We start from the raw sequence: 473,500 nt of genomic DNA on the forward strand, positions 1-473,500 counted from the left end.
CGAGCAGACACATCAAAACTCACTCTGAAAAGAAAAGTCTAAGTAGTCCAAGCTGTCCAAAGACAGAATAGACCTAGACAGTCTCAAAAACAAAGGAAACACACAAAGTATGAAATCTAAGACCAAATATCTTTGACCTCCCAGAACAGATCAAAAGTATAGATCTGAGTATAAATACTGTACCCTACTGGCCTCTCTAAGTATTCATCAGATGGTGTGTTTTTGGCTTAGGGGTTCTTAAATGATATACATAGAGAGAGAAAGGGAAGCAAATTTCTTGGCAGATTCAAGCATCTGTGTAGGGAAGAGGAAGGAAGAGTAGTACACTTAAGAGAATCGCAGTGGAATGGGAGTAAGAGGCTGAGAATAGACACGTTTTAGGTTTAGGCTAAGAATTGAGAGAACTCACACAGTTGCTGCGAGGATCAAAGGATAACATGCAAAAATAGACAGAAAAGTATAGCTCATGAGATAAATGTAAGAAATTCCGGTCCCAGAGGCAGCTGGCAGTGCTACCGGCTCCTGAGCAAGTGAAGCAATGCAAACTGTCGGAGGAATATGGTTCCACTGAACCTATTCCAGCCAGGAATAAACAAGGATGAAAAGGAGGCTTTGGGAACAATGAAGGCAACAAAGACAGCTGGTGGGGGGTGGAAAAAGGAATACATGAAGGGAAGTCCAATTCTGCCATGGCTTGGACATCAAGGTGCTCAAAATTCATGAAGCTCCTCCCTTCTACCATTTGCACCCAAGAGGCCTGAAAATAACCAGATTGCCAGGCCTTTCCTACCTCTCCTTCCCTCTATCTGAAACATCTCTCTTCTCCTTCCTTACTCAGCTCTTTCCTTTGTCTTCTGCTTGGTCATCTCCCAACTATGTTTCAGGTCTCTTAGTTGTCACTTTCTGCAGAAACCCTTTCTGGACTTCCCCTCACCCAATGCTAAATCCTTCTTCTTTTTGGTTCTCCAAACTCCCTGTTCTTTTGTTTGTTTGTTTTTTCTTCCCAGAATGTCTCACAAAACAGCCAAATATACCTCTGTAAAGACAGAAAGTAAAATAACGCTAGTTCTGTGAATTCTCTCTTCTTCTCATGCAAATCCATCAACTGCCATCAATGGACAGAAAGGAGCTCAATGAGAAGCCAAGCTCCCTGTTCTTTCTCCATTTCTATATAGTTACTGCCTCTTGCCATCTTCCCCATCACCCTCCATAAACTTGTTAACCTTGTGAAGGCAAGAACCATGGTGTCTACACAGTACCTGGCCCATAACAGAAACACAATAAATTCATTCATTCATTTACTCACCTGACACATATTTACTGAATATACATTCTGTGCCGGGCACTGAAGTAAAGCAGCAAACAAGACAGATAAATTCTCTGCCTTCATTCTTGGGGGAAGGAAAAGTTTTTTTTTATTTTATTTTATTTTTAAATCAAGTAAATGAAAACAAACAAGACGGTTACAGATTGCTAAAAGAGGTATGGAAAAAAATGAACAGTTTGATGACATGAAAGAGGAAGACCTTCTTTAAGTCTCATGTCTTTGGATTCTGGGAGAATCTGTCCCCTGCAGCCTAAAGCCATGTTCCTTCTTTCACCGGGATTCACTGAGATCCTCAGGGAGATCACAGGGCAATGAGGGGAACTGAAGAGGAAACCAGGGATTGTAATCATATGGGATAAGGCCTATGACAGATACTCACATGGGGCTGGGTGTGATGGAAGGGCCAAGTGGTATGTTGAAAATTTAGGAGCAGTGTTCCAGAAGGGCTTCTGGTGACGATGACTTCGAGCCTGGTGATTCAGAGTACTATGGTTTCTGGGACTGTAGTACTGGATTTGAATCCAGCCCCCACCTCTCACTAGCTGTGTGGCCTTGGATGAGTTACTTAATTTCTGTGTTTCAGGTTCCTCATCTGAAGGATGAGTTAAATGACAATACTCGCCCTACAGGGCAGTTGTGAGGATGAACTTTATTCATATACATAAACTACTTAGAATAGGGTGAATATATAGTGAGTGCTATACATGTTGACCTCGATTACTGTTTTCAGGATGCAAAAGAGTTAGCTCAATGAAGAAAAGAGTGGTGAAAAAGCATCCCAAGAAGAACAAATACCTGTGGAATGAAGGAAAGAATGGAAAGAATGGCAAATGACTCCAAGATGACAGCTTAGTCAACAGGCGCTGGCTTTGTCCGTGAATAATCATAGGGGAGAATCCATTGTGCTAGAGCTGCCTCGTGGGTTAAGAACAAACCCAGGAAAAATAGACGGGTTCTCTGTCCTCACAGGCATATTCAACAAGACTAAACACACAAGGAAGAGAGACTAAACACATGAGAAGGATGCAAGGCAGCAAAAAAACCGGCTCTGAACTAGGTAGCCAGACTCCAATGGTAATCTCAAAAAAAAAAAAAATGAATCATACTATTTTGTTTGTGATGTGCCAGACACTGGGCTAAACACTTTATATGTTTTTCCTGCTTAAATTCAGCCCACAAATACACATTATGTGACTGTCTCTCCATGACAAAACCCCTAGGAGATTTTAGGGAAGGGAGAGATTGACCCAAAGGACCCAAAAAGACAGCAAAGCTTGAGCTAGGCCTTAAGAGAAGGAAAGAATTTGAATAGAAGGTGAGTAAAAGAGAAACTACAGAAGCACAGCCCAAGAGAAACATAATGTGAGCCACAAATACAAGCTACATATCCAATTCTGAATTTTCTAGTGGCCACATTTTTTAAAGTTAAAAAAGGTAAAATTAACTTTTAGAATATATTTTATCCAATATTTGCAATGTATTAAAATTTCAGTATGTAATCAGTATAAAACATTATTAATGAGATGTTTTGCATTATTTTCTTTCTCTACTAAGTCTTTGATATCTGGTGTGTATTCTCTACTTACAGAACTTGTCAGTTTCAAGTAGCCAGACTTCAAGTGCTCAATAGCCCCATGTGACTACCACCTTGGACAGCACAAGTCAAGAGGTTTTGAAAAAAGAAAAGGCATTCATGGATGTCTTGCTAGGCCTCAGTCACTTTTTCTACAAACACAGCTTTATTTAATCTTCCAAACCACTCCCTTAGGGGAATATTGTTACAGGTTGAGTATCCCTTATCCAAAATGCTTGGGACCAGAAGTATTTTGGAATTCAGATATTTTTTCTAATTTTGGAATACTTGCATTATACTTATGCGTTCAGCATCTTTACTCCGAGAATCCAAAATCTGAAATGTTCCAATGGGTATTTCCTTTGAACATTGTGTCAGCATTCAATGGCAAAAGTTTGGATGTGAAATCCAAAAGTTTTGCATTTTGAAGCATTTCGGGTTTTGGATTTTTGGATGAGGGGTATTCAACCTGTATTATCCCCATTTTACAGAGGAGAACACTGAGACTCTAAGAGGTTAAGTTGACAGCTAAATAAGTGGGTTGATCTAGGATTTAAATCCAGCTCTCACCAACTTCAAGCCTGGGCATATTCCTCATGCTGGAATTGTCTTAGGAAACTGCTTCCGAGGACCGTGCACCCCAAAACAAGACAACACCCGGGCAGAGAGAACCACAGAGATCCTGGGATCCACTTCTGAGCAGCTTCCTCCCCAGGCTCCATAGCCCACACCAGCTTTGTACAGCCTCCCGTACAGGGAGCAGGGTGGACAAAAAGCACGCAAACACACGCAACTTTTCTCTTTCCAGTTAATTGAAATTGAGATGTACCCTGCTCCATCACAGCAAAATGACGAAAGGAAAGCAAGGAAGGGCACCTGTGTGGGTAAATCTTTTACTTCTGTTGCAGAGACGTACATGATGAACAGATACTTAGTTGGCTGCTTCTCAGCCAGCCAAGCAGGGCTCCCTTACACCCTTTGCGGCTCTATTTTGTTGTCAATTACTGTTTCTAAAACTATTAAGAGAGGAAGGGGGAAGAGTATAAACAGCATTAACGGTAATTTACGATCTGAAAAGGGACAGCAGGAGTTCGAAATCTGTCTACATTAAGATACTTTCCCCACGCTCCTCTGGGTCCTGGAGCTAGAGGATCAGGATCCAGGATCGTAGGAAAAGGATGTTTATACAACACTTCTGGCAGAAAAGACATTTTTTTTCCTTGCACGCCGAGGGCAAGGTTCAGCTGACTTTCCATAAAGGGTCTGGTCTGTGCCGAGCATGCTGTGGGTACCCTGTCCCTGGTGTGGGAAGATACATGAGCTTTCCAGATTTTTGTTTTATTTTATTTACTTTTTGTTTAATGAACCCTCCCTGATTTCTACAGTCATTCAAGCTTGCTGCCACCCACCCCACCCCACCTCAACCATCAGCAAAGCCCACCAGGAAAATTGCCAAGAGAGACACTCATCAGCTCTTCAGTGAGAATTTTGCCATGCTTCTGCCTTTGGTAACTCCAGATTCTTCCAGACAAAGGTTGACTCCATCACTAAGGCATGTTTTATGCCATCCAGTTTAACTTTGCAGGACCTACTTCTCAAGCCAAGGAATTGCAAGACCACATTATGTAGCAGCTTGAGTTAGAGTCTAAAAGGAGAGCCAGTTGCACCCCAGGATTACCATGATTTTTTCCTTTTTCTTTTCTTTTGAGGTGGGCATGAGATACCACGGTCTGGCTCTGAACACAATCTCTGGCAGCTGCTTATGATTCTCTCAACACTAATGATGTGATCAAGTCTTCGAGTGAATTTTGGAGCTGAAGGGAGAGACAAAAAGAAAATTTCATAAACCACCCCCAGAATCTGTTCGCTGAAGCACCACACATTTACAGTACCACCTTCGCGAACCAGTCTCTTAGATCACTAGCGACCCCACGTGGCCAATTTAAAAGAACAGTAATTTTTCTCCCCCCCCGCAGAAAAGAAACTTAACGCTTCAAGGTTTTACTCCTAAGTCTTCGTAGAATTTAAAAACTGAAAAGCTGTAAGGACCGTTAATGTCACCTGACCCAACCACCTCATTTTACAGGAAGCAGAGGTTGAGAGAGGTAAAAAGGGCCTCGAAAGGTCACACAGAATGTTAAGGTCAAGTTAGGAAGCAATACAAGAAATGATTCTAAGAGATTCTATGCTACTGGATTTTAATTTCTTAATCGAAGAAAGGAAAAGAAGGCTTTTGTTCCCCAGACCAGAAAATAAATACTGCTATTACAGAAGAATCACTGTAATAAGACTGCATGTTTTAAAGGATCCCAAGTTCCAATAGGTATGTAGGCAATACATATATTTCTTTCCTCTTCTACGCCTAAAACTTACCAGAGTACATTAAATAGAGTCACGGCAAGAATGAGGCCAGCATGGACAAGAGGGAGGAGTCGGCATTTGGCAAATGTGAATTAGATGCTCATTCCCAAAGCCTAGCCACTGAGCAAAGGAAAAGATTGGGTTTCATTTCCACCCTCATAATGGCACTGCAGAGTGGACACTATTATTCCCATTTTAGAAATGAGAACACTGAGGCTCAGGGAACTAAACTAACTTGCTCAAAATCTGACAGAGACTAAACTGCAAAGCTAGCTCTCTGCAGGACTTTACTTAATGCCTCAACTTATCCATCCATCAAATGGGATGATAAAGTCGGCCTGTTGATCAGAAAATGTTAGTGTTAGAAAGGGTCCTCAGAGGAACTCTCTTTCAAATGAAAATGGACCCGCTGTACATATAACAGTCAAAAATGATTGGTATCTATCTGCATATATATAATAAAGTCTAGCAAAGAGAACATGGGTGCTGTTGTGACCAGATTAAAGCTGAGAGTTAAACAGGGCATTTGCAGTTTTCGATCTGCTTGAGCATCCGGGCTGTATATTCTGTTTTGTTTACTCTGTAACATAGAGTTTCTGATTCACTTTCCCCAAGATAGAAGTCTATCTTGGTTTGATGGACAATGTTGCTGCTGCTGCAGCTGTTCAAATCACACTGCCCTTCCAGCCTCAGAGCCCTCCTCAATTCAAGAGAGAGATGCTTCATTCAAAGTCTGCTCTAAAACCAGTTAGTACGTGTCTACCTTCAGGTCCACGTGGTGTTAAAATATGACATTCTATATACATTTATATGTGTATGTGTTGATATTTATTACCACTACTAACACAGTTTTAAATTAGGTGCAGATGACCTTAAAATCATTTACTTAACTCAAGCACCACCATAGAATCCAAAAGTTCCAGGAGGAGGAAGGAAAATTTGAAAATCACTGATCCAGTCCAGCCTGCTATCAAGAAACCCTACTTTTGTTAAAACCAAAATGAGAACCTCCAAAATTTAGGATCAGCTCAAATCTCCACTCCTCATCACCATCACTACAACCCCATGTGTCACCTTTCCCACGAAGCATCTCATTTGGTCTCCTTTTGCCATCATAGGTTGGACCCCTTCCCCGCCCCACCCCACTACAGGACACGGTCCCCCATTCTTGGCAGCTCTATCCAAAGCATGGACCAAACCTCCCTTTGCTGTCTGCTCTGAGTACCATGGAAACAGTCTGGAATTTTCCCAATGCCATTTCTAAAATTACTGCAAGAGAATAGAAGGTAAATAAATACAGAAAGTGGGAGAAATCTAAAATCAATGATTTACAAAGCGTGAAATTCTGATCCAAATCTTACTACAGGTCATTCTCTCTCTAGAGCTAGAAAATCTTTCCCTGTTCCAGGAGGAGGTCCCCAAAATAGAAATACTCCATGTAAATTGGTACAAAGACTCTGAAAAGCAATCCAGCACCATCCTTCAAGGTCTGTAAAAAAATTCCTATGCTCGGGCCCTGTAATTTCACTTCTCCAACTCACCTGAATGAAATAATCAAACAGCGAGGGCAGTAATTCATTCACAAAGATGTTTGTCACTAACTCACCTATAATTATATAAAAAAAGAAAACCTGAAAACAAACTGTGCAACAGGGTTTATGATGTAGCCATAAAATGGAACATTACGTAGCCATTAAAAATGATGTTTTAAAGCATTTTTGATAATACTAAGTGGACAAAAAAAGAACTTTTAATGGCATTTAGTGAAAATAGCAAGGTGCAAAACTGGTACACATTATGTAATCAAATATTTCAAACCAAAACAAGAGAAGTATGAGTGTGTAGAGGGAAAAAAAAAAAGAAGAAGAAACTTAGCAAAATGTTCACAAAGTGAACTGACAGAGTGGTGAGATTCATGCTGATTTTCTTCTGTACTTGAATTCTGCTTTACTTTTATGATGAGTTTGCATTAATGTATAATCTGAAAATAAAATAAGTTGGGGTGGTCTCTTTAAAAAATATTTTATTAACTTTGAAGATATTAACTTTTTAAAGATATGAACTCTGTAGCCCAGGAGGCTGACACATTTTCTCAATCTACATCTCCCTACCTCCTCCCTGTCCCCATCGTGCTCCATCTCCACGCCTCCTGCTCCGCCCACCTCATCTCTGCTTCTCCTTTCTGCTTGTGGATCCCAGAGATCCACATTCATGACAGCCAATGATGCGACCCTCCAAGGGACCTTCCAGAGTCACATTTGTCAGGAGGCTGGTACCTCTTCTGAATTATTTACCCTTAAATAAAGCAACCCCATGAAAAATTCACATCTCTCAAACGTCTTGCAAGATTTTTCTTCTCCTCTTGGTTGAAAGGCAGGGTCTATGGAATTCATAATTCATTCAACTAATATTGATTGAGCGTCCACCATGTGCCAGGACCTCTTCTGGAAGAATACATGAGACAAGGCCACCACCCTCTGAGAACTGGCATTCTGGCATGGGCAAAAAATAATAAATAATCATGCAAATGAGGAGAATATCAACTCTGCTAAGTGCTGTTCTCAGAGTGACTCAGTGGCTGCCTGAGACAGTTATTCTTCAGATCTGCGACAGTAAAACCACGAGGGAACGTCCAGGAGGTACCTTGATGCCAAGATGTTTAGAAAAGCTCAACTTCTTCAGGTCTCGTGCACCAGTGGTGAATGCTAGAAGATGCCAAGACCTCTCAAGAAGAGAGTTGCAGGAGGCTTCTAAACACAGACATACGCACATGAGCTGTGGCCAGCTGGCTCCCGTTCTCCTCATAACATTCCCTCCACTCCCTGTCCAGTGATGTTGGTTAGGAGAGAGATTGAAGGAGGGTTGTCATGGTATTTTTGAGACTCAAACAACTCTTCTAAAAATTAGACTCTTAAATGGGTTGTAGGGGCCCTGTTGCTTCTCTCTTATGTGGACTGCTGTTAGGTTTTGTTTTTGTTTTTTCAAAAGAATAATAAAAGATTTAAAATCACTTGGAGCCATAATGACTTTATCTTTGTTAATTTTCCTCAGCAAATACCTTAGGATCAGAAAGTCCTGGAAGCAGAATGAAAAGTACGACCTAAGACAGAGGGCAGGGGAGATCCGAAGAGAAGAGAAAACCTCCAACTCAGTCTGTTTTCTCAACAGCACTCTGCAAAACACACACAGACACACACACACACACACACACACAGTCACTCACTCACACTCATCCTTCCTTCCCAGATACGCTATGGCATTGCCTGAGGAGCCATTCAGAAAATTTTCCAACCCCTCTATAACTTACAGAGCTCTTCTTTCCAGACATAAATAGGAATTTCAACTGGGCCAAAAGCAGACACTAAATTACCAAAAGATTCATCAAGCATCAAACAACAGAGGAAAATGGTTTGAAGCTGATTGTAAAAGATTAAGGCAAAAGGTTCCGTCCTGAGGAATTGCTGTTTGAACAGGAAATCAAATGACCTAAGGTGGTGTTGGGGGGAAGGGAGGGAAGAGGCATAAATAAAGGAAACAGCAAATACCCGATTGCTCTTGTGCCCGTGGAAAATTTTTAGAGAACTCAAGAAAATGAAAATTGAGCTCGCCCCAAATACATCCCAGATGTCCACTTTTGACTTCCAAGAAATGGGAATGCAAAATGGAAAAAATACTTAAAATGAAAATGAATCCATTGGGATATATCCTCCACTAATCTGGCACCCAGAATTTACCTTCTCTAATTTTGTTAAGCAAGTAGCAAATGTGGTACTTAAGGAAAAGGTGCCTTCTTCTCTAGCTGTGTCTGTGTCTATTTCATTTCTCTCATGGTATTGATGGACCTCAAGGGCAAAAGCCAGAGCCTGTGCTTGTACCAGGCACATTGCTGCTAGTAGGTGTTCAATACATATTTATTCATTGACTGAAACATAAGCTCTGAAAATGTAAGGATCTCTATATATACATATTACCTGTTAATAAAACGCACACAAGCATCCAGGTTGTGTAGAGAAAAGGTTTATGAAGTTACTGGTAATCATAGTAATGGTAAATAAATAGCTCTTTACAGTTTACAAAGCACTTTCATAAACTTTATCTCTTAACTCCTGTAACAGCCATGTGAAATAGGATTGAGGTTAATTCTCCTGTCCTAGCACCTTTCTGAGAATATCACCAGATGGACTAATTACTCAGCTCATAAAAGAATACATCCACTCTAACCCCAGGAATCCTAGATTGAGCTGTGTTAGCAGAAACAAACAGCAGTCAGCTCTGCTTGCACATCCTCAAAAAGACATATAAAATCTGAGCAACAGCAGCTGTAAACAGCAAAGTCAATTCACCGCCAAAAACAAACTATGGACCTAATTTTTCATATTCCTACTATTGCTGGTTCAGTTCTGGTTTGTGGGGATGTTTTGTTGTATTTTGTGTTTCTAATATAATTTTTTAACAGTTTGCACCCTCTCCCCCAAATATCTGACACTGAAAAAGGAAATACTAAAATGGGCTGGGAAAAGCAGAACTAGAAAATATTTCATGCATCAAACCTATTCTGGCTCAACTTCTTTTAACAAACCCACAGTTTGATGCAAGAAAGTCATGAATAAATCTGTTTTTACAGTGTTTCTAGACTAATTTTTTCACTTTGAAGGCTTTCAAAAGTAATTTGGGATTGTACCATTTCCTAGATTTTTTTAGACTTTTCATTTAAAATAAATGTCAATAATTTATTTTAAAGTACATCAGAATAGGAAGTGTAGTGTGTGTGTGTGTGTGTGTGTGTGTGTGTGTGTGTGTGTATGTCTAAATTAGTTTTAATCTACCTTATAGGGTAGGTTAGTTAGCCTTTGAAGAATGCTAATCAGAAAATATACACCTTAGGAGTGTTAGTTAACATTTGAAAGATCCTTATCAGAAGTTCCAACTCCAGAAACTCTACGACAATCACTTCAAATAGCAAATTCTTAATCTATACTATGGAATTTATTAACTTCACATTAGGGATATTTGAAAAAATTTCTCACTGTTGAAAGGAGTAGGGATCAAACATGTGGGTTGGTTAGAAATATCACACACGCATCTATCTCCACTAGAGTGTAAATGGAGGATAAGAATCCAAGGAGCCCAATAGTCTACTTCAGTGGGATACCCTAGCCTAGGTCTCATTTTGAACCTATATTACACCACTTGACAGATGATTCTATTTCCTGATCCAACTGGAAAGCTGACTAATTCTACCTCTAAATGGAACATTGCGACACCTGACTTCAGTAAGCCTTTCCTGCAAGGTGCTTTTAAGAGTGCCAAAGGGCAGGCCAGGCCTGGTGACTCATGTCTGTAATCCCAGCACTTTGGGAGCCTGAGGAGGGTGGATCACTTGAGGTCAGGAGTTCAAGACCAGCCTGGTCAACATGGCAAAACCCTGTCTCTACTAAAAATACAAAAATTAGCCAGGTGTGGAGGTGGGCACCTGTAATCCTAGCTAGTTGGGAGGCTGAGGCAGGAGAATTGCTTGAACCCAGGAGGCAGAGGTTGCAGTGAGCTGAGATCACACCACTGCACTCCAGCCTAGGCAACAGAGCGAGACTCTGTCTCAAAAAATAAAAAATAAAAATAAAAATAAAAGAGTGCCAAGAGGCAGAGAGCTAGGGCTTCACTAAGAATACAAGATCAGACCTAGGACTGCTATGGGTTCTGCTTGCTGATAAATGTTGGCACTTGGGCAGCAGAATTCATTAAACTTCATGGTAACATATCAGCTGATAGCAACACCCTGGGGGAGAGAAGCAGCCACGGTTTTCATCGACCTCTAATCCTTGGAGGCAACCAATATTCACCAAGACAACATGACAATTCCAAACCACCATATTGGCTAGGACAGCAAGCAACAGCTCAGCTTGAATTTATACTATCTGGAATTTGTTGGGAGAGTATAATGTCCTCTACCCATACTGCAGCCCACAGGGAAAAGCATTTTACCTTCTCTCCTTGTATGAGGAAGTTCTGGGGAAGGCATTTCTGCCCTTTCTCCACCTCCATCTTCCTACTCACTTTTCCCTAACATGGAAGCAGCTGAACATGGCCAGAGCGTGGACATTCACTGAGTCACATTGCACTGTGATAATGGTTAGTGGATATTCTTGACACCCACTCTTGTTCTCTTTCCACATCTTCTTTTACTTCCTTTCTTGGATACAAAAAACTTGCCTGAGCTTTGCAGCTGCCATGTGGTAGACACACCTGGGAAGACATGGCTGCTGAAGGCAGAGGCTCATCTATCACGTTGGTTTTTCCCACTGGGGCCTTAACTATGGTGCCCATTAATGTGGCCAGTTACAAAATAGTGTGCTCTCACTCACTATCTCTCGCTCTCTTTCTTTCTCTCTCTCTCTCTCTCACACACACACACACACACACACCATGAAGGCCTCAAGATTCAGATTCAGATCTAAGCTATGTTCTCCAATGCATGTCACACCAGGTGATGAAAGATGGGTTGTTGGGAGCCTGCCCAAATATCACTTAATAAAGCAAGTCTTCATTCATCATTGGCTGTTGATATCTAGGTGTACACTCCACTGGTCAAAAACTCAGAGAAGAGGAACGACATTTGGTACCCTGAAACTGAACCTCTACCAGAATGCTCTGTACCCATCAAAATCATTTTGTCTAACAATATTTAATAACATGGTGAAATATTTACAATACAATTGCAAGTGGAAAAAGCTTCATGCTCAAGAGGCTATGTAGTGTGATTGCAGTTTTGTTTTCTATATGAAAGGATAATGAAAGAAAATATCCCCAAAATGCGTATCTGCCTATCTCAGAGAGATGTTACCACTGAAGATTTCTATTTTTGATCATTACACTTTCAAAATGCTTTACAATGAACAAAAACATTTATAACTAGTGGGAAAAAATGTTATTGTAACAATTTAAATATTTGCTCTTGAAAGGGAAGTCTCTGTAACAGTGATGTCCCACAGGAATAGAAGAATGCAAGCCACGCAGGTAATTTTAAATTGTCTAGCAGTCATACTTTTTAAAGTCTAAAGAAACAGGTGAAGTTAATTTTAATAATGTATTTTATTTAACCCAATATACCAAAATATTATCATTTGAATGTGAGCTCAATATAAAAATTATTCATGAGATATTTTCATTGTTTCTTTTGTACTAAGTCTTTAAAATGTGAGGTACATCCTGGCTGGGCGTGGTGGCTCACACCTGTAATCCCAGCACTTTGGGAAGCTGAGGCGGGCAGACCACTCGAGGTCAGAAGTTCAAGACCAGCCTGGCCAAAGTAGCAAAACCCCGTCTCTACTAAAAATACAAAAATTAGCCAGGCTTGGTGGTACATGCCTGTAATCCCAGCTACTCAAAAGTCTGAGGCACAAGAATCGCTTGAACCCAGGAGGTAGAAGTTGCAGTGAGCTGACAACAGGCCATTACACTCCAGCCTGGGAGACACAGCAAGACTCGTCTCAAAAAAAAAAAAAAAAAAAAAATGAGGTACACCTTACACTTAAAGAATTAGCTACATTTTAGAGTGGCTATGTTTCAAGGGTTTCATAGCCACGTGCAGCCAGTGGCTTCTAGAGTGGACAGCACAGTTCTGTACACTAGCACTGAAGAATCAATTTAGAAAGCATGATGCCAGGAGAGTGGAGGGAGATCTCCCCCTAGTGTGCTTTAGACCTTGACATCCTACCACAGTCATATGTTAAAGTTGGGACTGTAAAGGCCCCTGTTAGAAAGTAAATATACACCCTTTATTCATCCATTGTTCACTGAGTCGTCATCATAGGTCAGGCGCTTGGCTGGATGCTAAGGATAACGTCATGAAGGGACCCCTGCCCTCCTGGTAACCCACTGTCCAGTGGGAGCAATGGCCCATAAATAGACTGTGGCTTTGATGGAGCACAGAATTCCTGCAAAACGAGACACTGGAGCCAGTCCTGAAGATGAGTTGAGGTCTTGGCGGAGGCGACAGAATGGGTAATGGGCACAGGTGTGTAAAGGAGCACGCCTCTCAGGGAATGAGGTGGGCTGTGGTGTCTGCGTCACAGGCTATATTGGGAGTACTGGTGGGAGCTTGGAGTAAAGAGAGGGCAGAAGCCATGGGGTGAAGAATAAACTGGAGAGACAGACTCCTGGTGTTTTAGAAAGGGCATTTCGGCTGCTACATGGAGGATGTATTGGAGCCATAGAGTGACTGGAGGAGTGAGGTCCAGCTAGGAGAAGAGAACTATGTCCACATGAGAGCCAAAGGTGCCGAACCACACAGTGTAGTAGGGAATGGGGATGAGTGAACAGAAGTAAAATCAACAAAACTTCGCAAGCAACAAGAGGTAGGGTGTGAGAGAGAAGGGAGAAGGTTTTAGTAACGCTTCATTTCTAGTGCCCTAGTCTGGCTAAGTGGGTGAACAGTCGTGTCCATAAACAATGGAAGCCTTGCTATCTGCATAGAGGAGGCTAAGTAATCACTGGGGACCAGCAACCCCAGCCTGGCACCTTGATCCAGCCCAACGATGAGGCTTGAGCTTGAATCTCTCTTCCTAACTGTCCAGTTGCCCTGTCTAGGGCCCTGTGCTTCTCCAGGCTGGGGCCCTACCTTACTCCTTGCTTTGATCTCCTTGGAGATCTCCTGGGGATAGTCACTGTCCTGGTGCCCCTGTCCTATTTGAACAGAACCACAACTGCCATTCTGCTAGTCAGCCTTCCCGCATTTTCTCTCCTACCAGGAGATGGGGCTCATTTTCAGTCATTCTTCTTAAATATTTTTCTTTTCAAATTTAATGTCGGGCTGGCTCAAAAAAGTAATTTTAGCAATACCAAAGCATTCATATTTTCCTTCTAGTGCCAAAATTATATTTCTTGCAAATAATTCCTTTTACTAAGTACAAATGTCCAGCATACAGCAAAAAGTGTTAGTCACATTTATTCACATTTCTAGAATAATTGGTAGTTTTCAAGGCACTTTCATGATTTCTCACTGCTCTAAAGGCAAGGTCCCAATTCCTGCCTTGATATGCCGGGCTCTTGGTGCCTGGAGCCCTCCCTACCTCATTGCCCCATTTCCCTCCATCCTGCCTCAGACTCTGCTTTCCATTCAGACCCATGGCTCCGACCTGCACCGTGCTCTCTTCCCCTTGCCTCTGACTGCACCTGTGCATAGGCTGTATCTTCCATCTGGAAAGCCTCTCCCCACCTTTCACACCCTGTTCTGTTCTTTACTGCCAGCATCTCCTCCAGGAACACTTTCCAGCCCAGCCCAGCCTGACCCCAGGCTAAGATTGGTACCCTCCTGACTTGGGGTCTCATAGCAAATTTACTCATTTTTTCCTGCCCCTGGCCACACTACTGCCCAGTCCCACACTGGACTGTAGGGCCTGCCTGCCTCCCTGCCACTAGAGTATGAGCAACTTGTGGGCACATTCTGTGTCTTTTTCATCCTTTTCAGTTTTCTCCTTGCAGAGTCTAGAGCACAAGATGGATAAGTAGTACAGTATCTTATTCTTACTCCTGGCAATAGGGTTTGGTTCTGTGTCCCCAACCAAATCTCATGTTGAATTGTGATCCCAAGTACTGGAGGTGGGGCCTGGTGGGAGATGATTGGATCACAAGGGTGGTTTCTAGTGGTTTAGCACCATTCCCCTAGTGCTGTCTTGTGAGTAAGTTCTCATGAGATCTGGTTGTTTGAAAGTATGTAGCACCTCCCCATTCTCTCTCTCTTCCTCCCGCTCCAGCCATGTAGGATGTGCCGGCTTACCCTTTGCTTTCTGCCATGATTGTTAAGTTTCCTGAGGCCTACCTGGCCTTGCTTCTTGTACACCCTGTGTAACTGTGAGTCAATTAAACCTCTTTTCTTTATAAATTACCCAGTCTCAGATAGTTCTCTATAGCAATGTGAGAACAGACTAATACACTTGGTAACAGGGGTGAACAGGGGCCTCAAAAAGCTATGTCCAAGTCCTAAGCCTCCCCACCTCCACCCACCCCACCCCCATTCAGTATCTGTGAATGTGACCTTATTTGGAAATAGGATTTTGCAGGTGTAATTAAGGATCTCGGCATGTGATCATGCTGGATTTACAACAGGCTCTAAATTCAAGGATGGTGAGAGAAAGGAACAGGGACCTTTCAGACACACAGACACAGACAGACACACAGGGATAAAGCCTTGTGCAGACAGAGGCAGAGACTGGAGCGATCCGTCCACAAGCCAAGGATCACTAAGGATGGTCAGAGCCGCCGGAAGCTAAGAGAGAGGCAAGGACGGACTCTTCCCCGGAACCGCCTGGGGGACCACCCCTGCTGACTTCTTGCTTTCAGACTTCTGGTCCCCAGAATTGTAAGAGAATAAATTTCTCTTGTTTTCAGCCACCATGTTTGCGGTAATCAGTTACAGCAGCTCTAGGAAACAGAAATAAGGGGATCACTGTGAAGTGCAATATGAACACACATATGATGCCTATATACCTGAGTCAAAGTATTTTCTGTTTATGATTTGGTTTCCTTTTGGAAATCCCCTTAAATGTCTAAACTGCTTCACCACCACCCCTCAAGTAAGTGCCCCCTTCCCAGCCTCACCCCCAAGCGGGGTAAATCACCCAATGTGGTCTAGTCAGCATTCTACTGGCCTAAGCCAGCTCATGCTCTTGACTTGGCTGCCCTGTTTCTCCCACTTTCCCCTTATCTGTTACATCCCACTCCCCAGCGTGGAGTCCAGTTGGATTCCATGACTTTGTGTAGCCTCTGCATCTGTGACACCTGTTCGTTCACTCCCAGTCCTCTCGACCTGCAAGTTCCTCCTTTCTTCCACATCCAACCCCAGGAGCAGCTCTTGCAAGTTCCAGGATGCCCCCACCCCCAATCCTGATCTCACTGCCCTCCCAAGTAGGTCCTCTTAAGAGCCCAACTCCCAGCACAGAGCATCTGTGAGCATGTCATGAGTAAACACATTTTCCTGCACAATCAATACACTGATGATGGTGTTGTTAATTTCGAGCAGTAGTAATTAAAGAAGGAGGACCTTTTCTTGTCTATCTACAACACATTTTCAGGTTTGAAATCACACATGTTATCTTTAACAAACCCATTTCTCCTCAAGACATTTTCTTACTTACTTCATCAGACACTTGAGAGCTATCCGAATAAAAATGAAAATATGCTGGCCTCCAGGAATGGTATCTTTCCTGATACCTAATTAAAGCAAAAGTCAATATCTAGTCCCACCATAACTGATTTGCTAATTGTGCTGAGGTAGGTAATATTCTTACTCTTTAAGTCAACTACCACCCATCTCTACCCTGAAAAAAATTATTAGATTTTTTGCAGTGAAAGCAAACCAAATGAAGGCATTTCACATTCCTGGGACACTGCAGGTATTTTTATTATTAGGAATGTGTCTATGCAAAATAAGAGGCATGCCAATTAGCAACATGATTAGTTTTCTCCATGACGGGGGGAAAGGCACCATTGAGAACTCCATAGTTTATTGTTGTAATTTTGACACAACTCAGTAGTTTTCCAGAAGGTCAGAGGGCCTGAGGCAGATGGTGGGCTTCCTCTGATTCACCACAGTGACGTCCTTCCTGGCCAGGCCCCGAGCCCTGGTTCAGGCCATTTTTATCTTCCCTCCTGCGACTGCCAAAGCCTCACGCCCGGCCAGCCTGCCACTTCCCACAGCCTCTCCGTCCATCCGCCTAGAGATGCAGAGCCACCTCTCACATAGCTGATGATGTCACTGTCATGTTTAAAACTTTCCTCTCACCTTTGCCTTGGGGATAAAATCTGAACCCCGAGACCCATTCTCTCTGAGTCACATCCGCCTCACACGCTCTCTGGCAGCAAGAGACACCTGAACTCAAACCACATCAAAGTAATTTGTGTTTCCAGCTCATTTCACTCAGAGCCAATTTGCAGCATTTCATAAATGAAGGGGTTTTCTTGTTGTTCATTATGCCTATAGCCCTCTGTTTTATTTACTCTTGAACACTTCGGTCACTTTGCCTTTGCATTTTGTTATAATGTAACCTACTTGTTTAATTTGTTTTATTGTTTTTAAAATCCTGAAAAGACTAAACAATAATAAGCCCCTGAAAAGTGTGCAAAAACACACACACACAAAGGTGTACTGATGGTATTGTGGTTATGGGGTAGATTGTCCTTATTCATAGGAGACCTTTGCTGGAATTTTGGGCTGAGGTGTCATCATGTCTGCAGTTTACAAATGTTCAGCTAAAAGAAAAACTGAGTGTGAGAGAGTGAGACAATGTGGAAATTTTTCAAAATAAAAAGTTGGGGGGAATGGGGAAAGTGAATTGAATTTTAAGTAAATTCATCATTCAACAATTTGATCCTACATGAGCCAGCCTTTGGGAAGCAATGACTTTTAGCACCCTTGCCTCCTTATTCCACTCCCTCTGCCTGAATCCCTTGGTAAATCTAAGGCCCCAGTCCAAATACCTCCATGATCTTTCACTTGCTCTTTGCAGGCCAATCTAATCTCTCCCTCCTTTACAGTAATATTCTATCGTCCATACTCTTCATTCCTACAATGTTAATATTGCATTTTGGGTTGCTGTCAGCTTCCCGTGAGCAATTTGAGAGCTCCTAGTGCCTAGGATAGGGCCAGGCATACAAAACGTGTTCAAATATGTCATCCTAGAGGAAATCAGTGAGGAAATGAGTAAAACCATGCCATCTATTTTATACAGAATGACATATATTTTTTTGAAACACAGTCTTACTCTTTTGTCCAGGCTGGAGTGCAGTGGTGCGATCTTGGCTCACTGCAACCTCCACCTCCTGGGTTCAAGTGATTCTCGTGCCTCAGCCTCCCAACTAGCTGGGATTACAGGCGCATGCCACCATGCCTGGCTAATTTTTGTATTTTTAGCAGAGACAGCGTTTTGCCATGTTGGCCAGGTGGTCTCAAACTCCTGACCTCAGGTGATCCTCCTGCCTTGGCCTCCCAAAGTGCTGGAATTACAGGCGTGAGCTACCATGCCCAGCCTTCTTTTATCCACTAGGGTACTTGAGAAAATGAGGCAATATGAATTGAAACTGGGCCCACAAAAGCTCACACTTAGAGAGCCTGAGAATTCAGGGCTCTGCAAGTAAGAGAAATGGGGTGTAGCAACTAAATGAGTTTTTCCAGAGAACTATCCCAGAAAACAGAGACTGGGGAAATGGTCTTTCTTTGGTGGGGGGTGTACTGATGCTGCTAGCTGAGGAAAATGCCTGGCCGCCCCAGCCATGGGACCAGCCTCAGTCTTACTTGTCCAGATGTGCTGGTTTCAGCCTAATCCATCCCAGGCAATTCATTAAGCATCCCTTGAGGAGCTGGCTTCTAGTCTTTTCTTTTCTGTGGATCCACTAGATTTGCAGGGGCTCACGCAAAGTTTCATCCACAGGTTACGGCAGATCCATGACAAAGAACAGAGCTTTTGTGGCCAAGAATGTTTGCAGCCCTGAAATGCAAGAAGGTGTGACAATCTGGTGAAGCCCAAGGGAGGGCATTTTATAGCCATCTCACCTTGGACCGTCCACTCAACTACTTTGTTTCACGCCATCTTTACACCTATTGCACCTATTATGCCCTTTAATGACATCCTTTCTTGGTTGTTGAACCTCAACACATCATAATTCAGAACACTTTCAATCCTAAATTGGCCTTTACAAAGCATTTCTAAATTCCAGAGTATCTTTTTTTATTATACAGCATATTAATGTGTATATCATCTCCCATCTCTTCAGAATTATTATCTGACTCCAAACTCTTACACTATTTTTTTAAATGCAAGGGTTTTTGGAACTGGGTCATCATCTAGATTCCTACTAAGCCTTTCTTTTTTTATTTTTTAATTTTATTTTAAGTTCCAGGATACATGTGTAGGACGTGCAGGTTTGTAACAGATAAACGTGTGTCATGGTGGTTTGCGGCACCTATCAACCCATCACCTTAGGTTATATTAAGCCCCGCATGCATTAGCTATTTATTCTGATGCTCTCCCTTCCCCCACTCCCCACACCTGACAGGCCCCAGTGTGTGTTGTTCCCCTCCCTGTGTCCATGTGCTCTCATTGTTCAGCTCCTACTTATAAGTGAGAACATGCAGTGTTTGGTTTTCTGTACCTGCATTAGACTAAACCCTTCTTCTTGCTACCTCCACCCAGTACCTTGAAGGATGGCATGGAGGAATGGAAAGACCAGAGACTATGTGACCTTTCTAAATACCCAGCATCTCTCTAAACTTGAGATCCTTCAGCTCTAATTAAATAACAGCAATTGTGCCAAACTCAGAAGACTGCCTTAAGTAGTAAACAATGTAATAAATACAGTATCTACTGCATGTAGCAATAGATGCTGGAAAGATAACTGTATTAGTCAGGGTTCTTCAGAGAAACAGAATCAATCAGACAGAAGAAGAGAAAAAGAAAGAGATGTGTTAGATGCTATTATCCCACATGATTATGGAGGCTGAGAAGTCTTACAACCTGCCACTGGCAAGCTGAAAACTCAGGAAAGCTGATGATGTCATTCAAAGACCTGAGAGCCAGAGAGTCCGTGGTGCAGATTACAGTCCAGGTCCAAAGGCCTGAGAACCAGGAGAACCAAGGGCAGAAGAAAATCAATGTCCAAACTTGACTAGTCAGGCAGAGAAAAAATTTAACCTTCCTCTACCTTTTTGTTCTATTCAGGCTCTCAATGGATTGGATCTTGCCCACTCACACTGGGGAGGGCAATTTACTTTACTGAGTCCGTGAATTTAGATGGTAATCTCTTCGAGAAACACCTCAACCTGACACACCCAGAATAAAGTTTAATCAGCTATCTGGGTATCCCTTGGCCCAGTCAAGTTGGCACAATTAACCATCACAATGCCAGTTCCTTTCCTATTCTAACAATAGTAAGTGCTGGTATTTACTGAGCCCTTACTCTGTGCTTTATATGTGGTAAATCTTTAATCTTAGGAGAAACCCCATGAAATAGGTTTTAATTTACAGGGGAAACTTAGGGGGAAAGGAAGTCAAAAGTGGCAAAGCCAAACACTGAAAAGCTACATGCTGGAGAAACGGCTGAGGCAGCTCCACTGCAAAGGGAAAACTTTTAGCAACTACATGTGAACTCATTTTCAAAAGTTCCTAAGAGATACTGTGAAGTCATGAAAATAGCAATAGATGAGAAGTCCAAAGCCTGGGCTCCTGTCCAGGCTCCATCAATTCCTAGTTTTGTGATTGTCGTGGGGTGCCCTCCACAGGCCCAAACAGCATATGAGATTGTATGGTTTTCTTCCTCTTTGGAATAGATGGGTTTGCTAGACAGTTACCACTGATCTTGAAAGCAAAGAATAGGCCAGGTGTGGTGGCTCATGCCTGTAATCCCAGCACTTTGGGAGGCCAAGGTGGGCAGATCATTTGAGGTCAGGAGTTGGAGACCAGTCTGACCAATAAAATCAAACCCTGTGTCTACTTTAAAAAAAAACAAAACAAAAAAAATAATGAGCCAGGTGGTGTGGCATGCACCTATAATCACAGCTACTTGGGAGGCTGAGGCACAAGAATCACTTGAACCCAGGAGGCGGAGGTGGCAGTGAGCCAAGATCGTGCCACTGCACTCCACGCTGTGTAACAAGAGTGAAACCCTGTCTCAAAAAAAAAAAAAAAACAAACAGAAAGCAAAGAATGCCAGTGTCCCTGTGTCCCTTCCTAAAAGACAGGCTACACATCTGTGGTGAGAGAGAAAAATAAATAACATCTGCAAATTTCCTGCCTAAAAATCCCCTTTGTTTGGAAATTCAGCTTGCTTACATATATCCTCAGAAAGGCAAATTTTAAGTTCCAATCAGCGGTCATGGTTCACAATTTATGATCCTAGGGAAATTTTTGAAAGGCAGCTGTACATCCCCTTCCTTTGTAGGACAGACACCCCTTCCCTTTGTAGGACCCTTCAAGGTCCTGACTGTAAGTTTTAGTCAAGATCCCACTGATGCCCCCCTCCCCAACCCTACACTATGGAACAAAACTAAGGCTCCAGATCAATTGAGATGGGAAGATGATATCCCACCTCAAGCAGGAGGTAGTAACTAGATATTGTCCAATGTTGTCTGCATAAAACCCTTTGATCAGCCTCTGTCCCATGGCCATCGAAATAATTAAGATCTAATGCAGAGAAGAAAGATTTGCACTAGGTTTGGCAGGCCCTGGAACACTGGTCTTAGCTGAGTTGAGTCATTTAAGTTCACCAAGACTCGAATTTCTATCCAAAAACATGACAATAATAACATCTATCCTGACTCTTTCAAGAGCCACTGTGGAGATTAAATTTGGGAGGCAGATCAGCCTCATGGTTAAGAGGTCAGATCCAGAGTTAGACAGCCTGGGTTCAAATCCCATCTCCAATACCTACTAGCTGTATAACCTTGGGCAAGCAATGCATTCACTCATTTAACTTATCTGTGCTTCAGATTCCTTATTTGTAAAGCAGGGAAAAGCGAAGATCCTATGTCATAAGGTTGTTGTGAGGATTCAGTGGGCTAATATGTGCAAAGCATTTAAAAGTGTTTGCCATTATGTGTTAGGAGTTAGTGCTCATATAAGTGGTAGCCATCATTATGGGAAAGCATTTTAAAAGCCAGAACTGTCACTCTAAGATACCTCTGTGGAATGAGCCTTACCCAAAAGCTTTCTGTGAATTTTCAAACAATAAGGGCCTGGAAGCTTGCTTTTGACTACTTTGAAATATTCCCTGCCCAATCACCAAGTCAGAACTGCAGCATCTATATTTCCTGAAACTTAAAGGAATGTTGTTGAAGTCCTGTACGGTCCCATCCTGCTTTCTGCCATCCCAAAGCATCAACTTTAATTCAACTAGAGAAGATGGTCATTTCCTGAATGATATGGTTTGGATTTGTGTCCCTGCCCAAATCTCACATGGAATTGGTGGAGGGGCCTGGTGGGAGGTGATTGGATCTTGAAGGCAGATTTGCCCCTTGCTGTTCTCATGATAGTGAGTGAGTGAGTTCTCATGAGATCTGATGGTTTAGAAATGTGTGGCACTTCCCCCTTCTCTCTCTCTTTCTCCCGCTGCCATGAGAAGGTGCTTGCATCCCCTTCACCTTCCACCATGATTGTTAAGTTTTCTGAAGCCTCCCAGTCATGCTTCCTGTTAAGCCTGTGGAACTGTGAGTCAATTAAACCTCTTTTCTTCATAAATCACCCAGTCTCAGGGAGTTCTTCATAGCAGTGTGAGAATGGACTAATACACTGAGGATAGTGATGATTATTGGAACCACGTGCAATAACTGAACAATATTTTCAAGCATACGAAGCACTTTTTGAACATAAACCCTTCAACCATCACAACCAATTCGCAGATCATCCTTCTCTACTGTTCCCTCTTGGAGGCAGACAAACAAAAGTCCAGGTCATAAAAAAAAAAAAAACAAACATACGTTCATGATAACAACTCTCACAATTTCTGAAAAATCACTGTGAAATTCACCCCCAAACCCTCACTGAATCAGTTCCTGGGACTCAATGTCTAATCAATCTATAAATGTGACCTATCTCAACAAGTCAATGACTTCAACTTCAAAACACACAAATAGACACAAGCCACAGTGCACAAGGTTATCATCTAATGTGACATGGGGAGACACCAGTTGGGACTATTACCAGGTACCCAGAGGACTGTGTAGGATCATTGCATCTGTGGGTCACTTCAATTTTAGCACCTCGCACATTACCTAACACTACCCAACACATACTAGGCACTCCATAAACATCTGTTACAGTTGGGGTTTCCTAAGCATCTTCACACACATTATATGGTTGTTAAACCTCAAACTATCCTTCGCAATAGGCATTTTTTACTTATACTCACTCATTTTAAAGTTTGTGAAACTGACATTTCTACCAGTTCGACGAGTTGCCCAAAATTGTAACAAGAGTAATAAATGATACAAATAGAACCCATCTCTCCATCATTCAAGGCTAGTGTGTGTAATACTGTTACATAAGTATAAAAATTTCAGAAGTAACATGGAACTGGGATTGACTTAGATAGAACGTCATGTCCCTCACAACACTATAGACCTTGCCATGGTATATGCGGTTCTAGCAAAAATGCATTTTTACACTTCGATCAAAATTTAGCAGAGTATCTGAGAAGGTTGACAAGATGTTAGCAGCAAGCCAGCTGAGAATCTCTGTCTCAATAGGAAGATATGCCAAGAAAGGGAGAAGATAAATGGGGTTTCAGGAGGGGTAAATGCAGTAGGAGTTAGGCTTATAAGCCCTCCTCCCACCCACCTTCTCGAAATCCTACCTCCACCCATGGCTCCACACACATTCTACTAAGATTGTTCCCTCTAGCACAGAAGAGTTTTTCCCCTTCATTGATGAACATTAATGCCGCAGAATATAACTACTTTCATTTTGTTATGTTAATCAAATCACTAATTCATATTTATTATAAAATGACTGGTAAACATAGATAACAAAAATAAAAATTATTAAATTAAAATCACTCTGAATTCCACAACCAAAAAATAACTACTGCTAACTCCTTAATGTAAACATTCCAGAATTTTCCTAGCATACCAACTCATATAAACATGTACATATATTTGCAAAACAATACTATAACTATTTTTAAACCTGGCTGTTGTGTTTTTTTCACTCAACAGGAAATCTTGCACAACTTTTCATGTCAATACATAAGAGCATGTAAACATCATAATGACTTCAGTATAAACTAATGAATTTTCTACGGCTGAATATTTAGGTTGTTTCCAAATTTTTGATACTAGAGACAATATTTTATGAGCATTCTTGAACATACATACATCTTTGGGCACCTGCTTAGCTACTTCTTTAGGATAAATGTGTATTTAGGATAAACAAGTATTTGATTATCTCATTTATAATGGAGAGGTCTTTAATGGCTCCTGCTTGATATTTAGAATAAATTCCAAATGAATTAGCATAGCCCACTTTAGTCTCCCTCTCACCCCAGAACTTCCCTGCATATACTGTTGGTGCCTTAGGCTGTGCTCACTCTCTGTGTCTTTCTCCACTTCACTAATCCTTTCTCTTCTTTCTCCAAACTTCAAAATTCCGCTTAAATATCACCTCCTTCTGAAAGTCTTCTATTATCATGATCCTTCACCAATACAACGCAAATTATACTACTACTAATAATAGTAATAAACACATATATGTAGCACTCCTTTGTGTCAGGAAGTATTCTAAGCATGTTACATAGATATGTCATTCAATTCTTTCAACAAATCTATGAGGTCATCACTGATACCTCAATTTTACAGATAAACTGTATTTAGAAACTTTGAAGTTTGTTAGGATTTATGAATATGTGAGTACTTATACAAACTTAAATTAAATACATATATGCATATGTGTGCAGCTCGCTCTAGCTAGAAGTATAAAACCTTAGCTACCTGTGTTGATGAATAAATCCTTTTTCAAACACACTTAAAACTAACGTTATTATCTAGAGGAAAAAACTATAAGATGCAATTAAAGAGACCTATGTGACTTAAGATGAAGCTATTTGGATAAAAATTTGAAATGAAGGTGAATTATTGGTATTCTAGATTAAAACTCAGCCCCAGAATCTGTTAAACACTTTAATTGCCTTTACACATCAATAACAATTGGGGAAAATTTCAACCTATATATACTATTTTAGTTTAAGTATCAAGCTTTTTGTCAGGTAGATAGCAACCTATAATAAAAATCAAAGTTATTACTTTATTTTACCCAGTTAGTCAAAAGGGAAATTGGAATTCCTACCCATAAGAAAACAAAACCAAACAACAGCACATAATAGTTGTTAAGCGTTTATATAAACACATTACATTTTTAAAGCACTCAACAAGTAATTAGTGGAACCTGGAATTAGATTTGTTTTTATTGTCACAATACAGAAGAAAACCTAGTACTGAATAAGTTATTCAACTATTAAACCTTGACCAAAAAGATTTATTGTTAATTGCTTAAACTCCCTGCAATAAAATTAAACAACTTTTTTCCCCTTCCAATCAACTAACATGGCCTGCATGACTTTCACTAATTCACTTAGTGTCTAACAAAGGTAAAATAATAAACACTCAATGAAGAGGTGGCCATGCCTCGTCAAACAGAGGTGCAGAGACTCCTGAATTGCCTGGCTCTGTGCTGGGTGGTATGAGCAGATGAGACAGATACAACTGACCCCCTAGAGCATCAATTTTTCTAACAATGAAGATAAACATGTTTATTCTAAAACAAGCATAGTTACGCTATAACATAAAATAGCACAAAATTTTGAAACAAAAAGCTGTCATCTACTTAAATGCCTTCCTATCCACTTTATATTTGTATGCCTTTTGAATTTTGCACCATTTTAATGTATTACCTTTTAGAACAAATTAACTTTTTAAAAGCTGTTAAGATGGAAAAAATGATTTGGAGAAACTAACAACTATGTTTTGCACATCTGAATTTGTGGAGAATTCATATTTGCTACACGTATGTATAGCTGCAAAGATTATCCTTGTCCAAAATATGTGTATTAATCTCTCTCAATCTTCCAAATCTGTGTGTAATACTTCCAAAAGGTTTCCACCAAAAAATCCTAATAGTCTAAGTAAAAATTTGTTTACCCTCCCTCCACTCCAAATTCATGGCAAAAGGGTTACTAAAGATACTAAAATGTTTTACTACATTTTTAAAGTAATATTTTTCTTTATTAATTTTCTTTTAAATTAATTTTAATTTATTTAATTTTTGTTTGATAATTTTAATAATTTGGTTGGGTAATGATTCCAAATTCAAGAGAAAAAGAATACACATAAAAATTTCCCCTTCTTTGGGAGGCCGAGGCAGGCGGATCACAAGGTTAGGGGTTCGAGACCAGCCTGACCAACATGGTAAAACCCCGTCTCTACTAAAAATACAAAAATTAGGCAGGTGTGGTGGCACGCACATCTGTAATCCCAGCTACTCGGGAGGCTGAGGTAGGAGAATCGCCTGAACCCGGGAGGCAGAGGTTGCAGTGAGCTGAGATCGCGCCACTGCACTCCAGCCTGGGAGACAGAGTGAGAGTTTGTCTCAAAAAAAAAAAAAAAAAAAAAATTGCCCCTTCCACCTCTGTCCCCAGCCACCCAGTTTCCCTTCCTGAAAGCAACAATCAAAGTTATCAAATTGCTGTGTATCCCTCCAGAGGGCTCCTTAAATCTAACTCTGTGCCCATTGCACCAAGCTAGAGAGAATTTAATCTTAGTCATGTTAAAGGATACACATTTTTAAAACGTGTAATCATGACTTTCACACAAATATAAAATGAACATGGGCCCAAAATTGTATTTAACTCATTAAATAATGAGGGAACTAATAAGGTTCGAGTTCAGACTAGTTGGAACCAGTCTGAAGAGGAGTTCAAAGAACCACACCTATTTATGCAGGTAAGAAATGCAAAGTCAATTTGCAAATAGATGCCAAATTGGCCTGTCCATAGGGCAAATAATCAATCACCTCCCACCTGACATAGCTAATTTGCATTTCTATAGATGAAAATCCTTTTCACTAGCATCAGTTTTCTATAGCTCAAAGACAGTAAAAGGCAGAGATAAGCAGAAAAGGTGTGTTTAGATAGAACACTTCATTATCTTTTCTTTGTCCACTTTGGTCTTTCTCAGTTGTTTCTGACAGTCACTTAGATGGACCCCTTATGCCCTCTGCTACACTCTGCACACTCCTGAGGTACATGAAGGCACAGAGATCTATGTCACAACAAAAATTCAGGAAGGGTCCTCCAGTTATTGTTCTACACTGGTTACTGCTAATTGTTCCATGTCCTTGCCATGGTTCTATGGAAGGAGAGGTCCTCTGTTGCTTTCCTGATGCTTTATTTTAGGTTCCCAGAAGCAGACCCTGAGATAAGGATTTGAGAGCAGAGAGGTAGTTTATTTAGAAGGTGAAGGCAACACTGGTAGGGGAGGGAGAAAGTGAGGCAGAAATGGAAAGACAGTAATTAAAGGATTGAGTAACCAGAACTTAATCTCATAGGAAAATTATGGGAAACATTGCAAAGCCCCCTCTTTGGAAGTACACCAACTAAAGGGCAAGGGAACTGGGGCCTTTATACTCCAGCTCCCTGGAGTCACTGGTAAAGGGTTGCTCCCAGGAGTGTTAATTCTGTGGCTCTATTGGCCTACTCTAAAAAAGAGCAGAGCAGCCTTCCAAAGCTTTAGAGAGACACCTAAGGCACCGAGATGCACCTACTGGCAGTTGGAAGTCCACAGAAACACACAGAAGGAGTGGGATCTAGAGATGTAGACAGAACACCCATAGAATCCACTTCATACCAGGCTTGGATATGCAAGCCTTGGCCGGGCCTCAAGTAGGAAGCCTGAAACCTAACTCTTATGCCTTGCACATCCTCCCCACTCTAAGGTCCTGCCACCTCCTGTCTCAGGCACTGTGAAGGAGAGGACATGGGTCCTGCTACTTACAAAATCACCAGCCCCTGTCCCTTTCTAGTCCTGGATTTGTTTCTCCTCCCCGCTAGAGCTTTGACCTCCCTGCTCCCACAGGTGTTCATTTCTTGCTCCAGTTTCACACTAGGGGGCAGGCTACCCAAGACAAAAGCCAAAATAACAGCCTGCCTTTGATCAACTTTGAAACACATTTCCCTAGAAGCAATAGAAGCTGAAGTCCCAATAACCTTCTTGAAATAGGAAAAACAAGGAGAACGAAACACAAGTCATGTTTCAAACTTTATCCTGCCACATAGAACAGAAATAGTGAAAATGTGGCATCTTCTTTCCATCTCTGGTGATCTGATGGTTTCTGAAAAAGAGCACTCTCCCCATTTGTTTCTGGGATTCCTCAAAAAATAGTAAAATGAAGGCCGGGTGCAGTGGCTCATGCCTATAATCCCAGCACTTTGGGAGGCTGAGGCAGGCCAATCACTTGAGGTCAGGAGTTAGGGACCAGCCTGGCCAACACGGTAAAACCCTACTAAAAATATAAAAATTAGCCAGGTGTGGTGGTGGGCACCTGTAATTCCAGCTACCCGGGAGGCTGAGGCAGGATACTCACTTGAACCTGGAGGCAGAGGTTGCAGTGAACTGAGATCACAGCACTGCACTCCAGCCTGAGCAACAGAGCAAGACTCTGTCTCAAAAAAAAAAAAAAAAAAAAAGAATGAAAACTCAGCTAAACTGAGGACTGCTTCAGTCACAGCACTGAAACAATGGTCGACCTCCACTCCCCAGTGTTTGGAAGTTGTTTTCCAGATAGTTTGATCCTTATGGGAATCTGTCTTCCTTCTTAAATTAGAGCGCTAGTGTATATTTCTCCTTAATCCTGGACTAGGAAGTGGTAGTAAAAAATCCTGCCTTCTTGCACATTTTATTTTCTCATTATTTTAAAGTTATTTTACCTTCTATGGTCTCTGATGAGGCATGAAGAAACTGCCATTTTTTGAAAGCCTAGTAAACATCAGCAGCTCCACACCCATAATCTCTCTTAAAAGTCTCCACAACGCTGAGGTGTAAAAAGCATTTTTAAATGGGGATTATGGTCCAGAGAGGTTAAGAAATTTCCTACAGGTCACAAAGCTACAGTTGGAACTAGGATTCAAACATATTCCCTCTGATATTATCCACTATACCATGATAGGTATTTTCCTTATTAAATCCTAACTGGACTTTGTATCTTGAAAGTCTCCACAACACTGAAGTGTAAAAAGCATTTTTATATGGGGATTGTGGTCCAGAGAGGTTAAGAAATTTTCTATGGGTCACAAAGCTACAGTTGAAACTAGGGTTCAAACTTATTCCATCTGACATTTTCCACTATACCATGATAGGTATTTTCCTTATTAAATCCTAACTGGACTTTGTATCTTCCAAGGCTAAAAAGTTATGAAAGGTTAAAAACAATAGAATTTTCCCTATGCTTTTTTCAAATTCTAGGAGATGTTTGAGCCCTTTCAATTATTATCATAATAAATAGAAAATAAAACTAAGGAAAATTTATTACATCAATTAGTGGACATCAAAGTCAATTTTCCATGATCCAGGAAGTGAAGTTCTACCAAGTAACTCACATTGTAACTTAACAATCTTGGAAAGAACAGGGCCTCCAATGGCATTTATCAGGCAGCATAATGGTTTCTTCCAAAACGATACTTTACCCATTTCCCTCTTATGCTCATGGGAGGGAGTGACTCAGGTAAAAAGATCAGAGTTTTGCTGACCGACAGACCTGACTTACCACAGTGCTGCTGGTGCCATGCTGTGTGTATTATAGTCCATTCTCACACTGCTATCAAGAACTACTTGGGACTGAGTAATTTATAAAGAAAAGAGGCTTAATCAACTCACAATTCCACAAGCTGTACGTGAAGCATGGCTGGGGTGGCTTCAGGAAACTTACAATCATGGCAGAAGGCGAAGGGGAAGCCAGCACATCTTACATGGCCAGAGAAGGAGGAAGAGAGAGTGACGAAAGAGATGCTACACACTTTTAAATGATCAGATCTTGTGAGAACACCCTCACTATCATGGGAACAGCAAGGGGAAAATCCACCCCCGTGATCCAATCACCTCCCACCACGCCCCTCCTCCAACACTGGGGATTACAATTTGACATGAGATTTGGGCAGGGACACAAATCCAAACCGTATCACTCTGCCCCTAGCCCCTCCCAAATCTCATGTCCTTCTCACGTTGCAAAATACAATCGTCCCTTCTAGTAGTCCCCTAAGTCTTAATTCATTTCAGCATTAACTAAAAAAGTCCATAGTCCAAAGTCTCATCTGAGACAGGCAAGTCCCAAAAGCAAGTTAATTACTTCCAAGATACAATGGGAATACAGGCATTGGGTAAATACATCCATTTCAAAAGGGAGAAATCAGCCAAAACAAAGGATTACAGGCCCCATGCAAGTCCAAAACCCAGCAGGGCAGTCATTAAATCTTAAAGCTCCAAATTAATCTCCTTTGACTCCATGTCTCACATCTAGGCCACACTGATGCAAGGGGTGGGCTCCCAAGGCCTTAGGCACAGTGTGATCCTGAACAAGTCATTGATTTATTCAACACAAGGTTACTGAGCACCTACTAAGTACTAGGCTCCATGTTCCATCCTGTGGCTAGAACTGTACTCAAACCCTGTCCTCAGAGCTGTCTATGTAACGGGCCAGACAAGAGTCAAGCAAACCTAATGGAATTTGGATTAAATACTGTGAGCATGTGGCCAACAGACTCTAAGATAGCCCCAACAACCCTGACTCTTGGTATTCACACTTTTGTGTAATCTTCTCTGCTTAAGTGTGAGCTGAACCTAGCTACTTGCTTCTACCAACAGAATATGGCAAAGGTTATGGCGTGTTATTTCCATGATTAGGTTACCTAAGATTGTGATTGTACCTTGCCGGAAGATTCTGCCTTGCAATCTTTGATGAATCAAGCTGCCATGTTGGAGAGATCCACATGACAAGAAATTGAGGGCAGTCTCTGGCCAACATCTAGCAAGGAACTGAGGTTCTTAGTCCAACAACCCACAATTAACTGAAGCCCACCAATAAGCATGAGAGCTCAGAAGCAGATCCTTCCCCTATCAAGCCTTCAGATAAGACTTTACCCCAGCCAACACCTTGATTATAACCTTGTGAGAGACTGAGTAGAGGACCACAAAAAGCCATGTTCAACCTCCTAACCCACAGAAACTATGAAATAACAAATATGTGTTGCTTTAAGCAAGTTTGGGGGCAATTTGTTACATTATAATACATAACTAATATGAAGCCCAAGAACAGGCTGCTATGAGAGATCCCAGAGGGGGACTGCTTGAGACTAAGTGGTGAGCACAGGCTTCTCTGAGGAATCACATTTAAGCAGAGTCCTGAGTGACGAGCAGGTGCCCACCAGGAATGTGAGGAAAGAGAATTCCAAGTCTTTGAACCTTAGTGGAGCCTCAATTTCCTCAAATAGAAAATGAGAATTTTCCCTAGGTATTTCCTGCATATAGTTGCTTTGAGGATTAAGTAAGAAAATATTTGTAATGTGCTTTACATCATCTATGATGCAAATAATAAGCCTGATTACAATGATGGATGGTGAGGATGTTATTACCACCAGTATTTTACAAATAAAGTACTAGGACTGAATGGCACCCAATGGCAAAATGTAGTATGTGTTCTAAGAATGGACACTTCCTGTCCATAGATTCTGTTTCTTTCAGTCTTCTCTGGCTGGCCCATGCCTTTCTCTGGCTAGGCCTTTCTAGGCTTCTTTATGCAGATAGGGGAAGCAGTTGTATAATCCCTCCTACTAATCATTGTGCAGATACATTTATTTCTCTGTTACAAACCACTGTCACATTACTGACTGACTCTCTTATCAGCCAATAGCAAATAATTCTGTACTTAGCTTGGGCAGTCCTGCTTTCTCATTCAGCTCACTCCTGTCTACACCCAATTAAAATGCATCTCCCAGGCCAGGCACAGTGGCTCACACCTTAATTTCAGCACTTCAAGAGGCCGAGACGGGTGGATCACCTGAGGTCAGGAATTTGAGACCAGTCTGGCCAACATGGTGAAACCCTGTGTCTACTAAAAATACAAAAATTAGCTGGGCATGATGGTGTGCGCCTGTAATCCCAGCTACTCAGGAGGCTGAGGCAGAAGAATGGCTTGAACCTGGGAGATGGAGGTTGCAGTAAGCCGAGATTGCGCCATTGTACTCCAGCCTGGGCGACAGAGTGAGACTCCATCTCAAAAACATAAATCAAATAAAAAAATAAAAAATAAAATAAAATCCACCTCCAAAAGGCAGAGCTTGTGACATATCCCTCTTTATGTTCCCAATACCATACAAAAAGCTAGAATAGTTACCCCATCCTTACCTCCTCTTCCTTCCCCACACACATGCCTACACACACACACACACACACACACACACAGTCTGATGAACCAGTTTCTAAACACCCTCCAAAACTCAGCTCAGAAGCCTCAGTCCCCGGGGAAGTATCTTTCCTCTCCCTAGGTGATGGAATTAATAATCACTTCTCTCTGCAACTTGAACTTGCTTCTATCATTGCACTAATCAGACTGTATTACAGTCTATTCACAGGTATTGTCATCTTGACCAGTAGTTACTTGAGCTCATCCAGCATATTTTGAGAGCATACTGCATGAAGCTAGGAATACAGCAACGAATTTAACACAGACCCTGCCCTGGAGGAGAGGCAGGCTGTAAACAAGTAGTTTGAACTAACGTGGTAAATGCTCCCATCCATGTGTATCCCAGTGGCTCTCAATGTGAAAGGGCACTAGCTGAGCGCTTAGGCCCCTGGAGAATCTGGAAAGACTTCCTGGAGAAAACAACAGAAAGGAGTGAACCCCGAAGGATGGGAAAGTTGGATGGTGTTATGGACTGAATTGTGTTTCCCCAGATCCGTATGTTGAATCCCTAATTGACAATGTGATGGTATTTGGAAATGGGGCCTTTGGGAAGTAATCAGGTTTAGATGACGTCATGAGGGTAGGGCCCTCATGATAAGATTAGTGTCATTATAAAAACAGATATGAGAGAGCTTGCTTTCTGTGTCTCCTTTTACCATGTGAGGCCACAGCAGAAAGGTGGCCATCTGCAAGCCGGAAAGAGGGCCCTTACCAGAAACTAACTATGCTACTTCCCTGATCTTGAAATTCCAGGATTCAGAAATGTGAGAAATAGATGTCTGTTATTCAAGCCACCCAGTCTGTGGCATTTTGTTATGGCAGCCCGGACAGACTAAAACATATAAGCAAAGAAAGATGGACCCAGCATCTCTGGCAGAGGAAACCACCGAAGGAAAGGCATGGAAACATGGATCAGCACAGAGTATGACCGAGATATCAGAACTGCATTTGACAAGTGTGCAAAGCTGAGACAGGCAAGAAGGTGTGGCCCATGTGATGATGGCAGTAAATGCCCAGCTCACATTTTCTGAGAAGCAGGATTCACCTGCAGGATTAAGCTCCCAGCAGCCATATTTCTATCCCATGACTCTCCTGAGCATAGTTTATCAGACCATGGTGCCCACGTGACCCACGCTGGACCAAACAGATCCTCTCTGGTGAATCTGGAATTGGTATGAGAACATACTAATCAGACTAGGCTGTCCTCCTGAATAGAGATGAAAAAGTAAAAACTACGTGATGTCATGCACAGAGAGAAGCAAGAAAAAGCTGCTCTCAGGATGTGAAGAATAAAGCAAATGAACCCAGCAAAGCAGCAGCTGGAAAGAAGACAGGGATGCCTAGAGTTCATGGGAATTTCTTTCCAGTTCTTGCGTAAGTTGCTTGAAATACCCCAGAATCGGGCCGGGTGCGGTGGCTCACGCCTGTAATCCCAGCACTTTGGGAGGCCGAGGCAGGCGGATCACAAGGTCAGGAGATCGAGACCATCCTGGCCAACATGTTGAAACCCTGTCTCTACTAAAAATACAAAAAAATTAGCTGGGTGTGGTGGCATGCGCTTGTAGTCCCGGCTACTTAGGAAACTGAGGCAGGAGAATCCTGAACCCTGGAGGCAGAGTTTGCAGTAAGCTGAGATCATGCCACTGCACTCCAGCCTGGTAACAGAGTGAGACTCCGTCTCAAAAAAATAAAAAAAGAAAGAAAAGAAAAGAAAAATACCCCAGAATCCTTCTAGTAAATTTTCTTTCTTCCCTATGTGCTTAAATTGCTTTGACTTGGCTTCTGTCACTTGCTACCAAAAATGCTGGTGTGTCCTCAGCTCTATCCAAGACTCCCCACTTCTGTTATTTATCTTCTTTGTTCTTCTTAGATTATCATCACCTAGTCCATGAATAAAATTACCATTCATGTTCTCTAAGTCCCAAATGTGTCTTCTCCCCCCATATATCCAACATCCTACTTCCCATCTTCATTCGAATTGGCTAAACACATCTCGAAAGTATCATGTCCCCCAGAATTATTTGACTCTGCCTCCTCTTCTAAATATTCTTCACCCTGAGTCTTCCACATCTCAATAAATAACACCAGGATCTCATTCCACCAGCCAACAACTTAGAATTTTCCTTATTTTTCCTTTCCTTCAGCTCCCTCATCCAGTCCATCAACAAGTCTTACCATCTCCATTTGCAAAATATGTCTCAAATCTATCCATGCCAGTCCACCTCCACCACCCAAATCCATGTCATCAAAATCTGTCACCTGCTCTGCCTCAGTCATCTCCTTATTGCTCTTCCTGACCCCCTCCCCTGTCCCGACTCCACCAGCACATATACACAATGATTATCCTCAGAGCTGCAAGAATGATTCTCTTAGAACATAAGTCATGACATGTCATATCATGAAACCATGTAAACCTTTACAATGGCTTCCCTCTGAATATTGGAAAAAATTACCTTAGTCAATAAGCCCTTACGTGATCTAGCCCCTGCCCACCTGTCTGACTTTCTTCATGTTACTCTCCTCCTTGCTTAACAACTTTTGGGAACTGGTTTCCATTGCTTTATTTTTGTTTTCCTTTTGAACATATCTGGATATTTCCCTCCTCAGGCCCTTCATCCCAATGTTCCTATTGTACCCTCTTTCTCCACCTCTCATCATTCATGTGCCAGTTCAAATGTCAGCTCCCAGAGAGAATGTCCTAATCACATTTGCAAAATAAGACCATCCAAGATTAACTACCTCACATATCACTCTGCTTCTTTCAAGTACTTATCACAATCTGAAAAGATCGTTTGATTGTTGTTTAACTGTTTATTACCTGAATTCTCCTGCCAAAAAAGTAAGCACCAACCAAGGAGGCAGGTACCTCATCTGCCTCATTCACTGTGTAGCCCCAATTAAGCCCAAAATCTGGCATATAGTAAATGTTCAATAAACATCTGTTGACTGAATGGATGAAACCAAGGACAACACTGAAGTTCAAATAGGAGAGTGACAAGAAACATCTCGCATGCTTCATCTACATCCATGACAACAGTGTGGAAGATTGACTTCAGGAGGCAGAGTCCACATCCTATTCATCTTTGTACCCCCAATGTCTAACGTGGGACAATCTGATCTACTATGTATAATAATGAGATTCCAAAGCAATACCATTTTATCAAAAATCACATTTAAAGTACATTCACTTTGGTGTGTTTGGCTAGAAGGAGAACTAGATATACATAATAGCAAAGGTTATTTTTCCTGTATGAATTTCATGAATAAAGAATTTTAGTTGTGCATGCTTTTTATTAAGGAAAAAATAATTTATCAAAATGAACAAAAACAAATCCAAACATCCCCTGAACTTACCAATTTGTTTTAATAAATTCTGATAATCCTTGAATGCTAGTGTTTGAGTTTGAAGAGCCTTTGAAAAGGATCTAGTTCGATTATCTTAAAGAACAGATGTGGAAACAAGCTGATTGAAATTGAGTGTTCAAGGTCAGAATCCAAGCTATAATTCAAATGTCCGACCTGTTCTCCTGGACGCTGTACACTCTGCCTTCATGAGTTGGGAAGATAATGTTGAGGATGGAGTTGGCAAGATGGCAGCAGCCCAAAGCTGACAAAAGGCCATTGATCTATTTGAATCTAAAAATTCAGGTTCTGGCTTTTATGACCTGTTATTGAAAGAATATTATTCTTAATCCCAATAAAAGAGGATACTTCCCAAACAAAAAAGGAAAACAAAGTCTCACTTTACATCAGCAGAGCCCAATTTGAGTTCTTTTATAGTCCATAACCAGATGTGCATTTAGAGAAACCATCTGTTGCAATCAGGATGCAAAACAAACCACATAAAAGAGAACTCTCACCCCAATCCCATCTCTGAATGGGAAAGGAAATAATCAGGTGAACCATAAAGCAGAAGTTGAAGAGATAGATAGGTAATTAGATAGATAACACAACAGAAATTGCAATCGATGGCAATAGATGTAGGTGTTTGATGGAGATTGGCAGATGGAACAGGTGTTATGACTGTGGCTCCATGTGTTTCAATCAGAAGATGCTCAGGAGCTGAGGCTTTGGGGAGTCTGGCAGTTCGGACGACTTTGCCCACAGTCATATTCACTCCATAGACACCTACTTCAGTATCATTAATTTTGCCCTTCTGAATTCACATTCTAGCTATCTCTTCCTTCCCATTACTGCTTAAAAGTTGGTACCCTTCATATAAATAAAAATTCACCTTGTTTTTGGCTATATTCATTCAGGGAAATAAACACCCAAAAAGCAACATTTGCGCATCTTTGAAAATTGCTTCCGGAAATGTTTCACTATACTGGTACCCTGGTTAGAGCTTTAAAATGGATTCTCCTGTTTCAATTTTGTTTTTATGCTGATTGACTGGAGCATATTTCAAGTCATTCATTATCCCCCACATGGAAAGCACTCTTGATACCTGATGAATTCGATCTAGCCATGAATCCAAATCCAAGAAAGAATTTAGGTCAAATTTAGGCTTCTGCTTAAAATCCTATTCCCACAAATATGTCTTATATATCACATGAGAAATTGCCATCTATTGCCATCTATCCTAAAGTTGTATTCCCACAAATATGTCTTAGTGTTATCAATAGCCTTGAATCAGAACTATTAATATCAGCAATATGATGACAACTTTACTGGAGAATTACAATAACTTTATGCTTTGTTTGAGTGGGTACAAGCAACCATCCACCTAGTCTTTCAAACAACATTTACTAAGAACTCATTCTGTACCAGATCCTTTGGTAAATGCTGAAGATACCAAAATGGCTCCTAGATGCTTCTTCAATTGTTCCTGTCTCCAGAATTCATCATCTGATATAGTTCAGAGTTTGGTGTAATAGATAGACCCTAAGGTGACTCTTCATGATTCCACCTTCTGGTATTCATGCCTTTGTATAATTTCCTCTCCTTGAGTGCAGGCAGGAAATGTGAGCTGCTCCTAATCAATACCTTACGGCAAAGGTGATGGGATATCACTCTCTGGGATTGGGTTACGTTGCTTAAGATATCTTGTTGGCTTGATGAAGTAAGATGCCATGCTGAGGAAGCCCACATGGCAAGGAACTGCAGGCAGCCTCCAGCTGGTAGTCAGCCAAAAGTCAGGACGTGAAGTTATACAGACATAAGGAAATGAGTTTGCCAAAAATGTAAATGAGCTTAGAATTAGATTCTTCCCTCATCAAGTCCCCAGATTAAAACAAGCCTGGCCAATACCTAAATTATAGCCTTTCAAGACTCTGAGCAGAGGACCCAGTGAAGCCATACCTGCACTCCTAACCCACAGACACTGTGAGATAATAAATATATGCTTTTGTTTTTGGCTGCTACATTTGTGGTAATTTTTGTTTTGCAGCAATAGAAAATTAATATAGTTAGCCAACGATAGCTCACAAGCCAAATCTGGCCTGCTACCTATTTCCGTATAGCCTACAAGCAAATAATGATTTTTACATTTTTAAGTGGCAAAAAATAAATCAAAAGAATGTTTTGTAACAGATGAAAATTATGTGAAATCCAAACCAGTGTCCATAAAGTTTTATTAAAAAACAGCTACATCCATATATTTATGTATTGTCTGTGGCTGCTTATGTGCTATAACTGCACAATTCTGTAGGTGTGACAGAGGCTATATGGATGACAAAGCCTAAGATATTCACTATCTGACCCTTTTTAGAAAAAAAAAAAATACACTGGCCTCTGGTCTAAGAGAAAGGACAGATATATCAACAGATAAATTACAAGCCAGCCTGGGAAAAAGCTCAGAAGAAGAGGCATGGAAGCTAAGTTCTACTGTTGAGTAGGTGTTTCCCAGATGGAAAGAGAAGACAAGAGATCGCAAGGGAAATTTTTTTTTTTTTTTTTTTTTTTGAGAGGGAGTCTTGCTCTGTTGCCAGGCTGGAGTGCAGTGGTGCGATCTCGGCTCACTGCAACCTCCACCTCCCGGGTTCAAGTGATTCCCTGCCTCAGCTTCCCAAGTAGTTGGGACTACAGGCACGCCACCACACCTGGCTAATTTTTTGTATTTTAGTAGAGATGAGGTTCCACCATGTTGGCCAGGATGGTCTCAATCTCCTGACTTCGTGATCCACCTGCCTCGGCCTCACAAAGTCCTGGGATTACAAGTGTGAGCCACTGTGCCCGGCTACAAGGGAGAAATTGAAAGTGGAAAAATCATGGAGATATGTAAGGCCTCAGTCATCAGAAAGTGGTAGAAATGCCCAAAAGGTGGGAATTCTGCCCATCATTTTACAACCCCATAAAACTTCTGACCCCCTGATTGAGTGGCATTGGATCGGACTGAAGCTTTGGGAAAATTATTGCACATAATAAGATCTGCAATTTAATCCATATTTCTAAACTGTTCTTGTGGTTTGCCTAGGATTCTTGGCCAAATCATGTCACATGTGCTGCTCCTGCCTAAATGAGTTTGATAATGATGCTGCATTCCATTTCCAAATGCCATAAAACCCACAAATGTATTGCACTGCTGCGTTTGGTTGTTTTTGGTTTTTTGAGGATTTTTTTTTTTTTGGAGGCGGGGGGCTTCTCTACAGCTTAGTTGCTGCAGATCATACTCGCTGCTGAGTTACTGAAAAGATTTAGTTTCACCTCATGCTTCTGCTCTGCTTCTATCTCTTCCAATACTCAAGTCAGTTCTATTGCAGGTGTCACTGAAGTTTGCAAAAAAAAAAAAAAACAACATCTGGGGAAGATCAGCTAGCTGCCTCCAAGAGCTCTCACAAGGTGAACTTGTCAGAATCTGGCCCTCAGCTTCTCAAGTCTAGAATCTCCACCTCATTAGAGCTTTGTGACTATATCATCCTAAGTGTCATCGTTATTATCACCATGGTACTCTAAGACTTTAACAGGGGGTGTGGCATTGAGGGCCCCTACACAAAATGACCCCAAACCATAGTATATTCTGTGACTGCATCTGACATTGTTTTTTCTCTCTTTAATGTAATTGGAGTGTGTGGGCATCTCTCCCTTCTCTTGACTGCCTTCCAGTAGAATCCACACTGCCCATTTCTAAATTATGAAGAGCTTTAAGAAAAAAAAAGATAACATAGGTCTTTAAATTATGTGTAAAACAACAATCTGTAGGCAAAGAGTGAGGGTCTAAAGCATTCTTTAATTACTTAAACTATACAAATTTACTGTATACAATTGATGCCCCCTCTTTTGACTGCTCAGAAACTGTTCTACTGCCTAGATGTCAATTGCATTCCAGGTAGCCGAGTTCAACAGAAGTTAGGAGTTACCGCTCTGATCTTGAAATACTTAGGGGCAATAGAGATGCATGCCAAGAAAAAAACAAAACTCTATCACAAAAAGTATTCATATTCACTCTGTACATATAGGTTTACAGATCAATTTATCTACATTACATATATTGTAAGAATTTCTAATCAATGTTCTATAACTTAAACCTAAGTTTGAGAAATTCAGCAAATTGAAGAAACCAATAAATGGCCCCTTCCTGCTGGTGCTCTATGGCATTTCCAAAAGCTCAGCAGTTACACAAGCAGAAGAAACCCACAGGCCAAAAATCATGGCTGTCCAGTTGCCAGAGTGTCCACAGGTGGTGACCCTCTCACTTTCTCCCCACTCTTCCCTGAGGCCCAGCACAGCTGAACTGCCCTGGCACAGGAGACAGGAACTAACAAGATCTTACTAATTAGTTGAAAAATATGTTTAGTAGGAAAGAAAAAGGAGCACGAAATTCTGTTTGAGCAATTATAGAAACAGTGATCAACTGTCCTGGTTTTCCCAGGACTAGGGGGCTTCCAGGAATACCGAACTTTTACTGCCAAAGCCAGAAAAGATCCAGGCACACTGGGATAAGTAGGCAACCCTATATATTATATTAATTGTAGCTACAGTTTTTTTTTTTTAAAAGCCATAGTCTACTAAAAAGGAAAAAGAAAAATGATTTTCTAGAAAAAGTAAAAACAGAAAGACACATTAAGATGCTCCTGACCACTACACTGATTGAAAAGGTTTATCAATGAATATCAGTTACTGCTGCCTGTTTCTTCTGTACTTTCCAAGCATTCCTCTCCCCTGAATTTTCTCCCTAAGTCTACGTCTTTCCCATTCTAAAATATGAATCTCCCTTACCAGTGGTGTCTGTAATTTAAAATACTCCAGCATAAAAAGTGTAACACACGCATGTGTTCAGCTAAGTTGCACTCTAGGGCTCACACTTCTGGGGAAGTTACTACAAGCCCTTCTGTTATTCCTATCTCAACATATCAGTCCATTTGTGCTGCCGTAACAAAACACCTGAGACTGAGTAATTGTTAAACAATAGAAATTTATTTCTCACAGTTCTGGAGGCTGGGAAGTCCAAAACCAAGGTGCCAGCAGGTTGGATGTCTGGTGAGGGCCTGCTCTGTGCTTCCAATATGGTACCTTGTTGCTACATCGCATCCTCACATGGCAGAAGGGATAAATGTCATGAACAGCATAGTGGAAGGGCAAACAAGGAGCTAGCTAGCACCCTTCAATCTCCTTTTTAGTGGAACTAATCCCATTCACGAGGGCACAGCCATCATGATCTAATCACCTGCTAAAGACCCCACACCTCTTAATACCATCAACTTGGGGTGTAAGTGCCAACATGTAAATTTAGGAAGGATACATGCATTCAAACCAAAGCACTCAGATAACACCAGAAGCTTTGATAATTAACATAATAAGGGTCAGAAATGAGCTTTAACTGGTAAAAAATAGTGGTTTAATTAGCATCATGGATATTAGAAATGGTCTCTCACCAGTGAAATTTATGGTATTCAAGAAGACGTGAGTTGCCTTACACTTTTCAGCCATCTTAGTTTCCTAGGGTTGCCATAACAAAATATCACAAATTGGTACTTTGGGTGGCTTAAACCAGCAGAAACTTACTCTTTCACGGTTCTGGAGGCTAGAAGCCTGAAATCAAGGTGTTGACAGAGCTATGCTCCCTCTGAAGGCAATTGATAAGACTCCCTAACTTCTTCCTAGTGTCTGGTAGTTCCTGGCAATTCGTGTTCGTTGGCATATAGCTGAATCATCCCAATCTCCACCTCTGTCTTTACATGCCTTCTCTCGTGTCTGTCTTTATGCGGTCTTCTTATAAGGATACCAGTCATTGTGTTTATGTCTCACCCTAATCAAATATAACCTTATCTTATATAATTACTTCTGCAAAACCTATTTCCAAATAAGGTCACATTCTGAGGTTCTGGGTAGATGTGAATTTTGGTGAGGTGTTAGGAGGAGGAGACACTATTCAACCCAGTACACTGTCCATGCTTGAAGAGCGTATAAGATTATTTAAAAAAATAAAACCCAAATTTTAGAAATGGTACACGAGATCTGATTTCTAACAGTGTCCGGCCATTTGGTTGCCTGGTAACAATGAGATGGCAATGTATCTCTAGAATACTTACTGAGTCAGCCTCAAATGAACGTGCCATCAAAGTGAAGATCAGATCCCCAGAAAGGTCAGAAAGTTGGGAATTTGTGATGCTTTTGGAACATTTGAATGTATTGTTTGCCCGCTAAATAATGTATACGTGAATACATGTACGTATGTGTGTCAGAATTTGGCCTGAGACTTGTTTTCATTATAACCTGGCAATGAGATTATAAGAGAACAGTTGTCACCCTCAAACACCCCCAATATTTTGTTGGTTACTGTTATTAATTAAAAAGGACCAGGGAGTTGGGCATGACCAAATTCCTGTGAGTTTTCTGCAACACCCTTTAGCCCCACTTCCCTCCCTCTTCTCCCCGCCTCAGTCAAACTTTTAGAAATAATAATCTACACTCTCTTATCTGCACTTTTGCCTTTTCTATTCACTCCTCAACCCACTGAAATGTGTGCTTTCAATCCTTCTCTTAGGGACTGCAGCAACATTGGATTGAGGATTCCAATCAGCTGAGGATTTATTTCTTCATGCAACCCTCTCTTTTCTTGGCTTCCCTGACACCACTTTCTTCCTAACCTCTTACTTCTCAGAGTATTACTCCTTGGTATCTTTCAACAGTTCTCTCTCCATCTGCCCTGTCTCTGTATTTCTGAGGGCAAAATTCTAAATTCACTGCTATTTCCATTCTCCCTGGATAAACTAATATTCTCTTCTAGTTTTCATCCACTACTCTAACTGATGACTCTAAAATTATGTTTCTCTAAGCTTCAGAGACACTTAGACAAATGCCTACTGAATGTCTCTACCTGAATAACCCATGGCCAGCTCAAACCAGCTTGCTTGACTTGATCTCATCTATTTCTGCCAATATCTCTTATTCCTCTTGGGTGGACCTCAGGTAATGGCTGCACCAGATGCCCCATCATACAAGGCAGAAACTTGACCACTCCCTCTCTTTTCCCACTCACATCCAAATAGTCACTAAGTCCTCAGCTCCAGCAATTATCCTCCATCCCACTACAAAGGTTCTAGCCTAGATACTCATCAGTTCTCACTTTGTGCTACTGCAGAAGTCTATCCTTCTATACCACTCACTTGCTTACAGCCCTGCAATAACCCAGCTCCCTTCCTGAGAGCGGAATTTCTCAACCTCAATACTATGACATTTGGAGGCAGAAAATTCTTTGTTGTGGCTATTTTTGCCTTGTAAGATGTTTAGCCACACCCCTGGCCTCCACCCACTAGATGCCAGTAATACTCCCTAAGTTGTGACAATCAAAAATGTCTCCAGACATTGCCAGATGTTCCCTAGGGGGGTCAAAATCACCACCTCTTGAGCATCACCAACCTAGAAAACAAAGACCAAGCTCTGTAATGTAGCCAAAATGGCCCTTCATCAGCTGGTCCCTGGCTACTAGTCCCACACCTTCTCCCCCCTCTACCTGTGGTGTGCCTGATGCCCTATAAAACTCTTTATGATTATGTCTAACATATTGCAGCATAATTAATTCTGTATATATCTGCTTTTCCCATGAACCATGAGCTCCTTGAGTGTGGAGGACCCTCAGGTATTCCTCTGTATATGCAAACTGCATAACAAGTGTAGTGCCTGCCAATTAGTAGACATTTAATGTCTGTTGGATAGGTAAACAAATCAATTGAAGAGGACTTGGAAACAAACAAAAAAAAACTCTAGCTTTGGTGTCTATTATTGCCACATCTCTGAAAAATTACAACCATATACTTTCCTTTTCAACTTTTGAGCACTGTTAACCAAGAGAATTTTTCTGTTACTCTCTGTTTCATGATGTACACCTAATTTTCCCAGTTAGAGGGTAAGATCCTTTAAAATGAAGATTTTTGTTTTAAACTTCTTTCCTAAATCTCATATCCTTCAATACAGTGCTGACCCCATAATGTAGCTTAACATAGACTTTGAGAAATACAGTGACTCTCTGTAAAAACTTCACTCATGGAAGAGAAGCCTGGGTAGGATGGTAATTAAACACATGGATTGCAGAGTTCCACAACCTAAATTCCAATCCAGCCTTTTTCCACCTCTTACTAGCTCTATAATCACTCACTTAATATATCTAAGCTTGTGTTTCCTCATGGGGAAAAATGAATAAAGTAATAATATTTACTTCATTTATTCAAAATAATTTATTGATTATCTATTACATGCCAAGCAGTGATTTTAGCATCTGAGGTGCAATCGAGATCAAAAGTTTCTTCGGCCGGGCCTGGTGGCTCACGCCTGTAATCCCAGCACTTTGGGAGCCAGAGGCAGGCGGATCACCTGAGGTCAGGAGTTCAAGACCAGCCTGGCCAACATGATGAAACCCCAGCTCTACTAAAAATACAAAAATTAGCTGGGCATGGTGGCACACACCTGTAGTCCCAGCTGAGGCTGAGGCAGGAGGATCACTTGAACCTGGGATGCGGAGGTTGCAGTGAGCTGAGATTGCGCCACTGCACTGCAGCCTAGGCAATAAAGCAAGACCCCATCTCAAAACAAACAAACAAAAAAGTTTATTTCCTCATTTGAACTAATATTTTAACAGATAGAGACAGAAAATGAATATGTAGTAGTTACATAATATAACTCCAGACAATGGTAAGTGCTCCAAAGAAAATATACTAGGGCATTTAGTGGGATAATCTTAGAAAAAAATTTCAAGAAAAATGTCATTGAGGAAATGAAATTTGGTCTCCTAAACACAGAAGGTTGCCATGAAGATAAAATGAAGTAAATGCATGTAAAATGCTGAATACAGTGAATATTCATAAAATTGGAAATATCCTATAAATATTTAGTAGTGCTATTACAGGGAACACTCACTAGAGAGAACTATCATTTGTTGAGTACTTGCTGTGTGCCAGGCATTTGGCCATCATTTTATTGTAATTTTCACTTAATCCTCCCAACAAAAACAACCTTGAAGAACAGTATTATTGGCTCCATTTTACAAGACCAAGGCTCAGAGAGCAACTGGCCCTGGGGTCACACAGCTTGTGAGTGGTGGAGCCATGCGGGTCCCTCCAACCTCAAATCCGTGGGTATTTTTGTCTTTTTTTCTGTTAAACCATGCTGCCACTTTCTTCATACTGACTTCCCTCAAAGACAAAGAAAGAATGGCTCAGTAGTTGAAGATCAATAAGTAGGAGGAGGGAAGGAGAAGGATCCATACGAAGTTCGAAGTTCGTGGTTCACAATTTGGAGTCAAAAGCGCTAGCAGGCTACAGAATAAGCAGGCGCCTCACATCAAGGGGAAATTCTTCAGAACTGTTTTCAGGGACAGCCTAGCTTTCTACTCCATCGTGGGGATTCCAGCCTCTGAGATTCTCGTGAAATCGTGGGGATTCCAGCCCCTGAGATTCCCATGAAATCAAAGCTCAAAGTGACACCTCATAGCCATGAAACAGAACTGGCAGAAACACTTCCTCAAGGTCCCCTCAGGGCAGAAGCAGGTAGAAAAATTCACTCTGTGAACACAACAGAAGATTTTGTTTTCTGTAAACACCATTCTGGTTTCTCCCGCCTGATATCCCAAAGAATCTGCCCAGATAATCAGGTAAAGGATCCCACAAGCCTCTTTTGGCAATCTGGCATGTGGGAATGCACAGAGAATTCAATCAACGTCATATCTTACGGATCCAGCAGCAATAGAGACCCCCAGGGCAAGAAACCCTGACTGAAAAAGGAAAGAAAATGGAAGGCGAGCTCTATTCTGAGGATAAATTAACAACCTGCATGGTGAACACAACCAGTCCACACTAACTTTGGAAACAAGAAAACCTGGAGAATGAACTCCAAATGGTTCACTCTGTCACCCACCAAACATTCATTAAGCATTAATATTGTGTCAAGATAAGAAGGAAGACATCACACTCTATTATTGCTCACACTTTTAACTTACTTATCTCTATTTGCTATGTGGCCAAGAGTAAACACAATTTTATGATATTTATTGTAAGAATACATCCCTGCATATTTCAAATTAAAATAAACAGTGATGTGCTGGTGAAGGTTTACCAGCTCTCCAGGAAGGATTATCCATGGAAGGCCTGATATATAGCATTTGCCAATTTCCATGGTGTAAATATTTCCACCATGGCCAGTTTTGAGCTCCCAGTGTGAAGTCACTAAAATGAGGCGATGGGAAGTGTTGCCCACAGTCAGCTCTCAGGAGCCAGTGCAAGTCAGCTCCAGCACACCACTGAGAAAAGTTTTTTACTATTGAAGTGCCCTTCGTACAAGCTTGCAAAGAAGTAAAACTTTGTCAGCAAATTCCAAATTAGGAAGAAAGCATAGTGCAACAGAAAAAGCACAAAATGAAGTTTAGGAATCCTTGAGTTCTAGTCTTAGCTCTGCCTCTAATATGATCTTGGGTTAGTCATTTTTCCCACTCCAAGCCCAAGTGTCTCATGTCTAAAAGGAGAGATTTGGCTGGATGCAGTGGCTCATGCCTGTAATCCCAGTGCTTTGGGACGCCAAAGCAGGAGGCTTGCTTAAGACCAGGAATTGGAGACCAGCCTGGGCAATATAGCCCCCATCTCCACTAAAAAACAAAATATTCTCCAGGTAGTGGTGTAGACCTGAAGTCCCAACTAGTCAAGAGGCTGATATGCAAGGACTGCTTGAGCCCAGGAGGTCAAGACTGCAGTGAGCCATGATTGGACCACTACACAACAGCCTGGGCAACAGAGTGAGACCCTGTCTTTAAGACGGGATTTGGACTAGATCAGTAGTTTTCAATCATGGCTATACATCCAAATCACCATGGAATTTTCTTTTTAAACTACAGCTGCCTGGACTCCACCTTCCAGGAGGAATTATTCTGAGGGTTTGGAGCAGACTCAAGATCTGTCTTTAAAAAAAAAAAAAAAATCCGCAGGTAATTTTTGTGTATAAGGAAAGCTGAAGAAGCACTGAGCCGCTTTAAGGCCCCACCTGAACTTAACCTAGTGCAGCAAACAGACTGTAGGTGACCCCAGTGATCCCTAGCTCCTGGTGGTGGAGTCCTTGTGTAATCTCCCCTTGGAGGTAGGTGGGACCTGTGACTTGCTTCCAAAGGGTACAATATGGTAAACATAATATGATTGTCATATCATATGAGACCCCATCTTGCAGGCAGACTTGCTCTACAAATTCACTCTCCTGCCAGCCTGGGAGAAACAGCTCCCAAGCTGTGAACTGTGGGAGACTCTAGATGCTGACAGCAGCCTCCAGCCAACAGCCAGCAAAAAGCTGGAGTTCCCAGTCCTGCAACCACAAAGAAATGAGCACTGCCAACAACATGAGTGAATTTGGAAGATTCCTCTCTGGCTCAGCCACTGGAAGAGAATGTAGCCCAGCTGACATCTCAATTGCAGTTTCATGAGACCCTGGATTAGAGAACCCAGCTCAGTCCCGCCTGGGTTCCTGACCCATAGATACTGGGAGATAAAAATTATGTTTTCATCTGCTAAATGTGTGATAATTTGTCATGCAGCCTGAAAAACCAATACTTTCAGAAACACTAGAACCTAACTCAACTAGAAGTGCTGGGGCACCTGAGGACACAGATTCACAACTCCTTTTTCAGGCTTTCTCCAGGGTGTCAGTTCATTGCATGGAATGACTGGCATGATTGCTCACACTTTTTTATTTTTTTATTTTTTTCTTGACCCCTAGGGTTACATTTTATTGAGTTAAATGTGTAGATGATGTGACTTTACTATAAAATTATACTCTAGAGTTCGTAAAGCTTGTTTCTTAATGTTTACCATATCCCTGTGTGGTATTATTGTTGTATTAGTTTTCTATTGATAAATAGCAAATTACCACAAAACTTAGAGGCTTAAAAAGACACATTTACTCAAAAGAGCCAAGAGATGGAAGCAACCCAAATGTCCAAAGATGGATGAATGGGCAAACCAAATGTGGTCTATATACAGTCAATGGAATGTTATTCAGTCCTAAAAAGGAAAGAAATTATGACGCATGCTACAGCTTGGATGAATCTTGAAGACATTATGCTCAGTGAAATAAGCCAGTCACAGACAAATACCTTATGATTCCACTTTTATGAAGCACCTCAAGTTAGTCAAGTTCATAGGAACAGAAAGCAGGATGGTGGTGGCCAGCAGTGATGGGGAGGGACAATGGGAAGTTGTTTAATGGGTACAAAGCTTCAGTTTGGAAAGATAAAAATGTTCCAGAGATTGGTTGCCCAGAAATGTGCAATATTTAACACTATTGAACAGTACACTTAAAAATAATTAAGATAGTAATTTTAAAATTATGTGTGTTTACCACTGATATGGTTTGGCTGTGTCCCCACCCAAATCTCATCTTGAATTGTAATTCCCACAATTCCCACATGTGGGAGGGACCCAGTGGGAGGTAATTGAGTCATGGGGGTGGGCCTTTCCCATGCTGTTCTCGTGATAGTGATAAGTCTCAGGAGATCTGATGGTTTTATAAAGGGGAGTTATCCTGCACACACTTTTCTTGCCTGCCACCATGTTAGATGTGACTTTGCTCCTCATTCACCTTCCACCATGCTTGTGAAGCCTCCCCAGTCATGTGGAACTGTGAGTCAATTAAACCTCTCTTCTTTATAAATTACCCAGTCTCAGGTATGTCTTTATTAGCAGCTTGAGAACAGACTAATACAACCACAATTAATTTTTTAATTTAATTACCAAAAACCCACACATTTACCATCTCATAGCTTCCATGGGTCAGGATTCCAGGCCTAGTTTAGTTCAGAGTCTCATAAGACTGAAATTGAGGTGGAAGTCAAGCTACCTTTTCATCTGGAGGCTCAGCCGGGGAAGAATCCGCCTCCAAGTTCATTCAGGTTGTTGGCAGAATTCATTTACCTGGGGCTCTACGAGTGTGGCCTCTGTTTTCCTGACAGCTGTTGGATGGGCTGCTCTCAGCTCCTAGGGCCTGCCCTCAGGTCCTTGCCATGTGGCCCTCTCCACAGGACTCTCATAACACAGCAGTTTACTTCTTCAAAGCCAGTAAGGACAGCCATCTCTTTTCAAGCTGCTAAGAAACAGTCTTCTACACTGTAACCTCTACAGTCATCTTTGCCAGATTCTGTTGGTTAGAAGCAATTCACAGGCTCCTTCCACATTTAAGCAGAGGGAATTATGCAGGTTTGTGACTCACTGGGAGTCACTTTAAGGTGTGTCAGCCACCACTGCCAACCTCATGTTTTAGATGAGAAAACTGATGCTGAGCAAGGTTGTGTGACATATCCAAGGTCACACAGTCAGTGGCAGGCTGAACTAAGACCTCTAGCTATGGAGTTCTGAATGTAATTTTCAGGCTCCATTCATTCCATGTGCTCAGAAACCTTAAAAGATAAACTTAGAGAGAGGGCCAAAACACTATCTATTGGGTACTATGCTTATTACCTGAGTGACAAAATAATCTGTACACCAAACCCCCATGACATGCAATTTACCTCTATAACAAACCTGCATGTGTACCCCTGAACCTAAGATAAAAGTTAAAAAAAAATAAAAGATAAACTTAGGCACAATAAAATTTTAATCAGTTTGGCCAGGTGCGGTGGCTCACGCCTATAATCCCAGCACTTTGGGAGGCCAAGGCAGGCGGATCACCTGAGGTTGGGAGTTCAAGATCAGCCTGACCAACATGGAGAAACCCCGTCTCTACTAAAAAAAAAAAAAAAGTTAGCCAGGCATGGTGGCACATGCCTGTAATCCCAGCTACATGGGAAGCTGAGGCAGGGGAATTGTTTGAACCCAGGAGGTGGAGGTTGCAGTGAGCCGAGATTGCACCATTGCACCCCAGCCTGGGCAACAAGAGCAAAACTCCGTCTCAAAAAAAAAAAATTTTTAATGAGTTTATTTGAGCATTCAGCAATTCATAAATTGGGCAGCTCCAGACCCCAAGTGGTTCAGTGCTCCGAAGGAGAGGGGAAGAGTGAGAGAGAAACTTTTAGAAGGTGTTCAAGGAAGCCTGACAAAGAAAATATATTTGATCAGTTAAAGTGGAAAGTCCCTACATAGAGATTAGTTGGCATTTTCTCATTGTTGAAGACTCTAGCTAGAGTTTAGTTAGTGGTTTCTAACTGGTTAAGCTTAAATTTAGTTTTACTGCTAACACTGGGCTTTGGGTTTGCTTACCCAGAAACCAGAAGCACTAGAGGTGCCTCAGCCTAATGGCTTCTCAATTAAATGTGTTTTACCAGGGTTAATAGGCACTCCTGGAATGGGATTGGAGCAGCCAATCTCCTTTTGCTAATGGCAGCAAAGATGCCCAAACTTTAAGAACTAGCTCTCAAACCTCAGCAGCAAACTGGCTAGATTACACGGTTTCTGTGCTTCTCTTCCTTATCCCTGAGCTCTGTGTCGGTAATCAGGACTTCAGGAACCTAAGATGAAGTCCAATCAGCAATCTTATCCATAAAACACATTGAGAAATGTAAGTTATATTTTACCTCCAAAGAAAAAGATAGTCACTTTTAAAATGAATGCATGTTTAGTCAATTTTTTAAAAGGAACCTCTGCACTCTGGTGTGTCAAAAATCATTTCTCTTAGACCAAGATCGTGCCACTGCACTCCAGCCTGGGCAACAAGAGCGAAACTCCATCTCAAAAAAAAAAAAAAAAAATTCTCTTAGAAGTGCAGTTTATATTATATCAGAGAATCTTAGGACACACCGAGAATATATAGTACTCACTACCAGCTCAGCCTCTGAGAAGGAAAGGCAGCAAAGTCAATGAAGTTGAAAACATATACAAAATAAAGTTAGCAAAGGAAGATGAAAACAAATTTTAATGAGGTCAATTTAAAATTTTTTTTTTAATTTGCACTCAACACTCATTTTCTAATGTGACAAATCCTATGTAAAGGTCTCCACCTTCCAAATCTACCTGAGATCACCCCTGAGGGCTGCTGGACAAGATTCAGGTGCCTTTCCTTATCTTTGTCATAATGTTGAAATGATAAAAAAGGAAATATATTTTTTTCACCTATAAAGCTAAAAATTCACCTATATTGTTATTTTTCATATTTATGTTCAATAATGATGCCAAGGTATTTGAAAGTCATGAATATCTCAGCTAACCTAAAAGAGATTAGCTTTCTTCCAAACGTTTTTCAGTAGATAGAAAGTCTAAAAAACAGGAATGAAGAAAAGACTGGATGGCTAGCACCCTTCCTTAGTAAAAAGAAAAGATCAAATAATGATAGAAAAAGGAAATATATTTCTTATACCTACAAAACTAAAAATTAACCCATATTGTTATTTTTCATATTTATTTTCAATAATGATGCCAAGGTATTTGAAAGTCATGAATATCTCAGCTAACCTAAGAGATTAGCATTTTTCCAAACGTTTTTCAGTAGATAGGAAGTCTAAAAACAGGAATGAAGAAAAGAGTGGATGGCTGGCACCCTTCCTTAGTAAAAAGGAAAGATCAAATAATACCTCACAGAGGAAAATGTCACCAGGGAAAATCATGTGCCTTTGTAAATTAGATACAGGATCCTCCCCTCTCAAGTCCATTTCCTATTCAAACCTATTGGAACATGCTAGGGTCAATGAAAGTTCATTTTATTGAAGTCAAGATCAAAAAGCAGGCGGCTCCAAGATATATACAGCCCTTTAGCCACAAAGGCCAGTGTTGGGGGCAGCTCGTGGGCTAGTATGAGTATCTCCATGTCTTTATTGAAAAGCAGGCTACTTTCATTTTCAAGCAGCTTCCATAAGCCTTCATCTCTTGTGAGCATTCCCATTGCAGTAAGAAGAGAGAATCCTAGCCATCTCATCACACCCAGAAAGTAACAAGAGGCACAGCTATGGTAAGTGTTGGAGCTGTCACTTATCATGGGAAAGAATTGCAGAGTGATATTAAGTGGGATGGTTGTAGAGACAGAATGTGTGGGTTTCAATCCCACTTAGCAGCTGTAGGATTTCAGGCAACTTACTAACCACTCTGCCTCAGTTCTCCTATCTGAAAGATGGGATGATAATCCTCACCTGATGGGTTACTGTAAATATTAAAATGGCTTGATTTATCCAAAGCACTTGGAACAGTGTGACCCTACAAGAGCATGTACTACCATGATTATTTTTCTCCTATGTAAAAAAGGATAAATGCTTGCTGATTGACTAATTAATAAGATAAATGACTGAGTAAATTATTAAACTAAAAAACTAAGGTCTTCATGGTCTGTTTCCCTCTTACATCTCTAATTCATATCCCCTTCCATAATTGCACACCTCACAGCCCCCAGAAAGTTTTCCGTGACCCAAGTCTCAGTTAAGCAGGCTTCTATGTGTTCCCACGCACCCCAGAATCACTGTCTTGTCACTTCTCATTCTGTGTTGCAATGACTTTTTTCCCTCTCCCATTGTCAAGTGAGATCCCCGAAAGGAGAGCCTGTGCCATGTTTTCCAGCTTCCCTCTGCCTGGAACATAGTAGGTGTTCAATATGCACATTCATTTGCTGAATGAATGAACAAATGTGTAACTGGAAGGCCTGTTGATATCTGCTGTTTGCAAGGGTCACTACTATGGGCTAAATTGGAAGGCCTGATAAAAAGTATCTTACAACCCAATTAGGAGATAATCTTAAATAGATGAGAAGTTAAATAATTATAAAAGATCCAAATACACAGATAATCACCAAAAATATTAAACCTTCTTGCACATATCACCAGCCATGATGTCAGGGTGCCAAGACAACTAGTAAATAGCATTTACTAGGGAAAACACAACCTTTTACATGGGCTCAAAATTATATATCTGTATTTCACTGATTACAACACATTTCTTCAAATTTTAACATCTCAATCTTATGAATAATGGCATGTCATAGTTTAAGCAGAAACATCTTTCTTTCTTAGTAGTACATAAACAATGGTGTATCTTATAATCCATGGTGTTCTAGGTTCGATGAAATAAGGTCAAAAGATTTAAAAAAAACCTGAATTATTACATATGCATATTTTTCTGTAGAGGAAATAACAGCAAATGTAAGGGCTAGTTGTCTGAGGACTTTGCTAATCTCTTCTGTGGCATGTAATTAAAAATAAAAGGTTGCAAGGATCCTAGAAGGTAACTCTTGCTTCTTAATGCACAAGGTGAATATCCAATAATGTCTGAGCTATTATTATTCAGCCTTAGCTTAGAAGCCTGGAGGATATAGTCTAAGAGATTAAGGGGGAAGGATGCAATAGCTACATTCAAACATTTAGTATAATTATTCACTATCACTTTAATGTTCTTCTAAAAGAAGATAATCTTGCACTTCTTCTATTCTGTTTTATGACTTTTATAAAAAATTAAAACTAATTTGGCTATCTTAAAAAGCCCCTTATAACTAACTCCTTCCTCTGCCCAGTGACCACTCATATGAGTGTGTGTGTGTGTAGTGATAAACAGTTTATCATTAAAGACAACTATTCACTAAATGAGATTGTTCATTCAAGTGACGTAGTTCCTGCTAGAATCATACTTTTTATTACAAGTGACACAGAAATTGAGGAGGTGTAATACTCACCAGCACACTACATCTCACATGGCTATTGTTTAATTTATTTGATTTCTTAACTGATTTCACACTCACAAGAATTTCACACTATAGTCACATTAATTTTTTTAATTTCCTAAGTCATACCATAACACATAGGGGAAAATAGATTTTTGTCAGAGTGCTTTTTTCAAAATTGCAAAACAGATATTAACTTACCACACCACTTTTGCCTCCCTCTCTCTGTCTCTCTCTCTCCCTCTCACACACACACACATAGACACACACACAGAGAGAGAGCAAAGTAATACTCTCCTGTCAAGCTAAAATCATCTTATTTTGATATATCAACACATATCACATAATTCGTATCTTTAATCAATACATCTAATTTGGATAATGCACATGGGGTGATTGGGTGTCTATCTGCTAATAACAGGGTCTGAATGCTAATGGCTGAGAAAAGCTAAATGCCCAAGAATAGACATGGATTAACTATGAGCATTTGCCTCTTGGCTTTCCTAGCACTGTTTGATTTCCCCTTCATTTAACCTTGACATTTATAAACCTAATCAAAAGGTTTAATAAATAGGAACCCAACTTAAACACAAAGCAAAATGCCAAAAATCCTATATGTATTGCCCTAAGGGGAAAAAAAGTTGAAGATGAATGAGAGCCTCTTCTTTTAACACCTTGTACTTTGACCTCATTGAGTAAAGATGACCTAAGAATCAAGTAGCTTGTTATTAAAAAGAATTCTTGGTGAGTAAAGGAAAAAATATAGTTAAGAGTATTTAATTACCCATGAAAATATTCGAGGACCTCTGCTTTGAAAAAATGACAGCGTTACATGTACATAACTCTGGGTGAGTATACAACTTTATATTCAAGTAAGTTTCAATACAGTATACCTCCACCCACCTTAGAGTTTCATATTATGAATCTCTTATCTTAAAGGCTCAAAGAACTCTTGCAATATAGAAACCTATTTAAATTTGGTTAACTCATTGTTGCCTAAATGTATTTGGCCAGGAAATCCTTTTGTGAGCAATGACATTTTGAGAAGTTTGTTAAATGAAAAGACAACCAGAGACAAATCAGGAAAGCTAGAGCCCAAGGTTAGCTCTGTTTTAATTAACTGTACAACACAGAGTAAGTCATCTCCCTTTAGTTCATGCTTTTAGAAAATGAAAGCGTTGGGCTAGATGAGTTCTGAGGTCTCTTCCAGCTCAGAAATTAACTGATCCTGAAAAAATCTAATGAAAATGAAGGTAAGAGGCTAAAGAAAATATTGGACAGCACCTGAAGGAATTGAATAAATGTGGTGAGAATAATGGCCACTAGGTAAAGGCATATGAAGATCTGGATAATTCATTCCCAAAAAAAAGACATTCCCAAGCAGCTTAACTCAGTGGGCCCAGCAGCAGAACCACATCCTTGTCAAGAGAAACCCAATTCAGACTCAGAAAGACAAGACCTTGCAAAAGCAAATAGGCAAGAAAAAGAAACGAAAACGAAGCCAGGAGGTCCCAGGAATAGCTCCTGGTGAGTGGTTCAAGAGTGAGACCAAGAACAGAGACTTGGCAAAATGGCATCCTTTGTACATAGTGTGCAACATTCTGGAAGTTAAGAGTAGACTAGACAAAGGAATCCGTGACAGACTGGACAAAGATTAAAATTATGGGTTACCTTTTCTGCAATATTCAGTTGGCTCTTTACATCTTTTAATAAACTTTGAAATTTGCCTTACAACTCAGTAAACAGAAATAAAAAATAATATAGTTGAATAAGACCAAAGCTTTCCAGCCTAGAATCCTTGGGCTGCCAAGGCTTGCACAAGTCATAAAGGGTGTCCAAGACTCCTCTGTTAAATAAAAGAAGTGGGACTGTTACAGCTGTTTTCTCAAGATGATGGTCAAGAGGCTGTTGCCTAGAACTGGAGTCCACAGGGCTACAGGTAGGGCAAAGAGTTAGCATTGCTTAGGAAAAGGCAAAAATGCAAGTGCTAAGACCAGAAGAGCAGAGGCAGAATAGAAGCCAGGGTTCCTGTACCAAGACAAAACTATGAGCAGCAGGCTCCCAATGTTATTTGATTGTGCACCCCATTACAATGCCTTTAGTGCAATATATAACTGCATGGTCTGCAAATTGCATATGTATAGAACTATGTTTGTAAATGATACACATCATGCAATTTGCACAAAAGAAGGACATGTTAACCAAAAAGAGAAATAAATACAAAGCTTCTAATACTGCATAACTCCTAGAGTAAAAAGCACTCCATTTTGGAGAGGACTGATACAGAAATCAGATCAGAGCAAGAAAAGATGTGACACAGCAAGAAGGGAACCAGCCAAAGAGATGTCTGCAAGCAACAGTGGGAGTTCACCTTTTGGGTCACAGTGCATGATCAGCCTGTGTTGAAGAACTAGAAAGAGGAAAGGCAGTAAGGATCAAGACTTATAATGGAAAATACACCTTTACATGTGATAAGGCCACCCAAACTGAAAAATAATAAAATTTTTTAAAAATTTTGGCTACTATCATGTCAGCTCAATGACATCATATCTACTTCCTAATAGATGGCATTGCAATTGTTCATGCCTGCAATGAACAAGTGGGAGAAGACATCCATTATTTAATAAAAACTTTGCAAGGCAGAACCTTTTTTAACAGGAAAAATACAAACAAGTTCTCAGAAATGAAAATACTAGGAATTACTAAAGAAGGGTATCTCTGACTCTATGATTTGAGGTCACCAGTGTGACCTTCTCCAAAGCTACTCTTCAAACTGGAAAACTTTCTAGACTGGCACAGCCCAGAATAACTTTCTTCAATGATGAAAATATTCCATGTCTGTGCTAGCCCATTGAAATTTGCCTTACAACTCAGTAAACAAAAATAAAAAATAATATAGTTGAATAAGACCAAAGCTTTCCAACTATCTTGCAGACCGTGCAATATAGTAGCCCCTAGCCACATGTGACCATTGAGCACTTGAAATGTGGCTAGTGTGACTGAAAAAAACTGAGTTTTTTAGTTTAGTTTAGTTTTAAATATTCACATGTGGCTAGTGGCTACTGCATTGGATAGTACAGTTCTAGAACAAAGTGCCAAGCAAATCTATGACAATAAGTTACTAGTAGTAATCAATATAGCTTATGAAGACTTGGGCAAACTTGCTAAAAATACACAATATAATGTGTCAAGTTGACTTTGAATTCAACAAACCACAGAATCAAAGGGTGCAATTTAACAGGCTTTAAGTATAAGCTATTAGACTGTAACCAAAACAGACAAAACCCACAGATACAAGAGGGTCAATGACCTGCTAAGAAATAAAAAGAGAATAAAAGCCCATGGGAACCACAATGGACAACAAGTAGAACGAGTCAAGAGCTTGTCTAGAATTAAGACAAGGGGGACTAAGCTGAGAGATAAGGATATAAAACTGCCAATGAAAAATCCTTTTTTTCTCTAGACTTGGCTTGCATTTTTGGCCTCCACATCTAAAGAGGAATGAGAAGGAATTGGAAAAGGTCCAAAGAACAGAGTGATTTCAATTGTTGAATCACAGAATCACAGTGGCGAAATATTGAATGTGTTGTGGCTTTTTAATCCAGAGAAACAGAATTTGAGGGTAACAATATCTGCCTTCAGGTTCCAGAAGAAGCACAATAAGTGGCATTTGCCAGAGTCTTCAAGCACCTGGAGGAGAAAATGACACTCAACGTACAGTAAGGAAAAGTGTTTCATTCAGCCAGAAGGGAGACTTGTCTATTCACAGGCAATGATTTAACAGGGAAGGAGTTTTATTTAATAAAGCAGAAATGTTGAACATCAGGAGCTGCCAGGACTGGATCTTAAAAGATAAACAAAGCAGAAACCCTGGGCTTCGTCAGCTTCACCTGGAAAAATGAGACAAGGACAACTCCACGCTTCCCAACCAACCACCAAACCTGGGATATGCTTGTTAGAGAGAGGTTTCAGCAATTTGGCACTCACTCCTCCCTCCCTTCCCTACAGAGGAAGCTGTCCACACAAGCTGCAAAGAGGAAGCCAAGGGCCAAATTACAAAGAGAAGAAAAAGCACCTGGAAACACATACCACATGCTCAAGTAAATGCTGGATTTAATATATGGAAAGACCCAAAGTCTAAAGAAGTCAGTTGCCCTGAACCTCGTATAGCAGGATCTGTGGGGCATAGCATCCCTCTAACTTAGCGTCTAAGTTAGATGCTAAGCGTCTAAGTTAGCATCTAAGTTAGCGTCTAAGTTAGACACTTTGGTGTGGGAACCAAAGCAGAATCAAAAAAGAGGCAGGCCTGCCTAGGTACTCTTGCCACCTGGAAGCCAGATGCACAAAGAGAGCAATTCCACCATGGGATGCTGCTGCCAATGAGTCCTGGCCAAGGGTGACTGTATTATGTTCTCACACTGCTAATAAAGACGTACACAAGACTGGGTAATTTATAAAGGAAAGAGGTTTAATGGACTCACAGTTCCATATGGCTAGGGAGGCCTTACAATCATGGTAGAAAATGAAGGAAAAGCAAAGGGACATCTTACATGGCAGCAGGCAAGAGAGCTTGTGCCAGGGAACTCCCATTTATATAACCGTCAGATCTCATAAGACTTATTCATGAGAACAGTATGGGTGAAACTGTCCCCATGATTCAGCTATCTCCCATGGCCCCACCCTTGACATGTGAGGATTATTACAATTCAAGGTGAGATTTGAGTGGGGACACAGCCAAACCATATCAGCGGCCTCATGGTAGACAATGGATCAATCAGAGCTGCCCTCGGAGAGTGGACACAGTCCCCCTTCCTTTCAGGCACTATACTCTTACCAGTCAGACATTAACTTTGCCCAATTGAGCACTTAGGCTCTACCCAATTAGAACAGCAACTCCATTCTTAGAGAAAATGAGTGAAGGTTTCTGCTGCAACTATTGCAATTATTATGACAAATATAATCAAGCACTAATGAGAAATCAGAGGAGGTAGTATAATGAAGGGCAATTACATATTATGCAACATTGAATTAATGTGAAAGTATATGGTATAAAAATATTAATGAAGTCCCCATCTATGCACAAAATTCAAAATTAGGCAATTTCCAAAACATTGTTTAGTTCATCAGCAACTATTATTTTCAGTGCTGTTATGCAAAGTGAATTGTAAGCAGTGTTCATGTTACTACCACTTGAGCCGGTAAACAGAAACCCACCATCAGAAATACTTTTATTGGGTCTGTGAGAAAATTCATCTTCAATTATGTTAGCTTTGAATTATGTAAATTCTTTAAAAATCTATCCTTCACATAAACTGTAATCTCTGTCCATGAGTGCAGGGGAAAGGCATTTCAGAAAAAGCTAAGTATCATTCATAAACACATAGAAGCAAGAAAGAAAGAAAGAAGGAGGGAAGGAGAAAGGAAAGGAAAACAGAAAGGAAGAAAGGAAGGAAGAGGGTTTAAAATAGTCAAGAAACAGTAGGAAGTGGAGGAGCAGGGAATGAAGCTAAAAAACATTGGTTGCAAACCAATAATGCCCAAAAGCCTGGCCTCAATTCAGTATCAGGCCATGATGGAATTTTCATAAATCCACAGTGAAATGAGAAAAACCAGCATGGCATTTTCCACAAAGCTAAATACGTAAGATATTTATATAATTGTTTCAAATGACCTTTTATTATGAGACCACATCCTCTGTAATTTGTTAGCAATAAAATTTCCTATCTGTACACCTACTATGTACCCACAAAAATTAAAAATTTAAAACTTGTTTTAAAAATAAAATACAGTATCTGTTATGAAATGGTGGCAATGGCATATGACAGATGTCATACAGAGTTATTTTTATACATTGTTTTTTGACAAAATTAAAATTGACAATCTTATATAGATCCACAATTTATTTTTTGGAAATATTACTGCTCATAAAATGAAAGAGACTGGGAACCACAGTCCTATGGGAAGAAATTTGCATAATTGAATAAGGCACCAGATTAAGCACCATGGAAATAATTCTAGATGTTGATTATTAAATGTGTTTAAATGTACATCAATAATTTAAAAGAAAGCACTACAAGACCATAAATAGTATGCAAGTGTTTCAAACTACTAGAGGGAAAAAAATGTAACAAAAAAGCCTAATAAATTCAACAAAGATCAAAATAGAAAAACACAAATAAAACATGAAATAAATAAGATGGCAAGAATAAGTCCAAACATACCATTAATCATGACAAATACATCTGGGTTATATTTTCCACACAGAAACTCCCAGATTGGTCATGAAAACCAAACCAAATCAAACAAATAAAAACTGTCTGCATGATGTTCATAGGAATCACATTAAAATAAGAAATTTAAATAAGGTGACAGTGGAAGATAAATCAGACAAATGTTAGCTACTATTCCCCAATCTGTCCTCCTCAAAGAAAACAGTGACTCAATATTAATTTCAAATGAAATAAAATTCAAAGGAGTGGAACATTAAATGAGATGCAAGAAATTTTTACGTTGACAAAATGTAAAACCTACCAAAAACCTACAACAGCAGTTAACAACATAGCAGTTAACAGCATAGTTTCAAAATATACAAGACAAAAATTGTTAGAAAGCAAACAGAAACTCACTAATATCCACAGAAATAGTGGGATGAATTAATAGACACCTGAAAAAATGATTGTATTTCTATATGGAAATAAGAACTTGAATTTCATTGTTGACAAGCTTAATCACAGCTATATAAAGAAATTGTACACAACAGAAAACATACTTTTTTGTGTCATTTCAACTTTTATTTTAGATTCGGGGGGCACATGTGCTGATTTGTTACATGGGTATGGTGCATGATGCTGAGGTTTGAGGTACAATTGATCCATCACCAAGGTAGTAAGCATAATATTCAGTTTTTCAACCTTTGCCTCCCCAGACTCCCTCTCCCTCTAGCGGTCCCCAGTTTCTATTGTTGCCCTCTTTATATCCATGAGTACTCAGTGTTTAGCTCCCACTTATAAATGAGAACATGCAGTATTTGGTTTTCTGTTCCTGCATTAATTTGCTTAGGAAAATGGCGTCTAGCTGCATTCATGTTGCTGCAAAGGACATAATTTTGTTCTTTTTTATAGCTGTGTAGTAGTCCATAGAATGTATGTACCACATTTTCCTTATGCCCCAAAGCTAGTCCCCAATTCAGGATCAGGCCATCCACCTTTGATGGGTACCAGGTTGATGCCATGTCTTTGCTCTTGTGAATAGTACTGCATTGAACATACGAGTGTGTGTATCTTTTAGTAGAATGGTGTATTTCCTGTTGGATATATATACCCAGTAATAGAATTGCCGGGTCAAATGATAATTCTGTTTTAAGTTCTTTGGGAAATCTCCAAATGGCTTTCCACAGTGGCTGAATTAATTTATGTTCCCACCAACAGTGCATAAGCGTTCCCATTTCTCCACAGCCCTGCCAGAGTCTGCTGTTTTTTGACTTTTTAATAATAGCCAAAAAATACATTTTTAAATATTCATGAAAGATTTAAAAATAAAATTTCAGGAAGCTCCAAAAGTAGAAATTATTGCACAATCCAAAGGCATTAGAAATTTACAACAAAAGATAACCAGCATCATCCTATCCCAAAATAACTATTTGGGAATTTTAAAGAGCTATTTTAAATAACTTCTAAGTAAAAGCTGAAATTAAAAGCAAAATTACAGAATCTGTCAAAATTAATGCTAATGACGGCATTATATAACAAAAACTTTAAGATTCAGCCTCAGTGGCATTCAGAGATCTTTGATACATTTATTAGGTTAATTATCTAACTATCCAATTCAAGAATTACAAAGTAAAAAACAAATATAAAGAAAAGGAAAAGAAAGGCACTAATACATAAAATAAGTTAATTAAGTGTAAAATAAACAGTAAATATAAAATTTTTAAATAATCTTGATCAATAAAATGACAACCAGTCATTCAGATGCAGAAATAACAACAGCAATAATAAGACTGACAATTCTTTAGTAAGTTTGGCTATGAGGAAAAGAGAACAAAAATTAACTCAAGAGGCCAGGTACGGTGGCTCACACCTGTAATCTCAGCACTTCGGGAAACTGAAGCAGGTGGATCACCTGAGGTCAGGAGTTTGAGACCAGCCTGGCCAACATGGTGAAATCCTGTGTCTACTAAAAATACAAAAAATTAGCCAGGCGTGGTGTTGGGCACCTGTAATCCCAGGCACTAGGGAGGCTGAGGCAGGAGAATCGCTTAACCCGGGAGGCGGAGGTTGCAGTGAGCCAAGATCGTGCCACTGCACTCCATCCTGGGCAACAAGAGTGAAACTCCATCTCAAAAATTAAAATAATAATGATAATATATTAAGTCAAGGAAAGTAAGACAAAAAAGGGAAAAAGGGGGAAAGAAAAGGAAGACAGGCATAACTACAGATACAGAGGGGCTGAAATAATGGTAGTAGTTTCTGCAGCCAGATTACACGGGTTTAAATCCCAGCTCCACCTCTTGCTGGAAAAGCTACTAAACCACTCTTCTGTGCCTCAATTTCCACATCTATAAAATGAGTTTAATAATAGTACCCATCTCGAGGAGGATTAACTACTTTATATAAGAAAGTACTTAACACTATTCCTGACACCGTAGTAAGCAAAGTATACATTTCAGCTATTATTATGAGTACAATTTCAACTTTCATCTACATGAATATATGATTTCCTAAAAACATGTAAATGAAAAAATTGACTCAAGAAGAACTTTAAAACTGAGTAGGTTAATACTTAAGGAAGAAATTAGAAAAGATGGTGAAAAATTTAGAACTAAAAAGGCATTGGGCCTACTTTATAAAATTGTTTTATAAGAAGAATACTAAGTTTTATGTCAACTAAATATTTCAGAGCATGGAAAAGCTTGATAAAATGTTTAATTCATTCTCTTGGGCTAGCATAATCCTGATATTAAAATCACATGAAACAATATAGCATGCACATACACAGAAACACACACCCTTTGGCTGAGTTTACTTATGAAGATAAACAGAAAAATCCTAAATACAATCTTAGTAAATCAAATCTTGCAATGTCTTTTTTTTTTTTTTAGTAGAGATAGGGTTTCACCATGTGGGCCCGGCTGGTCTCGAACGCCTGACCTCAGGTGATCCACCCGCCTTGGCCTCCCAAACTGCTGGGATTACAGGAGTGAGCCAACCATGTCTGGCCACAATGTCTTTTTTTTTAACATTAGGAAAACAATCTTAGGAATGGGTTAACATTAGGGAAAATACATTAATGAAATTTGTTATTGTAATAGGTTAAGAAAAAATATATAAATATACATTTAATTACATTGATAGATGCTAAAAAGTACTTTTAAATTCCACACTCAGCTTAATTAAAAAACAAACAAACCAACAAACACAAATCTTAAGTTAACAGAGAGTATCTATGACAGTAAACATCAAACTTAATGGTGAAACACTAGAAAGATCCCCAGTCATCAGGAACAACACAGGAAAATCTGCAATCTTCCTACAAATCAGTATTATGCTAAAGATTCTAATAATCTCAATAATAGGAGACAAAAAAGAAATAACGTTTTTTGTTTTTTATTATACTTTAAGTTCTAGGGTACACGTGCACAACGTGCAGGTTTGTTACATATGTATACATGCGCCATGTTGGTGTGCTGCACCCATTACCTCGTCATTTACATTAGGTATATCTCCTAATGCTATCCCTGCCCCCTCCCCCCACCCCACAACAGGCCCCAGTGTGTGATGTTCCCCTTCCTGTGTCCATGTGTTCTCATTGTTCAATTCCCACCTATGAGTGAGAACATGCGGTGTTTGGTTTTTTATCCTTGCGATAGTTTGCTGAGAATGATGGTTTCCAGCTTCATCCATGTCCCTACAAAGGACATGAACTCATCATTTTTTATGGCTGCATAGTATTCCATGGCACATATGTGACACATTTTCTTAATCCAGTCTATCATTGTTGGACATTTGGCTTGGTTATAAGTCTTTGCTATTGTGAATAGTGCCGCAATAAACATACGTGTGCATGTGTCTTTATAGCAGCATGATTTATAATTCTTTGGATATATACCCAGTAATGGGATGGCTGGGTCAAATGGTATTTCCAGTTCTAGATCCCTCAGGAATCGCCACACTGACTTCCACAATGGTTGAACTAGTTTACAGTCCCACCAACAGTGTAAAACTGTTCCTATTTCTCCACATCCTCTCCAGCACCTGTTGTTCCCTGACTTTGTAATGATTGCCATTCTAACTGGTGTGAGATGGTATCTCATTGTGGTTTTGATTTGTAAGAAATAACATTTTTTGAAAAGCAAGGGACAAAACATTCCACATTGATAGGTAATACTATAACCCACTTAGAAATTCTAAGAAAACCGATTTTCCCAACTACTGGAACTAATAGGAAAATTCAGTAACATGAGCAGACATAAGATCAACATGGAAAACACAATAGCTTTCTAAACACCAACAATAACCAATGAATAGTCAAAAAGGATACCATCACATTTAGGACTCCATTGCAGACAACAGAAATCTCTCTAGACGGTTTCCATAGCAAGGAATTTTTTTCCCATGTATTACAAAATTATTGGAACGGCTGGAGAAACAGGCCTTGCCTAGGCTGCACTTCCAAGAACTATTCTCCAGAATCATATTCCTCTACTGTTGGGGCCTATTTCTCCCTTTAGGAATGGAAATGTCTACCCTACGTCTGTCCCACCATTGTATCTTGGAAGTAAATAACTTGTGTCTTATTTTACAGGCTAATAGCTTGACTTTGGACTTTTAAATTGGTGCTGGAACAAGTTAAAACTTTGGGACTAATGAGATGGAATGATTGCATTTTGCATGTGAGAAAGACATGAGTCTTAGGGGTTCAGGGATGGAATGCTATGGTTTGAATGTGATTTGTACCCACCAAAATTCATGTTGAAGTCTGATCTTCAGTGTGGCAACGTTGACCCTACTGGAAGGTGTTGGGTCATGGGGGCAGATCCCTCATGAATAGATTGATGCCCTCCTGTGGGGATGAGTGAGTTCTCACTCTTGCAGTAATGGCTTAAATTCTGTAAGAGGGAGTGGTCAATAATAATCTGGCTTAAGGCCAGGCGCGGTGGCTCACGTCTGTAATCCCAGCACTTTGGGAGACTGAGGCCGGCGGATCACTAGGTCAGGAGATCAAGACCATCCTGGCTAACACGGTGAAACCCCGACTCTACTAAAAATACAAAAAAATTAGCCGGGCGTGGTGACGGACGCCTGCAGTCCCAGTGACTCAGGAGGCTGAGGCAGGAGAATGGCGTGAACCCAGGAAGCGGAGCTTGCAGTGAGCTGAGACTGCACCACTGCACTCCAGCCTGGGCGACAGAGCAGGACTCCGTTCAAAAAAAAAAAAAAATCTGACTTCTTTGGTTTCTCTCTTGCTTCCTCTTTTGCTGTATGACCTCTCTGCACCTGCCTGCTCCCTTTCTGCCTTCTGCCATAAGTTGAAGTAGCATGAGGCTCTCACCAGATGTAGCTGCCTAATTTGAACCTCCTAGCCACTAGAATCAGGAGCCAAATACAACTCTTTTCTTGGGGTTTTTTATTTTTTTATTTTTGGGGGGTGTGAGGGATGAGATCTCACTCTGACACCCAGTCTGGAGTGCAGTAGTGTGATCACGGCTCACTGCAGCCTCAACTTCCAGGGCTCAAGTGATTGCCCCACCTCAGCCTCCTGAGTAGCTGGGACCACATGTGCACTCCACTATGCCCAGTTGATTTTATTTATTTTCTTGTAGAGACAAGGTCTCACTATGTTGCCAAGGCTGGTCTCAAACTCCTGGGCTTAAGCAATCCTCCCACCTCACCCTCCCAAAGTGCTGGGATTACAGGCTTGAGCCACCGCACCTGGCCTCAAAACTCTTCTCTTTATTAAAGTACATACCCTTGGACCCAAAAATTCCACTACAAAATTTATCTACAGAAATGCTCACACAAGGATATAAAATTTTGGTTAAATTTAAGTATTGACAGAGAGAAGGAATGAGTTAAAGAGCACTATTGTACAACATAGTGACTATAGTTAATAACAGTGTATTGTATTCTTGAAAATTGAGAGGAAAATAGATTTTAGGTGTTTTCACCACAAAAAAATGATAAGTATGTGAGATATTGCACATGTTCATTAGCTTGATTTAGCCATTCCACAATGTATACATATTTCCAAACCATACAGTGTATATGATAAATGCATACTTTTTGTCCATTAAAAATAACCAAAAAATGCTCACATATTTACACAAAGATATATGAACAGTGATGTCCCCTGAAGTGTAATTCTGATGGGAAATACTTGTATCTGTTATTTGCTGCATATCAAATAAGCCCAAAATTTAATGACTGAAAACAACAGCTACTTAATTAGTTTATAATTCCACATGTTAGGAATTTTGACTGGGTTAAACTGAACAGTTCTGGCCTTCACTGTGTTCATATAAATGTGGTCAGCTGCTAGGTCAACTGGGTGCTAGCACATGTGGAGGCTTGCTTCTGCTCAACACGGTCTTTCCTATTCTACAAGGAACACTGGGGTTTGTTCACACACTTGACAGCAGCCTCCCAAAAACGAAAGTGAAAGCTAGGCCTCAAGAGGTCAATGCTTAAACTGGTACACATGGCTTCTGCCACAGTCTGTTGGTCAAAGCAAGTCACAAGGCCACTCCTGATTCAAGGTTTAAAGAAATAATCTCAGCCTCTTGATTCAAGAAGCTACAATATCACATTGCAAGGGTACATGCACATAGGGTCAAGTAAAGAATTATGGCCATTTTTTCAATCTACCATATTACCTAAATACTCACCAGTACAAAAATGATAAACTTAAGGGAATAGTTGAATTTTGGCATCTATAAAATAGAATAGTATGCAGTTTTTAAATAGGATGAGGTCAATTTATACATTGACATAAAAAGTTTCCCAAGTCAAATTGTTGAAGCAAAAAATAATAATAATGTAAGTTGTGTAAGAATACATGTTTATCTATTAAAGGATTAAACATAATAACTGAAGTGCCTGGAACACAGAGTAGAATGCTGTATTAGTCAGTTATCGCACTGCTGTAAGGAACTACCTGAGACTGTGTAATTTATGAAGAATAGAGGTTTAATTGACTCACAGTTCCACAAGCTGTACAGGAAGCAGGGCTGGGGAGCCCTCAGGAAACTGAAAATCATGGCAGAAGGGGAAGGGGAAGGAGGCACATCTCACATGGCCAGAGAAGGAGGAAGAGAGAGCAAAGGTGGAGGTGCTACACACTTTTAAACAACCAGATCTCACGAGAACTCACTCACTATCACAGGACCAGCAAGGGGGAAGTCCGCTCCCATGATCCAATCACCTCCCACGAGGCCTCCTCCTCCAACATTGAGGATTACAATTTGACATGAGATTTAGGTAGGGACACAGAGCCAAACCATATCAAATGTAATAAACAGTGACTACTTATTTTTGAACTTTTTAAAAAATGTCTGTAATGATATTCTATAGGTTCCGGGAGCTACTGAAGGTTTTTAAACAGGAAAGCAATCAGATTGGATTTATGTTTGAGAAAGACTGCTCCAATGTCCAAAGGAAGATGAATGATAATAAAAGCTAGCACTTACTGAGTGCTTACTGCATCCTTAACATTGTTCTAAGTGCATTACACATATTATTTCCTTTAATGTTTACAATAATCCAAGAAGGTTGTTACTATTATTTTCCCTCATTTAACAGAGGAAGACCTTAAGGCAAGGGAGTCTGTCCACAGAAATTTGTCTAGAGAGTCTAGTCAGTTACCGGTAAAAACATGACATAAATACAAGCAGTCTGTCTTAGACTCTACAACTTGACATTACTCCTTTGTATTGAAAGAGAATACAGACCAAGGACACCTAACTCTGTACAGGTGAGAGAACTACTGAATTAATATTAGTCTATATGACACATGATGATCATCTGGACAGAGTAACAATAAGGCTTGATAAGTATTTTGGTACAAGAAAAAAATGAAGTTTCAAATAGAGGGAGGAGGGGCTGGGCATGGTGGCTCACACCTGTAATCCCAGCACTTCGGGAGGCTGAGGCAGGTGGATCACCTTAGGTCAGGAGTTCGAGACCAGCCTGACTAACATGGTGAAATCTCATCTCTACTGAAAGTAGAAAAAAAAAAAATTGGCCGGGCATGGTGGTATCTGCCTGTAGTCCCAGCTTGAACCCAGGAGGCAGAGGTTTCAGTGAGCCGTGATCACACCACTACACTCCAGCCTGAGCAACGGAGCAAGACTTTGTCTCCAAAAACTAAATAAATAAATAAATAGAGGGAGGAGGAATTAAGGATGCCAGCAGAAAGGTAAAAGATTCAAGAACGTTTGGGGTTTCCAGCTTAGATAATTGAATGAACATCTGCATAATTAACTCACATGAGGGAAACACAATGAACATCAGATCTGGTTTTGGACATGCTGCTAAGTTCTAGATGAAGATGCTTTTGTTGATCAGCAACAATAGCTTGAGTGAACATGGTACAGGATGGCTCATAAAGAATATTCAGTTGACTACATCACCTCCCAGCAGTTAGGAGGTGGGAGACAAAGGATTAGTTTTTGAGTGTGGACTCTTCTCTAGCTGTGGAGGGGCACTTTAATTTTTCTGAGTCCCGGTTTCCTTGTCTACAAAATAGGAATACTAAAACCCACCTGCCAGTTTTGGGTGACTCTCAAGTGAGATAATAAATAGAAAAATATGGTTGTATTAATCCCTTCTCACACTGCTAATAAAGACATATCTGAGACTGGGTAATTTATAAAGAAAAAGAGGTTTAATGGACTCACAGTTCCATGTGTCTAAGGAGGCCTCACAATCATGGCAGAAGGTGAAGGAGGGGCAAAGGCACGTCTTACATGGCAGTAGGCAAGAGAGCATGTGCAGGGGAACTGCCCTTTATAAAACCATCAGTTCTCATGAGACTTACTCACTATCATGAGAACAGCATGGGAAAAAAATACCCTCATGATTCAATTACCTCCCACCAGGTCCCTCCCATGACAGTGGGGATTATGGGAGCAAAAATCCAAGCTGAGATTTGGGTGGGGACACAGGCAAACCATATCAATGTTGTTGGCTATTAAATACATATATAGAAGATGGCATTTAAACAAACTTCATTTTTAAAAACTTCAGTGCTTTTAGTAAGAGAATTCAACCTCATGTAGATAAAGTATTTCAATAATATCACCCCTTCCTAAACTTAGTTAACATTTGGTGTTCAATGGGATTCAGCAGTTAGAATACAATCATGAGAAATCAAAATGACTTTATGGATTTTAGTTTTTAACAAAATCTATATTTTCATAGTGTTAAAAAATTGACTTATATTATCTTTCTGGAATCAATATCTGCACTTACAGAGACACTTTAGGAAAAAAGAACAGTGGCTTTTTTAGGATCAATAGTAAATGACTTGATTCTTCCCCAGGCAATGAACACATCCAGATTAATAAGAAATGACAGACATCATCCTCAAAACCCAGGTTTGCCCAAGACTTGGTCAGCCTTCAAGGCCCAGCATACTTACCACCTCTGAGTAGCATAGCATAGGGTAATATTTAAGATAACATGCTTTAAAGTCAGTTAGAAATGAGTTCATGTCCCAGTTTCATTGTTTACTAGCTCACAAGTTAGTCAGCCTCATCATGTCTTATGTCAGTGCTATGGTTTGAATATGTTCCCCAAAAAAGCATATGTTGGAAATTTCATCCCCAGTGCAGTAGGATTGGGAGATGGGGCCTAAGGAAAGGTGATTAGGCCATAAAGTCTCTCCCTTCATTAATAAATTGATGTCATTATCATGGAAGTGAGTTCATTATTGCTGGAGTAGATTCCTCAAAAACAGACAAGTTTGGCCTTCTCTCTCTTTCTCGCCCTTTCACCTTCCTCCATGAAATAACACACTAAGAAGGCTTTTGCCAAGGCATCCCCTTGCCCTTAGACTTCTCAGCATCCAGCAACCATGAGCCAACAAATTTCTGTTCCTTATAAAGTACCCAGTCTCAGAAATTCTGTTCTAGCAGCACAAAACAAAGACAGTCAGGTTACCAGGAAATAGGCTCTGAGATAAAGATTGTACCCAGAAAGTTTCTTGCAGAGTATGATTCAAAATGGCCACTTTTGGCATAGGGAGAGACACAGGATTGGGCAGGGGTATATGTTGCAACATGATACAGTCACAAGAAGGACTAAGGGGCACTTGTGAATACAGCCACAAGAGGAACTCAGAAAAAGGAGTTTGTAGGCAGCAAAATCTTCCATGCAGTGAAAGAACGTGGTATGTAATAAAGCCTTCAACTAGGAAATGTTTCCTTACTTTTCAGGGCTGTTTATCTCCTATAACCTATAGGAGCATCAGCATTTAAGAATCTTTGCCAGACACAGTGACTCATGCCTAAAATCTCAGCACTTTGGGAGGCCGAGACGGGTGGATCACCTGAGGTCAGGAGTTCAAGACCAGCCTGGCCAACATGGTGAAACACCATCTCTACTAAAAATACAAAAAAAAAAAAAAAAATAGCTGGGCATGGTGGCGCATGTCTGTAGTCCCAGCTACTCGGGAGGCTGAGGCAGGAGAATTGCTTGAACCCAGGAGGCAGAGGTTGCAGTAATCCAAGATCACACCACTGCACTCCAGCCTGGGCAATAGCGTGAGACTTTGTCTCAAAAAAAAAAAAAAAAAAAAAACCAAAAACAAAAACAAAAAATCTCCTTCTCCCACCATCTTCTCAGTATCAGCCTACAAATTCTTTTTTCTGCTAAAATGTTTCATGCAGTAAAAAAGCACTGTACATAATGAACCATTCAGTCAGGAATGGTTCCTCAGACACCAGTCGCCCAGTCACCAAGGCTGGCCAAGGCCAACAGAAAGAGGAATAAGTGCCTGCTTCCTAAATGGGGATCTAGGTGGGGCAAGGCAGTAGCCACTATAATGTGCAAAAGTAGTTTTGTTAGACTTTAAAAACCATAAAAGTGACCACCTTCCCTGCTATTTGATGTCTATTCTCAACGTCTAGAATAGTTTCCAGCACACAATATGTCCTTAATAAATATTGGTTGAATGAAGAGAAGATGCTCAATAAACGTTAGCTACTGTTATGATCGATAAGACTTCCCTGATACTTCCAAATAGAAGGTATCTATGTACCCTCATGACTTTGGTTCTGTCATTTTTTTCTCTTCTTCAGCTTTTAAGTTCAGGGGTGCATGTACAGGATGTGCAGGTTTGTTACACAGGTACACGTGTGCCATAGTGGTTTACTGCACAGATTATCCCATCACCTAGGTATTAAGCCCAGCATCCATTAGCTATTCTTCCTGATGCTCTCTCCCTCCTCCTCAATCCCCTCAGACCAGCCCCAGTGTGTGTTGTTCCCCTCGCCCCCCAATGTGTCCATGTGTTCTCATCATTCAACTCCCACTTATAAGTGAGAACACGCGTTGTTTGGTTTTCTGTTTCTGCACTAGTTTGCTGAGGATAATGGCTTCCAACTCCATCCATGTCCCTGCAAAGAACATGATCTCATTCCTTTTTATGGCTTCATAGTATTCCATGGTGTATATGTACCACATTTTCTTTATCCAGTCTATCATTGATGGGCATTTGGGTTGATTCCATGTATTTGCTATGGTAAATAGTGCTGCAATGAACATACGCATGCATATATCTTTATAATAGAATGATTTTTATTCCTTTGGGTATATATGCAGTAATGGGATTGCTGGGTCAAATGGTATCTCTGCCTCTCGGTCTTTGAGGAATTGCCACACTGTCTTCCACAATGGTTGAACTAATTTACACTCCCAGCAAGGGTGTAAAAGCATTCCTTTTTCTCCACAACCTTGCCAGTATCTGTTGTTTTTTTTTTTTTTACTTTTTAATAATAGCCAGTCTGACTAGTGTGAGATGCTATTTCATTGTGGTTTTGATTTGCATTTCTCTAATGATCAGTGATGTTGAGCTTTTTTACATATGTTTGTTGGCTGCATGTATGTCTTCTGAGAAGTGTCTGTTCATGTCCCTTGTCCACTTTTTAATGGGGGTTTCTTCTTTTTTCCTTGTGAATTTGCTGAAGTTCCTTGTAGACTCTGAATATTAGACCTTTGTCAGATGGATAGATTGCAAAAATTTCCCCCCATTCTGTAGGCTATCTGTTCACTCTGAGGATAGTTTCTTTTGCTGGGCAAAAGCTCTTTGGTTTAATTAGATTGCATTTGTCAATGCATACTTTTGTTCCAGTTGCTTTTGGTGTTTTCATCATTAAATCTTTGCCCATGCCTATGTCTTAAATGGTATTGCCTAGATTTGCTTCCAGGGTTTTTATGCTTTTGGGTTTTATATTTAAGTCTTTAATCCATCTTGAGTTAATTTTTATATATGGTGTAAGGAGAGGGTCCAGTTTCAATTTTCAGCCAGTTCTCTCAGCACCATTTATTAAATAGGGAATCCTTTCCCCACGGTCCCGTCATTCTTATTGCCTTGTCTTATTCCACCTTGCTATACCCACCATTTGCTTATTTGTTAATATCGCACGTATTCCACAAAACATAAGAGAATCCCCAAATTCAATCTTCCCAGGTAATATCTGTCATTCTTCAGCTGAAAGATCGAAAAGGTTTCATGGGCTGAATGGTAAAATTCATTTGCTGAAGCTCTAACACCCAGCAGCTCAGAATGTAAGTGTGTTTGCAGATAGGGCCTTTAAAGAGATGATTAGGTTAAAGTGAGCTCAGTAGGGTGGACTCTAATCTAACTTTACTGTCGTTATTATAAGAAGAGGAGATTAGGACACAAGGAGAGACACCGGGGATGTCTGCACATAGAAGAAAGGCCACATGAAGATACTACGAGTAGGAAGCCATCTGCAAGCCAAGGAGAGAGGCCTCAGAAGAAACCAAACCTGCTGGCACCTTGATCTTGGACTTCCAGAACGGTGCAAAATAAACTTCTGTTGTGAAGCCTCCAAGTCTGTAGTATTTTGCTATGGCAGCCCTAGAAAATGCATACAAGAGCTGAGTGCAGTGGCTCACTAACCCTTTGGAAGCTCAAGGTGGGAGGACTGCTTGAAACCAGGAGTTTGAGATCAGCCTGAGAAACAAACTAAGACCATGTCTCTACCCAAGTTTTTTTAAATTAGCTAGGTGTGATGGCACACATCTGTAGTCCCAGCTACTCAGGAGGCTAAGGCGGGAGGATTGCTGGAACCCAGGAGTCTGAGGCGTAGAGAGCTATGATCATGCCACTGCACTCCAGCCTGGGTGGCAGAGTGAGACAGTAAGACAGTGAGACAGACAGACAGACAGACAAAGGGAAGGAAGGAAGGAAGGAAGGGTGGGAGGGAAGGAGGGAAAGAAAGAGATAAAGAAAAAGAGAAAGAGAGAGAGAGAAAGAAAGAAAAAGAAAGAAAAAGAGCCGGTTGTGGTGGCTCATGCCTGTAATCTCAACACTTTGGGAGGCCGAGGTGGGCAGATCATGAGGTCAGGAGATCGAGACCATCCTGGCTAACATGGTGAAACCCCATCTGTACTAAAAATACAAAAACGCCTGTAATCTCAGCTACTCAGGAGACTGAGGCAGGAGAATCACTTGAACCCAGGAGGCAGAGGTTGCAGTGAGCCCAGATCGCGCCATTGCACTCCAGCTTGGGCAACAAGAGGGAAACTCTGCCAAAAGAAAGAAAGAAAGAAGGAAAGAAAGAAAAGAAAGAAAGAAAGAAAGAAAGAAAGAAAGAAAGAAAGAAAGAAAGAAAGAAAGAAAGAAAGAAAGAAAATGAAGGAAGGAAGGAAAGGAAGGAAGGAAAGGGAACAGAAGGAAGGAGAGGGTGGAAGGAGAGGGTGGAAGGAAAAAAGAAAGAGAAAGAAAAAAACAGGAAAAACAGAAGAAAGGGAGGAAAGGAAGGGAGGGAAGGAAAGAAAGAGAGAGAGGAAGAAAGGGAAGAAAAGGAAGGGAGGGAGGGAGGAAGGGAAAGAAAGGAAGAAAAGAAGGCCAGGCTCGGTGGCTCACGCCTGTAATCCGAGCACTTTGGGAGGCTGAGGCAAGCGGACCATGAAGTCAGGAGATCCAGACCATCCTAGCCAACATCATGAAACCCTGTCTCTACTAAAAATACAAAAATTAGCTGGATGTGGTGGCACGTGCCTGTAATCCCAGCTACTTGGGAGGCTAAGGCAGGAGAATCGCTTGAACCAGGGAGTCGGAGGTTGCAGTGAGTTAAGATCACACCATTGCACTCCAGGCTGGTGACAGAGCAAGACTTTACCTCAAAAAAAAAAAAAGGGGGGGGGGGAGGGGAAGGGGAAGGGGAAGGGAACTAATATAAAGCTTAAGAGTCTTTAGGTCACTATGGGAAAGTAGAAACCAAAGTTGCAATCCCTTCCTTCCAGAGAGGAGGGGAGATAATACCTGTGTCAATATAGGAGGCCTTGGGGATGACAACTTTGGCCAGGAGTAGAAGCATTTTCTCAGAGAATGGCTCCCTACGCTGACCCTCACAAATACTCACTGGGTTAAGCCTCCCATTATACCTCCATAGCAACCTAACTCAATCCTTCCAACACCAACACACTTAGAATTCATTGTTAGGTCTCTCACTGAACAACAAATTCCACGAGGCCTGGGACCAAAAAATCCTGTGTCGGGGGTCAAGATGAAGCCAGTATGCACACACACACACACACACACACACACATATACGCCAATTATTGACAACAGGCATCCTTTCCAATTGGTCCAGGTCAGTCCTGCATGATCACTATCCATGCCATCTAGTTGTGAAGAATTTTGAAAGACTTTCAGAGACTAGCACAGGTCCCAAAAAACAGTAGGTGTCTGATAATATCTGCTGATTGATGGATTTGTTGCTTAGGTCTCAGGATGGTAAAGGGAAGAATAGATTATTCGCCAGTTGACTATTAACCAACTGCTGCAATATGCCAGGTCCCTGGGCTAGGTGCTAGGTAACAAGCATGAGTAAAATGCAGCCCCATGACCTCAATGAACTGACAGCAATAGTCCAAAAGGAGTAAACGGAGGATGTAAAACCTCTGGGACCCAGGGGCAAGAGCGGGAAGCCAGCTGAGGAAAGATATGGTTGCATAAAGAATCTCATGCTGCTGGGATAGAGACAAGATACTTGATACAGGCAACATGATGCCTGAGGTCAGGTGCATTTTCTCCAGGCCGTGAGAGACAAAGGGAAGTTGCCCTTGCTCAAATCTGTTTCTTTGGACCCCCTTGTCCTTGGGCTTGCAGTGACTGATCATCCTGGAAATAATGAAAAGATCTGTCATGTTCTGGCTCATTTAAAGCTTAAAAAGGGTCACATAGCACAGAAACAACGCCCCACGAAGGATCAAGCAAATTGAGCAGAGATCCAGTGGACACTGAAAGAACACAGGCCACAAATCCAGTTGCCTTAGTAAAGAAGCCCTTCCTCAGCCTATGATACGATCATTTTTAAAAAGCCACAGAAAAATGAAGGCAATTGGACAAGAAAGCAACATTTAGCTTAATTAGCTCCATCTTAGGAAAGGGTCTTGGAAAAAACTATGGAGAAAATGTGCAGGGGCAAAAGACGGGATCATGAGGAGACCATCCTGGATCATACATAAGGACTGTATCTAAACCCAGGAGCTTGAGAATTTCTTGGTTCTGCAGTGTCTCATCCATAAACTGTTTGAGGTCCATGTAAATAACGCAAATGTCTGCAAACCCTACGTGCTTTATCTATTTTACTCTACTGCAAGACAGAAAACCCTGGAGCCAGAGACAGGAGAGCGCCTGACCCCTTGGACTGTTCAAAACATTGGCTTGCGGGGCTGGGCACGATGGCTCATGCCTGTAATCCCAGCACTTTGGGAGGCCGAGGCGGGTGGATCACCTGAGGTCGAGAGTTCAAGACCAGCCTGACCAACATGGAGAAATCCCGTCTCTACTAAAAGTACAAAATTAGCCGGGCATGGTGGCACATGCCTGTAATCCCAGCTACTCAGGAGGCTGAGGCAGGAGAATCTCTTGAACCTGGGAGGCAGAGGTTGCGGTGAGCTGAGATTGTGCCATTGCTCTCCAGCCTGGGCAACAAGAGCAAAACTCTGTCTCACTAAAAAAAAAAAAAAAAAAAAAAAAAAAAAAAAAAAAAAAAAAAATTGGCTTGAGTCAGTAGCTTTCTGCATTTGTTAAATTCCTACCGCCTTGTACCCATCCAAAAGAGCTGAGATCACCAAAAGGACTTAGAGTATATATGAGAATCTAAGAGCTCTCTCAACTTAGAAAACATATTGCCTAGACTTCATTAGAATCAAGAGACACTTACAGGCTAAGATTTCTATCCCAATTTTAAATAATTATTTCCTCCCTAATCAGAGAAGTATTTTATTTTAATGTAATGTTTTTTAAAAAATAAGAACTAAAACCAGAGCAAACACCAGTTTATATGTTCCCCTCAAACATTTTTCTGATTGAATCTCCCCTTCTCTTTTCAGCCTGTGACAGAATGACACTTTCCTTATACCTTAATCGAATGTTTCTGTTATAAAGCCAATGAATGTGAACAGGCCAAGCTCCTGAACATGTCAAGAAGCAATGAGAACTCAGTGGAAAATGGCCCATAGAAAAGTTTTATGAGCTGCAAATGTTACATTTCATCCTACAATGGAATCTGCCTCCCTTCACAATCCTCCAGGATTCCAGCCCACCCCCAGGCACCTTTATTTCTCACAGAACCCCTGACGCTCAGTAATCCAGCAGAACAGTTAAAGAAACCGTGAGCACTTTCTTGAGGTTCTTGGTGTGTTTTGATTTGGGTTATTTTGCCTTGTTTTGTTTTACTTTCCTGGTCACTGATTCTTGTGAAGTCTTAGGAGCCAAAAATCTCCCCAACCCCTCCCTTTCTTGAAGTCAAGAAAATTAATGAAAAACAGTCATGCATGGGAATACTCCATTATGAAGAAGGAAAACTCAGTGCAAACATATCATTTGAAGGGGCTTGCAGGTGGACCTGCAAGGGTCAAAGCCACACAAAACCAAAGAGTAAGGTCAAGTTCTAAAATATTTGTATTCCACTGACTGCAATGAAGGCTAATGTGTGCCCTAATTAAATTGCTAAATACTTCATATCTGTAATGAGCTTAGGGAAAGGAATCTATTGTTTCATTTTAGCATTCAGTTTTAAGAAAGTTTTTATTTAATCCAGCTTTACCAATTCTACTGATTTGGGGCACGACAAAACCTCTATTTAGAAAAATGGTTAGCTAAATCTTTATGAGAGGCAGCATCATATGGTATTGAGGACATACACTTTAAAATCAAACCGCTCTATATGCACATCTTGTGGCCTGTCACCCATTTTGTAACCTGGTGTAAGATGCTTAGTCACTCTGAGCCACAGGTGCCTTGCTACCAGATGGGAATAGTAATATCTAATTTGCAGTGTTGTTATAAGAGTCAAATAAATAGTACTTCTGAGGTGTACAGCACTGGACAGAGAAGACTCTTGATTAATGTTAGGAATGATGGTCATCGACGATGACAATGATGATGAAGGTGGTGATGATGAAGATGAAGATGAGGATGGTGATGTTGATGGAAGAGGATCAAGGCCAACGTTGCGTCTCCACAAGCTACTGATTTCCATCTTTGAGTGTTGAGCACTGATCAGCTATTACTCATCTGTAGACTCCTACTCTGCAGATCATCCTCAGCCCATAGAGTTAAAAAACAACACCTGAGTGCCAAACATCCACCAATTCTAGGCCAGAGACAGGAAAGAACAAAGGTTCAAAGGTAGAGATTTGACACACACGTATACACGCACACATACATGAGAACCCCACCTCCAATAAATCCATCTTCTCAGGGCAATAACTCCCCAGTATGATGCATTCATCAATCAAAGCGTCTATCGTGGGTTCACGCCACAGACCTGTCTACACCACAGAGGTGGCATTACAGACTTGGGCTCCCATCTTGCTTTAGCCCAGGTGCTTACTGGGACCTGATATTGTCTGTGATTTCTCACAAGCCTGAGACATGGAAAACTGACACAATACAGTATCGTAAAAATGAATCTTTGTCACCTGATCATTTTCATGTTAACAACTGGAAACAAGACTGGGGCTCTTTTTAAACATGAGATTTAATAGGGGATGGGAGACTGAAGACGGGGTGAGCTTTTCTATGAGGCATGGTGGTAATAAATGTCACCAAGTGGGAAATATTCTAGCCCTATTTCTAGGAACCAGAGGCAGCAGCTCAGGGCAGAAAAATGACAATAATTATATTACTCAGAAGCCGACAGCATGTATAAATCTGATGTATTAAGCCCTGCTTGTGGATTTGCTTTCCAAATCTTATTCTGGCAGTTCCTTCCTGGGAGCTGAAGTCCCCTATTTCTGCCTAGAGACCTAAGGTAAATTCTGCCTTTGCAAAGAGTAACTACTATTAGACTTTTTCTTTCTTTATCTTTTGTTTAGGCAGTGCGAAGTCCCATAATCTTTTCATTTCTACCTGGTGAATTACCAGTCACAGGAAGGAGGAGGGCAGATGAGCGCTTGGGTCAGAGTCCCTCTGCTTCACTTGGCCATTGTATGGGGGATTTCTCCCAGCTCCCTCCCAGACGAGTCAGACTTGAACCTGAGCTTACATAATAAACCTCTGAAAACCACTGCTCAAGCAGTTTCCAAGTGACTAAGCTGCCGTCCTCAGTCAAGCTGGATTTAAGACTTCATCAGGAGATCATGCTGGTATATATGTGTCTCTAGAAAAATACATTCAAAATTCATCACACTGAAGGAAGGGATTGGATGTGTCAGGACAAAGCTCAGTTTTAGGGTGCAAATGCTGGAGAGATATGAAGGACTTTTAAAGCCACATGCTTTCCAAATACAAAGGCAAATGAGAAACATTCCTTTTAGTGGCAAATTTTACACTTTGGAGTGAATTTTGAACGTCTGGATCTGGTATCAATCAAAGCATTAGAATATAAGATTCTATATTTGAAGGGTCTCAGTGTTTGCAAGTCTTAAGCCTTAACAACTAAAAAAAAAAAATTATTAACAGGGACCTTCTCTGCTCAGAGGAATGCTCTGATAATTACTACCATCTGCCTTTCCAAGCTGAAAGCCGGTAACTGGGCAGGCAGGGGCTGGTAGGGGGAAGAGCAGTGGAGAGCCCAGACAGAAGAGAGGCCTGGGATGGGGAAGTGGGGGCAGGCCCATCCCTCCCCACTTGAGGATCTGCCCCTCTCAAAGACCTGGTACAACTCACCAACATCCCAAAAAGGTATGAAAACATTCATAAACTTGAGGGAACACAGACTAGAATAAGTGAATCAAGATGAGTAAATTGTGAAACAGGTCCGGGTTAGGCCATTCTTTTCTGGCCATAAAGGAATACCTGAGACTGGATAATTTATTCTGGGGAGGCCTCAGGGAACTTTTACTCATGGCAAAAAGCAAAGTAGGAGTGGGCAAGTCACATGGTAAAAGCAGGAGCAAGGGGAGATGTCACAGATCTCATGAGAACTCACTCACTAACACAAGGACAGCACCAATCCATAAAGGATCTGCCCCATGACCCAGACCCCTCTCACCAGGCCCCACCTCCAATACTGGGGATTGCATCTCAACATGAGATTTGGAGCAGACATGCAAACTATGTCAATGTCCAATTCCATTTATTCTGAAGTGGTGGTAATATCACAACTCCCACAAAATTGAGATCAAAAATAAACATAAAGCATGTTATAGAGGGATCTATCTCCATAAGTACACACGTGTACTTAACATACATGTGAGGGAGGTACATTTAATCTCCACCCCTTATGTCTCCATAGAGGGGAGAGAACTTCCACTGTTCCTATCCAATGTGGAAATTGCAAGAGGGTTATTGTGACCTTCTTTCTCCTCCCTCACCATCTGGTCCAGAAGATAAGGAGAAATGACTTATCCGATTGGAGAGTTTGGAGACAGAGGGAGGACTGAGTATGTCCAGCAGGGCCTCTGTGAAGGGGCTGTGCCTAAGATACAGGAGAACTCTCACATTCTCTGCTCATCCAATGAGGGTGAGCTTCTGAGACCCGCTCTTCTCCTGCAAGCAGGAGGCCAGATGTTGAGCAGACTGCAGACAGGACATTCAGTCCAAGAAAGAGTACTGAGGCCAGGCATGGTGACTCATGCCTGCAATCTCAACACTTTGGGAGGCTGAGGCCAGCCAATCACCTGAGCCCAGGAGTTTGAGACCAGCCTGGGCAACATGGTGAAACCCCATTTCTACAAAAAATACAAAAATTAGCCAGGCATGGTGGCACATACCTGTAGACCCAGCTACTCGGGAAGCTGAGGTAGGAGAATCACCTGGGCCCAGGGAAGGTTGAGGCTGCAGTGAGCCATGATCATGCCACTGCACTCCACCCTGGGTGACAGAGTGAGACCCTGTCTCAAAAGAAAAAAAAGAAGGAGTGGTGCAAAGTTCTTTGTGGCCACACATCTAGGTATCATTACCTAATCTAACTTATACTGAAATAAAGCAGAAATGTTTGTTTGCTAGCTTTCCTTTTCTTTCCTTATTCTATGTAATTGTGGTAAAATATACATAAAATAAAATTTGCTATTTCAACCACTTCTAACTGTAGAGTTCAGTGGCATTAAGTGTCTTCGCATTATTGTGCAGCTGTCACTACCATCCATCTCCAGAGCTTCTCATCTTGCCAGCTGAAATTCATACCCATCAAACAATCACTCCCCATTCTGCCCTCTCCCACCCTCTGGTAGCCACCATCCTACTTTGTCTCTATAAATTTAACTACTCTAGATGCCTCCTATAAGCGGACATATGTGTCCTTTTGTGTGTCCGTTTGTGACTGGCTTATTTCATTTAGCATAATGTCCACAAGGTTCATCCATGTTGTAGCACATGTCGAAATTTCCTTCAAGACTGAATAATATTCCATTATACGTATAGACCACATTTTGTTTATTTACTCATCTGTCAATGGACACTCAAATAGCCTCCACCTTTTGGCTACTATGAATAATGCTGCTGTGTGCAAATATCTTCTTGAGTCCCTGTTTTCAATTCTTTGGGGTGAATACTCAGAAGTGGAATTTCTAGCTCTATCTTTCTGACTCCTCCATTCATCTCTCAAACGATCCTTATCTCAGGACTGGAGAAGAGTGTTATTTATGACTTTCTGAACCCCCAAGAGACAGAGCCGACATGTCTAATTCTGCATGTTGGGCCCTACCCAAAGGCTCCCTGGGGCCAGAAGTGGAGAGACTATAAAACCACCCATGTTCCTTCCCTCCATGCACCTGACCCAAAGGTGCCCTGGCTGTGGCCCTGCCCACAGAACTCATGTCCTTCCATGTTTCTAACGCACATCTCAGACCAATCATCTCTATTCCCAAAGGCCTTTGTCCTTTACTCCAGTGTTTCTTTGGAAGAATTCTATGTCTTCCGCCTCTCTTGATCCTAGTTTCTTCCAAGGGTTCCTGTGGTCATTTGTGCACAGACAAATGAGACTACACCTTCTCAAACAAGATCTTCCCCTTCCTATGTAAAATTACCCATCTAGACCAGGCAATTTGTCTTTGAGAAAAATGTTCAACTACTCCAATCATACAAAAACATGGTGCTAAAATCCCATAAGCAGGGAATGCAAGTATTCTACAGGAATTATTATCCCTTAATACTTTTTTAGGATCAAAAGGGTCATTTGCTTGTGTAGCTGAAAGTCGTTTAAAAATACCAACACATGTGCTTCCCATCAGAGACAGCAAGCGTTCTTATTGGTCTGCATTTTCCAGTAGGGAAGCCAGGGAGCTTCTGCAACTCTGCTGGGCTTTGCGTGTTTGCCAAGATGACTAAGTGCATCAATAGAATTACATTAAAAACATGAAGATTAATAACAGCAAAAATACTCTCTTATCCTATAGTAATAAAGAAGTGTAATAGTTTTTATTGCTGCTATAACAAGTTACCACAAATTTCATGATTTAAACAACAAATGTTTGACGTTAACAGTTCTGTAGGTTAGAAGTCCAACACAGGTCCCACTGAACTAAAATCAAGATGTTGGCAGGGTTGCATCTCCACTAGGGGGTAAAGGGGAGAGTCCATTTCTTTGCCTTTTCCAGCTTCCAGAGGATACAAGCATGTTTTGGTTTATGGCCCCTTCCTCCATCTTTGAAGCCAGCAATGTTGCATCTCTCTCATCATTCTTCCCTAAGCAATTTCCCTCTGACTCTCTTCTTCTTCCCCCCTCTTCTACTGATAAAGACCTTTGTGATTACATTGGGCCCACCCAGAAAATCCAGAATAATCTATTTTAAGGTCAGATGAATAGCAACCTTAATTCCATCTACAACTTTAATTTCCCTCTGTCATATAACCTAAGAGATTCACACCTTTCGGGAATTAGGACATGGACATCTTCAGGGGATCATTATTCTGCCTACCACAGACAGGAAACATAAAAGAATAAAACAGGCCAGACCCAAGCCCAGAAGGAAATGCTAATTTTTATGTGAAATCAGCTGGTTCTTAAACGTCAGCAACTAAATCAAGTTGAAAACAAAATAAATACTGTTCAAGTCAAACAAAACTCCTCTGGAGGCCACGTTTACAGTTTAAAATCTCTACATTATGGTACAAGAAGGTAATTTCTTTTTTCGCCACCAAGATCCCCAGTGTGATTTCTCCTACTTAGACCCCAGGTTTTGATGGATTCAAAGGGATAAATAAATGCTATTTATTAAGTAATAATTCATTTCCCAAAGTTTTATTTTAAAAGGCATAGGTTAGCATCTATTCCCCCAGGAATAGCATAAAATAGAGCTTATTAATAATAAAAGCCAAGATACGTACAACTTATATTAATAACTAATAATAAAAGCCAGTGTGAATTGAGCACTTATTAAATGCCAGATTCTACGCTAAGTGTTTTCTATGCACTAATTCATTCAATTCTCACAACAGTTCTATGAAATCAGAACCATCATTTCTCCCATTTTATAGATGAGAAAACTCAGGCTCAAAGAGCTATGTCCCCAATGTTGCACAGACAGCAAATGGCCAAGCCATAATGCAAACCTAGGCCTGATATGAGAAGCCAATTTTTTAACCATTATGTTATCCTGCCAATACATTCCTATCAAAATAAAATAGATGTCATATTTTCACGTGTATGTGCCACCTAATGGTGGGTGATGAGGGACGTGAATCTCTTTACGGTGTTTAGAAAAACATGGTTTTGTGCTTCCTTTGGTGACCCCAGATGACCATCCAGGAGTGGGATTTGAAATAATTCAAGCAATTGAGGAGTGATACAGAAATCCTCTTCTATCGGATGAAGAAATCATCATGATACTCTGGAAAATTATTATTTCAAAGCATCAAAATGCATAGTTGATTGGGATTTACACACAGGAGACCCCAACCATGCAAAAAGTCCTGGAAAAACAATTCTATTTTCTGGCCAGGTGCGGTGGCTCAACCCTGTAATCTCAGCACTTTGGGAGGCCGAGGCAAATGGATCACCTGAGGTCAGGACTTCGAGACCAGCCTGGCCAACATGGTGAAACCTCGTCTCTACTAAAAATACAAAATTAGCTGGGTGTGGTGGCACACACCGTAGTCCCAGCTACTCCAGAGCTGAGACAGGAGAATGGCTTGAACCCAGGAGGTGGAGGTTGCAGTGAGCCAAGATCGTGCCACTGCACTCCAGCCTGGGCAAGACAGAGGGAGACTCATCTGAAGAGCTTCTGCACAGCAAAAGAAACTATCATCAGAGTGAACAGGCAACCTAAAGAATGGGAGAAAATTTTTGCAATCTATCCATCTGACAAAGGGCTAATATCCAGACTCTACAAAGAACTTCAGCAAATTTACAAGAGAAAACAAACAACCCCATCAAAAAGTGGGTGAAGGATATGAACAGACACTTCTCAAAAGAAGACAGGCAACCAACAAACATATGAAAAAAAGCTCATCATCACTGGTCATTAGAAAAATGCAAATCAAAATCACAATGAGAAACCATCTCACTCCAGTTAGAATGGTGATCATTAAAAAGTCAGGAAACAACAGATGCTGGAGAGGATGTAGAAAAATAGGAATGCTTTTACACTGTTGGTGGGAGTGTAAATTAGTTCAACCATTGTGGAAGACAGTGTGGTTATTCTAGAACAAGATCTAGGATCTAGAACCAGAAATACCATTTGACCCAGCAATCCCATTACTGGGTATATACCCAAAGGATTATAAATCATTCTACTATAAAGACACATGCAGATGTATGTTTATGGTGGCACTATTCACAATAACAAAGACTTGGAACCAACCCAAATGCCCATCAATGATAGACTGGATAAAGAAAATGTGGCATATATACATCATGGAATACTAATACTATGTAGCCATAAAAAAGGATGAGTTCATGTCCTTTACAGGGACATGGATGAAGCTGGAAACCATCTTTCTCAGCAAACACAAGAACAGAAAACCAAACACTGCATGTTCTCACTCATAAGAGGGAGGTGAACAATGAGAACACATGGACACAGGGAGGGGAACATCACACACTGTGGCCTGTCAGGGGGTGAGGGTCTAGGGGAGGGATAGCATTAGGAGAAATACCTAATGTAGATGATGGGTTGATGGGTGCAGCAAACCACCATGGCATGTGTATACCTACGTAACAAACCTGCACGTTCTGCACATGTACCCCAGAACTTAAAGTATAATAATTAAAAAAAAAATGTTTTCTGGGATACTTTCCACACAACTGGAACTTCAAAATTGAACAATGGCTACTGTACCCCGATGCAATTACTGGGTACCTCCCTTGTTGGGGTGAGATCCTGAAAGCCTGTTATTGTCATTTCCTAGAGCCATTGCTCTCCCACTCTCAATCAATCTTCCTTATCAGACTACCATTCCATTTCAGTTTTCCTTCTTGTTCATGGGCAGGTGAACTTAGGCCTCTGGCCATTGTGACTTTTCATACAACCCTTGGTTTGCCTCCATTATTCAATGAGAAAATAGGTTTTGTTTTAACACTGGGCAAGCATCTGGAGTACCAGAAACCTGTCTGCAGAAAAGCAGCAGCAATATGAGGTCTCCTAACCTCACATAACATGTTTAAGGCAGGTAAATATATCCCATTTATCTTAAAGTCTCTTCACCTAGCATGGTGCCTACAATTTAGTGCTTTAAAAAGGGAAGGAAGAAGGAGAAAGGGAGAGAAGGAGGAGGAGAGAGTACAAAGAAACCCACTATATTAATAGGTGTATCTTAAGTTCAGAGTGGCAGAATAAATGCACACAGACACTACTTGGGTAAACCAAATAAAATTTCTTATCTCAAAGGTACAGAGTTGGGAGTGGTCATTCAGGCTTGTAATTCCAGGACTTTGGGAGGCCAAGGCAGGAGGATTGCTTGAGTCCAGGAGTTTGAGACCAGCCTGGGCAACATAGCAGGACCCCATTTTCACAAAAAAAAAAAAAAAAAAAACTACTAGTAGGGTATAGTGGGATGTGCCTGTGGTTCCAGCTACTTGGGAGGCTGAGATGGGAGGACGGCTTGAGCCCAGGAGGCTGAAGCTAAAGTGAGCCACGATTGCACCACTGCTCTCAGCCTGGGCAACTGAGTGAGACCCCGTCTCAACCAATAATGTTAAAAATTAAAGGTACAGAGGAAAGGCAGCTGCATCAGTACTCACTAAAAAGAGATCACCAACACTTTTCAGGAAGATGCCCTTGTCCTAGAACCCAGGCCTTAACCAGCCAGCTCCCTGTTACTAAGTCATCCATTGCTAGGGAAGTCTGACCCAGCCATGCAGCTGCCCCTGCCCCAGACTGGAGCAGTTCTAGATGTCTCCTCACTGCACCAGGAGCAGGTGCACCTCATCAGTCTTAAAGCACATTGTGATAAAGCAATATACATTATGATTGAAAATATGGTACGATGTTGTATAGTCAAACATGAGCATGGTCATTAATCATCCTCAGTCCCCCAGGCTAATGCGGCCTGGCCTAGTTGTTACACTTTCCGAATTTAGAGCTAAGGAACTAAAACAAAGTTCAGCCACACAGATGTTTCTGGAAGTCATGTTCAAGGCTGAACATGAGCCAACCCTGAAGACAAATGACAGGGAAAAAAAAGAAGGAGGAAGAAATGAAGGAAGGGAGGGAGAGAAGGAGGAAGAGGAAGAGGAAGGAAGGAAAGGAAGGAAGGAAGGAAGGAAGGATAACCAGATATCTCAAGTATCTTACTCCAGAAATAAGATGGAGAATGTAGTGTGCACTCATACCCAAGTTTCCTCTCGTTCAAGCTTACAGAAGGATTATTCTTCCTTACTATCTTTGTAATTAGGTGGGATCATGTGACAAGTTTGGTTTAAACCCTTCATGTTCTCTTCCCCTGCTGAGATGACCACATGGAACTCAGAGGCTTTGTGATGAGATGGACATGCCATGATTTTGACAGTTTGTCCTGGAAAGGTGCTCAGAATCTCAACCCCCAGAATTCAATGAGCAGGAAATATACTTTAGTTAATTACACCACTGAGATTTCGGGGGTGTTATATTAATGCAGCATCACTCATGTTAACCTGATTCATATAGGAAATTAAAGGCAAAGCTTGCCAAAACCAATTTACAAGAGAATTATTTAAAATTTTATAAAGCAAAGTTGCACAGTGGCTGAGATCTAATCATAGGCTCAATAAATACTTGCTCAATATTGTAAGAATGTGCCAGGTGTGGTGGCTCACACCTGTAATCCCAGCACTTGGGGAGGCCGAGGCAGGTGGATCACCTGAGGTCAGGAGTTCATGACCAGCCTGGGCAACATGGAGAAACCCCATCCCTACTAAATACAAAAATTAATCAGGCGTGGTGGTGCATGCTTGTAATCCCAGCTACTTGGGAGGTTAAGGCACGAGAATTGCTTGAACCTGAGAGGCAGAGGTTGCAGTGAGCCAAGATCATGCCACCACACACCAGCCTGGGTGACAGTGCAAGATTCCGTCTCAAAAAAAAAAAAAAAAAAGTTTTAAGGATGGTTTTTCTCAATGACTAATTAATAGCATGCCTCGGCTCCTATGCAAAATATGTTTCCCTGGGCTCTCCAATTTGCATCTTCCATCTTCCTTTGTCTCAGAGAGTGTTTGGGAGGACCCTGTGAGATGATACAATCTTTCAATAGTATCAGTCAGTAAATGCTAGCTGTTAGTGTTTCTTTTGTTTTTGTTATTCCTCTAAACTCCACTCTTAAATTTTATCAATTTCTCTCCCTTGCCCAAAGCCATTTCTTCTCCTCTCTACATCCAAATCTCATCCCCCTTTGCAACCAGCTCAAGTTTTACCTTCTCAAAATTTGACTATTTCATTTAGCTTGATCTCTCCAATGAAAATAACGAATACACTGAGTCAATACCACCCAACTCAATCAATTGGGTGTTTTTTTATTTTTTAATGTGTAAAGTGAGCAGTGGTTCTCCCCATCAACATTTCTCTATCATCTGGGAAATATTCTACTTTTCTTTCAGTGAACAGTTACTGCCCCCAATGCCAACCCCTTTGGTCAGTGGATCATAGAAGCTTGAGCCCCCAGCCACAGAGGTGGGTATTGTATCCATTCTGAACAGGTCTTAGTACTTTAACCTGATCGAGCATAGTGATTGGCCCAAGAACTAGCCACATGACCCATGCCTAGCCAACTATAATTCTTATCCTGGTTTTCTCAAATTGGAGTTGGGGTAAGAGTCCTTTCTTCTCAGGCTACTCTGGGAAGATGTGAGTCTGGAAGCTACTAATCATTTCTGTCTCTCCTCCAGAGAAGGCCAGACACCATAAGGACACTGAGGCTGACATTCAGAAAAAAGTCAAGCCCAAGGAAGACAAGTCCCTGGCTTCAGTTTTCGCAAGTCATACCCTCTCTTCCCACCTCCCCAAGAAAATTAATTTCCCCTTTTACCTAAACTACTTTAAGTAGAATTTCATCATTTGCAAATAACAATCCCAAATAATTCAAAAGGTAAGCCCTTTGAGGAAAATTCAATTCACAAATCTGACCAACCTGTCTGAGCACCCACTATGGGCAGTTATAGCTTCCATTATCAATAGTATAATTTTAAATACAGAATAGATGAGAAACAAATGTGATGAATGTGAAATTTCTTCATTTATAAAAGAATATATATCACCTAGGGGGCCTTCTAAGATCCTCATATTTCCATTTGGAAGCTAGATCTTGCAACCAAAACCTGCTAGGCAAGAATACAGAACCTAGCTAGACATAGACACATGGCCTGCTGCCTTCCTCTGAATCTTGCCTGCCGGTCTAATGAGCCCCCAACTCCCAACTGCACCTCATATATGCACCCAGCATCCCCAACTATGCAGATAAAAACAGCTTTTGCAACAGAATGCTCATCACCTCATATGTTGACCATAAGGACAGATTTGGGCTCCTTGTAGGCTTGGGGAAAGTAGGATAAACTGGGGGTGATATTCTAAATATTTAACAACGAGACCTGCATGGGCACAGAGCAGTCAGAACAGAGGCTAGCTATCAACACCTCTACATTTGAATATAAGCCCCAAGGTGGAGTGGGTGAAAAGCTAGGACTTCAGATTGCAGAGCAAGCTCAGGTTTGGGGATTGAGAGAACCCCAATAGGTTGACACTGAGAGGCCTCCAAAGAGACTTACATCACTCATTCATCTGCCAGTTGTGAGAACAGAGGATATGGGGGTAAATCAGACACGGGCCTCTCTGTCTCTACTTTTATAGCTTTCTGATTACTGCCACTTCAAGCTAACACATTGCTTTGTTACATGTGCTAATTCCTTCAGTAGGGTGGTAGCCAAGGTCCCCGCCCTAGGTACCTTCCTATCTTCTTTTGGTCACTATGCAAAAGTATTTCAAACACAATTACAGGCTGTGTACATTGTAACTTCTATGTTTCAAAGAATCAGAGTTCAGTAACCCAAAAAAGTGTCCTAAGCCAATTTAAATCTTTACTCAGATTCTTGAGAAAAATGGCAAAGGACACTGCATTCCCAATGCACCGTAAAACATTTTAAATATCCTTTGGGGACAGTTTTATTACTGCCATTCTCTCTCTCCATGCCATCTCTCTCCTTCACCCAGCAGTAGACTCCAGAAAAACTTTCTGACAGTGACTCCTAAAAAATCTCCTCTCCAGCTTTAAATGTTCCCCAAACTCTCCCTGCTAATATTCTTTTGCCCGAGTTTCCCAGTCATCATAGAGGCTCCCAGACTTTTCTTGTCTCTTCCTCCCATCACACTGCCCTTCTGTTTTCACCTGCTCTTATCTACCAGCCTCCCAGCAAGCAGAAACTGGAGGGCTTGCTGGAGGGCTGCTTCTTCCAGCAAGGAGAAACGGTGACTCAATACTGCCCAACTCACTTTCGCTCCTCACAGAAGGGAGCTTGTGAAGCCCTTGCTTTTGAAAAAAAAAAAAAATTATACTGGAGACTTTCTGGAGAATGGAATGCTTCATCTGCTTGCACGTGTCTCCAGTTCACATGAGTTCTCATTGTTTTCCTAGCTTTTCCATTCCCAGTTCCTGGAGGTGTCCTATTTATACTATGGAAGAACCCTTAAAACAGCCCCTGCCAGGAGGCTGCCTCCCCACAACACTGACCAGGGATTGCTATGTGGCCCTTAACTAAATCACACTCCCTGCTCAGTTAGGAAGAAATCATCAAGGTGCCAGATGAATCTCCTTCTTCTTTTTCCTTGTCTGAGCTCTAGAAGAACAAAAGGCCCCAGAACAGGAGGCCACGTCTTGTCTGGATTAAGGAACCTTGACCAAATAACTGGAAAATGTGAGTTCTGGCCCCATCCCCACCCTAGCACAAGCTGGGTGACTCTCGATACATCAGTTCCTTTCTCTTGGCCTTAGTTTTAGAATGTTGGACTAGATAGAGGGTTTCTTAGCAGTAGAAGGAAAGAAGTTTAAGCAGATTTTTTTTTATTTTACTTATTGGGATTGGTCATATGATTAATTGCACTTGGAGGAAAAAATCAAGTTACTAAAATAGTCTGAAAAACACTAATCTAGATGATATCACTAAGGTGCTTCCAGCTCTAATAGTCTAATAGTCAATGATTTTCTCCACTAACATCCCTTTACAGAAGTCTGCTACGAGCAATTTTTTTCATTTTTGAAATCAATCAGAGAATAGTGAGCAGTCACAATTGAACTTCCTTATACAACACTAATAAGGAGATGTCTTTAAGAAAAATCATTGCCTTCCATCCTGGGTTACATAATGAATGCCATTTCCTCTCTGGAAATGCTGATCTTCCTGTTAGACAGCTCAAGGAGTGGCTATTATTGAGTGGCCTTGGTCCTCTGGGATCCAACGAAACCACTGGCACCACTCAGATGACCAATGGCCTGCACTATGGCCATAACATAATCATGAGAGACTAAAACTTCAAAACCACCAGTAAATCAGGGAAGGGCAGTAACAAAAGGAGAAAGCTGAGGAATAGGAAGGGACATGGCTCTCACCAAATGATATCAAAGAGACTTAGAGACATGCAGCCAACCCGTAACACCTTCCCCCTCCATCCCTCTGCTCACCATTGGAACTTCCTGGTCTCTGATCCTCCTGCTTTCCTCACCTGAGCCACATTGACTCCCCAGAAGCTCAGCTGTTAGAAAACACCAAAATTCAGGCAATGTTGGTGGACTTTTACAATAATATTTTAAAGCCAAAAATAGATAAGCACCTTGGAGATCAAAAATTAAACAACTTTAAAGATAACTTTGGCTCCTCCTTTAAAACTATGAAGTGTTTAAAATAATTTTGAGATTAAAATAATATACACTTCATACAAAAATTAACCCAAAATGGATCAAAAACATGAATAGAAGAACTAAAACTATAAAACTCTTAGAAGAAAATGTAGGGCAAAAGCTTCATGACATTGAATTTGGGAATGATTTCTTGAATATGGGAGCAAAAGTAAATGTAGAGCAATTGGACTTCATTAAAATTAAAAAACTTTTATGCATCAGAGAACACTACCACCAAAGTGAATAGACAACCCACAGAATGGGAATAAATATTTGCAAATTATAAATATCACAAGGGATTAATATACAGAATATATAAAGAACTAATACAACTCAATAACCAAAAAAAAGCCTGATTTTTTAAAATGATCAAAACTTGTATGATATTTTCACACAGAAGATATACAAATAGCCAATAAGCACATGAAAATTTGCTTGACATCACTAATCATTTGGGAAATGCAAATAAAAACAAAAATGAAATACCACTTTACTCTGATTAGGATAGCTATTACCAAAATAAATAAATAACAAGTGTTAACAATGATGAGGAACAATTGGAACCCTTGTGTATAAATGGCGGGAATTTAGACTGATGCATACACTATGGAAAATTGCAAGACAATTTCTCAAAATATTAAAAATAGAATTATCATATGATCTAGCAATTCCCCTTCTAGGTATAAAGCCAATAGACTCAAAAAATAGAGACTCAGATATTTCTATGCCAATATTCAGGCAGCATTACTCATAACAGGCAAAAGGTAAAGCAACCAAAACAAAATGTGGTATGTACATACAATGAAATATTAATATTTAGCTTTAAAAAGGAATAAATTTCTGGTACATGCTACAACACAGATGAACCTTGAAAATGTTATGCTAAATAAAATAAGCCAGACATAAAAGGAAAAATATTGCATACTTATATGAGGTAACTAATCAAATTCATAAAGGCAGAAAGTAAAATGGTGAATACCAGGAGTCGTGGGGAGGAAACAATGAGGAGTTATCATTTAATGGGTACAGAGTTTCAGTTTACGGTGATTAAAACTTCTGGAGATGGATGGTGGTGACGGTTGCATAACAAAGTGAATGTACTTAAGGTGGCTGAATTATATACTTAAAATGGTTAAAATGGTAAATTTTACCTTATGTATATTTACAACAATGAAAAAGCTATACAAATAAAAAATAATAATTACACAGGAGTGACAGTGTTCACAGGTGGGGTCATCAGCACAGGTGGTGCCATAGGTGGGTGTCTGAGCCCAGGATAACTGAGGAAGGCTTCCATGCAGGGTGGGGACAGAAGCAGCAGCAGCCTGATGCAGGTGTCTGGGCTCCTGCAGAGCAAAGAAGGCACCCGCACAGCAGAAGGATCAGCTACAGCAGTGGAGGTTGGTTACATACTGGGTGATTGATCCCATCAGTAAACATACTAAAGATAATGAGCAGCAGGTTTCTCACTGCCACAGAAGAAACTTAAATATGTTAGAAAAGAGGAAACAAGAATGAACTTTGTGTTGTTAGCTTGTAACTGGAGGCATCAATGTGAACTCATGGCTTGCGATAGGTAAGTAAGTAGACGATAGATGAAGAAAGGAAAGAGAAAGAGAGAGAAAGAAAGGAAGGAGATGGGAGGGGAGGGGAGGGAAGGAGGGGATGGGAGGGGAGGGAAGGAGAGAAGGGGAGGGGAGGGGAGCGAAGGAGGGAAGGGCAGGGGAGGGGATAGATGTGAAACGGGAGGAGTTTTCCCTCATCCCCGTTGCAGGGCATGCAATGGGGGTGTAGCTCACTTCTTCAGTGCCCCACAGCTCAAACCAAACCCTTAGGGGGAGCATGCAGACAGGCAGGTCATGGGGAGCGTGGGCTCCAACCCCATGGCAGCATCTAGAGTTGAGTGTTTACAGTTCCCAAAGCCCCAGTGGGCATGTGTCACAGTGTGCTCTTTCAGCTTAGCCGTCCACAGGTGGCTTGTTAGTCAGCTCAATTAGACCCTCTGCCTTATTGCAAGAACAGAGGGCTTTCTGTATCCTGGGGTTCTTGCCCGTATGTACCTGAAAAATCAGATCACACATGAGCTTGGAGAATGAGTGCAAGGTTTCATATTGAGTGGTGATGTCGCTGGATGGGGAGCCAGGAGATGGATGAGTGGTTGGGCCACTCAGCAGCCAGACTCTCCTCTAACCACCCTCAGCCAAATTGCCCTTGGCGTCCACATTGTTCCACCATCAATGGACTGCCAGTGTCTTCTGGTGTGTTCTTCTGCTGGTGTGCTCTTCTGCCGGTGTGTTAGCCGCCATGTCCAGCTGCTTGTGTATATGCCTGCTAGTGTCTTAGGATTTTTATAGGCACAGGATGGGGACATGGCAGGCCACGGTGGTCTTGGAAAACGCAATATTTGGGTGCAAAAACAGAAGTGCCTGTCCTCACTTAGATCCATGGGCACAGGCCTGAGGGTTGAGCCCTTGCCAGGGACCCTACCCTTCTCTACCCTGCATTTCCCTGCCCCCCTCCCATATCAGATGGATACATACATACACACATACATAGAATGCAAATATGACTATCTGAGAGACAGAGTATGTGTATGCATCTTTCACCTTGCTCTCTCCACTAAGAGTACCTGAGAACAGCACTATCCCAAAAGCAATGAGAACAGCTACCATCCATATCTAGTTTCTAAATGTCATTTTCCAGTTAAAGGAATCAACATTCCTTGAAGAAGTGTCTGATTTCAGGACTGAAACAAGAAAAGTACAAGATGAGCTGGGAATGTCTTGTTCTAAAAAGTGGGAAAATGCTCAAACAATAATGGGGGCATGTCAAAGGATACGGGGGCAGCTTTAAGGGGTGTCACTTGGGGAAATTTGACCACCAAAAACATGATAGTAACAATATAGCCATTAAATAAATAGGAAAACATGAGTCCATCTGATATAAATAGATATAAAACTGGCCGAATAGTCCCAAAGACGCTTGTTTTTGGATAAACATAGACTAGAAATTGACCCTTCTACTGTTAAAGCGTGAAACCTGTATTTGTTTTATCCTAGTTCCTTCCTCAGGAAAGGACTTTCAGGCCTCTCAAAAAATAGTACTGAAGAACCGAAACTCACCAGATCACAGCACCTGATGCCTCATTGCCCCCTCCCTAGTTCCTACTTTCTTACACATTGTTACATTTCTTCCCTGCTATCTAAGCCCCTAGTTTTAGTGAACAGGGAGACGGACTTGAGGCTGAGTTCCCATCCTCTCAGATGCAGCACCCGATTAAAGTCTTCTTCAGCAGTATCTGTCATCTCAGCGATTGGCTTTCTGTGCAGCAATCAACAGGATGTAGACTGAAACCCTGGTGTTTTGGTAACAAAGCTCTAAAGAAAAACTTTGGTGATGAATGAACTTATACGAATTCAAAGCACTTCTCCATCAAATGCTTATTAAGTGCAAAGGAAAATGAGTAGTGTAATCGTGGAGAAGCCCTGCAGACACCACTGTGTCCAGAATTGGTGGGTTCTTGGTCTCGCTGACTTCAAGAATGAAGCTGCAGACCCTCACGGTCAGTGTTACAGTTCTTAAACGCCTAGCGTCTGGAGTTTCTTGTTCCTTCAGTTATTCAGACGTTCAGAGTTTCTTCCCTCTCTCCCAGTGGGTTCATGGTCTCTCTGGCATCAGGAGTGAAGCCGCACACCTTTGCAGTGAGCATTACAGCTCTCAAGGGCAGTGCAGACCCAAAAAATGTGCAGCAGCAAGATTTATTACAAAGAGGAAAAGAACAAAGCTTCCATGCTGCAGAAAGGAAGCCAAGCAGGTTGCCGCCAAGAGCTCCCCAGCCTACTTTTATTCCCTTATCTGACCCCACCCACATCCTGCTGATTGGCCCATTTTACAGAGAGCTGATTGGCCCATTTTACAGAGAGCCGATTGGCCTATTTTACAGAGAGCTGATTGGTCCATTTTGACAGGGTGCTGATTGGTGCATTTACAAACCTTGAGCTAGACACAGAGTGTTGATTGGTGCATTTACAATCCTTTAGCTAGGCACAAAAGATCTCCAAGTACCCAATAGATTAGTAGCTAGACACAGAGTACTGATTGGTGCATTTACAAACCCTGGGCTAGATACAGAGTGCTGATTGGTGCATTTACAATCCTCCAGCTAGACATAAAAGTTCTCTAAGTTCCCACTAGATTAGCTAGACACAGAACACTGATTGGTGTGTTTACAAACCCTGAGCTAGATACAGAGTGCTGACTGGTGCATTTACAATCCTTTAGCTAGAGGTAAAAGTTCTCCAAGTCCCTACCTGACTCAGGAGCCCAGCTGGCTTCGCCTAGTGGATCCCGCACAGGGGCCGCCAAGGGAGCTGCCCGCCAGTCCGGCACCGCGCGCCTGCACTCCTCAGCCCTTGGGCAGTCCATGGGACCAGGTGCTGCGGAGCAGGGGGCAGCGCCCGTGAGGGAGGCTCGGGCGCGGGCGGAGGGCTCAGACATGGCAGGCTGCAGGTCCCGAGCCCTGGCCCGCGGGGAGGCGGCTGAGGCCCTGCGAGAATCCGAGTGCGGCGCGGGCGGGCAGGCAGTGCTGGGGGACCCGGCGCACCCTCTGCAGCTGCTGGCCCGGGTGCTAAGCCCCTCACTGCCCGGGGCCAGCGGTGCCGGCAGGCCGCTCCGAGTGCGGAGCCCGCGGAGCCCGAGCCCACCTGGAACTCGCGCTGGCCCGCAAGCGCCACGCGCAGCTTGGGTTCTTGCCTGTGCCTCTCCCTCCACACCTTCCTGCAAGCATAGGGAGCCGGCTCCGGTCTCGGCCAGCCCAGCGAGGGGCTCCCACAGTGCAGCAGCGGGCTGAAGGGTTCCTCAAGTGCAGCCAGAGTGGACGCTGAGGAGGCGCCGACAGGGAGCAAGGGCTGCTAGCATGTTGTCACCTCTCAACATTAATGAAGTGGTCAAAGTGAGCAACCTCAGTTATTAGACAAAATGAAATGCTAGAGTGCAATCACAGCATCGTATCACTTTTGTGATATTCCTGCCAAAAAATTATAACTTGAATGTAATGAGGATGAAATATCAGGAAAATCTAGCCGGAGGGATATCATGCCTCGAATCTTCAAAAGTATAAACGTCATGAAAGTAAAGACAAGACTGAGGACTGTCAGACTGGAAGAGACTAAGGAAACATGGCAGCAAAATACAATGCATGATTCTGTACTAGATCCATTTGCTATGAAGGACATTATTGGAATGACTGTCAAAACTTGTCAGGTCTGTGGATTAAACATAATACATTAATATTGACTTTCTGCCTTTCATTATTATGTTGTAGTTGTGTGAGAAAATGCCCTTATTTGTAGGAAATAAACACTGAAGTATTTAGAAGCAATGGAGAATTAGTGACAAGTTTGTCAAATATCTCAGTGAGCGTATTCTTTTTACCATACTTGCAATACTTCTGTAAGTTTGAAATTTTTCTATTAAAAATTATTTTTAAAAATAATACAGGACATCCCATTATACATTAAATGTTAAAAGGACATAAAATTGTGCAAACCTGAGGAGCTAAACTTTCTTAAAAGACATATACATCCCCAAAAAAATACATCAAAATATAGTCATTGACTATAATTGAATTATGTGCAAGTTTTCTTTATATTTTTCAAATTTTCTATAAAAAGCACGCATTATTATTAGTGATTATGTCTTTTTTCTTTTATATAATTTAATATTATTTTGCCTCTTTGATGTTCTGCAATTTTTCTGTTACAGCTACAAATTAATTTGTTTTTATTAATTTTTTCTAAACTATGCACTCCTTTAATTAGACCTTATAGCTTTCTTTAAAAATGAAAACTTTTCCACCATTTTACCTTGAAGTGGTTCCTTTTCTCCATTATATCCAAGCTAATTTTCAGATGCTCTTATTAGATATTTTTAATCCTCTTTATCTTCCTTTTCTTATAATTTCTCTTTTATATTCATGGTTCATTTACTTAGCTTTGTTTCCACATTATTAATTCTCTCTTCAACTATTTCTAGTCTGCCATTTCATGAGTTGCTTTTTTTTTTTTTTTTAACTTCAATGACTTCATGGTTTTTTATTTCTTGAATTTCTACTTGGTCTTTGTCAAGTCCACCTTTTCTTTTCCCTTAACTTTCCCTTCTTACCTAATGATTTCTATTTCTTTCCTTATCTCTTTGAATATTATAAATACACTTATTTGAAAATCTTCCTTAGGTTATTGTATTACCTACAGTTATTAGAGTCTAAAGCTTAACATTTCTTGCATCTCTCTTATACAGAATTCATTTGTAATTGTTCATTTGCAAGTGTGATTCATCACACTTCTTTGTGATGCCATTTTCATTGTAGAATCTTATCTTTCCCAGCCCTAGCTTCCTTCCCAAAACAGTGCTTTCTCCCCATATGCACCTGGCCCAGAGGATCACCTGCTGCTTGGATTCCTGCCCTACACTCCTGGAGAGCCGCTTCTGGCCTCTACCATGACTCCACCACTGAGCACTGTACAGATCCCACCTGGGACTCCCATGACCTTTAATCAACATATCTGAAGCTCCCAGCTACTCCTCTCTGGATCCTACAGTAGAACAAGAGTCTCACAGCCAATTCCTGGCACCATCTTCTCCCTGCCATAAGAGAGCATTTATACCTTCTCTTGAACCTCTTCTTGGGTGCTGAGTTTTTCCTGCATGCCTGTTTGTGCTTCCTTTCTTGCCTGAAAACTACACCTAGGAAGGTGGAAGAGTCAGGTGTGGCCCCCTCCCACTCTGCCAGTGCCTCTACAGCAAGCCCCCCTACCTCTGCAGCATCAGGCATGGGGCTCATGGCTACAGCTGTCTGGCCACAGTTATCTACAGTGCCCTTCATCCTGTATACCAGGCCACCCTCATTTCCCTCTCTTGGCTCCAATTTACTTGAAGTTAAAAACTTTGTGTCAAAGGCACTAGGCTAAGCACTTTATATACTTCCCCTCAGTCACTGTTTACAGTTCTAGAAGGTCAATATTATTATACCCCTTTTGCAGATAAGGAAAAATAAGCCTTAGAGAGGTGAAGCCCCTCAAGAGAGGTCACATAGCCCAAAAGTGTGAAAGCTTGAACTCCAACCCAGGCCAGTGACTCTAAGTCCTTCACTGCTCTCTTTGCCCACATGGCCTTCTCCTTTGAAACATAAGCCAGGCACATCTCCCTTTCTAGAAAATGGCAAGTAAATCTCTAGCTTTCTTCTAAACTACTCTGCCGAGCATTTCAGGCACTGACTTCTGAAATTTCTTTCAGCCACCAGGAATATGCAGTCTTTATTAAATTAGCAAATGGCCCACAGAATAAAGACTGCATTAAAGTAGATCACGATGGGGCTTCAGCTTTTCCTAATGAAGTTTCACGTGTCCCTTCCTGAAAAAGCCAGTGTCAGGGTAAGAGGTGGCCAGATTCACTCGCATTTTTCCCAGGAAGAGCCACTTAATACAATAAAATCTCAGACCTGTCAGGGAGTTTGAGCACTGTTTCCTGGAAGGATGATTTTAAAGTTCTATTTACATTAAAATAACCTCCATCTCAACCCTCAGGGCTGCTTTCTATTGCAATTGACCAGGGAGGTAGAGATGCATTCCAACAGAAAGAAATGAAATCAGAATGAATTTGGCTGATGCTTAATCTCCTACTTTTACCCTTTCCCACAAGGGAGAAAAAAACACAAAACTGCCTTTTAAATTCTGCCAGGACCAAGTTTGATATGTGCACTGTCATTTCAGCCTCATGCGTATGAACTAAGAATCCTGGAAGACACCTGGAAGATCCTCTGTGCCCACCATCTTCCTGGCATAAAGATAAACCCACTTAAACTGAGTAGTATTAATTGGATGTTAGAACCATCTCACACATTAAAAACATAAAATCCCCATGCTCAAACACTTCTCACTCCTCCTCCTCATCCAATTTCCTAGTTTCGCTGCATATTTTACCGCTTAGACTTGAATAAAGGCATATAGTACTTTTTCAACTCTACCTCTGTCTTTGGTCCATAAGAAAGTTCAGGATAGGTCCATGTGTAACCAGAAGTCACCCATCAATGGTCCCGCTCACTGGAGCCAGGCTGAATCTCATGCAGGTCCTCAGATGTGTTAGGATTTCTCTTGCCTGCGGTCTTCATCTCTGCTACCCCTCTGCCTAAAGCAGGACTTCCTGCTTTCCTCCCCCTAATTGTAATAGGCTCGTTAGCTAATGCCTACTCACCATGCAAATTTCAACTCAAGAAGCCCTTCCAGAGCCTCCTCTCTGCTCCAGGGTAGGTCAATTGCATTCCCATACCACCTGTGCTTTCCACCCTGCTGGCACCATGAGGACACAGCACATAAGCCTACAGCCTCTAAGACGGCCGCTTTGGTTTCAACAAATATAAATTCTTTTCTATCTGATTCTCTGGTTGGAAAAGTGGCCTTGGATGAAACCATGCTCTGCAGGACAGTTACAAATGGGGCTTACAAAGGATAGAAAGGAGGTGAGTCTCTCATCCAGGTCTAAGACTACATTACAGAGCACTTGCTGCATGTCTTAAGCATGTGCTAATGCTTACGACAGTACTTATTAAATCATCAAACAGTTATAGAGGGTAGGTGTGGTTATGTCCTTTCTAGATGGGAAAACTGAGGGTCGGAGAGGTTGGGAACCTGTCCCCAGATGTCAGCAGTGGAGCTGGGTTCAAACCCAGGACTGACTCCAAACTCTCACACACCCCTCACATACTGACTGTCTCTGAGTGAGTATCCATTAGTCCAGAAGTTTCCTACCACTCTGGTCAACCCAGCAACTCTTGCACAGAGTCCCTGACAGAGTTCCCCTTTTGGAATGTGTTTGTTGTATTATTTAAGATATTCAATTCTGCTCGAGAAAATCAGAAATAACAAGAAGAATAAATGAAGCAAGCGTAGAAGCAAATAGCTTATGAGACAGAATTAAGCTTATGAGGCAGAATTCATTAGATGGGTTAAGTGTATATAAAGTAGTAATATAGGGTGACATGTTACCATAGATTAAACAGAGCATGTGTCTGCTGAGCTTAGAAAGAGATCGAAAGACCAAGAGGTAGCAAATATTTGAGAGTCACCAAATATACATGAGGCAAAGGAGTTTCCAAATTGTCATAATATATTCAATATACATGGGGCACTCAATATTTATGAGATCTGAAATCAGCCATCCATTGCTGACACCCATTCCAGCCCCACAAGTCCTCTGCCAAATGAAATCCAGGGCTGCTGGCAGGGTAAAGGGTGAGTTACCACCATGGGCCAGGTGTGACTGCCCCTGCATCTCCCAATAGAACAAGTTCACTGTGTTGGCCCAGGCACTTTTCATCTGCCAAGTTCCTTGTTCAACCTCAACTCTGATCTTGTAACCTAACCATCAGCAGGGAAGGCTGATGTAGCAAAGAGAGGTGAGGCTCTGCATTGCCCACTGTACTTTCTCTCTCTGAGCCCACATGGCAGCTCATGGTCCTTCTCTTACTACTATCAATTAATTCGAGTTAGCATCTGAAATGACATCTACTTGCCATCCTAAAATCTAAATTTTTGGTTCTCACCTCTGGCTACAAATCAGAATCATTGAAGAGCCTTTACAAAATACAGGTGTCGAACTCTACCCATATGGATTCTGATTTCATTGTTCTGGGATAAGAACGAGGCATTGATGTATTTTAAAAGCTCTCCAGGTGATTCTAATGCGTAAGCAGGATTGAGGGCCACTGGATGAGATGATCACTACAGGGGCCTAATAGGGACCGGCTATTGACATGAAGATGGAAGAAATGATTGGGCCGGTTGAGCCAAGCTGTGGTGGCAAGAATATTAGATGGACTTCTGCATAATCCAGGGTTCAGGAAGTGTGGCCATTTTTCCCTGTTTGCACCCTCTCCTATGTCCATTAACTACCCACCTCACTCTTCTGCCTTCAAACTGTGTGTTTTAAGTTAATATGCTAAACTACGTGATTCAAGCATCTTAACTTGGTCCTTGAGCCTTTCGGTTACATGAGCTTTATGATAGCTGGTCTTGGAGTTAGCATTGTATGAAGATAATCTCCCACGGGATACCTTTGGGCAATTCTTTTCCCCTCAGAGGATGCCCTCGACACCAGATTTAGGAAAGCAAGCAACAGATTTGGAGTCAAGTCTCCTGTATTTCAGAATTATCTCAGCTACTAACCTCTTCAAGTTTTCATTGGCTCTAGATCTGTCGAATAAGAATGCTAATCCTTCACTCACAGGATTGTTGTCAAGGTTAAATAATGACAGAGGTAAAAATATTTTGCAAAACCATTGTCACTTATATGACTTTTGTTGTGACACATAGATATAATATTTTTCTTAATTTATATCTCAGCATTGAAAAGAATCCTAATTCCAGTCTTTTGGTGACAGGCTTACTCTGACTTGGAAAAATGAAAGTCCCAAGGATTTAGCAGGACTGGGGATGTGCCGCAGGTCCTCATTCCCTCAGGGAGGCCATAGAGATGCGGTTCACAGTATTGGCACCATTGGGAGGAAAGCCCACTCAGATCAAGGTACAGACCATTTCCATCTCTCTGGAAAGTTCCCTGGAGAGACTCCCATTCCCAGCGAACACTCCACCCACCCAGATAACACTATGCTGACTTGTATCAGCACACATTCATTTTGCCTCTTCTTCAATTCAACATCAGTGGGACTAGAAGGGATCCCACTATTTTCTCCAGACTTCCTTGCTCGTGGCTCAGCCAGGCAGGACCAGAATGGACTCAGAAGCTGCAGCATAGCTGAGCTGCAGCACAGCTGAGCTGCAGTGGCTAAGAGACAACTGCTCGAACCCCAGCTGTGATCAATAATTGATTGCAAGGATGATGTGCGGACACGAATCCCGGTGCCCTTCATCAGGCCGGGCAGCCTCAGGCAGTGGACCTAGTGCAAACTGTTAATAATTTTAACACATTTCACATGCACAGTTTGTTTCACCTCTCAAATAAATTAATTACGGAGACTTTAAAGGATTTTCAGAGGGAATCTCATTACCAACTGCACATTCTGCCCTCCCAATCAATAGTCTTTTCATTCTTACATAGCAAGTGGAAGAGAAAAAGGGGCTTAAAAAAAAAAACAAACTTCTTCCATTTCATCATCTCCAGCCTTGGTATTTAATAAATGCTCTGAAACATGCTCAAACTCTCAATTCCCACTGTGTGAGACTGGGCAAATTAAGTAACCTCTCTGAGCATCACCTTTAGAATACCTCCACCTTGAATGTCCATCACCCTTGTTGTCCACATGAGAAACTCCTATTCATTCTACAAAATCCTACTGCATGCAAAAAAGGCAGAAGTTTGACAGGGTTATATCACACTTTAGGGTCAGACAGTCCTCCTAGATTCAAATGTTGCTTCAACTTACTATCTAAGGTGACTATGGCCAAGTTACTTAAGCCTCAGTCTCCTCATCTACAAAATGGTATCAATATACATGAGTCACATGTAGTTATGAGGAATAAGTGATAGAATGCATGGGAAGCCACTTAGCACAGGCAGGGCTGGACATATAATATGTGCTCAATACCTATTGGTTATTGTTATTATTCATTTATTCCACAACTATGTAAGACAGACACCATGCTTAGGTAGAAGCCTTCCATGACCCATTAACCCAATCCAAACCACCTCTCTTGACTGCATTACCTCTCTGCTTTGTGCTCCTTCTAATAACATTTGGGTCACATTCTGTTTTATATCTAGTGGAGTGGACTGTCTCCCTCTGTAAATGCTGAGCTTGGAGCTGGCAGGTACCAGTCTCATTTGGTTTTGCATCCACAGAGCTTAGTAGGGTATGTGGCCCACAGCAGACACTGATGTTGGTTGAACAGTTGGCATTTAAAGCCTCATAATACAGGCTGGTGCAAGGTGCTACAGGAGCATGGAAGAAAAAGAGCCTAGTATATATCAAGGAGTCATGCAAAAGTGCTAGAGAAGGTGTCATCTAAGCCAAATCTTGAAGGATGAGTTGGAATTAGCCCAGATACAGAAGAGGAACTGCATGGCTGGAGAGGTCCCTGAAAAATGCTGCCACAGGTCCTGAGTCCCAGCTCTCAGTGTCTGGGAGAGCAAAGCTGCAGAAGAGGCCTCCAACATGCAGGTGCCTGTAGTCACAGCACCTAGGGGTGCCCCTGGCAGCAGACACTCCATGAGCCTTCAGACTAGAGATGAAGGTAGGAGCCAGATCTTAGGGAATGTTGGTGTATGCTAAGTAGCAATGAGGTTACCGATGCTCCTCAACTTACAGTGGGATTACATCTCAATAAACTCATCACCAAGTGAAAATACCCAACATTATAGCTTAACCTAGCCTACCTAAAACATGTTTAGAACACTTACAGTAGCCTACAGCTGGGCAAAATCATGAAACACAAAGCCCATTTTCATAATAAATTGTTGAATATCTCATATAATGACTAAATACTACACTGAAAGGGAAAAACAGAATGATTGTATGGGTACTCCAAGTATGGTTTCTACTGAATGCATATTGCTTTCACACCATCATAAAGACAAAAAAATTTAAGTTAAACCATCACAAGTCGGGGACCATCTATATTTTGTAGGGGACAAAGGTGCTCCTGGAGGATTCCCGTGCTCCAGGTGCTCCTGGAGAAACACAGTCAGACTTGTATTTTAAAACAAATCCCTCAGGAAACTAGTAGACTATGGCCTGTAGGGGAGGTGCTGAGGCTGGAGACTGCAGGAACGGTGAGGGTGGCCCCTGCCTGCTCTGCCCATTGTCGTATCTCCCAATGGCTAACGTGTGGCAGACGTGCAGTAAATATCTACGGAATGACCAAAGAAGGCATATCTAAGAGCCTGGCCTGGAGATCACTTAGGAGAAGTCCCTGTCACTGAGAAGCAATAAGAACCTGGACCAGGGCTGTCCAAAAGAACTTTCTGTGATAATGGAAATGATCTGTGTCTGAGCCAATTAATGTGGTAGCCACTAGCCCACATGTGGCTACTGAGCTCTTGAAATGGGACTAGTGCCACTGAGGAACTGAATTTATAGCAATGCCCCACTTCTCTGGTATGAATTTTCTGTATTAGTTCATTTTCATACTGCTTTAAAGAACTACCTGAGACTGAGAAATCTATGAAGAAAAGAGGTTTAACTGACTCAGTTCCACAGGCTGTCCAGGAAGCATCGCTGGGGAGGGGTCAGGAAACTTACAATCATGGCAGAAGGTGAAGGGGAAGGCAGCATGTCTCACATGACCAGAGCAGGAGGAACAGAGAGCAAAGGGGGAAGTGCTACACACTTTTTAACAACCAGATCTCATGAGAACTCACTCACAATCATGAGAACAAAAGGGGGAAGTCCGCCTCCATGATCCAGTCACCTCCCACCAGGCCCCGCCTCCAACATTAAGGATTAAATTTAAGTACTGATTTCCCCCTCTTGGAATGGGTCTATTTACCCAGTATCTGTACCCCATTGTATCTCAGAAGTAATTAACTTGTTTTTTATTTTACAGGCTCATAGGCAGAAGGGACTTGACTTGTCTCAGATGAGACTTTGGACTTGGACTTTTGAGATAAGGCTAAATGAGTTAAGACTTTGTGGGACTGTTGAGAAGCCATGACTGTGTTTTGAAATGTGAGAAAGACATGAGATTTGGAAAGGGCCAGGGGCAAAATGATATGGTTTGGCTCTCTGTCCCCTCCCAAATCTCATGTCAACTGTAATTCCCAATGTTGAGAAAGAGACCTGGTGGGAGGTGACTGGATCATTGGGGCAGATTTCCCCCTTGCTATTCTCATGATAGTGAGTGAATTCTCATGAGATCTGATTGTTTAAAGTGTGTAGCACCTCCCCCTTCACTCTCTCTCCTGCCACCATGTGAAGAAGGTGCTTGCTTCCCCTTCACTTTCTGCCATGATTGTTAAGTTTCCTGAGGCCTCCCAACCATGCTTCCTGTACAGCCTGCAGAATTGTAAGTCATTTACAGCTCTTTTCTTCATAAATTACCCAGTCTCCGGTAGTTTATTTATTTATTTATTTATTTATTTTGAGACGGAGTCTCGCTCTGTCACTACACTGGAGTGCAGTGGCGCAATCTTGGCTCACACCAACCTCCACCTCCCAGGTTCAAGGAATTCTCCTGCCTCAGCCTCCTGAGTAGCTGGGATTACAGGCACATGCCACTGCGCCCAGCTAATTTTTTTGTATTTTTAGTAGAGATGGGGTTTCACCATGTTGGCCAGGCTGGTTTCGAACTCCTGACCTCAAGTGATCCGCCCATCTCAGCCTCCCGAAGTGCTAGGATTACAGGTGTGAGCCACCGCAACCGGCCAGTTCTTTATAGCAGTGTGAAAACGAACTAATACACTAACCATTCATCATTTTATTTTAAAGAGCTTTTTAGACTCATCTACATACTTTTATGTATCATTCTTGTGCATAAAAGGTAATATATACGTAAAATAAATGATTTACGGTATTAATTAAAACGCTTTAAATCAGTGTTAAACTCTGCTAACTCTCTTTTTGACTCAGACTGGGTAATGTCTATTTTTTCTTTTCTCATGTAATATCATACTCTGTGCCATCAAATGCAGTGATAATACAGCAATTTTTGAAAGAGTGCTGCTCTATCATCTCTGAAGGTATTCTTTGGAACCACTGACACCCATCCTGCAAGTCTTGGTGCTGAAACAACCTTTACCAAAAGGTATCAGTGGAAAGTTTTCAAACACAAACCTGGATTTATATTCATTCCTTGAAAGACCTTGGAATAAAGACCAAGTCCACTGCTTTATGAGCAATGACAACTACATCTCAACAGCCATTTGGCTGACATCTATTGTAACATTCCATTGACTGTGAGACATATCCCGAGGTTAAAATACGAAAGTGTTCTCAGAGTCAGTGAAATTTAGTATGTGCCAGGCAGTTTCATTCACATTCAATTGATATCCATTATACTCCTGTAACGTAACAGACACTACATTAGGCAACAAATTACATCAAGAAATAAGTCGTAGAATGCCCCGAAGAGACTACAGTATCTTATAACCCTCACAAGAACCCTGCAAAGTTGACAGAGATATCCCCACTTTGCTGATGATTTTTTACCACCTTTTACTATAATCCCCATTGTACAAACAATTCCAAGTACAATTTTGCTTTGTAGGTTTTATAATTTAGTGGTGGAGCTTAGATAGCAAACCTGGTATTCCCTACTTTTAAATATACATGAAACCCACTAAAAAAGTAAAAGTAATAATAACACAATCCAGAACTGAACCGAACAGAGATTTAGCTGTTTCTACATAAAGGTTTTTACCAATTCTTTTAAAAATAAATTGTAGATAAATATCAAAGGCCCACTGTATCATATCTCTTGCACGAAAGTATGCTTATACTAGCTGTATCCAGTTATTATTCCAACGTGTGAGTATAAACATTCTCAACTCAACTATTTTATAGTCACCAAAGGATGCCTTACATGTTACTGCAGACAGAAAAAAATATTTTTAATAGCCGCACTATGGAGTAGCAGTTAGGAGCACAGACTCTAAAGCTAGGTTGCCTGGATCCAAATCTTGTGCTGCTTACCAGATGAGCGACCTGGGCAAGTTATTTATCTTGTCTATACCTCAGTTTCCTCTTCTGTAAAGTGGAGATGATGATGATTATATCTCTCTAATAATCTGTTGAGTATTAAATGAGTTAATGTGTATAAAGCATTCCAAACAATATATTGTATACAGTCAGCACTATATGAGCATTAGCCAAAATTATTCTTATACCCAGATAATTTTTAGATCTCAATTGGTGCCCTACCAGTATTACAGTCAAGATCTCAGTGCCCAAGAGTGATTGAATCAATCAATAAGTGAATGAATGGAGATTGCTTTTACAAGGGGCATTTCTGGGTAAGGGAGCAGCACATTATCTTTGCACCAATTGGGCAAATACTCTGACCACCCCAGACATGCACATCAGCAAGTGAGTTATTGAACCATGAGATCTAAAGAGAACTCAGAAATCATTTTGTCACTTACGTAAAATCCAGTTCCAATTTTAAAATATCCTGTTTATAAGAGCTCGACTCTGAGTTCACTTAACTCTGAATGAATATTTTAAACATTATTTTCTACAGTGCCTCCAAAAAATTAAGTGTCTTCAGAAGAATAACTTTCAATTAACACTAAACAAGTAAAAGGGAACTAGTTAAAGATCAATACCCATTTTTCCCTTACTTTATAATTAATGGAGTGATTGCTTTGCTTTGACAACTACAACTTACTATGAAAAAAAAAACACACACAAGCTTCAGGGTTGGAGACTAGGAGAAGTGTGTGAAATATACAGTTCTACTTACATATTCAGTATTCTACAGTCTCTTATTTTTCCTGAGGCTTTGTTTGAAAGCTTCTGCCTTTGCTCCGTTTTCACCCAATTTACTGAGAACAATGATTTCAGCCTTCTGAATTTGTTTTGCAGGGAACTGAGACATGAGCATGTTGCAGCTTTTAGAAATGTTTAAAAAAGAACCGTCTCTCAGCTGCTATCAGGGGATTAAGGGAAGCTGGGAAGCTGCGCTGTTCGGAGCTGCATGGAGGAGCTGGTGAACCAAGGGGCACGGGGAAGGAATGTTATAACTGAAAAGAACAGGGAGAATGGAAAATGAAATTTGGAATTGGAGCATGACGGGTAGGTCAGAAAACCCCAGTTCTGATCTGGTACTTGGGTACCAGTAGACACAGTTGGTCTTGCCTGCCCAGCATCCATTCCGTCATCTTTCCTTCCCTTTGCAGAGTTCCTCATCCCTCACTATCAGCTTGCAGATATCCAGTGGAACTGATCACTCTCATCCCTAGAATGACCACATAATTTATCTTCAAAATTATGGCATTGTGAGAATAAAAGTTTTAAAAATTGTAATTATGTAGTTTTTGAACTATGTATTTAGTGACTAACAAATTTATTTTATTAAATGGGTGGGCCTATGAAATAGTCCTAGTCCTATTCAAAAACTGTTTTCAAAAATACATTTTTTCAAAAAAATAAAACATATGCACAACCATTAGAGCAAAATATGAGTTGGGGAAGAGGGACATCGAATTTTATTTATATTGATTTTCTGAACATTAAAAATAACAAGCAAAATAATTATTCTTCATACATCATTAGGTATTTCAATCAAATTTTTTTTTTTTTTTTTTGGATACAGAATCTCACTCTGTCACCCAGGTTGGACTGCAAGGGCCTGATCATGGCTCACTGCAGCCTCAATCTCAGTCTCAAGCATTCCTCCCACCTCAGCCTCCTGAACAGCTGAGACTGCAGGTGCATGCCACCACACTTGGCTAGCTTTGCGTGTGTATGTAGAGATGGGATCTCACTATATTTCCCAGGCTGGTCTAGAACTCCTCAACTCAAAGCAATCCTCCCATCTCGGACTCCCAAAGTGCTGGGATTACAGATGTGAACCACCATGCCCGGCCCAATCATTTTCTTAACCATATCTGTCTCTAATACAAACTTGTATTTTCTGAAGAATTAATGATCATTTTTAATATTTTCATAAAACTGCATGCACTATGACACTGGTTGAAAGCTTCAACTGACTCTCTTGTCTGTAGATTCAAACTTTTCCCATATCTAATTGTTGATAAGTAGTAAGGAAAAAAGTATGCCCGGCTGAAGAGGAGCTTTTTTTGGTTGTTTGTTTACTGTGGATATACTTTAGTCTTTTTTGTTTACAACTGAAACCCTTGGAATTCAAAATTAACATCCTTGCCAGTGAGCTTCTTATAGACACCAGAAAAAGTCTCAACCCTGTGTTCCACGTTGTTCTGCTGTGCTTTGTCTGAATGAACCTTCATGAGCCGGCTGCCATCCAGTTTCATGCAGAGTCTCTTGTGCACAATTTCACTTGGGAAAACCAAGTCCTCAAGGATGGCACCATGCATGGCTGTCAGAGTACGGCTCCTGGGACACTTTTGCTTATTTTTTGTATGGCTTGAGTTGCCTTAGGCAGAATTCTCCCCTGAACAGTGAAAACAACATTCTTCCCCACTGAACTTTTTCTCCAATTCATGTACTAGCCAGATGTGGATTTTCTGGAAAGATTCAGTTGAGGAACAGGAACAAAGATGATGATAGCTTTCTGACCACCACCAACTTCAATTTCCTTGGCTGCCATAATTCTCAGCTCCCTGAGCTGAGCCTGAGGTCCAAGTTCATCTCCAGCTTCAGAAGTGCCTGGAAGAGCTACACTCGAACATATTCAGCTTCCTGCAGCTGGGCTTCACGATCTTGGCGCTCTAACTGAACGTGGCCTCCTTTCTGAGCTCTGGCTTAAGAAGGGGCCCAAGTATTACAAAAGCTTCTCAAATTCCAGCAGCCTGAAGAGATTTCTTTAAATTCAACATCAGCTTAATCACAAAAATTTTGCAGTTTTGTCATTCAAACTGCAAATGTTTAAAAATTATATAAAATTGACAGGAAAGCTCTATTTTGATTCATAGAATATCACAGCCTATTCAGATGCATTTCTGAATTATGTGTACAGTACAACCAATTCCATGTACAATTTTCCTTGATAGGTTTCAAATTTAGTTTTAAAAAGTTGTTTTACCTTGACGTCATGTTGTTCCAAAAATTGTAAATGTATTTATTACCTTAAATAATTTTATCTTCAATGTTGATCTTGCTAACTTAATCTACAACATCCATTAGTCAGATGTTTCACCATTAATAGAACAAATTTCCAAATTTGGTTTGTTTTCAATAATTGGGTGAAAAATGCAAACCCTTATAGATATTAACTAATTCTAGAAGTTAACTTTTCTATTTGAACCATCTCAGAACATGGATATAAAGCTGGCACCCATTTAACTGTCTGCAAATTTCTTTTTAATGGAGACAACACACTAACGGCTATCGTATTACTTTTTGTATTGCACAAGAAAACTTGGTATAAAAAATAAGCAAACTGAATTTAGAAGAGCAGTCACTTGATCTAAAAGAAGAGTTATGATTCGGCCGGGCGCAGTGGCTCACTTCACACCTGTAATCCCAGCACTTTGGGAAGCTGAGGCGGGCAGATCACGACGTCAGGAGATCAAGACCATCCTGGCTAACACGGTGAAACTCACCTCTACTAAAAACACAAAAACAAAATTAGCCGGGTGTGGTGGCAGGCGCCTGTAGTCTCAGCTACTCGGGAGGCTGAGGCAGGAGAATGGCATGAACCCGGGAGGCAGAGCTTGCAGTGAGCCGAGATCACACCACTGCACTCCAGCCTGGGCGACAGAGCAAGACTCTGTCTCAAAAAAAAAAGAGTCATGATTCACAGAGGGGTAGGCAAAAGCACCTAAGGCCACGGCACATGTTAATTTATCATTATAAGTCACAATCTTAAAATAACTACCAACACTGGAAGTAGATCCTGATGCTCCCATAGACTTGTGCCTTCTGGTTTTCAAGTGGTCAGTGATAATATTATGCCCTCTCCCATATCTATGATAAAATCAATAAATATCTTCTACAAGTTAACCTTTATCATCAACTTTCTTGTGGGTTTTTTTGTTTGTTTGTTTGTTTCTTTGTTTGTTTTGAGACTGAGTTTCACTCGGTTCCCCAGGCTGGAGTGCAGTGGCGCGATCTCGGCTCACTGCAAACTCCGCCTTCCAGGTTAAAGCAATTCCTGTGCCTCAGCCTCCTGAGTAGCTGGGTTTACAGGCACGCACCACCACGCCCATCTAATTTTTGTATTTTTAGTGGAGACAGGGTTTCACCACGTTGGCCAAGATGATCTTGAACTCTTGATCTCAAGTGATCCACCCGTTTCGGCCTCCCAAAATGCTAGGATTACAGGCATGAGCCACCGCACCCGGCCTATCATCAACTTTCTCGAGAAATTAACATTCATTCACTAATTTTTCAACAAACAAGCACATTTTTTAACTCATTGATGTTAAAATAATATTAAAAGTCATTACAAAATAGAAAAAATATTACCAAACAATGAAACAAATAGTTGCAGATTTCACCGCATAGTAATTGACAAAACCACTGTGGCAAGAACATTCAGATTATTTTCTATTATAATGTGTGCGATATGGAGGAAATGATGCACAGCATAGAGAATATAATGTGTACATTACAGTGTACACTCATTTCCTCCACATGCCTCATATACACCTGACTAGTTTCCATTTTTCCAAGTGATCCTGCCAGCTGGAGAGCTGGCAGTTCCAGGAGTCACACAGGCCTTGGCACAAGCCACAGCCCTCTTTCTGGTACCCTCTGTGGCCAGCCGGGCAGCAGCATCAAATACTTACCCCACTACCACCCAAGACCAAAAGAATTTGCAAGCCCAAGCTGCTCTTCCCTAAGCATCCAGCTTACTGCCCTTGAGGGCAGATATTAAGTTATTTCATGCCAGGGTCCAGACAAGGGAGTCATCATGGCTGGATGACTTTTAGATTTAACTACGGACTAAACTCAAGTGTCTTCACTACATGTTTCTCTCATTTGACCAGAGGAGTCTATGGCAAAAGGTGGAAATACAAAGTAGAGGTCTACCAAAATACATTTTCGTGTATTTTTAATGTCACTATTAACAACATTTTATTAAAAATAAAGAAATCAGGGTAAATGCTAAACTACCCAGGAAAGATAACAGGCACAAACTTAGACCCTCTCCTACAAACCAGAGCACATGGTCATCAGAGAGACAGGCACCTCCTAGCCTGGCCTATCAAAGCTCTGCAGCCTCCTGGCCACAATGATTGGTTCCAAGTTGAACACACATGACTCTTCTTAAACCAATGAGAATCAAGCTCCAGATCTTCTGCTGGGAATCTTTTTTTTTTTTCTTTTTTAGACGGAGTCTAGCTCAGTTGCTCAGGCTGGAGTGCAATGGCACGATCTCGGCTCACTGCAACCTCCACCTCCCGGGTTCATGCAATTCTCCTGCCTCAGCCTCCCAAGTAGCTGGGATTACACTCAACTGGGATTACAGCCTGAGCAAGGCCCAAGACAGAAATGGAAACGTTTGTTAAGCCATCTTAGGATGTACACAGTGCTTTTCATAGTGCAGCTATCACTCCAAGCCCATTTTAAAGGCTTGAGCAGTTGAAAAGGACAAAGAGATGATCTGCTGGTCAACAAATCTCAAATATTTATATAGCAGGGATGGTTTAACATACCCAAGTCAATAAATATAACACATCACATAAACATGTGATCATCTAAATAGATGCAGAGAAAGCATTTGAAATCCAGCATCCCTTTATGATAAAAACTCTCAACAAGCTAGACATAGAAGGGACCAACCTCAAAATATTATAAAAACCATATGTAACAAACCCACAGCCAACATCATCCTGAATGGGGAAAAGTTGAAAGCATTCCCCATGAGAACAGGAGCAAGATAAGTGTTCCCACTTTCACCACTCCTGTTCAACATAGTTCTGGAAGTTCTAGCCAGAGTTAATTAGGCAAGAAAAAAATAAAGGGCATCCAAATTGGAAAAGAGGAAGTCAAACTATCACTGTTTGAAGATGAGATGACTGTATATCTAGAAAATCCTAAAGACTCCCCCAAATAATCTTAGATTTGATGAATGAGTTCAGTAAAGGATCAGGTCACAAAATCATGTATACAAATCAGTATCACTGCTATACACCAACAACCACCAAGCTGAGAATTAAAAATCAAGAGCTCAATCCCTTTTTACAACAGCTGAAAAATAAAATAAAAAAGTAATGTAGGCCTGGTGCAGTGGCTCACACCTGTAATCCCAGCACTTTGGGAGGCCAAGGTGGGTGGATCATGAGGTCAAGAGATCAAGACCATCCTGGCCAACATGGTGAAACCCCGTCTCTACTAAAAATAGAAAAATTAGCTGGGCATGGTGGCATGCACCTGTAGTCCCAGCTACTTGGGAGGCTGAGGCAGGAGAATCGCTTGAACCTGGGAGGCAGAGGTTGCAGTGAGCTGAGATCTCGCTACTACATTCCAGCCTGGTGACAGAGCAAGACTCCATCTCAAAAAAGAAGTAAAGTAAAATACCTGGGAATATACTTAGCCAAGGAAGTGAAAGATCTCTCCAAGGAAAACTACAAAACACTGCTGAAAGAAATCATAGGTGACATAAACAAATGGAAATGCATCCCGCGCTCATAGATTGGAAGAATCAATATTATGAAAATGACCATATTGCCCAAAGCAGTCTACAGATTCAATGCAATTCCCATCAAAATACCAACAGCATTTTTCACAGAACTAGAAAAAACAATTCTAAAATTTATATGGAATCAAAAAAGAACCCAAATAGCCATGGCAATACTAAGCAAAAAGAACAAATCTGGAGGCATCACATTACCAAACTTCAAATTATACTACAATGCTATCGTTATCAAAATAGCATGGTACTGGTATAAAAGTGAGTACATAGATGAATGGAACAGAATAGAGAACCCAGATATAAAGCCAAACATGTCCAACCAACTGATCTTTGACAATGCATACAAAAACAGAAATTGGGGAATTGACACCTTATTTAATAAATGGTGCTGGAAAAACTGACAAGCCACAAGTATTAAACTGGATCCTCATCTCTCACCTTATATAAAAATCAACTCAAGATGGATCAGAGACTTATAAATATAAGGCCTCAAACTATAAAAATTCTAGAAGATGAAATTGAAAAAACTCTTCTAGACATCAGGCTAGGCAAAGAATTCATGACTAAGACCCCCATAAGCAAATGCAACAAAACCAAAAATATATAAAGGGGACCTAACTAAAGAGTGTCTGCACAGCAAAAGAAATAACCAGCAGAGTAAACAGACAACCCACAGAGAAAATATTTGCAAAGTACACATCCAGCCAAGGACTAGTATCCAGAATCTACAAGAAACTCAAACAAATCAGCAAGAAAAAAAAATAATAATCCCATTAAAAAGTGGGCAAAGGACATGAATAGACAATTATCAAAAGAAGATATATAAATGCCCAGCAAACAATGAAAAAATGTTCAACATCTCTAATCATCAGGGAAATGCAAATCAAAACCACAATGAGATACTACCTTACTCCTGCAAGAATGGCCACTATTAGAAATTCAGAAAACAACAGATGTTGGCGTGGATGCAGGAGAAAGGGAATGCTTATACACTGCTTGTGGGACTGTAAATTAGTACAACCTCTATGGAAAGCAGTATCGAGATTCCTCAAAGAGCAAAAAGTAGATCTACCATTTGATCCAGCAATCCTGCTACTGGGGATCTACCCAGAGGAAAATAAGTCATTATATGAAAAAGACACTTGCACACACGTTTATGGCAGCACAACTCACAATTGCACAGGTGTGGAACCAACCTAAGTGGCCATCAACTATTAAATGGATAAAGAAAATGTGGTATAGATCACCATGGAATACTACTCAGCCAGTAAAAAGAATGAAATAATGTCTTATGCAGCAACTTAGAGCTAGAAGACATTGTTCTAAGTGAAAAAACAGAGTAGAAAACCAAAAACTGTATGTTCTCACTTATAAGCAGAAGCTAAGCTATGAATATGAAAAGGCATACACAGTGACATAATGGACGTTAGGCACTCAGAAGGGGGAAGGTGGGAGTGGGGCTAGTAATAAAAAACTACATATTAGGTACAATGTACACTACTTGGGTGATAGGTGCACTAAAATCTCAGAATTCGCCACTACATCATCCATCCATGTAACCAAAAACCACTTGTACCCAAAAGCTATTGAAATATAAATAAATGAGGTAATGAGGAGAAATAAACTATTCAGAATTTTGAATCGTGTGTGTGTGTATAGCACTTATTGAGCCCAAATAATTCTCCACTCTCCTGGATGCCATGCAAAAAAAAAAAAAAAAAAAAAAAAACCACAAAGAAGAATAAAAAATCTTTGGCTTTTAAGGAATTTAAAGGCAGAAGTGAGTGCATGAGACAGACACAGAAAGTATGGGGGCTCGACTCGCTTTATAATAACTCACTCATGCGATAACTAACCCGCCTCTGCGAGAAGGACATTAATACATTCATGAGGGCTCCACCCTCATGACCCAATCACTGCTGATTAGGCCCCACCTCCCAACAGTGTTGCACTGGGGATTGTTTCCAACACATGAACTTTTGGGGGACACAGTCAAACCATAGCAGTGTGATTCTGGCTTTAACTGCAGTTTCCCTCATTAGAGAACTACTGGATCTTTAGGGAATGAAATGTTCCAGTCCTGATCCAGTTGTGTATGTTCTTTTGAAGTCTCCTGTTTACTGACATGTCAGGCTACCTTGCCCCATGTTTCACTGGCTAATTGAGGAGAGTTATCTGTTTCTCTGCCACCGCTCAAAGGCTTCATTGTCATCTACATTTCTAAGCTGTAGTTTTCATTACCCCTCATTTGATACCTCATAGATCTGTGCCTTGGTGGAACTTATGGAGGCTCAAATTTCTCCAATTATACTCTGTAAAATTTCCTGCTGCTGCAGCCTCTTTCTCTCAACTGTGAGGTCAAGGACTACATCAACATTGGGTTTTAGTAAAAAGAGAACAATTTCCAAACTGTTCTTAAAAGTTTCCCAACATTTTGAAAGGAAAAAAAAAACCAAATCTATTATTACTTACTGGGTTGTGCTATCAAATATCCCTTCACCATCTGCAAAGGTCAGGGTTTTGTTTTCTAACAATATATTGCCCACTTATTAGGATGACAGCAATCAAGTGTAAATGTCACTGAAATGGTATAGACAATAAACGCCATAGAAATCTACAAAAGAGAACTCTCACTTCCCGAGCAGACTTCCATTCATTTGCTCACTTATCCATTCAATGAATATTTATTGATAATCTACACACACCAGGCACTGAGCTAGGCAGACATAGCCTCTGCCATCGTGGAGCTTTTAGAGATATACAGAAAATAGTCACACAGATATGGAGATAATTACAAAGTGTGGTAAGTGCAATGCAAAAAAAAAAAAAAAAGTGCAGAGAGCTATGAGAAAAAAAATAGCCAGCATGGGAATGAAATTTAATTTAGATTTAGAGGGAAAGTAAGATTTAATTGGGCTACAGGCAATAAACGAGATTTATTATGATCAGAGTCTAAACAACAAAGAAAATGACTGAGTGTTGAGGCCTCTCAAGAGAGTCCCAAACAATTGAAGATAATTATGATGACTTCTAGGTAACAGCAGGTGGTGACCTCTAACAGGTCAGGGGACAGTGATGTCCCATCATGAGCCCCTTTCAGAAACTTGGGACCTCTTCTGACACAGGTCTGATACTCACCTCCTGCTCAGATTCACTCCCACCAGTGGCGTTCCCCAAACTGTGATGCTGACGAATCTGTGTTTTGGTGTTGAAACGGGAAAAATTCCCTTATCCCCCTTGTAGGGCATGTGATGAGTTGCTCACTTCTTCGGTGCCCCACTGCTCTAACCCCTAAGGGGAGCATGCAGACGGTTTGGTTGTGGGACCCCACAGCCGTGTCTAGAGGTGAATGTTTATAGCTCCTGGGGCCCCAACGGGCCTGTGTTACAGGGTGGTCTTTTAGCCATTTGTAGGCGGCTTGTGTTAGCTCAATTAGACCCCCTGCCTTATCACAAGAACAGAGGACTTTCTGTATCCCGGGATTTCTTGCCTTGGTGTGTCCGGAATTGGCGGGTTCTTGGTCTCACTGACTTCAAGAATGAAGCCGCGGACCCTCGAGGTGAGTGTTACAGTTCTTAAAGGCGGCGTGTCCGGAGTTTGTTCCTTCTGATGCTCCTTCTGATGTTCGGATGTGTTCGGAGTTTCTTCCTTCTGGTGGGTTCGTGGTCTCGCTGACTTCAAGAGTGAAGCTGCAGACCTTCGCGCTGAGTGTTACAGCTCTGTGTCCGAAATTGGTGGGTTCTTGGTCTCACTTACTTCAAGAATGAAGCCGCGGACCTTCGCGGTGCTTGCTACAGTTTTTAAAGGAGGGGTGTCCGGAGTTTGTTCCTCCTGATGTTTGGATGTGTTCGCAGTTTTTTCCTTCTGGTGGGTTTGCGGTCTTGCTGGCTTCAGGAGTGAAGCTGCAGATCTTCGCGATGAGTCTTACAGCTCACAAAGGCAGTGTGGACCCAAAGAGTGAGCAGCAGCAAGACTTATTGCAAAGAGCGAAAGAACAAACCCTCCACAACGTGGAAGAGGACTCCTGCAGGCTACCACTGCCAGCGCCAGCAGCCTGCTTTTTTATACTCTTATCTGGCCCCACCCACATCCTGCTGATTGATCCATTTTACAGAGAGCTGATTGGTCTGTTTCACAGAGAGCTGATTGGTCCGTTTTGACAGGGTGCTGATGGGTGCCTTTACAGTCCCTCAGCTAGACACAAAAGTTCTCCAGGTCCCCACTAGATTAGCTAGAGGGCTGATTGGTGTATTTACAAACCCTGAGCTAGACACAGAGTGCTGATTGGTGCATTCACAATCCCTTAGCTAGACATAAAGGTTCTCCAAGTCCCCACTAAACTCAGGAACCCAGCTGGCTTCACCCAGTGGATCCGCAGGGGGGCATGCCGCAGGTGGAGCTGCCTGCCAGTCTCGTGCCTTGCGCCTGCACTCCTCAGCCCTTGGGCGGTCGATGGGACTGGGCGCTGTGGAGAAGGGGAAGGTGCTCGTGGGGGAGGCTCGGCCCAAGCAGGAGCCCTCCGCGGGGGTGGAGAGAGGCTCAGGCATGGCGGGCTGCAGGTCCTGAGCCCTGCCCCACGGGGAGGCAGCTAAGGCCGGGCGAGAAATTGAGTGCAGCGCCTGTGGGCCGGCACTGCTGGAGGACCCGGCGCACCCTCCGCAGCTGCTGGCCCGGGTGCTAAGCCCCTCACTGCCGGGGTCCACTCTGAGTGCGGGGCCCGCCAAGCCCACCTCATCCGGAACTCTATCTAGCTGGCCCCTAAGCGCTGCGCGCAGCCCAGGTTCCCGCCCACGTCTCTCCCTCCACACCTCCGGGCAAGCTGAGTGAGCCGGCTCCGGCTTCAACCAGCCCAGAGAGGGGCGCCCAAAGCGCAGTGGCGGGCTGAAGGGCTCCCCGAGCATAGCCAGAGCGGACGCCGAGGCCAGGGAGGCGCCAAGAGCGAGCGAGGGCTGTGAGGGCTGTCAGCGTGCTGTCACCTCTCATTGGTGTACTGGAAGAACTGGAGGGCACATGGACTTAGAGAATGAGTGCAAGGTTTTATTGAGTGGAAGTAGCTCTCAGCAGATGGGGGAGCCATAAGGCTGATGGAGTGGGAAAGTGGTTTTATTCCCGGAGTCAGGCAGCTCAGTGGCCCAGGCTTTCCTCCAACCATCCCATCCAAACTGTGAGCCATTCCACCGGTGGATAGCCAGCCGGAGTGCTCTTCCTTAGGTGTGCTCCCCTCAACGCCTTCTCAAGCTCCAGCCACCTGTATGTTCTTCCGCCAATGTGTTCTTCCGCCAATGTTTTCCTCTTTACTTCCAACCACATGTGTGTCTGCCTGCTAGAGTCTAGGGGGGGGTTTATAGGCACCGGATGGGGGGTGTGGCGGCCCGGGGTGGTCTTGGGAAATGCATCATTTGGGCAGGAAAACAGAAGCCTGTCGTCATCTAGGTCCTTGGGCACAGGCCCAGGAGTGAAGCCCTAGCCAGGACCACGCCCTTGCTTTCCCAGCACTTCCCTTCCTCGCTTCTGTATCAGTAATAGTCTCTGAGTACACAAGCGGTTCCATCCAGCGTCCTTGTTCACCAGCACAGGAGCGGGTAATAATAAGGGAAGTATTGAAGAGAGCCTCATTTGGTCAGTCACTGAGCCCAATTGGCCAGGTACTAAGTAATGATCCCAGTGTTCTTTAACCTGTTGTTGAGTACATGGGAAAGGATTGGTCAAGGCTGCCTTTTTCTCTGCCCAGGACCAGCAAAGGGTCAAACAGGAAAAGGACAATGAGCATCAGATCTTAATCTAAATCTAAATCTAAATCTTGAATCTAAATTTTCTCTCAGTAGCCCTACCCTCAATTAAACCAAGTGCACAGTGTTTCCTTACTGCGGGATTTCTCCATGTCTTTTTATGCCTTTGTGTATTGTGAATTTCTAGGAAAGGAGTGTTTTATGCAGTGTTTTCTAATTTTTTTTTTTTTTTTTGAGACGGAGTCTCGCTCTGTCACCCAGGCTGGAGTGCAATGGCGCAATCTCGGCTCACTGCAACCTCCGTCTCCCGGGTTCAAGCGATTCTCCTGCCTCAGCCTCCTGAGTAGCTGGGATTACAGGTGTGCGTCACCGCACCTGGCTAATTTTTGTATTTTTAGTAGAAACAGGGTTTCACCATGTTGGTCAGGCTGGTCTGAAACTCCTGACCTCATGATCCACCCGCCTCGGCCTCCCAAAGTGCTGGGATTACAGGCGTGAGCCACTGTGCCTGGCCGTTTTCTAATCTTTTATGACCACTGCGTTAGGTCGTAAACTGTTTGCCATGCTTCCGGTTTCTCTCGCTGAAAGAATATACATCTCTACACTGATGAACTCAAGTGAAACGGGCAGAAGTGATACATATCACTTCCTGTTGTCATGTCTGGGCAAAGCTTTAGCCAGCTCACGTCTTCTCTTCTCTCTTTCCTCTGCCATGGCAGAGGAAGCAGCCTAGTCCACATACAGAGTCCTGGAGTAAAGACGATGTAGAACAAACTTGCAGTCATGGCACCATGGACAGGTTGTATGCACAAGAAATAGGTCCTTGTAGGTTAAGCCGTTGAAGTTCCACAGTCATTTGTCATCACAGCATAACTAGCCTGGCAGTTCTCAAAGTGCAGTCTTCAAACTCTTGTGGGTCCTCAGACCCTTTCATGGTATCCATTAGGTCAAAACTGGTTGTTGTTTTGTTTTGTTTGATATGGAGTCTCACTCTGTGGCCTAGGCTGGAGTGCAATGGTGCAATCTCTGCTCACTGCAACCTCTGCCTCTTGGGTTCAAGTGATTCCCCTGCCTCAGCCTCCCAAGTAACTGGAATTACAGGTACACACCACCACGCCCGGCTAATGTTTGTATTTTTAGTTTTTGTATCTTTAGTTTTGTATTTTAGTTTCACCATGTTGACCAGGCTGGTCTTGAACTACTGACCTCAGTTGATCCACCCACCTCGGCCTCCCAAAGTGCTGGGATTATAGGCATGAGCCACTATGCCCAGCCAAAACTATTTTTGCAATAATACTGAGACATCGTTTGCTTTTTTCATCGTGTTGACATTTACATTAATGGTGTAAAAGTAATGGTGGGTCTCCATCCATTTGTGTTACTATAAAAGAATATCTGACACTGGGTAATTTACAAAGAAAAGAAGGTATATTTGGCTTATGGTTCTTCAGGCTGTACAAGAAGCATGACACCAGCATCTGCTTCTGGTGAGGGTCTCAGGCTGCTTCTACTCATGGTAGAAGGAGAAGGGGAGCTGGCTTGTGCAGAGATCACGTGGCCAGGGAGCAAAAGAGAGGGGAGGTGCCAAGCTTTTTATAAATAACCAGCTCTCTCAGGAGCTAACAGAGCGAGAACTCATTCATCTCCCACCCAAGGAAGGCCTTAACTTATTCACGAGGGATCCACCCTTGTGACCCAGACACCTTGACTGCACCCCACCTCCAACACTGGGGATTGAATTTCATTATGAGGGTTGGAGGGTCAAATATCCAAACTATAGCAATGGGTAAAATGGCTGGTCCTTATCACAAATCACAGTAGAATACCAAACTGTACTTAGTAGTCATTGTAGTTTTCACCCCATGCAGTCATAGTTTTTTAAATGCAAATTCTTGCCAGGAACTGTGGTTCATGCCTGTAATCCCAGCACTTTGGAAGGCCACGGCAGAAAGATAGCTTGAGCCCAGGAGTTTGAGACCAGCCTGGGCAACATAGCAAGACCCTATCTCTTCAATAAATAAAACATTAGGCATGGTGGTGCATGACTGCAGTCACAGCTACTTGGAACACTGAGGTGGATCACTTGAACCTGGGAGGTTGAGGCTGCAGTGAAACATGATTATGCCACTGTGCTCCAGCCTGGATGACAGAGCAAAACCTTGTCTCCGAAAATTAAAAAATAAAATCAATAATAAATAAATAAAATATAAGTTTTGCCTTATCACTTAATGCAACAGAAAAAAAAGACTTTTTTTAAATCTCACTTTTGAGTACACATCTTAATATTGTTTGTGATGAAATATAATGTAGACATAAAGCTCTTTCACTGCATACCAAAATACTGTGGTTTGTCATGAGAAAAAATACTTATGATTGTTTGAGCTACAAACGGAATTAGCTACTTTTCCATTTTTTAAAAATTTCATATTTATGAGGATGACTGACAGACAAATTACAGTTATTCAGACTTAATTATTTGGCAAACATATTCTTGCCAATGATAAACTTCAGATTTCAAGTGAATCTTAGCATTTTGGAAACCTTTTATCTGACATCATGAGCTTGATAACTGCTAATACTTAAAATTTTTTTCCTAATGAGATCAGTGGTAATGTGAATTAACGTGGATTTTTTCATATTATATAAGAAAATGTGGGCCAAGCATGGTGGCTCACACATGTAATCCCAGAACTTTGGGAGGCCGAGGTGGATGGATCACTTGAGGTCAGGAGTTCAAGACCAGCCTGGCCAACATGGCAAAACCCTGTCTCTACTAAAAATACAAAAATTAGCTTGCTGTGGTAGCACACACCTGTAATCCCAGCTACAGGGAGGCTGAGGTAGGGAAATCACTTGAACCTGGGAGGCAGAGGTTGCACTAAGCCAAGATTGTGCCACTGCACTCCAGCCTCCAGCCTGGGCAACAGAGCGAGACTCCATCTCAAAAAAAAAAAAAATGGAAAAGAAAAGAACATGTGCCGCAACAAATTAGGCTTCAAAGAAGCATACCTCAAAATAATAAAAGCCATCTATGACAAACTGACAGCCAACATCATACTGAATGGGCAAAAGCTGGAAGCATTCCCCTTAAGAATAGGAATAAGACAAGAATGCCCACTCTCACCACTCCTATTCAGCATAGTACTGAAAATCTTAGCAAGAGCAATCAGGCAAAAAAAGGAAAGAAAAAGCATCCAAATAGAAAAAGAAGCAGTCACATTATCTTTCTTCTCCAATAATATGATTCTATACCCAGAAAACCTAAGAGCTCTACAAAAAGGCCCCTAGAATGGAAAAAGAGGTTTCAGTAAAGTTTCAGTATACAAAATCAGTGTACAAAAATCAGTAGCATTTCTATACACCAATAATGTTCAAGCTGAGAGCCAAACAAGAACACAATCTCATTTACAATAGTCACAAATAAAATAATAAAATAAAAAAAATACCTAGGAATACATCCAACCAAGGAGATGAAAGATCTCCACAAGGAGAAATACAAAACACTGCTGAAAGAAATTATAGATGATACAAACAAATGGAAAAACATTCCATACTCATGCATTGGAAGACTCAGTATCATTAAAGTGGTAATACTACCCAAAGCAATCTATAGATTCAACACTATCCCTATCAAACTACCAACATCATTTTTCACAGAATTAGAAAAAAAAAAACTATTCTAAAATTCATGTAGTACCAGAAAAGAGTCCAAACAGCCAAACAAAAAGAAACAAAGCTGGAGGCCTCACATTACCTGTTGTCAAACTATGCTATACAACTACAGTAACCAAAAGAGCATGGTACTACAGTGTATAAAAACAGACACATAAACCAATGGAGCAGAATAGAGAACCCAGAAATAAAGCCACATGCCTACAACCATCTGATCTTCTACAAAGTCAACAAAAATAAACAATGGGGAAAGGACTCCCTGTTCAATAAGTGATGCTGAGATAAAACTAGGTAGCCATATTCAGAAAAATGAAATTGAACCCCTACCTTTCACCACATACAAAAAGATTAACTCAAGAAGAATTAAAAATTTAAATATAAGACTTCAAACTATAAAAATCCCAGACAAAAACCTGGGAAATACTCTTCTCAACATTAGCCTTGGCAAAGAATTTACGGCTAAGTCCTCAAGAGCAACTGCAACAAAAACAAAAATTGACAAGTGGGACTTAATTAGACTAAAGAGCTTCTGCACAGCAAGAGAAACTATCAACAGAGTAAACAGACAACCTACAGAATGGGAGAAAATGTTTGCAAACTATGTACCCAACAAAGGTTTAATGTCCAGGATCTGTAAAGAACTTAAACAATTCAACAAGCAGAAAAAAAACAAATAGCCACATTAAAAAGTGGGCAAAATCAGCCTGGGCAATATAGTGAGAACTCATCTCTACAAAAAAAAAAAAAAAAAAGGAAAGAAAGAAATTTTTTTAAATTAGTCAGGTGTGGTGGCCTGTGCCTATACTTTCAGCTACTTAGGAGGCTGAGGTGGGAGAATTGCTTCAGCCCAGGAGGCTGAAGCTGCAGTGAGCCCTGATCACACCACTGCATTGCAGCCTGGGTGACAGAGTGAGACCCTATGTCAAAAAGAAAAACAGCGGACAAAGGACATGACAGACTCTTCTCAAAAGAAGACATACAAGCAGCCAACTAGCATACAAAAATTGCTCAACATCATTAATCATCAGAGAAATGCAAATCAAAACCACAATGGGATACCATTTCACACCAGTCAGAATGGCTATTATTAAAAAGTCAAAAAAATAACAGATGCTGGCAAAGCTGCAGAGAAACGGAAATGCTTACATACTGTTGGTGGTAATGTAACTTAGTTCAGACACTTGGAAAGCAGTTTGGAGATTTCTCAAAGGACTTAAAACAGAATTACCATTTGACCCAGACATCTCATTATATAACCACAGGAAAATAAACTGTTCTACAAAAAAGGTACATGCACTTATATGTTCATTGCAGCACTGTTCACTATAGCAAAGATATGGGATCAACTTAGGTGCCCATCGATGGTGAATTGGGTAAAGAAAATGTAGTACATAGACACTGGACTACGGCACACTCATAAAAAAGGATAAAATCATATCCTTTGCAGCAACATGAATGCAGCTAGAGGCCATTATCCTAAGTGAATTAACACAGGAAGAGAAAACCAAATACCACACAGTCTCATAAGTGGGAGCTAAACTTCAGGTACTCATGGACATAATAGAAATGGAATAATAGACTATATTAGTCAGTTTTCACACTGCTATAAAGAACTGCCTGAGACTGAGTAACTTATAAAGGAAGAGGTTTAATTGACTCACAGTTCAGCATGGCTGGGAAAGCCTCAGGAAACTTACAATCATGGCAGAAGGCAAAGGGGAAGCAAGGCACCTTCTTCACAAGGTGGCAAGAAGGAGAAGTGATGAGTAACGGGGGAAGAGCCTCTTATAAAACCATTAGATCTCATGAGAACTCACTCGGTATCATGAGAACGGCATGGGAGAAACCGCCCTCATGATTCAATTACTTCCACCTGCTCTGTCCCTTGACACGTGGGTATAATGGGGATTACAATTCAAGATGAGATTTGGGTGGGGACACAAAGCCTAACCATATCATTTCATCCCTGGTCCCTCCCAAATCTCATGTCCTCACATTTCAAAACACAATCATGCCTTTTCAACAGTCCCCCAAAGTCTTAACTCATTCTAGCATTAACCCAAAAGTCCAAGTTCAAAGTATCATCTGAGACAAGACAAGCAAGTTCCTTCCACCAATGAGCCTGCAAAATTAAAAGCAAGTTAGTTACTTCCTAGATACAATGGGGGTACAGGCATTGGGTAAATACACCCATTCCAAGTGGGAGAAATTGGCGCAAATGAAGGACTACAGGCCCCATGCAAATCCAAAACCCAGTGGGGCAGTCAAATCTTAAATCTCCAAAATGATTTCCTTTGACTCCATGTCTCACATCCAGGTCACACTGATACAAGAGGTGGCCTCCCACAGCCTTAGGCAGCTCTTCTCCTGTTGCTTTGCAGGGCGCAGCCCCCCTCCCAGCTGCCTTCATGGGCTGGCATTGAGTGTTTGTGGCTTTTCCAGGCACACTGTGCAAGCTGTCAGTGGAACTACCATTCTGGGGTCTGGAGGATGATGGCCTTCTTCTCACAGCTCCACTAGGCAGTGCCCCAGTGCGGACTCTGTGTGGGGACCCCAACCCCACATTTCTCTTCCACACTGCTCTAAGAGAGGTTCTCCATGAGGGCTCTGCTCCTGCAGCAAATTTCTGCCTGGACATCCAGGCATTTCCATACATCCTCTGAAATCTAGATGCAAGTTTCCAAACCTCAATTCTTGACTTCTATGTACCTGCAGGCTCAACATCACATGTAAGCCTCCCAGACTTGGGGCTTTTCCCCTCTGAAGCAACAGCCTGAGCTGTATATTGGCCCCTTTTAGCCACAACTGGGTTGCAGGGCACCAAGTTCTGAGACCGCACAAAGCAGCAAGGCCCTGGGCCCACCCCACAAAACCATTTTCCCTTCTAGGCCACTGGGCCTGTGATGGAAGGGGCTGCCATGAAGACCTCTGACATGCCCTGGAGAAATTTTCCCCATTGTCTTGGCGATTAATATCTGGCTCCTCATTACTTATGCAAATTTCTGCAGCTGGCTTGAATTTCTCTTCAGAAAATGGGTTTTTATTTTCTAACACATTGCGTTAGAAATTAGCCTGCAATTTTTCTAAACTTTTATGCCCTGCTTCCCTTTTAAACAGATGTTCTAATTTCAAATCATCTCTTTGTGAATGCATAAAACCGAATGCTTTTACAAGCATCCAAGTCACCTCTGGAACACTTTGCTGCTTAGAAATTTCTTCTCCCAGATACGCTAAATCATCTCTCTTAAGTTCAAAGTTCTGCAGATCTGTAGGGCAGGGGCAAAATGCCACCAGTCTCTTTGCTAAAGCACAGCAAGAATCACCTTTATTACAGTTCCCAACAAGTTCCTCATCTTCATCTGAAACCACCTCAGCCTGATTGTCCATATCACTATCAGCATTTTGGTCAAAGCCATTCAACAAGTCTCTAGGGAGTTCCAAACCTTCCCACATTTTCCTCTCTTCTTCTCAGTCCTCTAAACTTTCCCAACCTCTGCCTATTACCCAGTTCCAAAGTTGCTTCCACATTTTGGGGTATCTTTATAGCAGTACCCCACTCTCTGCAGTACCAATTTACTGTACTAGTCTGTTTTCATATGGCTATAAAGAACTGCCCAAGACTGGGTAATTTATAAAGGAAAGAGGTTTAATTGGCTCACAGTTCAGCATGGCCAGGAAGGCCTCAGGAAACTTACAATCATGGCAGAACTTGAGAAGCAAGGCACCTTCTTCACAATGCAGTAGGAAGGAAAACTGCCGAATAAAGGGGGAGGAGCCTCTTATAAAACCATCAGATCTCATGAGAACTCACTCACTTGTTTAATATAAACCCTTATTAAACATAACAGGAGGCCAGGTGTGGTGGCTCACGCCTGTAATGCCAGCACTTTGGGAGGCCAAGGTGGGCAGATCACCTGAAGTCAGAAGTTCAAGACCAGCCTAGCCAACATGGCAAAACCCCATCTCTACTAAAAATACAAAAATTAGCTGGGCATGGTGGTGGGTGCCTGTAATCCCAGCTACTCAGGAGGCTGAGGCAGGAGAATCACTTGAACCCAGGAGGCAGAGGTTGCAGTGAGCCGAGATCACACCACTGCACTCCAGCCTGGGTGACAGAGCGAGACTCCATCTCAAACAAAAAAAAATAAAATAAATAAAATAAAAACAACAGGGGAGTAACTATAGAGATGTGAAGAGTACACTGACGAATACTCCAGGGCCAAGGAAGAGCATCCAAGGAGAAGCAAACTTGGAAGTTGGGGCCTCCCCAAGGCTGGGATTCAGACCTTGTTGGAAAAGGTGTGGTTGCAGCCAGCAGGAAGAGGATCCCCCTCCTCCTGCAATGTTTCTCCGGTGTTCCTCTACTGAGAAAGCTTAACACCATGCTTGCTACAAAAGAGCAATGCTTAAGGCTTCACTGTGGAGCTGGTAACAAAAGGGTGAATTTGGAGCTGAGAGGTAATAAATTGATAGTTGCCACACTGACAAAAAACATACCATATAATCCTTTTTTATACCACATTTATTAATTCATCCAAAATTAGTGTTCTAGGGACCACTTTTTTTTTTTTTTTCAGTTGAAGTCTTGCTCTGTCACCCACGCTGGAGTGCAGTGACATGATCTTGGCTCACTGCAACCTCTGCCTCCTGGGTTCAAGTGATTCTCCTGCCTCAGCCTCCCGAGTAAGTGGGACTACAAGCGCACCCTACTACGTCCGGCTAATTTTTTTTCTTTTCTTTTCTTTTCTTTTTTTTTTTGTATTTTTAGTAGAGACAGGGTTTCACCGTGTTGGCCAGGCTGGTCTGGAACTCCTGGCCTCATGTGATCCGCCCAGCTCAGCCTCCCAAAGTGCTGGGATTATAGGCATGAGCCACCACACCCAGCCGGGACCACCTTGTAAAAAACACTGATCTTTGTGTGTCATGGAGGATACATTCTCAGTCTCCTCTCCCTCTTGTATGTATCCATTGTTTTTGAATTTCAAAATCTACATGTCAACAACCACATGTGGAAAATACTCTCCACTTAGGAAGGCTGCCAAGGGCCAAAAACTGGGTGTGTATATGTTTGGGCAAAATTCTGCAGCAAGATTTTTTTAGTGCAGGAAGCAAAAAAAGATTGATGAATCATTAACAAGGGTAATTGAGCAAAATATATCAACAAGTTATTGCATTTAGCGGCAATGTTATGACTATTTTCCCATTAGCCCAGATCTCTGGTTATATGGGCTTTGAAAATGCTTAAATTACACATCTCCCGAGCTGGATTTTTCTGCAGCATAGGAATAAAACTCCTAAAGCTAGAGATACAACACTGGCAGTTTTTCATACCTCACAGAAAACCATCAAGGTCTTTGTCATCCTTCAAGTACTAACTTAAAATACAGCCTTCCCAGACCCCTCCCCAACAAAGAGAACAGATCTCTCTCCCTCTGGACCCTGACTTTTTCTGTTTATGCCTCTGCTGAAGCCCTTCCCCAGGCTAACTTGTTCCGTAGCCAGTTATGTCCGCATTGTTCCCTCCCACTAGACTGTGAGCTCCTCGAGGGCAGGAGCATTCCTTCTTCATCTTGGTAGCCCCACAGCCAAGCACAGTCACTTGATGTAAGCTCCCATCGTTATTTGTTGACTCAAATTTGCTCACTTCAAGTGAAGGAAGAATGATAGTTTAAAGTCATACGACTATCATTCCTTACTTGCAAAGAAACTTGGCAACAGACAGGTGCTGAGCTGGTTTCTGCTGTAAGCAATCTTCAAGGCATTTCAAAAACGATGGTCTTCGAGGAGATTCCTTTGAGATAGGCAAAGGCATAGAATTTATTTGAGAATCCTGGAATGCAGGAAGGTTACAGGCTAACTCAAAACCCAGAAAAAGCAATTGATCATGATTTTAGACAGTAATTCTGTTGCAGCTTCTCCAGATTCATTGCTTTCCTTCCCCTCATTTCCCACCTCCAGTCTTGATTCCCCATCATTTACCAGTAGACTATTTGGCATAGTTTTAGGATATTTTGTTGGTAGCACAGAATACTTTCTACCCCATTTCAAACCTTCCCCGCGAGGCTCAATTAGTCAGAATAAACCAGATTATGAGGCAGTAACAGATAGCCCTCAAATTTAAGTGCCTTCATACCATAATAGTTTACTCTTCATGTTTGCTACATCTACTGTATGTCTGGGCAGCTCTCCAGGACAACTAAGGTCAATGCAGTAACTCAGCAAACTACATGTCCCTTGCCTTGTGGCTCTAACATCTCAAGACAAGATTGAAGAGAGTGTGTGGCAGTACCAACATCTGTATGTTCTATGCTTGGGCTCTGAAGTGAAACTGGACACATAGCTCCACCTACTGGCAAAGGACCTAGGAAATGTAATCCTCTGTGGACCCAGAAAGGAAAGAAAAACCAGATACTGATAAGCTCTGGTACTGTCTCTTCTAAGGGTTTCACAATAACTTTTTTGTTGTTGTTTTTTGGACACAGGGTCTCTCTCTGTTGCCCAGACTTGGATGCCCAGTGGTACAATCATAACCAACTTCACTGAAGCCTCAACCTCTTAGGTTTGAGCAATTCACCAACCTCAGCCTGTTGAGTAGCTAACACTCCAGGTGTGTGCCACCACCCAGCTAATTTTTTTTTCTTTTTTTTCTTTTTTTTTTTTTTTTTTTTTGGTGGAAACAGAGTCTCACTATATTGCCCAGGCTGGTCTCCAACTCCTGGCCTCAAGTGATCCTCCCACTTCAGCCTCCCAGTGTTCTGGGATTACAGGCATGAGGCACTGTGCCTGGCTCACAAGGACTTTTATAAGTTAAAAATGTGCAAGTGCTCCACCCATCAAACCCATCCCTCTTGTAAAGCAGTGCCATGAACCACTACATGCACTTGGAAGGCAGATTAGAAGGGGCAGCTTGCTGCTCCCGCCAAAGATTTACCTAAGAAGACTAAGCCAGGACCAGTCTCCTCCACATCCCCTGAAGCAGAAACCTCCCCTGCACAGATCAGAAGGGGAAAGTGCAGCCTCCCTGCCTTTCTCACCTACAGTCTTATTTATGGGGTGGTGAGGGCGGGGGGCCTGTATGCCTATTTGTTTACCAGAGGTGTTTTAGCCTAATTGGTTAGGAAAGAAACAAAGCATTTAGACAAATAATTGGCCATTCCAGGACATCCACCCTTGAAGAGTTCCCTGACAAGGAAAAGAAGATTCAAGAGTAAAGTTTGAAAGGTTTCAGCTTTCTTTCCAATGTTAGAAGAAAAACCTTAGCCAAAGTAAATGTAACAGTTGAATTGAGCAAGAATGATTCATGAATCAGCCAGCCTCCAGAGCCAGAGTAGGCTCAGAGAGTCCAGAGCAGCCATAGGGTGGAAGAAGATTTATGAACAGAAAAAGGAAAGTGACACACAGGAAACAGAAGTGAGGTATACAAACAGCTGGACTGGTGACAGCTCAGGCATTTACCTTATTTGAACACGGTTTGAACAGTTGGCACCCTTTGACTGGCCAAAACTCGGTGATTGGCACAAGAGTAGGTTACAGTCTGTTTATATCTCCGTTTAGGTTATAGTTCATGATGTACAGAGAAATCTTTAGGCTGAACTTAAAATATGTAAAGAGGCAGCTCTAGACTAAACTATTTAACACCAAATTCAATAACTAATTTTATTTTAATATAATACTTCTCTTTGCTTATAGATATTGGAATTCAACACCTCCAACAAATATTCATTGAATACTTAGAATATACCTGACTGCAGGAAATAGAAGCCCAAATATTTTTCAAACAACTATGATGTTCCAAGTTCCAAACTGTATGTTCTTTTATTTTATTTATTAAACTTTATTTTATCCTTTATTAAAGGATAAATTACTTTATCCTTTTCGCATCCTTTGACGTTCTTACGATTGCTCCCATTTTGCAGAAAAATAAACTGAGGCTCAAAGAGTTGAGCAGTTTAGCCAAGTTCAGGGCTAGGAATAGTGGGAAAATGGGCATCTCAACTACATTGGTCTGGCTTATGATAATGGAGGCCCACATATTCATTCCAAATCAATTAAAACTTAGAAGTTGTTGGTTTAACAACCATTTTTAGACTTGGTATTACTTGAAAGTATAATCAAGGGATCATTTATTCATTAGAGTAACTACAGTTCTATTTGAATAAGCTGAATTTTTTTCATGCTAATTATGTCTTTTGTGTACTATCCATTATGGCATGATGATCTTTTCAACTTCATCCACTTCCCTTTCTCTGTAATAACTCATTGAACAGAATGCAGTTCTATAAATGGTCCAGGGATGTACTCCTATCCCAGGATTTAAAAAGATAATATTCATAAGGCACTTAACAAAATGCCCATAACTAAGTAATCAGTGTATAAAGATTATTTATTTTCTTTAGTAAAGTTGCAGAGCGTTGGTCCTTATGTCGTATAGTAAGTGAAAACCTAAAAAATAAAAACCCTAATACCTGATAAGAACTGTAAATATCACAAACCTATTAGAAGTGAGATAGAGATGGAGACCATTATATGTGTCTAAAATGACGCATCTTTAGCTTCAAACACACACTCATGGGGCTTAACAAGAGCAATTGTGTGTTCACTCATAGAAAGACAACAATCAAAACAAATTTAGAAATATTCTGAAAAGTTGGGAATCTGTTGTCAAAATTATGACTAAAAGGCAAGATATAAATAGAAGTTTTATAATATTTCTTAGCTTTTTTCTGAATGAACCCTCCCTTAATACTAGATAAGCCTATTGTTTAGATTTTCTTACATTTTATTTTATGCACATTTTCAGAAGCCATTTACACAAAATTAGGATACTGCCAGTGTGTACTTTTTTTACACAATAAGTCTACTTTGTTCACTGTCTCCCCAGTATCCAAAGTAGTGTCTGGCACACAGCAGGCTCTCAGGAGGTCCTTGATGAATAAATGAATGACCAGATCTACATAGGATAATGCATGTGACAAAGAGGAAAAAAAACTTCAAAAGCTAGAGCTGAATTCCCCTTAGGGAGATAGCTGCCCTTTTGTGGATAATCCATTGTGATGGTTAATTTTATGTGTCAGTTTGCCTGGGCCATTAGATGCCCAGATATCTGGTCAAACGTTATACTGGGTGTGTCTGTGAGGGTGTTTCTGGATGAGATTAACATTTGAATCAGTACACTAAGAAAAGAAGATTGCCTTCCCTAATGTGGGAGGACCCCATCCAATCAAATGAAGACCTTAACAGGACAAAAAGTCTGAATAAAGGGAAACTTCTCCTGCTTAACTGCCTTGAGCCAGGACATTGGTCTTTTCAGGCCTTAAGACTCATACTGAAACATCAGCTCTTTTTCTTTTTAGTTATTTATTTTTAATTTTTTTAATTGACACATAATTGTACATATGTATGGCATACTTAGTGATATTGCAATACATATGTAAGGCATAGTGATCAGATCAGGGCAATTAATATAACCATCATGGCAAACATTTATCTTTTTTTTGTGTTGGGACTGAGATGGGATTGTTTCCTTGACCTCGACCCCCTTTGTGGGCAGGAACTGGAGTGGCTCATTTCACTCAGCCTGCAGTCCATGGATGGCTAACTGTTAGCAGCTCAGTGAAGGGTCAGAGTGATAGCCTCCTGCACCTGTCCTTTTTGACACCTGAGTTCTTGTTCGGTATCCAGGAAGAATCAGGTCACATGAACTATTTGAAGGGTAGTGTATGTGGAGGATTTTACTGGGTGATAAAAGTGGCACTCAGTGGGATGGGGAATTGGAAAGGGGGTGGTATGGGAAGAAGATGATCTTTCCCTGAAACTGAACCATCTGAAGTTAACTGCGTCTCCATAGTCTCTGATGCTCAGCTGCTTGTATCCCCAAAGTTCACCAACTTGTATCTCCGAGGCTCAGCAGCTTGCATCCCCAACCACTTGCACCAGCCACTTGTGTTGCTCTGCCAGACGAAGTCTTTTTATGGGCACAGGATGGGGGTGGGGAGGGCCAAAAAGGCAATTATTTGAGCAGAAAAAATGAGGTCAGCTGCTTTCACTTAGGGCCCAGGTTCCAGGCTTGAGGGTGGAGGTTAGCCAGGACCCAGCAATTCTGTATCAGGAACATTCAATGCTCTCTTTCTAGCTATTTGAAACTATATAAATTATTGTTAACTATAGTCATTCTACAGTGCTGTGGTAAACTAGAACTTATGCCTCCTATCTAACTGTAATTTTATAACCTTAACCAATCTCTTCCTATCCCCCTTTCTCTTTACGCTTCCCACCTTCTAGTCTCCTCTGTTCTATTTCTTACTTCTATGAGATCAACTATTTTTTAGCTTCCACATATGACTGAGAATATGTGGTGTTTAACTTTCTGTTCCTGACTTGTACTTAACAACATAATTTCCTCCAGTTCCATCCATGTTGCCGCAAATGACAGGATTTCATTCCTTTTTATGGCTGAATAGTGTTCCATTGTGTATATATGCCACATTTTCTTTATCTATTTATCTGTTGTTGAACACCTAGGTTCATTACATATCTTGGCTATTTTGAAAAGAGCTGCAATAAACATGGGACTGCAGATGTCTCTTCAATACACTGATTTTCTTTCCTTTGGATAAATGGGACTGCTGGATCATATGACAGTTTTATCTGTAGCTTTTTGATGACCCTCCATACTCTTCTCCACAGTGGCTGTGCTAGTTTACATTCCCACCAAGAGTAAGAGTTCCCATTTCTCCACATCCTTGCCAGCATTTTTTCTTAATCTTCTTGATAATAACCATCCTAACTGGGGTGAGATGATACCTCACTGTGGTTTTGATATGCAGTTCTCTGATGATATGGTTTGGCTGTGTCTCCACCCAAATCTCATCTTGAATTGTAGCTCCCATAATTCCCGTGTGTCATGGGAGGGACCCAGTTGGAGGTGATTGAATCACGGGGGTGGATCTTTCCCACACTGTTCTTGTGATAGTGGATAAGTCTCACGAGATCTGATGGTTTTATAAATGGGAGTTTCCCTGCACAAGTTCTCTCCTTCCTGCTGCCATGTAAGATGTGACCTTGCTCTTCCTTTGCCTTCTGCCATGATTGTGAGACCTCCCCAGCCATGTGGAACTGTGAGTCCATTAAACCTCTTTTTCTTTGTAAATTACCCAGTCTCAGCCAGGCGTGATGACTCTCACCTGTAATCCCAGCACTTTGGGAGGCCAAGGCAGGCAGATCACCTGAGGTCACGAGTTCGAGACTAGCCTGACCAACATGGAGAAAACCCGTCTCTACTAAAAATACAAAGTTAGCCAGGCATGGTGGGGCACGCCTATAATCCCAGCTACTCAGGAGGCTGAGGCAGGAGAATCGCTTGAACCCAGGAGGCGGAGGTTGCAGTGAGCTGAGATCATGCCACAATCACCTGAGGTCAGGAGATCGAGACCATTCTGGCCAACATGGTGAAACCCCATCTCTACTAAAATACAAAAAAAAAAAAAAATTAGCCGGGTGTGGTGATGCACGCCTGTAGTCCCAGCTGCTCAGAAGGCTGAGGCAGGGGAATCGAACCCAGGAGGTGGAGGTTGCAGTGAGCCAAGATCGCGCCACTGCACTCCAACCTGGTGACAGAGCAAGACTCCATCTAATAAAAAAAAAAAAAAAAAAAAAAAATCTCCCATTCTGTAGGCTTTTTACTCTGTTGATTGTTTCCTTTGCTGTGCAGAAGTTTTTTAGTTTGATATAACAAAAGCAAAAATAAACAAATGGGATTGTATCAGGTATCAGCTTTTCTAGGGTCTTGAGCCTGTCAGCTCTCATACTGAAACCGCACCACTGGCTCTCCTAGGCCTCCAGCTTGCTGATTGCACATCTCAGGACTTTTCATCCTCCATAGTCACACGAACCAATTCCTTATAACAAATCTCTTTCTTTAAATACATATATAAATGTGTAGTTTTATATACTGTTCTGTTTCACTGGAGAACCCTGACTAGTACAGGCATTAAAGGGATTTTTATTTCCAGCAGGATGGAAGACCAGGTACTTCGAACTACCCTTCTAATGGAAAATCACTAAAATACGAAATGAAATCTTTTTTTAAACTATCTTTGAAATGCATCACTAAGTAAGCTGGCACAAATGTAAGGAATTTGCAGAGACAAAAACAAAGACAAAAGAATTAGGTCACCAAACTCTAAAACTAACTTTGACTATGAAGCTTTCTGCTGCACGCTAGAGACCCTGAAATTTGCTAGGTCATGCATTGCAGTGTGGGAAGGACTGGAAGACAAAACTAAAGGTCTGCACAAAGTGATCAACCCTTCTTGTTTTCACCCCTTTATAAGTTTGACTTCCAGTTTTTACTAAAGGCATACCTCCTTTTATTGCACTTTGCTTTGTTGCATATTTTGAAATTGAAGGTTTGTGGCAATCCTGTGTCAACTAAGTCTATTGGCATCATCATTTTTTCAACAGCATATGTTCGCTTCATGTCTGTGTGTCACATTTTAGTAGTTCTTGCAATATTTCAAGCTTTTTCATTATTATTATATCTGTTATTGTGATCTGTGACCCATAGTCTTCGATGCTACTATTATAATTGTTTTGGGGCACCACTAACCATGCCCATATAAGACAGTGAAATTAATTGATACATGTTTTATGTGTTCTGACTAGTCCACTTCCCTTTTGGGCTCCCTATTCCCTGAGACACAACAATATTGAAATTAGGACAATTAATAACCCTGCAATGGATTCCAAGTGTTCAAAAGAAAGGAAGAGTCACAGGTCTCTCACTTTAAATCAAAGGCTAGAAATGATTAAGCTTAGGGAAGAAGGCAGGTCAAAAGCCCAGCTAGGCCAAAGCTAAGCCTCTTGCACTAAACTGTTAATCAAGTTGTAAATGCAAAGGAAAAGTTTTTGAAGGAAATTAAAAGTACTACTCCAGTGAACACATGAATGGTAAGAAAGTGAAACACTCTTATTGCTAATATGGAGAAAGTTTCAGTGATCTGGATAGAAGATCAAGTCAGCCACAATATTCCCTTAAACCAAAGTCTAATACAGAGCAAAGCCCTAACTCTCTTCAGTTCTACGAAGGCTGAGAGAAGTGAGGAAGCTGCAGAGGAAAAGTTGGGGCCAGCAGAGATTGGTTCATGAGGTTTAAGAAAAGAAACTCTCTCTGTAACAAAAACGCAAGGTGAAGCAGCAAGTGCTGATGAAGAAGCTGCAGCCAGTTATTCACAAGATCTAGCTAAGATCACTGATGAAGGTTATTACACTAAGCAACAGATTTTCTTTTTTTTATTGTTATTATACTTTAAGTTCTAGGGGACATGTGCACAACGTGCAGGTTTTTTACATAGGTATACATGTGCCATGTTGGTTTGCTGCACCCATCAACTCGTCGTTTACATTAGGTATTTCTCCTAATGCTATCCCTCCCCCAGCTCCCCACCCCCCGACAGGCCCTGGTGTGTGATGTTCCCCGCCCTGTGTCCATGTGTTCTCGTAAACAACAGATTTTCAATGCAAATAAAACAATCTTATTTTGGAAGAAGATGCCAAAATAGGACTTTCACAGCTAGAGAGGAGATGTCAATGCCTGTCTTCAAAGTTTCAAAGGACAGGCTGACTCTCTTGTCAGAAACTAATGCAGCTGGTGACTTTAAGTTGAAACCAGTGCTCATTTACCATTCCAAAAATCCTGGGGTCCTTAAGAATTATGCTAAATCTACTTTGTCTGTGCTCTATAAGAAGGGGGAAAAAGCCTGGATGACAGCATGTCTGTTTACACATAATTTACTGAATATTTTAAGCCCACTGTTGAGATCTACTGCTCAGAACAAAATATTCCTTTCAAAATATTACTGCTCATTGACGATGCACCTGGTCATCCAAGAGCTCTGATAGAGATGTACAAAGTGATTAATGCTCTTTTTATGCCTGCTGAAACAACATCCATTCTGTAGCACATGGGTCAAGAATTCATTTCATAAGGCTCTAGCTGCCATCGATAGTGATTCCACTGATGGATCTGGGCAAAGTAAACTGAAAACCTTCTGGAAAGGATTCATCTATCTAGATGGCATTAAAGACATGCACAATACATGGAAGGAGGTCAAAATATCAACAATAACAGGAATTTGAAAGAAGTTGATTCCAACCCTTATGGATGACTTTGATGGATTCAAGACTTCAGTGCAGGAAGTAACTGCAAAAGTGGTGGAAATAACAAGAGACTACAATTCGAAATGGAACCTGTGGATGTAACTGAAATGCTGCAATCTCATGATCAAACTTGAATATATGAGGAGGTACTTCTTATAGATGAGCAAAGAATGTGGTTTCTTGAGATGGAATCTACTCCTAGTGAAGATGCTGTGAATATTGTTGAAATGACAAGAAAGGATTTAGAATATTACATCAACTTAATTGATAAAGCAGTGGCAGAGTTTAAGAGGATTGACTCCAATTCTGAAAGAAGTTCAACTGTGGGTAAAATGCTATCAGGCGGCATCACATGCTATAAAGAAATATTTTGTAAAAAGGAGTCAATTGATGCAGCAAACTTCATTGTTGTCTTATTCTAAGAAATTGCCAGAGCAACCCCAACCTTCGGCAACCACCACCCTGATCAGTCACCAGCCATCAACATCAAGACAAGACTCTCTGCCAGCAAAAATATTATGACTCTCTGAAAGCTCAGATAATCATTAGCTTTTTTAGCAATAAAGTATTTGTATGTAATGCATGTACCTTGTTTGTGAGATGTAATGCTGTTGTATACTTAATACACTACAGTATAGTATAAAAATAACTTTTATATGTAATGGGAAACCAAAACATTGTTGGCTCACTTTATTGTGAATTGGCTTTATTGCAATGGTCTAGAACCAAACCCACAATATATCTGAGCTATGCCTAAATTAGTTTTACCTAGATTTAAAGCTGGTACTCTCAAAGAACTATAACTCATTTGTAAAGGGGGACTAGACACCAATTTGTTGTTCAGAAGTAAAGTGTCTGAAAGAGGGGAGGAAAAGATGAGTGGAGGGAAGCCAAGCTCTCTGACCCCTCTTTCCACTGGACAACAAAGCCTCCTCACTTTCAGACTTATCCAGAGCACCTTAAAATTCTCAGTTCAAATAAGGCTCTTCCTGATTTATTGCTTTAGTTCAAGGATTACAAAGTAGAGCAGTGCCTTCATTTTAAGGAAACACTTAAACTTTATTAAAATTTTCTTTTCTTCATTAGATCATATACATACAGAAAATTATTACCTGCTTAGGATTCTCTCCACTTTATAGAAATCTGCTGCCATTGATTTCGGTGCAAAGAGCATGTTGCTTGGAGAAGCCACTAAAGTGGCAGTGAGTGAGCGTTACGACATCATCCATGGATTTGACATTGTGTTCAAGGAGTGTTTGGAAACTCAACCCCAAGTTCGGCAGAGAGTTTAATCACAATACTGGAGAAATGACATCTCTTTAAAAGCAAACATTATATTGATACCTCTAAAGGAAAAGGTGTGCAATTAAGGTTTCTTTTTAAATAATCAACTTGGTATAAACAATAGAGGAAAGAATTCATAAGGCAATGGGTCTCTGAGAGGGAATAAAAGAAGAGAAAATATATTTTCAAGAAGCACCATGAAAAAGCAGAACTTCACATTCAATTAGATTCTACATATATCTGTTAAGTATCTCCTATGTATAGGGAACAGAACTAGGCCAGAGCATTTAAAAAAAAAAAAAAAAAGGCCAGATAATGTCTGGATGCACGTACTCCATTCTAGTGCTACAATCAGTGATTATAATGTCCAATTCTCTTTTTTTAGTATATTTTCTTACTGAAGTAATATACACGGAAAAGTTTATGAGAGTACAGCTCAATCAATCTCAACAAGGTGAAAAAAATCTATGTAATCACTAGTCAGATCAAGAAATAAAATATTATCAAAATTCATTGCTGCTTTGGCTGTTTTCTGAGGCCTTCAAGTGCCTGTTTTTCATAATTTTTCTAGCTTGTATACTTCTGTCAAGGGTTAATCCATCACGAACTGCTCCCTCATCCTCAAGCAAAAGTTCATTATACACTATTGAATTCTCACAAAACCTTGTGGGGTAGTACTATTATCCTAATGTTCACATTTCAGAAATTGAGTTCCAGAGATACATCCTTTGCTCAAGAACACCAGCTGGTAAGGTTGGTAACCTGGAGCTAAGGTTTAAACTCCAGACTTGACTCCAGAGCTCCCACTTAACCATGATGCCATATTGCTTTCCAAATAAGACACAGTCTTGTGCATAAGGAGTTTACAGGTTTTAAGATATTGCTATAATTTGAATGTTTGTGTTCTCTCCAAAATTCATGTTGAAAATTATTCCCCAATGCTACAGTATTAATAGGTGGGGCCTTTATGAGGTGATCAGGCCATGAGCTTCACCCTCATGAATTGGATTAGCACACTTATAAAAGGGCTGGAAGGAAATAGCAAGGCCCTTTTTGCCTTCTGCCCTCTGCTGTCTGAGGACACAGCTAGAAGGTGCCATCTTGGAAACAAAGAGCAGGCCTCACCAGACATTGAGTCTGCTGGCACCTTGATCTTGGACTTCCCAGCCTCCAGAACTGTAAGGAATAAATTTCTATTGTTTATAAATTACCCAATCTCAGGTATTTTTTTTTTTAGACCAGCATGAACAAACTAATGAAATGGGAGAGTTCCCTGATTCCCCTTGCAACAGGGGCATGGTCGTGCAACAGGGATGTGGTCATGCTGTTTGGTCCCCCCACAGCTCAAACCCTTTACAGAAGGGAGGGCATGCAGATGGGCAGGTGCAAGAACTGGAGTAAGCACTTTTGGGCTCTGGCCCCACGGCAGCATCTAGGGGTGCGTGTCTGAGACTCCCAAAGCCCAAGCGGGCATGTGTTACACTGTACTCCTTTAGCTTTGCCGTCTGCAGACAGCTTGTGTATTAATCAGCTCAATGGACTCTCTGCCTTATAGCAAGGGCAGGGGGCATTGTGACAACCTTCTGTATCCCAAGCTCTTGCCCAGTGTCCCAAAAGAATTGGATCACACGCGGGCTTGAAGGATGAGAGCAAGGTTTTATTGAGTGATGGAGGTGGCTCTCAGCAAGATGGATGGGGAGCCAGAAAGGGGGATGGAGTGGGAATGTGGTTTCCTCTGGAGTTGGGCCCAGTGAGCGGACTCTTCTCCAACCACCTCAGGCTGAACTCCCCTCGGTGTCCAGACGTCTCTCCTTTTCTCTCTTTTTCTGCTGCATTGTTCCACCATCACTGGTCTGCTGGTCTGCTAGTCTGCTGGTCTGCTGGTCTGCTGGTCTTCTAGTCTGCTGGTCTGCTGGTCTGCTGGTCTCAATGTGCAGCCACTTGTGGGTGTGCCCTCTAAGGTCTCAGGTTTGTATGGACACAGGATGGGGAGTGTGGCAGGCCACAGTGGTCTTGGAAAATGCAACATTCAGGCTTGAAAACAGGAGCGCATCTTCTCACTTAGGTCTGTGGGCACAGGCCTGAAGTTGGAGCTTTTGCCAAGGACCCTGCCCTTCTCTATCCAGCACTTCCCTGCCCCACTCCCGTAACAGAGATATAATATTATATAGAGATTTGGTTACCAATCCCTTTATATATACATATGTATTATATATGTACAGATTATGTATACATATGTATTATATATGCACAGGTTATGTATACATATGTATTATATACGCACAGCTTATGTATACATATGTATTCTATACGCACAGCTTATGTATACATATGTATTATATACGCACAGCTTATGTATACATATGTATTATATACGCACAGCTTATGTATACATATGTATTATATACGCACAGCTTATGTATACATATGTATTATATACGCACAGCTTATGTATACATATGTATTCTATACGCACAGCTTATGTATACATATGTATTATATACGCACAGATTATGTATACATATGTATTCTATACGCACAGATTATGTATACATATGTATTCTATACGCACAGCTTATGTATACATATGTATTATATACGCACAGCTTATGTATACATATGTATTCTATACGCACAGCTTATGTATACATATGTATTATATACGCACAGATTATGTATACATATGTATTCTATACGCACAGATTATGTATACATATGTATTCTATACGCACAGATTATGTATACATATGTATTCTATACGCACAGCTTATGTATACATATGTATTCTATACGCACAGCTTATGTATACATATGTATTATATACGCACAGCTTATGTATACATATGTATTATATATGCACAGCTTATGTATACATATGTATTATATACGCACAGATTATGTATACATATGTATTATATACGCACAGATTATGTATACATATGTATTATATGCATAGATTATGTATACATACGTATTATACGTATATGTTATGTATACATATGTATTATATGTATATATTATGTATACATATGTATTATATCTAGGGGAATTATATTTTTAAATATATTATCTCATTTAATTAAGCATTACAATAATATCTCATTTAATACTTACAACAATCCTATGAGGTAGAAATTAATTTCCATATATTACAGATGTGGAAACTGAGGTTGAGAATGGTGAAACAACTTTCCTGAGCAGGCAGCCAGAAAGTAATCCCACTCCAGAGCACTGGCTCTTCCCACTCCTCCGTCAGGACCACCTATCTCTTGCCCATACTACCCATGTAGCCAATGAAGGTCTGTAGAATAAGAGAATAAATGACATCGACATCCATTTGTGAGTTAAAATTGATAGCACAAGAGGACAATACCATAGTCCTGAGATCATCCCAGACATAGAATGACATCTAATCAGAGGTGCTTAGAGTCAGTCCCAATGAGAAGAGACAGAATCCTTCCATTATGTTACTTCCTCATTCCTTATCATGGTCTTGGATGGGCATGACAATTTCCCTCGATATAATCCATTTCTTGCTGGTTTTATCCAAGTTGTTCTTTAGTCTACTAAGGGAGGTATTGTAACCACCCAATGGATTCACCTTGCCAGCTGCCTAGATAGAGCCATTTTATCAAGACAGGGGAATTGCAATAGAGAGAGTAATTCACACAGAGCCAGCTGTGCAGGTGACTTGAGTTTTATTATTACTCAGATTGGTTTCCCCAAGCATTCGGGGATCAAAGTTTTTAAGGACAACTTGGTGGGTAGGGGGAAGCCAGTGAGTCAAGAGCTCTGATTGGTTGGGTCCGAGATGAACTCATAGGGAATTGAAGCTGTCCTCCTGCAGCTGAGTCAGTTCCTGGATGGGGACCACAAGACCAGATGAGCCAGTTTATCAATCTGGGTGGTGCCAGCTGATCCGTCAAGTGCAGGGTCTGCAAAATGTCTCAAGCCCTGATCTTAGGAGCAGTTTAGGGAGGGTCAGAATCTTGTAGCCTCCAGCTGCCTGACTTCTGAACTATTTCTTTTTTTTTTTTTTTTTTTGAGAGAGTCTCCGTTTCCCAGGCTGGAGTACGGTGGCGCAATCTCAGCTGACTGCAATCTCGGCCTCCCAGGTTCAAGCGATTGTCCTGCCTCAGCCTCCAGAGTAGCTGGGATTATAGGCACACAACCATGCCTGTCTAATTTTTTTTTTTTTTTTTTTTTTTTTTTTTTTTTTTAGTAGAGACGAGATTTCCCTATGTTGGCCATGCTAGTCTCAAACTTCTGAATTCAAGTGATCCGCCCACCTCAGCCTCCCAAAATGCTAGGATTACAGGCGTGAGCCACCATGCCCGGCCCTAAACTATAATTTCTAATCTTGTGGCTAACTTGTTAGTCCTGCAAAGGCAGTCTAGTCCCCAGGCAAGAAGGAGGTTTGTTTTGGGAAAGGGCTGTTATTGTCTTTGTTTTAAACCATAAACTAATTTCCTCTCAAAGTTAGTTCAGCCTACACCCCGGAATGAACAAGGACAGCTTGGAGGTTAGAAGCAAGATGGAGTTGGTTAGGTCAAATCTCTTTCTCTGTCTGTTTTTTCAGTATTAAGACAAAGGTGGTTTCGGTATTAAGACAAAGGACACTAGCAGGTTACTGAGGGCTATGTGTATTCAGGACACTATACTAGATCTCTTAATGTAGTATTTCGCTTCATCCTCACAATAAATCTGTGAGGTTGAGGCTAGTGCCCCCATTTTACAAATGAAAAACATGAGAATCAGACAGGTGAAATAATTTGTCCAAGATCACATAGGTAGAAACTAAAAGATTTGAGATTTGCACTGTGCTGTCCACTCCACAATCCCATTGCAATTGTAGGTCTTCCTCATAGTTCTGAAATCTAAGATTCTCAAAGGCAGTGACTGCCAGGGTCTGGCACATAGGAGAACTTAATCAATAACTAGTCAATCAGTCTGTCTGGTTCTCAATGCCCACCACCGTGCCACCTCCCTACCAGCTTTATATATGTGCAATTCTGCCTTAAATTTACTTTCTATCCTAACAAGTTCTTGATACATTCATTCTCAGTACACATTTTCTTAAAACTCAAAGTTTTCTTTCTTCTTTTATCCTTCTGCCCCTTGGGAAAGCCCACTCATTTCCCTGCTCAGACAGCTGGTTTGGGAAAGTTGCACGCAGCAAACGGGAACAGCTTACCCACTGAACCACCATGCAGTAACAGGAGCTACATTTGGAATTCACAGTCCAGAAAAATGTCCAGCCTGCTTACAAAGCACCGGTAGAGGCTCAAAGGAAAACAGATACAACATAATCCTTTTCTTTTGCTAAATGACATCCTCATTTACATCCTCACCATATTAATTCTCTTTGTTTCAACTTAACTAAAGTCAAAGACAGCTTCTCAGGAAGTGTTATTCACATGTATTAGACAGCCTAAAATGACAAAATGTTCTAATTCCATTCGTGGATAAAAGTCAATTTGACACCAACACTAAGCTGTTATTTTTCAAATAACAATGGTAATGTTTAATTAGAATTTAACCTGGCTGCTTGCTTTCATTTAACAACGTACAGTACGCTGGTGGTTTCCTGACGAAAGCAAAGATTGACGTCCAATGTAAATGCTGCATTTCAAAAAAAGCTGCACACTACTAGTGTCTAATTATGCATAACACTCTGCCATTAATTACTAATATTTCAAGTGGCTTGGAGGGTTAGCTGGTCTTTAGCCCTTCCTATTATGACCACAGGTAAGCTTAAGTCTTTGTCAGATTATCACAATTGCTTTTAGTGATTACTTCTATAAACCAAGCCTACAAAAACCCTCCTAAATGTTTAATTATATTTCTTGATCTGTTTTAACTAAAAAAGATAATAGAAGAAAGCATCTACCATCATGCCCAGCACATAGTAGTTGCTTAATAAATAGTAGCTATTAACATAGTAAATAATCGGCTGGGTGCAGTGGCTCATGCCTATAATCCCAGCACTTTGGGAGGCCAAGGTGGGCGGATCATCTGAGGTCAAGAGTTTGAGACCAGCCTGGCCAACATGGTGAAACCCCGTCTCTACTAAAAATACAAAAATTAGCCAGGCATGGTGGCAGGCGCCTGTAATCCCAGCTACTCGGGAGGCTGAGGCAGGAGAATTGCTTGAACCCAGGAGGTGGAGGTTGCAATGAGCTTAGATCGTACTATTGTACTCCAGGTTGGGCAACAAAAGCAAAACTCTGTCTAAAAAAAAGAAAAAAAAAAAGTAAATATTCATACTTTTTTACTTGATCATTCATTACCAGAGTCCCGAGCTACTCACTGATGCAGTAAGTTTTCTTTCCTTCTTTCCTCTCTTAGACTCCTGCAGTCCATCGTCTCTAATATCCACTCACTGCTTCATTCATTCATGCCACACACACAGTCACAGAGCACTTGTTCTGTGCCAGGCATACATTTTCTCTAGATACTGATTCCTAATGAAATCTCCCTCTTGGAGACCCCCAATGCATATATTAGAGGCTCTGAGAAGTTTTATCTATCTATCAAATAGAGGATGGATAGATAGATGATAGATAGATAGATAGATAGATAGATAGATAGATAGATAGATAATGGATTAACTTTCAATATTTTCCTTACTTATGGACCTCTTTTTCCATGGACACCTATTACCATCCCAGCACAATGGTGTTCTAAGAAACACACTTTGGGAACAGTGCAGGACCACACCTGACACACTGTAGCACACTCCTGACCAAGATTCTGTCCTCGACCAAACTCTAGCCAGGGCCCTCTGAGCCCTTTCTCTACTAGACCTCAAGGCATGGCCTAGAAAGACTTGAGCAAACACTAACATAGTTTCTAACAGCTCAGCCATATCCCTAGGACAACTCCAGCTTCCTTAAAGTGCCTGCCTGAGAAAACTCCAGGTTGCCAAAAGAATGTACTGTTTGTTCCAGCAACCTGAGGACAGAGCCTGTCTCCCAGTCTCTGTGGGAGGGTAGGAGCCCACCTACATTCAATAAGAGCCAGGCAACAAACCCAGATGGGTTTCACATGGACCAATCTTTTCTTCCTACTTTTTGTAATTTGTCTTTTCTCTGACTCAAATGAGCCCCCAGTTGCCCCCACCCTACTCCAGTCTCCCTTTAAAATGCCCGGTCACCTCCGTACAAATCAAAGTTGAGTTTACACCTGACCTTCTTCCCTATTTCAATAGTATATAGTAGTTAACCCCTTTCTGAGGTTTTATGCTTTCTGGTTTCAGTTACCAGCAACTGTGATCTGAAAATATAAAAAGAAAAATTCCAGAAATAAACAATTCACAAGTTGTAAATTCCATGTCTGTTCTGGCTATCATGATGAAATCTCACACCATCCCACTCTTTCCTGACCTGGACGTAAATCATGTCTTTGTCCAGGGTACTCACGTTGCCTGTGCCACCCACCCACTAGTCACTCAGTAGCAATCTGGGTTATCAGATCAAAAAAACAGTATATAGGTGATATGGTTTGGCTGTGTCCCCACCCAAATCTCATCTTGAATTCCCACATGTTGTGGGAGGAACCCAGTGGGAGGTAATTGAATCCTGGGGGCAGGTCTTTCCCGTACTGTTCTCATGATAGTGAATAAGTCTCATGAGATCTGATGGTTTTAAAAAGGAGAGTTTCCCTGCACAAACTCTCTTCTCTCTTCGCCCGCCACCATCCATTTAAGATGTGACTTGCTCCTCCTTACCTTCCGCCATGATTGTGAGGCCTCCCCAGCCACGTGGAACTGTAAGTCCATTAAACCTCTTTCCTTTGTAAATTGCCCAGCCTCTGGTATGTCATTACCAGCAGCATGAAAACTAATACGATAGGGTTTGGTACTATCTGTGGTTTCAGGCATCCACTGGAGGTCTTGGAAGATAACCCCTCAGATAAGAGAAGACCACTGTATTACTGATTAATATCTGTCCATACCACATTAACTGGTGTCTGACTTTGTTTATCTTTGCCACTCCACCTAGTTCTCCACACATGAAAAGCCCTAAGGGAAGACTCATTAAAATTGATACAGGAGGATCTAGTTAATGCAATGAGGTCTAGGTGAGAATTGAGACTATCCTGTTTCCAAAAAGCAGGAAACAGGTATGTTTGTCCAAGACAACAAATTCCAGAACTGGCCTTAGAGTCCCACAGATGTAACTAAAATCCCAATTGGTCCATTGTGAAACCAACTTATCTGGGTCTCAGAGGTCCCAGTGAGGATTAACTGAGATAATGCTGAGGAAGACCAAAGCCTCCCCTGAGATATTTGCGATGCTTTACTCTCACAGTTGCCTTTGCCTATGCCTAGCTACTCAGCCTATGCATCACAGTCTGTCCCTCAAGATACAGATAAGGAAATCAGCCTTTCCTTTAATAGGAGGGAGCAAGGAGGCAGGGATAAAAATTTTAACCAGTGGGCCAGGCACGGTGGCTCACACCTATAATCTCAGCACTTTGGGAGACTGAGGCAGGAGGATCACTTGAGTTCAGGAGTTCAAGACCAGCCTAGACAACATAGTGAGACTTCCTCTCTACTAAAAATCAAGAAAATTAGCTGGGTGTGGTGATGCGTAACTGTGGTCCCAGCTACTTGGGCGTATGAGGCAGGAGGATCACTTGAGACCAGGAGTTCGAGACTGCAGTTTGCCCCGCTGCACTCCAGTCTGGGCAACAGAGTGAGACTCTATCTCAAAAAAAAAAAAAAAAAAATTTAACCAGGCCGGGCACAGTGGCTCACACATGTAATCCCAGCACTTTAGGAGGTTGAGGCGTGCAGATCACTTGAACTCAGGAGTTCAAGACCAGCCTGGCCAACATGGTGAAACCTCGTCTCTACTAAAAACACAAAAATTAGCTGGATGTGTAATCCCAGTTACTCAGGAGGCTGAGGCATGAGAATTGTTTGAACCCGGGAGGCAGAGGTTGCAGTGAGCCAAGATCATGTCACTGTACTCCAGCCTGGGCTGCGACTCAGAAAAAAAAAAAATTAACCAGTGGAGGCCAGTAATTTTTTCAACCCATGCATGCACAGGCACACACACACACACACACACACACACAGCATTTTTATAGATTTTTTCCAAGCATGAGATGAAACAAAGGAGCAGTTCCATGGCAAGAATGAAAATAACTCCAGATTAAATATCAGACACCCTGTTCTTTAAGAGTTCCTCTGCCTCCCACCACCTCAGCAAAGCTATGCATTCTCCTTTGCTCTCTCCTCACACTTTTATGCAGAGCCAGTCCGCTCTTTGTGGCCTCAACCCCCGAATTTGATTCCAGGTCTACCAGCTCTCCGAAAGACATTCCCATAGAAGCCCTCATGAACAGGCAAGTATGCTCTCAAATAGCAAAGTTTTCCTCTGCCTAAGCCTGCACCTACACAGATCCCAAGAAAGCCAACTTCAAGTCCAAAAATGGCCCATAAGGAGGCAGCTGGAGTGTAAAGCAGAACTCCCCAATCTCCAATCACTCAAACATGAGCTGCCTGAGTTTCCCCATACACCACATATTCATACCATGTCTACTAGAATGATAACTGCCGAAAGATGCTTGTGTCCTAATTCCCGGAACCTGTGAATATGGCACCTTACATGGCAAAAGGGACTTTGCAGATGTGATTAAAAGGATCTCGAAAAGGAGAGATTATTCTGGATTTCCTAGGAGGGCCCAATGTAATTATAAGGCTCCTTATAAAAGGGAGGCAGAAGGGTCAAACTCAGAAAAACCAGGTGTGTTGTGAGGATGGGGCCCTAAGCTAAGGAAGGCAGGCAGCTTCTAAAAGCTAGAGAAAGCAAGGACTCAAGTTCTTCCCTAGAGCCCTCAGAAGAAATGCAGCCCTGGCAACACCTTGATTTTAAGACTTCTGTTTTTGTTTTTTGGGGTTTAGTTTTTTGAGATGGAGTCTCGCTCTGTTGCCCAGGCTGGAATGCAGTGACACGATCTTGGCTCACTGCAACCTCCACCTCCCAGGTCCGTGCAATTCTCCTACCTCAGCCTCCCAAGTAGCTGGGACTATAGGCATGAGCCACCATGCCTGGCTAATTTTTTGTACTTTCAGTAGAGACAGGATTTCACCACGTTGGCCAGGCTGGTCTCGAACTCCTGAGCTCAAGTGATCCGCCTGCCTTGGCCTCCCAAAGTGCTGGAATTACAGGTGTGAGCCACTGTGCCCGGCCACCATGATTTTAAGACTTCTGGCCTCTGTAACTATAAGATGATCAATTTGTATTGTTTTAAACCAATAAGTTGGTGGTAATTTGTTACAGCAGCAATAGGAAGCTAATACACTATATACATTACATTATGTAGTGTATTCCTCAGGTAATGTTTATTTTTTATGCACTGTCTACTTATCCTCATCCTCACAATAATATCCATGTATTCATGGTTTTGATGTGGTTGCTATGTATTTTCCTAATACACATCAAAATAAACAACAGAGCGAGACTCTGTTGTTTATGATTATTAAATAAGAAGCGTTCACCTGTGTCCCTCCCCATACCCCCGGTACACCTGCCCCGAGGGCACAGTGTGGATCCCACTTTGGAAAATTCTGGTGCAAAGGGACGCTCAAGGCCCTCAAGATGGGAAACCAGAGTTCCACGCCTGGCTCTTCCACTGATGGCCTTGAGCGGGTCACTCTGAAACTCCTGCTCCCTAGCACTCTCCTCTGTACAGGGGTTCCATAGAATTTCTTGTTGGACCGCAGCCCTCTGCTGTCCACCAGGATTACCCAGGACAGTCGGTGGCTGAGCAGAGAGTCAGCCAAGGGTTTCCATTCCCTGGGCCCTTAAACCCATTCCTCTTACCTGAGTTCTCCAGCTTGAACCCCCCACGCCACCCCACCCTGTACATGGAGTCAGAAAGCTGAAGTTTAGAGCAATGACAACCTCTCTCCACTCCTCTTTTTCCCTCCGGAGCATCTACGCATCAAGCCTGGATGACATCAAAGAAAAAAAGCTGCTTCACGTCTCCCTCCACCCTCCGTCGGTCACTCTGAATCACACTCACATAGAGAGAGGATCAGCCAACCACTCCAGTGTGGTTTAAAGGCAGGAACACTACAGTAGAAGTTCAAAAATCTGGTTTAAATATGGCTTCATGACCTGCCAATCCGGTGACCTTAGCCTCTCTGATACTCAGTTTCCTCCTTTGTAAACAGGGAAAATCTGACTTAGCTCAAACTATGAGTATGAAGATTCAATGAAATAACATAGGCTCAATCTCACAGCACCAAGCCTGATACATGGTAGGTATTCAGCAAATGTCACCTGAGCCTAAATTGGAATCAATAACCATTTCCAAAGTGTGCAGAGGGGACGGACACTGTACAGGGACTCCTGATACGTGACGGCAGGGCACAGACCTTTTCCCATGGCTGGCGGACATACTGAGGTCTACACTGCTGTTGCGATGACTGTTGCTGTTTGTGTGCTGTTGTTTGAAGGTGGATTGGGCTTTCACGATGTTGCAAACTTGGCGATGTTTAGGAAGCTGCTACTATTACATTGGTGCAAAAGTAATAGCGGTTTTTGCTATTGCTTTTAGTGGCAAAAACCGCGATTACTTTTGCACCAACTTACACATTTTTGAACCTATTTCCACTTCTGTGAAGTAAGCCAGAGAAATGAGGGGAGAAAGGGTGAGGGGAAGAAGACAGGAAGGCAGGAAAGGAGCGAAAGGCAAAGTGAACAGCAGCAGGTCTCCAGTGCTTGGGGTGACTTATCGATCTCAGATCCACTCACAGGGCTGAGCAGAGGCCCCACTAGGCAAAGAAAACTGAACCAAGTTTCCCACGCTAGTTTTCCAAGACGAATTGTCTCATCGGCTGCCAATGCCTGCCCCCTTGCAGAAGTTCTTCAAACTGCTTGTATTTTTATTTATTTATTTATTTATTTATTTATTTATTTTTAATGCCAGGACACTTGGAAAGGCTCACAATGAGAAAATGTTTTAAGCTTCCAGAGGTTCCCCGTTGCCTAAAGATAAAAACCACCTGACAGAGATCCTTCATGATGCAGCCCCTGCCCACGAAGACACCTCTCCTCCATGCACTCCCCGCCAGCACTTTATCCTGTAATGATAACAAGCTCCATAGTTCCCCAATAATTAATTGAGTTGATAAGAGGCCAACTTGGGAATGAGATAGACCAGAGTTCAAAATTCTGATGCTTTTTCCTCTAGCTGTGTGGCTCTGGGTAAGTTATCTAACTCACGGCTGGGCACCGTGGCTCACGCCTGTAATCTCAGCACTTTGGGAGGCTGAGGCAGGTAGATCACCTGAGGTCAGTAGTTTGAGACCAGCCTGGTCAACATGGTGAAACCTTGTCTCTACTAAAAATACAAAATTAGCCAGGTGTGGTGGCACACGCCTGTAGTCCCAGCTACTCGGGAGGCTGAGACAGGAGAATCACTTGAACCTGGGAGGCAGAGTCTGCAGTGAGCCGAGATCATGTCACTGCACTCCAGCCTGGGCAAGACAGAGTGAGACTCCATCTCAAAAAAATAAAATAAAAGAAAGAAAAGATATCTAACTCTCTCAACTTGTTCCTCATCTTTAAAATGGGAATAATAACAGCACTTACCTCCTAGGGTTGCTCTAGAATTAAATTAGAATTAAATGAGGTAACGCATGAAAAGCATCTTCTAAGGGTGCTTTATGCCCCATGCACTTTAGCTGCCAAGGGTAAATGCAGCCTGTTCTTTCTTTTCTTTTTTTTTTTTTTTAATTATACTTTAAGTTTTAGGGTACATGTGCACAACATGCAGGTTTGTTACATATGTATACATGTGCCATGTTGGTGTGTTGCACCCATCAACTCGTCATTTAACATTAGGTATATCTCCTAATGCTATCCCTCCCCGCTCCCCCCACACCACAACAGGCCCCAGTGTGTGATGTTCCCCTTCCTGTGTCCATGTGTTCTCATTGTTCAATTCCCACCTATGAGTGAGAACATGCGGTGTTTGGTTTTTTGTCCTTGCGATAGTTTGCTGAGAATGATGGTTTCCAGCTTCATCCAGCAGCCTGTTCTTTCTACCCCTGAGCCATTCACTTAACAAGCGCTTATTATGCATTACTTGGATGACAAAGGAGGCATAGTCCCTGCTTTAAAGAACTTGTAGTTGAGTGAAGAGACAGAAATATAAACAAGTAACTATTATACTCTTAATTTGACAAAGGCAGTGTTTGAGTTAAATATAGCTTGTGTCCCTCTCAAGTCAAGCAAAACCTAAGATAAGGGATTGTATGAACTAATTTATTTAAGGAAGTGGTCCTCGGAAGCAGAGTTGGGGACTAGGGGCATAGGAAGAGTGAAACAGGGCAGGAGGGAAAGCCAACACACATTTTATTATGTTGGTGCAAAAGTGATTGCGGTTTCTGGTATTACTTTCAATGGTAAAAACCGCAATGACTTTTGCAGCAACCTCATACCAAGCTGCATCACGTTCTAAGTAACTGGGAATGATGCCACTAGAGGCTGTCTAAGGAGTGGTGAAGAGTGATGTGCCTCATTCTGACACATCGTCAGAAGGACAGGAGGGGAACATTCGTCCACCAGCCCGTCTCCCAGTGGTCAAGTGTGTTGCCCCTTGGAGCATTAACTCTCCACCCTCCCAGGTTTGCGCATGTGTGAGTGCCTGGCACATTTCTGCAGACATCCCATTCCTCAATGTCAGGCAAGCCCAGAGGCAGAAAGCGAGGTAGGCAGGACAGCCAGGGACATGCGGTCAGCTTGCACTTGCTCAAAGCTGGTGGCCCCAGCCATGACTGGAATAAAATGTGGGCAGGGAGGATGCAAGGCGAGGCACAAGAGGTGGCCAATGACGACACAGGAAACTGTCGGTAGGAGGGGCACCTGACCCAGCCCAGCCTTTGGGCAAAGGGATGGGATTTTATCAGATAAGGGTTCCTGGAACGGATGACTATGCCAGGTCTAGGAGGAGTTAGCTGAATCAAGGTGGAGAAGAGGAGAGAAATGGCTGGGCTAAAGCAATGGAGGAAGGTGGAGTGCAGAGGCAGGAGGAGGGCAGGTTCAAGGAATAATTAGGGGGTACAATTGTCAGGGCGAGGCGAGGGACGGGATGATGAGTGGGGAGTAAGAGTGGTTGTGGATAACGTGGTTTCTGACCCCCGTGTCTCCACTCAAGACAGAAAGGGAGGAGGAGAATGTGGCTCCCAGGATGGATACTGAGCTCTGATGCACCATGTTCAACTTAACTCTGCGATACTCAAGTGGAGAAGGTCAAGAAGCTCCCGGGTGCTGGAGTCGGATGCTTAGGAAGGCTTTAAAGTTGGCGTATGGAGAAATGGAACAGGATCTTGAAAAGGACTTGCTGTATCAGGTTTTCATTAATGTGCAAAGGCCAAGAACACAACAGGTACCAAGTCCCCACATTCCTAGGCAAAGTGTTAGGTCACTGGTGCAGGACCCATCAAGAGACTAGGAAGCCATTGTCAGATCCCACGCATACCCACCACCAGCCTTTGATGCTGGAGAGGTGGAAGAGGTAGAGAGACAATGTCTCCAGAGAGCTGTTGGAATCTTGCACCATTTCTCCTCTCCCTGCCCCTCTCTGGGGAGTGAAGAAGGAGGGCAAATGCTCATGTTTTCCCAAGGCTAGATGTGGGCCATATGGGAAGGAGCCAACCTCAAGCCATGTTGAAAGGAACACTTCCCAGGAGTTAGCCTGGAAAGACAAAGTGACCCTGCAGGGATGGGGGACCATGGAAGCCTAGAGGCTGAGGGGACCATGGAAGCCTAGAGGCTGAGGAGACCTGCTGGGGAAGAAGACTGTATGCTTCAGGGTTGCTGTGGTCAGAGGATGCAACAGGGTGCACCCAGCCAAAGAACCAACATTTAATAATCTGCCATGCCCAGACAGCACCTACATCTGGATATATCTGAGCCAGTCCAGCACATCCTCCCTGTCCTATACTGTTCCTGGATCCAGCTTGCCAGCACCCTCAGAAGTGGATCCCTCAGCTCCAGTCGAGCCTTCAGATGAAGGCAGCCCCAGCTGACATCTGACAGCAGCCTCACAGGAGACCCTGAGCCATAACCCCAAAATAAGTCACTCCTAAATTCCTGACCCACAGAAACTGTGAAAGATAATAAGTACTATTCTTTTAAGCTTCTAAGTTTTGGGGTGATTTGTTTACACACCAATAGATAACTAACACATGGCTCCACCCCACTACTACTAAATCAGGATTGGGAAAGTTTCCAGGAATCCATTTTTAATAACCTCCCTAAATTATTCCTTTGATAACCAACTAAATTTAGAGGAAGAAGACCAAAGCGGCATCTCTGGGAATCCTGACCTTCAGGGTTTCCATGAACTTTACAGTCTTGTGAGTGAAACTGACAATAATCCCACCAATGTTATTTAGTTGTAATTATGATCTGGGTTTGAAGGAAGTAGGAAAGGGTTTGGGCACCAATTTTAAGAGTCACTGAAACATCACTGGTGTAACTTGTAGCTAAGTAAGCCAAACATGCTTCCAGCTAAACTGACAGCTCCACCCAGTGGACATTTTGAAAACTTCTCTCATCTGAGTTTTTTTTTTTCTTTTATACACTTGGATTCACTGGCAGCTGAAAGCCCACTATCACCATCAGCTAAGATGCTGATTCAGATCATGTTTGCATCTTTGCTGCTTACCAGCTGTTAACTACCTAAATTGCAAGCCCTTTCATGCACCTCCGAAGGAGTCTGGTTTAGAAGATCAGAGAGCGAAAGTAGCTAAGGAACAAACACTACCAAAAAAAGTCGTGGTACAGGCAGGGCGCGGTGACTCACGCCTGTAATCCCAGCACTTTGGGAGGCCGAGGTGGGCGGATCACGAGGTCAGGAGATCGAGACCATCCTGGCTAACACGGTGAAACCCCGTCTCTACTAAAAATACAAAAAAAATTAGCCAGGCGTGGTGGTGGGCGCCTGTAGTCCCAGCTACTCAGGAGGCTGAGGCAGGAGAATGGAGTGAACCTGGGAGGTGGAGCTTGCAGTGAGCCGAGATCGCACCACTGCACTCCAGCCTGGGCGACAGAGCGAGACTCTGTCTCAAAAAAGAAAAAAATAAAAAAAAGGGCGTGGTACAAATATATTTTCAAAATGTTGGGTCTGCTTCTACCCATGGAAATAAATCAGATTTTTAAAAAGAAAGAAAAAGGAAGGGTGCAGTGACTCCTGCCTATAGTCCCAGCCCTTTGGGAGGCTGAGGCAAAAGGATCACTTGAGCTCAGGGGTTCAAGACCAGCCTGAGCAACATAATAAGACTCTGTCTCTACAAAAAATACAAAAATTAGCCAGGTGTGGTGGCACGTGCCCATAGTCCCAGCTACTTGGGAGACTGAGGTGGGAGGATCACTTGAGCCTGGAAGTCAAGGCTGCAGTGAGCTGTGATTGCACCACTGCACTCCAGCCTGTGTGACAGAACGAGGGCCTGCCAAAAGAAAAAAGAAAAAGAAAGAAAGAGAGAAAGAAAAGAATTCTGCATGAAATTTTTATTAACCAAAAATTCACTTCTGCACAGTAGATATTTTTAATATTTATTCAAAGAATCACCAAATTATTAGCCTTGCGCAGTGGCTTGCACATCCCAGCGAGGCTTGTCAGAGCCTCTTTGAGGCACAGCAGAGCTGCCAGACCATTGCAGGGATGAGGTGACAATGTGCTGATGGGGACCTGAGTGGGATATGGGAGAGTCCAAGGGATAAAAAGACTTCAACATCAAATTTACTGATCCTGATTTCTGTGCTGTTTCCCTGAAAGCAAACAGGCACTGGGCCCACCCATAAGTGTTGCTTCGCATGAAATGGACAAGGTCACAACAGAGAGATGAGCTGCAATTCACTCACTCAACAGCAAGGCCATCTTTGCTTGGCCTGAGTGCCTGTGTTCCTGTGCCACGCCAGTTTCAGTCCCTTACATGGCTCTGGCACAACACAAAAAAAGAGAGATGGCAAGAGGAGCTGGGCAGGGGACTGAATCCCCCAGGCCGTTACAATGGATTCAGTTCAAGCCAACCCCACACAGGTTCACAGCAGCCCATACTGCCCAGGGAAGACCGTGACCTCCTTCCCTCCCCAGGGCTCCTTAACATTGACTGAACACTTACTATGCTGTAGGCCTTGCTTTACAAGCATTGATTCATCTTCACAACTTTAACGAGGAAACTTCTATTATTATGTTCATTTCACAATTGAGAAGAGTGACACATAGAGAGAAGTCTGCCAGTTCAGCAGTTACTCTGTGGCCTTACTGTGTGCCTGGCACTGAGCTACATACTGGGAGTTGCAAGGATGAGTTTAAAAAACAGACAAGTTGGTCAGGCGTGGTGGCTCACGCCTGTAATCCTAGCACTTTGGGAGGCCAAGGCGGGTGAATTGCCTAAGCTCAGGAGTTCGAGACCATCCTGGGCAACATGGTGAAACCCCATCTCCACTAAAATACAAAAAATTAGCCAGGTGTGGTGGCACACACCTGTAGTCCCAGCTACTCGGGAGACTGAGGCAAAGAATCGCTTGAGTCCAGGAGGCAGAGGTTGCACTGAGCTGAGATCATGCTACTGCATTCCACCCTGGGTGGACAGAGCTAGACGCTGTCTCCAAAAAATAAATAAATAACAGACAAGTAAATGGCACTGCTCCTGTCTCATGGAATTTATTTCTTTTTCCTGTTTCATTAAGTCATACAGCAAAACTTGCATTTATTTTATTTTATTTTATTTTATTTTAGAGATAGGGTCTTGCTCTGGGACCCAGGCTGGAGTGCAGTGGCATAATCACAGCTCAAGGGATCCTCCCACCTCAGCCTCCCAAGTAGCTGGGACTAAAGGCACACACCACCATGCCCAGCTAATTTTTGTATTTTGGGTAGAGATGGGGTTTCGCCATGATGCCTAGACTGCTCTCGAACTCCTGGCCTCAAGCAATTCTCCCACTTTGGCCTCCCAAGGTGCTAGAATTACAGGCGTGAGCTGCCGCATCTGGCTCACATCTTACTATATCATAACATATATCATGCATGCTGTCTTTCACTTGACGCTGTACCGTGAGAATTTTCTCATATCACTAACAATTATTTGAAGATGTGATTTTTAATAATTCTTAGCACAACTAGATTGTGCTAATTAACTGTACGGCTTATTTGCAGTCTGGTATAATGTAGTAGCTAAGAGCGGTCTGAATACCTGCTCAAATCCTGACATTTGCTGCTTCCTAACTGTGTGACGTTGGGCAAGTAACTTCTCTCTATGCCACAATCTTCTCAACTGTGAAATGGACATAATAATAGAAGTGTCCTCGTTAAAGTCATGAAGATGGGTCAATGCTTGTAAAGCAAGGCCTACAGCATAGTAAGGATTCATTTGGTCAATGTTAAGGAAGAGAGATGGCAAGAGGAGCTGCGCAGGGGACTAAACCCCCTAGGCCATTACAGCAGATGCAGTTCAATGTCAAGCAGACCCCTACTGGGTTCACAGCAGCCCATACACCCCAGAAAGGATCTGGACCTCCTTCCCTGCCCAGGGCACTCCTCCCATTCAGCAGTTATTCTATGGCACAAATCATATTATATCATAATGTATGGTGATTATTTAACAATTCTGTGCTGCTAGTCTTTTGGATTGTTTCCAAGATTTCAGTAATGATGCAGGAATTTCATTTGTTATTTTTTTTGTCCTTGTTGCTGATTATTACATAACACTTAAGATATGGAATTACTAGATCAAATGGTATATTTGAGGGTTGTAAGACCCTCAAATTACTTGCCAGAAAAGTTCTGCTACTTGGCTGGCCACCAGCAGGGTTTGAAATTACACTTTACCAATTACCACCTGCATTTTAAAAATCATTGCTAGTTTGGTAACTACTATTAATGCTATCTCACTGTTTCCATTTGCAGTTCTTAGATAACCATTGAGATGGGATATCTTAATTCTTCTCTTACTCAGATTTTCAGTCCAAATTACTTTATCCAGAGCTAAAAAAATAATTTGCAAAAATGCAGTAGGAAATTCTGCCAGAAACGGAAAACTGAGGCAGAGGCCAGAAAGGGACTTGCTTAGTCCAGGAGTATCTCCAGACTATATAGAGGCTCGCTCAATGCTAAGAACATTCTAGAAAAACATTAAGTTTCAGACCTGGCATGGTGGCTCACGCCTGTAATCCCAGCACTTTGGGAGGCCAAGGCAGGTGGATCACCTGAGGTCAGGAGTTCAAGACCAGCCTGGCCAACATGGAGAAACCCCGTCTCTACTAAAAATATAAAAATTAGCCAGGCGTGGTGGCAGGTGCCTGTAATCCCAGCTACTTGGGAGGCTGAGGCAGGAGAATCGCTTGAACCCGGGAGGTGGAGGTTGCATTGGGCCAAGATCGCACCACAGCACTCCAGCCTGGGCGACAGAGCAAGACTGTCAAAAAAAAAAAAAAGAAGGAAAGAAAGAAAGAAAGAAGGAAGGAAGGAAAGAAAGAAAAGAAGGAAGGAGAAGAGAAAAGAAGAGAAGAGAAAAGAAAAACATTAAGTTTCTTCCAATAATCCCCTGCACAGAGCTCTAGGACAGCAGAAACCCCCGGCACAGTAGGATTTTCTGTCTAATGTGCTTTCTTTATCCCCCACGGAGCTTTGCTCCCCACCGTCTCTGTCTCTAAAATGCCCCCCAGTGGCCTTTATTTTACATCTAAGTGATGGTATTACAATAGAAATTGACCTGAAGGGGAAAAAACTTGGACTCAGCACCAGTTTCCTCCCATGGACAGAGCCTCCGAAACTGACCCTTCCCAATTCTTTTGCCAAGCCCCCAGGAGAGGCTGTCCGTCGCACTTTGAAAGGCAGCATGCAGCCACACCATTCACTTCACTTAGACGCTTTCTATTTCCTGAGATTTTAAGCAGCTGTGACTTAAAAACACTCATAGGTGACAGCAGCATATTGCCCAAGTCCCCAGCTAGACACAATCTGCCACAGAATGTGACCACACCGGGAACACCTCTCCCCAGGCCCCAGGCTATTCCAGAAGGGTGAGTGGTGATATTGCTACCACCCTATCATTGCAACAAGTAGAAACTGAAATTAAGAACTAATGGCTTTGGGGCAAATTAAAAATGCAGAAGTCAGAGGCACTGTTTCCCAGAGAGGCCCACTCTTCCCTCTGAAGTACAGAAAAAAACGGTAAATACTAACCAGCTGCCATCTCACTGAATACCCACAGCCACACCATAAGGGAGATGGTAGCACTCCCATTTTACTGATAGGACACTACATCGGTCAGGGACCAGCCAGAAAACAGAACCACTCCAACAGAGGAAATTTAATAAAGAGGATGGGTCATATCAGAGACGGAAAAATCCAGAATCCAAACAGGGGACAATGAAGCGACCCAGAGATGAGCAACAGTGAGAAGCCACTGCAACTCAAGGGCTGAGAATCAAAGGAAGAGCCGTGGGCAGGCCCTGGGGAGCTGCTTCCACCGAGGAAGGAGCCAGTCAGTGGGAGCGGGGAAAACAGAGGAGACGCACCACAGCTGAAGACGTCACCACTGCCCCTGAGATGCCACTGAGGCAGGAGGGGTAATGGGGATACTGTGCTTCTCCCCTCTCCCCATCCTCCCTTTCTCTACCAGGCCCCCAACTGCCTGACCCTACAGGAAGCCAGGGACAGGGGAGCCTGGAAAATGTGGTGCCTGACATGCAGACTGGGACTGAGAAGGGCAAGCAATAAATGTGAGAAAAGAGGCCAAAGGCTGGCCCATTGCTCGTGGTCCCATAACTACGGTGTGGCAGGGCCAGGTAGTGAACAAAGTGCACCTGTGTCCACCAACCTGCTGCATGGAGGAAGCCACCAAGGAGATGAGAGGCGGACAAAGCAGCAGATGGCAGGAATAAACAGGAGGAGATGTTACCGTCATGCCTCCCTAACCAGAGAATCATACAAACCACCAAGGGTGGCGCTTGGGTGTGGACCCCGGCTCCCTGACTCATTTGCATCACTTAGTAGGGATGTGCGGGATAGTAAGCTTCTCCAAGGCTGTTTCCCTGTCCACTCATTCAGCACTTACTCAACACTGAACAGGTGGAGAGGCACTGTGAAAAATAATGCTTCAGGGGGTAAGAGAAACTAATCTTCATCCCTTCTCTCCTCTACGTTCCTAACCCACCAGGAACAGACAGGAAGGTAGAGGTGAGAAATCAGTTCTGCATAGGCAAGAAGAGGGCAGGAGAGTGAGCAACCCACACAGCCCAAAGTCCATGCAGCAGACCCGCCCCTGGTCCATATGTTCCAGTCAGTCTTTATTTACAGTCTCTCCAATCAGATAAATCCGTCCTTCCTCCTATGGTGAGGAGCAAGTGAGGACCTCAAGAGAGGAAAAGATACATTCCTGCAAAAACCTTCCCATCCTGGAGGCTGAAGAGGTGAATGCCTTAAGGATATACAAGGAAGGATGTATGTAAAACCCCACACACACAGCAGATGGCCCATGAATGCCACATATCATTAGCACATTCAGGGACCAAGTGCCAATGTGCAATCTCTTTTTGTTTGTTTTTGAGATAGGGTCTGTATTAGTCCGTTTTCACGCTGCTGATTAAGATATACCCAAGACTGGGAAGAAAAAGAGGCTTCATTGGACTTACAGTTTCACATGGCTGGGGAGGCCTCAGAATCATGGCGGGAGGCAAAAGGCACTTCTTACGTGGTGACGGCAAGAGAAAAATGAGAAAGAAACAAAAGCAGAAACCCCTGATAAACCCATCAGATCTCGTGAGACTTATTCACTACCACGAGAATAGCATGGGAAAGACCGGCCCCATGATTCAATTACTTCCCCCTGGTTCCCTTCCATTCCCACAACACATGGTAATTCTGGGAGCCACAATTCAAGTTGACATCTGGGTGGGGACACAGCCAAACCAAATCAGGGTCTCACTCCATGATGGCTGGAGTACAATGGCATGATCACAGCTCACTGCAGCCTCAACCTCCCAGGCTCAAGTGATTCTCCCACCTCAGCCTCCCGAGTAGCTGGGGCTACAGGCATGTGCCACCATGCTGGGCTAATTTTTGTATTTTTTTGTGGAGAGGGGGTGTTACTATGTTGCTCAGGCTGGTCTCTAACTCCTGGGCTCAAGTGATCCACCCACCTAGGCCTCCCATAGTGGCTGGGAGCCACCATGCCCAGCCTTCCAATGTGCAAGCTCAACTCACACTTAGTATGTCCTGCACCCTGTCCATAAGGGATCTCACAGACTTCAGTGCAAATTCTGGCTTCTTTCTACACCGGCTATGTGGTTTGGGAAAATAACTTAAACTCTATGATCCTTAGTTCCCTCACCAGATATGGAACTAATATCTACCTCACTCAGGTGCTTAGTCCAGGTTCCCTAGAAAACAGCGAGAAACGAAAGCTTATGTGCAAATGGAAATCATCAAAGTTAAAAATTATGTTCTTCAAAGGGCACCATCAATAAAGTGAAAAGACAACCCACTGAATGAAAGAAAGGTGTGGCAAATCACTTATCTGATAAGGGAATTGTATCTAGAGTATATAGAGAATCTAAGAATTCAGTAATAAAAGGATATTATTAAAAATTGAGCAAAGGATCTGAACAGACATTTCACCATATGCAAATAGCCAACAAGTACATGAAAAGATGCTCAACATCATCAGCTATGAGGGAAATACAAATCAAAATCACAATGAGATGCCACTCCACACCCACTAGGATGGCTATAATCAAAAAGAGACAACCTATAATCAAGCAATCAGTGCCGATTTTTAAGAAAACCAAAATTAAGATACCAACTGAATTAAAAATTATGTAATACTTGTGGCACTCTGACAAATGAGACCTTGAGGTCCTTACTTGCTCCTCACCATAGGAGGAAGAGGATGGACTTATCTGACTGGAGACATGTAAATCAAGACTGACTGGACTGGACATGTGGAAAAACTAAAACCATCATACACTACCAGTGGAAATGTAAAATGGTGCAGCTGCTTTGGAAAACAGTCTAGTAATTGCTAAAATGGTTGAATATAGAGTCACCAACTGATATTCAATAACTCTACTTGTAGGCATGTACCAAAAGAAATGAAAATATATGTTCACACAAAAGGTGAGTTTTGCAAATGTTCACAGCATCATAACTGACTATGGCCAAAAAGCAGAAACAATTCACATGTCTAACAACTGATGAGTGGACAAATAAAATGTGGCATAACCATACAATGGAATATTATTTGGCAATAAGAACCGAAGTATTGCCACGTGCTGTGTGACATGAACTTTACTTTCCCGTCATACTTCCATATAAAATTAGAAACAGATAATAAGAATAACAACCAATACTTTCTGAGCACTTCTATATGCCAGTCCTTTTGCATGCATTCATTTGTTTAATCCCTGGAGATCATGATAATGTTCCCGTTTCTCATATGACTGAGATATGGAGATGTAAGAAATATTCTCAAGGTTCTACAGCAAGTAAATGGAAGAACTATGTCCAAATTCATGTGACCTGACTCAGGGCCCTTCTATAACTCTATATTGCTTCTAGGTGTAGGTTATACTCACACTGAAAGTTCCAAAGAAAAAGTCACAATTGTTTAATGGAACAGACCACAGCGGGTTCCTCCCCAGTACTCTGGAGGAGCCCCATGGCATGCTGTTCTATTCCTAGAAGCTGTGTACGCTCTCAGCTTCCAGGAACATGCAGGCTGACCTCCAAGCTGGTGACAGCCCATTTGGAAGGGGGCAGAAGCCACAATCTGGAATGTAGCAGGAAATTAGCACCTAGAGGCAAGCTGTCTTCAGGCAAGTTCGGGCTGAGGGAAGCTAAAATTCAATAAGCCAGGCTTCAAATTACATGTATCTGATCAATTCCCTAAGAAATGATTTCAGCTATAAAGCATACCTGTGAGAACAAACAGATTCAAAAACCTGGTAGAGTTTTCCAGATTCTGTTCAAGGATAAAGTTTAGAAGATTCCAACAAAGTACCTAACCTAAGTTAAAGTTGTCTGTACACCATTTCCTCTCCTCTCATGCTTTCATAACCCCACTCGAATATTCCCTACTCCCCATTACTCTACTGAACTGTTTGTCAAGATCGCAAGGACCTCCCCACAGCTGGGTCCAATGGTCAGTTTTTATAGCCCTTATCTTACTTGACTTCTCACAGCATTCAACACTGCTGCTCATTCCCTCCCTTCTTGATACTTTCTTCACTTTATTCCTGGGACACCACATTCTTACTTTTTCTCCTACTTTATTGGTTGTTCTCTTTCAGTGCCCTTTTGTTGATTTTTTTTCTCCCTATTATCAGAGAAATTATCTTCTTCTCTTCTCTTCTCACATATTTAGTGTATTGCCAGTTTCCAATTTATTTCCTCTCTGCTCCAAAGCCACCCTTCATTGACTGTTCTGCAATAATGGAACTGGACTCTGTAAACATTTCTCCTGCATAGCTGATACAATGTTCAGTTTTGCCAACACAGAGTGTTGGAGGAGGGGGCTTCCTTTCCTGGTTCTGGTGTGCTTCCATATGGTTCCTGCCACATGGTTACCATGTACATGTGAGGGACATCCAGCAGCACTTCATGCACCCTGGCAGGGTGCTTCCTGCTTCCCCAGTGGCTGTAGACCAACACAGGCCCAGGGAACCCAACAAACTCTGCTGTCCAGTGCCATAACTTCTCCATGTCCACCTCTCTATGTCCTACTCTATGTCCACCGCCATACCTTCTCCAATGAAGCTCAGGTCCCAGCCTTGGGGAGGGACTTGTCTTCCAAATTTGTTCCTCAAGTGCTGTCCCTCGGCACAAGAATATTCTTCAGAGTTCTCATTAGCCTTTTAGAATTAATCTTTGCTACTCGATAATTCTTTATATTACACTGACCTCATTCACAATACTGCATGGCTTCTGTCTTCTGGACCCTGGCCAACACATTCCCTTAGTGATCTCACCTAGTCTCATAACTTTAACTGCTTAGGACCCCCAGATCTCTCAGGACCCCTAGATCTCTCTCTCTCTCAAACACCAGACTTAATACAACTGCCCACTTAACATCTCCACTGGGGTATTAATAGAGTAAACCTCTATGTCCAAAACAACACTCCAGATACTCCCAATACTTGCTCTATCCACAGCCTTCTCTATCACACTTGCTAACTTAATCCATTTGCTCACGTGAAAAACTTTGGGAGACATCACTGACTCTTTTCTCTCTTACCGTCACATTAAATCCACCAGGAAATCCTCTTGAATCTGTCTTCAAAATATCCACCATTTCCCAATTCTCCTCTCACGACCTCCACTGCTACCACCCTAACCACTGTCATTTCTTGCCTGGATTCTTGCAAAAACCTCAGTACTATCCTCAACACAACAGCCAGAGCAATCTTTTAAAATATATCATGCCACTCTTTCGCTCAAAATCCTTGCGGTAGTTCCCAAAATCCAAAACCAAATCCTTAAAATGCCCAACACCCCCTTACATTTGCTATTCCCAAACTGTGCACCAAGGCACTCCAAGGCAGCATTCACAGGGACTCTACAGGGTACTTTCCATGTTCTAGGTCATAGAGCAATATCAGTCATATTACTACTATAAAATTGTTAGAACCCAACCACTTGTAAATCCAAATCATTAGTTAGTTTCTTTGATGTAGGGGCATTGTAAAAAATTACTGAGACACTAAGGGCACTGTGGGCCTAGAAAATTGGGGGACCCCTACCCTACACAATCATCTGTCTGATCTTATCTCCTGAAACTGCCCCTCTGTTTGCTCCATTCTCTGCCCCAGCCAACCCAGCCTCCCTGTGTTCCTCACCCCACCTGGTACACTACTGCCTCAGGCTCTTTGCAATGACTGGTTCCTCTGTCTTAAAATGTCCTTACCTCAGATGCCCTTGGCTGCCTTCTACACTTTCTTTCAGATGTGTTCAAACGTCACTTCCTCACGAGATATTCCATCACTGCCTGTATTAGTGTGGGCTGCCATAACAAAACACCACAGAGTGGGTGGCTTAACATCACACATTTATTTTCTCTGTTCTGGAGGCTGAAAGTCCAAGACTGAGGCTCCAGTCAATTCCATCTCTTGTGAGGGCTCTCTTCTCAGCTTGTGGACGGCAGCCTCCTTGCTGTGTCCTCACACAGACTTTCCTCAGTGCATGCGTGTGGGAAGAAAGTGAGAGGGAGAACTCTGGTGTCTGTCCTCATAAGAACACTAATCCTGTTGAATCAGTGCCCATCCTCACGAACCCATTTCATCTTAGTTACTTCCTTAGAGGCCCCATCTCCAAATACAGCCACATTAGAGTGAGGTCTTGAACATACAAATTTGGGGGAGACACCCACATTCAGTTCATAACACTACCATTTCTGAAATTGCAATCCCAATCTCCCCAACACTCCTTCACCCCCTTACCTTGCTCTCTTCCCCCCACAGTTCACCTTTCTCGTACTCTCCAATGAATTCATATTATGAATTCTATTGTTTATTATCTGTCACCCTCTCCCCCATCTAGAATAAAACTCAATGATTAAGGGTAGGAGTCTTTGTCTACTTGTTCTTTATGTGTCCCAGGCATCTAGGTTAGTGCCTTGTACACAGTTGGTACTCAAGATTAGCTGTTGAATGAATGAAGGAGAAAAAACATCTCCTTCCTGGCCCCTTTTCCCTTTTCATTCTCTTTGCACATCACCAGGGAAGGAAAAGAAACACACCTCAATAATCAATTAGTTTGAGGAGAGCTGGTAGTCTTCATTCCATTTAGAAACCAGATCTGGTATTCAATAATTAAAAATAATTAATAATTAATAAGCAGCCCAAATTTCCACCAACGGATGAGTAGGTAAACACCAGATTAAAAGACTTCCAAGCAGTCCATGATTCTAGCATACTCATCTATGACTGCTGGATATGAGATGTGATTTGATTAAAGAGACAGGCCAGGCACGGTGACTCACGCCTGTGAATCCCAGCACTTTGGGAGGCCGAGGCAGGCGGATCACGAGGTCAAGAGATTGAGACCATCCTGGCCAAAGTGGTGAAACCCCGTCTCTACTAAAAATATAAAAATTAGCTGGGTGTAGTGGTGCACGCCTGTAGTCCCAGCTACTCGGGAGGCTGAGGCAGAAGAATCGCTTGAACCAGGCAGGCGGAGGTTGCAGTGAGCCGACGTCATGCCACCGCACTCCAGCCTGGGTGACAGAGCGAGACTCTGTCTCAAAATAAAAAGGCAACACGATAAATGAAGTGCATTTATTAGGATAATCAACAGTTACCAGGTCCGGTTCTAAACGGAATGAAAACTACCAGCTCTCCTGAAACTAACTGTACCCTCGTTAAGTCTCTTAGTGTGTGGAACTGTTTCTTCATCTGAAAATTGAAAACAACAAGACATGCAAGGTACAGCATGAGGTAATGTGCTCAGGGTGCTTTCAACAGCTAGACTTGTATACTAGTTCCAGCTGCGCAGCTCTCTAGCTAGGTGACTTTGAACAAGCAGTCCAACCTTCTGAGCTCCCATTTTCTTTCCTGTAATAGTTGGATAAAATCACCTCGTAGTGGCAAGAATCAAGAGACTTCTCAAAAGTTAAACATAGAGGCCAGGCGCAGTGGCTCACAGCTGTAATTCTAAGCACTTTGGGAGGCCGAGGCAGGTGGATCACTTGAGGTCTGGAGTTTGAAACCTGCCTGGCCAACATGGTGAAACTCTGTCTCTTCCATCTCTACTAAAAATACAAAAAAAAAAAAAAAAAATAGCCAGGTGTGGTGGTGGACACCTGTAGTCCTAGCTACTCGGGAGGCTGAGGCAGGAGAATCACATGAACCTGGGAGGTAGAGGTTACAGTGTGCTGAGATCGCACCACTGCACTCCAGCCTGGGCAACAGAGCAAGACTCCATCTCAAAAAAAAAAAAAAGATAAACACAAAAATTACCATATGGTCGAACAATCCTGCTCCTAGGTATATATCCAAAATCATTGAAAACAGATACACAAACACTTATACATGAATGTTCACAGCGGCAATGCTCACAACAGCCAAAAGGTGGAAACAGCCCAAATGTCTATCAACAGATCAGTAAACAAAATTGCAGTGGATACATATAATGGAATATTATGCCACAAAAAGAAAGAAAGTACTGATACATGATGCAATGGGGAAGAACATGGAAAACATAAAGCTAGGTAGAAGCAGCCAGATACAAAAGGTCACATACTGATTCCATTTATACAAAATACCCAGAACAGGCCAGGTGCAATGGCTCACGCCTGTAATACCAGCACTTTGGGAAGACAAGGCAGGAGGACTGCTTGAGTCCAGGAGTTTGAGACCAGCCCGGGCAACATAGCAAGACCTGTCTCTACAAAAAACTTTAAAAAATATCTGGGTGTGGCAGCACGTGCCTGTAGTCTCAGCTCCTCGAGAGGCCAAGGTGGGAAGATTGCTTGAGCCCAGGAAATCGAGGCTGCAGTGAGCCATGTTCATGCCACTGTACTTCAGCCTGGGTAAGAGCAAGACTGTCTCAAAAAAATAGTAATACCCAGAATTAATTCACAGAAACAAAATGAAGATTGGTGGTTGCAGGGGTTAGGGAGCAGGAATGGGGAGGAACTGCTTAAAGAGCTCTGGTTTTTCTTTTGGGGTGATGGAAATGTTTGGGAACTAGACAGAGGTGGTGATTATGCACTACTGTAAATGTGCTAAATGCCACTGAACTGCTCACCTACTTAACTTTTAATACTTAAAATTAGCCTTAAAATGGCTAATTTTGGCCGGGTGCAGTGGTTCACACCTGTAATCCCAGCACTTTGGGAGGCCGAGGTGGGCAGATCACAAGGTCAGGAGATCAAGACCATCCTGGCTAACACGGTGAAACCCCGTCTCTACTAAAAATACAAAAAAACTTAGCCGGGTGTGGTGGTGGGCGCCTGTAGTCCCAGCTACTCGGGAGGCTGAGGCAGGAGAATGGTGTGAACCCAGGAGGCGGAGCTTGCAGTGAACCGAGATGGCGCCACTGCACTCCAGCCTGGGCGACAGGGTAAGACTCTGTCTCAAAAAAAAAAAAAAAAAATTATGTGAATTTCACCTCACTAAAAAAAGAAAGAAAATACGTGGTAAAGGCCTTTAAAAACAGCAACTGTCTGGTGACTAGAGATCTGGGCTTAGCTCTGCCAGTTACTGGCAACAAGGTAATGTCTCTCTGGGCCTCAGTTTCCTCATCTGTAAAATGATCGGGTTGGATTAAACCACTACTAGTTCTCAACCAGGACAGCCTACATTGGCCATATGTGGAGAGCTGCTTCTAAATGCACAGGGCCATCCCATCACCCCCAGATTTTGACATGTCCAAGGCAGAATCAGGCCTGTGTTCTTGTGTTGAAATATTTATTTCAGGATTTAAATCCACCCCCTTCTGAGAACATCAGATTAAAAGACCTCCAGCAATCCATGATTCTAGTATACTCATCTCTGACTGCTGTATATAAGATGTGATTTGATTAAAGAAGACAGACAACAAGTGCATTTATTAGGAACAACATTCTGAATACTCACGAGTAGTTATCTTGCACACTTAACCCTAGGCCAGAGGACACGGGGCAACCACACAGGAAAAGGATACCAGGACAGAGTCCATGTAGTTTTGCTTATACCACAAAAGGAGTTAAGGCAGTTTAATTCAAGGATGCGAAAACTACGTCTATGACATAAACATGACATTCAAAAATAACTCAGCCTTTAAAATGTCCCCAATACCAACAAATCAACAAAGTAGTCAAGATGACAGCCACTGTCAAGGACAGATGAACAGTCACAAAAGCGATCCAACATGACACCGCTATAGCAGGTGCTATGCAGAGCCCTCCCTATGCAGTTAACACAGATCAACGGATGCTATTTGCAGGCCACCAGTCTCGCATGTCTTTACTTCACATAAATGTATTACACTGTCCTAGGAGAGCAAATGCATATTATGTGAGAGAAAAATAGGACTCATTATCTCGTACCACAAACAGGGGTTACAGAAAACACAAGGCTGGACAAGGCCACACTGAGACAGGTTAGTGACTTTTCTGGCAGGCCCCTCATAGGCACTGAGATGAGGCCTAAAAATATGCTGGGGTGAGTTCCGTCCTTCCTTCTGTGGTTACCACCTGGATTAGGCTTCCTGAGCTCGGTCGGTTTTTCCCTGTGATCCAGTCATGGAAAGTTCTGGAACAGAAAATAAAAGTTTTTTTTATATTCTCAAAGCAAAAATCTGGGCACATGCTGACCTTCACAGTGACGGCTTGTGGGGTGGGGGGAAGGGGTGGCACAGCAGCGACTGTTTAAAAGCCACTAAGGGCTGGGCGCCATGGCTCACACCTGTGATCCCAGCACTTTGGGAGGCCGAGGCGGGCAGATCGCTTGAGGTCAGGAGTTCGAGACCAGCCTGGCCAATATGATGAAACCCCATCTCTACTAAAAATACAAAAATTGGCCGTGGTAGCACGTGCCTGTAATCCTAGCTACTCAGGAGGCTGAGGAAGTAGAATCACTTGCACCCGGGAAGCAGAGGTAAGCCGAGGTTGCACCATTGCACTCCAGCCTGGGCATCACAATGAGACTCCGTCTCACAAAAAATAATAAATAAATAAATAAATAAAAGCCACTAAAGGTCAGGCATTATGGCTCACCCCTATGATCCCAGCACTTTGAGATGCCAAGGCGGGCGGATCGCTTGAGCCCAGGTGTTTGAGGCCAGCCTGGACACAATGGCAAGATTCCATCTCCAAAAAATAATAAAAAATTAATAAAAGCCAGTAGGCATGATGGACACATACCCAGGCCCCCAGTGAGTTCAGTGGTGTACTCATTCTAATCTCTGAGTGGCAGGATTTGGCATAAGTTTAACTTTCATTTTGGTATTTTTCTACATTGTTGGAATTCTTTTGTGATTTTAAAAGATTCTAATTTGGCCAGGCGTGGTGGCTCACACCTGTAATCTCAGCAATTTGGGAGGCTGAGGCAGGTGGATCACTTGAGCCCAGGAGTTTTTGAGACCAGCCTGGGCAACTGGGTGAAACCCTACCTCTAAAAAAATACAAAAAATAGCTGGGCATGGCACATGCCTGTAGTCCCAGCTACTCAGGAGGCTGTGGTGGGATGATTGCTTGAGCCCCGGAGATCAAGGCTAGGGTAAGCCATGATCGTGACACTGCACTCCAGCCTGGGTGACCCAGTGAGACCCTGTCTCAAAAAAAAAAAAAATTGTTTTTAAAGATTTTAATTAGTTCATTCAAAGAGAGAGACACATGCACAATACTTTGCTATATTACCTTCTCATAAATTTATGAGAGAAACAGATGCAATTCATTTATTTGGCATTTTTTTAATCAAACATTTATAGAGTACCCACAGCTGCACCAAACAATGGAAAAAGAGATAGAAAAAAACAGACTATTACAATAAAATGTTAAATACAGTAACAGGGCCTTTCACAAATCTGAGGAGAGGAGCAACTGACCCCACTTGCAGCAGTCAAAAAGACCCTCTAAGAAGACAGGAATGAAAAAGGGCAAAAGAAATTCACAAGAAACAAGAAGTAGATGATAATTCTTTAACACAAAACATTTACATTTGAGTACATCATCCATTTTGACAATTCACCAGCTGAGACTTCGGACCTTCATTAACTAAAAAGTGCTCAGCATTTCCTTCCTGGGAGACTCCCAGTGCCAATCTGTAACCTTCTGGGCCAGCGCTGATGTGTAAAGGTCCAGTCATTCAGGCCCCTACTCTGGGGTTTGAACAAGCTCATATGAGCACATGGGCTCAAAAAACAAAGCGTTGCTAAAACTCTCTAAAGTACTGTCATGTCATGGCCTCATCTCTGGGGACAGGGTAGGGCTTGGTGAGGGAAGGCTCTGAAAGAGACCAGTGCCGTTTGGTTGTGTAGGGTTTTGTGTGTTGGTTACACATGTTTTTTTGTTGTTTTGTTTTTTTATACTTTAAGATCTAGGCTACATGTGCACAGCGTGCAGGTTTGCTACACAGGTATGCATGTGCCATGTTGGTTTGCTGCGATGCATGTTTTAAATGGTTTTACTTCTTCACCCTCATCTGCAGCGTGGATAGGTGAGTGAGAACGCCATTCTAACCAGGGATGGTAGAGGAAGGATGTGCTCACAGACATCTCAAAGCAAACTTTATGCCAGCTTTTCTGAGAGTTTTCAAATACCACAAATGGGTGGATGTGATCTCTAGAACAAAAGGGGGCCTGTGACAGCCCGTCCTCTGTGGGTCTGTGGCTCAGCACGAGTTCAGACACAAGATCCCAGATGTTCCATCTAGAGTAGGTCTTAGATCAGTATCTCAAGTGTGGTGGGAGTGTCGGCCTTTAAAAAGAAATTCAAACACAAACACAATTCAAAGCTTGATTTCCTCTACAACTTCAATTTTTTTCCTGCAAATCAAGCATGAAGCATGATTCCTGGCATAGACAGAAATAACTGTCAGCACACCAGTTAAGACCATAGGTTCTGCAGCCACACCACTTGTGTCAGATCCCGGCTGTGCTGTGTGACCTTAGGCGAGTGACTTAGCCCCTGCCATCCCTCCAAGTCTCTAAGCCTTAAATAAAAATGACAGCTCCTCCCTCAGAGTTTGCTATGAGCATTAAATAAGAGTTATGAAGTGCTTAGAATGGTGACTGGGACATAAAAAGTGTTCTGTAAGTACACATTTCAAACATAAAACGCAAGTCCCAAATTTCTCCCGATTTAATTTAAATGAGATTGTGACATCAGGCCAGAAGCACACTGCTAACTTCACAAACATCTCTTATAAACAGTCGTCAAAGCAGTTTACACAGAGGCACTACTGGGTCAGGCTGTCACCTTGACCCTCTCGGCACCCCTGCTCCCTGTGGGCAGGGATCCCATCTTTGTCCTCACCGTGACCCCAGAGCCGAGGGCAGCACCTGGCCCATAGTGGGTGCTCGATGAACACATGCTTACTAACTAGAGGGGCTTGAGGAACTGATACCTAAACAAACACAAAAGAGGAATTCAGCTCTCTGTCCCATGAGCGTTCAAATGCCACCCATATTCACAAATGGGCAAAAAGGATTTCGGAAATTAAAGGGCACTTTCTGTGGGTCTGTGGCTTGACACAGATTCAGATATGTGCCCCCAGGCCATCTACGTGGTGTCCCCCTCCCCCATGGAGTCTCCTCATCACAGCAGTAAGGACACAAACTGCAGCTGGGGATCACTGAGCACTTGTTATGGCCAGACACTGTGTTGAGTGCTTGCCGCACACTATCACGTTTAATCCTAACAAGCATGATGGACCTCATGATACAGGTGGGGAAACTGAGGCCTCAGCAGGTCAATAATGTGCTCAGCATGGCCGGTGGTGAGGGAGCGAGCCAGGATTCATGTCGGCACTACCCATTCTGCCACTGTGCTGCCTGTCTCCAAGTCCAGCTACTCTGAGATTCCGTCTGATGTGCAATGCATCCTCAGAGTCCCAGAGACCTCCCAAGACCACCCGGATTGACGATCTCAGGGAACACAGACTTGTCCTCTGGACCACAGCAGGCAGAGAATAGGGGCTGGAAGCTGCTCAGTCATGGACATGTCTGTAATACTCACTCAACTAGGAATTCTAAGGGTGTCCAGGAGCTGAAGTCAGCCTCAGGCATTGATTTCCTGTTCATCGGGGTATCCAGGGTAACCCTGCAATGGACACAGATAAGCACGTCATTCATGTCGCTCCTTTCTAACAACAGGTGCCCAGTCCCCCTTGGCCAGGAAAACGCAAACATACAGCAGGACAACCTAGAGCCTCTGGCACTGAGGGTGCTATTTACATGGAAAGATCAGACAGAAAGATAAGCAGAGAGAGAGCAGGAAGCTGTCCCCGCTAGCAAAGGCCAGATCTGAGCATAATTCAATAAGGTGCGCTGTGGCTCACCACTTAGGCAGATAAGAACAAAACAGAAGGAGCCACATTTTGCCTTTTTAAAAAAGAGTCTTCACTGAATTAAACTGCTTTGTTGCTGTGTCTTTATTCACTCCCTAACATGCAGCACACTCATTTCTAAGGATTTAAGATAGTTATATGCCTTTAAATATGAGAATACTAAAATACTAAAATTTTAAATATGTGGCTATTTTCCACAAAACCTTAAGATTTTTGGCAGAATAATATAGAATTCAGATATGCATGAATCTCCCAAGAACATCAAGGCCTCAGGAATCATTCGAATCATTCAAAACAGCTGTGGGAATCATGTCACAGAATCACAGAACCTCACAACTAAAAGGGAACCAGAAAGTCAATCAGTGCAGTCCCTACAGTCTCAGCATCCCTTTATAGGACCACAGGCAAGAGGCAAGCCTGCTGGTGCTGGAAGCCTTCCAGCGAGAAGGAGTAGCCTCCCTCCAAAGCAGCTGCCTCTGCCTGGGACAGCTGATGGGGGACAGTCCCCCGATGACCAACAGAAACACCTCCAACAGTTTCCCATATTCTCTCTCTCTCACACATACATACCCCATATAATGACTTGAAAGACAGAACTACATATAAAAAAGTAAAATGTGTAGTCTAATTTTAAAGGAAGAAATGAAGGGAGAAAAGAAAGGGAGAGGAAAAAAAGAGGCAAAAAAGACAGACCCATCCAACCAGCCAATCAAACATTCTGGACAGCCCAGGAGAACCCAAAACTGGAAGTATTGCTATGGTCTGAATGTATCCCCCTCAAACTCACATACAAAACACAAACTGCAACATAATAGTATTAAGAGGTGGGGTCTGCAGGAGACAAGTGGGGGCCTTTAGGAGGGGATTAGCATGCTTATAAAGGAAGCTGGAGGGAGCCCATTTGCCCCTTCCACCGTGTGAGCACATATAGAAGGCGCCATCTATGAGGAATGAGCCCTCGCCAGGCACCAAATCTGCTGGTGCCTTCATCTTGGACTTCCCAGCCTCCAGAACTGTGAGCAATACATTTCTGCTGTTTATAAATCACCCAGTCTAAGGTATTTTGTTAGAGCAATTCAAACAGATTAAGATAATAAGTATCTTAAGAGACTTTGGTGTGTTTCAGAACCAGAGGTGAGAGCACACCCAGGTCGCCTGTGGAAAGCTACAGTCAGACAAACGGTCACCTGCAGCAGTGGGGCAGAGGTGGGCAGCAGCCAGGGAACCCCAAGCACTTACGGGAGCACAGCGATGGCGGCTGCCCCGGGCGGCATGCCGCTGTTCTTCCCAGCCAGGCTCTGGCAGAGCTGGTGAACAGCACCCTTGGCCATGCCGTACCCGATCATACCTGGGAAATGGGGAGAAGATGGCTCAGTGACCACTGGCGGCCAGGGGGACAGCAAGGACATGCAATCTTCTCTTGAGATCTCTATTCCCTAAAAACTTTATAAATAGCTGCATCTGGCCTCCTCCTTCAGGTCAGACGCCCTCACCAACCCCCATCAAAAAATGGCAGAGAGCCACGAGAAAGAGGGGATGGGAACACGTGGGTTGGGAATTATGGCCTCTGGCCAGTTTCCAAGAACACACAGGCTTCACACAGGCCACCGGTGCATCCAAGCTGCAGCATTCCAGGGTCCAGAAGAGGCCAGGAAGAAAAGATAAATGAACATTTATGGAGAGAAAAGTGGAGGAGACATGACATTTCAGGTGTACTTACTATTCATCTAACACTTAACATTTATTACAAAAGCCAGAAGGTTGATCTTATTTTTATTCTTAGGAAACCAAGACTCAAGACAGGTTGAGTACATGCCAGGCTCACACACAGACTTGTGCCAAAGCTGATGGAGAGGTTAAAGCCCAGGCAAGAAATGGGTTCTGAACCTTTTGATCACTAAATGCTTGTGAGCACCTGGCACACAGAGGTACTCAATGGGACAGCAAAATCAAGCAGTCACTTGGAGTATAGGACTTAAAGTCAAATTACACACATTCAAATCCCAGTTCCTCCACTTACCACTAAATAAATTCTGGGAAAGTTCCCAAAACCTCTCTAATCCTCAGTTGCTGCATCTGTAAAATGGGTTTGAGGTGTTTTCTAACACAGTCAATTCTCTAAGTCTCCAGACACCAACTGGGTGTCTGACAATTCAATTAGAACTCCCAGCTAGGTGTGGTGCCTCGTGCCTTTAATCCCAGCACTTTGGGAGGCTGAGGCAGGAGAATCCCTTGAGCCCAAGAGTTCCAAGACCATCCTGGGCAACGTAGTGGGACCCCATCTCTACAAAAATTAGCCATGCCTGCTGGTACATGCCTGTGGTCCCGGCTACTCGGGAGGCTGAGGTGGGAGGTTCACTTGAGCCTGGGGGAGGTCAAGGCTGCAATTAGCTATGATCACGTCACTGTACTCCCGTCTGATTTAAGGGCTCAGTCTCACAAGACCTACCCTACTTCAGATGGCAGTCACAAGTCCTGGGCCACTTAGACTTCTGACCAACAAGCTTAATCAGGGGTTTGCACAACCCCCTCTTCAGGTGCAATAATTTGCTAGAATGGCTCGAAGAACTCAGGCAAACGCTTTTTTTATAGTTACTGGTTTATTATAAAGGATACAACTCAGGAACAGCCAGGTGGAATGACACAGAGGCAGGGTAGGAGAGGGGGTGGGCATGGAACTTCCACGCCTGCTCCAGCCACGCCACCCTCCCAGTGCCCTCCATGTGTTCAACCCAGATGCTTATCACATCTGTAAGTTTTTATAGAGCTTAATCTCCAGCCCCTGCTTCCTTCCAGGAGGTCGGTAGGTGGAGCTGAAAGTTCTAACCTCCTAATTGCTTGGTCATTCTAAGAAGTAGCTCCATCCTGAGGCTGTCTAGGGGCCCCAACCTACTAATCACCTTATCAGTATAAACTCAGGTGTGATCCAGAGGGGCTCATAACGACACACAGGAATAGAGTACTTAATTGTGAGCATACCCTTAGCACAGGACAGGCACTCAATGAAGGTTTCCCATCAAATCAATAGAAGTAATGTGCCCTGGAACCCGACTACCTGGCTTCGTGTCCAGGCTCTGCTGCTTGCTAGTGACTGACACTGGGAGAGGCTACTAAACCTTGGAATCCTCAGTTTCCCATTTCGTGAAATGGGAATGACAATCCCAAATCCTAAGGATAATACAACAATCAAATAAAATACCATGTACAAGTGTAGCAGACAGGGAGGGTCTCCAAGGACTATAGGAGTTTCATCAGCTTGAACAATCAGCCTGTTTCACAGGCTCCTGCCCTTCAGCCTGGTTTTTCCCACAACTTGCATGGAATGCAGTCACCAAGTCAGGTGAAACCAGCAACTTATAGAGATGATCCCAAGTGGACTTTCCTCATTACCATGCTACAGTCTCCACCCGGGAGGAGCTACAGCTTCATCACCAGAACATGTGACTATGTGCTGGCGTGATGACTCACTGCATCTGTGCCACTGGGACCCCTCCTCCACATGCAATGACACACCCTTTCCCCTCTCCATCACCCCATGAAACCCTCCTGGGAGAGACGCTGCTTTGGAGAATACTTCCAGCATCCTCCTTAATTATGTCAAGTAATAAAACTCCATTGATTGTTTTTTTTCCAGGTTAACAAATCCCCTTTGTACAGTACTGAGCACAGAGGAACACTCAATCCTGGCCATTATTGTCATTCATGACTCTCAGCAGGTCACTGGCAACTCTTTTTCCTCGGACAGCAATAAGGAATTGCAAAAAGGGTCATCAACTTGGAATTCAAAAAGTGCAGCCCTAACTCCTGTTTTTCCAGCCACCAAAAAAAATCACAGGTTCTGTGGGCCTGCTTTTCCATCTGTCAGTGGGAGTGGTAACTCAGATCACAATTTATTCACAAGGCTCTGCTGAGGATGGAAGGAGACTGCATCCAACAAGGGCCTTGGAAACCATGGAGGGCACGCACAGAACCCGATCAGGGCGGAGGGAGCCCAGCCTGGTGTAGGAGGGGCTTTGCTCAGCACCTTGCCAGGGAGATGTTCTCCCAGTGACTGCGGCAGGGAGGGGGTGATGCTTCTCCCACTCTCCCAGCTCATCATTATTCATATTATCATAGATGATTCCTCTCCAGATCAAGCAGTCATCTGCGGCCCATCCGGGGCATTTCCTTCCTTATCAGCAGTGGAAGGACTGTGGCATGACGGGGATGGTGACAACTCTGGCCTTAACACCATCAAACCAACCTGCCATCACTCTGCTGCCTGTAAAGCCAGAGCCTGGAAAGGGGCTGCCAGGGTCTGCCTGCTCCCGGGCATCAAAACCCACTTACCCCACCCCATGTCATGGAGCCTCTTCTATGTGGGAATCCCTAGGCTCAGTGTTAGAAAGACGAAGAAGCACAAGGCAGCTCCCTGGCTCCCAGGAACGGCACAGCACACCAGAAAGAACCCAGAATCTGGACTTCGAGGCCAGGGGTTGGAACCCAGGTGATTCCTCACCACTGTGACTTGGGCGAGCAGCTCTTTCAGCCTCTGGTTCTTCCCTGCTAAATGGGATCCAATGCTAAGCTAAATAGGCTTTCCTGAAAACGACATGAAACGTGACACATCTCATAAACTCGAAAGGGCTCTTTCATTCCCAGAAGAATGTAAGTTCCACAGAGGCAGGGATTTTTATTGTTTTGTTCACCAATGTATCCCAAACCAAAAGGTGGCAATCAATAAATACTTTATTTGGCCAGGTGAGGTAGTTCAGGCTTGTAATCCTAGCACTTTGGGAGGCTGCGGCAAGTGGATCTCTTGAGCCCAGGAGTTTGAAACCAGCCTGGGCAACATGGTGAAACCCTGTCTCCACAAAAAATACAGAAATTAGCCAGGTGTGATGGCGAGCGCCTGTAGTCTCAGCTACCCGGTAGGCTGAGGTGGAAAGACGGCTGGAGCCCCCGGGAGGTCGAGGCTGCAGTGAGCCAAGATCACGCCACTGCACTCCAGCCTGGGTGACAGAGCCAGACCATATCTCCAAAAAAAAGGAAAATAAATAAATAAATAAATAAATAAATACTTTATTCACTGCTTTCAGAAAAGAGCAATAGGTGGGTTTCTCAAAGGAGGATAATGGGGCTTAATCAAATGGTGGCCACTCAAAAACTGTGGGAATGAAAAAACAAACTGGGGCCAGGTGCGGTGGCTCACGCCTGTAATCCCAGCACTTTGGGAGGCCAAGGCAGGTGGATCACCTGAGGTCAGAAGTTCAAGACCAGCCTGACCAACGTGGGGAAACTCCGTCTCTACTAAAAATACAAAGTTAGCTGGGGGTGGTGATGCATGCCTGTAATCCCAGCTGCTCCAGAGGCTGAGGCAGCAGAATTGCTTGAACCAGGAGTCAGACGTTGCGGTGAGCCAAGATTGCGCCATTGCACTCCAGCCTGGGCAATAAGGGCAAAACTGTCTCAAAAAAAAAAAAAAAAAAAAAAAAAAAAAAGAACAAACTGGTAGCTCTGTTCATTAAAACTATGGTAGGTGATTCTCAGTAACTCGTGAGTTTCTCAATATTCCAGACAAACTAACTTTTAAATTATTTAATCTATGATGAAGTGAAAAGAATAAGGCATGGAAAAGCCTCTATCGAGTCATCAAATTATGGTGCTTTTCTTTTTTTTTTTTTGAGACAAGCTTACTCTGTTGCCCAGGCTAGAGTGCAATGGTGCAATCTCAGCTCACTGCATCCTTCACCTCCAGGGCTCAAGCAATCCTCCCACCTCAGCCTCTTTTTTTGTTTGTTTGGAGACAGAGTCTCACTCTGTCACCCAGACTGGAGTGCAGTGGCGCAATCTCGGCTCACTGCAACCACCGCCTCCCAGGTTCAAGCGATTCTCCTGCCTCAGCCTCCTGAGTAGCTGGGATTACAGGTGACTGCCACAACAGCTGGTTATTTTTGTATTTTTTAGTAGAGATGGGGTTTGACCATGTTGGCCAGGCTGGTCTCGAACTCAGGTGAACCACCCGCTGTGGCCTCCCAAAGTGCTGGGATTACAGGCATGAGCCATCGCGCCCTGCCAAATTATGGTGCTTTTTAAAAAGTATGTGAATGTGACATGGGCACACACTAGAATGGGCACAGAATGCTTCCCAAAGGACACCTGAGAAGCCATCACTGTAGTTGGGCCTGGGAGGGAGTGCCATAGAGATCAGCGGTGTGAGTAGGAGAGAGTCTTCCTATTCATTGTGTTTCTTTTAGTGCCATGTGAATTTTTACTACATGCATTGGTTAGTTTTCCAATTTAAAAACTGATTAAATTATTTAAATAAAAACTAATACAGTGCCTTGTCTTTTCCCATAAGCTCTATTTGTCAAAGCAAGTCCTTTTCCAAGACCCTGTTTGAATCAGCTCCCTCAACAAAACCTTTTCAGAGGTGGACTCACCCCCACCAAGAGCACTCCGCTTAGACCGTAATGTAGCCCGGTCTCACACTCACACCACCCGCACCCTTGCTGCCGGAGGAGGCTCTGAATATAATTATATTATCTCTATATAATTATATTATCAGTAATTGCTATAATTACTGATTATAATTATATATTAATTACTGATCAATGTATTACTCAGACCAATCTGCTACTAACTAGCTAGGTTGTCTTAGACAAGGCACCTAAAATCACTGAACTTTTTTTCCTCCATAATCAAGGGAAAATAATAGGACCTACTTTACAGATACCTCTGGTGATGAAATAAGATCAAGCTTAGCCCAACAAGCCAAGCACCCAGAAGACAGATGCCTAAAAATATTTCTTTCTTTTTCGCCAAGTCTGTTGAGGTATAACTGAAACACAATAAACTTAAACACATTTAGGGTGTACCATTTGAGCAAATTTTGACATTGTGTATACCTGCTACCTATTGGTCTTCCTTTCCTCCCACTATTCGATGGATATTTGCTGACAGAAGCAAGGGATGTCTTTTATTAAGGTAGGTTTCCCTCTGCCCCGCAGGCATGTGGCAGGAATGGAGTCTTTCCTCTTTATGTTCCCCCACTGTGCCCAACTGTAGCTGCTCACTAAATGCTGCTATCACAGAATAATGATAGCAAGAAGGAATGATGAGTCACTGTAAACTTCTCCACCTTCTGAAAACCACTATTTCTTCTAGAGGTCATCAGGCTCCCTAAAATCCTCGGCACACACACTGTTTAAGATGTAATTGCTGTGGAGGCATCGCAAGTCCAGCGGGAGGTGGGGGGATGACAGCCCAGCCAAGGGACCAATCACAAAACTGCTTCAACAACTACCTCAAATTGCAAAAGAGGGTCAAGGTCTCAAAGAGCTATTTGGAAGCACAAGAAGAATATTTCGCCATCCTTAGCTTCTCTGTTTAATCAGGGGGCATAACAAACTCTTCAGTGATTAAAATAAACCAGGGCATAAGTGCTCATTAACCCAGCCCTGGTCCTCAAAATCCCAGAGCTCTCTCTTGACTCCATTCGAACAACACAACACAAGAGCAGGGACTCTGACAAAGGAAAGAAACAAGCAAATAGCAACCGTAATGGCTTAATTCTAAAGAATGACCTTTCCTTGGGGACACAAAAGGGGTTATTTGCAAGATATGAAAAAAAAGACATTTCACTAAGAAGGTCAACACTTCCAAATTACTGAATGATCAGTGTGGTCCCCCAAAACTGATTTCCAATCACAGCACAGATCCTTTAATGGTAAACAAAAGTGAACACCATTTTAATACTGTTTGTCCTACAGAAGACAGTCTAGAAATACAAACTTGGAAATAGGAGGGTGAGGTTTTCTCAGTATCCTTCCAAGTGAAAAACTTCTGATGTGCAAACAAATCTTCTTGAGTTTGAGGGACTACTAAGCCTGATTCATCATTTACTTTCAAATTGTAGATCTATTTCCCCAGATTTTTCTGAGGTCTGCAGCATACTTAAAAGATCTCATGACTCAAATTATTAATAGCTTAACAAAATCTAACTTAAGAGGTTAAAGATGAACAAATTCATTAACATCTGAGGCAGAACAGCTGGGCAGAAATAAGCCTGGAGTAAATAATAATAATGGCTCACACTTACTATTGACTCTCTGTAATACCTTTCTCATCCATTTAGATCCATTGAGACATTTACAAGGTACAACCACCATATATATAAAGGAGACACTATTTTATCTTATTTTACAGATGACAAAACGCAGACTCAGAAAGGCGAAGTAACTTGCCGAACGTGTCACAGTAAGTGGCAGAGCCTTAAGAGAAGTCCAACGTGCACAGTTCCAGAGCCTGCAGTCTTAACCACTACCCAAAATGTAATCAAAGGATACCTGCAAACCAAAGGAAAGTAGGAGACTCTTCTGTCATTTAGAAAAATCAGTCTTTTGGTCCTAGGGTTTTGTTTTTTAAAATGTCAAGCTAAGACTCATTTCTCTGTTTACTTTCTACTGCCTCTGTTCCGTGTCATCTTAAATAAAAATCAGATCTCAACCAACCAGACAGCTAACATTTACACAGCTTTAATGATTGCTATAGCCATGGACTTGTAACATCACATGCTCTAAGAAATGGAAGAAGAAAATGAGAGGGAAGGTATTGCTAGTAGTCACAGCCTCACAGTTCAGTGAGTTACATTAAAATTGAGAAGGGGCCTGGCGTAGTGGCTCATGCCAGTAGTCTCAGTGCTCCGGGAGGCCAAGGCAGGAGCATCACCTGAAGCCAGGAATTTGAGACCAGCCTGGGCATCATAGCGAGACCCTGCTTCTACAAAAAATACAAAAATTAGCCAGGCATGGCAGTGTGTGTCTGCAGTCCCAGCTACTCAGGAGGCCGAGGCAAAGGATTGCTTGAGCCCAGGAGTTCCAAGCTACAGTGAGCTAGATCATACCACTACATTCCAGCCTGGGTGAGACCCTGTCTCTAAAAAAATAAACAACTGAGAAGGGTCCCAAGGTCTCTACCACTTACAAGAGAGTCAAAAAGAGCTCCCCCCACCTTTTTTTTTTTTCTTTTGAGAGGGAGTCTTGCTCTGTTGCCCAGGCTGGAGTGCAGTGGCGCGATCTCGGCTCACTGCAAGCTCCACCTCCTGGGTTCACGCCATTCTCCTGCTTCAGCCACCATCACGCCTGGCTAATTTTTTGTATTTTTAGTAGGGACAGGGTTTCATCGTGTTAGCCAGGGTGGTCTCAATCTCCACCTCATGATCCACCCGCCTTGGCCTCCCAAAGTTCTGGGATTACAGGTGTGAGCCACTGCACCCGGCCAAAAGCTCCCATTTTTTTAAAAGAAGAGTTCAACTTAGGTAGTTGAGGTAGACACTTTCTGCCTCCCTATGCTGCCCCTTTCTACCCCTGCTTAAATTCCTTTAGCCCTATCCCACAGGGAGTGTTATGGGCTGAAATAGATCCCCCCAACATTCGTATATTGAAGTCCTAATTCCCAGTACCTCAGAATGGGACTGTATTCGAAGATCTTTAAAGAGGCAACAAAGTTAAAATGAGCCCATTGAGATGGGCCCTAGTCCAATATGCCTGGTTTCCTTAGAAGAGGAGGAAACGAGGACAGACACACAGAGGGAAGACCACATGCAGACAAAAGGAGAAGGCAGCCATCTATAAAAAAAGAGGATTCAGAAGGAGCCAGCCCTGCAGATACCTTGATCTCCAGACTTTTAGCCTCCAGAGTTATGAGAAAATAAATCTCTGTTGTTTAGGCCACCCAGTCTGTGGCTACCCAAACAAACTAATACAGGTCATAAAAAATGCAAAAGAAATGACATAATGGAAAAAATACACAGTTGGTAGATGATTAGGGTTTTGGTTCAAGTAAGTCTGCAACTTACTTCCTGCACAAACCCAGACAAGTTACTTAACTCTCCAAGTTTTAGTTTCCTAACCTGTAAACTGAAAAAGATAATATTGATGAGATTAAAGTGAGAATATATGTGAAATGAAAAGAGTGACTATAAGACCTACCATTTATTGTGAATAACAGTAAGACTTGCCATTTATGGGTGCCTACCATGTGCACTTTCTACATAGCTACACCTCTACAGTTTTACAGTACTCTTCAAGTTAGATGTCACTGTCACTATTTTACAATTAAGGAAACTACAGTAGACATCTGGTCAGAGACTGAAGAACTGGTTCAGGGTCACACATCTAGGATAAAGAATCCACCCCCAACCCTCTCACTCTCTTTTTGTTTTCTAATGTAGAGATAGGGTCTCACTATGTTGCCCAGGCTGGTCTTGAACTCCTGGGCTCAAGCAATCCTCCTGCTTCAGCCTCCCAAAAGTGCTGGGATTACACGTGTGAGCCACTGTGCTGGCCAAATGAACCTCTCTCATTTTAAACTTATGCTATTTCCAGCTGCTAAGCTGCTTCCCTGGAACACATGGATTCAATGTGATAATAATAATCCATGTTTATTAATTAATTAATATCCACTAAACCATTCATTCCAGTGTAGATCACAGATAAATAAACTAAATGGGGGTTACCAGATCATAGCGTTCCTTACCACCACCATAAACATAAGGACAGGCAAACAAAAGATCAGAACTCTTCTCCCTAAAATGATTCAGGCCCAAAAGAAGACAAAATCCATCTATCTGTTAAGCAGCTTAGAGGGTAAAGGCTTTAACAGTCCTCATCCCATGAAAGTGCCCAGCAGCCCCAGCAAGCAAGGTAAGCAACCCCACTCCACAGATAGGGAAATAAAGGCTTACCAGGAGTCCCATCCAGGGCAGCCTTTGCGCCAGCCAAGGTCAGGAGGCCTCCTTCCTTGAGATGCTTGGTAGCCAGATGGCTGGAGATGGTCGATGTCCATATGCTCTGCTTCCACATCAGGTCACAGTTCTTAAAGAGAGCTGAGTGAAAAAAACATGTGGGCTCAGCATTCCCAGGAAAGAAACCAAAAGGTGAGCTCAACTCATGCAGCCCCACACTCAGGGAGGCCCTCCCTCCTGGTCCCCAGGTCCCTATCTACAGCAAGGTCTAACACAAACAGCACAGGGCTCAGTGGTCAGAGACACAGGTTCAAATCCAGGCCATGGGATTGCCTGAGGTTCAGCTTCCTTACCTATACACTGGCAAAATGTTGGCCAATAAATTTTACAAAATAAACCTGGAGTTTACTGATTTGCTGGACTGGCTTTAATTCAAAGATTGTTTTATTTTATGAATGGTATCAGATTTGTAATAAGAACCTATATGTCTACGTCAGGTTTTCTCTGTGATAAAAATCCAAGGGCCTATTACTGTACAGCTATAAAGAGAGCTTTTACTGAGCTACATATTTTATGTCTGAAAGTTTAATGTTAGCTTTAAAGACTCTTCAAAAGAAAGCTAAAATAACAACCATTTTACACTTGTTTTAACTCCCCGGCCTTGCCAGAGACATAAGGAAGAACAAATGGTAACATATGTCACACCACCAACTGGGCAACTCGAAGGGCATGTGGTACCTGGTGATCAAAAAAGGATGTCCTCCTGATATAGGAGGGGTTGGTAGGTGATAAACAAGAAATTGCATTTCCCCACTAAAAAAGACTAGGAAAAAAACCTGATGGATCCACATTTATCATTTCTTGCTCCCAAAACATACAAAAAGGTTATCAAGCTGTTTTGCTAACCTGATCACCTCACAAAGCACCACTCTCACATTGACATGTGGGTCACAGAATGTCAACGTCTTTTTAAATGGCTTTGGCTAATAAATGTAGAAGGGATGACAGAATTAGAAAACTACCATTTTCCAACCCCTGAATAAGTGCTTCAGGCAGAGATTATCAACGAAGGACTAAAACCACTGGGTGAAAAGTATAATACTTGGGAAACAGGACATTCACACACAATACCACAATACCACACATCCCACAGATGACTGACTTACTGCAAACAGAAAAAAAGTACCTTTATAATGGAAGTCTGGCAGTTGCCATCTCAACCAAGCATCAAATTTGGCATCCCTAAGGGTAGGGCAAGCTGCCATGCTGAGCTTCCCAGGTGATGTCATATAAGGTACACACCATCACTCAGGAAGAATTCGCACCACAAGAATGTTTATGCTAAATCTAACTGAGTCTCTAGACCCAAATTCCAGTTCACGGGGAATACCAAGGATAGAGGAACAAGTCAAACAACCCCTTAAAGAAAAGTTCAGACAAGTTCAGAATGTGAGACATGCTATATGAAAACTCCCAAGGACTTGACAAAAAGTCTTATCACAGGGGATTTTTTTAAAAATTCTAGATTTTCTAGATTAAGAGACTAAAAACAACATAATGCAGTACATAAACCTTGAGTGGAATATGTTTAGGGAAAAAGAACTATAATAGACATGGAATAAACTGGGGAAATTTGAATATGGGCTCAATATCATTAATCTTAGATAATCACTGTTAACTTTCTTAGGTACAATGGTACCATAATAATGTAGGACGGGCTTATTCTTTGGAGAAACACGCGGAAATATAGTGAGGTGTAAACTTATTTTCAAACAGTTAACAAAAAACAATGCACAAAGTACACAGGCACAAGAAAACAAGCTCAACTCAAGTACAGCAAATGTTAACAGTTACTGAATCTAGATGGAGCATATAAGGGTGTTCATTGAACTGTTCTTTCAACTTTTCTGGTATGCTTAGAAATGTTCATAATGAAAAGTTGAAAAATGGGCCAGGCGCACTGGCTCACGCCCGTAACCCCAGCACTTTGGGAGGCTGAAGGGGGTGGATCACCTGAGGTCAGGAGTTCAAGACCAGCCTGGGCAACATGGTGAAACCCCGTCTCTACTAAAAATACAAAAAATTAGCTGGGCTTGGTGGTGGGCACCTGTAATATCAGCTACTCGGGAGGCTGAGGCAGGAGAATCGCTTGAACCTGGGAGGCAGAGGTTGCAGTGAGCCGAGATTACACCATTGCACTCCAGCCTGGTGACAGAGCAAGACTCTGTCTTAAGAAAAAGGGTAGGGGAGTAGAGGGGAGGGGAGGGAAGGGAAGGGAAAAGAAAAGATGAAAAAAGGAATCAGCTTTAGTAAAATCTCAAGTTTGACTTCTTCTGACTTTCTAAATGATCTCTGCACTTCCTACACATCCTCCAATGCCTGAATAGCACATGGCCTGGGGCACAGGCCATGCTGATTTCATTCTGCCTCTACTTTAAACTCAAACTCAATGCCCCCCGTCCCCTCACGTCCTCCAGGGGAAGCTTCTTCTTTATCCGTAAAATGGATTAAGAGCATTAATCACTCTCTCCCCGAGCAACTGTAAAGATTCCGGGATATACACAAAAAAACAGCTGGCCTGTCACCTAGTGCAAACCCAATCCTTGTCAGCTGGAAAAAGAGCAGAGCAGAACAAATGAGTGACTCAGGAAAGGACTCACACTTGGATTTGGCATTGCCCCCGGCCCATCCTCCAGCAACGCAAAGAATTGCATCCACCTTCTCTTCACCCAAGAGCTTTCCAACCTCAGCAGTCACCTTCAACACAAGAACAAAAAAATGTATAAACTGTAAGGTAAGCCAACACAGGCTAGCATCTTTACGGATACTCAGTTTCTTTTTCTCTTCTTTTTAAGCCAGTTTACAGTACCTGGCAATTAATGCTTTGAGAATTAGACGGAAGACTAAGCTCTGATGAGCATTTTAGACATTGAAGCCCAAGTACACTTCAGTGTGATTTTTAAAAAACAATCTAGAGTCTCTGTGTATACATTCTGAAAGGTAGAGACATGAGCATCCCTTGAAATACAACAATTAATAAATAAAAGTAGGGAAAGGTTAAAAAAAAAAGAAAAAAGCACCTAGAGCTTCACTGCCTGCACATAGTTAACATCCTGGTGTATTTCTTTCCAGACTCTCTTCACAAATCACAGAATTATAATCCAAAAAGAAGATCAACCCTGTTTTCCCCACCCCAATCCAAAAATCCCTTTAACTGCAACTCTGAAAAAAATGCCAACGAAAAATTGTAAGAAAAATCATGAGCCAAGAAAAAATACAGTCAATAGCAATATGTTGGTAATATTAAGTACATGGGGGTTCACTTTAATGATCTCTCTGCTTCTGTTTGTTTGAGATTTTAAAGCATTGAAAATATATGTATGCCCTCTTGTTATAATTTATGAAAAGAACAGTCTGTCAGGACAGGCAATTCTGGCCATCCACCACGACTCTTCCGTATTTCTCTGGAATGGCTGAGATGACAAATCCCAATTGCTTCATTAAGATCAATCTTCTTAAGATTTCTTTTTTTTTTTTTTTTTTTTTTGAGATGGAGTTTCGCTTGTCTCCCAGGCTGGAGTGCGATGGCGCCATCTCGGCTCACTGCAACCTCCACCTCCCCGGTTCAAGCGAATCTCCTGCCTCAGCTTCCTGAGTAGCCGGGATTACAGGCGCCTGCCACCACACCTAGCTAATTTTTGTATTTTTAGTAGAGATGGGGTTTCGCCATGTTGGCCAGGCTTGTCTCGAACTCCTGACCTCAGGTGATTCGCCTGCCTCGGCCTCTCAGAGTGCTGGGACAACAGGACTGAGCTACCACGCCTGGCCCAATCTTCTTAAGATTTAAATCAGGCTGGGCACAGTGGCTCATGCCAGTAGTCCCAGCACTTTGGGAGGCAGAGGCAGAAGGATCACTTGAGCCCAGGAGTTCAAGACCAGCCCGGGCAACATAACAAGACCTCATCTCTACATTTAGTTTTTTTTAAAAAAGACTTAAATCAACACCCTGTGTCTCTCCCAGTAGGAACATTTCAGTTGATTACCTCTTTCCCCAGTTTCATGACAAAACTGAATGTTATGCTGTTTGTTCAGAAATTCTTAAGGTTGGGGGTATGGTGGAGAAGGTACTCCTCTTCCTTTGGTGGAGTAGTAGAAGAAGGAAGAGATTTTCAAAGAAAAGTTTATAAGCACAAACGCATCTCTCAATCTCTGTCTTAGAGATGCACTCTACTGCCAAGCCTTGGGTGGGGACAACCTCCACATTCAATCTACAGGGACATTAGAAACCTATAATTAATCAGAGCAGAAGAGACACTGAAGAGACACCAATTACAGAGACCCGCACCTGGCAGGGCTGCTGCTCTCCAAGCCCAGGAACCGCCCTTCCATTTAGTTTTGGCTTTTATTACTTTATTTTTTGTTTGTTTTTTAGAGAAGGTTGGGCTCTGTTGCCCAGATTGGAGTGCAGTGGCATGATCTCGGCTCATTGCAACCTCTGCCTTCCAGCCTCAAGCCACCCTCCCACCTCAGCCTCCCGAGTAGCTGGGACTACAGTTGTGTGCCACCACATTCAGCTAATTTTTGTATTTTTTTGTAGAGATGGGGTTTCGCCATGTTGCACAGGCTGGTCTTAAACTCCTGGGCTCAAGTGATCCTCCTGCCTCAGCCTCCTGAAGTGCTGGGACTACTGGCATGAGCCACTGCACCCAGCCATTTTGGCCTTTATTACTTTATTCACATGAAACTATTTTGCTTTAAGGCAGCTTAGCATAGCAGTTAAGAGAACAGCCGTCAGACCCCCACTGCCCATGTCCAAATAGTGGCTATGCAACCTTTTATCTGTTTGACCTTGGACAAATACCAGGGCCTTTCTGTGCCTCAGTTACCCCCATTTAAAAGGAGGATAAAATTAGAAGCTTTGTTTGGGGATGTAATGAAGACTACACGTGTTAATGAAAATAAAGCACTGAGAATGGTGCCTGGCAACTAACAATGATGCCATGTCAACTTTCACTATTAAATTCACTAAGGTCAATCTGTATGACTTAGGTATGGGAACATTGAGACCACAGTGAGAAAAATAAGAACAACAAAAATGAAGTGCTAAAATAAGTCATCTGGCTTTTACATTCCAATCTATGTCAAACTGACACTTTAGAAAGAGCAAATGAGTAGCAGAGTTGTGCTCACAGTTTTATGTTCAAAATGTATAGATTTATACATGTATATTTTGGAGAGACAGACTGGAAGGAAATATAAATAAATGATTAACTATATGGTAGAACTATAAATGATTTCCCTTTTCTTTTTGCTTATTTGTATTTTCTATATCATACATGCATCACTTCTAAAATTTTAAAAATTTGTTATAAAAACCAGATAAGGATCATAAAACATCAGTATTGAGATTACCAAGGAAAGTGCAACTAAATGAAAAGCAGACCCACGTACAGACCAAGTGGCACCTGAACTTATTAAAGTTCGTATCTGGAGACCTATGATCCTGACTCCACCACTGAGTAGCTTGTTGGCCTTGTCACTTAGTCGCGCAAACTTGTCTTCACAGCTGTAAAATGGCCTGCCTGCCTGCCACACTGAGTGGTTGGGAAAATAAGGCGCTTCACATAGTGATGTGAAGTTATCCTTGGGAATGTGGGCTACAGCACTAAAAACCATTAAACACAGAGTCAGCTGCGCACAGTGGCTACTCAGGAAGTCCCAGCTATTCGGGAGAATGAAGCAGAAGGATCCTTTGAGCCCAGGAGTTCCAGTCCAGCCTGGGCAACACAGTGAGAACCTGACTCAAAAGTCATCCAGGCAGCTCACCAGAAGGGCTTCTCAAGAAAGTTAAGCACTGCTTAAGAGCATCAAAGATTTTTCTTTCTTTTTTTTTTTTTTGTTTTGAGACAGAGTCTCACTCTGTCACCCAGGATGGAGTGCAGTGGCACAATCTTGGCTCACTGCAACCTCTGCCTCCCAGGTTCAAGTGATTCTCCTGCCTCAGCCTCCCGAGTAGCTGGGACTACAGGCGTGCACCACCACGCTCAGCTAATTTTTGTATTTTTAGTAGAGACGGGGTTTCACCATGTTGGCCAGGATGGTCTTGATCTCCTGACCTCGTGATCCGCCCATCTCAGCCTTCCAAAGTGCTGGGATTACAGGTGTCAGCCACTGCACCCAGCCTAGAGCATCTAAGATATTTATACCAGGATATCCATCAAACTGTTAATAGTGCATCCTTCTGGGAAATGATACTATGATGGGGAGAAAAGGGACAGTTTCACAGTTTATTTCTATATTTACGTAGTTTTGTTGGACTTTTGTTTTATAATATGCATATCATTTTATAATTAAAAATAACCTGTTTTGTTAGTGTTCCTGCTGTGAACTGGGTAACTCCACTTTTTAGAATGTATCCTAAATAATCAGATATGTGGGCCAGGTGCAGTGGCTCATTCCTATAATCCCATTACTTTGGGAGGCCAAGGTGGGTGGATAACTTGAGGTCAGAAGTTCGAGACCAGCCTGGCCAACATGGCAAAAACCTGTCTCTACTAAAAATACAAAAAAGTTAGCTGGGCATTGGGGTGCATGCCTGTAATCCCAGCTACTCAGGAGACTGAGGCACAAGAATTGTTTGAATCCGGGAGGCAGAGGTGGCAGTGAGCTGAGATTGTGCCACTGCACTCCAGTGTCAACAGTAGAGCAAGACTCTCTTAAAACAAAAAACAATAATAATCAGATATGTAGACAAAGACGTTCATCACAACATTCTTGACAATAGTAAAACAAAAATCCTGCAAAAAACTCAAATGTACAATAAACAAACTAAATAAATTGTGGCCATTCCATAAAATGGAATATCACACATCTACAAAGAGGTTTTTTCAGTAATCTGGAGAATTATTTAAGTATAAAAAAAAAAAAAAACAAAGCTTACCATAAACTATAAAATACAAAATTACCTAAACTTGTAAAAGGAGTAACATACAATATGCATAGAAAAAGACAATAGGCCAAAATGTTAACAGTGAACTAACTCAAAATGATTATATAATTTATCTTTGTATCATTTTTCACTTTTTCCAAATTTTCCTCAATGAACACAAATGGCTTTCCTAGTTAGAGAAACAACAGCTTTAAAAAAAAGGAAGAACAGGCCAGGCGCGGTGGCTCATGCCTGTAATCCGAGCACTTTGGGAGGCTAAGGCGGGCGGATCACAAGGTCAGGAGTTCAAGATCAGCCTGGCCAACATGGTGAAACCCCGTCTCTACTGAAAATACAAAAAATTAGCTGGGGGTGGTGGCAGGCACCTGTAATCCCAGCTACTCAGGAGGCTGAGGCAGGAGAATTGCTTCAACCCAGGAGGCAAAGGTTGCAGTGAACGGAGATCATGCCACTGCACTCCAGCCTGGGCGACAGAGCAAGACTCCGTCTCGGGGAAAAAAAGAAATAAAAGGAAGAACATACAGCCAAAGGAAGAACATACAGCCAGTGGTCACCTCTCCCCAGGGTTCCCCTCACAATGTTTGGGGGCCTTTTTGAAACTACCTGGTCAGCCTGCTCAGTGAACGAGTCTGTCATTTTAACAATGATGCTAGCGCTGGCCTCTTCATTCTCCACCACATCAACGCTGGCAACCCACTGGAAGGAGAAAACAGCTTTGGTTAAGAGGCAGTGAGTTGTTATTCCATGAAAGAGTCACACATAGAAATGAGGGGAGTTGGCCAGGTGTAGTGGTTCACGTCTGTAATGCCAGCACTTTGGGAGCCAATGTGGGAGGATCTCTTGAGGCCAAGAGTTTGAGACCAGCCTGGGCAACATAGCAAGACCCAGTCCCTACAAAAAAATTTTAAAATTAGTCAGGTGTGGTGGCACATGCCTGTAGCCCCAGCTACCCGGGAGGTTGAGGCGAGAGGATCACTTGAGCTCAGTGAGCTATGATCGCACCACTGTACTCCGGGCTAGGCAACAGAAGGAGGCCTTATCTCCATTTAAATAAAAGAAAAAGAAAAAGAAAGAAAAATAAAGGAGCAGAGTGGAGACAGGTAAGAGGCTTCAATGAAAACACACCCTATATTGGGCTCCATCCCAGGCCCTCCTACCTCCAAACACTCTACTCCGCCTCCACATTCACCTCTAAAACACAAACCCTGCACTTCTAGAGACATCAAGGGCCAGCAAATTTTCTGTAAAGGGCCAGATCACAATTACCTTAGGCTTTGCTGGCCATATGGTATCTGTTGTTACTCAAATCTGCAATTGTAACAGAACACAGCAATAAATAGGGGGAAAAAATAAGTGCAGCTGTGTTCCAATAAATCTTCAGAGCTGAAATGTGAATTTCATTAATTTTCATATACAACAAAATATAATTCTTCATTTGATTTTCTTTTCAACCACCTGAAAATGTAAAACTATTCTTAACTCTTGGGCTGTACAAAAACAGGTGGCAGACCAGATTCAGCTCACAAAGGATCCCTGTCCTGCAGCAGAGAGGGATGGACTTTAGGATTGGAAATCAGACAGATCAGGTTTGAATCCCAGCTCTGCCAGAGTGGCTTTCTCACTCCGATGCCGGGCAGAGGTTCCCAACAAAAGAGGTTGTTTGTTGATGATTAACAGGGTCAGTGTAAGAATTAAATGAAATGGAAGATGCTAAAGCTCCTGGCACAGGGGATGTTCAGTCCTTACTCAGGGTCTCTTGGTCTGAAGTCCCCAGAGATAATTATCTCTACCTTAAGCTGTAAACACAGCATCTATTCATCAACATTTGTTATATTATTAATTAACTTGTTATCCCATGGGGGATACTGAAACAATGAAAAGTCTCCATCATCCTAGCCCTCCCTAAGATGGCAGGAAGAAGCTCGGAGGGGAAAGACCAAGAGCCAGAGGTAAATCAGCTCTCCAGATTCTGCCAAGACCAAGGTAAACCAAAGTGCCACCACCAGGAGAAAGCACAGCCTTCACCCTCTAACACATGACGCTAACAGGATCTACTGCCTTAAAGATATTGGGGGCATTAAGAGTCTATGGGAACTCTGGTACTGGGAACACAGTGCCTGGCCCTTGGCAGAAGTGCTGCCTCTGTCACCACCATGCATCTCTGAAGACCTGGGAAAGCGCCCTCATCAGTGTCCCCAAGCACTGAGCAGATGGGTGGCAGGAAGGGAGTGGTGTGACTGAATTCTTCAGAAGCATATTCCTGTACCAGATTCTGAGCAACAAGAAAACCTTGGTAAATGTACACTATTTGGGTGATGGTTACACTAAAAGCCCAGACTTCACCACTACACAACATATCCATGTAACTAAACTGTACTTTTGCCCCCTTCATCTATAAAAATTAGATAGTTTTTTTTTAAAGAAAATCCTGAAAGCCTTTTTCTGGTCCCAGGGGAACTCTTGCCCAGGCTGCTGTGCTGCTGCTGCTAACTAAGCTCCCAGAACGCTGCCGCTGGCAGTGTCTCCACCGGGAAATTGCTGAGGCCTGCTGAGCGGCTGAGGTCAAGGGTCTTTGGCCATGTATCAGCTCTGCTCCGACTTGCCGCCTCCTGGAAATTGACACCTGACTATGCAAAGTAGTTGAAATAGTCTTTGCAGAGCAAAGAAGCCGTCAGCGTTTTTCCGTGCTGAGCCTTCAAACTGTCAGATCCAATGGGGCTAAAAGAACAGGGGTGGGTAGTAATAGTAACATTAATAGACAGCATTTAAACAGTTTTTACCAGGCGTCAGGTAATTTATGTGCAACGACACCAATTATCTCATCTAATCGTCCCAACTCTCACTGTCAGAATCTCCGTTGTACAAATGGGGAAACCGAGGTCCTACGGCGTTAGGTAATCAATACGCGGTCTCATGACTAGTAACCGGGACTGGGCTGTCTCATTCTAGAGCCTTCCTTCTACACTCTCTCTCCGTCCTCTCACCCCTGCTCCCGTTCCTCCCCTTTGGAATTCTCTCCCGAGTCACGCCGGACTTTTTGGGTCTGGCGGAGGCCCACGGAGCACCTCCTTGCACAGCAAAGGCCCAGCGCCCTGGGACTGGCGTGCGCACGCACTCGGAAACAGGAATAGACGCGTAGACCTGTGCGCGCACGTGCAAGCAACACGAGTCAGGGGGTGCACAGGGGCCCCCACCTTCCTCTAGACTGCCCCCCGCCGGGTTCCACACGAAAGCCCCCGGCCACCCCCGCGGAGACCCAGCAGCCCCAGCCCGCAGCATTACCCAGTTGCGGGCCCGAAAAGCCTGCACGCATCGAGAACCCAGAGCGCCCCTGCCGCCGTACACCAGCACCCGGCGCGCCTCGCCTGCAGCCGCCGCCGCCGCCATCCTGCTCCTGCCAGCCCGGCTCCCGCAGCTCCGAATGCCTCGAGCCGGAGCGCCGCGCCCCGCCCCGGCCGGCCAACCCCGCCAAGAGGGAACGCGCGGCGGCCGCGCCCCGCTCCGCGCCCGCTGCTGCCGCCTAGCGCGCTGCCACGCTCGGGGCGCCCCGCCACCCGGAGGGACTGTAACTTCGGCCAGGCCCTGCCCCTGGGACGGGGACATCGGCGAAGCCCCTCCTCCCACCCGCCAGCAAGTGCTGGGCCTCGGGGCGTGCAGCGAGCCGGGCTAAGGGCGAGGAGGGTGGAGAGCGGGTGTTTTACGAGCATTAATTTGTGAAGTGTAAGCATGTAAAATATAGTATAGTACAATTTTCGACCACTGTTTTGGCAATTTTTTATTTTTAATTGTGCATCAAAATAGAGATTTAAGTATTCCCACCTGCCAAAAAAACAGAAGAGGTCGCTCCGCTCAAGGAGCTGAAAGTCCACCGCCGAGACGAGACAAACCACACTAGGTCTTATTTCTTCTATCTAACCGTAAATTTATACCCATTAATCCAAATGGCCCTTTTACTATATGCCACCCATCGCCAGACACAGATCCTGGCATTTTCTCCCTTGTATATTAGTTATTTCTGCCCATGGCCTGTATCTTTAACACAGAGCCTCTCATCTACAGCACTACTGACATTTTGGGCCAGATAATTATTTGTGACAGGTGCTGCCCTGGGTACTGTAGGATATTTACAGCATCCCTGGCCTGCATATACTAGAAATCAATAGCAAACCCCTACCCCTCACTCATAAGAATCAAAAATATCTCCAGATTTAACAGTTGTCTCCTAGGGGCAAATTCATCACTGATAGAGAACCAGAGCTCTAACACTCTCATAACCTTCTTGATAGCAGAACCCTGTATTACATACATCTTTGTGTCACTTCCCATCCACATATAACCTTGTACACAGCAGACACAGATGTTTGTTCAGTAAACTTGTGCCAGGTAAAGCATGCAGAAATATGTCACTAGAGAAGAGGATGCAGCCAGCAGCACATTTTGTTGTCAGAAGCTTCATTATCAGAAATAGAACTGCTAGGAGGCTGGATGGAGAGGAGAGCACCATCTATTTAGTGCTCCTTATATCCAAGGCACTGCGCTAAGTGATCTGCCTGTGCTATTTCACTTTACTCCACACGATAATCCTATGCAGATTAGAAAGCTGAGGCATGAGAGTCACAGACACTTGTCTGGAAGAGTGGGAATTTGAACACAGGTCTTCAATAGCTAGAGTTCCACTTAACCACACCTTTGTTCAGCAAGACAAAGGCTTGTTGGGAATCAAGTGTTTCCCTTAGAGTTTTTCTGAAAACAATTGCTTAACCCTCAAAACACCAAAAGTTGACACAGGTCCCTCACTGACGGCAGAAATATGACTCAATGATATTTACGCAAGTCCTGACTTGTCAAAGCATGCTTAATGTTAAAATAAGAACGTGAACTAACATTATTGATCACTTAATGTGCCAAGCAGTCTTCTGAGCCTTTTATATGTATTCTGTTATTTTTTACCAGAAAAACATTTGCTGTTTCAAAGTCACTGGGATGAAGATGAGCTGTTGTAATTCAAAGACCTGAATTTCAGCCCCAGCACTGACATCCAGTTTTTCATGAGAGAAATGGCTGAAATCGTGCATCTCCTGTTTACCTTAAAGGGTTGCTGGAGCATCAGAGGTGAGCAAGCATATGGTCAAAGCATTTTGCATTTTGTACATGGTAAAGTGCCACTCATCTGTATATATAGTAAGAGACAGGATCTCACTCTGTTACTCAGAGTGGCATGATCATAGCTCACTACAGCCTTGAGCTCCTGGGCTGGAGCAGTCTTCCAGCCTCAGCCTCCAGTAGCTGGGACTACAAATACACGCCATCAGGCCCAACTATTTTTTTTTTTTATTTTTTGTAGAGATAAGGTCTCACTACATTGCCCAGGCTCAGAAATTCTCATTTTTATTTTCATTGTGGAGTGGCCACTGAAGTGAGCCCCAGTTGCGAGGAAGGAAACTGACATTTCCATTAATGTGTCCCTCTGCTTCCTTGACACTCTCCAAGTGAGATTCCTGGGACCCCTATTGGTTAACAGTGCAACTTCCTGAACCCCCCTTCAGGCTTCTGTGACCAACTAAGAAATTTTACTGCTCCACTTTTGCCCAACTTTGCTCCCCAGAGATATGGATAGAGTGACTGTTGCCAGTCTCACATGATGTTAAGTTGATATTCAGGAATAAGGTAAAAGTCAAAATGTCAAAGTCCACAGTATAAGATAGAAAGGAAAGAATATTTCATTCCTAGTATCTACAGATTAAAAGGAAAGCCTAGATCTTCCACTATTAGAAGAGATGAATACCCCAGCAGTGTGGCTACTATTTGCTAATACACTAGAAAAACACTTTTCTCTCCCATTTCAGATAACGTAGAAGGAGGGACGGGTGAGAGCAATGTTAAGTGTTGGATTCCAGGCTACCCCAACAGCCACAAAGTAATTCTAGTCACAGTTTACCCCCAGCAGATTCACACAGTGAGAAATTCATAAGGCCCTATTTACACATTTCAATATTAAAGCCCCAAGAACCGGGGTCATTTGATGGTATTAATAACAGTCCTAAAGATTCTGACAGCAGTGACATTTCAGAGAAAGAAATGCCAGGGCACCCATGCATCAGCGAGATCGACATTTGATACTGCGCATTGTTGGCAATATTCAAGTGCTAATCATTCTGTTTTTGTTTTCCTTCTAACACATGCATTTTTTGAGATTGGTTTGCGTCTCTTAATCTTCAGAGCTACCTGATTTTGCTTATTACTAACTCCTTTATCATTACGAGGTCCACACCAGGGCTATTTAAATACTTGAAACGAGGAACAGTTAAACAGTCTGCTGAAACATTAGTCTAGGAGGAGATATAAGGTTACTTCCTTCAGTAACACACTCCGCTACATAGTCAGGTGAAGATTGTCTCTGTAGAGGCTTCTGGATGTGGTTGTAGGAAGCATGGACTGTGCAAGCTTGCGCTGAAGGAGGACGAGAGGATGGACCTACAACCTTGAAACAGAGTGTTTGGAAGAGCTGACCTTGGAGCAGAGCATTGCCGAGTATCTGAAAGATGTCAATGACCCTCGCTGCTGCTCGGAGACCTTGGGGATGACCTGCACCCACTAGCATGCCTGGATGGTTCAAAAAGGCGTGGTATGGGCTGGCGTCTTTACTCAGCTTCTCCTCCTTCATCCTGATCATCGTTGCCCTGGTAGTGCCCCACTGGCTGAGTGGGAAAATCCTTTGTCAGACTGGAGTGGATCTGGTCAACGCCACAGACAGAGAGCTGGTCAAGTTCATTGGGGACATTTACTACGGGCTCTTCCGAGGGTGTAAAGTGCGGCAGTGTGGGCTTGGGGGCCGCCAATCCCAATTCACGAGTGAGTATATTGGGAGCATGAAAGCTGATTCTAGGCACTCATTTTTGTTAATGTGTAAGAGTGCTTATGTCTCATTGTGGAATTTGGCTGCTGCCTCAACGTCAGGCATAATGTCAAAGTCCACAGTGAGCCAAGGGTTCTGGATCCACATCAAAAAGATCTTTCCTTCCTTCCTTGCTTCCTTTTCTTTTTCTGTAGAGATGTATAGAAACATTAGAAATAAGGATTTGTGCATTTTTGCAGTTTACCTCTATTAATTATGACTATTAAAATATTGAGAGTTTACACGTGTCAGACATTGTAAGCACCTCACGCCACTTGTCTCCTTAAAGCCTTACAACAAAGTTATACAGAAGGAATTGTTAATGTTCCCATTTTCCAGAGGAGTACACTGAGGCTTGGAGAGGTTACATAACTTACCTGAGGTCACCCAGCCAGGAAACAGTAGAGCCGGACTCCAGACCCATGCCACATGACCACAACAAGTGGGTGGAGGCTGCCTGCAGAACTGAACCTTTGGGAAGCATGATGACCCTTTCCACATCTACTTTTGTAAAAGCTTCATAGTCTGAGAAAATGCAAAGGGGCACTGTGCTTGGGTTCTGGAATCAGACTACCCTGGCTGAAACCCCTACTGGAAAGTTTACTGGTGGGGAGACCTCAAGCAAGGCACTTGCCTGTTCTCTGTGAACGTGAGCGGGCACCGACTTTGGCTGGCATTCAGTGTAGCATCAGAGCTGCCCAGGATGTAAGCAGAGCAGTCTGCACAAACAGGAATCCAAGCTGGACTTAGGAACGGGCTTCTGGAAAGGAAAAAACAAAACAGGCAATATTCTGCAAGCCTTTTGAATCGATGAGATCACTGGTGAAAAGTGTCTGCACAAAACCGTAATTAATCAATACCATGCCAATGTAGGGTGATACAGAATTGTATTCATTCCTTGATTTCTATATTTCAGTATTGTAGTAGTTTATAGAAATCTGGCCAAGGTAAATGTCGTATTAAATTTATAAGGACAAAAAGCTGGAACCGTTGACAAATATAATACAAATTGTCATCATTTAAACACACAAAAATTTACATTTGTTATGTATATTCAAGATCAATATGTCTGGGCATATTTATATTTACCTAGCAATTAGATTAGACCCTGGATATTGAACAAATAGCTCCATCAAAATTATAACATAAAACTTGAAAACACACACACATAAACAAATAAAAAAAAGAAATGCTAAAAGCTAACCATGACAACTACATGGACTACTCGATTCTGAACTAGATGCTTTGCTATAAAGGATGTCTTCGGGACTTTAGGGGTCAAGAAAACTTCCCCTTTGCACTCTGAAGGTTCTCTAAACAATCTACTGACAAAAGGCAGATTAATAGGGAAAATGGCTTACACATTTATTAGCATGCATAGGGGAAAAATCACAGAGTGATTGTCCGCTATCTCAATGGGGTACAGGTGGTTGTATCCTCTTCATCTTAGGGGAAAGAGAGATGGGGAAGTGTGGATGATTTTAGGGGACTAGTAAATTATTTTTAGGGAAATTCAATGGGCTTAAAGAACATACAGTGAGCTGGGACAAAGTCTGTTGAGCCCACAGAGCAGACATTGGTTTGTGACAAAAGTCTGTCCAGCTGTGTTAACAGACTTTAGTCTTTCTTCCTGTGATATGGGTACAATTAATGAACACTCAGGGAAGGGACCAGAGGTCTTTTTCTTTGGTAGGTCTGGATGTAGGCAGGTAAGGGAATGTCAGAGAACAACCTCATCCTGTGCTTATGAGACAGACAAAGAATGGAGAGACACGAGGGAGAGGGGAGGCCAGAGAGACCTTGAGACTTCTTCACAAAGCTTCATATTTTAGGGGTGTTGGTTTCTGAACCCCAACAGGTAAATCGTTGAAACTTGAATGGGGTGAGAAGATTAAACAGCAGTCACATGCCAGCATTAACCTAATGACCAGACCCCTGCCATTCCCAGCTCACAGAAATGTAAACTGCTTCGAGTAGGAAGCTGCAAACAAATGCATATTTTGTTTGAGCCTTGGAGGAACTCAGTAAGTACTTCTTGCCTTCCTCCTTCTTCCTTCTTAGAAGGACACCAATGGGAAACATTCCCCTGGGTTCATCTAACGTGGTCTGGTCTGGAAAGCATCAGAACCCTGTGAGAAGCATAAAGGACATTTTATTCTTGTCCCTGAGTAGGAGCGTATTTGAGAAGGTTTTGTTTCCTGCTGCCCTGGGGTTGTCTCAGAGGAGGGTCTGTAAACATCCATTCGCAGTACCTTGGATGTGATTCTCTTTCAAAGCATTCACGAGGAGCCTGGGGCCAGGTTCCTCCTGTGCTTGGCTGGCTTTACCCCAGTACAGCTCAGGGACACTGATAGTGCCAGTCTAGTCTCCTTTAGATTTACAGCTTTTAATTCTAGCACAGTGTAACCTCGAGGCAGCTACGGGGTATATCAGAGCCTCCCACAACCAGGAGTCTGTTTCTCCTGGGGTCTCTTTCTGCCATTCACTATCCATCTGTAGAAAAAAAAAAAAATAATCCCCACAGTCGCAGATCAGTGTAGATGGGGACGTAAGTGAAAATGCTTTGCAAACTCTGGGATGGGGAGGTTTATTGGGTCTCGTTCACAAACAGCCACTTTTCTCATCACAGAGGCCTCCCCAAAAAATCACCCAGGGGAATAAATTCCCACGCCAATCATGGAGAAAACCAAAGAACTATCCATCGCAAAGATTAAGGTCCTTTTTTTATACCCAGGCCCTATGAAATAAAAACAAGTCAACATGGCTGTTTGGGTGGCTAGAGAAAGAAAAAGACAAACATTACTTTAGCATTGTCCACACATTCAATTGTACTATGGAGTATTTACAGACCAGGCTCTTAAGAAAACAGGGATGAACAAACCAGACAAGTACTTGCCCTAGAAAAGCTTAACATCTGGCCGGGTACAGTGGCTCACGCCTGTAATCCCAGCACTTTGGGAGGCCAAGGCAGGTGGATCACCTGAGATCAGGAGTTTGAGACCAGCCTGGCCAACATGGTGAAACCACGTCTCTACTAAAAATACAAAAATTAGCCGGGCGTGGTGGCAGGTGCCTGTAATCCCAGCTACTCAGGAGGCTGAGGCAGGAGAATCACTTGAACTTGGGAGGTGGAGGTTGCAGTGAGCCAAGATTGTGCCATTGCACTCCAGCCTGGGTGAAAAGAGTGAAAATCCATCTAAAAAAAAAAAAGAGAAAGGAAAAAGAAAGAAAAATTTACCATCTGATAAAGGAGAGGCAGATAAATATATACTAGGCACAGAACACAGTATCTGAAGCCATTGCCTTGTAGTTCATTTCCTTCCATTTTTACTATGCTAGAGAAGAGATTTTATTACGCCCATTTTACTGATGAGGAAATTAGAGACCAGAGAAATCGATACATAAAATAATTTCTTTAAAAGCACCTAATGTAATAGATTGCTTTGCAGCTTTTAGTTCTCTGGTTCCTCTCTACTTCCTGCCTCACAGGTATTCCACTAGTGGCCAGGACCTGGGTTTGACTTCAGATGTCCTGCTTTTCTTATTTGCCCTGCTGGGGCGAAAAGGACTGCCAGACCTCTCTGGGATTCGGAGCAAACAAATTATCTTAGATGCTGATAGATGCTGATAGATGCATCATATGCTGATAGATGCTGATAGATGCATCATATGCTGATAGAATGATGCTGATAGAATGATTAATCAATTCTGCTTTCAAGTGAGTTGCCTCTAATGTGTAGGAAACAACTATATCTATTCAAATTCAAAATGAGACCTCCAGGATTCAAAAGACTCTATGTTTAGAATTTTAAACCTCTACTTATCTGTGCTTTCTGATTTTTCTGCTCTAGCCCTGTAATAGAGTAGTTAAGCTGACACTTTTCTTGCTGTGGGAGCGTAGCTAAGCTATTTCACTTCTCCGAGCCTCAGTTTCCTCATTTGTAAGCATGAGAGAGGGTGTCCATGAGCAACAGAACAAAGAATATGTATAAAGCCACCGGCACATAGTCTGCACCCCATATAGGTGGCTGTTGTCATTTATCACCATGAATCGTGTTGTCATTTATCACCATGAGTCGTGTGTAGGGTCATGGATTTCAAGCTAGAAACTTAAATTTAATTCCTAGTGGGAGACATCTAAAACTCTTGGAACCTGGATTTCAAATGTGAAAGGCAAGTGAGCAACAGCTTTCCTAGGGCAGCACTGGGTGTCAGGCTAAGGCAGAGTCACCTCTCAGTGAGAAAGTAGAAAGAACTGGTGCATTAACACTCCTGAGAAATGATTTGAATTTCTACTTTTTTCTTCTTTTTTAAAAAATAATTTAATTTAGAGACAGAGCCTTGCTATGTTGCCCAGACTTATCTCCAACTCCTAGCCTCAAGCAATCCCCCCATAATGGCTCCCAGAAGTGCTGGGATTACAGGCATGAGCCACTGCCCCAGCCTCGAATTTCTAAATAATGACATATATTAAAAAATAATAAAATCTCTATTAAACATGAGGTCCTGAGCCCTGTGTTATGGCCCAAGAATGTGGGGGTTGAGTGAGATTTGCCCTTTGCCAATAAGTATTTTTTAATTATAGTTAATGCACTTCCTACTATGAAGGCCGAGGACTGGGCACTCTTTACCACCCTCTCCACATCACTCCACATTCCCCAAATTCCCTCTCCCCCGTCATCCTAATATGATTATTTCTCAATTTTTAAAAATCAAATCTGGATATGGTTTCAATCATTATGTGGATATAATTCTTTCTTTTTAAAAGATGAATTATATACATTATGGACATTATGGATACTTTATTAAATCAGTCTATTCACATACTGTTTTTTCTCCAATCTTTTGCTATTGTAATGAATATCCAATATTTGATCCACGCTTTGAGCACATGTGGGAGTGCTTCTGGAAAATAAATTCCTAGAAGTGAATTTGCTTTAGTAGATGTTGCCAAATTGCCCTCTAACAAGGTTACATGAATTAATATTTCTATGAGACTTGAGAGTGCCTCTTCCTTACACCATTGTCAACACGGTGTTTTAGCAAACATTTTGATCTTTACCATTCACATAGGTGACTGTTTTCTATTGTAAGAGTTTTGGTAAGCATTACTATGTTAGTCGTGTGTCCTAAGGATTGCCTGGTTAAGAAAGGGGATAATGAAACAATTTAAAAATCAGGCACAAGCGGCAGGGTCTGGTGGCTCATGCCTGTAATCCCAGCACGGGCAGATCACTTGAGGCCAGGAGTTTGAGACCAGCCTGGTCAACATGGTGAAACCCCCGTCCCTGCTAAAAATGCAAAAATTAGCCAGGCATGGAGGCGGGTGCCTGTAATCCCAGCTATTGGAAAGGCTGAGGCATGAGAATTGCTTGAATCAGAGAGAAGGAGGTTGCACCAAGCCGAGATGGTGCCACTGCACTCCAGCCTGGGTGACAGAACAAGATTCTGTCTTTAAAAATAAAAATAAATAAATATCAGCACAAGCTACTGTGTCTGAAACAAAAAGGGGCTGAGAGTTTGAAAAGAGAAAAAAAAAATCTAAGGGACATTAAGATGGGATAGAAGCACAGGGAAGAAAGACGCTTTACAAAGACAAACTCACTGGAAAGGAGCTCATCTTCCAGGGTAAAGTTTCCAATGCTGATTAGATAACCATAGGGAGATAAAAATAAATGGAAATTCAGAACTGGAAAGAAACATCAGAACGCACAATGTAAACGTGGAGTGCCTGAAAATGTGTCACCTAACGGGACACCTAACGGGAAAAACAAAAACTCTAGTTCTCAGGACTGGGAGACGCCAACCTTCAGTGACTAAGAGAGGCAGGTGAACCAGCAAAGGAACTAGTTCCATCAGGGTGGGTATTCAGCAGGAACCTTGGAGCAATTGCAGAGGAATGAGTATGCTCAGAAGTTCTGTAGCTTTCATAATGTTCAATTCTTCATGTAAAACTACTAAAGATCATGACTTGACACTGTTGATACCATACAGTTGTGAACAACAGTTCTCAGAAAAGGAATTTGGAGTAAAGAATTTATTCCAGTTAACGGTTTGCAAACCAGGGAAACACAGCCTCCGGTGTAAAAGGAAGGTGTATTCCAGAGAAGAAAGGGAAGGCTCAGATTTTATAGCAAAAGTTCCCACCCAGGTTTCCAGTCAGGTCTGTTTGGGTAAATAAAGGATTCAAATTCACTTAGTTCTGATTGGTGGATACAGCTGAACCCTGATTAGCTGGTACAGCTGAGCCCCGATTGGTCATTACAGCTGAGCCCTGATTGGCTGAGGCAGATCTCAAAGATAAAAAGGTGTGGGTTTTCAAGGAACTCAGAAGATGCGTGTGACCCCCTAGTCAGTAAATGGCCACTTGGCCCTACTTTAAATTTAGAGCCAGTTAACCACTCAGGACCCATCTTGAAGGACGGGCTCTTTCAGGGTCACATTTGTTCTCATAGTATATTGAACTATAATCTTATATAGAATTAAGAGTTGCCTTCCCCAAACACAAGCAATTAATGTCTCCAAGCCTGTGGGTATAAGGAGTTTATAAAATCTACCTCATGTCTTTGTCATGCACATTGAACAAGATGACGATGTAAAATGTTTGGCCCATGACTGCACTTAGTAAATGTTGATTATCCTCAATTCATATGCAGGGATTACTATCCCCATTGTACTGATGAAGAAATTGAGGCTTGAGAAGTCACATGACTTTCCCAAGACTGTCAAAATATAACAGCAATAACCACAGCTGCCATTTTTGAGAACTGACTTTCCCAGGCACTATTTGAGCTACTCTATTATGTTATGTCATTTCATCTTCACAGCTGGTACTGCTGGCAAACATAGAGAAAACAAATATGAATTAAGATTTCACTAACTTATTTTGCCATACTCATAAGGCAAATTAATATTTTAATAAAACGTTGTGCAACGTGAGAATTATGTGTCCTTCATACATGGGGATAAGCCAGGGTCTACCTTGCTAAGTCACTGGGGCCTGTGTGCATCAGTTCACATCAGATCCCAGAGCTTCAAGCTCAATGCAACTTAAATTGACAGCCAGGGCATATTTTGATTTTGTGTCCACTCTAAGGAACAGAGGCTTGTTGGTCAACTGACAAGCATGAATCTGGGGGCCATGAGTTCATCTCAGAAAGTCTCCCGCTGTTTGAAATCCCCACGCTTGCTGTCTTGCCCTCACCCCTGTCTGTCGAAGCCTTCGTGGTAAGCAAGCTTGGACTTCATGAAAGTGAGTCTAACTCTGACATTGAAATAGTGGCTGTGTCTTGTCTCCCCAGTCTTCCCACACCTGGTGAAGGAGCTCAACGCAGGCCTTCATGTGATGATTCTGCTGCTCCTCTTCCTGGCCTTGGCCCTGGCTCTGGTCAGCATGGGCTTTGCCATTCTTAACATGATCCAGGTCCCGTACCGGGCAGTCAGCGGTCCTGGGGGCATCTGCCTATGGAATGTCCTGGCAGGTAAGAAGTCCCTTAGGGAGAGAAAATTATGTCCACACCATCATAGGGCTGGGCTCCAAGTAGTTGGGCAGAAGGTGTGAAGGAACTAAAATGCCCCACTGGAGCCTTGACCTTCCTGGGTCTAAGACCTTCTTGATGGGCATGGAATGAATGTCCTCTTTTTCTTTTTCTTTTTTTTTTTTTTTCTTTGAGACAGGGTCTCACTTTGTCACCCAGACTGAAGTGCAGTGGTGCGATCTCAGTTCACTGCAGCCTTGACCTCCTGGGCTCAAGTGATCTTCCCACCTCAGGCCCCCAAGTAGCTGGGAGTACAGGCGTGCACCACCATGCCCAGCTAATTTTTTGTATTTTTTATAGAGACAGGTTTCACCATGTTGCCCAGGCTAGTCTCAAACTCCTAAGCTCAAGGGATCCACCTGTCTTAGCCTCCCAAAGTGCTCAAGAATTTCCTCTTTAAGTTGCAGAGTCTGTCACAACAAAGAAGCATCTTATTAGAGTACGTGAATGGCTGAGGGCTTAGAGCAGTGAAGAGAGATCGAGGTGAAAGAAGAAGCCAGAAGACAGAGAGCTGGAAGTAGGGAGAGGTGGGGGCCCTGAGATGGGAAAGAGATGGAGCTGGTGCTGCAGCTAAGGCTGGGAGGAACTCCACAAATGACAGAAGAGAAGGGTAGTGTGAGCAAGAGGCCATTCGTGAAAGGCTCCTCCATTCAGGCTCTGGGTTGAGAAGGGGAAGTGAGTGCCATCTAGTTGCCAAGGTCTTTGGTGTTCCCCCCACACACACACTTGGGCATATTAATGCAGACGTGGCTCACTGGCTGTCTCAACTCTCCCTCCTCTCACCTCCCCAACACCTTCACTGCACCATGCCCTTAAACTAGATGCAACTTACTGAGCAACCACTAAGGGCTGGGCAGGGACCTGGAGATTTTGCATGCATTGCTTCATTTAAATCTCACCACATCCCTATGGGAGGTATTATTAGACCCACAATTACAGATGAAGAGCCTGAGGCTCAGAGAAGTTAAACAGTCGCACCACAATGAGTGGCAGAGGTGGTATTCCAACCTAGGTGTAACTGATTCTAAGCTCTTTATTTTTCCACAGATCCATGCTCTCATTTATGACCATCATGACCTGTTTTCCAAGCCAAAAACTACAAGATGTGTGTGTGTGTGTGTGTGTGTGTGTGTGTGCGCGCGCATGTTGATTTGGGAGTATATTGATGCACAGAAATTAATTCACATTTAATTATGCACTTAACAAATCATCTGTAATGAAAATAACAGAATCTTGTGAAATGAGGGCTGTCACAGAAAACTCAGGTCAAATATTCAAGGTACCATTAGAACAATAATCCCTCGCTATGATTACCTTATACAAGAATAATATAAAAACAGGTAATGTTATTTTATTATGTATTATAATGTATATCAATCAATCAATTATTATGTATTTGCCTTTGTTTGCAGATGGTAGCCACCCTGTAGAATTGTTTACATACATGGCTTACCCTCATCAAGACTACAGGTGTCTTCCTCATCTGCATGAATCCTCACAGAGGCTGTCATGTAAAAAGTGCTCAACGCTGCTTATTAAATAAATATTTATCTCTGTCCATTCCTTTCCTTAGAGAGATAGCACTCTCAGACTCTACTGATGAGAGTATTAGCAACAGGCAAAAAAGCCTGGGCAACACAGCAAGACCCCATTTCTAAAAAAAAAAAAAAATTAGCTGTCCATGGTGTCCGGTGCCTGTAGTCTCAGCTGCTTGAGAGCTATAATCCCAACACTTAGGGAGGCTGAGGTGGGAGGATTGCTTGAGCCTGGGAGGTCCAGGCTGCAGTGAACCGTGATCATGCCACTGCACTCCAGCCTCAGCCAACAGAGCGAAACCTTGTCTCAAAAAATAAAAAATAAAAACAGGCAAAGCTTTATGTCTTTTGACAAAACTTTATTTCTTGCCACTGAGCTTAAAAAAACAACAACACTGTAGTGTCAGAAGGCAGAAAAAGGTGAATAGCCTTTGAATATCTTTTGACTAAACAATTCCATGTTTGAATTTATGCTAAGGAAATACTGGACAAGAGAACAAGGATGTACATAAAATGGTATTTGCTGTAGCACTTTATAATATCAAAAAATTAGAAGTAATCTAGACATCCAGAAATAAGGTCATACTTACATAAATTATAGTGTGTGACCTTATTTCTATAATTTAGTAGAGACTGTTTAGTCTCTACTAAAAATACTTACATAAATTATAGTGTGTAGTGCATAAAATACTATGCACTCATTTATAGTCATGCTGTAAGCCTGGCACGGTGGCTCACGCCTGTAATCCCAGCACTTGGGGATGCTGAGGCAGCAGGATTGCTTGAGCTCAGGAGTTCAAGACCAGCCTGGGCAACATAGTGAGACCTCATCTCCACAAACAAACAAACCAACAAAAATCAAAAATTAGCCAAGCATGGTGGCATGCACCCATGATCCCAGCTACTCAGGAGGCTGAGGCAAGAGGATCGCTTGAACCCAGGAGGTCGAGGCTGCAGTGAGCCGTGATCATGCCACTGCACTCCAGCCTGGGTGACAGAGCAAGACCCTGTCTCAAAAACAAAAATAAAAACAGACAATAAAGTCATTCTGTAACAGAATATGTAACAACACGTAAAAATGTCCAAGTGAGGGGAAAAAAATCAAATTTAAAATCAAAGTAAGAACACCATAATACTAATTTTCTTAAAGAGAAAGAAACATAAAGAAAAACACTAAAATGTTCAAAGGGTTCAAGCTGGCTTTTAGGATAAAAGTAAATTTGCTTATGATTTTCTCTGGTGTCCAAATTTTTCTTCGATGAAGATATACTAATCTTTTAAGAAGCATCATAAATGTGTTATTAAAAATATTAATTAAAATTGAAACCAGAGGAAGAGAGGGGGAGAGAGAGAGAGAGACAGATTCCTCCCAGAAAGTCAAAGTTTCAAGCAAAACATAGGGAAGTAGTTTGGAATTCTTCCAGTTTTCCCCTCCCTCCTTTCCTTTTTCTATGAATGGTCATCCTTATCCTTAAGCATGGAAGGAGGATAATTAAACAGGAGAGCAACAGTTTTTCTTACATCTTGCCACATAGCCTTCACGGTCTTCATAGAAATCCTAGGATATTTTAGACAATGAACTTCTCCAAACGTGGATCCTTAGGAAGCATGGTACTGGGTAAGGGGAAAAATTGGAAGAGTGGGCCGGGTGCGGTGGCTCACACCTGTACTTCCAGCACTTTGGGAGGCCAAGGTGAATGGATCACTTGAGGTGAGGAGTTCGAGACCAGCCTGGGCAACATGATGAAACCCCATCTCTACTAAAAATACAAAAATTAGCCGGCTGTGGTGACAGGCACCTGTAGTCCCAGCTACTCAGGAGGCTGAGGCAGGAGAATGGCTTGAACCCGAGAGGCAGAGGTTGCAGTGAGCTGAGATGGTGCCACTGCACTCCAGCCTGGGCAATAGAGCAAGACTCCATCTCAAAACAAACAAACAAAAATAATTGGAGGGGTGGAAATTCAAAGCTGATAAAGCAGATCCTCTCTTTCCCCGCACAATCCTGCCTTTCTCCTTCATACTGTGTGGGTTATCTCCTACTTTTAAAAGCAAATTAAAACTTATGTCTTCCTCATAATTTTGTTAACCCAAAGCAAGTTTGTCACACGTGGCACAGAAATGCCACCTCTTACAGAGTTGCAAAAAGGAGCCGTGAATGAGGGTGACCTTTTTGAGTTTCAGGCGGCGTCGTGGCGTTAGCCATCGCCAGCTTCGTGGCTGCGGTGAAATTTCACGACCTGACGGAACGAATCGCCAACTTTCAGGAGAAGCTCTTCCAGTTTGTGGTGGTGGAAGAACAGTATGAAGAGTCGTTTTGGATCTGCGTGGCCAGCGCTTCGGCCCATGCTGCAAACTTGGTCGTGGTGGCGATCAGTCAAATTCCCCTCCCTGAGATTAAGACCAAAATCGAAGAGGCCACGGTCACAGCTGAGGATATCTTGTATTAATAGCCTTCCCCTGTTCACAACCTGTCCTAAGTCAGTTCTGTGTGCGAATGGAGTCCTCATGTTTTTGCAGCCTTCCCACTCCATCATGGCTATGTTCTCAGCAGTAAGAAAAAGGATGTGAAGGACCAAGGCTGTTGCCTGGGCCAGAAAAGAAAAACTTGCCCGGAATCCCCAGCGTCCTTGCATTCCTCTCTCATGACCTTGGAGTTCAAGTTGCAGCTGGAGACTCTGCCACTTGCCGGCTGTGTGTGACATTAGACAATTCACTTAATGTCTACGTCTCTGTTTCTTCATCTGTAAACTAAGCACAGTAACAACTTCGCAAGGCTATTGTGAAATTTAAATGGGTGATGATATTGCCAGATTCTGCATTCTGTAGAGCACTTGACAAATATAAGATACTACATACTCCAATAAGTGTCTGTAGATCCCTGGTCGATTCCATACAATATTGGGCTGGTGAGTGGGGAAGAATTCTAAGAGGAATATGATACTGTTCCCGTTCCTGCCCTCCAGAAACACCTATCTTTCTACATGACACAGGACTTAGCAACGGTAACACTAAGAATGTAAGTAACTGCCATTTTTTGAGTGGTTACTATGTGCTAGACACTGTTCTAACTCATTTATTAACTCATTAGGTCCTAATGGCAAAAACAGCAATTACTTTTGCACCAACCTAATAATAGAACAGCCATAAGGGACCGAGGAGGGAATTAAATCTTGAGGATGGGATGTGGTATTAAAGAAAGTATCACAGCGTGAACATTTGATCTGAGCTTTGAAAGATGAGTAGACTTTTTCCAGTGGTGAAGGAAGCAAGGTTAAAGAAGGGCATTCCAGGATGCGTCAGTAAAAAGGCTGGGCACAGGGCATGAAATTACAAGGAGGGACTGGGCACAGTGGCTCACACCTGTAATCCCAGCACTTTGGGAGGCTGAGGTGGGCAGATCATGAGGTCAGGAGTTCGAGACCAGCCTGACCAATATGGTGAAACCCTGTCTCTACTAAAAATACAAAAATTAGCCTGCCGTGGCGGTGTGCACCTGTAGTCCCAGCTACTCGGGAGGCTGAGGCAGAAGAATCGCTTGAACCCGGGAGGTGGAGGTTGCAGTGAGCCAACATCACACCACTGCACTCCAGCCTGGGTGACAGAGTGACACTCTGTCTCAAAAAAAAAAAAAAAGAAATTTCAAGGAGGGCTTAGAAGCATGTGAGTACTCAATGGGATTAGAATGTCGCTTTAATCACCTGTTGGAGAAATTCGGCTGTTTTGTGTTGGGTTTTCCTAAGTGCCACTGGAATGATTAATTTTATGTGTCACTTTGGATGGACCACAGTACCCAGATATTTGGTCAAACACTTCTAGATGTTTTTTCAAAGGTATTTTTTGATGAGATTAACATTTAAATTTGTGTATTTTGAGTAAAACAGATTACCATCTGTAACTGGATGGAATTCCCTCATCCAATCAGTTGAAGGCCCTAATAGAAAAAAGGCCTCGCTCCCCTGAGGGAGAGAGAATTCTGCCAGTAGACTTTTTGGACTCACACTGCAACTGTCACTGTATCTCCAGCCTGCCCACCAAGCCTCAAGATCCTGGAATTGCTGGCCTCCTGAGTCACGTGAGACAATTCCTTAAAATATCCCCCTCTTTCTCTCTGTCACTACACACACACACAGACACACACACACACACACACACACACACACAGCCTGTTGGCTCTGTTCCTCTGGAGAACCCTGACTAACAGAGGTACACAACTCTATGAACTCATTTTCCCATGGTGCTAGCTTGGATGAATCTTTTCCCAGGTCCCCTATCTTCATGTCATGCAAAAGTTATCTAATGCGATCCTTTTGTAGTTCATGAGGATGACGATTGGGTTTTCGTGCACGTGTGTGAGATATGCTACCCTGGAACCTTGTTATGACATCTGCACATTACCCATCTGACCTGAAGAAAAAAAAAGGAAAAGGAATTTTTTTTTTTTAAACAGAGCTTCGCTCCTGTTGTTCAGGCTGGAGTGCAATGGCGCAATCTCAGCTCACTGCAACCTCCGCCTCTCGGGTTCAAGCAATTCTGCCTCAGCCTCCCAAGTAGCTGGAATTACAGGTGTGTGCCACCACGCCCAGATAATTTTGTATTTTTAGTAGAGATGGGTTTTCACCATGTTGGTCAGGCTGGTCTCAAACTCCTGACTTCGAGTGATCCACCCACCTCAGCCTCCCAAAGGGCCGGGATTACAGGCATGAGCCACCACGCCCAACCTAGGAATTTTTTTTTTTAAGTGATCTAATTCCCCAGATTAGCTCCATCTAAAATGACACCTGATTTGGTGACTTCAGGAAGTGCTCATGTCATCTCTCTCTTCTTTATAATTCCTTGCTGGGCTCACCTGCCCCTTTCAGCCCTCTTTCCACATCCCAGGCATAGCTTCAGCACTATTTAGTGGACTGATGTCACTCACCAAAGATGCAGATGGCACATGGCTAGAAGAGACAGTTATGTGATAGGAGACGGATCCAAAAGATAGTGACAGACTGCCAAGCTGTCTTGAAAACCAGAGGAAATGTCAATATCGTATCAAGTTTGAACACAAAGTCCTGCTGACAGGTTTTTTTAAAATCAACATAAATACAGAAAATCTGACAACAGTTTATATGACAAGTGTCTGAGGATCTTGGTACATTTATTCATTCAACAGTATTGATACTGATCTAGGTGCTGGGACTAAAGCAGTGAACTGACAAAAATCTCTGCCCTCCAGACATTTCATTCTCCCAGCAGCTGGGGATGATTCATACTGAGAAGGCTTGTGATGGAGCTATGCAAAGAGTTAGCACGGTGGACAGGTGTGGTGGCTCATGCCTGTAATCCCAGCACTTTGGGAGGCCAAGGAGGGAGGGCTGCTTGAGTCTAGGAGTTCAGCCTGGACAACATGGTGAGACCCTCTCTCTCTATTTCCAAAAATAAAAATAAAAATAAAAAGTCATCAGGACCATAGCCTTTGAACTGATCACTGCCTTCAGTCATATGCAGACCATCATGCCAAGAAGGGAGCAGAGTGGGCTGGGTGCAGTGGCTTACGCCGGTAATCCCAGCACTTTGGGAGGCTGAGGCGGGCGGATCACCTGAGGTCAGGAGATCAAGACCAGCCTAGCCAACATGGTGAAACCCTGTCTCTACTAAAAATACAAAAATTAGCCGGGTGTGGTGGTGGGTGCCTGTAATCCCAGCTACTTGGGAGGCTGAGGCAGGAGAATCGCTTGAACCCAGGCTAACATTGCAGTGAGCTGAGATCACGCCATTGAACTCTAGCCTGGACGCCAAGAGTGAAACTCTGTCTCAAAAAAAAAAAAAGAGGGGGGGCAGGGTGAATTCAGTTTTGCTTCTAAGTGTAGATTAGGATTGACTTTAATCAAGACAGTTGTGTTTCTTTTTTTTTTTTTTTGAGGCAGAGTCTTGCTCTGTCGCCCAGGCTGGAGTGCAATGGTAGGATTTTGGCTCACTGCAACCTCTGCCTTCCGGGTTCAAGCGATTCTGCTGCTTCAGCCTCCCGAGTAGCTGGGATTACAGGTGCTCGCCATCATGCCCAGCTAATTTTTTGTATTTTTAGTAGAGACGGGGTTTCACTATGTTGGCCAGGCTGGTCTTGAACTCTTGACCTCAGGCAATCCACCCACCTCGGCCTCCCAAAGTGCTGAGATTACAGGCATGAGCCACTGCACCCAGCCGGATGTGTTTCAAGAAGTCAAAGTGCAGGCTTTTGTACGCATGTGCATTTTTTCTGTGGCAGAGTCCATAGCTTTTGAAAGTGTTTCAGAAGTATCTATGACGTCTTTAAACCATGATCCAGCAGGTGGCAACCATAGTGTTACTGGTAATAATCTTAGTCTGAAAGACTATCTTTCAGGAATACTGTAAATGAGATTCCTATGTGGCATTTAGCAGGTTGAGAGTGGGGGTGGGAAGAAGGGAGATTAAATATCTGGGTCACAAAATTCACTTGCATTATTTTTCAAATGCACAGAGGAAAATGTAGCTCCTTTATCTTGACTATAATTAATTTGGTCACTCTATGAGTAAATAAATAGTAGCTTCAGGAAGGGGGCTGGTCACAGGAAAAGACCAAGGCAGGATTAGAGGGTTGGGACTTCCAGCCTCACCCACACCCATGACTTCTGGGACGAAAGAGGGGCTCAAGGTTAAGTTGATCACCAATGGCCAATGCTTAATCAATCATGCCTACATAATGAAGCCTCGGCAGAAAACCAAAAGAACTGGGTTTGGAGAGCTTCCAGATGGCTGAGTATGTGGAGGTTCCTGGAGGGAGGTGCACCCAGGGAGAGCATGCAAGCTCCGCGCTCCTTCTCCCATACCTTGCTCCATGCATCTCTTTATCTGTATCCTTTGTGATATCCTTTGTAATAAACCAGTAAATAGAAGTGTTTCCCTGAGTTCTGTGAGCTGCCCCAGCGAATTAGCCAAACCCAAAGACGAAGTTGTGGATTTGGCTAATTTGAGGCCAATCAGTCAGAAGTTCCAGAAACCCAGACTTGCGACTAGTGTCTGAGGGAGGAGGGACAGCTTTGGGGACTGAGCCCTCAGCCTGTGGGACGTGATGCTATCTCCACATGGATAGTGTCAGAACTGACTTACAGCACACCCACCTGGTGTCTGCTGCAAAACGGATTGCTTATTTGTTGATGGAGGGAAATTCCCCACATTTGGTCATAGAAGTCTTCTGTATTAATTGTTGTTGAGAGTAGTTTGAGAGCTCAGAAAAACACTGAGTTCTTTCCTCTCAGAGGTCACCATCTTGTGTGGGCCAGGCACTGTACACTTTCTCCTTAATTCTGACAATTATTCAAGATAAATAACATTATCTTTTTTTAACAGATGGGTAATTTTAGGTTTGGAGAATTTAAGGAACTTGCTCAGCCCCATTGCTAATAAGTAATGGAGAAAGACTTCAGCCCTCATTTATATGACGTCAAGGCCACCACTTTTGCAATACACCAAGATTATTGCCTTGAATCACTCTTGAGGCTTCTTCTCAGGATTTCTGCAAGTGGCTGTGCAGGTTGCACCCCGCCCAAGGGAGGTGCAAGTATAGGGGGTGAGGGACTAGCCCATGCGCCCCTGGCTTGTCCTGGCCTCATCCACAAAGGTGCTTTCTCCTAAAGGGGATGCCTTTTCCTAAGGCTCACAAAGGTGTCCAGTGGCCTGCAGTGCACTATCCCTTCCAGCCGACCAGTCCATGCAAAGTCAAAATGTTAGTCATAACATTATTTTATGACATTAATTAGAATGTGATGATGATTAATTTGCATATGCCCTTTAAAAATAATTATCCTATGCATACATTTGTATGCTTGCTAATGATATGATATTACTAATACTAACTGCAGGGGCCAAAGCCAATAAACTTTAGCTGCAATTAAGAAAAGTAATTTGTTACTGGTGAAAAGAAGTTCTACTCTATGTTCACAATATAAAAAATGAGTAATTGCCAGGGCCGGTGGCTCAAGCCTGTAATCCCAGCACTTTGGGAGGCCGAGTCGGGTGGATCACCTGAGGTCAGGAGTTCAAGACCAGCCTGGCCAACATGGTGAAACTCTGTCTCTACTAAAAATACAAAAAATTAGCCAGGCGTGGTGGAGTGCGCCTGTAGTCCCAGCTACTTGAGAGGCTGAGTCAGGAGAATCGCTTGAACCTGGGAGGCAGAGGTTGCAGTGAGCCGAGATCATGCCATTGCCCTTCAGCCTGGGCAAAAAGAGCGAAGCTCCATCCAAAAAAAAAATGAGTAATACGTGGTTTTCATTAATGAAAATACAACTAATAACATATACAATTTATCAAGACTTTTGGATAGCAAGGATCTTTCCATGTCAAATCAGAGCAGAGTTATATGTTACAAATATACTTCTCTCTCTTTCAAGAAAAATGTGAAACTATGAAGAGTAAATTAAACAACTCCTCACACTTCCAAAAGCATATAGTAAAAATGCTAACTCCTTCAATTTAAAAAATCCTGTTTTCTATATCATAAATAAGGTCACTGCAAAGAGGTTGATGGTTAATGAGAACTAACCCATGCTTTAGCAAAAATGTGCAACATAATCCAAAAAGACAATTGCATTGTTTTCCTAGGGTTCCTGAAACAAATAACCACACACTTGGTGGTTCAGAACAACACACATTTATTATCTTAAGAATTTCAGAGGTCAGAAAACCAAAATGGGTCTTACTGGGTGCTATGGTTTTGATGTGTCACCCAAAGTTCATATGTTAGACATGGCCCCTAATTCAAAATTGTTGAGAAGTAAGACCTTCAAAAGGTGATTAGGTCATGAGGGCTCTGCCCTGGTGAATGGATTAATTCACACTCTCTCATCGTGTAATGCTTCCCACTGTGTTATGATGCAGCAAGAAGGGCCCCATCAGATGCCAGCATCTTGATATTGGACTCCCCTGCCTTCAGATCTATGAGAAATAAATTTCTTTTCCTTACAAATTACCCAGTTTTTGGTATTCAACACAAAATGGACTAAGACACTGGGGTAAGTCAAGGTGATGGCAGAGGTCAAGCACAATGTCTCATGCCTGAAATCCCAGCGCTTTGGGAAGCCAAGGTAAGAGGATTGATGGAGGCAAGCCTGGGCAACATAGTAGTGACCCCCATATCTACTAAAAATTTAAAAATTAGCCAGTCATGGTGGCATGCCTCTATAGTCCTAGCTGCTCAGGAGGCTAAAGCAGGAGGATCACTTGAGCCTAGGAGTTCCAGGTTACAGTGAGTTATGATCATGCCACTCCACCCCAGTCTGGGTAACAAAATGAGACCCCCTCTCAAAAAAAAAAAAAAAAAAAAGAAAGAAAGAAAAAGAAGAGAAAAGGTATTGGCAGAATTGTGTTTCTTCTGGAAGCTCTATGACAAAGTTTGTTTCTTTGCCTTTTTTAGCTTCCCGAGGCCACCTGCATTTGCTAAGTCATGGTTCCTTCCAACAATTATATATTCCCAGACTCTGCTTCCATCATACAGGTGATGATGGCTCTGACCCTTCTGCCTCTCTCTTAAAAGAACCCTTGTGATTATACTTGGTCCACCCAGATAATCCAAGACAACTTTGGGGAACAGATTTCCACCCACCACAACAATGTTACTCAATGCCAGTATTTCTTGTTCTAACAATATTCATGAAAAGAACATAATGTTTAGATATAAAACTCATGAACAAAAGTATTAATTATTAATCATTATTAATAGATTAGCATCACAATTTAGAAAATACTTGCTGGGGCTGGGCGCTGTGGCTCACGCCTGTAATCCAGGACTTTGGGAAGCCAAGGTGGGTGGATCACGAGGTCAAGAGATCAAGACCATCCTGGCCAAGATGGTGAAACCCCATCTCTACTAAAAATACAAAAATTAACTGGGCATGGTGGCGCATGCCTGTAGTCCCAGCTACTCAGGAGGCTGAGATAGGATAATAGTTTGAACCCGGGGACTGAGGTTGCAGTGAGCCGAGATCACGCCCTCTGCACTCCAGCCTGGTGACAGAGAAAGACTCCATCTCAAAAAAAAAGAAAAAAGAAAATACTTGCTGGGAATGAAGTGCTAACCTACTTCCAGTACTTAAATATTAAGCCAGGTTCATCGCTGGAAGTCATAGAGGGGAAGGAGGCTACGCAAGACACAGGGAATCTCAAAGGTGAAATGTGAAATGTGATTTCCTGATGTGATACTGGAGAGGGACACAGCAACTCAGAGAAGTTACTGAGCCCATTTTATTTATTTATTTTGTTTTTATTTTATTTTATTTTATTATTTTATTTTATTTTAATTTCTTTTTGAGATGGAGTCTCACTCTGCCACCCACGCTGGAGTGCAGTGGTGTGATCTTGGCTCACTGCAACCTCCATCTCCCGAATTCAAGCAATCCTCTTGCCTCAGCCTCCCAAGTAGCTGGGACCACAGACATGTACCACCATGCCCAGCTAATTTTTTTTTTTCTGTATTTCTTTGTAGAGACGGGATTTCACCATGTTGGCCAGGCTGGTCTTGAACTCCTGACCTCAAATGATCCGCCCACCTCAGCATCCCAAATTGCTGGTATTACAGGCATGAGCTACCATGCCCGGCTTCCTGAGCCCATTTTAGATGAATTTCTACAGGTGAAAGATTTCTCCTATTCATTTCCTCATGATTCTTCGTTTCCTTTTGTTTTGGTAGTTTGGGTTGTGAAACCAAGAGTAGAGCTTCTTAACAAACCTATGCAACTAGGACACACATGAAATCCTTGCCAGATAAATTAGGTTGTCTGCTCTCTGTTTCTTACTTTCTTTTCTACGGCAGTGTCAATCATGAGTCAGCAATAGTCACAGCTTGACAAAAATAAGGCCAATCAATAACAGAGCGTTTGCCATATGCTAGGCTTTCTACTAATTTCCCCACATGCATTGTTTCATTTTCATTCTCATAAAAATTCTGAGACGTAGTTGCTCTTATTACCAGTTTTTGGGTTTTTGAACAAAAGTTCTCTGAAAAGAAATATGGAGGAAAGAGACTTTATTCCAATGAACAGTTTGAAAACCAGAGAGATGCAGCCTCCTTCTACCCGTGTGATTTTCAAGGATGTACCTAGCCTAACGTATAAGGATTTGAAGTAGGTGCCTACCCTATTCCCAGCCTTGCAAACCAAGGAGACACAGTTTGTAAACTGAGGAGATGCAGCCTTCAGTTTGTGAACACAAGTTCTCTGAAAAGGAATTTGGAGGAAAGAGACTTTATTCCAGTGAACAGTTTGCAAACTGAGGAAACAGCTTCAGTGTAAAACAAAAGTGCATTCCAGAGAACAAAGAGAGGGTTCAGGTTTATAGCAAAACGTCCACCCCAGCTTCCCAATCAGGTCTGCTTATGAAAATAAAGGATTCAAACTTTCTTAGCTCTGATTGACCAACACAGCTGAGTTCTGATTGGTTGGTAGAGCTGCACCCTGATTGGTTTATATAGCTGAGTCCTGATTGGCCAAGGCCGGTGAGCTCTGATTGGTTGGTTCAGGTGAGACCTGAAAGTCTCCAAGTTAAAAGGGTGTGGGTTTGCGGGGAACTCAGAGTGTATGTTTGACCTCTAATAAGCAAATGGCTCCTTGGCTGTATTCAAAACTTAGGCCCAGTTAGCCACTCAGGATCCATGTTGAAGGATTGACTCTTTCAGATTCACATTTATTCATTACATTTATTCACAAGTTAAAGAATTAGAAACACAGCTTTCTCATTTATAATATAACCAAGTCGCGTAAGATAATCTCTAATTTTCTTTCCCTCTCTAAAATGTTATGACTTTTAATGCTATATAATATATCCAGATTTATAGTGAATAAAGCACCTAACTATATGCCGGGCACTAAGCTAGGCATTTTCATGAATGCTATTTGGTAATAGTTGACTACCAGTGTGATTGGAGATGCTGTTACATGCACTGACAATTTAATATTGTGAGGATTTCAACCACCAATTCAACTATATTCTGAATATATTGTATATGCATTTCTCTGATGTTCGCGGCTGAGTTCTTGGTTAAATAAAACAAATGTAAAAACATGGCATGTAATTGTTTGCTTTATTGCTTTCTGTTTTGGAAAAAATAATAAGCAACACTAACAAATGACTTTGGAACCACAGTGATTTTTCTTTTGTCATTGACCTCTTGCGGAACAATAAATTGTATATAATACATTTTTTTCTTCTAACATAACAATTCTCTCAACCTTACAGATTTCAAGGGAGTAGGAGGAAGGAGGGAGTGAAGAGGACAAAAAGAATTCTTTCTATTGAAAAGGGGATGTGGCCAGGCGCACACACTTGTAATCCTAGTACTTTGGGAGGCTGAGGCTCAGGAGTTCGAGACCAGCCTGGCTAACATGGTGAAAGCCCGTCTCTACTAAAAATACAAAAATTAGCCAGGCGTGGTAGTTCGTGCCTGTAATCCCAGCTACCCGGGAGGCTGAGGCAGGAGAATCACTGGAACCTGGGAGACAGAGGTTTCAGTGAGTCGAGATCACACCACTGTACTCCAGCTTGGGCAACAGAGTGAGACTCTATCAAAAAAAAAAAAAAAAAGAGAGAGAGAGAGATGTTTGTAAGAGGCCCACAGAAGTTCTCAGCACCAGACCAGGTGTGGTGGCTTATGCCACCGTGCGGTAGGAGGCAGGAGGGAGTGAATAGGACAAAAGGATTCTTTCTATTGAAAAGGAGATGTTTGTCTATTAATATAATCCCAGCACTTTGGGAGGCCGAGGCAAGAGGATCAGTTGAGCCCAGGAGTTTGAGACCAGCCTGGGCAACATAGGGAGACCCCATCTCTATAAAAATATATTTAAAAAAAAAAAGAAAGGAAAAAAGTTCTCAGCACTGTTGAAGAGAGAAATGAGCCATCCTCGAGTCATTCTGTCTACTCTTGTTGAAGCTTCCCTGGGTACCACAGCTTAAGTGGCCCACCTGAGAGGTGGCTCCTGATATACCAGCTGTTTATTAACTATGTCAGTAATGGTGATTTCTGACTCCAAAACAAACTACTCAAAATTTTACTTTAGTTTTGAAAAGTAGTGTTCCTATGGTGAGTAGTCAGCTGAACCATTTTAAAGGCCCACCCTTCAGGGTTTTGCTGTAGTAGGTTATTCCTTGTAATGAAAACAATTTTCTTGAAAATTAATTAATCGTGATGTTTTAAATCTTGTTTTGTAAGTATGCCTTTGTTTCTTTAAAGCCCTCATCATGAAGGCCTCGTCTCTTTTCTCAGTCATCACTATGGCAAACTTTAACAAGTTAGTTAGAATTTACAAAACTGTGGCAAAAACACTGTTAGTTACTTCAGAAAGTAAAGAATGGGAATGCATGACTTTTTCAAGTTCCCTTTACATAGCACGTTGTATGCCTTTCAGCAAAAATGAAAATAATAATAATAATACATTGAAATAGGTAATATTCCATTTATTAAAGTTATACATTCACAAAATTTGTTTCTCCTTAAATTGAAGTTAAGCTTATAAATATTATTGTTCTGTTTTTTAGGTTAGCAAATTTTAGTGATCTCTTTTTAAAAGCTTTGGTTTACCATTTGGTCCCCTTTATGAATGTACTAAATAAACATCTTGAAACAGCCTATGTAACTTAATTTATTTTCCATGCACTTCAATTAACTGACAAAATTTAATAATTCTTCTAAGTCTAATGAATTAAAGTTAAAATGCTGTGAACCTTAAGTTATCTTAAAAATTCTGGCTGGGTGCAGTGGCTCAAGCGTGTAATCCCAGCACTTCGGGAGGCCAAGGAGGGCGGATCACGAGGTCAGGAGTTTGAGACCAGCCTAGCCAACATGGTGAAACCATGTCTCTACTAAAAATACAAAAAAAAAAAAAAAAAAAAAAAAGGCTGAGTGTGGTGGCAGGCGCCTGTAATCCCGGCTACTCGGGAGGCTGAGGCAGGAGAATTGTTTGAACCTGGGAGGCGGAGGTTGCAGTCAGCCGAGATCACACCACTGCACTCTAGCCTGGGCGACAGGGCGAGACTCTGTCTCAAAAAAAAAAAAAAAAAAATTCCAGCCCTGTATATAAATAAGCAAAACATGATTCCAAATCATTAGAAATATACGGCTGTCCTGTTTCACCAGCAGACCAGCTTCTCTTTCATCACCAATACATAAAATAATAAGGAAGTACAAATTTTAAAATCAAAAATATCAATACCTTGATTTTGCTTCTTTTAAGTATTTTTGTACTTAATTCTAAGCTTTGTCAGGGCAAAAAGACACTTACTCACAAAGTAAATGATTACATCATCTCTCACAACTTTAGGAATTGCCTTCCCATCTATTTTGGGAATTGACTTCTCAGGAGGTTTGAGGTTGCGTTGTGAACTTGAGTCTCGCCTCAAATTAAACCCAGTTTAATAGTGAAGCCTGCCTTATACCTTACCACTATTGTTCATCTTTACTACCCTGCTCGACGTTTTCTTTTTGCTTATCTTTAACATGCTAGATAATTGATATTTGTGTTATACTTACTGTATACTGCCTGTCTTTCTCCATGAGAATGTCATCTCTATGAGGACAGGATTTTTTTTTTTTTTTTTTACAGAGTTTCGCTCTTGTTGCCCAGGCTGGAGTGCAATGGCACGATCTCGGCTCACTGCAACCTCCACCCCCTGGGTTCAAGTGATTCTTCTGCCTCAGCCTCCTGAGTAGCTGGGATTACAGGCATGAGCCACCACGCCTGGCTAATTTTGTATTTTTAGTAGAGATGGGGTTTCTCTATTTTGGTCAGGCTGGTCTCAAACTCCAAACCTCAGGTGATCCGCCCACCTCAACCTCCCAAAGTGCTGGGATTACAGGCATGAGCCACTGCGCCCAGCCAGGACAGGAATCTTTCTAGGGCTTTTGCTCTTTGACAGATGTTAAGCACCCAGAAACTGTTCCTAAATTATTTAGAAAATAGGCCAGGTGTGGTGGCTAATGCCTGTAATGTGCCAGTTGGAATTTTGCAATATCTATACATATGTAGGTACAGTATGTGTGTATGTACCTATATATGTATCTATACAGTGTGTAGCCTTTTCAGACTGGCTTCCTTCATTTAGTAAAATGTATTTATGTTTCTTCCATGTCTTAGTACCTTGATAGCTCATTTCTTTTTAGCACTGAATAATATTCCATTGTCTGTGTGTACCAAAGTTTATTTATCTATTTATCTACTGAAGAACATATTGCTTTCCTCCAAGCTTTAGTAATTATGAATAAAGCTGCTATAAACATCCTTGTGCAGGTTTTTTTGTGGTCATAAGTTTTCAACTTCTTTGGATAAATGTCAAGAAGTGTGATTGCTAGATGATATGGTAAAAGGATCTTAGTTTTTTAAGAAACTGCCAAACTGTCTTTCAAAGTGGCTGTACCATTTTGCATTCCCACCAGCAATGAATGAGAGTTCCTGTTGCTCCACATCCTCACCAGTATTTGGTGTCATCTCTCTTCTGGATTTTGGCCATTCTAATGGGTGTGTATGGTATTTCACCATTTTCTTCTTACAAAGAAAAAAAATCACCTATGACAGATAATAAGCCAATGCTTACTTTTTATATTAGTAATTGGATTTACAGAAGTTCAGGAAAGAAGAGGTTGGTATAGGGATTAGTGAATAAAGTTTCTTGGGAAAGGAACTAGAGCTCAACTAAAAATGTTTCATGCTGGCCAGGAGGGTTACAGGGTGCATGCCAGGCAAAGGCAGAAATGGAGACAAGCAGAGTGTGGAAGGAGAGATGAAGCCCATGTGTTCTTTAGACCAGCGGTCCCCTGCCTTTTTGGCACCAGGGAGGTTGCAGTGGTCATAAGTTTTTTTTGCGGTCATAAGTTTTCAACTTCTTTGGATAAATGTCAAGAAGTGTGATTGCTAGATGATATGGTAAAAGGATGCACAATTGGAAAAATTGTGTGTTGGGGTTGGGGGTTAGATGGTTTCAGGATGAAACTGTTCCACCTCAGATCAGGCATTAGATTCTTAAAAAGAGTGTGCAACCTAGGTCCCTCACATGCACAACTCACAATAGGGTTGGCGCTCCTGCGAGAATCTAATGTGGCCGCTAATCTGACAGGAGGTGGAGTTCAGGCAGTAATGCTTGCTGGCCCACAGCTCATCTCCTGCGGTGCAGTCTATTTGGTTCCTAACAGGCCACGGACCAGTCCCAGTCTGTGTGGCCTGGGGTTTGGGCACGCCTGCTATAGACAATGGACAGATGTACCGAAAAGAGTAGAAGGTTGTATATTGGCCGATAAATTTTGTAATACCAGCTATCTTGCAGAAAGTATTTCCCACGTGCCAGCTACTGTGCTAAACACTTTATCTGCTTTACCTGTATAATCACATTTAATTCCCATGGCATTTTTTTAACTTTTTACTTTTACATAACCTTAAACTTAGAGGAAGTTGCAAAGAGAGTACAAAAATTTCCTAAATATTCTTTAGCTAGATTCTCCAAATGTTAAAATTTTATCACATTTGGGCCAGGTTCAGTGGCTTATGCCTATAATCCCAGCACTTTGGGAGGCTGAGGCAGGAGGATCACTTGAGTCCAGGAGCTCGAGGCCAGCCTGGGCAACAAAGTGAGACCCTGTCTCCGCAAAAAATGGAGAAATTAAAAAAAAATTTTTTTTAATTAAAATTTTTATCACATATGCTTTATCATAGTCTCCCTCCTTTTTCTTTCTCTATGTGTGTTGTGCAAACATCTGTGTGCATAAATTTTTGCTGAACCATTTGCAAGTAAGTAGCCAAGGACATCTTACCACTTTACCCCTAAATATGTCCATGTATATTTTCTAAAACACAATGTACAGCAACCACTGTACGATGATGAAAACTGAGAAATCAACACTGGCATAGTTCTGTTATCTAATCTACAGATTTTATTCCAGTTTTGTCAGTGGTTCCCTTTATGTCCTTTATAGTTGTTGTTGTTTTAATATTTTCTACTGCTGCAAGGTCCAGGTTGCACTTGGTCTTCATTTCTCTTTAGCCTCCTCTATATCAGTACAATCCCTCAGTGCTTGTCATTTATGACACTGACATTTTTGAATGACATGGGACATTCTTTTTTGGATCTCCCTTAATTTGAGTTTGCCTGATGCTTTTATTTATTTATTTTTTTTGAGACGGAGTTTCGCTCTGTCGCCCAGGCTGGAGTGCAGTGGCGCGATGTCGACTCACTGCAAGCTCCGCCTCCCGGGTTCACGCCATTCTCCTGCCTCAGCCTCCCGTGTAGCTGGGACTACAGGCGCGCGCCACCATGCCCGGCTAATTTTTGTATTTTTAGTAGAGACGGGGTTTCACCGTGTTAGCCAGGATGGTCTCGATCTCCTGACCTCGTGATCCGCCCGTCTCGGCCTCCCAAAGTGCTGGGATTACAGGCGTGAGCCACTGCACCTGGCCCTGATGCTTCTTTATGATTAGATTCAGGCACGTGCTTTCTAGGCAAGAATACCTGCAAGATGACATTTTGCCCATCTCAGCGCATCTCAACAGAAAGCGTGTGATTTTTTTCTCTCCCATTGCGGATGGTGTTCACTTTAATCATCTACGAAGTAGTACTGGCAGATTTCTCCACTGTAGTTTCTACTTTTCCCATTTTAATTAGTTAGTATCTTGTTGAGAGATATTTCTCATCAAATTCTCACCATTCAAACCATGATTTTAGCATCCATTGATGATTTTCTGCCCGAATCAGTTGTTACTGTGGTGATTGCCAAATGGTTCCTTTTCTAATCCCATTATTTCTTCTAAGTTTATTGGTTGGCATTCTACTGTAGGGAAGAGCTTTCCCTTCTCTCCCACTGATTCGTACATTTATATCACTATAGACTCATGAATTCCTATTTTGTTCCATTGTTTACTCTCCATTACCATCATCATTTATTTTGATACTCAAATTATCCCAAATTTGGCTGGTGAGGGCTCTTTCCAGCCAGCTCCTGTTCTTTTGACATGCCCACAACATTATCTGAGCACTTCCTCGCCTATGGCATGGCAAGAGTCTAGGCTCATTTAGTACTTTCCCCATCCCAGCCTTGGAATCAACCTGAGAGAGCTACCGTTTTGTTGTTGTTGTTTTTTAACATGGTAGAGTTTTAAGTCAGGTACTGTCATCGTTCCTATTTTATAAATGAAAAAGAGAAACTCAGGAAGCTGGATATGTGGTTAGAGATAACAGAAGAATGAAGGCAACTCAATAACATTTTGCTACCATGCCACACAAAACCATGAGGAAAACACCATTAAAATAACAACTGGGCCATGGTAGTGATTTGGGAAGACCAATTTAACTCCCATTTGAGATTAGGGACCACTGCTCCCTCACCCTGGAGCACTGGCTAGCATGCGAACTCTTGCCAACTTCATCCTTGACAAAGAAACAGAGAAAAAAGAGAAGAGGCCATCAGCAGCTGCTGCAGTACCTGCTAGAAAACCAAATGCACTCCACACTGGTGTTTAATTGTCAAACAGACAATGGAAATTTGATTGCACTGAATTTTGAATATCTTCAATTTTAAGATTTATCAGAAATACACTGTCTGGGTTTTCAAAAATAAATATTTATTATCATTGGTGAATGTGATGTATCCTTGCTGGATTTTTACTATGTGAAAATACATTTTGTATTGTTTATTGAAAATGTAATAAATTGATGCAATAAGACAATTTTTAAAAAAGAATCCTCTTTTCCCAATACCCCCAGCATTTTTGACAGCTTTATTGAGCTAGAATTTTTACAGCATAAATTTCAGCTATTTAAAATGTACAACTCAAGTAGTTTTCAGTATATTTACAGAATTGTGCAATGTCACCACGTTTTTAGAACATTTTTATTACCCAAAAAAGAAACCTTCTGCCCATTGGTAATCACTCTTCATTCTCTTCCCCATGCAGCCCTAGGCAACCACTAATCTACTTTTTGTCTCTATGAATTTGCCTGTGCTAGATATTTCATAGAAGTGAAATTATACCAGATATGGTTATTGTATAACCAATGACTGGTTTCTTTTACTTAGCCTAGTGTTTTCAAGGTTCATCCATGTTGTGGCATAATATCTCAACATTTTAACTTTTGTTTTTTTTGAGATGGAGTCTTGCTATGTTGCCCAGGCTGGAGTGCAGTGGTGCTATCTCGGCTCACTGCAAGCTCTGCCTCCTGGGTTCACGCCATTCTCCTGCCTCAGCCTCCCAAGTAGCTGGGACTACAGGCACCTGCCACCACGCCTGGCTAATTTTTTTTTTTTTTTGTATTTTTAGTAGAGATGGAGTTTCACTGTGTTAGCCAGGATGGTCTCGATCTCCTGCCCTCGTGATCCGCCCGCCTCGGACTCCCAAAGTGCTGGGATTACAGGCATGAACCACTGCGCCTGGCCCATTTTAACTTTTTTATGCCGTCATAATGTCCCTCTTCCCATGCGATACACATCAGACTTATTTTCCTTCTGCTTTCTTCAAATAAATATATTAAGCATGTCTTTATTTCTACAGAATTTTCTTCTTTGTAAGTTTTAATGTCTATACCAGTAGTGAATCCCATGACATCCCCCTACAGTGGAAATTTCCAGGCTTGTCATTTCAGACAATGCAGTCGTTCCTGTAATCCCTATGCATGCAGTCATTCAAGATGAATCTGTTTACAAAATCTGAGCCAAAGGATGACCCACAACAATAAGCACTTTACTACTCAACTGTTCCCTCTTGCAGCTAAATGAAGGTTTTGTCCTCGGGAGACGGTGACATCACCTCTAGGGCTGACAGGCCACAGCAACTGACCTCCTCATCTGGGCTTCTCCCCGGAAGAGGTGGAAGTCATTGTCATTGTTCCTCACAAAGGGCCGCTGTGCTGAAATGCAAAGTAAACAAGCAGAAATGACAGCCTGCTTCATTATAGAACTAGCACTTCCTTCTCACACTCATTTCTTAGTAAACAGACGTGGGTTTGTTTTCACTTTTTACTTTTTATTGGTGAATATGTATTTAATATGCCTAATTTATATATATATATATATGCATAGAAACTACAGTATTGCAGTTCTAGGTAACTATTATCCAGCTTCAATAATTATCAGCCCATGGCTAATTTTGTTTCCTCTGGACATTTACCTCCACTCTCCACCTCCATTAACAAAAGCTTCTTACTGAAAATTATTCCAAATAGTTACTTCATTGTCCCTGCCCTGTCATCCCATAGATCCAATTATTTTCATTTTGTTTTCAACAGATTATTTTGGGAACATTACTATGTGTTTGGCACAATGCCAGGTCCTGGGGATACAAAGATGAAGATGACATTGTTTGGGAAGTTTACAGACCAGGAACTAGAAACACAAACATTGTATTTTATGATAACATGAGGTTGGAGGATGGCCAGAGCTGATCCTGACACAGCCTGGATCAGGAAGCAGTGGGGTTTACAAACAAAACCATTAATAGTAATTACATGGCCCGGCGGGGTGGCTCACACCTGTGATCCCAGCACTTTGGGAGGCCAAGGTGGGTGGATCACCTGAGGTCGGGAGTTAGAGACCTGCCTGACCAACATGGAGAAACTAAAAATACAAAATTAGTCGGGCATGGTGGCACATGCCTGTAATCCCAGCTACTCGGTAGGCTGAGGCAGGAGAATAGCTTGAACCTGGGAGGAGGTTGCGGTGAGCCGAGATGACGCCATTACATTCCAGCCTAGGCAACAAGAACAAAACTCTGTCCCAAAAAAAAAAAGGTAATTACATGCTGGGGCGAGGGTAAGTTTACAGTAAATTTGCTAGTATGGAAGTGCTTATGTGCTATTATTTTAAAGTTTAGCTGGGGTTAAAGTAGCTACAGCAATGAGGTTGGAGTTGGCTAAACTGTGAAAGCAAGTTCGATGGAACCCTGGGTCCACTGTACTGGGTATGAATCACAATCTAGATAACCCAGAGTACTTACTGCAAAGTCAGCGATAGCTCTTCTGTTTTCCACATTGCCGCAAATTTCCCCTAAGGTGAGGCCTGCAGCTAGCTTGAATGGGGAAAGTCAGGGGGTAGGTATAAATTAATATCTTCATAAATTTGTATCAGCCTCACAGGTATGAATCTGTTAAATGTATATAAACATATAAAATATATATGTATCTCTATATAGCCAGCCAAAAGTGGGAAGAAATTGAATTGCCTCTGTATTAAGAGAGACATAATAAAACCAGACAGTAGCTTTGCCTGCCTGATGAAGGGAGGTGGCTCCTACAGGCCACCTGGCCTAGACAGCTGACACCCCCTGGGGTACGGGGACAGTTCTTTGGTGCAGTGATCAGCATGTCCTTAACAGACTGTTCCCGAGGTAATGCCTACTGCGATCTGCTCACCTGTGATCTGTCCACATGCCGTCTGCCTGCGCTGGGTTCTGTGCGTGCACGCAAGTCTCTCTGGTCCAGAAGCCAGAGCTGGGATGGAATTCAAGGAACCACAAAAGTCTCCCTCTCACTGTCAATTTTGAAGAATGAATAAGGGGTAGGCAGGCAAAGGCAAAAAACTCAGGGTGAGGGCATAAATAGAAGCAGAGGTATCGAGGCAGGAAACAGCACAGCCAGGTCACAGCAGTTCAGCACCCACTGGGACAAGCGCAAGACAAGAAGTATGGAAGGAACACAGGCAGGCGAGAAAGGTAGGGCCAGGTTCGAGAAGGATTCCTGCGTCCTGTGAAGGAACTGGGCTTCACTGAGGGCTGAGAAGCAGGATAGGTGGCGCATTAGAAGGAGTCCTCGAGCAGCATGTGGACAGCACATGGGAGCAGAGGATCCAGGCAGGAAGGTGGTGCGGCGTCAAGGGCAGAGGGAGGCAGCCTTCAACCAGTTCAGAAATGAACCAGGGCTGTCATGGGCAGGGTTATGCCCTGCACCGCCCCCCCAACTTATGTTGAAGTCTTGACCCCGGGTACCTCACAATGTGACATATTTGGAGACAGGGCTTTTATTTATTTTGTGAGACGGAGTCTCGCTCTGTTGCCCAGGCTGGAGTGCGGTGGCGTGTTCTCGGCTCACTGCAAGCTCCGCCTCCCGGGTTCAAGAGATTCCCATGCCTCAGCCTCCCCAGCAGCTGGGATTACAGGCTCGCTACCACAGGGCAGATCCCTCATGAGAGTAGATCTCTCAAGAATAGCTTGGGCCATCCCCGTGGTAACAAGTGAATTCTCGCTCTATTAGTTCACAGGAGAGCTAGTTGTTTAAGAGAGCCTGGCAGCTCCTCCTCCCCCCTTGCTTTCTCTCTCACCATGTGACAGGCCTGCTCCCACTCTGCCTTCCACCACGAGTAAAAACTTCCAGGTCGGGCGCGTTGACTCAAGCCTGTAATCCCAGCACTTTGGGAGGCCAAGGTGGGAGGATCACGAGATCAGGAGATCGAGACCATCTTGGCTAACATGGTGAAACCCTGTCTTTACTAAAATACAAAAAATTAGCCAGGTGTAGTGATGCATGCCTGTAATCCCAGCTACCCGGGAGGCTGAGGCAGGGGAATCGCTTGAACCCGGGAGGCAGAGGTTGCAGTGAGCTGAGATCACGCCACTGCACTCCAGCCTAGCGACAGAGCAAGACTCTGTCTCACATAAACAAACAAACAAACAAACAAAAAACAAGCTTTCTGAGGCCTCACCAGAAGCAGAGGCAAGCACTATGCTTTTTTTTTCTTTTTCTTTTTCTTTTTTTTTTGAGATGGAATCTGGTGCTGTTGCCCAGGCTGGAATGCAGTGGCACAATCTCAGCTAACTGCAGCCTCTGCCTCCAAGGTTCAAGTGATTCTCCTGCCTCAGCCTCCCAAGTAGCTGGGATCACAGGTGTGTGCCACCACACTCAGCTAATTTTTGTATTTTTAGTAGAGATGTAGTTTCCCCACATTGACCAGGCTGGTCTGGAATTCTGGACCTCAAGTGATCCACCCATCTTGGCCTCCCAAAGTGCTGGGATTACAGGTGTGAGCCACCACCCCTGTCCTACTATGCTTCTTATACAGAAGCATAGTATAAGATTCTGCAGCATTCTGTCTGCAGAATTGTGAGCGAAAATAAACCTCTTTTATTTATAAATTACCCAGCCTCAGGTATTCTTTAATAGCAACGTAAAATAGACTGACACAACAGCCATCTACAAGCCAAGGAGAGAGTCCTCAGAAGAAACCAACCTTTCTAACATTTTGATCTTGGACTTCTAGCTCCAAAATTATGAGAAAATAAATTTCTGTTGTTGAAGCCACCCAGTCTGTGGCAGCCCTAGCACTCTAATACAAGGGTACAATACGAAGTGGAGGAGGGTCAGGAAAATCAGCAAGACATCAGTTGCAAGAGAGGATAGAGAAGAAAGGATCGGGGAGGTCTCCCAGACCTCTTGTTTGACGACTGAGTAGAAGGCAGTGTCACTACCTGTAACGGGATCCAGGGATGAGGTGGATCTCAGGGCCTGTGGATGAGACATCCCAGTAAAAATGCGTAGCAGACAGTTGGATGTAAAAGTCTGAAGCGTTTCAAGAAGAGTGAAACAACCATGATTTTTGTCCCATTTCTGGGACCCTATTGCTCTGTGATATCTCTGAGCCTCAGTTTCTTCAACTGTAAAAAAGGTATATTGGCGGGGCGTGGTGGCTCACGCTTGTAATACCAACACTTTGGGAGGCCGAGATGGGTGGATCACTTGAGGGCAGGAGTTTGAGGCCAGCCTGGTCAACATGGGGAAACCCCATCTCCAGTAAAAATATAAAAACTAGCCAGGGGTGGTGGTGCATGCCTATAATCCCAGCTAGTGGGGAAGCTGAGGCAGGAGAGTCATGTGAACCCAGGAGGCGGAGGTTGCAGTGAGCCGAGATTGTGTGACTGCACTCCATCTCAAAAAAAAAAAGGTATACTAATACCTTTCCTGTCTACCAAGGAGAGTAGTTGAAGGGGCAAATGATAATAATACCATACATGTAAAAATTTCCTGAAAACTGAATAAGGCAGCATTAAAAAAAAAAAAATATATATATATATATAATTATATATAAGCTTTTCTGGGACGCCACTTTTAAAATCAAAAGATGATTTTAAAGCTTTGTTGAGTTCAGTTGAGGCTTTAAGAACAATTTGCCACAAAATGACAAAGCTCGTTCTGGGCATGATCATTTTATCAAATCCTGGATCTGGTAGTTAAAAGTGTCATTGTTTTCTTTTTTGTTTTGTTCTGTTTGTTACCAAAGGCTATAATTATTTGGTGGCAATTTGCCATTTCTGGAATCTTAATCATACTGGCTTATAATGTGGTCTGCTCTGAACAGAGCTTATTTATAACTACACAACTATGTGCATTTTCTTTAAGACTTAGGAGGAATATTATAAATCAGGGATAAATTGTTTCATAAGTGAATCAGAAAGAAACTAGAGAAGTAATGAGCTTTGACTGCCTTAGGTATTGTTGCTGTGATTGTTAAATGCATTAGCTAATAGTTTTACCATGGATACTATATAATACTATCACACCGTATATGTTTTAATAATCATATCAAAGCAATCCATGGTGCAAAATAATTTCTAAACTATGATTCTAAGGTTAAACATGTCTAAAAATGAAAGTGGTATGACCACCGTTTGCCACTAGGGGGAAGCAATCGATTGACCATAAACTCATCATGTCTCAGCGGGCGTGGGGCTGCCGGTTGGATCAAGGAATCTTGAATGATTCTTTCAGCTCAGAGTCACTCTGTGATTCCACTATGCTTCCAGTTTCAAGTTCCAATTGAGTAAGGAAATACCTTTTAATATTTTAGATAACGTTGCTAAGTATAACGAGGGTTATTTCTCAGCGGGGTGTTGCAGGACCCTAGGAAACAAAAACTGTTAGAACTTTAGAGGTCTTGACTGGGCGCAGTGGCTCACGCCTGTAATCCCAGCACTTTGGGAGGCCGAGGCGGGCGGATCACGAGGTCAGGAGATCGAGACCATCCTGGCTAACACGGTGAAACCCCGTCTGTATCAAAAATACAAAAAATTAGCCGGGCGTGATGGCGGGCGCCTGTAGTCCCAGCTACTCGGGAGGCTGAGGCAGGAGAATGGCGTGAACCCGGGAGGCGGAGCTTGCAGTGCGCCGAGATCTCGCCACTACACTCCAGCCTGGGCGACAGAGCGAGACTCTGTCAAAAAAAAAAGAATTTTAGAGGTCTTACATCCTACCAGTAACCTGTAACGTCACAGCCATAAAGGTTTTCTCTCTGGTCCTCTGTGTCAGCGCAGGGTTGTAAAAATCAAATTACTATACTTGATTAATAACTCATCAAGGATAAAATAGTATAATACATAGGCCCAGCAACTCTAACAAGTGACTGGCCTTTTTTTTTTTTTTTTTTTTTTTTTTTTTTTGTGAGACAGGGTCTCACTTCTCACCCAGGGTGGAATGCAGTGGTGCGATCTCAGTTCACTGCAACCTCCACTTCCCGGGCTCAAGCAATCCTCCCACCTTAGCCTCTCGAGTCTCTGGGACTGCAGGCGTGCGCCACCACACCTGACTAATTTTTGTATTTTTTGTAGAGATGGGGTTTTGCCATGTTGTACAGGCTGGTCTTGAGCTCCTGAGCTAAAGTGATCCGCCTTCTTTGGCCTCTCAAAATGCTGGGATTAGAAGCGGGAGCCACCACACCCTGCCCAAACTCAATTTTATATCTATAAAGTTTCATTCTTTTTAAAGATTATCACTGTAATAATATATATCAGAAAACTTAAAAAAATACAAAATTATGAGAAAGAAGATAAAGATGAAACCACTGTTTATATTTTATTTTCTTAAATGGTTTCCCAAATTACTGTATTTAATTAAGTCAACACCTTAAATCTCTTCTGGAATAAGGAAAGCAGGATGGGTAGATAGACCGACACAGATGTGAGGAATTATCTCAATAGTTTCCAAACCTGGCTGATGGTCAGAATTACCTGGTGAGCGTTTTAAAACTAAATCAGAATCTCTTTGGAGAGGGAGGAGAGGAAAGAAGGAAGCTAGACTCCAGAAAGAGAGAGAGAGCGAGCGAGAGAGGAGTGTGTGTGTGGTGTGTGTGTTTGGAGTTACCCAGTTGATGGTTTAGAGTTGGCATTTGCAAACTGCTGAGGTAAACAAGTTTGCAGGTGTTGCCACAGAAAATATACAGAGCTTCCTTGGTGTTCATGGGGATGTAAAAACAAAAAAAAAGAAAATATAAGGACCAGAATGGTTAAGAACTTAAATTCAACCCCAATAGTGAAGACCAAATTAGAATTAAATTATTTTACCAAAAAAGAAAAATTACTTTGTCATATGAAAAATCGTGGCAAGCATACATTTGACGTATTGATAACTGTAATGATACGTTTGGGTTTTTTTTCAGTCAGTGTTCTTTTATTAGAGAAAGGAGTTTATTGTAATCCTCAATACTGAGAACAGTTTGTCTCTGAAAGTATATGTAGATGAGCAAACTGCTAAACAAGAAAACAGTCCAGGCGCAGTGGCTCACACCTATAATCCCAGCACTTTGGGAGGCCAAGGTGGGCAGATCACGAGGTCAGGAGATGGAAACTATCCTGGCCAACATAGTGAAACCCCGTCTCTACTAAAAACACAAAAATTAGCCGGGCGTGGTGGCACATGCCTGTAATCACAGCTACTCGGGAGGCTGAGGCAGGAGAATTGCTTGAACCAGAGAGTTGGAGGTTGCAGTGAGCCAAGATCACACCACTGCACTCCACCATGGTGACAGGGCAAGACTCCATCTCAAAAAAAAAAAAAAAAAAAAAAAAAAGAGAGAAAGAAAGAAAAGAAAAGAAAACAAGAGTTCTCATTCACAAAGGACCTCTGCAGTTTAAAAATAAAAAAAGGCATCAGGATTTCTCAGGACAGTCACTTACATTTCAGGGACACCAGATTATTCTCTTTTTAATTTTGAGACAGAATCTCACTCTGTCACCCAGGCTGGAGTACAGTGGTGCCACCGCCGCTCACTGCAGCCTCAACTATGGGCTTGTGCCACCACACTCGGCTAATTTTTGTAGTTTTTGTAGAGACAGGAGTCTCACTATGTTATCCAGGCTGGTCTCCAAGTCCTGGGCTCAAGTGATACTACTGCCTCTATTTCCCAAAATGCTGGGATTACAGGTGTGAGCCACTGCTCTTGGCCCAGGGTAGTATTAAAGGAAGATCCCAGACCTGACAGAGGTGAAAATAAGAGAAAAGATGATTAGTCTCCTTTATTGTGGAAGCAGAAGAATGCCAAGAAATTCTTTAAAAGGCAAGTGGTTGGCCATTAATAATCGCCTGGGCTGGGAGTGCAGTGACTGTGGGACTTTGCATAATTTGAATGTTTATTTTATTCTAATATTTTTCCAAGAAGAAGCCATAATTTTATTTATGATAGAAACAGGTACAAATTTCAAACCAAGTTGCAGTTATTCTTTTGAAACACACAAAAACAGTCATTTTCAGGTGGTCACATTGTTAATTCTGTAATAGCAGTTACAATATGATTACTCTTGTTCTTCAAGGCTCGGACTTCCTTTGCTCTCAATACATTTGCTTGTGACATGACCAATTCTACGTCCTTAACTTCCACACCTGTATCATCAACCTTTTCCTCTCCAGTCTCGTCTTGTATAGTTGGAGTCTGTGTGTTTTCTTGAATGTTTGAGACAGCTCACTCTGTGTCTTAGCAGGTGCTACCCATGCTTGTTAAGATAAATCCTTGATCTTGGCTTCCCCAAAAACACACACATAGGTATCCGAAGCAGGATTCTTGTAGACATCTGGTTTTGTGATGACAAAGAAGATATTCTTAGATTTCCAGTAGTGACTGTAGTAACCCCTGTTATCTACGGAAGACCGAGTTTGGACATAGCCTTACGTGCCTTCTTTTCACTCTAACTCTGTTTTGCTTTACTGATTGACACTCATTGATTTCAGCTGCTGCTGCCAGCTGGGCTGCTTGTGTGGTATCTCTGTGGAATCCTGTTCCTCGAGCTCTGGTACTGATTTATCACTGTCAGCTTCTGTTCCAGACCCGGTCTCCACCTGGGGCTGTGGCAACTCCTGCTCTGTAGCAAGAATGGTTTCTGTGGCTTCACCAGGCATTTAGTGCAGGGAACTTGAGACCAGGATGGTGGCAGAAAGACAGCCAGCAAGAAGGCAACAGTTTGTTTTTTAAAAACTAAATGGGGCTGGGCGCGATGGCTCACACCTGTAATCTCAGCACTTTGGGAGGCCCAGGCAGGCAGATCACTTCAGGTCAGGAGTTCAAGACCAGCCTGGCCAACATGGTGAAATCTCATCTCTCCTAAAAATACAAAAATTAGCCAGGTGTGGTGGTGTGCACCTGTAATCCCAGTTACTTAGGGGGCTGAGGCAGGAGAATTGCTTGAGGCCAGGAGGCGGATGTTGCAGTGAGCCGAGATTGAGCCACTGCACTCTAGCCCGGGTGACAGAGCAAGACTCCCTCTCAAAAAAATAAAAATAAAAAATAAAAGAAAAAAGAAAAGAAAAAAAAAACAAAAAAAACTAAATGTACATCATATGACCCAGCATTTATGCTCCTGGGCATTTATCCCAGAAAAATGAAAACTTATTTCCAGATGAAAGCTTGTACACAAATGTTCATAGCAGCTTCATTGGGAATTACCAAAAACTGGAAGCAACCAAAATGTCCTTCAATAGGTGAATGACAGAAAAATAAAACAAAACAAAACTGTGATACATCCATTCCGTGGAATAATACTCTGCAACAAAAAGGAGTGAATTACTGGTATACATGAGAGCTTGAATGGATCTCAAGAGCAAATACTGGGTGAAAAAGTCAATCTCAAAAGTTCACATACATCCCAGCTACTTGGGAGGCTGAGGCAGGAGAATCAATTGAACCTGGGAGACGGAGGTTGCAGTGAGTCGAGACCATGCCACTGCACTCCAGCCTGGGCAACAGTGCAAGACTCCAACAAGTTCACATACGTTATGATTCCACTTATATAGCATTCTAGAGATAATACAATTATAGAGCTAGAGAACAAATTCGAGGTTGCCAAGGGTTAGGGATGTGAGGCGGTAATTGTGACCACAAAGGGGTAGCTCAAGAAGGATCTTTGTGGTGATGGAATAGGTTGGTATCTTGATGCCAGTGGTGGTTACAAAAATCTACACAAATGATAAAAGAACATTGAACTGTATGAACACCTTAGACCAATGCACCTTCCTGGTTTTGATATTACACTAATTATCTAGATGTAGAAGTAACCACTGAGGAAAACCAGTGAAGGGTAAGTGGAATCTCTCCGTACTTTCTTTCCAACCTCCTGTGAATCTACATATACATACATATATATATATATATATTTTTTTTTTTTTTTTTTTTGAGGCAGAGTCTTGTTCTGTTGCCCAGGCTGGAGTGCAGTGGCGTGATCTCGGCTCACTGCAACCTCCACCTCCCTGCAACCTCTGCCTCCTGGGTTCAAGAGATTCTCCTGCCTCAGCCTCCTGAGTAGCTGGGATTACAGGCACATGCCACTACGCCCAGCTAAGTTTTGTATTTTTAGTAGAGACGGGGTTTCACCATGTTGGTTAGGCTGGTCTTGAACTCCTGACCTCGTGATCCTCCTGCCTCGGCCTCCCAAAGTGCTGGGATTACAGGCATGAGCCACCGCACCCGGTCACCAATAATTTTTTGTAAATAAAAAAAAATTTTTTTTAAGTAAGCATATCGCTGTTCACCAAACAAAAACACATCAGCTGGTCAGGCACAGAGGCTCATGCCTGAAATCCCAGCACTTTGGGAAGTCGAGACGAGTGGATTACTTGAGGTCAGGAGTTCAAGACCAGCCGGGCCAACATGGTGAAACCTTGTCTCTACTGAAAATACAAAAATTAGCTGGGCATGATGGCTCATGCCTGTAATACCAGCTACTCAGGAGGCTGAGGAGAATCGCTTGAACCCAGGAGATGGAGGTTGCAGTGAGCTGAGATCGCACCACTGCACTGCAGCCTGGGTGATAGAGTGAGACCCTGTCTCAAAACAAAAACCAAAGCGAAACAGAAACAAAAACACATCACCTTCCCTAGACTCCACATTTTACTCTAGCTATATGCTAATACTTCCAATTGGCATCACTAGCCAGCATGACTCGCCTGCTCTCCAGACCCATATACCCAGCTGCCTATTGCATCTTTCCACTTGGATATCCCCAGGTTCCTCAAACTCAATTTGTGCAAAATGGAGCTGTCTTCCTTGCTGCCTCCTTCATTACCCTCACCACAATTGCTTCTGCTCCTGGGTCTTCAATCTCAGTTGAAAGCAGGATATCCACTGTGTTGCTTAAGCTAGAAGTTTAGGAGTCATCTTTAAATTTCCCCTTCCCCTCGCTTCAGATCCAGTCCATCACGAAGTCATCTTGATCCTACCCTCCAAGCAGCATGGCAATTTTCCACCTCTCTCCTCTGCTTCAGCTCCATATAGGACAAGCCACCATCAGCTTTATCCTGTGGCCTACAAAAGCGTTCAACCACTGGACCCTGCTTACCTGTCCAGCTCCATCTTCTCTTCACTATCTATACTGCAGCCACATCCCCCTTCTTCCAGTTCCGCGAAAGACCAGCCACATTCTTCTGCCTTTCCTCAAGCCTTTCACTCACCTTCTCTCCTCACCTGTATCAGTCTTGCTTTTCGTTCAGGTTGCAGCTTTACTGTTAATTTTTATGGGAGAACTTTCCTGACTCATGAATTAGGTAAGAGCCTTCTGTTCCATGCTCTTGGAGCACCGCGTACTCCCCTCTCACAAGCTTTGCTCAGCTCACACTGGTGAATTGTCTTTCTTCCTTTCTGCACGATGTTCTGAATAAAGGCAGAGGTTATGTCTCTAGTTTATCTTATAACCCTGTGTGCCTATCTCATTACCTGCCATATAGTGGGTCCTCAACGTATTTATTGTGAAGGAATGAAGCAAATAGATCAATGCTGGGGCTCATGAGTAAGTAAAGGAATTAAGCAAATAGATAAAATGCTGGGCTCAGGAGTAAGTGAAGGAATGAAGTGAATAGATCAATGCTGGGGCCCTTGTACCTCAGGACAGTCTTGCTCATCTTGCTCACCTGCTGTATCCCCAAGTGTCTATGGTACTGCTTGAAACAAAGCAGCCGTTCAATAAATATTTGCTGAATAAATGAATGGCTGCACATGCCGAATTTCCATCCCAGTAATCTGAGGAGGAATACATTACGCAGTCTGTGATACAGTTACACTGAGAACATCCTCTTAATTCTTAATTGACAAAGCAATCCTGAGATCAGAATACACAGGAAGGAAGAAAATATAAACAGAAACACGAAATAATATCTCAGGTCCTTACCCATGTTTTATTTACCTTCCCCCAAGTAAATCCATTTTTCACAACTTATTAGAAGACTAGATTTTCTTTCTAAAGGGGTTGAATCAGAGATACTCCAGATTTGGGGGCCCCAGACCCAGGTCAGGGAGGGGGAGACACCTAACAGAAAATAGGGAAATTAAGTGAAAAGCTGCAGACTGGATTATATGACCCCAGATATATTTCTCCTGATTTGCTCCCAAAAAAACTAGCAGTCAGGCTATTAAGACAGACGGGCAATTGAAGGATCCCCTTTAGGGGAAAGAGGAAGCCCAAGAAAAAAGCTTGCAGAGTTTGACATTTGGTGATGTCCCCATGAAATGGTGGAGTCCCACCTAATCACGCGAAAGTAATACCTACCAATTATCAGGTCTTTCCCATGAGCACGAAGAGGTTTCATTTGGCCTTTCAGTCCTCACTTTGTGTTTGTTTGCTCTTTTGTTTTTGTTTTTTAATACTTTCAACTTTTATTTTAGATTTGGGGGTACAGGTGCAGGTTTTTACATGGGTATATTGAATGATGCTGAGGTTTGGGGTGCAATTGATCTCACCACCTGGAAAACCACTAAGTGAACATAGTACTAACATAGTTACTTTTTCAACCTTCACCCCCTCCCCACCCCCAGTCCCTCACTTATTCAACAGCCAAAGATCACCAGGCATTGGAAGAAATCCTGCCAACATCAAAGTGAGAGACCAAAAAAACAAATAAGAAATCAGAACTCAGAACAAACAGGGCCAATTCAGAGAGCAGAAAAAAAAAAACTTCAGAGAAAGTGTAATTAATATCCACAAAAAGACAATAGTAACTATTGCATCAATGAGAAAAGAAAGCTCTGGGAAATTAAATTTTTTGGTACCAGAAATAAGAAATTCATAAACAAAAAGACAAAGAGATGAGAAATAGATCAATGTTTTTTTAAAAACATATGTTAAACAGATGTTCATGGCTCACACCTGTAATCCCAGCACTTTGGGAGACCAAAGCAGGTGGATCACTTAAGGTCTGGAGTTCTAGACCAGCCTGACCAACACGGTGAAACAACATTTCTACTAAAATACAAAACTTAGCTGGGCATGGTGGCGGGTGCCTGTAATCTCAGCTACTCAGGAGACTGAGGCAGGAGAATCACTTGAACCCAGGAGGTAGAGGTTGCAGTGAGCCAAGATTGCACCACTGCACTCCACCCTGGGCAACAGAGCGAGACTCCCTCTAAAAAAAAAAAAAAAAATACAAATAATAAAAAAAAAAGATGTTCAGTCTTTATTTGTGCTTAGTAGATGCCTAATATACAGTAGTAGCTGTTATCATCTCACTCAGAAGATAAATTTGCCAATGATCTTTGCACATGAGATTCCTTCTTTTTTTTTTCTTTTGAGAGACAAAGTCTCACTCTGTCACCCAAGCTGAAGTGCAGTAGTATGGTCATGGTTCATTGCAGCCTAGATATCCTGGGCTCAAGGTATCCTCCCATCTCAACCTCCTGAGTAGCTGGATCTATAGGCACACACCACCATACCTGGCTAATTTTTTTATTTTTATTTTTGTAGAGATGGGGGCCTTACTATGTTGCCCAGGCTGGTCTCAAACTCCTGGACTCAAGCAACCTTCCTTCCTAGGCCTCCTGAAGTGTTGGAATTACAGGCATGGGCCACCACACCCAGCCTGAGATTCCTTCTAATTGAAATACATCTTCTAGGACTAGTTTATTAAAACAAATTTCAAAGTTTCACAGATATTATTTTAGAACATTAAACTTAGATTTGTACATAGCCATGAATTTATTCAGCATTTGTAATATACAGTGCAATCGTATTGATTTAAACAGCATTAACAAATGCTGGTATTTGTTACTGGCAACAAATTAGACCAGGAAGTGGCATTAAAACAAGGATGAGGGGAAAATATGTAATAGATGCTCCTTGGCCAGTGATGATGAAGGCATGTTCAACAGGTTGGCCTCCGATTCATATAAGTAAGAAGGTCCATTACTAAAATTCAAAATACGCGTTGACTCAGCATTGGCTCAGATTTCAACCCCTCCCGAAAAGTCTTAAAGGGATATTAAGATAAGCTAGTGTAAACAAGAACACATGGGTAGTAGAAGGCCAACAACAGACACTGGGGCCTGCTTGAGGATGAAGGATGGGAGGAGGGAGAGGATCGGAAAAACTACATATGCTTATTCCCCAGGTGACAAAAATTATCTGTACACCAAACCCATGTGTCACACAGTTTACCTATATAACAAACCTGCACATGTGCCCCTGAAGCTAAAAGCTTAAAAAATAATAATAAGCTAGTTTTAACATCTAAATATTGTACCAGGCACAGGTTATATTTAGGAGTTAAGTTTCTAAAAAGTCTAAAAAACTATTTCTTTCCAGCTTTATACTTATCTAAAAAGACCAAATACGCTAAACCAAAGATGAAATTCAAATTTTTAAAAAACTGATTTTCCTCATATGGAATAGGAAAAATTGCAAAGTTAAATAATTCTTGGGTTTCTTTTCACTTCTAAGTCCGTTCTACCATAGTAAAATAATAAAATTAATCCTCATATTTAAATTAAAAAATTCACAAAACTAACTGAATTTATTAAACAAGAAATCAGGCACACGTGCTTTACAGATAGTTTAATTGTCCAGGAATTGAAGTGTCCTCTACTTCCTCCATAGATGGTCCTATTACCTGATCACTGCTCTGCTGGAGGAAAAATCAGTTGCCTGCATAGGCCCCCACATTGATCCAAATTCTAACACTCAACTTGCTTTGGATAGAGTTTAGAATTTCTCCCCCTGGGGAAAAGAACTAATATTCTAGTGCAAGACTGAAATTCAAAATACAGACAGTTATTAGAAAACAAACATGGTTAGGTAATTGTATTTGCTTATGTTGCTTTTCCATTGACTAATGGGTTAGAGCTGAAGAAGCCCTCCATTTGTTTCAATGAAATCTATCATTCACTGATTAAACATGCATTGAGCCAGACACTGTACTTTGCTCTACACTTGATCTTAGTTAAAAGGCCGAGAAGCAATCGTATTTGGCTCTAATAGTAACATGATGGAAAGAAAGACCATCAAGTAGTTGATGGTCAAGCCGCTTTAATGTAGGCATAGGCAGAACCTCATGTTGTTCAAAGCTTTATTTAAATAAAAAAGAATGTGAACAATGGTTCTTTCTGAGCCTTGCTATGAAGTGGTGTGGAAAAGTCCAGTGAGTAATCCCTACTGCTCATGACAAGTGCAAAGTTCTATTTGCTGCTTTAATGTCAACACAGTTTTTTTCTGAGATTTCTGGAAGTTCTGCAACTTAAGGGTTAAAGGTAGAGACCCTAGGGTTCAACAGGCCAGGGTCCAAATCCCTGCTCTGAGAACTGTAGCTTGGCCTTGGGGAAGATACTTTGTACCTCTGAACCTCACTAATTTATGAAGGTTAGATTTGGCAACATGTGACAGCCAGCTGAAATCAACAGTGACTGAAATGCACCAGGACTTAACACATTCCCATTAAAGAAGTGTGGACTTGCTGTCCTGGACTTGTATAGAATGTCCATGAAGCCACTATGGACCCAGGCTCCCTCCCCTGTCTACTCCACCATCCCTAGGGTGTGGCTTTGTCTTCACAGCCCAAGATGGCTCCGGAAGCTCCATCCACTGCATCTACATTCTACTACATCTGCATTCTACTACATCTGCATTCTACAGGCGGCAGGATGATGGAAAGGCCTGAAACATTGGTTTCTGACCCCTTCCTTATAGCAAAATGCCAGGTACTAAATGCAAACCCTTTTGGTCATTCATTCAACAAATATTTGTTGAGCACCTACTATGTGCCAGTGGCAATAGGAGGCACTAGAAATACAATGGTGAATAAGATAGACAGCGTTCCTGTCCTCATGGGCCACAGGGTATTGGAAGAGCCATAAGAATGATTTAATTGGCATGGCAATAAGCCCTGTGGAAAAAAAAATTGAGAGGTTAAAAATCATAGACGCAGAGGACCTGATCTAGGTGCAGACGTCAAGAAAATGTTTCTTTGGGGAACTAAATTTGTGCTTGGACCTGTGAGATGAGTAGTAATTACTACATAGGCAGAAATTGCTTGTTGCCTAGACAATATCCACACACACTCTCTCTCTCTCTGTCCTCCTACCACTGTCCCCCACATCCTAGACAAAGCCTTGCTCTCGTTGCCCATGCTGGAGTTCAGTGATGCAATCATAGCTCACTGCATCCTTGAACTCCTGGGCTCAGGTGATCCTCCCACCTCGGCCTCCCAAAGTGCTGGGATTACGGGCATGAGCCACTGCACCTAGCCGAGACTTTCTTTCTTTGCCAGTTTTAGAACCCAGATTTCATTCAGGATAGCAGCCCTCCTTCCAGACAGGGCTGGCCAGTGGAATGTAGGTGGAAGTTGTTGAAAAGTGTCCTTGAAAGGGAGTGACTCAACTAGGTGGGTGCCATTGGTCTTTCCCCTTCCTCCTGCCTAGCTGACACTGCAGCAACCACAGACCTTGAGGATGGAAACTATACACCGAATGTTGGGAAAGGCAGCCTCATTCACACAGCCCTTTGACCCCCTCCTTAGCCACATAAGAATGAGCCTGGGGCCAGCACCATGGCTCACGCCTGTAATCCTAGCACTTTGGGAAGTCAAGGCAGGTGGATCACCTGAGGTCAGGGGTTCGGAACAAGCTTGGCCAACATGGCAAAGCCCCATCTCTACTAAAAATACAAAAATTAGCCAGGCATGATGGCGCATGCCTGTAATTGCAGCTACTTGGGAGGCTGAGGCCGGAGAATCACTTGAACCCAGGAGGTGGAGGTTTCAGTGAGCCAAGATCGTGCCACTGTAATCCAGCCTGGGCAACAGAGCAAGACTCCGTGTCTCAAAAAAAAAAAAAAAAATTGCCTGGAGCATTTCCTAAGAGATAAAAGAAAAGATACAGAGCCTGGCCAGGTGCAGTGGCTCACGCCTGTAATCCCAGCAATTTGGGAGGCCACGGCAGGTGTATCATCTGAGGTCAGGAGTCTGAGACCAGCCTGACCAACATGGAGAAACGCCATCTCTACTAAAAATACAAAATAAGTCCGGCGTGGTGGTGCATGCCTGTAATCCCAGGAACTCGGGAGACTGAGGCAGGAGAATTGCTCGAACCCGGGAGGTGGAGGTTGCGGTGAGCCAAGATTGCACCATTTCACTCCAGCCTGTGCAACAAGAGCGAAACTCGCCTCAAGAAAAAAAAGAGATAAAGAGCCCACACAGCCTGGGCCCGGCTTGTCACCTTGTGTGGGAATGCCTTTCCCTGTTTCAGGCTCAATGTGTGCTCCTTTGTTCTGTTTAAGCAGGTGTGTTAATGGCCCTCAGGTATGCCCCTGGCTATCAGTGTTTTAGACCCCATAGGGGCAGGGAGGAGACAGGGTCCTTCTGCTGCAGCATGAAACAGGTGCAGGGGGGTGTGTCTGCTGTGAGGGGACTCACTGGTCATGGGAGACCGACATTCACTATTGAAGCTGATTTTTCTGTCTCTTCTCTGTGTGAGTAAAGCACTGTTCCATCCAGGACTCAACTGTGTTGTGCTCTCCTTGGTGACTCAGACACCAGGATGCAGTGGGCGGAAGGGCTAGGACTTCTGTTCCTGATAATAGGCAACAGATGCCACTTGCTTGACAGTTTGGCTCAGTGAGCAAGTCTCTATGAGACGCATCATGATGGGGTAGAAATGCAAGGGCTTGTCAGCCACATTGCCCCAGGGTGTTGCTGACTCTCTGGGGTGTAGAGGGGCGGGGAGGCTGGCCTCCCTCTGATCACAGAGTGATATTCCCATGGTATCCCAGGGGCCACAGACAATGTCAGAGGGAAGTTGGAGGAGCCCCTAGTGCAGAGAGTTTTACCTATCCCAGTCACTTGCAGACCTCAAATAAGATCTGGTTGCACTCAACACAGAACCACCAATGGCATTGCTGAAAACAGAACTGTGGAAATGAGGTCCTTCTCTGAGAATGAAACATAAAAATTGAAGGACAAATATGGACGAATGCCAGGGAAGTCTCACGCAGCCTGGCTGGCACATCTGTTCGATAAAGGGACAATATAGACCCAAATGTCTCTGGCCAAATGGCGCAGTTAAGGATGAGGCCAGTTGAAACAGGGCCCTTTGCAGCAGTAGCCTTGGAAGTTGTTCAATAAGACATGGACCAAATACTGCCTTTGCAACCTTTGGAGCCTGCTGGCCCCATGGAACTGCTAGTAACCCAAAAATCCATACATGCCAATTGGAGTCTGTGGCAGCAGGAAACTGCCACTAGAGGACACCAGCCTCTCCAATCTTGGACACATAAGTTGCCTGAGGCAGCCGCCAGATACACCCTTTTCAAACAGCAGCTCCTTGCTTGCTATTGGGCACTGGTGGAGACTGAGCATCTTATGGCTGGAGTGCTGCATGTGATGCTATGACCTAAACTACCCATTCTCACTTGTGTGTTTATGAATCCTATCAATAAAATTGGACAGGATCAATAGAGCTTAATCAGCAAATGGAAACAGAACATCCAAGATTAGGTCCAGTCCGGACCACGGGAACTAAAAGCCTCCATAAACAGTCAGCTTAGCAAAAGGGAAGAAGAGACCCACTGTGTATGCTTTGCCCCTCCAGTGGCGACCTGGGGTCCAAGATTCAAAGATGTACCTGCCAATGGTATGACATGGTTTACTGATAAGTCTTCGAAACAAAGCAAGTGGGGTCCCCTGGCTTGTGGCTACCATGTGGCCAGCAGATGGTCATCTTTTGACTTAGACTGGATATGAATGTTCTCCCCAATGGGCCAAACTGTGCAGTGGTGACGACCATGCAGGCCACACCTACTGCTATACCTTGCTACTTTTCACTGACTCATGGGCTGTTGCCAAGAGTCTAGCCATGTGACTCGGGAATGGCAGCTGAATGACTGGACTATTGAGAGATCCCCCATGTGGGGACAAGAACTATGGAAGCAGCTTGCTGACTGGGAAGGATGAATATATGTCACTCGTGGATGCTCATGGAAAAGGGCCTTTTGAGATGGATCACGAATGAAACTCATGCCTATCAAGCTTATGCCCTAAGAGTGACAACCGCCTGCTTGATACATCAACCCACTAGACATGGAAGTCCACCACAGATACAAGAATGGGCCAAGGCCTGAGGGACGATCCTGAAAGATGAGACTAAGGATGCAGTACAATCTTGTGATTCTTGCCAATGGGCCTAAATTGTTTCAAGAGGAAAATTAGGGCACATAAACTGAGGACTAGGATACACCTAGGTCTGATAGGTTGACCTCACTGGACCCTTGACCCCTAGCCATGGGCCTCATTGGTGCCTCACTGCCATTGACACCTACTCAGGCTATGGTGTTGCCATTCTAGTCTGTCCTATGGATGCTATAGCTACCATAGGTGCCCTTGAAAAGAACTTACGTTTTTGGATACCCCAAAAGACTTCACTTGACCAAGGAACCTCTTTCACTGTCCAAGCAACACAACAATTGGTGGACCCTTTCTTATTTTGAAATGGAGTTTCGCTCTTGTCACCCAGGCTGGAGTGCAATGGCACAATCTTGGCTCACTGCGACCTCCACCTCCTGGGTTAAAGCGATTCTCCTGCCTCAGCCTCCCAAGTAGCTGGGATTACAGGTGTGTGCCACTGACTTCCATGGAATATGATGGACTTTCCATGCACCCTATCATCCACAGGAACATGGAGCCATTGAACAGTGGAACATCCCACTCACACCGTCACTGATGAAAGGACACATGGCCTGCGAATGGTGTGGCACCCCTGTCTCACTAGGGCAATGTAGACAGTGAACACTCCATTCTAGCACAACAGAAACATGACACTGCAGCACGTATTGGAAAATACTGAGTTTGGTGGGAGTCGAGGTGGACCAGGGAACTGCCTGCTTACCTGCTTAGGCTGTGCCTGTGATATCTCAATCTCAGTATATCCAACAGTTGTGGGGTTTTTTTGTTTTGTTTTGTTTTGTTTTGTTTTTTTTTTAGAGCACACATCTTGGGGATGGTTTGCAGTCTGGGCCACCATAGTACTCACACAGGGCCTCCTGACTCTAATCTGGAGCTGATGTTTCCCTGGATGCCTTCCTTTTATGGGAATCCCACAGGGCTACAGGATGGGACCAAGGAGTACAAAGGTGCTAGGGTACCTCTAGTGGCTCTAGGGGAATCTAATTCTTCCATTCATGTGGGTGATGCTGCTGAACATGTCAAGTTTGTACAGGACATGACCTTCCCTCCTGGACTGGATGAATAAGGCCAAAAGGTCTGGCTCAAGCAACAAGGGCAATGGGTGCCCTGAGAGGTAGTAGCCTCAGTACTGGAACAGACAGCCTGGGTTGTCATATCTGGGCAGCTGATACTCCAAGTAATAGAAAAGAGCACCTCCGACCACAGGAAGCGTGAGAAGTGGGTGCCTAATCTTTCCTCCTCTTGTTTCTTCACAGTACATGGATTGAGAACATATCAGCGAAGATCATCCCAGCAGTAGCAGCAGTGAAAGACCGGAAGCGTTGCCAGGTCTTCCACTTGAGTATTGTGAGCCTATTCCTCCAGATTAATAGTTCACATGTGGCCTATTGCAAATGTGACAGGGGTCCCAGTGGCCATCAGTGGGTTCTGATCAGACAGTGCCACCCTCAGTCTGGGTTCAGATACACAGAATACATAATATACCCCATGAACGAAGCTTACCTTAACCATAGGTATAAAATAAGAGGTGGACTTTATTTTTATTTTTTTATTTTTTGAAACACAGTTTCACTCTGTCGCCCAAGCTGGAGTGCAGTGGCACAATCTCAGCTCGCTGCCACCTCTGCCTCCCGGGTTCAAGCGGTTCTCGTGCCTCAGCCTCCCAAGGAGCTGGGATTACAGGCACACACCACATTGCCCAGCTAATTTTTGTATTTTTAGTAGAGACAGGGGTTTCACCATGTTTGCCAGGCTGGTCTTGAACTCCTGACCTCAAGTGATCTGCCTGCCTCGGCCTCCCAAAGTGCTGGAATTACAGGCATGAGCCACCACACCCTACCTGACTTTCTTTTTTAAAAATAGATTTCAGAGTTAGGTTTAATTCTATGCTCACTAAAACATCCCAGCTGTTTTCAGAAACATGAAAAGTCCTAAGTTGCAGTGTGACTTTTCTTGGTGTCCATCCTGAGGGCTTAGTCTGTTCCAGATCTTTCCTCCTCTTGTTTCTTCACAGTACATGGATTGAGAACGTATCAGCGAAGATCATCCCAGCAGTAGCAGCAGTGAAAGACTGGAAGCGTTGCCAGGTCTTCTGCTTGAGTATTGTGAGCCTATCCCTCCAGATTAATAGTTCACATGTGGCCTATTGCAAATGTGACAGGGGTCCCAGTGGCCATCAGTGGGAGCCACACCACCAGACATCAGACGGGTTTGTGGAGGGTTGCTTTAATTAATCACCCTCCTTAAACTTGTCATTAACATAATGCACCCAGTCCAGAATCAGTTGCCAGTCAGACCTACAGCAGCCCCACCATGCCCACGGCACCCCTACATGCCTACCATGGGAATCCAGTTCTTGGCTAGCTCCTGGTAGCATGAACCCAGGAAACCTCACTCAGCATCGCTGCACCATCCACACCCTTAGGGTGAACCTGTCTGCCAGCCTGGCCACAATCCAGTGGTATCCTGCCACCTGAACCATGGTTAAACCAGACACACATTTTGTACAATTGGACTAGAGACTCTTAGAAAAACTGCTTCTTGGCCAGAGTTAAATATGTGCTCTCTTGGGTTACATATTCCTCTGTGGGGTGTAGTAGCTTGCAGAGTGCCTGTCCTCCTTAGATGGGGAATGTTGTTTGAGAATTTGGGGTCCTTCAGTGTTTGTGCAAGATGACACTCCAAATTGGAAGGGCCACATACTTCTGGCACATCACAGGGTTGCCTGAGTCAATTTGCCAGGAAAACAAACATGCCTGGTTCCACTCTGCTGCCCATGTCCTCATACACAGTATAGGCACACAGGTCCTGGATAAAGATGATACACATCTTGTCATTGACTGTGTGGAGATAGCGAATGCTACTGCCTGTGCTATTAAGGACCAGCGGGATGCATTAAACTCACTAGCCAAGGTGGTGATGGACAACGAAAGTTCTCAATTATCTGCTGGCAAAATGGGATGGCATTTGCATGACTGCCAACACCTCTTGCTGGGTATAAATCAATAATTTAGGCAAGGTAGAAAGTGAGCTAGAGAAGATTCCTGCTGAAGCGGGGTGCTGGTCAGCTATGCACACGCAGTGCCACCAAGACTCATTCTTTCACCTCTTTAGCACACTCAATCCTGGCCCTTGGGGGCTCCTGGTTGAGGACCATCCTCCAAGGACTGATCGTCCTATGGGTCTGGTTCTCCTAGTCACCCTGATGAAGGGCTGCCTCGAAATGACAAGGAGTCTCTACAAACAGACTGCATCCATATCAGTGGTTCACACCACTAAACCCATTTCTCCCTCTAGATTTAGGGTGGGCAATGATCCTACTGGATTTGATGTGCTTTATCTGCTGTTTCAGTGGCTAAGTGAGGGTCAGGGGTGGACCGTTGGGAAAGGAAGACTCAGGTATGAAGTCTTTTTATACCCCCTCCTCCGTGGACATGGCCACATAAGAATTGGCCATGGGCCCGGAACATGTCTTTACTAAGAGCCCACACAGCCTGGGCCAGGCTTGTTGCTTTGTGCGGGAAAACCTTTCCCTGTTTCAGGCTCAAGGTGTTCAGTGTGTGCATCAACGACCTTCAGACACGCTCCCCAGCTCTCAGTGTTTCAGACTCTGTGGTGGTGGGGGTGGGTGTAGGTAGTCGGGGCAGGGGTGTGTGTCAAAGGGTCATGCTGCTACAGCACAAGAGAGGTGCAAGGAGGCCAATTGCCCTGTGTCTGCTGCAGGGGGACCCATTGGCCATGGGAGACCAACTCTGACTATTGAAACTGCTTCTGCTCTGTCTCTTCTGTATGTGAGTAAATCATTGTTCCGTCCCATTCTTGACTGCACTTGAACTTCTGCTCCTGATAATAGGTGTCAACCGTAGATAATGAGATTCAGAAAATATGACTGAATATAGAGCTTATTTGAATGCAAATCTTGAGGATAGCCACCTGGGAAACACAGACTCCAAACGAATAGGGTCAGCATTCCAAAGTGGAGAAGTTAAGGTTTCACTTACATAGGCAGACAGAGAAGTTTCAGCAGGATTACATTTTTGATACAAGACCAGCACATATGTTATAATGATTTGCTACAATGATTTGTTACAGTGATTTGGTTACAGATTGCTACATGGCAAGAAAGATTACTGTGTTAACCCCTTAGGAATGATAATGATCTGAGGGTGTCTTCTCTCTGGTCCCGCTTGTTCTTCCTAATTACTTACAGGGAAAAAAATGCAGAAGATGCAGCTAAATGCCATGTGACTAAGGCCACATAGCCACATTCCTCTCAAGGCTCAGAATAATTTAAAATTCAAACAGCTTTAAGTTTGAATTATCTACTTTCACATAGGCAATAGTGCCACTTGCTCAACACTAAATATGGTAGAGCAGAGAGAAAGAAGCCCGAGCCTCTGATAACTTTGTGGAGCCACGGTATCATCTTTGGCTGTCTCTTCCAGCCAATAAGCTTAAGCCTCTGTTTAAGAATTTCTTTTTCTTTTTCTTTTCTTTTTTCTTTTTTTTTTGAGACGGAGTCTCGCTCTGTCACCCAGGCTGGAGTGCAGTGGCGCCATCTCAGCTCACTGCAAGCTCTGCCTCCCAGGTTCACACCATTCTCCCGCCTCAGCCTCCCGAGTAGCTGAGACTACAGGCGCCCGCCACCACGCCCGGCTAATTTTTTGTATTTTAGTAGAGACGGGGTTTCACTGTGTTAGCCAGGATGGTCTCGATCTCCTGACCTCGTGATCCGCCCTCCTTGGCCTCCCAAAGTGCTGGGATTACAGGCGTGAGCCACTGTGCCTGGCCTTTTTTTTTTCTTTTCTTTTTTGAGACAGAGACTCCCTGTCACCCAGGCTGGAGTGCAGTGGCGTGATCTCAGCTCACTGTAACCTCCACCTCCCGAGTTCAAGTGATTCTCCTGCTTCAGCCTCCTGAGTAGCTGCGATTCAGGCACCTGCCACTATGCCTGGCTAATTTTTTGTATTTTTAGTAGAGACGGAGTTTCACCATGTTGGCCAGGCTGGTCTCGAACTCCTGACCTCAGGTGATCCACCCAACTCGGCCTCCCAACGTGTTGGGATTGCATGCTTGAGCCACCTCACCTGGCCTTGTTTAAGAAATTCTTAAACGGTGTACAAAAAGCTACATAACAGTAAAAAATTAATGCATTGGACCATATTAAAATTAAGAACTTCTAGCTGGGCATGGTGGCTCATGCCTGCAATCTCAGCACTTTGGGAGGCTGAGGTGGGTGAATTGCTTGAACTCAGGAGTCCCAAGACCACACTGGGCAACATGCTGAGACCCCGTCTCTCAAAAAAAAAATGCAAAAATTAGCCAGGTGTGGTGGTGCACGCTGGTAGTCCCAGCTACTTGGGAGGCTGAGGCAGGAAGATTGCTTGAGCCTGGGAGGTCAATGCTGCAGTAGAAGCATGATCATGCCACTGCACTCCAGCCTAAGTGACTGGGCAGCGAGTAACTGGGATTACAGGCACACACCACCACACCCAGCTAATTTTTTGTATTTTTAGTAGAGACGGGGTTTCTCCATTTTGGTCAGGCTGGCCTCAAACTCCTGACCTCAGGTTATCCACCCGCCTCGGCCTCCCAAAGTGCTGGGATTACAGGCATGAGCCACCACACCTGGCCCGTCTCCTGACTGTTGAACTCTCCCAGTGAATGTTGGTATCTTCATCTCAAGCTCCTGCTGGACTTTTTTTTTTTTTTAATCTGCTTGTCCCGTTACTTCCAAGTCAACATTTATCATTAAATTCCCCATCATCGCCCAAATAACTTGCCTTCACAGCTTCTCTCTTCCTAAGCAGGAAGGGAGCATTTAGGGCCCTGAACAAGGCACTGGTTTATGTTCTGTCACACTCATAAACCTGTATCCCCTGATTCTGCATTTCATTTCCCAAATGGGGTCATCTAGCAAGTTCCATCAGAAATTCATGCCTTCAGCTAGCTTATCTGCTGTTCCAAGATAAGTTTCAAAAAAAGGTAAAACCATGACTCTCAAAGAGATATAAAAATGGGTCTGGGCATGGTGGCTCACACCTTAAATCCCAGTACTTTGCCAGGCCAAGGCGGGAGGATCAATTGAGCCCAGGAGTTCGAGACCAGCCTGGCCAACATGGTGAAACCACGTCTCTACTGAAAATACAAGTATTAGCCAGGAATGGTGGCAGACACCTGTAATCCCAGCTACTCAGGATGCGAAGGCAGGAGAACCACTTGAACCCAGGAGGTGAAGTTTGCAGTGAGCCGAGATCGCACCACTGCACTCCAGCCTGGGTGACAGAGTGAGACTCCACCACACACACACACACACACACAAAAAAAAAAAAAAAGAAGGAGAGATATAAATATGAACACATATTAAAGATTTTATGTAACTCATGAAGAAACCAGAAAATCGTTATATCTGGCTCAAAACAGAATTTTAAGATTGGATATGTGTGCCGGGTGTGGTGGCTCATGCCTGTAATCCCAATACTTTGGGAGGCAGAGGTAGGAGGATTGCTTGAGCTCAGGAATTTGAGACCAGCCTGGGCAATGTGGTTGATATGACTCCGATGACTAGAGGGACACCACGGTTCTTGGTCTCACGCCTATAGGATTAACAACAGGGACACACGTGGAGTGGTTTTAAGGAGCAAAAAGGCAAGAACGAAGGAAGGAAGGAAGAAGAAAACAGCTCCCCTGAACAGAGACAGAGGGAGGGGGGATTCAAACAAAGAGAAAACCCCGTGTGCTGCGGAAAAGTGGCTGCTTATATTGGGATGCTGGAGGAGGCAGTGTCTGGTTTCCACTGGGCCCAGGAGATTGGTTTGACCAGGTGTGTCATCACATAGTTCGTGGAAAAACTGGCCCTCCTATCCTAGCCTTTTAATATGCAAATGTAGAGTGCCATGATGTTCTACACACTTGGGGATATGTGGGGGTGGCCCTGTTGTCAGGCACATGTGAGCACAAGGGCAAGAAAAAGATGGCGGGAATCGCCAAGTTTGGGTGGACCCAGTTTCTCATGGCCTTCCTGTGCATATCAAAGCTTGCCAGCTGGCTCTAAGAGCCAGGGCTTTCCTGCTAGAAAAGAAATATTTCTGGAGCTGCTTTAAAAGAACCAAAAACTTCCCAAGGACCCCTTTTCCTCTCTATCTGCAGAAAATAATTTCTTAATAACTCCTATAACATGGTGGAACCCCATTTCTACAAAAAAATACAGAAATTAGCTGGGCGTGGCAGCATGCGCCTGTAGTCCCAGCTACTCAGGAGGCTGAGGTGAGAAGACTGCTTGAGCTGGGGAGGTCAAGGATGCAGTGAGCTGAGATCATGCCACTGTACTCCAGCCTGGGCAAAGAGCAAGACCCTGTCTCAAAAAAGAAAAAAAAAAGGATATATTTATAGATCAGGAATATTGAAATGAATGTGCAAATGGAGATAAAACTGGTTTTGCCACATGGGATGATGGGCTGCCAACTGAATGCCCATCAATCGGACAGGATAGCACATAGCACTTACATATCTATAGACAAGAGTTGACTGCATCTCATAACTGTCTGCAATTTACAGAGTTGTGAAAAAGCTTCCATAGAATCTTAATAAGATAACCCAAAGGAATTCCCTCAACAGTTTCTCTGGGCCGGGCATGGTGGTGTGCACTTGTAATCCCAGTGCTTTGGAAGGCTGTGGTGTGAGGATCACTTCAGCCCAGGAATTCGAGACCAGCCTGGGCAACATAGAGAGGCCCCATCTCTACTAAAAGCAAGCAAACAAACAAACAAACAAAAGCCAGGCCTAGTGGCAGAAGCCTGTAGTCTCAGCTACTCGGGAGGCTCAGGTGGGAGGATCACTTGAGCCCAAGAGTTCAAGTTTACAGTGAGCTATGATTGTGCCACTGCACTCCAGCCTGGGCAATAGAGCCAGATCCTGTCTCTAAAAAAAGGGTTTCTCTGGATGATGCATTGGTTTTCACTAAGGCACCACTCTTCCCAACACTGCTCAGTCTTTCTCCACCCTTGACTCCAGCGTCTACCAATCATAGTAAAATATAGCTTTCACCACCCCACCAGCTTCTGCAAAGAGTGTCTATTGACTCCCACAACCACAATAAACATCTCTTCCTGCCTTTCAAGATTCCCTTTAATCCAGCATCACTGTCTTTGTATAACCACCTCTTATTCCAGGCAGGCCTGATCTCTCCACCCCAAGCCAAGCCAACGCCCTCCCACACATTCTCCTGACCCAGACGTCCCCTCAATCATCTATAGCATTCTCATTCTGCTGGCTCCTTTCAAGCTTTCTTTTTGTTTTTGCTTCTACTATCTGAAAGCCACACATAGCACCTATTCTGTTCTTTAATTATAGATGCTACCTGCACTAGACCTTGATCATGAATTCATTCAAACATATTATGAGCACCTTGCATTCGTTCCAGGGACAGTCTAAATGCTAGATCTAGGCACTGGCTATGCAGAGATGAAAAAGGCATGGCTCCCTAGATGAGTGGGGGGAAAAAGACAATGAGAATGAAACCACCTTTGCAAATACTATAACTAAGAATATTATGACAGCAGGCCGGGAGCGGTGGCTGACGCCTGTAATCCCAGCACGTTGGGAGGCCAAGGCAGGCGGATCACGAAGTCAGGAGATCGAGATCATCCTGGCTAACATGGTGAAACCCTGTCTCTACTAAAAATACAGAAAATTAGCCGGGCGTGGTGGCACATGCCTGTAGTCCAGCTACCTGGGGGAGGCTGAGGCAGGAGAAGCACTTGAATCTGGGAGGTGGAGGCTGCAGTGAGCCAAGATCGCGCCACTGCACTGCAGCCTGGGCGACAAGAGTGACACTCTATCTCAAAAAAAAAGAAAAAAAATAAAGAAAAATAAAATTATAACAGCAAAAGAGATCTGACATAACTGATTCCATCTTGCTGCCCTAGCTGATTCCATCTTGCTGCTGCTGCTGCTGCTGCTTTCTTTCTTTCTTTTTTTTTTTTTTTTTGAGATAGAGTCTCACTCTGTTGCCCAGGCTGGAGTGCAGCGGTGCAATCTCGGCTCACTGCAATCTCCGCCTCCCGGGTTCAGGCGAATTCTCCTGCCTCAGCTCCCCCAGTAGCTGGGATTACAGGCGTGCACCACCACAGCCCACTAATTTTTTTATTTTTTTTGTTTGTTTTGAGATGGAGTCTCGCTCTGTTGCCCAGGCTGGAGTGCAGTGGCGCAATCTCGGCTTACTGCAAGCTCCGCCTCCTGGGTTCATGTCATTGTCCTGCCTCAGCCTCCCCGAGTAGCTGGGACTACAGGCGCCTGCCACCACGCCCAGCTAATTTTTTTTTTGTACTTTTAGTAGAGACGGGGTTTCACCGTGTTAGCCAGGATAGTCTTGATCTTCTGACCTCGTGATCCACCTGCCTCGGCCTCCCAAAGTGCCGGGATTACAGGCGTGAGCCACTGCGCCTGGCAATTTTTGTATTTTTAGTACAGACAGGGTTTCACCATATTGAACCAGGCTGGTCTTGAACTCCTGACCTCAGGTGATCCGCCCGCCTTGGCCTCCCAAAGTGCTAGGATTACAGGCATCAGCCACGGCACCCAGCTCAGCGCTTCTCACTTTCTGACCCACTACCCACCAAATTATCCTTAAAAACTCTGAACCCCAAATTTTCATGGAGATTGACTTGAGTAATAATAAAACTGTGGTTTTCCATACAGCCAGCTCTGTGTGAATTAAACTCTTTTTCTGTTGCAAATTCCTTGTCTTGATAAATTGGCTCTGTTTAGGCAGCGGGCAAGGAGAACCCATTGAACAGTTGCAAGAATACAGGTGATTGGCACTTTGAGACAGGTCGCTTTGGGAGCAGAGGGAGGGCACATAACCCAGACAGGGAAGGTCAGCAAGTATTTCTTGGAAGAAGTGGCATTGGTCAAGCAAAGAAGGGAGCAGAAGGAACAGGAGCATATGCACATATAACTCTGTGAAACACTGCCTTTTCTTTTTTTATAACAATATTTTTACAATCACCATATCTCTTGCCTCTACTAGATAATAGAGGACAGCAGAATATAAAACTTTGACATAAAGATTTTTTTGAGCTAAAGGCACTTAAAATACAGCAGATGCAAGAAGGGTACTCTGGCCTCTCTTTACTTCCTGAAAGCAGGAGATCAGCTCTCATGTGAATGCTGCCCTCCCTGCACCAGAAAGAAAGGAACATTATCACCAAAGAGGGAGAGTCAAGGCCGAGAGAAATCTGTACAAACAACTCTTGTTAGACTAACCTTTATTTCCTTTAGTTTTCCCATATAAATATACTTTTTCAAAATTACTATTTTTGTTCAACCTAGTATATGAGCACTTAGGCCTAACCATTTTGGGGGGTCTCGATTTTCCTGTAAGGGCTTCCAAGTACGTGCAAAACTATTAAATAAAATTTATATGTGTGTGTGTGTGTGTGTGTGTGTGTGTATATATATATATATATATGATTATTATTATTTTTTGAGACAGGGTCTCATTCTGTTACCCAGGCTGGAGTGCACTGGCACAATCATGCCTCACTGAAGCCTCAATCTCCCAGGTTCAAGTGATCCTCCTACCTCAGTCTCCCGAGCAGCTGGCACTACAAGCATGCACCACCACATATGGCTGTTTTTTTTGTATTTTTTGTACAGACAGGGTTTTGCCATGTTGCCCAGGCTGGTCTCGAACTCCTGGGCTCAAGCGATCCACCTGCCTTGGCCTCCCAAAGAGCTGGGATTACAGGTGTGAGCCACTGTGCCCAGCCAATTAATATGTTTTTCTCGTTAATCTGTCTTATGTCAACTTAATTCTCAGGCCCAGCTGGAGACCCTAAGATGGTAGAGGTTAAGTTTTGCCCCCTCTACAATAATAAAATCCTTGAAGACAGGGACACTGTTTTAGATTCTTTTTTATCCCATGATTTCTAACAGAAAAACATCTTAAGCACCTTGTAAACTTAGGGTTTGAAGGATGACTAAATCTTTCATCCCAAAGTGATCCACAATCCTGATTATTTGTAGACTGTGAAATGTACTTTTCTTTTGTACCATTAGGCATGTGAAAATGTAAATGGTGTGGTCCTTGAAGCAAAGAGAAAAGTAAATGATACACCAGAGTCTCAGGCTGGACCCGCAAGTCAATAAAACAGGTAATAAATTCAGCTGAGCAGATACAGACAAGGGTAACCTACAGCTCTGAGGCTTGGATGCCTCTGAAGCTCAGAGACCCTCTACTCACATACCAAGGAGGGGACAGGTTTTCGCATTCCATTTTTTAGTTTCAGAAACTGCGGCCTGATCTATCACGTTGGAAGGAGGGAAGAGCTGTAAAGTGAATGTAAAGATTTCGCTGTCTTTGGAGCAAATATAGATAAAATTTGGTGAGTTTATTGAGTTTATGATGCAACTCCATTTTAACTATCTAGAGAAGGTGGAAGCCAGAGTGGACCTACCAGTCCAACCCACTCAGCCTTCAAGAGAGGAAGATCAAATCTCTCCTCTGGAGTGTCTAGCTCTTGGAGAGTGAAATAGACATTCTTTCTTTCCTGCAACTGAGCTCAAGGTGAAGACTTTGCTCACTGCAGCTGGTGTAAGCCTCCCCACACCCCTGCACCTCAGCTAAAATTGCAATCAGATCAACAGTGGTGTAATTTTTTTAAAAAGAGATGGGGTCTTGCTCTGTGACCTAAGCTGGAGTGTAGTAGTACAATTATGGCTCACTGCAGACTCAACCTCCCAGGCTCAAGCAAACCTCCTACCTCAGTCTCCCCATTAGCGGGACTACAGGCACACATCTGGCTAATTTTTTAACTTTTTGTAGAGATGGGTATCTCACTACCTTGCCCAGGGTGGTCTTGAACTCCTGGGCTGAGTCGATCCTCCCACCTCGGCCTCCCAAAGTCCTGGGATTATAAGCATGAGTCACTGCACCCAGCTGGCTGGTGTCATTATTAAGAACAATTTTTGTATCCCTCCTCGTGCTTACCCATATTCTCCGAGTTGCATTCAGCTGTGTACTTTTTTACAATGAGAAATTTAAAACCAGCCGGGCGCGGTGGTTCACGCCCGTAATCCCAGCAATTTGGGAGGCCAGGGCGGGTGGATCACTTGAGGTCAGTACTTCAAGACCCACCTGGCCAACATGGTGAAACTCCATCTCTACTGAAAATACAAAAATTAGCCAGGCGTGTTGGCGGGCGCCTGTAATCCCAACTACTTGGGAGGCTGAGGCAGGAGAATCGCTGGAACCCAGGGGTGGAGGTTGCAATAAGCTGAGATCACACCAGTGCACTCCAGCCTGGGTGACAGAGCAAGACTCCGTTAAAAAAAAAAAAGTAAAAAATAAGGAATTAAAAAAAACAAAACGCTTTACAGAAAATAAAAATATATAAAAATATTGAGCACTACTTGAAAACTTTCTATTGAAACCATCCCCACTGTGTTGACAAAAATTTCATGCCAAGTTCTAGGCAGAAATATAGTTATAATTAAGCATTAATCAGGCTGTACTTTGGCCCACTTCCTTGTTGCTAAAAGTCACCTAGCACTACATACTGACCATTTGCATTCCCATTGTTCCTATAGACAGGATCTCTGACATTAGAATCATAAGCTTTCTGTTTAAGGATCGCTTAAGATATTTTTCAGACCTTGAATTCCAGCTACCAGTTTGAAGATCCCCAGAGAGGAATGGGGTCAGCTTAAGAATACAGGTTCTTCAACGCCCTGTCCCATGACTTCACCCTGCACTCTTCAATCAACGATCTCCACACTATAGCCCTCTCCAAAACCCTTAAAAACCTTGACCCCAAATTCCTCAGGGAGATGGATTTGAGGTTTCCTCCCATCTCCTCCTTTGGCGACTCCACGATTACACCTCTTTCTCTGCTGCAACCCTGGTGTCTGGGCGTATTGACTTGCTATGTGCACGAGTCAACGAACCTAATAGTGTTACATCATTTTCAAAAACAGTATTTACACCGTTGCACCTGTGGAACAGATGAAAGGACACGAATAAAAATAACTCAGGCCAGGTGCGGTGGCTCACGCCTGTAATCCCAGCACTTAGCGAGGCCGAGGCAAGTGGATCACGAGGTCAGGACTTCGAGACCAGCCTGGACAACATGGTGAAACCTCGTCTCTACTAAAAATACAAAGAGTTGCCGGGCACGGTGGCTCACGCCTGTAAGTAATCCCAGCACTTTGGCAGGCTGAGGCGGGTGTATCACCAGAGGTCAGGAGTTCAAAGCCAGCCTGGCTAACATGGCCAAACACTGTCTCTACTAAAAATACAAAGATTAGCCAGGTGTGGTGGTGGGCGCCTGTAGTCCCAACTACTCGGGAGGCTGAGGCAGGAGAATCTGTTGAACCCGAAAGGCGGAGGTTGCAGTGAGCCGAGATTGCGCCACTGCACTCCAGCCAGGGCTACAAGAGCGAGACTCCGCCTCAAAAAAAAAATCCAAAAAAACAACAAAAAAACACAAAGATTAGCTGGGCGTGGTGGCGGGCGCCCCTAATCCCAGCTACTCGGGAGGACGAGGCAGGAGAATCGTTTCAACTAAGCAGCGGGAGGTTGCAGTGAGCCGAGATCGCTCCATTGCACTCCAACCTGGGTGACAGAGCGAGACTCCGACTCAAAAAAACCAAACAAACAAACGAAAACTCAGTGGGAGTGTCTTCACTATGCAGTCGTCTATTCAGCAACCTTGACAACAAGCTCTGGCACTCAGTTTCTATTTCCCGGGAGTTGCCCAGCGCTCCGCCCACGCCCGCTTGCAGAACTCGCCCCGCCTCCGCCCCACCCATCGTGTGACGTCACCATATCGGTCCCGCCCCTCTACTTCGCGTTGCTCCCGGGACTGTCAACCGCGTCCGGAAGCCCCGCCTTTTCGCCCCCGCCCGCATGCGCGGGCGCACACGAATGCGGGCGCACACGAATGCGGGCGCACACGAATGCGGGCGCACCCTTGAGTCCCCTCCACAACCGCGGTTTGATCCCAGCGGTCCAGTCGGCCGGTGCTGCCCATCCGTCCCGCCCCCTAGACGCACGTCCGCTCGCCCGGCGCCCGAGCCAGTCCGCGCGCACGCCGTCTGCGCCCCGAAAGCCCCGCCCCAAGGCGCGCCCGCCCACCGCTCTCCACGTGCTCGCTGGAGGGCGGTGCGAGGGGCCGAGCCGACAAGATGTTCTTGCTGCCTCTTCCGGCTGCGGGGCGAGTAGTCGTCCGACGTCTGGCCGTGAGACGTTTCGGGAGCCGGAGTCTCTCCACCGCAGACATGACGAAGGTGAGAGGCGGCGGCTCGCTCATGGTCCGCCGCTGGGGCCCTGCCCGTGGGCTACTGGGGCTGCGGGGCTGGTCGAAGCCGCGGTGTCCTGGGCGCCCAAGCCAAGTTGCAAAAATCAGTTTAAAAGAAAAATTCTCTCCTTGCGGGGATCGGCCTAGGCCGCTGAGGACCCCAGCGGTCGTATTGAGGGCGCGATTCCCCTGCTCGGGGCTAGGGGGTGATGGTTGTAGCCGCCCTTTACCCGGCTCCACTCGGCCGCGCACTTGCTCCAGTCGTCACCCGCGGTCCTGGCAGTAACCCGGGGAAAGACGCGGCGGTGGGGCTCCCATCCGAGCTTGGAGGAAGCCCGAGTTTGCCAAGGTGAAAGGGTTTCTGAGGTCCCAGAGTCACAGGGCTCCTTCCCCCGCGGAAGTGAAAGGTCAGGGAGTTAAGTAGCTTGGAAGGGTTTCTAGAGGAAAAGCATGCCTCTCTAGAGAAAAGGGCTTTGGGGAGAGACCCACGTTTCCCAGAATTAAGAGCATCTTCCAGAAGAAAAGTGAACTCCAAAAAATTACGAAGGTCGCTCTTCAGATGTGAAGGATCTGCAAAGGGAATGGCTCTCGGAACCAGCACAAGCTTGGGAGTCATGCCTAAGCACCAGAAAGAGATGACTGTCCCTGCAGAAGAACGTTCTAGGGGGAGCTTGAGCTCCAGTCTCCTGCAGGTATCTCAGTGGTGGAGGGACCAGTCGCCTGACCAGTGCTATCTCCAGTACTGTGCCACAGCCTACCCAGATAACAGTTGCTCAGTTGGCTCCATTGATTCCCGGGGAGTGAACAATCTTAGGGAAGTTAGAACCTGGCAGAGTTACCAATGCCAAGGAAGGCCGTTTTCTTTGGTGGAAAAGACCGAGAGGGCACTATTCTAAGTGTCTGTGTGGTTTTGTGGAAAGATCAACTGCTGGGCGGGAAGACATCTGGATTCTCACTCAGTCCTACCACACCACACAGGAGCTCCTGTCTCAAACTAGGTTTCAGTTTCCTTATCGGTCAAGGGGGATAAGGCTACTTGTTCTTTCCACCTCACAGAGTTGCCATGAGGCAGACAAAACATTTTTAAAGTCATAAATTGCCGTGCAAAAGTAAATACTAAGTATTACTAGGTTTGCTTCCTCATTTCTGGTATTTGAGACCTGAGACTTGTGAAGGAGATGAAGGGAGTGAGCCGCTAAGTGCTTAGCAGAGTGCTTCTACCCTCCCTAGGAAGTTGGTACTTCTCTTACAGCCTCTGTGTTGACCACAGTCCTTACGTGGCAACAGTCCTTACGATGGGAGGCACAGCCATTGGCTTGACTGGAACGGCATCCTAGAATATCTGGGATTTGCACTTGAGGATTGTAGGGGAGGAAAATCTTCCCTCTATCCTCCTAGGTTCTGTGGCTGGGCCTAAGAAAACTGACATAAGATGTATTAACAAGAGAAAAGGATACAGATTTTATTTACTATTTTTACGTGTACACAGGAGTCTGCAAGAGGAAAATGAAGACCTGAAGAAGCGTTGGGCCCAAAAGCTTGTATACCTTTTTAAACAAAGAACAATGCATTGTGGGGGTGTGACAAGACAAAGGGGCTTGGGTTAGTAAATTGTGGAATAATGACTAGGAAATCATATGGGGGTAACTAACAGAAGATAAGGGTGAGTTCAGTAGGTTTATTTGTACAGGTCCATTTTGGTGTTGACTTCCAGTTTCTGGTGATAAGAATGTTCTCCTTTTCCTGGTACAGGGAGATCACCTTTCTCATGGGAATTTGTGTGACCTGCTTTTAGGGAGAAAGGGAGGTCAGAGAGTACCTCTGCACCTGCTGTTTCTCAAGCGCCTTTGGCTGAAAATAACTAATGTGCCAAAGCGGTATATTTTGGAGTGGCATGTTCTGAATCCTTTCAGGGTCTATCTTGGTGACAAATAGATTTTTCTTAAACAAAACATCTTTCTGCTTTATTTGAAAGTGAAGCCGTCTCCTAGGAGTGAGCACAGAAACCCAGGGCAATGTCCAGGACGGGCAGTGATGGGTCTTGCTTTGGCAGGAATCTGAAACACTTGGGCAGGTGCACATGTAGCTGACCCCAGCACCTGCTTCTTTTTTTGCTTTCTTCTGTCCATGGGGAGGACACGGTTTGGGTGGAATTATTTGTTCCTTCTGGAATTTGGGGACTCCTGAGCCTCTCTAAGGGATCTACTCTAATTCTATTATATTTACGTTTTTTGCTTATTCCCAGGGCCTTGTTTTAGGAATCTATTCCAAAGAAAAAGAAGATGATGTGCCACAGTTCACAAGTGCAGGAGAGAATTTTGATAAATTGTTAGCTGGAAAGCTGAGAGAGACTTTGAACATGTAAGTGTTGCTTGTGGGCTCTAGTTCTTAAAGTGCCCCCAAATCGAAACAGTATTTTTTCTTTCTTTTCTTTTTTGAAACAGAGTCTTGCTCTGTTGCCCAGGCTGGAGTGCAGTGGCACGATCTTGACTCACTTCAACCTCTGCCTCCTGGGTTCAGGTGGTTCTCGTGCCTCAGACACCCAAGTATCTGGGATCACAGGCATGCCTCACCACTCCCGGCTTTCATATATATATATATATGTATTTTTTTTTTTTTTCAGTAGAGTTGGGTTTCACTGTTGTTGGCCAGGCTGGTGTTGAATCCCTGGCCTCAAGTGATCTGCCTGCCTTGGCCTCCCAAAGTGCTGGGATTACAGGTGTGAGCCACTGTGCCAGGCCAAGAATATTTTTCTATGCCTTTTTGTCAGAAGAGACAATGCCGGGAAGTGCTCTGGCCAGAAGCAGAAGTGAAAGCCTGTGTCTTTGGAATGCACTTTGGTACTTTCTGTTTCAGTATGGATGGGTCTGCAGTTCTGGGAAGTCAGGCCATTTCCAGCCCAATCAGAAATCTATTGTGAAAGACTGATCCAGAATAATCTGGAAAGTACCAGATTTCCTCAGCCCACCCTCCTGGCTCAAATTCACTTTCCCCACCCTCTTCCTCCCAGCTGCCTTCCCACCAGCCTCTCTACTTCTTTTAACTCCCCTTTTCTTGTGAGAGCAGGATCCCTAGGATAGTTAATAGCAGCCTAAGGGTTTTGCTCTTTTATTGCCTGCCTGAAGTTTCAAGGGCTTCTCAAAATTTAAAATATCTGTGAATCACCTGAGGATATAGTTAAAATACAAAAAGTCTCCATGGGGCTGGAGATCCTGATGGTAGGGAAACATTGTAACTGCATGCTGTATTTGGCAGACATGGAAGTATCCATGTAAACCACTGCAACTATGTATTATTCGGATTATAGATAGCCTATTGGAACCTAATAGATGCAGTCTAATAATTATAGTAACTAATAATCGGTTAAGAGAATTTGTATCTCCTCTCAATTTTTTATCAGTTCTTGTAGTACACAGAGCATTCTCAAGTGCATTGATTAATTCATTAATCCAAAAGCTAACCTGTGAGTACAGAACGCCTGCCTTGCTAATGGATGGCTGTCAGCTGCATTCCAGAGCATCTGTGCTACGGGCCTCTTATAGTCATGGATCTGTTTTGTTTGGAAATTGCCCAGGATAGTCAGTATCCGGTTCGGGTATCCAGTCTGTGGAGAAACCACATAGATATACAACCTCCAAGCCAACCACCACTTAGATTACTGCAGTGTTTTTGGTGTCTTGTGGCTTTTATTGAAAAAGGTTTGAGATTCATTCGGTTCAGCGTCAATCCGTGCTCAGATGCCTTGTGCAGCTGTAGCATTGCTTTCCATTGTTTTTAAATATGTTTGTGTTAGATCTAATCTGAAAGTTTGTTAAATAGTTTTTGAGCTAGAATTAGAAAGGCTACACCTAAGAAATCTGGGCTGGGCACGGTAGATCAGCAGTGTAATCTGTATTACACCTGTAATCCTAGCACCTCGGGAGGCTGAGGTGGGAGGATTGCTTGAGCATAGGAGTTTGAGACCAGCCTAGGCAACAGAGTGAGACCCTGTCTCTATTTAAAAAAAAAAAAAAGAAAGAAATCTGGCTTGAGAGCATTCTGTATTTGGATAAAAACATAAGTGAAAAAGACCATGGAAGCAGTTAGCAGAATAGTGTGATAATGCCGAGTATGTAAGTGTGCCTTCCCAAGTGAACCGAGCAAAATACTTGTTTTAAAACGACTATTTCCTCTTGTTTTAGATCTGGACCACCTCTGAAGGCAGGGAAGACTCGAACCTTTTATGGTCTGCATCAGGTATGAGAAGAACGTGATCATTTGGTAAACCCTCAATGAGCATCTACTGTACACCAAGTATTGGGGCTGTCTAGTCATACTAAACATTATGTGTTGGATTGTATGATTTTATTCCACTATTAAGCAGAACATTTAAGATTAAGAGGCGATTTGCTGTCAAAAACTACTGCCTATCTTATATTCCTCAATCTGAAGGCTTTCTTTATCCGGTTGTGGCTCTGGCTTACACAGAATTATTTGCAAGAGTATCCTCACTTACTCTGCCTCTCAAACCTATAAGTTATACAATTTTGCCAGGACACAAAGGTTTTAAGAAAAAAAAGCCACAACCAAATTTCACCGTGCGTTTAGCCCTGTTGCTGCAGTTAAAGTAATTGTGTGGGAGCTCAGTGAGTCTCCACATGTAGAATTCCTTGCTGGAAATGAATGCTTGAAAGAAATAAAGTGGTTGATTTGGTGTATCTGTGGGACAGGACTTCCCCAGCGTGGTGCTAGTTGGCCTCGGCAAAAAGGCAGCTGGAATCGACGAACAGGAAAACTGGCATGAAGGCAAAGAAAACATCAGAGCTGCTGTTGCAGGTTATTTCACTTTTTAAGTTTAAAGAATCCTGAGGATCCACTCTTTTTGATGACCTCTCTTTCCCCTTTTTGTCCTTTTACCAGTTGCCACCCCTTACCACGTTCACACAGAAATAATTCATCTTAACAAAAATTCAGTTCCTCTTGCTGAATATGGTTGGCCTTATGATAAATACAGAAGGTTAGCTAATGGAATTTTATTTTTAATATATCTATATCTCATTTGGGTGTTTTACTACCATTTGTTCGCTCTTGTCATATTAGAGCTGTGTTTTCCCAGAACCTGTAGTGTATAGATTTTTTGTAATGCCACCCTGATGCCTCCCGACTTTTAAATAACACAGAGTCATCAGATTTTACAAATAAAGAGACTAAGGAAGCAAAGCGTGGCGTGCTTGTTTATCACTAGCCAAAGGTGTGTGCCTGTCCCAGTATGTCCCAGGCAGGGGCCATTGAGTCACTTAGCATTAAGCAGCAGGACGGGCCTAATACCGTCAAGAGCCATGATTAAAGATGCTTTGTAAAACATTTCTGAAACAGTGATAATTGGCTTGATTACTATTTAGGCCTGTGTATATTATAAATGCTCATTAACTTTACTTCAAATATCATTGAAGTGGTTATTTAATAACTTTTGAGAGTTTTTGCTGACCTGATCTTAATAAAATGCTGTGTTAATAATGGACTTTGCTCAGTTCTTTGGATATAATTTCAGCGTCATCATTTCCCTGTCATTTTTAATCAGAGAAGCTCTTGGCAATTGGGAAGCTTCATCAGGAAATCATAGTGTTTCAGAAATAATCCTAGGAATAATTGCCACTTCCTGAGAGCCTGTACGGCTCTGGGAGGAGCTATTCATTCTCTCCATCAGCCTGTCCTCACCACCACCTGGGAGTGAGGTACTTGCTGTAAAATGCACTCACGTCTTCATTTTACAGAAGAGGAAATGAGGCTCAGAACATTCGGGTATCAGGGCTGGGATTTGAACCCCAGGGCTGTTTTCTCAGCACATCACATCATGCCTCTGCTGTCTGCTCTTTGAGTTGTCTTGGACTGACTCCAGTTTTCTGATTCCTCTGTCTTTTCAAGCGGGGTGCAGGCAGATTCAAGACCTGGAGCTCTCGTCTGTGGAGGTGGATCCCTGTGGAGACGCTCAGGCTGCTGCGGAGGGAGCGGTGCTTGGTCTCTATGAATACGATGACCTAAAGCAAAAAAAGAAGATGGCTGTGTCGGCAAAGCTCTATGGAAGGTGATGGAAGCAAATTAGGAGGAGGGTGGTGCTCCCTGGCGTTCTGACAGCCTGGCTTTTGGGATATGAGCTGCCTGCTTTTCAGCGCCACCCACAGCTGCGTGGCTTGGCTGTGACCTCCCCATTGCCTCAGCCATTTTAATAATGTGGTCAAAATTAAGCCCAAGCTCTGCTCCTGGCTCTCGGCATATGTCTGATTCCCCCATGACTCCCTGACCCCTCCCTGCTCTGATTACAAGGAAGCCATAACCAGGTAGCTCTTACCTGAGAGGGAGGAATGACATGACAGACATATCCCACAGGTTTCAACCCAGATAATGTTCATTCATTTACCTGGCACCTGCTGGCCTTGTGCTAAATGCAAGCACCACACAGATGAAGAGATCCTCTGGATGCTTGGTCCTTGCCCTTGTGGGCTAGTGGGGTCCCTGCCATCAGGAATAAATAAGATGAGACCTTCAGCAGATGGTGCCAAGCACAGTGGGGGCCCTGGCACTGGCCAAGGGTTGGCAGCTGTGGGGAGTGGGGGAGAGTGCGGGCTCTGCAGCCAGTCAGCATGGGCTTAAGTCCTGGCTTCACCACTTACTCGTTGGGGGACCTTGCTGGTTACGTGGCTGAAATCTCTGTGCTTCATTTTCTGCATTTGTTTACTAGAGTTGTAATACCGATTTCATGGGGTTTGTATCATCATCCAAAAGAGCACATCAAGTAGGGGGCATGTGGCAGGCCTTCTAGGCCATCTACTGTTACTCACCCACCTCTGTGCTGCCATAGGAAGAGCCAGGGTTGTGAAACACGTGCCTGTATCCTTTCTCTTCTAAAGCTGGTCCTGCTTACGAATGGGTTGGAATTTGGAGCCCCGACTTAGGTAAAAGAAAGCAAAAAGGTCTTCAGTTGCCACGTTAGAGCCATTGCCATACGCTTGCTTTGCAGTTAGCACTTGGGGCTGCAGCATTCCTGATACAGTGAAGGAGAACAAAACGGGCTTTTCTGTGGAAGCCTCTTCTCTTCATTTATGTGGTAGATTTAGAGCTTCAAAGACCCCACAGCACAGGCCCTTTTTCATGTAGATGAGGATTCTGAAGGGAAGTGCCTGACCGGATACCCTCTGGTTCTGCTTTGTGTGGCCATGTTTTCTAGCTTTCTGCACCATACCATCTGCTGCCCTGGGTCAGATCACAAAAAATGAATCCAGGTCCTGTGTGCCAATTGTTTTTGATTTGTAGTCTTCCTCTTTTGTTTTCTGTAAGGTAAGAGTGTCTCTTAGTTGGCAGGCAGTCAGCGTTCTTGAGAGGTTGTTTGACAGTCACTTTATCTTTCTTCTGCCAGTGGGGATCAGGAGGCCTGGCAGAAAGGAGTCCTGTTTGCTTCTGGGCAGAACTTGGCACGCCAATTGATGGAGACGCCAGCCAATGAGATGACGCCAACCAGATTTGCTGAAATTATTGAGAAGAATCTCAAAAGTGCTAGTAGTAAAACCGAGGTCCATATCAGGTAATTCAGGATTGTGTCACAGACTCGAGATGTTACAGCCAGAAGGAGCCCTTGAGATCCTAAAATCCAGCTCCCTCACTTTTTAGAGGAATAACTTGAGACCAGAGATTTGAGATGACCCACTTGGGTCCACATGGGGAGCTGGAATAGAGCTGAGTTTGAGGTTCTTTCTATCTTTCCTTGCCTTTGAGAGAGAGAGTGCCATGATATACTATGTATGTGTATATTTCATAACTGTGTTATTCAGACACAATTAACATGCCATAGAATTCACCAATGCAAAGTGTGCAATTCAGTGATTTTTTTTTTTTTTTTTTTGAGACAAGGTTTTGCTCTGTTGCCCAGGCTGGAGGGCAGAGGCATGAACATGGGCTCAATTTCCTGGGCTCAGGCCTCCCACCCTAGCCTCCTCAATAGCTGGGATTACAGGTGTGTGCCACCATGCCCAGCTAATTTCTTAATTTTTTGTAGAGATGGGTCTCCCGCTGTGTTGCCCAGGCTGGTCTTACACTCCTGGGCTGAAGCAATCTCACCTTTTCCTCCTAAAGTGCTGAGATTACAGCCATGACCCCGCCATGCGGCCTGGTATTTAGAATATTCACAGAGTTGTGCTACCATGACCACAATCAATTTTAGAACATTTTCATAACCCCCAAAGGAAACCCTATACCCATTAGCAGTTACTCCCTGTTTCCCATTCCCTAAAGCCAGCAGGGGATGGACACTTTGGTTGTTTTTACCTTTTATTTCTTTTTGGTATATGCCTAGGAGTTGAATTGCTGAATCAAATCGTAGTTCTGTTTAACTTTTTGAGGAACTTCACATGGCTTATTTTGGTGAATTATTCCTATCATCACTTTTGGACACAAATGAAGAACACAGCATGCCTAACTAGACATGGGATGAGAATTTCTGCCTCATAGATTCCCTTAGCCTAGACTCCAGCATTGGTGCTCCCAGGTGTCCCTGAATGCTGTGTCAGTGGGAGGCTGTTGGAGCTGAAAGCCTGCTCGTCCAGTTCCGTCGCTCTCTTGGGATCTCCAGCCCTTTAAGCAAACCAACTCTGAGCATTTGGGAATTTATAATTAAAACAAATGAACAGGTATTTGTTTGACCTAAAGAATTCTTTATTGTCAAAGTTGTTTCCCAAGGGTACTTCCATTTAAAAGAATTCTTTAGTACTTAATTGTGATTAGAGTTCGTGTTTTTCAGGAAAGCATCTATGGTTTAGACAGAGTGAAGAAAAATTAATAGTCTGTAGAAAGCACAGTACTTAGAGCTTGATAAAATTTCTGGAATGGTTAGTATATGTTTAATCTATAGCAATGTTTAGGTTCTATAAAAGTATCTTTTTGGTCACCAAATAGTGGTTATGACAGCCCCTCTGGTGTGCCTGGAATTTATCATACAAAGATGCATGAAGTGGTCCTTGTCCTTGCAGAAAGTGAGGATGTTGTAAGAAGGAATAGGGAGGTAAATGGCATTTGCAGAGGGTACTGCAGGATCAGAGGGATGAGGGGGACTGCCAAAGAATATGAAGCTGCTGGTGCGATTGTGCACACCTCTATTTGCAGCTACTCAAGAGGCAGGCAGGAGGGTCTGTCAAGTCCAGAAGTTCAAGGCCAGCCTAGGGAACATAGCAAGACCCATCTCTAAAATAAAAATTTTAATAAGAATATGGAGTCTAGGCCAGGCATGGTGGCTCATGACTGTAATCCCAGCACTTTGGGAGGCTGAGGCAGGTGGATCACTTGAGGTCAGGAATTCAAGACCAGCCTGGCCAACATGGCGAAACACCATCTCTACTAAAAGTACAAAACTTAGCTGGGAGTGGTGGTGCGTGCCTGTGATCCCAGCTACTCGGGAAGCTGAGGCACAAGAATTGCTTGAATCTGGGAGATGGAGGTTGCAGTGAGCTGAGATCGCACCGCTGCACTCCAGCCTGGGCGACAGAGAGACACTGTGTCTCAAAAAAAGACTGGAGCCTAAGGAGAGTCCTGCAGGTTGCTTAGAAGTTACAGTACAAGAGAGTGGGGCAGGACAGTTCAGGTGAGGAAGCTGCAAAACTTGTAGCCGAGCAAAGGGAAAAGAGTTCAGCAGAGACCAGGCAGGACGCATGGGTGGGGTATGACTCGTTAAACTGAGACATAGCCGCGCTAAGCACTCTCCATTGTAGGTCAGTGTATATCAGAGAAACACAGGCAGTTCTTCCACAAGGGCAGGACTTTAATCAGACATCAAGTACTGAGTTAATGATTTAAAATGCCCACATTGCACAGCCTTGTTGTTGTTGTTTTTTTTTTTTTTTTGAAGTGATTTTTAAAACTGTTTCATCTTCCGATTTAAAATTTTTTTCCCTTTGAAGTGTGCTGGTCATCCCACCATGATGCAGTCCTAGTTTAATCATTTTAACAAGTGGATGGCAAATGCCGGAGGAGCATTCCTTGGCTGTGGTTGTTGCTGGTCTGCAGGAGGATAGAATTTCTTTCTTGGCCTAGTTACCGTGGCCAGAAATCAATACAAAGCCCTTTTGTGCTCCTAGCCTAGAAAGAAGAGCAATATGGCATCAGTTTTCTAGTTTGAACTAAGGACTGTTTCCATTCTGTTACCCCACCGATCCCATGTTTATTAAGTAAGAACTAACTAGTTTTCTCACTTAAAGATGCCTCAAGCAACAGTTGAAACTGTGAGAAACAGTGTGTGACAACATTAAAAAGATAGAATTCAACAGTTCTTAAAAAGCAAATAAATAGGATATTTTTTTTCCAGTCATTGGGATATAGCTTTGGTTTGCTGTCTGTTGGTTGATTTTTTTTTTTTTTCATTTTTAGAAATAAAGCAATGGACCCCTTACCTATCTTTAAGCACTCTTTGTGGTCTCAGAGCCTATTGCTAATTTTATTTTTTTAAGAGACAGGGTGTTGCTATGTTGCCCAGGTTGGGTGCTGTGGCGAGATCGTGGCTCACTGCAGCCTTGACCTCTAGGGCTCAAGCGAGCCTCTTGTCTTAGCCTCTGCAGTAGCTAGGACAATAGGCAGGCACCAACATGCCTGGCTAATTTTTTCTTTTTTTTTTTTCTGTAGAGACCAAGTCTCAACTTGTTGCCTAGGCTGGTCTCAAATTTCTATCCTCAAGTGATCCTCCTTCATTGGCCTCTAATTTCATCTTTATTATATCTTACCTTATTTGTTTTAGAGACAGTTTCACTTTTTTGCCCAGGCTGGTTTCAAACTCCTGAGCTGAAGCAATTCTCTCACCTCAGCCTTCCAAAGTGCTGGGATTACAGGCATGAGCCACCGCACCCGGCCTTCTAACTTCATCTTTAAATTAAAATTGTAGAAATATCTGAGTAGATTGGAGAGAGGAAATTAATTATATAGACTGTAGACTATTAGTTGACATTGTATTAGGTACCACACATGACTTCTCTTAGTAATTCAATAATCTTTTGATGGAAGAATTACAGACCTCATTTTATAGATGAGGAAATAGGCTTAGAATCAAGTGACTTGCCCAAGAATATACAGAAAGCAAATAATGGGACCTGATAATTGAAACCTTAATGTGCGTATACTTTAAGAGTTTGTATATTATACTTTTTCACACACTGTGATGAGCTTTTTCTGTTATTTTGAAATAAAGGTAACAGTATATTTACTTTTTCCCTCTTTCTACCCTATAGACCCAAGTCTTGGATTGAGGAACAGGCAATGGGATCATTCCTCAGTGTGGCCAAAGGATCTGACGAGCCCCCAGTCTTCTTGGAAATTCACTACAAAGGCAGCCCCAATGCAAACGAACCACCCCTGGTGTTTGTTGGGAAAGGAATTACCTTTGACAGGTATTTTTTATGGTGTCCGTGCTTTGTATTTTGGTGAATTATTTGTGTGCAGTTTAATTACTTGGTTATAGGGTTTTTTGGTTTGATTTTTTTTTTTTTTTGAGGCAGAGTCTCACCCTGTCACCCAGGCTAGAGTGCAGTGGCGTGATCTCGGCTCACTGCAGCCTCTGCCTCCCAGGCTCAAGCAATCCTTGTGCCTCAGCCTCCCAAGTAGCTGGGATTACAGGCGTGCACCACCACACCCAGCTAATTTTTGCATTTTTAGTGGAGATGGGGTTTTGCCGTGTTGGCCAGGCTGGTTTTGAACTCTTGGCCTCAAGTGATCCGCCCACCTCAGCCTCCCAAAATGCTGGGATTACAGACATGAGCCACTGTGCCTGGCCGGTTTATAGTTTGATACAAAAGCATGGTGTTTGGTTGAAGGTATACATTACTTTAAATTTATTATGCTACCACCTCTAAAATGCTTAGAATATGTCAGAGACTATCAGGTATTTTGCATGTGTTAGCCCTAACCATACCCCTGTGGGCTAGGTATTGTAGACATTCTCCAGGTAAAGAAACCATGACTCAGAGTTTAAATAATTTGTTCAAAGTCCTATAACTAGTAAGTGGAGTCCGAAGTCAAACTCAGGTGTGTCGTGTCCTTTTTTTAAAAAAAATATAGAGATGAGTTTTCACTGTGTTGCCCAAACTGGTCTTAAACTGCTGTCTCAAGCAATCCTCCCACCTCAGCCTCCCAAAGTGCTGGGGTTATAGGTGTGAGCCATTGTGCTCTGCCTAAAGTGTCTTCAGATTTTTCTGCCATGCACTTTGCTTGTCCTCTGTGGCTGTTAAAGATTCTCCACGAGGTTAGTGGTGATGCCCCTGTTTGTATTATGCTGTCTTCCCTTTGCTTGCTTCAGATGATTACTTCTTTTAGCTGACCAGTCTAGCTCCCATTAATCTTATTCAACCATAAGTATTTCTTAGAGTTGGAAACTGTATCTGGTTATTTCAGCCAAGGAGAGGCTGAACTGAGAAAGATAGTGGAGTTTGGTATTTCCCATGGGAAGCATTTGCCACCAAACACAAGTTTCAGGGATGCCAGCGAGTATGAGACGTAAAAAGGGCTACTTAGCAAAAAAACTAGGTTAGAGAAACCCATGAGGGGTTTCATTTTTGTTTTATTTGCTTAACTACAGGACTTCTCAGGGTACAGAATATAGCATTTTCTGTATTTCCTTTTGAAGGAACCCTGATTCCTGGGAATCATGTTACCTGGAAACTACTTTGGAAAATGCTGCTAGAGAACCATACGATGTTGATGTCCCCTTGTACATTTTTGTGCCCTTTCTGGAATGCTTCTAGACGTAGGAAGCCCCTGTCATTGGCATAGCTTGCTGTCAGTGTGGTCTCCTTGTGTTAGCAGGTCAAAGTGCCTCCTTGTGTCTCCCACCCACTAGTTCACATTTTCTCCTTTAAAGCATTGATCTCCAAATGGTTTTCCTGGTATAGCCCATCAGTAAAAGATCTTGAGTGCATCCCTTTGAAAATATGCATGCTTTTTTATAAGTTATATGCATTATACTATTGTACTAAAGTGTCTATTATTTTATTTATTTATTTTTTTGAGACAGAGTCTAGCTCTGTTGCCCAGGCTGGAGTGCAGTGGCGTAATCTCGGCTCACTGCAAGCTCCGCCTCCCGGGTTCACACCATTCTCCTGCCTCAGCCTCCCGAGTAGCTGGGACTACAGGCCCCCGCCACCATGCCCGGCTAATTTTTTGTAGTTTTAGTAGAGATGGGGTTTCAGCTTGTTAGCCAGGTGGTCTCGATCTCCTGACCTCGTCATCTGCCCGCCTCGGTCTCCTGAACTGCTGGGATTACAGGCGTGAGCCACTGCGCCTGGCCACTAAAGTGTGTATTATAAAAACAATACAGCAAACACAATTTAGAAAGTTAAACTTTTTTTTTTTTTTTTTTTTTTTTTAGTAGAGACGTGGTCTTGCTATGTTGCCCAGGCTGGTTTTGAACTTCTGAGCTCAAGCAATCTGCCTGCCTTGGCCTCCCAAAGTGCTAGGATTACAGGTGTGAGCCACCACACCCAGCCTAAACTTTTGTTTTGTTTTGTTTTTTGAGACGGAATCTTGCTCTGTTGCCCAGGCTGGAGTGCATTGGCGCAGTCTTGGCTCATTGCAACCTCTGCCTCCTTGGTTCAAGTGATTCTCCTGCCTGAGCCTCCCGAGTAGCTGGGATTACAGGTGCCTGCTACCACTCCTGGCTAATTTTTTTTGTATTTTTAGTCCCGAGTAGCTGGGATTACAGGTGTCTGCCACCACGCCTGGCTAATTTTTTTCTATTTTTGGTAGGGATGGGGTTTCACCATGTTGGCCAGGCTCGTCTCAAACTCCTGATCTCGTGATCCCCCCACCTTGGCCTCCCAAAGTGCTGGGATTACCGGTGTGAGCCACCACACCTGGCCCTAGACTAAATGTCTTGCCAATTGTGACACAAATATTTTTATGCTAAGGGTGAAGTTTATTGTTAATTTAAGTCCACATTTGTAATTTTTGCTGAGAATAAAAACAAAGAGGCCTAAACCCAAAGCCTTCTTTGGGTTTAGAGAAGGTTTCCTTGCAGGAGTGTCAGTTTTAGCTGAAGATGTGAAGAATCAGGAGGAATTAGCTCAGGAGAGACTAGGGACAGGCATTCTAGTGCAGGGAAACATGGTGAAGGCTGTAAGGTGGGAAGGAGCAGGGTAAATTCCTGGTATGGCAAGAGTACCAGTGTGCCTGCACACAAGAGCGTGATGGAGAGAAGGGGCAAGATACGGCTAGAGAGGTACACAGAAGCTTGGTCGCTGCGGGCCTGCTTAGATTTTTGCACTCTGCTCTGAGAACAGTTGGCCGTAACTGAAGGGTTTCCACCAAACAGAATGACGTGAGATTTATACATACAGTGAAATTCACCCTCTAAGTGGCCAGCTCAATGAGTTTTAACAAATGTGTGCACCTTGGGGGGGTGCAGTGGCATACACCTGTAATCTCAGCTACTTGGGAAGCTGAGGTAGGAGGATTACATGAGCCCAGGAGTTCAAGAGCAGCCTGTGCAACATAGTAAAACACCATCTTTAAATAAATAAATAGATAGATTAGATAGGTAGATAGATTGATTTTAAAAACCAAAGAACAAATGTATACACCTATGCACCGTTCACCACTGTCAGGAAAATACAACATTTTTATCATCCCCCAGAAGTTCCCTTCTGCCTTTTTGTAGTCATTCCCCACCTGCCCTTGCTCCAGACAGCCGATCATCTTCCTATTACTGCAGATTAGTTTTGCCTATTCCGGAAAGTCATATAAATGCAGTCTTTGATGTCTGGCTTCTTTCAGCGTAGTATCTGGGGTTTATCTATGTTGTTGGTCATGTCAGCCATTCTTCTTTTCTATTGTTGAGTAGTGTTCAATTGTATGGAAATGCCAAATTTTGTTTACCCATTCATCTATTGGTGGAAATTTGTGTTGTTTCCAGTTTTAGGCTATTAGGAATAAAGTTAAGAGCATCTGTAAGCCTTTGTGTGGACGTGTTTTCCTTACTCTTGCGTAAATACCTAGGAAAACAGCCACTGTGTTGTATAATAACTGAGTGTTTAACTTTTAAGAAACTACCAAACTTTTCCAAAGCGGGTACATTTTCACTTCTACCATCAATGTACAAAGATTCTAATTGTTCTACACCTTCCTCAGTATTTGATATTGTCAGTCTTTATAATTCTAGCTGTACCAGTGAGTATACAGTGATCTCTCTTTGTGGTTTAATTTGCATTTCTCTAGTGACTAATGAAGTCGGTCATTTTTTATTTTTTGAGACGGAGTCTCGCTCTGTCACCCAGGCTGGAGTGCACCTCGGCTCACTGCACCTCCGCCTTCTGGGTTCAAGCAATTCTCCTGCCTCAGCCTCCCGAGTAGCCGGGACTATAGGCACACACCACCATGCCTGGCTAATTTTTGCATCTTTAGTAGAGACGGGTTTTCACCATGTTGGCCAGGCTGGTCTCAAACTCCTGATCTCAAGTGATCTGCCTGCCCCAGCCTCCCAGAGTGCTGGGATACAGGCATGAGCCATCACACCCAGCCAAAGCTGGGCATTTTTTAATGTGCTTATTGGACATTGGTATATCTTCTGTAGTAAGGTATTCAAATCTTTTGCCCCTTTTTATAGGAGTGTTGGCTTTACAGAATTGTAAGGTTTTTTAAAAATATATTTCATTTTAAGTGAGTTTTAGATTTTGACGCTATGCTTCACTTTGAATCTTTGTGTATGGTGTGAAAAGACCTGGTTTGTTTTTGTCTTTTTTTTTTCCTATGTGGCTGTTCATTTACTTCTGCACTGTTTGTTGAAAAGACTGTCCTTTCCCCACTAGACTACCTTGGCACCTCGGGTGGAAATCAGTTGTCCATATAATTGTAGGTCTGCCTCTGGGCTCTGTATCCTTTCACCAGTGCCTGAAGACCAAATATCTTGATTACTGCAGCTTTGAGTAGGCTTGAAATCTAGTCACATGAGTCCTCCAGCTTTGCTCTTCTTTTTCAGAATGACTTTGGCTACATCCTTTGCATCTTCATATACATTTTAGAATCTGCTTGGGTTTTTTTTTTTTTTTTTTTTGAGACAGTGTCTCACTCTGTTGCCCAGGCTGGAGTGCAGTGGTGCAATCTTGGCCCACTGCAGCCTCGACCTCCCTGGGCTCAGGTGATCCTCTCACCTCAACCTCCCGAGTAGCTGGGACTACAGATGCGAACCACTATGCCCAGCTAATTTTTGTATTTTTTATAGAGATGGGGTTTTGCCGTGTTGCCCAAGCTGGTCTCGAACTCCTGGGCTCAAGTGATTTGCCTGCCTCAGCCTCCCTAAGTGCTGGGATTACAGGCGTGAGCCACCACACTCGGTGAATCTGCTTGTTTTTTCACACAACAAAACCTACTGAGATTTTGATTGAGATAGATTTTGTGTGTGTGTAAAAATGTGCTGTTTTTATGGTTAATGAAATGACAGTGGTGAGACTGATACAGAAAGACCCGTTAAGGAGACCTGACAAACATCCAAATGACAGAGGGTAGTAGCATCAATGAGGGCGGCTGAGTAGAAAATAAGTGGGTGGATTTGAGAGAGATTGAAAAAGTGAGCCAAAGCTGATTGCTGATCTTTAACTGGTGGCTACCTTAGAACCATAGTCATAGGAATTAGAGAGCAGAACTTCCAGAAGAGGCCTGCAGATAAATGTGGCAGGTGGACAGAAGAAAAACTTCAAATACAACAGCGTGTTCCCTTTGTCCATGGGGTTTACCCATGTTATTTTTCTTCTTTGAGCCAGGGGATCATCTTTAATTCTTGGTGAACATGCCAACCATCTAAGTAACAAGTGCTTCTGAGGTAAGTGAGAATTAGGATTTAATTTTGAAGGAAAGCAGACTTCAGAGCAGCAGGCAGACCTCTCTCCAGTGAGCCACCAGGGCACATGAGCAGCAGATCTCAATTAGAACTTAGAGTCGAAGCCCCTGGCTCTGTGCTTGGCCTGTGAAGCATGTTGCTTCTGGACTCCTACGGACTGGAAGCAGAAAAACCACTAGCTAGTTAGAAGCCTCTGGGGGTCAGGTAGTTTGGTTTCTTGCTAATTGCAGCCTTATTCAGTTCTCATGTTGAAGTACTGTCTCTCAGCCATTGGGCCTGTGCCTCATTTAGGTTGTATTTTGCCATCAGCAGGATATAGCACACCTTGTGCAGTGTTGGAAGGAAATGTTAGCCCTCTGTCCTGTCGGTTTCAGAGAAATGCCTCCAGTCATCTCTGTGAGCTCATCAGCTTTTCTTAACAGCTCATGACCTTCACGTTCCATAAGTTGATCAATTCATAAAATTTGCTGAATAGACTATGTGGGTGTCAGGAGTTAATCAGACAATACAGAGATGGAATTTGCACAGTCTTGATTTTATGATATAGTAATGTTTCCAGTGGCACTGTTTAAATTTCATTCAAGTAGAAATAAAATGAGCTAAAGGCTGGGCGCGATGGCTAATGCCTGTAATCCCAGCACTTTGGGAGGCCGAGGCTGGCGGATCACGAGGTCAGGAGATCGAGACCATCCTGGCTAACAAGGTGAAACCCCATCTCTACTAAAATCACAAAAAAATTAGCCAGGCATGGTGGCAGCTGGGACTACAGGCGCCCACCACCACACCCGGCTAATTTTTTTGTATTTATAGTAGAGATGGGTTGCACCGTGTTAGCCAGGATGGTCTCGATCTCCTGACCTCGTGATCCGCCCACCTCGGCCTCCCAAAGTGCTGGGATTACAGGCGTGAGCCACCGTGCCCATCTGTACTTTTTAAATAAAGTGATTTTGGCCATCTTCTTTGCTCTTAATATTGCACGTTGTCCATTTCCCCATAGTGGTGGTATCTCCATCAAGGCTTCTGCAAATATGGACCTCATGAGGGCTGACATGGGAGGAGCTGCAACTATATGCTCAGCCATCGTGTCTGCTGCAAAGCTTAATTTGCCCATTAATATTATAGGTAAGTGGGGTAACGGATTACATCTCATAACGCTTCTGGATTCTAGCCAGGTGGGAGAAGAGAGACAACAGATATGATTTCCCCTAATCTGAAAAGATAAGAAATGATTTTTAAATAGTCATCAAGCAGTAGCTATTTAGCCCAGATAAGTGTTTTACTGTCTGAGCTGATTGAGCTAAATGTATCTTGCAACCAGTGGGCTGTAACTGGAATTGATTTGTTTCACTTCTGCAAAAAGTGGCTAGCAGTCAGGGGCACATAATGTCAAGTTTGTAGTTGACATTATGAAACTTGCTGGGTACTTGGGGTGGCAGGACGTTGCTGGCTCATTGACTGATTGCTTCGTAGGATTGTGGCCGGTGAAATGGCACAACACACAGAAAGTGCCTAGAACAGAAAAAGTGCTCATTATGTGGCAGTTCTTAGTAATGGAAGATACAAACTCCCAGGCACAGTACTGGGAGTTTGTATAATAGCATTGCTCATACTCATTTCAGAGGAGACGGGGAAGGAGGAGAGAGTCTTAGGTTAAATAATAATGCCCTGACTCTTGTCCATTGCACAAGGAAGGTAGAATTGGAATCCAGGTCTCAGACATGCCCCCCTCCTTCACTATCATAGTCCTTTTTTTTCCTGAACTATTTAAAAGTCAGTTGCAGACATCACGACACGTCCTCTAAGAAAAAGGACATTCTATGTAATGACAAAACCATTATCTTTTCCGAGGATTAATTCAGTAACCTAATTCAAGTTTCCAGTTGTGTAAAAAATGTCCATTTTATTTATTTATATTTAGGTTTTTTTGGTTTTTTGGTTTTTTTTGAGATGGAGTTTCGCTCTTGTTGCCCAGGCTGGAGTGCAATGGCGCGATCTTGGCTCACCACAACCTCCACCTCCCGGGTTCAAGTGATTCTTCTGCCTCAGCCTCTTGAGTAGCTGGGATTACAGGCATGCGCCACCATGCCTGGTTAATTTTGTATTTTTAGTAGAGACGGGGTTTCTCCATGTTGATCAGGCTGGTCTTGAACTCCTGACCTCAGGTGATCTGCCCGCCTTGGCCTCTCAAAATGCTGGGATTACAGGCATGAGCCACCGCGCCTGGCCTATATTTAGCTTTTAAATCCAGAAACTAATCAAGGACCACACATTGCTGTTGGTGCCCCTTTAGATTTCTTGATTCTAGACCCTATTCCTGTTTTCTTCCACGGCATTAGCAGTTTTGAAGGGTCTAGGCTTGTTTCATGATATTCTGCAATTTGTATTTATTTGAATTGCTTCTTCTTGATTAGAATCAAGTTAGACTTCTTTGGGAAGAATGCTACATGGGTGATGTGTACTTCTTGTTGCTGACACATCATGTCAGTTGTGTCATTGGTGATGTTAAATTTGATCAGTTCGTTAAGGTGGCCTTTGTGTCTTGCTTCTCATGGCTCACAGGTGGCCTCTTGTCCCATAGGTGGCATGTTTGGACCCAGTATATACTGTGTGCCTTCATATATTATTTCCAATAGGTCTGGCCCCTCTTTGTGAAAATATGCCCAGCGGCAAGGCCAACAAGCCGGGGGATGTTGTTAGAGCCAAAAACGGGAAGACCATCCAGGTTTGTAAATGTGAGACACAGCACTCCCCATCCAGCGTTCCTCAGGAATCCCGTGGTGGCCACATAACCACAGCTAGGATGCGTGCAGAGCCCCAGAACCATATTAGGGGAGGGTGCTGTCTTTAGTGCTGGGTAGCCTTTCTTTTCCTTCCCTTTCCTGAAATGGGGTCTCGCTGCATCACCCAGGCTGTAGTGCAGTGGCGTGATCATGTCTCACTGCAGCCTTGACCTCCCCAGGCTCAGGTGGTCCTCACACCTTAGCGACCTGAGTAGCTGGGACCACAGGTGCGTGCCACCATGCCTGGCTAGCTTTTTGTAGACACAGGGTTTTGCCATGTTTCCCAGGCTGGTCCCAAACTCCTAGACTCAAGTGATCTGCCCACCTTGTTCTCCCAAAGTGCTAGGATTACAGGCGCGAGCCACCATTCCCGGCCCCTGAGTAGCTTTTCTTGCAAAGGCAGAAGTATCTTTTTTGGGGGATTTTGAAGAATGTTTTTCCAGACTTATTGTTCCTCCCATTTCCTGTATGCTATACATGTGTATACACACGTTTCCATGAATTTGCTGCCAGCCCTGCAGAGGGCGGCAAAGCAGTAAAATTGTGGGCTATCTTCTGGATATACCTGTGCTATGAGTGACTTTTTTCCATTGTAGGTGTTGAGGTAGAACATACTGTCCTACATCATGGGCCCTGCACTGAAGGGGATGTGGCAGCAGGTCCTCTGGGTGGCACGTGCATGCAGGTGTGTACAAGCCACTCAGAAAACGACTGGACCTCTATTTAAAAGAAAGGAATATAGTTAGGAAGTGTTACTGAAGTTGCAAGAGTTTTCATTTCTAGGATTGAGACTGCCATGTAGCTGTAGCTTTCTTAAAGCTCTTTAACCTCATTTTTGGAAATCTTTACATTTTTCCCCTTCTTGTTACAAAGTTACGGGTAAAATGGACTAGACATTTTTCTATTTATTTTGGCTTCCAAAGTCATCAACATTAGGTCATCAGCTCTGGTACAGTGATTATTATATTATTATTTTTTTATTTTTAATTAGAAATGGGGTTTCACCATCTTGCCTAGGCTGGTGTCGAGCTCCTGGGCTCAAGCTGTCTGCCCACCTCTACCTCCCAAGGTGCTGGGGGATTATTAAATCATATTTGCTCTCCAGATTAGATATGTTCCTATTCTCATTGAAGTATGAATGGTTTGATAATGACACACGTCACAGTAGCTTTTTCCAACTTTTCCGTCGAACACTGTTGCAAGTGTCTAGTTTTCATATTCTTTACTTGCGCTGTCACCCTTTCTGTTTTTGACCCTCTGCAGGTTGATAACACTGATGCTGAGGGGAGGCTCATACTGGCTGATGCGCTCTGTTACGCACACACGTTTAACCCGAAGGTCATCCTCAATGCCGCCACCTTAACAGGTCAGACCGCGCACTTGCCTTGATTTTGTTTGAAGGAAGTCTTGTTCGTTGCATGGATTTCACACACTATACTTGTGGCATTATTTTGCTAAAATTTGGCTTGGTCCATTGGCATTCAAAGATCTTTCACCAGAGGAATTGTTCTGCAGTTGTAAAATGTTTTGAATATTAGGTTTGTCGTTTTAAAACATTCCAAGCTGTACTTTTTTTTTGAGACGGAGTGTCACTCTGTCATCCAGGCTGGAGTGCAGTGGCGTGATCTTGGCCTCCTGAGTTCAAGTGATTCTCCTGCCTCAGCCTCCCAAGTAGCTGGGGTTACAGGTACGCACCACCAGTCCTGGCGAATTTTTGTATTTTTAGTAGAGACGGGGTTTTTGCCATGTTAGCCAGGCTGGTTTCGAACTCCTGAACTCAGGTGATCCACCCGCCTCAGCCTCCCAAAGTGCTGGGGTTACAGGCATGAGTCACTGTGCCTGGCCTAATTTTTATATTTTAGTAGAGATGGGGTTTAACCATGTTGGCCGGGCTGGTCTCAAACTCCTGACCAAGGTGATTCACCTGTCTCAGCCTCCCAAAGTGCTGGGATTACAAGATTACAGAAGTGAGCCACTGTGCCCAGCCTGGGCTGTACCTTTAAGCAGAAATAACAAGTGCGCCAGATCAGCTCATCTAGAGTGACATCTAAAAATGATGTTAAGAGCCAGGAGCGGTGGCTCACACCTGTAATCCCAGCACTTTGGGAGTCCGAGGCAGATGGATTATGAGGTCAGGAGATCGAGACCATCCTGGCCAACATGGTGAAACCTTGTCTCTACTAAAAATACAAAAATTAGTTGGGTGTGTGGCACGTGCCTGTAATTCCAGCTACTCGGGAGGCTGAGGCAGGAGAATTGCTTAAACCCCAGAGGTGGAGGTTGTAGTGAGCCGAGATCATGCCACTGCACTCCAGCTTGGTGACAGAGCGAGACTCCCTCTTAAAAAATAAAATAAAATAAAATAAATGATGTTAAGAGATTGTTTCTGTTACAATTACCATTTGATACAGATCTGAAAAGATTAGTGATAAATCCCCAAGTCAATAGCTTTCTTTTACTTTTTTAAACTAATTGTAATGTATCTAATACCCTCTGAGCTTTCAGAGCTTTACTTTTTTTTTTTTTTTCTTCTGGAACTTTTTATACTTGATGTCATAAGGAAATAAAAACATTTTACCAGAGTAGCAGGATTCTCATTTAACAAGTGACACAGTGTGAAGCCAGCGCTTTAAGGCCAGGCTCAGGTGGAACTCCCAGCTGTGCCACTTACTAGTCAGTTAGCCGTGGGCAAGTTTCTTGGCCCTTTTGAGCATTGGTACTTGGGGACAATTCCATTTGCTTGGAAGAGCTGTAAAGGCTGGAGGGAGTTTCTTGAAAGCCTCTTTAATACAGGCTGTGACACCACCAGCCCTGGAGGGCTGGGAATAGATTCCTAAAGGGATGACAAACAAGTGTTGTCTTATTGCCAAATCCCAATGTTCATAATCTTGCATCCAAATGTTCTCTTCCTAGTAATTCATCCTGACTCTACCCCTTTTTAAAAAAAATTAATTTCTGAATCTTAAAGTCAGACTCTACCTCTTTTAAGATGAAAATTTAGATCATTTTTTATCCTTTGGTTTTATTCTTGCCCTGGTCATGTTGAGCCTTTACTTTGGCAGAAATCATGTTCCCTTTTGTATGTAGGTCTAAAAATAGTCCACAGGTCTATTGCTAAGAGTTTTTTTTCAAAGCTGGCATTATAGTGTTTTCATGGTTTTTGGTCTATCTATTCAGTTTAGCAAACACTTTACCTGAAAAGCAGAGCTTCTAGGGTGGGGGGTTGGGGGAGGCACTGGCAGTGAAGCGAGTACCCCCTTACTGTAAATGAGGAATCACAGAGGATAGATACATCAGATACGTCAAGTTCTACAATTTAAACATAACGTTCATAATTACCACTTGGGGAATACTTTTCCTAGATGCTTAATAGCAGCATTCTACCCCACTTTTTTCTCAGTCTGAGGGGTTGAGAAGGTGGGAAAGTTGGCCCTACGTAAGCAAGGGTGACCTTCTGGGTGAGCTTTCAGACCACACCAGGTGATGGTTCCCCAAATACTACTGAGCCCCTTCTGAGTTCCAGAAGCTAGGGTTCCAAGAGGAGAATAAGAACCAGTTTCTAAACTCAGGCTCTTGATAGGAGGAAGTACACAGTCTTCAGAAATAGAAGACCTGATTTTAAAACTTGTCCTAACTTTTAATAGCACGTTAAAAGTTGGACTAGGCTTTAGTTGTCTCATCCATAAAAGGGGTATAATAGCACCTCGTTCACAGGAAGGATGCCGTGAAGATTAAATGAGACAATACAGGTTGATGTCCATGGCCCAGTACATCATAGACACTGAAACAGATGTTACTGTCCTTTGCCTTTGAAAGGCAGGCCGTACCCCAGATTGTAGGAACAGTGACATATTCGGGGATGGCCATATCCAATCACAGTGTTTCTTTTCATTTTCTTAATGCTTGGGCATAATTTAGGATTGAATGAGTGTGGTGCTATCCTCACTTTCCTTGGGGCTTTGATGTTTCTTCCAGACTATGAGCAATTCTGGTAACATTGATCAGTGAGCATCACAACACAGGGCTCCAAACGTGCCTTGTAAATAAAAATGGGAAGTATGCCTCTGCTACTAGTAGTTCTGAAATGGGCTGTGGAAATAATTCTGGAATTATAGAGAATAAACTATTTAGCTATATAATAAAATCATCTTTAGAGCCGTGGTCCCAACTGGACCACCTTAAATACTTATGTCTGCCATTTTTTATTACTTTAAGGGAAGATAGCATGGTCTTGTTTGAGGGGATTGTTCATCTTTTCTATGACAAATTTTAAAACTGATAGATGACTCTTAGGGGGTTGACTGAAATATTTTGAGGACAAGTGAATAATTATATAAAAAACCACTAACTTGTAAAGTATTAATAGGTATGTATATATTGTCCCTCAGTATGCGTGGGGGATAGGTTCTAGGATCCCCCCTCAGATACCAAACCCACGATGCTCACATCCCTTATGTAAAATGGCATAGTATTTATATATAACCTATGTACATCCTCCAGTACACTTAAGTCATCTCTAGATTAGTTATACTGCCTAATACAATGTAAATGCTATGTAAATATTCGTTACACTGTATTGTTTAGGGAATAATGACAAGAAAAAAAGTCCGTGTATGTTCAGTACTGATGCAGCCATCTCCCCCGCTTCAAAATATTTTCTGTTGACTCCATAGTCAACAGAACATAGTCATATTTCTGTTGACTCCAAAATATTTGGTTGACTCCATAGATGCAGAACACACGGATACGGAGGGCTGACTAGTTAGTACTATCTTCAAGTTTCAGTTTTCCTTGGGAGAGATGCTAATGAGCAGTTTCATGTAAAGACATGGTTAAGAATTTAAGGAGCAACTTGGACATACTTTGCATTGCAGGGAGCAAATGCCACCTTGTGAAGACTATAGATTGCCCCCAGTTTCAGTGCTGCCTCCTCTGACATTCCATATGTGTGTCCTGGTACTGATGGTGGTGGGTTCAGTGCTTGTCCTGATACTGAAGGATAGTAAGGTTTGCTTTTCCTTTCAATAAATACTTAGCTCCTTTATGCCAGGCAGTGTGCTTTCTGGGCCCTAAGGATATGCCTAGGAAGCAGACGTGTTCCTTGACTCAGCGCTTACAGATGGGCCAGGCAAATAACAAATGAGATTACTAGGAGCTCATACCACAACTAAAGGAGGCAGCACTAAGTGGCTGTACCTGATTGTCTCTTCTCAAGAGGACCTGCAAATCTGGATTTTTAAGTTGATTTTTTAAAAATATGCTAATTAATGTAAAAATAGAAGTCAGCCAATGGGACACAACTTTGTTGGAGAAAAAACTAAAGATGAAACAAGTAAATATTATGCAGTAATAACAGCCATCAAAGTCTTATAGCAGTACTTAGATGTGATTAAAATTGCTGAAAAATTAGATTCCTTAAATTATGATATCTCCATCCAGTGGACTATTTTTACATCATTAAAAATATTTTCCAACATTTGTTTATAAAAGAGGAATAATTTTTTCTCTTTTTTTTGAGACGGAGTCTCACTCTGTTGCCCAGGCTGCAGTGGCACGATCTCAGCTCACTGCAGCCTCTGCCTCCTGGGTTCAAGCCATTCTCCTGCCTCAGCCACCTGAGTAGCTGGGATTACAGGCATGCGCCACCACACTCGGATTTTTGTATTTTTAGTAGAGACGGGGTTTCACAGTGTTGGTCAGGCTGGTCTCGAACTCCTGACCTCAAGTGATCCACCCGTCTCAGCCTCCCAAAATGCTGGGATTACAGGTGTGAGCCACCGCGCCCAGCCAAAGAGGAATAGGATAAATTTTTAAAGCATAAAAGGAAGAACACAGCCAGGCGCGATGGCTCACACCTGTAATCCCAGCACTTTGGGAGGCCGAGGTGGGTGGATCACGAGGTCAGGAGATCAAGACCATCCTGGCTAACACGGTGAAACCCCCTCTCCACTAAAAATACAAAAAAAATTAACCAGGTGTGGTGGCATGTGCCTGTAGTCCCAGCTACTCAGGATGCTGCGGGAGAGAATGGCATGAACCCGGGAGGTGGAGGTTGCAGTGAGCTGAGATCGCACCACTGCACTCCAGCCTGGGCAACAGAGCAAGACTCTGTCTCAAAAAAGGAGGAACACATGCTTGAGCACATACAGGATGGCCTTGTTTTTTATGAAAATTTAGAAGTTGGGCTGGGCATGATAGCTCATGCTTGTAATCCTGGTGCCTTGGGAGGCTGACATGGGAAGATTGCTTGAGCCCAGGAGTTCAAGACCAGCCTGAGCAACATAATGAGACCCCATCTCTACAGCAAGAAATCTTTTTTTTTTTTTTTTGAGACAGAGTTTCGCTCTTGTTGCTCAGGCTGGAGTGCAATGGTGCAATCTCGGCTCTCACCACAGCCTCTGCCTCCCAGGTTCAAGCGGTTCAAGCGATTCTCCTGCCTCAGCCTCCTGAGTAGCTGGGATTACAGGCATGCACCCCACGCCCGACTAATTTTGTATTTTTAGTAGAGACAGGGTTTCTCCATGTTGGTCAGGCTCGTCTCAAACTCCCAACCTCAGGTGATCCACCCGCCTCAGCCTCCCAAAGTGCTGGGATTACAGGCGTGAGGCATTGCGCCTGGCCTTTTTTTTTTTTCTTTCTTTCTTTTTTTTTTGAGACAGAATCTCGCTCTATCACCCAGGCTGGAGTGCAATGGCATGATCTCAGCTCACTGCAACCTCCGCCTCCTGGGTTCAAGCAATTCTCCCTATCTCAGCCTCCTGAGTAGCTGGGATTACAGGCACCACGCTCAGCTAATTTTTGTATTTTTAGTAGAGACGGGGTTTCTACATGTTGGCCAGGCTGGTCTCGAACTCCTGACCTCAGGTGATCCCACCCGTGATGGGATTACAGGCGTGAGCCAGCATGCCCGGCCCAAAAAGAAATTTTTAATTAGCTGGGTGTGGCAGCATGTACCTGTAATTCCAGCTACTCAGGAGGCTGAGGCGGAAGGATCACTTGAGCCCAGGAGTTTGAGGCTGCATACAGTGAGCTCTGATCATACCACTACACTGCAGCCTGGGTGAGTGAGACCTTTCTCAAAAAAAAAAAAAAAAAAAAAAGGTTTAGATGTCTGGAAGGAAATTTCAAAAATAGGTTAACAGTTATCCCTAAAATGAAATTATTGGTCAAATTCAGTAGGTTCCTTTTTTGCATTTCCTAATAATTTAAGTGAATTCTGGCCTGAAAAACATAAAAATATGTTAAGTATGTACAGGAAAGATTTCCTAAGCTTATCTATTTTTGAAAATGAGGAAGCCATTAAATAGGGTACATGCTAAGGTTTCCATCTGGGTGGCGGAGGAGCCCATTTTGCCTGGAGAGACTGCACGTGACCTGAGGGCTTGTGTCTTACAGGTGCCATGGATGTAGCTTTGGGATCAGGTGCCACTGGGGTCTTTACCAATTCATCCTGGCTCTGGAACAAACTCTTCGAGGTAGGAATAATATTTGTATATCTAAATTGTAGAGATGGTGAATAAATTATTCTAGCCTTAGAAGGATAGACTTCTTCAACCCTGTGTTAAAGTGATTTTTATGCCGCAGGTTTGCCTTTGAATTGAAAATGAACCACAGCAATAGATTGAGTTCAGTGGCATTGGGTTTTCCACAAATGCTCCTAAAGGAGGGGATGATGCCCCCTGCTCCCCTCCGGTAGCCTCAGCGTCCTGTGAAAATATCTCACGAACACTGTGGTCATAGTTTTAGAATCCCTGAGGTAGAAATGGTTTTGAAGATGGCTTTGTGGAGCAGCGTTTGTGACTGCGTGTCGTGAGTCATATAAGGGAGTTCACCCTGCATCGATGAGGATGTCTTCAGACCGCTGTGCTCTGTGCCTCCCTCCATGCCCTTCACAGCCAGCCTCTTCCCAGCAGTCACCCTCACTTCCACACACACACACACACACACACACACACACCCTCACTTACTGCCATTGGTTTTCGAATGTCCACACCACTGTTAGCCTAACTCAGCCTGTCTTGAGGCAGCAGGTGACTCTGTGGCCTCCTGACACCTGGTTCAGCTTCTGTGATAATCCTTTCTTGGGCTGCCTCCTGTGATTCTCCTGCTCCTGTCTCCTGACGTGTTTGTTCCCTTTGGCCGCCCTTTGGCTGGTGTTCAATTCAAGGCCATAGGCTCTTCCTACTCTACACATTCCTCACATGGAAGCTCCAGCCAACACATGTTGCCTGATGGCTCCCATCTCTCTCCCGAGTCCCAGCCTCTGTGTACCCATGTGGCTGCTAGACAGCTCCAGCTGGCTGCTTACTCATTCATTCAACTAGTAATTAATGGGAGCTTACTCTGTGCCAGTGGGAGGGGAGACAAACATAAAATGTCCCCAAATATAATCCTGAGGGTGGTTTAAGGTCTAAACTTATTTTCACTCTAAACTGCTTCTCCTTCATATATGTCATCATTCACGAAGCCCAATTTTCCCAGTTCTGCAATACTCAGCCCCATCATCTTCTTCCAGGCCGGGCCAGGAACCTCTCCTCTGGCCTCCCACATAACCGTTATCCCTCTCTTTCATGGCACCCACAATATTGTTGTTTTGACTTTTAAAAAACATTTAAGCTTTAAAAAAAAAATCTCAGTTATATGTGCATAAATCAACAATCAGCAGCCCACAGTCTGTTTTCCAGAAGGCAGCCACTTTCAACCCTTGGCTGATTCATCTGGTATTTACTTATGTCTTAAAATAACAGCTTATATTGCTGCTTCTTGATTTTTCACTTTTAGGTCTTTGATTTTTTACCAGTGAGTTAAATAATCTGTTTATGTATCTGTTTCTCCTACTAGCCTGTAGGCCCTTGGGTGGCTCAGATGGTAGTATTTCAGCACACCTGGTGGTGCTCAGTAGTTCAGTAAACGATGAATGAGTGAGTGGGTAAGTGATGAATGAATGAATGTGGTCATCCTGTCTCAGGATTTCAGTGATACAGGTCCAGTCGTGTGTTTCTGTCACATAGAAGTGACCCGCCACATAAGAACTCTTTCACCCTCATCAACCCACAAAGCCTGTAATTGTAGTTTGATGATTTTAGCAAAATGCCCTACAGATTTGTGAAATTGCTTCACAGCATTCCCGGTTTCTTTTTATTTTTTATTTATTTATTTATTTTTGAGACGGAGCCTCGCTCTGTCGCCAGGCTGGAGTGCCGTGGCACTCCGTTGGCTCCCTGCAACCTCCCCGTCCTGGGTTCAAGCAATTCTCCTGCCTCAGCCTCCGGAGTAGCTGGGACTACAGGCGCGCACCACCACGCCCAGCTAATTTTTTGCATTTTTAGTAGAGACAGCGTTTCACCATGTTGGCCAGGATGGTCTCGATTTCTTGACCTCGTGATCCACCCGCCTCGGCCTCCCAAAGTGCTGGGATTATAGGCGTGAGCCACTGTCCCCAGCCTCCTGGTTTCTTTTATAGTTCTAAAATAAATCTTTTAATGAGTGGACACAATTCTGAAACCTATTTTCTAGTTTCATGTTTTAGAGTAACAGGTTAGAACAACTCTTCCTTCATGCATTGAGCATGTTAATGCCATGAATTTCCCACAACCTGCCTCATCCACTCTTCCACCTGTCATACCTGTTCTCTAGGCCAGCATTGAAACAGGGGACCGTGTCTGGAGGATGCCTCTCTTCGAACATTATACAAGACAGGTTGTAGATTGCCAGCTTGCTGATGTTAACAACATTGGAAAATACAGGTATGTAAGCTAAGCTAAATGTACATTTATACAATCATCCTTGATTGCCAAAATAGCTATTTTCAATTTTATCCCCTTATATAAAAGGTTTAACTATTTAATTTCCTTTTGGTGTAGTGCTTGTAAGATTTTTAATGTCTTGAATTTTCAAGTATTTCTTCAACCAGATTTCAAAATTTGCATATTTCTAATCTAATGGTAATTTTCAATAAATGGTAAGGGAAAGAGATGGAAAATATGGGAATTCATTACCATAGCAAAAAGGAATATAGAATTTATCCTTTACTGCTTAAAGCAATATCTGAAAATAAATATTCTGAAACTGATATGTGGGTTAGCATCTTAATAGGTCTTACAAGCTTGACTCTTGTTCTTTGGTTATAGAATGTACTTAGCAAAAATGTGGGATCTCAGTGCACATTTACATGGGGTTGTAAAGTGCTTTTTGTCTTTCTCTTCAGATCTGCAGGAGCATGTACAGCTGCAGCATTCCTGAAAGAATTCGTAACTCATCCTAAGTGGGCACATTTAGACATAGCAGGCGTGATGACCAACAAAGATGAAGTTCCCTATCTACGGAAAGGCATGACTGGGAGGCCCACAAGGACTCTCATTGAGTTCTTACTTCGTTTCAGTCAAGACAATGCTTAGTTCAGATACTCAAAAATGTCTTCACTCTGTCTTAAATTGGACAGTTGAACTTAAAAGGTTTTTGAATAAATGGATGAAAATCTTTTAACGGAGACAAAGGATGGTATTTAAAAATGTAGAACACAATGAAATTTGTATGCCTTGATTTTTTTTTCATTTCACACAAAGATTTATAAAGGTAAAGTTAATATCTTACTTGATAAGGATTTTTAAGATACTCTATAAATGATTAAAATTTTTAGAACTTCCTAATCACTTTTCAGAGTATATGTTTTTCATTGAGAAGCAAAATTGTAACTCAGATTTGTGATGCTAGGAACATGAGCAAACTGAAAATTACTATGCACTTGTCAGAAACAATAAATGCAACTTGTTGTGCTCTCTGGTGTGGCTCTGATATTTACTTACATATTGCTACAAACCCAGTAACTTATTACTAGAATATCATTCGTCTCTGTAGCCATGTTGTATGAACTATGTAATTAAATTGGGGCACAGTGGCTTATGTATTTTCTCAATGTTCCTCATCACTTAAAGGTACTCAGGGATTGAGCTCATCAGTTTGGGTAATAGTGGCTTGGCCCATGATTTCCAAAATGAATCAGTCAGAATAATAGTAACCATTGTTGACTTACCATCTGCCAGGCACTGTCCTCAGTGTTTTCAGGTGTTAAATTATTGAGTCCTACCCAATGAGACAGGTACTGTTATTACCCTCATATGACGGATGAGGGAAACGAGGCACAAGAGAAGTTTAGTAACATGCCACTGATGTCACAGAGCAAGTAACTGGTAGCTCAAAGTTCAAGCCAGGTGGTCTGGCTGCTGCACTGGTACACTGCAGTGCTCTTTTTCAGTTCAGTGACTTGAATGGATGTAGAATTTATTTGAAGTACTGAAGTAAGAAACATGACCACAGGCCAAGCACAGTGGCTCATGCCTGTAATCCCAGCATTCCGAGAGGCCAAGGCAGTAGGATTGCTTGAGGCCAGGAGTTTGAGACCAGTTTGGGCAACATAGTTAGACCCTTGTCTCTATTTTCTTAAATTTTAAAAAGAATTCAAGCCAGCAACAGTGTGCTGAAAAAAGAAACGATCATAAAAGGGACTGTCAGCTGAGCCCAGCTACTGGGGAGGCTGACGTGGGAAGATTGCTTGAGTCTGGAGGTCAAGTCTGCAGTGAGCCCCCTGATCATGCCACAGCACTCTACCCTGGGTGAAAGAGCAAGAACCTGTCTCAGGCCAGGCACGGTGGCTCACACCTGTAATCCCACCACTTTGGGAAGCCAAGGCAGGCGGATCACAAGGTCAGGAGTTTGAGACCAGCCTGGCCAATATGGTGAAACCCCGTCACTACTAAAAATACAAAAAAAATTAGCCAGGCGTGGTGGCGCATGCCTGTAATCCCAGCTACTTGGGAGGCTGAGGCAGGAGAATTGCTTGAACCCAGGAGGCGGACGTTGCAGTGAGCCAAGATCGTACCACTGCACTCCAGCCTGGGCGACAGAGCTAGACTCAGTCTCAAAAAAAACAAAAAGCAGGTGGCGGGGGGGACAGCAGATGCAATGGCTCATGCCTGTAATCTCAGCACTTTGGGAGACATTGTGGGAGGACAACTTGGAGCCCAGGAGTTTGAGACTAGCCTGGGCAACATAGTGAGACCCTGTCTCTATAAAAAATTTTTTAAGGCTGGGTGCAGTGGCTCACGCCTGTAATCCCAGCACTTTGGGAGGCCGAGGCAGGTGGATCACCTGAGGTCAGGAGATCGAGACCATCCTGGCCAACATGGTGAAACCCCGTCTCTACTAAAAATACAAAAATTAGCTGGGCATGGTGGTGTATGCCTGTAATCCCAGCTACTTGAGAGGCTGAGGCAGGAGAATCACTGGAGGTGGAGGTTGCAGTGAGCGAAGATCATGCCACGGCACTCCAGCCTGGCAACAGCGAGACTCCGTCTCAAAAATAAATAAATAAAATTTTAAATAAGCTGGGTGTTGTGGTGGTGCACCGGTAGTCCCAGCTACTCAGAAGGCTGGGGCAGGATTGCTTGAGCCCAGGAGTTTGAGGCTGCAGTGAGCTATGAGTGAGCTATGAGCCACTGCACTCTAGCTGGGGCAACAAACCAAGACCCCATCTCCTAAAAAAAAAAAAAACGGGGACTGTCAACGGGTAAAACTGTTTGCTCACCTCCTGAAACTATAACCAATCAACATAATTCCATTGGTGCAGACTTAGAACAAAGCTCTCCTCGTTTTTACTTTTGTATCCGATGAATCAAATTAATCCATCAATGGGATGTGTGCCCTTTTTTTAACTTTGAAAATGTTTAACAGGAAAAGCTCTTTGTTACTGTTAATTTTAACATTTAAGAAATTTGACATGCAAAAATATTGTATATCTAAACTGGTTTACAGAGGGAATGGAAATGGGCATGCTTGTTTGTGGTATTTATTAGAATTAAAACCCGGTGAGTGTAGTGAGCAAACACAGGTTTCCCTGGTTATTCATGTTCAGAAGTCACTTCATCAGGAAAGATGGAATTAGAGGGTTGGAATTACAGGCTTATGAAGAAAACTGAAAACAGATTTATTCTGGGTGATACAGAGCCTCAGTCGGGCTTTGATAGAAGGATTCTGTCAAAGGCTTTTTATGGATAAAGGAACAGTGGAACTCCTGTGTTTACTAGTGTGTGGTATACAAAAAGCATAGCACAGGCCCTGGTTTCATGTGGCTTACCTAATCTGGTTGAGATGAAATTTTTTTTTTTGAGACAATCTCATTCTCTCACCCAGGCTGGAGTGCAGTAGCACGATCTCAACTGACTGCAACCTCTGCCTCCCAGGTTCAAGCGATTCTCATGCCTCAGCCTCCCAGGTAGCTAGGACTACAGGTGCACACCACCACGCCCAGCTAGTTTCTGTATTTTTAGTAGAGATGGGTTTTGCCATGTTGCCCAGGCTGGTCTCGAACTCCTGGCCTCAAGTGATCCACCTGTATAGGCCTCCCAAAGTGCTGGGATTACAGATGTGAGCCACCGTGCCTGGCTGAGATGAAATTTAATAGTTGTCACTGAATGTACATCTAGCTGCCAGGAACTTCACGAACCCTGTGTCTCCTAAAAATACAAAAACTAGCTGGGTGTGGTGGCATGTGCCTGTAGTCCCAGCTACTTGGGAGGCTGAGGCAGGAGAAATCACTTGAACCCGGGAGGCAGAGGTTGTAGTGAGCCAACATTGCACCACTGCACTCCAAAACCAACCTGGGTGACAGGGCGTGATTCCCTCTCAAAACAAAAAAAGGTACATTCAAATCATACTAACATTCCATTCCCAACCAGTTGGTTGTTAAACAAATCATGTTTATTTGACCCAAGTCTCACCACCGCTGTCTCAACTGCCCTGGTACAAGTCACCATCCTCTCTGCACTCCTAGATTACTCTCTTTCACTGGTCTCCCTGCCTTCTCCACTTGTTCTCCTGTTATCTGTATGACTAGAAAGATTATTTTAAAACATAAATCAGGCCGGGCCCAGTGGCTCATGCCTGTATTCTCAGAATTTTGGGAGGCCAAGGTGGGAGGATCACTTGAGGCCAGGAGCTCAAGATTAGCCTGGGCAACATAGTGAGACCTTATCTCTAAAAATTAAAAATAGGAGTTACATCGTGTCACTCCTTAGCAACTTAGTTTATGCAAGGCACAGTATTAAACCTCTACATAGATTATCTTGTTCTTAGTAATTTTTCTAAGGCAGTGTTCTCTCATCTTATAAATGAAGTGATGGGTTTTCAGCAAAATCCAAAAAATGTTAGTGCTTTTTTGTGCAGTACTCTAGGAGGACTGCAAGAGAAATACCACTGACCATGTTCGCAGGAAATTTACAATGAGGTTAGGTAAACTGGATATTAATGAGACTTGAAAGGCTGGGCACGGTGGCTCACTCCTATAATTCCAGCACTTTGGGAGGCCGAGGTAGGTGGACTGCTTGAGCCCAGGAGTTCAAGACCAGCCTGGGCAACATGGCAAGACCCCATCTCTACAAAAAATTAGCCAGGTGTGTTGGCACATGCCTGTAGTTCCAGCTACTTGGGAGGCTGATTGGGAGAATTGCTGGAGCCTGGGAGGCGGAAGTTATGGTGAGCTGTAATTGTGAAACTGCACTGCAGCCTGGGCAACAGAGTAAGACCCTGTCTCAAAAAAAATATATATATATAGAGAGAGATTTGCAAAAAAGTAAAATGATGCCATACTTTTTACTTATTCCTTATTTTAGAAAATAGAGTATTAGTTTTAATAAAGATTGTTTTTGTTAACATTTAATGAATTATTTTTTAATGAATTGATTTTTAAAATTCTGTTTTTGTTTTTTTTGAGACGGAGTCTTGCTCTCAACCAGGCTGCAGTGTAGTGGCATGATCTCGGCTCACTGCAAGCTCTGCCTCCTGGGTTCACCCCATTCTCCGGCCTCAGCCTCCCAAGTAACTGGGACTACAGGCGCCCGCCACAACGCCTGGCTAATTTTTTGTATTTTTAGTAGAGATGGGGTTTCACCATGTTAGCCAGGATGGTCTTGATCTCCTGACCTTGTGATCCGGCTGCCTCGGCCTCCCAAAGTGCTGGGATTACAGGCATGAGCCACTGCCTCCAGCCTAAAATTCTCAGTTTTAACTTATCAGATAAATATTAGCAGACTTAACCCACATAAACAAAAACTTTGGGATCCTCAATAATTTTTAGGAGTGTAAAGGGGTCTTGAGACCAAAACTGTCTGAAAACTGCTGGAGTAGGCTTGTTTCCTCCTGGCGGTCTCTTCTGGTTCTTTCAGTCATCACATATTTATTATATCTATTATGCCAGGCACCATTCTAGATTCTGGGGATACAGGTGAATAAGATGGGCAGGCTCTGATGCACGGAACTTATTTTCTAGTTGGCATGTGTATGACAGAGAGAGAAGGAGGAGGAGGGCAGGTGATTCAGTTATGAAAAAATGAACAAGATAATTTCAGATTACATAAATGTTGTGAAGAAAATTAAACAGGGGAAAGTACTTAGGAGTGGGGATCTAAGTGAAACTGAGGCTGGGAAGATGACTTGATCCGAGCCTGGTTGGCAAAGGGAAGCTCCTGCTTTTTCTCTGAACATTTCTGCCCTGGCTCACTCCTCTGGCAATGAGCTTCCTGTGGTTCCTTAAACATCCCAGGCAGGCTGCTTCTTCAGGGATCCTTCGGTGTAGAAAGCACTCCTAGTTAAATTTTCATGCCAGTCACTACAGTCCAGATCTCCTTGGAGAGGCCTCCTCCAATCACCTATCTCAAAGAACACCCCTCTCACTAGCCATCCCCTTACTGGGTTTCATTTTCCTTCCCAGCTCTTCTCTCTGCACAATATTGCTATGTATTTATGTGCTTGTCTGTCTCCTTCCAGAGATTTGGGATGATTGCTATAACCTCCAGATCATTAAATAGTGCCTGGGAAGTGGAGCGCTCAGTAAGTGTGCTGGGTAATAACTGTAAAATCAGATATAATGAAAAAAAGTTATTTGGTTTTAAAGAGATAAATAAGAAGGTTGGGCACGGTGGCTCACGCCTGTAATCCTAGCACTTTGGAAGACCGAGGCGGGCGGATTGTCTGAGCTCAGGAGTTCGAGACCAGCCTGGGCAACAAGGTGAAACCCCGGCGCTACTAAAATACAGAAAAACTAGCCGAGCGGCGGGCGCCTGTAGTCCCAGCTACTCGGAAGGCTGAGGCAGGAGAATTGCTTGAACCCAGGAGGCGGAGGTTTCAGTGAGCCGAGATCGCGCCACTGCATTCCAGCCTGGGCGACAGAGCGAGACTCCGTCACCAAAAAAAAAGAGAGAGATAAGCAAATGTTAAAAGCAGGTTACTACAAGATTAGCAGCCTAGTGCCGGGCGCGGTGGCTCACGCCTGTAATCTCAGCACTTTGGGAGGCCGAGTCGGGCGGATCACGAGGTTAGGAGATCGAGACCATCCTGGCTAACACGGTGAAACCCCATCTCTACCAAATATACAAAAAATTAGCTGGGCGTGGTGGCGGGCGCCTGTAGTCCCAGCTACTCGGGATGCTGAGGCAGGAGAATGGCGTGAACCCGGGAGGCGGAGCTTGCAGTGAGCCAAGATCGCGCCACTGCACTCCAGCCTGGGCGACAAAGCGAGACTCTGTCTCAAAAAAAAAAAATTAGCAGCCTGGCGCCTTGGCTCATTACTGTATTCCCAACACTTTGGGAGGCCGCGGCGGTAGAATCACTTGAGCTCAGTAAAACACCTGACTCAACTAAAAAAAAAAAAAAAAAAAAAAAAAAAAGCCCGTCGCGACTGCACGCACCTGTGGTCCTAGCTACTTGGGTGGCTGAAGTAGGGGGATTGTTTGAGCCCGGGAGGTCGAGCCCTGATCATGACACTGCACTCCGGCCAGGGCGACAGAACGAGACCCTGAGAAAAAAGAAAAGAAAGAAAAAAAAAGATTAGCATAGTGACTTTCTCTTTGATGTAACCATAAATATTTAAAGACATCAGTGCCGGGCACATTGGGAACCTCAACAAAGTTGTTTCCGTTATCCATCTCCGACCAGAATTCAGGAAGAACTTTGCCTGTCTTGTTCCCGCTATAACCAATGACTCAACAAATGTTTGTGGAGTGAGTGGGTGACCCTCTCCTTTTACCAACGGTAAACAGCCCGCGGAAAGAAAAAGTGACTTAGCCAAAGTCTCTCCAGGCATTTGGGGCAGAGTCGGGACTAGCATAGTAGTATCCTGACTCTCGCAGGAGGGCTCGCTCCACTGTAGTTATTAATTCTCCTCTCCACACAACCAGGTCTAATCCGGCCAAAGTCTTCAATTCTTAAGCTAAGAAAAAAGGAAAATACATGTAAACTCTGTTTTGCGATAGACAAGAAAACAGAAGAATTAAAAATCCTCCTTCCGGGGTGCACCAGAATCCTCCCATCGCTCGGTCCTGTCACGTGACCACGCCTACTACACCAGCCACGTGAGCTTCTGAGCCGGCTTCCGCGCAGGCGCAGTGGATCTCTCTTGCGCCATTCCAAACATGGCGGCTCCACTAGGGGGTATGTTTTCTGGGCAGCCACCCGGTCCCCCTCAGGCCCCGCCGGGCCTTCCGGGCCAAGCTTCGCTTCTTCAGGCAGCTCCAGGCGCTCCTAGACCTTCCAGCAGTACTTTGGTGGACGAGTTGGAGTCATCTTTCGAGGTAATATAAGACATGGGCGTCTTTGTCCCTAGCCTTCCCTTTTTTCTGAAACGTGAACTGCGCGTACGCGTATCTCCTCCAGGGATCCGAGCAACTAATTCACAAATGGGGAAACTGAGGCTTAAAGTAAGTCACTTGCTTTAGGCTTCCCCGTGGCCCGTATTCAATTCAGGTCTGCTGGCGGGGGCGCGTAAACTCGACGTTTGTGGAAACGTGAACCCGAAGTTTGCCTAAACCCCAAACTTGGAACCCTTCCAGATTCCCAGCCGGTCCTTAGTCTCATCCCCGAGCACCGTTTCTTGCATCCCTGCATGTTTAGTAAGAGGCTCAAGCCTTTTCGGAGCTGAGAGTTTCACTGCTGTATCCTGTATCCTTTCCGCTGGGCTTCACCTTTAAACGATCCTAAAGGGACTCTTAAGAGCGGAAATTGACTTAAGTTACCAGGCGCAGCTTGGTACTAAGAGCTGAGGAAGGAGGAATGCTGGAGGTTAGGGAGGGAGGGAGGCACAGGTGACCCAATCTCTCAGTTTTGCCCAAGGAGTTTACCTTGTAGCAAGAAAGGTGAACTGTATATTGAGGGAAGATAGAGAGGTGAAAATAAGTGCTCTGGTGATTTCCAGTAGTCTTTAAAGTGGAAGATGAGCTATTCCTGTGTAGTAATAAAGTAATGTACGTTCAAATTGGAGTTAACTTTTCCACATTTTAAATCCCAGTTTTGCCGGGCGCGGTGGCTCACGCCTGTAATCCCAGCACTTTGGGAGGCCGAGGCTGGCGGATCATGAGGTCAGGAGTTCGAGACCAGCCTGACCAACATGGTGAAACCCTGACTCTACTAAAAATACAAAAATTAGCCAGGCGTGGTGGCGTGCGCCTGTAATCCCAGGTACTCGAGAGGCTGAGGCAGGAGAATCGCTTGAACCTGGGATGCGGAGGTTGCAGTGAGCGGAGACCGCGCCATTGCACTCCAGCGTGGGTGACAAGAGCTCGACTCCGTCTCAAAAAAGTAAAATAAAATATAAATAAATAAAAATCCCAACTTTGTGACTTTTGTATTGTATCTAATAGCACAGTGGTAAATGAATATAATTTGCAAGCGATTATTCAGACTGCATGGACAAAATGCTTTTACCACACGGATGTACAAAGATTTAGAAATAAATGATTTGAGATGGAGTCTCACTCTCTCGCCCAGGCTGGAGTACAGTGGCGCAATTTCGGCTTACTGCAACCTCCGCCTCCCGGGTTCAAGCGATTTTCCTGCCTCAGCCTCCCGAGTTGCTGGGATTACAGGCACCTGCCACCATGCTATTTTTTTTATTTTTTAGTAGAGACAGGGCTTCACTATCTTGGCCAGGCTGGTCTCGAACTCCTGACCTCGTGATCCACCCGCCTCGGCCTCCCAAAGTGCTGGGATTACAGGCGTGAGCCACTGCGCCTAGCCAGAAATAAATGATTTAAAGGACAGACCGTTTAGGAGGAGGAGGAGGAGACACCTTTGAGGTGGTGCTAAGTGGTAAAGGAAGGGGCTGGTGAACTTTAGAGCAGCATCTAGCATTGTGCTTGAGGGGAGCTGGCTCTCAGTCATGGGCACTTGCTGAAAGACTGGCCCTGTACAAGTCTTAGCCAAAGTTGACTCCCAGCACCCTGCTGCTTAAAAACGTACAGTGGCTGCTTGTTGCCCTTGAGATAAGATCAAGATGTTTAGTGTGGTCTCCCAGGCTTTGCATGTTGCGTTCTCTCCTTCAGACTCGTTTCCTTACTGCAGCCACACAAGACTTTCCCACGTGTACCATTTGTTTTCTCTTTGGGCTTCCAGGCCGCTCCTCAGCTCACTGCATCACTTCCTCAGTGGACCCTTCCCTGGCCTTCTTTTTAATACTTACCATTAAATTCGGCTCCATGAAGTCAGAGACTACCTGTTTTGTACCCCCACCCCTCACATTGTGTAACCTGTAGTGCTAATACAGTGGTAGTAGATAGCAAGTGCTAGATGAATATTTGTCAGACATTGAAGGAATCTGTAGTGTGGAGCCTGTAGTGTAGTTGGCTTGTGCACAGAACTCCTTGCCTGATTCACATATATGTCTGTAGGTGCCCTTGAGAGAGAACTCCCTCTGGGACTTGATTATCCATACAGAGAATACAGAGAAAACCAGTCCCTGCCTTCAGGAAGCTTGTAATAAACGGCAGGCAGTTGCCTTGTTGTAGGATCACTGCTCTGATAGAAGAAACCTGGGGTACTGTGGGAGCACATATAGGTGTGGACATCAAAGAAGGCTTCCCAGAGAGCAGGAAAGCCAAAGAAGCATTTTGACTTAGCCAGGTGAAGGGGAGTGGGAGTGGTGCGAGCTGGATCCTCTCTGCTGCTGGGTGATCACGATCTGTCTAGTCTTGTCTCACGATTCAATTCAAAGGCCACATTTTCTTTGGAACTTTTCCTGTTTCCTTCCTTGTGTTCTGTGTGGACCTCAATTTTCACAGCCTCCAGTGGCACATAGCAGCACCTACTTACCTGCTTCTCATTCCTATTGGGGTGCCACTCCTTGAGGTCTCTGTCTGCTCATTCTAGCTGCTTAGCACATGCTCTTTGATGGAAGGAATTTATTGAGCTCATGCACTCTTGATTTTGGAGGGAACGTTGGAGACCATCTAGTTCCATTTCCTCCATTCATAGGTAGAGAAACTGAGGCTCAGTGAGGGCAAGTTACTTGCTGAAAGCCAGCCGTTGGGTTTGTGGAAATGAGGACAAGCACTTACTTTCCAGGCAAAGGCTCTGTTTTAGCCATGCTTTTAAAAAGCTGTTCTCTTTCTAGGCAGATGCGGTGGCTCACGCCTGTAATCCCAGCACTTTGGGAGGCCAAGGTGGCTGGATCACTTGAGGTCACGAGTTCGAGACCATCCTGGGCAACATGGTGAAACCCCATCTCTAACTAAAAATACAAAAATTAGTGGTCTCTGGTGGCACACGCCTTAATCCCAGCTACTTGGGAGGCTGAGGCAGGAGAATCGCTGAAACCCGGGAGGCAGAGGTTGCATTGAGCCAAGATCGTGCCACTGACTCTAGCCTGGGCAATAGAGTGAGACTCCATCTCAAAAAAAAAATATATGTTCTCTTTCTAAGCTACCACACATTTTCTTCTTAATACAGCTGTCCAACTGTCTATAAAGGCCTGTGTATCTTTTTTTTTTCTTTTCTTTTCTTTTTTTTTTTTTTTTGAGACAGAGTCTCACTCTGTCACCCAGGCCAGAGTGCAATGGCACGATGTTGGGTCACTGCAACCTCCACTTCCTGGGCTCAAGTGGTCCTCTTGCCTCAGCCTTCCAAGTGGCTGGGACTACAGGTGCGCACCACTACGCCTGACTAATTTTTGTTTTTGTAGAGACAGGGTTTCACCACGTTGCCCATGCTGGTCTTGAACTCCTGGACTGAAGTGATCCACCCATCTTGGCCTCCAAAATTGTTGCTTACAGGCGTCAGCCACCATGTCGGACCCTAAATTTTTTTCTTGAGTGGGTGGAGGGCAGTAAAATTCTTGAGATGAGATTTCCTGCCACCCTGTCTGGTAGGCCTCCTGGCTCAGGGGAGCTGGCCCAACTTTTTTGGCCAGTTTGTGACTGGTTGGCCTATTAATGGGATGTTTTCCAGTAGCCATAGGTCTCACAAAGGAAGTACATCCTACCCACATCCCAAACCCAACAAGAGTCAACTTTCGTTTTTTTTGAGACAGATTCTCGCCCTGTCACCCAGGCTGGAGTGCAGTGGTGCAGTCTTGGCTCACTGCAACCTCTGCCTCCCAGGTTCAAGCAATTCTCCTGCCTCAGCCTCCCGAGTAGCTGGGACTACAGGCACGTGCCACCATGCCCAGCTAATTTTTTGTATTTTTATTAGAGATGGGGCTTCACCGTGTTAGTTAGGATGGTGACTTCGTGGATCTGCCTTCCTAGTTAGGATCCTGACTTCGTGATCTGCCTGCGTGGGCCTCCCAAAAGTGTTGGGATTACAGGCGTGAGCCACCGTGCCCAGCCAGGAGTCAATGTTCAAAGTAATCCTGAGAATGGGCAATCTGTTTTTCTGATTTACTTTCTCTGTAAATCAAGCGCGGGAGCTGCAGGCAGGCAGAATTTTTGCTCGTTAAAGGGCCCTCACATGTAGGTAATGTTCTAAATTTGAGCTCAGATCTGTCTGCCTCACACCAAGTGTAGTTTGCTGATTGCTGACAGAGCTCCACTTTCCTGTGTTTGAGGCTTCTTTTCTAACTCCTTTTCCAACTGCCATGCTGTTCTCTTTCTGTGCCTCCCCAATCTCCCTGCCCACTTCCTGCAGTGGGCCTGCTTTGGTACATTTCCTTAGAGTTGCTTGTGCACAGAGCTCCTTGGCTGATTCACATTTGCATCTGTATAGGTGCCCTTTAGAGATAACTCTCTCTGGGACTTGATTATCCATGTGATACCAACCTTGTCCTCTTAGGCCATCCAGTCAGTAATATGTGTTATTAAACACTTCCCTTGTGCCAAGGCAGTGTTCCAGGCACTAGGAGGACAGTGGTGAATAAGACAGACAAAATTCTCATCTACTAGTAGGGGACAGATAATAATGGATGAAAATAATGGATATGATGTCAGTTAATTATGTGAAAAACAATAAAACTGTGCTTGGGTGTGGAGCATGAGCAGGAGGGGCACAGTTTAGAAAGGGTAGACCGGCTGCTGTCTCTGAGGGGGAGAAGATTGTCCTGAGTCCTGAATGGGTGGTGATGTGAGTTGTGTAAGCACCAGCAAGAGGCCACAGTGGGGCTGGAAGAGTGTCTGGGCCTGGTGTGGAATAAGATACAGGGAAGGGGCATGTAGTAGGACAGAGACCAGATGTGGTGCCGGCTCGTTTGCCTGGCGCTTCCTCCATGGGCCTAATTAATTGGTAAACTCAGTTTACCAGATGTTTCCATTGGCATGGTGTCTTGCCATCTCATATGCAAACACAGATGCTGCCACCTCATCAGATGACTTCAGGAGAAGTTATTTCTTCCTCTGGAGTAAGATTTTTGATGTATAAATGATATTTTTTTCTTTCCTATGTTTTGATTACACAGGCTTGCTTTGCATCTCTGGTGAGTCAGGACTATGTCAATGGCACCGATCAGGAAGAAATTCGAACCGGTAAGCATTCCCTCTGTGTACACAATGTTCTGGGCTTCAGCAGTATTTCCTAGTTGCTAATTTTATACTTCATGTGTTTCAGTCCTGCTTTTATCCTAAGACAACATTTCAGGGACTAAAATGTGTGCACATAATCTCTATGAGCTGCTGATTTTTGGTTCAGTTTATTAATTGACATATCACCCATAACGAATCATTTATAATGAACTTTTCGTATTCGTACTAGGTAAAGAAGAAGACCAATAGTGTGTACTGCTTTTTAAAAAAATTTTATTATTTTTGGAATAGGTCTTACAGAGAAAAGTCTCTTGTGCTTCTTTTTATTCCCCAAGTTCTGTCCCTAAAGGTAACCAGAGCTTCTGATTTCTTCGTACCATATTTTACATGTTTTTTTTTTTTTTTGATGGAGTTTCACTCTTGTCGCCCAGGCTGGAGTGCTCACTGCAACCACCACCTCATGGGTTCAGGCAGTTCTCTTGTCTCAGCCTCCCGCGTAGATGGAACTACAGGCATGCACTACCATACTCAGCTAATTTTATATTTTTAGTAGAGACGGGGTTTCGCCATGTTGGCCAGGCTGGTGTCGAACTCCTGATCTCTGGTGATCCATCTGTCTCAGCCTCCCAAAGTATCGGGATTACAGGCGTGAGCCACCGTGCCCGGCCTTATATGTGCCATTTTAACTGTAAATTATGATGCTGATTGCTGGATCTCTGCATTGTCTCTTTTTTTTTTTTTTTTTTTTTGGAGACAGAGTTCTTGCTCTCTCACCCTTTTAAGAAAGGAGTGCAGTGGCATGATCTCTGCTCACTGCAACCTCTGCCTCCTGGGCTGAAGCAGTCCTCCCATTTCAGCCCCCCAGTAGCTGGGACCACAGTGTGAGCCACCACATTTGGCTAATTTTTGTTTTTTTATTTTTTTGTGGAGATGGGATCTTGCTGTATTGCCCAGGCTGGTCTTGAACTCCTAGGCTCAAGCAGTCTTACTGCCTCAGCCTCCCAAAGTGCTGGGATTACAGGCGTGAGCCACCACGCTTGGCCTCTGCCTTGTGTTTTTTTTTTTTTTTGAGACGGAGTCTCACTCTGTCACCAGTCTGGAGTGCAGTGGCGCGATCTCGGCTCACTGCAACCTCTCACTCCCTGGTTCAAGCGATCCTTCTGCCTCAGCCTCTTGAGTAGCTGGATTACAGGCATGTTCCACCACGCCCAGCTAATTTTTGTATTTTTAGTAGAGATGGGGTTTCACCATGTTGGCCAGGGTGGTCTCAATCTCCTAACCTCATGATTCGCCCACCTCGGCCTCCCAGAGTGCTGAGATTACAGGCTTGAGCCACCATGCCCAGCTGCATTGTCTTTTTAAAGAAGATCTCATGGCTTTTATGCTATATTAATATCTCTCTCTTTTTTTTTTTAACCTGAGAAAAGCATAACTTATCTGCTGTTTAATGTTGGTTAACACATGAGAAGTTGGGGGTTATGATTACTGCTGTGGCCAAGATTAAAATCCCTGAGTTGTCTATGAGAGGGCTTTGTTTTTACATTCTGATTATTCATTTATGAGGGAGATAAATGAGTCTGTTGTTTTTCTTATTTTAATAATTTTGTTCCTTTTTTTTTAAGGTGTTGATCAGTGTATCCAGAAGTTTCTGGATATTGCAAGACAGACAGAATGTTTTTTCTTACAAAAAAGATTGCAGTTATCTGTCCAGAAACCAGAGCAAGTTATCAAAGAGGTATGAACTCAGTTTTCTCCTCAGCTCTATAGGAAGAACTAAGTGGTGCCAGGATTCCTTTTATGCTTTAAATGAGATGTAACCGTTTCCTGCGAGTTTCATTCAGGCTTTATAGGTCAGTGTGAAATGTGGCTAGTCATCCATGTTTGGGACAACCTGAACAAGAAGTAAAGCCAAGGAGTGGGGTCCGAAAGCAGAGTGTCAGACGGAACAGCTCTGATGTGACTTGTGTCATACATTGGCCTTCAGGAAAGATTTTTCTTAAAAGATTCTGCCATGTGAAAAAAGGACAAAAAGCCACTAACATATAGGCTTGTTTTGGACAAAAACTGAGATCTGTGTCCCCACTTGCCTTACCCAGTGCCTTGCACACAGGAATCCAAGGAATCAAAAAGTAGTGTTCGACCCAGGTTCCTGGAAACTCAGGATTTCGTTGATCTCAGTTGTTCTAAGCTAGGGCATTTGGAAGTGTGTTGGGGTTGCCACGATGACTTGGGAAGCTTTAATGGCATTGAATGGGTTGGGCCAGGACCTGCCCCATGTGATGTGGAAGAGTGAAGAATCATCCTGCCCAAAAAGCCGGCAATGCCCTCAGTGAGAAACACTGAATTGAGATTATTGGTTGGGGGCAATTTTTGAAGTAACTAGTCCCAATTAATCAAAAAGTCTCTTTTCATTCATGATACCAGCTGTTGGGGATAGCTATTCTTACAGTTTATCATGTCAGATCATTTCCTGATGTGAATACTTGAATAACAGTGCAGGTATGTCCAAGACTGGATGGTTAGTAAAGGATGTAATGCTGTTCTTAAAAAGCTCTTGAAAATGTAATTTTAACAGTTCATAATCTGAAGTGATAGATCAGTGGTGTGGATTTTCTTGTAAACAGTTGTTAACAAATGTTTCAGATTTTCAGTGTTTTAGGTTCTCAGCAGTAGCCTTTGGAGAGAGGTACTGGATGGCTGGGGACCAGGATGGGATAGAGTCTGTAATTAGTCTGTTTTCACCCTGCTCATAAAGACATATCTGAGACTGGGCAGTTCACAAAAGAAAAAGGTTTGATGGACTTACAGTTCCATGTGGCTGGGGAGGCCTCACAATCATGGCAGAAGGTGAAAGACACATCTCACATGGTGGCAGACAAGAGAAGAGAGCTTGTGCAAGGAAACTCCCATTTTTAAAACCATCAGATCTCGTGAGATTTATTCACTACCAGGAGAACAGCATGGGAAAGACTTGCCCCCGTGATTCAATTACCTCTCACCAGGTTCCTCCCTCGACACATGGGAATTGTAGGAGTTACAATTCAAGATGAGATTGGGTGGGGACACAGCCAAACCATATCAATCTGATTTCTTTTTGGCTGCCCTTTTGAATTTTGTAACTTGCATATTACTTTCTATAAGAAAAATAAACGTAGGCCGGGTGTGGTGGCTCACGCCTGTAATCCTAGCACTTTGGGAGGCTGAAGCAGGTGGATAACTTGAGGTCAGGAGTTCGAGATTAGCCTAGCCAACATGGCAAAACCGCATCTCTACTAAAAATATAAAAATTAGCTGGGTGTGGTGGCGTGTGCCTGTGATCCCAGCTACTCAGGAGGTTGAGGCAGGAGAATCACTTGAACCCGGGAGGTGGAGGCTGCACTGAGCCGAGACCGCACCACTGCACTCTAGCCTAAGTGACAGCAAGACTTCGTCTCAAAAAAAAAAAAAAAAAGCCCATAAAAACTTATGTTAGAATCTGTCATCTGGGTTAATCAAATAGTGGAGCCAAGCAGAGTAATGGGCTTAATATGGTTTAATGGATTCTCTTTGTTTTGAATTGTTAGCCTCTTAACTAACCAGAACCGTATGTGTTTTTCCTGCATTTGCTCTGACTTAGTCCATGACTTTCATCTGCAGGATGTGTCAGAACTAAGGAATGAATTACAGCGGAAAGATGCACTAGTCCAGAAGCACTTGACAAAGCTGAGGCATTGGCAGCAGGTGCTGGAGGACATCAACGTGCAGCACAAAAAGCCCGCCGACATCCCTCAGGGCTCCTTGGCCTACCTGGAGCAGGCATCTGCCAACATCCCTGCACCTCTGAAGCCAACGTGAGCAAAGGGCAGAGGCAGTTGGCCTATGAGTGGGCTGATGCGTGAGGTTGGCCACACATTCCTTCCTGTGGACTTGACATTTTGGAAGAACTCTTTGCCAGATAATGAGTTCATTTTAGTTTTATGCTCCCATTGAAAAATTTTCCACTATTTTTATAAGCTGTTAATTTCTTGAGTACTTTATAACATGTCTGTAGCTTGGATAAACCAAGTAAGTATTTTTTTTTTGTCTTTAGCAAAGTTTAGACTGTGAATATGATGACACAGATTCTTTTTTATGGTGGCTTTGCTTGTTTTAAATTTTTGCATGACTTTTCATCTTTTTATGTGTGTTTCCTGTAGTTTGATCCGAAGGAAAAGAGTATAGTAGCCTGAGAATCAGGAGATGGGAGTTTTAGTCGTAGGCCTTATGATAATTACCCCGCGGTGGTGTGTAGAAAAGTATGTAAATTTGCTCTGTTTTAAGACTTTGAACTACCTCAAGAAGAGGAATCTAATACAATATTTGTAATGTTTCCAGAGCTCTCAGAATGAGGATTTTTTTGTAAATAGGTCAGAAGACGATGGAACTGTCCTGGGTTAGTATAGTAATCTTACAGTAGGATCCTTAGGTTGATGCTGACTTCTGTTTGGGGTATGTTTATATTTTATGTGGTGTTTACTTTTTTTTTTTGACATAGAAGGATATAGTGGGAGCAGTGATACGCTAACATTCATTACATTCTGCAGTAATGAATCTGTTTAATGGGTCAGTCACTGTTTTCAGTAGCATGACAGTGGGGTCATAGGTGAGCTGTGAGGGGCTAAATCTTGCTCTGATTGTCTCTTTCTGTTTTGAGTTTTGTTTGCGTGTATCATTTTTGTTCTACATTTTGGGAGGGGAAACATTTTCCGTTAAGGAAGGTTGTTGCCAGTGGATTTGACTCCAAGGGACTAGAGTGTCGTGGTGGGGGTGGGGAGGGGCTGCAGGGTGATCATTGGCTACTGAGCCTCCACAGAGAGCATGTGGTGCCCTGCCTTTGGGAGGGTATTTTGCTCTCGTTAGTTTTGTGGGCAGCCTCAGATTCCCTGTTGAGTTGCTGTTAAGAAATGGAGATTTCTGGCTCTCATTGGGTAAGGTTTTCTGAGTTTTATATCTTATTAGATCACATCCCTTTACCCAGAACAAATGCTTCACTGTCTTCTGATTGGCAGTACTCCTGTGGCTTTGTGCCTTGACTCATTTTGTTGTCTTCAGCCTTGAAGGCCCCTTCCCACATGGACTGACATCCACTCATGTGCCTGATCCCTGAAGCCTCCCAGCACCCATTCAGTTGCATCCCCAGGGCACAGGACTTTGATCTCTTCTGTTGCCCTCGCTAGGTTCTCCCTGGTGGGTTAGTGCTTTGTATCTGTCTCTCTGCCCCTCACTAATTCTACACCCATGAGAATTAGACATTATTCTCCTTAAATATATAAGGACCATATAATCTGTATCTTTTTGGTGTGTGTATATGGTATCTGGCACATGGATCTCTGATTACCAGCCTGACATCAACAAATCCCCTCAGTTACAACGTATAGGTTAAACAAAGCTTTTAAAAGCTCATGTGGTATGACCTCAAGGTTGCTAACCTGGTCACTCATGGTAATTAGAAACTCTGATTGGCAGCTTTGTATTTCTTGACTAAAAACCTAAATAAACTGATTAGGTTTTAGGCGTTCTTTCAAAGAGGTTCTTGAGAAGATTGAGAACTATCCTATTTGGTGCTTAGTGAAAAGATTTTGAATTACTGTACGTACCAGTTGTTGCCATTTCTTTATTAAATTCAGAAGTTTTTTTGCCAAATAACAATTTTTCAATCTTCTCTGTTTGTAGACATCTTACTGGGTGATGAATAATCCTCTAAGAAACCCTCTGAGCTGCTAACTTTTTCAGGGAGAAAATCACAAGCCATCTTCTCAAGTTCCCCTAGAAACCTGTGGAATGCCCTCTGCCAAGCACTGCTCTGGTACTGGGGAGTGGAGTATTATGTCTTGGAAGAGACTCCTGCTGTGATTGTCCAGGGGTACGTTCTGGTCTGGCTTGGTGCTTGACCTTAGGTCTGCCCACAGGCTTCAGGCTTTCAACTTTGAAACAAACATCTGTGCCACACACATTTTGTAAATGATCCCATTCAGTCTTCTAGAAGCCTTATAACAGAATCAATATTGTTTTTCCCATTTTCACAGATGGATAATAAATCTGTAAAATAGGGATAAGACTAGGACCTATTCCCCAGGATTACTTCTGCAGATTAAAGGAGATGTTGAGGCCAGGTGCAGTGGCTCACGCCTGTAATCCCAGCACTTTGGGGGGCTGAGGCAGGAGAATCGCTTGAACCTGGGAGGCAGAGGTTGTGATGAGCCAAGATCGTGCCATTGCACTCCATCCTGGGCTACAAGAGTGAAACTCCGTCTCAAAAAAGAAAAAGGAGATGTTGAATGGGAAGTCAGCAAGGGTGCTAGAATGTAGCAAGTATTCTTCAGGTGTTAGTGATTTCTGTTGTTCGGGAAGAGGAGGGTTATGGAGGAAGAGTATGGGATTTAGGTGGGTTAAGTGATTTGCCCAAAGTCAAGAGGTTAGTCTTTAACCTTTGGCAGAAGCAGGATTTGAAGTGAGTTTTCACACCCCTCTTCCCTGGTCAGTGTGTTGATAACAGCCCACCCACCTGTGGTTCCAGGGTGTTCTTAAGAAGCCAAGGTTGTCTTGGGTGTGGTAGCTCTTTGAAAGGTAGAAAGTTCCACCAAGAAGGCCTTTTTTCTTGAATACTGCTTAGCTTCCTTGTCAGGCTCCAAGATGCAGATTGCCTGTGGGCTATCTCTCTCCACAGATAAACCTACTCACATCTTCAGGACAGCCTTTTTTTTTTGAGACAGGAGTCTTGCTCTGTTGCCCAGGCTGTAGTGCAGTGGCACAACGGGGTCCCACAGGCAAGTGCTGGGGAAAGGCCCACCCAGCCATCAGGTAGCCTGTGTGTTCTACAAACAGCAGCTGGCAGCACTGTCTCCTGCCGGACATTCCTGCCACCCGACATCAAAGCTGGTGGGTGACCTTTTCAGCCATTTGACATTCCTCCCAGAAGAACCTCTGCCTCCCAGAGGTTTAAGCAGTTCTCCTGCCTCAGCCTCCCAAGTAGCTGGGCTATTTTTTTTTTTTTTTTTTTGAGATGGAGTCTTGCTCTGTCGCCCGGTTAGAGTGCAGTGGTGCAATCTCGGCTCACTGCAACCTCTGCCTCCCGGGTTCAAGTAATTTTCCTACGTCAGCCTCCCGAGTAGCTGTCAGGTGCACACCACTACACCCAGATAATTTTGTATTTTTAGTAGAGATGGGGTTTCACCATGTTGGTCAGGATGGTCTCAATCTGACCTCGTGATCCGCCTGCCTCTGCCTCCCAAAGGGCTGGGATTACAGGCATGAGCCACCGCGCCCAGCCTTAATTTTTGTATTTTTAATGGAGATGGGGTTTTGCCATGTTGGCCAGGCTGGTCTTGAACTCCTGACCTCAAGTGATCTGTCCGCCTCAGCCTCCCAAAGTACTGAGATTACAGGCATGAGCCACCGTGCCCAGCCCATCTTCATCTTCTTTACTTGAACTTAATTCTTTTTCATGCATCTTCCCTTCTTTCCTCTTTTCTCCTCCACCCAAATGTCTTAACTGTTAACATTCCCAGGTGTTTGGTCCTGGGCCTCTGGAGGTTGTGAAGGAGCACTGCTCAGTCCTCCCTTCAAGAAAGCAGCTTCAAGGAGTTCAATTACAAAAGCTCCTGGCATTGGGGACCTGCCGCCATGTTCCTGCCCAGGGCATGCTGGTCCTGGCTGTCACCAAGCACAGTGGAGGTCAGGTGCTAGGCCATTTCTGCCCGACACAGGCCTCCTCTAATGAGCAGTCTGAGGCCAGGCACAGGAGGCTGAGGCAGGAGAATCGCTTGAACCCAGGAGGTGGACGTTGCAGTGAGCCGAGATCGAGCCACTGCACTCCAGCCTGGGTGACAGAGTAAGACTTCGTCTCAAAAAATAAAAAATAAAAAAATACTGAGCAGTCTGCTTGGGCGCTTCCATCAGCCTGGCCATGACATCTTTGGAGCTGTCCTGCCCTCTTTTGCCCCGGTGTTCCTTGGCCCACCTGTCAGACCTACATCATAGGCTCTTCCTGTCTTCTGTTTCCTCTCCCCTTTCTCTAACATAGGTGTTTCTCCTGAGAAAGAAAAAAACCACCTGTCCCTGACATTCAGAAGCTGACAACACTGTTCGGTCATGCCATTCTCCTGTTGGACATAAACAGTCTCTGAATGCCAACCCCAAAGTTGCTCTCAGGCCATGATAAAATAAACCACTTAATAATTTTGTCTAAGCACGTACAAAGAAAATTCAAGGTCAGTTTACCACTCACAAAATACCAAACATCCTTCTGCTGGTTAAAACGAGTGACAGCTGCCGTGTGTGTGTGTGTGTGTGTGTGTGTGTGTGTGTGTATGTGTATATGCGTATATATGTGTATGTATGTGTGTATATATATATGTGTGTGTGTATATATATATATGCAATTATACCTTTATCCCTACTCTAGTCCACCTTCCTATAAATAAGATGTATTGAGATGCTCAGTGCCCCCATTCTGACAGCATCCAATCGAGTGAATCCTCACTTCCTTGAAATCACCCAACCAGGGCCAGAATCCTAAAAGAGGTTCTTTGTGACACCCTCTGTCTGAGAAGTCCTATGGTTCTCTGTGATGAATAGACCCAACTTGTTCAAATACAGGCATTTCTGGTGGGCTTTGGCTGAAGGCATTCACACCCCCCAGTGAATGTCTTGCACTTCTAATTGTGTCTCGGGGCATGCCTGGTGGAGGACCTGACTGAGACAATTGTGACTGGATGTGGTCTGAGAGCAGGCAGTAGGATGAGGCTTGGGGACTGGCTCACTCACTGCCCAACTGGTAGCAAAACCCATCTGGAGCAGCGTGTGAGGTATGGACACTCACTCACACGAGGGGGTGGCCCAGTTGCTGAGGATTCCACCAGTGGTACCCTGGGAAAATATCCCTGTGGAGGGGAATGGGAGGAGTCAAACTGTGGAAGATAAGAGGAGTACTGCACACAAGGACAGTAGAGTGTCTGTTCCCTGCAGAGGGATAGTGAGGAACTGATGAGGTGACTGTGAGTGCCCGGGGCCTCTGTCGTTATCTTGGAGGATCACTTTGAGGTCAGGAGTTCATGACCAGCCTGGCCAACATGGTGAAACCCTGTCTCTACTAAAAATACATTAATTAGCATGGTGGCGGGTGCCTGTAGTCCCAGCTACTCGGGAGGCTGAGGCAGGAGAATCGCTTGAACCCGGGAGGCCGAGGTTGCAGTGAGCTGAGATGGCGCCACTGCACCCCAGCTTGGGTGACAGAGCAAGACTCCGTCTCAAAAACAAACACACAGTACTGCATCCTGGGGGTGGAGGTGAGGTGACGGTAGAGATCAGTGCTACCCTTGGAAATCTGACAGATACAGTAAGATGGTCCCTATCATAGTTCCATTTAATTTGCCAGCCTCATCTGCAGAATCCAGATGGATCCTGGAGAAAAATTAACCAAGTAGCCTCAATCACAAATGTTGGGTTGGATATTACATCAGTGTTAGAGCAGTTAAGGGCTCAGGTATGTGGTGTGCAGCCATTGACTGGGTGAATCCATTTTTACCTACCCCAATTACAAAACAGTTTGCTTTCATGTGGAACAGATAGTATTCCTTTCAGTTTTGCTGCAGGAACATATTAACTCTTCCACCCCTGTCATAATACAGCCTGAAGAGATTTACCATTAAATACTGTTTTTTTCTCTCTCTTAACTTAATCCCGAATTGGATAATTTCTCTTCATCTTCACTGTCACCTCTACGCCATCACTGTCATCTCTAGACCGCTCTGCTGTTGAGAGATTGATGGAATCATTATGCAAACTAAAATAGAATGTTTTATCTATCAAATTGTATTTCTTTGTCAATAGTGTTAGGGCACAGTAGGTTCATTTACTGCTGGTAAGGGTGTAAATTGTTAGAAACTTTCTGAATGGCAGTTTGGTAATAACAAACAAAAAGCTTAAGTTTGTGTCCTTAAATGCCTTACTTCAATACCCAAGGCATATGGCCTCAATAAAAAATTATGGAAGCATGCAAAGATTTTGTTAACAAAGATATAATCATTGCAGGGTAGAATTTAGAAATTTAAGACTGAAAGATCTTTTCAGTCACCTGCAGCAAGAAAGGAGTCAAAACCTATGTACGATCTCAACTAGTAAAATTTTCTCCTTGCCCAGGGATCATGCTGAGTTTAAGGACAGAAATGCAAAGTGCAGCCTGGGAAAGTGTTTCAACACACAAAAATAGAACCACCTGTATGTAGTCTTTTTGAAAGCACAAAATAAAGAGCAGTCCTACAGGGTTCACTGCTATGTCCTGAATGTTGATGTCCCTTCCAAAATTCATATGTTGGAACCTAATGTCAATGTAATAGTATTAAGAGGTGGGGCTTTTGGGAAGCAATGGAGTCATGAGGGCTTCACCCTCATGAGTAGGATAAGTACCCTTACAAAAGAGGCTCAGGGAGGCGCTCTTGCCTCTTCCACCATGTAAGGACACGTAGCAGGCACCCATTTCTGAAGAATGGGCCCTCCCCAGACTCCATATCTGCTGGTGCCTTGATCTTGGACTTAGCCTCTAGGACTGTGAGTGACATATTTCTATTGTTTATAAATTATCCAGTATAAGTAAGATATTTTGTTAGAGCAGCCTGAACGAACTAAGACACTCTAAGCGGGAAACTCACAAAAAATATTTGGTAGTGAAAAACAGTATGGTGTGTTAATGTATGGTGACAAGTGTTTGTTTGCATTTAAAAATGCATTGGAGCCTCGTTTTGATTAGGCAGTAAATTTACCTTTAATACGTAAGTTTGACAGTTATATGTAATCAGCTTTTTTTTTTTTAAGATGGTGTGATTGAGGTTAATGTGAACTGAACTTTCTATTTCTAAGCTGTCTTCATCTAATTTTACCTTTCTGTGGAAAATCAATACAAGTCAACCATTTTTATTGCCCAGTTATTCAAAGTTTTATTCAAAGAGCAAAGATTTGACAATGCATAGAATTAACATTGGTTTGTGGGCCACCTTCTGGGCCAGCACCAAAGACTGAAAAAATATTTTGCCCCCTAAAAGTTGTTATTGAGTCTTGTCAAATCACATTGCTCTGTCAGAAGGTAAGACAAATCAGTGTGGACTGAGAGCAAGGTCAGCACCGTGAACAGCCATTGCGGTTCCTTTAACCCACTGGGAATTCATGCAGTGAAGAAGCAACACACCATGAGGCAAATGGCTCAAACCCAAAGACCAGAGGTTCAGGGGATATATATATATATTTTTTTAATCTGTAGAGATGGGATCTCACTATCTTGCCCAGGCTGGTCTCGAACTCTTGGGCTCATGCTGTCCTACCTCAGACTTCCAAGTAGCTGGGTTTTCTTTGGGCTAATTATTTTTTTGTAGAGATGGAGGTCTCGCTGTGTTGCCCAGGCTGGTCTCAAATTCCTGGCCTCAAGCTCTCCTCCCATCTCAGCCTCCCAAAGTGTTGGGATTACAGGCATGAGCCATGTGCCCAGTCTAGAAGATCTTTGACTTCAAAGAACAGATAATCTAGAGACCTTCACAAGTGATCATGTTGGCACTATGGTCATTACACTGAGACCTATAACTGGGCTAGGATTGGTTATTTACAGAAAAACCTTGTGGTACTTAATTCCAATTCATGTTAATTTATGTTATCTTGCTTAATCCTTGCAAAGCCCTTTTAGAGGTGGGTGTTATCCCATCTATAATCTGCTGCTTGTCTTAGACCAAGGAAGTGAAAGTATTCAGTCCAAGCATGCTACCATCCATTTCTGGTAGGTTTGGTTTGTTTTTAGTTGGCTTTCCTGTTTAACTGTTATTTGTCTTCCTATTGAGGTTAGATGTGCATTTTGGAATTGCATCATTTTACATAGAAACAGCTTTCCAGTGGAGTTGACTAGCATCCTAAGGACAAGTACAACCACTTTTGAAATAGATCATGGAAATCACAAAGTCTGATGTTCCACAAAATGGAGTATGATGTTATGGACACTAGAAATACAAGGTATGGGTCATTAGTAACGCTAATAACATTTTCCTATAGATGACTTTTAATAACACTGGTTTAATGTCAATTTTTTTTTTTTTTTTTTTTTTTTTTTTTTTTTTTTTTTTTTTTGGAGACAGGGTCTCCCTCTGTCACCCAGGCTGGTTGGAATGCAGGAGTTCGAACTTGGCTCACTGCAACCTCTGCCTCCTAGGTTCAAGTGATCCTCCCGCCTCAGTCCCCCAAGTACCTGGGACCACAGGCACACGCCACCATGCCTGGCTAATTTTTGTATATTTTGTAGAGATGGGGTTTCACCATATTGGCCAGGCTGGTCTCAAATTCCTGGACTCAAGCAGTCCATCTGCCTCAGCCTCCCAAAGTGATGGGATTACAGGCGTGAGCTGCTGTGCCTGGCAGAACAGTATGAAGTGTTAACGCCAAAATTTGTTTTAGCTATCATATATAAATCATAAGCATATTATTTGGTTGGTTGGTGTTAGTTCATTCCTTCAATCGGATGATTTAAAATAAATGTTTTTCAAGTATCCTCTGTGATGTATCCCAAAGGTTAGCTTAGAAAGAAAAGTACTTGGTGAACCATTCCTGGTGCGGAGAGCCCTGTTTCTGCTGGACTTCTTTGGCTTGGGCCGTTTCACCATCTGGGGTCCTAAAAGCAAAAAAAGGTTTTTTTATATGGTTTTGAAAACTATGCAAGAAGCAGCTTAATACCCACCATCTTTTCAGGGAAAGATAACTGCTTGTTTACTCTTCAAAAACACCCAAATGGGACTGGCCAACATTAGTAGTGGGAAACAAATTGTAAAGGATGGGGCTGGGGAGGGAGTACCTAATCCTCATTTGGAAAACAGAAGGTTCACCATTGTTTGGTTCTCCATTGTTCCTTTGAGACTTAGTGGTTGTAGCTCTAATAATGCAGGATTAACCAAACCTACAGATCAAGAGACTTTGTTTTTATTTTTTGTGACAGAGTCTCCCTCTGTCACCCAGGCTGGAGTGCAGTGGCATGATCTCGGCTCACTGCAACCTCCAGCCTCCTGCGTTCAAGCGATCATTGTGCCTCAGCCTCCCGGGGAGCTGGAATTACAGGCGCATACCACCACACCTGGCTAATTTTTGTATTTTTTGTAGAGATGGGTTTCACCATGTTGCCCAGGCTGGTCTCGAACTCCTGACCTTAGGTGATCCACCCACCTCCATCTCCCAAAGTGCTGGGATTACAGGCGTGAGCCACCAAGCCCGGCCCGATTAAGAGACTTTAGAATTCCAAGGTGATAGAGTAAATCTTGAGGAATAATGTTAGTAATAATACTGAAACTATATTGAAGATTTTTGTGCCAAGTCCTGTGCTAAGCACATCCTATGGATTAATTCCTTTAGTCTCACGTCAGTCTGATGAGATAGGTGCTGTATTATCTTAATTTTAAAGGCAAGGTATATGGAGACCTGGAGAGGTCAAGTGACCTGTCCAAGGCCACAGAGCTAAGAATGAGGAAGACTGTAATTTGAATTCAGACCTCCAGGCCAGATGGAGTCCACCTTTTGTATAACCCATGCTGAAGTTTTCAGGTAAGTGATTCAGTGTCCCTTGTCTAATCATCCATGAAAAAAGGCCTTCTGGAATTTGGTACCAGGTGCTAGAAAGAATCCTACTTCCCCTCTTATCTACAGGGAAATAGAATAAGGGCCCCTGTCCCCAACATCCCCCAAACCTTGTGGCAGTTTTTGCATCTGTAGACTGGTTGGGTTTGTAGGTCCGGCCACAGCTGGGGCTTGGGTCCAAGCTGGGTGATGTAGTTATTGGAGGGGCATTAATCCTGGAACTCAGATCGCCACTCAGAAAGTTCTTTGCATAGGAGGCGAGGTTCGGCACGCTGACCACGCGGCTGGGCACGTCCTCCACCTTCTTTTTCTGTTTGTATTAATGGACAGGTTAGTGCAATGCAATGCAAAAAACAAAATAAAGCATTATTGTAAAAGCAAATAATGCTCACCCAATCAAAATTGTATCGGAGAAGAAGCAACAATTTCATTTATACACTTACATGCTATTTTTTAAAGCACTTTTCCCTCCAATCTTCATTTTGTATTATAAATAAATATGTATGTTCACAACCTCTTAACCAAAACTTCTGGAGATGGATGTGTTTTGCAACTCAATTTTGTTTAAGATTTTAGAAGGTCATGTAACACCCCCAGCAGGGGATGGGCCCACCCTAGCCTCAAATGCATTTATTTAAATTTCTGGAGTGAAACTTGTATTTTGTCACAATGAGGGATACATAAAAACTACACGAGATGACATTAGTTAAGTCACAAGTGTATTGTCCTGTGAACTATTTTTAAAAATACTATTTTTGTTTTTAAGATGTAGCCTTGCTCTGTCACCCAAGCTGGAGTACGGTGGTGCGATCTCAGCTCACTGCAACCTCCGCCTCCTGGGTTCAAGTGATTCTCCTACCTCGGCCTCCTGAGTAGCTGGGATTACAGGCATCTGCCACCAAGCCCAGCTAATTTTTGTATTTTTAATAGAGTTGGAGTTTCACCACGTTGGCCAGGCTGGTCTTGAAATCCTGACCTCAAGTGATCCACCCACCTCGGCCTCCCAAAGTGCTGGGATTACAGGTGTGAGCCATTGCACCCAGCCAAAAATACTATTTTTTAAGAGCCTTTAGGATTTTGTGATAGTAGATAATTGAATGTGAATATGCTCATTGTGAAAAATTCCAAAAATATGTACAGAAATAGTTAAGAAGTGGAAGATTCTTACTCTTCTCCCTCCCATCACCTAGATAGAGCTATTCTTAATACTGACACACATTTATTCTAGAAAATTTGGAAAATACAAAATCCCATAAAAAATAAAAATCACACATAATCCGCCCAGCCATAGATATAAACAAGTGGGTTTTTTTTTTCCAATGAATATTTTTCTGAGCGTACACCAGCCCTTAAATAACCTGTGGTTACCTTTAAGAAAAACGAAACCAATGGAATTGTATAATGCATTAAAACCATTAGAACCAATTTACCTTCATGGAAGGGGTCAAATATCCCGGGTGAGGATTGAAAGAGAAAGACCGATTCCGGTGGGACATGGCACTGGGGAATGCTGCGTAGTGAAATCTTCTCTCTTCCTAGAAAACCAATACAACTGAGTCTAAATGAGCCTAACCACACAGCACTGGGTTTGACTTGAAGGAAGATGGCTGTGAGGGCAGAATAGAGAAGGAAAGTCCAGGGGAGGAAGGGGAAGTCAGTGGGAATAAAGCTGCCAGGCACTGAAGCTTTTGAGGAAGCACCTTTGCTTTTTTTATGTCCCCAGCCCCTCTTGTAAAGAAAAGGGCAAGCTGATGCCTTAGGAAATTGAAAATTCAACTGTTCTTAGCATGTGAAGGTAACCTAATGCAGAAAGTTAGTAATTAAGGCAAAGAAAGAAAACCCCCAGGTATGCAAAGGATTTTGCCGCCTTTCTTCCTCTGTCTTGTTTGACATTTGTGTTGCCTAACATATACAAACATAGGGAGAGTAATGAAATCCATCCCCACTTTACCTATAATAACTATATGGCCGATCTTGTTTGTGTGTATCATTTTCCACTTTTTTCTCTCCTGCTGTATTATTACTAAATTCCAGTTATTACATAATTTTTCTCTGTAAAAACATCAGTATGTATTTCTTAGAAATAAGGATTACTTTAAAAAAAAAAAAACCCATGATACCTTTGTTCACACGTAGCAAATGAGCAATAATTCCATATCAATGTCACCTAATTTTCAAAGCACAGAGAGATACAGAAGTGAGGCAGGTGAGCAGGAGCAGAAATGACCAGCAGGCCTTGGTTGGATACTGAATCAGAGGGAGCTGGGTTCTTTCCAAGGGGCTTAGGGAGTGGCTTTGCTAAGTAGAAAACAGGTGGTCATTTTTACAAAAAGAAGATCAACAATAAAAACACTAATTCTACTACAATTCAAACCTAAGCCATTATAGATTTTCTCAAATTCTGTAAGTTAAAAAACCAATATTAACATGGGGCAAATGCTGTTGGACTTGGGAGTAAAGTGATTTTTTTTTGCCTCCTATTTTCCTGTATTAATTTTTTAGTGAGTATGTCTTCTTTAATAATAGAAAAGAAAGGAGTTTTTCTTTGAGACAGTCTTGCTCTGTCGCCCAGACTGGAGTGCAGTGGCGCTATGCTGGCTCACTGCAACCTCTGTCTCTCGGGTTCAAGTGATTCTCCTGCCTCAGCCTTCCTAGAAGCTGGAATTACAGATGCCCACAACCACACCCAGCTAATTTTTGTATTTTTAGTAGAGACAGGGTTTCAACATGGCTAGGCTGGTCCCGAACTCCTGACCTCAAGTGATCCACCCGCCTCCGCCTCCCAAAGTGCTGGGATTACAGGCTTGAGCCACCGCGCACGGCAAGAAAGGATTCTTTGTAAGATATTAGGGCACCTAGAGAAATGCTGGGTGCAAGTGAACGCCCCTCCCGGGGGAGCCCGCAGTGCCCGGCCAGGTGCGTGGGTGAGGCGCCCCCTGACAGCCTCACCGTGAGCTGCTTGATGATGTCCTCTCTCTCCTTCAGGCGGGTCTGCAGGCGGCCAATGAGCTGAAGGTCCTCGGGCCTGGACGCTCCCTTCCCTGGCTTCTCTCCGGAATCTTTCAGTCTGTTCCAAGCAGGCATGCAGTCAAGTCCCCCTTACAGCAATTACTCAACAAAGAGGGAGAACAAGTGCACACGATGGGAATGCCATCCTGTGTTCAGCCCGGCCAGGGAGGCCCAGATAGCAGCAGCGGCTTGCCCAGGGCCCCCTGGGGAGATGGCTTGCCGAACCCAGGATTCCAGCTCTGTCAGGTCCCCTGAGGCTGCAGGGCCAGGAAGCAAAGGCCCCTGTGTGCACATAGATGCTGCACTCAGCGGGGCTTCAAGAGCCAGGGATGCTGCTGGGAGAACAGACCAGGGCAGGAAAATGTCCCGTAGGTTCTCTTAATGCTCTGGCGCCATCTGCTGGCGGACATAGAGCGCGGCCAGTGGCCGGTACCTATGGCCTTTTTTTTCTTTTTTGGAGACGGAGTCTCCCTCTGTCGCCCAGGCTGCAGTGCAATGGCGCGGTCTCGGCTCTCTGCAACCTCCGCCTCCCTGGTTCAAGCGATTCTTGTGCCTCACAGCCTCCTGAGCAGCTGGTACTACAGGCGCGCGCCACCGTGCCAGGGAAATTTTTGTATTTTTAGAGGAGACGGGGTTTCACTATGTTGGCCAGGCTGGTCTGGAATTCCTGACCTCGTGATCCGCCCTCCTGGGCCTCCCAAAGTGCTGGGATTACAGGCGTGGGCCACCGCGCCCGGCCCCCACTGCTTTTTCAGCGTGAAGCCAGAGAAGAGTAACTGGGTGGTGAGGAGAGGAGGGCTGGGGGTGCAGATAATCTACTGACTGGAGTTGATAAGAGCCCAGGGCTTTGGGTGAGATGACCCGGCTCTAATACTGGCTCTTCTTTTTTCTAGATATGTGACCTTGGGCATCATTTCACCTGTGTGTGGGCCCCAGTTCCCTCTCCTTTAAAATGGGCATGAAACTGGGTGGTTGTGAGAATTCAATGTGATAATGGGAGCCTGGCATATAGTAAGTGCCCGTTAGACTGTAACTGGTAAAACCTTTCCTGCTGGCTTTTGGATGATTTGCTTTGTATTGGAGACTGGAGAAGTTTTTAAGAGCTCAGGCTAAAGGTCAGACAGGTGACATTTAAACTGAATTAATGCTGCCTGACCTTGGGCAAGTGGCTTCACCTGTTTGGACCTGGCTTGCTGCCATCACATCCTAAATGGTCTTGCTAGTCACCCCCTCCCCCTGTTTCTTCTCAGCAGTCAGAAGTGACCCTGTGAAAAGGCAAGTCAGGCCATGTCACTCCTGCCCAGTGCCTTGTGAAGGCTTCCCAGGGCACTCTGAACACATCCAAACTCCTTCCCATCAGGGCAGGAGTCCCTTCACCCAGCTCCTCTCCTCCCACTCACCCTCCCTCTCACTGATGCCTCAGGAGTGCCCTCACCTCCTTGTACTTAAACATCACCTCCTCACAGAGGCCTTGTTTTGCCCACCCTTGCCACTCCCAATCCTGTCTTCCAGCACTTTCACCGCCTGGTATGATGTTAACTGTTTGCTTTTTTTTTTTTTTTTTTTTTTTTTTTTTGAGACAGGGTCTATTTTTTTTGTTTTGTTTTGTTTTGTTTTGAGACAGAGTTTCTCTCTCTGTAGCCCAGGCTGGAGTGCAGGGGTGCAATCACAGATCACTGCAACCTCAACCTCCTGAGCTCAGACGATCCTCCCGCCTCAGCCTTCCAAGTAGCTGGGACTATAGGCACACACCACCATGCCCAGCAATTTTTTTTTTGTATTTTTTGTAGAGACGGAGTTTCACAATGTTGCCCAGGCTGGTCTCGAACTCCTGGGCTCAAGCAGTCCACCCTGGGCTCAAGCCTCAGCCATGCAAAGTGCTAGGATTACAGGCATGAGCCACCAAGCACAGCCTGTTTGCTTATTTCTTATCCGAATTCTCAGCAGAATTTGTGAGCCTATGAGAGCATTGTCTTTGTTTTGTTCCCTGCTATAACTCCAGAGCCTAAAGCAGTGCTGGGCATACAATGGGTCCTTAACAATTATTTGTTGAATGAATAAATGCAATATGTTTGCATGAGGGACCAGTGGGAATAACAATTCTAATTGAGCAGCCCTGATCCTTCTGATTTCTTCGAAGTGTGAGGGTTAAACCAATGCTCATCCTCACAAATTCCCACTGCCCTGCAGAAAAGGGGAACATAGCCTCATAAAATGAAGGGAGACTGATGAGCCCCTGGCTAGTTCCCCCCACCACACCCCGCCTCCTGCCCTGAACTTGCTCTGTTGCTGAAGCTGGAGTGCAGGGTCCTGATCTCCGTTCACTGAAAGCTCTGCCTCCTGGGCTCAAGTGATCCTCCTGCCTCAGCCTCCAGAGTAGCTGGGATTACAGGCGTGTGCCACCACACCTGTAATTTTGTATTTTCAGTAGAGATGGGGTTTCGCCATGTTGGCCAGGCTGGTCTCCATCTCCTGAGCTCAAGTGATCCACCTGCCTCAGCCTCCCAAAGTGCTGGATTCCAGGCATGAGCCACCGTGCCTGGCCAGAACCCAGGACTTTCAATTTGAAAACCAGGAAATCCCAGGGTCATTGGGGTGAGTTGGCCACCCTACTGAATGGTACATTTGCAAGACCCTCCCTGGGGCCCGAGGCCTCACTTACTCGGCTTCCAGGGCAGCCAGCCGGGCCTGGAGCTGGGCCTGGGCACTACTGAAATCTGCCACCATGGCCTGCATCTCCTTCCGGTGTTCCTGGCGCAGTGTCTCCACCTCCCTGGCCCGCTGGGCTTGCTGAGTCTCCTCCAGGAACCTGTGGTGGATGAAAGCACAGCCAGGCTTGCCCAGCTCCAGGGATGGCACCCCTTGGGCTCTGGGGTTTATTTCCCTCATCGCTGCCCAGTTTGGGAGATCTGGGTGGGGAGAAATTGTGATCTAAGGACACCTGTGGGAAGAAGAGCTGAAGTCTCTTGAGTTGTGGAGTCCAGGACAAACCCCCACTATGGGACCCCTTCTCAGCACCCTCCCATCTCAGAAGGAGAAACCTGAGCATGGGGACAGACTTCAGGTGGAAGTGATGGAGAGCAGCCCTGCAGGGGAGCCCCAGAAAACACACTCTTCACTTGGGACAGGCGGGGAGGCAAGAGGCTGAGATTCTCTATCAGTATGGCCTGAACGCTGGGACTCTGAGACCTGGGAGACCAGGTCTTCCCTAACAACTACACTGCAGTGGAAAGCCTCCCTGAACTTTTTTTTTTTTTTGAGACGGAGTCTTGCTCTTGTTGCTCAGGGTGGAGTGCAATGGCACGATCTCGGCTCACTGCAACCTTCACCTCCCGGGTTCAAGCAGTTCTCCTGCCTCAGCCTCCCAAGTGGCTGGGATTACAGGCGCCCAGCACCAGGCCCAGCCAATTTTTTGTATTTTTAGTAAAGACGGGGGGTTTCACCATGTTGGCCAGGCTAGTCTCGAACTCCTGACCTCGGGTGATCCATGCGCTTCAGCCTCCCAAAGTGCTGGGATTACACGCGTGAGCCACCACACCTGGCCACTCCCTGAATCTTTATCCCTCACCTTTATCAAAAGAAGTGGTTATGAAAATTAAATTGGGCTGGGTGCGGTGGCTCACATCTGTAATCCCAGCACTTTGGGAGGCCAAGGCGGGAGGATCACGAGGACAGGAGTTCGAGACCAGCCTGACCAACATGGTGAAACCTCGTCTCTACTAAAAATACAAAAAAAAAAAAAAAAAATTAGCTGGGCATGGTGGTGTCCGCCTGTAATCCCAGCTACTCAGGAGGCTGAGGCAGAAGAATCACTTGAACCTGGGAGGTGGAGGTTGCAGTGAGCCGAGATGGCACCACTGCACTCCAGCCTGGGCAAAAGAGCAAGACTGTCTCAAAAAAAAAAAAAAGAAAATAAATGAACAAGCACAGTCAAGGCTCAAAGCAATTTTGGGCCAACACAACAGGGTTCAGTGTACACAGCTGACAAATATTAAAAAAAAGGAATCCTCCAGACATTAAAATGACAAAAAAAATTATGAGCAATTTTATGATTGGCATTAGGACATTCAAAAACTTGGATGAAATAGACGAATTCTTTGAAAGATACAAACTGCTAAAGCTCACTTAAGAAATAGATAATATGAAATATCCTGTGTCTTTAAAGAAATTGAATTTGTATTAAAAGCTTTCCAACAAGAGGAAGAAAGGCTCTGAGTTCAGGATTGATGATAGGTTTTTCACTTCTACAATTAACCAAGCGTTTCATTCATGCTAGGGACATGCCAAGCCTCCTGCACACATTCCATTGCACTCTACAACAGCCCTGACAGGCCAGGTTTTTTGTTTTGTTTGTTTTGTTTTTTGAGACAGATTGTGGCTCTGCCGCCCAGGCTGAAGTGCAGTGGCCCGATCTCAACTCAGTGCAACCTCCACCTCCCAGGCTCAAGCAATCCCCCCTCACCAACCTCCCGAGTAGCCGGGACTGCAGGCATGCACCACCACGCTTGGCCAATTTTTCTATTTTTAGTAGAGACGGGGTTTCACTATGTTGCCCAGGCTGGTCTTGGACTCCTGACCTCAAGTGATGTGCCTGCCTCAGCCTCCCAAAGTACTGGTATTACAGGCGTGAGCTACCACGCCAGCCGAGGCTGGAGTCTTATCCCCATTTTACAGAGGACTCAGTCTGGGAGAGGTCAGCTAACTCACCCAACCTCACACAGCTAATTAAGAGCGCACAGCTAGTTAAGAAGACACCGCATGGTCTGAACTATTCCACTACACCGTCTCCGTAAGGTTGGATTTGATGACACTTTTGGTCCAATTCTCAGTCTCATAAATGCCCTGATTTGCAGGGAAACAAACAGGACTCCCTCTTTTTTTTTTTTTTTTTTTTTTTTTTTTTTTTTTTGAGACGGAGTCTTGCATTGTCGCCCAGGCTGGAGTGCAATGGCGCGATCTTGGCTCACTGCAACCTGGTCCTCCCGAGTTCACGCGATTTTCCTGCCTCAGCCTCCCGAATAACTGGGATTACAGGCACACACCACCACGCCCGGCCTTTTTTTTTTTTTTTTTTTTTTTTTTTTGTATTTTTAGTGGAGACAGGGTTTCATCATGTTGTCCAGGCTGGTCTCGAATTCCTGACCTCGTGATGCGCCCGCCTCTGCCAACCAAAGTGCTGGGATTACAGGCGTGAGCCACCGCGCCCAGCCAGACTCCCTCTTTTATTTCAAGGCACTTCCTCTGCGGTTTTGAGATCCAGAATTTCTGGAGCTCTGGGACTTTTCATGGGTCAGAGGAGTAACATCTGTGAAATGCTGGCGCATTCAGTGTCTAGTGTCTTGTGGGGCAGGATGCCGAGGCAGTGACCCATTTCAGGTCTCAGGCTCAGCCAGCCGCAGTAGGGGGAGGGGGGGTGGCGGGGTAGGGGGTGAGGGTGGCGCGGTGGCGGGGCGCGCCGGGTCACCCACCTGCGCTGGTCTCGGAGCTTCTGCGCCTCCTGCTGATGCTGCTCCACCTCCGCGCGCAGCCGCCGCACCGCGTCCTGGAGCTGCGCGTTCTCCTCCCAGAGCCCGCATCCCTCGCCGGAACCCTGCCCAGCAGCGCCCGGTGGGGAGCCGGCCTGGCCCGGGCCGCCCCGCTCCTGAGGAAGGCAACCAGGAGAGGTGTTTTCAGGAGGCGCAGGGGCAGACAAGGCAGAAAGGGCCAGAGATGTGCTGCGGCGAGATGGAGACCCACTGGCACCCCGCCCAGGCTGGAGCCTGTGGCAGGCTCCTGAGTTCCCTGCAGGGACTCCCATCTAGTCTCTTAAAAAATTTCCTCCTTTGGGAGTTGGCCAAATCTGGCCCTTAGAGTTTAATAAAACTGCTGAGCTAAGAATGGGTCTTGCATCCAAATGAACACCAACCACACTCCACACTCCACCTGCCAGGGTGCCCTCCATGCCTGCCTCAGTGAAGTCTTCCCTCCGTGAAGTTAAGTGTTCAGTGAAGTGATACTGCCTCAGTGAAGTCTTCCCTACCTCTCAGGGGGAACTGATAAGCTTTCTCTAATACCACCAAATCTTGCTAACTCTGGCTCTGTAAGGGGTGACACTGAAGAGAATATGTGTCCATGCTGGTTTCCTTGGCTAGATTGGGAGCTATTCCTCTCTTCATCTTTCCAACCCTGTAGCACCTAGCCTGGTGTATTCTATAGGTGCCACGTGAATGCTTGCTAAACAGAATTGTGCTAGAATGTCTGTAGTTCAGGTAGAAACACAAAAATTGCTGTCCAACAGCAAATGGAGTCAGATTTAATCTGTGATTAGTGAATGTTCCAGTTTTCAAATTCACTCAAACATGCCCGACCACTTGTGCATGTATTAGTTCACTGCACACAGTAATTGCACAGCTGTGCACGGGGAGAATCTGTGGCCCAGGCCCCATGTCTCTGCCTTCCTGCTCTGGGGTTGGCATGATGTGGGATGCCCGTGGGCACCCACTTGGCACTCTCACATGCATAGCCTGGAAGAGCAAGAGCAGGGGGGTTACTGCTCTGTGGGGACAATCCTTGACCAATGGAGGACAGAAACAGATGGAAAAATGCATTCCCCTCTTGGGTCTCTGGGTGGGAGAGATATGAGAATTAGATCCCAGTAGGACAGACTCCACTTAGCTCAGCGGTGGCCAGCTTGGGCCTGCAGCCTGGCATTGTGTCCCCTCCCCTTTCCTTTTTGACTCCTGCTGCCTGGGCTGTTCCTCTTTGCCGACACCCCTGCATCTCCTCTCTGTGTGGGGTATCACCTGAGACCACACTTTCCTTCTAGAGGGTTCAGGGCTTCCCTCCTATGGGGCAAAGGTGAGGGCTGGTGCATGGGTGGCCACGTATCGGCTCATGTACTCAGTGCTCCTTGGCTTCTATCCAGAGCCCTCAGGTGAACACTGACTCCCTCCATGGCCCAGTCCCCAGCTGTCTCCATCCCACATTTCCCGTCCCCTCCCATTGGTACCAGTGGCTCCCACCCATCTAAACACTTAATGGAACACGTTCTGTCTTCCCTCTGCTAGACCTAACCACTGGGCTAACCTGTGATTCATCATTTGTTAATATTTTTCACATAAACACAGAAATTGCCTTCCTATGCTCAGCAACAGCTAAATCTGGCACACATGATTCCCATGTCCCCCGGTCCTTCAGCAGGACTGGCCACCAATGAATCCTCACCACCCACAGGCACTGGTGGAGACCCTGCTGAGGGCTGGGAGTGGGGGTGGGGAGGCGATGAGGCAGGCAGACAGGTTATCCTCAAAAGACTCCTGATCCAGTCTAGGCAACAAGGACATCTATGAAATGGCATGTCCCCAACAGGACCGGGCGGTAGATCCTAGAGCCAGCTGAGCTGTCTTGACAACAAGTGCTCCAGGATCTCAGAGCCAGAGGGGGCCACTGTGTGCCAGGGAAGGCCCCCAGCATGAGATATGCTGGGCAGCATCTCAGGCAGGAGGAGTGGCACAGGCGAAGGCCAAAGGGAGGGTGCAGATGCCGGGTTTATGAGCCGCAGGGAATATGGCAGGACATACAGGTCATAATCAGTGGTGGAAGCTTTTCAATGCCAAGTTGAAGCATTTGGAGCTTTCTCCAATGGGAACCACCAAAGGCTTTATGAAAAGTGATGCTGGTCATCCTAATACCAAAGCCTGGCAGAGACACAACAAAAAAAGAGAACTTTAGACCAATATCCCTGATGAACATTGATGTAAAAATCCTCAATAAAAGACTGGCAAACCAAATCCAGCAGCACATCAAAAAGCTTATCCACCATGATCAAGTGGGCTTCATCCCTGGGATGCAAGGCTGGTTCAATATACACAAATCAATAAACATAATCCAGCATATAAACAGAACCAACGACAAAAACCACATGATTATCTCAATAGATGCAGAAAAGGCCTTTGACAAAATTCAACAGCCCTTCATGCTAAAAACTCTCAATAAATTAGGTATTGATGAGATGTATCTCAAAATAATAAGAGCTATTTATGACAAACCCACAGCCAATATCATATACTGAATGGGCAAAAACTGGAAGCATTCCCTTTGAAAACTGGGACAAGATAGGGATGCCCTCTCTCACCACTCCTATTCAACATAGTGTTGGAAGTTCTGGCCACGGTAATCAGGCAGGAGAAAGAAGGGGTATTCAATTAGGAAAAGAGGAAGTCAAATTGTCCCTGTTTGCAGACGACATGATTGTATATCTAGAAAACCCCATTGTCTCAGCCCAAAACCTCCTTAAGCTGATAAGCAACTTCAGCAAAGTCTCAGGATACAAAATCAATGTGCAAAAATCACAAGCATTCTTATACACCAATAACAGACAAACAGAGAGCCAAATCATGAGTGAACTCCCATTCACAATTGCTTCAAAGAGAATAAAATACCTAGGAATCCAACTTACAAGGGATGTTTAGGATCTCTTCAAGAACTACAAACCACTGCTCAACAAAATAAAAGAGGATACAAACAAATGGAAGAACATTCCATGCTCATGGATAGGAAGAATCAATATTGTGAAAATGGCTATACTGCCCAAGGTAATTTATAGATTCAATGCCATCCCCATCGAGCTACCAATGACTTTCTTCACAGAATTGGAAAAAACTAAAGTTCATATGGATCCAAAAAAGAGCCTGCGTCGCCAAGTCAATCCTAAGCCAAAAGAACAAAGCTGGAGGCATCATGCTACCTGACTTCAAACTATACTACAAGGCCACAGTAACCAAAACAGCATGGTACTGGTACCAAAACAGAGATATAGACCAATGGAACACAACAGAGCCCTCAGAAATAATACCACATATCTGCAACTATCTGATCTTTGACAAACCTGACAAAAACAAGAAATGGGGAAAGGATCCCCTATTTAATAAATGGTGCTGGGAAAACTGGCTAGCCATATGTAGAAAGCTGAAACTGGATCCCTTCCTTACACCTTATACAAAAATTAATTCAAGATGGATTAAAGACTTAAATGTTAGACCTAAAACCATAAAAACCCTAGAAGAAAACCTAGGCATTACCATTCAGGACATAGGCATGGGCAAGGACTTCATGTCTAAAACACCAAAAGCAATGGCAACAAAAGCCAAAATTGACAAGTGGGATCTAATTAAACTAAAGAGCTTCTGCACAGCAAAAGAAACTACCATCAGAGTGAACAGGCAACCTACAGAATGGGAGAAAATTTTTGCAATCTACTCATCTGACAAAGGGCTAATATCCAGAATCTACAAAGAACTCAAACAAATTTACAACAAAAAAACAAACAACCCCATCAACAAGTGGGTGAAGGATATGAACAGACACTTCTCAAAAGAAGACATTTATGCAGCCAAAAGACACATGAAAAAAATGCTCATCATCACTGGCCATCAGAGAAATGCAAATCAAAACCACAATGAGATACCATCTCACACCAGTTAGAATGGTGATCATTAAAAAGTCAGGAAACAACAGGTGCTGGAGAGGATGTGGAGAAATAGGAACACTTTGACACTGTTGGTGGGACTGTAAACTGGTTCAACCATTGTGGAAGACAGTGTGGTGATTCCTCAAGGATCTAGAACTAGAAATACCATTTGACCCAGCCATCCCATTACTGGGTATATACCCAAAGGATTATAAATCATGCTGCTATAAAGACACATGCACACGTATGTTTACTGCAACACTATTCACAATAGCAAAGACCTGGAACCAACCCAAGTGTCCAACAATGATAGACTGGATTAAGAAAATGTGGCACATATACACCATGGAATACTATGCAGCCATAAAAAAGGAATGAGTTCATGTCCTTTGTAGGGACATGGATGAAGCTGGAAACCATCATTCTCAGCAAAATATCAGAAGGACAAAAAACCAAACACCACATGTTCTCACTCATAGGTGGGAATTGAACAATGAGAACACTTGGACACAGGAAGGGGGACATCACACACCGGGGACTGTTGTGGGGTGGGGGTAGTGGGGAGGGATAGCATTAGGAGATATACCTAATGTAAATGACGAGTTAATGGGTGCAGCACACCAACATGGCACATGCACACATATGTAACAAACCTGCACATTGTGCACATGTACCCTAGAACTTAAAATATAATAATAATAAAAAAAGAAAAGAAAGTGATGCTGGGCTTTGGGAGAATAGCTGAAGCTGTACGTTATGGACTGGAGGGAGAGAGGGCTGGGCTGTTAGGAGGTGACTGCCACCCAGCTAGACCAGGAATGATGGATGTGCAGGGAAGGGGCTGATGGGCAAAGTCTGAGCAGGAAGAGGAAAGAGAGTTGGCACTGAGCCTGGGTGACAACAAAGCTGCTCCACTTAGGGGAACAGCAAGGTCTAGATGGAGCCTGTCTGGTAAAATGTTCTGAGAAATTCAAAATGTTCTGCAGATCCAGAGGAGTAGCCCAGACCAGCTGCATCGAGGGCCTATCTAGCACCAACACCCTGAGATACCATTGCGTCTGAATTATAAATAACATGCAGCACTTAAAACCTTTTTTTTTTTCTTTTCGAAGACAAGACCCTGCAGGCCCACCAAGTATCCCACAGGCCTGTGGAGAAGGGTCTTCCCCACTTCGGGCAGGGGGGAGGGGAATGACCAAGTACCCAGAGCCCATCCCTTTTTTTTTTTTTTTTTTGAGACAGGGTCTTGCTATGTTGCCCAGGCTAGAGTACTGTGGCACAATCATAGCTCACCACAGCCTGGAACTCCTGGTCAAGTGATCCTCCTGCCTCAGACTCCCGAGCCAGTATTACAGGCATATGCCACCACGCCCAGCTAATTTTCAATTTTTTTTTGTAGAGATATAGTCTTGCTATGTTGCCCTGGCTGGTCTTGAAATCCTGGCCTCAAGTGGTTCTCTGGCTTTGGCCTCCCAAAGTGCTAGATTCCAAGTGTGAGCCACTGCACTCAGCCTCAGAGCCCATCCTTTATGGGGCTTCTTACTGCGGCCCTGATGCTGCTCTGGGAGGGGTATTGCTGGTGCAAGGGCGGGGGCACTGACCTCTGTGGCGATTATGTGATCCTTGCTGTCTCCTGGACACTGGCTGCTGGCTTGCTGTCTGCCCAGAGCCCTCAGCTCGGCCTGCAGTGCCTCCAAGTCCTTCTGGTGCCCAGAACAGGCAGCTTGCTGCTCCGACAGCTCCTGTCTGAGCGACTCTGGAAAAGGGAGAGCAGCAGTGAGTTAGGCGTTGGGTCTAGGCTGAAGCCTGTGTCATGGGGACAACAGTCTCTGGGGTGGGGTTGGATGACGTGGGTGGCTGCTGAAGGCTTGTGGTGGGTTAGGTTCCCCAAACCTTTTCCAAGGTAACAGTAACAACAGGGCCATGTGTGAAAACTGTTCTCATTTAAGTCCCACCACCAACTTTTCTGGTATGAATTATCCCCCACCCCCGCTTCATTTTAGGATGAGGGACCTGAGCATCAGAGAGGGTGAGCACAATGCCCAAAGCCACACAGCTATTAAATGGTGGAGTTGAGATGCAAAATTTCAAGTGGTTCTTCACTCTGAACCCCGTGCTTGCCCTCTACTGGTTGGTTAGGATGGGTGGCAGGTGTGGGCAGCATGGCCTGAGCCCAGGGCATTCTGTGACAACGCTTGGCCTCAGCATCAAGTTAGGAGGCCAGGCAAAGAACAGGAAATTATCAAATGACCGAAAAGGCCTCTTCTGGGGGCGATGGTCTCAAGTTGGAAATTTTGAAATTTATGTCAACTCTTTTTTATTTTTTTTTGAGATGGAGTCTCGGTTTGTTTCCCAGGCTGGAGTGCAGTGACACGATCTCGGCTCACTGCAGCCTCCACCTCCCAGGTTCAAGCAATTCTCCTGCCTTAGCCTCCGGAGTAGCTGGGACCAGGCAAGCACCACCACACCTGGCTAATTTTTGTATTTTTTTTTTTTTTAGTAGAGATGGGGTTTCACCATTTTGGCCAGGCTGGTCTCGAACTCCTGACCTCAAGTGATCCACCCACATTAGCCTCCCAAAGTGCTGGGATTATAGCGCGTGAGCCACAGTACCCGGCCAATATCCTCTTAAGACAAAATGTTCACAGGTTCTTCTTTCCACTGGTGTGGGGTCTTGGCTGGATCATGGAGGTAGGAGATGGCATGTCATCCCAGCAGGATAGGGACTAAAATGGAATCATCCAGGAGAGATGTGTACGTTCTCTTAAACTCAGGGGAGAGTAAGGCCAGAAACTCGAGCTTCCAACTCCAGCTTCCCCTCTGAGGATGGAGACTGATTTCTAGTACACTAGACACTTCCCGGCATGATTGAAACAATTATTTCAAAATGAATATTTTCTGATAGAGCAGATGCTATTTAGTGAGATATTCCTTTTAAAAAAGATACTTTTTAAGTGCTTGTAAATTTGATACTTCACTTTTCTGTAATGAGCTTTTGAGACTCTGTATTTTAGTTATTGAAAATAACCTTTGAAACATTGTTCTGATCATTCCATAAGCACCTAGCACAGGTTTTAGTACAGAGCAAGTGCTCAACATATATTTGTAAAATAAACAAATGATCTTTAGAGTGAAAATGGATGAGGTGATAAAAGTGTATTCATTATAAAAGCTTTCCTATAAGCTTACTAACCTTCCCTCAAAGGTTAACTATATTAAGCACATGTAAAAGCATAGTGTATTTGGATGATATTAAGATGAAAAATTGGCCAGGCGTGGTGGCTCATGCCTGAAATCCCAGCACTTTGGGAGGCCGACGTGGGTGGATCACGAGGTCAGGAGATCGAGACCATACTGGCTAACATGGTGAAACCCCGTCTCTACTAAAAATACAAAAAATTAGCCAGGCGTGGTGGCAGGTGCCTGTAGTCCCAGCTACTCAGGAGGCTGAGGCAGGAGAATGGTGTGAACCCGGGTGGTGGGACTTGCAGTGAGCTGAGATCACACCACTGCACTCCAGCTTGGGTGACAAAGCAAGACTCCATCTCAAAAAAAAAAAAAAAAATTTACTTCGTAATCTTTCCAGCAGAATTTTGATAAAGTGATTTCTATAGCTTATTTTCTTAAAAAAAAATCCAAACATAACCCCATTTTTTGAAAACTGTTATCACAAGATATATGCAATAAAACTCTTTACCAAATCATAAATTATAGGGTATTCATTCTTTACCCTCCTCTCTCATACCTTCCCACCATTCATCTATCCATCTACCTATCCATCCTTCTATCCACCTGTCCATCCATCCACCTGTCCATCCATCCATCCACCCACTCATCCATCCATCCACCCATCTATCTGTCTACCCATCTGTCCATCCATTCATCCATCCACTGATCCACCCATTGGTTGCCCACCCAATCATCCACCCATCCGTGTGTCCACCCATTGGTTGCCCACCCAATCATCCACCCATCCATCTGTGTGTCCACCCATTTGTCTGCCCAACCATCTGCCCATCCACACATCTCCATTTGTCTGTCTGTCCATCCATCCATCCATCCTTCCTCCTGTCCATCCATCCACTCATTTTTCTGTCCCTCCACCTGTCCACCCAACTACCCATCCACCCACACCCCCATCCACTTGTCCATCCATCCATCCATCCATCCATCTAGCATGTCTAGGTCCCAACCCTCTAGTAAACACCCACCCTCCCTGCCCTCTCACAGGGACCTATAGTATTGCAGGTCAGTTGTGTCTCACACAGATATAAGAAGAAGAATAATCAGCATCAGGAATATCTCATATCAACCTGCCATTACTGTAGGTGCTTGCACCTTCCCTTGAAGCCTATGATTTGTTGTCATCACAGAGTCCACAAAGCCCCTTCTTCTTGGGACTGGTGCTGAGAAGCCCAGCCTTTCCCCAGGGTCTTTCCAGGGATCTCTCCTGATTCTTTTCTTTGGGGAAGAATGGGGCTGCTGTGGAGTCAGAAAAGCCAGGGAAGGGGTGGCAGGGACAGCTGCACTGGCAGCTGCTGCTGGGTGTTGGAATCACCAGGATGTCCAGCCTGACCTGTACATGGGGAGCCTTGGACCTGAGCCATGTGGCACAGCCTGGGTTCTATCTTTACATGCTGCTAACTTCAGCATTTCCCATGTAGGCACCTCCATTCCAGGGTAGCTGCTAACTGGGAAGTCTACGAAACTCTTTCCTTCCTGCTCCTCACACCACTTCCTCAGAAACATGCAGTCAGTGGGACACGCTTTCTAATGAGAACTCAACCAAGCAGCAAGGTAGAGCCTAACTCACTTATGGAGGTAAAGAAAATGCTGTCCTCCAGAATTCTCTTTTTACTTTTCCTAATTTTTTTTTTTAAAGAGATGGGGGTCTTGCTATGTTGTCCAGGCTGGTCTTGAACTACTGACCTCACGTGATCCTCTCTCACCTTGGCCTCCCAAAGTGCTGAGACTACAGGCATGAGCCACCACACTCAGCACCCAGAAATCTCTTAAGGAGAGCCCTGTCTAGGTTTGGAAGAAATACTTAATAAAGCCAACATGATCTTTAGTGCTCAGCATGAAATGGTGAGAGGTTATTTGTCTTGCTCTTAAGAGTAAGAAAGATGACAGTAAAGGAGAAAATGAGGGACAGGGATGATCTACAAAAATGAGAGAGGTCTCCAGAATCAGGCATACAACATTGAAATATTCAGTCATGGCCGGGCGCAGTGGCTCACGCCTGTAATCCCAGCACTTTAGGAGGCTGAAGTGGGTGGATCACGAGGTCAGGAGATCGAGACCATCCTGGCTAACACGGTGAAACCTCGTCTCTACTAAAAATACAGAAAAATTAGCCGGGCGTGGTGGCGGGCGCCTGTAGTCCCAGCTACTCGGGAGGCTGAGGCAGGAGAATGGTGTGAACCCAGGAGGCGGAGCTTGCAGTGAGCTGAGATCATGCCACTGCACTCCAGCCTGGGCGACAGAGCAAGACTCTGTCTCAAAAAAAAAAAAAAAAAAAAAAAAAAGAAGAAAAGAAACATTCAGTCATAATGTAACAGGGAACACTTAGATAGACTTACTGCATACCAGGCTCTATTTGAAGCACTTCTCATGCATTTACTCAAGTAATTGTCATTACAGCCCAGTGAAGTGAATGCTATTATTATCCTCATTTTAGAGATGGGAGACTGAGGTACAGAGCAGTTAAGCAAATTCCTACCCAAAGTTACACAGCTAGTGAGTGTTAGAGCTGGGCTTCACACCCAGGCAGTTTGGCTCTAGAGATCTTTACCTCTGTTAACTTCGAAGATGCTGTGTGTGAGTGGTTTTATTGATGTGGCAACTGAAAAGGGGGAGAGTTTTGTGCTGGGGATGATGTGGGGGCAGGCAGAGGAAGCAGAGCCTGGAGGCCTAAGATCCTCCAATTTGCCGAAATCTTCAGAACAGAAATGAGAGGTTGAGGCAATGCCATGAAACTCATATGAAGGCTCAGAGATCTGGGTTACATGCAATAATAATGATGATGATGATAATGATAGTATCTACATTCACTGGGCTCCTGTTATATGCTAGACACTTTATATTTAATATCTTTTTTTTTTTTTTTTTTTGAGTCTTGCACTGTCGCCCAGGCTGGAGTGCAGTGGCGCCATCTCGGCTCAGTACAAGCTCTGCCTCCCGGGTTCACGCCATTCTCCTGCCTCAGCCTCCCGAATAGCTGGGACTACAGACACCTGCCACCACGCCCGGCTAATTTTTTGTATTTTTAGTAGAGACGGGGTTTCACTGTGTTAGCCAGGATGGTCTCTATCTCCTGACCTTGTGATCCACCCGCCTCAGCCTCCCAAAGTGCTGGGATTACAGGCGTCAGCCACCACACCCGGCCTTTATGTTTAATATCTCATTTAATCCACACAGTGAGCCTATGAGGTAGGGACAACTGTAATTCAATTTTATACAAAAGGAAAATGAGACTCACAGTAAGCCATCCCAGGTTTCACAGCTAGTTGGTGGCAGAGCCAGGATTGTCCCTGACATGTGTGCCTGAGATTCCTGGAGCCCTGGCCTGTGAGCCCGAGACCCCTGGAGCCCTGGCCTGTGTGCCTGAGAGCCTGGAGCCCTGGCCTGTGAATCTGAGAGCCCTGGAGCCCTGGCCTGTGAGCCTGAGATTCCCGGAGCCGTGGCCTGTGAGCCCGAGAACCCTGGAGCCCTGGCCCTCAGCTTGTCTCTGGTTTCTACATGCAGACCCTGCAGTTGGCCAGGCCCTCCTCAGTACACTATTGGGTGTATACCTAGCAGCAGGGCCTGCTGTGCCTGCATCCTCTCACGCTCCTCCTGCAGCTCTTGCCTGGCCTTTTCCTCCAAGGCCTGGAGCTCCAGTCGGTGTGTCTGGTGTTGGATCTGGAGGCTGTGGCTGGATTCCTTCTTCAAGCGTTCCTCTGTGGCCTGTGGGAAAAAGTGGGAACAAGAAGGCATGAAAGTGGGCATGAGGGTGGGAGACCTGACTCCTTTGCCAAGCTCTTCTGAGCCAGGATGCTCTGAACACTCGCACTCTCCCATGGAGGGCTTATCAGGCTACAGAGAATGCTGTAGCAATGGCCTGGCCACAGCAGCCATTTTGCACCAGGTGAACCACCTCCTTCCACAGCTGATTGGGCCAGAGTGGACACCTGTTCTAACCTGGGCCAATCAAAGTTCCTTTAATGTAAATTTGACATGAAGAGGTGGGAGATAGAGCAAAAGAGACTGACAGACAGATACTGACTCTGTGGCTCCAAATTTACCATACTCAGGAGCACTAAGGTAACTATCTGACATCTGCCCCAGGACTAGTGTGGTGATGGCTGCTGTCTGTGGAGGAAGCCCAGGGCTGGTGTGCACAGCAGAGCAGAATGACATAGGGAAGGGTGAGGGGTCCCTACAGCTTTTCAGTCCATGCTCTTGTTTGGTCCTGAGAACTGTCTGTGTCTCTGTCCTTGGGTTCATATTCATTCATTCTTTTTTTCCCTACTTTTTATTTTTGGTTCATTCACGCTTTCACTCAACAAACATTTATTTACTGAAGTCCCACTGTGTGTCAAACACCCAAAGCAAGTTCTGTGAGCAGCTGGGTAAACTTTAATAAGTGTCTCTTCACTGCCTGCCTAACTTCACTCAAGCTGGTTTCTGTGAGAGGCACAAAAACAACCCCTAAGATGTCCATGTCTGAAAACTGAGTATGTTACCTTACATGGTCAAAGGGACTTTGCAGATGTGATTAAGGATCTTAGATGGGAGATTATCCTGAAATATCTGGGTGGGCCTCAATCACAAGGGTCCTTATAAGAGGGCCGTAGGAGGCTCAGTGAGAAAAGAGTTGATGGTGGAAGCAGAGGTCAGAGAGGGAGGGGGAGGGGGATTTGAAGCTGCTACACTTTTGGCTTTGATAATGCAGGAAGGGACCAGAAGCCACGGAACTCAGGCGGCCTCTAGAAGGTGGAAAAGGCAAGGACACAGATTCTCCTCTGGAGTCTTTAGAAGGAACCAGCCCTGCCAATTCCTTGATTTTTGGATTTCTGACCTCTAGAATTGTCAGATAATAAATCTGTGTTGTTTTAAGCCACCAGGCTTGTGCTAATTTGTTACAGCAGCAATAGGAAACTAATATAGTTTCTGCTTTTTTTTTTTTTTCCAGTTAGCAGAGTTCCAGTTAATATATATCCCCAGGTTTTAGATGAGGAAATGAGAGATGGGCATTGGAGAGATGAATTTGGTTTCCCAGGGTCACACAGAAAAAGATATGGAAATTATTATCCCCTCATCTTTTTAAACTCTTTTTTATATATATATAGAGGGAGGGTCTCACTATGTTACCCAGCTGGTCTCAAATTCCGAAGCTCAAGCAATCCTCCTGCCTCAGCCTCCCGAAGTGTTGAGATTGCAGGCATGAGCCACCACGCCCCAGCACCCGCCCCTGCTGCCATATTTTTCAACAGAGCAGGAAACTGGGGCTAGAAAGGCAGGGAACCTGCCTGCAGAGAGGTGATGGAAGAGGCAGGATTGTGACCCATGAGTGATGGAGTCCAGGGCCCAAGCCCTTTCCACTCACTCATGCAGTGGGCATTTCACCAAATTTCCTCTGGGATTTCACCAAATGCATGAGGCTCCTGTGAGGGAAGAATTCAACCACCTTTGAGCCCAAGTTGGCCTCCCAAACCCAGCGGGTCATGTGGAAGCTTTCCTCAGCCTGTCTCTGCCACCTGTCACCGGGGATAGCAATAGGGAACTGGTCTCACTCCTCCCAGGGGAAACGCAGTCATTCTGTGCCAAATGTCTTTTTCTTTTTCTTTTTTTGAGACGAGGTCTCACTCTGTTGCCCAGCTGGAGTGCAGCGGCGCAATCATGGCTCACCTCAGCCTTGACCTCCTGGGCCCAAGTCATCCTCCCATCTCAGCGTCTTGAGTAGCTGAGACCACAGATGCTCACTACTCCACCTGGCTAATTTTTTTTGTAGTGCTTAGTTCTCCCTATGTTGCCCAGGCTAACCTCAAACTCCTGGCCTCAAGTGATCCTCCCGCATTGGCCTCCCAAAGTTCTGGGATTACAGGCGTGAGCCACCATGCCTGATTGCGAGTTTATTTAATAAAACAGAAAAGGCTCATACTTTTCAAATTCTCTGATACCTTCCTCCTCTTTCCCTTGCTGCAAGGCTCAGAGAACACCAATTGGTGACATGTTTATCCCCAGGGAAATGGGGATGGAGAGGTTGAAGCCTGGCTTTGCAAGACGGAGCCAAACTCTCTCACTCTGACCCAGCCTCTCTCCATCCCTGGGGGCAAGTAAAGGTTCAGGTCAGCACTGCCCACTCACTTGCTCAGGAGCCCTTGGCAGTGAGGATCACACAGGGTGCAGCACTCAGGGCTCAGGGCAAATTGGAGACTCATTCCTGGTGAATTTCTCCAGCTGCTATGGGAGGGTTACCCTGCTCTTGTTGTGGCCAGTTTGGGGCCTCCTGAGGGACCTAGTTTCACCCTGTCTCTCCAAAAGTCCTATATTATGTAAAGTCTCCATTCCCAGTGCTTCCAAATACCTTAGACAACTCCCTCATGGCTTCCACCCACTGATCCCAGCAACCTGTTTGAGGGGCTGCCTTTTCCCCTAGAGGTAAGCTACGTAAGGACACATAGTGTAGTGATCATCTGGTATCTCTGCAGCTCTGCGTGATGGCAGCTCGTGGTAGCTACTCAGTGAATGCCTGCAGAATAGATGAGTGAACAATAAAAGTGAACCTTTTAAAAACCAAGCTGTTACTCAGCCATGCACTGTTCTAAGTACTTTACATGCAGTGTCCCTTTTGATCTTCATAACCATCTCATAAGATTCATACTACCATCTATCATTTTATAAATGAGGAAACTGAGGCACAAAGAACCTAATGACCTATCCGAGCTCCCACACTTTGTAAATGGCAGATCCAGGACTTGAACCCAGGCAGCCCATTCCTACTCGCCGACACAGGAACTGGGGCTTATACCCGATGGGCAGAGTGTCCTTTCACTTTCCTTTGGCCGGGACTCAGACCTCATGGGTCCAACCCCCTAGAGCCCCTGGAACTCCCCGCCTCAGGTGAGTGAAGCCTCCTGCCTCTCTGCCTCATGTGAGAAATTGGGGTCCACAGCATGAAGGAATAAAGCTCAGGGATACACAAAGGTCCATGTCACCCAGCAGTGAATACACCTGGGAATCTCCCCAAGCTGAGCTCTTGCAGATTGTAAGCCAAAGTGAAAAAAGATTTAGAAGGATTGAAGAAATAAGGAAACTGACATCTTTTTTGAATACCTAGTAAGTGCCCGGCAGTCCATGTGCATTATTTCCTTTCTTCTTTCTTTTTTTGCTTTGTTTTGAGACGGAGTCTTGCCGTGTTGCCCAGGCTGGAGAGCAATGGTGTGATCTCAGCTCACAGCAACCTCTGCCTCCCAGGTTCAAGCAATTCTCCTGCCTCAGCCTCCTGAGTAGCTGGGACTACAGGCACGCACCATGACACCTGGCTAATTTTTGTATTTTTAGTAGCAATGGGATTTCACCATGTTGGCCAGGCTGGTCTTGAACGCCTGGCCTCAAGTGGTCTGTTCATCTTGGCCTCCCAAAGTGCTGGCATTACAGGCGTGAGCCACAATGCTCGACTTTCTTTTTTTTAAAGCTTCTCTTATATTCTTATCAGGGGAATATGTGCAGATAGTATAAAGAGCCAAATAGTATTAAAAGAAAGGAAAATAAGCAGCCTCCTAGTCCTTTCCTCCTCCCTCTCTGTCTCCTGTCCTCGGAGGCAGCCATTGTCAACTCCTTGTTTCTTGTTGTATTTACCAGCATTAAAAAGACAATGTTTCCAGTCTACTGTATCTTGATTATTTTTGAGACTATGAATTGTCTTCCTACTACAGTAGATCAGCATTTTAGGTCTCACTCACTCTCTTCCATTCCTTTTACATAGTATACAATATATATTTTTAATATATTGAAGTATACTTCATATTTTCCTTATTGAGAATATGTAAATATTATTCACTATTGAGCTAAATGAATTATTATGATTGAACTTCTGCCTCATGCAGCTTTTTGTTTTTCCTTGCATTAGTAAATGCTGCATTTTTTATTTGTTTAGTTTCCTTTGGCTATCTGGCAAAGTCTTCCTACAACTTCTAAATGCTTTGTAAAACACACAGTGCAATTTTCCACATGGCCAAATCTGTCAGAGAATCCATCAGTTTTGCTTTCCCCTGGAGACAGCTCTTCCAGAGCCCTCAGTTCCTTGCTGCAGCCTGGACTGAGCTGTTGTCCAGCAGCAAAACCAGACTCCTCAAACCTTCCTTCTTGCTCCTGAATTGAATCCCTGGCATCGTAGCTCTCTTTTATTCCCTCTCCCTTGGTTTGCTCCCTTGTTTTTGTGGGACACCTCTTCAAGGAACTGCTTAAGACGGCAGGAAGGGAACACCCTCTGAGAAAGCCGTGTTTAAGCCAGGCCACAAGGTAGAAGGCGCTGGATGAAACATGCCTGAACCACCCCACCAGATTATCCATAGTTGTTTAACACAGTACAATTTCCCAAACCCTTGGAAAGGTCTTTGTGGCTGAGCTGTTCTTTTTTTTTTTTTTTTTTTGAGACAGAGTCTTGCTCTGTCACCCAGGATGGAATGCAATGGCATAGTCTTGGCTCACTGCAACCTCCACCTTCCAGGTTCAAGCAATTTTCCTGCCTCAGCCTCCCAAGTAGCTGGGATTACAGGCACCTGCCACCACGCCGAGTTAATTTTTGTATTTTTAGTAGAGACAGGGTTTCACCATGTTGGTCAGGCTGGTCTCGGACTGCTGACCTCAGGTGATCCACCCACCTCCACCTCCCAAAGTGCTGGGATTACAGGCATGAGCCACTGCACCCGGCCTGAGCTGTTCTTTCTCAATTCTGTGCTGCTCTCTTCGTTTTTAGCTGCAGGACTGAGCCTGACTTCCTGGCGTGTTCATGTACGCCACTGCTCTAGTCATGAAAGCAAGTCGTTCTTATGCCACCAAGGTCGCAAGCAGGTGGGGAAACGTAGCACAAGAAGCCCAGCAGACCTAGCCCGCTTCCTTTGCCATTTACTAGCTGTGTGACCCTGAGCAAGTTGCAAAATCTCTCTGAGCCTCTTTCTTCATCTGGAAAAAGGGAATACAATAATAACAATCTGGAAAGATGCTCGGGGGATTGGATGTCATGTAGAAAAGGGACGGCTTTGTGCATGGCAGTTCTCACCTAGCAGGTGCCCGGCACAGAGTAGACGGCACAGTCATTCCCTCACCTTGAGTTCCTGATGTCTGGCCTTCTCCAGCATGCGCAGGGCTCTCTGGTGGGAAGCCTCGAGCTGGGCTTTCATGGCGTGGTTCTGCTGAGTGGTCTCCTGGAGCTCACGCTGCAGCTTCTCCCTCTCCAGGTCCGAGAGCTGCTTGAGTGCCTGCAGGTCCTCCCTGTAGTTGCTGGTGCACTGCTCCAGAGCCTGCTGCATCTGTGAGACCTGCGCACAAGGCATCCTGCCCTCAGTCTAAGCCCCTTGCCTTTCCTGGGATGTTTTCTTCAAATAAAAGCTTTCTAAATGTTACCTCCATGCAGCTGAGCCTCCTCTGTCTGTAGAGACTCTGAAGGGATGGAAGCTGCAAGCTTTAAGGACCTGGGGGTGGCCAGTCCTTCCAGCTAGGGCCACAAATGCCAGGAAGGAGGAAAAGAGGGGTGGGGACATCAACCTTTCAAGAGAAATCACTAGGGGACTGATGCCTTCCAGGGACCCACGTGGCAGCCCCCCTCCTCCCTCAGGTGCTGCTCGAATCTGGCTTCCTCACTAAGGATTCTCCTGATAGCCCCATGTAGTACTACCTCCCCCAACTCCACATCCCCCATCACAGGACAGCCTCCCAGAAACCTCTGCCCTGCTCTAGTTTTCTTTTTCCTGAGCCATCATTACCTTAGAATGAACTACGTGATTTACTGACTTCTTATGTCAACCATTTATTGTCTGTTCCCACCTCCATTGCTAAAATATACATATCATTATATATAAAATATCTTTTTTTTTTTTTTTGAGACAGGGTCTTGCTTTGTTACCCAGGCTGGAGTGCAGTGGTGTGATCACGACTCACGGCAGCCTCGAACTCCCAAGCTCAAGCGACCCTCCCGCCTCAGCCTGCCGCGTAGCTGGGAGTACAGGCACATGTCACCATGCCCGGTAATTTTTTTTTATTTTTTGTAGAGACAGAGTCTTGCTATGTTGGCCTGGTTGGTCTTGAACTCCTAGGCTCAAGCATTCCTCCTGCCTCAGCCTCCCAGAGTGCTGGGATTACAGGTGTGAACCACCACACCTGGCCATAAAATGTAAGGTATTTTGTCTGGTTTGTGCATTGATGAATCATCAGTGGCTCATAGTGAGTGCTCATTAGCACAACAGGTTTTTTATTTTCTTTTTGAGACAGAGTCTTGCTCTGTCACCCAGGCTGGAGTGCAGCGGTGCGATCTCGGCTCACTATAACCTCTGCCTCCCAGGTTCAAGCAATTCTCCTGCCTCAGCCTCCCGAGTAGCTGGGATTACAGGCGCCCGCCACATACCCAGCTAATTTTTGTATTTTTAGTAGAGATGGGGTTTCACCATGTTGGCCAGGCTGGTCTCGAACTCCTGACCTCAAGTGATCTGCCCCCCTCGGCCTCCCAAAGTGCTGAGATTACAGGCGTGAGCCACCGTGCCTGGCTGCAACAGGTTTGGAATGAATGAATAAATAAAACCAAGAATCCCACTTTGCCCTGGTCCTGTAATGCCTTCCCAGCTTGGATGTGAATCAGGCCCTGCATGCATTTCCAAGTTTGTAAAAAGGAGGGGGCAGGATCTCAGGAAGGGGGCACATCCCCACCAGGGTTGTCCTACCTGGGCTTGCAATTTGGCCTTCTGGCTTTGCCAGTCCTCCTCTAGACGCTGGATTTTGGATGTTTTCTCCTTCAACAAAGAGCCCAGTGGAGGTTGTGGGTCACTTCCCTCCTTGAGAAGCACTTTGGTCCTTTGAAGATAAGGATGCCACAATCACAAAAGATCCTAGGGCTAGGAATGACACTGCCACTCCGATAACGTGCCAGCCACTGTGCCTGGGAGGAGAAAGCTCCGATAGCAGTTAGTGGGGATTAGAAACATCTTGCTTGGCTTTCAAAAAGCAACCTGCCATATAAAGTGTATTATTGTACTTAGGATACAATCGGGAACCACCTGATATCTGTTTAGCAGGAACCGCCTGATAGCTGTTTAGCAGGAACCACCTGATATCTGTTTTAGTGGGTTCTTAATAAATGATGATCAACTGTCAGAATGACTGAGAGCTTAGAGTTACTGATATGAGGTCTTTGGGGGCTCCAAAAAAGAGATCTCTATGGTCTTAATTTTGCAGCTTTTTCTGCATCTATAAAAACGACAACAACACTTCACTTTAATACAGTGTTTTGCACTCGTCAAAGCATGGTCACACATTTTACTGGTGTCCCCAAGTACAAATAGGGGGATTATAAATAGGCCTCCACATATGCAACATGAACAAGGAAATGCTAGTTTAAAGCTGCAAAAGTTTCTGCATTCTAGATAAGATGCTGACAAATGTCTTTAGAAGAGACCAGAGCTCCCTTCCTTAATTCGGAACTTTTGAACCAGCTGAGAATTTCAAGTGTGATCGGTTTAGATTGGGATGTGAAGTATTTATCTTGTTTGACAGCGTGAAAGGATGCCACATGGTGGGGTTCTCTGGAGAGATTGCCAGGTGATGAGCAGCATCTTCTTCCCCTGACAAGGACATCAGGCCAGAGCTCCAGAGGTGGGGTTTAGGGTCTCGGGCTGTGAGAAAAGGCCATGAGAAGGGGCACTCTGCTTGGCAGAGGTGAGAAGGCCCAGGCTGGGGGGTTAAGGAAGAGACAGACAATGGGGACCCCGAAAGGAAGGGTCTGATACTAGAAGCAGCATAGGAAGGTGGCCAAGAGAATGGTGCAAAAGCCAGACTACCCAGCTCCAAATTCCAGCTCTACAACCCACTCAATACGGGAGAGAGTTTAAAGATCTCACTGAGATCTTGGCCTGATCTTCCTCCTCTATAACATAAGGTTAATAATGCTGCCTTTTCCATAAGGATTAGTAGAGTCAATATCTATACTTAAAACAGCGTCTGGCACATAGTAAGAATTACTTAAAGAACTAACTACGGGCTGGGTGCGGTGGCTCATGCCTGTAATCCCAGCACTTTGGGAGGCAGAGGCGGGTGGATGACCTGAGGTCAGGAGTTCGAGACCAGCCTGGCCAACATGGTGAAACCCCGTCTCTACTAAAAATACAAAAAATTAGCTTAGTGTGGTGGCAGCCACCTGTAATCCCAGCTACTCTGGAGGCTGAGGCAGGAGAACCGCTTGGACTCAGGAGGCGGAGGTTGCAGCGAGCCGAGATCACACCTATTGCACTCCAGCCTGGGCAATGAGAGCGAAACTCCACCTCAAACAAACAAACAAATAAAACTGTACATATTAAAAGAGAGAAGTTTTCTTTCTCTGCATCATTTTGATTATCTTAGTTTATCCTCAAGTCTTTCAAAGGTGTGCAAAACATAGCCACCTTTAAGGAGCAATGAAGCAGGGATACCTGGGTCTGAACTCTGGGTATGAAACCAGCCCAAGGGTTAGGAGGCCAGAGAAACTGGAGGAGCAGCCTCGGTCAAGAGTGAGAGGTGGCACCACCAGGTAAGCACTCCCAGTGAGTCCCAGGAGAGGGGAGGGGGCTGAACTTTCTCTCAGGATAGGGCTCAGTTATTATTATTCTTTTTAATGTTTTAGTAAAATTTACATGTAGTGAAGTGCACAGATCTTAAGTGTACAATTCAGTGAGTTTTGATAAATATATACAACCATGAAACCAACATCTCAATCAAAATAAAGAACATTTTCATTACCCAAAAACTTCCCTTGCAGCCAAAGCTTTGATTTCCATCACCATAGATCACTTTTGCCTGAGCTTAAGCATCATACAAACAGAATCACGTGGGATGCATTCTCTTGTTTCCAGGTTATGTTGCTCCTCATCATGACTTTTGGCCTCATCCATGTTGTTGTGTATGTCAGCAATTCATTCTTTTTGTTGCTGTGTAGTATTCCATTACATGAATACATTGTAGTTTGTTTATCCACTTTTCTACTGATAGACATTTGGATTGTTTACGCTTCTGGGCTATTATAAACAAAGCTGCTAGAAATAAACGTGCCCAAGGATTTTTGTGGATATATATTTTTTTCTTTTTTTTTTTGAAATGGAGTCTTGTTCTGTCACACAGGCTGGAGTGCAGTGGCACAATCTCGGCTCGCTGCAACCTCTGCCTCCCAGGTTCAAGTGATTGTCCCGCCTCAGCCTCCTGAGTGGCTGGGACTACAGGTGTGTGCCACCATGCCCAGCTAATTTTTGTATTTTTAGTAGCGATGAAGTTTCACCATGTTGGCCAGGCTGGTCTTGAACTCCTGTCCTCAGGTGATCCACCGGCCTCGGCCTCCCAAAGTGCTGGGATTACTGGCGTGAGCCACTGTGCCCGGCAATGTTTTTCGTTTCTTTTACTTAAATACCTAAAAGTGGAACTGCTGGTAGGTATGTGCTTAATGTTTCAAGAAACAATCAAATAGTTTTCTAAAGTGATTTACCATTTTAGACCCTACCAGCAATGTATGAGAGTTTCAGTTGCCCTGGATTGTTGCTAACATTTTGTGTTGTCAGACTTCTTAATTTTAGCCATTCCAGTGGGTGGGAAATGGTGTCTCACTGTGGTGGTAAGTTGCATTTCCTGATGACTAATGATGTTAACCACATGTCCATGTGCATATGAGCCACTCACATATTTTTGTTTTTCTTTTTTTGGGACAGGGTCTTGCTCTGTTGTCCAGGCTGGAGTACAGTGGTGTGACCACGGCTTGCTGCTGCCTCAACCTTCCAGGCTCAAGCAATCCTCCGACCTCAGCCTCTTGAGTAGCTGGGACTACAGGCATGTGCCACCACGCTCAGCTAATTTTTGTATTTTTTTGTAGAGACAGGGTTTTGCCATGTTGCCCAAGCTGGTCTTGAACTCTTGGGCTCAAGCAGTCCACCAGCCTTGGCCTTCTAAAGTGCTAAGATTACAGACATGAGCCACCATGCCCGGCCTCACATATATCTTTTTTAGGGAAGTGCTTGTTTGAGTATTTTGTCCATTTAAAAAATAGGTTTGCAGCACATGACAAAGATGCCCTCTCTCACTCCTGTTCAACATAGTATTGGAAGTTCTGGCCACGGTAATCAGGCAAGAGAAAGAAATAAAGGGGATCCAAATAGGAAGAAAGGAAGTCAAACTATCCCTATTTGCAGATGACATGATCCTATATCTAGAAAACCCATAGTTTTCTATGCCCAAAATCTCCTTATGCTGATAAACAACTTCAGCAAAGTCTCAAGATACAAAATTGATGTGCAAAAATCACTAACATTCCTATACACCAGCAACATTCAAGCTGAGAGCCAAATCAGGAACACAATCCCATTCACAACACACACACACACACACACACACACACAAACTGTAGTTTGTGACAGAGCAATAACACCTGACCCTCACCCAGGAGTCAAGCTCATGTAAGTCCTGCTGATATGGTTAGGTTTTTTGCCCCCACCCAAATCTCATCTTGAGTTGTAATCCCCATAATCCCCACGTGTTGAGGGTGGGACTTTGTGGGAGGTGATTGGATCATGGGGGCCGTTTCCCCCATGCTGTTCTTGTGATAGTGAGTGAGTTTTCATGAAATCTGATGGTTTTATAAGTGTTTGTCATTTCCTTCTACACACTTTTCTCTCACCTGCCGCCATGTAAGATATGCCTGCTTCCCCTTCTGGCATGATTGTAAGTTTCCTGAGACCTCCCCAGCCAAGCAGAATTGTGAGTCAATTAAACCTCTTTCCTTTATAAATTACCCAGTCTTGGGGGATTCTTTATAGCGGTGTGGAAACGACCTAATATACCCGCAGAGCCTGATAGAGCCAATCATAAGGGTAGCTCATCTATGAGCTAAATCTTTGATATTTGGGGGTGTTTGTTAGAGCAGCAATAGCTGACTGACATAGGTGGTATAGGTGGGGATTTCCTCAGGATCACAAAGCTTCCTTATACCCCCTAATTAAAGAACACTTGGAAACATAGGGGCAGAGGTTTTGGACCAGTGCAAGTTTGAATCTTGGAAAGGTTTGCTAACTTCTTTGAGCTCCAGGTTCTTAAGCTAAAAAATGGCTTCTCTGGGTTGTTGTAACAATTAAGTAACACAGTTTATGTGAAGCCCATAGCTGTGCTGAAGACATACAAGATATGCTTGTTGCCTCCCCAAGCATGCTGCAAGGAGCAGTGATAAATACTTGAGGATAGAATGAATGAATGGATGAATCCTTCCACATCTGAGTCCTCATTCAATGGAGCACTCAGAAGTCTGCATGTCCTCCTGTACCTTTCTTCTTCATCACTGCTGGTTCCTTCTTCAGCTGCTAACTTATCTTGATACTCCTCTCCTCTCGGCGAAGTTTCATCCAGCTTCAAGCATGGATCCTAAGGCCAAAAAAGAAAAAGAAAAAAAAAAAAAAGGCAAGATGAGCTTAAGTACAGCTTCATGATTCAACCTGTGGCTTATTCAAATCAGAGAGCAGAGAAGAGGGAGCCCCCAGCAACCCACTATCGGTGCCCTGCTTGCAGGGGATGCCAAGGCTTGTGATGATGACGTGACTAGAACAGTGCCTGGCTTACTATGATTAATGCCAGCCCTGAGCCCTGTATCCTGTTTTTCAGTCTATGAAGCATTTCACACTGCTGACAAAACTAAAGCATAAAGAGGGGAAGTAACCTGGCTAGGGTGCCACCATCAGGGAGGAGTGGAAATGAAATATGCAACCGGATAATAGGACCCTGGGGACTGAACTCTTGACCACTTCCTGGTATGGTTCCATGCATAACCCTCAGAGAGAGGTCCTTGTTTCCTTGTTAAGCCTGCTGCACGGGGCTGTTGTGAGGACCTGAGAACAATGCTGGCTCATGGCTAGTGGTCAGTAAGTGTGAGTGAATGGTGTTACTATTATATCCGTTTAAGAGTTTGTAGTCTGCTGTGTCCCATTATGTAGAATCAGAAAACATGGAACTTGCTGAATGACCAGAAATGGGGTATGGGAGAAGAATATGGGAACGATTAGTTAACAATGAGGCTTCTGAATATTTTCTGAGTTGAATTTGCTCATGTTATCATTCTCTCCTTCCCACAGAGATACACAGGTGAAAAAGACCTTGTTATTTTGATTTTTCTATTTGTCATAACCACACTGTCCATGAAAACAGTATAAGACAGGGTAGGAACAGATTTGTCTCACGAAATAGTGATAATTGTAACCTGTGCTTTTCATTAACTAGTTGTATGGCCTTGAGCCAGCTTCTTCCCTTTTTTGGACCTGAGTTTCATCAACTGTGAAACAAAGGGGCTGGCTTATATCTGTAGTGAAACTGTGTTCCAGGGATCCTGGGAGGTGTCTCAGGGGTAGGAAGGGGCAGAGCTGAGGCTGGAGGGTAGGGCCTTGGGCTCCCATCCACCCTTGATCTGGAACAAAACTGCTTTTATTGCCTTTCCACATACTGTATTATCTATAAAAGGCCATCAATGTCAAGACCAATGAAGACCTCCACATTGCCAAATCCAATGGTCGATTCTTGGGTCTGCACTAACGGGGACTCCCAGCAGAACTGGAAATATTGATGATTCCTTCCTTTGTGCAGCCTTCATTCCTGGGCTTTCTCCTCCCCCCGCCCCCCAGTTGCTGCTTCTTAGTCTTCTCTGCTGAAGCCTCCTCCTCTCCTGCTTCTCAAACTACCACATGTGCAGAACCAAACTCTTGGTTTTACTCCTCCAAACAACAAGCATGCACCTGGCTCAGGGCTTTGCACTGGCTGTTCCCTCTTCCCTCTGATATTTGCATTCTTTGCTCCCTCACTTCACTCACTGCAACCAGCAGCTCATCCCTGGCTTAAAGCTTAGGCTCTGCTACCAGACGACCTGTGTTTAAATGCCAGATCTTTTACTTATTAACGATGTGACCTTGGGAAAATTACTTAGGTTTTCATGAGGATTAAATGAGCTGATACAATGTAAAGTCCTTAGAACAGTATTAGGTACCTAAGGAACACTCAACACTCAAGTTTATTCCCTGGAATTCTTTTTTTTTTTTTTTTGAGATGGAGTCTCACTCTGTCACCCAGGCTGATGTGCAGTGGCGCAATTTCAGCTCACTGCAACCTCTGTCTCCCAAGTTCAAGCAATTCTCCTGTCTCAGTTTCCCAAGTAGTTGAGACTGCAGGTGCATGCCACTGTGCCTGGTTCTTTTTTTTTTTTTTTTTTTTTTTTTGGTATTTTTAGTAGAGACGGGGTTTCACCATGTTGCCCAAGCTGGTCTTGAACTCCTGAACTCAGGTGATCTGCCCACCTCCGCCTCCCAAAGTGCTGGGATTACAGACGCAAGTCACCATGCCTGGACTCCCTGGGATTTTTGTTCCCTGGACACCTTCTCTAAAATCTCACCCCCCTCACTCTCTTTTCCTCACCTTGCTCTATGTTTTTCTCACAATACATATCACGGCCTAACGTTGACTTGTCCACTTTTTAATTATCTGTTTACCTTACTGGAAGGTAAGCTCCATGAGGGCAGGGGCTTTGCTCACCTGTTTCCCTGATGCCTAGAACAGTGTGTGGCACATGCGAGTCATTACTAAATGAATAAACACAAATATGTCACGGGCCACTCCAGATAGCAGGGGGACCACTCTCTCCCATACTTGCCCTACACCCACTTTTTTTTTTGTTTTTTTGTTTTTTTGTTTTTTGTTTTGTTTTATAAGATTTCACTCCGTCACCCAGGGTAGAGTACAGTTGCAAAATCATGGCTCACTGGAGCCTCGACTTCCGAGGCTCAAGTGATCCTCCCACCTCAGCCTCCTGAGTAGCTGGGACTACAGGTATACACCCACCATGCCTGGGTACTTTTTACATTCCCTGTAGGCACAGGGTCTTGCTATGTTGCCTAGGCTGGTCTCAAACTCCTGGGCTCAAGTGATCCTCCTGCCTCAGCCTCCTAAAGTTCTCATATTACAGGTGTAAGCCACAGCACCCACTCTTCCCCCACTTTACATCCCATGGAGAGAAGGGCCTGGGATTGCTGCATTGTCATGAAAATCCCCTGGGCATGTGGCTGGAGGGTGGCGTGTGGAGACAGCCATCACCCAAACTTTGAGTGTTTTCCTGTTCTGCTTTAGAAGCCCTTTGTGCCTTTATGATTCATAAGTTCACGTTCTGTTTAAATCATTTGCATTGCCTCTAAATGTAGCAGAATACCATGTGATGCCCACTTCCAGAGAATCATCATGGAGATGGCACTTGGGAATCCACTGCCCACTGTGCCCAGGAGGACCTGTCCTGGGGCACTCCAAAGTGATGGCCTGAGAGAGAGTAAACATCTGCTCTGCCTCCCGCAGCTTTTCTCCCTAAGCCCTTATCTTCCCCCTGGGGTGGATATGTTCTGAGTTAACTCTGCTAAGCCAGAACTACACTTCCCAGGACTTTCTTCCCTACATACTCTGGACCATGTGACTTTGCATAAAATATAGAAGATGGAAGTGAAGCAGCAGTCATTTCCTTGTTATGCTTGCATGCTTGGATGCTTGAATGCAGGGCACCTGGTGCTGTTGCAGCTCTCACATGTCATTATTGATCTACTCGCTCACCTTATTGGCCAGGGCAGGTGCTGGGCTCTCAGCTCCTTTAGCTCTTGCTGGTTTCTCTTTTAGTTCTCTCTATCCTGGGCCTGTGTGTACAGCTCCTGGGGCAGCAGCCAGGCCTGAAGCTCCTCCCACACCTGCCAGATCCTCCTCAGGGTTCTCCCTATCCCCAGGCAGGTGCATGTCTAGCTCCGTGATGAAGGATGCCTGATTCTCCTACAGGTCACCTGCATTAGCAAAGGTGGAGCCTTGTTGGCTTTAGATACTGACACAGTTCAAGCCCAGCCTTGTGGGCTGCAGTTCGTTCTTGATCTTCCTCAGTTCACTTCTGTCCTTCTTTCCTTCCAGCGGCCCGCCCTGCTGAATTTAGGCCCAGCACCAGATAAAGAAGCAACAGTTGAACGTAAAGTGTTTAGCTGTCTCCTTCAATTATGCTAGGTCAGTTCCTAAATTTAATCTCATATCCTATATCATTCTTAGTAGCTTGTTTCTGTGATCAAATCCTAATTGATGCACCCTTTAATCTCCAGATCCTACTTATTCTTCAAGGCCCTATTCAACTGTTACTTCCTCATGAAGCCTTCACAATCTTTTTTGTTGCAATTATACCTTCTCCTCTTGAAGTTCCCATAGCAATTTTTTTGCTACCACAATTTTCTTTTTGTTATTGTTGTTTTTTGTTTTGTTTTTGAGACGGAGTCTTGCTCTGTCATCCAGGCTGGAGTGCAGTGGTGTGATCTAGGCTCACTGCAACTTCCACCTCCTGTGTTCAAGTGAGTCTCCTGCCTCAGCCTCCCAAGTAGCTGGGACTACAGGCGTGTGACAACACGCCCGGCTAATTTTTTTATTTTTTTGAGTAGAGATGGGGTTTTACTGTGTTGGCCAGGCTGGTCTTGAACTCCTGACCTCAAGTGATCCACCTGCCTTGGCCTCCCAAAGTGCTGGGATTACAGGCATGAGCCACCGCACCTGGCCTTGCTACCACAATTTTCTTACAAATACTTATTGATCACTTACTATGTGCCAGGCATTGTTCTAGGAACACAAGAATAAACAAAACAACAAAAGTTTTTCTGCCTTGTACTGTTATAGGAGCATTTTCTTTCTCCCTTCCAAAACATAAGTGAATGTAAAAGTAATCCCAGATATAGTTTTTAAAATGTTATAAACCCTACAGCCAGGGACTGAGAACACGCTGCACAGCTATTTTTCATAGCCTGAGTCCTCCCTCTTTACTCTATGTAACTAGAAACTAAAGTTGAGCTGTTTGACATGAACTGGTCACAGGGCCCAGTGAGGTTGGTTCATTGTTGTGTATTTTCAAACATGTTGTGACTAAGCAGATTATAACCTACATGTGAACCAGAGGCTAAAAGGTCCTCCTGTGCCTCCTAGTTTCAGGTATTTTGGGCATAAAAAAAATCTCAGAGATCTTTAATTCCCACAAAGCCCAGCAGCAAATAACATAGTCTAGAAGCAAAATAGCTTTGTGAGTTACCTGCCATAAATTCAGGTTCTGTATAAACCTGGGGAAATTGCATGGTGAACATGGAAGAAAAATAGATAATCAGATGAGCATATGTACTATTACAATATAAATACATAAATGATGTATGATTAATTAGGTCCAGGTCTCAAAAGGAAAATTCAAGGTTACAAAGAAATTTTGTTCAATAGAAAGCACAAAATATGTTGGCAAAACAATTCTAATAAGACCAGTAGCTAGGACAAACGTGAACTGGCTAAGTTCTACATGGAGAGCTCTTCTGATAAAAGGAATTGTTCACTGAAATGCTATAATAATGAAGCTATAGCCCTCTAACGATAGAGCCTGAAAACATAAGGCAAAATGTGCATATCTGTAGTGAGAAATGGGAAAATATATAATGGGAGATTTTAATATACATCTCCCAGAAACTGATGGATTAAGCAGACAAAATGAGCTAGGATGAGGAAGATTCGAACAAGATCAGCAAGCTAAACCTAATAGCTAAAAAAATAAACCAATACCTACTAACATTTATGTGAGGTCATATAGTGAATATATCCCAGAGCCAGGATTCAAACATACATGTTTTACTACCACATCAAGAATATATGCTTTTTTTCCTATCTATAGGAACTATTTAAAATTGACCCTGAATTGGTTTACAAAGCAAATCTCAACCCAGTGCTCACATTTTACAGACTGTGCTATCTGATGACATTGCAAGAACATTAGAAAGCAATAAGAAGGTAGGTTTAAAAGAATCAGATAAACTTTAAAACTCTGGGACACAGATAAGACATACACTTAGACGGAAATTTATAGCTTTAAATGTATTCATTTGTATTTAAATGTATTCATTAGAAAACATTCAAGAATTTAGAAAATGAACAAAAGAATAAATCCAAAGTAAGTAGAAGAAAAGAGAAATAAAAGACAAAACAAATGAAATAGAAAAAACACATCTGACCAACACATCTAAAAGCTGGCTTTTGAAAAGATACATCAAACTTCTGGCAAGCCTGATCAGGGAAAAGGGGAGAAAAAACTTAAAGCAACATGAATAATGGACAAGGATCTCATGACAGTTATTAGAGATTAAAAAGAATTCCAAATGTACTCTGAGACAACACAGAGCCTGTGAAAGGGAATCTGCAGGATGTAATTTCTGGGCCACTTTATTGACCATGGCTATATTTAAAGGAGTCCTGGGCAGGAGTCCAGAAAGGGGAGAGGACTGAAAACACTAAAAGGGCTGATGCACCCAGATAACAACACTGGCTCCCAGCTACACTGCATTTGTCTATTTCTATACATTATCTCATGGATGCATATGGCTCTATGAAGTAGCCAGGAAAGGCACTGCCATCTTTGATTTACAGATGGGGAATTAAATTGGAGAAGTCCAGCCATTTGCCTCAGGTCTCATGGCCACTGGAGGGTGGCACAAAATCTAGAACCCTGTATTTTCTGACTCCCATCCACGTAATTCCATATCACTGCACTGACACTCAGCTGTGCTGTGTTAACCTGATTGTCACCTACCAGCATCAAGGCCTAACTGGATGTGAGTTCAAACCATGTTGTGCAAATACCAAGTATCTGAAAAACTGCAACTCAAAAATCAAACTGAGAGGAGTAATGTCAGCAACATGGTAGAAGGAAGTCCTGATCCCTTTTTTCCCCAATAAGCATATCAATTCAGCAATAGTTCATGTACATATTCCCTTTGTAAAAAATCAGAAACTAATCAAAAGGCTCCTGCACCCCAGGAGAATGCAAAACCAGACTCACTAAAGCTGGTAGGGAGATTCAGAACACACTCTTGCCAAAGATGCTGCCCCTGGTGAAGTACCATATGATCATGAAGAGACCCCCTACACCAGCTTCAACCAGAGGAGGAAAGGAGTTAATTGGCATGTCTAGCACCCCAAGTTTTCTAAGGGGGATGTCCCTAGAGGGCTAGCTTTTGTCTTGCTGCTGTTGGAGCTCTATAGGGTCCATCACAGTCTAGCCACTTGGAAGAGAATGGAGGTGGAAACTTGGGCTGGTAGATACCATAGCTCCTCCTTGGCTCAGTGCAGAGTGAGCAAATGAAAACCACAGCTTCCTGCTTCTTACTGGGAGGAAATGAGTTGGTAGAGACCCCCATTACCTGGCCAGGCTCATTAATGGGGGATTCTCTTGTACAAGATCAGCCTGGGAAGACTGGGAGAGGTGATTGCTTTGTCTAATGCATGGACACCAACACAGAGAGTCAAAGAGAATAAAAATCAGGCAAAGATGTTCCAAACAAAAGAACAAGATAAATCTCCATAAATTGACCCTAATGAAATAGTTATATGATTTACCTGACGGAGAATAAAAATAACTCTGATAGAGTTGCTTACCAAGATAAAGAGAATAATGAATGAACAAAGTGAGAATTTCAACAGAGAGGATATATTTTTAAAGTACCAGAAGAAATCATGGACCTGAAAACACAATAACACAATAACTGAAATGAAAATTCACTAGAGGAATTTAATAGAAAACTATATCAAGCAGAAGAAAGGATTAGTGAACTCAAAGACAGGTCACTGGAAATAATTCAGTCAAAGATGCAAAAAGAAAAAAGAAGAGAGAAAGGACAAGAAGGCTTATTTAAAGATAATGACTAAGAAGTTCCCAAATCTGGAAAAGGAAATAAGCATGCAGATCCAAGAAGCCCTAAATACATCAGATAAGATGAACCCAAAGAACCATACTGAGACAGATAATCAAATTGTCAAAGGTCAAAGACACAAAATTTTGAAAGCAGCAAGAGAAAAGCTATTTGTCACATATAAGAGAACCCCCTCATAAGACAATGAACATTTTCCAGCAGAAAACTTGCAGGCCAGAAGGGAATGGGATGATACATTCAAAGTGCTAAAAAAAATGCCAACTAAGAATACTATACCTGGGAAAACCCTCCTTCAAAAATAAAAGAAAGTTTGACTTCCTCTTGACTGATTTGGATGCCCTTTATTTCTTTCTCTTATCTGATTGCTCTGGTTAGGACTTCTAGTACTACGTTGATGAAGAGTGATGATAGTGGGCTTTCTTGTCTTGTTCTAGTTCTCAGAGGGAATACTTTCAACTTTTTCCCATTCTACTGAATTTTTTCCATTCAGTAGAATGTGGGTTTGTCATAGATGGCTTTTATCGCATTGAGGTATGTCCTTTGTATACCAATTTTGCTGAGAGTTTTAATCATAAAGGGATGCTGGATTTTATCAAATGTTTTTTCTGTATCTATTGAGATGATCATGTGATTTTTGGTTTTAATTCTGTTTATGTGGTGTATCACATTTATTTACTTGCATAGGTTAAACCATCCCTGCACCCCTGGTATGAAACCCACTTGATCATGGCGAATCATCTTTTTGATATGTTGTTGGATTTGGTTAACTAGTATTTTGTTAAGGATTTTTAGCATCTATGTTCAACAAAGATATTGGTCTTTAGTTTTCTTTTTTTGTTATGTCCTTTCCTGGTTTTGGCATTAGGGTGATACTGCCTTCATAGAATGATTTAGGGAGGGCTCCCTCTTCCTCTATCTTGCAGCATAGTGTCAATAGGGTTGGTACCAATAAGGAACAGTCAGCAGAGTAAACAGACAACCCACAGAATGGGAGAAAATCTTCACAATCTATACATCTGACAAAGGACTAATATTCAGAATCTATAATGAACTCGAACAAATTAGCAAGAAAAAAACAAACAATCCCACCAAAAAGTGGGCTAAGGACATGAATAGACAATTCTCAAAAGAAGATATACAAGTGGCCAACAAACCTATGAAAAAAAGCTCAAAATCACTAATTATCAGGGAAATGCTAATCAAAACCACAACGTGATACCACCTTATTCCTGCAAGAATGGCCATTAAAAAAATAGATATTGGTATAGATGCAATGAACAGGGAACACTTCTACCCTGCTGGTGGGAATGTAAACTAGTACAACCATTATGGAAAACAGTGTGGAGATTCCTTAAGGAACTAAAACTAGGAACTACCGTTTGATCCAGCAATCCCACTACTGGGTATCTACCCTGAGGAAAAGAAGTCATTATATGAAAAGGGTACTTGCACAGGCATGTTTATAGCAGCACAGTTCGCAATCACAAAAATGTGGAACCAACCCAAATGCTCATCAATCAACGAGCAGATAAAGAAACTGTGGTATATATATACAATGGAATATTACTCAGCCATAGAAAGGATGAATTAATGGCATTCACAGTGACCTGGATGAGATTGGAGATATTATTCTAAGTGAAATAACTCAGGAATTGGAAAACCAAACATCATATGTTCTCATTCATAAGTGGGAGCTAAGTTATGATGATGCAAAGGCATAAGAAGGACACAATGGACTTTGGAGATTCAGGAGGAAAGGTTGGGAAGGGGGTAAGGGATAAAAGACTACAAACTGAGTGCAGTGTATATTGCTCAGGTGATCGGTGTACCAAATCTCATAAATCACTGCTAAAGAACTTACTCATGTAACCAAACACCACCTGTTCACCAATAACCTATGGAAATAAAAAAAAATTTAAAACAACAACAACAAACAAAAATAAATGAAAGATTTTCCCAGACAAACAAAAGTGGAGGGAGTTCTTCATCACTAGACCTGCCTTACAAGAAATGCTAAAGGAATTTCTTCAAGTTGAAATGAAAGGATGCTAAACAGCAACAGGGTAGCCTAAAAGTATGAAACTCATTAGAAAAGGTAAATATATAGGCAAATATAGAACTAAATTACTGTAATAGTAGTGTGCAAATCACTTTTAATTCTAGCATAAAAGTTAAAAGACAAAAGTATTAATAATTACAAGCATACCTCAGAGATATTGTAGGTTCAGTTCCAGACTACCACAATAAAGCAAATATTGTGATAAAGCAAAGACACACAACTTTTTTTGTTTCCCTATACACATAAAAGTTATGTTTACACTATACTATAGTTTATTAAGTGTGCAATAATCTTATGTCTAAAAATACATACCTAAATTTAAAAATACTATTTTTCTAAAAAATGTTAACAATCACCTGAGCCTTCAGTGTATTGTAATCTTTTTGCTGTGAAAGGTCTTGCTCAATGTTGATGGCTGCTGACTGATCAGAATGGTCATTGCTGAAGGCTGGGGCAGCTGTGGCAATTTCTCAAAATAAGATAACAATGAAGTTTGCCACATCGCTTGACTCTGTCTTTCACAAGAGATTTCTCTGTAGCATACGATACTGTTTGATACCATTTTGCTCACAGTAGAACGTCTTTAAAAATTGGAGGCAATCCTCTCAAACTGTCACTGATCTATTAACTAAGTTCATGTAATATTCTAAATCCTTTCTTGTTATTTTAACAATGCTCACAGAAGTCTCATCAGGAGTAAATTTCAACTGAAGAGACCACTTTCTTTGATCATTTCTAAGAAGCAACTCCTCATCCATTGAAGTTCTATCATGAGATTGCAGCAATTCAGTCACATCATCAGGCTTTACATTTCATTCTAGTTCTCTGTCTCTACATAGTTACTTCCTCATCTGAAATCTTGAACCCCTCCAAGTCATCCATGAGGGTTGGAATCAATTTCTTTCAAACTCTTATTGTTGTTTTTTATCTCCTCCCATAAATCATGAATCATGAATATTCTTAATGGTTTCTAGAATGGTGAATGCTTTCCAGAAGGTTTTCAATGGGCTTTGCCCAGATCCATCAGGAGAACCACTATCTATGGCAGCTATAACCTTATGAAATGAAATGTATTTCTTTTCTTTTCACCCTTATTGTGCCAAGAAATCTACTTCCTAAATAATAAGACTTCAAAGGAGAAATTATTCCTTGATCTATGAGCTACAGAATGAGTATTGTGTCAGCAGGCATGAAAACAACATTACTCTCCTTGTACCTCTTCATCAGTGCTCTTGGGTGACCAGGTGGTCAGTAAGCAATAATATTTTAAAAGGAATCTCTTTTTTCTGAGCAGTAAGTCTCAACACTGGGCTTGAAAAAACAGATGTGCTATCATACAGGCTTTATTGCTCTACTTATAAAGCACAAGTAGAGTAGACTTCACACAATTCTTAAGGCCTCTAGAAATTTTGAAATGATAAATGGTCATTGGCTTTAACTTAAAGTCACTAGCTTTATTATCTCCTAACGAGAGAGTCAGCCTGTCCTTTGAAGCGTTGGAGCCAGGCATTGACTTTTACTCTCTAGCTGTGAAAGTCCTAGATGGCATCTTCTAATATAAGGCTGTTTTGTCTACATTGAAAATCTGTTGTTTAAGTTAGCCGTTTTCATCAATGATCTTAGCTAGATCTTCTGGATAACTTGCTGCAGCTTCTCCATCAGCGCTTGCTGCTTGTTATGTTATAGAGATGGCTTGTTTCCTTAAACCTCATGAAACAACCTCTGCTAGCTTCCAACTTTTCTTCTGCAGCTTCCTTGACTCTCTCTGGCTTCATAGAATTGAAGAGAATTAGGGCCTGGCTCTGGATTAGGCTTTAGGTTAAGGGAATGTTGTGGCTGGTTTGATCTTCTATCTAGACAACTAAAACTTTCTCCATATCAGCAGTAGGTTTGTTTTGCTTTCTTATTACTCATGTGTCACTGGAGTAGCACTATTCATTTCTTTCAATAACTTTTCCTTTGCATTCACAACTTGGCTAACTGTTCAGCACAAGATGCCTAGCTTAGGCCTGTCTCAAAGTTTTTGACATGCCTTCCTTGCTACGCTTAATCATTTCTAGTTTTTGATTTAACATGAGATATGCAACTCTTCTTTTCACATGAACACTTAGAGGCCATTCTAGTATTGTTAATTGGCCTAACTGCAATATTGTTGTGTTTCAGCGAATAGGGAGGTCCAAGGATAGAGAGGGAAAGACGGGAACAGCTGGTTCTGGAACACAACCAGAACACATACAACATTTATTAAGTTCACCATCTTCTACGGGCATGGTTTGTGGTGCCCCAAAACAATTACAATAGCAACATGAAAGATCACTGATCACAGATCACCTTATCAGATATAATAAGAATAACAAATTTTGAAATATTGTGAGAATTACCAAAATGTGACACAGAGACACGAAGTGTATTTTTTAATTAAGGTACACATATTTTTATAGATAATGCTATTACACACTTAATAGACTGTAGTATAGTGTAAACATAACTTTTACATGTATTGGGAAACCAATAAATTTGTGTGACTTGCTTTATTCAATATTTACTTTATTGTGGTGGTCTAGAACTGAATTTGCAGTATCTCCGAGGTATGCCTTCATAATGGAGCTGAAAAATTCCTATTGCCTAATGATGACATAGCCATTGTAAAGATGTAGTGTTAAACATTATCTTTTCTATGTTTAGCTACTTTAGGATACATAAATATTTACCCTTGTGTTACAACTGCCCATATATTTTGTACAGTACAGTAATATGCTGTACAGGCTTGTAGCCTAACAGCAAAAAGCTATAGCATATAGCCAAGGTGTATAGTGGGCTACACAATCTAGGTTTGTGTAAGTACACTCTATAATGTTCTCACAATGACAAAATCACCTAACAACCCATTTCTCAGAATGTATCATCGTCATTAAGTGACACACAACTGTATATCACAATTGAACTTGACCGTGGGGATCAATAAATAGTTGGCTGAATGAGTACTTTTTTTTTAGATAAGGTCTGTGGCTCTGTTGCCCAGGCTGGAGTACAGTGGCACAATCTCAGCTAACTGCAACCTCTGCCTCCTGGGCTCAAGCTATCTTCCCACCTCAGCCTCCCAAGTAGCTGGGACTACAGGTACACACCACCACGCCCTTCTAATTTTTGTATTTTTTGTAGAGATGGGGTTTTGCCGTGTTGCCCAGGCTAGTCTCAAACTCCTGACCTCAAGTGATCTGCCCACATTGACCTCCCAAAGTGTTAGGATTACAGGCGTAAGCCACTGCACCCAGCCTGAATGAGCTCTTTCAAGCCCAGCAATACTTGTTTCAATTGCTATTATGAACACCTTTACATGCATAAACTAGAAAACCTAGAGGAGAAGGATAAATTCCTGGAAATATACAACTCTTCTAGATTAAACCAGGAAGAAATAGAAACTCTGAACAGGCCAATAACAAGCAGCAAGACTGAAATGGTAAAAAAATTGCCAAAAAAAGTCAAGGACAGATGGATTCACAGCTGAATTCTATCAGACATTCAAAGAAGAATCATATTAATCCTATTGACACTAATCTACAAGATAGAGAAAGAGGGAACCCTCCATAAATCATTCTATGAAGCCAATATCACCCTAATACCAAAATCAGGAAAGGACATAACAAAAAAAGGAAACTACAAACCAATATCCCTAATGAACATAGATGCAAAAATCCTTAACAAAATACTAGCTAACGAAATCCAACAGCATATCAAAAAAATAATCCACCATGATCAAGTGGGTTTCATACCAGGGATGCGGGGATGGTTTAACATATGCAAGTCAATAAATGTGATATACCACATAAACAATTAAAACAAAAAAATCACATGATCATCTCAATAGATGCAGAAAAAGCATCTGACAAAATCCAGCATCCCTTTATGGTTAAAACCCTCAGCAAAATCGGTATAGAAGGAACATAACTTAATGTAATAAAAGCCATCTATGGCAAACTTGCAGCCCACATTCTACTGAACGGGGAAAAGTGGAAAGCATTCCCCCTAAGAACTGGAACAAAACAAGGTTGCCCACTCTCACCACTTCTATTCAACATAGTATTGGAAGTCCTAGCCAGAGCAATCAGACAAGAGAAAGAAATAAAGGGCATCCAAATCAGTAAAGAGGAAGTCAAACTATCACTGTTTGCTGATGATATGATCGTATACCTAGAAAACCCTAAAGACTCCTCCAAAAAGCTCCTAGAACTGATACATGAATTCAGCAAAGTTTCAGGATACAAAATTAATGTATACAAATCAGTAGCTCTTCTATACACCAACATCGACCAAGCTGGGAATCAAATCAAGAACTCAACCCCTTTTACAATAGCTGCAAAACAACCAAACAAAAAAAACCTTAGGAATATACCTAACCAAGGAGGTGAAAGACCACTACAAGGAAAACTATAAAACACTGCTGAAAAAAATCATAGGCAACACAAACAAATGGAAACACATCCCATAGTCAGGAATGGGTAGAATCAATATTGTGAAAATGATCATACTGCCAAAAGCAATCTGCAAATTCAATGCAATTCCCATCAAAATATTGCCATCATTCTTCCCAGAACTAGGAAAAAACAAACCTAAAATTCATATGGTAAAAAAAGGAACCCACACAGCCAAAGCAAGGCTAAGCAAAAAGAACAAATCTGGAGGCATCACATTACCTGACTTCAAACTATACTATAAGGCCATAGTCACTAAAACAGCATGGTACTGGTATAAAAACAGACACATAGGCCAATGGAACACAATAGAAAATCCAGAATTAAAGCCAAATACAGCCAACTGATCTTTGACAAAGCAAAAAACAAAAAACATAAAGTGGGGAAAGGACACCCTATTCAACAAATGGTGCTGGGATAATTGGCAAGCCACACGTAGAAGAATGAAACTGGATCCTAATCTCTCACCTTATACAAAAATCAACTCAAGATGGTTCAAAGACTTAAATCTAAGACCCAAAACCATAAAAATTCTAGAAGATAACATTGGGAAAACTCTTCTAGACATTGGCTTAGGCAAAGAGTTCATGACCAAGAAAACAAAAGCAAATGCAACAAAAACAAAGATAAATAGATTGGACTTCATTAAACTAAAAAGCTCTGCACAGCAAAAGAAACAATCAGCAGAGTAAACAGACAACCTACAGAGTGGGATAAAATATTTGCAATCTATATATCTGAGAAAGGACTAATATCCAGAATCTATAAATAACTCACATCAGCAAGATAAAACAATCCCATCAAAAAGTGGGCTAAGGACATGAATAGACAATTCTCAAAAGAAGATATACAAATGGTAAACAAACATATGAAAAAATGCTCAACATCACTAATGATCACGGAAATGCAAATCAAAACCACCCTGTGATACCACCTTACTCTGCAGGAATGGCCATAGTCACAAAATAAAAAAGAACACATGTTGACATGGATGTCGTGAAAAGAGAACATTTTTACAGTGCTGGTGAAAATGTAAACTAGTATAACCACTATGAAAAACAGTATGTAAAGTTCTTTAAGGAATCTCCATATTGTTTTCTATATAGAACTACCCCCAATCCCACTACTGGGTATCTACCCTGAGGAAAATAAGTCATTATACAAAAAAGATACTTGCACACGCATGTTTATAGCAACAAAATTTGCAACTGCAAAAATATGGAACCAGCCCACATGCCCATCAGTCAATGAGTGGTTAAAAAAAAATTGTGATATATACATACCATGGAATACTACTCAGCCATAAAAAGGAAGAAAATAATGGCATTTGCAGCAACTTGGATGGAATTGGAGACCATTATTCTAAGTGAAGTAACTCAGGAATGGAAAACCAAACATGGTATGTTCCCACTTATAAGTGGGGGCTAAGCTATGAGGATGCAAAAGCATAAGAATGATACAGTGGACTTTGGGGACTTGGGGCAAAGGGTGAGAAGGGGGTGAGGGGTAAAAGACTGCACACTGGGTACAGTGTACACTGCACAGGTGATGGGTGCACCAACATCTCAGAAATCAGCACTAAAGAACTTATTCAAGCATATAAGGTAACACATATGTTAATTAGCTATATTGAGCCATTCCACAATGTATAGATATTTCAAAATATGTCACACATGATAAATTATAGTTTTTGATGTCATTAAAAATTATATTTAAGTTTTGTTATTTTGAAAGCTTTTTCACAGATCTTTTTCAGTTTTGTTTGTTTTTGAGCCTGTCTTGTACCTGGTTGCACTAAATATATAATAGTTCTCTCTTGTGAAAACCTTAAAAGCCTAGATTTGAACACATGTTCAATGATAATGATGATATAACAGAAAAAAGAACTTATTTCATGTAACCAGACACCACCTGTTCCCCAAAACCCTACTGAAATAAACAAAACAAAACAAAAACATTGTCCATGTCTCTGAACTCTAAATAAAACAGACTCAGAACATGGCTTCTGAGAATATCCCTGAGCCACTCCTGGTGTATCCTGAGTTGTTCAACCCAATTCCTACTCTTGGGTTTTTCCCATCAGGCGTTTTTCTCAGATTCAGTCCAGTGCTCTCTCAGTGCTAAAGTGGCCTGGGTATGAATAGTGTGCACGGAAAAATAAATAGATCTGCTTCTCCTTTCCAAACCATCTACTGCAAATGCTTCCTCCCACTTCCTCCCAGGCAAATGGCTGGTTATTTTAAATCTGTGTTCACATTTAGGTCCTCATCTTTCATCTTCCAGTTATTTAACCTTTTCTGGATTATTTCTATTTTAAAGAAACACCCACGCCCAGGAAATCTCCTAGAAGGGAATATTCAAAGTCATTCTCAAGTTCATTTGACAATCTTTCAAAAGTAGCATTATGTACATCTTAAAATAGAACACCGAACGTAATGGAGTTTTGCTGAAATGATTACAGGGGACTGTAATAGATACTATAAAGTCAACTTACATTGACAGAATCTTTAACAGTTCTGAAAAGTGACTTCATATGCTTTCTCCTGTTCATTACCACAAGTCTCTGGGGGTATGAAGTGCAGGGATTATTGCCACTGTTTTACTAACAAGAAGTAGTGCAGCATTGCAGCTTACAGCACAGGCCCTGGTACCACCCTTTGGGCCTTGGTTTCTCTGTAAGAGTCTCATAGGGTGGTTTGTGGACTGTGTGAAGTCCTATGGGTTTGCCATTATGAGTAATGAAGAAACTGATCTCAGGGATGGTTTCTGACCTGTCTGAGGCTCCTAAGGAGGTCTTGGGCAGAGCTGGGTGGAACCCATGTCCTAAGCCTTAGGCAGGTGGCCCTGCCCTACACTGTCTTCCCAGGCTCTACTGCATCTCAGCCAATGCCCAGAACCTCTCCATGGAGTGAAGGGCAGCCTGCCTTGTTCCATGTCAGGTGGAACCAGACCCTTCAATTCACACCAACCAAGGGTGCTGGCTCCCAATTGGCCTGAGGGACACTCAGGATGTCACAGTTGTTTAAGAGCCTAGTGGTTATCTGCCTGCCAACGGCCAGGACAGGTGATGCCTCAAATTCCTATGGTCCTCCAAAATATGGCACGGGGTGACTCTTGCCCAGCAAACCACTCAGGGCCTCCAAGGAGTAGGGGACACTTTCAGGCCTGGAGAGCTTTGGAGTGTCCCTGGATCCTTCCCAAATGCCTCAGGAGCTTGCCTTGGGCTGCTTCCCCATGGCATCCCATTTCCTGGTGAAGTCATGTTCAGATTTCAGTGTCAAGCAGATGTCCGCAGATGTCATTCTTCTGGAATAGTTTCCTGGACTTCCCTGGACAGAAAGCTTCCTCTCCCATATGGGCTTGCCATTAATATATCTTCTTGCCATCATCATAGCAGTCATTGTAACAGGTTAGTATTTAAGGAAATAGTTATTTCTCCCATTTGAAATGTGAGCCCTCCAAGGATCAAGATTGGGCCTCATTCTCCTGGACATGCAGCCCTATGGCTTGTATAGTGATGGTACTCAGACATATTTATAGAGACGAGATGACTTAAATGGCAGTTACCACAAATGACTCCCTTTTCCTTCTGGAGAGGGCGTGGGCAGGTGTATATATGAAAACTTCCACCCTTCTCCACCGCCCGTTCAGTGTGGCCCAGGCACCAAAGGAATCTTCCGGAAAAAAATTTTCCCTCAGAATGATTATGACTAAAATGGCTTTCTGGAAACCAATTAGTAAAACTTTGAATCTACGAGAATCAAGGAGACTGGCAGGGAGAGACCAGGATTAAAGTCTTGGTGAGGTCCCAGCTAAGTTTAGTGGGGACAGAGTCACACCCACGTTTGGCAGCCTTCTCCCTGCATGTTCTGGGAGTGGAGTGGAAAGCCTGATCTCAGTTGACATTATTATTTTTATCTCTCTCTCTCTCTTTTAGATTTCTTTTTATTGTTTGTTTATTTATTTATTTATTTTTGAGACAGTCTCACTCTGTTCCCCAGGCTGGAGTACAGTGGCACAGTCTTGGCTCACTGCAACCTCTACCTCCCAGGTCCTAGCGGTTCTCGTGCCTCAGTCTCCCATGCAGCTGGGACTACAGGCGTGTGCCACCATGCCCAGCTAATTTTTGTATTTTCAGTAGAGACGAGGTTTTGCCATGTTGCTCAGGCTGGTCTTGAACTCCTGGCCTCAAGTGATCCACCTGCCTCCGTCTCTCGAAATGCTGGGATTATAAGCATGAGCCACTGCGCCTGGACTGTTTTTATTTCTCTTGACTCACTGAAGTGCTTTGCAGAACAGCTACTGGCCTAAACTGAAACCCCTGAGTCTTGAACAAACTTAAATTTTATAGCCCCAATCCAGCAGGAACATCACTGGGGAAGTTGTCATTTAATATCCTGTTCTGATGCCCCTATTGCCACCAGCAGATCTGCCACCAGATTGTTCAAGCCCCTGCCTAGGCCTCCCTGGCTTTACCTCTGCCCCTTGTACCATTCTGTGTGGTTGCAGGTATGGCAGTACTGAAGTATGCTGCTCACACCTCATCTAGACCTAGGCAGAGCTTCGGCTCACCAGGCTGGCACAGAGCTGGCTTGCCAAAACTGTTTGAACTACATTACATTTTTTTTCTAATTGGCAAAGTTCAGAAAGTTTTGTAACTTGCTGTGTTAGCAAAGCACACGTGTTGCTGGTGGGGGCACAGAGCAGAACAACCTCAGTGAGTGGCAAGTGATGGTATCTATTGAAGTTAAACACGCACACACCACTGCACCCGGCAAATTCCACGGGAGCAAGAGTTAGCACCTAGAGAGCATTTGCACACACTAGGTGCTGTTTCCAACACCATACAGATAGGAATTCATTTAGACCTCACAAAGACCCTCTGGAGTAGATACTATCATTATCCTTGGTGTATAAATGAGAATGGTGAAGCAAAGAGACATTAAATTATTTGTCCAAGATTATCCAGCCAGTAAGAACCCAGGTGTCTGGTTCAGGGGTGAGCTTGCTTAACTACTATACTATATTATATCCCTCTATGGTGCTATCCATTGAAGTATTATCTATAATAGAGAAATATTAAAACAATCTAAATGTCAATCATAAGGGAATGGTTAAATATAATATGGTTTTTCTGTACAAGGGAGAACTAGGTGGTTGGTTTGTTTTTAAAAAAATGACGCTAAAAGGGAAGTATACTGATATATTACAATCTCTAAGCTATAAAATTTAAGTTAAGAAAAGCAGAACTGGCCAGACGCAGTGGTTCATGTCTGTAATCCCAGCACTTTGGGAGGTGGAGGTGGGTGGATGGTTTGAGCCCAGGAGTTTGAGACCAGCCTGGACAGCATGATGAAGGCTCGTCTCTACAAAAAATTCAAAAATTAGCTGGGCATGGTCGTGGGCACCTGTAGTCCCAGCCACTCAGGAGTCTAGGCAGGAGGATTGCTTGAGCCCAGGAAATCGAGGATTGCAGTGAGCCAGGACTGCACTCCACCCTGGGTAGCAGAACAAGACCCAGTCTCAAGAATAATAATAATAATAGTAATTACTATTATATTATAGTATAAAATAATTATATATAAAATAATTATATATAAAATAATTATATAATAAAATATAATATAAAATAAAATAATTATATATAAAATAGTTATATAAAAAATAATAATATAATTACTATTATTATTATTATTATTCATGAGAGTATCCTATCATTTATAGAAAAAACTCCATAATTATGCCTGTATATACACTATACCTCTGAAAGGATACATAAGAAGAGAGAAAATAAAACACAACAAGTAGTTTTTCCTGGGATAGGGAACTCAGCAGGAAGAAGGAAGATGCTTTCCAATGTATACCTTTATATACCATTTGAGTTCTGTACCATATATGTGGATTGCTTATTTGAAAAGAGGCCCGCATTTGAAAGAACAAACAATATCTGCAAAATGCCTAATAGAAAACAGCACCAGATATTTAAGCTGTTACTAAATGTCCACATTGTTTTCCAGCTATTTGTTTATGCACACTTCTCCCTCTAGCATCCAGCTCAGAGGCTGGCACATGCCAGGTATTGCACACATGACTGCAGAATGAATGAATAACGTGCATATTGAGTTGAATCAAATGAAACTGATATTTGTCGAGGTTCTTGCTGCAACTCTATAGAGGAGGCATCTGCACTTCCCTCTAGAAACCGAACTCATTCACTATTCACAACAGCAAAGACATGAAATCAACCCAAATGCCCATCAATGATAGACTGAATAAAGAAAATGTGGTACATATACACCACCATGGAATACTATGCAGCCATAAAAAGGAATGAGATATGTCCTTTGCAGGGACATGGATGAAGCTGGAAGCCATTATCCTCAGCAAACTAACACACGAACAGAAAACCAAACACCATATGTTCTCACTTATAAGTGGGAGCTGAGCAATGAGAACACATGGATGCAGGGAGGGGGAAAAACACTCACTGGGGCCTGTTGAGGGAGGGTGTTGGGTTGAGGAGAGCATTAGGGAAAAGATCTAATACATGCTGGGCTTAAGACCTAAGTGATGGGTTGATAGGTACAGCAAACCACCATGGCACATGTTTACCTTTGTAACAAACCTATTCATCCTGCACATGTACCCTGGAACTTAAAAAAAAAAAAAAAAAAAAGAAACCGAACTCATTGAAAGACAACATTCTAGATTAAGAAGGCTGAGGAGGGCTGGGCAGGTTGGCTCACACCTGTAATCCCAGCACTTTGGGAGGCCGAGGCAGGCGGATCATGAGGTCAGGAGTTCGAGACTAGCCTGACCAATATGGTGAAACCTCATCTCTACTAAAAATACAAAAATTAGTCGGGCGTGGTGGTGTGCGCCTATAGTCCCAGCTACTTGGGAGGCTGAGGCAGAAGAATCGCTTGAACCCGGGAGGTGGAGTTTGCAGTGAGCCGAGATCATGCCATTGCACTCCAGCCTGGGTGACACTGGGTGACAAAGTGAGACTCTGTCTCAAAAAAAAAAAAAAAAAAAAAGACTGAGGAGTTTCCTGGTGAACCAACCCATGGTTCCCAACAGGCACTTGTATTCTGGACTTCTTCAGGACTTGCTTTTTTAGCTACAGAGGTGGTTCTCAACTGGGGATAATTTTGTCCCCTGGAGACATTTTTGGTTGGAAAGGTACTACTGGCATCTCGTGGGTAAAGGCCAAGGATGCTGCTATACATCCTGCAGCACACAGCATAGCTCCACACACCCCGCCAAAACAAAGAATTATCCAACCCCAGAGTCAAGTGCTGAAGTTGAGCTGTGGTGATAGCACCGGCTCATGGACATCGTGACCATGACTGGTAGACTCAGGTCATCAGCCCTGGAACATACCTAGAATTTCTATGTGTTTATTTCCCTAAAACACAGCCTGCTCTACAATCTTCCTGAACTGCATTTTTTTATTCAGTCTCCAGCTTACCACCTTATTTCAGATTTAATCTCATCAAGAAGGATACCAGCCAACTCCGGTCCATCTCCCTGCCACAGTCACTTTGAGGAGCTAAGAAATACTTGAGTATCTCAGGACAACCTTTCTGGGAAACCCCACAGGGCGCTGGTGAAAGGTGCAGCTGTCTCTGGGGCCAAAAGTTCTCTGGAATGCTAGCTCATGAGACTGATTCTTGAGAAACTGAGGGAGAATGAAAATGTCTGCACATCCCTCAGGCAGAAATCTTCTGAAAGGAGAGGGACAGCCTCAGATCAGGAAGGGGCAAGCCCTGTGGATGAGGGTGCCTCTGCTCCTTTAGGCTTGTCCTCCAGGCTTACATGGGGGCAACAGGGCTGCTCAAGGATTCTCCCTTAATCTGGGTGTCAGAGGAGGAAGGAGGAAATCCAGGGAGTCCTGGCTGCTCCCCTTAACCCAATGACAGCTGGAGTCTGTTTTATCTGGAAGGCATCCTGGGCATGTGCTGCTCTTATGGAGAGAGGAGGGGATCAGAGCCAGTAGTTCCATCCTGTTTTGGCTATTTACCTGCCTGTGACTGTGGGCAGGTCACCTGCCCTCACCTTCAGTTTTCTCTTCTATAACATGGGTGCCTTACAGGGTTGTTGGAAAATTCCAATGAAGCTGAGCATGCTGGCTCATGCCTGTAATCCCAGCCCTTTGGGAGGCCAAGAAAGGAGGATCACCTGAGGTCAGGAGTTCGAGACTAGCCTGGCTAACATGGTGAAACACTGTTTCTACAAAAAATAGAAAAATTAGCTGGGCCTGGTGGCATGCACATGAGGTCCCAGCTACTCGGGAGGCTGAGGTGGGAGGATCACTTAAGGCCAGGAGGTTGAGGCTGCGTGAGCTGTGACTGCACCACTGCACTGCAGCCTGGGCAACAGAGAAAGACCCTGTCTCAAAAACAAAAAAACTCCAGTGAAGTCAAAGATGAGAACAGTGCTCTATGACTGACCAGTTCACATACAAATGTTAATTATTATTTAAATCCACAGTCACTAGATTTTGGCTCATTTTTGCCCTGGTGAATATGTGGTTGAGTGGGGGTTATCTCAGAGGAGTATGCCATGGGGGCTGTTGGCAGGACCGGGGCCTGAGCCCTGGAAGATGGGGGTCATGGGAGAGAAACTGCAGTTCCTGAGGACACTCGTGTACACAGAAATGGGTAAACAAGAGACTGGTGAGACTGATGTGGTAAGATTCAGACTGACCCATGTAGTGTTTTCCCTCCTGGAGTTTGAAATGGCCTGAAAATTGTAGGCAACAATCAAATAAGTGAAATTGAAGGCCGTGAGTTTTTTATGGCTCTCTTGCTGCTGAAACAGGAATTAAGAGGGTTATTCAAGCCAGGGTACTCAAGCGCCCACTTCAGGGAGATTATTTATATTGCTGACATGGTACAACAAATGTTCACTGAGTGCCTATCTTGTGGGTTAGGCTGTGTCCCTAAGAAGATATGCTGAAGTCTTAAGCCCCTGTACCTATGAATGTGATCTTATTTGGAAATAGGATCTCTGCAGATGCAATTAGTTACGATGAGGTCATGCTGTAGTAGAGTGGGCCCTAAAGCCAGTGACTGGTGTCTTTATAAGAAGGCTGTGTGAAGGCACAAAGACTCAGAGACAAGGGGAAAGAGGCCGTGTGATGACAGAGGCAGAGATCGGAGTGACGTGTTTGCAAGGAAGACTTGGCCAAGGAACAAAAGGACTGCCCAGCAACCACCAGAGGCGAGGGGAGCCGCACAGACCAGGTTCTCACTCGCAGCCTCCAAAATAAGCCAACACCTTGATTTCAGACCTCTGGCCTCCAGAACCGTGAGAGAGTACATTTCCATGGCTGAAGCCACCAAGTACATGGTCATTCGTTATGGTGATCCTAGAGAACAATCCAACCCACCGTGAGCCAGACAGAGACAAACAGGAACCAGTTTCTACCCTCAAGCGGCGTCCCTGAAACGGCAGGTTCACGGACAAGGGCTGTTGTGAGAGTAAATGAGATCATGGCTGTGGAGGCAGACAGCCGGGGCAAGAGAGGGGCTTTTATGACTACTACTGGGGTTCGTGCTGGGCAGAATCAAAGGCCCTGCTCGAGTTGAGTGCGCCCTTTATCCTCCAGGCAGGCTGCTCTCAGAGAGAGAGCGGAGACTCATCTGACAGGCCTTATTCTCTTTCAAACCATGCAGATAATTAGTCAGACTTCTATTTCCTTCGTGGTTTCTGTGAATGGATTTTGTGGTGATTTTTTTTTTTTCCGGGCATTTTGGCAGTGTCGAGGAGAGATGTAAAAGAGCCCATTAACATCAGCATGTGTTACTGGGGACACTGAAAGGCTGAGACCGAGAAAAGAAATATCTTTAATTAAATCTGACAAAGCTGGAGGTTACCTGGGTCTCCAGAATGCTGCAGTGCTGGCGGCCTAATTCCTGGGGACTTTCCTCAGCTCCTGTGGGGCGTGTCTTATTTTGTTGGATAAATTCTTCCAGCCTTAAAACCTAAAACAGGAGATAAGAAACACCACACAATGAAACCAGGTTCTACCTCCTCGATACAGTCATTCATCCGGGAATCAATTCTCCTGGGTCAGTCTGTTCTGGGGAGAGTGCCCCATTAGACAAATTCTACACACACTTCTAGAAATGCCTTTTTTTTTTTTTTTTTTTTTTTTTTTCTGATCCAGGGTCTTGCTCTGTCACCCAGGCTGGAGTGCAGTGGCACAATCTTGGCTTACTGCAACCTCCACCTCCCGGGTTCAAGTGATTCTCCTGCCTCAGCCTCCTGAGTAGCTGGGACTACAGGTATGCACCACCACGCCCAGCTAATTTTTTGTATTTTTAGTAGAAACGGGGTTTCACCATGTTGCCCAGCCTGGTCTCAAACTCCTGACCTTAAGCGATCCGCCTGCCTCGGCCTCCAAAAGGGCTGGGATTATAGGCGTAAGCCACTGTGCCCGGCCTAGAAATGCCATTTCTAATGAGCTAGTTGCTTGGTCTTTCCAGAAGAAAATGTGCCCAGTAGGTTTATAGTATTCCACACTTTCCTTAAATTATTTACATAGATATTTCTATACTCGATCTGTAGGGTGGCTTTAATACCATTCCTGGAAGGCCACTCAATTTCTTTTGAAAACAAAACAAAAAAGTTAATTGGTAAAGAAAATGAACAACATTTAAGAATTATATAGGTAAAATGAGAAAAGAGTGGTTGGGGGTGCTCTAAAAGTGTAAGGCCTTAATTATGATGATGATTAACCAACTAATTGTAATATTTGAATTAAACAGACAGATTTCCCCTAGACTTTGAGGAGAATGAGGCCAAAAAACATAAAGGAAACTTTGACTTTCCTCAAAATTTTCTAGAAACCTTAATACTAGTTAGGCACCATGCTAGGTACAAGGAGGGATGGGGAAGGGACAGAGTGAGAGCAAGATAGTAAAATCATAAAGCTTGGTCCCTGCCTTTAAGGAGCTGTCATTTTATGAGGGAGATAGATAAATGTTTATAACCCCAATGACACTCAGTAGAGATATGTACAAAATAATAAGAGCACCTCCTTAATGGTCCATTTGCTCTGTGCCACCCAGGAATCTAAGCCTTTTTTAAAAAAATTATTTTCTTTTTTAAAAAATTGAGATGGGATCTTGCTATGTTGCCCAGGCTGGTCTCAAACTCCTAGGCTCAAGAGATCCTCCCACCTCAGCCTCCCAAAGTGCTGAGATTATAGGGATGAACCACTACACCCAGCCAGGAACCTCTACAGTATTAACTCTTTTAATCCTCACAACAGCCTTTATAAGGTAGGCACTACTGCACAGAATTTACAGCAATAGGGCCGGGTGTGGTGGCTTATGCCTGTAATCCCAGAACTTTGGGAGGCCGAGGTGGACAGATCACCTGAGGTCAGGAGTTTGAGACCTGTCTGGCCAACATGGCGAAACCCCATCTCTACTAAAAATACACAATTAGCTGGGCCTGTTGGTGCGTGCCTGTAATCCCAGCTACTTGGGAGGCTGAGGCAGAAGAATTGCTTGAACCTGAGAGGCGGAGGTTACAGTGAACCAAGATTGCACCATTGCACTCCAGCCTGGGTGACAGAACGAGACTCCGTCTCAAAAAAAAAAAAAAAAGAATTTACAACAATAAACTCTGCCCAGGGGCATTCAAGCAGCTTAAGGGCACTGAAGGATGAACAGGAGTCTGCCATTGGTGAAGGTGGGATAGTGCATTCCAGACAGCAGAAACAGCAGGTGTAGTGGTAGAGGGCGGGTGGGGTAGATGTGAGGACTGAAGAAAGAGTCCATGTTGGAGGGGCCAGAGTGAAGGACGGGACAGAGGCAGCAGAGCCTTGGAGGATAGTGGTAGCAAGTGAGGTTCGGCCCAAATTGTGAAGAAGATGGGGATTCAAGATTTTAGGAAGGGAGGAGTGGGGCTTTGAGCAGATTTGGATTTTAGAACATGAGTTCTGGGAGTAGCTGGCCTAGAGAGAACGTGGAGGCAGAAAGATCCATGGCAACGCTCTTGCAAGACTCTAGCAACATTGCAGGGGAACAGCAAGGCTATCGGAAAGTCCTTCCAGACTTTCCATAAGGAATATTAGAGAAAGAGATATTTCAAGATTATAAAACTATGCTTAAACTGCGTCTTGCTAAGGTTTATGAAATATTCAGAGGAGCTGGTGCAATTGTTTATGTAACATCTACAAGTGGGGAAAGAGTCTAGGCAAGTCATTCCAAGGATCTTGTTCAAGGCATAGGTGTGGAGACAAGGGAGGGGACAGAAAGGCTTAAGGCGTAGGACCCACAGGACTTGACAAGGATCGGGTGTGATGATAGGGCAGGATTGTGACTAGGGGTGAGGATGGGAGAGCTGGGAGAAGAGACTATGATCAAGGATGACACTTTCATTTCTAGCTTTGGTAAGGTGGGGACAGATTGTAGCATCATTTAGGGGGTAGGAGGAGTCAAGAATGGAGAGCAAGACTGAGGCCCTTTGTCAATGGTCAACCTCTTGGTCATGACTTGCAACTGAATGTAAACATTCAGGTTCTGAGTGACCCTTAGTCATCAAAGAGGCAACATACCATACTAGAGGCAGTATTAGCTTAGCGGTTAAGGGTGGGGTCATTAGAGCCACATTACCTGGGTTTGAATCCCAGACCTGCTACTTGTTAGCTATGCAATGTTGGGAAAGTGATTTACCTTCTCTGTGCCTCAGTTGTGTCATTTGTATATAGAGATGATAATAGCACCTACATGGTAAAGTTGTTATGAGGATTAAAATAGTAAATGTAAACTTCTTAGATAGTATCTTGACTAGAGCAAGTGCTCCACAAAGCTAGCCATTATTGTTTTTAAAAAAAGAGCTCTGGGCTGGGCACGGTGGCTCACGCCTGTAATCCCAGCACTTCGGGAGGCAGAGATGGGTGGATCACCTGAGCTCAGGAGTTCGCGACCAGCCTGGGCAACACGGTGAAACCCCGTCTTTACTAAAATGCAAAAAATTAGCCTGGTGTGGTGGCATGCGCCTGTAATTCCAGCTAGTTGGGAGGCTGAGGCAGGAGAATTGCTTGAACCCAGGAGGTGGAGGTTGCAGTGAGCTGAGATCACGCCAATGCACTCCAGCCTGGGCGATAGAGTGAGATTCCATCTCAAAAAAAAAAAAAAAAAGAAAGGAAAAAAAAGAGCTCTAAGGCACATTCACAGAAATAGGTCAGGGCCCAGGCTTCCCTGACCTGTGTTATTCAAAAGAATGACTGGGCCTGTAATCCCAGCACTTTGGGAGGCCAAGGCAGGCAGATCACGAGGTCAAGAGACTGAGACCATCCTGGCCAACATGGTGAAACCCCATCTCCACCAAAAATACAAAAATTAGCCAGGCGTGGTGGCAGGCACCTGTAATCCCAGCTACTCAGGAGGCTGAGACAGGAGAATCGCTTGAACCCGGGAGGCGGAGGTTGCAGTGAGCTGAGATTGCGCCACTGCACTCCAGTCGGGCAACAGAGCGAGACTCCGTCTCAAAAAAAAAAAAAAAAGAATAACTGGGCTGGTCTCATACATGTACAGGCCACCTTAAGCTCTGCAGTGAGGAGTGGTCCATGTACAACATGAAGACTGGCAGTGTATCTTCAACAGGGCGAGAGGAAGAGATGGAGGGAGGGAGAAGTGAAGGAGGAGGGAGTGAGGGAAAGGCAGAAGGAAGGGAGGACAGCAGGGAAGAAAGGAGGAAGGATAGAGAAAGGCTTCTTTGCTGTGCAGCCCCACCTTGGTCTGGGCCAGAACAGAAGCCTCTATCCCAGAACTTTTCACCAAGACCCACCTCTAGACCCTGAAATATCAACTCTAAGGAAAGACATACTCATCATTTTTTAAAATAATGATTTTAGAAATAGAAGGAGTTAGAGAAACATCACACCTGTGTACTTATCACTCAGCTAAAGAAATAACATGTCACAAATACAGCTGCAGCTCCTTACAGTCTCTCCCTTCTAGAGATAACCACTGGTCCTCATGCCTTGTTTAGATTGACCTCTTGGATATTCCTAAACAATCGATACTGTTTTGCGCATGGCCTTTGTGTTCTTAAAAATTCCCTAGAGGTTGTGATGTACAGCCAGGGCTGAGGAACTGGTTTCATGGGTTCCTGAAGCAGGTGGGAGACACAGGTCTCATGTGGAAGGTTTGAGGGAGGACAGGGGAAGGAAGGAAACTTGTTGACATTTTTTTGGTTTAAGCAGGCTCAGAAATGGCTCTTAGGATTCTGTTTCTAGCCTTTTCCACTAGTTCTTTGATACTTTTAGGGGCCCACGAAAATGTGTTAATTTCTTTTAAAATCAGAAAAAAGTATAGTCTGGATGATATTCATCTTTCTACCAATGCAGTCATAAAATATAAATTTTTAATATTTTTTAATAAAGGAAGGGCCTAGAAAGGCAAAATTGCTAAGAGCCCACAAAGGGGCGAATGTAACCCTGGGGAAGGAAAGGCAGGGGAACTGCAGGCTACCCACTTGTGCCTTCATGAAGCCACAGAACCAACACCAGCGGCCTCCTGTGTCCTTCTCTTATTTGAGACATTAAAAGCCTCTTTGTTTAAGCATCTCTAATCTGGCTCTCTGTTACTTGCAGCTAAATGCACGCCCCCCGAGACAGCCTGCCTGTCTGGCTGAGTGTCCTTTTCTGTCTTCCAAAATTCTTGGCTTCTCAGTTAGGTAGAAGCTCCCAGGGACCAGAAACAGCACCCCAAGGCTTGCATTTGGTCAGGGCTCACCTCAAGCAGAGAATTCTGAAGCTTCACATTGAGGGCTGCTTTCTCTTCTTCCAGCTGCTTTATCTCCTTTTCTGATTTCTTCCTCACTTCCTCCAACTGTGCTTCTACTTCCTAAATGATGATTGGAAGAGTTAACCATACAAGGCACGAAAACAGGACACTTAATGTTTTCACACCCTGCCTTATTCCCAGAGATCAAAGAAGCTTATGAGTGTCATACAACACTGCAAATAAACATAAATTAGACATACACGAGAAGGTCAAAAGAAAACACGTGTTAACGTCACAACACAAAGCCTGATATATATAGGGGTGGGGCGGGGCAAATTGTTGTCTTTAAGTTTTCTAGTGTCAAATAAAAAAATGCTCATTACTAACAAAATTCTCAGTGTCACATTCATTACTAACAAACTTGTCAGTGTCACATAAGTAAAAAAGCCAACTACATTTTCGGATGCAGGGAAATAGGAAAAGCAGTACAAAATTTCTTCTCAACAGCATCCATACATGAGTCAAAATGGTGTGGTTAGCCGGGTATGGTGGCTCACGCCTGTAATCCCAGCACTTTAGGAGGCTGAGGCAAGTGGATTGCTTGAGTCCGGGGGTTCGAGACCAGCCCGAGCAACATAGTGAGATGGTGTCTCTATTTTAAAAACAAATACATAAATAAAATAAAATAAATGATGGGATTCCCAGGGCCTATTGCTCCATGGTCCCTCACCACAGCCCATGAGCCTCAGTGCAAAGCAGATCCAGGTGAAGGAACATTCTGGGGACCACATGAGCGGTGCAGTTACGTTCCAGCTGTGTCATCTCGAGCACATTTCCTACATTTCCTAACCTCTCAGTGACTCACTGTGCTACTCACTTGCTCCCTGCCACTCCAGGTACATAGTAAAGGATTGGTAGATGACAAGCACTAATATAATTCTCATAGAGGGGCCAGGCGCGGTGGCTGACGCCTGTAATCCCAGCACTTTGGGAGGCCGAGGTGGGTGGATCACGAGGTCAGCAGATCGAGACCATCCTGGCTAACACAGTGAAACCCCGTCTCCACTAAAAATACAAAAAACTAGCCAGGTGTGGTGGTGGGTGCCTGTAGTCCCAGCTACTCGGGAGGCTGAGGCAGGAGAATGGTGTGAACCCAGGAGGGGGAGCTTGTAGTGAGCCGAGATGGTGCCACTGCACTCCAGCCTGGGTGACAGAGCAAGACTCCATCTCAAAAAAAAAAAAAAATTGTCATAGAGACCTAGGCTTTCTGTTCTAGCTTAATTTCTGTGGAAATTGTGCAAGTATCTAGAGGAGTGAATGAGATAGTCTGTTCCTCTTAGCTGAACTTTAGGTAGACATTGTGTTACTCATTCATTCAACAAATATTTCTTGAGATCTACTATGTGCCAGGCACTGTCCTCAGAGCTGGGGAGATAAAAGGGAGAATTCCTACACACCAGGAGCTGACATTTGAGTGAAAAAGACAGGCAGCAATCAAAGTCCATGAGCTAACAAGACGGCAAACACTAGGTTGGATGGAGAAATAATAAAGCTGGGAGGGGGCTCTGCAGTGTTGGGGAAGGGCTGAAATGTTAGACAACTTGGCCAGAGAAGTGCTCCAGAAAGTGACTTTAGAGTAAAATCCTGTAATAAGTGAGGGAGTTCACCAAGGAGATATCTGTGTGTGAGGTTTCCAGGACCTGCAAAGGCCCTGGAATGTTCTAAGGACAGAGAGGAGCTGCCATGGCTAGACTAGATGAGGTTTGAGGAGCACCATCTGAGGCCTCAAGCATCAAGGTAAGACTAACCAGTGAGGAGTGACGTGGTTGCAATTATATTTGGATAAGCTGGCTACTGTTTTTCTTTGTTGTTTTTTTTTTTTCTGAGACAGGGTCTCGCTCTGTCACCCAGACTGGATGGAGTACAATAGCACAATCATGGCTCACTGCACCCTTGACCACCCGGGCTCAAGCAATCCTCCTACCTCAGCCTCTGAAGTAGCTGAGACTACAGGTGCATGCCACCATGCCCAGCTAATTTAAAAAAAAATTTTTTTAGAGATGGGGTCTTGCTATGTAGCCCAGGCTGGTCTTGAACTCCTAAACTCCAGCGATCCTCCCACTTTCACCTCTCAAAGTGCTAGGATTACATGCATGAGCCACCATGCCCAGCTTCACTACGGCTTCCTTCTTGAGTACAGACTGATGTGGGTGGAGGCATTGGGTGAGAGCAGTGGCAGGCAGGCCTGGGAGGAGGCTGTGGTGGTAACTGAGGTAAGAGTGATGGTGGCTGGGCCTGTGGTGGCAGTGCAGCTGGGAGGAGGGGTAGAACTTGGGATATATGTGGAATGTTGAGTGACAGGACTCACTGAAAGGAGAGGTCAGGATGACACTAGGAGAGAATGGTGCCGCCATGAACTGAGGTGGGGAAGACAGGAGTGGATTCAGGGACCATCTGAGGAGCTTGTCTGCATGTGTCAAGCTTGATACATCTGTTAGATGTCTAATTAGATAGATAGAGGGTCTGGAATTCAGGGGAGGGTTCTGGGTTGGAGTATGCATTTGAGAACCATCAACATACAGAATGTATAGAGGCATGCATTTGAATGAGAAAAGCTAGGGAGAGAACATGAAGGAAAATATAAGACATTAAAGAACCAAGCCCTCGGACACTCCAAAATTTCCTGTGAATTAGAGGTTACAATATCCAGCAGGTATTTGTAGAGCAGCTCTCCTAGGCTGTCAGTTGATTATAGACCTGTAGATCTAATGGACATGATAACAGTAGCTGACATTTGCTGAGTACATGCCATTTGCTGGCACTTTACACAGATCATCTCTCTGGTCTTTGTGAAAGCAGTATGACTTAGGTACTACCACTAAGCCTTATTGTAAAGATAAAGAAATGAAACTTAAAGAGGTTAAACGCCTTGCCCAGGGTCAAGATTTGAACTCAGGAAAGCCTGATTGGTTGACTGTGCTTCTTCCCTGCCTTCTTAAGGAAAATTTAGTTCCTAGTACAGAAAAATGCTTGACTGTGTGAGTACAGAGGTTGTCATGTATCGGACAACAGCATCACTAGGCTGAGCAGAGAAGACTTGTAGGAAAACCCATGTTTAAGCTAGACTGGAAGGATCATTAAGAACCGGACGGGACCAGGCAGGTAAATGTGGAAGCAGGGAGAAAGTACTCTTCATCAAGATAAAGAACATGGAATGAAAGATGAACTAAAAGGCTGGAACCATCGAGTGTGCTCACGCCTATAATCCCAACACTTTGGGAGAATGAGGCAGGAGAATTGTTTGAAGCCAGGAGTTTGAGACTAGCCTTGGCAACACAGCGAGACGCTATCTCTACGAAATTTTTAAAAAATTAGCTGGGCTTGTTGGCATGTACCTGTAGTCTTAGCTACTCAGGGGGCCGAGGCAGGAGGATCACTTTAGCCCAGGAGTTCGAGGCTGCAGTGAGCCATGATCGCATCACTGTATTCCAGCCTGCATGTCAAAGCAAGACCTTGTCTCTAAATGAATGAATGAATGAATAAATAAATAAATAAATAAATAAATAGTAAAAGGGTGGAGGGCAGAGTTGGACAGGGGAGAGGTGTGGGATGAGGTAGAAGAGAGCAATCAGGAGTGTGCCTCTGTAGGGTCTTAAGAACCATGTTAAGGAATTGGAACTATTTAATACATTATAACGATGATAGGGAGTGATTGGAGAGTTTGAAACCAAGGTTGAATTTCCAGAAGTTTCCACTGCAATGAAGATTAGATTACATGAAGTGGGGAGACTGGAGGCAGGGAAATCATCGCACAGTCCATCATGAAATGGAGGTTGACTGGATCAGCATGGTACCACTGAGGAGAGAGGGAAGTGGAGGAATTCCACAGTCATTGAAGAAGCAGAATTAATACATTTGATGGATGACTGAATGTGAGGGGTGAGAAAGGGATCATGTTTGACTCCTGAGTTTCCAAGTTGAACATCTGAAAAGATACTGCTGCTGATCACCTGCATGATACCTTTATACTTCCTATGGGGCCAAGCCCAGCCTAGGCCAGTGACTCTGGGGAGGCCCTTAGCATTTTTCCTGGGGTCAGTCACTTAAAAGAGAAGAAAAAAAAACCCTGGATATTTAGCATGTGTATAGTCTCTGTTCAGTAAATCTATGATCCCCTTTTGCAGGGCTTGTTGTTTCTGAGAGCTCATTTTCTAAACACAGTATGTAAATTCTCCTTTGGTTTCAAACAAGTTCAGGTAACTTAAGCAATCATCAGCAGCAAGGCCATCCCTTCAACAAAAATTCATTATCTTTACTTCATTAATTAGCTTCTCATCCATAGAAGCTTTTATTGAACAGAAGTTTTGTTTAACATGCTTTAATAAAGAAGACACTCACTAACATTGCCAAGATGTGTTCACTGTAACAGCACAGTGACAATCACCTGTGATAATAATTTTTAGCATAAAGGAATGGCTATTTCTAATTTTACGTAGCTTAACTTCGCAGTCTACAAGTGATTAATCATAGCTTCAGCTGTAACCTTGACAAATGAACCTAATGTGAAAAAAAATTCTCCCTCAGATGGAAATAATCAATTTCAGCAGTAATTTTTGGCATTACTAAGCTTCATGTTGGGTGCAAAATAATGTGGTTTGCTTTCAGAAAACAAACAGTTCTGGGTCACTGGAGAACACAGATTTGAAAGAAGCATGCCCAGTCCAGCTCAGCCCAAAGTGACCTTGAAGATTTCAACAGGAAAATTCCCTTAACTCAGGTAAAGAGAAAAAAAAAAACAAACAAAAAAACAATAACAAAGACAAGGATATTGAGAAAAAAGGAGACTAATGCTCTCAGATATTTAAACTGCTTCAGCCCAAACCTGGAAGACTGTTTCATGGGCCATTAATTTATAGAATTCACAGAGCATTTTCATAAACTCTATTCTCACTGAACTTTCAGATACCCAGGAAAACAGGTTTTATGGCACCCATTTTACACAGAGGAAATCCCACTGCTGATAAGACGTAGATACAGGACTCACACTCATTTTCTGTTTCTTTGTCCAGATTGTCTACAATTACAGGTAATTAAGGAAAAGAGATGTAAAAGTGCCACTGTAAGGGAACAACTGAGCAATCACCGAAAATTACCATGTAGAGATTTCAGTTGGCGTATTACGAGAAAACTTGTTAACTTTTTTCAAAAAGAAAAGTTAATTATTTGGTATATATTTAAAGTTCATGATGCAGCTGAAAGAGTCAACCAGTACAAGGCCTTAAATAATCACTCAGAACCAGTCATTAGCAATAATACCAACACTGATACTAATCAATACATGGGAGACCCCATGAAGTGTCCCAACTCAGTAGTAGGGCTTAACTAGAGTTAGAGAAAATTCTGCTCTAGACTCATCCTAACCAAGCTTAAAAATAAATCTGGAAAATTGAAAATGTTATGTTATGTATAATTTATCATAATAAAAATGTCTCACACAATGAAGCTGGTTCACAAGTAATTTAACTGCCTGTCAAAACAAAATTCAGCAAAGAGGACAACAAAAACTAGATGTTCAACAACTTAACATTCTCAATGTCCAGCATTCAATAAAAAATTACTAAATAGGCAAAGAAGCAGAAAAATGTGTCTCATAAAGAGCAGAATAAAAAAGACCCAAAAGTGACAGAGATGACAATGTTAAAGGAACATTTATAAATGTATTCAATAATTTAAAGGAAAACATGAAAATAATGAGGAGGGAGAAGGAAACTGTAAAGAAGAACAGAATGGAATTTCTAAGGCTAAAAATTATAATATCTAAAGTGAAAAATGTACTGAATGGGTTTTTAAAAAGATTAGATGGTACAGAAAGAAAGATGAGTAAACTTGAAGATACAGCAAGAGAAATTATCCAAACTGAAACAGAGAGACAAGGAATCTGAAAACGAAGAGAACCTCAATGACTTGTGGGACAATATTAGAAGAGAAGCAAGAGCAGGAAAAGAAATGGAAGAAATGGCCATAAAATTTCCAAATTTCATGAAAACTGTAAACTCATAGATTCAATGAGCCTATAACAAAAACACAAAGAAAATCACATCATGGCATATCATAACCAAATTGTTGAAAACTAGTGATAAAGAGAAAATCTTGAAAGCAGCCGATAAGAAGAAATATACTATGCACAAGGAAAAGAAGATAAATGTGGCTGTTAACTTTTCATTAGAATAAAATGCAAACCAAAAGATACTGAATGACATCTTTAAAGTGTTGAAAGAAAAAACAACTGTCAACCTAGAATTCTATATCCAGTAAAAATATCCAACAAAAATGAAGGAAAAATAGAGAAAGAAAATATGTTGTGAGTAGGAGTTGACACACGCTACAAGAAATGTTACAGGAAGTTCTTTAGGCTAAAGAAAAATAATACTATACAGGCACTTGAAGCCACCAAAGGAATGAAGACTGCAGAAATGGCAAACAAATGGGAAAATGACCCTTTTTTCTCATTAACTTTTTTTTCTCTAAAATATGGTTGTCCGTTTAAGCAAATATAAAAGCAATGTACTGTGGGATTTACAGCACGTGTAAAATAAAATACAATATATAACAACTATTGTACAAAGAACACAAAGGGTGAAATGAAAATGTATTATCATGAGGTTTGTATGTGTGAAGTAATGTATTTCAAGACAGACCAATAAATTTAAAGGTGCATATTCCAAATCCTACAGTAACCACTAGCTCTCCACTTTGCCAAAAGAGAGCATACCTAGTAAGTCAAAGGTGGAGCTAGAAAATGGAATACCCCCAAAATACTCAATGTATCCAAATTAAACGGGAAAAGGGGGTGGGGAACAGATGTGACAAGTAGGAAAAACAAGATGGTACACTTAATGATAATTACATTAAATGTGAATGGTCTGAATGTCCCCTAAAAGGCGGAGATTGTCAATCTGTATAAAAAAGGATCCAAGTATACCACAAAAGCACTTTTAATAGAAAGACACAGGTTAAAGTAAAAGGACAGATTAAAATAGACCAAGATACACTAACCGTAAACATGCTGGAATATACATATATTATCAGACAAAGCAGACTTCAGGACAAAAAATATTTCATAAATAATAAGAGTCAATTCATCAAGAAGACACAAGAATCCTAAATGTATATGCACAAATAAAAAGGTTTCAATTTACATGAAACAAAAACTGAGAACCAAAAGGAGAAATAGACAAATCTACAATTTTAATTTGAGATTTCAATCTTCCTCTCTCAGTGATCAACAGAACGAGCAGAGAAAAATCAGTAAGGACATAATAGACTTGAACAATACTATCAACAAACTTGACCTAATTAGCTTTTATAGAACACTCCACCCAACAGCAGCAGATTCAGATTCTTTTCAAGTACACATGAACCATTCATCTAGACAGACCACGTTTGGGCCAAAAACAAGCTGAAAAAATTTCAAAGGAATGAAATGACTGAATCTATTATCTAACCACAGGGGAACCAAATTAGAAATCAATAATAAAATGATATCTAGAAATGTCCCAAATAGTTGGACATTGAACAATATACTTCTAAATAACCAGGGTTATTTTGGAAATTGATAGAAATATGAAAAAAAAATCTGAGATTTTGGTGGTAGTAGCAAATAAAGAAAAAAATTTGAGAAAATATCATTAATATTTGTTATTTAAAATTAGAAAACAGAGGCCATAATGACATATGTCGAGGTGACATATTTAAGATTTGACAGTGAGACTGCTCTCCCCAGGCACAGTGCTTATTACACACTGACTTGACTCTGGTTGTTTGACTAGATCTTGTCCTCCCTACCAGATTGTTTGTTCCCTGAAGACATGGCTGATTCCTGTGTTCCTGCATTGCTCGAAACATAAATATGCATTCAGTCAATGGTAAATAAACAGTAGATGAATAACGGCAGAGCGAGGACCCGAATGTTATAATCTACGGCCCAGGGCAATGTATATTCTTTTATACACATAGACTGGTAGAGAGCAAGAATTACTGGCTATGGAGTCAGACAAGCCTGATTCATATCCAACTTTAGTTGTGTTCTACTCAAGTTACTTAATTTCCCAAGTTCCTTGTCTATGAAGTGGAAAAACAACAACAGAGCTGAGGTCAGGATCTGAATGCTGAGTGGAGAGTTGTCATTCATTTTGGCTGCCAAAGATCTAGCCTCCCTTCCATTTGGATGTTTGAGAACCCTCCATCTGATGGATCAGAGCCCTCCTCTTATTATAGACCTGGAAAACACCAGACTGCCTGCAGCTTGAGCATGGGCACATGACTGAAGCTTCCCAGTCAGGCGCACCTATCCTGGATTGCAAATCACAGGCCATGATGTGGACAGTGGGAAGCACACAGAACTTGGCACCTGCAGTATCCAGGGGCAGCAGGGCCAGCTGTTCTAGAGCTGTACTGACCAACCGAACTTTCTGTGATGATGGAATGTTCCACAGTGTGACGTAGCTAATGTGCAGAAATCACATTTCTGTGTGATTTCTCAGACACTATGCTCAGACCTGTGCTGGCCAGTAGGGTAGCCACTGGCCATATATGACTAGGGAGCACTTGAAATGTGGCTAGTGCCACTGAGGAACTGAAATTTAAATTTTATTTGATTGTAATTAATTCAAATTTAAGTAACCACACATGTCTAGTGGCTTCCGTATTAGATAGCTCAGTCAGTTCTCCAGGCAATGCGCAGGGCCCAGTGTGGGTGGTGTTGGCTGTGTAAGCTGCAGGTCCAGGTTCAGAGGTGGCAGCATAGGTGTTCTAATTTGTTTTGCAATAGATTTGGGACATTATTCCTGGCTGGGTAGCTGCCAAGCCCAGTTCCTTGGTCTTCCATTACGCTTGTTAAATTCCTTTTCTGCCTAAACGCCCAGTTTGGTTTGTGATTCTTGTCACCAAGAATCCTAAGTGATACAAATGAGAATTGCAGAAGTGATTAGCACAGCTCAGGAGGTGCTGAATACATCATCTGCACCCCTTCCCTAGGAGTCAGTGTATGCAAATGCTAATTATAGGATGTGTACTGTGCTGTCCATCAAGATTCGGTGACAGTATCATCTAATCTGGGGTCAAGGAAGGCATCAAGGCCTACAGGTCAGCTCCAGCCCACCTCCTATAGTGTTTTCTTTAGGGTAGGGTAGCACTTAGGATACACAGTATACCTGCAGACAAGGGCTCAAAGAAATAGTGCACTCCTAACTCTACAGGGGAAAATGATATCTATTTTTAGTCCATAAACCCTAGATTGGAGGCCTCTTTAAGGTTTCACCTTTCCCAATCTGCATGGCCTAATTTAAATTCTCAGTTCTTGGAAACGAACAAAATGTAAAACCAAAAAAACAAGTAAGTGCAACTTATTGTGACATGATTCATATCCCAGGTGGACTCATGCCCCCTATTAAGGCTGAAGTGAGATTTACACATTCAGGGTCAGGTGTGGCTGACAGGTTACCAGGGCAACCTGTAGTTCTGCGAGAGCATGCTGCGGTCCCTCCTGCTGCTTGTGGCCGGGGATGGAAAGAGTGTCCATCTGTTTGTCTGAGGATTAGATTTGTGCAACCAGTTGCAGCTCATGTGGAGAAAAAATGCTTTCAATACAGCTGCCTACCCAGTGTGAAGGTGGGGAAGCCACGGGCTCTGGAGTCAGGATATCAGATTTGAATTGCAGCTCCACCACTTAGCTGTGTGTGTTGATATATAACATCTTTGAGCTTCAGCTTCCTCAACTCTAAATGGGGATATGAACATTTTGTAATATTGTTGGAAAGACTAAATGTGTTCTAAAGTATGAGGTACTTTATAAAGTATAGTGGTCATGAAATAATATTATCACACATTATGTTACCCAATGCACATGGAAATTAACAATGAGACCTGGGCATGGTGGCGCATGCCTATAATCCCAGCATTTTGGGAGGCTAAGGTGGGAGGATCCCTTGAGTCCAGGAGTTCGAGACCAGCTGGGCAACATGGTGAGATCCCCATCTCTACAGAAAAATTTAAAAATTAGCCAGGCATGGTAGCATGCACCTGCAGCCCCAGTTACTCAGGAGACTGAGGTGGAAGGATCCCTTGAGCCCAGGAGGTTGAGGCTGCAGTGAGCCATGATCACACCAATGCACTCCAGCCTGGGCAAGAGAGAGAGACCCTGTCTCAAAAAAAAACAAAAAAAGAAATTAACAATACCTACCATATCTTGAACTTTCATTACATGTTTGCACTAAGGGTTTATATATACTATAATACCATATTTAATTTACATAATAAGCCCTTGAAGTATTTAGCCCTATTTTAGAAATCAGGCTTTAGGCCAGGCATGGTGGCTCACGCCTGTAATCCCAGCACTTTGGGAGGCCAAGGAGGGCGGATCACGAGGTCAAGAGATCTAGACCAACCTGGCCAACATGGTGAAACCCTGTCTCTACTAAAAATACAAAAATTAGCTGGGTGTGGTGGCACATGCCTGTGGTCCCAGCTACTTGGGAGGCTGAGGCAGGAGAATTGCTTGAACCCGGCAGGTGGAGGTTGCAGTGAGCCGAGATTGCGTCACTGCACTCCAGCCTGGTGACAGACCAAGACTCCGTTTCAAAAAAAAAAAAAGCAAAAAGCAAAAAAAGAAATCAGGCTGCCGAGAGGTTATATGACCTGTCTACAGTCACACAGCTTGTGTCAGGGTTAAGACTTAGATCCAAGACTAGTCTTGATCTTTCACCAGTTCATTTAACACATAATCTTGAGTATTTACTACTCGTAACCCCCACACAACAGTGCATGCCCCAGTGATACAGGATTATCTTTCAGTGGACACTCAAAGCTGGTACTGCAGAATCTTGGGCTATAAAGAGGCCTCCTTGTAATTAAACAAAGCATTCCACCTACATTCACAATGATATTGCTTCATACTTCCTTCTTTTCTGAAATCTTCACATATGTTACTTACTTATTCCAGCAAACACAAGAGACGAGGCTTTGCATGCCTTGCCAGCAGAAAGCCACCCTGTTTGGAGGGAGAGTGGAACAGCACACAGAGACAGAAATTTCCCTCACTTTGGCATGCTGCTGATTAATCACCTGTATCGACCTGCTGCCCACGTGTCCTAGGCACTAGGATACGCCTTGTGTCTTCACGTGGTTCCTCATTAAATCCTTGCAGCTACTCTACAAGGTGCTATTATTGTCATCCTCCATTTTACAAATTAGGATCCTGAGGCATGTGGAATTGCCCTCTGTGGGGGCCCAGGTTAAATCACTTGAAGTGTGGTGATAGAGTGGGGAATTGGATCCAGGAACTCCTCCAGGCATGAATTTTTGGTTAATGGTATTTCTCTGTGTGTTTTTGCAGAGTAAGTAGAGTTGAATTTCCCTAAGTTCACCACTCGTGACACAATTCCACCCCATGTCAATGACTCCAGGCCTATAGGGGTGTCCCCCATCTCCTCCAAAAGACCCTGAACTCCCTTTGGAGAAGGCATAAGGAGCTGTGCTATCTATCATAACTGTATGTTTCATCTGTGTGTATTCAGAGAATAAGCTTACATTTGTACAGAGCAGGAGCTCAGTAAATGTTTGAGGAAGAAAAGAAGGAACAAAAAAGGAAAGAAAGGAGGTGGGAGAAAGAAAAAAGAACCAGAACAGTCTCTATGGAAGTAGGTCTCACCCTCTGCAGTTTCTTTCTTTCAGCCTCCACGGACGAGCGAACGGATTTGATTTCCACGGTGTGCTTCTTTACCAAGTCTTCTAGTCGCTTCACTAGCTGGTCTTTGAGATGTTTCTTCTCCTCTTCTGTCTGATGTTTGATTTTACGAAGGTCTTCTTCATATTGTTGCTTCATATATTCTGTCTCAGCACTTGCCTCTTTCTTGGTCTATAAAAAGAAAAAGGACCTTGTAAAACCACTGGGGAGGGGTGAGGAGCAAGGAATCACCATTTCCCTTTCATACAACTTTTACAACGTTTATACACTGTTTTTACAGCATGTAGCACAAGGTGCAATCAATTTTACAAGACTATATATTTGATGTTAGTAAAAGTCTCCACCACTGGAAAAGGGCTTTTTGCAATGGTGTGTCTATTATCATGAGATCAGATACTTCAGCCCATACTATGGTAGATTTTAAATAATGCTTTGCTTGTTTTGACTGGGAACATGCAATGAGATCCTAAGCCAGTTTCCAGTTTCCCAGAAGCCGATGATATAGCGTTGGGAGGATTCTGCTACAGTCTCAGTCTCCTGGTTTCCAGTAGCATGGAGTAGGCAGTAAGTTGGCTGGAATTCTACTCCAGGAACTACAGGGTCTTCTGATTCCAAGTGGATCCACTATGCTTGGGGACTGGCCTCTACCTGACGCTTATAATAGATAGCAAAGCTCTCTGTGCCTTCTCCATCCCCAGGGCTGGGTCAGACACTACCTGCATATCTGTGCCTCCTTTCATGCAAGGGCACTCCTTGAGACAGCTTTGATCCTGCTGAGGATGAAGATTGCCGGCTTCCAAGTCATTCTCTTCCCGCAGGACTTTGTTCTCTGAAACTAACTCAGTCTTCATGGCATCTGCAAGCATACATTTCAGCATTATTTGGAATGCTCTTGGCCATGGCCTCTTGTTCAAGGCTTTCTGCTGTCAGGCCCCCGTTCCGCTTTACAACCACTTTGTCCAACATCCCCTGTGTAATTCCTGCCCTGTGGTCTGCTGACCCCGAAGCATGGTCAAGGTAGCAATTCTCATCTCTTCTCAAGAAGCCTCGTGAGCTTAAATAACTGCCCTGCTCTACCTTCCTAAATAACCTCCAAATCTTTTTGACTGCAGTTTCTATAGGTTAAAAAAGTTGAGCATGTTTCAAATATGTTCTTTTAATAGGAATTTAAAGGATGAAACAAAAACCAATATTTAATATAAGCAGAATGACTAAGTTTTCCTCCCATATTCTCTGAAGTACTCATGTCCCACTTTTGAGACCTCTGCTCGAAACCCACAACACCTTTCTGGTTCCTGCAGAACCAGTACCTCCCCTTCTCTGCACCTTTCTGCTCCATGGTGGCATCTTTCCCATGCACGTTATTCGTCTGCTGCCTGGGCCATGTCTAGATACCAAAGCATGCTGTGGGCCGTAAGGTACAGGCCCATGAGCTCCCTGAAGGCAGCTCCCAGGTTTTGTGCCTTTGTTATATCTCCCAGTGTCAAGAGCTTTCTGTTGAGGGCCCTAGGGGAAGGCACTTAGAATCATGTATTTTTGGATACAAGCAAGAGCTCTGTCACCAACCAGTTGGCTGACCTTGAGCCAGCCACTTATCTTTTCTTGGTCTCATTTCTTCATCTGTAACATGAAAGATTGGCAATACTTTTTGGGCTGGGCGTGGTGGCTAACGCCTATAATCCCAGCACTTTGGGAGGCCAAGGTGAGGGGATCACTTGAGCCCCAAATTTCAAGACAATACTTTGTATTTAATTTAATTTTTTTTTTGAGAGGGAGTTTTGTTGCTATTGCCCAGGCTGGAGTGCAATGGCCCAGTCTTGGCTCACTGCAACCTCTGCCTCCAGGGCTCAAGTGAGTCCCCTTCCTCAGCCTCCCAAGTAGCTAGGATTACAGGCACCCCTCACTGTGCTTGGCTAATTTTCTTGTATTTTTAGTAGAGACAGGTTTATACCATGTTTGCCAGGCTGGTCTCGAACTCCTGATCTCAGGTTATCCACCTGCCTTGGCCTCCCAAAGTGCTGGGATTATAAGCATGAGCCACCATGCCTGGCCTGTATTTAATTTTTTAATTTTTATTTTTTCATAGAGATGGAGTCTCACTATGTTGCCCAGGCTGGTCTCAAAGTCCTGGGCTGAAGTAGCCCTCCCTCCTCAGCCTCCTAAAGTGTTGGGATTACAGGCATGAGCCACCATCAATCTGCCCAACCAGATTGACAATACTTATCACACAAAATTATTGGAAAGACTCAATAGCATAATTGTGTTAAATGATGTTAAAAGCATAAAGCATTGTGTAAGTGGTGGGGGGTGAAGTGAGTCAGTGCTAAGAATTTCAGGCACTGTGGTGAGCCTGGTGGGGAAATATCTGGGGGCAAGGGGTCCTTTCACATCACACCTTTTAGATGTCCAATCTGAGCCAGCTCCAGGTGAGGCAGCTGTAGTTGTCAGCTCACCTGTACCCTGCAGGGATTGGTCTCACCCACCAGGCAGGTCAGATCAAGCAGCCCTGCCCCTCCTCTCTGCTCCCTTAGCAGGCTTAGGCTGCCAGTAGCACCAGACCAACCTGGCAGCTAACCTTGGGTCTTTTAAGGAAATCATTCCAGGGCATCTCACCTGTCTGCTGTGTCCCACGACACTCCTGCAGCATCATTCTGTCTTTGGCAACAGCCAGCTTCTCCCCAAGTTTTTTTGCAGTGCCTTTCAACTCTGAATTCTCCTGTCGAGCCTCCTTAAGCTGCACATCCAGGTCCTAAACAGACAGGAAGGGTCCCATTTCTCTGGTTATAGCTCTGTATAGAGACATCCTGTGTACACAGAATAGCCATCAGACCTGAAAGGCGGGTATATGCACAGCAGAAGCCCTGAGTCAGTGGAATTCAGTGGCCCAGGGCTCATCAAATCTCTCCTCATCCTCTGGCCTTCCTTTAGTGAGGATTAAATGAGATAAAGTGGTAAAAAAAAAATGCTCAGGGAGTGTTAGAAATACTAACTGCTGCTACTTGTAGAGATGGGGCTCTGTGCTTTTGTGGGGCTCACATAACTGAATCATCCATGATCCTGCTCTCTATAAACACAAAGTCCTGGGGATTTTAGGTTGCTATGAAACTAACAGGGGCTTTAGAATCAGGCTGACCTGAGTTCAAACACTTATTAGCCATGTGCCAATGTAGGCTAGTCCTTACGCCTCTCAATTTCAGTCTTAGCTTCTCATCTGTAGACTGTAGGTTTCCAAGTTCTCCAACGTTAGGGACCAAGTCTAACTCACCACGTGTCCCTTGCCCATAGCCCTGGGCCTGGCAGATAGTCAGTGTTCAATAAATATCTGTGGGTGGGGCGCAGTGGCTCGAGTCTGTAATCCCAGCATTTTGGGAGGCTGAAGCAGGCGGATCACCTGAGGTCAGGAGTTGGAGACCAGCCTGGCCAACATGGCGAGATCCTGTCTGTACTAAAAATACAAAAATTAGCTGGGTATGGTGGTGGGCACTTGTATTCCCAGCTACTAGGGAGACTGAGGCAGGAGAATTGCTTGAACCTGGGAGGTGGAGATTGCAGTGAGCTGAGATCGCACCACTGCACTCCTGCCTGGGTGACAGAGTGAGGCTCCGTCTCAAAAATAAGGAAACAAAACTATATATATATATATATATATATATATATATATATATATATATATAGTGTCTGTGTGTGTGTGTGTGTGTGTGTGTGTGTAATGAATGTAGGTGAATTCAATGGAGATAATAGGGCTCACCTCCGTAGAAGGCAAGTGCTTAGCACAGTGCCTGATCTATAGCAGGTTCACAATAAGCAGCCCTGCTGATTTATCCCTTTGGGGTTGTAAGAAGAGATGCTGCTTTACCTGAATCCTCTCCTTCAGCTTCTGGGCGTACTTCTTCAGGTCACTTATCTTGCGGCCTCTGTGCTCCAGGTCTCCTTCCAGCTTCCGGACCTGAGCCTGCAGGGCTGACTCCTGGACCTGGAAGTTCTTGCGGAGGTCCGACTCCTTCTCCTGCCACTGCCACAGGGCCTGGCTCACCGACTGCTGCATGGCCTGCCGGATGGCCTCGTTTTCCCTCTCGTAGGTGGCCTGCAGCTCCTCGGCCTTGCGGGCGTAGTCCTTGCTCAGCTGCTGGTTCTCCACTCGCAGCCGCTGCACCTCTAGCAGGACCTCCTGCATCTCCGGGCCCTGGCCTGGCTCCGACTTGGTTTCAGGGCTCTCCTGGGGCAGCCGGCCCTGCGGGGTAGCCTCGTGGCTCGTCAGGTGCTGGAGCCTCCTCTCGTAGTCAGCCTTGAGCTCCAGCATTTCCCTGGAGAGCGTGAGGACTCGCTCGGCGTGCTCTGCCTCCACCCTCAGCTCTCTCTCCTTCGTCTCCAGCCTGCACGAGGCCGACTCAGCCAGCGCCTCCTCCGTCAGCCTCTTTTGCAGCTCCAGGGCGCTCTCCAGGGCCTGGATGCGCTGTAGAAGGGCTTCCTCCTCTGCGCAGCCCTGTTCCTGCAGGAGCCTGGCCTTGGTCTCTGCCACCGCATTCTGGAGCTCCTCCTGGTGCGCTTCCCGCAGCGCCTCCATGCTGGCCTCAGCCTCATCCTGGCGGGTGTTCAGGGCATAAATCACCTGCAGGAAAATCAACAGAGCCCAGTTAGGGTGAGGGGGCTGGGGTGTGGGAGGGCTGAGGGGACAGAGCAATATTCTCCTGCATGGCGGTTGATCTGCACAAGTGGCACCTGAGAAGAGGATTTGCGTGCAGGGGATTTATTAGAAACTGTTCCCAGAAGAAGCCAGTGAGAGAGCTGCAAAGTGCGACAGGGAAGGACTTGGATTGGGAGCAAAGGGGTGACATTGCACAAAGGCCCCAGAGAGGGCAGCTTTGGCCGAATTCCGAAGGGGACCTCTGTAGTACAGTGGGAATCCACGGAAGAGTTTTAAAGCAGAGAAGTGATGTCATCTCATTTGTTCAGAAGGAACACTTTGGAATGCAAATCCCGGAACAAAACATTTAGAAAACTGGACCCAGGCCAGGTGCGGTGGCTCACGGCTGTAATCCCAGCACTTTGAGAGGCAGAGGCAGGCGGATCACCTGAGGTCAGGAGTTCGAGACCAGCCTAGCCAACATGGCGATCTGGTCTCTATTGAAAGTACAAAAATTAGCTAAGTGTGGTGGCACGCCCCTGTAATCCCAGCTACTCGGGAGGCTGAGGCAGGAGAATCACTTGAACCCAGGAGGCGGAGGTTGCAGCGAGCTGAGATCACACCATTGCACTCCAGCCTGGGCAAAAAAGAGTGAAACTCCATCACAAAAACAAACAAACAAACAAAGAAACAAAAACTGGACAGAGCAATATATAAAAAGGCCAGTATAACTTGAAAATCAGCTAATGTAATACCCCACATCAACAGAGTAAAGGACAAAAACTACAAGATTGTCTCAATAGACACAGAAAAAAATATTTGACAAAATTAAACATCTTTGCATGATAAAAAACACTCAACAAGCAAGGCACAGAAGGGACTCTTCTCAGCCTCATAAGGCACATCTAGGAAAAGTCCCCAGTTAACACCATACTCAGTGATGTAAGACTAAATGCTTCCCTCGTAGGATCAGGAACAAGACAAAGATGTCTGTTCTCCCACTTTTAACACAAAAGAAAAAAAAATGCTTTCTTTGCTGTGTGAAGAACTGAATGAAGGAAGACAGGAGCACAATGAGAAGCCCGGGAATGAAGAATGACTCTTAGGATGTTGGCCTGAGCCACAGGTCGGTGTTTCCTGAAATGGGAAAAACTGTAGGTAGAACAGGTAAGCAGAAGAAAATCGGGAAGTCTAATTTGGACATAGTAAGTTTGATGTGCCCCTGGACATACTAGTGGAGATGGCACCAAGGCATAAACAGAGATAAATGTCCAGCGCTCAGAGGAGGCAGCCTGAGCTACAGAGGAGGGGGGTGAAGTCAGGAGAGTTTTGTTGCTGTTTGCTTGATGAGAGATTCCAGAACATATTTGTAGGATGATGGGAATGACCCCATGGAGAATCCAGAAGTTGAAGCCAGGCACAGTGGCTCATGCCTGTAATCCCAGCACTTTGGGAGGCTGAGGTAGGAGGATTACTTGAGCATAAGATTTTGAGACCAGCCTGGGCAGTGTAGGGAGACTCTGTCTCTACCAAAAAAAAAAGCCAGATGTGGTGGCTCACACCTGTAATCCCAGCACTTTGGAGGCTGAGGTGGGCGGATCACATGGTCAGGAGTTCGAGACCAGGCTGGCCAATATGGTGAAACCCCGCCTCTACTAAAATTACAAAAATTAGCCGGGCGTGGGGTGGGTGCCTGTACTTCCAGCTACTGGGGAGGCCGAGGGAGGAGAATCGCTTGAACCTGGGAGGTGGAGGTTGTGGTGAGCAGAGATTGCGCCACTGCACTCCAGCTTGGCCAATACAGCAAGACTCAGTCTCAAAAAAAATAAAACAAAAACAAAAACAAAAAATGAAAAAGCTGGGCATGGTGGCACATTCCTGTGGTCTCAGTTACTTGGGAGGCTGAGGTGGGAGGATCACTTGGGCCAGGGAGATTGAGGCTACAGTGAGCCGTGATCCTGCCACTGCACTCCAGCCTGGGTGACAGAGTGAGACCCTGTTTCAAAAACAAAACAAACAGAAGTTGAAGCCCCAGGAATAACAATAGATAATAAAGGGCCAAAATCCCTGAGAAGGGTACCACAGAGATTGGTTTCAAGAGCCGTGAGAACACGTCCTCATGGGGATAGGATGGAAGGAAGAGGTGGAGACAGGTGTGTGGCACTTGGGACAGGAGAATGAGGGAGCTCTCACCTTGTAGACATGAGAAGGTGGCTTCTACATTCTCAGTGGAATGAGACAAGGTCACTAACAGTGAGCTGAGTTGGAGGACAGGAAGAAAGCATAAAAGTGTGAGGTGTGAGAAGTTGTGAACTCATTTTTAGGAAGAGGGAAGCCAGTGGTCTACTTTACAGTGTGTGGCATCAGAGGCTGTGTTGAGTTACAGTTCTCTCTGCTTTGCTATGAGATTTTCCTCAGTCAGGTTCATCTGAATTAGTTCAGAGAAGAACAGGAAGGATGGATGGGTTATCTGGAGTTGGAGTTTTATTTGGTGGGTGTGACAGAAAGAGAAGACAAGGTATTTTCAAGGTGCAGCAAGATGGAAAGATGGAGCAGAAGTAGTTTTTTGGTGATGACAAGGCCAAGTGGCAAAGGGAGCATGTGACTGAGGCCAAGTAGAGGAAATGATCACTGGAGATAAGGGGGTCAAAGACTGAGAAATCCAGGGCAGAGTGAACCCCACATGAGACGTCCTCACTGAGAACAATGCAAGAGAAGCTGGGCTGGTGTAGACGCCGTGGAGTCAGATGCCAAACACGACACTGGCTGCCTGGGGCATTTACAATCAGAAAAGTTTTCCTGAAGACTCCCCATCACACCCTTTCACACGGACTTTTAGCCTTTGTGGGTTGCTGGTTTTTCCTTATCCATGAGGCTGTCTATTGAACTACACTCTAACTTCATTGCCAAGTTCCTATTACTGATTCACCCATGGTTTTCAAACTGCACTCCTTGTAGTCTTGAGTTCTCTGATAGAGGTCAGGGCAACATCAGGGATCCTGGGGGAGGCTGAGCAAGTGGGGAGCCCCCTATCAACCATGGAAGAGCTTTCACACTCAGCCTTCCCTAGCATAGAGTTTAGAAAACAAAAAAAAAGCTTTGTATGGCTTTAAAAAAAAGTCAAAAACTAGAGGCTTAGATAATTATGAAATAGAAAATAGGCCAATCGGGAATAGTGTATGAGAGGAAGTTTTGGGTATCACTGTGTGCCTGTGTGTCTGTGCATGTGTGCATTCATTACAAAATCATCATCGACGGCCAGATGGCACCACTAGAGGTGACATGTGTAATAGATTTAATAACGGTTTACCTGGAGGCTGCAGATGTTGAAGAAAGAGTGAACGTATAACCACGACACAGCCTAAGATCTTACTTTTCATTGTCTCTGTCTGATATAGCCATCAGTTTTTTGTCTGTCTTCCTCACCAGAATGTAAACTCCAGGAGAGAGAAGCTTGGTCTTCCTTGTTCATTACTCTCCATCCCCAGTGCCTGGCTCAAGTGGACACTCTAAAAATTATTATGCGAATGAGTGAATAAAGGAGTCAGAACTCCATCTTAAAGAATGTAACTCAAGGTGCGATATGAATGTGACATCTTGTGAAGCCCTGGGAGAATAAGCACTACCTTGAGGACCATGAATCCAACACTCTGTCATGGACAGGAGAAGGAAGTCCCCTTGTCCTTCCAGGAAGATCCTGCAATGAAATGAAGTGCTGTCTCCAAAACTCCTCCCTCTCATCACTTGGTGCACAGGATTTGGCCACTTCTGTTAATTTCCGTGACCTTCTAATGACTTCCATCCAAGAATATATCTGGAAGCTGAAATTGGTTTCCCACTGGCTATAATTTATGTTAATAACAGATACCATTTTAATCAAATTTACTATGTGCCTAGCACAGGGATAGGTGCTATATACACATTCACAATCTCAGAGGATCCTCATGGCAACCCTGCAATTTGGTATTTTTCTGAGCAAATGGGGTTCAGAGAAGTTCAGTAGCTTTTGTGAAGTCTCATATAAGAAGGTTTGAGTAATGCTGAAGCACACGTTCTACACATGGTGCCACACTGCATCTCACCGTCTCACTCAGTCATTTATTCATTCGCGGATTCACTGCACATCTCGGATGTGGCAGGCTCTGTGCTGGGCACTGGGGTTACCTGCTGGCCAATAAGACAACTGAATTTGCAACCTCAGAAATATTTTAATCCAGTAGGAGAGTCAGACAAGAAAATGGAAAGTTTCAATGCACTGCGATGAGTACTACGAGAGGATTTGTCACCAGTTACTATGGAAACACAGAGGAAGCGGTCTGGGAGGAAAGAAGACTTCCCAGAAAAAGTGGGCCTTGCCTCCTCATCCTTGGGGTGGCCAATCCCCTTTTCCATGTCAAGCTGCACATGGACAAGAACCATATCACTTCTTTGGGCTGCTCGACAGCACTTGGTATACAGTTGAGTATACAGTAGGTTCACAGTAAGTATCTGCTATGGGGCTGCTGCAGTTCATCAAGGATTCACGCTTTCCTTCCACAGCGAAGAGCTGCTGCAGAACAGCCATTGAGCAGAGGCCCCATTTCCTAGCTCCTTTCATTTAGGTGAGGTCCTATGACTGGTGATTGCCAATGGAATTTGGGTAGATGGGGTGATGTGTGTCATCCTGGGGCCAATGTGGGGACATTAAGAAGGGCTTATGTCCTTTCCACAGTTTCTTTTTTCATCTGCAAACTTAATGCAGAGGAGTCAGAGGCCTTAGAGGAAGGCAGAGTTCAAGATGGAAGGCATCCGAGCCCTGAAGGACCAGGGAGAAGGCCACCTACTCCCTCAGGAACACTGTCTGTCATTGATCTTTATGGCAATAACTACCGTGTTGAGCCTCTGACATCTTGGCATTTATCTGTAACAGCATCTATTAGTACCTGTTTGGGGTCCCTGAGACTAACTCCAGGTTTAACCATTCATTAGAGGATTCAGTATATAGCCATGCTCGGGGCTATGATTTATGACAGTGAAAGGTACAAAGTAAAATCAGCTAAAAGGAAACGTGCATGGGATGAAATCTGGAGGAAATTTAGGGGCAAGCTTCCAAGGTGCCCACCCAAAATTAACACAAAATCAGATTCAGGGTGAGGGTAGCAGAGAGGGTACCACATGGTGGGCTCACAATGTCTAAGGGCACTTTGGCATGTTCACATGGAGCCACAGTGTCTGGCAACCAAAGTCCCCAAATCCAACAAAATGTGGTATCCCTTGGGGACACCAAGGATCTGCCTGAACTGTTCTGTCAGGCTGAAATCTGGTAAATGGTTCCTCCCCTCCCCTTCCCCTCACCTCCCTGCACAGAAGGTTACTTATATATCCTTTCAGGGATAGTGTGTACATAAACAAGAATGTTATGTTACATACTCCATATCACATATTTTCACCGTCTTTTATACACATACACATTCATCTGCACCTTGATTTTTTTAAACTTCATAATAGATTTTGGAGACCATGCTATTTCTGTACATAAAGAAATTAATGTTGGGGCCAGGCTCAGTGGCTAACACCTGTAATCCCAGCACTTTGGGACGCCAAAGTGGGCAGATTGTTTGAGGTCAGGAGTTCGAGACCAGCCTGGCCAACATGGTGAAACCCCATCTCCATTAAAAATTAAAAAATTAGCTGTGTGTGGTGGTGTGCACCTGTAATCCCAGCTACTTGGGAGGCTGAGGCAGGAGAATCACTTGAACGCGGGAGGTGGAGGTTGCAGTGAGCCGAGACTGCGCCACTGTCACTCTAGCCTGGGTGATAGAGTGACACTCTATCTCAAAAAACAAAAACAAAAACAAACAAAAAAAATGAAATTAATGGGGTCAAAAGACACAAAATTTCAATTAAAGGAATAAATTCAAGAGATCTTTCATATAGCACAGTGACTGTAGTTAATAACAATATACTGTATATTTGAAAATTGCTAAGAGAGCAGATTTTAAGTGTTCTCACCACAAAAAATGATAAGCATGTGGGGTAATGCATATGTTAAATAGCCTGATTTAGCTACTCCATCACATTTGCATACATCAAAACATCATGCTGGAAACCATAAATGTATACAATTTTTACTTGTCAGTTTAAAAAAAAAGAGATTTCTTATTTTAATTTTTGGCTGCTTCATGTGCCATTGTGTAAGTTATAATTTATTTCTCTGCCTCCTTCTGAGAGCCGTTAAGTCATTTCTGTGGGAGATTATCGACATGTTTCTTATTTCACTGTTATTAAGTAAAATTTTCTTTACTCTTTTTTCCATTTCTGCCAGTAAGCCTGAAGTCTGCTTTTTGCTTATAAATGCAACTAATAAAATTCCAATGCCTGGCCTTAAAAAACTCATCTTCATAATTAATACAGGAGCCTCAGAAAGAGATGCAAGAGGAAGGAGGACAACATACCTGCCATCTTGTGTCATAAAACTAGCTCAAAGAATGTTGAGAATGCTTGCAAGCATCCAGTGTGTCTTCCTGTGCAATGTGGAGATGTGTGCAAGTGTTCACCACTGACCATGCAAGGGCACTCCTGGGACTGCTCCCCAGGACATGTACTTACTCTTACCACATCCTCTCTTTTCTCCACCCTCTCCACTCCCTTCCCCTCATTCTATACTTGTTCTCTGAGCTTGACCCTTTTTCCTCTCCCAGGTTTTTTTGTTTGTTTGTTTTTTGAGAGACAGGGTCTCTATGTCCCAGGCTGGAGTGCAGTGGTGTTATTATGGCTCACTGCAACCTTGACCTCCTGGGCTCAAGTGATCCTCCCACCTCAGCCTCCTGAGTACCTGGGATTACAGGTGCATACCACCATGCCTGGATGATTATTTCATTTTACTTTTTACAGACAGGGTCTCATTATGTTGCCCAGGTTGGTCTCGAACTCCTGGGCTCAAGTCATCTGCTCGCCTCAGCCTCCAAGAGTGCTGGGATTATAGGTGTGTGTCACTGTGCCCAGCCCTCTCCTAGTTTAACAGTCTCTTTTCATCTTAACATCTGTCCTTTTACAGCCTGTCCCTCATGGTCAATCATTTCAATTACATTCTTGTTGACATCTCCAATCCCCTGCTCAGCTCATCTTTAGCCTTGCATTCTTGGCATTCTCAATACCAGAGCTTACCCTTTATTTTATTTTATTTTATTCTATTCTATTGTCTCCCTCTGTCTTCCAGGCTGAAGTGCAGTGGTGTGATCTTGGCTCACTGCAACCTCTGCCTCCTGAGTCCAAGCGAGTCTCCTGCCTCAGTCTGAGTAGCTGGGACTAAAGGCACATGCCACCATACCTGGCTAGTTTTTTGTATTTTTAGTAAAGATGGGGTTTCACCATGTTGGCCAGGCTGGTCTAGATCTTCTGACTTCAGGTGATACACCTGCCTCAGCCTCCCAAAGTGCTAGGATCATCAGTGAGAAACACTGCACCCTGCCCAGAACTTATCTTTTAAAATGTGCTCAAGTTATTTCATCTCTCTGAAGCTCAGTTTTCTTGCCTGTAAAATAGAGAGAATCCAGGCCCAGTTTTTGTGAGGATCAAATAGGGTAATATATCTTAGGTGTCTGGCACGTAGTAAATACTTATTAAACGTTTCTTCCTTCCCTCCTCTCTCACCCAATCTCCTCCAAAGGAAAGGTCCCATGTTTTAGAGACACAATCTCCTCCAACTTGTTCTGAATATCTGAAATCATTGAGCAGATTTTGAGCAGTCCGCTCTTCTCCTGGGCTTCATGCCTCACAGGTCGCTTGGCAACTCTTCTGCCATCTGCTTGCTTGCTTTCACTCACCACCTTCTAGACTGGAACATCAGACTGCTCCAGGCCTCATTTATAAACCCACCTCCTATGGGGGAGGCTGACTTCAGAATCCATCAAGGCACATAAATAATTCAGCAGCCAAGAGAAATTCTGAGCAAGTCAAAACGACTTCCTAAGAGTTTTAGAAATCCACTGCTGATGGGTTGACGTCAGAGGAGATTTCAGCAGAGGCCTGTTAGGGTCGTAGAGATTGAGTGTTGTAGGTTTAACAAGGCTCTAATTAATGGCTTTTAAGCATCAGATCCTGATGACAGTTTTCATCAAGTTTGGCAGCAGGAATCAGAATTGAAATGAAAAAGAAAAAAAAAAGGACATAATATCTGTTGAGGGCCCAGAGTATGACATTCACTGGGCCAGATAATTTACATGTGTCTTTTCAATTAATCTATTTAGGTTGGTGCAAATGTAATCGTGGTAATCGCAACAAGTAATGGGGAAAGCCGTGATTACTTTTAAACCAACCTAATAACAATTCTACAAAGTGAATGTTTTTATGCTTAGCCTTATTTTACAGATGGGGCTAACTTCATATGTAGGGGTAATATAATAGAACTCCACCTTTTTCTAGATGTGTGAACTTCAGTACGTTGCTGAACCTGAGTCTCAGTTACCTTATCCAAGACATGCGGAGAGTTTTGTTTGGAGATCAAATGACATTATGAACCAAAAACCCTTCACAGCACTCTTAAGCACTTAACCCTTCTTAAGCTCTTAAAAAATTCATTAGTTATGATTTTTACTATTATCGGTATTACTGCCAGAAGTCATTGAGCTAAAAAGTGAGAGTGCTGGGATTCAAATCCAAATCCTTCTGGGTCCAAAGTTAAAAGAGTAGAATCATACCTTGTTTAGAAAAAAAAAGCTGGTAATATGCTTTTACTCAATGTTTTTGCAGCATTTCCTATATGCCTGGCATGATACTAGGCATGGGAAAAACAGAACAAATAAGACCATTCTGTTGAGGGGCTTATAGGCTAGTAGAGTGTGGCAGACTACATTATTTGTCCGTATAATAATCTTCGCCCTTTCTTTCCCCTTCCTTGCCATGGTCTGTGGATGGCATTTATTTGTCTTCCCCATTGATGTTGAACTTGGCTGTGTGACTTGCTTTGGCCAAGGGAATGTGAGTGGACTTGTTGCAAGCAAAGGCTTTTGATATGTTTATGTGCTTTGGCTTGCCCTCTTGTGCTTCTACCACTTGCTACAAGAAAAGCCTGTGCTGGGTACCCACGGGTCCCAGAATGAGAGACACAGAGCAGGCTGGACCCCACCCCAGAGTGTGGAATGCAACTGGCTCAGCCAAACCCAGCTGAAATCAGCTGAACAGCAGTGAAACTGAGCAGGAAATAACTCACTGCTGTAGCCATTGAGATTTAGAGTTGTTTGTTACACAGAATTATTGCAGGAACATCTGCCTAATACACAAAGTGAGATAGAAAAGAAAGCCAATTAGTATGTACAGTAGTTGTCCCTTATCTGAGGGGGATACCTTCCAAGATGCCCACTGGATGTCTGAAAGCTTGGCTGGTACAACCCCTATAGACACTATGTTTTTTCCTATACGTATGTACATATCTGTGATAAGGCTTAATTTATAAACTAGGCACAATAAGAGGTTAACAACAATCACTAGTAATAAAATAGAACACTTATAACAATGTACTAGCATCACTGCTCTTGAGCTTTGGGGCCATTATGAGGTAAGAATAAGGCTTATGTACTTGAAAACAAGCACTGTGACAGTTGATCTGATAATCGAGACAGCTACTAGTGACTAATGGGCAGGTAGGGACTACAGCGCCGATACTCTGGACAAGGGTATGATTCACATCCCAGGAGGAAAAGAGGAGGACGGCACAAGATTTCATCATGCTACTCACAACGACAAATAATTTAAAACTTATGAATTGTTTATTTCTGGAATTTTCCATTTCATATTTTCAAGACTTCTTTGGTCCACCTTGGGTAACTAAAACCTTGGAAAGCAAGACCACAGAAAAAAAGGGACTACTGTCTAGGGATATTTCAAGTACTTTGCTAGAAGTCTGTAGAGGTGCAGAGAAAGGCACAGGGGAGGAAAGGATCACATTGCTCCAGTAATCCCCCCTTTTCTCCTTCATTACCATTAGTGGATCACTCCTATCAATACATAACTGTGCTGTAATTTTTATCATGAACAAAAATCTTTATTTTAACCCCACATTCTCCATTTTTCTACACCCCTTTATAGCAAACTCCTCAAATACTCTATAACCATTGTTACTAATTTCTCAACTTCCCTATTCCTCTTGAATTATCACCAATCAGGCTTTTACACCAACTAATCCACTCAAACAGCTCATCAGAGTCACTAGTGATGTCCATGTTACTAAAACAATACCCAGTTCTCAGTCTTCATCTGTTCAACTTTTCAGCAGCATTAGAGCTAATGAATCACTCCCTCTTCTTGAAATATTGTCTTCTCTTGGCTTCCGCAATAGAACATACTCCTACTGACCGCTGACCACTCCTTCTCATCTCTTTGGCTAGTTACATCCTCCTCAACTCCCATCCTTCACATAGGAATGCCCCAGAGTGTTAGCCTCAGTCTGTTTCTATTCTTTTGCAAAAATTTCCTTGGGGTCTCACTCAATTCCATTATTTAATGCATTCTCTATTTGCTAATGACTCCCAAATTTATATGACCAGGCTGGACCTGCCACCTGAACGTCATACTCATGTATTCTGTTGCTTACCAATATCTCTACTTGGATATTGAACCTGCAGCTCAAATTTAATTCTGGATTTTTCCTTTTAATACCTGCTCTTCCCACAATATTCCTCATCTCATTTCACAGGAACTCCTTTCTTTCAATTGCTAACGTCAAAAATTTTAGAATCAACAAATAAGCACATGAAAGGATGCTCAACATCTTTAATCATTAGGGAAATGCAACTCAAAACCACAATGAGATAGCACTTCATGCTCATTAGAATGGCTATCATCACAAAAAGAGAAATGTTGGTGAGGATGTGGAAAAATTGGAGCCCCTGTACATTGCTGGTGGGAATGTAAAATGGTGTAGCCACTGTGGAAAACAGTATGCTGGTTTCTCAAAAAATTAAACATAGGGCGAGGCGCGGTGGCTCATGTCTGTAATCCCAGCACTTTGGGAGGCTGAGGGGGGCAGATCATGAGGTCAGGAGTTCAAGACCATCCTGGCCAACATGGTGAAACCCCGTCTCTACTAAAAATGCAAAAATTAGCTGGGTGTGGTGGTGCACCCCTGTGTTCCCAGCTGCTCGAGAGGCTGAGGCGGAAGAATCGCTTGAACCAGGGAGTTGGAGGTTGCAGTGAGCTGAGATCAAGCCAATGCACTCTAGCCTGGTGACAGAGAAAGACTTCATCTAAAAAAAAAAAAAAAAAAAGAAAGAAAAAAGAAGAAAAGAAAAAGAAATTAAACATAGAATTTCATATGATCCAGTAATTCCATTTGCTTATCTTTCTCTCTAAAATATAAATTACATGCAGGTGAAAAAGTTCGTCTGCAGAGTTCACTACCAGATCCCCAAAGAGTGGCTGGCTCATGGAAAGGACCCTAATATTTGTTGAATGAATAAAAAATCTCGGCTGGGCGCGGTGGCTTACGCCTGTAATCCCAGCACTTTCGGAGGCCGAGAAGGCGGATCATGAGGTCAGGAGATCGAGACCATCCTGGCTAACACAGTGAAACCCCATCTCTACTAAAAATACAAAAAAATTAGCCAGGCGTAGTGGCGGACGCCTGTAGTCCCAGCTACTCAGGAGGCTGAGGCAGGAGAATGGCGTGAACCCGGGAGGCAGAGCTTGCAGTGAGCCAAAATTGCACCACTGCACTCCAGCCTGGGCGACAGAGAAAGATTCTGTCTCAAAAAAAAAAAAAAAAAAAAAAATCTCTTTGCCCTAGCAGAAAGGGCATCCGAGTGCAGAGGATACCCAAGTTGGGTTTGGAAAGGTGAGCAAATGTCACCCAGGTGGACAGGAAGGGGAAGAAAATACTGATAAGGGAAGTACCATGAGCAGGAAGTAGCGCAAAGGCATGGCATAGAGGCAAGACATGCAAGGGGCGTCCTCCGGGGCAGAGCCGAGGTGAAGGGCATTGGCAGGGAAGAGGAGCGCACCATGACATGACGCTGGACAGGTGGGCAGGGGTCAGACCCTCACAAGTCCAGCATCCATGTTAGCGAGTGCTGACTTTGTCCTGTTTGCTAGCACATGGTGATCATGCAGACTCCCAGGCCCTGCCCCAGACAGCCTGATGTGGAGAGTCTGGGGGAGGTCCCGAGATATGCATTTTTAACATTCCCTCGCAATGGGCCTAAGATCTGAAAGCCAGATGGATGCATACTTTGGAGACTTGTGGTATGTGTTCCACGCAGGAAGTTTCTCTCACAAGATTCGGCCTCTTGGGAGTTAGGGGGAATAACACTGCATCTCATAACTGCATCTCTGGAATCGTTGCAGAGAGCAGTCTGGTTGAGATGCAGGCAGGAAGAAGAGTTAAGGAAGGGGCCAGGGAAGGGAGTTTGGGCTAGAGAGCTGTCCAGGAGGAGGAGTGGCAGGGCCAGTGACTCACTGGGTGTGGAGAGGGGGAGACGGAAGAGTCCAGAAGATTCTGCAGCTTGTGTGACTGAGGGTATGGCTATCCCATTTCTACTGGGAAGCAGAGCTTCCTGGGATCACAGGACACCAAAAGGCCACAGTCACTGCTCTTGACTCACATCCCTGCACACAGAGCGGAGCTTCAGTGTTCTGGGCACCAAGTCAGAAAAGAGGACTAACTAAACCGCCAGAAGGAAGCCCTGGATTCGGGTGCTGAGAGGCCTGGGGAGAGCAGAGGTTGTGTGGTTACTGTCCCTTCCTTTAAGAAAACAGGCTCAAACAGGTCCCCAACAAAGCTGGGCTCCTTCCAGCAAATGAGCTTGGAATGGATTTCTAGATAGATCCAAAACGCTAATTAAAATCTCATCATTGCTCATCAGAGAGCTGTTGCTAGGCACCTAGCTGCACATGGCATTGAACTGTGAGACATCAGCTTCTGAGTAATTGAAACCCAACTGTTCTCCAAACCAATTTAGGCTGAGACTTAGCTGAAAGACGAGGGTGGGCTCCCAGGAAGGTTCTTAATGAGAGCCCCACCGTCTACAGGCCCAGTCCAACCCTCACACAGAACACAGGCCTGGACTCTTTCCCAGGGAGTCTCCCCACTGCATAAGATGGGGGTCTGGAAAGGGATCATCTTGTTTATTTCAAATCTCGAATGACTTGCTTAGAGTTTTTGGAAAGCACCTTTGGTTGGCCAACCTGGTTAATAAACATGTGTATGCGTGAATGATTTTTTTTATGAATAAAAACAATACAAAGAAATCTTAACACTTTTCATAGGAAATATTATGAGAGAGAATTAATCCAAGCGGGAGCATCAAACCCTATAACCATGCATACAAATGGAATTGCGAAAATTCAAACGCAGACAGAGCAGCTCTTCCAGTTCACCTCTTTATATGCCAATTTTACATATTTAAATCCTGAAAGCAGCTTTTGTGTGCAGATCTAAATAGACATGCATATCCATTTTTCCATATGAATGGTATAACAATGTGTGCTACCATTATTTTTGCATAGCACTTTCCAGTTCACCAAGCAACTTTACAAGGTAAACCCCGCAGCATGATAAATATAAACATATTGAATGCTCGTTCTAACTGAATTTTTACTTTTGCCACTATTCGCAGCAGAGAAAAATCTCTTTAACTATTTTCTAGTTCATTTATTGTAGCTTCTGCAAAATCCTCAAATAAACAGTATGCTTCAAGTTATATATTATTGTCCAAACAACACCATCACAAAACCCAAACATCCATTTATGATACTTAGGTCACCTTTGCCAGTTGTCTTCCCAGCAATGGCTGAATTTCTGTGCCCTGACTGCACGTGGCCTCGAGTGTAGCAGCAGGTAGTTTTGCTAATGATTCTGTTGAATTCTCAGTTTATGGGTTATGGGTCAGATGCTGCTCACTTAACCTGCACATCAGAAATGGAAGGGCCACACTGGGTCAAGTCCACGGCCAGCCCATCTCTTGTCTCTGACTTATGCTCTCAGTAGCGTCTGTATACAGTCCATGACAGTCTGCCAGGCCAGGGAGAAAAGGGACATACAATAGAGGAGTCCTAGGAAGGGTGGTCTGGAGAAAATGATTCCAGAAATGTCTAGGCAGGACACGGAGCAAGCTCACCCTCCACTTTACACAGCCAAATCTTCTTACTGTTGCTGTGATGTTCATTCCCAGCATTCCCAGAAGAACTTCATGCAAGGTCGAATTCAAGAGCTCATTTCTGAAAGCGTAGCGTGCCTGCCACCACATGACCTCTTTTGTTCGTGCCCTGTGGTTCCCTGTCTGCTGGATGGAAGCTTCCAGTAGCACGTCATCACATCCGGGGCAGCAAGACTCTCTTAAACAAGGTACAATCTTGTTCCAGGTTTGTTTCAGAATCACACATGCCACCACTATACAATGTATCCATGTAATCAAAAACCACTTGTACCCCTGAAGCTAATGAAATCTTTTAAAAAGAGGGAGGCAAAAAAACAAAATCTCACACACACACACACACACACACTCACACACACACTCTTACATACACATGCATATGTATCGACAAAGGAAAGGGTCAAGAATACACCAAAACATGACCGTGGTTATCTTTAGATGGTAAGATTATGGGTGATCAATTTTTCTTCTTCTTTTTGTTTTTATGCATTCTCTAATTTTTCTATGATGCACATGGCACTTCATTTATCATCAAGTTGTATTTTTTAAGGCTAAAGGTATACCATCAAAATACTCTCCATCAGTTAATCCACAAGTACAGAAGCCTGGGACACAGCCCTGGGAGAAGAAACAGATCCTGACAAGGAAGGGCCAAGTCCTGAGGCCTCCCTTGAGGGATTTGGCTCTGGCTGTGCCATGTCCACCTGGCTGGTGAGAAACCAAAATTGGTCTGTTTTAGTCTGAGCAGCCCAATTACAGTAAATGTGTTGTCTCTTCCACCAAGAAACTTGGTTCCATGGAGGAAAAGAGTTTAAGAGAGTCTTGCTGCTGATGATGTAACGAGGTGCTACCATCCAGCAGGCAGGGAACCACACCGCACAAACAACAGAGGCCATGTGGTTGCAGGCACTCTGCGCTTGCAGAAATGAGCTCCTGAATTCAACCTCGCATAAAGCTCTTCTGAGAATGAATGTCACAACAACGGTAAGAAGATTTGGCTTTGTAAAGTGGAGGGCAAGCTTGCTCTCTGTCCTGCCTAAATATTTCTGGAATCATTTCCTCCAGACCACCCTTCGTAGGACTCCTATATTCTACGTCAATTCTCTCCCTGGCCTGGCTAGAGTGTTCTTTCTAAATTGAAGGGCTGACTACAAGACAGTCTTGCTTAATACTCCATGGATGCTCTTCATCCACCCCAGAAGTGGCTCTCAATCTCTATCTGCCCCCGCATACCTGAGGGTAGGGCCTGGTCTCTGGGGGACTCACCGCTGCAGAGCCTGCTGGCTTTGTGAGGCAGGGTCATGACTTCGTCACCTTTGTGTCCCAATGGCAAACATAGGGTCAGGCAATGTGCAGGCATACGGCAGGTCCTCAGGGACAGGAACTAGTAGGGACTGTTTGTTACTCAGTATTGTATCCTCACTACCAAGCAGAACCATGGTCCAGGATTTAACAGATGGTAAGTGAATGAGTGAATAAATGGTGAAAAAATGAATGAAGAATTCTGTATGACAGAGAGGGGACACCATTTAGATGTGTTATGTGCAAGTGGATTTACGCAGTGCTGCCTGGGAAAAAGAGGCATGTAATTATTATCCCCACTTAGCCTATTTAAGAAATGCTATTTTTCTCATCCCAGATACCAATGTCAAAAAGTAATAGAAACTACTCTTTCACAGACACATCTAGTAGCACCAAATATGTGTCAGGTCCTGAATCCAGGGCTGCTTTCATTCAGTTCAAATCTGGTAGCTGTCTTTAGGGTCACGCACACTCCTATTAGCACATTTGAAGGTGAGGGTCTGGGAAGTTGCCAGTGTGGGTTGGATAATAGGGTTAAGTGTAAAGGCATCTCCATTTTCACTAATGGTGACAGTCTCCCTTTTTCTTGGCTGGGTTCCCTGAGCCAGTCATATAGCGTCTGTCAGTACTGGGAGGCAGAAAGTGGCATTTAGTACATATTCCTAAAAGTCTTTCCTTGCCTTTTTAAAAAGAAAGGCCCAGGGGTTGTGGCATAATGCCCTCTCAGGATGGCTTGGTCAGATCCTTCTTGTCCAGTGAAAATCTGTGAGATTCCTTTTAAAATCATTATGATTCAGCAACCAAATCCCATATATGTACGGATTTACTAATCAAAACTCTTCTTTTTTTTTTTTGTGACAGAGTCTTGCTCTGTCACCCAGGCTGGAGTGCAGTGGCGCCATCTCTGCTCACTGTAAGCTCCGCCTCCCAGGTTCACGCCATTCTCCTGTGTCAGCCTCCTGAGTAGCTGGGACTACAGGCACCCGCCACCACGCCCAGCTAATTTTTTCGTATTTTCAGTAGAGACGGGGTTTCACTGTGTTAGCCAGGATGGTCTTGATCTCCTGACCTTGTGATCCGCCTGCCTCAGCGTCCCAAAGTGCTGGGATTACAGGTGTGAGCCACCGTGCCCGGCCCACTAATCAAAACTCTTCTATATACAAAACCAGATTCCCAAATCCATTAGCTTGGGTTAAAGGAAATTTATTGGCTCATATACCTGAAAAGCCCGAAGCCAGGGCTAGCTCCAGGTGTGGGCTCTTAAATGATGTCTTTTTGTTTTCTTTTGTTTTGTTTTTATTGGGACAGAGTTTTGCCCTTGTTGACCAGGCTGGAGTGCCATGGCGTGATCTCAGCTCACTGCAACCTCTGCTTCCCAGGTTCAAGTGACTCTTGTGCCTCAGCCTCCTGAGTAGCTGGGATTACAGGTATGTGCCACCATGCTTGGCTAATTTTTGTATTTTTAGTAGAGACGGGGTTTCACCATGTTGGTCAGGCTGGTCTCAAACTCCTGACCTCAGGTGAGCCACCCATCTCGGCCTCCCAAAATGTTGGGATTACAGGCATGAGCCACTGCGCCTGGCCAAATGATGTCATTTTGACTCTACTTTTCCCCATCCCATAGTTTTGCTTTCCTCTGAGTTGGCTTTATTCCTTGGTAGGCTCTTGACAAAGTAGCCACAGGCAGCTTCAGGATTTTATTTTCCCAGCTCAGCCTGCCCCAGGAAAGAGAACTCCTCTTTGTCAACAGTCCCAACAAAAGCTCCAAAGCTAACTCTATCGATCTGGCTAGTGTCATGGACCTAATGCTGATGGATCACTGTGGCCAATGGGATAGAATATTCTGATTGGCTAATTTCAGGTTGCATGGGATCCAGGAGAATGGGGTTGACCTGCCTCAATCACATGGAATGAAGACTGAGTCAGGGTACCTGCTCAGTATCTCAAAGGAAATTAGAAACCTGGTGCCAGGACACACATAGATTCTGTGTCAGTAAGAACAGATACATGCTACAGCCAGCATTCCTGACCCTTCTAAGTAAACTCAGTATGACTCACTGAACACCAACTTCAGAACTGGAGGAGACAGAACAAAAGATTAAGACTCTGTCCCTACTCTCACATAGCACATGAGAAGGACGTGTACACACACAGGGTCATGTGAAACCTCCAGGCAGAAAGATGGCACAGGATGAAGGCTCCGCAGGACACCAGAGGAGGCACCAGGACAGCTGACAAGAGACCTGAGTCCCAAGACCCAGCTCTGTCCCTCTCAAGCAGTGTGAACTTAGGCATGTCCTACAGTCTCTCTGAGAAAACTAAGTTTCCTTTCCTAATGTATTAGTCTGTTCTCACACTGCTATAAAGATACTAGCTGAGACTGGGTAATTTATAAACAAAAGAGGTTTAATTGACTCACAGTTCCACATGGCTGGGGAGGCCTCAGGAAACTTACAATCATGGCGGAAGGTGAAGGGAAAGCAGGCAACTTCTTCACAAGGTGGCAGGGGAGAGAGTGAGTTCAGGGGAAATTGCCACTTTTAAATCATCAGATCTTGTGAGAACTCCTTCATTTTCAGATCAACAGAACTCATGAGAACTCACAATCATGAGAACAGCATGGGAAAGACCACCCCCAAGATCGAACCACTTCCCACCAAGTCCTTCCCTTGACATATGGGGATTACAATTCAAGATAAGATTTCAGTGGGGACACAGAGCCGAACCATATCACCTAATAAATGAAATGGTCAAACTAACCTGATATTTCCCAAAGGGAATGAAAGTGACAAAGGGTCAAATAAGCTTGGGGAGTGTTTGGTTAGCTCTGTTATAAAGACATTTGCTTAACTGTCTTTACCCCAGCAGTTGGCCATTGAGTTCTTATTTAAAAAAAAAATTACAATGAGTCCAGGCATGATGGCTCATACTTGTAATCCCAGCACTTTCAAAGGCTGAGGTGGGAGGATCACTTAAATCTAGGAGTCTGAGACCAGCCTGAGTAATAAAGTGAGACCTTGTCTCTACAAAATTAAAAAAAAATTATCCAGGAATTATGGTCATAATGACGATGACAATCACGACGAAGGTAGTGATGATGAGGATGAAGATGAGGATAGTGTTGCTGATGGAAGAGGATCAGGGCCAACATTGCATATCCATCCACAAGCATACCTGTAGTCCCAGCTACTCAGGAGGCTGAGATGGGAGGATTGCTAGAGCCTAGGAGGTTGAGGCTGCAGTGAGCTATGATCATGCCAGTGCACTCCAGCCCAGGTGACAGAGCGAGACCCTGTCTCTTAAAAAAAAATTACAATGAAAATTAACATGCCTCAGAACATATTTTGGATAGTGCTGGACCAGGAGATCTTTACATTTTGACTGCTGTGAGTTAAAGTATGAACAGCACACAAGAACAAATCCTAGGAGAGCTTAGGGCTTGCAGACTCCGTCTCTCGGGGCAGTCAGTGTAGGTCCTGCAGTGAAAGCAGGTGTCCTGAAGGGTGGAGAAGATGGCAACTAAGGGGCAGTAGGAAGGAAGAGTGCTGCGGAAATTGAGCCCAGGTGTGGAGCAGAGGCAAATGCTGGTGTCAGACTCAGAGGTGGTATTTCAGCATGTTAGTAGTAACCTCCGGGTGATGGGATTACAGTAGATTTAAATTTTTTAAAAAAAATTTCTGAGAGCCAAGATGGCCGAATAGGAACAGCTCTGGTCTACAGCTCCCAGCGTGAGCGACACAGAAGACAGGTGATTTCTGCATTTCCATCTGAGGTACCGGGTTCATCTCACTAGGGAGTGCCACACAGTGGGTGCAGGACAGTGGGTACAGTGCACCATGCGCGAGCTGAAGCAGGGCGAGGCATTGCCTCACTCGGGAAGCGCAAGGGGTCAGGGAGTTCCTTTTCCTAGTCAAAGAAAGGGGTGACAGACGGCACCTGGAAAATCGGGTCACTCCCACCCTAGTACTGTGCTTTTCCAACAGGCTTAAAAAACGGCACACCAGGAGATTATATCCCGCACATGGCTTGGAGGGTCCTGCGCCCACGGAGTCTTGCTGATTGCTAGCACAGCAGTCTGAGATCAAACTGCAAGGTGGCAGCAATGCTGGGGGAGGGGCGCCTGCCATTGCCCAGGCTTGATTAGGTAAACAAAGCAGCTGGGAAGCTCAAACTGGGTGGAGCCCACCACAGCTCAAGGAGGCCTGCCTGCCTCTGTAGGCTCCACCTCTGGGGGCGGGGCACAGACAAACAAAAAGACAGCAGTAACCTCTGCAGACTTAAATGTCCCTGTCTGACAGCTTTGAAGAGAGTAGTGGTTCTCCCAGCATGCAGCTGGAGATCTGAGAACGGGCAGACTGCCTCCTCAAGCGGGTCCTTGACCCCCGAGCAGCCTAACTGGGAGGCACCCCCCAGTAGGGGCAGAATGACACCTCACACGGCCAGGTACTCCTCTGAGACAAAACTTCTAGAGGAACGATCAGGCAGCAGCATTTGCGGTTCACCAAGATCTGCTGTTCTACAGCCACCGCTGTTCTGCAGCCACTGCTGCTGATACCCAGGCAAACAGGGTCTGGAGTGGACCTCTAGCAAACTCCAACAGACCTGCAGCTGACGGTCCTGTCTGTTAGAAGGAAAACTAACAAACAGAAAGGACATCCACACCAAAAACCCTTCTGTACGTCACCATCATCAGAGACCAAAAGTAGATAAAACCACAAAGATGGGGAAAAAACAGAGCAGAAAAACTGGAAACTGTAAAAAGCAGAGTGCCTCTCCTCCTCCAAAGGAATGCAGCTCCTCACCAGCAATGGAACAAAGCTGGATGGGGAATGACTTTGACGAGCTGAGAGAAGAAGGCTTCAGACAATCAAACTACTCCGAGCTACAGGAGGAAATTCAAACAAATGGCAAAGAAGTTAAAAACTTTGAAAAAAAATTAGATGATTGGATAACTAGAATAACCAACACAGAGAAGTCCTTAAAGGAGCTAATGGAGCTGAAAGCCAAGGCTCGAGAATTACTTGAAGAATGCAGAAGCCCCAGGAGCCAATGTGATCAACTGGAAGAAAGGGTATCAGTAATGGAAGACGAAATGAATGAAATGAAGCGAGAAGGGAAGTTTAGAGAAAAAAGAATAAAAAGAAATGAACAAATCCTCCAAGAAATATGGGACTATGTGAAAAGGCCAAATCTACATCTGATTGGTGTACCTGAAAGTGACGGGGAGAATGGAACCAAGTTGGAAAACACTCTGCAGGATATTATGCAGGAGAACTTCCCCAATCTAGCAAGGCAGGCCAACATTCAGATTCAGGAAATACAGAGAACGCCACAAAGATACTCCTTGAGAAGAGCAACTCCAAGACACATAATTGTCAGATTCACCAAAGTTGAAATGAAGGAAAAAATGTTAAGGGCAGCCAGAGAGAAAGGTCAGGTTACCCACAAAGGGAAGCCCATCAGACTAACAGCAGATCTCTTCGCAGAAACTCTACAAGCCAGAAGAGAGTGGGGGCCAATATTCAACATTCTTAAAGAAAAGATGGGGAAAAAACAGAGCAGAAAAACTGGAAACTGTAAAAAGCAGAGCGCCTCTCCTCCTCCAAAGGAATGCAGCTCCTCACCAGCAATGGAACAAAGCTGGATGTGGAATGACTTTGACGAGCTGAGAGAAGAAGGCTTCAGACGATCAAACTACTCTGAGCTACAGGAGGAAATTCAAACAAATGGCAAAGAAGTTAAAAACTTTGAAAAAAAATTAGATGATTGGATAACTAGAATAACCAACGCAGAGAAGTCCTTAAAGGAGCTAATGGAGCTGAAAGCCAAGGCTCGAGAATTACGTGAAGAATGCAGAAGCCCCAGGAGCCAATGTGATCAACTGGAAGAAAGGGTATCAGTAATGGAAGACGAAATGAATGAAATGAAGCGCGAAGGGAAGTTTAGAGAAAAAAGAATAAAACCCAGAATTTCATATCCAGCCGAACTAAGCTTCATAAGTGAAGGAGAAATAAAATACTTTACAGACAACCAAATGCTGAGAGATTTTGTCACCACCAGGTCTGCCCTAAAAGAGCTCCTGAAGGAAGCACTAAACATGGAAAGGAACAACCGGTACCAGCCACTGCAAAAACATGCCAAAATGTAAAGACCATCAAGACAAGGAAGAAAACTGCATCAACTAACGAGCAAAATAACCAGCTAACATCATAATGACAGGACTAAATAAACACATAACAATATTAACTTTAAATGTAAATGGGCTAAATGCTCCAATTAAAAGGCACAGACTGGCAAATTGGATAAAGAGTCAAGATACATCAGTGTGCTGTATTCAGGAAACCCATCTCACGTGCAGAGACACACATAGGCTCAAAATAAAGGGATGGAGGAAGATCTACCAAGCAAATGGAAAACAAAAAAAGGCAGGGATTGCAATCCTAGTCTCTGATAAAAAAGACTTTAAACCAACAAAGATCAAAAGAGACAAAGAAGGCCATTACATAATGGTAAAGGGATCAATTCAACAAGAAGAGCTAACTATCCTAAATATAAATGCACCCAATACAGGAGCACTCAGATTCACAAAGCAAGTCCTTAGTGACCTACAAAGAGACTTAGACTCCCACACAATAATAATGGGAGACTTTAACACCCCACTGTCAACATTAGACAGATCAACGAGACAGAAAGTTAAAAGTTAAAAAGGATACCCAGGAATTGAACTCAGCTCTGCAGCAAGTGGACCTAATAGACATCTACAGAACTCTCCACCCCAAATCAACAGAATATACATTTTTTTCAGCACCACACCACACCTATTCCAAAACTGACCACATAGTTGGAAGTAAAGCACTCCTCAGCAAATGTAAAAGAACAGAAATTATAACAAACTGTCTCTCAGACCACAGTGCAATCAAACTAGAACTCAGGACTAAGAAACTCACTCAAAACTGCTCAACTACATGGAAACTGAACAACCTGCTCCTGAGTGACTACTGGGTACATAACGAAATGAAGGCAGAAATAAAGATGTTCTTTGAAACCAACAAGAACAAAGACACAACATACCAGAATCTCTGGGACACATTTAAAGCAGTGTGTAGAAGGAAATTTATAGCACTAAATGCCCACAAGAGAAAGCAGGAAAGATCCAAAATCGACACCCTAACGTCACAATTAAAAGAACAAGAAAAGCAAGAGCAAACACATTGAAAAGCTAGCAGAAGGCAAGAAATAACTAAAATCAGAGCAGAACTGAAGGAAATAGAGACACAAAAAACCCTTCAAAAACATCAATGAATCCAGGAGCTGGTTTTTTGAAAAGATCAACAAAATCGATAGACCGCTAGCAAGACTAATAAAGAAGAAAAGAGAGAAGAATCAAATAGATGCAATAAAAAATGATAAAGGGGATATCACCTCCGATCCCACAGAAATACAAACTACCATTAGAGAATACTATAAACACCTCTACACAGATAAACTAGAAAATCTGGAAGAAATGGATAAATTCCTGGACACATACACCCTCCCAAGACTAAACAAGGAAGAAGTGAATCTCTGAATAGACCAATAACAGTCTCTGAAATTGTGGCAATAATCAATAGCTTACCAACCAAAAAAAGTCCAGGACCAGATGGATTCACAGCCAAATTCTACCAGAGGTACAAGGAGGAGCTGGTACGATTCCTTCTGAAACTATTCCAATCAATAGAAAAAGAGGGAATCCTCCCTAACTCATTTTATGAGGCCAGCATCATCCTGATACCAAAGCCTGGCAGAGACACAACCAAAAAAGAGAATTTTAGACCAATATCCTTGATGAACATTGATGCAAGAATCCTCAATAAAATACTGGCAAACCGAATCCAGCAGCACATCAAAAAGCTTATCCACCATGATCAAGTGGGCTTCATTCCTGGGATGCAAGGCTGGTTCAACATATGCAAATCAATAAATGTAATCCAGCATATAAACAGAACCAAAGACAAAAACCACATGATTATCTCAATAGATGCAGAAAAGGCCTTTGACAAAATTCAACAACCCTTCATGCTAAAAACTCTCAATAAATTAGGTATTGATGGGACGTATCTCAAAATAATAAGAGCTATCTATGACAAACCCACAGCCAATATCATACTGAATGGGTAAAAACTGGAAGCATTCCCTTTGAAAACTGGCACAAGACAGGGATGCCCTCTCTCACCACTACTATTCAACATAGTGTTGGAAGTTCTGGCCACGGTAATCAGGCAGGAGACAGAAAGGGTATTCAATTAGGAAAAGAGGAAGTCAAATTGTCCCTGTTTGCAGATGACATGATTGTATATCTAGAAATCCCCATCGTCTCAGCCCAAAATCTCCTTAAGCTGATAAGCAACTTCAGCAAAGTCTCAGGGTACAAAATCAATGTACAAAAATCACAAGCATTCTTATACACCAGTAACAGACAGAGAGCCAAATCATGAGTGAACTCCCATTCACAATTGCTTCAAAGAGAATAAAATACCTAGGAACCCAATTTACAAGGGATGTGAAGGACCTCTTCAAGGAGAACTACAAACCACTGCTCAATGAAATAAAAGAGGATACAAACAAATGGAAGAACATTCCATGCTCATGGGTAGGAAGAATCAATATCGTGAAAATGGCCATATTCCCAAGGTAATTTATATATTCAATGCCATCCCTATCAAGCTACCAATGACTTTCTTCACAGAATTGGAGAAAACTACTTTAAAGTTCATATGGATCCAAAAAAGAGCCCGCATTGCCAAGTCAATCCTAAGCCAAAAGAACAAAGCTGGAGGCATCACGCTACCTGACTTACCAAACTATACTACAAGGCTACAGTAACCAAAACAGCATGGTACTGGTACCAAAACAGAGATATAGATCAATGGAACAGAACAGAGCCCTCAGAAATAATGCCACATATCTACAACCATCTGATCTTTGACAAAACTGACAAAAACAAGCAATGGGGAAAGGATTCCCTATTTAATAAATGGTGCTGGGAAAACTGGCTGGCCACATGTAGAAAGCTGAAACTGGATCCCTTCCTTACACCTTATACAAAAATTAATTCAAGATGGATTAAAGACTTACATGTTAGACCTAAAACCATAAAAACCCTAGAAGAAAACCTAGGCAATACCATTCATGACATAGGCATGGGCAAGGACTTCATGTCTAAAACACCAAAAGCAATGGCAACAAAAGCCAAAATTGACAAGTGGGATCTAATTAAACTAAAGAGCTTCTGCACAGCAAAAGAAACTACCATCAGAGTGAACAGGCAACCTACAAAATGGGAGAAAATTTTTGCAACCTACTCATCTGACAAAGGCCTAATATCCAGAATCTACAATGAACTCAAACAAATTTACAAGAAAAAACAAACAACCCCATCAAAAAGTGGGCAAAGGATATGAACAGACACTTCTCAAAAGAAGACATTTATGCAGCCAAAAAACACATGCAAAAATGCTCACCATCACTGGCCATCAGAGAAATGCAAATCAAAACCACAATGAGATACCATCTCACACCAGTTAGAATGGCGATCATTAAAAAGTCAGGAAACAACAGGTGCTGGAGAGGATGTGGAGAAATAGGAACACTTTTACACTGTTGGTGGGACTGTAAACTAGTTCAACCATTGTGGAAGTCAGTGCGGCGATTCCTCAGGGATCTAGAACTAGAAATACCATTTGACCCAGCCATCCCATTACTAGGTATATACCCAAAGGACTATAAATCATGCTGCTATAAAGACACATGCACACGTATGTTTACTGCAGCACTATTCACAATAGCAAAGACTTGGAACCAACTCAAATGTCCAGCAATGATAGACTGGATTAAGAAAATATGGCACATATACACCATGGAATACTATGCAGCCATAAAAAATAAAGAGTTCATGTCCTTTGTAGGGACATGGATGAAATTGGAAATCATCATTCTCAGCAAACTATCGCAAGGAGAAAAAACCAAACACCACATGTTCTCACTCATAGGTGGGAATTAAACAATGAAAACACATGGACACAGGAAGGGGAACATCACACTCCGGGTCCTGTTGTGGGGTGGGGGGATGGGGGAGGGATAGCATTAGGAGATATACCTAATGCTAAATGACGAGTTAATGGATGCAGCACACCAACATGGCACATGTATACATATGTAACAAACCTGCACATTGTGCACATGTACCCTAAAACTTAAAGTATAATAATAATGAAATAAAATTAAATTAAAAAAAGAAAGTTCGATTATAAAAAAAATTTTCATTTTTTAAAATTTTCTTATTTCCTATAATGAATTACTACTGGTTCAATTAAAATGATCAAAGGAAATTTTAAAAATATTTTTTAAACCCTGACATGATATGAACCTACATGTAGCTTTTTCTATGTCCAATATTGTATTTTATTAAAAGGGAAAGATTTTCATGTTAATGGTAACTTTCAAGGCTTCTTCCTTAGACCCCTGTCATTGGCATTTTTTTTCATAGTCAAAAAGCAAATCTAAGGATGACAAATATGAAAAAGAAACCCTTCTCTATCCAACCGTTCATTTTTCCTCATTGCTCCCTATCTCATTTCAGGTGTTCCGGCTCCTGAGAGGATGCTGAATGTGCAAGACCACAAGTGCAAGGAACGCCATGCTCAATCACTCTGCAAATGACATTACAACCGGAATAAATGCAAAGGCAGCAGGTCTCTTTAGGACATACACCTACACACAGTGCCAAACTCATCCTGTGGCCAACAGATGTACAGAGAATCCCAGAGTGCTTTATTAAGGATGGGTGACTGTTCATAGTTGGCATAGTTGGTTTCCTAAACCTGGGAAGCTCAGCAAACCAGTTTTACAAAAACATCAATAGATGATGATGGTGGTGATGATCTTGATAACAGTGTTAATGATTATATCAGAAACTAGTACTTCTGAGGGTTTACAAGGTGGCAGGCACTGAGGCAACATCTTCCTATACCTTCTCTCATGTGATTCTTCCAAGCATCCCATCAGGTAAGTCTCATTATTGCCCCAGTTTTACAGATAGACAAACCAAGGTGTGGTGAAGCTGGGTAATATGCCTGAGGTTACGGGGCTGGAAAACAACAGAACTAGGATTCTGTTCCGTCTGACTCCACAGCCTGTGTTCTTAACCACTGTGTAAGCCATTTAAAGAAAATAGGAGTACCACTTAAGTAAAAGTGAATCCTAATTCTGTGATTGGTAGGGACTTAATTAAATAATGAATCTTAATCGTTACTCAATCTTAAGTAAAAATGAATTTGAATTATGTGATTCGTAAGGTTCAGGTTAAGCTGTGTTTAAAAAAACTCTCCAAAAGTACAGAGGGTTAAATAAGGTGGAAATGTCTGCTTCTCTTGGGACAACAGTCTCAAGGCCAGTGGTGGTCAGAAATGGATGGAAGGCTCTACTCTGTGACCATTCAGCCTTCATCAGTTCTCAACCTACAACTTCTGTTATCTGGGCCCAAGTCAGCTGTCCTGGTTGTCACCATTCTCATGTGGTAAGAAGGGGAAATACAGGAGATACAGGGTAAGTACCTTGTGCTTAGGTTGGGGATGAACTAGAGGGTGCATTCATCCCCTCATCTCACCTCCCTCTTGCCTGCACTTACTCCCATAGCCACACCTGGCCACACGGAGGCTGGGAAATGAAGTCTCTAGCTGGGCTGCCATGTGCCCAGAAAACTCATGGATGGTTCAATTATTGAAAGGAAAAAGGGGAGGCCTAGTGCAGTGGCTCACGCCTTTAATCCCAGCATTTTGGGAGGCCGAGGTGGGCAGATTGGCTGAGGTCAGGAGTTCGAGACCAGCCTGGCCAACATGGTGAAACGCCATCTCTACTAAAAATACAAAAATTAGCTGAGTATGGTGGCAGGCACCTGTAATCCCAGCTACTCGGGAAGCTGAGGCAGGAGACTCACTTAAACCCAGGGGCGGAGGTTACAGTGAGCTGAGATCGTGCCATTGCACTCCAGCCTGGGCAACAAGAGTGAGACTTCGTCTCAAAAAAAAAAAAAAGAAAGGATAAAGGGGAGATGGCTGTTTCCTCCATGCCAGTACCTCAGGACATTAAAATTAGAGCTTGCCTTTTACCAAATTTATACCAGCTGTGTTATGTACAAACAAGGAAGATAAAGCTCAGAGAGTTTAAGAGATCTGGTCAATGTCCTTCATCTCATTAGGCAGAACTGAATCTAGAGCCTGTTCCATGATTTTCAGAACAGTGTTCTTTTTTTTTTTTCTAAATTGAGTCTTCATATTAAATTGGAAAGGAAAGCATGAAATTTCTAAGTTGTGCCAGATAAACACAATGACCTTTAAAAAATGATACCTGATTTTAACATTGCTCAGATGTTAAAAAGAGGTTGAAAAGGAGCCAATAAATGTCAAAAAGAAAGATAAACATATTCATAGAATTTTAAGATCGTAAGCAAGATATCACCAGGATCACCTTCCTCATTCTGTAATAAGGCAGCTTTGGCTCCAGAAGTTGAGTTGACTGATTTATCTTTCGATTTTCAGTGTTCCTCCCCCGAACCTCAAAGTCCCTCATGAGAAGGACAAAGTATCTCCCAACACCCTAACATTGGAGCCCATAAGACTCCCAGGAAACCCCACTCTATCTTCTTGAGCATTATCTCAAATCTGTTACTCTCTGATCTGGCTCACATTCAGAAAACAGTGAGTTTCAACCAACCAACTTCCATTTATAGAGGTACCATACTAGCTGCTGAGGAACGCAAAGATACAAGGGCCATGGTTCCTGCCTCTGGGAGCTTACAATTTAGCAACAAACAGACAAAAACAACCATGAAATGATACAAAATGGCATAACAGCTGGATATAGACTGTCAGCTATTTTATTTGTTTTCCCAGAGAGCATAATATTCCACATATCATCTGTAATAGACCCTGACCCTTGGTCACAGGGATGAGCAGGTATCTAAGACTGGGCTGATGATAGAACTCCATCCCTCTGACCAAAGTGATTGGCATAGGATGGGCATGTGACTCAAGCCAAGCCAAGCAGTCCTTCTTGGGAATTTATTCATTGGGATGGGAGAGAATTTCTCTCTTGCTTGTTAGGTCTGAGGGTTGGAAGGGTATGAATTCAGAGTGACCAGTGGCCCTGCTCTCCATCACATGGAAAAAGCTTCCTGTTAGTAGGAAAGGGTGACCCTGCCAAGCAGATCAATGCAGAGATATGAGTTGGAGAGAGAGTTAAAGATATCTGCCTAACAGCAACAAATATCCAGATTATGTATCATCATCATTATCATCAGAATAAACATTTTGAATGTTTATGCCAGGAATGGTGCCTACATACAATGTAGGCACTTAATAGCATCTCATTGAAGGATGATAAAAACAGTAATATTCATAAGTATAATGTCATTATCCTCCTTTTTTCTTTGGAGAACAAGGAGGACCAATAATTTGCCACACAGCTAATGAGAGAACTGGGCCATGAACCCAAATCTGTCTGACTGTAAAAAAAAATCTTAGTTCTTTCTACTGCAACAGATAGTCCTGTGCTATAGTTTGGATGCTTGTCCCCTCCAAATCTCATGTTGAAATTTGACCCCAGTGTTGGAGGTGGGGCCTAATGGGGGTGTTTGGGTCATGGGAGTGGCTCACTTATGAATGGATTAATACCCCAGGTGGCGGGCACAGTGAGTTTTCACTCTATTATTATAGTTTCTGTGATGGGTCCTTGTTAAAAAGCATCAGCCCCTCCCTTCTCACTCGTTTCCTCTCTCGCCATGTGATCTCTGCACACGCCAGCTCCCCTCAGCCTCCACCATGAGTAGAAGCAGCCTGAGGCTTTTACCAGATGCCCAGTCTTCCATCCAGCAGAATCATGAGCCAAATAAACCTTTTTTCTTTATAAATTACCTAGTCTCAGATATTCCTTTATAGAAGTAAAAAATGAATTAACACACCCTGTGCCTGCAAGGCACCATCCTCTGAATGAAGATAGCAGCTTGACTTTCCTGCATAGAATTAGGATTCATGTATTCACCTCACTTGACCCACAAGGTGGATTTGATTCTGGACAGCTTCTTCTCTGTGTTGATTCCTGGCAGGCTCCTTCCCCAGTCTGACCTCCCCTCCTCAGCCACCATGGCGGATCCCCTTCCAGGCAGAGGAATCTCAAGTCTTGTCCCCAGTACAACTGTCCCACAGTGGACATCAGAATCTGCCTCTGCTGTTCCCGCCTCTGTCCAGAGTAGAAAACTTCCGCTTGTGACACCTACACAACATCTCCACAGGTGTTCATTATTCGAGGTTCCTGGGAGAGGCGACGTTAGCCAGGCAGAATCTGGGTGAAGAGTTCTAAGCCAGGGCAGCATGGCAGAGCAGAAGAATAACAAGAGCCTGGCTGGCTCCCTACACCATATGTCATACCAACTGTTTTTTTTTTTTTTTTGAGATGGGGTTTCACTGTGTCTCCCAGGCTGGAGTGCAGTGGCGCCATCTTGGCTCACCGGCAACCTCTGCCTCCCAGGTTCAAGTGATTCTCCTGCCTCAGCGTCCTGACTAGCTGGGACTACAGGCACCCGCCATGATGTTCAACTAATTTTTGTATTTTTAGTAGAGATGGGGGTTCCACCATGTTGGCCAGGCTGGTCTCGAACTCCTGACCTCAAGTGACCCACCTGCCTCAGCCTTGCAAGGTGCTGGGATTACAGGCTCAAGCCACTGCACCCACCCTGTCATACCAACTTTTAACTGTCTACATCTGGACTTCTTTTATCTAAGAGGCGAATGCACTTCTAATTTGTTCAAATTGCTATTATTTTGGATTTTCTGTTAAACGTTAAACCTAACCCTAAGTAATAAAAAGTCCCTCCTTGTTCACTTTTGCATCTTCCGCACCTTGCATAGTGTCTGGCACAAAACAGGCACTCATAAAAAAATGTCTGGCAGCTGGGCGTCATGGTTCACGCCTATAATTCTAGCACTTTGGGAGGCTGAGGTGGGCGGATCGCAGGAGGCCAGGAGTTGGAGACCAGCCTGGCCAATATAGCAAAGCCGCGTCTCTACTAAAAATACAAAAATTAGCTGGGTGTGGTAGCGGGCGCCTGTAATTCCAGCTACTTGGGAGACTGAGGCACAAGAATTGCTTGAACTGGGGAGGCAGAGGTTGCAGTGAGCTGAGATCACGCTACTGCACTCCAGCCTGGGCGACAGAGTAAGACCCTGTCTCAAAAAAAAAAAAAAAAAAAAAAGTCTGTGGAGTCATAAGCAAATGGGTGTATGTTAAATGGTTCACACCACAACAACAATGTAAAATAAATATTTTGCATACATATAGCAAACATATGTAGATATTCGTAATTCAGGAAGTACTTTGGGGAAAGCTAGGGATGTTTCACTATAGCTTTTAAGACCTAGTTGAGCCACTGTTTATACTCTTCATTTCTTGAAATAAAATACATAATCTTGCCCTTGGAAGAGAGCTGCTGTCAGGTGGGCCTCACCGTTCAGGTCACAACAGACAGAAAAGGAAGAGTGGCAGTTGCCCAGTTGGAAGCTGGCTGGGAGAGATGATTGATTGGTTTTGGGATTATACTTATCTAATATTTATAAAAGCTAACCATCATCAGAAGCCAACCTCCAGGCCCCCAAGTGCTTTGTATCATAAAGCCTCATGGGAGACTTATGTTTTATGTGGTGTCTTTCTTTTTCCATCACAACAGGTTTCACTGTCGGCTCTGCTTGCAAAGCAAGCTGCATAACCTTGCCGTCTCTTTGTCCTGGACTGTTGTAGCCAAGGGGAATGAATAGCCAACTCATTACTTTTCTTAAAAAAAATACCCACCCCCAGTTTCTTAGTAAGGAGAAAGCAGTTACCCTTAGGAAATGGAATATATTTCTGCTTATGCGCACATCTCTCTTTTGTTCAATCATTTAGCAAATATTTATTGAGTGCCTGCCACGTGCCAGGCACTGTTCTTGGTATTAGGAATACGATGTGCTTTAAACACACCTGGGTTCTTGTGGGCATCAAGCTAACATTCTAGTGGGAGGATCTGACAAACATATTAAATGAGTAGAATAAACAATTTGTTAGTGATATGTGCTCAAAGAAAGAATAAAGCAAGGAAGGGATATTGGGGGATGGAGTTACAATTTTAGACAAGGTGGTCAAGAAAGGCTTCACTGAGAAAGTGACATGCGAGTGAAGATTTGACAAAAATGAAAGAGTAAGCAATAAGGTATCACAGGAAAGCGCAGTCCTGCCCAGGGTTCAAGAGCAAAGTCCTGGCCGGGCGTGGTGGCTCACGCCTGTAATCTCAGCACTTTGGGAGGCCGAGGCAGGTGGATCACCTGAGGTCAGGAGTTTGAGACCAGCCTGGCCAACATGATGAAACCCCATCTCTACTAAAAATACAAAAAGTAGCTGGGCGTGGTGGCGCATGCCTGTAATCCCAGCTACTCGGGAGGCTGAGACACAAGAATCGATTAACCCAGGAGGCGGAAGTTGCAGTGAGCCGAGATTGCACCACTGCACTCCAGCCTGGGCAACAGAGCAAGACTCCATCTCAAAAACAAAACAAAACAAGAAAACGTAAAGTCCTAGGCAATATGGACTGACATGGACATAAACCCGGAGGACACTCTCCTGGGTTAAATAGCCCACTCACAGAAAGACAAAGACCACATTATGTCACTTCTATGAAGTATCTAAAATAGTGTGTTTATATAATTAAAGAGTGGAATGGTGGTTACCAGTGGTTGGGGCAAGTGGGAGATGGGGAGTTTCTAATCAATAGGTTTACTATCAATAGAAGTTACTAACAGTTACAATAAGAGTTGCTAATCAATAGAAGTTTCAGCCAACAAACATAATTAACTGCTAGAGATCTGCTGTACCACATTGTACCTACAGTCAGCAATAATATATTGGACACTTAAAAATTTACCAAGAGGGTAGCTCTCATGTTAAGTGTTCTCACTACAATAAAATATACATATACATATACATATGAATATATATATATATATATATATATATATATATTTTTTTTTTTTAAAGAGGCTGGCCAAGGTGGTTCATGTCTGTAATCGCAGCACTTTGGGAGGCCAAGACAAGAGGATCGCTTGAAGTCAGGAGTTTGAGACCAGCCTGGGCAACACAGCAAGACCCCCATCTCTACAAAAAATTTAAAAAATCAGCCAGGAGGCTGAGGTGAGAGGATTGCTTGAGCTCAGGAGGTTGAGGCTGCAGGGATCCATGATCACACCACTGCACTCCAACCTGAGTGACAGAGCAATGATAACAGAAGGGCTGGGGTCCCAGCTAAACCCCACCCTTAAGCCTGGAACCACAGGCCTGAGTGAAAACGGCTGACCCCATTTTTCTGCGCAAATGTTGCCTTTTTGGCCTGCCTCGCCCTGCCCCTATCCTGTGCCTATAAAAGATTTCAGCTGATAGAGCAACACAGGCAGCTGAGCATTGAGGTTACAAGCAGCTGAGCCGCGAGCAGAGAAGCAACTGAGCATCAAAGACTGTGGATAGATGCAGCTAACTTCAGACAGTGCGGCTTCAGGGAAAGATCACCTTCCCATCCCGTTGGCAGCCTCCCTTTCTGCTGAGGGCTACACATCACTCAATAAAGTCTTCCACATGCATCACCTTTCAAACAGTTCATGTGACCTGATTCTTCCTGGACACCAGACAAGAACCCAGGTGCCAAGAGGGCAAGAACCTGGGTGCCAAGAGGACAGGGGCTGCCACTCTGACCCTCCACTGAGCTGGTTGGCACTTGACCATCCCTGGACAGCAGAGCTGAAAAAGCATTGGTTATACATGCTTGGAGCTGCTGTGGAGCCCCACAGAGCTTGCTCCTGCCAGAGAGGAGTGGCCGGCCATTCCAGCATCCATTTACTCCAGTTCCCGCACTTACTGTCTTGCATGCTTCCTCCTGTGAGGAGTGGCCAGCAGCTGGCTGAGTGAAACGGGCCACTCCAGTTCCTGCCCACAAAGGAGGTCAAGAGAACTATCCTGTCTCATCGAGACCCTGTCCACCCTCACCAAAAAAATAGCAAAGTATGAGAGGTGTAAGTATCTATGTGGGTTGATGGATCCACCAGGCCAGAGTGGCTGGGATGGGGGTGGGGAGAGAGCTCGTGGAAAGAGGGATGGCACCAGTGGTGGAGGCATCTGTCAGCCACCGAAGAATTTAGATTCACTCCTCATGAAATGAGAAGACCTGGAGAGTTTTGAACAGGGTGCCAAAGCTGATTCACCTGTTATAAAGTTCACTCTGGCTGCTGCGTTGAGAGCAGGTGGAAGCAGGGAGACTAGTCAGGGAGACCAGTGAGGAGACATTTATTTTCCAGGTCCCCAGGCACCATCTCTCACCAGCCATTTTCCTCTCTCCCTCTTCACTCCTGCGGTGATCTTCCTCCCCAGCCACTTCAGAAACAAGAATCGTCTTGTGCTCCCTCTGTCCTCATCCAAATGTGCTTTTAAATTCTTTCATCACACTATTCAACAACAGATACTCCTGTAAGCAGATTCATACCCAAGAAAAGCCAAGTGAAGAACAGCAGTTTCTAGAGTCTGCGTAGGGCAGTAGAAGAGGACTATTTTCTCCTCACTGGTTTAGTCAACACTTCTTCAGGTCTTACCCAAGTGTATTAGTTTTCTATTGTTGATAAACAACCACTAACTTGACCACTTAAAACACGTGCTGTATGTCAGCAGTCTAGGTATGGCAGGGTTGGGGTCTTCACTCAGGGTCTCAAGGACCAAAGGAAATCGTGGTGTTGGCCCAGCTGAGTTCTCATCTGAAGGCTCTGGGGAAAAGTCCGTTTCCAAGCTAATTCAGGCTGTGGGCCTAATTCAGTTCCCTGTGGTTATTAGACTGCTGTCAGGGGACTGCTCTCAGCTCCAGAGGCCACCGGCTTTGACTCCTTCACTAACATTTGGTCACATTTCACATCTTTCTGATTTTTCTATGCCTGATCTCTAGACTCAGTTTGAAGGCCTTGTGTAATTAAGCCAGATCTGCTTGGCTCATCTCCCTATCTTAAAGTCAATTTATTTGGGGTCTTAATTACAACTGCAAAGTCCCTTCACAGCAATACCAAGATTAGTGCTTGACTGAATAACTGGGAGAAGGTGCAATAGACCAGGGGCTGCGAATTATGAGCCATCCTAGAAATCTGCCTACTACACCAAGAAAAAGGGAGCACATTGACCCATCTGGGGAAGTGCCTGGAGTAGAAGAGCTGAAGGCGCGAGGCAGGCCTTGGGGGCTGGGACTAGGATTCAATGTGCCATGAGTCACTCATTCTCTCTCTCTCTCACACACACACACACACACACACACACACCACACACACACACACACACACACACCTTTCTCCATTCACCTCTCATCTCTGCTGGTCTTCATTCCGCAGAGTTGCTCCTCCCATGTAACAAGAAAGCCATGTGCCTGTAATCCCAGCTATTCAGGAGGCTGAGGCAGGAGAATAGCTTGAATCCGGGAGGCAGAAGTTGCAGTGAGCCAAGATGGTGCCATTGCACTCCAGCCTGGGGGACAGAGCGAGACTCCATCTCAAAAAAAAAAAAAGAAAAAAGAAAAAAGCCACCAACTGCCCTAGTTCCTGCTATCACAGTTTTGCTTTTCCAGTAAAAAGATAATGTCTTTCTCCTAATGCTTGAATATCAACCTAGAGAAAGAGTCTGATAGAGCCAGCTTGGGTCTGGGATGGGAAGTAGAGTGCTGAGATTGAGAGGCAGCTGGAAGAGGTGAAGAGTTGTCTAAAGGAGGCAGTAGGACGCATGTCAGGTAAGCAGATGCACAGAGCCACTGGGACCTCTTCAGCCGGAGCTGCTGCTTTTCCTCAAAGACCTTACAGCCCTTCTGCATCGCTCTCCTTCCTCTTCTGACCTGCTTAGTGGTCCTGCCTTCTCTAACCTTCAGGGGGCTGACATCTAGCTCTAACATCCACAAGATTAAGTCCAAACCTATAAACTTGGGGCCATGGGATGGGGCCAGGCATTGGAGAGAGAATGCCTTGCAGAATAATCTAGAAAGAATTCTGGACTAGATTTTAGTCCTTGCTCTGCTACTAACCGTGATCATGAACATGTTGCGGTGGCCATGGAGGTTGGCCGCTCAGACCTCCCTTAGAGAGAACCTGATGTGGGGAGTATAGTTGGGTGACAGCTTATACCTTTCACACCTTTGGATTTGCCGTGATATTCACAACAAAGCTTGATTTCCCCCTGCCGCTTACCAAGCTACTTCTAGCCAACTACTAAGTCCGCGGCCTTAGGTACCGCGGCCGGGCTATTTCTGCCCAACACAAAACTCCTTGAATGTTCGATCTTTGCTCAGGGATACTTTACTGGCCTGGCCAAGACCCTTTCATGGCTGTATCGCAGTCTGAGGGTTCTCCTATCCACCCACTTCCTTCCGTCTCCTTTCACATATGCAGACCTGCACCTCCATCAATAGGTGCACCCTGCCTACTCCTGTTCTCTCCCTCATTACCTTTCACAGATATTTCTCCCAATAAATCTCTTGTACATCTAAATTCTTCTTGGTTTCTGATTTTCAGAGGACCCAAACTGACACACAGGTGAATCCTCCTTCTCTCATCTGTAGCATCAATGTCACTCGACTGGATTTCTGGGGTCCCTTCTGGCTCAAAGGTCCTACCTGCTTTTGTGATTTTAGAGAGTTATCCCTGTTTGATGAAAGAAGAAAAAGATGATTGCATATTTAGATCTCTGATCCACAACTATTTGGGCCTATGATCTTTGGTTATATTTAATTTTTGTCACTACAAAGAACTTTTTTTAAATTTTGAAACAGAGTCTCACTCTGTCGCCCAGACTGGAGTGCACTGGTACAATCTCAGCTCATTGCAATCTCTGCCTTCAGGGTTCAAGTGATTCTCTTGCCTCAGCCTCCCGAGTAGCTGGGATTACAGGAGGCCGCCACCACACCTGGCTAATTTTTGTATTTTTAGTAGAGATAGGGTTTCATCATGTTGGCCAGACTGGTCTCGAACTCCTGACCCCAGGTGATCCGCCCACCTCGGCCTCCCAAAGTGCTGGGATTACAGGCATGAGCCACTGCACCTGACTGCTACAAAAAACTTTCCTGTTGGTGATATCTTATCAGGCAAGGTAAAGGATTCTGGGCAAGATTTCGTGAAGGACTGGCTGAAAACTCTACACATTATGTGAATGAACCATCACTGTTTTAGCCAATGGTTCTTCTACTTCAGCATACAGAAGAGTCCCTTGGGAATGGCTTAAAAAAGTAGATTCCTTTGGCAGGGCGCGGTGGCTCATGCCTGTGATCCCAGCACTTTGGGAGGCTGAGGTGGGTGGATCACCTGGGGTCAGGAGGTCGAGACCATCCTGGCTAACACGGTGAAACTCCATCTCTACTAAAAATACAAAAAATTAGCCAGCCGTGGTGGCGGGTGCCTGAAGTCTCAGCTACTCAGGAGGCTGAGGCAGGAGAATGGTGTGGACTCGGGAGGTGGAGCTTGCAGTGAGCTGAGATCGTGCCACTGCACTGCAGCCTAGGCGACAGAGCGAGACACGGTCTCAAAAAAAAAAAAAAGTAGATTCCTGGCTGGGCACGATGGCTCACACCTGTAATCTCAGCACTTTGGGAGGCTGAGGCGGGCGGATCACCTGAGGTCAGGAGTTCGAGACCAGCCTGACCAACATGGAGAAACCCCATCTCTACTAAAAATACAAAAATTAGCTGGTTATGGTGGTGCACACCTGTAATCCCAGCTACTCAGGAAGCTGAGGCAGGAGAATCGCTTGAGCCCTGGAGGTGGAGTTTGCAGTGAGCTGAGATCACGCCACTGCACTCCATACTCCAGCCTGAGTGACAGAATGAGACTCCATCTCAAAAAAAAAAAAAAAAAAAGTAGATTCCTGGATTTGACCCATTGAGAGCTTCTTAAGTTCTACACAAATTATTTCCTGGGTACGTATAATGTGCTGTGGGGCACCATAGGAAGTCACTGATGCTGCATGGTGGGGGGCGGTGTGAGCCAAGGTGATCTCTTTAGGTGGTGACATTTCAGCAGGTAATAAAGAATGAGAAGGAATTTGTCCCCCAGGTGGCAATGTGGTAAAGCCATTCCCAGTATGTTGAGACAACTCAACTGCTAGGCAGTTGAGGGGGTGTGGGGTTGGCCAGCGAGGGAAGAGAAGAACATGGGAAACGGTGTGGACCTTTGGTTTAGCTCCGTTTCTGGCACGGACGTTATTTTAGAGATCTGTGATATGGGTAGAGGTTGGTACTTCCGAAGTCTGGAGAAGAGCTCTCTTATCTAAACAAAATACAAAGTAAACAAAAAGATAAGAAAGAGTCAGCATCAGTGGCTTACACCTGTAATCCTAGCACTTTGGGAGGCCGAGGTGGGTGAATCACTTGAGGTCAGGAGTTTGAGGCCAGCTGGGCCATCGTGGTGAAATCCCGCCTCTATTAAAAATTCAAGGCCGGGAGCGGTGGCTCACGCCTGTAATCCCAGCACTTTGGGAGGCCGAGGCGGGCGGATCATGAGGTCAGGAGATCGAGACCATCCTGGCTAACACGATGAAACCCCGTCTCTACTAAAAATACAAAAAATTAGCCGGGCGAGGTGGCGGGCGCCTGTAGTCCCAGCTACTCGGGAGGCTGAGGCAGGAGAATGGCGTGAACCCGGGAGGCGGAGCTTGCAGTGAGCCGAGATTGCGCCACTGCACTCCAGCCTGGGCGACAGAGCGAGACTCTGTCTCAAAAAAAAAAAAAAAAAAAAAAAAAAAATTCAAAAATTAGCCAGGCATGGTGGCGCATGCCTGTAATCCCAGCTCCTCCAGGCTGAGGCAGGAGAATCGCTTAAACCCGGGAGGCAGAGGTTGCAGTTAGCAGAGATCGCGCCACTCCACTCCAGCCTGGATGACAGAGAAAGACTCCGTCTGAAAAAAAAAAAAAAAAAAAAGAAAAGAAAGAGTCAGAAGTAGCAAATGCCATTTGTTTTTTTCTTCAATGTCCAATACTTAGAATGCTGCTCCACCGGAACCTCTCTGTGACACGGTGGGGTGTCCACTCTTGCTCTCTGAGGTGCGTGTTATATTCCAGTACATTTCCCAGTCCCAGGAGTGAGCATCTAACTGACTTTTGGCAACCCCCCACCTGCCTCGAAAAGCTAAACTGCCCCAAAGATCCAGGAATCAGTTTGGGGCATCCTCAGTTGATAGAGTTGTCCCTGTCAGAAGTGGGAATCAAGACTCTTTGGTCCATTGATATACCTCAGAGTTGGTCAATGGTTGTCCTTGGATTTGACACATGACTTTGTCCCTTACTTTAATCCTCTTGTGTAATTTTTTTTTTTTTTTTTTTTTTTTTTTAGACAATGTCTCGCTCTGCCACCCAGGCTGGAGTGCAGTGTAGTGGTGATCTCGGCCCACTGTAGCCTTGACCTCTGGGGCTCAAGTGATCCTCCAGCCTCAGCCTCCCAAGTAGCTGGGTTCACAGATTCGTACCACCACACCCAGATAATTCTTTAATTTCTTGTAGACACGAGGTCTTATTATATTGCCCAGGCTTGTCTTGAATTCCCTGGCCCAAGTGATCCTTCTGCCTTGGCCTCCCAAAGTGCTGGGATTACAGACATGAGCCACTGTGCCTGGCCTTCCTGTATAATTTTTTGTTTTATGTCTTAGAGATGGGGTTTCACTCATCACCCAGACATGAGTGTATTGGGTGCAATCATAGCTCACTGCAGCCAAACTCCTGGGCTCAAGTGATTTTCCCAGTTTAGCCTCTGGAGTAGCTGAGACTACAGGTGCTTGCCAGCACACCCAGCTAATTTTTTTTTTTTTTTTTTTTTTAAGAGACAGGGGCTCGCTATGTTGTCCTGGCTGGTCTCAAACTCCTGGCTTCAAGCGATTCTCCTACTTCAACCTCCTGAGTAGCTGGGATTACAGGCAGAGCCACTATGCTCAGCTTAAAATATCCTTATTTCTTTTTTAAAGAGTATATATGTTTCACAATTTTAAGGCATTAAAGATCCTCTGAAGCGCATCTATAAGCCTCTTAATGTCTATGGACTCTAGTTCAGGAACCCATGGAATTATAAAAAAGGAGGCCAGAAAAGATCAGAAACGAAAGAACCAGACGGGCACAGTGGCTCACACCTATAATCCCAGCACTTTGGGAGGCTAGGGCAGGAGAATCGCTTGAGGCCAGGAGTTCAAAACCAGCCAGGGCAGCCTAGTGAGATCTCATCTCTATTAAAAAAAAGATGCTTCAGGAAAGGATTCTAGGAAAAAATAAAAGAAAACACTATCAATGGAAACAGATCTAAAAATTGAATTATTAAAAACTATCAATGGAAACAGATCTAAAAATTGGATTATTAAAAACTATCAATGGAAACAGATATAAAAATTAAATTATTAGTGCCATCTATATGGCCTGCATTTGTTGCCATGTTACATCATAATATGGTGGTTGCATTACATTAAAAAACAAGGTTGTATTACCTTAAAAATAAACATGGCTGTATCATCTTAAAAAAATCAAAGCTAGAAGAATAAAATTCACCTCAATCCCCTTCAGTACAAAGGAATAGTCATACTAACACTCTGGTGTTTCTTGCCAGGTTACTTTCGTGCATATATATTTTAAGGTATTTATTTTCATAGTTAAGTATTTATTTCATAGTTAAGATCGTGGTAAGTATTCTATTTTATTTCGTCACTTTTAGTATTTACCGTTATAATGTAAGTGTCTTTTTCCTTCATACAAATCATGCTTAACACCAATATAAAATTCCATCATGTACCTCAATCATATTTTATTGCTGTTTACACCTATGTTGAAGTTTATTTTCAATGTTGTCTTATAAATAATGGTGTTTAGAATAAAGATCTGCATTAAAGCTTTTTTCCTATTTTGGATTTTTCCCTTAGGACAGATTCTCAGAAGTGAAATTTGAGGATGAAAGGGCATGAACATTTTTAAGAGTCATCATACATATTGTAAAACTGCTTTTGAAAATAGTCATGCGATTTCCTATCACCACCAGCTTAAAATAGTGTCTGCTTCACTATACTCTCACCATTATTGTGTATTGTTATTCTTTAATCTTTACTGTTGGCAAAAATCATTGACTTAATTCCCATGATTCAGTTTTAATCCTATGAACTTTAATTCTCAGAGATGCCAGTAAGATATTACAAACCAGTATCACAGATACGCAAAAAATGAACTAAAACATTTTACAAACATTCATAAAAGCAGTTTCAGTCTTTTCATTCATCCTGCTTCATATTGTTGTATTTTAATGCAGGGTTTCACTCTCAGTGACGCTGGCATTTTGGGCTGGATAATTCTTTGTCATGAGGGGCTGTCCTGGGCATTCTTGTATTTCACAGCATTCTTGGTGTTGACCCAGTGGATGTCAGAAGCTCCCCTAGGTTGTGACAATCAAAAATGTCTCCAGACATTGCCAAATGTCCCCAGGGGGAAAATAGCTCCTGTCTAAGAATTACCGTTCTAATGAAAACCATATAGCTCTATTAGTTCACATTTCATTCCAATGTTAAAATTTTATTCTTTAGTATCTTGGACCTGATAGAGCCTACCAAGCACCCTTTCCTTCCTTCTTCCTTGCCAACAAAGCCCCAGTTTTGTTCAGCTGTTCCCCCTGCCTAGACCCAGGGAATGAATTCTGTCTCATTATGCCTGATCTAAGCTGGCTTGGTAGCCTTATTCTCCTTATCAGTGACTGGCTTTGGTTAGGACATGGAACTCAGTCCCGACCCATAGGACCCAAGGAGACATCTGCTGAAGGACTTCTGAGAAAGATTCACTTACTGATAAAAAGCAGCACATAGGGCCGGGTGCGGTGGTTCACACCTGTAATCCCAGCACTTTGAGAGGCTGAGGAGGGTGGATCACCTGAGGTCAGGAGTTCAAAACCAGCCTGGTCAACATGATGAAACCCTGGCTTTACTAAAAATACAAAATTTAGCCGGGTGTGGTGGTGGACACCTGTAATCCCAGCTACTCAGGAGGCTGAGGCCGGAGAATCACTTGAACCCGGGAGGTGGAGGTTGCAGTAAGAGGAGATCCCACCACTGCCTCCAGCCTGGGTGACAGAGCAAGACTCTGTCTCAAAAAAAAAAAAAAAAAAAAAAGCAGCACATAGGAAAAAGTACCCTTCTTCTTTAGTAGATGCTGTCAATGTTTCCATGTGTTGCCTGGAAGTGCTGTGGGGAAAAACCACTGACATGCTGAGGAGTAGGAATACAGAAGGCATGTGGCTGTGGTGACATCCCTGAGACACTGAAGTACCTCTCTCCATGGAGAGGCTCTACCTCCAGACTCCTTGCTATGGGAGGTAACACATTTCCAAACTTTCAAACAACCTTTTGTTGTTACTGTTGTGTCTTCCACGATTAGCATCCTAACAGGCTTTCTGGGAGCCCCTAAATAGTGCCAGGGAGAGGTGGTTGAGCCTGGTTCTATCTGAGCCTGTTTCAACATCCACGTTTAAGCAATAGGCAGGCCCACAGTCATAAGGACCAACTTCTGAGAAGGAATATTGCTCCAGGGAAGTCCAGCTAGTTGAAGAAGGAGCTCAACCAAGGGGCTGGAGGTCAAGAGGGCTGATTCTGGCCCTAAAAACAAGGCACACACACACACACACACACACACACACACACACACACACACAAAAGAACCAGGCACGCAAGTTCAGACAGGTAGAGGTGTGGCGGGATGCAAACTCTAGTTCAGGAACCCACGGAATAAGAAAAAAGGAGAACAGGAAAGATCAGGAAAAAAAAAAAAAAGAACTGGCTGGGCTGCTGAGTGGGCTTCCCTACTGAGTGGCCAGAATCCCAGGGAAGCAGATGAATTCCAAGCCCACCATGGACAGTAACAGGAGCTCTTGGTATACAATGACTGGCTCTGTTTTCACTAGGCTGTACCAAGCTTGGAAGTCTTCAGTACTAGTACTTTGGGGGAGCTAAAACAGGTAGGAACTGAGGGACTTAGTGCCAACATACCTTGAGGAAAGTACTTTCATACAAGAGAATGAATGAGGGTTTTGGAATTGGAGTTTCAAGAGAGATTTTGATCCCGTGTCTGACATGGGTAGATGGGTGAGTAAATGAATAGGGAAATGGGTGGATGGGTAGGACGGGAGATAGGGGGAGGTGAGGCTGGGCAGAAGGCTGGATGGGAGGAGCAGGCAATGAAAAGAATGAATGGTTGGGTGGGTCAATGAGTGGGTGGGATAGCTTACTAGAGGAACAATGAGTAACTATATAGATGAACAAATAAATAACAGCAACTCTTTTAGTTTTGCTTTGATCACAGAGAGCCATGTTCTTAAGGTGGGAAGGAACCTCCGGAGATCTCAGCAGGCCACATTCCCTTCTTGCTGCATTTCATGGACCGTGAGGGCAGAAGTGCATCCCAAAATCAGACCACAGGAGGATGCCCAGGACATCACAAGAGTCTACTGCACAAAATTTGTATATGTCATATATCTTTTAAAAAGACACAAAGATACTTCCTTCAAGTCAGATATGTAAATGAGAACTGCAAATGAACTATCAAACCGATACATATGACAGCACTCAGAAATCTAATATCATCGCTGAAAAAGCTTTGACCTGTACCGAATCCAGGATAGCTGCATTTGTTAAAATTAGCAGAACACCAGAGATTAAAGCAACAGATGTCTTTTCCAATTGGAAAGCAGTTTGATTGACACCCAAGTTTCTCTCTTAACCTCCACTATTTGCCCTTGAAGGTAGCAGCTACTTCTAACTTGTTTGCAGTGTTTCAATTTGCTTGTACTTTCTTCAGTTAGCAATGTTGCAAGGTCTTTTCAATTTGGTAGCTGGGCTTTTGATTCCTCTTTGCCTAAGTTTCCTCTCACATCTATTTGACCCCTGCCCTGACATTTCGTCATCCTCCATCTGCTCCATTGGGGTTCCCTCCTTTGTGCTCCACTGTACCCCAAATGGACCTCCATTACCTCACACCCATCAGAATCTATATGTAATTGTTTGTTTATTTACATATTTGTCCTCTAATTTATCGTAAGTCTCCTCAGGGCAGGGATCATGTCTTATTCTTGACCCAGTACCTAATACATGAAGGATCTCAAAAATGTTTTAGGTATAAAGGAATAAGCTTGAACTTATAAGACCAAATTTTATTAAAACAAGGCTTTAGAAACTTCTCTGTATGTATATTTTATTGAACAAAATGTTTTAAATGTGTTTAAATAGAACCCAGCATTATTTTAAAGATAACCATAAGACAATTTTCCCACACACTTAAATCAGTTCTCCTACTGTCAATAATTTTCACAATCAAGTAATCTAGGGAAAACACTTATTAAGTACTAGATTAGGGTGCTGTGAGATTGTTGGTGGTCACTTTCCAGAGGGCTTTAAAAATGGACTAGGGTAAAAGTATGTGGTTCAGTAGCTTTCCCAATGTTTGCTGAGAGGGCTGTATATGCAAACACAGAAGGAGCCAAGAAACCAAAGAACAAAGCAGGTGAATGCAGTTTGTCCATAGAGGGTGATTTATTGGGGAACTTAGGGACAGAAGCACAGTCTTAGGTGACCATAAGAGAGGGCGATCTCTGCATTGTGATGTTCCAGGCCTGGGGTTTATATACCACAGGGAAAGGGTATGCGAGCTTTGGAAGAAATATGTAGGACAATTGAAGTTGACCTCTTAGGAAAGGCAAGAGGACTAGTGTATTATAGCCTAAGGGTAGAATTTATGGTAAGTACAGTTTACATAACATCAAGGTTGTCTTGGCCTAAGGGCAGGATTTACAGTAAGTATGGCTCCTACACAAGATATAAAAAAATAAAGTAGAATTCTTAGAGGTGTTACTGGAACTGGGGGTGAACCAGAAGTCAACACAGCAGATTATCGTCTAAAATGGTTACTTTAGCTCCATACCCAATTATAAAAAATAACCAGCTGAAAACATGTTAAGGAAGTATATATTCTATTTACAATAGCAGCAAACACACACTCATGCACACATGCATATACACCCGTGCACACATTTAGGAAAAAACTTAAGAAGAAGAGAATTTAGGCTGGGCACAGTGACCCGCGCCTGTAATCCCAGCACTTTGGGAGGCCGAGGCAGGTAGATCACCTGAGTTCGGCAGTTTGAGACTAGCCTGACCAACGTGGAGAAACCCCGTCTCTACTAAAAATACAAAATTAGCCAGGCATGGTAGCGCATGCCTATAATCCCAGCTACTCAGGAAGCTGAGGCAGGAGAATCGCTTGAACCCGGGAGGCGGAGGTTGAAGTGAGGCAAGGTCATGCCATTGCACTCCAGCCTGGGCAACAAGAGTGAAACTCTGTCTCAGAAAAAAAAAAAAAAAAAGGTAAAAGAAAGAAAAAGAAACTTTAGATCTACAGCATAAAATTTTACTGACACATCCTGGGTGGAATAGAACCTAAAGGTCAAAGAACTGCACACATGCACACACCCACAAACACATAAGCCCCTAGATACATGTGAAACCATTTTCAATAATCACATCATTGTTGGTAGTGTTATTATTGTCATTCTGAGACTTTCCCACATATATTATGAAATAAACAAGTAATCAGGGCCTTAGAAACAAAAATGTTTAAAGTGGGAAAAAGGAGATACAGATAGGAAATCAATAAAATAAAATTAAATTAAAACTTTTTTTTTTTTGAGATAGGGTCTGGCTCTGTCACCCAGGCCGCAGTGCAGTGGCATGATCATAGCTCACTGCAGCCTCAACCTCCTGGGTTAGCTTCAGCCTCCCTGGTAGCAAGGACTACAGGTGTGAACCACCACACCTGGCTAATTTTTAATTTTTTTGTAAGAATGGGGTCTTGCTGTGTTTCCCAGGCTGAGTTCACTCTTGGCCTCAAGCAATCCTCCTGCCTCAGCCTTTCAAAGTATTGGAATTACAAGTGTAAGCTACCTTGCCCAGTCTAAAATTCTTTTATACCTCAATTTGAATAAAAGTATCAATATGAACTCATGATGTAATTTATCTTTAAAAAACAGCTATTTTCTAGGTCTTCATAAAAAAGCCTAGAAACAAAAGAAGACATTCATACAGCCAGCAAACATTGAAAAAAAAGCTCATCATCACTGATCATTAGAGAAATGTAAATCAAAACCACAGTGAGACACCATCTCAAGCCAGTCAGAATGGTGATTATTAAAAAGTCAGAAACAACAGATGCTGGTGAGGTTGTGGAGAAAAAGGAATGCTTTTACACTGTTGGTGGGACTGTAAATTAGTTCAACCATTGTGGAAGACAGCGTGGTGATTCCTTAAAGATCTAGAAGCAGAAATACCATTTGACCCAGCAATCCCATTAATGGGTATATACCTAAAGGAATATAAGTCATTTTATTATAAAGATATGTACATGCATATGTTCATTGCAGCACTATGCACAATAGCAAAGACATGGAATCAACCCAAATGCCCATCAATGATAGATTGGATAAAGAAAATGTGGTACATATACACCACAAAATACTATGCAGCCATAAAAGGGAATGAGATCAAGTCCTTTGCAGGGACATGGATGGAGCTGGAAGCCGTTATCCTCAGCAAACTAACGCAGGAACAGAAAACCAAACACCACATGTTCTCACTTATAAATGGGAACCGAATGATGAAAACACATGGACACATGGGGTAAACAACACACACTGGGGCCTGTTGAGGGGAGTGGAGAAGAGGGAGAACATCAGGAAGAATAGCTAACGAATGCTGGGCTTAATACCTAGGTGATGGGTTGATCTGTGCAGCAAATCACCATGGCACATGTTTACCTGTGTAACAAACCTGCAAATCCTGCACATGTAGCCTGGAACTTAAAAGCTGAAAAAAAGCCTGGAGACAATGAATGACCTAGCAGCAATGAACACCTTCAGTGTATAAATTGGGGGTCTCTAAATACCATTTCCTACTAAAAAGAAACAGAGTTTCTTGGGGCAATGGCTGAATCCAGATCTAGAGCAGGAAACACACAAGATGATCCTCAAATATCTTGTGAGAGCAAGGAAATAAAAAGCAAGAAACCTGTTAAAGATTACTGCAACCACGTCAAAAGGACTCAGGAGCCAACACTGAAGGGTTTCTCTAACCAAAAATTAGTCAATTTGAACATCAAAAAGAATAATAACTGCAATGGATTGAAACATATGAAATATTATGTCATTTATATATAAATAATTATCTAAATTTACAATGATATCCTCCTCTAATAAAAAACCTCATTGGTCATCTTTGGAGGATGTAAGGAAAATAAACCGTAATTTTTAAGGCAGGTAATCAACAAAACACAATCAAGCATTTGTTTTGCTTTTCCAATATGAACCGTACCACCAGCTAACCAAATAGTTGATGAGCAGAAGTTTCTCTTGATAGAAGTGTTTTAGCTATTAAATGAAGATGGGGTTGGAGACAGTGGCTCACACCTGTCATCCCAGCACTTTGGAAGGCTGAGGAGGGCAGATCACCTGAGGTCAGGAGTTTGAGATCAGCCTGGACAACATGGCAAAAACCTGTCTCTACTAAAAATACAAAAATTAGCCAGGCACGGTGGTGCACACTTGTAATCTCAGCTATTTGGGAGGCTAAACAGGAGAATCACTTGAACCTGGGAGGTGGAGGTTGCAGTGAGCCAAGATCACGTCACTGCACTCAGCCTGGGTGATAGAGCGAGACTCCATCTCAAAAAAGAAAAATAAAAAGATGGAATGGAATTAGGAAGTCATTATTTTGCAACCTCTAGTGAAATGATGGTCAGCAGTCTTTCCAGTGACTGATAACATCACAAAAAGAGAAAATCAGACAGTATCTTCCTTCTGATAGAAATTCATGGCACTTGCTATGAAGTGTTCTTGCCAAAAACATTGAACCTGAATCGAATCAATCTTCTAGACATAACTACAAATTCATAGGAAATATAAGTGACAGAAGAACAGGTTACAGAGCATCATAAGTAATATCAGCAAAACCCAAACTGTTGGAAACCCTATAGATCAAATAACTCAGTTTCTTAAATAAGCAAAGAAAAAACAATGTGTGTGTGTATGTGTGTGTATGAAACCACAGATTTAAAAAATCTAAAAGACATATCAACGTATTGCAACATATAAATCCTTATTTGAATCCTGATTTTTAAAAACTGTAAAACTTTTATGAGACAGAACTACAAAACAATGTAAGTACTAGAAGAAAATTTGGGTTAAATATGAACACTGACCAGATATTTTGTGATATTAGTAGGATTTAGCATTAATTTTTTTTCAGTGTGATAATGGCATTGTGGGAATGTTATAAAAAAGAATGCTTATCTTTCAGAGACATACACTGAAATATTTATGGATGAAATACTTCTGAGATCGATATAAAATGATTCAGGTGTAGGGAATAGATATGGATAGAAATAAAGCAAGATTCACATGTGTTGGTAATTTTTGAGGCTGAGCAACAGAGGTACATTATACCGTATACTTTCTAATGTTACACATATTTGAAATTTTCATAGCAAAATGTTATATAAACAATAACAAATGCCTTCTTTCAGAGTACAGAATTTGTATAACTGGAATCACATCAAGAAATTTAGCTGCCAAGAGTTCTGAGAAATATAGTTTCAAGCTTTCCAGTCTCTGCAGCAGTTTAGAATCAGGCTTGAAATATATGTGAGTGAGATAATCAATAGTGTCTGCTCCCAAATTTATAACTCAAACCCTGACCTCTCTCTTGAAGGACCATTACAAATATCCAACTGCCTCCTTGAAATCTTGACTTGGATGTCTCCCAGGGTCCCCAAACTCAAAGTGCCAAAAGCAAAACTAATACTATATTCTCACCAAACCTGCTCAGCTACTAACTAGCTGTGTGTCCTCAGAGAAGCCTCTAAGGTTCTCTAGTCTCCAGTTTGCGAACTGAGGGAATGACTAAATTATCTCTAGCATATTCCTAGCTCAAGGAATATAAAGGACTCAAATTTACCCCTTTTGTCAGTACTAATTTCATTATATATTGTTTTTTACAGCAAGCCTCCTTAAAGAGAATTAGCCCATAATCTTTTTAGAAGCAGCAATGCTTCATGATAAATCTTAGTATCCGTTTAGCCATCAGTGATCATTTATTCAATATTGGCAGAAAGTTCAAATAGCCTATAATTGCTTTCAGTATGGACTCATGCATCCTAGAACCAACCAGCCAAGTAACTAACTGACTGCCTACCTGTAGCAGCAGCTGTCTGCTGTTGTGAAGACAATTTAGATGGCTGGCTTTTTCAGACACTGGCTTTTGTATCTGTTTTAGAAATGTGACAGGTGTGATTTTTTTCCAAGGCAAGAGGAAGAGAAGGTTTGACCTCTAGTGCCCATTGAAACATCTACAGAGGGGTAACTTGTCATTTTTATTGCACAAGTGAGGGTGCTCCTACGGTGAAGAAAAAGAGGTGATAAATAACATTCTTGGAGGCCATTAAATGGCACTTAGCAGGCGAGAGCCTGAATGACAGCTGCACACTGCTCAGGGATCACAACAACAATATGTTCCCCCTTCCCACAGCACTCTGCAGTTGCAAAGCACTGGCACATCGATCGTGGTGTTGGACTGCATTTTCTCTCTCTGCTCAGATAGCTTACCGAATTTAGGGGGTAAAAAAAAAAAACCAAGTAAGCTTAACACAAATGGGAATAAAAGATGATTGGGAAAGGTGAGGAAAGGTGGGCCAGCCTCTTTTGGCCAGTTCAGAACTTAACCCAGGTATAAAGATAATGTCTGTTAAATCCAGTTTATCTTTTCTCAGAGAGACAGTTTACGTCTGATGTTGGCTTGGCGATCCTGTCCTTTGAGATTCTAAAGAAGTGGAACTTGAACTTCCATTAAGTGTAGAGTTAGAAGCCCAGTGCCATACATCTTGCCGGTTCTCAGGGGGCTGGCTTCTGTTTCTCCCAGTCTCCTTGATATGGTTTGGATTTGTGTCCCCACTGAAATTGCATGTCGAATTGTAATCCCCAATGTTGGAAGATTGGTTGTTCTCATGATAGTGAGTGAGTTCTCATGAGATCTGGATGTTTAAAAGTGTGTAGCCCCTCCCACTTTGTTCTCTTTTCCTGCTCTGGCTATGAAAGACACACTGACTTCCCCTTTGCCTTCTGCCACGATTGAAAGTTTCCTGAGGCCTTGCCAGCCATGCTTCCAGTACAGCCTGCAGAATCAGAACTGTGAGCCAATTAAATCTCTTTTCTTTGTACATTACCCAGTTTCAGGTATGTCTTTTTTTCTTTTTTCTTTTTTCTTTTTTTGAGACAGAGTTTTGCTCTGTCACCCAGGCTGGAGTGCAGTGGCTCACTGCAACCTCTTGCCTCCCAGGTTCAAGTGATTCTCCTGTCTCAGCCTCCCGAGTAGCTGAGATTACAGACATCCACCACCACATCCAGCTAACTTTTTTTGTATTTTTAGTAGAAAGGGTGTTTCACCATGTTGGCCAGGCTGGTCTCGAACTCCTCATCTCAGGTGATCCACCCACCTCAGCCTCCCAAAGTACTGGGTTTACAGGTGTGAGCCACCACACCCGGCCTAAGCACCTAAGTTCTTAAAGCTCATTCAAAAAAGTCTTAGCCATCTTCTGTAGTGTTTTATACATTCATTTGCTATGTCATTTACTTCCCATATCTACAGGCCAAGGTGGGTACCGGTTTCAATAGTCATCAGATGAGGAATCTCTTAGGTAACTTTCAGGGGCTGCAAGCAGACTGTGGCAGCCGCTGATGTGATTCATGCTTGGCTGACCGCACACCTGGGCTCTTTTCCCTGCATCATGCTGTGTCCCCTAAACATCTCAGCATTTCATGACATACAAATTATCACCTGAGCCTACCCAACAGCCCCATGGAGGACATGGGAGACTAATATAATCATTACTAAGTTAATAAATTCATCAATCTTGTAGATTAAGAACTGAAATCCGCTGGGCATGGTGGCTCACGCCTGTAATCTCAGCACTTTGGGAGGCCGAGGTGGGCAGATCACAAGGTCAGGAGTTCAAGACCAGCCTGGCCAACATGGTGAAAACCCATCTCTACTAAAAATACAAAAATTAGCTGGCATTGGTGGCGTGTGCCTGTAGTCCCAGGTACTCAGGTTGCTGAGGCAGGAGAATTGCTTGAACTGAGACCTGGGAGGCGGAGGTTGCAGTGAGCCAAGATCGCACCACTGTACCCCAGCCTGGGCTACAGAGCAAGACTCCATCTCAAAAAAAAAAAAACAAAAACAAACAAACAAACAAAAAACAAAAAACCCTGAAATTCTACAGAAGTGAAGGCTCATGATCAACCTGATACTGAATGGCCCTATTCTCTCTCTCACCAAAGAAATAAATAAACAAGCAAAAAGGACACATCTCTAGGACACAGCCTATCCATAAGACATTCTTAGGTATCACTAGCTTTGTGTGAATTGTCCTTTTAATTTTCAGAGCACTTAGAATCCTAAAAGATCTCGGGGAAAATGGGAGTCTGATCCCTAAATCCTCCTTGGAAACTCTGGCTTACCAGTAAAAGCCCCAGGGGGTTGCATAATTGCATAAAAGCCTGTTGCGTTTCTCGGAAGAAATGCCCTTTCTCCAAGGCACTTCGGGATTTTCAGTTGAGTCGTGCTGTAGAGAACTGAAGCCTCTTCAAAGTCAATGTCAAAGGTTGCTTCCACCTTGAATGGACAAGGACCTCACCCTAAGTCAGTAGTTCCCAACAGTTGATTTGCACAGTCCCCTCCCCACTAGCCAGGGAGAATTTGGCAATGTCGGAGACATTTTTAGTTGAGGCCAGGGATACTGCTGAACAACTTAACAATGCACAGGACAGCTCATGCAGCAAAGAATTATTTGGCCCAAAACGTCAGTAGTGTCCAGGGTGAGAAGCCTGCCCTAAGCCTAAGATAGAGCCTAGGCTCTGTTCTGCTCCTCAGCTCACTGTCAGCACAAAGGGAGTCCCCTCACATGTCCTTATTAGAAGAGGAAGAGACAGCAGGTCTCTCTCTCTCTCTCTCTCCCTGTGTGCACACAGGAAAGGCCATATGAGGACAAGGCCATAAGCCTACAAGTCAGGAAGAGAGAAGAACCCTTACCAGAAATCAGCCCTGCCAGTACCTTGAGCTTGGACTTTCAGGCTCCAGAACTGTGAGAAATAAATATCTGTTGTTTAAGCTATCCACTCTGTGGCATTCTGTTATCATAGCCCAAGCAGATCTATACAGATACTAACACCTGGCTCTCTTCACCAGGCTCTCCAACCTGGCCCATCAGCCTTGGAATACCCAGGCCACCAATGGCCAACTATAATGACATAATGTTGCCCAGCCTAGAGTGCAGTGGCACGATCTTGGCTTACTGCAACCTTTGCCTCCCAGGTTCAAGTAATTCTCCTGCCTCAGCCTCCCAAGCAGCTGGGATTACAGGCCACCATGCCCAGCTAATTTTTGTATTTTTATTAGAGAAGGGGTTTTGCCATGTTGATCAGGCTGGTCTCGAACTCCTGACCTCATGTGATCCACCTGCCTCAACCTCCCAAAGTGCTGGGATTACAGGCATGAGTCACCGCAGCTGACTTTTTGTTTTGTTTTGTTTTTCAGGCCTCAACCCACCTTACCTCTCTGTACTATCTACCACTAGTCAATACTCTCCCTCTCTTAAAAGGCTCTCCTCCTTTGCTTTCTAAAATACCACCTTCTCCTGCATTTCCTGTTACCTCTCTGAGGGATCTCAGGCGCTCTCTCTTTTATGGGCTAGCAATCCCCAGGGCTCTTCATTTTGTTTTGTTTTGTTTTGTTTTGATATGTCCTTCTCTTCTCCCTCTGCAAATTCTCTCTGAGAAAGCTGCCAAGAGACCTCTTTCCATAAGAATCTTGGACAGTGTCCTCCATACCGATGAATGGAAGTATCCAGCACAGAATAAGCTTGTACTAAATATTTACTGAGTGAATGAGTAAATGAACAAATTAACAAAGGATCCCCTATGAGATGATAATTCCTAAACCAGAATCTCTGATCTAGACATCTTTTTTGAGTTTCAGACTCAGAAAAGATGCTCACAAGAATGCCACGTAACAAACTACCCCTTAAATTCAATGACTTACAATAAGACACACATATTCTCCTTTAGGTTAACAGTGGTCGAGCTGATCTAGGCTGGGCATGGCTAAGGGGATCTGCCCTAGCTTCAGATTGTGTGGGCTCGGCTTCAGGCTGTGAGCTGGATTCAGATCCGGCTTCATTAGGGCCAGGCTACAGAGCAGTGGCCACCAACACACGATATTGTCATGGCAATCACTAAACCACACAAGTACACTTAAGGCCTCTGCCTGTGTTTGCATCACATTCGATCGACCAAAGCAAGTTGCAAAAAGAAGCCCATTATCAATAGGATGAGGAAGTAATCTCTGCTCATGGAGTTGGATAGAGCGACAGGAGTGAGTGACTATTTGGTGAACAATAATGCAAGCATCCAAACTAGCACAACTATACATCAAAATGCCTATAAGACACCTCTTTTTTGAATGTCTCACAAGCTGTCTAAACCCTCCAAGTTGTTTGCTAAGAGCTTGGTACTCTGCCAACTCCTTTCTGTAGAGCTGGGTCTTCTCATCCATATCCTACCAGCAGGGGATGCTGCTGAATTTGGACAGAACACCTACTTCCAACTGCCAACTGCCCTGACTTTTGAATCACTGCACCTTCCGGATCTCCTCATTGCCCTGGCCTACACAGCTGAACAGCTCTGCTACTACACACATGTTCCTGACTCACTCCTGTGTTTTCTATGGTTTTTGGACACTGCATCCCTGGCTGCTGTCAATGGGATGTTCATTTCTTAGTGCCCATTTTGTTCAGTGCTAGTTCTTTCTTTGCCTGTCAACCCCAGCCAGCAAGGTCCGATCATGCCTTGTGCTTCAGCTTGCCTAAGTCACAATGAGGAGACTGGATACTGGACAGTCCTTTTGAGCACTGGCCTCCAACACTGAAAATGAGATTCTCTAAATTGGGTCTTCCCTGGGACAACACCTCATAGGCTCAGCAGTGAGCCACCTCCCATAGAATTGACATTAGAATCCACCAAAGGGGAGAGAGATCAGCAAATGAGCTACTGATTAGGTCTGCTTTCCTGGCCTAGCTTTCAGAGGGCACACACACACAAACACACACACACACAGGCACATGCACCTGTACTCAGTTCTAATCTTCTCCCTCATATTTATTTAGGCTGTTACCAGATAATTTGATAGGCTTCCTTGGGACAAATAGGCCCCGCTCCAGGGGTCTAGGACAGGAATAGTAAGACTGGACGGACACACTTTGGCAGCGTGAAGAGGCTTTGCAAGATGAATGTCACCACTGTTGCTGGCTCTTGTCTGCTGTATTAATTTCTCCCTTAAAAGAAAGCTGACCCATTTTTTCCAGCCCACAGCCCTAATGGACTCTTATTCAGAGGCCATCCTTCTCCCACATAAAGAGCTGTATTGTATTTAATGATAAGCCTTTTAATGGAATTTGCTATTTCTAGGTCTCTGGGAAAATGTCATTAATGAGCTAGCAAGTGCAAGGAACAGCAGATGTTTGAGGGGCATGCTTTTTCAAGGGCAGACCACCCTGGCAGGAAAGTGAACGAAAACAAGGCACACCTACTTTTTTTTTGTTACTTTTTTGGATCTAGCTTGGCCTTACTAAAAATACCATCTAGACAAACGTTGTCTTCAAAATGTGAAGATATCACTTTTCATGCTCTCCACCCGCCCCCAACACCTACCTACATGTTTTTTACTCTGTCATCACCCACAAATATTTCTGTCATCCTAATTATAACAAAATCAGCAGCATTCAAAACTAGACCAAGACCCATGGGTAAACTAAACAGGCTAACATCTGTCACTCGTTTTCAAATCTGTATTGGGTCAATGCCAAGAGACTGAACACACCAAGGAAAACGGAAGAGGGGAGAGATTAATCTTCCTTTTACTGCCTGGAACAATTCAGCTCTGGCCCCAAACCTGCATATTTGCTCATTAAAACAGAAGGTTGTGTTTAACCAAAGGTGCTCTCCTTCACAAAGCAGTTTATCGATCACCTCTTTGCACTCCACAAGACCCCTCCAAATTGCACCTCTAATCTGGAAGGGCTCATCGAAGCACATGCATACATCCCTTAAGGGGGTTCTCATATGTTTTGCATCTCTTGGTATTTCCACTGGCACCCAGAGAGGCCTCAGTATGCCTTATTGGTAGGAGTTTTGCTGGCACACCCACCCTTTAATCTGTCTCTTACTAGCACCCACTGTTTCCTGGCATTAATGGAGGTTCTAAAGATGTAAAAAACATAAGACAAAGTTCTTGTCCTCAAAAGTTTAACAGCGAAAAGTCCAACTCATTTTATTGAATATTGTTGAGAGCAGGGCAGTATGCTAGAAGCTGTTGGGAGTTCAAAGATGAGAAAAGCAAAGTAAAGATCCTTGATCATCCTAAAGATTTGTTGTAGTCTGCAGCATCACCTGGGAGCTTGCATTAAAATGCAAATTCTCGGCCAGGCGCGGTGGCTCACGCCTGTAATCTCAGCGCTTTGGGAGGCCAAGGCAGGAGGATCACTTGAGTCCAGGAGATCGAGACCAGGCTGGACAACATAGCAAGAGCTTGTCTCTACAAAAAATAAACAAAATTAGCTGGGTGTGGTTGCACACATCTGTAATCCCAGCTACTCAGGAGGCTAAGGTGGGAGGATCACTTGAGCCCAGGAGGTCAAGCCTGCAGTGAGCTATAATCATACCACTGCACTCCTGGGCAACAGAGCAAGACCCTGTCTCAAAAAAAGAAAAAAAGAAAGTAATTCTGCCATTGTCCTTGAAACTACGAGTGTTGCTCCCATGGAGTTCTAGTATTTGGATGGTGGGAGGAGAAAGTGTAATAAATGGCTTTTAAAATGGCAAGCTTTGTAGTTACCGAGTCAGGACCTCAGCACATCTTGTCTATCAGATTGTCTTTTTAATCACTACATATTTCTTTTTCTAGGCTGGTCTCTTCAAATCTTCCTAATATTCTTTCATGGGCATTACCTGTAACAAAGGTGAATTCCGCTCACAGGAATCTACCTCAAGGAAACGTCTAGCAAATAGAATCAAACGAGGGGCCACTACAATATTGATTATAATATTGATTATATTAATATTGATTATAATATATAATGACAAACTGGGATCAACAAAGGTGGCTCACAATGAGGGATTATCTCAACCTAACTTTCACGATCCCTCGTATTGACAATATTTCACAGTTCTTAGCAGCATATCAAAATTATAATCCAGTTTTTGTATAAAAAACAGTAGAAGCTCTTTGGCCAGTCTGCCTTCAACCAACATGTGGATAAACTTTTCACCCTCTCTCTGCTGACACTGCCACCTGTTTATTCTGGTTGTATTTGTTCTTGAAATTATGTAATTTAACACTGTGGTAATGCGTCCGGAAATGGTGGGTTCTTGGTCTCACTGACTTGAAGAATAAAGCCACGGACCCTCCTGATGAGTGTTACAGTACTTAAAGGTGGTGTGTCCAGAGTTTGTTCCTTCTGATATTCAGATGTGTTCTGAGTTTCTTCCTTCTGGAGAGTTCGGGGTCTCCCTGGTTTCAGAAGTGAAGCTGCAGACCTTCGCGGTGGTGAGTGTTACAGCTCTTAAAGCAGCACATCTAGAATTACTCCTTCCTTCTGTCCGGGGTTATTCATTCCCCCCGGCAGGTTCATGATCTAACTGGCTTCAACAGTGAAGCTGCAGACCTTCCCCGTGAGTGTTACAGCTCATAAAGGAAGTGCAGGCCCAAAGAGTAAGCCACAGGAAGATTTATTACAAAGAGCAAGATTGGGAAGGTAACCTAACCAGGTTGCCATTGCTGGGTCAGGCAGCCTGCTTTTATTCCCTTATCTGGCCACACCCACATCCTGCTGATTGGTCCATTTTACAGAGAGCTGATTGGTCTGTTTCACAGAGAGCTGATTGGTCCGTTTTGACAGGGTGCTGATTGGTGCGTTTACAATCCCTGAGCTAGACACAAAAGTTGTTCAAGTCCTCACTGGATTAGCTACACACAGAGCACTGATTGGTGCATTTACAAACCTTGAGCTAGACCACAGGGTGCTGATTGGTGTATTTATAATCCCTTAGCTAGACATAAAGGTTCTCCAAGTCCCCACTAGATAAGCTAGATACAGAGTGCTGATTGGTGCATTTACAAACCTTGAGCTAGACGCAGAATGCTGATTGGTGTATTTACAAACCTTGAGCTAGACACAGAGTGCTGATTGGTGTATTTACAATCCCTTAGCTAGACATAAAGGTTCTCCAAGTCCCCACCAGATTAGCTAGATACAGAGTGCTGATTGGTGTGTTTACAAACCTTGAGCTAGACACAGAGTGCTGATTAGTGTATTTACAATCCCTTCGCTAGACATAAAGATTCTCCAAGTCCCTACTAGACTCAGGAGCCCAGCTGGTTTCACCTAGAGGATCCCGCACCGGGGCAGCAGGCGGAGGTGCCTGCCAGTCCCGCGCAGAGCACCCGCACTCCTCAGCCCCTGGGCGGTCAATGGGACCAGGCGCCACAGAGCAGGGGGCAGCGCTCATTGGGGAGGCTCCGGCCGCACAGGAGCCTATGGTGCAGGGGAGGCTCAGGCATGGTGGGCAGCAGGTCCCGAGCCCTGCCCCGCGGGGAGGCACCTGAGGCCCAGCGAGAATTCCAGCGCAGCGCCAGCGGGCCAGCACTGCTGGGGGATCTGGTGCACCCTCTGCAGCTGCTGGCCCGGGTGTTAAGCCCCTCACTGCCTGGGGCCAGCAGCGCCAGCCGGCCCCTCCGAGTGCGGGGCCGCCGAGCCAACGCCCACCCGGAACTCGCGCTGGCCCGCGAGGGCTGCAGGCAGCCCAGGTTCCCGCCCGTGCCTCTCCCTGCACACCTCGTGGCAAGCAGAGGGAGCCGGCTCCAGCCTGGGCCAGCCCAGAGAGGGGCTCCTGCAGTGCAGCGGTGGGCTGAAGGGCTCCTCAAGCGTGGCCAGAGTGGGCTCCGAGGCTGACAAAGCCCCGAGCCAGCTAGGGCTGCCAGGGCTGCCAGCATGCTGTCACCTCTCAGTAAGTCAATTATAAATGGACATGAAAAGAAAGTTTTGGTTCCTATGAAAACAGGAAAAACTCAATAAAGGCAAATTGCTAAAGGAAGAAAACCTGGTATCAAATTACATGTGACAGAGAAGTGAAAAAGACTGGGAAACAAGTTTTAAAGGTTTAGGAGAATTCTGAACTAAATTGTTTTACGTGTGTTTTAGATTTTCATTCTTCACTTAAGCCAAAATGGGAGAAAGTACAAATGCATTATGGGCATGGTGACGTTACACTTGGATCAGGCTGGAACAGTCTTTGTTTACATCTGCTGTTTCAGCGCTCTGTCTGGATTAGTGCCCCCTCCCCGCCCCCCACCCCCCGCCAGCCCCCTTTGGGTCTCAGAAGAGTCCCAGTCTGGATGAGAAATTAAAAGATCACCCTAAATATGGATGTACTTTAAACAAGACTAATAAGGTAGGGTGCCAATCAACAAGCCATTCCCAAAGAACTGAAACTGAGTCTTCAATTAAAAGATTAGTGATCCAGTGTTTATTTGCATGCTTTAATTTAGGGGTTTCAAACTTTTTCTGTAAAGGTAGTAGTTCTAGGCTTCATTCAATCTCTGTCATAACTATTCAGATTTGCTATTTTAACACAAAGGCTACTCTAGAAAACCTATAAATGAATGGGCATGGCTGTGTTCCAATAAAACTTTATTCATGGATACTAAATTAGAATTACATATAATTTTCCAACTGTCACAGAAGTTCTTTTGATTTTGTTCAAGTATTTACAGTTTCTTTTTCTTTTTTTCTGTTTTCAAATTATTTCTTCAAAGACATCAAGCAATTAAAAATGTAAAGATCATCTTTGACTTGGAACTCATATAAAAATGGGCAGTGGACCAGATTTGGCCTGTGGGCCATAGTTTTCTGAACCCCACCCCCCCTTTTATTTGAGACGAAGTCTCTTGTCGCCCAGACTGGGGTGCAGTGTTGCGATTTCAGCTCACTGCAACCTCTGCCTCCCAAGTTCAAGCAATTCTCCTGCTTCAGCCTCCAGAGTAGCTGGGACTACAGGCACACCCCGCCACGCCCAGCTAATTTTTGTATTTTTAGTAGAGACGGGGTGTCACCATATTGGTCAGGCGCTGGTCTTGAACTCTTAACCTCAGGTTTTACCCGCCTCGGCCTCCCAAAGTGCTGGGATTACAGGCATGAGCCACCATGCCAGCCTTCTGACCCCTTTATAAGTTTTAAAATAATATTGTGTATGTGTTAGTTTTTTTCTTTTATGGTTTTCAGTTTTCAATTATCCAAAATGTCCAAATGACGTCGAATAAGAGGATCTCTATTATTATATTTGTTCACATTTTTCCTACTTTTCTTGCCTATGAGGTCCACAAGATAAGGGATTTTATCTGATACATAACAGGTGCTCAGTAAATCAGTAAATGTTTATTTCTTTTTTCTTTTTTTTTTTTGAGATGGAGTTTTGCTCTTGTTGCCCAGGCTAGAGTGCAATGGCATTATCTCAGCTCACTGCAACCTCCGTTCCCGGGTTCAAGCGATTCTCCTGCCTCAGCCTCCCGAATAGCTGAGATTACAGGCATGCGCCACCACGTCTGGCTAATTTTCTGTTTTTAGTAGAGACGGGGTTTCTCCATGTTGGTCAGGCTGGTCTTGAACTCCCAACCTCAGGTGATCCACCCGCCTTGGCCTCCCAAAGTGCTGAGATTACAGGCATGAGCCACCATGCCTGGCCAGTAAATGTTTCTTAAATGAATGAAGTTAAATTATGCAATCTCCATACAACAGAATACTAACACAACCATTAAAAATTATGTTGAAGAGTTCAAGATTTATTGTGAAGGGGGAAAACAAAACAGGTTACACAATAGTTACATATAATATAACTATTTTTAAAAATATGTGTCTCCCTTTGCAGGGGAAATCATCTAGTAGGGTTTGCATAAATGTTAATAATTATATCACTATACTTATAGATTTAGGTTTCTTTAAAAACTTTTTCTTTTTGCTTATCTGTATTTTTGAGTTTTTTCAAAAATGGGTGTGTTTTCTGTCTGTGATTGATTCTCATTATTGTTTTTATTTTACAACTCTGGTTCCCTGAAGGAATTTGGATCTGATCAAATGGAGGCACCACGTCTGAATAGATCCCGTCATTGTGGTCAGGGGCTGGGAGTGACTAAGTAAGATATTAGCTTGGGAGGGAGTGGGTAAAGACTACTTGTCAGCGCTGGCCAGTTTCCTAGTGCACTTAAAACACTTGAAATGAGATGCTAGACCTTTTGAGTTCAAGGCCAGAACCTTGAATGAGGCCTCCCCACTCCCCGATAAGATGACCGTAGTTCCTGGTGAAATTTGATATATTACTTTAAGAGCAATGGGAGGTCTAAGAAGAATTTGGTTCACTTAGTCTATCAACAAATACTTGATGGGTGCCCACCACTTGCCAGGCACTGTTCTAGGCACTGGGGATATAGGAGAGGACAGAAATAGACAGAAATCCCTACCCTTAGGCAATAAACCAATAAAGGAAAAAAGGCAGATGGAGCTGAGATAGCCTCAGAGTGGGGCAGGGCAGCCGCATTAGTCTGAAGAGACATCTGAGCCAAGTTGGCTGAGTCTGGATCAGGCAGAGGAAACCAAGAGGACAAAGGCCCGCAGTGGCACAAGCTTGGCACAGGAGAAGATCTGAGAGAAGGGTGGTGTGGCAGAGGAAATGAGACTGAGAGGCGGACAGGAGCTACCTCAAGTGACCACAATAAAAAAATTTATTATAAGGTGAATACATTTTCTTCTAAGTGAAATTGGAATTGAAATTTCATCCCAAGGGAAGCCAGTGGTAGGTTTTAAACAGACGAATGACATGTTCTGGTTTATATTTAAAAGATAATTCTTGCCTTTGTGTGAGTGGGCAAGAGTGGGCCACAAGGCCAGTGCGGGCGTCATAGCAGGGGTTGGTGGCCAGAGGTGAAGGTGGCTCCGACTATGGTGGAGGTGGAAATGGAGAATGGAGGTGGACTTACTCATTTTGTTTATGAGGTAAAGTCACCAGGACTTGCCTCAGAACTAGTTGTTGTTGTTGTTGTTGTTGTTGTTGTTGTTGTTGTTTTTTCTGAGATGGAGTCCCACTCTGCCACGCAGGCTGGAGTGCAGTGGCGAAATATTGGCTCACTGCAACCTCCGCCTCCCGGGTTCAAGTGATTCTCCTGCCTCAGTCTCCCGAGTAGCTGAGATTACAGGTGCATACCACCAAACCCAGCTAATTTTTTTGTACTTTTACTAGAGACGGGGTTTCACCATGTTGTCCAGGCTGGTCTTGAACTCCTGACCTCAGGTGATCTGCCTGCCTCGGCCTCCCAAAGTGCTGGGATTACAGGCGTGAGCCACCGCGCCCGGCCAGAACTAGATTTTAACAGGAGACAGATCTGATTCAAGTTTTGTTTGTTTTCATTTTAGCAGCTTTATTGAGATATAATTCTCATACCAGGAGATCCACCCAAAAAGTGTACAATTCAATGGCTTTCAGTATCTTCAGAGTTGCGGAACCATCACCACAACCAACTTTAGAACATTCTCATTACTCCATAAAGAAACCTTGCATCTGTGAGTCACACTCCTCTTTGTCTAAGGAATGAAAGGTTTCTTTTTGTGCTTATCTGTTCCTCCGTTGATGGACATTTAGTTGGTTTCCACTTTTTGGCTATTGTGAATAATGTTTCTATGAACATTCTTGCGTCATTTCTCTTGGGTATATACCTGGGAGTGGAAAGATAAGCGTGTCCAAGCATTTGAGGAACTGACAGACCATTTTCCACAGCAGCTGCATCATTTTATATTCCCACTGGCAGTGTATGGGAATGCTGATTCAGTTTTAAGATCACTCTGGCTGCTGTGTGGAGAAAGGATAGGAGGAAGGCTGGGGCGAGGCAGGGGAGTTTTGGGGGCACTGTGGAAAGTGGAGAGACCAGAATGGTTATGCAGAAGTTCAGGGATCTGAGCAAGGTTCAAGGACATTCAACTTAAGGTGCACTCCCTACCGTTTACAGTATGGTGCAAAGATTCGTGAGCTCCTTACACAATGAATCACATCGCTAAATTAAAAGATTCCAACAGAGAGGGCTTGTTAAAACAGATCTGCCGTTTTCAAGTCTAGAGTCCTAAAGCAAACTGGCATGGAACTGCTTAAACATCTGTCCCCAAACAAGCTCCTGCAAGCAAGAGGATATTTTCAGAAAAGCGAGAGGAGCCAGTGGGTGCCATAAGATTTCCACACCTTTAAGCCATGAAAACACAGGGCTCAAGTGACAGCCTGTTGCTGAGGACTCTCATGGCAACAGGCATCACTCCTCCTGCCCTACAGCACTGCCCTGGCCTCTCAGCCCAGGGAAGAGCTGGCTTGTTTCCAAGTTCGACAACTGGGCAGCAGTCCTTGACTCTCTGAAGTTCCTCCAGTTCAGAAAGGGATGGGAAATGAACATCTGTCAGGCTTCAGATATGCCCCGTGTTGGGTTATAAGTGACTTTTCACATACATCCCTTATATTGGTAAAGCCTCACAACATATCACCAAGGTGGAAAATTTTCCCCCAACTAAAGATGAGGACCGTTGGCCCCTTTGCATGGGGAGGTCAGAAAAGGCCACTTTGAAGAGGTGGTGATTTAGCTGATACCAGCTACACAGGGATCCAGAGCAAGAACATTCCAAGTTTAACCCCAAAATTATTCATTTGCTCTCTAGATGTCTTCATTTTTATTCTTATTTAATTCTAATTTATATTCATTAGTATAAAGAAGGGTGAAAAGTTGCCCTCTAGAAACAAATCAAATTTAAATTCATTTCACGTATAACTTTGAATAGAAATGATAATTATTTTTCCTTATTATTTCTGATTTTAAACTCAGAGACTATTCTCCACTACATCTCCCAATCCTATACCCATCACCTCCCATCCCCCACCCCCAAAACAGAGACAATACTATTGTCTCTATTAATGTGTCTTAATAGATGGGTAAGGTTCTGGGACATGTGGAGACACAGTCCTCATGGTCTGGCTGTGCCACTGTGCAGGAAGCGGTGACTTTTGACCTCTTGAACTTCCCATGGAAGATGTATCTACAGATAAATACCACACTGCCACTCAAAAGTTTCCCACTCTCAGGTTAATATGCTTTCCCAAATAAAGGAATTAGTTTTCACTGTAACTCTGTACCAAATTCCTCAAAGCTAGACTCATCCTAAGATCTGTCTGTTGGATCTTTAGGATGGCCCAATAAATAACATTCCTCTTCCCCACTGATCTAACTGAAATGCAAGACCAAGGTGTGAGTCTGTTTTGAGACCAAACTATCACCGTTTTATCAACTAAAGTTAATACTGGAGACTGTGGCATATATCCACTGGCAAGCTGAATTCCTGATGCTTATCCATCCGGTCACAATGCTAGGCCAGGGCAGTTCTGCCTGCCAGGTGCACCTACCCCTGTAAAATTGATGTGTAGAAGACAATGTGTGCTTCTATAGGCAGATCACTCCAGGAGCAAGAAGGGAGGAAGAGGCAAGAGCTCTATAGGCCCAGTCCCTGCTCCAAACCTCACTAATTAACTATATATTCCCCTTTGCAGTGGAAAAAATAGTAAAAGTAATTGAGAGAGGCTATGGAAACATCAGGATGAACAGGGAAGAGACTTCCCCACCTCCCTCTCTTCAACACACACACATCCAGTGCTGGATTCTGCATGTCCTAGCTCTGTCAATATATATTAATACGATGTTGGACAAGAATACTGACACCCTCCCGGGTCTCAGATTCCCCCCTTCTCAATTAGAGATGGTTCTTCCCTCCCAGCCATGCAGAATTGCTGTGCACACAAAGGATGAGTAAGTATGTCAAAGGCTTTGCAAAGTATGCAAAACTAAAGAATCGTAAGGTGTTCCTAACATGGAGAAACTGCAACCACTTGACTCAGCATTTGCTCTTGCAGGGTCTCCTGACAAACTGGCAGAGATCCAAAACAAGAATGAGTGAGAAGGCCCCATGAGGTTATTCGACTCCTTATACTTGAGCTTGGCAGCTTCTGGCACTAAGACGCCTGCGCATTTCTTCCTGGGTACATTTCCTCTAGTTGGTCCAGATGAGAGGTAGTGCCCTGGTATCTGCTTCTCCTGTGTGTGGTCTGGGTTCTCGAGAGTCAGTCTTCAGTATATTTTCTTTTTTTCTTTTTTCTGTTTGAGACGGAGTTTCACTTTTGTTGCCCAGGCTGGAGTGCAGCGGCACAATCTTGGGTCACTGCAACCTCCGCCTCCCGGGTTCAAACAATTCTCCTGCCTCAGCCTCCTGAGTAGCTGGGATTACAGGCATGCGCCACCACACTTGGCTAATTTTGTATTTTTAGTAGAGATGGGGTTTCTCCATGTTGGTCAGGCTGGTCTTGAACTCCCGACCTCAGGTGATCCGCCTGCCTTGGCCTCCCGAAGTGCTGGGATTACAGGTGTGAGCCACCGCGCCCAGCCAAGCCTTCAGTTTGAGAGATGGTTCTTGCAGAGGAATACATGCTATCCCACTCATTTTCTTGTTTTAATACAAAAGAATCTTCATTAACACTTGTGTTTGGGGTAAGACATTCTATTATTCTTTGAAAATGGGAATTGGAGAATCCCTGGGTAGGAGGGATTCCAACCCTGCTGGGGATGAGGTTGTGGAGAGAGCTGCAAGATGAAAAACCAGGTAAGGCCGAGAGTGGCGGCTCACGCCTGCAACCCTAGCACTCTGGAAGGCTGAGGTGGGAGGATTTCTTGAGCCCAAGGGTACGAGGCCAGCCTGAGCAACATAGTGAGACCTCGTCTCTACCAAAAAAAGCCGGACGTGGCAGTGCACGCCTGTAGTCCCAGCTACTGGGGAGGCTGAGGTGGGAAGATGGTTTGAGCCCAGGAGGCAGAGGTTGCAGTGAGCCCAGATTGTACCACTGCACTGCATCCTGGGCAACAGAGCCAGACCCTGTCTCAAAGACAAACAAACAAACAAACAAACAAACAAAATCCAGCTGGAGAGTGCTGGGAGGGTACAAAAACTCAGAGAGGTGGACACGGGCCCAGAGGCAGGGCAGGGCTGGGGAAACCTGCCTGATGCTTTCAAGAACAAAAGCTTCCCAAAGGGTTTATTTACTGGGGAATGGATCTAGAACCTCTTCTTCCAAATACCTCCTCTGGGTGCATTTTACTGTTCCATCCTTCAATTGCTGCAAGCCAGTGGTTCTCAACCCTGTCAGCACATTGGATGCTCTTGAAGGGATTTGAAAAAAATACTAATACCTGTCACCATTCTCTCTTCTCCTTATAAGATGGGCCTGGGCCCTGTATGCTGTTTGGTTTGCTTGTTTTAAACTTTGACTATAATCTCAAACTTAGGGAATAACCGACAGAAAAAGAACAGTACAAAGAACATCCACATACTCTTTTACTCAGAATCGCCTATTTTACCCCATTTTGTCTCATGTATCTTTTATTCTATTTCCATATTCTGTTTTCTATATGATGAAATGAAATGCTTTGAGAGTAAGGCATCATACTTCCTTAAACGTAAGATCAGCTTCGATGTGCATTTCCTAAGAATAAGATATTTTCCTTTTCTTTTTTTTTTTTTTTTTTTTTTTGAGATGGAGTCTTGCTCTGTCACCAGGCTGGAGTGCAGTGGTATGATCTCAGCTCACTGCAACCTCCGCCTCCCGGGTTCAAGTGATTCTCCTGCCTCAGCCTCCTGGGTAGCTGGGACTACAGGTGTGCACCACCATGCCCAGCTAATTTTTGTATTTTAATTTTAATTTAATTTAATTTTATTTTTGAAATGGAGTCTTGCTCTGTTGCCCAGGCTGGAGTGTAGTGGTGCTGTCTTGGCTCACTGCAACTTCTGCCTCTTGGGTTCAATCGATTCTCCTGCCTCAGCCTCCCGAGTAGCTGGGACTACCGGTGCGTGCCACCACACCCAGCTAATTTTTTGTATTTTTAGTAGAGTCAGGGTTTCACCATGTTAGCCAGGATGGTCTCCGTCTCCTGACCTCGTGATCTGCCCGCCTCGGCCTCCCAAACTGCTGGGATTACAGGCATGAGCCACTGAGCCCAGCTAGAATAGGAAATTTTCTTGCATAGCCATAGTACAGTCAACTCCAGTAAACTTAACATCAATAGAAACACTTTTATCTTCTTTACCCAACATTTGTATTCCAGTTTTGTCAACTGACCCAATCATCTCTTGTAGCAATTTTTCTGGTCGGTATAGAATCCAATCTAGGACAGGCACTGCATTTAGTTGTCAAGTCTTCAACTGGTGTGTTTTTAAAAGCTCTCTGAGTGGAGGCTATTATCTTAAGTTAAATAACTCAGGAAGAGAAAGTCAAATATCACATGTTCTCACTTGCAAGTGGGAACTAAATAATGTGTACACAGGAACACAGAATGTGGAATAATAGACACTGGAGACTCCAAGGGTGGGAGGCTGCAGGGCGGATGAGGGATCATAAATAGCTCCTGGGTACAATGTATCCTATTCGTGTGATGGTTGCACTAAAAGTCCAGACTTCACTACCACGTATTGTATCCATGTAAAAAGCACATTTGTACCCCCTAAATCTATATAAATTAAAAATAAATACGTATTTTAGAATCTTTTGGATACATTGATATAGTAAACAAATAAATAAGGGCTCTGTAGGTGATTTTAATGGGCACCTTGGGCCTTGGGTCATTGTGTAAATAAATATTTACTACACTACCACATAGTGAGTGCCTACCAGGTGTAAAGTATTATGAATAAAATTAAGGAGCTTATTACTTTAAGGACATACTATCCACAAGTCAACTATAATATCATAGGGATAAGTATCATGAAAGAAATATTAACAAACCTATAGGAGGAAACTATAATTAAATTGAACAAGTTTACTGAGGATCTACTATGTGTCAGACTTTGTACAAACTGCTGGAGAAATGGATGGATAAGTAAATGTAATTAATACACAGTTAAAAATTAATTAACAATTTTTTTTTGGAATGGAGTTTCACTCTTGTTGCCCAGGCTGGAGTGCAATGGCACGATCTCAGCCAACTGCAACCTCCGCCTCTCGGGTTCAAGCGATTCTCCTGCCTCAGCCTGCCGAGTAGCTGGGATTACAGGTATGCACCACCATGCCCAGCTAATTCTTTTCGTATTTTTAGTAGAGATGGGGTTTCTCCATGTTGGTCAGGCTGGTCTCAAACTCCCGACCTCAGGTGATCCACCTGACTCGGCCTCCCAAAGTGCTGGGATTACAGGCGTGAGCCACTGTGCCCGGCCAGTTAACACAGTCTTAATCAGAAAAGTAAGGTTTTTAAAAGGTTTTTTTTTTAGAGGAGGTGGGACTCAAAAGATAAGCAGATTTTACTTTTAGAGAGGAAGACATTTCAGGTGAGGAAACTTCAAGAGGAAAGCTAGGTGAGTGCACAGTGGAGTAAGGAAAGAATCGTACTTCCCTGTGACCTGAGAATTGGGTGCGTAGGGATGTACTAGGAGATTGTGCTGAAGTAGGCTGGATAATGTATGGTGGTACAGTCACTTCGCAAAACAATTTGGCAATTTCTTAAAGAAGTAAAAGTTATCATACAACTTAAGAATTCTGCTCCTAGGTATCTACCCAAGAACACATAAAGACTTGCACGTGAATGTAATCTTCATAGCAGCATTATTCATAAAAGCCAAAAAGTAGAAACTCAAATGTCCATCAGCTGGTGAATGGATAAATAAAACACAGCATACCCATAGAACAGGATAAATAAGTAATAAAAAGGAACGAATTAATGATATGTGTTACAATGTGGATGAATCTTAAAGAATTAGATGGAAAGAATAATTTATTATATGGTTTCATTTAGAGATAATTTAAAGAGATAGGAAGTAGATGAATGGTTGCCTGGGGCTGTTGGTGGGAACAGAAACTGACTACAAATGGCCACAAGGGAAGATTTCTTTGGGGTGATGAAAATGTCCCTAAAACTGGATTATGGTTATGGCTTAATGACTAAAACAATGTTGAACTGAACAATTAAAACAGGTGAATTTTATGGTATGTAAATTATACCTCAATAAAGCTGTAAATATTAAAAAAACTGTTAATCAAAATTAGGCAGAAAGAAAATAGGAAGCACAATCTTAGAAATAAAAAATATAATTATTGAAATTCAAAAAACTTAATAGATGGGAAAAACTCTGGATTGGACAAATTATTTAGAAGACTGGCAAATTGGAAGGCAAGGAATTCACCAGGATGCAACACAAAGACAAAATCTTTTTTTAAAAAAATAACATCTCAGGATATAGATAGTGAGGCTTCCTCACTTACCTAATGGTAGTGCCAGAAAAGATAATGGAGGTAATGGCTAGGAAGCAATATTGCAAGAGAAAATCAGTAATAATTTTCCAGAATTAAAGAAAGCATATGCACCCCTGTAATCCCAGCACTTTGGGAAGCCAAGGCGGGAGGATTGCTTGAGCTCAGGAGTCTGAGATCAGCCTGGGCAACATAGTGAGACCCTGTCTCTACAAAAAATTTTTTAAAAATTAGCTGGGCATGGTGGCTCATGCTTGTAGTCCAGCTTGAGTATGGGAGGTCAAGGTTGTAGTGAGCTTTGATCACACCACTGCACTCCAACCTGGGTGACGTAGTGAGACACTGTCTCAAAGAAAAAAAAAAAAAGTACCTCCTCCTTTTGCAGAGGATAAAGATAAACTAACACCAAGACAGTTCTAGAAAACCTGCTGGACAGTAAAAATAAACAAAACAAATCTGAAATGTTATCAAAGAGAAAAGGCAGCTTATTTATAAGGGAATGAAAATTAGATTGGCAGTAGAATTTTTAACCAGCAACACTTAGTACCAGAAGACAGTGGAGTACTATCATCAGTGTGGTGTGGGAAAATAACTGTTCACTAGAATTTTATATCCAAATAAATCATCATACAACAGTGAGGGCAAAATTAAGACATTTCCAACAATGAATTCCCTCCCATACCAAGGCACCTACAGAAAGAACTATTAAAGGATGGACTTCAGCCAGAAGAAAAGTGAACCCAAAGGGAACACTGTAGATTCAAGAAAAAGAAATAGCAGAAAAATTGATAAAATGTCATAAATTTAATTAACTTTTAACTATAAAAACTATTTTTAAATTTAAGAAGTAAAAACAGATTGAATGCGGTGGCACATGCCTGAGCTTTGGAAGGTTGAGGCGGGAGGATTGCTTGAAGCCAGGAGTTCGAGACCAGCTTGGGCAACATGGTGAGACTCTATTTCTACAAAAAATTTTTGAAAAAGAAAATATTAGCTGGGGGTGGTGGTGTGGACCTGTTCCTAGCTACTTGGGAGTCTGAGGTGGGAGGATTGCTTGAGGCCAGGAGCTTGAGGCTCCAGTCAGCCATGACTGTGCCACTACACTCCAGCCTGGGTAACAGAGCAAGACCCTGTCTCTTAAACAAACGAACAAAAAAGTAAAAATAAAACTCTAGGCAGCAATAAAAAGATGGGAAGGAAGGGGCTGTTAAATGAGTAAAATATACAAAGTTCTTTCATGGGAAGAAACAATTACATACTAACTTTGTTAGCAAAAAAATCAGAGTTAAGTATGTATGTTGAAAAAATAAAAGACGATTCTGAGAAGAATAGAAATAAAACCTAAAGCTCTCAAACCAGCAGTGGAATATGTATCACTTTACTAATCTGATAGAAGGCAAGAATGGAAGAAAAAGAAGCAAGGAGAAAGAATGGTAAATGAAAAACACAAGATCTGATGGAAGAAGAGCCCAAATATATTAGTAATCGCAATAAATCCCTGTGGATTAAATTCATCTGTCAGAGACACAACCAAAATAAAACTCATAGAAAGATTAAATATGAAGGACAATATTTCACATACAAATAGTAGCCAAAAGAATGGTGGCCTATTAATAACAAAAACTTCTAATTTAAGCAATTAGCATAAAAATGGTAAACAGACGCACTACATAAGGATCAATTGCGATTTCTAATGCAGAATATACTTTAAGAAACACTGCCTACTGTGTGCCAAGAATCATGTATGCCTTCTATACTGCTGTGTTTTCAGTGCTTGGCACATAATAGGTGTGCCATAAATATTAATGAGTGGAATGATTGCTATTTTATATTGAAATGATCTGTTTATGTGTTTGTCATACCACAAGGGCAAGACCATATCTTACTAATTGTTATGCCATCAACATTCAGCATAGCAGCTGGCACATAGTAGGAATTCCATAAGTCCACACTGAATTCAAGGATCATCTCTTCCATAAAATCTCCCCTCACTGTTCCTCCCATACTGATTTGTCCTTTGTTTCTACTTCTATAGCACTCGTAATTGGAAACACCCAATTTAGCACCCAAGACATAGTATAGTCTTCTAGCTTTCACTCAATATTTCAAATCTTGTTTCTTTAAAACTATTTTAGATTCTTTGAAGATAGAGAAGATGCCTTGCACTGTGCCAAGTGCCTTTTCAGGTACTTGAATAAATACATGTTTTGGTTGATGTCACTATTTACATGAATGTAGGTTAGATCAATAGTACCAGCTATACATGTCAAGAACGCTAAGGGCTATCTCCAGTCTCTTTTTTCATTCCTTGACCAAAGAGAGCCCTGTTTGGAGACAGGCTCACGTGCAAAGAATGTGAAGTTAATGAGACAGGTGGGAGAAGGCGGCTAGTGTTCAATTCCAAGCCCCTGTGCTCTATTCCTCCTGGCAAAATAGTGAGGTTGGCGGGACAGGGGGAGGGGAATGTCTGTGATCCCACAAAAAAATGTGTGGGAAGTGAGAGGGAGATGGTGAGGAAAGAGAGCATGTTCCAGACGCTACAGGACAGACCTGGACCTGACCTCTCCCTGGCGGGCATGGCACCAGGAGTTTATTATGAGACCGAAAGGAAACCCCAAGGCAAACAGCTAAATTCATCCACTTGAAACCTTGTATAGGAGACAGTGAGGGATGTTGTTTTCCATCTAGACAAGGCACAGAGGGGAGTCTGTGACAAGGAGCTTCTAATTGGGGAGCTGCAGAGGGTTAACAAAGAGCACTGGTGGCATCTTTTTGCTGGTCTTCTTGAAAAAGACATAGTCTGGGAAGGTTCAATCAGAGCCCCCTGCACGAGGTAAGGAGGTGGGCTGGCTGACTTCCCTAGGTCCTTCCTAATCCCATAGTTATTTGGTGAATCGTGCTCTTCCCCATTTATGCTCCTACACACGTCTGCACCCAGTTTGATAGTAAGTCCCCTAGGCTGCATTCCAGGTTTAGTACGGTGCCACGCAAGCTGCTGGCACTCAACAAATGACGCAAATATTTGTTGAATGAAGGAATAAATGGATCAAGTGTTTAAATAGAGCCCACATGACCTCCCCAGCTGTAAAGTATGGCAGTTGAATGAAATCACAACATTCTAGGCACTTGAGCAAAGCTGGCGGGGACACACACACACACACGATTCACATTCCCACCTTGGAAAAGCACAGACCACCTGCCCAGCCAGCAGGCTGTGGGAGTTTCCTTGGCAAGGATCCTCTTTCTCTGCTGCTTTAGGATGGTGCCTCTAGAAGGTCAAGTCACCCAGATTTAGGACCGCTTCCCTTCCCGGTTGGCCTCCGAGACAAAGTTTCTGTCTGGATTTGGCCCGGGCCTCCCGGGAGGCGCATCCGCACTGACTCCCGGCTCGGGCGCCCCGGGCGTGCAGCTCGCTGGCCCGCTGCGCCCCACCTTACCTTGGTGAGCTGGGCGATCTTCTTGCACATTTTCACGTGCATCTGGGGATCACAGTCCATTCTCCAGCCGGCGCCACCGTCGGCTTTGGAGCCCTGGCAAGTGCCGGGCGGGTTAATTTTGCTGTTGAGAGCAGAAGCCATCGCTAAAACGCGCCCAGCACTCAGACTCTCTCGTTTTCTCCCTGCCCACCGTGTGCACGTGCGTGCGCGCGCGGGCGTGCGAGCGTGTGGGTTTCTCGGGAGAGGTGGCACTGCAGTCCCGTCGCCTGCACCGCCGCGTGGCCCCAGCTTCCCGAAGGTCTCCGCCTCCCGGGCCCACCCGCGCGCCCACCCTTTTTCCTCTCCTGCTGGTTCTCTGGCTGGCTGGCTCCGCGGGCACCCGCACCCTGCGGCGAGGCGTCGGCGCCCCGCACGTGCCGCTGGCGATCAGTCTGCAGTTCCCCAGCCAGTGCAGGTTTCGTGTGCAAGGGGAGAGCTTCCGCGGCTAGGAGCTGCCGGCCTTGGGGGGTTTGCGGTGGGCGGGCACTGCGCTCTTGGACACGTGGGTGGCGCGCGGCCCTGGACTTGGTGGCGACGGACCCTGCCCGAGGTGGGGATCCCAGGCTAAAGAGGAAGAAGAGCCTCCGGAGAGGGACAGGGCACAGTGACTGGCGGCCTCCGGAGAGGGACAGGGCACAGTGACTGGCGGCTCCCGAGTCTCCGAGCTGATAGCGGAGATGGCGGTGGGGGACGAGATGCTAAGAGAGGGGCGGGTAGGTGAGGGCGAGCCATCGGGACTCAAGGAGGTGTGGGATCCGGGGCGCACGGTGTGGGCCAGCGCCTGAGTTGCGCGAGTGCACAGCGGGGCTGGGGATGGTAGCCTTCCTTTTTGGATCTTGGAGAGGAGCCAGGACATTGCGGGAGGAATACCGGAGATGCCCAAAGAGGAGAAGCCAAGGGGATGGCAGGGTGCGGGTGACCGAAATCTGAGATGAGAAAGTGCGAAACGGGTAATGCGGGAAGCGGTAGGAACGCAAAGACAAAGTCGTTAGGGAGGTAGAAAGGATGGTGGCAGGTGCGGGAAAGGAAGAAGCAAAGAGGAATGGAGCAGTTAGATGAGTAAAAGATGGAACTGAAAATCTTAGCAAACCGAGCCCATTGAAAGTAAAGTGAGTCGTCCAAATCCACACTACTGGCCTTGGGCAGACTGGAGCCAGACTGTCAAGTTTTCGGATTCTGAGCTGGTGTCTGTTTAGTGTTTGGTGAGGGGAGAGGTTAGCGGGCCAAATTTCTTTCTGGCGTGTTCTCTGGTTTCAGACAGTGGACTTTAAGGGAAAGTGACAGCACCGTGATCAGCTTTTCCTAAAGCTCGAATAATAGGTCTTCATGATAGTTTGCATAGTGAATGTATATCATTTATACATTGCCTTTTATCAGAAATTTTAATAATCTTCATAAACCAAGCAAGCTTCAAAGGGTCTCAGAAACCACAGTTCCACCCATCCATACTGAAGGTAACAAAACCCATTTTTGTCGATGAGGAAAATTGACCCAGAAAATTTGTACCAAGTCAGGCAATTACAAGTAGAACTGTTTCTGAAATAGACATTCCTATTCTAGATTCTGTATCAAATGACCGGCCTCGGTTTTTGATTTCTAATTTACCATCTTAAGTTCTCTTTTTAGCACAACCCCTCCCTCCCCCAGTTCCTTTAGAAAACAGAGACAAAGCCTCTGAGGATGGGGGTCAGGGGGTCAGGAATCCACATTAAACAGCTCTCTGCTTAATTCCAAATTGTGTATTTAGAATATTTTCTGCAGGATCTTAATATATACTAAATTTTACAGGAATTCAACCACTGTGTAAACTAGAGGAAAATTAGCCTTTTTGGTCAAGAACTTTACTAAAAGTTGTTGACCATTTTGGAAAATCACATCAAGGGCCAGGTGGCTCATGATATTTGGTTGCCAATACAACACACTTATTTATTTATTTTTTTTATTTTTTTGAGACAGAGTTTTGCTCTGTCACCCAGGCTGGAGTGCAGTGGCATGATCTCGGCTTACTGCAACTTCTACTTCCTGAGTTTAAGCCATTCTTGTGCCTCAGCCTCCAGAGTAGCTGGGATAACAGGCATGCACCACCACGCCCGACTAATTTTTGCATTTTTAGTAGAGATGGGGTTTCTCCATGTTGGCCAAGTTGGTCTCAAATTCCTGGCCTTGAGTGATCCTCCCACCTAGGCCTCCCAAAGTACTGGAATTACAGGTGTGAGCCACCGTGCCTGGCCACAACACACTTCTAACTGCCATATTGATGGTGAGTCTACCTATGCAAGCATCTGATTACTACACTGTGTCCCTCAGTATCAACAGGGGATTGGTTCCAGTACCCCTTCAGATACCAAAATCCATGGATGTTCAAGTCACTTACATAAAATGGTGTAACGTTTGCATATAACCTACTCACATCCTCTCGTATGCATTAAATCATCTCTATATTACTTGTAATACCTAATACAACGTAAATGTTATGTAATTAGTTGTTACACTGTATTGTTTAGGGAATAAAAAAATAGGCTGTATATGTATACAGTACAGATGCAACCATCAATTTTTTTTCCTCAAATGTTTTTGACTTGTGGTTAGTTGACTTTGAGGATGTGGAACACATTGATATGGAGGGCCAACTGTACATATTATTTAATTATAATGAAATATCAAGAATCAAATGTCAAAAAAATCAAAGTCAAGAAATTATGCAGATTTAAAAAGGTGTGTATTATCTATGAATTTCAAGATAGTAACGTGGATGTTATAAAAAGGGTGATGTTGGATCTGAAAAGAATTGAAAGCCATTGCTCTAGATGATCTTATACACACTAAAGTTTAGAAAAACTGCAAGTCTAACCCCAAGTTTTAGTTTTTTAATAATGATTTCATTAGGTCTTGGGGCTAAAAAATGTTCCAGTAGGAAATATTATACTTTCAACTTTACAATGGAAGACAACGGGAAAATCAGATTCCTTTATCAGCTTTGTTGGCCCACAGCTGCTGTAATCAAGGCACCATGAGCCGACCTGTTTTGGAGAGCCCTCTGCAGCTCCTAGGATTTTCCAGCACTGGGATTAGTAGGTCCCTTTACACCATCAGGAATGAAATTGAGGGCAGAAGAGAATTAAGTACTATATCAAATGTGGAGGTGGAAGTACATTTATTAGGCCACTAATGTCATATTGGCACTGTGCTAAGCCCGTAGCACATGTTTTGACCTTCTCTGAGGTACTTATTGTCATTCTCATTCTACAGACTAGGAAAGTGAAGCTAAGGCAGGTTGAGTCCCCAACTGTATACAGCTAGTGAATGGATCTGGGTCTATCTGACCTCAAAGGTGATATTCTTTCCAATTGATTTGTCTTTAGATTACAAATATAAGCTTCCCAGAGCACAATGCTGGCAATATGATATTTTTCTTTTAAAAATTCTTATTTTTTAAAATAGAAACAAGGTCTCACTATGATGTCCAGGCTGGTGTTGAACTCCTAGCTTCAAGTGATCTTCCCACCTCGGCCTCCCAAAAGTGCTGGGATTACAGGTGTGAGCCACTGTGCTTGGTCAGAAAAATTTAAAATCATAATTGATTTGCCTTTTCTTTAGATTATAAACTTCTCATAGTATCCCCCCCAAACATCCTCACCCATAATAATACAAACAACAACAACAAAAAAAGAGTAGAAGCAAGCAAAAATAACCCCACATTCCAAACTCAGAGAAAATTATTGTTAATATTTTGGAGAAGATACTTCTAGACATTTCTGTGTAAACATATAGAAAATGTAACAAACATATATGTATTTCAGGAATGTTTACACACTTCTGTGTAAACTATAAACAAATACTATAATAATTTTTTTTTTGAGACGAAGTCTCGCTCCTGTTGCCCAGGATGGAGTGCAGTGGCGCAATCTTGGCTCACTGCAACTTCCACCTTCCGGGTTCAAGAGATTCTCTTGCTTCATTCAGCCTCTTGAGTAGCTGGGATTTCAGGCATGCGCCACCATGCCTGGCTAATTTTTGTATTTTTAGTAGAGATGGGGTTTCGCCATGTTGGCCAGGCTGGTCTCGAACTCCTGACCTCAGCTTCAGCCTCCCAAAGTGTTGGGATTACAGGCATGAGCCACTGCACCCGACCAATAATTTTTTTTGTTTTGTTTTGTTTTTGATGAGTCTCACTCTATCGCCCAGGCTGGAGTGCAGTGGTGCGATCTTGGCTCACTACAACCTCTGCCTACTGGGTTCAAGGGATTCTCCTGCCTCAGCTGGGATTGCAGGTGCCTGCCACTATGCGTGGCTAATTTTTCTATTTTTAGTAGAGACAGGGTTTCACCATATTGGCCAGGCTGGTCTTGAACTCCTGACAAGTGATCCGCCCACCTTGGCCTCCCAAAATGCTAGGATTACAGGGGTAAGCCACCATGTCCCGCCTATAATAATGCTTTTGAACCCTACTTACTCAGTAATATAAAGTGGATATCTTTTTGTCAATGAAGATCTAGCTTCCCATTCCTAACAACCAGTCTTCCATTACATACAATACCATTTACTCTATCTTCTACTGGACAATTTTTAAAATATTTCAAGCCAAAATCTTTAACGTATATTTGTAATGTATGCTTGCTGTATTATGAGGATATTAAATTCTGTCCTAAGGGATAGAGAAAAAAAAGAATATATGAAATTCATGTGTTAAGTATAATGGGCAAAGAAGTAGCCTGTGAAATAGGCAGTATTAAGATGTTAAGTATAGATAGTGTAGAGCAAGACATGACAGAGAATAAATGGAATATATGTAAAAAGGATGGAAGAAACAAGAGTGTTCCTAACGGACAGAATAAGGTGGGAAAGGCCAAGTTGCAATGTACAGACGATGCCACCTTCAGGCTGATAGTTCATTCCTAAAATGGCCATTCATTAATGACACCAGTTCTGGCCCTATTTCTGTTCTGCCACAGAAACACAGATTAAGAACATGGCTTTCAGTCGGGAGCAGTGGCTCATGTCTGTAATCCCAGCACTTTGGGAGGCTAATGTGGGAGGATTGCTTGAGCCCGGGAGTTCGAGGCTGCAGTGAGCTATGATCCTGCCACTGCACTCTAGCCTGGGTGATAGAGTGAGATCCTGTCTCTAAAAATAAAAACAAACAAACAAACAAACAAAAAACCCACGGCTCTCAGCAGGCCATTAGCTAGGTATCCTTGCCCCTGAGTTTCTGACAGAGCAAGTGTGCACTGGCTGTAAGCACCGCTGAGCCCCCATTTTCAGTTTTGGCTGCGGTCCTCATAACCTAATTATCAGAGGTAAAGGTTGATGTAGCAGATAAGACGCCACAACACTGCGTAACATGAAATTCAGGTAATTTTTCCTCCCACCTCTCTTGGACCCTATCCTAAATGTGTTAAACGTCACTATATCTTTCCAACTATATTTTGTTTAAAAGCGATAAACCATGTGATTTGAGCCTCTTAATTTGCGGTGTGAGGTTTCCTGTCCATGACACCTGGGACAGCCTGCCTAATCGTGTATTTTAAGGTTACTATTGCATCAAGGGAACTGCCTACATGACATTGTTGTAAGTGGGTTTTTGCACAGATGTGCAAGTGTTCCCACAGAAATATTCCCCCGCACCACTTGTTTGCTGGTAGAACTGAATACCTTCCCACAACTTGATTAGTCATTGTTTTTGCCTGGCTTTCTTGCTGCTTACAAAGAGCTCTTCCTTAATAGGGGCTTTTAGCACTTTGCCTATCATATATATTGCAAACATTTCCCGCAGTTAGCGGATTTTTTTTCTAGCTTTCTCATGCTCTATAAACATTTTGAATTTTTATGTAGGAAAATCTGTTGATCTTTTCCCTCACATTTTTTGGCTTTTTCCTCATGCTTAGAAAAGCCTTTTCTACCCCAGATTATGAGGAAAAGGGAATCCATAGTTTATCCTAGTACTTTCATGACTTCATTTAAAATATGGTTTATCTACCTGGGATTTATGCTGATATATGGAATGAGGTTAGACTCCAGACTTATGCTTTTCCAGATGGCTAAATGGTTGTCCCAACAGGTATTAAATAATTCATCTTTACCACGCTGATAATCTAAGTGTTGCCTTAGGTGATTTCTTTGGTAAAAATTTACTTCGGTAGATTTACTTAGGCTAAAGCTTTTAATTAGTATTTTTCTTTCCTAATCAGTTAAGTGGCACAGGTAACTCGATTATTGTTATTACTCCTAATATATTACTCATCTAAAACCAAGTTCACATTCTTGAGTATCTAGAAGGCTTTTTCCCCTACTATGCCTGACTCATTCCTACTCATCTTTCAGATCTCAGCCTGAATGTCAGTTCCATAGGAAGGCTGTCTCTGTAGTTGCAGATCAGTCTGCATGTCCTTAAGATATGTTCTCGTAGCTCTGCATTTCCGTATAGCACCTATACCATATTTTATTTTTAAAAGCTGATGTTTTCTGTCAAACATCTTCCCTTTTTTGAGTGAATGTAAGAACACACGTGTAAATTAGCATCATGTTTTTTTTTTTTTAACTGTAATCCTAACACACATTAACTAGTATTCAGGGTTTCATTAAACGTAGCATGGTATCAAATCTTCCATCTCATCTCCCAGGGAGTAAAATGAAAACCTCTTTTACACAATGGTGACGTTTGTACTGAGATTTCAGTATATTGACATGACACCATGGAGAATGACATTTTGGAATAAAATGTTTTATAGCAAAGTCATAGTCAGATTGTGTTAAATATTGATATGATCATTTGAGCTATGTACTAAGTGGCAACTCAAATTTTTTAATGGACTAAAGTATCGGTAATATGTCTGATCTATGGTTGAATATTGCATTGTAGTTGTTTCTCAATTTCTCTTTTTGGAATTGACTCCTGCTGTTTTTGGTGGTGGTTGTCCTCCACAGTGTCTTTGCAGACAAGTATTATCCAGAGTATTTACCTGGGGTTAGAAATTCTCAAATATTAGTAAACATAAAATTTGTTTATATTTACTAAACAAGGAGTTTGATAAAAATGAGTATTTCTGCTTCCCCATCTCAGAAATTTTGATTCATCGGTCTGGGGTCAGGCATTTAAAACAATCTCTTCAGTGATGCTGTTGTAGATGCTACCAGACACCATGTAGAGAATTGCTTCATGGCCCAACCAACCCTTGCTAGTTCCCTCTAATTGCTTTGTGATGTTCTTCTTGTCCTCTCTGCTATCCACATCCCAAAATCCTTCAATTCTCAGTTCAAATCACACCCATGAGGTAGCCCTGGACTGACTACTCCAGTCAGAGGTGCTGTCTTTGAGCTCCCGTAGCAGTGAGTTATTTCATGAAATGTTAGAAATATTGTATACTAATAACACATTATGACACAGTATTGCAACATTTAAAATAAAGCAACATAATTGAATTTATCATTTTGAGATACTGTGATTCAGAGGTCTAGTTTTAAGTTCAGAGGTCTAGTGTTAAGTTCAGTTTATTTCAACACTGACTTTAATAGCTGTTATAACCGAAAACCTATGAAATTTCATTGATTCAAGCGAAGAATATCATTACCTGTACTTACTAAGTTATGTTATAAGTTTTGCAATCTCATCCACCAATTTTCAAAAAGCACTTTGGTGAAATTCAGTAAAGTTATTATCTTCCCTGACCAATCAATTCTCAAAGCTAATCATAAAATGATGATTTTTGAACACATAATATATACTTATGGTACAATATTCAAAAGTGAAAAAATGAAAAGGTTCCCTCCCACCTTTGTTCCTGGTCACTGTTTCCACTCCCCCAGGGGCAACCAGTTCTATTAATACAGGAGCATTCTGAGCATGTAGATATTATTTTCTGACCCATTTTGTGCTTACTACCATAATGAATGCAGAAGGACATGGTTCTCCCACACCATATCTCCTCCACATTCCTCAGGCTTATTTGCTTAGAATTTCACTAACCACTTAATATGACTACAGTTGTAGTAACATTATGGTTCATGGTCAAAGAATGATCACAATTACTCCTACTTTCTTATACAACACCTGCCTCCCATACTATTTTTTTTTTTAAGTCACTACCTGATGGGGATGTACTGGAATCTGCACTGGCCTCAATGTTCAGCAAAAATCTGCTCTTAGGCACTGACCTTGGCCTTTGGGAGGCTACATAGCTAACTTCCACCTTCAATATTGTCTTTGTTATTCCAGAAATTGTACCTGATCAATAATAATGGTTTGGTTTTCAGACAAACATCATATCTGGTCAGATTAACAGCATCTGCAGTATTAACGAAGCAAGCATATTATTAAGGTGATGCTAATTGCTAAACTACACAAGTAGCTTGACATGGTTTTTTTGGTCACATTAAAGTGACTGAGTTACTGGTCTTTGGACCTCTTTCCTGTCCAAAGTGAATCAAGGATCAGCTCCTTCTATCTTGCGGGTCCACTATCCCCTAGAGCCTGACAGTCATCTGCATCCAGCCAGCAAAATGCAAAAAAGAACACAGAGAAGGTATATTCACTTCTAAAACACCTTGGCCTTGAAGTAACACACCAATTCTGTTGTCACTCCATCGGCAAAAACTGATATGCACTATCTAGATATAAGGGGATCAGGGAAATGTACTTTTTGACTGGCTAGCAATTTTTCATAACTGTACACTATGAAAAGGGAGCACACCTTTTGTTTTTTGAGGCGGAGTCTCACTCTGTCGCCAGGCTGGAGTGCAGTGGCACGATCTTGGCTCACTGCAGCCTCCGCCTTCTGGGTTCAAGCGATTCTCCTGCTTCAGCCACCTGAGTAGCTGGGATTACAGGTGTGTGCTGCTATGCTTGGCTAATTTTTTTGTATTTTTAGTAGAGAAGGGGTTTCACTATGTTGGCCAGGATGGTCTTGATCTCCTGACCTCGGGGAGCACTCATTTGTAATGGACATAAAATTAACTAGTGCAAATAATTCAGACTTATTGCAGATTATCTGTTTTTGTTTTGTTTTGTTTTGTTTTTTTAAACAAGGTCTCTTACTCTGTCACCCAGGCTGGAGTATAGTGGTGTGGACTCAAGTGATCCTTCCACCTCTGCCTCCTGAGTAGCTGGGACCACAGGTGCATGCCACCACCATACCTGGCTAATTTAAAAAAATTTTTGGTAGAGATGAGGTCTCCCTATGTTGCCCAGGCTGGTCTCACACTTCTGAACTCAAGCGATCCTCTCACCTTGGCCTCCCAAAATGCTGGGATTTTAGGCATGAGCCACCACACCTGGTCTGAACGTTCATTTTAAAATAAAGGTAAACAAAAACATTCCAGTTATAAACTGAAGTGAAAAAAAAAATCTCACTGCAATGTAAGCTTTATGAAGGCAGGAATTTTTGTCTGTTTTGTTTATTGCTAAATTCTTAGCACTTGGCACTGTGTAGGTGGTCAATAAATATTTGCTGAGTGACTGAATGTGCTTCTATTAATAAGCAAAAACATTAATGTGTATGTACTACAAAAGTAAACTGCTACAAATAATAATTGTAGAAAGTGTCAATGTTTTGTACAGAAACTGATACTGAGAACTTTCTGGTAGTTGAATAACAGGGAAGTAGAAGGATAATATTTAAAATAGTAAGACTAGATAATGTCTAAAAGAATAACTCAAAAATGTAAAAAAAATTTAAATAATAATATATGGTAGAATAATACAGATCTGGTTATTTTTCATTCATTCTAATGCAGAATTGGTGTGCTAAAATTCAAAATTTTAAACAAAATAAGTGTTAAGAACTGTTTGATTTTTAGTTAATTTATGCCACTTAGATAATTAGTTTTTAGGAAGAAGTACAATTTGGGAATTCTTCAGTCTTTTGGGGATAACTTAAAAACAGTATGTCAACTTTCCTACCCAAATTTCATGAAAACAAAAAAAACAAAAAAAACTCCAAAGACATAAATATCATATATGATAAATCCCCTTGAATTTGGATAAAGAATGTGAAGAAAAGGAGAAAGTATTAGAGAAAAATGAGATACCCACAAATATTCTCTTCTCAGTAATAAAATTTGAAATTGTATCTTAAATGTGAAAGCTAAAACTATAAATCTTCTAAAAAAATAGAAGACTATTTTCATAATATTCAAGTTAACAAAGATTTGTTAAAGCACTAACCATAATACAAAAAGAAATCTGATAAATTAGATTTCATCAAACTTGAAAACTTCTACTCATCAAAATATACCATTAAGAAAACAAACAATGGCTGGGTGTGGTGGCTCACACCTGTAATTCCAGCACTTTGGGAGGCCAAGGCGGGCAGATCACTTGAGGTCAGAGTTCGAGACCAGCCTGGCCAACATGGAGAAACTCTGTCTCTACTAACAACAACAACAACAAAAACCTACAAAAATTAGCTGGGTGTGGTGGCACACACCTGTAATCCCAGTTACTTGGGAGGCTGAGGCACAAGAATTGCTTGAGCCTGGAAGGCAGAGGTTGCAGTGAGCTGAGATCCCGCCACTGCACTCCTGCTTGGGCATCAGAGTAAGACTCTGTCTTAAAAAAAAGAAAATAGGCAAGGCATAGAATGACATAAGAAATTCATTATATAAATAAACAACTTGTATACAGTGTATATAAAAACTCCTATAGGCTGGGCATGGTGGCTCATGCCTGTAATTTCAGCTGGGGGATTTTGGGAGGTTGAGAGGGTAAGATTGTCTGAGGTCAGGATTTCGAGACAAGCCTGGGCAACAGTGTGAGCCCATTTCTAAAAAATAAAAAAAACAGAACTACAAATTAATAAGAACAAGATAATCTATTTTACAAGTGGCCAAAACCCTAGACAAGTACTTGCAAAGAGGTATCTGAATGTCTCATAAGCATATAAAAAGGTGTTTAACAACACTGATCAAAGAAAATTAAATTAAATTAAATCAAAATTAAATTAAATCAAAGTAAATTAAAGTCACACTGGGATACCATTAAACAACCACCAGAATGAGTAAAATTAAAAGGACTGACAATCACAAGTGTTTGTAAAGATATGGAGCAACTGGAACTTCCATACATTGTTGGTGAGAGTGTAAAATGATACAGTCACATTAAAAAGTGTTTGGCATTGACAAATGGGATCTAATTAAACTAAAGAGCTTCTGCACAGCAAAAGAAACTACCATCAGAGTGAACAGGCAACCTACAGAATGGGAGAAAAATTTTGCAATCTACCCATCTGACAAAGGCCTAATATCCAGAATCTACAAAGAACTCAAACGAATTTACAAGAAAAAAATAAACAACCCCATCAACAAGTGGGTGAAGGATATGAACAGACACTTCTCAAAAGAAGACATTTATGCAGCCAAAAGACACATGAAAAAAATGCTCATCATCACTGGCCATCAGAGAAATGCAAATCAAAACCACAATGAGATACCATCTCACACCAGTTACAATGGCGATCATTAAAAAGTCAGGAAACAACAGGTGCTGGAGAGGATGTGGAGAAATAGGAACACTTTTACACTGTTGGTGGGACTGTAAACTAGTTCAACCATTGTGGAAGTCAGTGTGGCGATTCCTCAGGGATCTAGAACTAGAAATATCATTTGACCCAGCCATCCCATTACTGGGTATATACCCAAAGGATTATAAATCATGCTGCTATAAAGACACATGCACATGTATGTTTATTGAGGCACTATTCACAATAGCAAAGACTTGGAACCAACCCAAGTGTCCAACAATGATAGACTGGATTAAGAAAATGTGGCACATATACACCATGGAATACTATGCAGCCATAAAAAATGATGAGTTCGTGTCCTTTGTAGGGACATAAATGAAGCTAGAAACCATCATTCTCAGCAAACTATCGCAAGGACAAAAAACCAAACACTGCATATTCTCACTTATAGGTGGGAATTGAACAATGAGAACACATGGACACAGGAAGGGGAACATCACACACCGGGGCCTGTTGTGGGGTGGGGGGAGGCAGGAGGGACAGCATTAGGAGATATACCTAATGTTAAATGACGAGTTAATGGGTGCAG

General features: G+C 43.3%; 5 protein-coding genes, 2 long non-coding RNA genes, 2 other non-coding genes and 2 pseudogenes across 13 annotated transcripts, besides 14 other annotated features; 4 read left to right on the top strand and 7 right to left on the bottom strand.

Annotated features, from left to right (window-relative positions):
* Nucleotides 1–1,006: 1,006 nt before the first annotated feature.
* Nucleotides 1,007–1,143, bottom strand: SNORA75B (small nucleolar RNA, H/ACA box 75B). The gene has a single exon (NR_145770.1). It is a non-coding gene; the product is annotated as a small nucleolar RNA, H/ACA box 75B (small nucleolar RNA).
* Nucleotides 107,928–108,610, bottom strand: RPS7P6 (ribosomal protein S7 pseudogene 6; annotated as a pseudogene).
* Nucleotides 116,530–116,808: a silencer, noted in NCBI's record as "fragment chr4:17437892-17438170 (GRCh37/hg19 assembly coordinates)". NCBI's record gives its function as "represses an EF-1alpha promoter that drives an FKBP-Casp9 reporter gene in an ReSE screen in HepG2 liver carcinoma cells {active_cell/tissue: HepG2}" and the evidence as "EXISTENCE:reporter gene assay evidence [ECO:0000049][PMID:32094911]".
* On the bottom strand, nt 138,874–141,148 carry LOC124900676 (uncharacterized). Its single transcript, XR_007058072.1, has 2 exons — nt 140,352–141,148; nt 138,874–139,304 (listed from the first exon to the last, which is right to left on the bottom strand). It is a non-coding gene; the product is annotated as an uncharacterized LOC124900676 (long non-coding RNA).
* Nucleotides 150,993–151,492: an enhancer, noted in NCBI's record as "H3K4me1 hESC enhancer chr4:17472355-17472854 (GRCh37/hg19 assembly coordinates)". NCBI's record gives its function as "activates a minimal SCP1, AML or CMV promoter by ChIP-STARR-seq in naive H9 embryonic stem cells {active_cell/tissue: H9 hESC(naive)}" and the evidence as "EXISTENCE:reporter gene assay evidence [ECO:0000049][PMID:30033119]".
* On the bottom strand, nt 166,656–192,351 carry QDPR (quinoid dihydropteridine reductase). Of its 3 annotated transcripts, NM_000320.3 has the most exons (7): nt 192,211–192,351; nt 189,532–189,624; nt 184,640–184,736; nt 181,980–182,120; nt 172,493–172,601; nt 170,923–171,006; nt 166,656–167,497 (listed from the first exon to the last, which is right to left on the bottom strand). In NM_000320.3, exons 1-7 carry the CDS (start codon nt 192,313–192,315, stop codon nt 167,392–167,394), a joined length of 735 nt encoding a protein of 244 aa, NP_000311.2. In that variant the 5' UTR covers nt 192,316–192,351; the 3' UTR covers nt 166,656–167,391. The 3 variants fall into 3 exon arrangements, 2 of the variants coding, with proteins under 2 accessions (NP_000311.2, NP_001293069.1); NR_156494.2 differs by lacking the exon at nt 172,493–172,601; NM_001306140.2 differs by lacking the exon at nt 189,532–189,624.
* Nucleotides 174,467–174,761: an enhancer, noted in NCBI's record as "tiled region #11631; HepG2 Activating DNase matched - State 17:Gen3', and K562 Activating DNase unmatched - State 5:Enh". NCBI's record gives its function as "activates a minimal TATA promoter and a strong SV40 promoter by Sharpr-MPRA in HepG2 and K562 cells {active_cell/tissue: HepG2 | K562}" and the evidence as "EXISTENCE:reporter gene assay evidence [ECO:0000049][PMID:27701403]".
* Nucleotides 191,980–192,559: a silencer, noted in NCBI's record as "silent region_15310". NCBI's record gives its function as "represses an Ori minimal core promoter by ATAC-STARR-seq in GM12878 lymphoblastoid cells {active_cell/tissue: GM12878}" and the evidence as "EXISTENCE:reporter gene assay evidence [ECO:0000049][PMID:35858748]".
* On the top strand, nt 195,426–207,365 carry CLRN2 (clarin 2). Its single transcript, NM_001079827.2, has 3 exons — nt 195,426–195,780; nt 203,125–203,304; nt 207,078–207,365. The coding sequence occupies exons 1-3, from the start codon at nt 195,528–195,530 to the stop codon at nt 207,341–207,343; spliced, it is 699 nt and encodes a 232-aa protein (NP_001073296.1). The 5' UTR covers nt 195,426–195,527; the 3' UTR covers nt 207,344–207,365.
* A 1,832-nt stretch (nt 207,366–209,197) lies between these two features.
* On the top strand, nt 209,198–209,301 carry LOC124900895 (small nucleolar RNA U13). Its single transcript, XR_007058537.1, has one exon. It is a non-coding gene; the product is annotated as a small nucleolar RNA U13 (small nucleolar RNA).
* Nucleotides 225,033–225,629: an enhancer, noted in NCBI's record as "OCT4-NANOG hESC enhancer chr4:17546395-17546991 (GRCh37/hg19 assembly coordinates)". NCBI's record gives its function as "activates a minimal SCP1, AML or CMV promoter by ChIP-STARR-seq in naive H9 embryonic stem cells {active_cell/tissue: H9 hESC(naive)}" and the evidence as "EXISTENCE:reporter gene assay evidence [ECO:0000049][PMID:30033119]".
* Nucleotides 229,805–229,924: an enhancer, noted in NCBI's record as "active region_21349". NCBI's record gives its function as "activates an Ori minimal core promoter by ATAC-STARR-seq in GM12878 lymphoblastoid cells {active_cell/tissue: GM12878}" and the evidence as "EXISTENCE:reporter gene assay evidence [ECO:0000049][PMID:35858748]".
* On the bottom strand, nt 232,265–233,051 carry NACAP5 (NACA pseudogene 5; annotated as a pseudogene).
* Nucleotides 257,107–257,466: an enhancer, noted in NCBI's record as "active region_21350". NCBI's record gives its function as "activates an Ori minimal core promoter by ATAC-STARR-seq in GM12878 lymphoblastoid cells {active_cell/tissue: GM12878}" and the evidence as "EXISTENCE:reporter gene assay evidence [ECO:0000049][PMID:35858748]".
* Nucleotides 257,459–288,231, top strand: LAP3 (leucine aminopeptidase 3). The gene is made up of 13 exons (NM_015907.3): nt 257,459–257,828; nt 260,085–260,200; nt 262,021–262,075; nt 262,549–262,654; nt 263,744–263,903; nt 265,233–265,397; nt 269,080–269,238; nt 275,671–275,795; nt 277,307–277,395; nt 278,717–278,819; nt 284,849–284,928; nt 287,090–287,199; nt 287,661–288,231. Exons 1-13 carry the CDS (start codon nt 257,727–257,729, stop codon nt 287,848–287,850), a joined length of 1,560 nt encoding a protein of 519 aa, NP_056991.2. The 5' UTR covers nt 257,459–257,726; the 3' UTR covers nt 287,851–288,231.
* Nucleotides 257,527–257,736: a silencer, noted in NCBI's record as "silent region_15311". NCBI's record gives its function as "represses an Ori minimal core promoter by ATAC-STARR-seq in GM12878 lymphoblastoid cells {active_cell/tissue: GM12878}" and the evidence as "EXISTENCE:reporter gene assay evidence [ECO:0000049][PMID:35858748]".
* Nucleotides 257,807–258,006: an enhancer, noted in NCBI's record as "active region_21351". NCBI's record gives its function as "activates an Ori minimal core promoter by ATAC-STARR-seq in GM12878 lymphoblastoid cells {active_cell/tissue: GM12878}" and the evidence as "EXISTENCE:reporter gene assay evidence [ECO:0000049][PMID:35858748]".
* Nucleotides 263,162–264,361: an enhancer, noted in NCBI's record as "CDK7 strongly-dependent group 2 enhancer chr4:17584524-17585723 (GRCh37/hg19 assembly coordinates)". NCBI's record gives its function as "activates an origin of replication core promoter dependent on BRD2, BRD4, P300/CBP, MED14 and CDK7 cofactors, with strong dependence on CDK7, by STARR-seq in HCT116 cells {active_cell/tissue: HCT116}" and the evidence as "EXISTENCE:reporter gene assay evidence [ECO:0000049][PMID:35650434]".
* Nucleotides 266,503–294,841, bottom strand: MED28-DT (MED28 divergent transcript). 2 transcript variants are annotated; one of them, NR_186330.1, is made up of 4 exons: nt 294,403–294,841; nt 294,193–294,299; nt 268,579–268,742; nt 266,503–267,940 (listed from the first exon to the last, which is right to left on the bottom strand). It is a non-coding gene; the product is annotated as an MED28 divergent transcript (long non-coding RNA). The 2 variants fall into 2 exon arrangements; NR_186331.1 differs by lacking the exon at nt 268,579–268,742.
* Nucleotides 294,247–295,446: an enhancer, noted in NCBI's record as "BRD4-independent group 4 enhancer chr4:17615609-17616808 (GRCh37/hg19 assembly coordinates)". NCBI's record gives its function as "activates an origin of replication core promoter dependent on BRD2, P300/CBP, MED14 and CDK7 cofactors, and independent of BRD4, by STARR-seq in HCT116 cells {active_cell/tissue: HCT116}" and the evidence as "EXISTENCE:reporter gene assay evidence [ECO:0000049][PMID:35650434]".
* Nucleotides 294,552–294,841: an enhancer, noted in NCBI's record as "active region_21352". NCBI's record gives its function as "activates an Ori minimal core promoter by ATAC-STARR-seq in GM12878 lymphoblastoid cells {active_cell/tissue: GM12878}" and the evidence as "EXISTENCE:reporter gene assay evidence [ECO:0000049][PMID:35858748]".
* Nucleotides 294,902–314,366, top strand: MED28 (mediator complex subunit 28). The gene is made up of 4 exons (NM_025205.5): nt 294,902–295,074; nt 300,162–300,228; nt 301,848–301,960; nt 303,862–314,366. Exons 1-4 carry the CDS (start codon nt 294,916–294,918, stop codon nt 304,057–304,059), a joined length of 537 nt encoding a protein of 178 aa, NP_079481.2. The 5' UTR covers nt 294,902–294,915; the 3' UTR covers nt 304,060–314,366.
* Nucleotides 294,942–295,051: an enhancer, noted in NCBI's record as "active region_21353". NCBI's record gives its function as "activates an Ori minimal core promoter by ATAC-STARR-seq in GM12878 lymphoblastoid cells {active_cell/tissue: GM12878}" and the evidence as "EXISTENCE:reporter gene assay evidence [ECO:0000049][PMID:35858748]".
* On the bottom strand, nt 309,567–461,882 carry FAM184B (family with sequence similarity 184 member B). 2 transcript variants are annotated; one of them, NM_015688.2, is made up of 18 exons: nt 461,420–461,882; nt 389,153–389,905; nt 387,910–388,045; nt 386,013–386,152; nt 385,261–385,467; nt 373,563–373,673; nt 368,685–368,792; nt 344,823–344,920; nt 340,219–340,348; nt 338,611–338,823; nt 333,091–333,244; nt 327,898–328,052; nt 322,317–322,489; nt 319,511–319,657; nt 316,789–316,906; nt 315,270–315,374; nt 313,950–314,149; nt 309,567–312,886 (listed from the first exon to the last, which is right to left on the bottom strand). In NM_015688.2, the coding sequence occupies exons 1-18, from the start codon at nt 461,558–461,560 to the stop codon at nt 312,793–312,795; spliced, it is 3,183 nt and encodes a 1,060-aa protein (NP_056503.1). In that variant the 5' UTR covers nt 461,561–461,882; the 3' UTR covers nt 309,567–312,792. The 2 variants fall into 2 exon arrangements, with proteins under 2 accessions (NP_056503.1, XP_047306022.1); XM_047450066.1 differs by having other exon boundaries at nt 312,355–314,149.
* Nucleotides 317,049–317,138: a silencer, noted in NCBI's record as "silent region_15312". NCBI's record gives its function as "represses an Ori minimal core promoter by ATAC-STARR-seq in GM12878 lymphoblastoid cells {active_cell/tissue: GM12878}" and the evidence as "EXISTENCE:reporter gene assay evidence [ECO:0000049][PMID:35858748]".
* Nucleotides 461,883–473,500: the final 11,618 nt, after the last annotated feature.

Source organism: Homo sapiens, chromosome 4, assembly GCF_000001405.40.
Source record: "Homo sapiens chromosome 4, GRCh38.p14 Primary Assembly".
In the NCBI taxonomy this organism is placed as follows: Eukaryota; Metazoa; Chordata; class Mammalia; order Primates; family Hominidae; genus Homo; species Homo sapiens.

What these genes read in the sequence shown, in the direction of transcription:
- QDPR (NM_000320.3), bottom strand. Translation starts at nt 192,315, where the DNA reads ATGGCGGCGGCGGCGGCTGCAGGCGAGGCGCGCCGGGTGCTGGTGTAC. An exon ending in TCACTGAGCAGGCTGACCAG is followed by an intron (nt 184,737 to 189,531) that starts GTAGTTTCAAAA and finishes CTTGTGTTGAAG; the next exon opens with GTGACTGCTGAGGTTGGAAA. An exon ending in CCCTTAGAATTCCTAGTTGA is followed by an intron (nt 167,498 to 170,922) that starts GTGAGTATTACA and finishes TTTCTGTTCCAG; the next exon opens with AACTTTCCATGACTGGATCA.
- CLRN2 (NM_001079827.2), top strand. Translation starts at nt 195,528, where the DNA reads ATGCCTGGATGGTTCAAAAAGGCGTGGTATGGGCTGGCGTCTTTACTC. An exon ending in CCGCCAATCCCAATTCACGA is followed by an intron (nt 195,781 to 203,124) that starts GTGAGTATATTG and finishes TTGTCTCCCCAG; the next exon opens with TCTTCCCACACCTGGTGAAG. An exon ending in CCTATGGAATGTCCTGGCAG is followed by an intron (nt 203,305 to 207,077) that starts GTAAGAAGTCCC and finishes TTTGAGTTTCAG; the next exon opens with GCGGCGTCGTGGCGTTAGCC.
- LAP3 (NM_015907.3), top strand. Translation starts at nt 257,727, where the DNA reads ATGTTCTTGCTGCCTCTTCCGGCTGCGGGGCGAGTAGTCGTCCGACGT. An exon ending in TCGGCAAAGCTCTATGGAAG is followed by an intron (nt 263,904 to 265,232) that starts GTGATGGAAGCA and finishes TTCTTCTGCCAG; the next exon opens with TGGGGATCAGGAGGCCTGGC. An exon ending in AACAACATTGGAAAATACAG is followed by an intron (nt 287,200 to 287,660) that starts GTATGTAAGCTA and finishes CTTTCTCTTCAG; the next exon opens with ATCTGCAGGAGCATGTACAG.
- MED28 (NM_025205.5), top strand. Translation starts at nt 294,916, where the DNA reads ATGGCGGCTCCACTAGGGGGTATGTTTTCTGGGCAGCCACCCGGTCCC. An exon ending in AGTTGGAGTCATCTTTCGAG is followed by an intron (nt 295,075 to 300,161) that starts GTAATATAAGAC and finishes TTGATTACACAG; the next exon opens with GCTTGCTTTGCATCTCTGGT. An exon ending in CAGAGCAAGTTATCAAAGAG is followed by an intron (nt 301,961 to 303,861) that starts GTATGAACTCAG and finishes TTTCATCTGCAG; the next exon opens with GATGTGTCAGAACTAAGGAA.
- FAM184B (XM_047450066.1), bottom strand. Translation starts at nt 461,560, where the DNA reads ATGGCTTCTGCTCTCAACAGCAAAATTAACCCGCCCGGCACTTGCCAG. An exon ending in TTCAGAATTCTCTGCTTGAG is followed by an intron (nt 368,793 to 373,562) that starts GTGAGCCCTGAC and finishes CTCCTGTTTTAG; the next exon opens with GTTTTAAGGCTGGAAGAATT. An exon ending in GCAGCATTCTGGAGACCCAG is followed by an intron (nt 344,921 to 368,684) that starts GTAACCTCCAGC and finishes TTTTGGCCTTAG; the next exon opens with GATCCATGCTTGAAGCTGGA.